The sequence below is a fragment of the Vulpes lagopus genome, chromosome 3 (assembly GCF_018345385.1).
Source record: "Vulpes lagopus strain Blue_001 chromosome 3, ASM1834538v1, whole genome shotgun sequence".
Taxonomy (NCBI): Eukaryota; Metazoa; Chordata; class Mammalia; order Carnivora; family Canidae; genus Vulpes; species Vulpes lagopus.
The window spans coordinates 55,560,389-56,137,104 of NC_054826.1; the positions used below are offsets into that span (position 1 = coordinate 55,560,389).

General features: G+C 43.7%; 7 protein-coding genes, 4 long non-coding RNA genes, 1 other non-coding gene and 2 pseudogenes across 35 annotated transcripts; 6 read left to right on the plus strand and 8 right to left on the minus strand.

Annotated features, from left to right (window-relative positions):
- Positions 1–80,771: 80,771 nt before the first annotated feature.
- Positions 80,772–84,008, minus strand: LOC121486206. The gene is made up of 3 exons (XR_005986571.1): positions 83,006–84,008; positions 82,192–82,341; positions 80,772–80,827 (listed from the first exon to the last, which is right to left on the minus strand). It is a non-coding gene; the product is annotated as an uncharacterized LOC121486206 (long non-coding RNA).
- A 5,864-nt stretch (positions 84,009–89,872) lies between these two features.
- Positions 89,873–92,333, minus strand: LOC121486204. 2 transcript variants are annotated; one of them, XR_005986570.1, is made up of 3 exons: positions 92,308–92,333; positions 91,582–91,742; positions 89,873–90,887 (listed from the first exon to the last, which is right to left on the minus strand). It is a non-coding gene; the product is annotated as an uncharacterized LOC121486204 (long non-coding RNA). The 2 variants fall into 2 exon arrangements; XR_005986569.1 differs by lacking the exon at positions 92,308–92,333 and having other exon boundaries at positions 91,582–91,785.
- A 3,725-nt stretch (positions 92,334–96,058) lies between these two features.
- On the minus strand, positions 96,059–282,169 carry CCSER2 (coiled-coil serine rich protein 2). 13 transcript variants are annotated; one of them, XM_041750650.1, is made up of 13 exons: positions 281,468–281,678; positions 258,877–258,959; positions 239,121–240,570; positions 237,799–237,995; positions 192,444–192,534; positions 184,759–184,921; positions 172,508–172,703; positions 147,011–147,094; positions 141,175–141,261; positions 129,245–129,334; positions 113,717–113,765; positions 108,257–108,296; positions 100,637–100,838 (listed from the first exon to the last, which is right to left on the minus strand). In XM_041750650.1, the coding sequence occupies exons 3-13, from the start codon at positions 240,529–240,531 to the stop codon at positions 100,775–100,777; spliced, it is 2,472 nt and encodes an 823-aa protein (XP_041606584.1). In that variant the 5' UTR covers positions 240,532–240,570; positions 258,877–258,959; positions 281,468–281,678; the 3' UTR covers positions 100,637–100,774. The 13 variants fall into 13 exon arrangements, with proteins under 13 accessions (XP_041606575.1, XP_041606574.1, XP_041606576.1 ...); XM_041750645.1 differs by having other exon boundaries at positions 113,669–113,801; XM_041750648.1 differs by having other exon boundaries at positions 113,717–113,801; positions 281,468–281,677.
- Positions 206,096–206,202, minus strand: LOC121488466. Its single transcript, XR_005987094.1, has one exon. It is a non-coding gene; the product is annotated as a U6 spliceosomal RNA (small nuclear RNA).
- Positions 282,170–283,738: 1,569 nt separating the features above from the next.
- Positions 283,739–317,765, plus strand: LOC121487382. Of its 2 annotated transcripts, none has more exons than XR_005986832.1 (2): positions 283,739–283,860; positions 315,830–317,765. It is a non-coding gene; the product is annotated as an uncharacterized LOC121487382 (long non-coding RNA). The 2 variants fall into 2 exon arrangements; XR_005986831.1 differs by having other exon boundaries at positions 316,937–317,765.
- Positions 305,918–315,781, plus strand: LOC121487383. The gene is made up of 3 exons (XR_005986833.1): positions 305,918–305,967; positions 314,072–314,171; positions 315,219–315,781. It is a non-coding gene; the product is annotated as an uncharacterized LOC121487383 (long non-coding RNA).
- On the plus strand, positions 305,976–309,291 carry LOC121487381 (annotated as a pseudogene).
- Positions 309,447–333,327, minus strand: RGR (retinal G protein coupled receptor). 7 transcript variants are annotated; one of them, XM_041749038.1, is made up of 9 exons: positions 333,013–333,325; positions 331,260–331,416; positions 329,874–329,995; positions 327,907–328,060; positions 326,482–326,599; positions 325,342–325,455; positions 324,802–324,929; positions 322,285–322,417; positions 313,531–313,566 (listed from the first exon to the last, which is right to left on the minus strand). In XM_041749038.1, the coding sequence occupies exons 1-9, from the start codon at positions 333,089–333,091 to the stop codon at positions 313,546–313,548; spliced, it is 1,026 nt and encodes a 341-aa protein (XP_041604972.1). In that variant the 5' UTR covers positions 333,092–333,325; the 3' UTR covers positions 313,531–313,545. The 7 variants fall into 7 exon arrangements, with proteins under 7 accessions (XP_041604973.1, XP_041604976.1, XP_041604974.1 ...); XM_041749039.1 differs by lacking the exons at positions 313,531–313,566; positions 322,285–322,417 and adding an exon at positions 309,447–309,690 and having other exon boundaries at positions 333,013–333,324; XM_041749040.1 differs by lacking the exon at positions 322,285–322,417 and having other exon boundaries at positions 312,661–313,566; positions 333,013–333,323.
- A 2,219-nt stretch (positions 333,328–335,546) lies between these two features.
- Positions 335,547–336,255, plus strand: LOC121488228 (annotated as a pseudogene).
- A 1,446-nt stretch (positions 336,256–337,701) lies between these two features.
- Positions 337,702–347,815, plus strand: LRIT1 (leucine rich repeat, Ig-like and transmembrane domains 1). Its single transcript, XM_041749993.1, has 4 exons — positions 337,702–337,823; positions 342,012–342,463; positions 345,511–345,816; positions 346,808–347,815. Exons 1-4 carry the CDS (start codon positions 337,702–337,704, stop codon positions 347,722–347,724), a joined length of 1,797 nt encoding a protein of 598 aa, XP_041605927.1. The 3' UTR covers positions 347,725–347,815.
- Positions 347,816–354,261: 6,446 nt separating this feature from the next.
- Positions 354,262–358,476, plus strand: LRIT2 (leucine rich repeat, Ig-like and transmembrane domains 2). Its single transcript, XM_041748487.1, has 3 exons — positions 354,262–354,371; positions 354,864–355,645; positions 357,716–358,476. Exons 1-3 carry the CDS (start codon positions 354,262–354,264, stop codon positions 358,474–358,476), a joined length of 1,653 nt encoding a protein of 550 aa, XP_041604421.1.
- Positions 358,477–363,089: 4,613 nt separating this feature from the next.
- Positions 363,090–385,078, minus strand: CDHR1 (cadherin related family member 1). 3 transcript variants are annotated; one of them, XM_041747003.1, is made up of 17 exons: positions 384,955–385,078; positions 384,328–384,405; positions 383,256–383,401; positions 382,296–382,346; positions 381,123–381,212; positions 379,712–379,798; positions 378,532–378,648; positions 377,503–377,646; positions 376,387–376,465; positions 374,512–374,612; positions 371,604–371,807; positions 371,089–371,241; positions 369,410–369,574; positions 368,543–368,610; positions 367,891–368,119; positions 367,016–367,273; positions 363,090–366,392 (listed from the first exon to the last, which is right to left on the minus strand). In XM_041747003.1, exons 1-17 carry the CDS (start codon positions 385,007–385,009, stop codon positions 365,841–365,843), a joined length of 2,577 nt encoding a protein of 858 aa, XP_041602937.1. In that variant the 5' UTR covers positions 385,010–385,078; the 3' UTR covers positions 363,090–365,840. The 3 variants fall into 3 exon arrangements, with proteins under 3 accessions (XP_041602937.1, XP_041602938.1, XP_041602939.1); XM_041747004.1 differs by lacking the exon at positions 384,328–384,405 and having other exon boundaries at positions 384,955–385,038; XM_041747005.1 differs by lacking the exons at positions 381,123–381,212; positions 382,296–382,346; positions 383,256–383,401; positions 384,328–384,405; positions 384,955–385,078 and adding an exon at positions 380,152–380,270.
- Positions 385,079–391,266: 6,188 nt separating this feature from the next.
- C3H10orf99 (chromosome 3 C10orf99 homolog) lies at positions 391,267–398,532 on the minus strand. 2 transcript variants are annotated; one of them, XM_041750343.1, is made up of 4 exons: positions 398,426–398,532; positions 396,495–396,584; positions 395,489–395,656; positions 391,267–391,628 (listed from the first exon to the last, which is right to left on the minus strand). In XM_041750343.1, the coding sequence occupies exons 1-4, from the start codon at positions 398,493–398,495 to the stop codon at positions 391,543–391,545; spliced, it is 414 nt and encodes a 137-aa protein (XP_041606277.1). In that variant the 5' UTR covers positions 398,496–398,532; the 3' UTR covers positions 391,267–391,542. The 2 variants fall into 2 exon arrangements, with proteins under 2 accessions (XP_041606277.1, XP_041606276.1); XM_041750342.1 differs by having other exon boundaries at positions 395,489–395,659.
- A 6,511-nt stretch (positions 398,533–405,043) lies between these two features.
- Positions 405,044–420,928, minus strand: GHITM (growth hormone inducible transmembrane protein). Its single transcript, XM_041749974.1, has 9 exons — positions 420,803–420,928; positions 419,239–419,403; positions 418,197–418,296; positions 416,561–416,672; positions 416,026–416,167; positions 413,014–413,122; positions 408,333–408,521; positions 407,713–407,884; positions 405,044–406,495 (listed from the first exon to the last, which is right to left on the minus strand). Exons 2-9 carry the CDS (start codon positions 419,365–419,367, stop codon positions 406,411–406,413), a joined length of 1,038 nt encoding a protein of 345 aa, XP_041605908.1. The 5' UTR covers positions 419,368–419,403; positions 420,803–420,928; the 3' UTR covers positions 405,044–406,410.
- Positions 420,929–576,716: the final 155,788 nt, after the last annotated feature.

Here is a 576,716-nt window from a genome sequence, read left to right on the forward strand (position 1 = left end):
CACTGGGCTTTTGTACTCACTTTATAAATAGGCACGTCCAGGGGTGCCTGGGTGGCTCCGTTGGTAGGTGTCTGCCTTCGGTTCAGGTCATGGTCCTGGGAGTTGTAGGATCGAGCCCGTGTTGGGCTCCCTGCTTAGCGGGGAGCCTGCTTCTCCCTCTCCCTCCTCTCTCTCTCCCTCTGCTCCTCCCCCCAACTCATGCTCATGTGCTCTGTCTCTTAAATAAATAAAATCTTAAAAAGAAGTAGGCATGTCCTTCTCATCCCCATACTCCTAAGAAGAAAGCTCTAGTTTGACTTTGTGTCCCCCTCTAGTTAGAATGTCTTACAACTGTGGTCTAATTCGGTCAGCACGCCATTCATCCTTAGCTTCCTACAACCATGCCTCCGTCCTACCACTCCCTCTATGTCAGTCCTAATTCTATGCTAAGCCCCCTAAGCTCCTGGCATGAACCGCCTTCCCTTTTAATTCCACCACCTCTGCCTGCCCCGCCCCCCATTCCTTGCTTGAGCATCCACAACATCCCTTCAGGGAGCATCCTTTGCTCCCTTTCCAACTTTTTCTGCTCTGTTGTGTCCATGGAAAGTTCTTCCTCTGATTTTCCCTTAAAGGTTGGGGTTTCTAGGTTTTTCATTTTGACCCACTGCTCTTCTCATGTTGTATACCCTCCCTGCGTGACTGTATCATCCTATATGTGTTCCTGCATCTCTAATTCCAGTTTTTACTTCTGCCCTACAGTTTAGATCTCGTGGGTTGTTTGAATTCTTCATCTAGATGTCCCGAAGTATCTCAAACATATGTTTACACCTTATCATCCCTCTCCACATTCCCTGAGTCCTCAAACTCAACATCCCTTACCCAGCTGATGACATCACCGCCCACATTGCCCCTAAGTCATGAATACAAAGTTTTTTGTTTCCTCTAACCCTAAACCATCCTATTACCACTTTTTCTAAATCTCATCTCCTAAATATTGTCCAAATCCATCTCTTCCCCTCTCCCTGTTGCCCTAGTCCCAGCTCTCTTCCTCTCTTACTTATCAATTGTCACCATCTCCTTGTTGATTTTTCCACCTGATATTATTGTTCTAACCTCCCCATTTTTGCATGGTCATAATAGGAGATATCCAAACACAAAATTGATCCACTTATCATCCTGCTCAAAACTTTTCAGTGATTACCATTTTCAAGCACTTTATCACAGGCTCAAGGATCTATGTCATCTGGTTTGTAGAAAACTCAGATTTTCCTCCATCCACTCCCCACCTTGTACTCTAAGCTCCATCTCTACGTTGTACATTGCACCTATAATCTGTGCATCCTCTGAGTCCTAGCAGATGGAGTACATCTCCTTTTCTGTGTTCCCTCAGCAACCCTCACATACCAACATCTGAGCTTTCACCACACATTGTATTTGGGGAAATTCTTTACTTTCCAGCTCCCCCAAGTCTGTGAGCTCCCTGAAGGCAGGCCCATGGCCTAGCCTTCTCTGAATGCCTGGCACCTTCCCAGCCCTGCCCTGTGCTAGGTCTTGAGTACATTTGAGTTGAACTGAACTGACTGTCTAAGTTGGCCACTATGCCGCTCATTCTCAGAACTCTCCATCTCTAGCCTACATCAAACCTTCCTGCAACTGCCTCTTCAAAGGCAGGAACATTCCTTCCAGATGAAAGTCTTCTATTCCACTGTCACAAGCTCTTTTCCTAACTCTCGTTATACGAGTTTCCACTTCACTCGGATGGTCTCATAAGTAGAGGTATTTTCTGGTTTTAAATAAAATAAAAGTCCTCCAACACCCCAAAGTCATCCAAAACTATCTTTGTGTGATGGAGAGGACACTCAATGGGGCGTCAGGACACTCGAGTTACAGTCACTGCTCTGCAACTGGTCTACAATCAAGACCCCGGCGTTCTCACTAGGGCTCTGTTCTCGTTTACGCAACAACCGAGCAGGATCTGGAATGGTGGACATACTGCCCAAGGTGTCAAAGACCTTCTTCGTTTAGGGTTTACCTCTCATCATCACAAGTGTGCCCGTGACAAGGCTTGTTTGTGAAAGTGACCTCAAAGGTTGATAAGGTGGTAGGTTAGGGGACGAGAAGAGGAAGAGAGAACAGGTTGTATTTGTCTCCTCTAAGGATGAAGCCAGGACAGGGAGGCCCTGATAGAAACACGGGCCTGAGAGGCAGGCTCCACCCTGCTTGCCCTGGTGCCTGGACCTCCACTGGACTCCTCACTGGCCACACTTGGCTCGCTTGAACCTGTTCACTCCTCATGTCCTCTCAGCCAGCTCTTTTCAAATAAACACTTTCCTATAAAGCTTTCACTTTCTTCTGCCCTGTTACAAATGGCCCTAAAGCCAGAAGAGCCACAGCAATGAAAAGTCGCTCCCGGCCTCAAATCCTGCGTGGTGCCTGGGCACTCCTTCAGGGGCCTGGCACACCCAGCCCTCCCCGCACGGCCGCCCTGCGCTCTCCCTGCCTCCTAAATCTCAGAAGACGATGGGGGCCTGCCCAGCTCCGTGCTCCCAACCTCCGAGAAATCACAGAAAGGAAGGGAAGCCGGTGTTAAAAACAGCCGGCAACCAGTCGATGCTTCATAGCAGGAGTGGCAAGGAGCTGACTTTCAGTAACTCAGCAACCACTCACTTGCCAAGAATGGAGTACATGGTCTACGCTATGGGGAGTGTGAAATGATTTCTTTCACACTGCCTTATTGGAACATTCCCCATCGACAGCAATCACTCACCCTCCCAAAGAGACAGGCTCAGAGAAACAACAAAGGATAGAGAACATGCAGGTACAAACACATATGCACGCCCAGAAATTCAAACACAAACGCCCCGGTGAGCACACACTCAGTACGTACAAACCCTCAGGTACCTGTTCGCAGAGATGCTTAGATTCAGAAACAAACCAGCCCTCATCCATTTGGACGTATGCAGCTGCAAACACATAGATATTTAGTTCCAGACCCAGGCACGCCACAAGCCCCCACACAAGTCCGCAGAGCCCTGAGAAATGTATAGACGCTCAGAGAATAAAAAAAGGAAGTGTCGAGATAGGCACAGCCACCTTAAGCTCTCAACACTCAGGTGCAGAGGCAGCAAAAGGGTTTCTAGGAGGGGAACACCGTGCCAGTGCCAGATGTGTCCTTCAGTGATTACCCCTGGGGGCTTTAGGAGGGGGGGTTAATGCCCATGGGGAGAAGAAAGGGCTTTTATTGTCCTAGTTGGGGATGAGAAATGAACAGGATTGGAGCTGGGGCCTCAAAGGAATGGATTCCAGAGACATTTTTAGTCGTAGTCCCTGAATTGAAGAAATCCCATCTACCTAGGAAAGGGGACAAGGGGACTGTCTCTTGGGCTTCCAGCTTGGGCAACAGGGTATCACTCGCTGCAATGGGCGGTCCTGGGAAGGGGGTGGGAGGACAGCCAAAGTGCCCCCCATCACTTAGGTGAATGCTGCACTGAAAGTATCCTCAGTACCAGTTCCCGGGGGCGGGGCCTCTGAGCAGGTTTGGGGAGGTCTCCAGCTTAGGACCTGAGCCCCAGTGAGCTCTCAGATCCCTGGCCCTGGCATTCTGTCTTTCAGGAAAAAAATGGGCACACAGAGTCCAGGTGACAGGGACAGCAAGGAGCCTGACCAGGGGCCAGGGGAGCTCTGAAACCACACATAGTTATAGCTTAGGATTTTCCAGCCTATGAGGCCTTGCATGGATCAGTTGCCTCCAGATCTCCCAGTTACTGGGGCTGCCATGGATTGGCTATGGTCTAACAGCTTGATCCTAATTTTCCCTTTGGATCCAGTCCTCTCTGGAGTCACGAAGACACTTTGGGAGGTGAAAGTCATCCTGTTCCTCAACTCTGCCCCAGAGTTTCTTCTGCTTTGAGCGAGAAGTCAATGGGTGTCACAGGATCTTACTTTTGCAATCATTTTTAGCCTTAAAATTGTACTTATTTAAAAATAAGGAAGCACCTGACCAAGGACCTAATAAATAGCTAAATGCCACCTGGCCCCAACAAAACAATGGAGAACACCCTAGCGCCGGTGAACCACCTCCAGGATGAGTTGTGATGACCAAGACTGAAGGAGAACCTCCTTGCAAAGGCAGTAGCTCAGTTGGCTGCATTTTGAGCATTAAATCTTCTCTGTGACGGATAAGAGGGAAATCCTCCTCTCAAAGGCCTAACTCCTGGGAACTGGGTATGACTTTAATAGAAATCAGATCCCACTGAAGGAAACACCGTTGAAGTTCTGGGCTTCAGATGTACTCCACTGTTCCCAGGAGAATTTGATTTCTGTTCAGCCTCTCCCCTCCCACCTGCCCTGCCTCCGGGCCCCCTTAGCTGGGAGTGCCTGCTGTTCTTAGCACATGGGAATAACAGAGACCACGGTCCTTCAGAGATCAGTCCTGCAGAGGGACAGCAAGTCTCCAGGTCCACCTCCAGCCCCCAATGCACCAAGCAACAGACAGACAAGAGGAAGGAAGAGGGAGAGCAGACCTGAGGATGATGCTCTTGGGGGATAAGAGGTCCTCTTTTTCCTCCCCACTCCTCCATTCGATAGACCTCTATTAAATGATGACAGTGTGATGCATGGGAGCCAGAGAGATGCCATGAAGGGTTGGTGGTCAGCTGATTCAGGCAGACTTATAAACCACTATTTTAGAAAACAATGTGGTTAAGTGCTATTATCAGTACGCACAAGGAGCAATGAAATTGCAGAGGAAATGGTCAACACCTTTGTATTGGTGTATATTGGGAAGAGGAATATTATTTCGACTTCATGGAAGCAGAAGGGAATCTGGGTAGGAGAAGGAATGTGTTGAAAAGCACAGTTTGGGAGATATATGCTAATACCCAAACACACTGTGAATTACATGTCCCCAGCCCTATCACGTGGCTGGGGAGAAGCTGCCATGGTCTTTCCAGATTCTTCCCTCCTAGGCCTGGCTGAGCCATTGAATTGCCTTCCTGGGATATTTGGATTTGGGATAGGGAAAATCCGTTCATCTTTAGTGGCTGAAGCTATAAGATAAAAAGGGAAGCAAGGAGTCAACCCCAGGAAAGAACCATCGTAAGAAGTGGAAGGGCCCCAACCACGTTCCATTCATGGCTCTGGTGGTTCCTGAAGCCACTGCTCACCCATCCCCCTGCTCCCTGACCTGCTCCAAGCCTTGGTCATTCAGGAGGTGCCACAGAATCCTTCCAATAAAGTCTCGTCCTTGATAAATCAAGCTCCTGCTGGTTTTTCCACTTGCAACCAGGAGGTTCTCAATGACAGTGGTACATGGTTGAGATGGAACTTAAGGCAACTGCACCAGGATAAAGGGAAGCAGGAACATTCTAGAGATATTTCTAGGGCAGAAATCAAAGGGTCAGGTGGAGGATAAGAGGTATGAGATTCTGCAATGTGCTGAAAGCCAAGGAAAAAGATCATTTTAAGGAAAAAAAATCATATTCAATGATAACTCCCCAAAAAGGAGGACTGAGAGATCAAATATTGGAAAGGGATGATTGGGTGTAGCAATTCAGAAACCCCTAACCAGACAGGAATGGGTTATGTAGGAAATGTGAGGAAAGAAACTTAAGGAAAAAAAAAGATTGTTTACTCAGCTTCAAGTCCACTAAAAGCATCAACCAGTACTATTTTCATCCCATAATCCTGGTGTCCAATGTTGTCATGATAATTCAACTTGATGTAAGTAAAATTATTCTACTTTTTGACAGCAGTTTTATGTCTCCTACTTCTGTTTTTTTAAATAGGTTAAATATTTTATTTCATTCAAAGAAAAATGTGCTTTTTTTTCTCATCAGCCACAGTAACCCTAAGCTAATAAATCTTTTCTCGATGTATATATTTATTATGTTTTTATTTTTCGAATAGTTAATACATACACATGACTTCTTTAAAAGCTCATAGAGTGTAGAAGCATACAAAGCAAGACGTGAACCTCTTTGTCTCATGCATTCTCCCATTAAAAGCAGTTACCAGTATCTTACCAATATTTCCAGAGGTAGTCTATGCACAATTATATAGGTAAATGGGTGGTTGCCAGAGGGGAGGGAGGGAGGGGGATGGGTGAAGCAAGTGGGAGATACAGGTTTCCAGGTAAGTAACAAATAATTCACAAGAACAAAAGGTCCAGCCTAGGAGATAGAGTCAAGGGTATTGTAATAGTGTTGTATGGTGACAGGTGGGAGCTACACTCATGAGCACAACATAACATAAAGTTGTAGAATCACTATGCTGTCCACTCTAAAACTAATGTAACGTGTGTGTCGGTTATACCTCAATAAAGAAAAAAATCAGTAACTTTATTTATTTTTATTGAAGTATAATTGATGCACAGTGTTATATTCGCTTCAGGTGTACAACGTAATGACTCAACAATTCTATGTATTACTCAGTGCTCATCACGATAAGTGTAGTCACCATCTGTCACCAAACAATATTACTACGATCTTATTGATTATATTTCCTATGCTGTACTTTTCATCTCCGTGATTTATTTATTTTGTAACTGAAAGTGTATACCTCCTAATCCCCTTTATCAAGTTTCATCCATTCCCCATCACCCCACACCTGTCCCTGGGCAACCATCAGTTCCTCTTCCTATTTAAAAATCTGGGTTTTGTTTGTCTCTTTCTCTCTTGTTCATTTGCTTTGTTTCTTAAATTGTACAAATGAGCAAAATCATATGGTATTTGTCTTTCTTCGTCTGACTTATTAACTTAGTATTACACCCTCCAGGTCTATCCATGTTGTTGCAAATGACAAGATAACATTCTTTTTATGGTGAATAATATTCCATTATATATAGCATATCTCTATTCATCTGTCAATAGGCCCTTGAGTTGCTTCCATAAATTGACTATTGTAAATAATGCTGCAATAAACATAGGGGTACACATAACTTTTTAAATTAGTCTTCTTTGGGTAAATACCCAGCAGTGAATCCAAAGTATTTCTATTTTTAATTTTTTGAGGAACCTCCATACTGTTTTCCAGTGTCTGTACCAATTTGGATTCCCAACAGTGCGTGAGCATGCAAAAGAATGAAACTAGACCACTTTCTTATACCATACACAGACAAAAAAACTCAAAATGGGTTAAGGACCTAAATGTGGTACCTGAAACCATAAAATTCAAAGAAGAAAACAGAGGCAGTAATTTCTTTGACACCAGCTGTAGAAACATTTTTTTCTAGATACATCTCCTCAGGCAAGGGAAACAAAAGCAAAAATCTACTTTTGGGACTACAGCAAAATAAAAAAGCTTCTGCACAGTGAAGGAAATCAACAAAACAAAAAGGGAACCTACTAAACAGAAGAAGATATTTGCAAGTGACATACCTGATAAGAGGTTATACAGAACTTACACAGCTCAATTCCAAAATAATAAATGATTCAATTAAAAATGGGCAGAGGATCTGAATAGACATTTTTCCCAAAAAGACATCCAGATGGCCAATAGACACATGAGAAGATGCTCAACACTACTCATCATCAGGGAAATGCAAATCAAAACTACATTGAGATACTACCTTGTACCTGTCAGAATGGAGACAATCAAAAAGGCAAGAAAACTTTTTTAAAAACAATACGGGTATATGCATTCTCTTTTAATATCTATATACACTGTCCTTACCTTGTTTTTTCTACTTCACAGAGCTCTGAGATTGTTCCATATCTGCACATATCTATCAGCCTCTCATTTTGAAATGGCTGTTTGGTATTTTCTTAGATTGATTTACCATATTTTATTTCATTAGACCCCTGTGTATGAATTTTTAGGTTGTTCTTATTTTGCTAATATAATCAGGCACGTAATAAGGGTTCTTTCTTTGGGCACATCTATAGGACAAGCCCCTATAATTGAAACTTCTATATTAAAGGGAATGTGCATTTACAGTCTTGATAGGTAGGTTCAAAGTGCCCTTCCAAGTCTACCAACAACTCATGAGAGTGACGGTTATGTGACACTCTCACCCAGCACAGTGTGTCATGGTGCTTTTGCTCCTTGTGAATTGATGTTATGATGTGGGAGGCAAAAGGTTAACCTCAGCCCTGGGCTAATGGGACAAGGACCTCAGTCTTTTTCTCAAGAAAGTACAAAGTTAAGCAAATGTGGGATGTTATGTCTGCCTCACGGGCAGTTTGGCACTGCTCTTGGCCTGGGGGAACTACGAACCAGCGTGCAACCTCAGGCCACCATGAGTACAGGGTATGAAAGAGAGTGATGCTTGCATACCTAGGAAGTTGCTTGGTCTTCTGAAGAGATGAAGGCTTGTCCCCTGCATCCCTTCAGAATCTAAGTGATGTCAATATTAGCGTAAAACCTGCTGTAACTCATGAATCTCTGAGGGTGCACAAATCAATGGTTCCTACTTACACTTATTTTATTATGAGTGAGGTTGAACATTTTTCCTACAAGTTCAAAGACTATTTTTTATTCACTTTTATGAACTATCTACCATGTTCTTTGCCTACTGGGGAGGTGATGTTTATATTCTTGACTTATAAATACTTTTTATATGTTACAGGATGAGTCACTTTATCATATGTGTTGCAAATATTTTTTCCCGTTTTTCATTTGTCTTCTGACTGTGTTTGTAGTATTTTTTACCATGGAGAATCATTTCATTTTATGGTTATACTTATCCATCTTGTTTCTTAAGACTTGTGGATTTTATGAAGTCCTTTCAAAGGTCTTTTTTATTTTAAGTTTATAAAAGTTTTCTTTCATGTTTCCTTCCAGTTATTTTATTTTTTCCTTTCTCTCCTTTTTTTTTTCTTTTGTACTCAATATATCCAGAATTTTAATTTTGGGATAAAAAGTTAGGTATATATCCAACTTTATTTTTTCCAGATTATTACCTAAGTCAGTACCTTGATAATAAAAGCTTTCATACTCTACCACAAGGCACTGTTATAAGCTTTTTTTCAGAGTTAGAAATATTAGACTTTCAAAATGCTTACAATTTCTCTCAGCAATATAGAAGAGATTATGCCAGTAGATAGCTAGAGACATTTAATGCTCTATTCCACCTTTTTATTAATTATTGCTAAAATACACAATATAAAAGGATTTGTACATTTTCAACAGGTATTGAGATTGTAGTTTAGGTAAACATCTGCCACATGTGCAAAAGATTGTCCACTAGCCAATAGGAGATTAAGAAAAGTGCATGCCCACCCACCTACATGCATACCTCTTCCTCAAGAAGAAGAGACTTTCCCTGAACAGATGGAAAGACACAACCAGACAGGATAGGAGACACTCTCTGAGGCTACAAGTTATGAATCTACAGGCTTTCTCTCCACGTTCGTAGCTTTTGTCCCCAGAGAGTTCTAGACAATTTAGTTCAAAGACACTATTTCCCAACTACATAAACCAGAGGTATAAGTAGATTTGGGGTTAAGTCTTTACCCATGGTTGAAAGGTCAACAGTAGGCAAGGGTGGTTATGCATTTAGGAGGCAGAGATGGAAAGTGGTGAGCATGAGATCTTCAGTCTGCCTTATAGAAAGAAAGTTACATGTTGATTGACTTTTTTTTTTTTTAAGAAAAAGCCCTCTTGAGAGCAAATACCAAAGAAATGGAAGCAAGACAGTGCTCAGTTCAATAGATTTGCACATGATAAATAATTGCTAAACGTCAGCAAATGTGGTTGGGACTGTGCATGCCAGCCATCCCATAGCTGAAGATGTGGGATGATGACTCTAATGGCAACAAAATAAATGTGAAACGGTCAATGCAAATTGATCCACCAGCTAATGAGGAAACAGCAGACCTGGATAGACCTTTTACCTTCTAAGTAAACCAGGAAAACATCACAGTTTATAGGAAGATGTATGGCATTGGTCAGGGATCATGGTTGCATTAACTGGAAAGCAATTATAATTACTTCAAGCAAAACAGGAAATTTAGACATAGCAGATGGCTAGGGGAGAAGAGTTGAAAAGAGGCAGAAACTAGCAAATTCAGAGACCCAAAGAGTAGAATTCATCAGTTAGATTCTTATTTAAATGGGACACAGGGATCCCTGGGTGACTCAGTGGTTAAGCGTCTGCCTTTGGCTCAGGGTGTGATCCTGGGGTCCTGGAATCGAGTCCCCCATTGGGCTCCCCACAGAGAGCCTGCTTCTCCCTCTGCCTGTGTCTCTGCCTGTCTCACTGTGTCTCTCATGAATGAATGAATGAATGAATGAAGACACAAATTGCCCGGTTAATTTAAGTGAAAATACATTTGCTGGCAGCATTTTTGGGTGCCCCAGAATTGACAGAAAGGCAAAACCCAAAATTCAGGAAGGGATTTTTTTATATTTTAGAAAAATATTTTTTAAACCACACACTTTGGTTTTTCATTTAAGTTCAAGAAAACATGTAATCTATAAACCAAAAGATAAAGATAGCAAGGCCCTGGTTAAGGAAAGAATACAAAAGGATTAATAAGTGGTGCTTGAATGTAGTATTGCTTTAGAGATTGCAGAAGAGCAACCAGTGAAGAGGAGAAAAGGCTCAGGGGTCTTTCCTTAGTACACAGAAGAGCAAATAAATAAAAAGGTGAAAACCACGAATGCTATGAAATGAAGAGCCACATAAATATGAGCAATGCACCAGAAAGGGACAAGATGTTGGAAATAGGGGCACCTGGGTGGTTCAGTGGTTGAGCATCTGCCTTCGGCTCTGGTCATGATCCTGGAATCGAGTCCCACATCGGGGTCCTTGCAGGGAGCCTGCTTCTCCCTCTGCCTGTGTCTCTGCCTCTCTCTCTGTGTCTCTCATGAATATATAAATAAAATCTTTTTTAAAAAAGAAATTGAAAATAAACAATCATCAGAGATATAATAAAAGAAAACCTCTCTGAAGAGAGATAATAGCTAAAGCTGTTCTCTAAGAACCAAGCAAAATTAATAAGGAACATCATATAAACAGGTGATGGGGATTAAGGAGGCACTTGTTTGATGAGCGCAGTGAATGGAAGTGTTGTCACTGTATGTACACCTGAAACTGATAGAGCACAGTGTTAAACATACTAGAACTAAAATAAAAACTTAAAGACCAAAACATAAATATATCCTGATGACTTTCAAAATTACAAGAATAGAGAAAAAATGCTATAAACATGAAGACAGGGAAAAACTGACGGCACACACGCACACAAAAACAGAATAAAATATCAAGCCAGATTCAGACTTTTCCTTTGACTCACACCACATGACTGCCCATTAGCAAAACATTTGTTTTAAATGCACTGGTGCCAATCTCAATAAAAATCACACTAATAAATTCAAACATAGACAAACTAAAACATAAAATATTAGTAGTGAGCAATGAAATTCCATAAGCAGAGCTTTGTATAAATCCTTGTAAATATGCTTAAAAGAACAAAATGGGTGTACCTGGGTGGCTCAGTTGGTTAAGCGTCTGCCTTCCACTTAGGTCATGATCTCAGGATCTGGGATTAAGTCACATGCAGCTCCCTGCTCACCAAGGAGTCTGCCTCTCCCTCTCCCCTCTCCCCTGCTCATGCTCTGTCTCTCAAATAAATAAATAAAATCTTAAAAGTGAAGAAAAACAGGAGAAGGGGAAACAGGGGAAGGGTGAGGGGAGGGGGAGGGAAGGAGGGAAGAAGAGGAAGGAGGAGAAGGAGGAGGTTGAGGAGAAAATAATAATGAGGGGCACCTGGGTGGCTCAGTTGGTTAGGTGTTCAACTCTTACTTTTGGCTCAGGTCATGATCTTGGGGTTGTGGGGTCAGGCCCAGCGCAAAGCCTGCTTTAGATTCTCTCTGTCCCTTCCATAAAATGAGTGTCAGAATTTATTTGAAAAGAGAAGACAAAAATTAACAAAACTAATAATAGTAATCTTAATCAAAATGGCTTTTTTTAAAGTATGTGAAATTTAAGGGGAAGTAAAAGTGTATTTGCCTCATGCTAAAGTTAAGGAAAAATAGATATATTAAATGTGTTGATGCTAATCGAAGGAAACTATAAGGAGATATTTTTAATTAAATGTAATTATTTGTAGAATTTAAATCAAGTTGTATAAATTATAAATCTTTACAAGAGAAAGAAAATTTTAAATAAAACAGTATACATAGGATTGAAACGATTGGAAGTAGGAGTGTTAAAATAAAAAACAGAGACCAGACTGCAAAATTCCCTGAGCAGATAAAACCAGTGTAGTCATACAAACAAAGCCGAAGTCAGCTTATTTTGCAAGACTAACTTGACCTGGGTCATTTCTTGCTTTTGCTTCTGGAAATCATAAGCAAAATTTGAACTACTTCCCAAGGTTGACAGGAAGTAACCACTAACCAATTTAAAGAAATTCTAATATTATAACCAATCACTGTGAAGAATAAACAGTCACTGTTTTCTTACCACATAAGCTTCTTTACAACCATATACCCCTGAGCCTAACCTTGTGCTTGGGTTTAAGTGCTCCCAGTTTGCAAACTTTTTTGGGGTGTGTACAATACGCTTTTACTTAATTACTGCTTTGATCATTCATTTGTTTTACTTCTTTTATTTCTGAACTTTTGACATTCCATGGTATCCAAAGTGGAATCCAAAGAAAACCCCAATGATTCAGGTCAGTGAGCAAACAGGTGCTGATACTTGTTAAAAGCAAATAATATAAATAAATGTAAGTAAGATAAAAGTTTACACTAAGTTAATGGATATTCATGGAAGTTCTAAATCATTTCCAAATAAGATAAACACCAAATGCTAAATATAAGTTCAACTATTTTTGGCTTTTTAATTTTTTATAGAGAAATAAAGATATTTGGGTCTATTGATAAACATGTTTTGTGCCACACTGAAATATTCACTACAAGGAAGAAAATACTTCTAGGAATTGCTAATGTATTTAAAATTACTAATCTACTACAAGATACTAAATATGATAGTTCACAGTTGCCTAATTCCTAGTATTCACTGGAAAGCAAAATTTCCAATGGTTAAAACTTATAATCAATATGTAAAAATAAAACCACTAGAAATAATAAAGGTAAAAATGAGTATATATATATATATGAAAAGCAAGTAAGGAAAATAGAATATGGTGGGTTTTTTGGATAAGGAAAGATATGAAAGTCATGAGGTTTAGGGGGTTTTGTTTGGCTGGTGATTTTTGGTTTGGTTTGGCTTGTTTTTTGGCAGAGGAAAAAAAGTAATTTTGTCCTAAAGTAAAATGATTGATCCAGAATAAGAAAGGAAAAGAGCAAAACCCAAGTGGATATAGAAAGTTGTAAAAAGTTTGTGAAAAGAGAATCTTGAGAAAGGAATTTTATGTGTGGTCAAGCTAAGATTGGGATGGATTTATTTTTTAAGAGAAAATTTTAATATCAAAAGTATACTGATGCAGAATTAGAGTTTTTATTTCTCTCTGTTAAAAGGATAAAATGGGGTTTTTTAGATTATTGGTTTGCTTTTTATTAGGAATTATAAATAAAATTTCTTTACCTATAATGTAATCTGCCTAGGAAAAAAGACTCTGCATCTTATGAAAATATTTCCTGTGCTTCACATTGTCTCTAATTACTTTGGAAAATAACTGAGATGTTCAAAGTAGAACTGCCCTACAATCCAGCAATTGCACTACTAGGTATTTACTCAAAGGATGAAAAATCCAGATTTGAAGGAGTACATGCACCCCGATGTTTGTAGCAACATTATCAACAATAGCCAAACTATGGAGAAAGCCCAGATGTCCATCGACAGATGAATGGGTAAAGGAGATGTGGTCTACACATACTATGGAACACTACTCATCATCAAAAAAAAAAAAGAGAGAGAGAAAAAGTAAAGAAATCTTGCCATTTGCAGTGATGTGAATGGAACCAGAGTGAAATAACTGACTGAATTTCTTCAGAGCAAGACAAATACCATATGACCTCACTTATATGTGGAAATTAAGAAAGAAAACAGATGAACATATGGGAAGGGGGAAAAACAGGAGAGGGAAAGACGGAAACAAACCATTAAGAGACTCTTCTGGATAGACAGCAAACTGAGAATTGTTGGAAGAAGATGGGTGGAGGATGGGCTAGATGGGTGATGGGGATTAAGGAGGGCACTTGTGATGAGCGTGGGGTGTTGTATGTAAGGGTGTTCTATGTAAGTGATGAATCACTGAATTCTACTCCTGAAACTAATATTGCCCTGTATGTTCACCAAGTAAAATTTAAATTATAAACAAGAAGTGAATCTGGAAAAAAAAAAAAAAAAGAAAGAAAGAAGAGTTAAGGTTTTTTTTACAACTACATAGGTTTCTATATTTGGCTTTGAAATCTTTTAATTGTCACTTTGGTTGAATAACTAAATCAATTGTATCTTGCTTTAGATCTTTAACCATGGCTCTTGTTAAGGCTTCTGTCATTCACAATTATTCTTTTACCCTTGGTTCTTCTCTAAAAGAATTCTGATCAATGACAAACAAAAGTGCTTCATCCTCAAAGATTCAGGGAAAAGACCCTAACAAGTACTTTATGGCGCAGGCTTCTGGTGACATTAAGACTATTACATTGTATTGGGTAAAGAATATCTAAACCTTTAATGGAAGAATGATTGAGTCATAAAGCTGCTAAGCCAAGATGAAGCAAAACAAGGATTAATTACATAATGCTGAACTGATGAAGATTATAATTTTTATGACTTCATTTAAAACATTGCTACTTTTCTCTGTGATGAGAGCCTTCTCATAGGCCTGTACTGAGTTCCACGAGGATAAGAAATTCTGAAGGGGAAAAAAAACAAACCAACCCACAAGAAACCAACCAAACAAAAGCCCATTGCTAGTTCATTAATGTTTTGTCTCCCAGATTTAAGGAATGCCTTTTTCTCCTCTCTTTTAAGCTATCTAGAACTTAAAACAATTTTAGAACAGGGACACCTGGGTGGCTCAGCGGTTGAGTGCCTCCCTTCGGCCCAGGTCATGATCCTGGAGACCCAAAATCGAGTCCCGCATCAGGCTCCCTGCAAGCAGCCTGCTTCTCCCTCTCCCTCTGCCTATGTCTCTGCCTCTTTCCCTGTGTCTCTCATTGATAAATAAATAAAATATTTTTTTAAAAAAGCAATTTTGGAACAAAATTTGAAACATTTATCTTTTGCTCCCTAGCTGACCCCTCCAGAATTTGGAAACTCTTACTAAATAGTCTTGTTTCTCATGACAGTGTATGAATTTGCATAAGTTCAAAAAGAATCTGTTCTCTTCCTACCAGGACACAATTGGACAAGCCCCGGGCTTGGCTTCCTAGCCCCAAGAGGATTTTGAAAGTCCAATCTGAAATTCCTTATGAAAAGTTCCAACAAAGCAGATTTAAAATAGCCTATGTAGTCGGTCACTATTCGTGCCGCACTTAAGTAAATAATCAGGCCAAGTTTGAGACTGCACTTAACTTGGAAACCAATTAGGCTTACTGTGGTTACTTTTGATAGAAATGGGGATGATTCTAAAGAGAAAAATTATGTTTCAGTAATCTACCTTTGTAGGTAGCAGATCCTAGTGTTGTTAAATTGTCTTTGCCCATCAACTGGACTACATCTTGAATTCTTCCGAGTTTCCTCCAACATTTGGCTAGACCTCTCCAAACTAAAATTTTCTATTTCCTCTCACTCTTCTAACTTGGAGTCACTATAAAAGTAACACTGCCCTTTTCCTGAAGCCACACAACTAAAGCTGGACAACTTGATATAACTTTCAGAGAAATCAGCACAACAGCTCATGTGTGGACAATCTCCATGCTGTTGCCACGCAGCCACTCTGAAAGCTCACCAGAGACATTCGTGCTATGAGCCAGGAATCCATGTCAGATCGCCACTGCCTGCCCTCACTCCATCTAAAGATGCTTAGAACCCAACATCTAGAAATCTTCTCAACTGCTCTCCAAACTTAGAAACTGAATTTATAATTTGCTTAAACTGTTAACCTTTGTTTTTCTTCTGTTTCCATAGAAATGCCTTTTATTAAATTACTCGATCGTTCACATCGAGACCTCACAAAGGTGAAAATCCACCTGCAACACTGCCTCCTTAGCTAACACATCCTCATATTCATCCCATCCTAAGTAATCCTGAGGATATGTGCTTGCCAAGACATCATGTTGTGCCTGTAACTCATTGGAGTTATTTGACTGGCTAGATCTTGGATCCTAGAGTCTCTGCTCTGGGGAATTTCTTAATCATTAGCTATTGTTCCCCTTGGGTCCTCTCCATACGAATCCCTCTAGTGTGTTGCATATTCTGGAAGGTTTTAAATGCCACTCACATGCCATGTGGTATCCACGAGGATCAGACAACCGGATACATTCACCAATAACCACAAACGATGAAGAAGTGACTACACTTCTCCCTCCGGCCTGACAACTCAACTGATGGAAACAGCAAATATGTGATTCTTCAGCCTGACTACATCAACAGTGGTAACAACAATAATATTATGCCTGTTGGTCATATTCTCAGCCCGCTGAGAGAACGACCAAAAGGGGGGGGGGGATTATTAAAGCCAAAACCAAACCAGAGACCATCCTCCAAAATTCCCAGAGCAGATAAAACCAATGCAGTCATACAAAAAAAGCTGAAGTCAGCTTATTTTTGCAAGACTGACTTGACCTGGGTCATTTCTTGCTTTTGCTTCTGGAAATCATAAGCCAAACCTGAACTGCTTCCCAAGGTTGATATGAAGTAACCGCTGCCCAATTCCCTGCCATTTAAGAAAATTCTACAATAACCAATCACTGTGAAGAATAAATAGTCGCTGCTTCCTCAGCATATAAGCTTCTTCATAACAATATACCCCTGAGCCTCACTTCATGTTTTGGTTTGAGTACTCCCTGTCTGCAAACTCCTTTTGCTGGTTGCACAGTAAACTTTTGCTAGTTATTACTTCCATGATTAACTGGTTCTACGTCTGTTATTTGCGAATTTTTGACAGGAGCTGTGAATAGGTTTTTGGCAAAACAAAAAAAGATTAAAAAAACGAGATTGAAATGTCAGCTTGACAACCGGTGTAAATTGGTTAAATACCATCCTAAAACAAAAAGACTACCTAAGGTACATCAAGATGAAAGTGCACTGCTTTCAAAAATCTAAAACAAAGTAACACAGAAAGTTTAAAAGTGAAAGAAGGGACACAGGTAAACCAGACCAAAAAAAGTGGAGACACGGTGCTCATATCAGACCATGTAAATTCCAAACCAATAGAAATTGCAAAACTGAACAAGTAGGATTGTATTGCTTTTGAAGGCCCATCTACAATGGCATTCTGATACGAAAAGAAAAACAGTTTATATGCAGGGTAATGTTAACATTAAATATAATGAAGTAAAATCTGCTGGAGATAAGAGATGTCCAAAAAAAACCGAAAACCCCAAACAAAAAACCATTATATTAGCTCCTATGTGACTTCGAGTCTTTCAAAGGCAGAATAAAAAAGAAACAAATACAGCTTAAGGGGGTAGTTTTCAAACTGTGTCTCAAAAATGTGTGTGGTGAGGGACAGTTAAAGATACTGGAAAGGAAAAAAAAAAAAAAGATACTGAAAAGGCAGGTTGGGCCATCCGTCCTCATGGGTTGGCATTCCACAAGACCTTGCGTTTGAAAAACATAGCTTTGAGAAGCTAATGGGGTTGTATACGCTTCGTTGTTTTTAAAATTTTCTGTGACACTGATTCAAAAGTCAGGTTCTAAATTCAGAGTAGGTCAGTATTTAGTTTAAATGGCTGTCTTGGTCAAAAAGCTACTTACAAAAGCCCACAGAACCGTATCAAAGAATCAAACGTTGCCTGCACTCTCTCAATCTATTCTGCAAAGGGTTTTTTTTTTGTTTTGTTTTTTGTTGTTTTTTTTTTTTTGCTAGAATTCTGTTAGTAAATTTCCATTATCCCAGCTGTCAGTCAGTTATTCATGTCAAATAATTGGAAGGTGATGTGCTTTGATTTTTTTTAACCAAATAAGCTCAAAAACAACAAAATTCTTTGAATGATTTTTAAAGCAACTTAGATTTTATTTTTAAATGAGGTTGTTGGGGATGTGTACGTGAGAAGTATCATAACCACCTATACTGTTTCCAGCTACAGAAGCAGGTAAGGAGGAAACAGTCCAGAGACCTGCTTTCAAAACGCTCTTTCCTTAGCACCAGTTTCTGTCAAAAACCAGTTTCTCAACTTGTTAAAACATCACCTCAACCTTGGACACACTAAGTGGGTTAGTTTCTTTGAAAATGTCTGCTGGGTCAGCAGAGGGAAAACAAATCATCAAATTTGGGATGCTTCTCTTTCTCCATGAGAAAAAATAAAGTGTATTTCATTTTATCTTTCAATGTGATGAGTCTTTGAAACATTTTACCATGAGATAACTACCTGTCCTCCGTGAGGAACAAATAATAAAAAATAATAATAAAAAATAAAATAAAATAAAATAAAAGGGTCACGGCCCTTCTCTTCTGAATTGGTTATAAAGAGTCTCCCACTTTTTTTTGGACTGTATCAAAAACACTTCTGATTTCACTGTGGTATATCTCCTTATCTCTGATGGAGGCAATGCATAGATTTTACATGGGATGTGATCCACGACTCACCCTAGGACCCATTTTATTCCAGTAGAAGCAGCTGCTTGGTGAGTGACTATGCTCATTCTGTTTTCCACTCATCTCCACCATAAAACAGTGGGGTCTTGAACATTGTTTTTAAAGAAGCACTAAAATAAATAAATAAATAATAAATAATAAATAAATAGATAAAGAAATAAATAAAATTTAAAAAATAAAGAAGTACTGTACTGTCAAGAAACTACCTTCTCTTTTTTTTAATAAATTGATTTTTTATTGGTGTTCAATTTACCAACATACAGAATAACACCCAGTGCTCATCCCATCAAGTGTCCCCCTCAGTGCCCGTCACCCACTCACCCTTACCCCCCGCCCTCCTCCCCTTCCACCACCCCAAGTTCGTTTCCCAGAGTTAGGAGTCTTTATGTTCTGTCTCCCTTTCTGATATTTCCCACACATTTCTTCTCCCTTCCCTTATATTTCCTTTCACTATTATTTATATTCCCCAAATGAATGAGAACATACACTGTTTGTCCTTCTCTGATTGACTTATTTCACTCAGCCTAATACCCTCCAGTTCCATCCACGTTGAAGCAAATGGTGGGTATTTGTCGTTTCTAATGGCTGAGGAATATTCCATTGTATACATAAACCACAGCTTCTTATCCATCATCTTTCGATGGACACCGAGGCTCCTTCCACAGTTTGGCTATTGTGGACATTGCTGCTAGAAACATCGGGGTGCAGGTGTCCCGGCGTTTCATTGCATCTGTATCTTTGGGGTAAATACCCAACAATGCAATTGCTGGGTCGTAGGGCAGGTTTATTTTTAACTCTTTGAGGAACCTCCACACAGTTTTCCAAAGTGGCTGCACCAGTTCACATTCCCACCAACAGAAACTACCTTCTCTACCCACTCAGAGAACATATCAGGGTGGCTCAGTGTACACGCACAATGTGCTCTGTGCATTTAATTACTGAAAGATCATCTCGGAGACATTCTCAACCGAGACATCTGTACGTTCATCCAACTGTATTTAGAAAACCTAAAAAAAAAAAAAAAGAAAAAAAAAACCTCCCAAGCTGAGTAATTTGCTCTAAAACTCCTCTCTTCAAATATATAACAGTGGATTTTACCTGTTTTCAAACACTTTTTCGCTAATAAAGGAAAACACTTTTAGGTTGTTGTGATACAGTTTTCTGCGTATAATTTCGATGACTTTCATCCCAACGGGAAGAACAAGCATATCCCCTGTGATGTGTGGCTTCTTATTGTTTACTCTTCAAACAGAAATCTCGGAACAGATTTTACATTTTTTAATACATTTGGATGGCGTATCATAGAACCTAAATATGGCTGAAAAATACAGACCCTAGTCTTCAGGTTCTGGATGCTTAGTTTTAAATGTCTCGTTACTGTGAGGGCTTCACGCTACTCGCAGAGAGCACTTCACAGAACAGTATGTAGTTAGACTTCTTGCAAGATCTGATTACATCATGGTTGCTTCAATCTCCTGGTGTGACTGATGAAGACTTATGCTAGGAGTAAAAGGAATGCAGCTCAGACACTTTGGAGGTTTTGACATTTTTTTTGCGATTGTTTACTTGTACTAGGGTCATTTTGCAAGAATCTTTATAATCCACTTTCAAGTTGGAGGACAGAATGAGTTTTGTTAAAACTGGAAAATCTTTCAATCTACTTAGCTGGGAACAGGTAAATAGTAATGTATCACAATATCCTAAAAAAAAAAAAAAAAGCAACCTAATAAAAACAGGATGGAGATGCCATCAACCCTCTTGTTTGGAAATGTGCAGGAGTATCTTTCAGGAAAACTTACTTACAACACATGGCAGATAAATTTCCGTTTCCGCAGTTACCGAAGGCCCAAATAAAAATGTGTGACGAACCACCACAAAAGCCTAATGGCGGATAACAACAAACTCTTCTTTCACGCAGAAATCTGAGTGCATCAGTTGATTTGCAGCTGGGCTTGCTCATTCATTGATATTCATTGCTCTGAGGTCAGCTGTGGGTCAGCGAGGAGGTTCTACTGCTCTTGGCTGGCTTGCTCACGTGTCTGTGGGTTGATTGACTATCAGCTGGTCTGGGGTGTGGCCTCGGCTGGGATTATTGGAGCAGCTTAGATCTTTCTACTTCTCATCTTCCAGCAGTTATGCCCAGATATGTTCTCATGGCAATGACAGGGCAAGAGTGAGCAAACCCAGTCCTGTAAGACTGCTTATTATGTGTGCTTCCATCCCACTGGGCAAAGCAGGTTATATGGCTGAGCTCAGAGTCAGAGGGAAAGGGTATCAGCAGTGTAGACGCAGGGAGGGGTGAAGAGTTGGATGATCCTTATAATCAACCCACTGCGGGGTGACCATATCAACGGTACAATAAATATTAATAAAACTCAATTTGTTTTACTAAAATAAAAACAAATAAATGTTTTATTATTTACTTCCTAAAGCCTGCATATCCTCTGAAATATGTACAAACCACTTCTGATATTATTGGTTCTTAAGGACCTAAATAATTTAATGATTTAGTAGCTACATTGATTTACTTTTTTTTCCCTACTGAAAATCCTTGCTATTTTTTAAGACCACAAATGAGATTTCAATAAATCCTAAGGAGTAAAAATTTATATACCAAATACCCTGGCCACAAAAGAAGGAACTGAAAATTAATAGTATTCCTTTTAAAAACAAAAGGAAAGAAAAGACTTGATCATTTTTAATGTAACTTTTTGAAATAATTATATGGTATCAAAAAGGAAATCAAAATCCCCATTATAAACTATTTTTTTAAACAATGCAATGGAAAATATTACTGCACAAACCTACACAAGGGGTGTGGCCAAATCATTGAAATTTACTGCTTTAGAAAAGAAGGGATAAAAGTAAATGCATTATTTGACTTTAGAAATCAGAGTAAAGGGCAGCCCCGGTGACTTAGCGGTTTAGCACCGCCTTCAGCCCAGGGCGTGATCCTAGAGACCCGGGATCGAGTCCCACATCAGGCTCCCTGCATGGAGTCTGCTTCTCCCTCTGCCTGTCTCTCTCTCTCTCTCTGTATGTGTCTCTGATAAATAAATAAAATCTTTAAAAAGAAATTAGAATAAAAGTGTATCTAAGAAATATTTTTTAATGGAATCGCAAGGATAACAATAGAAAATAATTATTTATAAAACAGAAAATAGAATTAACCAATAAATTCAAAGGCTGAATTTGAGGGAGAAAGAAAAACCTAAAATATGTGACAAAAAAAGAGAGAGAAACCTAACACGCGCAATATTAGAAGTAGTGAGAAAAGGACAAAAAAAAGAGAGGCGGGGAATTTTTTTTTTAGATATATATATATATTTAAAAGTCTATGTACATAGATTTAAAATATTAAAGGAATAAAATACTTTAATAAGTAAATAGAAATGATCAAAACTGGCCCAAAATGAAATGAGTACTTTGAAAATTTCTGGCAGGAAAAAATGTGAAAATGTCAAAGACTTGTCAAAAAATTAAGTCCAAAACAAATCAAGACAAATTTCCAGGTGAGTTCTTTCAAATCTCTTAAGAGATATTTCAACTACCTTCTAAATGCCTGGAAAAGAAAATAAAGGAAAAGCATAAATCAATTACAAATATAAATGTAAGTAACAGTGCAATTGAATCCACAGTATATCCAAATGAATATACAACACAACTACGTAAAGAATCACCCATGGAAGCAAGGAATGTTTAATATTTATAAACCTATTAAAATACTGTGGCAGATTAATAAGTTATTTTTAAAAATTTACGTTGTCACCTAGATAGAAGTAGGAAAAGTGTTTGATTAAATCAATATCCTGTTTCTGCTGGGGGTACAGTGTGGATACCTTCTTATTAAATTAAAAATTAAAGCTTATTTCTTTAATGTGATAAAAATTACATATGTCAAGCCAAGACCAGACATTGTTATTCATTATTCGATTTAAAAGAATTTCCAAAGGGATGCCCGGGTGGCATTGTCGGTTAAGTGTCTGACGCTTGATTCTGGCTCAAGCCCTGATCTCAGGGTTGATCTCCATCTCAGAGATCGAGCCCCCATAGCAGGCTCTGTGCACAGTGAGGAACCTGTTTAAGACTCTCTTCCTCCTCCCCTCTGCTCTCTGTCTAAAATAAATGAACAAGTCTTTTTAAAAAATAAAATAAAACTAAAAGCATTTCCATTAAAATCAGTAGCAAAAAAAAATACTTGCCATGATCACCATTATTTTGCTACTCTTTGGGAATTTTTATTCAGCAGAATGAGAAAAAAAAGGAAAAAATAAAGTAAAAATAAATAAAAGACAATAAAAATAAGTATAATAAATAATAAACAAAGTATCATAGATAAATATATAAATATATTACATATAAGCATATATATAATTTATTATTTTCAAAGGTCAACAAAAACCTATCAGAACCAATAAGAGAGCTCAGTAAGATAGATAATTACAAATAAATATGCATAAACCATTTGGTTTTTATACACCAAAGGAAAATACCTAATAATTTAATGTGAAATAAAAATTCATATATAATCATAACAAACAGTGCAAAACACTTGATATTTGACTAACAAACTATGAAGAAACTTACTAAATATTTTGTAAAAATAAAATAAAGCTATATCACAAATATACATGAAAAATTAAAAACAAAATTCTTTTTTAAAGCTTCTTAAAGCTTATTATCTTTAGTAATCTCTACACCGAACATAGGGAGGGGCTCAGCTGAACTCACAACCCCAAGATCATACTCTTCTGACCAAGCCAGCCAGGCACCCCGGAGAGCAAAATTAATTTTCAATTTTAATGGAATGCCCATCAAAATTGCAAAGGAGTTTTTGAGTATCTCACTAAAACAAATATATTTTATCATAAGAATAAAGAAAGGAAAGTATCTACATTTCTTAAAGAAGGGTACTATGTATTTCTGGTCATATAAGCATGGTACTAATAAAGAACTAAGATATTAATGAGGGGAAAAGTTGACAGACTCAGAAAATGACCCAAGTATTTTTAAGTACTGCTTATATAAGAGAGGGATTTGGAACCAGAGAACCAGTACAAGAGTTTTATTTTATAAATAATACTGAGAAAATCATTTAAACATTTAAAATTAATAAATTAGATTCCTACCTCATACCGTGCAGTACAATAAATTCCAAACAATCAATAGGCTAAATCTAAGAAATTAAATCATTGGAGAGAATAGCTATCTGATCTTAGAGTAAGGAAGGTCTTTGTCATCGTAAGAGCAAAGGAAGAAACAATAGATGGGAAGTCTGATTGATTTTACCACATGGGGAGTTTTAAACTTCTATACATCTAAAAATGCCATAAACAAAATTAAAAGACCTCTAACAAAATAAGAAAGATATGGATAACCTACATAGGAGGTCAAGAATTAATATGCTTCCTATGTAACAGAGTGAGGGAGAGCGCCCATAGATTAACAAACGCTCCAATAGACAAATGGGCAAAGGGTATAAGTTAATTTATAAAATAAGAAAATCAATACAGGTAATGCCCCACTTATCCATGGAGACACATTCCAAGACCCCCTAATGGATGCCCAAACTCGCAGAGAGGGCCAAACCGTATATATATTATGTCTCTCCCTATACACAGGTATCCATGATAAAGTTCAATCTATAAATTAAGCACAGTAAGAGATTAACAATAAGAATAGAACAATGTTAACAATATACTGTAATAAAAGTTATGTGAATGTGGTCTTTCTCTCTCTCAGAGTATCTTACAGCACTGTACTCACCCTTCCTGTGATGATGTAAAATGATAAAATGCCCACATGATGAGGTGAGGGAGGTGAATGACAAGGCCTGGGACGCAGCATCAGGCCACCACGGACCTCCCGACCATGTGATTCTCGGGAGGAGGATCATCTTCCGGCCTGTGGTTGACCGAGTGTCACCGAAACTGAGGAAAGCAAAACCACAGAGAAGGGGGGGCCGCCGCAGACACTAGATAAAATAGTCAACCTCGTGTGAAGTCAAAGAAATGTAACACGACACAATGATGAGATGATGTGGTTCACGCAGTAAACTGGCAATGTTGTTTTGTTTGCTTTTGCTTTGTTTTGTGATGTTTGGTACCGAGGTTAGTGAAGCGCAACAGGTGGCCAACAGATTGGCCACCAATCTCTGATGAGACGGTAAATGGGTCCCTACGGAACCCCAGATCCGGCCCTTTCATCAGGTCATGCTCTTTCGGAAATAACTCTAAGGAGATAACCAGAGATGCGCACAGAGGTGTGTGAACGACGGTGATCATCGCGGTGATATTTATCATTCAAAATAATTAAGCGGCAACCTAGATACCCAACAATAGAGGAGCGCGGCAGTAAGAGGCAGGTTGAATAACGCGTGGCACATCTACATGGTGAAGCAGCTATTAAAATCATAAGTGGGAGATTATTTAATGAGGTAAGAAATTCTTCACAATATAGTATTAAGTGAATGAAGCCAACCCATGCATGCGGTGCGATCGCTAATTAGTTTATGAAAGACAGAGACTTTGGAAATGAAAGAATATGCCATAATTTTAATTCTGATGTTAATTTTCTTTGCTGCACTTCTAATTTTCACAATGAACTTTATTCGGTATACAAATCAGAGGGAAAGTAATATATCTTCTAAATTTACTCATTCAACATTTTTAAAAGCACAATGTTCTGCAAGGTTAGTGGTCTTAGCCACTCTCCTAAATAATCCATTGTTCCTCCAGGTACATTGATGTCATCCCTCTGGACTTCCGAAAGCTGGCCACAGCCATTCCAGGCCCCCCAGGGCTCCCTCTCAGGTGTACTAGACAGAGACCATCATGTACAATAATAGCAGGGAAAAAAAAATGTATACTGTGGAAGTTGGGATTCACATTCTGAAAAAGAATATGTAATGAATAGAGTCAAGTGGCAAAAAAAAAAAAATGCACCAAATTAAAAAAAAGAATTTCTTAATCTCACCCTGCCAGTAGGTCTATCATATTGGCATTAAAAGTTCTTTTGAAATCGTTTCGGCACAGATTTGATAAGGCGCAGAGGAACAGGGGAGCAGGACAAGCAGTGAGCGGCCCGAGGGCTGAGAGCCACTCGGGGTCGCCCGGGGTCACCCAGGGTGAGGAGCTGCCTCCGGCCCAGCCTCTGCCCACAGACCCCACGGCGAAGCCCCAGGCCTCGGGAAACCACGCATCCCGAGTCCCCAAGGTGTGAACAGCCCCGAGCCCCCCAAAACCAGGGAAGGGAAGAGGCTTGGGGGGAAAAGCGAGGCCAGGAAGGCCAGGTCCCAGGTGGAGAGAGGAGAGGGACTGCAAGCCCCACATCCCCAGAAGAGTAAAAGGCTGAGGACCCTGGGGGGTGGGGGGGCTGTCCACAGAGGTGGAGGGGCTGCCCTGGGTGCCCGCCAACGCTCTTCCCTGGTTCTGCGCCGTGGTGGGAGGAGAGCGATGCAGGAAGCCTCCAGGGGGCTGCAGGCATCTACTTCAACCTACACGCTGGGCAGGGGAGCAGGACTGGAAGGCAAGTGGGTTCTGCGGCCTTGCAGGGCTCATTTCACGCTCGGCCTGGTGTCAGCGCCACAGGCCGGGAGGGGCTGTAGGCCGTCACCCTCCTGGGGCAGCAGATCCCCCTCCTGGGCAGATCCCCCTCCTGGGCAGCAGATCCCCCCTCCTGAGGCAGCAGATCCCCCTCCCGTGATGCAGATCCCCCTCCCAGGATGCAGATCCCCCTCCCGGGCAGCAGATCCCTGTTCCTGGGCAGCAGATCCCCCTCCTGGGCAGCAGATCCCCCTCCTAGGAGGCAGATCCCCCTCCTGGGGCAGCAGATTCCCCCTCCTGGGGCAGCAGATACCACTCCTGGGAGGTAGATACCCCTCCTGGGCTGCAGATCCTCCTCCTGGACAGCAGTTCCGCTACCCCTTTTCCCTCCTGCCTGCCCCCCGTGTCTTGCTCCCCTGGGGACTCTCCGTCACCCACCTGCCTCTCTGCTTGGTTTTCCCTCCACAGGCCATTCTTTCTCCAGGGGTGTCACTGCTCCCCTGCTGCTGGATCTGCAGGCCTGGGGCCTAGACCGTGGCCTGACCTCCCCGTTTTTGTTCCCCCGGTGCCCCAACGAAGTTCTGAGCTGTATAATGCATGGAAGCTCCTAATGCAGCCCATTTTCAAGAGAAAGATAAAAAGGCCTAAACCGTTTCCCAAAAATGAACTGCACAGACCACTGGACCAGCCGAAGGAGGTGACAGGAGTGCAGCCGCAGGAAATAGAGACTGCAGGCCACCAGGAGAGCTCCCGACATCACATAAACTTAGGAAACAATATGCTCTCCCCCCCCCCCCCCCCCCCCCCCCCGTTCACTGTGCCCAAAAGCCTCAGGCGGCTCCAGTCCTCCCGTTACAAGTTTCTTTGCACGCGGAAGTCTTCCCCCAGGCCACACGTTACCATTTCATAGAGCACAACGGGTCCGGTCAGAAACTACAGACACAGTGTGCGAAAGGCGGCCGTGCAGGTTGCTGCTGACCTCCGCCGGCAGAGGCGAGCAGCGCCCTGCTCCAGCCACGCTCGCGCCCCCTGGTCAGCCTGCCCCCCACCCCCAGCACCCACCCCGCAGCCACCCCCACCCGCGAGTGGGCGGGAGGCCTGGACTGCACAGACTGGGTTCAGGCCCACGTGAAGGACCAGCTAACTTCTCTGAGCCTCACATTCCTTCCTGTTCAAATGAGCATCATGATACCTACGTCTGTAACATACCTGGCATGGCCCCGTGCCCAACACACACACACACACACACACACACACGTGCACACACACACACGCACACGTACACACAGGCTGACTGACCTATACGGAACTGGGCTCTTTTCTCTATCAGGGGCGATATACTCAATGCAGAGACTCTTCAAACTGTTTGAAATTGCTTCGAGGTTAGCCTTGCAAGCACTAAGTTCAGCAAGTGAAGTCTACTCCTTGAGCTATTTCCATTTTCCATTTGTTAGTGACAGATGTATGCAATTACGGGAACTTCGGGAGCAACGCTTCCCTCCAAGTCGCTCGGCAAATACCAGAGACAGAACACCGTCTCCTCTTGGCCGCTAGTCTGGAGGACTGGGGCTGTGGATGCTCTGCCTTTGATGTCAGAGAAGTTTCCCAGCTCTCTTTTCCTGAAAACCTCCTCCCTTGTTGGAGCCTCTCCGTGCTCAGTGATTACGCCTCATGTCACTCTTCCCCCCTCCTCCCCACCAGTTAGTTTTGATGTTGCACCTCCTGCCTCACTGGGTTTGTGGGGACATCCTTCTTGGTCAGGGGTCCTGGCACACCTGTTCCACCTCAGGACAGCACTAGGCGGCAGCCAGTTACCTTGCCAGGTGCAGGAACTCGTGTTTTTTTTTTTTTAATAATAAATTTATTTTTTATTGGTGTTCAATTTGCCAACATACAGAATAACACCCAGTGCTCATCCAGTCAAGTGCCCCCCTCAGTGCCCGTCACCCAGTCACCCCCACCCCCCGCCCTCCTCCCCTTCCACCAGCCCTAGTTCATTTCCCAGAGTTAGGAGTCTTCCATGTTCTGTCTCCCTTTCTGATATTTCCTACCCATTTCTTCTCCCTTCCCTTATATTCCCTTTCACTATTTATATTCCCCAAATGAATGAGACCATATAATGTTTGTCCTTCTCCGATTGACTTATTTCACTCAGCATAATACCCTCCAGGTCCATCCACGTCGAAGCAAATGGTGGGTATTTGTCATTTCTAATGGCTGAGGAATATTCCATTGTGTGCATAGACCACCTCTTCCTTATCCATTCATCTTTCGATGGACACCGAGGCTCCTTCCACAGTTGGGCTAATGTGGACATTGCTGCTCGTTTGCAACCCAGATCCACAGAGCCGCCCTTCGATCTCGGAGGACAGAACTCCGTAAGTAATTACCGAGAGAGACTAGAACTTGAAAATACATTTCCCTCGTCACCTATTAGAATTCTCTCGGGCTCTCCTATGCTCCTCAGGTCCTGGCATTTTCATTCCCGCATAGAGTCATGAAGCTTCCCGTGCTCTTCTTGGTCCGGAATGGGGAAATAGCATTTTCTGACGCAAAACTCATGTCTGAAAACTCCCATCTGGAAGAAAGATCAAGGAGGAGGTATCCAGGAATCTGCTTAAATTAACCCCAGGACATTCGGGTTGGTAGTTGGCTACAAAACAGAATTGTAAGCAGCCGCCTCCAAGTCTCCCCGAGGAGGGCTTGGTCCCACCTCCCCTGGTTCCCTGGTGGAGAGGTGTGGGCTCCAGAGACCTGAGGAAGAGTGCCTGCCCCCTGTACCCTGGCTGTGGGATCCTCAACCAGCCTGGCCCTACGCAGGGGTGGACTTAAAACATCTGAGCCCCTCTTCTCCTTGACTATTCATGGGTACCCAACACATCCAGGCACCACCTGGATCACTGCAAGGGGAGAAGTTGTTGTCAAAGGGGGGGCTTAACCTCCACATGGCCCACCAGGACCCCAGGGGAGGCCCGGAACAGCAGCAAGGGTGTCCTCTATGGGGTGCTGACCCAACCTTCCCACGTATTCCCTTGAAGGTACCTTCCACTCGACACGGAGGGGCGTGCAGATTGGGCAGAGAGGGAAGGACGAGGGAGAGGCAGGTCTGGATGAGCATCACTCACACCTTTGCCTGCAGAATCGAGGCTCCCTCTGATGACAAAGTCCCCTTAGAAGCAGCCTGTGAATCATTTCCTCTATGGCCCAAGCATCATTGCAATCTGTTCCTTTCGCCCCTCGGTTCTCTCTGAACCCCTAAGTGATTCCTTAACCCCGGCCTCGCTCCTCCCCAGGCCTCTGTCCTCAGCCGCCAAAGTAAAGTCTCAAAAATAAGAATCTGGTCATGCCAGGCTGTGGTCCAGGCCCATCACCTCCACAGGAAGCAGCACAATAGCCCCGAGACCATCCACACCGCGCCCCCCCTTAGGTCTCCTCTTGCTCCGGCCCAGGAGCCAAGATGATGAGCTGGAAAACCGCAATCAGGTCGTGGCACTTCCCAGTTTGAAGACCATCAGGCTCAGAAAAGAACCCGGAGCACGGAGCACGGACACCCTCCTCCCTACCGCTCCTTCCACTCAGCCCCTCACTCCCCACATCCCCACAAGTGTCGTCCTCCATTCAGAGGACCCGCCAATGTCACTTCAACCCTTGCCCTTGTCACTCCCTCAGGCTGGACCCCATTTCCCCCACTGAACAGACTAACCCGGCTTCTCCTGGGCCATTGGGGATCTGCCGGAAACAGAAAGGCTTCTGGAAAATCTCCACTCCTCAGAACCCGAGGACATACTCCAAATGGTGGATCAGATGGGGACTCTCCTTCCACAGGGATGACCAACCCGCACTACACAGAGCGGCAGAGTGGTGCGCAACCCACCGCGCCCGACTCTCCAGGTTCAAATCCTGGCTCACTGCTCACTGGCTGTGTGAGCGTAAACCAGTCACTCAGCCTCTCGGAGCCACCATCTCCCGCTCTGGGGACTAGAAATACTAGTAACAGTTTAGCTGTGTCCTTGTAAGCTACTGTAAGAATCAAATGGATTACTAGAAGGAGAGTGAAAAGTGAGAATGACAGTACCAGGAGCCGCTCCGGCAGCCGAGACCATCTATTCCCATCTCAAGCGTATGGCAAATAATCAGGAATCCTGAGTGCCCAACACAGCATCTGGCACAGAGGGTATCCCTGTGGCCGCCTGGTCCTACCCATTCCCAATCCCCGCCTTAACCTTATGGGCAAGTAAAATTTTGGATTCTTTCAATGCTTTTGTAATAACATTGACTCAGGGGTTAGAGGGCCGTTTCTGATCATTATTCATCTTTTCATTACTGTCATGTATTTTATTGATTTTTGCATTGAAATATGTTTTCAACATTCTAAAAATGAGACTCTCGCTCCGGTGGATCCCAGATCCTAACATCTGGTGAATTGCAAATAATCGCGTGGGTTTCTTTTCCTTCTTAATTTTAATTTTGAAAATCGATAAGTAATCTCTGAAGCCTTTAAAAGCTATTAGATGACACAATGAGTCTGGGTTTTATTATGAAGATATTTTCGACAGCGACCGCGCAAAAGCCACAGGATTTGTAAGATGTCAAGGTGCTGGGCTTCCTGGAGAACTCCTCATTAAGATACAGCATAGAGGTGGAAGGCCTGTGGAGAGCGTCCGGGCCGCCACAATTTTTGCAAGAGAATAGTCAAGGCAAATTAACAGATTCACCAGAAATCACTTTTTTCCTTTCAAAATAAAAATAGCTGGTGGGTGGCTCAGTCGGTTAAGTGTCTAACTGCTGATTTCAGCTCAGGTCATGATCCCAGGGGTCCCGGGACTGAGCCCTGCATCGCGCTCCCCGCTCGGCGAGGAGTCTGCTTGTCCCTCTCCCTCTGTGCCTGTGCATGCGCACTCTCTCCAATAAATAAATAAATAAATAAATAAATAAATAAATAAATAAATTCTTTTAAAAATAAATAAAATACCTTTGAGGTAGCTTTGAAACAGTCCCGAAGTGACCTAACATCCACTGGAACACACGGCTGCTTGTGAGCACTAAAGCCTTCGTATCAAGGCCGCGCTCCGCTCGGAGAAACCTTGAGAAGGCAGGTGTGTCATCCCGGCCCCGCGACCGGTGGCGGTCACATGCAGGGGCCCAGTTGGGGACCGCGCGGGGATGGATGCAGGCGTGAGGCTTGGAGAAGCGTGTGTCTCACCAACGTTTCCAGCAGCAGGGGACGGAGACAGGAGAAGCCAGCCCTCAGGGCGGCACCTCGCGTCCTTCCCATCTCCGGCCTTACAGGTGACAAGCTGCGGCCTCCAGCAGCGGGAGGGAGGCCCGCGCTGGGCCCTGGGCTCCCGCACAGGCCCTGAGGCTGCCCCCCACCCCATGGAAGTGGCCGTGAGGGTACAGTGAGCTTGGGGGTGCCTCGAGGGCAGCCCCGGGAGCCGTGGGCTCACATCTGGCTCACACCTGGCTGGTGGCCTGGTGGCCCTTTCCCTGTGTGGGCCCCCCTGCCATGTCCCGCATTGAACTGAGGCCGCCCCCAACCCCTAGGCAGCATCCTCCCCGACAGACTTGCGGCCTCAGCCTGCACTCTGCTTTCCTCCAGATCAGGCCAAAGCTCCGGAGGCGCGGTCGTGGCTCAGTGGCTGGGACAATACTGCCATCATGTGGCCCCAAGTCCCACCTGCTGCCAAAGCCTCCCGGGCAGGCCACAGAGCCCTTCTCAGCCCCACAGGTGGGATGGCCCATCCTGGGGGGACCCTGCCCCAAGGAAGCCCCGGACCAGCAGGACAGCCAAGGCCCCACAACGCACGAACGCCGGTGACCCAGGTGCCAGCGTCGTACCTGCTGCACGTGGGATCCCGGCCAGGCTTGCAGATGCGCAGTGCTCCCTGAGCCAGATGGCAAGCACAGGCTGGCCACTAGGCCCGGTGGGCAGGGTGCCAATGAAGGTGGGGGGGGGCAAGGGGGGGCTTAGGGGCGCTCAGAGGAGGAGGGACGAGCAGCCCGAGGGAAGTCGAGAGTTCAGGCAGGCACTGGGTTCGGAGCCCACGAATGCTCTGGGGTCAGGGGGGAGCCAGTCGGAATTCTCAAGCCTTCCAGAAGAGACTCCAACTACAGACTGGCTGCAGGTGCGGGCGGGACGGGCAAGCCCCCAAGAGGCCCTGGATCATTGGGGCCCAGACGGGAAAGAGCTCTGAATGCCAGGATAGAGACCTTAGCTGTGCTCCCGGGGAGGGGGGGGTTGGGGGGGGAGCACACCTGGGAAAGTTGCCTTTAAGGAGATGCGGGGCGCCCAGGGGTGCTTGTTGGGCACCTGAGCCTGGGCTTTGGCTCAGGAGGTGCGCTCAGGGGCCCAGGGCGCCCCACACGGGCCTGTGGCCTGGGACTGGGCCCCTGCCCCCGGCTGCTGCCACCACACTCAGTCTCCCGCTAAAAGAAAGAAATATTTTTAAACAAGAAGAAATAATACAGAAAAAAAAAAGTGTCCTGTGGGGGCAGAAGAACCCCTGCGCCAGTCCCCGTGCTCACGCTGGCGGCGGTCATCTCTGGGGCATGTGCTTGGCCGCGCTTTCCCGTCTGTCTGTCTGTCTGTCCACCTGATCTTTCTATTTCGATGACCTGGTGCCGCCCTCTTGAACGAAGGGGAGAACAGCACCAGTTCCGGGATCAGGGTCTCGCCGTGAAGGTCAGGCTCCCCCCACCCACCGCGGGGGCAGGAAACCTCGGGACACCCAGGGTTGGGGGCGCAGCGGGGGTCACCGCGGGAGGACCTGGGCATCACCCGACCTCGGGGTCCCAGGTTTGGGGGTCACCGCAAGAGGACCTGGGCATCACCTGACCTCGGGGTCCCAGGGTTGGGGGCTCTGCGGGGGTCACCGTGGGAGGACCCGAGCATCACCCGACCTCGGGGTCCCAGGGGCGGGGGTCACCGTGGGAGGACCCGGGCATCACCCGACCTCAGGGTCCCAGGGCCGGGGGTCACCGCAGGAGGACCCGGGCATCACCTGACCTCAGGGTCCCAGGGCCGGGGCGCAGCCAAGAACACACAGCCCCTCCTGGACTCGGGTCTAGGCTCACTCCGGTGTGGCAGCTGCAGCCCCCCCGGGACACACACACTGCAGCACCCACAGCTCCATGGAGTGCACGGCGGGTATGGCCAGGCCCCGGGGTGGAGGGGTGGTGGCAGGTCGCCCCATCCCTCGGCCACACTGAGACTGAGCTCGGCTTGCAACAGGAGGCAGCGGGGACGGCGGGACGCCACTTGGTCCAGGGCCCCAGCACCCCCGGGAGCACTGTGCTGCGAGTCTATGCAGAGTGAGCTGCTTCTGCGCTGGTCCAGAGCTGCGCTGGCGTCAGGCACTCCTCCCCGGTGAGCACACCGAACACCCTCCCGAAGGCCACCCGCCCACCCTGTCACGTCTGAAATGAGTGTCAAGCGAATGGCGCACAGCACGGGGCGCACCCAAGGGCCTGATGTCCCTGGGGCGAGGCAGCCCAGGCCCAGCACCTGCCATCCCACTGCAGGGCGGTTGCAAAGATCTAAAACCACGCACTCTTCTCAGTTTTCATTCTAATTTTTTTAAATTTGGAAGTCTAGGCGTTTTAAGTGTTATTATATATAAAGTCCAGTTTTATTTTTAATAAGTTCACAAATATGTATAATTTTGCATTTCTTTCGTTCATGTGGTTGATGTAACTCACGCAAACTAACCCTTTTGGGGTTGCCATTAGTCTTTATGAGTGTGAAGACATCCTGAGACCAAAAAATTTGAGGACCTCTGACTTGGCTTCCAGCTCATCATGGCCCTGACACGGTGGCCGCCAGCTTCCACACCTGCAGGGGGTGGTCCTCCTCTGTCATCCCCTTCGTCAGGAGGTCCATCCGGCGCCTTTCCAGCAGGTGCTCCCTCTTCCCCTTGTCTCTGTCCCTGCCCCAACCCTGTCTCCTGCCGCCCTCTCTCCCCCACCTGTCCCCTCCCCCAGGCTGTGCCCTTGGCCCCGGCAGGGCTGGGCGGAGAGTATTCCTGGCATAGCGTGTCCTCCTTCCCTCTCTCCTGTTTCCTGCCACCTGTTGTGTCCTGCCAGCGACCTGTCCCTCCAAGTGCTTCTCAAACAGCACTTCTTCCAGGAATTGGCCCCCAGACCTCTAAGGGGATCCCCGACTGAGGAATCTGATGGAGCAAAGGTCACCGCTGCCTGCTCCTCACTCAGCAGCCATCGGGAGCCCAGCTCCACATCAGGGGCCGGGGACCCCGAGGGCATGCCGCATGCCCCGGGGTGCTCACAGTTTCCAGAGAAGCGAAGAAGGAGCTGGTGGTTGTCTCTGACAAAGCCAAGAAATGCTTCCCAGGGGCTGGGACATGTGCCGTGGGCCGGGCAAGACGAGGAGGAGCATGCTGGGCGAAGGGCCAAAGAGATTTTCCTGGTGACAGACCGTCCTTTCCGAGGCACACAGATGTGACAACGCACCACACGGTTGCAGCCTGAACGGATAGATGTGCAAGGACCACGGCGTGCGTGCGTGTCGGCAGGTGCACTGCGTGAACGTGCCCCCGCGTGTGTGGCACTGTGTGAGCGCGTGCGCGGCCATATGTGCATGTGTGTGTGAGGTGTGCGTGTGCCCATGTGCGTGCACGCATGTGGCCAGGGGTGGGCGCTGCCCCTGAACGTGTATGTGCCACGATGCGTGTGTCCACGTGGGTGTCTGAGGGTGAACACGGCCACGGGACGGCAGTGTCCCTTGGGAGAGAGGGGAAGGGGGGAAGGGACCGTGCTCGCTGGCCGGGTCTGTGACTGTGACCCTAGAAGAAGCTGGTGGCCCTACTTACCAGACCAGAGCATAGAGACAGCTATTCTGCAAGAAATGAGACAAAGCTCTAGGCATCCCGGCACAGAAATAGACAGACAACAGAACAGAGAACCCAGGAACAAACCCACAATTATATGGCAAATTAATCTTTGCCAGAGCAGAAAAGAATATCCAATGGGGGGAAGACAGTGTCTTCAACACACGGCGTTGGGAAGCTGGACAGCAACACGCAATAGAATGAATCTGGACTACTGTCTTACACCGTACACAAAAATAAATTCACAATGGGCTAAACACATAAGTATGAGACCTGAAACCATAAAAATCCTAGAAAATAACACAGGCCCTAAGTTCTCTAATATCAGCCATAGCAACTTTTTTCTAGCTATGCCTCCTGAGGCAAAGGAAATAAAAGCAAAACAAACTATTGGGACTGCATCAAAATGAAAAGCTTCTTCCTGCACAGTGAAGGAAATAATCCACAAAACTAAAAGGCCACCTACAGAATGGGAGAAGATACTTTCAAATAGCATACCCTATAAACAGTTAGTAACCAAAATATATGAAGAACTTATGAAGGTCAACACCCAAAAAACAGAGAAACCAATTAAAAAATGGGCAGAAGATATGAATAGACGTTTCTCCAAATAAGACATCCATCCAGATGGCCAACAGCACATGGAGAGATGGTCCACATGCCTCGTCATCAGGGAAACGCGAATGGGAACTACAGTGCGATGTCATCTCATAGCTGTCAGGATGTCACCTCATAGCTAGAATCGATAATACAAGACATAGCAGGTGCTGGTGGAGATGAGGAGAAAGGGGAGCCCCCGTGCACTGTTGGTGGGAATGCAAACTGGTGCAGCCACTATGGAAGACAGTACGGAGGCTCCTCAAAAATTAAAAATAGAACCACCCAATGATCCAATAATCGCATTACTGGGAACACTGAGGGGGGCACTTGATGGGATGAGCACTGGGTGTTATTCTGTATGTTGGTAAATTGAACACCAATAAAAAATAAATTTATTATTATAAAAAAATAAAAATAAATAAAATTTGTCAAGCCATTAAAAAAAACAACAACAACAACAAAAACCAAAAACACTAATTTGAAGGGATACACGCACTCCTATGTTTATAGCAGCATGATCTACGATAGTCAAGTTATGGAGGCAGCCCAAGGGTCCATCGATAGATAGATAGATAGATAGATAGAGAGATAGATAGATAGATAGATGATAGATAGATGATAGATAGATAGAGAAGATGTGGGGTGTAGGGACGCCTGGGTGGCTCAGTCGGTTAAGGGTGTGGTTCTTGATTTCAGTTCAGGTCAAGATCTCAGGGTTGTGAGATTGAGCTGCGTGTTAGGCTCCATGCTGAGTGTAGAGCCTGTTTAAGATTCACTCTCTCTCTGAAAAAGAAGAAGGAGGAGGAGGAGGAGAAGAAGAAGGAGAAGGAGAAGAAGGAGGAGGAGGAGGAAGAAGAAGAAGAAGAAGAAGAAGAAGAAGAAGAAGAAGAAGAAGAAGAAAGAGGAGGAGGAGGAGAAGGAGATGAAGACAAAGACGAAGGAGAAGGAGAGGAAGAAGAAGAAGGAGAAGGAGGAGGAGGAGGAGAGGGGGAAGGAGAAAAGGTATATATACACATATATAAATATATTATAAATACATATTTTATATGTGTGATATATATGTATATATAATGAAATATCATTCAGCCATAAGAAAGAAAGAAACCGTGACATTTGTGACTAGTGGATGGAGCTAGTGACATAAGTCAGTCAGTGAAAGACAAAGACAAATACCATATTATTCCACTCATATGTGGTATTTAAGGAAAAAAAAAAAGTGAAGGGCATTCAGGTGGCTCAGTTGGTTAAGCATCTGATTCTTGATTTCGGCTCAAGTCGGGATTTCAGGGTTGTGGGATGGAGTCCCGAGTCAGGCTCTGTGCTGGGCTGGGCTTGGAGCCTGCTTGGGATTCTCTCTCCCTGTGCCCCTCCTCCCCTGCCAGCTCGCTCTCTCTCTCTCTCTCTCTCTCTCTCTCTCTCTCACATACACACACACACACACACACACACACACACACACACACACAAGTGAGCAAAGGTAAAAGAGAAAGAGACAAACCAAGCCAAGAAACCGACTCTTAACTTCAGCGAACAAATTGCTGGTGACCAGAGGGGAGGGTGCTGGGGGAAGGGCTGAAACAGGTGGGGGGGGTCAAGGAGGGCACCCGCGATGAGCACAGGTGTCACATGGACGTGCTGAGTCACTACACTGTACACCTGAACTAATGTCGCCCTGTGTGTTAACGATCCCAGGATTAAAAATCTAAAAAAGAAATGATGCAAATATGCAGGAGAAACAGAGGGGAGAGGTCATGCGTGCAGGCCGTCGGGGCTCTGGCCCATTTCTAGGGCCCCCCTTGAGCCCTTCCTTTGCGTTCCACAAGGCTGGAAGCAAAGTCTGATTTTGTTTGCTTGCTAAGTTGGAAGTTCCATTTCTGTTACTTGCAACCAAAAAAAAAACAAAAAAATTTCATAATAAAGCTTTATTTAAAAGTGTGAGCATGAGGTAAGGCGGTATAGTGGGGCTGAAGGGACGGGGGTATCAGAGAGCCCTGCTGGTTATGACGTCGACGGACAGAAGACCGGCTGCTTTGGCCCCTGGTCAAGCTCAGCTGCTTGCACATGGCCCCCTTCCCACACCCTCCTGGGGCATCTAGAAAGTTCACAAAGGGGCCGCGTGCTCTAACCACATAGAGGCTCGCCAGTGGGAGCGAGCAGGCGCAGGGCATCAGGAAAGCCACAAGGGCCCATGGGGAGGGCTGCCCCACGCTGGGCTCTGCTCTTGGTGGAGTCTGCTTGTCCCTCCCCCTCGGCTCCCGCCCTGCTCGCTCTCTCACTCTCAAATAAATAAATAAAATATTTTAAAATAAATAACTAAACACATCCAGCTTCCCCCCTCCCCTCCTGTGTTGTCAAATGTCACTCACAAGTCATTTATCCCCGCCATCAGAAACCTCTCTATTCACACTTTCTCCACCCGCTCCAGCAGCTCGATTTGGGGAAGTCCTCTATCTTAAAAATAAATAAATAAATAAATAAATAAATAAATAAATAAATAATAAAATGTCCTGCCTGGATTTTGTACCTGTTCCTGATTTTCGGGCCTTGTCACAGCAGCACATGGGTTGGCCCCATTTAGGAGAACGGGAAGGGGGCACAGCCAAGCTTCAGCCTCCCGCGATTTGGCACCAGCAGCTTCTGGAAACAGCCTCCAAACCCCAGAAAAGGTGGAGCCTTTCCAAATGGATGTAGTCCTGCCGCTTTTGACCCAAACCTGCACCCCAGGTGCGGCGGCCGGGCAGGTAGGTGCATGCAGCTCGGGGGCACCGGGGGGCCCGCCCAGCCCTGCAGCCTCTGTACCCGGACACCGGGACCCCAAGCGTCTCATTTCAGCCCCGACAAAGCCCCCCAGCATCAGACACGAGGCTCGCCGCGGACTCCCCCTCTAGACGCCAACCAGAGCTTCGAGGGACATTGGGGCACAAAGGTCCTTCCTCCCTAAGCTGAAAGGTCCTCCCGCACGGTCTTGCAGAACAGAAGGGAACGCTCCTCTCTCTCCTGGGGTTTCGGGGCGAGGCTGGGCGGCCAGTTCTCCTGGTGCTGCAGGAATTCCTTCCTGGGACCCCCAAGGCCTTTGCTCACTGGTGCCCCGAAGCTTCCTACTGGAGCAGACTCGTGGTTCAGGTGCCATGCAGCCGCCGAGACTGCAGAGCTTCGAGAAGATGGCCCGCTGGACTCGTGAAACCGTCTGGCCCTGTCCTCCGACAGTGTGTGCAGAGCCTCTCAGCGTGGCCGGGTGCTGCAAACAGCAGCAGCCATTTTTTTTTTTTTTTTTTTTTTTTTTTTTTTTTTTTTTTTTTTTTTTTTTTTTTTTTAGCAGCAGCCTTTTCATCTCTTCTCGCAAAGCATCTCCCCTGTGCCTTCACTGAATGTTTGCTGAGCACGCAGCGCACACCAGCCCCCTCTTGGTTCCGACTCTCATGCCCCTGCTGCCCCTTCCACTCCAGGCCAGCCCACGTCTTCAGGACTCGGAGTCTGTCTGCCCCTCAATCACCTCCAGCGAAGAAAGCCACGCAGAACAGGTACATGCGACGAATGTCCTGCTGGTTTTGGTCCAGAGGCGGCCAAATGGTCACGTTGTGGGGTCAAGCCAACCCCCTGCATTGGCAGGGGGTGGGACTCTGTGTCCGCGGAGGGCTGTGGTCTCACCTCCTGGGAGTGTGTGGGTGACACAGGAGCTAGCGTCAGGCTCCCTGGAAGCATCACACCCCCTCCCAGACACGGGGTGAGAGCCAGGCCCCCAACCCCCAGGACACTCTGGGCTCAGAGCCTCCCCACAGCCGAGGGGCTGACGACTAGGAACTGAGCAAAAACACAGGGAGGCTCCAGCTGAGAGCACTGAATAAGATGGCTGTGGTGGACGATGCTCAAAATGCTGCTTTGTGGGGGGCAGAGGGGACACAGGGCAGCGGCAGTCCATGTGAATATCCCTCAGGCACTGGGCCTCAGCTCCGTGGCCCCCCACCACCAACTATCAGCTAACGGACTCCCCCCGCCCTCAGACACCCTCCCCAGGAGCGCAGCCCTCTGGCGGGTGTGGCATCTTCTCCAGCCCAGCTCTCGATTCCCCAGCCACCAGGTAACTGGGCTCCTGCAAGACCTTGCTATATTCTGGAACTCAGTCTTTGATTTGGGCATTAACATGTGATGATTTGGGCTAAGTGATGGCAATAATAGATGATGGGTTGTTGTTCAGTTTGGGTTTTGGGTTTTGTTTTTTTTTTAATGCCCACATGTGACATAAGAAAAGGTTGACAACATCGGGTTGGTATCAGAAATTCCAGATACCTGTGAAAGCCATATCTGGAGACTCCTAATATAGGGGATGTAGACTTGGATCCTAGGGGATGTATAGACTTGGATTCCTACAGCCATGCTGGAAACCCCAGGTTCACTGCCCGGGGACCTGCTTGACCTTAGGCAAGCTTACTTGCTTCAAGGCGACAACTGGGGAAACATTAGTTTTTGCATCCTAAAAAAAAAAAAAAATTGGATGTCTTCATGCGCAAAACTTAATTAGATCTTGATTAAAAAACAATGAAAAGGCCAGAAAAGATATCTGAGGAACATCTGGGGACATTTGAGTATGAACTGGGTTTTAAATTATATCTAGGTATTATTAATTTTCTCAAGTGTGAAAACAGCATAATGGTTATGTGGGAGAAGATCCTTATTTTTCAGAGGTGCATGCTGAAGTATTTAGAGGTGAAGTTTTATGAGGCTTGCAATTTCCTGTGAGATGGCTCAGGGCAGAACAAAAAGGGTAGGACAAGAAGCAGATTCAGCAAAATGTTAACAATTGTTGAATCTAGGTGAGAGATATATAGGAATTCACTATAATAGACTCTTAAATTCTCTATAGTTTCAAAGTTGGTATAATAAAAAAGGAGGAAGGCCTTAAAAACACCTTATTTGCTGATTTGTTGGGCAGATTAAGTAAAAACACATCAGAGAAAGTCTTGTCTGAGAACAAACTACAGAAAGGCAAACCTATGACTCGGTCAACATTCTCAGGATCCTTGCTCTTGCCCCACTCCAAGGTGGGCAGCAAAAGAGGGTCTTGGTGAAATCCTGTCCAGGAGATTTGTCACCTTCTTGGATATTCTCAGTTTTCAATGCCACCAATAAGCTTACCATTGTGTTTCTGGAACCCCAAGTTATGGAAATTTTATGTATCTCTGGGGCTGGGTACCTGGCCAAGAAGTTCTGGAATTCAGTTATGAAAGACAGAGTAAGAGGGAGAGATGGAAACAGAGGCAGAGGGACAGACAAAGAGAGAGAAAGAGGAAGGAGGAAGAGGAGAAGGAAGAGGAAGGAAGGAAGAAGAAAGAAAGGAAGAAGAGGAGAAAAGGGAGGAAGGAAGGAAGAAGAAAGAAGTGAGGAAGAGGAAGGAAGGAAGGAAGGAAGGAAGGAAGGAAGGAAGGAAGGAAGGAAGGAAGAGAAGAAAAAGAGGAAGAGGAGAAGGAAGAGGAAGAAAGGAAGAAGAAAGAAGTGAGGAAGAGGAAGGAAGGAAGGAGAAGAAGAAAAAGAGGAAGAGGAGAAGGAAGAGGAAGGAAGAAAAGGAAGGAAGGAAGGAAGGAAGGAAGGAAGGAAGGAAGGAAGGAAGGAAGGAAGGAAGGAAGGAAAACAGGAAGAGGAGCAGGAAGAGGAAGGAAGGAAGAAGAAGGAAAGGAAGAAGAAGAGAAGGAAAGGAGGAGGGAGGAGAGAAAAGCCCCTGAGCACAACTATGACCGCCAGAAGCTTCTCTGAAGGCCAGATAATCAGACTAGGGGCAGATTTAAAAACGTCTGCCCACTTAGCTTCACCACCAACTTCATTTATTGTTAATCCTTCTTACTGCTCATAAGCCTCAGCAAGGTCTCTGCCTTCATGAAGCCCCACATCCTCCTTCAGAATGCCTTTCTCACTTGTGCCTTTACAAGTTCATTTCCCCTGCATGTAACGCTCTTCATTACTTTGCCGCCGGTTGGAAGTCCACCTGGTTCCTCAAGCTGAAGGGGGGTACCTATTTTATGACACACGACTGGATCCTGATTCCAGGCAGGAGTGATCTCTCCCTGGTCTGTGCTCCTATCTACCTTTGCCCACACCACTGTGAGATGATCATGGTCTGTCTCATTATAAAGAAATGTACATTTTTCCCCACTTCCCCACCAGATTGAAAACTCCTTGAGGAATGATTAGTATGAATTTTATTCACACTAATGTGTACAACACAGATCCATAGTAAATATTGGTTCGATGTATTAATGAATGGTTCAGTGAGTGAACAGACAAGTAGATACTTGGGTGGGTGGATGGATGGATGGATGGATGGATGGATGGATGGATGGATGGGCTGGTCTTTCAGCCCTATAGATAAGAATGGAGCCTACCCCAAATTAGTGTTTGAAAAGACATCTCTATGTAAGTGTAAAGACTAGGGCTTGAAATACCTTACATATGCAAAGGGGGAAACTAAAAAGGAATTTCTGCTTCTTGAACTTGAGAAGACATGAGTTTGACTTCATCTCTCAGCTTTTACCAATTCATATGTGGATAAGCCTCTGACTTTTTTGCCCCAGAAGGCTGGGTGAGGAAAAAATTGTCTTCCTAGAAGAGGGACAGAGAAAGCATGGGGACCCAGGCAGCAACCTTGCCGGGCGTCCAGGCACTGTTCCTGCACACAGAGTGAAGGGAACCTACAACACAAGCCACAAACAAAGTAGATTTGTTGTAGAATATGGTCTTTCTGCACATCCTGCATTGTGATACTGCCAAATTCACTGACTCTCTAACAAAGAAAAGCAGCAGATCAAAACGGATCATGTTTATCTTGGAAATTCCAGAAAGCCCCTGGAGGTGAGCACTTCCAGAGCTTGTAGCATTACTGTTTAATCAAGAGCCATAGCACGGTGTATACTATGGTTCCATTTTAGCTTCAATGGAGAGAGAGGCAGGGAAAGGGAGGGAGAGAGATAACCTGGTCAGAGAGAGAGGGCCAAGAGAAAATGAGAGGAGGGAAGAGACAGAGGCGAAGACAGCTTCAAAGCAAGGGAAGAGAGTAGAAGGACTCACCTCCCAGACCTGCCTGGCACTTTTAGGGATGAAGGAACAAGACTGATGGTGCCCTCATCTGATTCTTCCAGAGCAAGGTTGGTGTGCTTTGGGTAGCCTCACAAGTGGAAGGTGTTTTATTCAAAAACTTTATTCTTTTTATTCAACGGTTCAGGTGGCAATCTGGATGGGGAAGGAAATTCACATCTGCTGAGTGTGCAATTGTACTGTGCCATTGACTTACTGAGCTCTCAGGATTTTATAAAGTAGATACTAACATTTCTGTGTATGGATAAAGAACTGGGACCTGATTAAGTCAGCTGATTTATCCAAAGTCATCCAGTTAGTAAGTGGCAGTATCAGAATCTATCTCCGTTCTGTCCTAATTCAAACCACCCCACTGACAAATTGGTGCCACCTCCACAGCTCATTATGTCCCAACCCATAAAGTAGACTTGGTGTGTACTAGACAATTCCTTTAAGATTCAAACCTTGCAGATTCTTACAGTGTTTGGAAGCTGTTAAATAACATCACGTTCAGGATATAGGAGATGTGAAAGTCTTGCCCAACTCCTAGCATCCTGAAGACCCAAGTAATGACAATAGGAGACAGAAACCAAAGAGTAGAGCTCCAATAAGTCTGGCTCCAATATTTGGCTTAAAGTTGAGCACAAGCCAGTCCTTCAATTCTTTCCTATGTCGCAAAGCAAAACTTGTGACCTTATCATTGTCTGGTCATCATGTGGAGCTATGGTCAGGATACTCCTGTGATAGTGAGTGATCCTCTGGAGTGTAATCTGAAAGTGCCAAAGAAAATTCTCCCACTCCGTGCATAACCATTAGTGAATGATGACCCTGTGCCCTAGTAAAACATGCAAAATCAGGGATCCCTGGGTGGTGCAGTGGTTTGGCACCTGCCTTTGGCCCAGGGCACGATCCTGGAGACCCGGGATCGAATCCCACATTGGGCTCCCGGTGCATGGAGCCTGCTTCTCCCTCTGCCTGTGTCTCTGCCTCTCTGTGTGTGTGTGTGTGTGTGTGTGTGTGTGACTATCATAAGTAAATAAAAAAAATTTAAAAAAAAAACACGCAAAATCAGCATCATTCCTTCTCCTTCCTCAAAGAAAACCTAGGAAGATTGTGAGCACAGAAAAGCTTTGGCATATGGGAAGGTAACTGTGTGTTTCTGCAACTATTTTAATAGCATAAGAAGGGCCTCAAATGTGCTTGTCGCATGTAAAAATAGGCATGGACCCCCCCAGAGAGGCAACAATGGTATGATTTTGCTAAGGAGCTGGCAATGGGAACCAGAGAGTTCATCTGTATGGTGCCTGAAGGAAGTTTATCCTATTTATCCTACTCCTGAGGGATGAATAAGTTCAACTCCCTTTGGTGGAAACATGGACAAAAGATTGATGGAGGCAGCCAACCTACCACCATCATGAGTAACCCATGCTAATAACCAGCAACATGAGCTCTGCTGCTCCCAGGACAGCTTCCGTATGAAGCAGCGCTGATAGGTGGAACAGGTGCATTCAGAAACACTCAGTGACCTGAGTACCAACTGGTAGGATAAACCAGACAGACAGTGCTTAAGAGCTTTCAATATCTCTGGTCCAGCATGCTCCTTTTCCTCTACCCCCAAATCAAACTGGCCCACATACATGTGAAATCATTAAACATACTCTTGTAGACTCCTTTCATGAACCAGTTCCTTCATCTCCTATGATTGCCAGAAAATTAAAAACCCAGGCTCTGTTGTGCATTTTATGGAAAAACGCTAGATGACTATGTTGGTCTCAGTGGGTCTTGGAATTTCCAACGTAAGAGAAAGGGAATACAGATATCAGGTAGATATGGTTAAGCAAAAACCCAACAATCCTGGATTAGAATTGGAAGTAGCAATATGATTCATGATGCCTTTTATTTGAAAACAAACATAAATTTCCTAGCCATGGTTACTGAAAACATCTAAAAACAACTGATCCAAAGGCAATGAGCATCCCTAGCACTCCGATGGTGGTTTTCTTTCTTTTTTTTTAAGATTTTATTTATCTGTTCATGAGACACACAGAGAGAGTGGCAGAAACACAGGCAGAGGGAGAAGCAGACTCCATGCAGGGAGCCCGATGTGGGACTCAATCCCAGGACTTCAGGATCACGTCCTGAGCCAAAGGCTGGCGCTGAGCCACCCAGGCGTCCCAGATGGTGGTTTTCAAATAGCATTTCCCATGAATGGAGTCAGAGTCAGATTTCCAAGGAGAAATGGCAGATTCCAGATCAGGACATGAACAAGATTAGTCTATTACATCTCACCCAACCTGAAAGTAAGGAAATTATCAGTGACTAGTCAGGTCACACCAACTGAACTCAAGCCAATTTGAATAGGTTCTCACAGGCGAAGATGAGACAATCTGAGCATCAGCAAGGATAATAGCTACAACAAAATATGTTTCAATCAGTTGAGTTCCATGATGGTGCTCAACAGCATCAAGAGCAGCATGAAACTAGGCTCCACGATAATGCTCCATAGAAGGGAAAGAGCTACATTGGCCACCTTTGAATGATATTATAGAATCGCTGTTTTGAAAGCTTATAAGTAAAGGGAAAGAACTAAGCATAATTCTCTTTCCTATATAAACTTGATTTCTGGGTAACCCAACAGCCAATGAACTGAAGTTTTTTTTTTTTCTTTGTAGATATTTTCCAGCTTACAAATGGAGAAAATGAAGAAATTAGAATGACACTATGTTGTAAGCCTTAATGAATTAATGGGCTTGGGCTACGATCATCTTGGTCCTAATCACGAAAAAGAAACAGCCAGACCAGTGTCATGTCTTCCAACACAAGTCATAACTCCACCCAACGAAGGAGCCTTGCCATCAAATCTCCCCTGAGCTGGTCTGTATCTATTTATAGGCAATGCAAGGGACAAGGAACATGGAATCAACTCCATGAGGATTCCATTCGCCAAACCAACTGAAGGAAATTCTACAAAGCAACAACAAAAACAAAAGGCAATGAATAAAAAAGGACTAAAAAGACTATAGTTAATTTCAAAATAGGGACCTCGTTCGGATCCTGATTCAAATAAACCATTAAAAAAATCACGTAAATTTTTTTTAAAAAAATTAACATTTCTTAAACATTCAGAGAAGTTTAAGTGTTAACAGAATTTTATGTTGAAAAATTATTATTAAATTATTAGATGTAATAATTATATATATATATATTTTTTGAAAGTCCATATCATTTTTCAGAGATCTGCTCAAAAGAATCCAGAAACAGAATAGACAAGGTCGGCCATTGTTGATAATTACAGAAGCTAAGTGATTGATGCATAGAGATGAGTTTCTCCTCTCTGCCTTTGTGTGGGTGTCAAATCCTTCAAAATGGAAAGGCTCTTATAAATAAAAGGAGAGGTAGTTTCTTCCACTTTCTCATGTCTGACTCTCTTAATATATTGTTGACCTAGATACATTTGCCTGATTCTTCTGAATCAATACATCCTAATTCTACCCCTTTAGAAAAAAAAAAAGCATAATACACAAAATATTTGTAAACACAAACATCTGATGAGAGAAATCTCCCATTCATATCACCTAACCTAAAAACTCCTATGTACTTCCATTTCCTTTTTTGCTTAGTGTCTCCTATCACCTGCCTCCCCATACCTGTTGCAGATGACTCTCCAAATGTGTGATCATCCTGTTAAAGGAACCAACTGCTGGGTGCTCCCCAACTCTTCTCCTGATAATCCCTCAGCCTAGCAGCACTACAGCTGGAAGTGCGGCTGGCCCCACCCAGTAAACGAAAGCCTGGATAGTCACTGAGCAGAAATAGGAGTCGGTGGTGACACACAACCTTTGCTCTCAGGCCAACCCGGGTCTTCACTCTGCCTTTGACCAGCAGTGATCCTTGGGCAGAACTCTCTTCAACTCTCTTACCCTTCACAGGATCTTCATGAGGCTTGAGATGATGTACATAAATATTGAAAAGAGGTCCAGACAGGGCAAGGGCCCAAGGAGGTAAAATTCCTTCCCGCTGGAAATGGAAGACAGTAAAGACAGTGGGAATCTCCACGGTGAGAAAGAAGAGACCCAGAGTCAAAGTGAGCCCAGAGATGGTGTCAAAGCTGCAGCACAATGGCCAAGGTAACAACAAAAAGAGAGCTGTGGAGGGTAACGTAGGGACTACAAGAAATCTTAGTGGATTCAAGGGGGAGGTCACCAGGTCCCAGAAGGGGTGGCCTCCTTGTTCTGTCCACACACCTGTCCTCTACCTCACATCCAGCCACTCCAGCACTGCCCCCCATGCCATTGAGCGCTTGGCCAGCTCAGCCTCTCCAGTGAGTCCCATCCTTTGGCCTTCCTCCCTATGCTGCTTGCAGACTCCGATTGGCATTTTTCCCTGGCACAACCTCCTTGTCCCTAATAATCTCATCCATGAAGGGAAAATGCTTCGATAAACAATTCAAAGGATCCATGGAAGCAGCTTCAGAAGATCAAAAGCTAGAGGCATGTCCCATCCACACAGAGCCAGGGTCCTCACCAGATACAAGCCAAGACTCCTGGTAAGCCAGTTCCCTCCGGCCTCTTTTGTGCCCCCAATTTTTGCATAAATTGGCACTCGGGTTTCTAGGCAAAAGAGAAAAGTAGGGAGGAAACGATGAAGGAAAGCTAGATTGAGGTCTTTTTCTAACTCAGCCTGCAGGGACACAGTGACTGCACGTAAAAGCCAACAGTTGCTTTCATGAGCATCCATGAGGCTCCAGACACAGGCTGCGCTGCCTGGGGCTCAGGTGAAAAGGTGGCACAGAGGGTGGGCTCCATTTCATCCTGGCCCAGGGCCGACTTTGATTCAGGAAAAGTGAAGCATATGCAAGAGTGCAGAGCCCCACTTGGAGGGCACTGGGAGGCAGGAGGCAGAGCAAAAAGGAGGCTCTAACAAAGGGCAGCAGGGGTCACAGTGGTGAGGGCTCTCTCCAAAGGGACAGCCAACAATGACCCTACAAGGATCCCGGAACAGAAGAAAATGAGTGGCTGTGTAGAGATCACATCTGACACCCCCCGGGGACTCCGGGATTTCTAAGCACCATCAGGAGGCCGAGATCCCGCCTTGGCCACGGGAAGAATTCAGCCAGCGGCATTTGGGTTATTAAGGCAGAAGTTATTGTGGTCGCTTGCTGACGGGCCTGGGGCCATTCAGGTCACGCACACTCACGGGCGAGCACCCCTTCGAGGAGATTCAAAGACAAGAGGCACCCCTAGGCATCGAGCTGTGGTTCCAAGGGCACCGCCGCTTGCAGGAGGGACAGTTTACATTTGGCCAGGGAGGCCGGCGATAACCCACAGTCCAAGGCCACAGGAATGGCACAGACAACAAGAAATTTGAAATTCAGAGAAGCTCAAGGTCAGGGTGTGCTGAGGAATCCAGGAAGGCATTTTAGGGAGGAAAAAAAAAAATGTGTTTGTTCTCTTCTCTGAACATTTATGGAGCTCCAGTGCCACGCATTGCTCCAAGCTCCGGGGACGTAGGCAGAAGTCAGAGCTGCCCACAAGGGGCTCAGGGCCTTCCAGGAAGAAGTGACTGTGGCCTGGTGACCATCTCTCTGATTCAGGTCCCTACGGGGGCTGGGGGCACAGGGAGGCCCTTCATGCAGGTAGGTAGGAGGGGGGCACTGAAGGTGACAGTTGTTCCAGGCTTAAAGCAAAGGAGCAGGGACGGTTTGGGTAGGGGGTGCAATAGACCCCAAACGGGTCTGCCCATGGAAGGTCTGTGGGGTAGGAGGTGGGCTGGGGAGAAAGGGGGGACTTTGAGTCCCAATAGTGCAAAACGGGACTCGGGCTCTGGGGAGAGGTTCTCCAGTTGGAAGGGCTGGGGGGCCTGGGCTGGGTGGGCTGCAGCCAGGCTCCTACCCTCCCCCGGGGCTCCAGCTCTTGCTCTGCTAGGGGGAAGCCACCTGCCCCCACTCCTCGTCACCTCAAATGGAAGGACCCAGTGAGCTGTGGTTGGTGGGAGTCCTGGGGCGACTTGCGAGAGGCTTCCGAGCGCTGTCTGGCTCTGGGGGCACCCCGGGAGGCCCCGCTTGCTCTGGGCCGTGGGGGGCAAGCCAACAACCCGCTTGATCACCACTGGGCCGGTCAGGACTGTGCCCCAAGCACCCGGGCGCCCTTCTCTAGGCGGAAACCAAATCTAACTGATTTATTTTAAGTGAGACTTACACAAGTCATCACCGAGTATGGATTTAAGCTTTAAGAATTAATGAAAGGAGAAAAACTGCGAATGTGCCCCAAACCACAATCCAAATGAAGCTTTGTCCTTGAACAATCGTAATTTAGGATTGTCATCTGCGGCCCTGATCATGAAAAGGAGACTTTCTCCAGCCCCTTCTCCAAATAATAAGAATTGATTTTTGACCAAGGCCAATCTATTGTTCCAGATCATTAACTTCGGAGGGTCCATCATTTTCTGATGCAGTGAAACTGGTTTCGGGGTGTTTGGTGCTCCAGGCGGCGGGCGGTGCGGCCGGAAAGGCTCGGGGCGCTGGGAGCTGCTGGGGCCACGGGGGCCACGGGGGCCACGGGGAACATGGGGGACACGGGAGGACACAGGGGACACAGAGGACAAGGGGGGCCACAGGGGGCCAGGGGGATGTGGGGGACACAGGGGGACACGGGGGGACACAGGGGACACGGAGGGACACAGGGGGTCATGTGGGACATGTGGGACACGGGGGACATGGGGGCCACGGGGGGTTATGAGGGGACACGGGGGGTCATGAGGGGCCACAGGGGCCATGGGGGGACACAGGGACACGGGGGCTGCCTGCTAGCCCCTCAGGCCCATGCCAAGTACCTGAGCCCCAGCGAGGCCCGCTGCCCGCACACCCACCTGCCTCCCCCCACCCACTCACAGGTGACCCCGGGTCGGGTCTGCCCACCTGGCACCAGGAGCAGAGCGGGGCCGGCGGCCAAGGTCCCCGCACTCGGGCCCAGTCACCCCCGGCCGCCCCGGGTCCACCCAGCGAGGGCAGCAGCTGCGGGACCCTCAGGGAAAGTGGGTTCTGGGCCATGGCTGTGGCGCCCAGTGGCGTCCTCCGTGCCCAGCGCCTTGCGACCAAGCTGTCCCTTCTGTGCAGGGCAGGGGGCGCCAGCAGGTACTCAGGGGCCAGGGACAGTGCAGCTCAGCGCTTGCACCGCCCACCCCGCCTCTCAGGCCCGTGGGGCGAGGGGACATCGTGGGACCCTCCGTGCAGACGAGGGGCCGAGGCGTCGCAGGTGTGGGTGAGGACACACGGACCCTGCATCTCCAAGCGCAGCCACGGCTACCACCGGGTCCCTGGAGCCTCAGGGTCGCCCCGGCTGCAGCCCCCTGGGACCCTGGGGAGCCCCTCGGCCGCCCACCTGTCCCCGGCCTGGCGAGCCAGGGGGACAACTCGGCCCTGGAGCCCCGCCTGCTCCGCACGGCGGGGGGGTGGGGAGGGGGCTAACCCTAACCCTAGGAGACGCACCCCCATCAGGACTGCCGCCAAGGGGGAGCGTGGCCCGATGTCCCGGGCCTAGGCCGCCCTCCCCCTCCCCGCCTGTGGTTGCATGTGACTCTGGGGCCGCCCAGGGGTCTCCGCGGCTCTCAAGGCTTCAGCTGCTCAGAAAATCTCAAGTCTGAGCTCACGGGAATCCCACAGAGGTGAGTCCTGAGTGCGTGTATGAGAAGCAACCCTAAACCCTAACACACACACGCACGCACACACGTGTACTCAGAGTCACACAGGGGCGCAGCTGAAACACGCGACCACTGCTATGACATGGGACCAACCGATCAGAACCGATGAGGCCACCCGTCAACGTCAGAGCCCGTGTCCCCAGCACACTCCCCAGGGGGACACCGCGCCGGTTGCATCCGTATGGCCCTGGAAGTGGAGCCAACTGATGAGAGTCTGTGTCTGAAAATTCAGAATTAGGAGAAAGAGTTGGGGCTTTTAATGGAGAAACAGTGGGGCAGCCCCGGTGACCCATTGGTTAAGTATCTGGCTTCCGCCCAGGGTGTGACCCCAGGGTCCCAGGATCGAGTCCTGTGTCAGGCTCCCCGCATGGAGCCTGCTTCTCCCCCTCCCTGTGTCTCTGCCTCTTTCTCTCTGTGCCTCTCATGAATAAAGAAATAAAATCTTAAAAAAAAAAAATGGAGAAAAAATAAAGTGAAACTGCGGTTGACCGGTTTCACATCCCACGGGCCGCGAAGCAAATGAAGACCAACTATGAAGGTACAACCGAGCTGACGGAGAGGGAGGCGGAGGGGGAGGATCTTCTCCTGGGCCTTTCAGCCTCTGCCCCCCTCCCCCCCAGCCCGGCCTTATTTAAAAACAATTTCCCTGTGCTTAGGGGTCAGGGTCAGAAACTATGCCCCGCCACACAGATTTGAAAACAGCCTTCTTGGTTTTGGTCTCTGTCCTCATCTTCCCTGAAGCCTCCATCCCCATTAATGAAGCCGCTCCCCTCAGTTCCCCGTCTACACAGGCGGGAGGTGGGGAGCAGATGTGACACTTGCCACTCAGAGGTGGGTCCATCTCTCTTGAGAGACAAGAGCCTTTCTCAGGTTAAATCCCAGGAGGGTTGAGTCTTGCAGGATGCGTCATCCCCTGTTCCAAGGTCACCTGGGTTGACAGCCCCAGTAGCCTCTCTGGGAGGCTTTTTACAAACATCTCCCCCCTCCTTTTCATTTCAATGGGTGCGAGTGGCTCTCTAGTACCTTTAAAGATTCTCAGTGGACACAGGAGTAGACCAGAAGCTCCTGCTTGGATCCTTCCAAACAGTCCTCGGGGGCCTCCACTTTCTGAAGGCACCAGGGATGGGGGCGCGGACAGAGGGGTTCGACCTTCGGTCCCACCTGTCCAGTGCCTGCCTCTTCCTACGTGCAAAGGGGAGGCCTCTGGGCTGGCCTGCTGCAAACGTCCCCTTTTAGCGGAGCAGGAGGTGGGCTGGACCCTGACGTGTGCCTCTCTCCATTCCCTACACCCTGTTCCTTGCAGAGCCAGAAGCTGGGTGCTACACAGGGCCTAGCACCCTGCGCACCTGCCCAGCCTCCCCGTCCGCCCTTGTTCCTGTGAGTCAGCCCAGCCATCCTAGTGCCTCTCATCCGCTCCACACCCCACGGAGATCCAGCCCTGGGAACCGATCTCTGGGCCCTCCAGCCAGGGCAGGGAGGAAAACGGGATGGGGGCCTCTGCCCAGGGGAGTACCAGCTCCTTGGACATTGTGGCCAGAAAGCTCACCCTCTTGCTTCCTGGGTCACGTCTCTCACCCCTGCCCGAGGCAGGGTTTCCCCGCGGCCAGGCCATCCCAGGTCACACGGCCTCGGTCCCCTCACACCCTTTAGGACGCAAGCTCCTGGTTGGCCCTACAAGCCCATAAAGCTCTCCTCAACAGGAGATCTAGAAGGTTCTTACCTCTCCCCAGAGATCGTTCTGGTCTCAGCTACTGTGGCTTGAGGGCACAGGAGACAGACCCGGAAGCCTTCTATGAGGGTCCTCTGATCCACTGGCACCTGCTCCCCCCGTCCAGCCCCTCCATTTCCCCCACAGGGGCTCTGCACTTCCTCATCATGGCTTCACTGTGGCTGCATTGCTTGAATCCACTTCTGTAAATCGCAGAGGCTGGCCCTGGGGGATGGGGAGAAGAGGGACACTGAGTGACAAGGGTGCCGCCAATGGAGGCAGCAGCCTCGAGCTCACTGGTTTAGGGGTCGCAGGGAAGAGCCAGGGCAAGTGGGAACACCGGGCTCCAGCACATTTGCTTCCCAGAGGCAAGTGGCGTGTGCAGCTGACTTTCCCACAAATGCATCTCCAACTGGGACTGAGTGTCTTTGATTGAGTTTAATATCTAGAGTAGAAAACGCATTACCATCTATAAAGTCGTCTTTAATGATTTCATACCATAATCTTCAAAATTTAATAAGCCCTCCAGAGATAATTAATAAAAATGTGACCTAACAAAAAGTAAAATGTAATAGTACAATATCTGCAGATATTAAAAGGCTGCATGTCCAATGACCCTTCTCCCCCCTTTCTGGGAATGTTGGCTCTTTCCCAGCGCTGCCCTGGTGGAGGGAGGTAAGATTTAGACCGGAACAAAGAGGGAAGGTAAATGAGCCCCATTCTAGAGCTGGGTCCTTTAAAGGGAAGGTTTTCCTTTGAATTTCAAAGGATATATTTGACTCGGATAATCCAGAATCAGAGCTCTGTGAATGCAGCGTAAAATTGAATCAAAAACACAGGAAATAACCGGTATGAGTGAGGATGTGGAGAAAAAGGAACCCTCCTTGCACTGTTGGTGCAGCCACTGCGGAAAACAGTGTGGAAGGTCCTCAAAAAGTTAAATACAGAATTACCCTATGATCCAGTAATTCCACTGCTGGGGGTATTTACCCAAAGGAAATGAAAACACTAATTTAGAAAGACATATATCATCCCTACATTTGTGCGGCATCATTTATTTACAATAGCTGAGATATGGAAGCAATCCAAGTGTCCATCAATAGGTGAAAGGAGGGGGCACCTGGGTGGCTCAGTGGTTGAGCCTCTGCCTTCAGCTCATGTCGAAATCCTGGGGTCCTAGGATCGAGTCCCACGTTGGGCTCCCCGCAGGGAGCCTCCTTCTCCCTCTGCCTATGTCTCTGCCTCTCCTTCTGTGTCTCTCATGAATAAATAAATAAAATCTTTAAAAAATATAGATGAATGGGAAAAGAAGATGTGGGAGATAGATGATAGATGATAGATGATGATAGATAGATAGATAGATAGATAGATAGATAGATAGATGATAGATGATATAGATAGATGATTGATAGATGATCTTGTCATTTGCATCAACATGGACCTAGAAGATATTACACTAAGTGAAATAAGTCAGAGAAAAACAAATAACACAAGATTTCACTTAAATGTGGAATCTCAAGAACAAAAACAAGCAGGTTTGCCAGAGATCACTGTCGGAAGGGAGAGGGATGGGAGGAGGGGTAAAGAGGTAAAGGGGATTAAGAGGAACCGACTTCCGGTTATAAAATAAATAAGTCACGGGGATGTAAAGTACAGCGTAGAGAATATAGTCGATAATATTGTAATGACTTTGTGTGGTGACAGATGGTAGGTACACCTGTGTGGTGAGCATTTCATAATATACATAAATGTCATATTACGATGTTTTGCACCTGAAACCAATATAAAGTTTATGTCAACTATACATAAACAATTAAAAATAAATAAATATTTTATCAAAGAATGGGACATTGCCTGTGTCCTTTTGAAGGGATTGAGGAGTTAGATTATATTGAGGGGGCCCTGAAAGCGGAGGGCAGGAGGCCGCTCCACTTTCTGCCTGAGATTCTGGAATCTTCTCCCCTAGATGCTCTGCAGCTGCACAGGACCCAGGAGCATCGAGGCTGGCACCACACCATATTTGGTGGACACAGTTCTCAGGATTATTGGTTTCAAACCAAGAAGCCAGTTCTGGCTAAAGAATTAGAAAAGACGCTGATTGACAGAGGACTGGAGGCCCCACGGAATGGACAGAAGGCGTGTGTGGCAGGCGAGCCCCAGTTGAGGTCGGCGGGGAAGTCCCAGCCTCTGGTCTCTGCCCTTGAAGACGCCACGGCTGATGGTCCGCGGCTGGCCCAGGCTCCGCATCCTTCTCCCAGGGGTGGAGAAATTGTTGTGGATTTTCTCCAGGCCCCGTGGGAGCTAAGAGAGGTGAGGGCCGGAGGGCAAAGGCTAGCTCAGGCCCTTTCTGGCTCCAGAAAATATTTCTCCTTTTGGCCACCCAGAATCTGAGCATCTGTCCTATTTGGGGGAATCCTAAGACAGAAGAGAGGTGGCTCTCCCTCGGAAGCCATGGGGTGGAGGAAAAGGGGGTAAGTATTCCCTTTCCTACCATCTGGCCCTTAGGGTAGACATGTGGTCCGAGTGTGGCCAGGCAGGTGAACTACCAGGTCTTGGTTCTTGAGTGATGTGAAGGTTCAGGGTCAGGTAGCTGGTTTCCAAGTGGCCCAGGTGGAACGAAGTCCAGCAATCTGGTGGCAGCAATGTCCACGGCCAATTTGAAAAGGGCCCAGCCATCATCCACAAAGGGAAGGACCCTGCCTTCTTGGTATTTGCCTGAGTCCCGACCTGCAGCTTTCCTCCAAAGCCAGCACAACACACAAACACACACTGAAAACTTATTTAACCCTGGGGGTGGGGGGGGAAGACAAGAGAAAGAGAAGGGGTCGCTTACGAGTTTGGCCGAATATTTAACCAAATTTACAATATCCTAAACCATAAGAAATGGTATTACCAACATTAAAGTCGATTGGTAGGTGGTAAGAGGGGGTGGTCCTACCTTTAGAGGAAGTGAAGGGTCCTGACCACACTCAGTTCCAGATACAAAAATTAGATTGTTTTATGTCTGGTGTAGACAGTGAAGATAAAAATAAGTGCAATGAGTCTCCAAGCAGTGACCTAGAAAGAAGTCATTGCATATCTGGGCAGGGCAGGCATTGAGTAGGTCCAAGGGGAACCAGGAACTCAGCCAAGGCTGGGGACCAACCCACAGGCATGGGACCCTCCACACACACAGGAACAGAAAAGGGCCCTTGCCACCTGTCTAATGGGAAACAGCCTCTCCTGGCAGCTAGAGGAAGCCAGTCCCACCAGCTCGTCTGAGACAACCTGGGGCATAGAACCAAAAAAATACCTTTTTATTTTCTTGAGCTTTCTTGCCTTTTCCAACCCCCTTGGAGTCTCCCCTCTGTCTTACCCAGAATTGCACTCTCCCCCCTGCCCGCGGATAAGGGCGCCTTTGGCACTGTGCCCTTGGGCCACCCTCCTTGGTCCCAGGCAGCACACTACCACTGGACTCATTCTGGACCCCAGGCCCTGACCTGTGTGGGCCCGGCCTGCCTGGAGAGGTAGTAAGACAAGTGGACACTATGTCAGGAGTGATGAATGGATCAGATGAAAAGGGACCATGACAGGAGCCCCTGTGGAGCCAGGATAGGTGGTTTTTAGCTCAAGAAGGAATGTGGGTACTCGACGGTGCAGAAAAGAGGACCAAATGGCCTCCCGGGAGCCTTCACTGGATACCCTACAATTACCATCTGATAAGAAAAGGGGTGGTGGGTCTATGAACCAGACACCTCTTCACTTGGTAAACACACTTCTTGATGGTTCAGCAGAAGATATGACCCAGGAAGGAGGAGAACCAAACTCTCTAGTTAGAACACAGGGTGGAGATGGTTTCAATAAGTCTTAAGTGATGTTGCCCAGTTCCTAGATGGAGAGCGACGTGCCTAGGGATAGAGCATGAGAGCAAGAGATAGTGCTCTCTCCCCACACACAACCACACCTGACAGACTCCACCCCCCCCCCACCCCAGGCAGTCACCAGCAGCTACAGGCGACAAGAAAGGTGCAGCCCCGTTAAGAACCCCATGGGAGCCCATCCCCGCTCTCTCCTCTCAAAGGAGGAAAGCACACTCATTAGGGCCCCCACTATCAACATATATTCTATATTCTAAAGAGATGAGATTTAAATCAAGGTTGACATTGACGGTATAAATTGGGATTAAATTCTAATACCCAAAAGGGATCTGAAAGCTACAGAGCTGACCAAGATGCTCTTAAGAAGGGGAAAGAGATGCAGCAAGGTAGGGACAAAAGAAGTGAGTGGGGAAAAATAAAACCATTCCTGCTCCTAGCCCTGTGGGTATGTAACCCTCTCTGGTATGTAGCCAGCCAGGTACGGGGAAGAGTGACTCAGTCACTAAATCACTGAGGCTCTAGATGGGCTGGTAGAACTCGCACCCATGTCACTCATCCCTCAAGGAGCTGAAACCATCTTCATCTGGTGCCTTCCCCCCCTATCTTCTGTGAACGAGAAGGAGACGGGAGATGGGGAGAGGAAGGGAACTCATATGGTGTCAAGCTTGGCGCTTCCCAGCGTCGTCCCCCTTACGCAGGCAACCCACTCAGCAGCGGGCAAACCGAGCCTCCGGGAGGTGGAGCAATCAGCCCAAACGCTCTTCACGTTACTCCCAGGCATGTCCGACATGAGTCATACTCTCTCCTCTATGTCACTAGGAGTCTGAGAGTACACTGCCCTGCCTAAAAACACACTATTCTCGTCTTTCTCTCCTTTATTTTCCCGATTCACACCACTCCGCACAGGCCCTCTTCCCCCACCTCCACCCCTCCAGAGCCTGGCTTTGTCATCATGAGTGATGCCTTTGCCAACATTCTCCTGGACATTGGGAGTTGTGCCAAACATTCTCAAGCTTGATCCTACCTCCCTGTCCTCCACGGGGAAGTGGCCCCCAACACAGATTATTTTCATGAGCCACAGCTCTGACCCCACTAGACGTTGCCCTACCATTTGAAAACATGCCAGCCAGGCAAAAAAAGGCGTAGTCTTCTCTATTCAGTGCCCCTCTGCTTTCACAGGTACAGCTCCCCAGGCTTGGCCAACCAGCCTAGAGACTATGCCTCCCAGAGGGAATCTCTTCCAGGATTGCTAGGTCAGGCTTAAAACAGCTCATTTCCTTTCCACAGTGTCTCCTGCCCAGTCTGCCCAGGCCTCACCTCACCAGGGAGCTGTGTTTCATTCATCTATCCAATGGGCCAGTCTTTGCTAAATGTGTGAGGGGAGATGGTAAGCCCAGGAGCTCAGGCCGGGGGAGACTCTTATCAGTGGGCAGCCCACAGGGGCCAGGGGGAGCTGTGGGGGCACAGAGGGAGGAGGCCAAACTCAAACTCAGGGCCCAGGAAGAGCCTAGGGAGGTGATGTGTCCACTGAGCTTTGCTGGGCAGACATTGGCTCCAAAAATAGTCTATATGGAGAGGGTCTTGAGGAACTGTGTAGGTGAGGTATGCACCGGGTGTAGACTTTGTTCAAGTTCAAATTTGGTTTCTTCTGCTTCCAGTCTAGATTTACTCTCTTGTCTGAAACAACCAAAAAAGCAGCAGATAAAAATGTATGAGACAGTGGCTTTCAACATGTTGGCTATCTGGCCGGGAAGGACTATGGTCCCTGAAAGATGGGCAACCAACAGGGTGAGCTTACTGCCTTGCGAGAGCTTCCAGGGAAAGGCCCAGCAGAGCCCACCACTCTCTCAGAGTGGAGAGACAGCAGTGAGAGCCAAGGAAGACCAAAGTGTCTGGAGTTCACACAACAGAGGCCAGTGAGGACACAGGTAGAGGGAGAGACCCCTGGAGACGTGCAGATGGTCTCCTCGGGTATTTGGCAGACTTCTGATCAACCTGTGTGTGTGTGTGTGTGTGTGTGTGTGCGCGCGCGCACGTGAGTGTGAACCACGAGAGGCATGGCCGGAAGGCATCTTCAAGAATTAGAGGAAGAAGCATCCAACAAGGCCAGAAATAGCATCCATTCCCATAAGCCAGGCTGGAAAACCAAAACCATGAAATACGGTCCCAGATTTTAGCTCTGAGTGTGAAATCCCCAAAAGCTATCAATCAAGATCCTGCCTGTCGGTGCCAGGCATCCCATGGTGCTCCTCAGTAGCTGTCACACTCCTGTTCTCACTGCCCCCACCTACTCAGTCCCCTTGGGTGGCCAGTAAGTGGATCTCACCCTTCCTGGCCGAACCCGTAGCTTTGTTGCCGCTGGGATTCTTTCATTCCTAATTCCCATCATTACACTCAAGAAAAAGCATTCTAACACACCAGCTTTGGATTTTCTCTTCCTTGGTCAGTGAAAGAACCAAGTGGACCAGTGAAAGAACATCTTTTTTTAAGATTTTATTTATTTGAGAGAGAGAGAGAGAGAAAGAGGGAGGAAGAGGGAAAAACTCTCCAGGAGAGTCAAGCTGAGCACAGAGCCTGATGCTGGGCTTGATCCCAAGACCCCAAGATCATGACCTGAGCCAAAACCAAGAGTCGGACACTTAACCAACTCCACCACCCAGGCATCCCAAGAACTTTTTCTTATAGCTCTTTCACTTGGCTCCATTTTGGATGACTAGACACCTCTCCTTAGGGACTGGACACAGACCTTGCGGAGACCAGTCAAGAGGTAATAGATTAATGCCGATTGGCCACACTCAAGACCGTCACTCCACTCTACCCCTGTGCAGGGCGTCTGTGCTGTGGGCTTCATGCGGGGGCTGCTCTTCGCTATAGTGAACACTGCCCAAGAGGCGATCGGGAGAAGGAGAAGGAGAAGAGGAGGAACAGAGCAAGGAGGAGAACCAACAGCTGATTCCCCAGGCTGTGCCCATCGCAGAGGTGGACTGCAGCGGCACCGCAGCCCACCTGGGTGGCCCTGAGAGATGAGAAAGAAGGGTGACCCTTGCAGCCGCCCAAGCTTTCCAGAATATATCTCCGATGAGTCTGCTTGAAGGGAGACATGAAAATGCACACAAGTCCATTCACCAAGGCTTTAGGAGCCACCGAGCACTTTGGCTCCCGCTGCGGCAGCCAACCTGGCTCTCCGTGAGCCGTCTCCCCAGCTGAAGCCGGGCGGTGCGGGGGACGCCGTCAGTAGAGAACAAGCCCCCTGGCGATGGCTTAACGCATGGACAACCTAAGGCCCCAAAACATGATCTGTAGGAAGTCAAGGGAGGAAAATGTGCACAGAGAGGAGGGCGAGAAAGAACATTTATTGAATACTTGCTCTTCAAGCCTGTCCTGATCTGACCAGCTGTGCTAGAACTTAAACAGCTCCGGCAGATCCCGGTCGTGACTAATAGATGGTCCTACAGGTGTCGGCTGTGTTCAACTGCCATCTGCAGCGCCTTCCCTTGCTGATCTTGGGATGGAACACGTTTCCCTCATTGCTCTTCTCTGCTCATTCCAGCCTGCTGTCACCTGGTTGGTCTTGTAGGACTTGTCATTCTTCGCTTCCCCAGGGACTGTCCTCCAAATTCAGTGTGATCTGCGCATCCTCACGACTCCAGCATTTCATTCAAGTGTCTGGGTTCATTTTACTTCATCTCAAATACTTCATTTTAGTTTCTTCATAGTTTCTCAGGATGCTGCCTTGTGGCAAAAGAAGTGCCTCTTAAAATATTTAAGGGTTTTAATGAGGAAATAGATTCTCAAAATACATATTATTTGACGAAATAAACTGTCTGAAATAAGTATTGGTATAAATACTCGTATGCCTTCAATTTCTTTTTAATTAGAAGAGATGAAAAAATTTAAAAAAATAATTAGAAGAGATGTTTAGGAAGTGATAATGTTTCACTTATTGTTGACGTCCTCAAACATAGGTTACCTCCACTTCATATCACCAAGTATGTGCATAAGTATATATGAGACACAGTTCACATAGCGTAAAATTCATCCTTTCAAAGTGTACACTTCAGTGGGTTTATATATTCATAGAGTTGTACAGCCATCACCACCATTTAATATTAGAATATTTTCATCACCCTAAAAAAGAAACCTTGTGCCCAACTGCAGTCACTATCCATGAATCCTCCCCAAGCCCCAGTCAACATTAATCTACTGTTTCAGTGAATTTGCTTCTTCTAGGTATTTCATATAAATGGAATATACAATATGTGGTCTTTTGTGACTGCCTTATGTCAATTAGAATAATGTTTTCAAGGTTTATCCATCTGAAGTGTGTGTAAGTATTTCATGCTTTTTTATTGTTGATAATATTCCATTGTGCGGGTTACCAACACTTTGCTTATCCATTCCTCAATTGATGGCCATTCCCATGGGTTTTGCTTTGGGGATATTACGAATAATGCTGCCATGAACAGTCATGGGCAAGGTTTTTTGTGAGCATATGGTGTCATTCCTCTTGAGTATATACATAGGAGTGGAATTAGGGGCTCATAGGGTAACTGCATAATTAACTCTGAGGAACTTTCAAACTGTTTTCCAAAGTAATTGTACCATTTTACATTCTTACCAGCAATGTATGAGGGTGATAGCCAGGGGTGTGGCTGCCTTAGTCACTCCTCCATCAGCAATATGAGAATGTGGTGGGTATAGGCAGGCAAAGGAGTCACAAGGTCACTAATGCTTATAGTAGAATGAAGTGGGAAAAAATGCAAATAATATTAAAGAATAAATAATCTTACTGAGCACCTCAGATTTGCCTCTTGATAAGTAAACAAAGATGTTTGTGTGTTTGTGTTTTAAAAAGGGTGTGTGTGCATACTCATTACTGTTGAAAGCAAAGACCAACAGCTGTCATAGCTCCCTGCCTGGTCATGCAGAGACCCCTGTGAAGGACCTCCTCCTAGTCCTCTCTTCTCCAGCCCAGGCCACCCTTCTCTCAGCTCCCATGTGGCATGAGATACGTGGCTTTTACCTTCCTCTATCTTCTTTCCAGTCTTAGCATTGTGGTACAAATTGTGTACCTTCACTTGGTTTCGTCCTTTTGAATCTTTAAAAGTCTGTTTGGGGAATCATATAGTTGAAATCTGACTATTTCTTCCTACTTATCTTATTCATCCTGAAGGCCACATGAGCATCTTGATTGACTAGAGGCAGAGATCAGGCAATGTGTACAAAGAAATGGCAGGGGAAAGCAATAAGAATAATATTTCAAATCACTATCGTACACACGAAACACATACCTGAAAAATATTCACGTGAGAGAAACCTGCAATAGACCTACCTACAATACGTAGGTGTGGTTAGGGGCAGTTCCATCCTGGAGAGGAAAAATAAATATATTAGGTAATCCCCAGCGAGTTATCTCAGAGATACAGCCTCTTTGCCTCTGTTCCTTAAATTTGTTCTTTTCCTTCACAGCCAAACTCACAGTCAGCTGGTTCAAGTCCACTGAGTATCTGATTCAGGTAAGAGATGGATTACGTTGGTATGCCTAATGATTTGGGTCTTGGATCCTACTTCCTTAAACTTATGAAACCTACACTTCTATCTGTACTTTTTTTTCCCATCTTCCCCTTATTTTTTAAAGTACTTGCATAAAGGTACACTGCTGTGTAGACAAAGAAGGTGTGCTGTCGCCAAAACTAGGCCCTTAGCAGGTGGGCCTTAAGTACCAGCTGAAAGGGTCATTTATCAGCTAATGGGCAAATGTGTACGTTCAATAATGCAAGATTTCTTCCCTTGTTAAAGACTGTATTAGAAATGTTTGATTTTGGGTTCCTGGGCGGCTCAGTTGCTTAAGCATCTGCCTTTGGCTCAGGTCATGATCCCAGAGTCCTGGGATTAAGCCTGCATCAGGCTCCCTGCTCAGTGGGGAGCCTGCTTCTCCCTCTCTTCCCCATTCATGCTCTCTCTTGGTATCTCTGTCTCTCTCAAAAAGTAAAGTCTTTTAAAAAAATGTTTAATTTTATAGAAGTTCTAGGTGATCATTTTAAAAAGTTAAACAATAGAACTACATGAGGAAAAAGTTAATTCTCTTGCTCTCCCACATGCCCTTCTCCTCCGGCACCATACCTGTAGATAACCAATGTTAATTGCTTGGTGTGTTTCCTTGCACCTTTCTCTACACAAACAAAAGTGTCTATAAGCATATGTACACAGATGCTTGGTTGTATTATTTTTAATCTCAATGGATTCATACAACCTGTTTTTTTTAGTCATTAGTGTACAATGGACTGCTTTCCAGACCTCTGCATAGAGATGTAGTTAATTTTACCTTATGCATAATATTTCATACTCAGGATGTTTTCAAAATTTATTTAACCATTCCCCAAATGAACCTTAAGATTAGTTTCAGCTTTTTGACACCACAATAAATCATCTTGAATATTTACAGAAAAATGAATGAAGCTATAATTTCTATAACAACAGTAGCCAAAATCAGTTTTACTAAATCAAAGGATTTGTGTAATATGTATATTACTACATATCATTATATTACTTTCCCAACAGTTACAGGAATTCACAGTCCCACCAGCCATATCTAAAAGTATTCATTTCTCACTATTAAGATGTGTCATCAATGGTTTTAACATTTGCCAATTGGATGAGGAATGGTATCTCATCTTCATTTACCTTTACCTGCTTCATTAGTAAGATGAAGCATCTCTTCAAATGTTAATTGGATAATTCCGTGAATTTTCTATTCCTATCCTTTGCCTGTTTTTCTGTTGAGTTATTTGTCTTTTCTTACCATATAGTTTTCTATTGCTACCATAACAAATTACCACAAACTTGGTAGCTTATAGAACACAAGGTCATTATCTTACAGTTACAGAGGTCAGAAATGAGAAATGGGTCTTGTTGAGCTAAAATCAAGGTGGTGACCACATTGTGTTCCCACCTGGAGGTTCTAGGAGAGAATCTGTGTCTTTGCCTTTTCCAACTGCTAGAGGCAAACCACCTTTCTTGGCTTGTGGTCCTTTTCTTCATCATCAAAGCCACCAATGACAAATCAAGTCCTTCTCACACTGCCTTCTCCCTGGTTCTCTGTCACCAGGGAAGGTTCTTTGCTTTTAAGGATTCACCAAATTGAGCCCATCTGGGTGATCCAGGCATGTATCTCCAACTCAAAGTCCATTGATCACATCTGCAAAGCCCTTTTGCCACATAAACCAACCAATTCAAAGGTTCCCTGGGTATCTTGGTGGGCCTGGGATTGCAGCATGGGTATCTTTGGGACCTGTGAGTCTGCCTACTACACTTAACAATGTATGGAAGTACTGTATTTTTTTAAAAAGGTATTAGCTGCTGTCACCATAAATATTGCACACATGCTAACCCTACCATTTGGTTTTTGGTATTGCCTATGACTCTGCTCTCCTCAGACTTGCAAACAACTTTCCATTTCATCCATCGTAGGGCTGTGTAATTGTTGTGAGGTAAGCAATAGTCTCCTGCAGTCTCCTGATTCAAAGCATCAGTAGCTCTAAGGACCAGAATCACAATATAAGTTAAATTCACACCCCTACCAGGTCTCTTATGGGAAAGTCAGGGTAATAATGGTGAAGCACCCTGAGCCACCTGGGATTCCCCAGAAACAATCAGAAGGATTTCTGAGTCATCCTTTGCCAAAATAAGTCTCCCTTCTCCCCTCAGTGATTGTGCCTACTCTGCCTTCCTTAAAGACTCTTGAACTCATCGGGGATCAAGAGGATTCTAATTGCAAGGGGAGTCTCATTCTCCTTAAGATCTACTCTCCACCACTCCTTGTCTTGAACACCCATTACTAGGACCAGATCCCAGCATTACCCAGGGGTATGAGTCTAAATATGACATAATGTGGAGCTCTAATAGTTTCAAGCTTATAATGACAAAGGGAGAAATTATTCTACTGGAGACAGCTGGAAGTTGACATTCCCACATGGCAATTTTGAGCTCCACATGCCAGTAAAGCAGCATGCAGTAAGAGGAACCAATGATACAGACTGGGGGAAAAGATTATCAAGGGGTAAAAAGATTGCTGCTTATCAAGGGGGAAAAAGATTGCCGCTCTCTAATGGGAACACCAAAAGAATGTCTAAAATAATGCAAAGATATACGTGAAGTGCTAAAACAAAATAACTGACAACTAAGAATTTTGCATCAGAATAAACATCCTTTGTATCCTACAAAATACATATTTCCAGAGAGTAAAAAACTAAACAGAGATGCATTAGATGAAACACTAAAGGAAATTCTTCAGCCTGAAGAAAAATAATTCTAGATGGAAGCATGAATTTTCAAAAATAAATTAAGAGAATTACACATATCAGGAAAGACAGATCTCAGTGAATACTGACTGTATAAGGCAACAATAATAATGACATCATATGGGGCCTAAAAATACACATGCAGAAGAACACATGCAATTAAGACACATAAAGAAAATAGTATGGGGGTGCCTGGGTGGCTGGTCATGATCTCTCTTTCTCTCTGCTCCTCCCCCCACTCATGCTCTCACATGCTCTTGCTCACTCTCTCTCTCTCTCTCTCAAATAAATCTTTAAAAGAAAATAGTACAAAAGGCCAAAGGTACATTAAAGTACTCTAAAGCCTTTAACTAGAACGTGAAAGATAATTTCTTAGACTTTCGTAAATTTAGGATGCCTACTGTGATGTCTCCAGTAACCATTTTAAAAAACTGTAAAAGAACATAAAGCTATTAAACTAATAGAAAAAGAAGGAAATAAATAAAAACTACAAGGAATAAAGAAAGCAAGAAAGGAATGGAACCTAGGATTTCTGGAATCAATAGAAAAATGCTATTAAGATAATAGATTTAAGTCTAAATATTACAATTACATTAAAATAAATTAACTGAATACTCTGATTAAAAGATAAAGTTTATTGAATTAAAGGGGGAAATGCACCATACAAACACTAACTAAAAGAAAGCTGGTATAGGGGCGCCTGGGGGGCTCAGTGGTTGAGCGTCTGCCTTTGGCTCAGGGCATGATCCCGGGGTCCTGGGATCGAGTCCTGCATCAGGCTCCCCGCAGGAAGCCTGCCTCTCCCTCTGCCTGTGTCTCTGCTTCTTTCTGTGTGTCTCTCATGAATAAATAAATAAAATCTTTAAAAAAAAAGAAAGCTAGCAAGCTAGTATAGCTATAATAATGCCAGAAAAATAAAGCAAACTTCAGGGATAATATGTGATAAGTGATAATGTGGGATATTTCATAATGATAAAAGAGACAATCATCAATAACATTGGGGAAAAGTCTAAAATTGTATGTAGCTAATGGCATGGTATCAAAATATATAATTTGGTAATTGACAAAACTAAAAGAAAAAAACATGAATTCACGATTTTAGTGTGAAAAATTTTAAGACACCTCTCCATAACCCAAAGAATAAGTAGACAAAAATTCAGAAATACAGAATACTTAACCTTATTTAGCACACTTTACTTAACTGACATATGAAACACTGTATCACAAACTGCAAAATATACTTATTTTCAGGTGCATGTAGAAAATACGCCAATATTAACCCATATTCATAGACTAAATGTCAATGAATTTTAAGAGATTAAAATCTCAGAGTATATTCCTTGACTGTAATGAAAGTCAAGTTAGAACTCAGTAACAAAAAATATAACTAGGAATTTCTCAAATATTTAGGAATTAAGCAGGATACTTCTAAACAGCACATAAATGAAAGAAAAAGTTACAGCAGAAATTAGAAAATATCTGAAGCTGAATGGCGATGAGAACGTGGCATAGCACAATGTATTACAATTCAGTGAAAACTATGAATAGAAGGAAAAGTGTATCATTAAATGTACACATGAGAGAAGATAAAATACCAAAAGAGAAAGATCTAAACATCCATCTTAAGAAGCTAAAGAGAGAAAATAAATTAAACTCTAAGAATGTGGAAGAAAATAACAGAGCAGAAATTAATAAAAAGGAAACAAATGATGAACAGAGGAAAGTCAAGAAAACTTAAAACGAAGCTTTCTCTTTGAAGGCACTAATAAAAGTCATAAATCCCTGGGAAGGCTAAACATGATGGGGAGAAAAGAAGGCACAATAAATAAATCGATACCAGGAATGAAAAAGGGGATATGTCTACACACCTGCCAGGCATTAAAAAGAAAATAATCGGAAATAATGATAAAAATCCTTTGTCAATATATTTAAATATGTAGATGAAAAGGATGTTTTTAAAAGATTCAACAAAATGGAAAACTTGAGTCATACTATGCATTTTTAAAGAAATTGAATCCATAATTAAAAATCTTTCCTCAAAGAAAACTTCAGGCCCTGAGAGCTACACTGGTAGTTCTTCTGAAAATTTAAAGGAGAAATAATGTCAGTCATGCTCAAACTCTTCCAGAAAATAGCAAATAGGAAACAATTCCTTACATCTTCTATGAAGCAAGTATAATCTTTGATTCCAAAATCTGACAAGGTCATTACAAGAAAAGAAAATCACAAGTTAATCTCTCTTATAAACATAGAATAAAAAATTGCAAAAACCTAGCAATATATAAAATAATAAGGGGCACCTGGGTGGCTCAGTGCTTGAGCACCTGCCTTCGGCTCAGGTCGTAACCCCGGGTTCCTGGGATCAAGTCCCACATGGGGTCCCCGCAGGGAGCCTGCTTCTCCCTCTGCCTGTGTCTCTGCCTCTCTCTGTGTCTCTCATGAATAAATAAATAAAATCTTTAAAATAATAATAATAATACATCATAACCAAGATGTGTTTATTCCAGGAATGGAAGAAAATTGAACATTAGAAAATCAATTAATTTAATTTACCACATAAACAGAATAGGGGAGGAAAAAAATCACATAATAATTTTTTTAAGATTTTATTTATTGACTTAGAGAGAGAAAGCATGAGCAGGAGGGAGGGACAGAGGGAGAGGGAGAAGCAGACTCCTCACTGAGCAGGGAGCCTCATGTTGGGCTAGAGCCCAGGACTCTGGGATCATGACCTTAACCTAAGGCAGATGCTTAACTGATTGAGCTGCCTAAGTGCCCCATAATTTAACAAATAAAGATAAGTCACTTGATAAATCCAATACCCACTCATAATAAAAACTCATAGCAAACTAGATTTACTGGGGAACCTTCTTAACCTACAACCAACATCACACTTGGTGAAACCCTAAAGGTTTTCCCTCTAAAGTTGGAAATGAAGCAAGGGTACTTGCTGTCACAACTTCTATTTAACATAATTCAAGACATCCTAACAGTGCAATTAAGCAGGAACTATAAATGAAAGAGTTAAGGATTGAAAAGAAATATGTAAAAGTCATAACAAACAACTACATAGGCTTTGATATATATGATAGAAAATCTATGAAAATCTATAGACAAACCATTAAAACTAATACATAAATTCAGCAAAGGCACTGGATACAATATCAATACACAATGCACAGTATATATACAAAAAAAAGTAGATGTAGCTTTATACTCCAATCAACAAGCAGAAAATACAATTTTAAAATATTCCAATTATAGCATTATAAAAATACTATAAAATACAAATATAAATCTGAAAATAAATTTAACAAAGAAGTCACAAGAACTTCATGCTCCAAACTATGAAATATTGTGAGAAACTAAAGATGACCTAAATACATATGCACTATATCCACTATATAGATATATAGATATACCAGAAGACAATCTCATACAGATGTTAATTTCTCTTCAAATTGGCCTAGATTTTCAATACAACCCTTATCAAAATTACAGCAGGATTTTCAAATTCAGTTTGAAGTTGTTAAGCTGATTTTTAAATTCATATTGAAATGCAAATGTCCAACAAAAGTGAAGAACCTCTTGAAGTAGAACCAGTGAGATTTTTTTTCCATCTTCACTTATTTATTAAATAACAACTTTTCCTGAAGAATGGGCTGAGGTTCATTTTCCCTTTCCTCAAAGCTAGAGTAGACCATCCAGGAACTTAACATATATGTAGCCTAGCTGGTTTAGAGCTACCAGCTGGACCCAGAGGTTACTGCTTGAGTCTTCCTTTTGCTCCTTCCTTCCCAAATTGCAAGTCCCAGGCCAGGGCTTGCCCCAGCAAACATGAAAACTTAGAAAGCCAAAATAATTAGGGCAGTAATTAAACCAATAGAACAGAACATGGAGCCCAGAAAAAGGCTCATACACTTTGACTTCTGGTTTATAATAAAGGTAATGTTCTACGCCAGAGGGGAAAATGATGGTCCTTTAGTCGATATGGTGCTGGGTAAAATGGGGAAAGGAAAAAAATTTTGAAAAAAAATCAAATCTTGACCTCTACGTTATCCACAAAATTAAACACATTTGGATTACACATTTAAAAACATAAAACAATAAAGTTTCTAGATAATAATATGGGGAAATTTCATCATTATCTTGGAATAAAGAAAGATTTCTTAAATAGGACTCAAAAGGCACTAACTTTAAAGGAAGTAATTGCTAAATTGGACCTGATTAAAATTAAGAACTCATTCTCCACAAGATATTATTAAGAGTCAAAACCAAAAACAAAAGAAAAAACAGAGCATAGAATGAGAGAACTTCTGGAATACGCATATATAAGTAATGAAAGACTTTAATCCAGAATAGGATGCTGCAAGTAAAGAGGAATAAGACAATGCAATAGAAAAGGTACTTCATTAAAAAGTGTGGATTAATGTCCAATAAACACATGAAAGCCTCCACAATACTGATTAAGAAATTACACATTAAAACCGCATGAAATAGGATTTCACACCCGCCAGAACGGCTAACTTTAAAAAATTAGCAATGCCAAGCGTTGTCAAGAATAGCCAGCGGAACCGTCATATACATTTAAATAAATTATGATTTGATAGATCCACACAATGAAATACCCAGGTGTTTAAAAAGTGTGGTGCATTTACACGTACTTATATAAGAAGAACTCCAACGCCTGTTTTTAAATGAGAAGAGGAAAAGGAAGAACAGTATATTATCTCATGCATATTTTAAAAATGAAAGGATACAGGTATGTGTACATATTTACATATATTAATAGTATAAGGATATAAACTTTTGTAAATATACACATGAAAGGGTTAGTAGTAGCTTCTCTTAAGGAATAGGACTGAGGATCAAGGGAGGCTTTTATAATTCAGTGTTTGAATGTAACATGTGCATAGGTTTCATCGCGTGTACTTGTGTGTGTACAAGCCCATATATATCATCCACATGTACACAACACATTTATGCGGACACTCTTTGCTGCAACGTCTAAACCTTTTTTGAAAGTTACTATAAACTTTTAAATGTTGGTTGACATTTATTGTAAAATGACTTGGAGGGCACCTGGGTGGCACCACTGGTTACGTGTCCAACTCTTGGGGATCCCTGGGTGGCTCAGCGGTTTAGCGCCTGCCTTTGGCCCAGGGCGTGATCCTGGAGTCCTGGGATCGAGTCACACATTGGGCTCCCGGCATGGAGCCTGCTTCTCCCTCCTCCTGTGTCTCTGCCTCTCTCTCTCTCTCTGTCTATCATAAATAAATAAATAAATCTTAAAAAAAAATAAGTGTCCAACTCTTGGTTTAGGCTCTGGTCTTGATCTGACCGTCATGACATTGGGCCCCATGTTGGGCTCTGTGCCCAGCATGGAGTCTGTGATTCTCTCTCCCACTCCCACTCCCCCTTCCATGTGTGTCCTCTCTCTCTCTCTCTCTCTCTTTCTCAAATAAATAAACCTTTAAAAAATGGCTTGGGCTTAGAATATCAATCTAGTGCTCTAATTCTGGCAATGACTAAGATAATAGCCCAATCTGCCTCTGAGGACAGGCTCATTCAGGGCGATGAAACGTTTCATCCCATTCAGAAGCATAATCCTGCCACAAGCAGGTCTCCAAGATAACTGCAGAGTGGAGAGTCAAAGCACAAGTTTAGAGGGAGTGAGGGTTCAGCTTAGTACACTCTGGATGCCCATTATTTATCCAAATAATTCATCCACTATTCTACTGATGGTAAATAGAAGTGATCCAGAGAAATCCCAGACCCATCAGTGCACATCCCCTACTACTCCCCTTCTTTCGATCTTAACCTTATTCCTGATTCATCCCAGTCCTTCCTGACTCTGGGTTCATTTTCTTAGCTTATCTCTGCTTTTAACTAATTTTTATTATTTCAAAGCTGTCTGGGTTTTTTTGGTTTGCCTTTTATTGTATCTAAACATTTTGGTTCCTTCAACGTTTAGCTGACTTGGATAGGTAACCACTCTCTACTATTTAAGACTCAAATCACAGTTCTAATGCCCTCGGCCACCACCAAGCTAAGTCTGCATCTACAAGGGAGTTTTAGTACTGATTTTATCTGGGCAGAACTTGCTTTTTCCAAGACCATAGCATACCTACCCTACTCACAGGACTACCTTAAGCAAAGGTGTATCAGAGCCTAGGATTCGCAGTCAGTCCAGCAGAACTCAGGAATGGTGATTGGGCTAATTCTACCATCTGTACTTTCACTAACTGTATGACTTATAAAAATAAAAAATAAAATATAAAAACAAAAAAAAACACCAAATTATCTAAACGTATATATAAAATAACAGTATTCCTTGATAATCAAAGAACTTTAAATTAAAAGTACTATTATGATAAATAAGTGAATGTGATATGGTTGCTAGATACAGGATAATTATACAAAGATCAGTAGATGGTTTAGTTCTGGTTTTTTTCGCCTGTGCAGTCAGAATTCTTTAATGTACACAAGCAACATGGGCTAGCTTAAACAAAAAGTAAATGTATTAAAAAATATGAAATCTCTTAGAGGGCCAGAGAATCAGGCTTGGCACTTAATCAGAATCAAATTATTTCACAGAACTGAAGCAATAGAGCCACCATTGCTGGGAGAAACATTACAGCTTGCATCATCAACCCCACGGGTACTAGGCACTGTATGTCACAACTAGAAAATGTGCTTCAGCAAACTTTGTGTAGCTCCTTCCCACTGTGCCAGAATTCTTTAGTACATCTTTCTAGGTCATTAGCTTCTGACTCAAAGTCTGGAACAATATACTAAGTGGCAAAGCCAGAGTAAAGTGCCTGAGTCCCAGCTACAAGGGAGGCAGGGAAACTTCCATATGGGAGATGGTAATTTGCATAGATGCATAAAGTGGGAAATTCCTCAAAGATAGAAAATAAGTTCAATGTTCTGGGTAGCCAGAGAGAATGAGAAATGTCTACCGTAGTCCACTCTTTAATCATCCAACATCAACATATGACTTTTTTTCTTAATCTTCCAAATCACAATAATGATGATCCTACCAAACTATCTGCCCCCAGAAAAAATGTACTCATGCTCTTCCCGAAAACAGACAATGCAAAACCTTATTAGATGTTTCACCCATCCCCTTATCTAGGCTTACTAAATAATGTCCATTCCTCCTCTAGTCCTGTGATAATCATGTATTGACATTCTGCAAATCATGGACTAAACAGTAGAGTTCAACATCGTAATAATCCTACATAAAATTACCAAAAAAAGGAAGACGAAGGAAGCATGTAATTAGCTACAATATACCATTATATCTATGATGCTATGAAGAGAAAGTGCCTGTATTTATATTTCCAAACAATACCGTGCTTCCACCTAATGTCGTGTACTAGTACAAAGAAGGGCACAAGAACCCTCTCCTCAAAGAGAGATGAAACCCAAAGCCCACGGGTTGCTAAAACCACATTTGGATGATATTTATTCATCATATCACTAGTCCCGATTCCATTTTGCTCTTGTGGGTGACCTAAAACTATAAGATTCACTTCAAATAACATGTATAATACAAACTAGTATAGAGAGAAGATAGAGAAAATTGATCAACACATAAAAATCTACACATATCAACATAAAGAGGAATATGTATGTCTCCTCACTTCTGCCACCAGATATGAGGCCGTATTTACTGATTACAATTTTCTGTTTCCCCTATCCACCCTTCACTTTCGGCCAGTCTTTTAGCTCATCACAGCTCCTGCCTGGGCACTTCCCCATCCAGTGTCCAGCAGTACTCCAGAAGCACTTAGACTGTTGGCTGGGAAACAAGTCGCATGAGGCTGAGTAGGTAAGATGTGGGAGACCAGCCCCCTGCATACTCGGTCCTCCTCAGGGCTCACCCCCTTCTGTCCAAGGCCTACGAATGCCTGAAAGGACCCCCTGGCACAGGATGAGGTCTGGTGACAACATAAGGTCTACCAAGCAGAAAACAGGTACGCTTGGTCTGTTCCCAGAGCCCAGGTCAATGGCGGGTTCCTGAGGAGAAGGCCAGATGAGGTTTGGGTCCAAAGCCTAGATCTAGGACCAGACAGAGCTGGATGTGAAAACAATCTCTGACTCTTGTTAGCTTTGTGAATTTGTGCAAACTTCCTGTCTCTAAGCCTCAGTTCTTTGTAAAATGGAAGTAACAGCAGCAACTCCTTTACAGAGTGGTTGCCATGACGAAGGGAGACAATGCACCCAAATACTTAGCACGGTTCTGGGACAATCTGAACGTGCAATGTTTTCAGGTAATATTTCTTTTTGCCACAGATGCACACAACAGATTTCTGTTCCTTAATCAGCAAGCCTACATTCAGGGATCTTGGGGTCCCTAGAGAGCCCGAGGTCCCCAGCTCAGCCTGGTGTGCCAGGGCTATCCCCGGGTCGCTGCCATTCTTTTATGTTTCTAATAGGTGCTCTGGGGCTGAAAAGTGTTCTTCTCCCAGAGCCCTGCCTATTGTCTTGAGCTCAGGTCACCTCCTCCATGCTTTTACAGGTCCCCGTCTTGGTGGTATCTGGCTCTGGCATAGCCCCAACAGGGAACCGCTATTGACTTCATCATCAACGCCACCACCACCCAGAGGCCCAAGCTGTTGAACCACGATCCCACCCTCAGGATTCCCTGTCCAGCCCTAGCCGAGACAGAAAGCCTCCTCCCCGCCCCGCCCCCCACCCATGCTCTGTGGACAGGTCACTGGCCTCTCCTGGCTGGCCTCTCTTGCTTCATCCTCAGCACACCTAAGGGCTAAGCTGTAGTAGGGATGAAAGTGGACTAATTCACTGAAGTTCAGTTTGCCAAAGCCAATCTGTAAATGATTGAGCCACCGAATTACTGAGAATTAATTTAATTTTCATCTTCGTTGCATCATAGCTTTCTTGCAGCCATTTAACGATGGAGCAGCGTGCTCAGGTCAACCGGATGGGAGATCCTTCAGTGTCGCACAGTTCAGAGGCAGAGCACTGCTTAAAATGAGCAGCATGTGACTCTGAACAGTTGGACTCTCGGTTAGATTTAGGCTCCTCTCTCTCTCTCTGTGTCTCTCATGAATAAATAAATAAAATCTTAAAAAAAAAAAAAAAGATTTAGGCTCCTGTCTTCTTGTTAAGTATCTTTCTCTAACCCTTACTTTGCATCTAAATCTTCTTTCCATGTGCTTCCTGCTCTGGTGACACAACGTCGGCAGCCAGTCATCCGAAACACGGTTGAGGGCTGGACGGTATTCAGTGAATTGGTCAGTAAGTTATTTAATGATTCAGCAAATTTATTTTCAGCAAATTAACTTTTGGTGAATTGGCTTTGGCAATTAGCCACTCAATAAATTAGCTTTCATTGAATCGACCTAGTTCCGTTGGCAATCTAGGTTCCCAAGTGATATTTTAGAACAAAATGCCAACTGGTAGCAAAGAAAGAGTCACATTTTTCTTATCCTCTAAGAGAACGAGGACTCACTGACGCATAATGAGTGTGAGCGCCAGCATGCGAGTGCGCTCACACACACTCACACACACGCTCTTTTAAACGAAGGATGCAGTTGCCACACTGCGGCAGCCGGAGTCTATCTGATCTGGCCGTCCTCGGGAGAAGGGAGGTGGAGGGGATGGGATGAGGCCATTCCCATGCTGCCACCCAGGGACAAGGCGCTGTGGAGGCCCAGATATATTCAAGAGTCGGTTGCAAAGAGATAAACACATTACCTGGTTGAGAATCAGGTTCAGTGGCTTCACGTTGATGGCTGGGTCTCATGATGACAGTAATCGATATTTATCGAGAACTTTAGGAGTATAGACATCATCCGAGCCCTTCCATCAACTCTGGAAGGTGAGTATTCTTATTTTCCCCCCAACAATCAAAGAACAGAGAAGTGAATTAACTGGCTCCATGTCACACGGCTAATGAGTGGTGGAACCTGCATTTAAATCCAGAGTCCATGAGGGGCTCCGTGGTTGAGCATCTGCCTTCTGCTCAGGTCCTGGGATCGAATTGTGCATGGGGATCCCTGCAGGGAGCCTGCATCTCCCTCTGCCTTTGACTCTGCCTCTCTCCCTGTGTCTCTCATGAATAAATAAAAATTAAAATCTTAAAAGCAAGCAAACAAACAAATCCAGAGCCCAAGACACGCCGTTTCTCTGGGGGAAGCCAAAGCTTGATCTCAGCGCAGATGGGCCCTTGGGAAAGAGGGCGCCTGGGCCACCGTCCAACAGTGGAACAAAACCACGGGCAGGGCCAGGAGTAGTAATGGGAGAGGAGAAGGGAGGGAGAGGAGGGGGAAGGAGAGGAGTGCAGGCCACTGAGCTCCTGCTCTGGGCTGGGAACTGTGCCCAGCACTTGCTTCCCAAGCGTCCCAGTGCTGCGGCATGTCCCAGCTGCACAGAGGAGGAAACTCGAGCCCAGAGAATTGTTCAGGGCCCGTAGCCTCCAAGTGGTAGAGCAGGGCTGACATTCAGATCAGTCTGGTTCTAGAGTCTGCAGAAAGTGGGCTCCAGCTTGGGGCTGAGAAGATAGGAAACGGCCAGTCTCTGCGGCCGAGGCAGGCACAACCCGTCCCCTCGGGAGGCCCACTCCCTTTCCCAGGGGCAGCGTCCGGAGGAAACCCAAGACCGGAAAGCAATCACTGGACCCTTCCGGGGTGTCCGGCCCAGGGTGGGGGGGATATTCCAAGGACAGCCCCTGCCTCCTGGAGGCCACAGGCACCTGCAGTCCTCTCCCAACCTCTTCCTCGAGGTCAGCCCCCCCACCCCCAGACATTTAATATGGCAGAGCCAACCCGGCCTGTGAGTGAGGATGCTGAGCAGGTGTGGGCTGGTGCATCGGGTAATTGATGACTAATTACTGGGCTGCGGCCTGTAGTTGGACACCAGTTCGGTGCCCAAGCAGTCCCTTCCACTGTACTGCGCCAATGGGACAGTAGTTGCACGTTCCTCAGTTCAGTGACTCTGCGGTTAATTTGCTATGAGCCTTTCAGAATATGGGGGTGGGGGCAGGTATCTAATTGATACGCTGCTCTGATGTGGCTAAGGTCGGCCTCCTGGTCTCCGCCTCCCCGAGAAATCAAATTATTCCTCTCTGCAAAGGTCAGGCTCCACTGGAGGTGTTGGCGCCACGCATGGGCGAGCACGTGTGACAGAAAGGAGCTGGACAGGCTGGGGGGGAGAAGCAGGAGAAGCATGCCCCACCCCCCCAACACCCCCGCCCCCGGGGCCGTCTGCCTTCCAGCTCCTCCAAGACCCGCTCCAGCCCCAGGGGCACAGCCGCTTTCCCTGAGCCGCCCCAGGGCCTGCGAGCCCGGCACCCAGGCAGCGAGCCCGGCACCCAGGCAGTGAGCAACCGGGCACCCTGAGAGAGTCCTTGCCAGGCCGTGCTCTCCGCGCTCCCGCGCCCTCGGGGCGCCCGGCTGGCCCGCAAGGACTGCAGCAGGGCCGCCAGCAGGCCCACGGGCCCCCGAGGAAACAGCTGAGCCTGAACAACCAGCACGAACGAGGGGCGAGGGTGCCCACCCACCTGCCCAGGTGTGGGGCAGAGGCTCAATGCGTCTCGTTGTCCGGGCGGCGTCAGCCGAGTGGCCTGGCCACTCTATGCCTCAGTGTCCTTGCCCCTAGGACAGAGGTGACGCCAGTCCCGGCCACTTAAATCGCCTCGGCTTGTGCTGAGTGGAGGCGCAGATGGGGTCCATGGAGACCCGCGCAGCAGGTGCCTCCCATCCTCGACAGGCAGATGCAAGGGGTAAGGAGGACAGCGCAGGGCGCTGGGCACACAGGGCAGGGGGCAGTGGGCTGCATGGGCTCCGGTGGGCACGCCCAGCCTCCTCGATGGCCCGTGTCCCCGGGACAGGACCACCTCCCACCGCCCGCCCTATGAAGCTGCGCGGGCCAACCCACCTCCCACCGCCCGCCCTATGAAGCTGCGCGGGCCAACCTGGAGGCCCAATGCCCTGGGGGGAGCAGGGGCTCTGCAGGCAGCACGCAGCAGGGGACCCCAGCCCTGGGCCACGGGGACGCGGGGAGGGAGTAGGAGAGGCTGCGGGGAGTGTCCCGCATGACAGGACAGGCTCCTAGGGCGTGTAGGCAGGCAGGGCCTCGCCCCGCACCTCTGGCCCCGTGGGGCCTGCACAGCGTCACAGGACCTCCAACACCCCGCCGGCCTCGGGGGACAGGGTCCAGGTTCACTGCGCCCTGAAAGCTCTGTTGCAAAAAAAAAAGCTCTGTCGCTCTCACCCCTTGCCCCGCCCCAAACAGTCGGGTACCCGCGGGGTCGGGCACTGACACAGGGCTGTGACACCCAGCGTGGCGAGCCCGAGAGACACCTGAGCGCTGAGCTCCTGGGCCTATGGGGGTCCGCTCCACACAGGCCTCTGGCGACGGAGGGGGTGACCCCGCGGCCCCCAGCCACTGAGAGTCCTGAGGGGGACTCACTCCGGACGTCGTGGGCTCCACGCAGCAGCCTCCAGGCCGCGCCTTTCCCCACCGCAGCCTGCGAGCCCTCCCGGAGCTCAAGGGCCTGCAGGGACCAAGCTCCCACGGGCACGCAAAATCGTCCCAAGGGGGATCCCTGGGGGGCTTAGCGGTTTGGCACCTGCCTTTGGTCCAGGGCGTGACCCCGGGGTCCTTGTATCGAGTCCTACATCGGGCTCCCTGCACGGAGACTGCGTCTCCCTCTGCCTGGGTCTCTGCCCCTCTCTCTGTGTGTCTGTCATAAATGAAAAATAAAAATAAATTTAAAAATCTTTAAAAATCGTCCCAAGGAGCAAGTGTTTCACAAGTTAGAGGCCGCGCCCTGCCCCGGCAGCTGCCGCCTGCTGATGAGATCGGCTCCTCCTCGGCCGGGCCCCCTTTCCACTGCTCTTTCCCGAGCTGCCTTGCCCTCCCCCCGAGTCGTGACCCCAGCTGCCGCAGGACGCTGCTATCCCTGATGTGCAACAGGGTCCAGGCTTCACCCAACAAAGCTCACGGCCCGGTGCCATCCCGAGGCCACATCTTCTTCCCCGACCGGCCCCCCAGCCCCTCAGGCCCCCCTACGACAGGAGCCTCCGGAGCGGAGAGGCCAAATGTGAATCCAGAGATCCACATCTGTCCTTCCGCGACAGACCGAGAAAGGGGCCCAGACTCCTCTCCCGGGAAAGCCAGGGACCGGGACCGGGGCGACGCAGCTGGCCCCGCGCTCTCCCCGACACAACGCCCGCGCCCCGGGCCTGAAGTTATTTTGGCGGGCACCCTGCGAGAGTCCAAGGGGACGAAGCCAAGATGTCAACGTTCTTGTTTTCCAAATATTTTGCCAGCAGTTGCAACACCGTCAGGAAAGAAAACGATGTGTCCGCTGTCCTGCGATGCCATGTCGATTGTGAACAAAACTCTGACGTCACTGAGTCCATTCCTGCATTTCAACGTCACTAATACGCCCACTTAGTGGGCTCACTAATACGCCCACTTCTCTGCCAGGACCATATTCTTTCAATCACTGTCCCTTTGTAATAAGGTTTAATATCTGGAAGAAGCTTCATATCTGAGAATGTTTCATCTCGGGATTTTTTTTCTTGGCTGGTCTGTGTTCATTATTTTAGACGAACGTCATTAAATGTCAAAAAAATAAAATGAGGCCCCGGTAATATTTTTTAATTGACCTGGAATCCTATTTATATTCGGCTCCGGGGGAACTGCCACCTTCACAGTGTTGAGTGTTCCGGTCCCTTCGTTCACTGGCTGAGGAAGTCATTACCGAGGCTCCCAGGTGCCAGGTGTAAGGCAGGTGCTGGCACCTGGGCACTGTCAGCTCTGATCCCCGTCCTCTCAAAGCTTGTTTTGAACTTTATATTTATTTAAAGAATTATTCACACATGGGTGAGAGTTGAGTTCTGGCTGTGAGAGCAAAGCAGGGAGCTTGGCTAATAAAGGACATGATCAGGACTCACGACCCATCCCCAGCCTCCCCTACAGGAAGACAGGGCTGTTAGGTGCCGTCCCCGAGGAGCACCCAAGGGCTGCGCGTCCTCGAGCCTGTGATCCAATGGAGAGTGCCCAGGAGCCCATTTAATGACTCGGAACAGCAGTGACACAGGAAGACACTGGAAATAGTGTCCAAATCCCAGCCCTGAGCATCGTCACAGATGGGCTCACCTGAGGAAGGGGGCGGAGAGCCTGGCCCTCCTGCTGCCCCAGGAAGTTGGGAAATAACCTGTGAACCCAGAGACTCTTCATGGAGGGTAAACGTGTGAAGGGCCAGCAGACTCCCCAGCCTCCCCGCCTCTCGTCCTGGCTTCCTGGAGCTGCTCCTGCTCCGCCCCTCCTGAGCCCTCCTCAACACAGGCTTTCTTCCTTTTTTTTTTTTTAATTAAAATAAAAATACATCTCTTATTTTTTATTTATTTTTTATGTCCGTTGCATATGACACCCAGGGCCCATCCCATCACGTGCCCTCCTCCATGCCCGTCACCCGGTTACCCCGTCTCTCCACCCCCCTCCCTTCCAGGGACCCTCAGTGTGTTTCCTATGATTAAGAGCCTCTCATGCTTTGTCTCCCTCTCTGATTTCATCTTGTTTAATTTTTTTCCTCTCTTCCCCATGATCTTGTGTTTTCATTTCTTAAATTCCACATACAATATAATTCTTTTTCTGGTTGACTTATTTCACTTAGCATAATATCCTCTAGTTCCATCCATGTCGTTGCAAATGGCAAGATTTGAATTTTATTTTATTTTATTTTTGTGGCTGAGCAGTGGTGCATTGTGTATCTAGACCACATCTTCTTTATCCAATCATGTGGGTGGACAGCTGGGCTCTTTCCACAGTCTTGCTATTGTGGACATCGCTGCTGTGAACACTGGGGTGCAGGTGCCCCTTCGGATCACTCCAGCAGCACAGCTGTCTACCCCCGGCCCACGGCCTGCGTTCCTTCCCAGGGTCTCTACTGCCATCGTCCCGCCCCGTCTGGCGAGTACCTCCTTCCTAAGCACTCAGATCCTAGTCGCCGGCATGTGACTTCTGGGCGATCCCATCTCCTAAGCCGGCCTTGAGCTCACGCGGGTTAACCCGCAAGCACGGTGAGGCCACTGGCTTCTCTGGGCCCATGGGCTCACCTCCTTCCTTCTCCCTGGAAAACTAACAGGAGGAAACCTCAGGAAAATGGAATCCAGGGCCTGGAAGGGGGGAGCCGTACCACTCGGTGGCAGTTACAGACGCTAACAGAAGAATCCCAGACTGGGATGAGCATCAGGTCCCAACCAGGAAAGGTGCATGTTGCATCCCCTTGCAATTCGGCCCGAGACACCATCCTCCCTGTGAGGTCCCGCAATGGCTCTCTGTCCAAAGCAGCTCCTCCCAGTTTCCTCCTTCTTCATAAAATAACATTCTTCTCCTTTGTTCCTTGGACTCGTTTATGGTTTCACCACAGGGTGCACGTCCTCAAAATTGCAATTCCCTGCTATTCCCAAACAGGCACTTTTTTTTTTTTTGCTGGTAAAATAACTATTTCATTTTTTGAGGTTAATGACCCTTTCCAGCAGACAATCACCAAGGGCTTTCCCCTGTCTCTGGCCCCGGGGGGAGACGCAGGGATGCAATGATGGGTAAGGCAAGGTTGTGTGCCCCGGACGAAGAAGTCCGCTTCAAAACACGCCCAGAACGACATGCAAGCCAGTAGGAAAACCAGCAACTCACGAGAGAAAACTTGCATGACCGACAGACATAAGAAAAAGGCTGAAAAAAAAAAGAAAAAGAAAAAGAGGCTGAACCTCATCAGTCCCAAGGAGACGCAAATGAAACCGCGTTGCCTGCTAGCCAGGGAAACGAAAATGGAAAAGTCTCACCACACTAAGTGTTGGTGAGATCTGAAGGCGGTGTAGACATGAAATCCTTTGGGGTGGGGCCCATGAAGGGGTGGACCTCAGGCCACGTTTGTCGGGGTTGAGGGTGCACAGACCCCACGTACACGTGGGCCCAGCTGCTCTGGGGACACCTACGAGGCCACCTGGCCCGGGTGCCCAGGAGGCACGTGCCAGGCCAGTTGGTGAACACACCGCAGTGTCTGTCACAACGGGTTCATTTGTGGGGAGGAGCAAGGGCCAGCAGGGCCCGCTGGGAAGATCAGAGGCACCCACTGCACAAAGGAACTGAGCATTTACACAAACCACGGACGGTTCCCAAGACTGTGATGTTGAGTAGAGACTCCATCCGATTTTAGGAGCCCGGGGGGCAGGGGGAAGCGGAATTCAGGTTTTAGTTGCATCCTCTGATTTTTCTTTCTGGCGAACTGAACACGGCAAGCTGTTGTGATCCAGTAAATCTGGGTTCTGAATACATGTTTGTTGTTTTCTGTGGCTTCCTAATGTTTGAAGTGTTCCAGAATAAAACATTTAAAGGAATATTTTGTAGAACTGTCCTTAAGAAGTCTCCGGACTCCTGGGGACATGAGACAAGGAGGCAACAATTAAAACTGATAAATAGGGGATCCCTGGGTTGCTTAGCGGTTTGGCACCTGCCTTTGGCCCAGGGCACGATCCTGGAGTCCCAGGATCAAGTCCCACGTCGTGCTCCCTGCATGGAGCCTGCTTCTCCCTCCTCCTGTGTCTCTGCCTCTCTCTCTCTCTCTCTCTCTGTGTCTATCATAAATAAATAAATAAATAAATAAATAAATAAATAAATAAATCTTAAAAAAAAAAAAACTGATAAATAAAGGGCCAGCACAGAGAGCCAGAGCATAGGCCAGATAGCAGACAGGTTTGGGGCGGCCATGACGGTGGCATCACAGGAGGCGGGACACGAGCGGGGTGCTGAGGGATACAGAGGAGTTCTCCGGCTGGCAGGGGGCAGGGCGGATGGCGGGGCTCCTCAGGTAGATGCAGGTGCAGAGCCCAAGCATGCGGAAAGCATGATGCTTAGGCGACCTAGATTGGTCCGAGAAGGCTGGAGACGTGGGCAGCACCCTAAGAAAGGCCCTGTTGACACACCAAGGTCCTCAGGCCCCATCTTAGGGGGTGGGAGCCACTGGGGAATCCGGCCGCGAGTGGCACCCTTGCATTTTGTTCCTCGACGCTTTCTCAGACAACAGGGATGCCAGAGGGAGAGCAGCAGAAAACCAAGTACACGAAGCAGTGCTGCAGGCCGGGAAAGGCCCCCCACGTCTGTGGGGTCCTGCTGGCCTGCCCTTCCGAGACCCTCCAGTGGCCCCAGGCCTGACCCCCCTTCCGCCAACCTGCCTCCCTGTCGGCAAGCATCGCGGGCGAGCAGATTCGCCAGGCTTCAGACAGGGACTCATGGAAGACCACCCCCTGGGTTCAGGTGAGCCTGTGGCCCCCATGGGGCAAGCACAGTAAGTATTGGGGTGGGCACAGGGGTGAACACGTGGCCCCATCGGTGTGTGCTCAGAAAGGGACACTCCCCGGGGCCCCAGAGCCTGACAGGATGCCAGGGTAGCGCCCGAGGTGCAGCCTGAGACGAGGCCCCAAGTGGCAGAGAATGGGGCGCCTAGGGGGAACACGAGAGACGGCCTGCCTGGCTCCCCGAGGCTCAGACCAAGCCCCCCGGGCCTCCCCCCGGCCCCGTACGAGCCAGGTGGGCCTCCTTGGAGGCATCCCCTGGTCCGCCCACAGCTTCTCCGCACCCATCACTGGGGGCCCCTATCTGGCCCCCGAGACCACGGCGGCCCCTCCCGGCCTGCTGGTGCCCAGGCGGGTGGCCCGCGGTGCGCACCATCACAAGATCGCGGCTGGGCCGTGGCCAGGAGCCCTGCACTGGGGCCTCGCTGGGCAGATGCGGGGGGAGAGGAGCTCAGGTGCCCACACCCCGCTCTCCGGGAAGCACCCCAGCGCCACCCGCCTTATAGCTGTGGCCCCCCCGTGGCCCCCCTCCAGCTGCAACGGCCACTTCTCTGGTCCCCTCGCTGGCGCCTCTGACATGGAAGCAGCCCCACGGCAACGCCTTGCGGAGCCCCGCCAGCCCCTCATCTCACTACAACTGGAACTACCTGGTTGTTTGGGTAAACTGCAGACGGACGCGTCCCGTGCCAGACGTCGGGGCAGGAGCCCACAGTCCCTCACACCTGGAGGAACCGGAGCAGCTGCCCAAGCCTGTTCCCGCGTTTTGGGGTTTAGGAGCCGCACATGAAAACAGGAGCCTGGGGGTCACATGCAGTGATTTCATGAGGCCCCTGCTTAAAGCTGCATTTTCTGATGACAAGTCCCTGGTGTGTGTGTCTTTGCACAAAACAACGCCCAGCAAGATGCAGTAGAGGGGCCGGGGGAGGGGGAGGAGGGGTCCATGGCCAGGAAGCCCCCCGCCGGCGCCCACCGCATCCAAGCTGCAGTGAGGCTGGGGCGGGAGCCCACAGTGGTGACCAAAGGCCAGCTGTCACGTGCATCAAGCCTGCGGGGGTCTGTGTGTCCCCCCGGCACAGCAGGGGGGTCCCTTTGCCGCCTGTTTCTCTGACTTCTGGGGGCAAAGATGTGCTGCTGAGGCCTGAGTGCCACACCCAGGCCCACTTTCCAGGCTGGGGCTGGGCTGCTGTGCAGCACCGGCTCTGGGCCTCCCTCCGCAGGTCCACCCCCGGCCCCTCCCCGCCGGCCTCCCCGCAGGTCCCCCCCAGCAGGTCCCCCCGCAGATCCCCTCCACAGGCCCCCTTACCGGCCTCCCCGCAGGTCCCCCCACCGGCTCCCCCGCAGGTCCCCCCCCACCCCTCCACAGGTCCCCCTGAAGGTCCCCCCCAGCAGGTCCCCCCCGCAGCCCCCCGCCGCCGGCTCCCCCACACGTGCTTTTGGGCTGTTGGATAGGAAGCCGCTTACCCAGCGTATAGGCTCAGGGCAAACTGGAATCCAGGACAGGTCGCACTAAATCACAGGAGGGCCAGACGTTCATGATACCTGGAAACTCTGGCCTAACTGGCAGCGGGGTCTTCTGTGACTTCGCCACGGAGACAGGACGACTGCCCGCCTCCACCGGCGAGGAAAGAAAACAAAATGAGCATCTAGCGACCACTCCCCGCGGGGACACTGCTGGACACCGAGGGCCAGGCTGGCCCGCCCAGCACCAACCCCCCCCCACCCCGCACCCTCCCCAGCGTGGCTCAGGCCCGTCCTGCTGCGGGCACTCATTCTGGGGCCAAGCGTGGACCTGGGGACGCTGGTCTCACGTGTGACCCCCAGGGTACAAGGCGCTGAAGCCGGGCGGCTCGCGGGCCAGGGAGCCCCTGCGAACCTCCCGGCTGCTCGCACTCCAGGGCCAAGGCCAAGGCCATAGCAAGGTGCCTGCAGGACCCTATCCCAGGCTGTCGAGATTTAGGACCAGTCCTTGGGTCTTCCGGAGTGGGGGGGAGCTTCCCGGGGTTGCTTGGGGGAGATCCTAGGATTTCTAGGCGGTTCACGGACAACCAGGGAGTCCCACGAGGACGCAGGAGTTTGAAGCTAGGCATCGTGCAGAAAATGAACTGTTTAGCTGGGTAGCCATCGGGGGGCTGGGCTCAAGGACTCATCCCTGGGAAGCCCGGCATTTCGGGGGCGGTGGCCAGGTTGTGAGTGAGCAAGTGGGGAACGACAGCGATGTCATAGGCAGCCTGTCCCCTGCACGGGTGGCCTCCTCGCTTGACCTAAGAGGAGGAGGGCAGAGCCGGGGTGAGCGGGGTGAGGACAGGCCCGTGTCCCCGGGGGGCGCGGAGGCCCACCTGGCCCGTCCAGTAGTGCAGTCGCCGCCTACTCGGGCTGCACCCCAAAGCCCAGGGAGGAGCCCATGGGGACCCCCAGGCCGCCTCACACAGCAGGGCTGGACCCCCAGTCCCACCTCAGACACAATGTCTCCGTCCTCTCCACATGTCTTACCTCGAATCCGAAACCCTGGTGGGAGTCCTTGGAGGGGGCCTGGGGGGCGATCCCCCGTGTGGACACGATCCCTGTGACCGGGGGGCGCCGGGGTGCAACTCAGGGGGGCCCGAGCCCCGGCCCCCTGCTCAGCACCCGCCGCCCCCCGCCCCCCGCCCCTCCCCTGCTCCCCGCTCAGGCCCGCGCTCTCCAAGAAGTAAATGCAATCTTCACCAGCAAGGAACCCCTGTGCCTGGGGTTAAGGCCTTGGGAACGGGACCCCGGGGTGACCTCAGCCTTGGCCGTGGGGGGCTATGGCGGGAGGGCCGTGGCCATGCCACCCTGGAGCTGGGCCTCCTCTCGGTGGCACCCCCCAGGGGCCCGGTCACCCCGCCCACAACTCGCGCCCCAAACCCAAGCAGGGCTGAACCTCCCCACATGCAAAGGACAGTCGTGCCTCAGCTTTTCCTCACTTCTTGTTTACTTTTTGCCCGTTTTGCTGTGTTCCCCCTTTTACACGGCCCGTTCTGGGAGGAGGGGGGGCAGGAGTGTGCACGCGGCCGCAGGGTGCTTGGGGGGGCAGGAGAGTGCACGCAGTCACAGGGTGCTGAGGGGGAGGAGCGTGCACGCGGCCGCAGGGTGCTGGGGGGTAACAGGGGCGTGCACCTGGCCACAGGGTGCTGGGGGGGGCCGAGTGTGCACCTGGCTGCAGGGTGCTGGGGGGGACCGAGCATGCACCTGGCCGCAGGGTACTGGGGGGGCAGGAGGGTGCACACAGCCGCAGGGTGCTGGGGGGTAGCAGGAGCGTGCACCTGGCCACAGGGTGCTGGGGGGGCCGAGCATGCACCTGGCCGCAGGGTGCTGGGGGGAGCAAGACCGTGCACCCTCACTCCCCGTCATCCCCTGCCCCCCCGTACTCCCACCCATCCCCATCTTCCTGCCCTCCCCATCCTGACTCAAGATAAAGCTGTTCCAGAGAGGGAGCCGTGCCTGGGAACTGGGTCTCCGGCCCCCCCAGGCTTGGGCCCGCAGCCCCCCCACCGTGTCAGCCGCTTGACAGACCCACTCTCCTGGGACAGCCACCCCCTGAGGCGGTTCCCAGGTGGTGTCCTGTGGGCAGCACACAGCACCCTTGCCACCCGTGTCACCTGCGAGTTGAGGTGTGACGTCACATGCACCCGAAGCAAACCTGCAGGTTTGAAGAAGCCCCTGCAGGTGTGCGGCGTCATGGGCTGCCTGGTGTGCCCAGGGGTGCCCACTGCTCCCACTGTGCCTGCTGCGCCCAGGACACACACGGGAGCCCCGTGCCGCCCTCCGGGTGTCGTGGGAGACTCCAGCCCCTGTGACCTTCTGGGCCCCAGCACATCTGTCTCTCCCTGTGACCTTCTGGGCCCCAGCACATCTGTCTCTAAAGGACTTTTGCTCTTGGGTCCCTGGGCCAGCAGGGTCAGTGCCCAGGACATGCATCGCCCCCGGTGGCCCGATGGCCTGGTGTCCGTGGCGCTGGTGCCGACAGGAAGGGGCTGGAACTTCTGCAAAACTGACTCTTAACATCCTAACACGACGCCCAAAACGCAGACTCGCGGCTGTGAGTGGGGCCCGAGGGTGCCCAGCCCACCCTGCGCTCTGAGTGCCCGCCGCTGTGTCAGAGCCCACAGGCCCCTGGCAGGGCCACAGCCGAAAGTCGCAGCGGGTGTGGCCACCCCGAGGCTGCCCGGCGGGTGGGCGCCCACCCCGGGCCCAGACCGGCCACGGCCCCTGAGCCACATGCCCAGGACCCAGTGACTCCTCACAGGGGATCCATGAGGGACACACGGGCCGTTCATGCCCGGCCGCCCTCCCCATCCCCATCCCAGGCCTCCCTCCCCATCCCTGGACCTCCCTCCCCATCCCAGACCCCCCCTCCCACCCCACCCCACCCCCCGCCCAGCACTCCCCTTCCCCAGGCTGGGCGTGCACCTGCAGGCGACCAGGTGTCCCGACCACACAGCCCAGCTGTTGGGAGGAAAACCAGAGCTGAATTCTCCAAACCTCGCCCAGCTCTGCTGCGGTTCCTACCAAGGTCTAGAAAATCCGCTCTGGAAGCGCCCCGTCTAGAGGACAGAGTTCCTGCGGCGACCACGTAGCCCATTCCGGCCGGGCCTCGGGCGGGAGCCAGGCGAGGGGGACAGAGGGTCTGCACCTGCTGCTTCACAGAAATGCGATGCCAGCCGCATCGGTCACGTACGACTTTGTAGAGGACGCATTTAAAAATTTAAAAGGAAGAGAAATTGATTTTCATCACATATTTAATCGACCTCAGGAAATTACTCATGTCGAAATGTAATGGGAATGAAAATCGTTAATGAAATATTTGCCCTCCTTCAAGAGGAGCTGTGCTGCGGGCGGCACACCTACGGGCCACCTCGGTGCCCTAGCCCGCTTCCCGCGCTGCAGCTCCGTGGGCCTCGCCTTCCTGCCTGCACAGGGCGGGTCCGACTCGGGGCACACTGGGCGGCATCACGGCCGCCCCGAGGTCCGACCCGGGGCGTCAGGTCCCCAGGTCGGGGGCGCCGGGACTCAGGGACAGGCGGGGCGGCCGCTCTGCACACGGGCATGCACCTGTCACACTGATCCCCGAGCGGGGCGTTTCCAAGCTAGTGAATGTCCACCCGGAGGCCATCTGTTACCGCTGCTGCCGTTGAGTTCCCGATGTGGCCCAAGGTCAGGCGCACGCTCGGAGTGATCTACTGCTTTGGACCCTGAGCACGGCCACCGCACGGGTTTCCTTCTTTGCCTTCGCTCCCAGGGAACTCGGGGTCAGGGGTGTTCTCAGTGCCAAGACACGCTCCAGCGAGACCCCCAGTCTTATCCAGTTGTGCTCTCACTGTTGCACTAGGCAATACCTTGGGGATTTTTCAGGGTTTCTGTCTTCGGAAATTGTAGGGAACTTGGAAGCCTTTGGGGAGTGGGCCGAGTAGGAAATGGGTTAAGGACGTTGCCCAAAATGTCGCACGGTTTCCCACCAGATGGCAGCATCGGGTAACAGAATGTGTTGGTTGCGCCCGTGGGCCTGTTCTGCTTTCTCCTGTGTGGCCAGGGTGGGGTGGGGTTGGGGGGTGGGTTGGGGGGGTGGATCTTTTCAAGCCCCGAGGGTCCATCTGTCCTACGAGGAAGGAAGGGCTATGGTGACCATGACCCGCGGTGAAATACAGCCAGAGCCCGGGGTGGGCTGTCGCAGCCGAGCCAGGTGGCCTTGCGGGCTCTGGGGCCGTCACTGAGCCTCCGCTTCCTCGCTGCCCAGGGGACAGGCGGCCTGCCCGTGAGGGCTCCGGGAGGGCCTGGGGCAGCCCAGGTGCTTGCAGGGTTGCACACGTGGGACTGCGGGGCGCTGGCTTTCATCGCGGCCGGTGATCCCCCGCCCACCCTGGCCTTGGACGCCCAGCTTCATGGTGCGGTGCCCCCCCTCCCCAGGATGCTCGAAATGGGGCCTCCCTGCAGCCCACAGGCTCTTCTGTGTGTGAGGTTGCAGGACAGACCCCGACCCTGGCCTGGGGTTGGAGATGCTGTGGGGCGGGGAGCAGGGGGATCAGGGCAGGAAGACACCTGAGGGGCTCGAGCCTTGGGGAAGGCTCGGGCCATGGGCGGGGCGGCTGAAGCCACCCCTGGGGCACTGCTGCTGCCAAGACCTTGTACTCAGATCCCGTCACAGTATTTCCCAGGGCAAGGAAAGAATTCGCACCATTGCACGATTATTTTTGGCAGCCAGACCGTGTTGTGTGTTTCCCACTTAACCTCGACTCGACACGGAACGAATGGGTCCTTCATTTGGGACCCTTGCCTTTCATAAAGCATTTAATCCTATTCTTGCAAACAGAAGGCCCTCAACAAACACTAACTCTTATTATGGGCCGAGCCTCCTCGTCCTCATCGGGCACCCACCCGGGGAGACAATAACCGCATTTCTCCAGCGTAAGCTCTACCCCCACATTCTATGTTTCCTCTGAGACTCCCTGCAGTTTTCAGTAACGAAGATGACTTTGTTGAATTTAACTTTTTTTTGGTTTGTATTGAAGTAAAATAAGTTCAGATTTGGAAAACAAAAATTCAAATTATAGGTTTGAATATTCTTTCCTTAAAGTGTACCCGTCAGACATTGTAACATACCCCACTGAAGCAGCCCCGTCTACCTTGAAGCTTCTCGATTCCCATGAAAAGTCACCTCCTTCCCCTCACTCCTACCCCTCATCTCTGTGCCTCTTACTGTGCTAAAAAATAAATAAGTATCAGGCACGAGGCTCTATATTCAGCTTGGGGAGCATATATCCAAGCCATAGCCTCTACACCCTGGCATGCTTCAGCTTTCAAACGCCTCTGTACTTTATCTCTAAGATCCCAGGTATTTCGGTAAGGGAAAATACGAGATGGATTTTGTTAAAACAAATTTAGGGCCACCATTTGGGGCATACGTGGTCAGCCCCTGCTGCAACGTGTGTTTGGAGGGATGAAATAGGAATAAAATGCTTAAAGCCTTCAGTGGGGCTCTCCGATCCAGGAATCCCAAACTAAGAGGCCTTGCACACTTTATGTGCCTCCTGGCTCCATGGGCCTACGTGACAGGCCGCTGACCAAGTGAGCACGGGTTTTACCCTCCTTGCCCCCCAAAGGTCGAAGGCTGTGTTGATTCATTGTTGCTGTCCTCCAGGCCCCTGAAGACCACAGCAGGAGTCTGTGGCCATGGGAGTCTGTCAAGTGTGTCCCACATCAGCGGCACCAGGCTCAAGAGGGCTACGCAATCAGGCAAGGAGAAGAAGGAAGAAGGCATCCACATTGCAAAGGAATAACTAAAACGGGTTTTTGTTGTGTTTTGCTTGTTTTGTTTGCAGGTGACATGACTCTATATGCAGAAGACCCCATGGAACCCAGAAAGGTTCTATGAGAACGGATACAGAAGTATAGTAAGTTGTAGGATTCCAGAGCAAGATCCAGAAATTGTTATTTCTATATATGAACAATGAATAATCCGAAAAGAAATTAAGAATTCAATTCCTTTTGTAATAGTATCAAAAAGAAGAAAAAATAAACTTAACAAAGGAAGTATAAGAGGGGCACTGGGGGGGCTCGGTGGTTGAGCATCGGCCTTTGGCTCAGGGCATGATCCTGGGGTCCTGGGATCGAGTCTCTGCAGGGAGCCTGCTTCTCCCTCTGCCTGTGTCTCTACCTCTCTCTCTGTGTCTCTCATAAATATATAAATATAATAAAAAAAGAGACACTGGAAATTATAAAACACTGCTGAGGGGAATTTTAAAAAGATCTAAGGGGCCCCAGGTTGGCTCAGTCAGTTAAGCATCTGCCTTTGGCTCAGCTCACGGTCTCAGGGTCCTGGGTTCTAGCCCTGCACGGAGCTCCCTGCTCAGCGAGGAGTCTGCTTCTCCCCCTCCCTCTGCCCCTCCCCCTGCTCATGCTCGCTCTCTCAAGTAAATAAGTAAAATCTTAAAAAAAAAAAAAAAGATTTAAATAACTGAAAAGATATTTCATGCTCATGGATTAGAAGACTTGGTGGTGTTAAGATGACTATTCTCCCCAAATTGAATGGATTGCATTCATTTTCAGTGGGGTGTTCTGCAGAACCTGACAAAATGATCCTAAACTACATATGGAATTATAAAAGGACATGAATGGTCAAAATAATCCTTAAAAAAAAGAACAAATTTGGAGAACTTTAACTTCCTTATTTCAAAACTTACTATAAAGCCATAGGGTAAAAGCAAGGTCCTTGTAAAAGGACAGACATGAAACCATAGGCCATAAAAAAAAAAAAAAAAAAGGAAGAAAGAAAGAAACCAAGACCATAGAAGAGAGTGGACTGCCCCCAAAAAGTTCTTTGTATTTATGGTTTATTTTCAACAAAGGTGCCAAGATAATCCACCGGGTAAGGGATAGCTTTTTAACAAATGGATCTGGGACAACTGGATATCCACATGCGAAAAGATAAACCTTAAAACCTTAACTCACACCCTACACACAAATTAATGCAAAATGAATCACAGACTTAAACGTAAGAGCTAAAACAATAAAAGATGACAGAGGGGGAAATCTTCAAGCCCTTAGATTAAGCCAAGATTTCTTAGATACGATACATAATATATTACACAATATAGCACAATATATTTTTAATAATTGACAAAGTTGATCTCTTTTAAATGGAAAACCTGTGAACTTCAAAAAAAATTACTCTGAAAGGAAGACAAGCCAGCAGATAGGGAGAAAATATCTGCAAAACACGTATCCAGTAAACGACTTGTACCTAGAATATAAATAGGGTCCTCATACCTCGATGATAAGACAAGCAAGCCCACCAAACAAAGAAAAAGAAAAAAGATTTAAATAGACATTTTATCAAAGCAGGTGTAGGAATGGTGAAAAGGCCCATGAAGAAGACGCTCAGCGCGGTCGTGAGGAAACCACAAGGCAGCACCACGATGAGACGCCCTTTGGCACCTGCGAGGGTGGCTGTGATCAGGACAAACAATAACAACTGTTGTCAAGGATGTGGAGACACAAGCACCTTGCCCGTTGCTGGAAGGAACATAAACAGTGCAACGACTTTGGAAAACAGCTTGGCCATTTAAGCAAAGATTTTTGTCCTGAGGCCCAGCAGGGCCCTTGTTTCATCTGCCCAGGAGACAGGACGCCACGGTCCGCACACGCACACATGACTGCGGTTAGCAACATGATTCACCACAACCCTGGTGGACAACAAGCTGGAAACAATATCGTCTGTCTGTCCGTCTGTCGCTGAAGGTGGCATTTCTACCGGATGGAAAATCACTGAGCAGCAAAAAGTAATAATGCACGGGTTCCTGCTGCACCTGGTGAAGCTCCACACGTTATGCTGAGGGGAAGACACGGTACCCGAGATTTGTATCTTATTTGATTTCTTTTTTTGTTTTTAAAGATTTTATTTATTCATTCATGAGAGACACAGCAAGAGGCAGAGACACAGGCAGAGGGAGAAGCAGGCTCCATGCAGGGAGCCCCATGTGGGACTTGATCCCGGGTGTCCAGGATCACGCCCCAAGCCGAAGGCAGGCAGCAAACCGCTGAGCCACCCTGGCCCCCTTATTTGATTTCATTAATATGAAAAAGTCTAGCTCGCTCTCTCAAGTAAATAAGTCTAGAAAAGGCAAATTTATAGACAGAAAGCACAGTGGTGACGCCCAGGACAGTTCGGGGCCGGAGTAGATTACACTGCACGTGGGAGCTCACCAGGGCGAGGACCGTGTCCTGCAGCTGAGGTACCCGACGTTGCACAACCCTGTGTGTTACACACACCTGCACACGCACTGAGGGGGGCACCTGACCGGATGAGCACTGGGTGTTACACTGTATGTTGCCAAACTGAATTTAAATCTTAGAAAATGTGATGAAAATAAAAAGAATAAAAAAACCCAAAACATTGAATTGTGTGCTTGGAACGGGTGCATTATACGAAATGTAAAGTTATGTCTTAATGGAGTAGCATTCAAACAAAAAAGGAAAATGAGGCCACACAGCTTTGGGAAAAACGACCTACTTTCCGTCCTTACCTGATTCACAGACGCCTGCTGACCGTGGACCACGGAGAACCCCGGGAAGCTGCCTACTGGGAACGAAGGCTCAGAAGCCGAGAAGCCGAGCCAGGGGTGTAGACACCAGGAGTACAAGGGGCTCCGAAGAGTGTCCTGTCTTGGGGCCCAAATCTTGCAGCCTGTGGAAGAGGAAGGGGAGGGAGAAGGGGAGAGGGGAGAGAGGAGGGAGGGCAGGAGGGGGAGAAAGGAGGAGGGGGAGGGGAGGAGGAGAAGGGGGAGGAGTGGGGGTAAGGGGGAGGAGGGCAGGGGAAGGAGGGGGAGGGGAAGGAGGGGGAGGAGGAGAAGGGGGAGGGGTGGGGGGAAGGGGGAGGAGGGCAGGGGAAGGAGGGGGAGGGGAAGGAGGGGGAGGAGAAGGGGGAGGAGTGGGGGGAAGGGGGAGGAGGGCAGGGGAAGGAGGGGGAGGGGAAGGAGGGGGAGGAGGAGAGGGGGGAGGGGTGGGGGGAAGGGGGAGGAGGGCAGGGGAAGGAGGGGGAGGGGTGCGGCACCCCCCTGCCCCGGGCGCTGCGCGTCCCTGTGTCCCTGCGGGCTCCGGCATCCCGGGGGTGGGGGGGGCGCTGGACCCCGGTGCTGGGGCGTCGGGGCAGGTCTGGGGCGGCCCCTTCCCCCCCTTCCCCCCCCAGCACCCCCTCCCCCCTTCCCCCCCTTCCCCCCACACCCCCCGCCCCGCGCGGACCGTCCGCCGACCTCGGGCGCAGGCTGGGAGCCGGGCGGGGCGGGGCGGGGCGGGGCGGGGCGCGGCGAAGGGCGGGGGGGGGGGGGGTGGCGCGGGGCGCGGGTCCTGCGGGCTTCGCTCCACCCGCCGGGGCTCCGCGCGTCCCCGCCGCGTCCCCCGCACCCGCGCGCGGGGCCGGGGCGCCCTCCCTGGGCTGGGCGCTGGCGGGGTCGCGGGGCCAGGCCCCCCCCCCCGTGACCCGCGCGGCCACGTCCCCGGGAAACATAGTGACTTGCCCTGGAGACGCTGCCCCCTGCGTCCCGCTCGGCCCCTGCGGCCAGACCCAGCTCCACGGCCGGTGGGGGGGCGGGGGGGGCGGTCCGTGCGAGGGGGGCTGCGCAGGGGGTCCCCGGGGCTCCCCGCGGCTTCCAGGCGGAGATGCCGCCCCCCCCCCCCCCCCCCCCCCCGCCCCCGCCGGCCTCGGTTGCAGGCTCAGGGCCGCTGCGCAGGGGAGGATGCTGCCTAGGAGCCGGCAAGACCGCGCTATTTAAAACAAACCAAAAACCGATTTTCTGATAAGAGCAGTCTCTTAATAGAAAAAAAAAGGGGGGGGGGATCCCCGGGGGGCTCAGCGGTTTGGCACCTGCGCTTGGCCCAGGGCGCGACCCCGGGGTCCCTGGATCGAGTCCCACGTCCCTGCCTGGAGCCGGCTTCTCCCTCTGCCTGGGTCTCTGCCTCTCTCTCTGGGTCTCTCAGGAATAAATAAAATCTTAAAAAAAGTAAAGATCGGGATCCCTGGGTGGCGCAGCGGTTTGGCGCCTGCCTTTGGCCCAGGGCGCGATCCTGGAGACCCGGGATCGAATCCCACATCAGGCTCCCGGTGCATGGAGCCTGCTTCTCCCTCTGCCTATGTCTCTGCCTCTCTCTCTCTCTGTGACTATCATAAATAAATAAAAATTTAAAAAAAAAAAAAAAAAGTAAAGATCAAAAATTTTAAAAAGAAAACATGTACGGTGAAGATAACGTGAACCCCCCCATAATCCTACCAGGACTGTTAACTCTGCTTCTTATCAGGGATTTGGAAGCCCAACCATATGGGATTGTGCTGCTTACTTGGCTCTTGTCCCCATCGCGCTGTGCATACTAGCAAGGAGCGAAGGTCACAAGGTGACCGGCTGAGGAAATACTAAGATGTTAAGGGACTATAGTATGATTTTCAGGATGGATTTTCACATGTGAGTAATTTGATCGTTCCCCTCCTGTCAAATTTATTTTCCACTTTTAAATAGCTCTTTGCATGCAAAGGTAGGTGGCTGGCCTGCCGTTCCATGTTGCCTGGCTCAGCCAGCAAAGGTCAAGTGTCCCCGTCTGTTGGCACCTTGGTCTGCGGCTGGGCCGCTCTGCACGGTGGGCAATGCTTGCTGCGACTTTCACTGGTGACCAGAGGTCCACGGTCTCCCCTCTTGGCCCTTACAGTCCTGGGGGGCCCTGGGAGGCAGGCAGGCACAGCACTCTGCCCCCCGTCCCTGGAGAGGGGGAGCGTGGGACCAGGGCCCAGGCCTCTCAGGGGGGCAGGAGGTGAGCCATGGGGTCAGGCCCAAGCCCATTCCCAGGCATTGCTCCTAAGCTCCCTCCAGCCCTGGACCTTTGAACCCGACTGAGGTAGCAGGTGCTCGGGGTACGAGTGTGCGCATCTCCGCATTAGTCTGGAATACAACTGAACACGAATCACTAACTCATCAAAGATCCTGTTCTTTTCATTGAAATTCATGACGACTTTTAAATTACACAAATGCAACATTTCAACTAAAATCGTCGTGAAAATTCCCTAGAAGTCAAAAGTATTTTGAGCTCATCATGGGCTTAAAAAGGTCTCAAGGTGGTTGATGTATCATTACCCACTCCAGATTATGTGACAGTGATCTAATTTTCATTTAGCTGTAATAATAATAAAAAAATCTAACACAAATGTGTATTTGCCAAGGGAGGATGGTTTATCGTTTGAGCGTCTGTCTGTTGTGCTGTAATGTCGCCTGTTCTGTGGCAGGACGGTCTCACTCAGCCTCAACTGCAAGATCGAATCCCAGGGGTTGGCACACAAGCAGCATTTTAACCATATTTATTGGGAGGAATGAAAGAAAAGCGGGTACCTTTCACTTCAGCAGATGAACGTTTGAGATGTACTTTTACAGAAAACTATAATCACCTAAAATATTACCGAAGAAGTGTTATTCCTACTCAAAATGGATGCCTGAAGATTTATGGGTGGATTAGATCAGATAACAGGCCATGTTCCCAAATTAAACAGCAATACTGTTTCTACGGCTGGAAAATCAGAGAGGCTGGTGAGGAACTGTTCCTTTTTCTTTCACTTTTTAGAATTTGAGGATTTTGGGGGGGAGGGGAGATGAGCTAAATTTCTCCTCAGAGGTCACATAGCAAAAAATGGCAGGGAACCAAAAACATCAACTATCAAGGCCATAGTAGATACGAGAATGGGACAGAAGGAAAACGAAGCCTGGATGTGAACTGAAGGTTAAAGGTGGACTTCGGATCCTATGGGCCAAGGTCTAAAAGGGAGGGTGGCTTAAGAGAGCTGAGAAGTCCCAAAATTAAATCCTGACTAATGACCTATGAAAGAAAAGGCAGAGAATTTAGGAATATCTGATATGGCTAAAGAAGAAGTTCCTGAATTAAATCAGATTATCAAAGGGAAATGAAGGCATGTAGCCAGGAATACAGGAGCAAAGATGAGAATGGTGGAAGGCAGTTAAAACCCAGAATGAAGTGAGGTGAGGGGAGAGGAGTTTTAGGGTCATGCTCTAAAAAAGAGAAGTAGGGCATTCCTGAGCAGGATCGTGTGAGGTAAAAACCACCTGTGGCTCCGCAGCTCCAGGAGCCGAGGACCGTGTGGTGTTCACCTCAGTTCACCAGGCGGCTCGCACAGGGACGGACATCCTCAGGCAGCTACAAAAATTCCTTAAACCCCATTACTAGAAGGAGCAGATTCAGCATGTACTTGTCTTTTCTGGGGGGAGGGGGAGATGTTCAGAATGGAAAATGTGGAATGAGCATGAGAAACAAATGAAATTACTACACTTGGTGACAGCGTAAAAAAGAACCTGGAGTTAGTCTGAGAAAGTACTTGCTAATAAACGCAGAGGGCCCTAAAGCTGATAGAGGTCTTAGGAGGTAGTAAATGCCATTATCAGATTTATTCGTAATGAAATTTCCTTCTTTTTCCTGCATTTATATAACCATCTTGGATTAATCCTATCACTGTCAACTTCCTAAATCTTTGATATAATGACTATTACATATAGTTAAATTGGAAAATAAATGATAAAGACCCTGTTCCATTTGTTCCTAAAAATTATGTAAAATTTCGTTAAACAGTCTTGTTGCTTCAAGTTTTGTACAGATTTAAAAAATAATTAAAATTACAATGTCTTCCTCTTGTATGCAGCATTCCTCACTCAAGATGCTAATATTACTTTAGGTAAAAATTATCCGTTATCCCAATATTTTTCTGAGCTAAAAAGCAGGCATTTGATTAAAATGGAAAGTGACGTATTTGATCACTTATAGAGTCTGTGGAAACGCTGAACTATTGCTTACCTCCTACTCAATCAGGATTTGGAGTGTGATGTGTGTGTAGAAGGAAGTGTGTAACATGACACAGAGTTTGAAAATCAACCGAGTGAACATCACACTTTGGATCTTTGTGGAGAAGATATCCAAGAAAAAGTACACTATGGAAGGCAGTGGTGAGGACAAGAAAACTTTTATAATTATGAACTTTATTTTTATTTACTATGCCAACATTTTCAGGAAAGAGACTTTACATCCAGTTTTTATAACTCATTTTACAAGCAAATTCTAATATACAGTATTTACTCTGGTTTTTAAAATCAATGGGGAAAACAATACTGCAGGTATTAAAGACTGTGGCGTTTTTGTTTTTAGTTAGTGATGACTAAGAGACTTTAAATTCTTAGGGTCAGTGTTATTTTGTTATGGTGACGCTCTAATGAGGAGAAAGTGGGTAGCTTTTCCCCAACACAGTTAAAATATATGACGTATCTTTAATTGACAGCATAGTTGTAGATTGGCACCCACCATCATAATCATTTATCCGAGTGTATTCTTTCAAACTGCTGCAGCAGAAAAACTGAAGGGAGGTGTGGAAAGAAAATTAGAAAATAGAATTCAAGCATCAGAATTAAGGAAAAATAGCAAGGCCATCATCCTCAAGGAAAAACATCAGGTATTTGTACTACAGCTATAATTAATTTTCGAATGTGTGCTTAGGCATGCAAACGTAACCACCCGAACTAATTTATAAACACGAAAACTACTGTGTGAGGTGAAGAGTGAACTGAAACGATGCTGCAGTCTTACTGAACTTCGTTGCAGGCTTAGTCGGTGACTCCAAATCACATCGTCCGTGCCCCAGAGACCAGGAAATCATTGTGACAACTCTGCTCAGAAATGAAAAGTGCACTTCTGTGTCTGTAACCATCACCTATGTGACAGGAAGACCCAGAAGTGACAGCTATGGGGGAATCGTGTTCTCTTTGATGCATTGAGTAAAATACTTCAGGGAACCATGAAACATTCAAAGAACTTAGTGCTTTAATGAGTAAAGTGACATGCTGAGGATATAATTCTGTGAAAGGCTGTACTTCAAACAGCAACAATTACAGAGAAATTCGTTTCAACAAAGAAAGCCACGCCCAAGAGGAGGCATTTCGATATTTCAGGCACAACTCCAAGCAATTAAGCTCATTTAAAGTGCAAATCTGATACTTTCTCTCATTATTCAGATTTTTACTTGTTAGAATACTTACTAAAATTCCCTAACATCTATATAAATACAATGAACAGTAGTCTATATGCCTGAAAACATTGCACAAATGAAAATGAGACTCCAGAAGAAAAATGCTAGAGGGTCTCAGTTATTAGAAACATTCTAAATGATACACAACTATTTAATCCTTTGTTTAATGCCTTAAAATCTTCTGCACCTGTACTGATGAACTCCTTAGGCCAAGCTTTCTCTAAAGAATTCGACAAACATCCACCCACCAACAGCCAAATGTCTAACTCTACATGCTCTATTACTTTTCTCGTTCACAAATGTGAAACTTAACCAACCCCCACAAAACTTTTTCTTCAGGATTTACAATTCATATACTGCAGCCATCTTCATTGCAATCATAAGAACTCAGAAAAAAAAGTGATCCGAGTTCCCGTAGAGGAGGATTCGGCACAGAGTTGACTTATAGAAGCACTAAACAGAGATCAAGCCAAATCTGAGAGTGACCCCTGATTATTCAGGCAAGTTACATCCTCACCTCATTTCTCACTTAACGTTGGACTATGGAGCAGTTTTTAAAGAAATATTCATGCAGTTTTTAAAAGCAAACTGCAGGCAAAACCTGTTTTGCACAAGCATCCTAGAATTTTTCTCTTAAATATATTAGGCTCCAATAATTATGTTGCTGAGCCAAGGCAGAGGCTCAACAAAAGCACAGAGAAGTTGATAAACTGATGGGTTAATGTTTCTGTAAATTCATCAGGGAGAAAAAAAATCGAGCAGGGAAAAGACTGGAATAAACAAAATTGCAGGAGTCAACATTTTTATGTAACAAAGGTATTTCCCCCAGACTAGGGGGTTTAGTTAAAAATAAAGTTTTAAACTTTTATTTGTAAATAATGTTTCACAAGAGTCTACACTAACTTCCAAATAAACCAGAAATTAATTCATCAATGTGTACTTTAGGAAAATACAGTGTGATACTCCATTTGCAATATATGACATCAGTTTTCTTTCTCCTCAATATGCAACAACACCACATGTACCCACTTACGGCTGCCAGCCATGACTTCTTGCCTCTATGAACAGAGAGCTTTGCTGATATGTCTGAGCACTTTAACAATATCTGGACTATGTGAAAACCTTTCTGAACTTTAGTGCTTCTCCAACTAATGTGCTGTTGAAGGAGACTAGATTTGTGTTGCTCACCTGCTACCAAATCCAAGAATGGTTTTTGTATGCAGTGAATGGCCAATTCACTCGGACGGTCCTCCGGTAGGTAAGGGAAGACTGCACCAAAATGACAGTAAACGGCTCTTTCAAAATTTCCACTAAAGCACTTGCTGTTGTTTTTCCTAAAAGGGGCAATTTCACCAGTGTACATTTTTTAAAGTGAAATTTTAAGAACTCTGAGTGACTAACTTCTTGGTCATAATCCCTTATGGTACATTTTTGGTCAGCTGATCACAACAAAGATTAACTTTGTAAAAGGTTATTTGTCGGAAAAGCATTAATTCTAATTAAAGCAGCAACAGGTGAACAGCCTAAAGATGACATGATTTGGGAGAACAGAGGTCAAATTCACTGAACCATCTGACAAGTGGCCCGCAGCATGATTAGGTTAGTGCATATGGTCCCTAAGTGGTTCCCCAGCTACCTTCCTAGAACATTAAGCTAGCTTTTAATACTTTATAATAAAACACAATGTCCCCTCTCCAATTCTATTTTTCATCCCAAAATCTACTTTTCAAGAAACTGCCATTCAAACATACCAACATAAAAGGGAAACCTGGAAAACTCAGAAAAACAAAAAAAGAGTTCCAGCTTCCTCAAGATAGTCTTACTAAGTTTATAATTATTCTCAAAATACTTTAACTGTTTTGCTATAGAAAATAGTTTCAATCCCTGTCCTTAGGGTATTTATATCTCATCAAAGGTTTGTGCAAACATTTCAAGTCCATTATTCCAGTCTCCAGATATTAGCAGAAAGTCAATAAATATAAATATTATAATAAAGACTTAATTTAAAATATACGCTGTGGAACCTTAAAACAGCTATCCTGGATCCATAAGCCTATAGGGTTCAAAACAATTACCAGCAAAACTCTAGCACCAACAATACATGTTACAAAATGAATACATCTTTAGGTACAGGCTTCAAGATGCAACCCAGGCTTTCTGAAACTTATGGAGTTGCAAAAAGAAATAGAAATTGTGTGTGTGTGTGTGTGTGTGTGTGTGCCTGCAAAACAAGACATTCAAGCAACATATAATTGGTTTTTACATCACATGAAACATTTTTAGCCAGGGGAATTTGGTAAATAAATAAATACTGAGACTAACTGGCTGATCCTAGCAAGGAAAAATAAAACTTACATAGACTTCCCATTAAAAGCCTGATCTTTTATTCATCATAAAGCTTTTGCATAGACCTTTTGAATACACAAATCACTGGCCAGAATTTTACTTACAGTCTACCATCTTCAATTATCACCCTATCTTTAGTTAAAACAGTAACCATATTCACAGGAGACACAGGTGAAAAGGGGTTAGGCTCTGAGAACCACAATTAATACAGGCCTTCAAAAGGCTAAATGAACAAAGCACATTGCTTGCCTGCTACATGGGATATCGGGGACTTCTTGATGTGCAGAGGGATGGATAACATGATTAGAGCCCGCTGTAGGCCGCTGAAATGGGTAAGCAAACTTTTGTGTTTACCTGAGACAAATACGCTCAAATGCTCAAATATATCAACCAGGATATAAAATGGAAGAGCCAAACTATTAGAAGCTTCCACATTTTAATTTTAAGATTTGCAAGCTTTCAATGGAACCTCCGTCATGGTAGCAAACTGCACGTAAAGCTATTACAGAACAGATTGTTTTTTTAAAAAAAACAAATTGGCAGGTGATGGCTATGTACTTAATGTATCTTTGGTTTAGGAAGACGGGAGTATCGATTAGAGGCCAAACAATCCCCAGAATTCAAATTGCCGTTCAGATTCTGCATGATTTCCTTTCTTCTTATTAGTGGCCGTGGGATGCTTGTCTTGGCCTGGAAGTTTTGAGGCTCTAGTTGGGAGTTGCTTATTTGTTTTTGTCTGAAAGAGCCAGAAGGGGGGCGGAGCTTAGATGCTTTTGGATTCGGATTACTTGCAAGATTTGTCTGACTAGATGTTGGCTGAAGTTTTGATGAACTGCATGGTGTGATTACTGGTGACTTTTTACAAGAGGGAGTCCTACTTGGAGAGGATTCAGAAACTGGAGGAGGTACCAAAGAATTTGAGACAGATGGTTTAAAAAGTGGTAAAGACTTGGGCTGGGATGTGTAGCCCTCCAGTGAAGACGGATTTCTTTCAACTCTCTTAGTCTGGTCTACTGCACTTGACTGGGGAAGCATCTGAAGAGAAGTAGGTACAAATTGCACGTCACTAATTTGATTATTTGCCAAATGATAAGGCTCTTGAGCATTCATGGTCATGTTCAAGTTTGCTTCAGAAGGTGTACTCTCAGCCACATCCTCAGTGAATTGTGGGCTTGAAGAAAAAGGCCGGTCTTCCACATCATAGCTGCTTTCTTGTTGTAAGCCATGTGTAAAGCTTTCATCCAGATGTGCAACACCCTGATGTATGCCCTGGATTGTGGATTCACTGTGGGCCTCGATATGTTGCGGCTTTATTAGTTTTCCCTGGGCGTGGTCTGTGGGTCTGGGAAGGCTGCTGGAAGGCTGTAGTACTTGAGGCTATTAAAATTAAAAACAATATTAAGCAACAATTTATTTTACATATGCCACCCAGAATTAATATAAGTTCCAATTAAGCTGTGTTGATACTTATGTTTTAATATAAGAAGTATGTGAGGGTTTTTTTTTAATTGAAAAATAAAGGGCAATATTCAGGTGAATTCATGACACACAAGAGTGATAATGCAAACAAAAAATGATACAAGCAATAAACACTAAACAAGATTAAAAATAAAACAGGGGAAAAGAAAAATATTAAAGTACTTATTTACTGTAGAAAAAAGATTTCCTGCCTTGATTCATTAAGTATTTAAAACTTATAGGTAAGATAGCTTGAGAGAATGATTTCTATAGCACTTTGATTTAATCTTCATAAACCACAGATAAAAACTGTGATCATTCGGAATATTACCCATTTTGAAGACTTTTTTTTTTTTTTTTTTTAAGGAAAGCTGTATAACACTTTAACACACTTGGCTAGAGAAAGTATTAATTTAAAAGTGTCAAGCTGCTATACTTCTATCAAAGTTAAAATCAACCAACAGATAAACAAGGCTTAGATTGATTATATTCTTGTTGACGTGAGATTCTAATTACTCAAACAAAAACAGGTCAATACAGTTAGCTAATATTAACCTATCTTTAACATTCTTGTTGAAAAGTTTCAGAATAAAATGTTTTCACAGCTTATTTGTTCTGTCTCACTGCCATATGAGGGATCAACTAGGGTTCTGGTAAATGGAGAACAGTTAACCTTCCCAAAAGTGAACACCCATTTAAAATTTAAAATGATCAGCCTTTTGAATAAACAACTCAGAGTAAAACAAATTTGAAATTACCCCTAATCTGAACTAAAGCTGAGAAGCTTATAATAGCAAAACTCTTTAGGTCAATGTGCCTCACACACACTTTTCTGGAGCTCACTGTGTGATCATATTCCATACAAATCAGAGCAAACATGTAATTACTACTATTACTTTTGGGAAGTCAGTAAAGAAAATTCTCTTTCAATGGCCCAAATAGTTAAAGCATATGGGGCAGAGCCTATTGTTATCAATGTATAAACACAATACATACACATGCTCTATTAAATAATATGGACTGAAAATGTAAAAAAGTTTGCCAAAGGGCTCTGAAATATAGACTTTGATATTTTCTTTTTTTGCTATGCTAATCCACAAATAAATATACACCGTATCTCTGATTTCTCCAATGAAAGGGGCAAATCTATTTACACTGCATCATTCGTGTTCTGTCACTTTTTCACCTCCTCAACCAGTACTGGAGGATGACTGCGGAGCCAGGAGTCAGGCCAATTAGGGCAGGATAACAGATAATGGAGAGCCAAGTGCAATGACTTGTAAAGGGATGGCTGGCCAGGATGGTTTAAGGCCAACAGGCTATTTAAAAAAACAGTAAAATCAAGACAATGACTACTTAAAATTCATATAGAGTATTACATTTAACTCTTATTTTAGAATATTTAAAACAAATAAGCCATCTCAGTTTATTTAAGCTAAATGTCTTATTCAAGTTTCAAGCTTAATGTCCTAAACTTCAAAGGCAGTGCGCATTTCCACAATAAACCACACAGAGATGAATACCTTCAAGAAGGAAGGTACCAAAATCACCAGGTAATTACAATTGGCTGGGAATCCCTAGAAAAAAATGACAGTGCCAAAGTAACCATACATTTTAGAAAGATTAGTAAAAATATAGAGTAGGACCATATTAAGCAAGCCAAAATCTACCAAAAGGAAAAAAAGCAACCAAAGAAGGGAAAGGTGCAGCATCAAAAAGCAACCAAAGAAGGGAAAGGTTGATTGAAATGGGGATTTGCTTTCCCTTTTCACCTTCAAAAATATCAAAAGATATTCTAATCTTGAGTTAAAAATCTTAAAGCAACTTAAGACCTTTGAAAATATCAGTAACAATTTAAAAATGACTTCATTGTAACATACCTATTGCTAGTACGAAAAAAAGGTATAGATGTGCTATCAGCTCAAAGCACAAAAAGGTATGATTTCCTAATTAAGTATTAAACTTAAGATTAAGACAGCCAAACCTCCAGAAAAGGAGCACTGTGAACTATAGATAAATTATCCATTAGTCCTATTCTCATTATAGTAGTCCCCCCTTTATCTGCATGAATATGTTCCCAAACCTCCCATGGTAGTAACAACTCTGTATTTACTATGTTTTTCCCTATACGTACATACCTATGATAAAGTTTAATTTATAAATTGGGCACAATAAGAGATTAACAATAATCGCTAATAATAAAAGAACAATTACAACAATTACTATAGTAAAAGTTATGTGAATGTGGTCTCTCTCATCCTTCTTCTTGTGATGTGAGATGATAAAAGACCTACATAATGAGATGAACGGAGGTGAGTGATGTAGGAGTTGTGAATGATGTAAGAGTTGTGGCATAGCATTAGGCTACTATTGATCTGACAATATGTCAGAAGGACAATCATCTGCTTCCACATGGCAGTCAACAGCAGGTAACTGATGGGGGACCTGGGTGGCTCAGTGGTTGAGCCTCTGCCTTCGGCTCAGGGCATGATCCTGGGTCCCGGGATCGAGTCCCGCATTGGGCTCCCCATGGGGAGCCTGCTTCTCCCTCTGCCTGTGTCTCTGCCTCTCTCTCTGTGGCTCTCATGAATGAATAAATAAAATCTTAAAAAAAACCTCCAAAATAACCAGCAGTTAACTGAAACCAAATAAAGCAAAGCTTTGGATGGGGGTGGTGGCAGAGAGGACTAGTGTACTTTTATTACTCAACTGACCACTGCTTATCAGAAAACTAAATAGAAGTATAGCAGGAAGATGTACTGCATGTACTAAATGCAATAAAGCTGCATATCAAATATTAAAGAATTTAAAAATAATAAGGTTTTTTAAAATAATAAAAATGAGTCATCTGAGGAGTTATATTGAACAATTATATAAAAGACGCCTATTACTTAATTACAGTGAATAAATTAGTAGTTTCTAAATGCTTTATAAATAATGCAGATTTTGTATTTTTATTAAAAGTTAATTTTAGCAGTGTGATCTAATTTCCCTATCCCCAAATAAATGTCCTGTTTTATTATTTATTTGAAAATTAGTTTGGAAATCAATTCCACTACCATAAGAAAAAAGTCTCTTAAAGAAGATAGAGAAATGGGGATCCCTGGGCGGCTCAGTGGTTTAGCGCCACCTTCAGGCCAGGGCATGACCCTGGAGACCGGGGATCCAGTCCTGCGTTGGGCTCCTTGCTTCTCCCTCTGCCTGTCTCTGCCTCTCTCTTTGTGTGTCTCTCAGGAATAAATAAATAAAATCTTAAAAAAAAAAAAAAAAAGAAGATGGAGAAATGAGTATAGTGAGGACCAAGGCAACTTCTCCTCAAGGTGGATGACTGCATAGAACTGGTTACCCACTAAGGACTGAACTGTCATTAGCTACCTGCTGGCGAGTTAAATGACAAACTGCCTCTTAACCTCTACCAAACAAAGCAAAGATGCATTTCTGAGACCTTGTCGCTTGCAGCACAATTTTCCCTAATTTCTGAACATTCAACTATATTAACACAAAGGCAAGATATTAACAATTCTTCCTGCCCACATTCATTACTGCTTCTATGCCCTCAGACACCCTTAGATCGAATTCTGAATAAATAAAAAATGATCCCATATTCTCATGGATAAGACCAACGGGAATGAATATCAAAGACTATTTATTCATTTTTTTTTGTAAATGTCTACAATAGGGGGATCCCTGGGTGGCTCAGCGGTTTAGTGCCTGCCTTTGGCTCAGGGCACAATCCTGGAGTCCCAGGATCGAGTCCCACGTCCGGTTCCTGCCATGGAGCCTGCTTCTCCCTCCTCCTGTGTCTCTGCCTCTCTCTCTCTCCCTCTCTCGCTCTCTATGTCTATAATAAATAAATAAATCTTTAAAAAAACAAAACAAAACAAAATAAATGTCTACAATACATCATGCATTGTACTAGGTACAGAAAAATACAGAGGTGAATACAATGCGGTTCTTATGGTTGAGAGACCTAGTGAGGGAGATACGTAAACAAATGATGAGACCATGTCTCAAGCATAACAACATATGAGAACAAAAGGAAAAATATGCTTGATTGTATGGGTCATAGAAGGCATCCAAGAATCACCAATATCTGAACTGAGTTTTAAGATGAGTTAAGGGTTTGCCAAGTAGACAAGAAGGGAAAAACACTCAGTGCTGAGCACCAGCACATGCTAAACACAGAGGCAAAAAAAGAATATGGTATGTTTTAGTAACTTCAAATTGTTAGACTGAATTGGGAGATCCCAGTGCTGGCGGGAAAGCGTAGGCAAGGGACAGCGCATAAAGAAACTCCTGTCAGGCTAAGTGGTTCTGACTAACACTGATAAATTTAAACAGAGGAATCGTAAGATCCAATATATATATATATTTAGGATGTTATTTTGGTGGAATTAGTGAGCAATGTTCAGGAGGGGTGATTGTAAGCAGAACAGCCAGGCAGTATGCTATTACTAATAGCCTAGATGAAAAATTATAAGGGCCTAAAATTAATACACTGAAAGCAAAACTGAAAAGGGTAAAAGAGATTTTTTTTTTTTTAAAGTGGTCAAGTAAGCAGCTACTTGGAAGGAATTCAAGATGAGCTACAGGTTTCTTGCTTTGGAGATGCATGATGAAGTACTAATCTGTATCCAAAAAAGTAGTCCACCAGCCCATTCATTTCCTGGGCTCAGCAGCCCAGAAGACTCAGGACAAAAGGAATCCCACCTACTGGGGAGTGGGGCAGACTTCAGGAAACAGCCTGTAGTCACAAATACATAGAGCTTTAGTCCTCCACCCTTGCAGAGCTAAGCGCTTCTAACCAGACTCAGCAACTTCATGCCTTACTTTAGTTAGATACATCACCTCAGCACACCATTCTGAGAATTCTGAGAGGCAACGGTTACAGGTATGAAGGTCAAGAGTGCCACAGGTACTACTGGGTAACTGTGCAAGGGATTGGTAGGCTCCTCATTGATAATCTTAAATGTCTATTTTGGGCTGCTTACAAAAATAAACAGAGATACGAGTTCCTTATAGGTATGTACCAAGCTTTATTTGTTCTTATAGTTGGTGTTCCTAGTATTTGGCACATAGCAGGGATTAAATATACATTTTCTAGATAAATTAATAAATAAATGAATATTAGTAACTGGTATATTCCAGAACTGCTTCTTTGGTAATAAATAATCAAAATAATACTTTTCCTATTAGGTCAGGGATGCAGCGCTAATAACCAATAAAAACAAGTTAAAAAAAAAACACTGATGAAAAATCTTATAACAGAAAAAAAAATGTTCTTTCTAAACAAGTTTGGGGTTAGCATAATGATTAATGTTTAGAAGGGCAGCAGGAAGAATTATAAATTAACCAGGACACAGCACCTCCCATGATACTAGCTAAGCTACAACTATTTTTTACCTACAGACAGACATTTCTGGATGAAATAAATTGGGAAAACTCTGAACAAGCATTCAACAATTTTCCATTTCTAATGTTAATAACTAAATATAATTATACACATAAAACACTTAGCATAGGACGTCCTAGCATATCAAAAGTGCTCAATAAATGTCACCTATAATTATTAAAAGGTGTGAGAATGATGAATTCAAGCCATTGTCCTTTTGTAACAGGGTTTTGAAATAGAAAAGGCAAGTTTTATAGCAGAATAAAAACTAGTTGCTATACGGTAAGAGCTTTCTAGGCTTCAAATAAGTATTTCAGTAATGTCAGTTATATCTAAGTGTTTTAAACCCAATGCAGGCATATCTGATATGATACAGAAGTCAAGATTCCTTAAGTGCCTTCCTGAAGATAAAAGAGAGCTAGGACATGCAAAGCACTTTAAAGTACAGAAAAAATTTATATACGGTTATATGGCAGAGCTAGTACAACACAATACTGAACCACTTAGCTTTTGAAATCAGACTGACCTGGGTTTGAGTTTTGACTCCATCACTTACTTCTGGTGAGATATTGGTAAATTGTCTTACTACTCTGAGATGGAATTTCGTAATTTATAAATGAGGATAGTAACAGTATTTACACCTTACCAAATTGTTGTAAATAATAAATGATAACATGCCTACCAAAGTGCTTTATATAGTACCTGACACATTACAAATACTTGAGAAATGCTATATTCTGGGCTCTGAGAGAACAGTTTCCCTTCTTCCAAGGGTAAATAGTCAAACACTAAGTTTATATGTAAGTTTGCGTGTGTGATCTCTGTTTATCACAAGAGACTCAGTAGAAAGTACTGTCTTATTTTTGCAGATGAGTAAACTTAGTTAAAAGAAATTAAGTAACATATTGAAATTCACATGCTTTAGCAAATAGTAAAGCCACAATTTGAACGGAACAGAGAACTTAAAATGCGGCACTAAAACTATTATTCTGTTATGTGGGTAATTCCAATGAATTCACAGATGTTCAGAATACGCAAGTATAGCACGGTGATTATTTAAAAAACTTAATAGGCAGGACACCTGTGTGGCTCAGCGGTTGAGCATGTGCCTTTGGCTCAGGGCCTGATTCCAGGGTCCCGGGATCGAGTCCCACATCGGACTCCCCGCGGGGAGCCTGCTTCTCCCTCTACCTGTGTCTCGGCCTCTCTCTCTCTCTCTCTCTCTCTGTGGCTCTCATGAATAAATAAATAAAATCTTAAAAAAATAAATAAAAAATAAAAACATAATAGGAAAATTCAATACCAACATTCAGGGACTAACTTTCCTGGAAAATGTCCTATTTCTTCCTCAGATGATCTATCCTACACAGATTAAGTCTTAGACACCAAACTCAAGTCACGATATGCAACAATATTTTGTGGGAAAAAAAATGGTTCCAAGTGCCCTACTGGAGGAATACACTGAACACAAGAAAAGGCAAATTAGCATTCATCACTGAGAAAAACTTCACCTTTATTGTTGTCCTACCATTTGAAAGATTTCTAGTATTAGCATAAGAAAAAATACTCATAGCAGTTTCTGTAAACATTTTCTTCTAGAGTTACCAAAGATAAGATGGCAGCTAGGAACAACAAGTCCTGACTGAGAAAAATATGTCAACGTGTGTAAGGTAGAAAGCAGGAAATGTTCTAATGCATAATAATGCTACTGCATAGCAGACACAGGAATTACCTCAAATTATTTTCTTGGTACGTATAAGTTTATTACTATTATTATTATTATCATTAAATACATTTTAAGCTATAAGATGGAAATGGAGCCATCTGTAACATGCCTGTATTTTCATGCAGGCTCTGACATGCATCATGCAAATTGGAAAAAAAAACAAAAACAAAAGGTAACTATGAGGAAGGTGGTAGGAAAAAATCTGAAATTGTACTGTACCACGCTTTGTCAGAGAAGTAATGGACTAACTTCTCAACTCCTTGCCAATGGCATAATGGGAGAGCAGAGACAAGAAAAAGACAGGACAATGGTTGTCAGAGACCACACACAACACCAAGGAATTGCCATGACTGGGTATAGCAGCCAACAGTATTTGCTTAGCTTTTGTTGTGTTTTTCCAGGCAGTATTATTTTATTTAATATATTTATGTAAAATGAAAACATTTTTAATAAATTTATACCCTCTTGCTAAAGAGGTTTGCAAGTTAATATAAATATTCATAATCACAGAACAAAATATATAAAACTTCTCACACTTAAAAGGAATCATTTGAAGAATCTTACCAAATAAAGTACTGAAAGGATTTTGACACAATATTTATACTCCAAAGATCTAAAAAGGTTTAGCACATGTAATCCCTTACAAATCAAGTAGAAATTTCTTTAATAATTTCAGAAAGTCTTGCACATTATAAGCTAAATATAATTCAACATTAGTTTACGTTTATTATTAACTGCTGCATTAAAGACCAATTAAAGTATAATCTGATCTTCACGTATGTCTGTCTTAAATATGATGTTCTAACTTATCCTCACATCACTACAAAGATGGAAGACATGACTGGATCCCTAATATAACTAGATTGAAGGAATTCTGCCGTATAATTCACATTAACCCATCACAGCTTCCAAAGTTTTCTGGGAATCAGGAATGCTCTTATTCCTCTAGATCTCAGAACGGTGCCTCTAGATCTCAGAGAATTTAGAGAAGATAGCTGATTGATAAAGAGAAATTACATATAAACAAATTCTGAGATAAGGAGTTCAATGGCTTTTTAAATTTGATCAGTTAACTTGTTTAAAAACTATCACACTGATTAACATTCACTTAAGTAATAAGCATTTATTACCCAAGCACAATCAGTGTGAGGTGCTTAATTTTCATGGGTCTTTATCTCTAAGACATAGAACCCATTAGCATTTAACCTCTGGGATTCAGAGTAGTTCAGAAAACAAAACTAAACATAATAGTACCATTCCATTGCTGTGATCAATATCACATGATATAGTTCTCCAGAGTAAGATACTGCAGGCATATGGTACAACAAATACAGCTAACAAAACAATTCCACAATCTACAGAGCAGGTTGTTGTAAAAGGCTTATACAAAAAAACAGCAACTGCTGTGTTTCTCATCATTGCAAAGTGCCCAGAGAAACTAGTTTATGGGACAGCCTCCTGGACCATGAGTTTGATGCACATTTCTAGTCAATCAACCAATGACTAAACTAAACAGCACTTGGAATTAGCTGCAAAAATGGACAGAGTGTCATATTCTATATTATTTGTTCAATTTTTACTGAGTTATCCCAGTTTCCATTTCACTGAAAATATTTTATTTTTATGAAAAGTCACTCCCAGAGCTAATTTCTCATTGAAGCACTGAAGCTAATGCTACCCTTACATATAAAATTGATTACAGTCACATGGTAGAGCCAATCAGAGTGAGCCACATTAACATATGCCTTATGAACACGTTTGGCAGTTCAATAATACACATCAAGTGTTTCTAGAAAGTGCACAAACCCTTTGATTAAGCAACCTCCTTCCAGGAATCTATGTAAGAGAGATGATGATACTGATCTATACACAAGTATAAATGGCATTGCAAGAGTATCTCTATTTAGTGGGGAAAAATGGAAACAACATCAATGCCCAACAATAGGAAAAGATTAATTATAGTACAGTCACATAATAATGTATTAACATGTACCCATTAAAATGATACTTTCAATATTTACTAAACCAAAATGTTCATATAATGATACTACGTGAAAAAAAACCCAAAAGTTTAAGAAGAAAATATGAGAGTATTATATGTTCTAAGAGAAAGTATTATTCATTCAACTTTTATCTTAATTTCAAATACACTTGTGTGCTGGGGTTGTAAGTACATAGTTTCGTTTAGTAAACATGTATTGGGTTGTGATATAACATGAATTCTTAAGTGTCATTTGTCAAAAAGGTATGTGAAACACTCTCTGAGGGTTATAAAAAGAAGAGGAGGATATAAGAAAATGTAATCATCATTCTTAATGTAATTCTGGGTGGAATGCAGATAGTTACCATAACATAAATTTAGAAGTCAGGCAATACTAACACTACATCAAGAAACTGCTGAGCTATTAATGTAGATGCACTTACATTATTTTTATTGTTTAAAAACTATTTTTGTCTCATCTAAGTGATTGCACATGAAAGGTAAAGGTTCATAAGGTTTGTGAATTCTTTCAAGGTGTTAAAGAGCACATTTAATAGTCTTTTTAGGCATGACAAGAAGTAGGTATTACTTCAAAATATACTTTTGCAGAAATCAAGTATTCCTAAAAGCATATGATCTGGCAAGAAGTGCTACTTGAGATTATGATTAGGGCTTTTTACCTGCCAAAAGCCATTATTTTTATTCAATTTTCCTACTCTGAGGTAGGTTATTTATTTTTCCTAATTTTACACAGCTGGAAATCAAAAAGACTAAACCAATGTTAGTTAAGTCAATTCGGACAAAAGCTGAAGTCAGGACAAGAAAAAGACCCCTTCTATGTTTAAAATTAGATATTTTCTACTAACCCAGAGAAAAATTTAATTTGAAATTAGAAGACAAGCATCAAGTTAAGACTGGTGATATACTCAAGAAAAGAAATGGAAGTCAAAATTTCCTGAGAAAGATAAAAATATAAGAAGACCAGGATTTTCTTTTTTCTCCATTTTTCTAGAGTTATTCTTAAATTCACCAAGAACATTCTTGGCCAGTGCAGCTTTCCTGAGTGACCAGAGCTAAACATTCCCTGTAAATATTAATTATTTCACTTTCTACATATCCAGAACAGGCTATCTCATTATGCTGGAAGATCTACTACTCTTATAATTAAAAACATAAACAAAACCAGATTGCCCTTATTAAACCCTGCCTGACTTTTGCATTTAGAAGAAAAGGCAGTTCACTTATGTTGATGTTAAGAGGGCCTCAGAAAGAACTTATTAATGAAACAGATTATAATAAAGGAGAACTCTCTCCAGTATCTACCATCACTTACAGAATTAACCCATCCAAAAATCAGCCCTTTGAATCACATACTAACTAAATATGGAGACAAATATTATTTCACTAAGTTTAGTGTAGGAAGGGGAGATCTATCCAAAACCCTCTGAAAAACCATTGGACTCCATACCCTTCTTTTCTCTATTTTAGAAAAATTCAAAATATTCTTTAAAAATTAAAATTCTGTATTTATATAATTTATATATAATTCTATATTTTACATTCTATAAAAATTCTGCATTTTAGAGAAATTTAAAATATTTTTTAAAATTACAATAAAAATAATGTTATTAGTAAACTGCTTTAGCTGTTCTCAGGTAAATCCAAAATAGTGTAGTGTTTAGAACATATTTTTCCTTTAGGAATCTTCCCAAGCTCAGTAAGAAATATCAGAAAGCCATGAACACTATGGAAAATTATCACTTTCCATAAAGGAGTTCTACAAGTCTCGATGATCAAGTTCCAGGGACAGTTCTCTTACCTAAGCTGTTAGAACTTACTCAAGACTACGCTGTGAATTATCTTCTGATAGGTGGCTAACATATCCAAATTCTAGAGAACCAAAACTTTCTCCTTACTAATTTGAAGATGAGGAGAAAGGAGGTTTGATTTACAAAAGTCAGAAAGACAGATCTTGATAGGGTTGCAAGACAGTGCTTCTTCATAGTTGGGAAATGAAAAAGGCAACTCTAACCCAAGAGGCAAGAAGGAAGAAACATTTGAAAATGGAGGGCCAACGACTAAACAAAAGGACCAGAAAATTCTAAAGCTATACAAATAAGAAACTAGTGAAATGAGTGACATATTTTTAAAATAAACGTAAATCTTTGTTTGCAATACAGAATAATCAACCTTAAACTTCAATTCCACATTATAGCTAGCTGAAGGGAAGAAGAATGAGGTAGAAGAATGGCAGAGAAAGAGGACAGGAACTAAAAAGGGGCTAGAGCAAATTCAAGGCAAGGATGTTAATCTGAGGTAAATCTGTCAAATGATGCAATTTACTAGCTATAAGCCTAAAAATATATTATCATGTTATAGCTGCCTTTGAAAGATTAGTTCACTAGCGGGTTAAAGTGATTTCTTATGTGCTAGGAATACTTACAGAGAGGAGGAAGGAAAGGGAAGTACTTGAAGACAAGAGAAGTAAAAGGGAAGCCTACAAAAGTAGGAGATGGAAAAGGAGGAAGAGAAGGAATCCCTCTTCTCACTGCTTCCACTAAACAAATTAACTTGCTACTAAATAATTTGATATAAAAGCCTGTACAAACTTTCTATTCTATTTTTCTTTAAAACAAAAAGCACAAAAAGGAAGCAAAGGCAAAAAAGCCAAAAAATAAACCTCAAACCTTGTCTCAAATTCACACCGATACCTCGTAATTTTGCCTAATTCAATAAATGAATTTTTATTTAAATAAATCACATTCTTAATTTTAAACTGCTTAAAATTTCTCCCTTTGGGACCTTTGATACTTCACATGGATAAAGATAATTTATGAAAAACTGATCTGAATAAAAAATCAGGGTAAATCCATGGAGGAGGCATAAAAGTGACTGACTGACAATATTAATACCTCTTTTTTATTAATATTAGCTTTTTTTGGGTGACTTTTCAAAAAAGATAAAATATAACCAACTTACCAGGTGTACTTAAGTACATAATATAAATAATAAAACACTGTTCTGGAAAGCAGATTCAATGTAAACAAAGTTTTTTTTTTTTTTTTTTTTTAAAGTCAAACCATTACTAAATCATTAGAAATGTTAGTAAACCATGCATTTTCAGAAGCCATTTTCTTCTGGACTGTAAAGCAGCTGATGAATTACAAAAACATATTAGTCGTTAAAAAAAGTCCTTTAAATGATTAAAGACTTCTTTTAGATGACAGTGAAATGCAATCACAGCTTTTTGATTAGGTAATATTTAAAGAAATGTGCAATGGTCTAGTAAGCCTGCTCCCTCAAACAGTATGCATCTGTTCATATCACTGTATACAGTATGTATATTTTTGATGTAGATAAAAAATTGTTATTCATATATCTCAAGGTCACAAAAAAAGAAAATACATTTAAGGCAGATGCATGTCAGAAGGTCTAGGGCCACTGGCAATAGGTTTAAACAGCATTAGAATGAAATTAACTTCAGGTAGTTCTCCTAAGGCTCTAAGTAGAAGTCTATTCACATGCAGTCAAAGGAAGGGTTAATTAATAGGAGAGAGCCCAGGAAGTGCTGGTTTAGCACATGCCTGCAGGTCACTCTGGACGGGAGGCGGGGTGCTGGGGGAGGGACAGGTCATGCAGAGGGGAAATACCATGAACGGGAAGCCAGAGCAGGAGAGGAGTGAGAGACACAGACTCACTCTGTCTGCGGTGCGGCGGAACAGTCCGTGGGATCCCCTGGAAGGAGCCCTGCCAAGAAGAGAAGGAGGGAGCACAATACCCACCCTGTGCAGAGAGAGATGGGGTAGGGAGGTATAATAAAAAAGGGAACCGAAAAATAGAGAAACCAAAGTCATACTTTAAAAAAAATAACAATAGTGTTAATAAGAAGACAGATTTCATTCTTTTTTAAACACAGATAGTTCAAATGATTAAAAATACAACATACCAAACCTAGGTATTTTTTCAAATATTGTAAGAAAAAATTATTTTCCCGTAGTATTTATAGTAATACATAAGAAATAAAATATTATTCTTTTTGGCATAGGTTACATTTATCATCATATAGTTCTTTTTTAAACAGCAGATCCCAGTCTTTTAACGTGAAAGCATTTAAAAGGGGAGATAGAGTTTTAATCGTCAAACACAGAAATTGCATCAATTATAAATCAGGCAACAAAAAACTATCATACAAAAAATTTTCATTTCTTTTTAAATCATAGGTTTCCAGAGGATTAGCAGGTGAAATAAAGAACATTGGCTGAAGATAGCAGAACCAACACAGCATTAAAAAGACTTAGGATGTTTTGAGAGTAAGTATTGTCAAGAATCTGACATACAGGCCACAGGTTAAACATGCATGCTTTTTTTAGTATGAGTAACTTATGGCTTCTTAGATTTACTTAATAACATTATCAGAATTGGAATATATCTGCAATAGCATTTACTTCAATTTCCTCACTTTCCAGATAAAACTGGGTTATCAAGAAAAAAATTTGTTCAATGTCTCATAAATAGAACCAGATTGGGTCTCAGGTCGGTTCCTAGCTCCCTCACCAACTAAAATATAACTACAAATAAAACTACTAAAACACTAACAAAACTGTCAAGGAAAATAAGCTGTAAATCATCATCATCATATCCAGTTCAATTTGCAAAAGAAGGTAAGCATAATTTTTCAGATGAATTAATCTGACATAGAAATAATTCATTAGAAAATTACTAATATAGTTTTTATTGGTGTTTACAGATTTAATAAACACTGGTTCAAATAAAATTTTTTTCCACTTCTGTATCAATATTTCTTGGCTCAGTTCAGTATAATCAGATACTTATTTAAATATAAGAGTAATCATAGCTATACTGGCTCACTATAAAAAACAAAATGATCCACTTTCTCTGTTAATGAAGGGGGAAAATAGCTCCAAGAAATCATGTGGAATTAATTATTTTTAGAATATCCTAGTATATCATAATCTGATCTTCTGAAATTATTGTCTTTTCTCCAGTAATTTAGCCACAGATATTTGTGAAAAGAGCTTAGAAAATATTTAATAGGGTGATAATCCCAAGTGTTCTCCAAAGATAAGCATGATACAATTCTATTTTGCTGTTTCAGAAATGTTTTAGTTCAAAAGTTTTACACAAAACAAGTCTTCAACCAAGAAGGGACATGCACTTTTGCTATGAGTTTCACCAGGGCCAAGCTTCTACCCACTGAACTGGGTAAACACACTTTCAGATGGGTATTTTGTAGATGAGCTAAACCAGCAGTCAGAGATTCCTTTTCTAAGAAATAAATTCTCTCTGAAGGTTTGTGAAAATAGTACTAACTGGGAGTCGGGGAACTGTTTTTCTTTGGATCTTCCCTAAGTCCTGAAACCTTGAAAAAGTCACTAATCTTCTGTAAGCCTCAGTTTCCTCATTTGTAAGATGCAGGATTGGAATGTGCTACAGAATGAATTGTTTGTGTTTCCCCAAAATTTCATATGTTGAGACCTATTCCCCCAGTGTGATGGTATTTGGAGGTAGGGACTTTGGGAGGTGAGCAAGTAGGTCATCAGGGTGGAACCTCATGAATGGTAATCTTAGTACCCTTATAAAAGAAACCCCAGAAAGCTCTCTTGCCCCCTCCACCAAAAAGGAACACGAGGAGATGGTTGTCTATGCAGGCCCTTGCCAGACATTGAATCTGCTGGTGTCTCTGCTCTTGGACTTCCCAACCTCCAAAACTGTGGGAAAAAGACTTCTATTGCTTATAAGCCATCCAGTCTATGGTGTTCTGTTACAGTTGCCCAAATAGACTAAGACAAAATGGTTCATTTCTAAGATTCTTTCAGTTTTTAGAAAGTTCATAGAATCATTATCCCCACTCCAATCATGGTTATCCTTTAATTTTATAACTATTTATATGGCATTTAAAACAATCAACTTGGTATTAAATGTTCTTGAATTAGTTCTTTGAAATAACTTAAGTCAAAGTATCTGCCACAATACCTAGAACCTGGCAGGAGTTTTAAAGGATGTTCAATGTCCTACTTTTTTTTGTTTGCCTAACAGTCCCTAACACACAGCAGACTCTAAATAATCGTTTATGGATTTAAACTGAATTAAAGGGATCCCTGGGTGGCGCAGCGGTTTGGCGCCTGCCTTTGGCCCAGGGCGCGATCCTGGAGACCCGGGATCGAATGCCACGTCGGGCTCCTGGTGCATGGAGCCTGCTTCTCCCTCTGCCTGTGTCTCTGCCTCTCTCTCTCTCTCTCTGTGTGACTATCATAAATAAATAAAAATTAAAAAAAAAAAAAGAAAAAAAAATAAACTGAATTAAATAAAGCTATTAAAACATAAATGAAATTATTGTATTTAACTAGAGATGAAGCTATAATATCAGGGCTGGATACACATTGCAAGCACCTAAGAATTTTAGAAACAAAACAATGATACCCATCTTTACTCACCCAAGACCAATAAATCATGATCTCTGGGATGGGCTTGAGTATGAGAGGGAAAGAGAGACAATCTTGTGAAAGAAATACGTAAATAGCTATGCCTGCTCCTGCCAAGGGGCTCCTGTTTATTGAATTGGTTGAAGAGCTGTCATTTCAGTTTATGCCTAGAAAGGCAAAGAATATTACTCATTTTACTTTAGTCTCCCTTTCACTTTTCCACCCCCATCTACCTAATTCCTACCAAGCCTTCCAAACGCAAGCCCATTTCAAACCTATTCCCTAAAAGCTTCTCTGGATCCTACCTAAATTCATTATGATCAATCTTGTTTATAAATATCTACGTCATTTAATGAGCACTTGTCTTAAGGAATTTTTCTTCTGCTTTTCATTGTGTTGATTTGAGTATTTCTCTCTTCTATGAAATATAACCATCCTGAGAATAGCTTTCTCACTTTTCTGAGTGTCAACTACAGCTTCATTATGTGACTTTCAGAGAGTAGAAATATACTTTGATTAAAATTTAATAGGAGCAGTACTTCCAGTTCTAGAAAGTTCCATCAAAAGATGAAATAGGTAACACTTCCCTCTTTTCTTTCTGCAAAGTACAGGCAAAAACTCTGGACATTATACATGAAATGAACATGAAACTCTGAAAGGTGGAGCTAAGAAGATAGAACAGCTAGGAATCTTGAAATCTGAGGACAAACATAGTAGAGAATGCCTGGGTTATCTTTTTGCTTAATGTATCCTAGACTAGGTGATGGAGAAGCCAGCACACAGAAATGCCAGTGAGTGAAGACAAAAACAAAAATAGAAACAGTGTCAAGAGAATCCTGAACCATGTCAAAGAATCAGGAAAGAGGCAGCCTAGCAGTTCATATAACCTGTACACAATGACCTGCTAAATGTCACAGGAGAAACTGTAGCCCCAGCCCCTAATCCCAACAGAAAAGACCAACGAGTGAGCCTAGGCTTCCATCCTTGCATGGCTCTAATATTGTCGTATGTCATTCTTGAGGTGTGTATAGGAAATATTTAAGACACTTACATTACAAATGGGGGAGAGAAAGGGACTTAAAGGGTAGTAAGGTTCTCTACTTAGTAGACTACATAAGTTATGTAGGTATAATACCTACAACAACTATAACAGTTCCATACAAACTGATACACTCAAAACACTTATGTATAAACCAAAATGGAACTCTAAGAGATATATGTAACACACAGAAAGGCAAGAAAAAAAAAAATAGAAGCAAAGAAGAGAGGAAGAAAACAGAAGAGAGGAAATAAAACAAAAAATAAAATGGCAGGCTTAACATACTGATACATTAAATAAAAAGAATGTACAGATACCAAGTAGAGAAACTAGCAGAGTGGATAAAGAATCATGACACAATCATATGCAGGTCACAAAAATTCACTTTATATATAACAATATAGTTGTTTTAAAGTAAAACAAGAAAAAGTTCTACCATGCAAAAAAGCAAAAGAAAGTAAGAGTGGTTATAAATTAGTATCAAATAAAGGAGGATTCAAAGCAATTACCAGGTACAAAAAGTGATCTTATAAAATGATAAAAGGGTCAATCTACCAAAAAGACATCGTGATCCTAAATGTGTATGCAACAAACTACAGAGCTGTGCAACACATGAAGTAAAAACTGATAGAAGTGAAAGAAGAACAGTCAAATCCACAATTACAGTTGGATAGTCCTAACACTTCTCTCTTAATTGATAAAACAATTAGGCAATTAAATTAGCAATGATACAGGACTCAAGGATGCCATCAACAATGAGGATCTATTCAATATGTACAGAATATTCCATCCAGTAACAGCCAAATATACATTCTTTTTAAGAGTACATAGAACATTTACCAAAACATTTACCATAGAATATTACCACAGTGTAGGCCATGAAACAAACCACAGAAAACTAAAATAACAGAAATTGCACAGAATGTGTTTTCTGACCACAAGGGAATCAAATTAGAAATTAGTAATAGAAAAATTTCCAAACACTTGGATACTAAACAACATATTCATGGATCAAGGAAGTTTCAAGGAAAATTAAACACACACACGGCATATACATCCTGAATACAAAAAAAATACATATTGAAAGTTGTGGAACACAGTTATAGCAGTAACAGAAAAGAGGAAGAAAACCCCAGATCAGTAACTGAACTTAGGAAAAAAATACCAAAATAAACCAAAAGTAAGTAGAAAGAAGAATACAATCAAGAGCAGAAATCACTGAAACTGAACACACAGAAAAGTAATCAAAAAGTAATCAATGAAACAAAAAGCTGGTGCTTTGAAAAGTTCAATAAGATTGACAAACCACTACAAATGATAAAGAGTATCAGAAAGATGATTCAAATTGCCAAAATCATGAATGAAACAGGGTCACAACACAGATCCTCCAACCATTAAAAGGGAATACTCTGAGTAACCTTACAGTCATAAATTTGACAAATGAGAAGAAATGGACAAATTTCTCAAAACCGCAAACTAAGAAAACTCATCTGAGATGGCAGAGATCATCTGAATAGGTCTATAACAATCTAAAAATTTCCCCCAAAAAGAAATCTCCAGGCCTAGATGGTCCACTGGAGAATTCTGCCAGTGTTTAAAGAATTAATACCAATTCTACACATTCTCTTCCAGAAAATAGAACTAGAGGAAAGAATACTTCCCCATTCATTTATGAGGCTAGAATTACCCTAACAGAAAACCAGACAGTGATAGTATAAAACAAAAACAAAAACCAGAAATCAACAGATTATTACTCCTCATGAATACAAACATAAACAATCCTTAACAAAATACTATTGATTAGAATTCAGAAATATATAAAAGAATTATGCACTGTAAGTAAGTGGCATTTAGGTCAACAAGATTGATTAAAAAATGATCAATGCAATTAATATACTAAAGTGAAAAAAAATGACACATTCATATGTATTAGCATAGCAAAAGGACTGAACAAACTCCAACATACATGATGAAAACTCTCAGCAAACTAGAAATAGAAAGGAAATCCCTCAACTAGATAAAAAGCATCTTTCAAATATCTATAGCTAACATTTAATTAATGGTGAAAGACTGAATGCTTTTCCCCCTTTACATCAGGAACATGGCAAGAATCTTCACTTTCATCATTCTTATTCAACATACAGTAAGTGGCATAGGATCAGAATAGGAAATAGAAGACATACAGATAAAAAAGTGAGAAAATTGTTCCTATTTGCAGATAAGAAAATTGTTCCTATTTTGATGACATGTGGTCCACATATAAAAATCCGTATCTACAGGAAAAACTCCCAGAACTAGGAAGTGAGTTTCCTAAGTTCATAGGATAAAAGATCCATATACAAAAATCAATTGTATTTCTAAATACCAGCAATGAACACATGAAACTGAAATTTAAAAGACAATATCATTTTAATTACTCAAAATGATAAAATACTTAATAAATCTAAGAAAGCATATGCGGAACTTATATTCTGAAAACTAGAAAATGTTGATTAAAGAAATAAAAAAGTGATATAAATTAATGGAGAGATATACCTTATTCATGGACTGGAAGACCTAACACACTAAAGATGCTAACTCCAAAAGGATATTAGGTATAACACATTTTCTGTCAAAATCTTGGCAAGATCTTTTTTAGATAAACACAAGCTAATTCTAAAATTATGCAGAAAAGCAAATAAATTAGAATATATAAACAATTATGAAAAAGCAAAAGTACAAGGAATCATTCAACTTAAGACTTTTTATAGTTATAGCAATCAAAATAATGTAGTAATGGTGGAGGGGTAGACACATCGATCAATGTAACAGAAAACCCAGAAGTAGATCCATACAAATATATAATCAACTGATCTTTGACAAAAACACAAAAGCAATTCAATAGAAAAAGGATAATCTTTTTAAAAATTGATTCAAAGCAATTGGATATTTGTTGGAAAATAATGAGCCCTGACTTAAGTCTCATACCTTACATAAAAATTAACTCGAAATGGATCATAGATTTAAATGTAGAATGTAAAACTAGAAACACTTCAGAAGAAAACAAAATTTTCAGTGTCTTGGCCTTGGTGAAGAGTTTAGATATAATGTAAGAAGCACAATTTATAAAAGAAAAAATATTGATAAATTGGACTTAAGAATTAAAATCTTTTACTCTTGAGTGACTCTTTGAAGAAGATGGAAAGACGAACTATTGGGGGAAAATATTTCCAAACTACAGCCTTTACTCTTATGTAAAGGACTCAGAGAATATATCAATAACTCTAAATTTAACAGTAAAAAAAAAATAAAAATCAAGTTAGAAAATACGACATGAAGATATATTCAAGAAAATGGCAAATAAGCACACAAAGAGACATTAACACTATTAGCCATTAGAGAGATAGAAATTAAAACTACACTGATATATTACTACACACTTCTCAGAATGGCTAAAATTTAAAAATAATAACACTACTAAAAGCTGATAAAGATGCAGAGAAACTATCACTCATACAATGTTGATGAGAAACTGTTCTGGCAGTTGTGATAAACAGTTTGGGAATTTTTTTGAGTGCTAAACACAGAATTATCATATGACCCAAAAATTACACTACTGGGCATTTATCCCAGAGAAATGAAAATTTACATCTATACAAGATCCTCTACACAAGTACTCACAGCAGCTTTATTTTTAATAGCCAAAAACTAGAAATGATCAAAATATCTCTCAAGAGATGAAGTGGTTAAACTAACTGTGGATCATCCATATCAGGGAAATCTACTTGGCAATAAAAAGGAACAAATTATTGACAGACACAAATTCTTGGATGAATTTCCAAGGTGTTATTCTGAGTGAAAAAAAAAAAAAAAACCAATCTCAAAAGCTCACACACTATATAATGTCACTTATGCAAAATTCTTGAAATGTCTGAATTATAGGTATGAAAAACCAGATTAGCGATTGCCAGGGGTTAGGAATGGTAGAGGAAGAAGGAAATTATTGTGACTATTAAAAGGAGGCACACATAGCAGAACTTTGTAATGGCACAATAATTCTGCATCTTAAATATGGTGGAGTTGCTGGAATCTACACAGTTATAAAATGGCACAGAACTACATATATACCAATGTCAATTTCCTGGTTTTGATATTGTACTATGCTAACATAAAATGAAATTATTGTGGGATAATGGTGAACCGTACAAAGGATCTTTCTGTACTATTTTTATAACTTTTCATGAACCTGTAAATATTTAAAATAAAAAGTAAAAAAAAATAGAGTAATAAAACTATAATGCACACTAGAAGAATACAGAGGAAAATTATTCAAAACACTGATTATAGTGGTAGGGTCATATTTTTGGGGGGGGGGATGGAAAACATATTTAAGAAAATTCTCATCTCTATAAACTAAAGGTAATTTCCTAAGTATGAAAAAGAATAAAGATAATTTACTCCTTTCAACAGTAAACAATGGAAATAGCTATAAAATACATGACTAACTAAACTATGAGACCAGGCAAGTTCAGAAATACTGGACATCTGAGCAACACTAAGCAGCAGCACTAAGAGCAAGTGTTGCTTCCCCATGATTCCCTATCTATTGGGAGTGTTTCTAAAACAAAAGAGAACTTGTGGAAAGAACTTAACTTAGAAACTTATTAGACTTAGATTTATAATTTGTAAGGAAAGGATGGGAGACCTGACCTTCAGCAAAAAGATCGCAGAAGCAAGACAAGTTCCCAGATGCATGGCTCTGTTTTAGCGGTGAGTGCTGGAACACAGTACACTCCTGAACTCAAGTATACTGTAAGTTACAGCAGTTTTAGGATGGATCTGAGAGCCAGAAGGTCTAGTTCTCAAATTTGGAACACATTTCTACCACCCTCTGGTCCAGAAACAGAGCCTAACTCTCCTATCATCTCTGATTTACCTTTGCTGTCTGCTTGTGAGCATCATAAACTAAGAATTGGTGAAGCTCCTGCTTCTCCGGGACAGTGCTTTCCTGTCCTGGGGACACTCACCCCGGCCTCAGCCCGGCTCCTCGCGGGCCCCTCTCCCTTGGATGTCTTTTGTTTCTTTATTTCTTTTTTCCCTGTCTTCCTACCTTGATAGAAGCGTGAACTCTTCTCACTGTAGCATTCCAGCTGTTCTCTCTAAATCTCAGGCCGAATTCGTAGATTTTCAGGATGATTTGAAGGTTATCTAGGTAATTTGGTGGGGACAGGTGACTTGGGGACCCTACTCTTCCGCCATCTTGCCCCTCCTCCTCATAAACTAAGAATTAAGCAATGTCTTTGATTTAGTATCCAAAACCCTTAGCACACTGGATTGAAACATAGAATAAACTACTCAAAGTTCATGAATGAATGAATGAATGGTCTTATGGTTTAAAACCAGAAGGAATGTACTTTTTTTCTGGGAGGGGGTCGTCAATTCCAGCTACTTAGTTCAGGTTTAAAGCCTAATCTAGGGCAGCCCCGGTGGCTTAGCAGTTTAGGGCCGCCTTCCGCCCACGGCATGACCTTGGAGACCCTGGATTGAGTCCTGCATCAGGGTCCCTGCATGGAGCCTGCTTCTCCCTTTGTCTGTTTCTCTCTCTCTGTCTCTAATAAATAAAAAATCTTAAAAAAAGATATAAAGCCTAATCTAATGACCACCACACAGAACTGAATTATGGATAGTCTGAAATGAAATGCTGTAGAAATGGAAAATACCCCTCAAATGGTAAAGATACACAAACAAACCCAAAAATCAGAATGTAAAATATCTCAATATCTTTATATTGATTCCATGTTTAAATGATACGACTGGGTTAATCAAATATTTTATTAAAATTAAATCTGTGTGAGGTGCCTGGGTGCCTCAGTCAGTTAAGTGTCTGTCTTCAACTCAGATCATGATCTCAGGGTCAAGGGATCAAGCCTCAATCAGATCCCTGCTCAGTAGGGAGTCTACTACTCCCTTTCCCTCTGCCTTTCCCCATTTGTGTGCACTCTGTCTCAAAAAAATAAATAAAATCTTTAAAAAATAAATAAATAAAACTAATTCTGTGTGTTTCTTTTTACTTTATTTTGGATAGTAGGGCATTTACCTTATATGTGTAGCTCACATTATATTTCTACTGGAGCACGAATCTAGAGGGCAAAGTGCCTAATTTTTTCATAGTTGATACTATGAACTCATGAAGTTCTCTAACTTTAGCCAGAAAAGTATCTTTTTGCTCCTCTGAGTCTACTTTAAACTTCTGATGACTTTTTAGATGAAATGGTAGATAGGAGGTGCTTTCTGTTAGAGAAATCACAGTGGTTTCTCTAAAACACTTTGTTTTATATAAAAACAAAGAGCAGGAGGTATGCATATGAATATATTCCATCCAAGAGGAAAAATAAAATATACTTGTAGAAAAACATACCTGGGATATCTGACATATAGTTTTAACAATATACAAAATATTCTAATTATACTTTAAGTTGGTGGGACAAAAACAAAATAAAGGAAAAAGAAAACACGAAAAATAAAAGCGTCTGAATTCAGGGTTCTAGAGGCAATTTCATTTCATAAAGCCTAACAAGACCAAGTCTTCATGTAAAAACATTTGTGTGAACTCCGTGTGGGATAAGATAAGGAGCTGTGAGCCAATTCCTCCAGAACACTTGTAGCTCTTCCCTCAAACAGCTGCTTTTTCTTAACATAGAGGTGAGAACAGATGACAGTTTTCACCTGAATTTAGTGTGGGGATTTTTACTTAACACTGAATTGTTAAAACTTCCTGATTCATGATTAGTTCGCTTATTTCTCCCTTTTCTGGAAGACTTTAGGAAGCTTCCTGGAATGTTCTTACTTGCTTGCAAAGGGCCTGTGGCACTTAGCACTAACAATACTGAGCTGTCCTAGTAGATGAAACTCTATCACCAAAGATTTGTCTTTCATATACTCAAGTCCCCTCCACACTCTGAATCTACATCTCCACTTAACTTCTGATTAATTTCTTCTGAAAGACTGATTTGATCAAGTTACTTCTTGAAAGCTAATAGAATTATCCATTTCTCATTGATTGCTATCATTAAATTTCTAAGAGTAAAATCTTTCTATATCTATACCCTTGATGTACAAGTCAATAAATTAAATTCTATATTACACAAATGAAATGGATCCCAGTAGTAGAAAACTTTGGTGCTATCCTTTTTTTTCTAGCTACACTGCAGATACAAACTTTGCTTCTTTCAATGGATACTTTATACAAAGCTTTAAAAATGCCCTATTTGGTTCGGCACTGAAGGGCACAAATTTAGACACCCTTAAATTTATGACCAGACAAGTCACTCAACTTCTAAAATAAAATAGTCATATAATAGTCATATACATATAACAGAATTCTTGTTGTGTTGTCATAAATACATGCAGCTAGATTGTGATAGCTCAGCCACACAGATGGCTCCTGTCAGCATTTAGCTCATTGAAACAGGCCATATTCAATGGCCCATTTCTAAAAATGACTGACTAGACATTAACAATTTAAAAATAATTACGTGAAACATTATAATTATTATTTGTTTAAACACCAAAGTATATGAATATTTCACTTAAAATACTTCTAGTGGCATATGCTATATATAAACAATAGTGAATATAAATAAACACTTCCACAAAGAAATAAATCATTTAATTCCCTTCAGAATATATATGAGTAGTAAAAGGACACCTCTCCAATTGGGATAAAATGGAATACTGAAGAATAAAATCAGGACGTTAATCTCACATAAATTAACTAATAATGCTACCCACTCCCAAATCAGGAAGGCATATAGTGTAAAAGAAAAAGGACTTAGGTAGCAGTCATCTGAAGACAAATCTTTGGGTTATGATGTTCCTTTCATTTAATATTTTGTCTCATCTCCCAGGCAAGCAAAAAAAAGGGAGGGAGCAGAGTTCTTTAACAGTACATACATCATGCTGCCCCTGGCAAACCCTTTTTTCTTTGGAAATTATGTACAGTTGACATGATTTCTGCGATATGTCTATGATAAGGTTTTCTGATTTTTTTTTCTATTTTATAAATAGTTATGATAGGAACATACTTAACTATGACATTTTGAGATATATGCATAATCCAGTAAATCTGAGACATTAGATCATAATTCTAAGCACAAAAATTGCTGATAATGTGGACCACATTCTAATTGTTCAACTTATTTTAGTTATATACATATCTATTAAATACACCATAAAATGGATTAAATCTTTGATTCACTACTAGAAACTAATTCTAAGAGAACATTTAAAAATGTATATAAAATCATCTTTTCTCACCTCTTTGCTATATAATAATGTGAGTTCTTAAGATACGAGAGAAAACTAGTAAAGATCTAATTGTGTACATTCCGAATTTCAACTGGTAGACAACTTTCCCACTGATACTAATATAACAGCATTTCTTTCTACACTCAATTTTAAGAGTAATCCATGTGAGCCATTATGTGACAGGTCAGGTGGATCCTTGGGTCCATCTTATAATCCCTTCTTGGAGATTCAAGGGGATAAATAATAAGAAGGTTGATAGTGTGAGTCTAGAAAGGTTTTCTGGTATTTTGGCTTCTCTAGTTCAGTAAGATGTTTAAACAAGTGCTTTAAATGTATATATTGTGAAAATTTAGAATTTACTTAATGTGCAATCTTCAAACACTGATGTTAAATGCTTTGAAACAACACTGGAAATACATCTAAAACATTTTAAATGAATCTTTTCACATAAGCGCCATCTTTTCTCACATAATCACCATCTTCCTAGTATTCTTAGTCTTACTTCAACTACTTTTGTGTGAATGATTAGATACGCTCCACACTGCTGTTCTTTGCAGGTTACCCATCTCGCCACTTTATCAGGTACTCTGTCCCTCAGATGAGAATATTTCACCAGAAGCAAGACTTCTCCATTCTCCTCCGACGGTACCATAATTTCCTATAGCCCATTCTTATCTCTTTTCCCTCTTTCTTTCCCTCCCTAAATCTGAAATCCACTTCCTTTATTTTCCTTTATTTCTTCCAAAAATGTCTATTTTTATTTTATGTTTCTTTCCACCTCCTAAATGGCTGCCAACAAGTATTATAGATGGTATCTCTCTTTTCTCCACCATCTTTCAATGCTTTCTACTACAAACAGATTTCTTCCTCGGATGCCAGGAAATGTTCTGAGGACATGCTTATATATGCCTCATAAACCTGATTTACATTTTACTTCAGATCCTCAACTAACTCAGAGAGTGTCATTTAAATTTCTCAATATATTTAGGGAATGGTAAAGAACAAGGGCTCAGACTATAACTTTCAAACTTCCCAAACTCTTATGAGCCAGATCAAAAAAATGTTGCCTACGCTAAACTTGGGGATTTTGAAATACAACATGTTTTGATTCTCTAAATCACTACCTAATAGACTCGTTGCCAAAGAAGAATCCCAACTGCATTACCCAACATCAATATCTTTTTTAAATATGTTGAGTTCCTGCTAAAAAAAGAACATGTAGAGTCAAGTATAACTTTTTAGGAGAGAAAAGAAAATCTTTATTATTGTAAAATGATTTCTAAGATACAATAATTTTATTTCAAATGAATCTTAAGTGCCAAAAACCTAAAAATCAACTTTAAAAACAAACTCAATATTTAATGTTAATAAGTTAATAATTGTCTTAATATCATGTATTACATTACATTAACTAAGTAAATAAATATATGTAACTACCTCTTTACCTAAATACAACTCAGTAAAATTACTTTTTCAGTAATTCCTGGATAAAATTTTTAATTCTATCTTTCAAATGGGCTTTAACACCAACTTCAACTACTTCCCTAAACATACAACTGTGCTGCAGTTGAAATCATGTACTTACTATTGCCTAAATGTATCTTTCTACCTCATCATCACTTTTACTTGTACTGTTCCTTTTGTCAAGAATATTTCTCCCATTTCAATAGCAAAACCTCTCTCAATCCTTCAAGGCTCCTCAGTGTACCTTTGTGGGAAGGCACCTTGAACTAGCAGTGAACAGCCTGAAGCTACAGTATTGTCTCAGTCACTGATTGATTATGAAACTTTAATATCCCACTTAATCTCCTTGCCTTTTGTTAGCTTAGATAAGTATAAAACAAAAGTCCTAACCTAGGTGATTCTAAAATAGTAGATGGCAAGAAAGCCTAAAGTCTGGGTTTGTTAGGAGTGTTGGACTGAAAAACGGACCTTCATTTCACCCAAAATTATAGTAAACTAAGCAATGTCTTGGGGTTGTTTCCCACCATTTACCTTTGATTAATATCCAGTTTTCAGAACAATAAGATCGAAGAAGCTAGAGATGGTATAAAAACACCCATGAGGATGGGAAAATGGAACTTCTCACACTTAAAGAAATTACCAATCTACTTAGTAACAGTATCAGAAGGCACAAATATCTGTGAGGAAACTGGAGAAATGGGGGAGGCCCAAACTCCTATCTAGAAGCAAAAGGTAGCCTTATTTTGCAATTTCCTCAAACCTGTAAGTTTCCACCTCCTTTAAAGAAATATTACATCATCTCTGTCTACCAGTATATTTCACTTTCTAGAATTCAACCACAACCTTTACCTTCTTCAACAAGCTCCTTGATTCTTCCAACTAGACCTTCCTCATCTTTTGAACCTAACAAAACTCTCTTCACTTTAATTGTATCACATCACCAGTTCCTTTGATAAGTACCTGCTAATGGAAGAAGGAATCCTTATTGGACTGTGTATTTTCTTCCCCAATTCCTACTTCTACTTCAAGAGCCTAGTAACTGAGATGGGAGCTTACAAACTTCTGTTGAATAAATTAATTATTAATTAATAATTAATAAATTAATTATTAGCATTGTACCTTAGAGCACACAGAGAAAATTACTTATTAGATGAAAATGAAAAAAAAGTAATAAACTTTAAAGCCTATAGTTAGGTTTTAAAAAATTGGATTGCTGATTACATTAACCATTATGGTTCCCTGTTCATTTTATGTTACTAGGATTCTACTGCTAAAATAAGGCAAAAGAAGAGTCAAAAGTGGCTTATTAGGCATTTTCTTAACAAATAATGTCTATTAGTTGGCACCCAACAACAGGATTATGATGACTGGATGGCCATGTGATGATTCTCTGGCTCAGGAACACCCTGAACTAAGTTTCAGAACTCAGGTTAAATTATGGTCAGTGTATTTTAGACTAAATATATTCCAAAAAATAAGAAAGCATGGTTACTTTCTACTGTTTAGAAGAAATCATTCCCAAATCATTCCTTAAACATAACCTTAACTATCTATATCTTAATGCCTTTATACTTGAGTAATTGTAATAGAATATATTTGAAAGGTTTCAACAACAACAAAAGAATAAGCTACATCACGTATTTCCAGAGTCATGCTGCTAAAAAGGGAAGACTGCATTCTGTGGATTTCTGTTTCTTTTAGGGCATGGGGAAATACTACTCTCATAAATACATGCAATGAGAGACTAGACACTCAAATAAAATGGGCTACAGTGTGCAGAACAGAAAAGCTATTAAATGCACATTCATTTATATAAGACAAACAAGAGAAGCTTTAGAAAGCACATAAACACCTAAAACACAAGAAAAATCAACTTACCTAGAAAAAATTACAGTCATGGCAGATTCAAAATTATTAGGTTAGAGGAATAAGAGTGGAATAAACATTGAAAGAGTAAATGACATGCGAAGAGGTTAAGGACATATGTTACTTACGGGAATTCTTCTCCAGGGTGTTTGAGTATATTTATCAGCATATGTGCACTTTTCCTCTTTAGATTTCTGGTGGCAGTTACACCGGGTTGCCTGAATAAAGTCACAAATGTTGACACCGGTGTAATTCCATATACACATATTTACATACAGAGTAATCAGAGGCTCTCTCAAAGGGTACAAAAGGGTACAAGACCACCACCACAGAAACAGGGCAAACAGCCAGGTCTATTCAGTAGTTTCCCATCTGATTCAGAGATTGGGTTCTAGAGTCAGTCAGTAAAGCTAAAATTTTGAACAGTAAGAACTTTGGGAATCTCTTCATTGTCCATGAACACATTATTTATGATCCTATGTATATAAATATATACAATACTATGTATATGAATGTAAAATATATATATCAACATACAGTTTATAAAGAATACAATTGCAAAATACAACGTATTTCTCTAAACTATAATGGTACTATAGACACTACACCACAGTTTCTTAAATTTATTTTTGATGGCAATAAACTGGATATTAAATACCACCCGTCCACAAGTTAGGTTGTCTATTTATACGTGCAGTGCTTTTAAGCCTCCTTAATAATGTGTTAACCTTACTGGACTAAAGAATTTGAAGGACCACTGCCTTTTGATAAGATCCATCTGACCATTTCAGTTCACAAATGAATCCTCTACATATGGTTTCACTCAAAGCATACTCATTTAGTCATTTATACAACACAAAGCAATGTACCTAATTGTGTGAACTTTGGTCTCTCAAATAAATAAGTATCAAATTTTTAAGAAAGAATGAAAACAATGATAATGAGAATTTCTCTCTAGTATGAAGTTGGACTATAACCATATTATGTATTAAACAACCTCACTGGAGGTAAACATACTTACTCTCTTGTACAAAAACCCACATAGCAAATTCCTTTTTTTTTTTTTTTAAGATTTATTTATTCATGAAAGACAGAGAGAGGCAGAGACACAGGCAGAGGGAGAAGCAGGCTCCAGGCAGGGAGCCTGATGCGGGATTCGATCCCAGGACTCTAGGATCATGCCCTGGGCTGAAGGCAGACGCTCAACTAATGAGCCAACCAGGCATCCCATCACATAGCAAATTCTTGATTACTGCATCAAATTAAAACTATGTGTCTAGTTTAAAAATATTTATCAAAATTCAGAATTTTTCTTAATTTTAATCAGATTGTTCCCTTTTCCATATATAAAAGATCTAATTAAAAACAGCTCTGTAGTATAGACATTTTTCCATTCCTTATAGTACAGACATATTTCCCATTCCTAAGAAATGGGATAGTCACTGAAACAGAATTCACTAAAGAAGCAGACAACTGAAAAGTCTGTCTCAATGGGGCACCCAGGTGGCTCAGGTGGTTCAGCGTCTGACTCTTGGTTTTGGTTCACATGATCCCAGGGTCCTGAGATGGAATCTCACCTCTGGCTCTGTGCTCGGCACAGAATCTGCTTGAGATTCTCTCTCTCCCCCTGTCCCTTGCCCTGTTCATTCTCTCTCTCTCTCTCAAAATCTTAAAAAAAAAAAAAGTATCCTAGAATTCACTGTAATGGGATATAACTTTTAATATATATGGGAGGTATGTAAAGATAAAACATTTACCTCTTTTTTAAGATTTTGAGAGAGAGAGAGAAAGAGAGAGAGAGAGATCACAAGCAGGGTAGAAGGGGAGAGGGAGGAGCAGACTCCCAGCTAAGCAGGGAGCCTCATGCCAGACTCAATCCCAAGACCCTGTGATCATGACCTGAGCTGAAGGCAGATGCTTAACCGACTGAGACACCCAGGCGCCCTAAAACATTTATCTTAATGCAAACATATTATGTATTCTATCCTGAGTACTGCAATTCCAGAATTAATTTCCTTTTTGTTGTCTATGTGTTAGCCTGCTTAATTAAGCTGAGTTCCATTTTCTATGACTCTATAAAGGAAAGTCTACACAAGTAATTTCACCAGATTATTTGAAGGACTCAATGAGAAAATGTATCTAAACTAACTATTACATAAGTAGTATATTGAGGGGAAAATAAAAGGGTACTCTCAGCATTTTAAATAAGGTTTAAATAGCTGAGCTTCTATACTTTCCAGTTAAATTCTTGGAGCGTTGCAATCTGATTTTATATATGCACATTTCACACAAAATATGAATTCAACACTTTATACTGTCACTTTTCTGAAAGTCTGCATGCACACACAGGCTAGGGGTGCTTTTTTTAAAAAAAAAAAAGGTAAAATTCATAGAAAGCTAGAACTAGAAAAGGACTTTGAAATCACTGAGAAAATCCTTCACATTTTTCCTTTTTTTTTCTCTTAAATTCCAGTGTGGTTAACATACAGGGATAAATGAGTTTAAGATATATAACATAATGATCCACCAATTCCATACATTACTGTGCTCATCAAGACAAGCACACTCCTAATTCCCTTCACCTATTTCACCCTCCCCATCCACCTCCCCTTTGGTAACCATCTGTTTGTTCTCAACAGTTTGTTTCCCCTCCCCCCATTATTATTTTTTTCTTAAATTCCACACATGAATGAAATCCTATGGTATCTGTCTTTTTCTAACTGGTTTGTTTCATTTTGCATTATACTCTCTACCTCTGTTGTTGCAAATGGCAAGATTTCATTCTTTTTTATGGCTGAATGATATTCTAATACATATACATATATGTGTGTGCTTAATGGAATACATATTTATGTGTATACACATACACACATATGCACTCTTGCATATATATAAACCATATTTTCTTTATCCCCTCATCTTTTGATGGACACTTGGGCTACTTCTATAGTTTGATTATTGTAAATAATGCTGAAACAAACATAGGGGTGCATATATCCCTTCAAATTATTGTATTCTTTGAGTAAATATTCAGTAGTGTAATTACTGGATTGTATGGTAATTCTATTTTTAAGTTTTTCAGGAACTTCCATATTGTCTTCCACTGTGGCTGCACTGGTTTGCATTCCCATCAACAGTGTACAGGGGTTCCTTTTTCTCCACATCCTCACCAACACTTATTGTTGAGTTTTCTTACGTTAGCCCTTCTGACAGGTGTGAGGTGGTATCTCACTGTGACTTTGATTATCCCTGATGATAAATGATACTGAGCATTATTTCATGTGTCTGTCGGCCATCTGTAGGTCTTCACTGGAGGAATGCTTATTCATGTCTTATGTGCATTTTTAAATTGGATTGTCTTTTTGGTGTTGGTGTTTAGGTTCTTTGTATATTTTGGATACTGACCTTTTCTTGAATATGTCACACACAAATATCTTCTCCCTTGCAGTAGGCTGTCATTTAGTTTTGTAGGTTGTTTCCTTTGCCATGCAGAAGCTTTTGATTTTGATGTAATCCCAATAGGTTTATTTTTGCTTTTGTTTCCCTTGCCTCAGAAGAATGTCACTATGACCAATGTCAGAGAAATTACTGCCTCTGCTCTCTTCTAGGCTTTTTATGGTTTTAGGTCTCATATTTAGGGTCTTTAATCCATTTTCTAAAAGACTTTATTTACTCATTTGAGAGAGAGGGAGAGAGAGTATAAGTGAGGGGAGGGTGAAGCAGACTTCCCACTGAGCAGGGAGCCCTATGTGGTGCTTGACCCCAGGACCCTAAGATCATGACCTGAGCTGAAGGCAAATGCTTAACCAACTGAGCCACCCAGGTGCCTTGGTCTTTAATCCATTTTTAGTTTATTTTTGTGTAGAGTGGAAGAAAGTTGTCCAGTTTCCTTCTTTTGCATGTAGCCCTTTCAGTTCTCCCAACACCATTTGATGAAGAGAGACAGTCTTTCCCATTGCATATTTCTGCTTCCTTTGCAAATTAATTGACCATATAATTGCGGGTTTATTTCTGAGTTTTCTATTCTGTTCCACTGACCTATGTGTCTATTTTTATACCAGGGCCATGCTGTTTTGATTACTACAGCTTTGTAATATAACCTGACATCTCAAATACCACAAGTTTTGTTTTTCAAGATTGTTTTGGCTATTTGGGGTCTTTTGTGGTTCCATACAAATTTTAGGATTCCTTATTTTAGTTCTGTGAAAAATGCTGTTGGTGTTTTGATAGCAAGTGTATTAAATCTGGAGATTGCTTTAGGTAATACAGACAATTTAAGAATATTTGTTCTTCCAATCCATAAGCATGGGATGTTTTTCCAATTCTTTGTGTCATATGTTCAATTTCTTTCATCAATATTTTATAGTTTTCAGAGTATAAGTCTTTCACTCTTTGGTTGTTTATTCCTAGGTATTTTATTCTTGGTGCAATGGCAAATGGGATTGTTCTATTAATTTCTCATTCTGCCACTTAATTATTAATACATAGAAATACAGTAGATTCCTGTATGCTGATTTTGCATCCTGCAAGTTTCCTAAATTCATTTATCAATTCTAATAGTTTTTTTGGTGGAGTCTTTTGGTTTTCTACATAAAGTATCACGTTATCTACAAAAAGCGAAGGTTTTTCTTCCTTACCAATATGGATGCCTTTTATTTCTTTTTGTTGCCTGATTGCTGTGGGTAGGGTTTCCAATACTATGTTGAATAAAAGTGGTGAGACTGGACATCCTTGACTTGCTCCGCCCTTAGAGGAAAAGCTCTCAGTTTTCCCCCATTGAGTATGATGTTAGCCATGGATTTTTCATATGTGACCTTTATTATGTTGATGCATGTTCCCTGTAAACCTACTTTCTTGAGGTTTTTTATCTTGACCAATGTTGTACTTTTCCAAATGCTTTTTCTGCATCTCTTGAAATGATATGGTTATCTTTTGTCTTATTGTGGTGATGTATCATGTTGATTGACTGGCAAATATTGAACCATCCTTGCATTCCAGCAATAAATCCCACTTGATCATGGTGAATGATTGCTTTAAGGTATTGTTGGATTCAATCTGCTAGTATTTTGTTGAGGAATTCTGCATCTATGTTCATCAGAGATCTTATCCTATGGTTCTTTTTGGGATGTCTTTATATGATTTGTTTATTGGTAGTTTTTTGATTACTGATTCAATTCCATTGCTGATAATTGCTCTTTTCAAATTTTCTATTCTTCCTGCTTCAGTTTAGAAAGATGACGTTTCTAGGAATTTATCCATTTCCTCTAGGTTGTCTGATTTGTTGGCGTAAAAGTTTTCAAAATATTCTCTTACAATCATTTGTATTTCTGTTCTGCTGGGTGCTATTTCTCCTCTTAGATTTGTGATTTTGAGTCCTCTTTTTCTTAGTAAGTCTGATTATTAGACTTATTAGATATTTATCAATTTTGCTGATCTTTTCAAAGAGCCAGCTCCTGTTCTCATTGATCTGTTCTACTGTTTAAGTTTCTGTATCATTTATTTTTGCTCTAGTCTTTATTATTTCCTTCCTTATGCTGGTTATGAGTATGGTTTGTTCTTTTTCCTAGCTCCTTTAGGGGTAAGGTTAGGTTGTTTATTTGAGATGTTTCTTGATTCCTCTTCTTTTTTTTTTTTTTTTTTAAGATTTTATTTATTCATGAGAGACACCGAGAGAGGCAGAGAGACAGGCAGAGGGAGAAGCAGGCTCCCCACAAGGAGCCCAATGCAGAATCATGCCCTGAGCCAAAGCCAGATGCTCAACCACTGAGCCATCCAGGTGTCCCGAGATGTTTCTTGCTTCTTAATGTAGCAATTTTTATTTCTCTCCACATAATTTTTCATTCATTCTTTAAGAGTATGTTATTTAACCTCCATGTATTTACTCTTTCCAGGTTTTTTTCTTGTGGCTTACTTCCAGTTTCATAGTGCTGTAGTTAGAAATGATGTATGGTATGGCTTTGACTTTCTGAATTTTTTGAGACTTGTTTTGTGGCCTAATATGTAATACATTCTGGAGGATGTACCATGTGCACTTGAAAAAAATGTGCATTCTGGCTTTTAGGATGTAATGTTCTAATCACATATGTTAAATTTATCTGGCCCAGAGTGTCATTCAAAGCCACTGTTTGTTGATTCTGTTTAGATAATCTGTTCGTTGATGTAAATGAGGTGTTTAAGCCCACCACTATTACTGTATTATCAGTTAGTTCTTTTATATTTGTTATTAACAATTTTATGTATTTGGGTGCTCCCATGTTGGATGCATACATATTTACTATTGTTATATCTTCTTGTTGGACTGTCCCTTCAATGGTTATATAGTGTCCTTTATCTCTTGCTAGTTTTTTTTAAGTCTATTTTGTCTGATATAAGTACTGCTACCCCGACTTTCTTTTCACACTCATTTGCATGATAAATGTTTCTCCATCACCTAACTTTCAATCTGCAGTTTCCTTTGGTTCGAAATGTGTCTCTTGTGGCAGCATAAAGGTAAGTCTTGTTTTTGTCCTCATTCTGTCACCCTATGCCTTTTGATTGGAGCATTTAGTCCATTTACATTCAATGTAAGTACTCACATATATTTATTGCCATTTTGTTGCTTGTTTTACAGTTCTTCTCTGATCTTTTTTTTTGCTCTCTTTTAGGCTTTCTTTAGTGAGATACTTAGATTCTTTTCTCTTTACTTTTTCATATCCATTACTGGGACTTGATTTGTGGTTACAAATCAAGGTTTGTATGTAACATCTTCTGCATATAGTAGTCTATATTAAGTTGATGTGTCGCTTAAGTTTTAACAAACTCTTTATTCTTCTCTCTACATTTAGGTAACATCCTTTTATTTTGTGAATCCCTTGACTGATTTTTATAGATACATTTATTTTTTACTGCTTTTATGTGTCCTACTTTTTCTACTCTTACTTATAGTCTTTCCTTCTCAAAGAGTCTCCTTTAGCATATTTTGTGAGGCTGGTTTAGTGGTCAATAACTCCGTTAGCTTTTGCTTGTCTGAAAAATTCTCTCTCTCCTCTGAATGATAGCTTTGCTGGATAGAATACTCTTGGCTGCAGATTTCACCTCTCAGCACTTTGAATATATCATGCCACTCCCTTCTGGCCTGAAGTTTTGATGAAAAATCTGCTGATAGCCTTAGGGGGTTTCTCTTTTAATGCAATTGTGTTCTTTCCTCTTGATGCTTTTAGAATTTTCTCTTTATCACTACTTTTTGCCATTTTAATTACTATGTGTCTTGATGTGGACCTCTTTGGATTAATTTTGTTGGAGGATCCTCATGCTTCCCGGATCTAGATGTCTGTTTCCTTCCCCAGAGTGGGGAAGTTTTCAGCTACTATCTCTTCAAATAAATTTTCTGCCTCCTTTATGCTCTTCTTCTTCTGGGATCCCCATATATTATGTTTGATGGACTCTCTGAGTTCCTTAAGTCTATTCTCATTTTGCATAATTTTTTTTTCTTTCACCTGCTCAGATTGATTATCTTCCATTAATCTCTTCCAGGCCACTAATTCATTCCTCTGCTTCTTCTATGCCTGCTATTTATTTCATCTAGTTGTATTTTTTATTTCATTTGTTGTGTTATTTCTGATTGTGGTTCTTTTTCATTTCTTTGTTAAGGATCTCACTGATGTCTTCCACTCTTTTATCAAGTCCAGAGAGTATCTTTATCATCATTACTTTAAATTCTTTATCAGGCATATTACTTATATCTGTTTCCCTCAGAAGTCTCTTATTGTTGTCTTGTCCTTTTCTTTAATTTGGGACATATTTCTCTGTCTCCTCATTTTGTCTAACTCCCTGTGTCTGTTTCTAAGTGTTAGGAAATTCAGCAATGTCCCCTGCTCTTGAAAAATAAAGCTCTTATGAAGAAGAGGTCTAGAGTGCCCTGCAGTGCAGTGCTCCCTGTTCCCCAGGCATTTCACCGGTGGAGTTTCTTCTATGTGTGTTGTGTATGCCCTGGTGTTGTGTCCTGTTCACTTTTTCTTTTGTCTGCAGAGGTTCTCTTTGCCTGTTGTGGGCAGTGCTTGGTTCCAGGCTAGGGTGCAGTGCACAATTTTAACACCTTGGGCTTCCACAGGGCCTACTGCCAATGGGCCCTTGCAAAATGCCTGGGTCAGGAGACAGTGTTGGCAAGGTTTATATAGGTCTTCTGGGGGAGGGGACCTGCAGTTGAAATAAGTATGACTGGGAAGGATGGATCTCCCAAAGCATGGGGAGGTGGGCAGGGCTTGGTGTTAGCAAGTTAGTTAGTGAATATCAGTACTTGGCTGGTTCACACAGGTGGCCATGTGTTTATGCTGGGGGAGTGGAGGAGGCAGATAGCACCGCCATCTCCTCTGTTCCTGCAGAAATCCCTCAGCAATCCTTGCCCCTCAAAGACATGCTCCAAAATGAGTAAACTACTCTCCTTTTTGTTTGTTGTGTTTTTCAAACTGCTGCTTTTATGATGTATCTCTGTGGGTCATCATGTTATCTCTTGAAGGGCAGGGACTCCACTTCCTCTCACCCTTCAGGTTTTCTCAGATCCAAGCCCATGGATTTTTAAAATTCCAGGCTTTAAGTCTCCCTGTAAGAACTCATGAAATTCAGTCCCTCTTGCTTTCAAAGCCAAATGTTATGGGGATTTGTCTTCCCTGAGCAGGCATCCCAATGTGATAGTGTGTTTCTCTCCCTTCTCCATGCCTGGGCCTCCCTCTTCTCCACAGATGGCTGCAGTCTCTTTTGTTCCCCACCACATCTCCACTCTTCCTATCCTCTTTTTTTTTTAATATTTTATTTATTTATTCATGAGAGACACAGAGAGAGGGAAAGACAGAGAGAGAGGCAGAGACACAGGCAGAGGAAGAAACAGGCTCCATGCAGGGAGCCCGACGTGGGACTTGATCCCGGGTCTCCAGAATCATGCCCTGGGCCGAAGGCGGCCCTAAATCATTGAGCCACCCGGGCTGCCCCCTACCCTCTTCAATGTGGATTCCTCTCTACCTTTAGTTATGGAGTTTCTTCCACCTGTCATCAGCTCATTTTCTGTATTACTTGCACTCATATGAGTGTTATCTAGGTACACCTGTGGGATAAGCTAAGTTTAGGATCCTCTTACTCCACCATCTTCGCAGCTTCCAAAACCTTCACATTTTTGATAAGAAAAGCACTGGAAAATGGTAGAAACTGCCAATGTTATTCAGCTAATTAATACTGAAGTCAAAACAAAGTCCTCTAATTTATGATGATGTTTTGCTATTTAAAAAAATAGTTTAGAGATGTGAGGAAAAAAAAGTATTTTAAATAGAAAGACAATTTTAATTTTTATAATGTGAAAAATGTTGCTACTGATCTCTACCTACAGTGGTTTATATCTTTCTAAATTCTCTTGATTTGAACAAGTGACTTCCTCGAGTTCCATTACTAAACTAAAGATAGGTAATGAGCTCTTCTAAAATAAATATAATTTCTAGGTTTAATATAGCAAATACAGAGAACTTCAAAGAACCTTTTGCTGAGAAGTAATGCTTTCAACTTTTCTTCTGTTTTCTTTCTTTAGGATTCTCTTAGACATTTCTACAATCTTTATAAAAATTATTTGCAAGGTAAGTCTCTTCAACAAGTCAGTACAGTCTCTTCAACAAGTCAATACAACAACAAGGAAAAAGAACAGTTCTAAATTAAAAGAGATTTAAGAGATGTAACCAGATGTAACATACAAAGGCACAGGATATTTTTGAAACTAGGGCAACCTAAAGATGTTAGGATATTAGAAGACATTAAGGATTCACTATTAAGTGGTTAAGGACAGTAATACTTCAGCTATGAACTGTTCTTATTTTCTAAAGAAATATATTAACAGAATACTATTAAAACTTAATATAAAAAGCTTTACATTTTCATTACTTATTAATCATATATCAATATACAGTGAGCTCTTTTCATAATTTTTTTCCAAACTAAATTTGTTTTTCTAGTGCAACCCCAGCATTTTGATGAGAATAATTTCATTCTGTCTCACTCAACCTTTTTATGTTCAGCACTATTATACCATTTTACGTGATCTAAATTTCCTTTATATACAAAGAAAATTAATGGATTTTGCATTAAATCCTCAATGAAACTGTGGGAGATAAGACCATTTTCATTTACTGTTATATTTCTTAAATTTGATCTAATCTGTCACCTTGGTTTTGCTGTTTTTAGATATCCTTGGTATTTTTCTACTTTTTATGTCTTTTTAAATATCTTTTGCAAGATTTATTATTCTAACCTAACAGTTATCTTAAAAGCATTTCATAAACATTTTATAATTTAAGTATATAAAAATAATTTTAAAAATCCATTTGTAGAAGATAAAAACTTCAGTACTTCTGACTTCTTCAGGATTTTCCGTATTTTGTTCCTCAAACCTGCATTTTACTTAAACATTTTCAAGAATTTAACAGTAATTAAAAATTAAAAAAAAAACTTTTCATTTCAGAAAATAAAATGTATAAATTCAAAAATGTCCAACATTCAAATGATATATAATTACATAAGATAAAATACGGAGCAAAAAGTTTTCTCCCGTTACTGGTTGGGAAGTTTAGCCCATCTATCCTACCTGAAAATGGTTTCCTTTATTTATTTATTTATTTATTTATTTTTTAAAGATTTTATTTATTTATTTGACAGAAAGAAAGTGAGTGAGCACAAGCAGGGGGAGTGGCAGACAGAGGGAGAGAGAGAAGCAGGCTTCTCCCTACCCCCAGCAGAGAGCCCAATGTGGGACTCAATACCAGGGCCCTGGGATCATGATCTGAGGTGAAGGCCGACACCCAACCAACTGAGCCACGCATTTTAATCTTTACCTCCCAATTCTTGAGTTATTTTTAAGTTCCTCCCTCAGGTATTTGGAATGCATTATTAAGCAATTTTACAAAGATAACTGAATGGCATCATTTTCAAGACATTAAAGGTCTGAAATTTTACATTGGTATATGAATAAAAATATGTTTAGATATAAAATGTAAGTGTACTAGACACAATTCTTGTGCTCTGTAATACATTTTTGCAAAATCTGAAGCTTACTTAATTTCCTGATGCTTTTTTCTTCTTCTTAAAAACTAGCTAGGTTCCTATTTTAGTTTTAAAATACAAGTGTTAGGTCTTATTATTTTCCTTTTTAATTTTATATTTGGTAGGCCCTCAATTTGCAATATTCATTCATTCGTTTCTCAGATTTGTAAGTTTTCTTCATATACTTAAAACATAACATCTGATTCATCTGTCATTATTTATTCATCAGCCTGATTTCTGTAATCTGACCTCAGTGGCTCAGAGTTTATAATAACCTTTATATTCTAAGTGAGATTAATATTTCATATTGCTGAATTCCATTGTTATACCAAAACATGCTTTTGCCTTGCAACAAAGATTTTCCTTGGCCTGTTGTCATTTTTATGCCATAATGTTATTATCCTGGGCTTTCAGATTTTACGAACTAAATTATAATTAAGTTCAAGACGCTGCACATATTCTTTTTATATGAGACTGACACTTGAAATTGTAACAATTATAAAATTACAAAGATCCAAACATGACTCTGAGAGATCCTGCAATATATCCAAGGGGAGGAAGTATTTTCTTAGAATACCACTCACTCTGACAGTCTTACTGACAGAAATCTAAGCCTACTATCCAGTTTAGTTTCTGCTCTCAGAGAGAATAAACGCCCTGTTCTCAATTCACCAGTTCATTTCTTTAAACATATATGAAGGAGGACAGGCCTTCATCAATAACATGAATATAAGTTGGTGAATTTCAAAATCTTCAAATGAAGGCTACTAAAAATGGTTGTTTTATGAAGACTTTCTTTACACTTGATACTTAGTATTTAGATTGAAGTAAATCACATACTTTCAGAGTTCATATAATCTAAATATAATACAATAGTGCAACTTTGAAAGGCAAAAATAAAGTCAAATTTCAATTCTGGCTAGACCTTAAAAAAAAACAAAACAAAACACATGTATGGTGCAGTTTGAAAAGCCTCTACTTTTATGTACTATACTATAATACTTACAAGCTGATGTTCTAATAGTTGGATTTTTTCATCTTTTTTCTTTATTTCCTCTTTAAGTTGTTTTACTTCATTTAATAAATCTTCATTCTGAAATATTTAAAAAAATTAACAAGCATTAAATCAATGATGAAGAGTGAATAATGGATGGTTTGTGAAGAGGAAAATTTTTCTTAAATATGCCAGCAATTCAGCTATACACAAACAAACAAAAACCCATTTTGGTCTTCTAAGAATTCATAGTGTAGGGGAGCCTGGGTAGCTCAGTTGGTTAAGCATCTGACTTTGGCTCAGGTCATGATCTCAGGGTCCTGGAATCCAGCTCTTTGTGGGGCTCCATGCTCAGCAGGGAGTCTGCTTGTCCCTCTTCCTTTGCCTCTCACCCCATTCATACTCTCTCTCTCAAATAAATAAATAAATAAATAAAATCTTTAAAAAAGAATTCATAGTGTAACAGAGTTCAAAAATGTAAAAAAATGAGTAACAGTAGCAATACAGCTAACATTCATTAAGTACTTATCAGGTACTTTTAGATATCTAAGCATTTGATCCTGAGTACAAACCTGAGACCCTGAGGTAGATAGTATTATATCCCCCTTTTACAGATAAGGACACTGGGACATAGGCCATATAGTAAAATATATTACAGACAAAACAGTAACTTCAGATAAATTTAAAGGGATGTATGAGAGTTGCCTATCAAAAACAATGCAGGGCACAACAAACAGAAGGAACAGCATAATTAAAGGCACAGAGCCATTTCACAGCTGGCTCAGTAATCAGCAAAAGGATAAACAGGGTAATAGCGAGATTCTTTTTCCATGAGCTACTTTCCTGAAAACTGCCTTACTCAAAGACAAAATACCCTGCCAATTTAGTTTATAAGAAATTCCTAATAGTATTAAATGGAAACCTACTATCAAGTTAAGCTGGAATCTGGTTACATTTCCAGGTGTAAAGTATCATTACCTTACAGTTAGTTCATTGTACTTACTACTATTCGATTATCCAGAAGTATATACTGAGGAAATAGCACCAGCAAGGAAATTAGGATATATTTGTGAATGATATATATTTCCAGAGAGAAAAATATGTAAGCAAATAATTATAATATGTTGTTACTGAGCAAAGGATGTCATCTCTTGCAAATACGTTGGGAACAAACACAAAATCTCACAGTCTCTTTAATGAGATCAGAAAGAGACATTTCACAAAGGCTTTAACATATCACATAAGTATCACAAACAATGGGGAAGAAAAGATTTTTGTAATGCTGTTATGTATATACTGTCAGCTGGAGCAAGACTGTTTATTATAAGTAAAAAATGATTTCCATTCCAATTCAAAGAGTTTAACTTTTTTTAATTATAAATCAAGACCAAAAAAAGAGATAGACTGCAGATTATGAAGGATACACTTTTAAGCTATGTGGCAAATGAAGCTATTAAGATATAAGAAGTATATTTGACTATATAAAATTTTAAAGCATCCATACAATTAATATTAAAGCTAAAAGCTGGTGAAAACCTCTGCAAATATGATAAAGGATTTATACTCAAGTATATGAAGAGCCTGTTCAAACATAAAAGGATCATTTTCTAGGCCCCACGAAAATAAACCAGTACTCATCAATATACAGATAATTGGCAAAATGTTGTATCTGACTTGTTGAAGAAATACAAATTCAAGAATTAAGGTATTATTTTATGGGTATTAAGTTGGGGGGAGAAATACTCAATGTGATTAACAAAACTGCAGGAAAGAATGGTACATTATCAGACATCAAAACTAGCCTTTCTGGGAAACACATGGCTATACACAGAAGAGTCATAAAAATGCTTGCACTCTGATTCAGTTATCTCACTCAAAGAAACAATCTTAAGTATGGAAAAACCTATGACAAGGTATTATCTAAAAGTTTACAAATTCACAATTGTCTCAAAGGGGGTGGGGCTACTGAAATACTGAAATACAACATAGCCATCATTCAGGCACTACTAGGTTCTGCCAGTGTTGGCAGAAATAGACTTGAAAATAAAATCGAAATACAATGTGATAACATATTAAGAGCCAACATGTATAGAGAACAGGCACTGCTCTAAGGATTTTACACATAATGATGGGCAAAGGAGAACATATCAGGAAATGGGTAACTCCAGGGAAGCCTTAAAGGATGAGAATGAGAATGAGTTTCAAAGACACAGAAGTGTATCAGGCTTTGGATTTTAGAGTAAGAGATTCTCAGATACAGAGATGCTCTGTATTGTTGTATTACAATACAGAGATTATACAGTCCTCTGTATTATACAACAATACAGAGATGAAGGCAAGCCTAGCATACCATATTTGGAGAATTACAAGCAGTGATGTCGCTGCGCAAAGGCTATACTGAACAACAGGTACTAATGTGGTTAGTAAATTAGGCAAGGGCCCAATCATAGACAGCCATGAATACCAAGCATGGCCTAATAAGCCAGGGGAGTGCCAGTGCATTGGAGATGGATTTGACAGCTGTTCGGAGGATAAACTTGACAACGACAACACAATTAGGCTAGGGAACTTGTTACCAAGATGTAATACTCCAGATGACAGAAGGAGCCTGACCCAATAGAGTGATAATAGGGAGAAGAAGGAAGAAGAGCAGGAATCAAAATTAGGAGATTTTGGTGATTCTCTTCATGTTAAAGAAAAAGTACAAGGGGCAGTCAAGAGTAAGACATATATTTCTAGCTTCCTACCTCTATTTCTAGGGTAATATGGTGATTAGTTGTGTCACTGGAAAAAAAAAAAAAAAGAGAGAGAGAGACAGAGAATAAAAGAAGAGAAATATATCCAAAGAGGAATATCTGTGAGTTTTAGATATACTATTAGAGATACCTGTGGGTGGGACACAGTGGAAATGTCCACAGGGCAACTGGATTACTAAGTATGAAGAAGAAATTTTATATGTTATCAAAAGATATGTCATATATGGAAATCATGACAATAAAAAGTTCAAAAAGAACCAGATAAAGATATAAATCTATATCCTAAAGAAGAGAAGGAACCTACAAAGAAAAGGGAAAATGGGAAAATGTTGAGGAATATAAGGAATTTTAGAGAGAATGACATAAAAATCAAGGATAAAGCTTTTAAGACAACAGTCACCCCAAATGTCTATAGCATTAAAACCAGTAGCTGCTTTCATTTTTCCAGGTTTCCAGGTTAACTGGAAAAAGGTTTAAGGAGAGTCAAGGAAGGTTTATTTGGTTTATGATAGGTAAAATACAGAAATTTATAAACTGAGGATAAAGAGAAAGTAGAGAAAGCACAATGAAGAGAGATGAGAGAAGAGGAGGTAGTTAGGTCCTTAATAGCAGCAGAAGATAGTCAAGAACCTAACAAAGAATGGTCTTCTATAGTATATAGTGGCTATTTTTGCCCTGTAACTGGAGCAAAGTGAATGAGAATGATAACATATTCAGGTAAGTCAGAGGGCAGGAAGGCATGTACCAGATCTTGCTTGATGGACACAAGGCCACCTGCAGAAATGGAGAAGAGTGGCCGATAATGAGGCTTGAAGAGAGTGGTCAATATTGAGACTAGCTCATCAGGGGAATGGGAGAGGGAGCTGTCCTGAGATAAAAAAGATTAGAGACATGGCAGGTCCAGTAGAGATTTTAGACCCTAAATTTCCAATGACACAAGTCACCATATTTGTATCATTTAAAACTACACTGCTAAACCCTCTTGGACAAGAAGGGGACATAACTGGGAATTTGATGTGCAAGAGTCTAGTATACTGGAGCAGAATCAGCTATAGCATCTCACCTTAGAAAAGGAAAACTAGGAATGACTTGGAAGGAAAAATAAATATTGTGTAATGATATGTCTACCACGTAACATTAAATATATAGACAAACTAAAAGGAACACTGAAAAAAATTGACACTAGTTGTGTAAAAAAGTTGGAATTAAATTTTTTCTTTAAAAATTATTTCTTTATATGCAAAATTTTTCACAAAAGAATGCAGAAAAAGTCCACTTTACTTTGAAAATGTCAGTCACAAACCTTAAAATTGAGAGATGATCAGAGATCACCTAAGTCAATGGTTCTCAACCGCTATATATGTAAAAGTTTTTTTTTTTTTTTAAAGACCTGTCCTACTGCAGATCTGCTGATTTAAAATACTATACTCACAACAGGATGGAAGCACAGAGACAGGAAGAAATTTGCAAGAACAGGTAAGATAACATGTTGAAAACCAAAACTACAAAACCAGACGTGACTACTAATGCTATATTCTTTTGATTTTTTGGTTGTTTTATAGACAATATTTTTTTTAATATTTTTTTAAATTTTTTTATTTATTTATGATAGAGAGAGAGAGAGAGAGAGGCAGAGACACAGGCAGAGGGAGAAGCAGGGTCCATGCACTGGGAGCCCGATGTGGGACTCGATCCTGGGTCTCCAGGATCGCGCCCTGGGCCAAAGGCAGGCGCCAAACCGCTGCACCACCCAGGGATCCCCTTTTATAGACAATATTGTTCCCAGTAAGTCACCCCATATCCTATGAGAAAATCATGCTTCTCTGATCTCTAATGCCAGGGTTGGCTACTTGACTTGATTTGGAAGTGAAATATATAACATGCAAGCAGAATCCAAATGTGGTTATGCCAATGATCTTCTCCCTTAGCTACAAAAACATGTCCCAGGGTAGGGGCTAATCCTTCAAGCTGGGTCCCAGAATGAAGCAGCAGCATAGAATTCCAGCTGATCTATAGCCAGTATGCAACATGTTAAAAAATAACAAGTGAAAAATACAGTTTTGTCATTGTAAGCAACCAGTACTTCAAGATTGTTTGTTGACTACCAAACCCTGAAAATAGAATGTAAAAGAAAGAATCAATTTTAACTTGGAAACATTAAATCAAGAATACTTTCATGTACTTCAGAAATAACTGCCCCCCCCCAAAAAAAAGCTTTTTTAAACTAAAAATGAGGGGTGCCTGAGTAGCTCAGCAGCTGAGCGTCTGCCTTTGGCTCAGGTCATGATCCCAGGGTCCTGGGATCAAGTTCCGCATTGGGCTCCCTACAGGGGGCCTATCTCCTGCTGCCTGGCTCCGCCTCTCTGGGTCTTTCATGAATAAATAAATAAAATCTTTAAAAATAAAAAAATAAACAAAAAATGAGAATTATAAAAATATACTTTCAAACACTAAAATGCATCCATATTCTAGAATTGTATTTTTTTTTAATTTTATTTATTTATGATAGGCACACAGTGAGAGAGAGAGAGAGAGGCAGAGACATAGGCAGAGGGAGAAGCAGGCTCCATGCACCGGGAGCCTGACGTGGGATTCGATCCCGGGCCTCCAGGATCACGCCCTGCACCAAAGGCAGGCGCTAAACCGCTGCGCCACCCAGGGATCCCTATAATTGTATTTTTAAACATGAAAAAAGATGAGTTAATCTCATTTTCAGTCTATATCTCTTCAGTGTTGTGATTCTATATGAGAAGTACCTGTTAATCATTTTGATTGGTAGTTATATTTTAAAAACTTATTCATAATTATAAAAAATAATTTTAAAATGTAATAACTTATTGATTTAAGAAAAAGAATCCTGAATAGAGACAAATAATAATCCAACTGATAAAATAAATTCAAATTAAAATACTACAGTGATAACACTTTAACTTTATAAGGTAACAAAAGTTAAAAGTAGACCTGATTAAAACTCAACACAGCAAAGCTTCAGGTTTTGATACATTTACTACTAAATGTTTTAATGGTTACTGCTTTTTAATTTTAGTAATAAAAAAGAATTTTGAAAAATTTAGCATGACTACTATTTATACCTTATATATTTGATCACCATCTTCTGGTTCTGGACTGGATGGCAATGATAGCTGAATATCATGCAGCGAACCACTTCCATCATGCTACAGAGAGAAGAGAAGGAAAACATGAGATTAATAGAATAATTGCAGACACTCACTTCAACCTGAATTCACCCCGACCAAATGCTAGCATGGCAAAGAACAGGAATTAAATTTTAGAAATCTTCTTTTTATACCTACACAGAGGTAGAAGACAATGTGGAGGAGGGAAAGAAGAGTGCTAGGGCAAGAATAATTTGTGCAAATAAATAACAGACACTACATGAGTGGATGAAATAAAAATCCCTTGAAAGTTTTAGAGTAGGAAAAAGAATATGGAAAATTTCCTATAAAATTTGAAGATTATCTTAACTACAAAAAGCAAAATGAAAGTCAAATTATATGTGCTTTGGTTTAGATACGGTTTTGAGTATGTTGTTTTCTAAGTCAGAAACAATACCTCAACAAGGAGTGGCCACAAAAGTCATTTGATCAAAAGTATTAGATAAGAGTATACATATTGCAGGACTATATTTATACAAAGCCTGATAGCAGAAAAAAACTAATTTATGGTGTTAGAAGTCAGAACAGGGGTTGACTCAGGGGAAAGGGGCTATTGACTGGGAAAGAGCATTAGGAAACCTACTAGGATGCTGGATATGTCTTGACTGTATGGTGTTTATGTGAGTAGGTACATATGAAAAGTTTAAGCTGCACACTTAAGATTGGTATGCCTTAAGTACCTTACTGGATGTACGCTATACTTCAACAGAAGTTGAAAAAATATGAAACTTCTTGTCCTTAAATGCAATAAAGAAAATGACAAGATAAGAATTAAGGTCTACCTCTTGCTGTATTGGTTAGGAATAACCAACTAAGAAATGACATATTAAATAATTCACAATTTCAAGAAAGATGAATCAGTAAAGAATATGCCTGGAATAATGGTGAGGGATTGCGCCCCTGACCAAGGCAGCACAAATGTGGCCGGACACCTGGTTTGTTCAGATGGTATCCAGCTGCCTTGGGACACCTACTGAATCAACAAGCTTCAAGATCACTGCCATCACAATCTTCCTCAGACATAACTATCCTGAGAAAATCTCTTAGACCATAGAAATGTCCCGTATTAAAACAAGAGTGCTAAAGTATAAGACATAATCATGTAGGTCATTTTCTTTTTTATTTACTGTATACCCAATGAACCAGAATCTCTAGGTATGGGGTCTACAAATGTGTATTTAGTAAAGTTCAATAGGTAATAGTGATTGACAGCAAAAAATAAGGATCTGTCAAATTTCTACAATAAATATATTTTTATTGTGCTGTTATATGAAGACAAAGAATTTGACATAAGAATGGAGGCAATGTCCTACTGAATAACAAATGTTTTTAAAATGCCTCTTTAAATGTTTAAAAGAAAAAAGAAAGAAATTTTACAAGATTCATCTCAGTAAAAAGTTCATCTCTGTCGTAAACAACTTGACCTATAAAGACAATCCCACATCTAACTATATATTTGAGAATAAAAGGAACTGTAAAATCTGACTTATTTCCAAACATCTCCATCATCTTCCTGCCCATTGCAAAGCAGGAACCCTAAAGAATGGAACACAACACAAGTATACACCACTTTTGCCTTGGACATGGGTTTAACAGTGGAAAACAAGCAGCAGAACAGGAAAAATAAAACACCAGCTTTTAGGGTGGAGGAACAAAAACGGGAGCCCCAGGTAAAAATATCTGGGAGATCATGAAGTACCAGCACAGGAAAGTGACTCCAGAAAGCTGTATGTAAATTTCTAGGTTCACACCTCAGCAGCACTTGGCTTGAATCTGATCCTAAACAGTATATTAAAGACTGAGAAATAACATTGCCCAGACCCAATCTAGCCTCTGAAAGATGTATACTAAGAACAGATCTGACAAGCATGGCACAAAACCTTTGAAATAGAACTGACATTATGACCATAACCCAAACGTGGCTGGCCAGCTGGAACTTATAGCCTGAACCCAACCAGAGTATTTACCTGCTTTAAAATAAAAACAAAAAACAAAAACAAAAACCCCAAGAACCACAATATTCTCCATAGCATTTAAACAAAATTAAGTGTCTCACAGCAAACCATGCAAAGATCTAAGATATAATCCAAAAGTACTCAACCTACAAACAACAGGGAGAATCTCAATTCACACAAGAAAAGACAATCAACAAACACCAATGCCAAAACAAGACAGAGGTTGGAATTCATTGAAAGAGATTCTAAAAGGGCTATTACAAAAATTCTCCAAAAGTAAGAAGTCTTGAAGGAAATGAAAAGAGAAAGTCTCACCAAAGAAACAATATATAAAGTGGAAACACATACAAAATTTAAAATTACAAAGATTCAATAACTAAATTTTAAAATGCACTAGCAGGACTAAATAACAGCATTTGAGATGACAGACTGAACTTGAAGACAGATCAACAGAAATCATGCAATTTGAACAATGAAGAGAAAAAAGAAAAAAGGAGAAAAATAAAACGGAGCCTACTGAAGGAGCTATGGAACAAGAAGGAAAGATGTAATATTCACATCATTAAAGTCACAGAAGGAAGGGTGGGGGGGCAGAAAAAAATGTTTGAAGAAATAATGGATAAAAACACCTCAAATATGGTGAAAGACATAAATTACATATTTGAGAAGCTCATTTTAAAAGAATAGAAAATAGACAAAGCATGCTCTCTGAACACAAGGGAATTTAATTAGAAATCTTCAAACTCTTAGAAAGCAAATAATAAACTTCCAAATCATCCATGGGTCAAAGAAGAAACCTGAAGACAAATAAGGTATTATTCTGATTTGAAGGAAAATGAAGTTACCACATTATCAAAATTTGTGGAATTCAACTAAAGCAATGCTTAGAGGGAAAATTACTGTAGAAATGCTTAGAATAAAACAAAGGTGTCAAATGTACCACTGAAGCAAAATAAATCCAGAACAGTAGAAAGAAAAAAAATAATAAAGAGCACAAATTAAATGAAATTGAAAATCAAGAAATAGAAAGAAAGCAATGAAACCAAAAACTAATTATTTGACAATTGTAAAACTGCCAAAGAACAAAGTTAGAAGGCACAAATCAGATACATACCAGGACAAAGAAAGCATACACCAGGAATGAAACCGGGGATATCACTACAGATGTCTCAGGCTTTAAAAGTAGTAAGTAAGGTGGAAAACAAACCAACTGGCTCAGTCGGTTAAGCATCTGGCCTCAGCTCTGGTCATGATTCCAGGGTCCTGGGACTGAGCCCCCAAATTGGGCTCCCTGCTCAGCAGAGAGCCTGCTTCTCCTTCTCCCCTCAACCCCACTCCTCTTTTGTCTTGCTCTCTCCCTCTCTCAAATAAATAAAATCTTAAAAAAAAAGTAAATAAGGCAATAATACTATGAGTGACTCTATACACACAAATTTGACAACTTACATCAAAGGAAGAAATTATTCAAAAACCACAAACTATCAAAACTCACCCAAAAGAAACAATCTGAGTAGATCTGTGATTATTAATAAAGTTAATTCACAATTTAATCTTTCTGTAAAAGAAATATTGAAGGCCAGATGTTTTCCTAGCAAATTCTTCCAAAGTTTAAGGAATAATATCATTTCTATATAATCTTAGAGAAAACATAAATCAAATTAAATTAGAAAATTAATCAAATCAAGTTAATGAGCCTTGACGCATCCAACTTTTGATTTTGTCTGGGGGTCGTGATCTCAGGGTTGTGAGATCTAGCCCCATGTCAAACTCTGAGCTGGGCATGGAGCCTTTTTAAGATTCTCTCTCTCTCTCCCTCCCCCTTTGCCCCTCCCACTTTCTCCCTCTCTAAAAAAGAAAAAAAAAAAAAAGACTTACAGATCAATATCTCTCATGAATAGACACACAAAAGCCCTTAACAAAATATCTTTAAATAAAATTCAACAATATATAAAAAGGGAAAAAAGATCATGAACAAGTTAAGTTGATCTTTGGAAGATAAAACTTATTCAATAGTTAAAAAGCAATGTGATTCCACATATCAAGAGATATCTATATGATTATCCCAAAAGATACAGAAAAAGTTTCTGGCAAAATTCAGCATCCATTCATGGACAAAACCTCAGCAAATTAGGAACAGAAGGGAACTTTCTCAACCTGATAAAATCCATCTAAACGATCCTCAGAATTAACATCGTATTAAGTCAAAGACTGAAAGTTTTACCCGTAAAACCAGGAACAAGGCATTCTGTTGTACTGGAGTTTATGGCATATTATTTGAATAAGTAAATAAATAAAATTTTATTCAGTGCAGTAAGACAAGAAAAATAAAAATACAAAAGACAATTAGGAAAGAAGAAATGAAACCATCTCCAGGTAATATAATTTTAGCTGTAGCAATTCTAAAGTATCTACAATACTATTACTAGAATACATGAATTTAAGAATGTCACAAAATACAAGATCAATATACAAAAATCTACTATTTCTATGGTGAAGAATAACTGAAAATTGAAATTTAGAAAAATGACTTCTATTTACATACATTAAACCAAAATCCAAGAAATAAACAAAATCAAGGGGAAAAATAAAAATCCAAAATTTTAAAAAAGGAGGTACAAATCTTTTGTACCTACATTTTTAGGTACAAATCTAACAAAATATAGACAAACTCTCTATTTAAAAAATCAATGGAAGAAATCAGAGATGACAAATAAATGGCGAGGTATATTCTATTAATGAATTTAAAGACTTAGTAGTTTTGAAATGTCAATTCTTTTACAAATTCAACTACAGATGAGTACCCCAACTCCACCAAATTCCTAGAATTTTTTGCAATAATAGAAAAGCTGCTTCTAAAGTTTATATGGTATGGTAACAGAACTAAAACAAACTTTGAAAATAAAGTTGAGAGACATCATACTACATCAAGACTTACTATAAAGCTATAGTAATCAAGAGAATGTGATATTGGCAAAAGGGCAAAAACTGATCAAAGGAACAAATCAGAGTTCTGCAATACGCCCACATATATGTTTAAAGGCATTTCTGACAAAAGTACCAAAGCAATTCAATAAAGAAAGCCTTTTCAACAAATGGTACTAAAATATCTATATGCAATAAAATAAACTTCACTCATACCTCACAGCATATATAAAAATTCTCAAAACAGTCTGTAGACCTGGTATGTTAAACTTAAAACCACAAAAATTCTTCAAATAAACAGAAAAATCTTTGTAATTTTGGGTTGGATAAAGATTTCTTAAATATGATACCACAGATATGACCACAAGAGATATCTGACTTCAAGAGAAGAATTTCTGCTCTTTAAAAAACTATTAACAGAAAAGAGAAGCTATGAACTGGAAGAAAATATTTGCAATAATTCAAGTAAAATAATGAGCATAGTGTCTAACTTATAGAATATAAACTGTTGGGGATCCCTGGGTGGCTCAGCGGTTTAGCGCCTGCCTTTGGCCCAGGGCGTGATCCTGGAGTCCTGGGATCGAGTCCCGCATCAGGCTCCCGGCATGGAGGCTGCTTCTCCCTCTGCCTGTGTCTCTGCCTCTCTCGCTCTCTCTATGTCTATCATGAATAAATAAATAAAAACTTAAAAAAAAAAAAGAATATAAACTGTTAACTATTTTTTAAGCAATAGTAACAACAAAAATAACAATAATATGAAGCTCTAGGGTTTATAACAGACTTCATTAACTCACTATTCTACAAAGTTACCTAAAAAGCAAATTCCATTTTTTTCAATATTCGTTTGTTTCATCATTTTCATGTCTGCTTAAGTACTTACATAGAAATACATAACTATCAAAAATCAATAAGACAACATTTTTGTTCATGGGCAAAATGACAGACACTAAGGAAGACACACAAATAGCAAATTAGGTACGTGAAAATATGCTCAACATCATTAGTCATCAGGCAAATGCAAATTCAATTTACAGTGGATACCACTGCACATCTACATGAAAGGCTTTTGAAAAACAGGCACAAAGATGCAAAACAACTACAACTTTCATTAATCAATCGCTGGTAGGAATATAAAATCAGATAGCCACTTTGGAAAACAGTTCCAGCAGTTTCTTAAGTTAAATATATACTTACCGTATAACCCAACAATCCTACAACAAGGTATTTACCCAAGAGAAATGAAAACATGTGCACACGAAAACCTGTGCAGAAATATTTATAGCAGCTTTATTCATAAATGCCAAAAACTGGAAAGTGGCACAAGAATCCTTCAACTGGTAAATAAATTAACAAATTATGATACATGCATATGGTGGAATATTACTCAGCAAAAAGCAAGAAAAGATCAGCAATATGAGGACAGCACAAATGAATTTAGAATTAATTATGGTAAGTGAAAAAAAGCCAGAATCAAAGGACTAGATATGATTCCATTTATGTGATAGTCTTGAAAAACCAAAACTACAGAGACATAAAAAAGATCCAGTGCTTGCCGGGAGCTAGCAGTGGATATAGGGATTGACTGCAAAAGTTTGAAAAAAAAAAAAAAAAAGGAATTTGGGGGACGACTCTAACAGCTATGTAATTGTACGGATTTGTCAAGTTTACAGACTATACAATGAAAAAGGCTGAATTTTAGTTTTTAGTGTATGGAAGTTACACCTCAAAATAGCTGTACTAGATTGAACAGTGCCCCCCTAGAAATCCACGCCAATCCAAAACTTGTGACTGTGACTTCACCTGGAAATAAGGTTTTTGCAAATGTCATCATCAAGTTGAGGTCATAATGGATTAGCATCAAGCTTAAATCCAATATGACTGGTGTCTTTATAAGAAGAGAGAAATTTGACACACAGACATATAGGTAATGTGAAGGTCATGTGAAAATAGGAGGCAGAGACAGGTGTCATGCACCTACAAGGCAAAGGATGCCCTCAATTGCTAGCAACCAGCAAAAGCTAAAGAAGCCAAAAAGATTCATCTCCTAGAGCCTTCAGAGCACATGGCCCTAAAAACACCATGATTTCAGATTTCTAGCCTCCAGAACTGTGAGAGAACAGATTTCTGTTGTTATATGGCCCCCCAGCTTGTTGTACTTTATTATGGCAGCCCTAGAAAATTAATAAAAGACCAGACTTTTAAAAAAAAAAACAAAAACTAAAAGCAAACAAAAGGAGACAGTAACACCAGATAAATCTTAACAATCACAAGAAAAATAAAACTGATAGAATATAGATAGGGACGCTCGGGTGGCCCAGCGGTTCAGCACCACCTTCAGCCCAGGGCATGACCCTGGGGTCCTGGGATTGAGTCCCTGCAGGGAGCCTGCTTCTCCTTCTGCCTCTGTCTCTGCCTCTCTCTCAATCTGTGCCTTTCATGAATAAATAAATAAAATCTTAAAAAAACCCTGATAGAATATTACTATAACACAAGAGACAAGGTAGAATTAAAAAGTATTAACGAGGATAAAAAAAGATTTTAGTGATCAAAGAAACACTCCACCAAGATGATGTGCCAATTCCAAACATTTATATACCTAAATAACAGCCTAAAGACACTAAAACAAAAATTGATAGCATTAAAAGAATAAAATGAAAAATCTATAATTATAGCAGGAAACTAACACTACTCTAAGAAACTCACAGATCAAAGAGAAAATTTTAGTAAGGATAAGGTGCAAATAATACAATTAAAAAGCTTAATATAATAGAAATACTGCTACCTTAAATGTAGAGAATATATGTTCTTTACAAACAGACATAGAAAGTCACAAAAATTGAGCATACTGTAAGCCAGGGAATAATAAATTATGGTCCACAGGACAAATCCAGCCAGAGGTCTATTTTTATTATAGTCCATGAGCTAAGAATGGCTTTTACATTTTTAAATGATTGAATTTTAAATGATTTTATAAATATCGACTAAGAGCTGCAATTTTGCTTCTTGCCCAAAAAAGCTAAAATGTAGGGCAGCCCAGGTGGCTCAGTGGTTTAGCGCCGTCTTCAGCCCCGGGGTGTGATCCCAGAGTCCTGGGATCGAGTCCCACATCAGGTTCTCTGCATGGAGCCTGCTTCTCCCTCTGCCTTTGTCTCTGCCTCTCTCTCTCTCTCTCTTTCTCTCTATCTCTCATGAATAAATTAAAAAAATAATAATAATAAAAAGAAAAGAAAAAAGCTAAAATGTTTACTATGTGGCTGGCCTTCTTTGGAAAAGTTTTCTAGCTCCTGCTTTAGGATACAAAAGCAAACATCGACACAATCCAAAGAACTTGTATCAGATAGATATCCTTTATTGTTAATGTACCAAGATTAGGAATCAATACAAAATGAAAGCACATACACAAACCACTATTTTTGAAAATTGAAAAAGTATTATTCTAAATGAAATAAATTTATAATATAGGCCAAAACAATTGAGAGTTACTAATGTTTATTTACAATGCCTCAAAGAAAAAAAATCCAATTTTTTTAAACATAAACTGTCTAGCAGTCTAGATTTAGGCAATCAAAGAGGGAAAAATTTATTTCCATCAAAGCACAAGACCTTAGAGATCATTAATAAAATCTCCAACTGAATCAATTAATAAAACCATCTCCCCTCCAAATAACTGACACTAACCAATGGTAGTACTATTAAACCTTGACTCAAATAAAAAGTGTCCAAACCAAAATTGGGAAGAGCTTCTTTAAGCATTAGAGGGGGAATGGTTAGAAAATTTTCTCTTTTTAAAAAACTGAGTAACATTCATGCATGTGATGGTTGTGCTTCATATTACATATACTAAGAAACTAACATTTATTGAACAATGCTGTCACAGTCCTAAATATTTTGCATAAACATATTTAACAAATGCACAGATGCAAAATACTAATAACCACAACACACTACTACACAAAAAATAAGCAATTCATAGTTAACAGACTGTCCATGTATACTGGGTTGCTTTATTGAGTAAAGTGTCTCAGCAGTTTCTATGGGTTCTAGTTAGGATTTTTGAACTCTAAATACAATTAACCTTAATTAACTCAAATGCCATTTACATTTTATTAAAGATTCAAAAAGATAAACTTTCCTTTATTCTAAGAGCATTAAGAGACCGCTGTCTGCAAGTCATCTTCCACTTTTCTATTTTGACATAGCATCAAGATAAACTTTTGTTCTAATATTATGAATCTTCCACATATTAACTTATTGGAAAACCCTATAACAAACTCCATCTTACCCAGGTGGTTCTTCCATGAGTTTGCAAAATCTGGGATCTTCCTAGGAGTTCCAGAGCAGCTGCAATGGACATAGATACTTGAAATGACTAACAAAAAAGTTTGGCAGCGTTGACCAATCTCTGCTGACAAGCATCATCAGTGATGTCAACAAAGCTGCCTTGTTTTTCAGATATGCTACAACATAATCACAAGAGGCATCCTAGGAAAGGGAGTAGAGGAAGAGGAGAGATTGATTTTTTCATTTTCTTTTTGAAAAGTTGCTCTTTTTAAAAACAAAAGTATATGGATGAACAATCACATCACATAGACTCTACAATGTGCACTGAGAATAATTTTTGAGTTATGCTGTAATTCACCTAAGGGATTTAACATCTAATCATTCAAGCTATATTTGAGAGGATTTCTAAAATAGAAACGTATAAAGCCTGATTTTCAATAAGTGCTTCAGAGATGAGGGGACCCTAACAAATGGGTGGAAAAAAAGATATTTTTAAAACATAAAAATCTGGCATTCAAATTGTTATATACTGATAGACTAGTAATATTGTAAGCAAACACTATTTTCAAATTTCTTCTGCTTAGACTTTCATATTGAACCAAATTGTATGTATCTGAGTCAGGATATCCTTTCCTATAGGTTCCTTTTGTCACTTGAAAATGTTAGTTATAAATTTCTTCTACTTTGTTTTAATTTAAAAAATAAACTCTTTAAATCATCTGTTTACTATAGTATGAACTAAATAACTGCTTCTATATAGGTTTTTCCTCAACATTTACTTTATAATCCTACTGTGTCCAATTGTTTTTTAGTAGATCCTTCAGCCCATGTGTCTGCATTTTCTATTTTTTTCTGCTGCTTTATGTTTCTATTTGTGTCAGTACTATATCCTGCTCTAAAGAGTTCCCTCCCACCCCCTTTTCTCTTTTTGTCTTTTTCAAAGAATGCAAAGAATAAGCTCTTTGGTGTTAACAATTTTGGAGCCACTTTCATGAATACCACAAATAAAGGTGTTTTGATTTTGACTAAAATGATATTACATCTATAAAAATAGTACTGGGAAGAACTATTAAGTTCCAACCATTTATTCAGTTTGTAACTTATCTTTTGTCCTTTGTAACACAACATTTTTATAATTATTTAATGCTTATATGTTTTCCTAGACTATAAGGTAGCTGTCTTGGTTACAATATTAATATCCGTAGGAGTAAGTTAATTTTTGCAACACTTAGCAAAACTTAGTCTTCTTATAGAACATACGTATTTCCTTCAACTCTTTTATACAAAATTTTGCAGGAGTCTTTATAAAATGTCACAAATATCTTTTAGAGTATTTACCAATGATTTAATGTTTTATTGATGCAGCAATCATTTCATATCACACCAAGTATACATATTCATGAATATGTGTGCATGTATGTGTGTATATATCTAAATAAGGATGTATGAACAGATAGTGGACAGTTATAAATATCACATTAAAAACAAATTCAAAAGTGATATTTGTCTTTGCTACTTGTGATGCCCCCTGATAGTGCCTAGACTATTTTATTAGGAAAAAATTCTAGTTACAATGGTCAAAATTTATTTCAAAACCCACTAGCCAGTTGTAATGTATAATTTTAAGAAGAAAACACTACATAAAAGACAAGAATTGTGGGCAGCCCTGGTGGCTCAGCGGTTTAGCACTGCCTTCGGCCCAGGGCATTATCCTGGAGACCCGGAATCGAGTCCCACGTCGGGCTCCCTGCACGGAGCCTGCTTCTCCCTCTGCCTGTGTCTCTGCCTCTCTCTCTCTCTCTCTCTGTCTCTCATGAATAAATAAAATATTAAAAAAAAAAAAGGACAAGAATTGTGCCGCCTTTCTTTTTATCTTCATTATTACTATAGGCTTAGTACTCAACAGATGCTTAATAAAATATACTAAATGATGGAATAACACTAATTAAATGAATACTAAAGTAAATGGAATTAGCTTTTTGAGTAGCCACATAAAATTTTGAGCAATGCAATTAAAAATCCCTGACCTTCACATTTTTTATTTTACACATCTTATATATTGTTAGTAATACCTCACATTTATTCATTGTTTTCCATGTATCAGACATTATGCTTAGCACTTTATCCAAATTTCCTCATGTATTCTTTACAACAGTCCCAAAATAGGAGCTATTATATTCTCTGTATCTTTTATAGGTAATTTGTCCAAGACCACACAACAAACAAGTGGAAGAACTGGTCTAAATTCACTTATTATTTTTTGAAATTACATTCATTTTTGTTAATTTTCATCATTAATATCTAGAAATTTGGCATTATCCCAATTATCCCACAACTAAAAACAACTCAAAGGTCTATCAACAGGTAAATGAGTAAAAACAAAGTTGTAGTATCTATATATGTGTATATGTATACATACACAAAATGCTCTTCAGTAATAAAAAGGAATGAACTACTGATAACCTCAATAACATAGATGAATATCAAAACCATGATCGTTAGTGAAAGAACCCAGAAACAAAAAGAGTACACATTGGATGATCTCATTTAGATAAATTTCTAGAAAAGACAAAACTTAGTAACAGGACACAGAGCAATGGCTCCCTGGGACAGGTTTGAGAGTCTCCAAAGGGAAATAAGAGGATTTCTGCAGCTATAAAAATACTCTTTATCTACAAATGTAGACATATTTATCAAAATGTAAACTGTATAGGGATCCCTGGGTGGCGCAGCGGTTTAGCACCTGCCTTTGGCCCAGGACGCGATCCTGGAGACCCGGGATCGAATCCCACATCGGGCTCCCGGTGCATGGAGCCTGCTTCTCCCTCTGCCTATATCTCTGCCTCTCTCTCTCTGTGTGTGACTATCATAAATAAATAAAATTTTTTTAAAAAAATGTAAACTGTATAAAGAAAATGGGTGTACTTTATTTGAATGTAATTCTACCTTAATGAAGCTGATAAAATTTCTTTTTCTAACTTGCTCCTTCTTCCTCTTCACTATCTTTTCCCTTCCTGAACAAGCCATTAGGTGAGACAGAGCAAGATAAGCCTCTACCCTAAAAAAGCCTACGTAAAGAATATGTTCCTGCAGAGGGGCAGTTTACCAGGCATGTCAGAGTCCACAGGAGTAAAAAAGACATTCACAGAGGGAGGAGGGGATGATGTGATAGCAGAGTCAAGCCTGAGTAGAATGAGAAGGGCACATGCACTAATGGGCAGTCTGGAATGGACTGCCAGGATCCAAGCAGACTGAGGTGGGCACACACACATGGTGTGGCCTGGCAGAGGACTACTAGAACTCAAACAGTTGAAGAGGGCATCTATACAGGAGAAGAACTAGTGTCAGGTGTCAGAACCAACTAGGACAAGAAAGGTGTCCATGTGCTGGTATCAATGGACATATGGTATCAAGCCCAAGCAGAGTAAGGAAGCATCCAAATGGAGAGTGAGACTGGTAAGGAGTGTCCAAATCCATGGGGCTGGATGACAAGGCATCAGAGCCCAAGCAGAGTAAGGAAGGTGAACACAGAGGATTGATGAAATGAATAAACATATTAAAGAAAAAAAAAAAAACAAAGTTCTCACTGTTGGAGGAGAGAATTATAAACACAGAAAAAGAGAAATGCTGTATTTACATTGGAATTAAGCTTATGAGAATAAACCCACAGCTTCAATACATAGAGACAGATACAGAAATATAGTCAGAAGTATCCATATAAACACCCACAAATACATCCATGCATACTCACAGGCCCTGAGAGGGCTTAAGGGCACTGACAAGTCATTAACAATAAGCACACCTAGCCCCCAGATCGTGGCTTCTAAATATCATTCTCCACTAGAAGTAACCAGGGTTCCTTGAAAAAAATGGCTGTTTACAGACAGAAATAGGGGAAAAAAATTTTTTTTAAAGATTCTATTTTTTTTAAGAATTTTTTAATTTACTCATGATAGTCATAGAGAGAGGAGAGAGAGGCAGAGACACAGGCAGAGGGAGAAGCAGGCTCCATGCCAGGAGCCCGATGCGGGACCCGATCCCAGGGACCCCGGGATCACACCGTGGGCCAAAGAAAGGCGCTAAACCGCTGGGCCACCCAGGGATCCCCGGAATAGGGAAAATATTTAATAAGAATGGGATATCTTACATTTCCAAAAAAGTATTAAAAGAATGATGGGTACAAGTCAAAAATACAAAGAAGCCAACCCAAAAGAGTTCTCAAATTCCAAATCATGGACAGTGTGAGTATCAAAATAAATTATATTCACAGTTTGATGACATAAAATAAGGAACTATGAGTATATGCATAATTATAATAAATAAATCACTGGATTATATGGAAATATGACAAGGAATACAATATTTATATAGTTTCAAAATTCTTCCCAACAAAATACTAATAAAGGGGAAAAGAGTAATATTACAGTTGAGAAGCCTAGCAGACAATACCTTTATCAAGTCATGAAAGGTAGTATCACTAACGAGAAAACCAAAATCATGAGCCACCTGACAATGAGCAAAAGGCAATGAGAACAATGCAGCGCTGTTTCTCTGTGACATCCCTATTGAAGATGTAGAACCTGAATCATACGGCTACACAGACAAACCCAAACTGAGGGGCATTCTGCAGAATAATTGGCCTATAATATTAAAAAGTGTCAAGGTCATCAAAGCTAAGGGAAAACTGAGGAAGTATTGCAGTTTGAAGAAAACCAGAGACAATGACAATTAAAAACAGTATGTGATTCTAAACTGGATCTTTTTGCTATAGTGGACATAACTAATGGCAAGCTGTGAAGATTACATGGTAATAATGCATCGGTGTTCACTCCCTGATTTTGATGACTATATTGTGGCTACACAAGAGAAAATCTTTATTTGTAGGAAATATACATTTAATATTTGGCAGTGATGTACTTCAGCAAGCAACTTACTCTCATACTGTTCAGGGGAAGAAATATGAAATGAAGAAAGTACTTAAAATGTTTTTGTAAGAAGGAGAATGTTTTTTTTAAAACATTAAAAACAAAATAAAAAACACATTTCCTTCACCTCATAAAGGGTATCCACAAAAAGGATACAGTAAAATGTCATGTTTAACATTGAAACATTGAAACCACTCCTGTTAAGTTTGGAGCAAAACAGGAACAATTCAGTATTAAACTGGAGTTCCCAGCCAGCACATAAAGCAAGGAAAAACACAAACACTGAGAAGGAAAAAGAACTGTCATTATTGCAGATTATATGATAATATAAATAAAAAAATCCAAATAAATCTATGGATAAATTATTAAATAAGTAATAACTGTATCTAGGTTGCTGGATACAAACTCTTTATATCAAGAGCCTATTGCATTTCTGTAAACCAGTAACAATCCATTAGAAAATGATAGGACTTAAAATAGCAACAAAAACTTTTAAGAACTGGAAATAAATCTAAAAAAATTATACAAGTTTTTTAAATAAAACTATAAAACTTTATTAACAATACCTCTTAAAATTGAATCAATGGACCTATATATCATGGTTTTGGATAGTAAGTCTAAATATTGTAAGATGTTAATTCTTTCTGAAATTGATCTATTATCAGTTCATTGTTATTCCCATTAAAATTCCAAAACAATTTTCATAGGACTCAACAAAATGATTCCAACATTTTATGAAAAAACAAAAGACTTTAGCATAGTTAAGATACTTAAACAGAAGAACAAGATAGGGAACCATGATAATGCATTATCAAGCCCTACTATAAAAGTTAGATTGTGTTTCTTGAAACAGGGATAGTATCACTTATATGGACCAGCACTGCACGTCAGAGGAAAAAGAGTGGACTCTTAATAGTTTTAGTACTGGATTCACTATATGATTATTCATATAGAAGAAAAATGAGGGACGCCTGGGTAGCTCAGCGGTTAAGCATCTGCCTTTGGCTCAGGGCATGATGGTTAAGTGTCTGCCTTCAGCTGGGGTCATGATCCTGGAGTCCTGGGATGAAGCCTTGCATTGGGCTCCCTGCTCCATGGGGAGCCCGCTTCTCCCTCTCCCCACCTCCCCACTCATGTGCGTGCTCTCTCTCTCACAAATGGATAAATAAAATCTTAAAAAAAAAAGAAGAAGCAACAAAACTAGTATCCACAGGACTACAAATATAGATGGTTAAAAATTAACAGACAAGGGAAATGCTAGATTCTGGAAGAGACGGCACTGCCATTCCTTCATGCCGAAGGAATGAATATACAGGAGCTTCTCAATGCCTCATTTATTAGCCTGGGTATTAAGTATAAACCTGTTCACATTACTCATTTAACCGTACCCTTATGTTGTTATGTGCTTTCCATGTAGATTTCATAAACTTTTTTTTCTCCTAGAATGATGAAAGAAGTCTGGAGATAGAGAAGCATGCATTCCCTGGCTTTTCTGTGGTTCTCCACGATCAAAAGGCATTATTTCAGCAGCTCCTTAATTCAGTACACTCACCTAGGATGCTGTTGCTGCTGCTGCTGCCGCCGCTGCTCCTGAACACACGCATGCACACATGCGCGCGCACACACACACACACACACTCACACAGAGAGCAAGAGTGATGGTAGAGGGCAGACAGGAGCATTATATGAGGGAAAAATTGCTGGTTTTATTCTCAACATCGAAGGTGAAAGGAAATAATTAAATAAAACATTTGTATTTACACTTGACAGTTCATAAAACACAATTATACATTAATTTTTATCCCCCAAACAGGTAGATAGGGTATGAATCATCAGGATCAATTATTTTACAATCCCAAAGAAAATGTCAGAGGTGTCATCATGCTCTTCTCATTATTCCATTTTAAGAGTCTTCACTTCCTACCCTAGGGTCAAAAGAGATACTGACAATGATAATGTGATAAAAGCAAACAGGGAAAATAATAAAAAGAAATGAGAGGCAAGAAAATGGATGAGCATAACAACTTTGGAAAACTGTTTTTGTACTACATACTAAAGCTGAATATCTACATACTTTATGAATCAGCCATTCCACTCACATAGACACAACAAAAATGCACATATCACATATGTTCACCAATATTATAGCAGCATTATTCATAATAATCCCAACTAAAAAACTGCTAAATATTAACTGTAGAACAAATAAACTGTGTATATTCACATCATATAATATTCTTATTTATAGCAATGTGAATGAATGCAGAAAATGGATGACTTACAAACAAAATGTTGAGCAAAAGAAGCCAAATACAATAGAGTATAAATAATTTCACTTATATAAAGTTCAAACATAAAGAAACAAATCTGTTTTCAAAAATCAATAGTCATTAAAAATGAGGGACAGTGGATGCTTCTGTTTGGGGTTTTGGTAATGTTCTATTTCTTATCGGGTGCTGTCTACATGTATATTTTCAGTTTGTGAAAACTGAAATAGACATTTATTAACTATACCCTTCTCTACATGTATATTATGCTTCAAGTGTTTGAAACAGGACATACAGAATTAAAGGAGACAAAACACTAAAAATTATTTTTTCTGTATGTCCCCATGTTCTTCAGATCAGATCAAAATTCTTATTTAAAATTCCCTAAATTAGGCAACACACTAAGTGCTAAGCTAAAAGATTTCAAAAGCCCTTAGTTTAAAAATCATTCTGCATTAGAATGCAACTGTGTGACCTTAATAAAAATAATTAAATCTGGGAATCTCACTGCTCTGTCATTAAAATAAGATTACTGCAATCCTCTCTGTCCCATGGTGTCATTGTAATAAAGAAAATAGGGACATGAAAGTGTTGCTTAAACTGTGAAATAACCTTGAACTACATATAACAAAAACCAGATCAAAGGCCAAATACAATGGTTTACAATTTTAAATTTTAAAATTTTCTCATTGTGTGCAACGAGAACTCTGTTCAGGTGAATGCTTAAATATAGAGGCCTATTTAATAAAAATTCCAAAGCTGTGGGATTGGCTGAGGGGATGCAGGGTGATGTGATAGCTAGAAGTTGCCTTCACATTTTCCTTCCTCTCCCTGTCGTCCCCCAGTGAATCGCCTAAGAATGCCACTGTGTGCAACAGGCCTTGCAATCATGAAGATTGAGGTAAAAAAAAAAATCCTAGTTTTATTTTTTTTTTAATTTTTTTTTTTAAATTTATGTATGATAGTCACAGAGAGAGAGAGAGAGACGCAGAGACACAGGCAGAGGGAGAAACAGGCTCCATGCACCGGGAGCCCGATGTGGGATTCGATCCCGGGTCTCCAGGATTGCGCCCTGGGCCAAAGGCAGGCGCCAAACCGCTGCGCCACCCAGGGATCCCCAAATCCTAGTTTTATAACTAATTAGCTATCTTTTATTTTTAAGATTTATTTATTTATTTTGGAGAGCGAGCCTGTGGGCAGAGGGAGGGAGTGTTGGGGGGGGGCTGGGGGACCAGAGGGGAAAGGAGAGAAGCAGACTCTTCCTCCTCCTTGAGCTCAGAGCCCTATGCAGCTCGCTCTCATGACACTGAGATCATGACCTGAGCTGAAATCAAGAGTCTGACACTTAACCAACTGAGCTACCCAGCTGCCTCACTAATTAGCTTTCTGAGCCTCAGCTTCTTCAGCTGTGAGATAAAGCAAGTTTCACCTACTTTTCAATGACTAGAGATAATGTGCATTAGAAAAATGCTCGGTATGCAATACAGACAACTACATAAAAGTTTTACATACACAATTCTGTAGGACATATGCATGAAAGAGAACACAACTTTAACTATTTTCAAAGCAATTAAATTTAACAAATTTAGGCTAAAACTTGGATTCTGAAACACTCTCCTAAATATTATGATTTAACCCATTCCCTCTGATATTCATTTTCTGAAAATCTCTTCGAATAATATTTTTAAAATACCAAGCAGGCCAGGCCACTCATCTGGCTTACTACTGCCTAAAGAGTAATGTTCAAGCACCTTTTGTGGCCCACAGGCCCTTTACAATCTGCCCTAAGCCTATCACTATTGCTTCTTCTCTAACATCCTACAATGAAACCATAACCCATTACAAACTGATCTTTGAATAGGATGTGTACTATTTCAATAACTTTTTTTCTCCAAAATAGTAAATACATATTATAGAAATTTAGAAATGAAACAATGTAGATTTAGAAAAAAAAAACATCGCAAGCTCACCATCCAGTTATCATCACTATTAACACCTTAGTGCATTTCCTTCTGGAGATACACATATATAGATATATGTAAATATATATGATTCTTTTTTTTTTTAATATATATGATTCTAATGCATATACTGTTTTATAACATGCCTTTAGTCAACAATCTCTATCTTTCCATTTCAGAAAATTTTTACCTCATTTAAGATATAAGCCATATTCAAACTTCCCTCAATGGGCCAAAAATGTCTGCCATAGTTGATCTGTCAAACAAATATAAATTTAGAATCTCACATTACATCTAGTTGTCCCTTAAATTTCTTTCAGTGTAGCACTTTCACCTCCCCGCACCAACTTTTTGGACACTAATAAGCTAAAAAGAATATTACTATTTTTCCTACAGAATTTCCAAATGTGAATTTGTCTGGTTCCTTCCTCTCTTTTTCTTGTATAAAAAGGAAGTTGTTAAGCAATGGCTTGAGGAATTAAAATTAAATGGTTTTGCTAGAATATAGTATGCACAATTACATGTATCACATGAGCAGATACATACTCTCAGGATAACTCAACTCAATAATGGGAAAACCATCTCAGGATTGGGGTAATGACAGTTTCATCTCTTCAGTGAACAAGTATGTTTTTCTCTTGTAACTACAAATAATTTATATGATGTTATTTTGACACACTAACTGACTAGGAACCCACTGCCCATTTATCTAACAGTTATAACAACAACTAATAATCTTGGCATAAAGCAGAAATTTCTTTAGGGTTTGTAAAATAATGTTTCTCTAATTTTATCACACTTTCTACATTTATTTGCTGGCATTCTTCAGCAAACTTCCACCCTATTTCATTAAGGACTTAGTTACTGAAATACAGATCCCAATATAAATGCAGTATAAATGCTTAATTCTTCTTAATAAACATTTTTACAGTAAGAAGTTGTATTAATAGTTACCTCAAAGTGTATCAGGTAAGCACTGCTTTTTCTGGCTTTCTCTTTATTATCTTACATACTCATGGGTTTTCCCATAGTCATTATGACAAATGTAGCTCATGCTCTCAAGAACCTATAACTATAACTATATTCATACTATCTTCCCCCAAATTCTGCACCTAACAAATTCAGCTTACAGTTTCACATCTCCATAATGCCATAGAGTGAATTTTTTCATCTCCATTCCCAGATCAATTTTTCTATTTCATATACCACGTAAAGATACCTCTAGTGTAATACTTGATTGCATATCTTTTTCATTCCCTGGACTTTTCTTTCACAAGTAAGGATAGTAACTTTCACCAGTGTGATTTACAGTTTGATTTGCAGATCATTTCTGGTACAAACTATATTCTGTCTGTGATACGCAAAAAAGCTTGCACCAAACTATAAATCAACTAGTCACTAAACACAGTTTAAGTTTTGGTTCAGTTTTTTCTTTGATAGCAAGAATTTCTATAAGAAGGATGAAATGTGTTTTCTATTCTGGCAAGAGCTACTTTAACTCTCCATGGACTAATAACAAACACTTGTATGAGCTACTCTGAATAGCACTGTCCAATCATCAATTTACCCTTAACTGCCAGGAACACAAAAGGAATATAAACAATTATTTGTAGAAAAAGGGGGCAGCAAGAAGGAGTAAGGACCATGGGCATGTCACAATATCCTTTCTAAGGTGAAGAATAAGTCACTATCTATATCTTTCTATAACCAAAAAAGATGTATAGTACCTAGTAGGCATGTTTGGATTTTGGAGGTAACATATTCCTTGTTTGGATGTGTTATTCTGGCCCATTTACCAAGTGACCCAAATAGCTGCTAGTTTTGAGTAGGACCCAGGAGGTTCTACAACAGGTCCAGGCTGCTGTGCAAGCTGCTCTGCTCCATGGATCGTATGGTATGGAAGTTTCAGTGACAGATAGGGATACCATTTGGAGACTACAGCAGGCCCTTGAAAGATGAGTCTCAGTGCAGGCCCTTACGATTTTGGAGCAAAGCCCTGCCATCCTCTGCAGATAACTACAGTCCTTTGGAGATACAGCTTTTGGCCTGTTACTGTGTCTTAGTAGTGACTGAATGCTTAATCTTGAGCCACCAAGTTACCATGCTACCTGAGCTGCCCATCATGAACAGGGTATTTATTATCTGACACACAAATTCATAAAGTTGTGGGTGCACAGAAACATTCCATCATCAATCAGAAGTGGTATAAATTTGACTGGGCCTAAATAGGCCCTAAGGATACAAATAACTTACATGAAAGAAGTGGCTCAAATGCCCATTGTCCCCACTCCTGCTACACGGCCTTCTCTCTCCCAAACTACACTATGGCTTCACGGGGAGTTTCCTAGAATCAGCTGACAGAGGAAGAGAAGACTCAGGTCTGATTTAACAGATGGTTCCATACGATATGCAGACAACATCTCAAAGTGTTCAGTGCAACACTATAGCTCCTTTCAGGTACATCCCAGAAGGATAGCACTGAAGGGAAATCTTTCCAGTAGACAGAATTTCAAGCACTGCATGTGGCTGTTCACTCTGCTTAGAAGGAGAAATGTCCAGAAATGCAATTATATACCAATATATAGGCCATGGTCAGGGACTTAGAAGAAACATGACTGAAAAACCGGAGACAAGGAATGGGGAAGAAGTATATATGGATAGAACTCTGGGCAAAAAATAGCAAGATATTTATGTCTCATGCGAATGCTCACCAATGGGTGACCTCAGCAAAAGAGGATTTAAAGAATTAAGTGGATACTCTGATTCATTCCACGGATACCAGTCAGCCTCTTTCCCCAGCCACCTCTGTCATCCTCCATCAGGCTCATGAAAAAAATGGCAATGATGGTAGAGATGGAGGTTATGCACAGAGTCAGCAACATGGCCACCTTGGCTATGGTCACTGCTTCGTGCTTAACTCGCCAGCAGCAGAGATCAATATTGAGCCCTTCATATGGCACCACTCCTTCAATGATCAACCAGCTACCTGGTGGCAGGTTGATTGCACTAAGCTACTTCCATCATGAAAAGGACAACGTTTTGTCCTTACTGGAATTGACACTAGATATGGATTTGCTTCTCTGCTTACAATGCTTCTATCAAAACTACCATCCATGGACTTAAAGAATGCCTCCCCAATATGGGTGGGCCTCATCCAACCCACTGAAGGGCTGAATAGAAAAAAAGGTGGAGTAGAGGAAAATTCACTCTCTGACTGCCTTTGAGCAGTCTTCTGCTGCCTTTGTATTCAGACTCATTCCGCAACTTAACTGTTGGTTCTCCTGGTTCTCAGGCCTTCAGACTCAGACTAGAACTATATACCACCAGTTCTCCTAGGTTTCTAGCTTGTCAACTGCCGATCTTAGGATTTCTCAACCAGCATAATCACATGAGCCAATTCCTTAAAATAAATCTCATCTCATCTCATCTCTCCTCTTCTCTCTCTCTCTCTCTCTCTCTCTCTCTCTCTCTCTCGGTTCTTTTTCTTTGGAGAACCCAGACTAATTTCAAAGGCAATTCCTTCAAAGTAGTAATAGACACTCAGGGGTAATCTAGAAAATGCAAAGGTGGTTTCCTATTTGTTTTTATCAAGCAAGGCCTCTTGATCAGGTCCTGGTGATTAAGAAAATAAAGACAGCAATGAGAGGTCACTGGATTAAGGAATAACCAGCAACTAAGGCAGGTAAGGCAATTACAAAACTGTTGGATTAAAATCAATCTAACATACATTTACTGAGTCGTAGGTAATAGGACTTTTACATAATTATATGTAAAGTTCTTAGGAGCTCTATAAAATTCTGTTGTTTCCACTTAAGAATTAGGCTACAGAAATCATTTTTATGCTATTTATATTTTCATTAATAGTTTCTTTTTAGTTTCCTTTCTATAAATTTAATCCAATCTTTTTTAAAGATTTAAAAAAAACTTATTTGAGGGAGAGAGCACACACAAGTGGGGGGAGGGACACAGAGAGAGGGAGAATCACACTCTCCACTGAGCACAGAGCCTGACTGGGGAGGAAGGCATGTTTTATGATGGGAATTAACTGGAAGTCAGCATAAGGCAAGAACCAACTTCCAGTCTTCTATCTCTACTCCAAGCAAAAAAAAAAAAAAAAAATCAGGTTGCCTTTCTGGAGAAAATAGAACTAAGAAGGAAAAATCCTCTGCTCACTAGATATTGAAGGTTTCCCAATATCCATCCAGTAATACAAAATCAGGCCAGCCGGCTGACCAGCCCAGCCCACGTACAAAGAGCCCTGAATCAATTTTTTAGTTCCTCACTTTTAAATATTAATAAACAAATAATCATTAGATATTTGAGGAAAGATTCCAAAAGAAACCAAAATAAACACAAAGAACAAAATGACTACTTAGAAAAGAGATGTAATTCAAGGAACCTGAGAAATCTTAACAAAACCTAACAGAAACACTCAATATAGTTACTGACAAAACAAAAATTAAATTATATACATAAGGAATGGAATATAATAAAGAATTTTTGGAAACTGAGGATACAATTGCCAAGATAAGTAATTCAACAGAAATGGAGAGCTGGAAAATGATATTGAAGAACTATACCAGAAAAGATAATCAAATCCAAAGGAAAGTATGAAAGAAAAAGATAAAAGACTAAGTATCAATTCAGAAGTCCTAGTTAGCAATTAATAAGAATTCCAGAAAGATACAGAGAAAATGGGGTAAAAAAAAATCATAGAAATAAGAAAATTTCACACTATATGAATCTCTAAAGAGTCTACTAAATTACTCATATATTAAGAGGGAAATATACAAACAACTACAACAAAACTCAAATCTCAGGACATCATTGTGAAATTACATAATGCCAGAAATAAAAGATTAAAGTGCCAGAAAAAAAAAAAGATTACAAATCCCTCAGAGAGATAACATAAACAGGCAACATAAGATGTAAAATGGATCAGAATGTAGACTCTTCCCAGTGGACAACCTGAATCCTAGAAAAGTAATGATTTCTAAGGGAAAATTCATTTCTACTCCTGCCAAACCATTAATATCAAATATTAGAGTAGACAAAAGAAATTTTCCATAAAGCAGTAACTAAAAAAAAAATTTACCATCCATTTGCCCACTCTTAGAAAGTAAAGATATACTCTCGCAAAATGAGGGAGTAAACAAACAAAAAAGAAGGTATACAAAAAACAGTGAACCCAATCCCAGAATTAGGACAAAAGGAAGGCCCTACATGATAGCTCCAGAGAAATCTTCAGATGGTTATCTGTTCAGACTAGAATGGTTGGCTGACATGGAGAGAAGGACAAAAATACTGCATTTTTATTGTCTCTGAATACTATGTGAATTTTTAAAAACTATATCACACTGAATTTCTTTAAATTTAGTAATACTGAATAGGGAAAAAATAGAGGTAGTTATATGAAACCTTAGACTCATTCAGCTTTTAATTTCTATTACCATTTTGGGAAATTTCAAAGGTGCCCTAAAAAAATTCTGCAACTTTTCTTCTCATAATTTTTTCACTGCATAAACAAAAAGTAAAGTTAACTTGACCAGTGTTTACTATAAAACTTCGGAAGTCATACAATGACAGAAAAGAGCTATTAAGAGAGTTACAGTTTTTCTTAAAAAAGTTTTCTATTTTTATGGTGGTTATCACTGGTTATCAATTCATGTATTTCTCTCCTGAATCATGCTACTTTTCCCATTACGCCTGGTCTGATTAGCTGGTATTTATCATGCTTCATGCTTCAGGGCAATAAACCCAGACACAAAAGAGGCTATGTGGTATATACAATGACTGATTCAAAGTAGATACCTAACATATTTTAGCCATTCCCCACACCTTCTGCTTTCTCTTCCTTTGACTCTGAAGCTTCTGATGAGAAAAATCTCCCCAGACTAATGAGCAGAGAAACACTATAAACCAGTCTATCTCCTAGTTACAGTTAAAATTCTATGCTCTATGTCTAGATATTTCAATCATAAAATCTCTTTCTGCCTCTAGAGAAGTCCAAGAATCTCAGACCTGAAAAAGATCTTCCCCTTTCTTGTTCCTAGCTAGCATTTAGAAAGGTTTCTTTTCAAAAAGTAATCCAACATCCATAAAGAATGGAGAAGACCAGTCCAAAAAATCCCTAATTAAGTATCTATAAAACAATTTACATGACTTTAACAGGATACTTATACTAAACATCATTACTATTACTAACACAGGGACTGTATTTCACTTCGGCTAGCCTTAACTGAGCATATATCAAGAGTTTAGTTTTGATGGACACCAGAAATTATTAGAATTGGTCCCTGCTCCTAAGAAGCTGTAACATACAAGCCTGACAAAGGTAATCCAGAAAGTAAGTTCAGCAGAAAAGCTAGACTGTTCTTCCTCAACCATAATTTTAAGCAAAATGTGGCTAGTCTACAACAAATAAAAATAGGTTTAAAACTAACCAAAACATATTCATGATTTTAAATTAGTGTTTTATTCCTTAGTTTTCTGCTATGTATCTGACCTATATTCAGACAAAAAATGTACTATTGAATGAGAAACCAGGTTCTACCATCAGCTCACCCTGTATCTTTGGACAAGTCCTATCACTGCTGAGTCTAGATTTTCTCAAGTGAAAAATGAAAAGACTGAGGAAGACTAAACTTGAAGGTTTCAAATAAAAGTTAATTTATATGACTATGATTATATAAGTAAAAACTGCTGTTTATTTCCTACTCAGCTGAAATTATAGTAGCAGCCACTGATGACTAACTGCCTGAATACTATACTTCAGGTATTAGATCTCTAAATTTACAACTACTATTTCTAATTCTGTCAACAACCTTATAATGTAGGTACTATAAAAATAAAAAAAGAATATAGGAGAAAAATTGGGTTACTAAAAAATATCACACATTTCATAAATGTTGGAGATTGTACTGAGAGCATTATGCAAAATCCTATTTTGTTTTCTCCCACCAAAGTTATATACTATTTACATGCATTATTTCTACAGAAATTTGAAGACATTAGAAACCCAGTTAACTTAAAAAAAAAAAAGTAAAGTCAATCCATTTTGCAATTCAAAATATTAGAGCTAAAAATGTTCATATATACTCACCTGATGCAACAGACGTTTCAGTTTGAGTAACTGAGTTTTTACAGCAGTACAATCTTGGACCATGTGCCGGAGTGTCATCTCATCCAGTATCACTGTATTTTCAGGTACATCTATAAACATCTTCTGAGCCTGGAAAAAGGGGGTCCCTCCATAGCTTTCAAAATGACCCAAAGGAGATTCTCTATAGGGAGAGCCTCTAGAAGGGCAGGGGAAAAAGTTGGGAGGGAAAAGATATACAATATAATTTCAGAAAGAAATAGGGTAATGAAATTATTGCAGAGATTATTACAAATCATTCATCATTATCCCATAGCCTTTGATTTTGCTTAACTCAGACACTCAATTTGTTTCTACCAAAATTTCTAATCAGTTCTAGTTCTCATTAACACAATTATCTTCTGTACTCCTCCCCCTTTTTGTGTATTTTACACATTGATGAATAAACCTTATTCCTTAGGACATAAGAAGAGAAACAAAAAACTCTAGGGACAGGCCTTGCCTAAAAAAAATTATATTTATTTTCCTTGTTTGAATAGATCATCTGCTCTTTAGCTTTTGACTTTAATTGGCCAAGCGATACATGGCATGATAAAAAAAAAAAAAAAGACAGCAATAATAAGTTAGCAAGGCAGTAAAACAAAAATATGGAGTCATCTGGCATATAAAGAGAAGTTTTCAGAGAAAAAAGTTGACATACTTTGGAAGGGTTCTTGGACAGGAAAGAACCTGGAATGAACTATAAAAGCATCAGGTTTGAATATGATGGAATGAAAAGTGAAGGCTTTCTGGAAAAAGAAAATGAAAAGCAATGGTACAAAGTGCAAGGCATGTTTTCCAGGGACAAGGAGACTCTTTAAATATGGCTTATGAGGCCACAGATAGCTTGAATCCAATTTATTCTTTAACTTCATCCTTCAACACATCTGCCTCCCTCAAACGGACTTCTTAATCCACAGCCAATTATCTGAGATTGCCTGAAGCACACTACAATCTCCCTCATCTCCAAACCTGTATCAATCTCTCTGTACTCCTGGCCAGGCTGCCCAGCCTGCCCTCCACTGCACACTTGATCTGGAGAAGATAACTCCTCTTCATCTTAAAGTAGTTGGCATTTCCTCAGGAAAAGCTTCCCTAATCCCCCAAAGCAGGGCTTGGTACTTCCACAGGTGTCCTTCATAGACCCTTCTAGTATGCCCCACCATAGTACTTAACATAGTATACTGTATTCATTTGCAATCTGTGCCAAATTATAAACTTCATGAAGACACAGACCATGTATTCTTTTCCTCTGTATCAGAGACCAGGAGGCTTTTTACTTGTTATTTATCTTTGTTATTGCTTTCACTGAATGATTAAGGAACATGGATTTTAAGCACTATGTTGTTTCTTTTTAAGCTTCCATTGCTGAAATTCTAAAGTTCTTTAGCTGTGACATAAAAAGTACTACTTTTAAAATTATAATCTAGAAGCAGTCACATTAAAAAGTCCCAGTTAATAATCAAATTAAACTTTACTTTCTATGTAATCAAGTGAATAAAATAAAGATTAGCGAGGAAGAGACTGAAGGAGACTGGTCAGCAATCTAAATATGAGAATAAGGTACAGAATAAGGCTTATTTTAGGTTGACTAAATATCAACCACATGCAAGGAACTAATGAATTAAAAACTTTCAAAGGAGGAGTCACAAATCTTTATCACTAATAATACAGGATCAAAGATTTGGTATCTAGAAAACTACAATGGTATAAAAGAGGCACCTCTTGCCTAAGATTAAGGTTTAAATCCTGACTAGACAGTAACTAGCTACTGAAAATACATGTAATGTCTTTGGGCCATAATTTCTTTAACTCTCAATGTTTTCCAGTGCACACCAAATAAAGTTCATCTACCTTAGGTTGCATTTCAAATACTTCTACCATGAGACCTAAAATGAAACTTACATGTTCTCAGCATACTAAAATGTTACTTCCTCTAAAAGCCCTTGCTGATTCCCTCAACTAGTTAAAATTAGCACTTTAGGATCCTTAATTTATTTAGTACAAATTAAAGAAATCCATATACCTATCACACTTCTAATTAGATCACAAGCCCTCTGAAAGCAGGGCCATTATATTGCCTACACAGAAACCTGAGTTCAAATCTCAGCTCTGTCACTTACTAGCTAGTAACCGGACAAGCCTACTTTATATATCCTTCATTTTCTTGATCTCTATTATGATGATTATAAGAGTACTTACACCTCATTAGGTTGATATAAGCCTAAAATGAGGTAATATATGTTAAAGTGCGTGGAACAGTGCCTGATATATAGTAGATGTTAAATAAAAACTAATTGCTATTGTATTATTATTATTACTATAAATAATTTCCAACTTCTTTATATTGAAAAAATTTTCTAATATAAGTGTCAAAAAAAACACTATTATGCCATATAACCTTCACTTATATTCCCAAATTGGTAAATTTTACATGATTTGTTTATACTTGAGTGTTTGGTGTAAAACCATCTGACAATACATTGGAAATAACATAACACCTTACTGAACTTTGCTGGATAAAAAGAAGATAACTGAGAAGATCAAGAGGCAAAAGAAGACAAAGGTGGAACAGAAAGCAAATAGGTAACAGGGGTTATTTTCAGGAAATAAGAGGACACTATTAAAAGCAGGAAAGGAAAAAAATAGAATAGAAAGATAATGAAGATTTTGAGATTCCACATTCTGAAAGGATGAATTTGAATCTGAACATTTGAATCTGAACATTTGAAATGAAAACACACATTTGAATCTGAACATTTGAAACAGAATGAGAGGTAAAATCACTTTCCAAGAGTGCAAGCAGAAACCCAGGGATGAATACATAAAGAAAGTAAAGAAAAATAAACATGAGACAATAGAGGAATTATTGAACACAATACTCATATTAAGTTGACAGGCATTAATCTGTATTTGTATACAGATTTTAACAATTGTGGATTTCTGGTAGAGAACTTAGACGGTGAATGCAACAGAAGACTGCATGCTGTTTTAGGCAATACACTGGATGGTTAGCAGCGTGTTAGCAAAGGCAGATTCTATGTAGCTGACCATAGGCTAGGTAGACTATTGAATACTGAACAAATACAGGTATGGTTAAGGCAAAAATAAGTTCAATAGTTACAGAAGCATGAGAAAGAAATGTCCACCATTACCAATATTATTTAATATTGTTCTGTAAGTATAACCAATAAAATCATCCCCTCCAAAATGGGATCAGAATAACTTAAAAAAAAAGTGAATCTCTAAGAGACAAGCATTTTTTAAAACCCATTTAAATTGAATCCATACATTAGCGGCACCTGATATTCAATCCACACACCTAATAATCACATCACTGCATAATCCTTATTGCAGTTTTATTTTTTTATATTTTATTTTATTTTATTATTTCATTTCATTTTATTATTTTATTTGTTCATGAGAGACACAGTGACAGAGGCAGATACACAGGCAGAGGGAGAAGCAGGTTCCATGCAGGGAGCCTGACATGGGACTCGATCAGGTCACGACCTGAGCTGGAGGCAGGCACCAAACCACTGTGCCACCCAGGCGTCCCTCCTTAATTGCAGTTTTATTTTTTTTTATTTTTTTTACTTTTGTTTAGGATCTCATTCCTTCTCTTTTTATTTTTTATTATTTTTTTAATAAATTAATTTTTATTGGTGTTCAATTTACCAACATACAGAAAAACACCCAGTGCTCATCCCATCAAGTGTCCCCCTCAGTGCACATCACCCATTCCCCCCCACCCCCCGCCCTCCTCCCCTTCCACCACCCCTAGTTCCCTAGTTCCCAGAGTTAGGAGTCTTTATGTTAATTGCAGTTTTAAAGGAATCTCCCCAAATTATGTGGCCATACCCATATACTTATATCCTTCACTTCTATTCAAGCTTCTTGATTACTAAAATGTGTGATTTTGTGCTAATCTGAAGGCTTGTGACCCACACATTAGACTAGTAGGTAGAGAATTGTGTGTGTAAAAGACAAGGAGAAAGAGAATTTTTCTTCTTTATTTCCTAATCTGAGTCACATTTTGACCTCACAAAACCATTAATGTTTCTTTTCTCATCTTTAATAAAAATTGTATATTAAAAATAAATATATTATGTTTATATTCATGGTTCTTATATTTTTTCAATGTTAGATTCAACACAATCTCAATCAAAATCCCACCAAATTATTTTGTGAATATCAAGCAAAGTGATTTTAAAGTCTACACGCACAGGAAGAAGAGCCAGAATAATCAATACCAAAGAAAAAGAGAGAATACTGGCACTATCTGATTTCCACTTACTACATGAAGTGACAGTAATCGAGACTGTGGTACTGATGAAAAAATAGATCTGCGGAACAAAAAAAGAGAATCCAAAATGTATCCACACATATAATCAAATGATCTTTGACAAAAGAACAAAGTCATTTCAAAGAAGACAGGATAACAGAAATACCATATTAACTTAATAATTCCTCTACTGAGTATTTACTCAAGAAAACAAAAATACTGATTTGAAAAGATAATATGCATGCTTATGTTTACTGCAGTATTATTTATAACAGCCACAATATGGAAGCAACTTAAGTGTCCACTGACAGGTGAATGAAGATGATGTAGTGTGTGTGTGTGTGTGTGTGTGTGTGTGTGCACGCGCATATGTATGCACACAATGGAATATTACTCAGCTATTAAAAAAGAAAAGAAAAGATCTTGCCATTTGCAACATGAATGGACCTACAAGGTATGCTAGGTGAAATATGTCAAAGAAAGAAACAAACTTTTAAATACAGTAAACAAATTGATGGTTGCTAGAGGGGATGGGGGGGTGTGTGTGTGAAATGAACAAAGGGTATTAAGGGAACAAATTTCCAGTTATAAAATGAATAAGTCACAGAGATTAGTCACAGCACAAAGAATACTATTAGTCACATTGTAATAATGTTGTTTTGGTTGACAGATGGTGACTCTATCATGGTGAGTACTGAGTATAGAACTGCTGAATCAGTATGTTGTACACCTGAAATGAATATAACATTGTATATTAATTATACTTCAATAAAGAGATAAGAAAACCTAGGAAAAGACAAAAATAAAAAACAAAAAAGACTAATCTTTTCAAAAAGTGATAACAGAAAAACTAGAATTCATATGCAAAAAAAGAAAAAATGACCCTTCACACAGTTCACAAAAATTAACTCAACATGTATCAAAGATCTAAATGGAAAATGTAAAACTACAAGATAACAAGGAAGAAAATCCAGGTGACACTGTGATGGGCAATAACTTTTTAGATACAATAGAAAAAGTACAATCCATGAAAGAAAAAATTTAAAAATCTGCCTAAAATTTAAAACACCTGCTCTTTAAAAAAAAAAATTAATTAGGAGATTTGAAAAGGCAAGTCACAGACTGGGAGAAAATATTTGTAAAATGTCTGATAAGGGATTGGTATCTAAAATATACAAAGAACTCTTAAAATTCAACAAGAAAACAAATTTGAAAAGGAGCAAAAGTTCTACGAAGACATCTCACTAAAGAATGGCAAATGGCAAAGAGACGTATGAAAAAAATGTCCAACATTATATATCCTTAGGGAACTACAAATTAAGACAATGAGATATCACTACGGCTCCTATTAGAATGGCTAAAATCCAAAACACAACACCAAATGCTGGTGAAGATGTGTAACAACAGGAGCTCTTATTCACTGCTGAACAAAATGCAAAATGTACAGCCAATTTGTTAATTTCCTACCAAACTAAACATCTTATTTATATGATCCAGCAACTGTACTTCTTGATATTTATCAAAACAAGTTTGAAACTTACATATGTAAATGCTTAAAGCAACTTTATTCATAATGGCCAAATTTTGGAAGCAATCAAGATGTGTTTCAGGAGGTTAATGGATAAATGAACTACAGTACAGCCACACAATGTACTTATTTAGTGATAAAAAGAAATGAGGTATCAAGCCATGAAAAGACATGGAGGAAATTTAAATACATAGTGCTGAGTGAAAGAAGTCAATCTGAAAAGACTACACCTACATGGCATTCTGGAAAAGACAAAGCTATGGAGACAGTGAAAAGATCAGTGGTTGCCATTAGTATTGATGGGGGCTGGGGGAGAAGGAAGGGATAATACAAGGACATGGAAGTCTAAGGACATGAAATTATTCTGTATGAGAGGTAATGGCAAATACAGATCATTATGCATTTGTCAAAGGCTACAGGATGTATACACAGAGCAAACGAACCCTAATGTAAACTATGGATTTTAGTTAATAAGTGTATCAATAGTGACTCATCGATTGTAACAACTAGTGCAAGATGTTGATAATAGGAAAAATTGTATAAAATTGTATAAAAGAGGTAGTATACAAGGAGACTTTGCGTTCTGCTCAGTATTTCTAAACCTAAAACTGTTCTAAGAAATTAAGTCTATTAATTAAAAAAAAAAATGAGAGTAGGTATTTCTAGAATGGCAGAATAAAGATCTCCAAAAAGCTCATTCTTCCATAAAAGCACTGAAAATACTGGCAAATTTGTCAAAATCAACTTATTCAGTACTATGGAAATCAACCAAATGCTTGCCACAACTAAGGAGCACTTATTAAAAAAGAAGAAGAAGAAAAGGAAAGAAACCCAGTTTAATCGTGGTGAGAACAAGTCTATGGATTTTAATTTATTCTGTTGCCATGCCTATCTCCCCAGCTCTGTGTTAGCTTGAAAAACAAGAGCTTTACAAGCATAATAGCAGTGAAATGCAGCAATCACTAGGGGGAGGGGTAGATGGTAAACTGGGTTTGGAATTCTTTGAAAAGCACCATTTCCAGAAAATAGTTACTATTTGACCTAACTAGCACCTCCCTAGAAAAGGCCCATTCTCAGTTGTTTTATTTGACCTAATTCCGAGGTTTCTCAGTGGGAACAGCCTTATCTCTAGCACATTTGTTGAAAAAAAAAATAGTGCAATTGCTTAAAATTTTAAGCTGTGTGAGATGGCAATAGCAATTGGGGTAAACAAGAAGGTAATCAAATACCTTAAAAAAGAAAAACAAAACAAAACAAAAAAAACTGAGGAAGGAGATGCCCACAGGAGGCTTTGAAAAGCCCCAACATATTCTTGGACATAGAGGAGGCCATACACCTGTATAGAGCCGCACACATGCTGAGGAAATGCCTGAGAAGGCCTTTACCTCTCACCCTTGGCTGACCCTGAGTCTCCGAGCAAGGAGGAAAAGAAGGCTAAGGCAGAGCTGCAAAATGCTTACCAGGTTGCTGAAAGTATCCTTAAACACACACACACACACACACATACACACATAAAGAGCCCCTTGGCAAAGGCTGGGATACTTATTGGTTTAAGGCATTTTAAAAACGAAACAAAACAAAACAAACACCTGCTGTCTAGTCATTTGCTCAACTCCAAAATATATTAAGAGAAACACATCACAAGCTGTCAAAAGCTAAAGAAAAAGTGAGAATCCTGAATAAATCAAGAAGAATATGACTCATCAAAAGACATGCCCAGTAAGATTAAGACTGCTGACTTTTCATCAGAAAGCATGGGGGTCGGACAGCCCGGATGGCTCAGAGGTTTAGCACCACCTTCAGCCCAGGGCGTTATCCTGGAGACCTGGGATGGAGTCCCACGTTGGGCTCCTGCATGGAGCCTGCTTCTCTGTGTGTGTATATGGTGCATCTCTCTCTCCTCACTATGAATAAATAAATAAAATCTTAAAAAAAAAAAAGAAAGAAAGAAAGCATGGGGGTCCAAAATGTTAAAAGGAAGATTGTCAACCAAGAATTCTATATCCCACAAAATTAGCCTTCAAAATTAAAGAGAAATTAAAACATCACCATATAAACAAAAACTGAGAGAATGTGTTGCTATCCAACCTTCCCTATAAGATAAACTGTAGTTAGAGACTTTAATACCTCCTCCTCATTAATGGATAGAACAAGGAAAAAGGTCAACAAGGAAATAAAAGACTTGAGCGACACTACAAACTAACAAAACCTAACAGATATCTATAAAACATCTATAGAGATTAAATTAGTAATCAAAAAAATTTCCACAAAGAAAAGTCCAAGCCTAAATAACTGCGCTGGTGAATTCTACAAGGTCTTACGAAAACAGAAATGAAAGAAACACTTCCCTATTCAATATATATGATCATCATACCAAAAATACATAAAAAGCCATCTCAAGAAAAGAAAATTATAGACTAATACTTATTATGAATATATACACAAAAATCCTCAACACAATACTAGCAAATTGAATGCAGCAACACATAAAAGGATTATATACCATGACCAGTACAATGTATCCAAGAAATGCAAAGGCGGTTCAACAAATGTAAATCAGTCAATGTCATATACTACGTTAAGAGAATAAAGGCAAAGAAAAAAAAAAGATTATCTCAACAGTCACAGAAATAGCATTTGACAAACTCCCAACACTCTCATGACAAAAACTCTCAACAAAATATGAATAGAAGGGAAAATCCTCAATTGAGAATCATGGCATGAACACTGGAAGCACTCAGGATTGCAGCAAAGCTTAAGATGGGGAGGAAAGGGTAAAGATTTTTGTCAGCATGGGTTAGGGACCATAAGGAGGATTTTACTCAGCCAAATACCCTACATCTCAAAGGAAAGAGACTGAAGAATACTACAATTAGAAGCAAATAAGGAGTGAAGACAAAGACCTCACCTCTAAACAGTAAGCTACTAGAGTGATTGGAAAATAAGAATCCTTCATATAAAAATACTACTGGGGGAATTAGTACATTTAGGAAAGTTAACATTTCAGCTACAATCTGTAGGCAGAGGTCAAGAATGCGAATTTTTTAGGATGTGAGAGAATTCCATATAGCATAGTGGAAGGTATAGAAAAAGAATGAGGTTGGGGAGAGAGAGGAGTGAAAGCTTAGGGCAGATGAAAAGAGAGCATAGTATTATGATAAAAAAAAATATAAAGGAAACCGTGGTTCTGAACTACCAGTCCTCTGAAATATGGGTAAGACATATTTCTATAATTTAAAAAAAAAAGACAATGATGAGAATTAAAGGACAGAAAGGAAAGGGAACTTACACTCAAGAAGTCACAGAATGGGAAAGAGATACTTTTGCATATGTAATGTTAAGGGATCCCTGGGTGGCGCAGCGGTTCGGCCCGTGCCTTTGGCCCAGGGCGCGATCCTGGAGACCCGGGATCGAATCCCACATCGGGCTCCCGGTGCATGGAGCCTGCTTCTCCCTCCGCCTGTGTCTCTGCCTCTCTCTCTCTCTCTCTCTCTGTGACTATCATAAAAAAAAAATAAAATAAAATTTAAAAAGGCTCTGGGGTTAGTGCATCCAGATTTTTAAAAATCAAGGCATGGAGAGAAAAGAATAGTTTTAAGGTATACTGGAGAGTAATGCTTGTCTTAAATGGGGTTTCTCTCTGTACCACCCAACCCATAACTAGCTCTAGGGGATCTAGAAGTCCCAAACCCAGATGGCCATCCTAAAGGGCCATCCCCCCCGAAGGGATCAATAAACTGGTTAACCTATAACTATTCATGATGAACCAGTGCCCACTTGTTGAAAAGTTCTCCATTGGGTCAAATGACCAACCCCCAAGAATATGGTGCATCTCTCTCTCCTCACTAAGAATCACCAGTGTGGAAGATCCACAAATCACTAGTCCTGCAAACTACACTGTCTAAAAGGGATCTGTGGTCCTATGTTTTGTGAAATGGCTATATATTCTATCTTTAATTACATTTTGCAAAATAGTAGTACTATATTTACATCTTAAAGGCAATGTAAAGCCCACTATTAAAAAAACTCATTTAACATTAATTTGTTTATTCCTATACTATTTGATCAGATAATTGCTCTTCTATACCTATTAACATCCAAGAATATGGTTTTTGGAAAGTGTTCTTTAACTTTTCTGAAGGATGACTCAGTCTCAGCTTTATTATTCCCAGGGACAGAGATTACTACCTCCATCCAGGTAATTCATCCATTTGGGACAGTCTGATTTATTGTTCCATTTCAGGTTGAAATTTGCTATTCTATCTTAAAATAGAGACTTTTGCTGTTAAGAGTTAAAGATCACATCTATTCAATCCTCCAAATGACCTGGCAATCCAGCTATGAACTCAGTTCACTGAAAATGCCAAAGTACAGATACATGGTTTTGCACATGCTATTTTTTCCATCGAAATACTCATCCTTCTCCTATAGAAACTACTCCTCTGCAATCTCTACAGTCATACTTACCTGTTCAATAGTAACTTCCTTTACATACCAGTACCCTAGACAAACATCAGATGTTGCATGCTTCTGGAATCTATATAAATCACTTTACTAAGGCACCTATCAACACTGTACTGCACTAATACTGCAATATAACTGCCTACATACCTGCCTCTCCCACAGACTCAACATCCAAGAGGTATTTACTATTCAACTGTGGATGGGATGGAAGAGGCAAATCAATCTTCTACATACCCAATAACTGCAATGAAGCCAACTGAGCTCATGCATTTTTAGCATCCTCAGAACAATGCTCTAAGAAGCCATTACCAATCCACAGTTATCACCTCTCACACTATCTCCAAATTCATCCCAGCTTGAGAATTTAGCACAGAGTTGAACATACAGGTTCTCAATGAATAACTGTTAAATGGATGAATAAATCTTATCATAAGTATAAGCAATGGCTCACATTTTAGTTAGGCTTCTAAATTTTCATAAGTTGGCCTTAAATTTACCTTCTATAAACCAACCATCAAAGATGAGAGAAGCATAATCTTCATTATTTGCAATCACGACTATCTACATCATATTCCTGCCTGATAATAAGAACTCTCCAATGTCCATTCCTTATCAAAATCCCAGCTATAAAAAACAAAAGCCAAAATAATGTCTAGAAAAATATATTCTCCATGTATTCTTCTAGATCTTCTATATTTTATCCTTACGCCAAATTATACCAACATAAGAATCTTTAGTTAAACCTCATTATTTTGTGACCCACTGCAGCACTGCCTTTTCCCACCTAGTGTAGAGATCTTTGTAGCTTGCACTGAAGAACATAAGTAAAAAACAGACTTGAGGAATTTGTCATTATTTCTACTTTGAGAAGCTGAGACCTGTCCACTATATCACAAAGCATCCCCCTTTTAAGAACTCATGCAAAGCAACTTCTTTCAGGTTTCTGTCTCATTAAAGCAAATCAATTCAGGAGAAATACATCGTTTATCTCAGGTATAGTATAAATCTTGTAATGGATCAAGATTTGGTCTTTGTTTTTGCTTCAAGGAGTCTTAGAGCCAATTTTTTTTTTCTCACTTCAAGAACTATATGGGGTTATACATTTCCCTTCTATTGTTTCTTTATCCAATTTTATTATCTGTATTGTACCTATGTCTCAAAATGACCTCAAATCCCCAGTGAAATGAGATGAGGAAGTGAAAGGAAGAAAATTAATAACTATCACCACTGGGTGCACACTCTAAGCCATATACTGCTCAAGTACTTGTGTCCCTTACCCTCGAACGCTGAGAGAAAGGTATTATTAATTATGTTTTACAGGTGAAAACTGAGGTAGAGAAGGTGTAAATAAATTATTTCAACTCACAAACCTATTTGTGTCAGGCCAGGGTTTGATCCCAGGTTTGACTGTCTACAGAGCCATATTACACATAAAATCTTATCAAATTAAAGACTATGCAATGCTTCAAAGAGGCAAAGAATTCTAGCATTTAAAGTATCTTCCTCTGTTTCTAATTGTACTTGAGAACTTTTAAATTAACTTTTGAGTTACCTTCTAAGTTTTGATTTATTTATATAAGCAAAAGAAGATTAAAAAAAAAGACAAATCACTTGGCACTAATTTCATACATCATTTTTAAATAATTAACTTTAACAAATTCAACGTATAATCATTCCCAAATGAGAGCTAGAAAATCACACCAAAACATGATGCCCAAATAGCAAACATAAATATTTTTAGTTATGATAAAGCTAATGAAAAAAGATTTGGGCCAAAAAGAAAGAATCAGACATATCATCTAATTAGCACCGCATACAACTTGAAGTATTTTTTGGTGCCTCTAAAAACCAGATTAAAATACAGTTTTGTGGGGGCAGGGGAATAGTATGATTCAAAATTAATCAAAAGATAGGAAATGTAATCTAAATTAGACTCACCTGCTCAAGTCACTTTTTCCATGGTGATGATAGTGGTCAGGATGGCTGAGGTGGTAATGCTCCTGTCCACTCCACCTCTGGGGCGGCCTTTTCCAAAATCCTTCCTGAGACTGCCGAACATTTCTGTCTGACCGGTCAAAGCGGTTCATATTGTCACACTCCACTAAACAGATTCAAAAGCAAAACACTATAAACATGTACACACTCTATAAAAGTTAACTACTTATAGCTTGATAATTAAATGCTGCAGAGAATATAAAAATGATATGCTAAAAATACCAGCCATTTATATGGGCTAATTACAAAATCAACATTTCCAGAGGAGAAGTAACCAGTTCTTTTGGTAAAAACTGAACTCTACAGTATTCAAACTGAAGTAAATCATAAAACTTTCATATCACAGGCACTTAAATAACAACGGCCTCAGTGTTTTAAAACAAGCAAATTATCCTTGTTATGAACATTATACATTTTAAACACCAGTAATCAGTTTTTAGTGGTTTTCATCATTATCACTGGCTGGTTCTGACTTCAGAATGAAAATGATCTGAAAAAATAGAAGATTTTAAGTCTAGCAGAGAACTCGTTCCCAAAAATGAACGCTACAATTAGCTTCCACTGATTTCAAGAAGCACAAATTAAGTTTTCGTCACAAACAGATCGTATTTCTTAAATTAAGCTCACAGTTTAGAAAGTAAGAGGCTTCAATCTGCCTACAGTAGAGCGTGTTCAAAAAGTCTAAAATGCCACTGAAAACAAAGCCAGTACTTTGCAGCAACAAATAGTACACTCCCTGAAATCCAAATGCCACAAAAACAAGGAAAGAATCTCCTTGAAACACCCCAAGCCTCTTCTTCACTTACCCAAACACTTTTTCCTCACATATCTGAGCTCTCACTAGGAGAGTTACTCTGTACAAGGGAGACATTGTGTCGCCGGCTGCCTACTCAGACATAGTTGCATACAAGGCTCTGACAAACAGGCCTTCCTTCCTGCTCAACTCCCAGCCCTCCCTGTGGGAAGCAAGCCCAGTTTACCCTGTGACTCCATCTTCGCTCAGTGGTTACATAGCTACTGAGTTAGGACTGTTACTAAAAATACAACCAAACACTAACTCAAGCCAGGAACAGGAAAGGTTTCTCTAGTCTGAGAATTATCACATGAGAAAGTTCAAACCCAGAATGCTCAAAATTCCTTGATAAAGACATTAGAAAGCAATGTAATCCCCAATTTAAAAAAAACTCATTACTTAAAAGATTATTTTCACTTAACCTAAAACTTGAAGTTGAAATATGAAAGTGTTTCATACAGTACACCAGATAAAAACAAACTTCTCCACTCCAAGAAAGTAGTTAAAATAAAGTATAACTGTTTAATTCTCATAAACATTAAACTCACTGTAACATTTCTAAATGCATAATAATTTTGCATAACTTTTTAAAAGACTCTGAAACTTTGTTTATAATCATTAGAGAAATCAACTTTGGGGGAAAACTATACATTTTATAGTTTTAAAATTTTTTAAAGGAAATTTTTTTTAAAAAAACCTTACATTTGAAATTATTTCAATTTCTTGTCATTTTATTGAGATTAATCATAATCTATTTCTTTAATTTTTTTAAGTTCAATTACAGAAAACCTGACCGTTAGATAAATAAAGGCATGGTGACCATTAATAATGAAAAAAATCAGGTGTAGAAGATGAGATCAGAAAAGAAAAATAAACTTAAAAATATCTCAGAAATAGGGATCCCTGGGTGGCTCAGCGGTTTGGCTCCTGCCTTCGGCTCAGGGCGTGACCCTGGGACCCCGGGATCGAGTCCCACATCGGGCTCCCTGCATGGAGCCTGCTTCTCCCTCAGCCTGTGTCTCTGCCTCTCTCTCTCTCTGTCTCTCATGAATAAATAAAATAAAATCTTAAAAAAGAAATCTCAAAAAGGCTTAACACTGATTTTAGTTCACATTTGTATGAGAACTCAGAGACTCAGTTAAGCTCAGTCACTCAAGTACTTCTCAAGCTCATCAAGTATTTCTCATGGCATTAAAATGTTACTTTGATTTAAGCAATTCTATACAGCTGAGGGTTAATCTGTATCTACTTTCATCTGAGATCATATTTAATTCAAAGCAAGTGAAGTTCTTCTACTCCCCAAACAAATTCTGTCATAATAAAAATCTGATATGCAACTAGGATATCACCAACACAGCACATGCAGAGTAATAAGCAATTACCACCTCAGGCAAACCAGGCAAATAGGCCAGGAGATGGGGTTAAAAACTGTGGGAAATTAAAGTGCCTAAAATTGACATGCCATTTTTGTGTTTACTAGAGAGGTTGTTGATACTACACACAGGCTACAAATTAAAGCACCTGTATTGAAACAAGAGCTCAACCACAGGCACTATGGCAAATAAACACTGGAAACAAACATTTGCCATGACCACAAACGGCTATTGGTAGAAATGGAGATAGAGGGGCCTAAATTTTCAGATAAATGACTACTCCAAGACTCTTCAAGGGTCCTGCTTTATACAGCTGACCTTTGAACAATGTGAAAGAGGTATGGGACCTCCTGCATAGTCAAATATCCGTGAAACTTCTGACTCCCCCCAACTTAACTATTAATAGCCTACCATTGACTGGAAGCTTTACCAATAACACAGTCATTTAACACATATTTCGCATATTATATGTACTACATGCTGTGGTTCTTATGATAAAGTAAGCTACAGAAAATAAAATGTAAATAAAATTATAAGAAAAAATGCCGGGATCCCTGGGTGGCTCAGCAGTTTAGCGCCTGCCTTTAGCCCAGGGCATGATCCTAGAGTCCCAGGATCGAGTCCCGCGTCGGGCTCCTGGCATGGAGCCTGCTTCTCCCTCTGCCTGTGTCTCTGCCCACCCCCCCCCCCCCCCCCCCGTCTACCATGAATAAATAAATAAATCAAACCAAAAAAAAAAGAGAGAGAGAGAGATCCCTTGATAAAGGTAAAAGAAAAAAGTAAGAAAATTAAAACAACTGTGTCTTTCAGATCTTTCCTAATCACAACTGAAGCCTAAAGTCCTTTCTCCCTTTATTCTTCCCTCATTCTATGCTCCTCCATTTTGCTCTGCCCCATCTCTCCTTGACCTGTTTCCCTACCCTGAAGCTGGCAAGAAACCTCAAAGGCTCACTACATCTTTTAAAGTTAAACATCTTTCAGAAGAGGAAAACCCCATAAGGTTGGTCTCATTCTAAGCTGAGAGTCATGGCTATATGTTTTCTAAGGTCTAAATAAGACTGAAGCAATTTGCAGAGGAATTTAGAATACTTTCAGGAACTGATAACCCAGGATCCCTAGGTCTATTAGTTCATACGTTAGAGGAAACCCCAGGTGCAAAAAATAAAATGAAAGAGGCCAGTGTGAAGAATCTGAAGGCCACGTGACTTAAGGACCCGTGATTGATTATGTAGAAGAGGAAGAGCTGGGATCCCTGGGTGGCACAGCAGTTTGGCGCCTGCCTTTGCCCCAGGGCATGATCCTGAAGACCCACGATCGAATCCCACATCGGGCTCCCGGTGCATGGAGCCTGCTTCTCCCTCTGCCTGTGTCTCTGCCTCTCTCTCTCTCTCTCTCTCTCTCTCTGTGACTATCATAAAAACAAAAAACAAAAAAACAAAAAAGAAGAGGAAGAGTTTTTCTTGACCCTGACAAGGCAGATTAACAGAAGGAAAGCATACAAACTTAATTAATATGATATGTGACATGGGAGCCTTCCCAGGAAATAAAGACCCAAAGAAACAGACCTATGTATTTTTATGCTAGGCTGATGAAAAGTGGTCAGTCATGGAGGAATACTATAGCTTAAGGAGTAAGAGGTAACTGCAGTAAACTGAAAGAAACCTAGCAAGCCCTATATTTTTGGGATTCTTCTTGGGAATCCCTTTGTCTTGGTATTAAGAATGTGCCTTTCCTCTGGGTATAGGGAAGGTACCTCTCAGTGAGGGTTATATGACCTCCTTCTGGGGAGGAGCGTGAGGTGGGGAAGAGGTCCAAGTCACTTTCCTGCTTCTGCCATTTTCTCAAATTCCTTGAGCTTAAAATATTCAATACACCACAGTGCCATATTTTGGGGTAATATGTACTGAACTCCCATCAATTGCATAGGAAACTAGAAGAGGTTTAGAAAAGGACTTCCAGATGCTGTCAACAAAGTCTTTATGAATGCAGACTGGGCTCTGATTCAGTTCTGTAAAGAAAGAAAAGATAAATCTACTGCAGACTTTAAGAGTAGACTAACGCCTTTAGGTAGCATTCAGGGATATATACTGAAAGAGGTGTGACCTGTCTGTCTCCTCATGTTCTATAACAGATTTTTAAGGCAGAAATAGGATAAATATAGCCTCATTGCCAGACTTATAATACTCAGAAAGAGCCTTAGAAAAGTGGAGAATACAATGCAAAATAAAATCATGTCCTCCACATATAACAACTAGATGCTTCCACCACAGCCAATCAAACACTAGAGAAAGAAGTCTCTCAGTATGCTTATAATAGCAGAGTATTGAAAAAACATCTATTCTGTATCACCTAAGAAATAAAAGAAAAAATAAAGGTGATTAATCAAAGTGTTCTGCAGGGGAAATCAAGTACTCAATTTCCAGTTTTACCCTTAGAAGATCTTGCAAATGTTTTACTGCTAGAGGAAGTACAGTATCAATCTTAAACCCTATATTATATAATCTCCCCCTCAGTGTCACCAAACAACTCAGTTATGGATACTTCCAGTAACTCTCACTTCCCAAATCCTAGCCCCTAATAATCCAAGAAACACCTGACCAACAAACATTCTTTCCGCCTCTGTGTTATTACATATGCTACCTAATAGGTCATGATTTACTACACAAATGTAATTGCCACCTGAATATTCTCCTCATGGACTCTTCCTTGAAATCCCAGAAGGTTCCTTATGAATAAGGAAGTCGTAACAAGCTTGTGTCCAAAATCAAACCCAAACTAAAGATCTCAACAAGGTTTCAGTCTCTTGTTGGTAAAAATTCCACTGATATTGGCAGAATTAGTGATGCTGATCATACCAGCTTCACTGGTATGACCCATTCAAAACTCAATCCAAATTTGCTTAATAGCCACCAAAGCTAAAGGGAATGAAAATCAATAGTCAAAAGTAGATTACAAATCTCCTTTAAACCTAGTACCAGTCCTTGTAATATTCTTATACTCCCAATCTAAAAACTCAGTGGGTGGATATAGTCATCCAGGTCCTCAGAGCTATAAAGAGAATAGTCATTCCTTACTCCCCAGTGGTACCAAAACTGAATACTATATTATGTCTGGTGCCCGTGAAGGCTACATATTTTAGACCCATGTTCTGCTTTCTTCAGTGTTCAGTTAGCTCAAAACAGTCGATATCTGTTTGCCTTCTCCAAGGAAAATCTGTAATGTGAGATGTTATGTCTCAAGGGTTCCCTCCTACTTTTCACAGTCCCCAATCAAGACTCAAAGACTTTAAATTTCCCTGTGATTCTAATTTTATCTAATATGAGGGTAACTTTTTGTTGTCCTCTAAAGAGGACTCAGGCTCATCTTTTAGCTCAGAAAGGGTATAAAGTTTCCAAAGAGTTGTTAAAATCTGTCAAAGTAAAATGCATTATCTAGGATGTGATTTATTCCAAGGAAGTATATCCCTCACTCCTCACTACCAGCCCTTAAGACTTCATATGAAGTCTCCTAGATCATCATCATCTCATTTTCCCCCCATAATTGTCAATGGTTTATATTTTCCCTCTGTGTTCTACAATATTTTTCCACTTGATCTTCCAGGCCACTAATTTAGATTTCAACACCAGCTATGGTTTCTGTCATCTAGTGAACTGTTCTTTTTTCTTTTCTTTTCTTTTCTAAAGATTTATTTATTTATTCATAAGAGACACAGAGAGAGAGAGGCAGAGACACAGGCAGAGGGAGAAGCAGGCTCCATGTGGGGAGCCCAATGTGGGACTCGGTACCAGAACTCCAGGATCACGCCCTGAGCCAAAGGCAAACGCTCAACTACTGAGCCACCCAGGCGTCCCGACTGAACTGTTCTGTTGGGAAATCTTTTATAGCTCCAGAAAGCATTGTGCTGCAACTGTATTTCCTTGTGTTTTCATTATTTCCTTGGGCCACTCTAATCCTGGGAGTTCTGTTGTTTTTCCTCCCCGTTCTTCTTCCCAGATGCTGGCTCGATTTTTCCTTCTCAGTTGACTGGAACTCAGCTCTGGTTACCAGAGTACCCCAGGTGACAGCAAAACCTCGAGAAGGTGTAACAGTCTCTACCCCTATGGTAGAGTAGATAATGTTCTCAGCTCTTCATTCTCTTCTTTAGTAGAATAATATATTCAGTGTCCCCTGTCACAGAGTTTCTCACTACAAACAGAATACACTCCCCAGTCCTACTGGTATTAGGCTTGGCCATGTAACTTGCTTTGGCCAACAGAATGTGGACAGAAGGAACAGTATGTTGGTTCTAAGTCAGACTGTAAGAGATATTAAATTCATGTTTCTGCTCAACCTATTGTCCTGCCATCTGCCATGAGAGCAACTTGCTCCAAGTAATTCTGGTCTCAAAAGAAGAAACTAGGAGTAGACCTGAATTCAATTCCACAGCTGGAGCTGTCCTAGTTAACTGCTAATCTACAGATCCATGAATAAGGAAAATAAATGTTTATTTTGAAAGCCACTGAGATTCTGAGACTGTTACAGAGCATTCTGGCAGCACTGGAGGGGGAAAGAAGTGACAAATGTGAGCTCCTAGTACCCTCAATAGCATTAGAACGAACACCTACACTCTCCGAAATATCCCTGGCATTTTTCTAGCATCATGTATTAAAAGGACTTCATCACCTTCTTTGGTTCGTTCATCTCTCACCCCTGGGAGGTCTGAGAGACCAGGCAAATGTTGACTGACAGGGAATCCACAAATCTGGAGCCAGCCTTCTCTCCAGAAGGATTTCCATTTCAACTAGAACCTTGCCCCAGGGACTTTTTTAGACTAGTCTCTGATTCTAGATCCGTCCTTAAGATAGAAAATCCTACAAATACTAAGTCATTGGAGGCAAGAGTACCTAAGCCCCTTTTACATACAGACCATCTAAATCACTACCTCAGCACTTACTGGGATTCAGAGAGGAAGGCAGATTGGATTTGGGAATAAAAAAAAAAAAATGGAGTGATTCATTCAGAAGATCACCATTTTCCCAGAATTAATGTTTTTTTTTAATTTTCAGAATTGATCTTTTAAAAATATCAACTTAACGAGTTTTGGCACTGTTTTCACAAGTCAAATGATATCTGTTTCTCAAAATGTATTTCTTCTTAGAATCAAAATAAACAAAAGGAAGAAAAGTTGTATATGCACAAAGAGGGGAAAAGGACAAATCCTATCTACTACTTACTTTGTGATAGAGATATACAATTTAATTGGATCATACAGAATTATATCTAAGACCTACAAAACCAAGGTTTTAAATGTTTAAATAAGCTTGCAAATGAATCTATTTAACATCACTTAAGACTGCTTCTCAGTCTCAAAAGACTTCCTCCATTGAGATTAGGAAGTTTGTAAATAACAAATATTAAATTAACCATAGACAAGCAGCCCAACTATATATAGGTCCTTGGGGTTTCAATTTGTCTGCACTTACCATTTTCAAGAGGTGCATCCTCAGGCAGATCCACATCAAGCATAAGGTCATCGTCCTCAAGGTCACATGATTCAAGATTATTCAGAATATCCTGTGAACAAAAACAGTAATAAATGCTATAACCTATTTCAAAAAATGTATCTAATCATTAGTTTTGAGAACATCTCTGTGAGTCTTAATTTACTCAATATTTGTGTTGTAAAAATCAACTTTTAAGATAAAATTTTTAACAAAAAAAGATTCAGTTAGTTTACTTGTTAAACTATTTGTAACATCCTTCTCCTACTCCTCCTCCCACCAAGAATTTTTAACTCATTTTTAAACTTACACAATGCTCACTGTCTGCAAGATACTGTACTAAGTACTTTGCTAATATTAATTCATTTAAACTTCAAAATAACCCTATGATTTAATGACTAGTACAATTACTTGAAATTAATGCACAGAGAGCTAAAAGTAGGATGCAAACACAAAAAGCCTACCTCCTGAGTCCATGCTTTTTTTTTTTTTTTACCAATTTCCTTGATAACATGAGTAATTAAAAATGGTAAAGAACCTCCCAAAATTTATTCATATCTGGTGTAAGAGGTTGTGCTTTATTATATATAGGGATTGGACCACTCATGTAAAATAATGAAAGCATTTAACAACATGATTATTCCATTTCATTCCTGGTGCCAAACCCATCTATAGTACCACCTTCAGCACCACTACTAACTTGGCTTGGTTTGCCTTAATTTTTTTTTTTTCTATAAAAGACAAATAGGACTGGACTAGTCAAATTGGTATAAGCCGCCATTCCTGGGTTCTAGTTGTAACCTTGCCAGCTACCACCTATCCTGAGAAAAGTAATGTTTTGCTTTCAAAAATTCTTGTTCTGAAGTCTAATTAGCAAAATAAACAAAAACTAAGTTTAAAGTCAGGAACTGGGCAAGCCAGGGTGGCACAGTGGTTTAGTACCGCCTTCAGCCCAGGGCCTGATCCTAGAGACCTGGGATCGAGTCCCACGTCAGGCTTCCTGCATGGAGCCTGCTTCTCCCTCTGCCTGTGTCTCTGCCTCTCTTTCTCTCTCTCTCTCATTAATAAATAAATAAAGTCTTTTAGATAAATCAATCAATAAATAAATAATAAAGTCACAAACTCAGTTTGACCTGTTGCCCACTAACGGATCCTTCCAATCCAAGAACCAATTCAATACTGCAAGATCTTTTGTTAGTAAACATAAATAAAAAGATTAAAAAATCCACAAATTTTTAAACTAAGAGATTATGGACTTGAAAAACTCATAGAGGGAGATGTTTACAATATTTATTACAGATGATATGAGTAAAATTAGAAATTGTTTCCTATGTTGGGTATTCTATACATAGCTTTCCAATTTTGTGTTGTTGGCCTTCCTTCCAGGATGCATTGTGGTCTAAAAGCAAATGGAATAATTGTTTCTGGAAAAGCAGAAACAAAAACACACCTCTGGATAATTATTTAACTTTGACACATAAAGGGATTATTTCACAGAACCTCTTTCCATCATGAAAATCCCTGCTGTCCTTAATATAGAAGCTGTCCTAAAAGCAAACAAAACAACAACAAAAACCAAAGGCCATAATAGATAATTCACGATATATAAAATAAACAGCTAATTAATATAATGTAGGAAAAAATGCTAACAGTAATTCTGATTTACCACAACTGAAAATAATCTAGTACTCTTTAATATTCCAGATGGGATTAGATTAATAGACATTATGGAAGACAGTTTGTCAAAATTTAAACCTTTTTTAAAAAGACAAATTTTCCTTTATAAGAAATTATCCCTCAGAAATAGATAAATGAAAAAAATATATGTGCAAAGTATGGTTATTGCAGCATTATTTGATGGCAAAAAAGTAGAAATGCCCAAGAACGGAAAAATGGCTAAACACAAAGTACGACACAGTCATACAATAGAATACTGTTTCCTTAAAAAATAATAATGAAAATATATAGACATGGAAAGATGTCAATCAGGGAAAAAAACAGACTTAGGTTGTTTCTAATCTTTGATAAATCCCTATAAGTCAAAAATAAAGTAAGTCTAATTATGTATTAAGTCGATGGCATTATACTCAGAGAAATTATTTCAAGTGAGGAAAAATTTTCAAGCTATTTTCAGTAATTATATTATGGATGGTAGTACTGGTGTTATTCTGGCTGTGCATACATGACTATAAATGAAAACAGTTATACTGGTGTTTGCTGAAAAGTGGATTCTCATATTAGGAAAAAGGAAGTAAGGATGTAAAAACCAATGAAATTAAATTAAAAACTCTACATTCCTGAATATAAGTGCAAAGTATTGGTGTGAACACAAAATGTTTTTCATCTTAAGTGAAAAAATACATTTTTTCCACTGAAAAGGCCTAGATATTAACTAAAAACTAGGTCTATAAAACAACATATACAGAATTATCCATTTCATGAAAAAAAATTGTATAATATGTATAGAAAAAAGCTGAAAGGAAACCAAAACATAGGTTATGGAGTTTTTCTTTCTTTTCTTCTGTTTTTGTAATAGTAACTGTATTTTCTCATTTTCTGCAATAAGCAATGACTTATTTACTAAAAAAATCATATCCCCTATATAAACATTTGGCTTTTGTGTATGTATAAGTATGTATGAAACAAAAAATGCTGGGTGCCCCAAGCCAGCTCTAATAACTAAGGACACAGCAAAGAATCAAAGGCAATAGAGAACCTTGTTTTCTAAATCCAGAGCAGGTCTTGGCTTGCTGAGACACACCAAACAGCAAAAGCAGCACTGCTACCACCATCAAAAAGATGTTCAACTTTTAATAACTAACTAAACCCTACATTTGTTTTGTGTGGTTTTCTGTAGGTTTCATTTTATAACGAAAGGTTTAAAAAATTAGTCTTAAAGAATGAGCCTTAAAGTGATGGAATGATTATGATATCACTCTGAGAAGGTCCTAAGAAAGCCCACTGGAAAAGGAAGGAGAATATAGTTAACAGTAGTTACAACAGGGAGGAAGACAGGAAGAGAAAACCATCCAGATTTATGCCTCAAGTTAACACTCACCAATAAATCATTGCATATGTTTCATAAATGTATCTGGTTACTCGGGAAAATGGTCTATAGCATGGGGGGGAGGGAAAAGAAGACTGCATATATACAGTATGACTTCATCTTCAATGCAAAAAAATACATTTAAACATCAGGATGGTAATAAACCAAAGGATTATTATAAATTTCCATTATGTGAAATAGTATGTACTATGCTTTTTATATTCCTTTTTATTTTTCTGTAGTAAGCTTTTATAATATGCAAAACTTCATGCTGGAAAAGTCTACCTCCCTTGGTATCAGCAAGGGTTCAAACCACACAAATATAGCCTGAGTGTGGGAACCCATCAATCTAGCACATCCCTTAACCACAATAAAAACCAAGCTACCAGCCCCTCTTAGCTTCATTCAAACTATTCCACTCTGGGTACCTGTCCTGCTCTTCCCAGAAAGCCTCAGTATGTGAGTAATAAATCTTTTCATATCTTCTTAGTGCATATGTGGCACCAATAGTTTTGACATCTAAACAAACAGGGAAGTTGACTCTGTCCCTCCATGTCGCAACTGCAAGACACACTCTCTGTAACTCAACACATATAAAAACCTATATATACAAGGCATGGGATATACTCATAAAAAAATAATCCCTGTCTTTGTCAAGAGTAGAGCCAAACTACTCTATGGTATCGCTGCCTTGGCATCCATTTTGTGTGCCCAAGGGATCTGCAGGGGCCTTGAACTGAAACCAACCCCTCCGGTGACTGCATGCCCTAGGTAATAACCCCAGCATCAGAAGCAAATGTAAAAAAAAGTAAAAAAAAAAAAAAAAAAAAAAAAAAGAAGCAAATGTAAATTGCTGATACGACTTCCTCAACAGCCCTTGTGAACAATAATCACCCTGTCTCCCAGGGTCTTCCTTTTGTGTACCCCTTAGACAGACCCTTCTGGGGCTTACCAAAACCCTGCTCTTTTTGGTTTGAATTGACCAATCCAGACTTAGTTCAGGAATCCCAAAGCACTCTAGTCATCAACCCTAATAAAGTCACATACCCCAGATCCTGTGACTCTCCCTATCTGCACTGGTATGGCCCCTCCAGGCATGCCAACTACCTTCCTTCAGAACCTGTTATTAATAAACTTCTCTATTTCAATTTCCCTTGTGGTCTTTTATTGAATTGGGGTTCACTATCCAACACTCCAAGGCTCTACTTTACAAATGTTAATTTAACAAATTGGCAACAGCACTCCAAGGCTACTTGTTTTCCCTCAGACAGACAGTTCCTTCACAATATGGTAATGGCTCAATTACTAGGAAAACACAATGGATGGATATCTAAGTCTTGAAATGTCAGAGAAAATCTGAAATCAAGTAAAGTCAGAGAAAATCTAAAGAACAAGCAAATATGGCCTCTAGAACATGGAAGAGGAGAATGCCTTCTGAATAAACACTATGCTAAGAGCAAGGAAGTAAAAGCATAATGTTACTATTCTAAATGATACCAAATTTGTTTTTCAAAGACAAAAAGTAAATACTTAGATTTTGCAGGCCCACAGACAAAATCAGCGTATTATACAGGTACTTATATACCCATTTAAAGTGTAACCACCTAACATGTAAAAAAACCTTATTTTTTAGGTGGTGAAAAACAAGGTAGTTGGTCAGATGTGACTTACATAACACAGTTTGCTGACCTGCTCAATGTAAATAATTGGAAGTAGTTCGTTAATACCTGTTATGGATTTAGTGTTTGTATTTTCCCAAAGTTCTTATATTGAAGCCCTAGCCCACAATACGAGGGTATGTGGACATAGGGTCTTCAGGAGGTTATTAGTTTTAGACTGGTTCATGATGGTGGGAACCCTATGATGGGATTAGCATCCTTACAAGAAGAGAAAGAAACCAGAGCACACACTCTCTGTCTTCCCGCCATGTGAGTATATCCTGAGAAGGTAGCTGTCTGCAAGACAGGAAGCGGGTCTTCACTAGGAAATGAATTTGCCAAACCTTGATCTTGGACTTCTAGACTCCAAAACTGTGAAATAAATAACTGCTGTTTAAGCCACTCAGTCTACAGTATTTTGTTATAGTAGCCCTAGATGATTAAGACAACACTCACAGAGTATAATAGGAAAAGACAGAGAAGTAGATCTACATCACGAACAACTATTTAGGCCAAATTAAGACCCTGGATTTTATGTCAATGACAGGGGTATGACTGATGAGTTTTCACAAGTGGTAAACTGAGATTTACATTAAAGAAATATTATTTTGGCTGCTGTGTACAAAATGAATTTAAGTAGGAAAGATAAAACAGTTTTGTGGCTATTGAAGAATCCATGCAACATATATGATGGTAGCCTGACATTAATCAGTGTCAATGAAACTGAAGAATAAGCAGTTATGAAATATACAAGGTAGTTAGGATCTATATAACCAAAGCTCACCGAGAAGTAAGAAAAGAGCCATCGATAATTCCTTGGTTTCTGGCTTAAGAAACAAATGGATAATTCCTATTCATCGAAATAAATTATAAAAAAGGAAAACCAAATCTAATTTTAGAACCTAGTAATTTTGACATGCTTACTGAATCTTAGAGAAGGCATGCTCAGGAAATGACAATATATGAATGTAGCATTTGGCAGAGAGATTTGAGGTGTGGGAGTCAGCACCACACAGATGCCATATGAAAGATGCTGAATAAGGAGTTTCACAAGAGAGACAGTGCAGAGTCGAAGACTGGATTCTAACATCTGTTTTAGATGATTTTCCCCTATTCATCTTTATAGGAGGTCTATGTTTCCAGAGTTATATCAGAGATATTATCAAGACTTTTTAGTAAAGATCTGGACAAAGAAAGAAAGAAAAAAATTGATCTACTGTAATTTTTCTTCACCAGCTTACAAATGTGTCATCTGCCCAGGTTAGGAGCTATATCATTATAGAAAGAAAACCATGTAGCATGGAAATTGGTTAACATGGGAAAGGGTTTCTGTTCCCATGTTTGTTTTGCCAGGCTCCTCTAACTGACAAGCCTGCACTTTTTGAGAGCCAATATCCACATATACCTATTTTAGTTGGGAGACCATCTAATAAGACCATTAGCTGGGAGTATGACAACAAAAACCTAAATCTGTACACTCTGGCTCCTACAGGCTTTCCACAAGCCTCACTGGAATTAAAACTCTGAATACATATTAGCAGAATCGTCATAGAATTTCCTTGGCCTCTGAGAATACTTTTCCATTCAAATAGAGCAAGCTATGAGATGGTAGGCCAGTTCTTCCTTCTACGAATTCCTCCTTCACTAATAAACTGGAGAAAGCCTCTAATTTATTTTTGACAAATGAATATCACTATCTGCTGTAATTATCATGAAACAAAATTATTTTCTCATGGAATACAGTTTATGAATTTTAAAACACGTATTAATTTGTATAAATACCAATACAATTATGAGGCAGAACTGTCACCTCACCTGAAATAAAACTATAAAATAAAACTATAAAATATAGTTTGTAACTCTTTCAGACTGGCTTCTTTCACTCAACAGAATGCCCTTAAGATTCACCTAAGTCATGGAACATAAAGTAATTCATTACTTTTTATTGCTAAGTGGTATTCCATTACATGGAAGTACCAGTTTGTGTATCCATGTACTCAATGAAGAACATTTCAGCTTTTCCAGTTTTTAGCTGTTATAAATAAAACTATTATAAACATTCATGTACAGGTTTTTATGTGAATATAAACTTTCATCTCCAGGAGTGGGATTGCTGGGTGACATAGTAAATATACATTTAACTTCTTAAGAAACTTCTAAACCCTTTCTCAGAGTTGCTGTAAGGTTCTGCATTCCAATTATCAGTGAGTCTGGCCTTTTCTATATGCCTCTCTGCAGCTTGACTGCAAATCTGAAAACAGCAGATCTTGTTCCCAGTTTAGGACCTTGGTCCCTGTTTCCATAGAGCTCAGTGGAGACCTTATTCCAAAAACTTGTATTTCTCTGTTCTAACTTGTCTGGGATTACCTGAATGACTGACACAAAGTGTATGTCTTTGTTCTGCCTAACTTAGAATTCACACAGGGTGGAAAAGTAATGCGCATTGCTCAAAACCACTGTGAGGCAAACAATCCACAATTACCCTGGAGCAAAATATTATAGTTGATATATATAATACTGAAAGATTGAGAAAAAGGCCAGGAAGAGTGTTCCCTTGGGAAATTAGATAATTCAAAGGTGCTATGTATAATAGGGAATTTATTCTTTATTTTGAGAGATAGAGAGAAGTGGTGTATGCATGTACATGGTAGGGGAGGGATGGAGGGAGAGGGAGAGAAAGAATCTTAAGCAGGCTCCACACCCAACACAGAGCCTAACACAGCGCTTGATGTCACAACCCTAAGATCATGAACTAAGCTGAAATCAAGAGTCAAACACTTAACTGATTGGGCCACCCAGATACCTCTATTGTGGGGAATTTAGAAAGCCACAAAAAAGCCCAGGGCAGGATGCATCTCAGTAAAAACCTAAGAGGACCCAAAGCTTTCAACTGTAGCTGATGTCTAAGCTCAGAAAAAAGTAGTAAGTGTAGGTTAAGATAAGAGTTGTAAATGATCAGACAGGCTAAACACTGAAGGAGCACCCCAACACAGAGCCAAAATGCAAAGATGAAAGATGAGAAGGGTTTTTTTTTTTATTTTGACTTTGAGAAATTTTTATTCCTCTGCTTTGAATTCTTCATTCTTTCTCTACCACCCTCTTTTTCTTTTCCTCCTTCCTTTCTCTCTTATTCTCACTCTTCTCTCCTCCTTTTGTCTTTTTTTTTTTTTTTTGTCTTTGGCATTCGAGGAAATCTCTGTATAAAACACCAAACAAACACAAGCTAAAGTAACATAAACTTCTTAGACCAAATATGACAAGCAGAATGACTTCACAAAAATAGTTTAGAAAAACTACTTAAAAAGCAAACACCTACAGCCTACAGCAAGTAACAAAACAAACCCTGAGAATAAAGAATAAGATTTCCAGCGTTGCCACATTAAAATATTAAAAATGTTCAGTTTTCAACAAAAATTAGGGTCATGCAAAGAAAGTATCATCCATTCACAGAAAAAAACAAAACAAAACAGAAATGATCGCTGAAGGAGGCCGAAACATTGAACTTTGTCTATTGACAAAGACTTTAGAACTCTTTTAGTATGTTTCAAGAACTCAAGAAAACCATAGGTAAAGAAGATCTACCCAAGTACAGAACATCAGTGAAGAGGGAATTAAAAAAAAATTCTGGAATTAAGGTACAACAAATGAAAAACTCACTGAAACTCCTGGGTTTATATTCACAATAACTGAAAGCAGGATCTCAAAGAGAGATCACCCACATTCACTGCAGTTTTATTCACAATAGTCAAGAGGTGGAAACAATCCAAATGTCCATCAAAAGATGAATGGATAATTGTGGTGTATATACATATAATGGAATATTATTCTCCTTTAAAAAGAAGGAAACCTTATTACATGCAACAACATGGATGAACCTTGAGGACACTATGCTAAGTGAAACAAGCCAGTCACAAAATGACAATGCTGCATGATTTCACATATATGAAGTAACTAGAATAGTTAAACTTATAGACACAGAAAGTAAAATGGTGGTTACCAGAGACTGGGGGGAAAAGGAGAACTTCGTGATCAATGGATATAGAGTTTAATTATGCAAGATAAAAAAGAGTTCTAGAGATCTGTAGCACAACAATATGAATATAGTTAATGCTACTGAGCTATACTTCAAAATAGCTGAAATTATAAATTTTATGTAATTTTTTGTCACAATTAAAAATTAAGAAAGAGCCATTAACGGATAACTCTTATGCAATTATACGGTTGTAAACCTACGTTTCTGCATATCTACTTGATGCCAGGTATTATAAGCATTTCAAATAAATTACCTTGATCTAGTGTTCATGAAAAAAAAAAGATCACGAGAATTTCAACAGCAGATTTGAGCAGGATTGGAAGATATATCCAATGCAATTATTCAGGCTAAGTAGAAAAAAAAATGAGTAAAAATAAAAAGCCTGATCAAAATTACGACGAAATATCACTTCATATGGATCAGAATGGCTACAATTAACAAGTCAGGAAATGACAGATATTGGCGAGGATGCAGAGAAAGAGGAAGCCTCTTACCCTGTTGGTGGGAATGCAAACTGGTACAGCCACTCTGGAAATGAGTATGGAGGTTCCTCAAAAAGTTAAAAATACAGCTACCCTATGACCAGCAATTGCACCACTGGGTATTTATCCAAAGGGCACAAATATAGTGATTCAAGGGGCACAGGCACCACAATATTTAAAGCAACAATGTCCACAATAGCCAAAATATGGAAAGAGCCCACATGTCCATCAACAGATGAATGGATAAAAATGTTATCGCATATATATATATATATATACACACACACACACACACACACATATACACACACACATATAATATATACACATTATATATACACATATTTACATTATATATACATCATATATACATCATATATATAATGAAATATTACTCAGCCATCAAAAAGAATGAAATTTTGCCATTTGCAATGACAGGGATGGAATGAGAGGTTATTGTGCTAAGTGAAATAAGTCAGAGAAAGACAAATGCTGTATGATTTCACTTATATGTGGAACTTAGGAAACAAAATGTAGGGGGAGGGAAGGGAAAGGGAACATAGGGGAAGGGAAGGAAAAATAAAATAAGATGAAAACAGAGAGGGAGGCAAATCATAAAAGACTCTTAACTACAGGAAACAAACTGAGGGCTTCTGGAGGGGAGGAGGGTGGGAGAATGCAGTAATTGGGTGATGGGCATTAAAGGAGGCACTCGATGTAATGAGGACTGAGTGTTATATGTAACTAATGAGTCACTAAATTCCACCCCAAAAACTAGTAATATACTAGTTGTTAACTAAATTGAATTCAAATGAAAAAAAAAAATTTAAAAGCCTAAGAGATTTCCAAAGACACAGTAGAGGCACTTCAAAATATGCATGATAAGAACTTCAGAAAGAGAAGAGAATGAAAAAACAGGCAGAAAGAATATCTGAAAAAATAATGGCCAAAAGCTTCTCAAATGAAAAAAGACAGGAATTTAGATATTAAATAACCAAACTGAATTACAAAAAGAATACATGCAGACAGCACATCAATACATATTGCAATTGAACTGTCAAAAGGCAAAGATAAAGTGAAAAGATGTAAAGCACCAAGAGGAAAGGAATGCACTATGTGCAAGGGATCCACAGTAAGATTAAGAACCAAGTTCTTATCACAAAGCATGGAAGCCAAAAGCCTATGGAATGGCATTTTCAAAGTGCTGCAAGAAAACTAAGAGTTCTCTATGCAGGAAACCTATCCTTCAAAAATGAAGGAGAAATTACGAGATCACACATTAAAAAAAAAAAAAAACAGTGAACACATTATTCACAAAGTAAAAACAAAAAGCAAAATTTGTAACTAGTAGGCTTGCCTTACAAAGATTGGTAAGGGACAAATACAGAAAACAAGAATTAAATGTTAGTGGGTACACAATGTATTACGATATAATTTGTGACAATAACATGAAGAAAAAGGGAACAAAATTGTATAGGAGCAGAGTTTTTATATACTATTGAAGTTAAGTTTGTATCAATTCAAACTAGATTGTCATAAATTTAGGATTTTCATTTTAATTCCTAAGTAACACAAAAATTATTTTAGATAAAATTTTTAAAATTAGAAGAGAATTAAAATGATATATTGCAAAAAATCAATTAAACTCAAAAAAGTAGCAATTGAGGAAATAAGCAAAAGTACAAGACATGCAGAAATAAAATAGCAAAATGAAATAATAAAATCATTCTTTATCTGTGACAACTGTAAATGTAAATGGGTTAAATACTCCAAATGGTTTAAACCACACAAAGACTATCAGTGTGGTTAAAAAATTTTTAAAAAATTCCAACTCCATAGTCAATATAGTCAATATAGTCACCTGAGACTCACATTGTATCTAAAGACACATATAGGTTAAAAGTAAAAGGATGAAGGAATCTTGTCTCACATTTAGATCTTTCATCCATTTTGAGTTTATCTTTGTGTATGGTGAAAGAGAGTGGTCTAGTTTCATTCTTCTGCATGTGGATGTCCAATTTTCCCAGCACCTTTTATTGAAGAGACTGTCTTTCTTCCAATGGATACTCTTTGCTCCTTTATCGAATATTAGTTGACCATAAAGTTCAGGGTCCACTTCTGGGTTCTCTATTCTGTTCCATTGATCTATGTGTCTGTTTTTGTGCCAGTACCACAATGTCTTGATGACCACAGCTTTGTAGTACAACCTGAAATCTGGCATTGTGATGCCCCCAGCTATGGTTTTCTTTTTTAAAATTCCCCTGGCTATTCAGGGTCTTCTCTGATTCCACAAATCTTAAAATAATTTGTTCTAATTCTCTTTTTGAACTTAGCTACAGCAACTTCTTGCAAGATACATCCAAACAAAAGAAACAAAAGCAAAAATGAACTATTGGGACTTCATCAAGATAAGAAGCTTTTGCACAGCAAAGGATACAGTCAACAAAACTAAAAGAAAACCTACAGAATGGGAGAAGATATTTGCAAATGACGTATCAGATAAAGGGCTAGTTTCCAAGATCTATAAAGAACTTATTAAACTCAACAGCAAAGAAACAAACAATCCAATCATGAAATGGGCAAAAGATATGAAGAGAAATCTCACAGAGGAAGACATAGACATGGCCAACATGCACATGAGAAAATGCTCTGCATCACTTGCCATCAGGGAAATACAAATCAAAACCACAATGAGATACCACCTCACACCAGTGAGAATGGCGAAAAAAAAAGTTTTGTTTTAAATTTATGATAGTCACACACACACACACAGAGAGAGAGAGGCAGAGACACAGGCAGAGAGAGAAGCAGGCCCCATGCACCGGGAGCCCGACGTGGGATTCAATCCCGGGTCTCCAGGATCGCGCCCTGGGCCAAAGGCAGGCGCCAAACCGCTGTGCCACCCAGGGATCACCGAGAATGGGGAAAATTAATAAGGCAGGAAACAACAAATGTTGGAGAGGATGCGGAGAAAAGGGAACCCTCTTACACTGTTGGTGGGAATGTGAAATGGTGCAGCCACTCTGGAAAACTGTGTGGAGGTTCCTCAAAGAGTTAAAAATAGACCTGCCCTACGACCCAGCAATTGCACTGTTGGGGATTTACCCCAAAGGTTCAGATGCAATGAAACGCCAAAACACCTGCACCCCGATGTTTATAGCAGCAATGTCCACAATAGCCAAACTGTGGAAGGAACCTCGGTGTCCATCGAAAGATGAATGGATAAAGAAGATGTGGTTTATGTATACAATGGAATATTCCTCAGCCATTAGAAACGACAAATACCCACCATTTGCTTCAACGTGGATGGAACTGGAGGGTATTATGCTGAGTGCAGTAAGTCAATCGGAGAAGGACAGTTTATGTTCTCATTCATTTGGGGAATATAAATAATAGTAAAAGGGAATATAAGGGAAGGGAGAAGAAATGTGTGGGAAATATCAGAAAGGGAGACAGAACATAAAGACTCCTAACTCTGGGAAATGAACTAGGGGTGTTGGAAGGGGAGGAGGGCGGGGGGTGGGGGTGAATGGGTGACGGGCACTGAGGGGGGCACTTGACGGGATGAGCACTGGGTGTTATTCTGTATGTTGGTAAATTGAACACCAATAAAAAATAAATTTATTATAAAAAAAATAGACAAGGAGAAAAAAAAAGTAAAAGGATGAAAAATATGTTACATGCAAACAGGAACCAGAAGACAGCTGGAGTGGCTACATTAATATCAGATAAAATACTGTAAGTCAAGAATCACTACAAGAAACAAAAAAGGATATTCTATATTGGTAATAGATGAATTAATCAAGAAAGTATAATTACAGACATGTATGAAACAATCAACAGAGCAAAATATATAAAAGCAAAGATTGACAAATTTGAAGGGAGAAATAGGGTTTTACAATATCTTTAAATGTCAATAATACATGTTCAATAATGAAGAGAATATCTGGACAGAAGATTGTTAAGGAAATAGAGAACTTGAACAATACTATAAACCACTGGACCTGAAAGATAAGTATACATATAGGTAGACACAGATATATAATATTTAGATATATACAACATATTTATATTTATATAAATTATTATAAATATATAATCATTTTTATATATGTTACATGTTATATATAAAAATTCAATTATATAAACATACATATATATGTATACACACAAAATAATTTACCCTATAAAAGCAGAATACACATTCTCATGTGCACAGGGCATTTTCTCCTCCAAGATACATGTTATTCACAAAATAATCCTCAATAACTCTTTAAAAACTGAAATCATAAGAAAATCTTCTTGGTCCAAATGTAATAAAATTACAAATTATAAGAGAAAGAAACCTGCAAAGTTCACACATACGGAGATTGAAAAAAGCATTTTATTAAGAACTTTATAACAGTTTTTTTACTAAAAATATGGAATGTTTCACAAACTTGCATGTTATCTTTGTGTAGGGGCCATGCTAATCTTCTCCATATCACTCCAATTTTAATGTATGTGCTGCTGAAGCAAGCACTCAACAACATATTCCTTACTCAACTGATCAAAGAAAAATCAAAGAAGAAATCAGAAAATATTTAGAGAAAAATCAGAGCAAAAATATAACATACCAAAACTTAGGGGATGGAGCTAAAAAACAGAGCTCAAAGTGAATTTTTTTGCAGCAAATGCCTACCTTAAAAAGATAATAAAAATAAATAAATAAATAAATTTTTAAAAGAGAATAAAAATATAAAAATCAATAATCTAACTACAGCGTATGGATCTAGAAAGATAATAGAAAACTAAACCCCAAAATTAGCAGAGGAATGAAAAGAGAAAGATTAGTGCAGAACAAAATAAAATAGAAAACAGAAAAAAATCAATGAAACCAAAAGTTGGTTATTTGTAAAGCAAAATAACCATACTAACAAACCATTAATTAGACTGACAAAAAAAAGAAAGACAAAACAAAAATAAGTAAAATCAGAAGCAAAAATGGGGACATTACTACCAATCTTACTAAAACAAAAAGGATTTTAAGAGGATATTATGAACACTATGAACAGTACACAAATTAGACAATTAAGATAAATGGACAAACTTGTAGATACATAGAAAGTACCAAAATGACTCAAGAAAAAAATAGAAAATCTGAACAAACTTAGAACAAGAGACATGATCAGTCTTCACAAATCTCCCAATAAAAAAACTACCAAATCAGATGGCTTAACTGGTGAATACTACCAAAAATTTAAAGAAGAATTAACACCATTCCCTTTCAAACTGTCCAAAAAAATATAACATTTCCTAACTCATTCCATGAGCCCAGAATTACCCTGATACAAATGCCAGACAAAAACACTACAAGAAAACTATAAACCAATATCCTTGCGAGATGAATATAAAAATACAAATATATTCTAATAAACTCAACCAATCAGCATAGCAAAAAGATTTTAGGCCTGGGATTTATCCCAATAATATAAGGATACTTACATGTATGAAAATCAACCAATATAACATATCACATTAATAAAAGGAAAGGAAAAAAACCTCATCACCTCAATTAATGCAGAAATAGCATTCAACAAAATTGATCATTCTTTCATAACAAAAATATTCAGAAAAGTAGCATATATAGAAATATAATGGAATTTTTTCAACATGATAAAGGACCTTTATAAAAAATCCACACCTAACACACTCAATAGTAAAAGACTGAAAATTTATTTTCCTAAAATCAGAAGCAAAAAAGGATGTATGCTTTCACCACTGCTATTTAGCAATGTACGAAAGGTTCTAGCCAGAACAATTACATAAGAAAATTAAATTAAAAGGCATCTGAATTGGAAAAGTAAAGCTATCTCTTTTCACAGATGACATGATTTTTTACATATAAATATGTATCACTTCCATATATAGACATGATTTTACTTATATATATCATTTACATATATGTATCATATAATATATCTGACATATATATCATACATATTTTTTGGACTATATATATATATATATATATATATATATATATATATATATCATATCCACTAAAGAACTACTAGAGCTAATAATAAACTCAGCAAAACGTTGCAGGGTACAATATCAACACTGAAAAATCAACCCCTATTTTTTTCTATACACCAAGAGGAACAATCCAAAAAATTTAAGAAAACAATTCCATTAACAATGGCACACAAAAAACAAAAAAATGTCTAGAATAAGTTTAGCCAAAGAAGTAAAAGACTGATATGCTGAAAAGTACAAAATATTGCTGAAAGAAATGAAAAACGATAGATAACCTAGATATCCTAGATAAATGAAAAGACATTTGTGCTCATAAACTAAGAACTGACATTAAAATAGCTACTAATCAATCTATAGTTTCAATGAAATCTCTTTCAAAATTCAAATGGCTTTTGTTGTAGAAATGGAAAAACAGATTCTAAAATCCAAATGAAAATGTGAGATGCCCCAAGTATCAAAACAATATTCAAAAATAAAACAAATCTGGAAGACTCATACTTCCTTCTTTTAAAATTTATCTTTGTGATTAATCAAAAACATGTGATTTCAGATTACTACAGTATTCAAAACAGTGTGCTACTGACAAAATGACAGACATACAAATCAACAGAATAGAACTGAGAGAACAGAAATAAATGTATACATCTCTGGCCAACTGATTTTTGACAAGGGTACCAATATCCCTCAATAAGGAAAGAGTCATCTCCTCAACAAATGGTGCTGAGAGGGGATCCCTGGGTGGCTCAGCAGTTTAGCGTCTGCCTTTGGCCCAGGGCGTGATCCTGGAGTACTGGGATAGAGTCCCACATCAGGCTCCCTGCAGGGAGCCTGCTTCTCCCTCTGCTTGTGTCTCTGCCTCTGTGTCTGCCTCTCTCTGTGTGTCCCTCATGAATAAATAAATAAAATATTTTTTAAAAAATGGTGCTGAGAGAGGGTAAATACCCATGTGCAAAAGAAGGAAGTTGAGGATCATCCACATTATAGCCTGTATGGGTACTCCATTCCTTTTTAAAGGACGATTACTTCACACCATATAATCTGTACAAAATTAAGTGGGTCAACAAACTAAATATAAGAACTAAAACCATGTTAAGTTTAGAAGAAAATATAGAGGTAAATCTTTGTAACTTTGGATTTTGCATTCCTAAGATATGACACCAAGAGCAAAAGCAATGAAAGAAAATATAAATTGGATTTCATCAAAATTAAACTGGACTTCATTAAAATTGTGCATCATAGGATATTATCAATAAAGTGGAAAGACAACCTATACGACAGGAGAAAATATTTGCAAATTGTGCATCTGATAAGTGTCTAGTATCCAGAATATATTAAAAACACAAGCACCAATTTTTTTTAAAAATGGGTAAAGGACTTAAATACACATTTCTCTGAAAAAAAGATATAAAATAGCCAGCAAACACATGAAAAGATGCTTAACACATCACTATTCATTTGGGAAATGTAAATACAAACCACAATAAATACCACTTAGCATCTAGTAAGATGGCTTTAATTAAAAAAATATATATTTAAGGTAAAAAAAAATAAAGGAAAAAAAACAGAAAACTATTGTCAAGGACATAGAAAACTGAAAGCTTTATACATTCCTGGTGGTTTATAAAATGATTCAGCTGCTATAAAAAGTTTGGCAGTTCTTCAAAAAATTAAACACAGAATTAGTACAAAGTACATGCTCCTCAAAATTAAAGCAGGTACTCAAAGAAAAACATGTACATGCATGTTCATATCCGCACTATTCACAATAGCCAAAAGACAGAAACAACCCCTATGTCCATCAACGGGTGAATGGAATGTATATATAATGGATATTAATCAGCTTTAAAAAAGAATATACTACCAATACATGCTACAATGTGGATGATCCTCAAAAACATCTTGGCAATAAAGGAAACCAGACACAAAAGGTCACATATTATATGATTCTGTTTATAATAAATATCCAAAATAGATAAATTTATACATACAGAAAGCAGAGTGGAAGCTTCTAGAGGATGGGGAGGGGCAGATGGGAAGTAAATACTTAATGGGTATGAGGTTTACTTTCGTGTGATGAAAACATCTTGAAACTAGACAAGAGTGGTGGTTGCACAATATTGCAAATGTACTGTCACTGAGATGTTTGTTTTAATATGGTCAAATTTATGTTATGTGAATTTCACCTAAGGGGAAAAAAAACTTTTGGAAATTAAAAATTATTGCTCAAATATCTTGCAAAATTACTTGCACATTTAACCTTTGGTCCAACATCACAATTCTAAGTATCTATTCCCCAAAATACAGAAAGACAAGGCTATTTATTAAAGATTTGCTTGTAACAATAAAAGCGTAATACATATGCTTAGAAATTGAAAGGAAGTAAATATACACAGTATTTGCTTACTTTTTCTAAAATCACTGAAGTAACAAAAAAGTAAGTTAAAAAATTTTAAACAAAAACAAATATATTCATATCCTTTCCACTACTTAGCCTCCATAATATTATGTTCTTATGTAAAATAGATACTATTTGGATATTTGGGCTGTTTCCAATCTTCTCACAATTATAAACAATGCTTAAATGAGTCCCTAAAAATCCAAAGTAGAACTATACACACAAACCCAACTATGTATCAAGTTCATGGACTAACCACTCAGGGAGAAACTATTTCAAAGTAGGAAAAAAAGGGAAAAAAGTCCTCAAACTGTTTTCAATAATTATATTGTCAGTGGTAGAATTATTCACAGAACAAGAGAATCCCATCAACTGTTGCATCCCCAATAGTAGCCTCTATCATTTAAGGCCTCACCAGGCAGTTCTGGTTTTACAATATGAGGTAAGGCATGATATTATTTTGCATAAAGCATTCAGGAAAAGGAAATCAATCATTTCACATAAAGCTTGTTTAAACACTCCAGTTTCTCATCAATCCATACATTACTATAGTCTCACAGTCTAAAAGTAGCCACAGTTAGGACATCATTTACAAGTTTTGATACCAAAGTATATGCGGCTCCTGCTAAGGAGTACCAGAAAGGGCTTGTTTAAACCCAGTCATCATTTTACCCATTTGTGTATATAAGGCCTTAGGTCCCCAGAGGGGAAGTGTTAGGAGCCAAGGGACCCAGACCCTACTTCAATCTTCATTTTGACTTATCTACCAGACCACTGTCCCAGGGGATTCCAGGTCATTTGCATCTTTGCCTTTCACCTTTTACATTCTTCCAAACTGGGATATATAGAGAGTGACCTTATTTAGGGCCTTTTAAGGTCGTGGAACCAGCACTGGCTCCCACTGGTACACTCAATGTTCAATAGTATTAGACTGGCAACTCTGCTTCAACCTCCCCAATGTTCGATACATTCATCCCATTTCTAATAAACATCCACTCTGAAAGGACAAGTCTCCAGGCTCTCCCCTTCTGTCTTCTCATCCTTTCTTATTAGTGATTCTTCTTTGTTTTTAGAGTCTTTAATAGCTATAAGGGAAACCGAGACAGCAAGTACAACAAAGGTTCTTGAACAGCTGCTTGGATTTACAGCATGCTTATATGCGATGCCCATGTAAACAGGGCCCCCTTACTCCTAGCAGGTACCATGATCTGGGTAAGGAATATCAGTAGATGATTATCCCAATCACCATAGAGTCCAGCAGGGCCTGCTGTAAGGTATACAGGCACTTCATCTGGGGTTTTCCAGTAGGCATTTATAGAGGAAAGACTTTCTCTCTTCTCATGTGAACAAACTTCACAGCAGCTTTTATCCAGTCTACCAGGATACCTGCTCCCTTGGGAATCACCCACTGTATATAGCAATTTGTGACTGTTACATAGTGAGCTGTGGGTTCTATATCACCCAAACATTCTCTTCCACTCTATAGCATTCAAAACCAAAGATACTACCCCTAAATTAGTCCAACCCATTTCAGTAAAAATTCTTCAAGAAACTGACGATGAACAGATCCACAAAATGAGACAACCCCTTGGCACTATAACCACTGGTTTCAGAAGTTTCTTGGTTTTGCCCTCCCTCCAACAGGACTAATTTTCCAGTAACCAGGGGTCATAGCAATGCTGTCTGTCGTCCTAGGATAATTGTTCCCATTGCAGGTGGCTTCAAGACTACTGATTGTAGTTCAAACGGACTGAAATCTAAGCTTGGCTCAGCATCAGAATCAGCTCCAGAACTCTACATTACTTTCATTTTAGCCATTACATATAACAGTAATCAGGGAATTGTATGTTTAGTTTCTTTCTTACGTATGTATCTGTGAGCCATCTCATTGGGAGATGAATCTATCATCATTTCTAAATTCCATTCCATAACTTTTGCCTTTACTGATGGATCACAGCACAGCTGCAGTTTCTTTTTTTTTTTTAAATTGAATGGTGCTTTCTTTTTTTTTTTTTTTTAATTTATTTATGACAGTCACAGAGAGAGAGAGAGAGAGAGAGAGAGAGGCAGAGACATAGGCAGAGGGAGAAGCAGGCTCCATGCACCGGGAGCCCAACATGGGATTCGATCCCGGGTCTCCAGGATCGCACCCTGGGCCAAAGGCAGGCGCTAAACTGCTGCGCCACCCAGGGATCCCACAGCTGCAGTTTCATATCATGAGTGAATATATATAGCCATTGAAAAATAAAAAATTCCTCACTCTTTTGCCCCTTCATCCTTTCTCTTCTCAAACTACATGTTTCAGTGAGTCAGGGTAATGACACAAACTCCCAATGTCTTTTCATGCTAGCTAACCAGAGTTAAAACAAACTTCATAGGTTAAAAGTATAGTCTTCCAAAGGCTGACCTTCAGACACTGCCAGCTAAAACTCACGGGTGCCCCAGCCCTAGAATAATCGGCTGGCTACAAATCCAGAGGTTCCCAGTACTCCCTCAGGTTCAATGATTCACTAGAACAACTCACATAATTCAGGAAGGCAATATAGTTTACAATTACAGTTTTATTACAGCAAAAGTGTATAAATCATGCCCAGCCAAAAGAAGAGACACATAGAGCAAAGTCTGGGATGATCCCAAATGCAAAGCTTCTGTAGTTCTCTCTCTGTGGAGTCAAAACAGGTCATTTCCTTGGTATAGTGATGATTAACAATATGCAGAATATTGGTAGCCAGGGATGCTCATCTGTGATTCAGTGTCCAAAGTTTTTATTGGAGTTTCATTAGAGAGATACAATTGATCAAATTACTGGCCATATACTAAAGTCAATCTCCAGCCCACTTCCTCTGCTCCTCAGAGGTCAGACTAATATCACATGGCTAAATGGCCTAACCCTATAGTCACTGGTGTGGTTTTTCTTGTATTGTTTACCCCCATCCTGAGTCACCTCATTAGCATTAACTATCAAGGCCATCATGAACAAAACACTCCTACCACTTGTGAAATTCCAAAGGTGTACTGGTTCCCATGCACAAACTGTATACAAAAGCCAGCTGAATTCTTTGTTATACAACACAAGACTTACTTACTGTAAAACAAAACAACACAATAATACAGCATGTTATTGGCTAAAGAATAGACACATAGATCAACAGAACAAAACTCAGAAGTAGACCCACACAAATATACTCAACTGATTCCGACAAAGAGGGAGGGACAATTCAAAATAGAAAGGACAGTCTTTTCAACAAACTGTGCTGCAACTCTTAAAATTATATGAAAGAAAATTAACCCAAACACAAGTATTAAACAGAAATTAACTCAAAATGGATCACAGACAAAAATGTAAAGTACAAGACTATAAAACTTCTTAAAGTAGAAAACCTACATGACCTTGGTTGGGTTTAATAATGATTTTTAATTACAATACCAATAGCATTATCTTTGAAAGAAAACACTGATAAGCTGGAATTTATTAAAACTTCTGCTCTGTGAAAGACACTTTTAAGAGAATGAAAAGACAAGGCAAAAACTAGGAGAAAATATTTGTAAAACACATATCTGATAAAAGATTTATATCTAAAATATATAGAGAATTCTTAAAACTCAACAATAAGAAAACAAGTCAATTAAAAAATGGGCAATGGATCTAAACTGACACTTTACCAAAGATATATAGATGACAAGCATATGAAAAGATGCTCAGCATTATTATTAGGGAATTGCAATTTTAAAAACAATGAGATACCACTGGACACCTATTAAAATGCCTAAAATTCAAAAAACTGACAATACCAACTGCTGATAAGAATGCAGAGCAACTGGAACTCTGTTAGTGGGAATGCAATATTGTACAGCTACTTTGTAAAATAATTTGGCAATTTCTTTCAAATAAGGCTTTTAAATATAGCCTTACCATATGATCAAGCAACTGCACTCCTTGGTATTTTCCCAAGTGATTTAAAGAAACATCTGTTCCGAGAAATACCTGCATGTGGATATTTATGGCAGCTTTATTGATAATAGCCAAAAACTGGAAGCAAGCAACATTTCCTTTGATAGATGAATGGATAAACAAACTGTGGTACATTCATACAATGCAATATCACTTATCAGTTTAAAAAATGAGGTATCAAGCCACAAAGAGGCATGGGTGAATCTTTAATGCATATTGCCAGTATGAAAAAGCTATATATTGTATGATTTTAATTATATGACATTCTTTAAAAGGTAAAACTAAAGAGATTGATCAGTGTTTGCCAGGGGCTCACTGCGGAGAGGAGTAAACAGATGAAGTATAGGGAACATTTTAGGATGGTGAAACTACTCTTTATGATACTGCAATGGTGAATACAAAACATTAAGCATTTGTCCAAATCCATTGAACTTTACAGCACAAGGAGTAAACCTTAATGCATCCAAATTTATTTAAAATTCTTTCAGGAGTCAGGATCTCTGGAGGAAGTATAGAATATAACAAACATCTAAATGTATTTATTACAAGTGTATGAAACAACTCACTGAAGGGGATGAGTGGTATAAGGTGCTGATCTAAATAACTTCAGAAACGGAGTCTAAGACTAAAGGCTATGAAATTCTATAAGCACTGTACTCTAGTTGATAAAGGTATTTCCTGTAGAGGTATAAATTAACAAGTCTGAAATGACTATACATACATATATACTAGAATTGAATAATTATACAAATGGATGATTGAAGGTAAGCAGTTTTCTTTCTCTTGGAGTGGGAGGTTACAAACAAGCAAGGGGAAAAAGCAAGAATGATGCACATGGTAATGTGCATGGTAATGTGAAATCATGTTTAGCTCAAAATGTAAATGGTTACATACAGAAATATTTATAGATAGATGTATATATACAGGTTAGCACACATATATCTCCTCTTTCAGCTGACAAAATCTAGAACCCAAACCTTCATTGCCACACACCTCAGATGCAAATTTTCATTTCTAATACAATTATCCAATTAGAAACAGGCTCTTTGGGTGCCCAGGTAGCTCAGCTGGTTGAGTGTCTGATCTTTGATTTCAGCTCAGGTCATGTCTCAGAATCCTGATATCAAGCCCCCCACGCTGGGCTCCATGCTCAGCAGGGAGTCTACTTGAGACTCTCACCTTCTGTCCCTCCCCCTGCTCATGCACTTTCTAAAATAAATAAATCTCAAAAAGAAAGAAAGAAAGAAAGAAAGAAAGAAAGAAAGAAAGAAAGAAAGAAAGAAACAAACAAACAAACAAACAAACAAACAAACAAACAAACTAAGGCTCTTTGGAGAAAGGGCTGATTCTAATACTGAGGCAGAAAAAAATACAAGGGGAGTTTGGAACATCTTGTAATGCCAGAAAGTTTAAAAACAGAAAAAGTTACCCAAAACCAAAGCCACAAAAAAAAAAAAATACAATGATATGGGTACAAATTAGAACCAAAAGTATAAAATATATAAGTCCATACTGATATAAAGAAATGATGGAATAAATAAGCAAGTGACAAATGAGAGAAGTCCCTTTCCATCTTGGTCTTCTATCCAAAAACATATTTCCCCAGTCTAATCATAAGGAAAGCATGAAACAAATCCCAGTCGGGCAACATTCTAGAAAATATCTGACTACTAGTATTCTTCAAAATTCTTCTTTCAATGGGATCCCTGGGTGGCGCAGCGTTTTGGCGCCTGCCTTTGGCCCAGGGCGCGATCCTGGAGACCCGGGATCGAATCCTACATCGGGCTCCCGGTGCGTGGAGCCTGCTTCTCCCTCTGCCTGTGTCTCTGCCTCTCTCTCTCTCTCTCTGTATGACTATCATAAATAAATAAAAATAAAATTTATAAAAAAAAAATTCTTCTTTCAAGGTCATCAAAATCAAGGAAAGTCTGAGACTGTCACAACCAAGAGGGGTCTAAGGAAACATGACTACTAATTGTAATACAGTATCCTGGAAGGAATCATAGAACAGAGAAAGGAGGGGAAAATGAAGAATATCTAAATAATATGGACTGAGTAATGAGATATCAATATTGGTTCATTAATGTGATAAATATGTCATATTAATGTAATATGCTAAAAAGGGAAAAGGAGATGTGGGATATACAGGTATATCGGCAATAATTTTATAAATCTAAAACTCAAAAGTTTACTAAAAACTGAACATTTACTGGGATCTTAATGATATTAAGAAATGACTTAATTTTTTAGAGGTACAATAATGAAATTTAGCTATGTCTGAATAAGAGTCCTTATCAGTAAAACGTTCAGAAATAACTAATTATTAAGGCATACTGAAATACCTACATATAAATGTACAAATGTACATTTACATGTAAATATTTTATATTACATTACCACATAAATCATGATGTATGTAAGACTCACTCAACCCCATTTGGGGAGAAGAATGGGTAAATATGGATGTAAGTGAAAAAAGGTCATGATTTTGATCATCCTTTAAGTTGAATACCTGGTATAGTGAACCCCCTTGGCTCTTCTCTCTAGGTTTGACTATGTCTGAAACTTTGTATAAAAAATTAAGTAACTGCCTGATCTAAAACTTAACAGAAGGGCCAGAAGATAAGACTCTAGAAGATAAGACTACCCTCAGAAGGATAAAGGACGAAAGAAAAAAAAAAAAGTTAAAAAAAATGAATAAAGAATGAGCAGAAACAGAGAAACAGGATATAATAATCAACTATTAGAAGTTCTAGGAAAAGGGCACAGAAACAATGGAAGGGAAAAAATAGTAAAAAAAGAAAAGGAAATATTCCAGATTTGAAAAGGATAATGGATCATTTAAGAAGGCTTGAAAAATTTTAGTTTGTAATAATCTCACAGATACCCAAAATATAGTGAGCAAAAATAAATAAATCCAAACTAATACTTAGCCCCAGTAACTTCTAAAGCAGTGTTTTTCCTTTTCTCTCACTCCCATCAGAACACTGAAAAATTTCTGCTCAGAGTGATTTCAGATATAATACTTCTACAAGACTCTTCCAGAAATAAAGGCTAAGACAGTCTAACCCCAAAGAAAACTCAAATGGCCAGAGGTGATGACAGTGACCAAGTTTAAATAAGCTTGTAAAATATCACTACAATACAAATATTTTACAGAAGAAATTTCCTTAAATAGAGCTTGTTCCCAGACTAAGAGATTAGAACAAGGCTCTATTGACATGTCTACTCAAATTCTTTACAAAGACAATGACACAAAAATCTTAAAAAAAAAAAAAAAATGTAAATGACCATCATTGTATTCCCTGTGAATTATGTAACCAGAAAGAAAAGACTTCAGCTATAGCTCAATGCTTTATAAATTTCTTTTGCTCTCAAGACACACTTATCTTAGATTTTCTTCCATCCTTCCCAGGAACAAACCTACCTTAATTCCCAGGAACACCTTAAAAAATAAACACAGTATACAAGGTCACAAATCTAAGAGCTCCAGATGACAAATGACTACTCACTGTTTCATTTTGGGATCTCCATGCTGAAATTATGATTTCTCATGAAATATTTTTAAGAATTCTACTGCAATAAAAATAGGAATTCCAGAGAAATGAAATAATTTTCCTGATAAGGAGAATAATCCCTGGAATAACCCCTGTGAATATGTTAGGTTACACAGCAAAAGAGGAATTAAGGTTGCAGGTGGAATTATGTCCGCCAGTGAGCTGACCTTAAAATAGGGATTTTATCCTGGATTATCCACATAGGTCCACTGTAATCAGAGGAAGGCAGAAGAAAGGCAGAGGAAGAATGGTCAAAGAGATGCAATGTTGCTGGCTTTAAAGATGGAGAAAGTGGGGAGGGAAGCATCATTAAAGGGCAGCTGCTTAAAATGGAAAAAGTTAAAAAGAAAAAAAAAAAGGATTCTCCCCTAGAACCTCCAAAAAGAACACAGCCCTGCTGACAACTTGATTTTATCCCACGGAGATCTGTGTCTGACTTCCTACCTACAGAACTATGAGATAATAAATGAGTATTGTTTTAAGACACTAGGTTTGTGGTAATTTGTTAAAACAGCTAGAGTAAACTAATACACTGTTTCTTTAAATTCTATAATAAGACTTATTTCAGTTTCTTCTGTTTTAAATCCAATCCTGTTCCCATTGCCTGAAAACTTCGTAGTTTAAGTATCTGTTCCCTCCATTCTGTGATACTTCCCAGGGCTGAAAGAAAGGCCAACACATAAGCACACTCCCAGCTGAAAAGGAAAGAGTCAGTATGTGACTTGTGTAGTATTTCTGGTGGAGGCAGATAACTGTCTCTGCCCTGCCAATCTTATAATACACTGCACACCGGGGCGAAAAATCCAAGTCAAGTTCTGCTTGACTTAAAACCTTTTTAAAATTTACTTTAGCCTTTACAGGTTTCAGATGAGTAATTTTAGCCACACTGATTATCATGGTGGGTGGCAGATTTCAGTCAACATGTATGTTTGTTGACAGTTTAGCTGAGCTACTCCATCATATTGCTGCCTCAGCATACATTTTTCAAACAAACTGCCAGCAAGGGCCTTAAACTGATCTTAATCCCTTGTGCAAGTATAAACCCTAGATAACAGCTCACAGTCACAAGCAAATTTAAGTTCCTTGCCTCCCAACACCTTCCCCTTGTGTGGCCCATAGGCAAAACCCCTGAGAAGCTTACCAAAACCTTGACTGGGTCTAACTGGGCAATCCACCTTAGCCCAGGAACCCTAAAGCCCTCTAACTCACAGACCCTAATAAAGGCATATGCCCCAGTTCTTCACTCTTTCTGCCTTGATCTTTTTGTGTGGTGCCTCAAGGCAAGGGGTATACTTTCTCCAGGGCCTGTGAGTGGAAAAGTTCTCTTTGTTTCTCTTGTGGTCTTTTGACTCACCATCCAGCACCTTGGAGGTTCTATTTAAAAATGTTGATTTAAGAAAATCATAACAATGCTTAATAAATTGAAATGCCAAATGCAGTAATGATTTAGTGTAGTACTCTTGTTGGATGATGGAAAAACTAATGTATTTAATGGCCCCAACTCCTTCAGTATTCTGAATTTCCTTCTTTGAGATTCAATTTTCTGTCCTTAAAACCATTCAACTTACAGCATTAGTGAGTGCTCACTTTTAGCTGGGCATCAGATTTTTTTTTTTTTTTTTGCACATTACATCAAAGGGAATTTAATATGCCTCTTTCTATGCCTAAAATGAATGCTCACCCCTCTCTTTTCCTTGGCCAACTGGTCAATTTTATACTCATTCTTTGAAACTCAACTCATTGAAACCTGAACACACAGAGTTAAAACTCCCTTCTGCATTATTTTGAGACCACATGCATAGTAATCATAGTGTGCATATCAGTTATAAAATTACACTCTGATTACTTATATCTGCCAATCATACTAGACTTTGTATTCACTAAGGACAAAGACAGCCTTATCCATATCAGTATCTTCAGCACTTAACAGTATGCCTGGAACATAGTAAAAGTTCAATACATAACTAGTAAATTTAACTTCAGATTGTAATAGACAATCTCTAAGAAATAATAAAGAGTGAAGAAAAATATGTTTCAAGGGTCACCACAACTATATTTGTTAAATTTAAATTTTTTCATATATAAAAGTTACATTAACAGGTCAAAAAAGAACCTACAACAATAATTAAATGCAAATGGAAGATTTACTAGTTTGACAAAAAATATATATAAATTAAAAGAAATTTAGTTTCCTCATCTCATTTTGTCCCCTTATCTGTAAAAGCAAAACAAAAAACAAAAAATGATTTGTATCCTTCTATGTGTTCAAATTCTGTATTCTCTATCACAGTATAGCTGAAAGTATCAGTTTTAAATTTTCATTTACCTATATTAAGACGGTCTCAACTTTCTGTAAGCTGTCCCTCCACTATGACGTCTATGCTAATGTCACATTTTTAGTTACTTGTACCTTGCTATTATGACATGTGGTACCTTAGAAACTTACTTTGTAAATAGGTTATGTCACAATATGAATGGAAAAATACTGAGTAGTATTAAACAGCACCTTTAGTTTTTCTATTTATCTCAAATTAAATGGCTTGTCATTACAGCACCAATTTCAACAAGAATATATTAAGCCCTTACTTAGTGCCAGAAACCTAAGAGTGATGAGAGAGATGATGAAATATCCAGTATATTCAAGTATATTCTCCAACGTAACAGGAGGTTAAAAGCAACTAGACAGACCAGCATAAGATGATAACAACCCACAAAGACCCAGTCAAAGGAGTATAGATTTGACATTATAAGTAATGGGAAAACCAAGAGAAAAATAACAAGTCAAACCAACAATTCAGGATAATTTTGGCAGAATGAATAGAACCAACAATATTAGTCAGAATTTCTAAAAGTGAGGAGGTTTAACACTCTTCTCCCCTACACTCAACAAATTATGCAATTTTGCCAACTGTACCCTCTAAACCTGTTTTCAAAATCACCCATCTCTCTAGATCTCCATTTTTCCACTTTAGCACAAGCTACTACCATCCTTTCGGGAACAATAACTTCCAGCATCTTGTCTAGCTCCCTTCTAATTCAATCTTCATAAAGAGTATTTTTTAAATGTAAATCAAATTATGTCCCTTTCAAGCTTAAAATCCTCCCAGAATCCCCTTTTAATTTTTAGGACAAAGATCAAATCCTTTGAGCTCCATAAGAGCTCTGTACTTATAGCCTCCTCTCCTGCCACTCCTCCCTTCTGTGTCAGTGCTCAAGCTACAGTAAGTAGCCTTCTCATAGTTCCTCAAACATTCCTTAATCCCTTCCTGCCCCAAAGCCTTCCCACATGCTGTTTACTAAAACACATAACATACTTGTAACTATGCATACCCTAAAGCTAAAGCCCTAGGGCAACTTAACCTAAATATCATTTCCAAAAAATGCCTTATCTAACACCCACACTACACCATGTTTTCCAATTACATACTTTCATACTTTGCAATTCTCCTCTGTAGATCTTTCCCCACTTAATAACTGAAGATAGTTACTAAGCTAAGTATTACAACTATATCTGCCTCATTAGGATGCTAGCACCACTAAAATAAAAGCTCTAGCTCCATGATCAACACATCCTCAATATCCTGCACCTAACAGTCACTCAAATATGTTGGATGGACTCATGGGGACCAGAGAAAGAATGGTGCTAGGAATGACAACAGAAATAAAATTGAATGCCTAAAGAGTTTACACAGACTTACATTTAGTTTGAAAATTTAATTTCTGAATATTTAAAATTTTTTGTAGTATTCTAATGCAGGAGTCAACAAACTTTTTTAAAAGCCCAAATAGTAGGGGTGCCTGGATGGTTCAGTCAGTCAAGCATCCGACTCTCGATTTCAGCTCAGGTCATAATCTCAGAGTCATGGGATCGAGCCTCGCATCGGACTCTGCCACTCTCAGTGCAGAGTCTGCTTGTCACCCCACCCCCATCCCTAAAATATATAAATAAATAAAATCTTAAAAAACAAAACAAACAAAAAAACAAAGATGACCAAATTGTACTTTTTTTAGGTTTGCGGGCAATACAGTCTAATGCAACTATTCAATCCTGCTATAGCAGCATGAAAGCAGACATATACTATATGTAAATTAAAAGGCATGGTTGCACTGCAATAAAACTTTATTTACAAAAATAGGCAACCTGCAGGCTACAGCTTTACTGGCCCCTATTAATATATCCCAAAGAAACAGAAGGCAGAAATTAAATGCAAAAAATAAAAACTGTTCTCTTTTCATTTTAAACTCATAAAGAAACTTTTTTTGAAGTGCCTTACAAACTTCCCCAAACTCTGAACTCAAAATTAGTTAGCAAGCATTAATTAAAAGCATACATGGAATCTTCCTTTAATGGTCAAAATTAAGTTTATCTCCTCTCTTAATTTGGATCTTAAAGTTCCTGTTGAGGCAGTAACTGTCTCTATTAATATGTATGTCTCATAACCAGAGTACAGAGCACATAGTGGAAATTAAAAACACATGCTGAACAAACGAATGAACCAACCATAGATTAGTCTTTCCCCTTTTTATTCTAGTATGCTATAGTTTGGTGCAGAGACAAGAGGAGAAGCAATTAATCTGAATGTTTTGATTGTCAAAAAAAGGTATTCTCCAGTAAGACTGAAAAGAAACAATTTTCCAAAAGGCAGACATTTAATAACAAAGAGAAAACAGAATACAACGGTAAACATCTACTTCTTTACCTTAAAGAAACCCAGTATAAATTTATGGTGCCACATAGTGCAGTAGAGATAATAAACTGGGAGCCAATTTATTCCAAGTTTTAATTCCTCTGTGTTTCTTAAGGGATTGTGTGACTTAGCTTTTCTAGGTTTCAGTATCCTTACCTATAAAATGAGTGGATAAGAGTAAATGATCTCTACGTCCTCAATTCCAGAGTATCTAATTTTTCTATATATAAAAGCCAAGAAGATGAATGAAAACAAATGCAAAATCTCATAAAACTGAAAATAAAGGGTAGGAAAGGGTAGTATACAATCTCCATTGTGATAAGTATGACCAATAGGTCTAAAATGAAAATTCAGAATGTATAAATTGTCACAATACATGTAGATCCAATGTCCAAGAAAACAAAAACTGGGAGTTAAAAAGTAATCCCATCCTCCTTTATTTGTAAAAATAAAAAATCATGGTGCAACACACTTAAGCATGCTGAATAGATACATGTCAACAGAAACACAATGGAAATGCAGGACAATTAAACAATCAAAGGAATGAAAATAGTCCACAGGAACAAAACAAAAATGAATAAATAACAAAAAATGCTTTTATCTCAGAAGAAATCTAGATCTGTAGTTATTTAAGGCAGCTATTGATGTAAAGCAATCAATAATATCAAATAGACATTTATCATATGCACTGTTAGCAAATAAAGACTATTATACTTTGTAATCAACACTGTGCTAATTCATGTTACACTTATTTTACAGTACTGGACACTGTATTCAAGTCATTTCTATAAACAATTCTTCCTAAAAATTGAATTGAAAATATCTAACAGACCAATAATTCCATTATCCTCTTAGTTGCCTCTCTTAGAAATCAGTAATCTTTAAATTCCATGTCAATTTACAGAAAATACAAACACATACACATACACACACACACAAGCTATTGTGAGTTATTTCCACTTATTGGAAGATAGCAAATACTAAGAATAAAAATATTCCAATATTTCTAGATAATAAAACCTATGATTAGCTTCAGTGATGACAGACCTTGGTGAAGGCCACTTCAATAACTATGTCATCAGTTCAGAATAACTTAAACTGAAAAAAAATGAGTTTTGCTAAACTGTGCTTAAACTTAACTATTTTATTTATAGTACAAGAGCTAAATTTATCAACGTCAAATGAATAATTTCTTTAAATAACCATATTATTTTTTTAAAAACTCAAAAGTATGTCTCCAGTCATGTTATGCAGAAGCATAATGGCCCCCTCAAAGATGTCCATATCTTAATCCCTGGAACCTATGAATGTTAGATTACATGGCAAAGAAGAACTAAGGTTACAAATGAATTACTATTGCTAAGGAGGAGACCTCAAAATAGGGACAGTCTGGATTATCCAACTGGGCCCAACGTAATCACAAGGGTCCTTATATGGAAGAGAGACAAGGTTACAGTAACATGATGTGAGACTCAACCTACCATTGTTAGCTCCATAGATGGAAGGGGCTGAGCCAAGCAATGTGTGCAGCCTTGAGGCTAGAAAGACAAGAAAAGAAATTCTCCTCTAGAGCTTTCAAAAGGAGCACTGCCTTGCCTACCATTTTTTTTTCAGTCCACTGAGAGCCTGGGTCCTAAAACAGTATGATAAGTTTGTGTTGTTTTAACCTATCAAGATTTTTGGTAACTTGTCACAGCAATAAGAACAAACTAATACACCTATAGATTTATAAATGTGTTTTTAATTAAAGTCTGAATCTGAAAAAAAAAAAAAAAGTCTGAATCTGATTACAAAAACAATAAAAACCAGAATGCCTAGCATCCTTAATAATGAATCCTATTCTTCTTTTAAAGAATAGCAATTATGTAGTTCTTTACTGCTACAACACACAACAAAGATAGTATTATATGTGCTATATTTTTTCCAAATAAATATTATTTTTCCTCTTTGAAACAGTTTTGCAATGCCTCTTTAATCTTAACGGTTGAGCTCATCCCAGATTCTCAAATATCCTTCCAACACAAAACACTGTGCACTTTCCTCATTGATTATAATTTCACTGAACATTATGATAATCTAATTCACATTTCCTAAAAATCAGAGCAGTTCATGTCAAACTTTGAATGTAACCAGTGTTTGAAAAATGAAGCTTTTAGCTCTCTGGGCACTTCTACACCCAAATTTCCATTTTAATCACATAAAATAAAACAGATTCTATAAAATTTGCTACATATAGAAGCATTTTCCATGATTTTTATGAATTTTGTTGTCATTAGCTTTGATAATAAAACAGATACATGTATAGACCTGGAAATATTTATACTGCACTGTATTATTAAGATTAAGATGTCCAAGAGCATCTTCATAAATATTCTTTCAAATGGGCAGGTAGGATTGGGGGTGGAGGAGTGAGGCATGAGGAGTCAGAGACTGGGCAAGCTAAGGAAGACATACATACAGAGCGGCAGTGAACATGGGGAATTGGAACCTGAGTAATGTGAAAAGAGTATCCATGCTCAGGTTGGCCTAGCATATCAGGGCTTGAGCACATCAGGAGTAAAGATGGGTGAAAAGGGGGCATCTGAGGCTGGAAGTTGGCCTGGTAGGAGATATGAGAATTTAAGCAGAAATATGTGGGGGATGGCTTGATGTAGTAAGTCAGAGCCCAAACAGAATAGAGACATTATCCATGCATGGTGGTGACCCACTGGGCTTCAGAGCCCAAGTAGGATGAGAAAGATATAAATGGGAAAGAGGAAGTGGTGGCAAAGAATAGAAATCCATTACACAGAGGAAGATAGATCACATAAATAAATATTTTAACGATAACAGAAGTCAGGTATATCAGCATCAGAGAAGGGAGGTCACAAATCATAAAGACTCCTAACTCTGGGAAACGAACTAGGGGTGGTGGAAAGGGAGGAGGGCGGGGGGTGGGGGTGAATGGGTGACGGGCACTGAGGGGGGCACTTGACGGGATGAGCACTGGGTGTTATTCTGTATGTTGGCAAATTGAACACCAATAAAAAATAAATTTATTATTAAAAAAAAATATATATATATATATATAGAAAAGGGAAAACTAGAATGAACCCTATGGCATTGGATTGGAATTGGAGGTATTAATATGAACTCAGGGTTTTCAATACATAAAGATAATGTAGAAACAAATATTGGTGTAAATGTGTATGTATATAAGTAAACACACACATTTATATTCCCTCGTTCTTGGTCGACTGAAGATGCCTGGAAGCAGCAGCTTTTCAACAGCAGTGAGTCCTAGCTCCCAGAATTTGGCATCAAAAACAGCATTTTCCCTTAAAAGGAATCAAGGCTTTTAGAGAAATGGCTGATTCCAGGACTAGGGCAGAAAAAGTGTAAAGCGAAACTAGAAATGTTTTGTACAAGAAAGCAAAAACTGCTCAAAGAATGACAGATCTAGCAGAAAAGGACACGGAAGTCAGCTACACATTGGCCAGAAGACTAAAGAAAGACCACAACAACCAAAACCAGCATGTGATTCTAACTTGGATCTCTTTGCTAATAGAAAATATTATTAGTCAACTGGAAAAACCTGAGTGGCATCTGAAGATTAGAGAGTAGTCATGTATTAATGTTAGTATCACGATCTGAAAGGTCATACTATGGTTACATAGGAGAATGTTCCTGTTTCTCAGAAATTTTCATTAAAGAATCTGAGAGTGATGGGGCAGTAGGTAGGCAATTTACTCTCAAAGGGTTCAAAGAAAAATAAAATCATTTGTACTATACGCTGTCACTTTTTATTATGTACAAATGGTCTCTGGATCATTTGTAGATAGTATCAATACCATTTATCCCAACCTCTTATCATCATCTTATAAATATGAATGAATGACGAAAGATCTCAAGAAATATTAATTCTTAAATCTATTAAGAAGAAAAGACAAAAAAAAAAAAAAAAGAAGAAGAAGAAGAAAAGACAAGGGATCCCTGGGTGGCGCAGCGGTTTGGGGCCTGCCTTTGGCCCAGGGCGCGATCCTGGAGACCCGGGATCGAATCCCACATCAGGCTCCCGGTGCATGGAGCCTGCTTCTTCCTCCGCCTGTGTCTCTGCCTCTCTCTCTCTCTCTGTGACTATCATAAAAAAAAAAAAAAAAAAAAAGAAGAAACAAACATGAATGAGGTCAAAAGTTTAGCCATGCAAACAGCATTATGGACCACAGGCCAAAATCTGAGACTTTATTCTCAGCTTAAACAATAGAATTTAAACATAAATAACAAGGAGCTTAATAGTGATGCAAAATCTATGGTAAAACCTCTGGGGGGGGGGGGTACAAATACCAGAAAATGAAAATTTTACAAAAGTAAATTAAAAAGTTTATATATATAACTCACATCACTGGCACTTCACTTATCTAGGGTACTCATTTCACTTCACAATAGCAAGTTCTACCTCAAGATAGGAAGAAAAGTGAATAAGACATAGTCCAGGGACTCCTGGATGGCTCAGTGGTTGAGCTTCTACCTTTGGCTCAGGGCGTGACCCCAGGGTCCTGGGATCAAGTCCCACATTGGGCTCCCCGCAGGGAGCCTGCTTCTTCCTCTGCCTCTCTCTGTATCTCTCATGAATGGATAAATAAAACTCTTTAATTTAAAAAAAAAAAAAAAGGAGACGGACCAGTTCTTGCCTTCCAAAGTACTTCAGTGTAGGTGGGGAGACCAATAAAAAGCTATATACCTCAAGGCAAAATAAAGTTGCTAAAGCTAGGAGTAGGAAGATGCAGTACAATTAGAAGAGAGGACAGAGTAGTTAATTCTAATTGGAAAAAATAATTTACATTGTTCCTACATGTATTAAGTCAGATTAGGGCAAAACTAGAGGAAAAAAAGGCAGTCTTTACCATCTAACAGGAAAAAGAAAAATAGAAAACCAGAATATGAGTGAAAAAGTGCTATAGGGTCTCATGACTGAACAGTTAACCCTTCCGGAAAGGGCATGATGAGGGAAAGTCTGAAGCCTTAGGAGGTGAACAGACTTGATAGGCAGAGGAATCATGGGAAGAGGCATGCTAGGCTATAGAAAAGCTTAGGCAAAGGCAGAGAATAGGAGCATTTAGAGAACTGTAAATAAACTCAAATGGTCTTTGTATATGGATGCCAGGATACAGAGCCCCTGAACACAGATACAAATTTAAAGCAGCAACAGCAACATGATCTCACTGGAGTTTAATGAAAACAGTCTGACAGTAATGTGAAAGACAGTTAAACAGGGTGAAAACCAAGCAACATGGAGACAAGACCACCCCTGAGATAATTTATGTGAATACACTTTAAAAAGATTAAAACACCCCCAGTCTCTCCCTTAAGTAAAAGTACTGCTGGCGAAATTAAGTAAGAGTAAGACCACAAAAATTAGAGAATAATTTAAAACTTCCTGAGAGTTCCTCTAAAATTCACAGTAAAACCAAATGAAGCAAATACAAGCCAGATTTGATATTCCTCTCCTACATTTTCAACTACAGAAAAATTTAAAATTCAGTAGAGAACTCCTATTCCCCTAAACTATAGCTAAGAACATTTATGATATTCAGCACACATTTAAGTCTCAGCAAAGTCTAGCAATGTGAGTCACTGAGGTAGAAACCCAAATCTAGCTAGTTGTTCCCTTCCTAAGTCACAGGTAGAGAAATGTGGAATAAAGTGTGGTATCATGAAAAGTGAATGCACAACTACTTATTGGTGCACCAAAAGCATTCAAGCCAAAGTTTAAATATACACTTTAAAATAAAATATATATATATATACTTTTTAAGATTTTATTTATTTATTTGAGAAAGAGAGAGTGACAGAGAGAGGGAGACAGAATCTGAAGCAGACTCCACACTAAGCACAGAGCTTGACACAGGGCTCACCCCTGCAACTACGAGATCATGACCTGAGCCAAAATGAAGAGTCGGACACTTAACTGAGTGAGCCACGCAAGCATCTCCCCCCCCCAAAAAAAAACTATTTTAAGAGGTTAAACTTGTCTTCTGTGTGAAGAAGATAAGGCTGATAAACAGAAAAACAAAGCTAGGCACTTTCAAGGATTATCTGGTTCAGAAACTTCTTCTAGGTATCCTATAAAAATCCTTCCCAAAATAAAAGCACTGTATGTGATGATTTAAAATTATCAGCTGCTGGGGCAGATGGGTGGCTCAGTTGGTTAAGCATCCGACTTGATTTTGGCTCAAGTCATGATCTCTAGGTGGTGAGATCAAGCCCCTGCTGGGCTCCATGCTGGGAATGGAACCTGCCTAAGATTGTCTCTCTCTCCCTCTCTCTCTGCCCACCACCACCTCACACAGGCACGACTGCATGCACGCTCACTCTTTCACTGTCTCTCTCTCTCTCTCAAAAAAATATCAGTTCCTAATTATTTCAGTGTTAGGAAATCAGTCATCATGACACTGTACAAACCCCTCTTCAGTAAGAGCTTGCATATTGGCCATGGCATTGCAACAAGGGGGATCCAAAAAAGTTTTTGCCTAAAATCATGCACATACAATATGATTCTGATAATTCTAAGGAAATAATTGCTCTATTTAATTTTCAACAACAAAAAAAGTTAAATATCATTTAAGTTTATTGAGTTAAAAGAAATGCTAGTTATCCTGAGTGGATGTAAGGCTGAAAGCCAAGAATACCAGACTGACTATATAATAATTAGTAAACTAGTTCCCAACCTACTAATATTAATTCATTCAACTCCTCTGAAATTCATCCAAATCTGAAACAAGGGTTAGTGATTGGTCCATAGCTTCTCCAAAAGACTATCATAAAAAATATAAAACTGTGTGTGTGTGTATAAACAGTACAGAGTTTCCTCAAAAAATTAAAAATTAGGGATGCCTGAGGGGGCTCAGTGGTTGAGCGTCTGCCTTCGGCTCAGGTTGTGATCCGGGGGTCCTTGTATCAAGTCCCATATCAGGCTCCCAGCAGGGAGGCTGCTTCTCCCTCTGCCTATGTATCTGCCTCTCTCTCTTGTCTCTCATGAATAAATAAACAAAATATTTTTAAAAAATTAAAAATTGAATTACCATATGATCTGGCAATTCCACTAGTAGGTATTTACCAAAAGAAAAGGAAAGCACTAAATCAAAAAGATACATGTACCCTATGTTTATTGCAGTATTATTTATAATAGCTAAGATATGGAAGCAACCCAAATGTCCATCCATATATGAACAGATTAAGATGTGTTATGTATTAGCTATAAAAAAGAATGAAATCTTGCCATTTGCAACAACATGGATAGGACTGGGTATAGTGCAAACTGCAATAAGACAGTCAGAGAAAGACAAATACCATACAGTTTCACTCATATGTGGAATTTAAGAAACAAAACAAAGAAAAAAAGAAAGAAAAAAGACACAAACAAAAAGCGGACTCTAAATACAGAGAACAAACTGGTGGTTGCCAGAGGGGAAGTGAGCAGGAGTATGGGTGATAAAAGGAATTAAGAGTACACTTACCTTGATGAGCACGGAGTAATGTACAGAATTGTTAAACCATCATATTTTACACCTGAAACTACTATAAAGCTGTATGCTAATTACACTCCAATAAAAAAATATAAAAGATGATGAATAAAAAGATACTGTCATTCAGTGAACATACATAACTTTGTATCAGTAGCTGTCAGAGTCCTCAAGACCATCCCCCAGTTAGATGATTCATAAGGACTCACAGGACACGATATACAGTCATATTCACATCTAAGATTTGTTCTAGAAAAAGGACATAAAACAAAATAAGCAAATATGGGGCAAAGTTTAAGAGAATTACATGTAAGATGTCTAAAAGCCCTCTCCCATTGCAGTCACACAGGATGCGCTTAATTTTTCAACGTCCACAAGCTGTGACAACACATGAAAAGTGTTGCCCCTTATCAATGTTCCTAAGAAATGTAGTGATTTAAACTGGGGGCTAGTCATGTGGGCACCCTCTGCCCAGCACATACCACAACTCCAAAATCTCTAAAAGAAAGCAAGGGCTCAACATAAACTATGTATTTGTATAAACACTTCAGGCACAGTGAGCCACTTTTCTCTCTTAGGGAAAGGTTTACATCACTGTAGGGGAACCCTTTAGGAGGAAAGAGCTAGCGTTTCTGAGGATAGGCAGTATCAGGCCTGCTCTGTCAACTTTTTTCTTCACGGTACCCCATGTACATTATGAAGAAATATTAATAAGGTTAAATTATTATGCCTTATGTCAATTTCAAATAAGTCTTAAATTTAGAACAATTAAAACTAGAAGATAATAAAATAATAAATAGCTAACATGTACTGAGCTCTTGCTATAAATTCTGGCATTAACTACGGTATACATATGACCTTATTACATGTTTACAGCAACCCCATGAGATAGAGATGATGCTCAAATACTCAACACCACAATCACATGGCTGTTGCACTACTCAGGCATGTACTTCCTAATACTAGCCCAAGAAGTAGGTGCTATTATAATCTCCATCTTCTCAAAAAAAGGAATAAACCTAGAGAATCCAAGGATACATAGCTAGAACATGACAGAATGGGATTTTTAATTTAGCTTGTTCCAGAGCCCTGGCTCTTAATCACTGTGCTATATTGCCTCTCAATATGCAAAATACCTATATGGTCCTAGGATAGGAAAAGATGTCTTAAACACACACACACACACACACACAGTAAAAACTATAAAGAAAAAAATTGCTAAATTTAATTATATCAGAATTTAACACTAGACATAGTAAAAGGTATAAAAAACAAAGTTAAAAGCCACTGGCTAAGAGATTATTTGTGACACATTTAACAAGAATTAAAGTCAGACCACATAAGAAACTTTCCTTATCGATAAGAAAAAAGGCAAAACAACACAACAGAAAAATCAGCAAAGTAAAAAAGTAATTCACACCAAAGGAAATCAAACAGCCAAGAAACATATGGAAAAAAGATAAAATTAATAATTATGTAAATGCAAATTACATGATATACAATTTCACTCTCACCAGACTGGCTAAAATTTTAGTCAGATAATAGCAAGTGGGGTGAATACGAAGAATAATAGAAATCTTTCTTCTAAGAAAGATGGTAAAATCATTTTTGGAAGATATTCAGCAGCATCTAGTAAAGTTGAAGATCCAAATATCCTCTGATCCAGTAATGTTATTTTTAGGTTTATACACTATATACAATATGAGTAAGAATGTTCATTGCTGCACTATCTCAATATTATTATTATTATTATTATTACTATCAGTGAGGAATAACTTGAATGTCCATTAGCAGGGAAAGAAAAAAAACTGTCATTTAAGTGATATTACACAGCATATTATACAGCAGTAAAAATGAATGAATAAATTTACTTATAATACACTTGTACCAAAAAAACATAAAACTAAAGAAAGAAGTTGCAGAACATTATGTATCACTTATATAAGTTGTAAAAACACACAAAGAAGTATTATTGGCCTCCTGGGTGGCTTAGTGGTTGAGCCACTGCCTTTGGCTCAGGGTGTGACCCCCAGGGTCCTGGGATTGAGTCCTCCATTGGGCTCCCTGCAGGGAGCCTGCTTCTCCCTCTGCCTGTGTCTCTGCCTCTCCCTCTGTCTCTCATGAATAAATAAATAAAATCTTTAAAAAAAAAAAAAAAAAAGAAAAGGAAGAAAGCCAGTCAGTCAACATGCCTACCTACCTAACATGGCTTTAAAGCAAGGCATATTAGAAAAAACTCACTGCTAAATTTAGTACTAGGGTGCTATTCAATGCATTATTTACCGTATAATAAAGTCTTCTCTTTATGAAAAATCAATGTATACAATAATAATAAAAAAAAAAGGCTGAAAAATCAATACTGTAATTTCCATGTCAAGAATTCTGGGGGGGGGGGGGGGGAACAAAACTAAATAAATAAAACTTAAAAAAAAAAAGTAGAAGGAAGGAAATGAAGATATGAGCCAAATCAATAAAACAGAAAAAGAAAAAACAATAGAAAGAAATTAGGAAAGCTCAATTTGGTTTCTGAAATGAACAAAAAGAGAGGAAATGCCAATTATCAATATCAGGAATGAAAAAACAGACATCACTACAATACCATAAAGATATTAAAAGATAAGATAAAATCCTGAATATCCTTTTTTTTTTTTTTTTTTTTTTGAGAGAGAGAGAGAGAGAATGTGTGTGTGAGTTGGGGGGGAGGCAGAGGGTGAGAAAGAATCTTAAGCAGACTCCACATTAAGTGCAGAGCCCAACACCAGGCTCTATCTCATGACCCTGAGATCATAACCTAAGCTGAAATCAAGAGTCAGACACTTAACTGACTGAGATACCCAGGCACTCCTAAATAACTTTAACCAACAAATGACAACTTAGATGAAATGGGCAAATTCTCAAAAAGCAACATAAAAAGAATGGGCAGATCTACTTAAAACATATTTGTTATTAAAAACATCTCACAAAGGAAACTCCAAGTTCAAAAGTTTTCATTTGGTGAATTTGTAGACATTTAAGAAAGAAGTAATATCAACTGTACATAAATTCCTTGGAAGGGCAAAAAAAAGCAGAATACTTCTCAACTCATTTATGAAGTCAGCACAACCCTGATACCAAGTGTGAAGAGAAGAGAAGAGAAGAGAAGAGAAGAGAAGAGAAGAGAAGAGAAGAGAAGAGAGAGGAATGGAGGGGAGGGGAGGGAAGGGGAGGGGAGGGGAGGGGAGGGGAGGGGAGGAGAGGAGAGGAGAGGAGAGGAGAGGAGAGGAGAAGAAGAAAAATAGAGCCATCTTGCTCATGAACATAAATGCAAAAAATCTGAATAAACTATTAGGATATCAAGCCCAACAACATTTAAAAGAATAACACATCATAACCAAATGAATTTATTCAAAGAATAGAAAGAAGGTGGTTTAACATTTGAAAATCAAGAAAATAATCTACCACACCAACAGAAAATATATAACATATAGCAGGAAAAATTTTTTTGATGATTTTAATAGATGTGGAGAAAAATTAACATCTACTCACATAAAAAGAAAAATTCAGCAAATGAAGTAGAAGGGAACTTGCTTAATCTGATGAAAGATTATCTGTAATCACCCCGCCCCCATATGTATACACACACACACAGAAATTTTAATGGTGAACTATTAAAACCTTGCTGAAATTCTATCACCACTTCAACATTATGATGGAAGTCCTAACAAGTTGAATAAAATGGAGGATGGGGACATACAGACTTTGCAAATGGTATGACTTTATCTTAGAGGTAGAAATTCCAAAAGCATCCACGGCAAATTATTAAAAGTAGTAAGTAAATTCACCAAGATCATTGGAACAACAGCTCAAAATACAAAAATCAAATACATTTGTACATACAACAAAAACTTATTAAAATTTTAAAAGTGGGGGATCCCTGGTGGCTCAGCGGTTTGGCGCCTGCCTTTGGCTCAGGGCATGATCCTGGAGTCCCGGGATCAAGTCCCACATCGAGCTCCCTGCATGGAGCCTGCTTCTCCCTCTGCCTGTGTCTCTGCCTCTCTCTCTCTCTCTCTCTCTCTCATGAATAAATAAAATAAAATCTTTAAAAAAATTTTTAAATGGTACCATTTATAGCAATGAAATCAAAAACCTAAAAATAAAGCAAATATGTATAAATTTTTATAGAAAAGTCAAAACATAAGCAAGAAATATTTCTGAAGTCCTAAAAAAATGGAAGAACACACCATATTCACGAATTGGAAGATATACTGTAGTAAATGTGTCAATTCTCCCCAAACTGACCTACAAAGTTAATGCAATCCCACTCAAAATCCCTGCAGGTTCTGTGTAGAAATTGATATGCTCATTCTAATAATTAAAGAGATTGCAAAAAGTGAGCTAGGGAAACCTTGGAAAAGAACAAAGAGTAAGACATTACCAGATGTCAATATTTAAAGCTACAGAAATAAAAAGTGTAGCATAATACAAGGATAAAGGAAGAAACCAATGAACTAAAAGAGTCAAGAAATATACTGATATAGTCACTGATTTATGACAAAGATAACCCTGCAGCAGAGTAGGGAAATAACTTTTCAAAAAAAGAAAAAGAAATTAATCTTGACCTCTATCTCACACTATGGACAAAAATAACTTTTAGATGTCTCATATATCTAAGTGCAAAAGATTAAAAAACAAACAAAGCTTTTAGAAGAAAACATTGTAATATATCTTTAAGACTTCAGGGTAAATGAAGATTTTGCGGTTCCAAACAGTGCTAACAATAAAGGAAAAAATGTAAACTACCCTATATTGAAATTGTTAACTTCTATTCAAAAGACACTATTAAGAGTTTTAAAAAATAACCCATATACATGGAATATATACACATGTATATAAATGTGCATGTATATGTGTGTGTAAAAAAATTTATGTTCCAAATATATGAAGTTTTTACAAACTGAAAAAGAAACAATGCATACAGTCCAATATAAGGCGTCACAAGAGTATATCCTAAGGGCAAATAAACATATGTGAAGGTACTCCATAAGCAGTTATCACAAAATACAAGACAAAAATCTCAGTGCAATACTATACCCCCACCAGAATAGAAAAAGAGAGAGAGAGAGAGAGAAAGCACCAAAAGAAAGTGGAAATTTCTAGAACGCTCATTTACTATAGTAGGACTGTACAGCCACTTTGGAAAACTAATAGCATCTAAAGCTATATACATAAATACTTAATCCAGTGGTACCTCTCCTGAATATTTTACCAACACAAATGCATAAATGTTCATCTAAAAGTATGTAACAAAATCTTCCCAACAGTAGCAGTTGCCAAAAACTGGAAACAACCTGAATGTCTATCAATATCGGTATAAAGTAAGTTGTATTATCTACACACAAAGGAATATTATATAACAAAACCATAAGCAAACTACAAAAAGTATAAAATATTGGGTCAAAGAAGACATATAAAATAGACATGTTTATAATTCTACTTTTATAAGTATATATAGGTAAAATTAATCTATAGTGATAAAAATCAAAACAGGTTGCATCTCTGCGGGGAGGGGTTGAGAAAATGACAGACAAGCACAAGAAACATTCTGGGGTGATAGAAATATTCTCTATCACAATGTGGATGACTTAAACAATTATACACAAATATTCAAAATTCTCTGTGCTGTATGAAAAATATTTGTGCATTTAATTTAATGTAATACACAACAAAACACTATGCATATTTAAACAACAACAACAAATCACCTAGATTCTAGATAAGTGATATGCAAAGTAATCAGTCTACAAATCTATCTTGTTAAGAGTCCATAACAAGATAAGGAGCTTGCACTACAATGAATATCAACACATTACTTTCTTCAAAAAGAAAGTTTTACCATGAAAACAGAATCAACTAAACTAAATAGTGGGTTGAATTAAACCGTATTAATAAGTGACACAGTGGACTCACATTCTAATGAAAGCTCCTTATCTTGACCTGGGCTGGAAGGAGCACCACTGTAGAGAACAACCATGATGGTGATTGGAGAACTAGGTGGGATGGGAGGGGTGTGGGGAGAGGAGACACAGGCTTTGGTGAGAGGGTTGGGGAGACCAAGAAAAATGAGAATATGTTAAAGTTCTTTTGGGATTAAATTTTAAATATGTATTTAAACTACTCTAGGCAAAGAAAGGAGAAAAAAAGAAACAGAAAAAGGGAGACAATTAAATAAAAATAGTTAAGATGGCAGAATGAAGTCCAAATATATCAATATATGCAAACATAAAAGGACTAAACTCATTGGTTAAAAGAAAAGAAGAAATTGTAATTTTAAAAAATTATAACCTTTTTGCTATGTATCAAAAAGGTTCATAGTAAAAGGATGGAATATACATAAATAAAACTGATAAAATATACTAGTATCTGAAAAGGCCTTAAGACAAAAAGCATAATGAGGAATAGAGATCACTAAATTATGACTGTAAGTTCAATTACACCAAGAAAACAACTCTAAACAAGTACTTACCTAACAAAATACACTCAAAAATATAAAAAGCAAAAAAATAATAGATTTTCAGAAAATGGTAAATCCACTATCACAGTAGGAGATCCTAACACTACTTTCAACATTTGCCACCAATCCTCCATCCTTTCTCAGACTGTTTTCCTCTTAAATCAGAAGATCTAAGGTCTTCAAGACCAATGGTCAACCCAGGTGCGTCCTGAACTCTTTTAGAGGCATCATTAAGATATAGGAGAAACAATGTCAGGTACTACGTGGATTATTGCTGCCATCTGCTGGACACAATGTTCATTCCCACGTCGATCATACTTGGCTTTAACAAGTCCTAGTGAGAAAGCTTATAAAGCCCTAAACTGTAATCTTTTCTAAACTTGTTTTATCTAATGAAATAGAGATACTCTCTCTAAATTAAATATGTGTCCCCTCTATGTTTGTGGAATTAAACAATCCTCTAGTAACGATGCTTATTCTTTTCAAGTCACAGGTTTATAAGAGTATAGAAAATGACAATGCCTGAAATCTACTTGGAATTTAATATATCTATGAAGACTACCAATCTTTCCATACAACTACTGCAAAATCGTATTTTATACACTGAGTAATTACAATGAGTCACTTCAAACACACCAACGATTCTCTACTCATACAGCGTATTAGCCACATTATTTACAGTATCTCTTAAAATTTGCCTTCCAGGCACACAGGAAAATTACACTTCCTGCCCAGTTAGTACTTAAAGTTGCTAGGGTCAATGGTTGTGAGTTAAAGTACCATGTAGTATCTGCACGCCAAGGCGAGTAACTGCACACGCGAAACCTGGCTGCATTCTCCCTCTACAACAGCAACAAGACGGGGCCTCCAAAAGAGATGGTAAAGCCACCTTCTCTTGGAGATGGTGAAGATGAAAGCAACTTAGAACACTGAAGAAAGTTGCCCTAGAGTTTTCAGACTTAGAATAGACTTGGGAAGAGGAAAAACAAGCTTTCATTGTGTTAAGCCACTGAGTTGGCACTTAACTGTTACCTCAGCATAGCCTAACCCAGGATTTCTCAAAGTGGCACTACTGACACCTTGGGCTGAATAATCCTTTGCTGTGGGTACCACTGTCGGGAATTAAGCAGCATCCCTGGCATCTTCCCACTACTTTTCAGTAGCACTCCTCAATATGACAACCAAAATTAGCTCCAGACATTGCCTTCCTCCCCAAATTTGAGAACCACTAGCCTACCTTAACCTGAATACAGTATATATATATATATACATATACGTATGTATATTATTAATATGTATGAGAGTATATTTAACTCAACTGTCATATGACACAAATATATGCTTTATTAGGTACTAAGGTCAGACGTTTTATAGGCTCTTAACAGATATGAATTTCCTTTCTTAAACTAGGAGAGCTAATTTATAAACTTAAAAAAAGTCCAATCAGTATCACAAGTCTTTCCATAAGAAGGTAAACAAAATGTTGCAAAAGGACATGTAAATCCATACATACAATGCTGTTCATTTCCGAGGATTCATAGCTCCCAACTGGATGGACATTTCCAATGGGCTCCAAACCCTCTTCATCCCACATGTATGTTCCATCAGAGCTATCAGATGGAGAGAGCTCAAATGAAGAACCAGCTCTGTAATCTGTATCTGGTGAAATCAAGTTATTCCCAGAAGTATGTTTTGTACATTCACTCCTGTCTTCAATTGATTTTTTAAAAAGAGAAAGAAAAAAAAAGTTGTTAATTCACAAAAATGTATTTCTCAGGTTCTGAAGAGATAAATTCTAATAATTTATTAAATAAAAAAAACTGGCAAAAAATATTAGTAACTACAGTATTTTCTAAATCCCAAACAATAAAAAAAATCAATCTTAAATAACCTACTGAAATATTTTCCAATACACATAAAGAAAATTCATTGAGCTATCTTTCACTTCTGGAACATTTCTAGAATTATAAATAAAGCCTCATATTCTTTTAATACTTCCTAAGATACTTACTTTTACACACTGGCCATGAACTCCTTACCCTGTATATAGCATTTAACCTTGCAATTACCTCCTTATAAGGGAAACACTTGTTCTGGTATTCACTTCTAACTAGAAGACCTTCAGACAGTCAAGGGTTTATGTATATCTTTAAGCATGGCCTAGACCCTTCACCAGATCACAGGCCTACACCCAATCCCTTCAGTTTGTTCTTTTTTTCAGGCCATACAGGCACCTAGATATTTCTCCAGACTTTTAGTGCCAGGATAACCAAATATAAGGGAAAATGTTTAAACAGGTACTAATCTCACTTTCCTCAGTTAAAAATATAAAGTTCCTCTGAAAGTATAACTATAAAGTTTATTAAACAAGAAACCAAGTCCTCCTTTAAAAAAAATGTATATTTCCTAGGATAAAAACATTCATTAGATTGGACATAACCTATATTATTACCAGTTCATTTACCCTTTGGCACAGCCTTACTCTAAACAAATAGCATCCATTACCATAAGGGAATAGATGGTCTAAACTGGCATGCCACTGTCGAGGAAGTGGGGGGAAAAAAAAAAGAATTCTGAAGCATGACAGTCAAACAAGAACAAAGGTAAGATACATTAGGGGAAGAGTATTTTTACTGACATTGTTTTAAATAGTGAAAAATAAGACCCAGAGCCAAAGCCACAGGAAAATAAAAGTTGCCCTGCCCCAATTTTATCTAGATCCATCCCTCCACAAAATTGACAGTATCTTGGAATTAATCAAAAGGTAATTCTAAATTTAAGTTCAGTTATATTATCTAGGAGAAAGCAAACAAACTTAAGGATATTAATATTTACCAGAGACACTTATATCTATCCACTCGTCAGTTTTACTTTTTTCATTTTCCTTGGGGGAATCAAACATATCCTTTGGTGGTACATTTTCATGCTTTTCTTCTTTGAGACAAATTTCCTCTGGAGTTATTCTAGTTCTGTTGGAGTCTTCTATATCTATAAAATCATCACTAAAATCTTCACTTAAATCATTCTTATCAGAAGATGACAAAGACGACAAGGAAATATCATCCACATCATCACTCAAGTATCTAATTTTAGCATCATGCTTCATGGTCTGGTCATTTTCTGTTCTGTAACTATCATTTGCAATTAGTTCTTGGTCCTTATTAGTAGTTCTGTCCTTAGCCATAAGTTCAGCATCTTCTTCTACACATGAATCAGCAGGTGAATTTTTATTACCATCAACTGTGATAGTGCCAGAAAATGGAGGTCGGTTAGATTTCAGTAGAGAGGGATGAACCATCCTATAACCCAAAGTGGAAGTTACACCAGGGCCATTTGGTAAAGCCAACTTCTTTCCACCAGCAGCATAAGGCCTATTAAATCCATACCCTAAGTGATCATTCCCATTGAGTACCTCTGACTGCCGGGAATTTCTTGCTAGCATACTTGACCTCAGAGGTACTCTAATGGGCAGCTGTTGGCTCTGATAAGGCTTTGTAAGATCTGCAGCTCTATTGAAGGAATGTGATCTGGTTATAGATGAAGGTGGAAGGAATGAATTCTGAATGGAATGTGAAAAACTCTGTGACCTTACCATTTTTTCACAAGTAAGAGATTTAATATTGTCTAGGGATTGTACTAAGCCTTCTCCAGAACTGCTTCTGGTGGCACAGGAGCTTGCTCTAGGCCTTTGTATGCTACTAGCTGAACGGTTTCCATATAATCCATTCAACTGTGATTTTGGGGCACTGACTGAAGAATATGAAGTCCTTCCTAATAATGTGCCTTTGGTGAATTTACCCAAACTAGGTGGTCCAGTCAAAGACTTTTGGTTTAACTCCTCTGTAGATGACACAAACATAGTGGATGGCTTTGCTAACTTTGATGAGAGTAAAGAAATACTTTTCAAGCCTCCCTTTATCCCATTTTTATCAAACATTCCTTGAGTAGGTGCATGTTTTTCAGGATCAATTACTTTATCGCGTGAAGTTTGAATACTGTTCCGCTCTTCAACACTTTGTGCACTAAGCTGGTATTTGGTTGCCGTTCTCCAATTAAATGAATGGGATGATGGGCAATCAGAGCCATTATTTTTGATGTAACTTTTGACATTGTTACTCTTAGAAGTTCCCAATAAATCAACAGGTGTCCCATTTGACATTGGCTGCAGTGTACTTCTCACAGATTTTGTTCCATACTTTGGCAACTTGGAACCCAAAAATGTCTTGATTTGTGTTTTTTCTTCCATGAGCTATAAGATGCATTTGTTCTTAAAATTTGACAGAATCTGAGGAGACAAAAAAGGAGATAAAATGTTCTTAAATAAGCATAATTACATGGGTTATAACATAATAAGAATATATATTTGTAGACAATTAAATGCAGCAAAGCTCAAAACCTACTTATGCTTCCTACCAAACTCTCAATAAATATTGAATGCACTAAATTAATAAATTGTCATTAGGAGAAAGTAAAGAAATTTTTTTTTAAAGATTTATTTATTTATTCATGAGAGACACAGAGAGAGAGAGACAGAGACACAGGCAGAGGGAGAAGCAGGCTTCATGCAGGGAGCCTGACGTGGGACTCGATCCCAGGTCTCCAGGATCACGCCCAGGGCTGAAGGCAGACGCTAAACCGCTGAGCAACCGGGGCTGCCCAAGAACATTTTTATAAACCTGGGCTATGCATAATGATAGCAAAATCCAGAATTAACAAAATTAGACTGCCAATTTTTATTGTATTTTTTTAAAAAGAAACACTTCTATAGAAAGAACGCCTATCTTCCAATTTCCAATCCAAATTATTTTTTTTTCACTTTGGTCATTATCTCCTTTAAAATAAGAAAATGTGATTTTATTATTTTTTTAAGCACATTTGATCTTATAAAACAATACATTTTTAGGGATCCCTGGGTGGCGCAGCGGTTTGGCGCCTGCCTTTGGCCCGGGGCGCGATCCTGGAGACCCGGGATCGAATCCCACATCGGGCTCCCGGTGCATGGAGCCTGCTTCTCCCTCTGCCTGTGTCTCTGCCTCTCTCTCTCTCTCTCTGTGACTATCATAAATAAATTAAAAAAAAAAAATTAAAAAAAAAAACAATACATTTTTAAAATTCATCACTAAAATCATGATAGGATGTAGGAAAAGAACACAATAGCACCAAAAAAAATTCTTCTGATGTTAAGTTGCATTGTATCCATCTCAAAAGAGTTTTCAACTGGTAATATAAACAGACACTATAGTAGGTGTCATGGTGAAAAGTATAATAGTTTTGATAAAATTGACTAGTCCACTAATCTCTCCCAATCCTAACATTAACAGAAAATGATTATATAAAAATTCTAAGCATACAAAAATGCAAAATATGAATAAAAGTAAAGTATATGCCTTATGGTCACTGATGGCTTTTAAAATTATATATCTTACGACACTGTTATTTGTTGGTTTTGTTTCGTGATTAAAAAAAATCTGATTCTAAGCCATCCCTATACTTTAAAAATTCAAAGTTTCTAGAGTATGCATGTTATTAAGTCAAAAGTAAACATTTAGGGACTCATACATTCAAGTAAAGATGGTGCAGCAGCACATGCGTAAAACTTTTAAATGAATAAAAATATGTCTAACAGGCATGCTTATCCTAAGTGGTTCTGCCCATAGGAGCATACAATCAAAGTTTGGAGGCTTCTGGTTTAGACTTTGCAGAGGGGTGAAGCAGAATTCTAGAATTTCCCAACCCCAATAACTAATAAAAGGAGAGGAAAAAAAAATATATATATATATATATTCCTGTGTGTGTGTAATTTTAAGCCAAAACTCACCAGCTCTGTCAAACAAAAATTGTTTAAACTAAATATCTCTAAACTTTAAAAAGTAGTGGCCAGAAAAAGATTGTGTACAATGTGGTCTGGCTCCTAGCCTGATGACACTGACTAAAAGCAGTCATGGGAAAAATAAGTGAGTTGATAAAACTTCAAAGTTGTAATAAACATCCTCCAGTTTGGATAGAAATATATGATTTGGCATATCATATATTAGAAAAGTACAGGAAAACATCTTCAGCACAGAATCTCTGAAACCTCAACTGAGGCACAGTAGGACCAGAACCCACTGACTTCCAAGACACTCTTCTGACTTAAGGGAAGGGTCTGAAGCCCCTAAAATTGTACTACACACTCAGCAGGATGGAGTGAGGCTAGCAGACACTTAACAAAATCTACGGAGACAGGAGAGCCTGGAGCACCAGAAGAGTCCCTCCCACAACACACCACCTTATACCCTTACCTCAGAGAAACAAAAAAGAGAACAGCATACAACAGCTCAAAAGGTATATTGAGGGGGTACAATAAAAGGAGGAGAAAAAGTAACAGTCAAGGAGAAAAAGGTACCAATGGGAATTCACCCCTGTTATACCAGGGCAAATACAAAGTCCTGATCCAGCTATTCGAGTCTCTAAATAAAAAGATAAAAAGAAATGGCCACATAACCATATAAACAAGAGAGTAGAAGGAGGTAAAGTAACAAATAATGACTATGGTAAGCAGAACAAAGGAAGAACCCAGCCTGAAAGAAAACAACAACACAAGAAAATAAAATTCCCAGTTAGTTCTTTGTAACAGAGAACAACCTAGGAAGAACAAACATTTAATAAACAAGAATTCAAATATAAAAAGACAAAACAGGTAAGTTGAGATGAGCTAAGGCAATCAATTAGGAAGGAAAGAAGCAAAGATTGAAAATTAATGGGCAAGGAGAAAAATCTTAAAATAACCTGAGTACTGAGGAGAAAAAAAGACAAAGAAGATGTAGGACAGAGATTGAATGGAAAGATAATTAGTCTTCCTGACACAGAATAGCTAAACAAATAGAAGAAAAAAAGCAGGTCGACATAATAGCAATACCCCTAAAATAAAGGGAAAACAACCTACAGAAGGAAAATTTTAAAAATTTTAATTAAAAAACTAAACCACATATCTAAGTACATATCTAGGTTAAGTTAATAAAATATCAAGGATGGATAAAGAAGTAATTCCCCAGTAATGCAAGAAAAAAAAATCACTTTGTCACAATGACTGGGAGTTCGATTTCATGGACTGCCATTTACTAATAATCCCTGATGGTTTATAGAGACCTATTCTGTGTTGAGTGAGAGAAAAAGGAGAATTTGATCCATTAGTCATTTGTTCATTTATCTCTCCCGTTTACCTATTCTGAGTTCAAATCAATTAAGAATCTCACACTGACCAGAAAGAAGAATAGCTCTTTGGTATCTGGACAGGTTAGGTTTTATGTTTCTGTGTTAACTCTGTAGCCACAGCTAAAATTGTAGAATTGGAAACAATAAACTCTCAGTATCTGGGTGGCTATATATCCACAATTTAAAAAGGTCTTTATTTCTCATCCCAAGTACAGATTACTTTTTCTACTCCTGAAGAGTATTAATAAATTAGATTATAAAGTCTCTTAAAGTAGCTCTGTTCCAATTAGCTTACAGAAACAAATATGCATTTATAAATTGAATATTACCAAAATTCCCAGAAAAGAAAATTGATCTTCTAATATTTAAAATGTGTTATACTTTTAAAAATTATTCTTACAGAAACTAAGTCAAAAGGTTTTAAGAACCAAGTCCACATAATTAAGGTAAGTATCTGGTAAACAAACCTAGTTTAATGGAACAAATCTGTCTTCTGATTTTTTGTCAGTGTTAAATATAATGTAAGCATATATTTTTATCCCAGTAGAGTAACTTTAATGAAATACATACAGGTTTGGTGATCAAATAAGCCATTCTTATTCATAAAACAATGTTTAAGATTATGAAAATGTAAATCTGTGTTTAAACCGAATGATCATTCTGACAAACGTTTTATTTCAATAGTAATTATGTTTTATGGTGTCAGCTTTAGGATAATTTTCAAGAACTTTAAAGGTAACCTAAAATGTTAGGCCAATATTAAATTGAATTAACTAATGAATAATCATTAACTTACTAGATCATTTCTAAGTAAGATAGAATACTAAAACATTAATTACACAGCATCATTTCAAGTTTACATGCTTTTCCTTCTTGTTATTACAGAAACTTCTTGTTATTATACAGAAAGACTATACATTTGAGACAGGTAAATGAACACACTAAGTTTTGATACTTTGAGAAACTGTACACTGGATCCTATTTTTATAAAGGCAGCGTGACAGAAATCACATAAAGATGTGGGTGCACATGTATGTTTAAACACAACAAATTGTTAATAGTTGTTATCATTAGAGAAGTGAGAATCAGGTGAAGGGAAGACTTCTTTTTACCTTTACATCTTTATTATTTAAATATTCTAAACATGTCCATATTTTTACAATGTAAAAAATTTTAACTACAAAACTGGGTCTTAAAAACAACCATTTATTCAACATGAAAACAAGTCTTTTTAAAAATGTATTTATTTATTTAGGTAATCTCTACACTCAATGTGGTACGCAAACTCACAACCCCAAGAGCTGCACGCTCTTCCAGCTGAGCCAGCCAGGCACCCCTCAATATGAAAACAAGAATTAACAGTTTAACTAAAAGCAATTACTCAAAATCCAGTTCAATATTATGTGAAATATACTTAAAAGACATAAAAAATAGATGTCTGAATAAGAAACAAAGGACTTTTTATTCAACAGACAGAACATCTTCATAAATTACCATTTCTATTTCTCCAGACCACCTCAATTCAGTATGTTTCACTTATCAATTTTACCTTTAAAAATGTATTTGAAACTCATTATTTCCATTCCATAACTCTAGTTATTACGCTCATCATCTCTTTTAATATTTCTATAAACGCTTCCTATGTTATAAAGACTCCCATCTCACTTTTATTCAAACTGTCAACAGTTAGTTACACTCTACTGATCATATCCTTCTACTGATTAAAAACTATCAATGGCTCAGGAACAACAAAATAAAATCCAGAATCCACTACAGAGATCAAATTTCTCTATTTGGCTCTACACTATCTTTGCTGACTATACATTCAAGCTGATGCATTGTTGGTCATTCCCCTAAATCTATTCTGTATTTTCTACTTTCTATGCCTCTGCTATTATAAAGAACACCCTCAAGGCTCCACTTTCAAAGTTGAAAATCCCTACACCCACAAACCTTTCCGGTTAGAACTGATTTCACATCCTTCTCTATTCCCTTTGTAACATTAATATAGCTGTCTTATAATTGTGGGCATGTCTATTTGACCCATTAGGAAGTAAATCTGTTAAGAGCATAAAATGAGTCTTAAATACTTTGGGGCCTGCCACAGGACCACAAATTTGAAAGCTCCTAAACTTTTAAGTAAATTCACAATCTCTTAGTGCAAGTTAATTGAATAAATACTAAGTCAAGACTGAAAAATAACTTTGCTTTTTGGGCCTGTGATTGTAATGATATTAGATTTAAGGGTCATTTTGCAAGTCACTAAATAACATAACATTAAAAATTCTGTCCTCTGGTGAATTTGTCTGTGAGTCAGGAAGGCTTTAACATTTCCCTGTCACATGTAGACTAAGGACAGAAAATTCTATTCTTTCACTTCTCTATTCCTTTATTTTACTGTCTAAAATAAGAATAATGTATATTATCTCCCAAGAATATCTTAAGTATTAATAACTTGGAGGCATAAGATAAGCCCACAAGAAAGACACACTACTGCTACAAAGTGTTTGGGGGGCTGCCATTCAGAACAACAACAACAACAACAAAAAAAAAAAAAGATTACAACCTGGTTGCACTATTTCCTATCAAGAGTATATATTGATTTCTAAACACACAAACAATTGTAATAAATGAAATCCATCATCTTGGGCTGTGCTCTTAAGTCAAAACTAATCTGATGGCTCAACTGTAAAGCTTCCATATCGGCTTATATTATGAATATTGTCACTTCATTAGTTGATTTATGAAACTTTCTCCTACATTTGCTTATATAACTATGACATGAAATAAAACTGACACTGTGAGTCTGCCTCATTTTAGTAGCTATAGTACCTCTGATGAACTCTCCCTGATATGTAGTCTGTTAAGTGATTAAAGAATACAGTCATAACAATTTGAAAAGTACATGCTGGCTACAAAATATAATGATATCATCTTCTCTGAAACACTTCAATATTGTCTGAGAGCTTTAATTTAATGGTGAACTAAAAATAATATCTGGCACGTGGCTTAGAAATGTCTGAGATTTTCGGATTTAATTTCTGTAAAATGATTTTTACAGTATAGCACATTTATAATGTCAGTATTTCACATTTGAAAGAATCTTCAAAACTACATATAAATTCCTTTTTAAAAAACTAGTAAATCAGGGGCGCCTGGGTAGTAGCTCAGTCAGTTAGGCTCCCTACTCTTGATTTTGGTTTAGGTCATGATCTCAGGGTCCTGAATCAAGCCCCATGTTGGGCTCTGTGCTTAGCGGGGAATCTGCTTGAGATTCTCACTCTCCCTCTCCTCCTGCTTGTTCCTCTCCAACACACATTCTCTCTCTCTCCCTCTCTCTCTCTCTTTCAAATAAATAAACCTAATAAATCAAAGTTTCTTGGTTTTAGGTTTTATTTTTTGTTTTATGCTTTTTAAAAGGAATCCACAATTGGATGAGAAGGGGAAAGAAAAAGCAAACTTTATTGAGCATTTACCTGATGGGTATCATGCCTACTATTCTATCCTTGTTTAATCTTCATAATGCTGTAAGGTTGTGGATGTCCTCCCATTTTAAATAGATAAACCAAGATTTGGAAAGGCTAAAATGCTTGTCCAAAAATTCATACACTACTGAAATGGATTCAGGTTCAAGTCTACCTGATTCCAGAGTCCATGCAGACTGCCTTCCTGACAAAGGAATAAAATATTCTTTTCTTTTTAAAAACTTATTTATTTGAGTGAGAGAGACAGAGATCTCTTGGAGGGGGGCGGGGGCCGAGGGAGAGAGAATCTCCAGCCAACTCCCTCCTACCCCAGCAGAGCCAGACTTGGGGCTAGATCCCAGGACCTAGAGACCATGACCCTAGCTGAAATCAAGAGCCTAACTGACTGAGCCACCCAGACATCCCAGGAATGAAATATTCTGAGAGGATTACTGAGAAGTACAAGGGACTCAATAGCTAAGGTTGGGAAGTATAAAGACTGCAAAGAACCAAGGTATAATTAAATCAAAAGTTTTGCAAAGCAACAGTAGAAGCTTTCATTTTTTTCAAATTCCTTTCATATCCATTACCTTATCATCTGAGGAACCACCCACTCACATTCTTTTTTTAGTTTTTCAAATAGCTCTTTAGAAGGTATGAACTGCCTGCATTTTAGGGATTTACATAGGCATAAATTCACTACTGAGACCCAAAGCAATTAACTGAACAGTCACTTCTTAATATGCACTTTCACATTCAAATAACTGTATATTAATTTAATTTTTTTGACCTTGTATTACTCAACCACTTCCCCCAAATTTCCTTCTGCCCTGTTTCTCCTAGCTTTCATCTGTGACATAAACTGATTCAAAGGCTTGACTGCAATAATCAAATAAGCAAAAATGACACCTTTATCCAAAAGTAAAGGTTTAAAACAGTACCTCAATCCAGATTGTTTGTGGTTTTAAAAAGAGCACACAAAGCTCGACACAAAGCTCCATTACTGTATCAAGCCGACTTTTCTGTCCTCCAGCTACAACTTTTTACTCAGGCATGTGGAGATCAAAGCAACTTGTGAAAGTGAGGCTTTAAACTAATTTGTGGCTTAGGAATATTAAATAATGTTATTAAATTTAGATTCAAGGCATATTATTTTCTGAAGTTTTTTAATTTAAGGAACAGGAGAATACTAGTAGATAAAAAGGAACCAGAAGCGCCCTTGACCAAACCACAAAAATTCTCTCCAAATTTTACCATTTAGTTCTGATAAAACTTAAAAACTATGTGGGGCATGCAAATGACATTAAGGTGCTGAGGGCTAGGTAAAGATGACAGGTGCCAAGCTACTTGAATTATGACCAAACCTAATATCTGAGTAGTTGTGCTTGCTTTTTTTTTTTTTTTTTTTTTTTTTTTTTAGGTATAGGGGGGCGGCGGGGCAGAGGCAGAGGGAGAAGCAGGCTCCATGCAGGGAGCCTGACATGGGACTCGATCCGGGTCTCCAGGATCACACCCTGGGCTAAAGGTGGAGCTAAACCCCTGAGCCAACAGGGCTGTCCAGTTGTGTTGCCTCTTAAAATAGTATACAGGCACAACAATTAACCAGACATTTTATAAAACACTGGGTATTGAAAAATCACAGTATGCAATCCTTTAACATTTTGGTCTATTTAGGACTTGCTCAAGTAAAGTTTCTAAATTAAATAAGGCAATGAGAACAGGGATATAGAGAATCAGGTGTCAGAGAGAAGAGTGACAGGGGTAACATTAATACAGATGGATCATTGCTAGGTTGTAAGTTCAAGGACGGCACAGACTGAGTTTGATACACCAGTGTCTATTACCCAAGCCTATGTTTGTTCAGTATATGGCACGCACTAAATACCCTAAAATGAAACATTTGATTAAGATTTATTAAGATTTACTGAAAGAATACTTTCTAAGAGGAAAATAAATTTTAGTAGGAATTTTGACCTAATAGAATACAATATGGTAATTAAAAAAAAAAAAGAGCTATTGGTTACATACAACAATACAGATGAATCCAGCAAGATCTTTTACACAAAAGAATCCAGATGTTTAAGAGTATATATAGTGTGGTTCCACTTATAGAAAGATCAGAATGTCACTTCCACTTAGGATTTAGAAAGCTACAATGAATGTCACTACTACCTAATAACCTGGAACAGATAATCTTCAAAATCCTAATTTTTCTTGAGCCTATCACAGAGCCAACATCAGAATACAACCAAATCAGCCAAATTCCAAATGGAGCCAAGACCATCCAAGAAGGGACATGACATTTTTTTAAGTTTGACTTTCAGCAGAGCATAAAATAAATGACCACCATAAGGAGTAATACACTAACATTTTCATGGATGCTTAAATGCCAAATGTGGAGTAAAATATCAGTTTGGAATAGCAAGTTCTTTTCCATGGGCCTTAACCTACTATTCAAGGAAAATACACTATAGAGAGCTTCCTCTCAGTGGCACAAGCATGCAGGAGATAAGACGCTAAGCTGGGACAAGGACAAAGCCCCACTAGCTTCTATGCATCCTTCTGTTTTATACAACAAAGCCTTCAACTGCTGGGGACAAGGCAGCAAGCCCTCTTACCCCTAGGATACAGGGAAAGATCCAGTGCACCTGGGGAAATAAAATGGAACATAAAAAATGCTCAATTGATTCATTTATATAAAAGGAAGGTCAAGAACAAACTAATTTTGATAATAAGGATTAGAATAGAGCAATGGATTACCAATGTTGGTGTGTATCAGAACCACCTGGGAGGGCTTATTAAAACAAGATTGTTAAAAAAATAAAAATAAATAAAAAAAATAAAACAAGATTGTTGTCCCACCCACACCCTATAGTTTCTAAGCCAATATGTCTAAAAAAGAGTAAAATATGTCTAAAATACAACATGTATTTTTTTTATTTTAAAGATTTTATTTATTTATGAGAGACACAAAAAGAGAGGCAGAGACACAGGCAGAGGGAGAAGCAGGCTCCATGCAGGGAGCCCGACATGGGACTCGATCCCAGGTCTCCAGGATCAGGCCCTGGGCTGAAGGGTGCTAAACCGCTAAACCTGGGCTGCCTACAACATGTATTTCTAACAAATTCCTAGGTGATACTGGGGTTACTGATCTGAGGTTAACATGTTGGAATAGAGATTACCTCTGTGAAAATTTGCTGACTGAGGTGTCGGTAACAGCTATAAACTTAATCTGGATGGTGTTTTTCAGGTGAATGCTTATGTAAAAATTCACCAAGGGCTACATCATTTAAGGTATATACATTTTATTGTACGGAAGTTATAACTCAAAAAAAAGTTTCTCTAAAGAATTAAAAAATCTTTACACTAGTATTTCCTATATTTCAAGGTAATCAAAAAATTGATGATAAAAGTTTTCCTTACAGAAGAATCATAACAAATGCAGAAAAAATGACAGAAGCACAAAATAAGACAACCAAATATACATGTTGTTGGGTGCAAGCAATCCCTAATTAATATATCCCTAATAAATATATCCAAGTAGCAATCATTAATGACTGTTAACTCCATTAGGTGAAAAGATACCTGATTCTGAATCAGTCTTATGTCCTATTATGAGACAACAGGACCTACACAGTAACATCTATGAAATAGTCTTCCTAAAACAAACTCAACTTGAATCTATTCAAGCCTCTTACCAGTTTACAGGAAAGACAACGAACAGAAAAATACGTTAAACATTAGCACATCATCAGCTAAATCCAGAGTGTGAAAATGCTACAAGAGGAAGGATTTAGTTTCTTTCATCACCAAATAAATGGGAAGAAAATGTTATAAGTTTAAGAGATATATTAACCAAATGCAATGTGTAGACTTTGCATGGATTCTAAATTAATCAAACCTCCAATGATAACTGTTTTTGAGACAATTCAAACATGAATTGAGCATGAAATGGGCACTGGGTCATACGGATTTTATTTTTTGTTGTTGTTGAGTGTTAAGAGTATAATGCTTCTGGGATCCCTGGGTGGCGCAGTGGTTTAGCGCCTGTCTTTGGCCCAGGGCGCGATCCTGGAGACCCGAGATCAAATCCCACATCGGGCTCCCGGTGCGTGGAGCCTGCTTCTCCCTCTGCCTGTGTCTCTGCCTCTCCCTCTCTCTCTCTGTGTGACTATCATAAATAAATAAAATTTAAAAAAAAAAAGAGTATAATGCTTCTATTTAAAAAAAAAAAGTGTTATACATAAAACAATACTGACAACTCCTAAAAGTTGAGTGATAAGACACTGGGGGAGTCACTATACAGAGAAGTATATCTGATACTCGATACATAATTTTTTCTTTAAAAAAGTAAACATTGAGGCACCTGGATGGCTCAGTAAGTTAAGTATCCAACTCTTGGTTTTGGGTCAGATCATGATATCAGGGTCCTGAGGTCTAGCCCCAAGTCCAGCTCAGCATTCAGCACAAACTTTGCTTGAGATTGTTTCCCCCCTCCCTCTCCTTCCCCTCTGCTCCTCCCATTGCGCCCATGTGTGCACTCCAAAAAAATAAAAATAAAATAAAATAAAAAATAAAAACCTTTAAAATAATAAATGAATTTAAAAAGTAAACCTTAAATAAGGATGTTTCTATTAGAGGAAGAGAAATATAATAAAGTTTAGCACATTCTACATGTTCCCCTCCTCCTCTTAGCATTCATTTTATCCTCCAACCTCCTCCCGCCTCTCTTTCTTCCTCCCCTCCCCCTCAACCTCCTCAGGAGTACTTTTCTGTTTTCCTCCAGTAAGACTCAGTTTGTACTTCCATTCAGAGAACTCCCAATGCCTAGATCTCTACATTTAACTTCTCCGACAAAGGCCTCTTGATTTAGCAGCACCAAAAGCCTCAAAGGCCTGAGAGATTCTATCAAGAGAAAAACTATCTTGCCAAGTGATAAAGGGTAATGGTAAAGAGGGCTGTGGAGTTGCCCAGATTAGAATCTTACACTCACCACTTCCTTGGAGGAGCACAGGACAACACTTGGTCTCTCATTAAATGTTTTTCATATGTAAATGATAGATAAATAATAGTACCTAATCATAGCTTTTATCTTAGACTGTGCTGTTTTTAGATTAACATTAACAATCTAATCTGATTAAGCCAGTCTGGACCTGTTTTTTTAACATTTGCAAAGGGATATTTAGTGAAAACACTATCAAGTAAAGAACAACAGGCACCCTTGGCCCTTACACACATGAGTTCTACCCTAAAACAAAGCTCAGAAATGATGCAAAAAGGGTTGTGTCACACATGACTTTGTGGTTCACAAAAGTGAGATACTTAATATTTATTTTTTAAGTAAAACAAAATGTTTCCACCAAAACATCTAGGTCACAATACAATGTATCCATTTTCAGTTTTATTATCAGCATGGCACAGAACCTCTCTATAATACTCCCAGCTCCCTTCCCCTATTTAAAAAACTTTAAGCTTTAAAGTTTAAAACTTTAAAAATACTGTTTAAAAAAGAAAACTATTTAATACAAGACATTATATCATAAAGCTATTTTAATATTAATCTCAAATGTAACTTAACAAATACTTAAATAGTAAACCAATCTTGTAAACTAGGTAACAAATTGTTCTGATAACCAAATACTGAGTAATATAAGGAATTAAATAATATACACTTGGTGCAAGATCTATAGTAACACCATAACGTAAGCTTTCTCTAATGATTCAGGAAGCACCTCAAGACCCCAGGCTCTGTCTCAGAGTTATCACAACTCAATTATTGTTGTGAAAAAATGGAATAGAGATTTCACTGATTAGAGATTTCTAACTAAAACAGCTGTACTGAGGCACCTGGGTGACTCAGTGGTTGAGCACCGGCCTTTGGTCGGGATCACGGCCTTCGGTCGGGTAGTGATCCGGGGTCCTGGGATCAAGTCCTGCATTGGGCTTCCCCATGGGGAGCCTGCTTCTCCCTCTGCCTCTGTGTGTCTCATGAATAAATAAAATCTTTTAAAAAAATATATCTGGATTGCAGTCCTCCCTTCCTACATAACTTCAAAAGAATGGACATCTATGTTTTCTAGTTCCTTCACAGTTGCAGATAAATCAAGTTTCTGGTAATTCTTGAATTATATACAATAGTATTAGAAATAACTGAATTAGCTAATCCTTTAGAAATAAAGCTCTTTAAAAAAAAAATCTGTCTATAGCTGAGTTAGATGTCCCCACCATTTGAATCAGTAATAGCGGGAGGAAGTTACAGGAGTCCTTTCGAGGAGCAAGCTTCACACAGCCAATCAGGCTCCTGGGACCACAAGACAAGAATAAATGCTGAAGGTTCACAGATCCTATATACCAAGGCTCCTCTACTCACTTTCTATTCATAAGCTGCTATACATGTGAGAATGAAGCAAAGTGAAGATATGAGAAAAGATACAAATCTTTTTCCCTCAATCATTCTGTTTGTACATGCCCATCAGCATAAGAATGTTACCATGAAGGGATCCCTGGGTGGCGCAGCAGTTTAGCGCCTGCCTTTGGTTTGGCCCAGGGCACGATCCTAGAGACCTGGGATCGAATCCCGCGTTGGGCTCCCGGTGCATGGAGCCTGCTTCTCCCTCTGCCTGTGTCTCTGCCTCTCTCTCTCTCTCTCTGTGACTATCATAAATAAATAAAAAAAATAAATGCCTACAATATTATAAAAAAAAAGAATGTTACCATGAATATGATACTATCTGAAGATAGACTTTTCTTGCATCAGCTAACTACTTGAACTAATGCTCCAGCAAAGCTGCAAAACCAACAAACAAACAAACTAGGTTGTCTTAGGTCACCATCTAACTTTTCAAGGGCAATTGTGACATTATGAGATTTTTAACCTACATGCTAACTAAAACCTAATTTCAAAGATGTCCTTTGCCATTACATATGTCTTCCAAATTACTGGAGGCAGAAGAAATCAAGATAAACAATTTAAGATCACATGTGTGTTCTCTATGAAGTCTAAATGGCTAAACTACAGCCAGCAGGTAAGGGAAGCAATCTGACCTGAAATTAAAAGGAAAAGAACCCATAGCTAAAAACATGCATTAAATCACACTCTCTTCTCCAAAAAAACTATTACTATATGCTTCTCATAACACTATTACAATGTTATCTTTAATACCATTTATTCATTGACTTAATGTTCACTGAGCACTCATTATAAGCCAGTCACTGGACAAGGTCCTGGGGAAACAGATGTGACTAAAACAGACATAAACCTTGCATTCATATAGCAAAGACTGGACATGCATGAAAAGACAGTAAAACATGCATAAAAGTGTAATCACTATAATAAAAGATGGTATCAGGACATACAATAGGAATCAAGTCCAATGGAAGGGTAAGGGGGGTGAGGGAATTTTGAAGGTTTCTATGGATAGTGTAGGTAGTCATCTGCCCATAAGCGCTCATGGTTGATCTGTTGAGTTTTGGAACTCATAGCTCCCACAAAATATCATGGTCTCCCACTAACATATGTTTAAACACAGAGTTTCTTCTGGCTGGAATGCACAACCCCTCACCCTTCAGAGTATCAAGCAACCTTTGCAGAGCCCAGCCCATGAGGCTGAAGTTGTGGACTCTTATATTTTGTCAACAAACCAAGAAGTACTCCTCAGACCACCTCAGGTCTATGTTCCCTCCACTGGAGGCCAAGTTCTTTGAGAAACCAGACTCTATGCCTTTCACTCATCTGTTTCTTCACTCTGGCCTTAGGATGTAGCATGGCACAAAACTGGTGTTTTATAAATGTAGGTTGTTTATAAATGAACAGCATATCCCTTAACAATGTCTTGCTGAGAATTGTTTTACTTCAAATCCACAATATTAACATTTTTGTATAAAAAGCTTAAGACAGCTTGACAGAAAATAGGCAGTATATTTCAACAAATATCTAAGGTCCTACAGAACTGACTTATAAGCTTCTGTTTATAAGCTCCTCTTTTCCTAGGCAAAAAAAAAAAAAAAAAAAATCCAAATCCATGATATTGGTTTTTTCCTCATCCTTCCACAAACCACAATGGATTATGAAACCCAGTGAACAAACCATTCTCTTCCCTGATAGCTCCTTTCTTGGTTAGTAATTAATTCTAATTTGGAATCTCAATCCCTACTCCTATCCATGATGCCTAATTCTTTAGTCTTTTTCAAGAAGAAACCTACAATTTTTGGAATAAGACACCATTGAAAAAAACTAAATTACAAAAGAAATGTGACATGACACAATCAATCGTAGTCTAAGAGTGCTTTTTACCTGCTGACCCCTTGCGTGATTTAGTTAGAAGTATTCTTTTAAAGCTTTATTTAGTTAAAAGAGAGAGAGAGAGCATAAACAGGAGGGGCAGAAGGAGAGAGTGAATCCAAAGCAGACTCTGCACTGAGCCCCAAGTGGGGCTGGATCCAACAACCCTGAGATCATGACCTGAGCCAAAACCAAGGCTCGGACACTTAACCATCTGCATGCACCACTTAGCAGGCCCTAATTACAAAGTATTTTAGATAATTACATCCCACGACTTTTAACAGCAAGTAGGATATACACACTTTAACATTTTTAAAAAGTAAAAATCCCCAAACTGGTTAACAGCATTTAATCAATCCCTAGAGTACTGACAGTGAGAATCTTCTTGATTTGACAAATATCATAATGATTAAAGTTGGGTGCAATGTTTCCATCTATAAATTATGATATATGGATAAAACATAAGGACCATTAAATATAAGAATAATCTTACTGTGCTTAAGACAAACACAATTCAACTTTCTCCTCTGCAGGGAAGCCCCACTTTAAGCCACTGCATACCTACACCTCTGGTCACAACACTTTTTTATTAAGCATCCTTGTCTCATAGACAAGATACTGATAGACAAGATGCTGAAAAGCAGACAAGGTAAGATATAGTACCTTCTAGGAGAAGCTTAAGATCTAATAAAGGAATTCCTACCTAAGGAAAGAATGTCTCATTATGGTAATTACTTACATTTACTCAGTCATCAAATGCTTATTGAAAGCCAATTACAAATCAGGTTCTATGTTTGAAGGTTCAGATACAATAAGACATTCCATACAGAGAAAAAAACATAGATAAGGAAAGGGCAACGAAGTTCTATAATGGCCATAGGAGAGTGCATAGAGTAGCACATGGGAGTACACACACACAGACTCCTTAATTGGGAGAAGGGGATATCATAAAAAGCTTCATAGAGGAAGCAATGTTTAAGGTGGGTCTCAAATGATAAATAGCGAATAATAATAAAGACATTGAATGTGAAAAGTAATACAGCCTAAGAGCATAAACAAAAGCATAGAACCAGCATTTGCACATTCAGAAAACAGTTATTAACTATTATTAAACAAGAGTAGAGAACAGATTTCAAAGAAATGCAGCAGGAAAGGAGAACACTAGAGAGAAAAAACAGCCCACAAAAAGCCTTATGTGCCATACTAAGAAATGAACTTTACTATGGGAGTTAGGAAGTCAAGGGTTTTAAGCCAGAAAAACATTGATTTGACCTCAATATTGAAATTTTTGAAATTCTGAAATGATTTCAGTATGAAGGAAAGACTAGAGGAAAGGGGAGATAGGTCAGATTATGACATGAGAAAAATGGCAAGAATCATAACAAAATGGTTAGAGAAAAGGTAAAACACAAAAGGTATTTTTTATGGCAATATTGAACCTTAAGAATTTTATCACAACAGTGGGAACAAACTGAGAGTACATTGTTTAACTGGAATAAATGGATGACTAACTAATTGTGATTAAATGTAGGAGATGAAAGCAAAAATAGGGTTCAAAAATTGCAGGCTGTCTGATTTGACAGACGGTAGTACCTTTAGCTGAGAGTAAACATTATTGTCTGGAAAAAAGAAATCATGAACTTAGCATGTCAACCTAACTTTGAAGCACCTACAGAGGGTACAGGTGGGGTGTTTACAAATTATGTAAAGAAGTCTGAAAAGCAAGGACAACATCTAAATGGAGATGATGATTTGGGAATTGTGAGCACAGAGATATGGTCAAATGTTCTACAAGAAACAAGTGAGGTCACCTAGGGAAGATGCAGAACAAGGAGAAAAAGGCTAAGGGCACTGTCCAGGGAATGGATCATCAACATTTAAGGAATGAACAGAAGGGGGGGAAAAAAAGCAAGAGAGAAGGCTAAGAATATATAACCTAAGAAGAAAGAAAAGAACTGGAAGATAATTTTTAAATGGGAATAGTAGTGTCAAATTCCATAGATAAGGAAAGAAAATCTAAAAACTAAAAAGAATGATTGGACTTGGTAGTTTACAAATTTGGTCATTTTTGCCAGAGCAGTTTCAGGATACAAGTTGAGGCACAAACAAATGACTACAGCGAGTGCAAGAGTAAAAAAAGATAAATGAAGTCAGAAATATAACCCATTCTTTTAAAGACAAGAAAGAAAAAGGCAATAACTTGAGAGGATATAAATACAATAGTTTTGGGTGGTTTTTTTTTTTCTAATTTTGTGCTCTCTTTTCTGTTTCTAAGATGCAAGGAAAGAGCTAAAAGAGAAAGTTAAAAATAAAAAATAAATTTAAAATGGTGGGAACAATAGCTGGAGCAAGCTCTCACAGGATACAAACTCTAGGTGGATTTCAGCCCAATTATAAGGCTTGGAATGTCAGACAAGAAGACGAGGCAAAGGTTCTGATTTATAGCTGTGTTGCAAGGAAGGTGGCAGTGTAACAGGCACACGGTTCAGGGCTCTAGCCCCAGGAACACTGAACACTGCAACTATGGTAGCCACACTAGTTGTAGGCCCCATCAGCCCACCTTAGTCAGGACTGGCTGAACCTGTAGGGTACGGGAATTATACCTGCAGCTGAACGGAGCTAGAGAAGGTAGCAACCAGCTCTTACTAAATGTTACGAGCACACAGGAAAATTACACAATACAAATAACTTCAAAAATGTTAAGTATAATGAAAATGCCTATAGCATATAATCAATAGTTTAATTAAAAGACTCATATTTAAAAAATTCTCAGCATCTAGCACAGAGTCTGACACATAAAAGACCTCAGCACATACAACTGAATGATGTTCTGGGGCTACCTCAGGCCAAAATCTCAAGAGAGGGAAATCTGTGGAAGGTACACTCTGCAGTGTTTCCATGACTTGAACAAGAAACTCCTTTTCCTATGGGACCAGGAGGGTAGAAAGACCTAATTGTCCCTGCTGAAGACAGAGAGGACAACATGATTGTGAGGAGCCTTAATGATAATGGCTAATTTTTATCAAGAACAGTATGTGCATGGTACTGTGTTAAGCAGTTTATAAGAATTATCATATCTTAACCTCACAACAACACATTAGAAATACATTTATTTTCATTTCAAAGATGAAGAAGCTGAGGTTTGCAGACATCAAGTAACCTGCCCAAGTTCATATGGATATTACGGGACCAAGACCACTGACCCCAAGTCAGTGGCACTCAATATAGAGTACGGTAGTAGTACTAGTGGTAGGAGCAGGAACAACAGAAGTAGCATCTAACATTTTTATAGCTCTTACTATGTGTTAGGCAATGTTCTAAGGATTTTACATATATTAACCTATTTAATCTTCATAACTACTTTAAGAGTTAAATATCATTATTCTACAAACAAGGAAACTAAACAGAGAGGGGTTAAGTAGCTTTCCCAAAGTCAAACAACTAGTAGTAGTAGGGCTAGAATTCAAATTTAACCATTACCCTATATAGCCTCTCTCCAATTCACTTTCTTAAGCTAACACTCAACATGCCTATGTTTTCCAAACTGCGGATCATGACATAAATATATTAGTTTATGACAAGCAAGTTTTGTTGTACATGAAAAGACTAGAATAAAATGGACCTCCACCCCCTGCCCTTCTTTTCCCAGTACCTTCTTTAGTGCTGGACAAGGTGGCTGAGATCTTGAAGGTGGCAAATTGCAGAAAAAGCATTAAGTAATGGATGTGTTTAATTCTGTAACGGGTGACAAAAAAAAAGAATTTAACAGTGAAGTATTCAAGAACTTATTCATGGAGTACAAATCAGAAAATCTGTTTTCTTCTTTTATGAGTGTAATAGTTTTATAGAATAGATAAGAGAAAATGTTTGAAGATTATTCAAACTATAAAGACATAAAAAAATCTTTTTTTTTAAAGAAATCAATACCTCAGGGAAACTTCTAGAAGAATATGAGGAAAAGGGTAGGAAGTTGAGAAGAGAAAGCTGAAGATGCTCAACTTTAATAAAAAACAAAACAAAATAAAACATAGCCACTGAACACAAGTATGAAAAATTAAAAGAAAAAAGAGCCAGTTACCAGACCCTTTGAAGAACTGAAAACAATATACAAACTGCAACTTTTTCAAGAATATCATAGTAAGAAAAAAATTCATTTTTTGACAATGAACTGTAACATGGGTAGGAATTGTATCTTAAAATAACTTTTTTAAAAAGTTTATTTATTTTTTTTTTTAGTAATCTCTACACCCAATGTGGGGCTTGCACTCATGACCTCAACATCAAGAGTCACAAGCTATTCTAAATGAGCCAACCAGGCACCCCATGTATCTTAAAATAACTCTTTATGCAAACATAGCTAAAGCTAAGAAAATTAAATATGAAATATAAATCAGAAGAATACTACAAACAAGAAAAGAATTAAAGTCTCTTCTACATTAACCCAAAGAAGATACTTCTCACCATAAAGAAATTAGAGGTGGTTAAGAAATCATAGAAATAATTGAAAAGTAATGCGCTAAATTGGAAAATGACCCCAAAGAATACAAAAACACTAATTCAAAAGGATATATGCATCCCCATGTTTACCGCAGCAATATTTACAACATCCAAATTATGGAAGCAGCCCAACTGCCATCAATAGATGAATAAAGATGTTGTGTGTATATACACCACACACACAACAGAGGAATATTATTCAGCCATAAAAAAGAATAAGATCTTGCCATTTGCCACAACATGGATGGAGCTACAGAGTATAATGCTAAGCAAAATAAGTCAGTCAGAGCAAGACAAATAAATACCATAGGATATCATACGTGGAAGTTAAGAAACAAATGAACAAAGGAAAAAAAAGGGTGGGGGCAAACCAAAAAGCAGACTTTTACCTATAGAGAACAAACAGATGAGTGATGGGAGACAGAGGAATGGGTGAAACAAGTGAAAAGATTTAAGAGCACACTCATCTTGAGGAGCACTGAGTTATATGTAGAATTGTTGAATCAGTATATTGTACAACTAAAATGAATATAATACTGTATGTTAGCTATGCTGGTATTAAAACAAAAATAATAATTAAAAATAATAATAAATAAATATGAAGATGGCAAAAGAGCGCTGGAAGAAGTGGCTGATCCAGATGATGCAGAGAGAAATTTTCAGAAGAAAAGCAGTTTGAGAAAGAAATATTAAGTAAAAGGAGAAATACTGAACTGAAAACAAGTCAGCTCCATCATTTTAAGGAAGCTTAGGAGCAAATAAGGAAAATAGTAGCTATAAAATGGCAACTGAAAAATTTTCAGTAAGACAAGACAAATGAAGGAAGACTGATATTTTTGTAAAGAGGAAAGAGGTGAAGTTCAGGGAAATCTAAAATTTATTAAAGAACAAATAGAAGGCAAAGAGATGTTGGAAGAGTACACACATACATGTAGGTATTGATTGTTTGAAAGGGAAAAATATCAAATGGAAACTGATGTAACTAAGAAATCAAAATCAAAACTGTCTCAGGGTGAAAAAGAATTATCTTACTTGGGGTGAACTACAAAATACCCCTGGAATGAGCCACTATAAGAGAAAACACTAGCAAAGGAGAACAGAAGTTCTCAATTGCCTCAAAAGGCTTTATCTGAATTCTATAATCAAGCTGTCAAAGAAAGATTAAAGTAGGGAACCTGGGTGGCTCAGTGGTTGAGTGCCTGCCTTCGGCCCAGGAAGTGATCCTGGGGTCCTGGGATCGAGTCCCACATGGGGGTCCTATGTCTCTGCCCCTCTCTCTCTGTCTCTCATGAATATATTTTTAAAAATCTTAAAAAAAAAAAGAAAGATTAAAATAGATTAATGATTGTAACATGGTTACCAACAGTTTCTTCACGTGGAGTGATTCTATTTGTATATACTACTGATCTTTTTTTTTCTTTTTTGATTTGAGAGGGAGAGAGAGAGAAAGAGCATGTGCCAGCAAGCGTAGCGGGGCGGGGGGGGGGCGGGTATGGACGGGCAGAGGGAGAGGGAGAAGCAGACTCCCTACTAAGCTGGGAGCCCTGTGAAACCAGGCTCAAACCCAGGACTCCAAGACCCCTGAGCTGAAGGCACGTGCTTAACCGACTGCGCCACTTACGCACCCCCTGGTACTGTTCTTATTGTCAGGTCAAAAAACCAAGGCATGTCACATTCGGTGGACTTAGAGTAAGAAATTTGTTCACAATGTTTCTTAAAATTAAAGCAGTACAGTAAAATTATTTTATGTAAACGTTTTTGCTTTTAAAGTGTCTCTTATAAGGAAAACCAATACAAAACCTTAGATGGTAATAGCTTCAGCAGTTTCTATAATGTACAGTTGGATTTTCAAAATTAATTTTGCAACATTTCAGTCATTTTATATTTTGGAAATTAGATTTACTGTAGTAATATCCTAAAGCAGACTTTTCCTATTTAGTAGTAAGTCAATATCCTTGTTACACATACAATAATAGAACAGAATAAAAACATAAGGCAACAGGACTACAAAGTGTTTCATGACACTTTAGTTTGTTATGTGTGCATATACATGTGCAGCCTGTAAAATGTTCTGAACATCATAAGACTTAAAATATACAGGATAAAACTTTTTATGTAATGTCTAAGAAATTTTTTTTCTGCATTGGTATTGCTAAAATATAAAGACTATCAACAAACTTCTGCATATAAAGAAATCTTCTTGCACCTTGGCCACCACTCATCCAGAAGACTATTCCCCTCATTCTTCCTCTTTCCCCAGTGCTTGTCCCATAACCAGCTGATCTGAGTGGACATTGTCACCTTATGGCCAGTGCAAAGAAATGTATGTCTAGGGACCCAGCTTATACACCTACTATCCTTCATTCTATCCTCAAGACTGAGCCTCTTTTGCCTTAAAAGGACTATGCAGACAAGTCACCATTTTGTCTATCTTCACTCTCATAAGTAATCCTATACCATACAATTTCTTATTCTGGCACTGTCCACTGAACTTTCTGTGATAATGCAAATGTTTGATGCCTGTCCTATCCAATACTGTAAACGCTAGCCACACGAGGCTATTGAGCACTCAATGTGGCTAGGGTGACTAAGGAGCTGAATTTTTACTTTTATTTAATTTTAACTCATTTAAATTTAAAAAGGTATATGTGTATAGCTAATAGCTACTATAATGGAAAGCACAGTCTTACATATAAACATAAAAAACAAAGTATTTATCCCTCTCCCCTTCTGTCTTTTAAATCCTTGTCCAGTTATTATTTCAGAGGAAAAAAGCCTTTTATTCATTTTCATTCTGGATATGAATCAAAAACAAAGCATGCCTGTGGAAGACAGATAAAACTTGAAAAATAGATAAACCACATCTGTCAGAATGGCTAAAATCAACAACACAAGAAACAATAGGTGTTGGTGAGAATGTAGAGAAAAAGAAGCACTCAAGCACTATTGATGGGAATGCAAACTGGTGTAGCCACTGTGGAAAACAGTACAAAAGTTTCTCAAAAAGTTAAAAGCAGAGCTACCCTATGACCCAGCAATCACACTATAGGGTATTTACCCACAGGATACAAGAACACTAATTCAAAGGGATACATGCACCCTATGCTTATAGCAGCATTATTTACAATAGCCAAGATATAGAAGCATCCCAAGTGTCCATCAATAGATGAATGCATAAAAAAGATATATAAGGGTGACTGGGTGGCTCAGTAGGATGAATGTCCAACTCTTGGTTTCAGTTCGGGTCATGGTCTCAGGGTCGTGGGATCAAGCCCTGTGTCAGGCTCTGTGCTAACAACGGAGTCTGCTTGTCCCTCTCCCTCCCCACACTTGCACTTGAATGCTTGCTCTCTCTAAAATAAATAAATAGATAAAATCTTCAAATATTTATTTAAAACCCAGAAGATATAGTATGTATTTATAATGGAATATTATTCAGTCATAAAAAATGAAATCTTGCCATTTGCATTGACATGGATGGGGGGGCTAGAGTATAATGCTAAGTGAAATAAGTCAATCAAAGATAAACACCATATGATTTAATTTGTGTGTAGAATTTAAGAAACAAAACAAATAAGCAAAAGGAAAAATATGAGAGAGAGAGAGAGAGAGACAAACCAAGAAATAGACTCTAAATTGTAGAGAACAAACTGATGGTTACCAGAGGGGAGGTGAGTAGGGGATGGATTAAATAGGTGATGAGATTAAGGAGGGCACTTGTCCTGATAAGCACTGAGTGATGTATGGAATTGTTGAATCATATATTGTACACCTGAAACTAATAGCACACTGTATTATAACTGGAATTAAAATAAAACTTAAAAATAAAATAATGAATGAATCTATAAAAATATTTTGTCCAGCATGGTTATTTATGATTAGAAGGAATGTTAGCTGGAATGTCCTAGCTCATCAGAACCAGAAATGGAGTCTCTTCTTATGACTTTAAGAAAACGTAAAATTTTCCACACACACAAACTTATTACTTTCTCCATATGAAAATACAAAAGTGACATAAAAAAAAAGATAAACCAGATAAAAGTAACTTCTTAGCAAGAACAGTATTTTGAAATGAAATATTTTAATGTAATAGAAGAAAGGGCTATTAACTTCTATACCATTGAAAATGCTACTCTGTCATACAATGTACTTCAATAAAGCAGAATTTTAGAATTGGGAAATTACAGCTCATACAGGAAACCGAATCGAGAAAAGTTAAGAGAATTGCCATTCAGAGTCTGCTGACCGCAGAGCCAGCCTTTCTCATACAGGATAGGTCTAGCAATTCTTTGAGAATTCACTCAACAACCATTTATGACAAATTACTAGATACAAAGAATAATAAGAAAGAAACCCTGCTCCCATTCTTTCCAAGTGTCTACCTATCTCATCTAATAAAACTTGATTTTTTTCATGTACCAATTAAAAGAACAATTCCAGTTTTATTTTTTAAATTTAATTACTAACATCCAATGGTGTCATTTTCTATTATTCTTGGTCCGCAAATATAAAATAATGCTTTCATAAGAAAAAAGCTTTCCAAGTTTGGACATTAAATAATTCTTTTTTTTTAAATATATTTATCCATTTATTCATGAGAGACACAGAGAGAGAGAGAGAGAGAGAGAGAGAGAGTCAGAGACACAGGCAGAGGGAGAAGCAGGCTCCATGCAGGGAGCCCGAAACGGGATTCAATCCTGGGTCTCCAGGATCACGCCCCGGGTCGAAGGCGGCACCAAACCGCTGAGCCACCCGGGCTGCCCCTGGACATTAAATAATTCAATGCTAAAGATATTTTTCTGTAAAAATAAGGTATGGATTTATTTTTAAGATTGCTTTTAAATATGCTAGTTTTAGCATATTAAGCTTTGTCTCAGAGACAACTGCCTAAACTCTAGTTATAATTACTACTTATTAGTTTTGATTATAAATAATATTAGGGATGCCTGGCTCAGTAGTTGAGTGTCTGTCTTTGGCTCAGGGTATGATCCCAGAGTCCCGGGATTGAGTCCTACATCGAGCTTCCTGCAGGGAGCCTGCTTCTCCCTCTGCCTATGTCTCTGCCTGTCTTTCTCTCTCATGAATAAATAAATAAAATCTTTAAAAAATAATAATATTATTAAAATATTAACCTATTTTAGGACAATTAGAGTATTGGCACAGAATATTCAAATAATATACTAGCAGTACTTTGAACAAATAATTTAGACAGCAAAAAATGCCTTACACAATCCCTTGGTCATTCACTGTATTTCAGGTCTCTACCCAATTTGATATGTTACCATGAAAAATTCAAATATTTTTTAATCTCAAGAAACCAAATTTTGCTCCTTAGTTTAACAATTTTAACTGATGAGTTCAAAGGGGTTAACAGTGTGATAAGGCCACAAAACAAGCAATCTTACTACTACACTAAACGGAACATAATATCTAAATCAGAAGAGTTAATGCAGACTATTGAAGGCTCACTTCCAGCTGGGAAGACATTAACAGTTCTAAGCATTACATTTTCCCCTTATGAAACTAACCATAAACTAGTCAGTTGGCTATAATAACTAGATAAAATTTAACATTTTACTTTTTACATTATTTTAAAGTGTTTCCCACATTACTACAGTTACATTTATTATTTTAATGGCTACAATAGCTACACTATATTACATCAAGATAATATGCTTAAGTCATTTAACCACAAATTACTAGACCAGAGATTATGAACATCTTTATTCTTTAATATGCCACTTTTAGAGTTACTCTGACAAAATGGATATATACAGAGGGGCTAAGAGTGAAGAACTGTTACATAATATAAAGCATTTACAAATGTGTTAGCCTATCCAACAGAATATATGTTACTATCATATAGTTTAAGGTGTCAGAGAGGGACAGAATTAGGATTAATGGATAAAAATAACTGAAAGGCAGTTTCAGCTCAAAATAAAGAAAACCTTTCAAACTATTAGAATTACTGAACAAGGTAATGTGCTGTCACATAAAACACTAAGGTGTGCCTCTGAAAACATTCTAAAACAAGCTGAATAATCACTTGCTGAGAGAGTGCCGACTCTTACACCGGGCGGGCAGCAGACCAGATAACCTCTCATGTTTCCTTTTACTAGGCATACTCAAATATTTAATCTCTTACCATGATCCTAGCAAGGTGCTAGGTGCTAAGTATACAAAAGTTGACAAAACAGACCTGGCCTCTATCGCTTTTGCAATCACAGCCCAGTGTAGGAAACAGAGAAAAAGAGAAGGAAAACAAAGACAAGAACAGGCAAACAACTATGAATCAGAAGTCCTATGAAGGAAAAACAACAAAGTGCTAAAGGAGAAAACACAAGAATGGGCATCAAGGAAGGCACCTCGAGGAAAAGTATTTAAGTTATAACCTAAAGAAAGAAGAGTAACTAGACAGAGTGCTCTGGCCCAAAGGAAAGCCACTGAAGGTTATAAGGAGAGTGACATGATCTGATTTTCATTTCTAAAAAGTCATTGTGGCCGCTATGTGGCAAATGAATTGGAAGGGAGAAAACACTGGAGCAGGGAAATAGTAAGCAGCTAGGCAGGAAAGAGCCTGGATGAGAAATGATGATGGACTGAGCAGGTTCAAGTAAATGGGTAGAAAGGAGTAGAAGAGTTAGTTGAAAATCCAGGCAGGGGGAAATGGGAACTGTTTTACTGGGTGATAGATTAAATGCAAGGGATGAGGAAAAAGGGAAAAAGAGAAATCAAGGATGACTCTCAGGTTTCTGGCTTGAACAACTAGTCAAATGGTGCTGCCATTTTCTGAAACGGAAAGACTGGAGGAGAGACAGATTTGGAGTAAAAGGGGAATCCAACTTTAAGTTTCTATGATTTTCTTTAGATCCTTAATAACCAAAAATCTCATTCTTTATTTTCTGCTCTTTAAAAGGCAGTCTGTATAAGGAAAGAAATGCTATAAAGGAGACTTGGTCACTGAAAAAAAAAAATGGAATGCAAATGGTAGATTAATTGTATCAGTGTTAAACTTAGTGAAGTCCGTAACTGCATAGTGGTTCGACTTTTTTTTAATCCCCATTCTTAGAAAATACATGTGGAAAAAAAAAAAAAAGAAAATACATGTGTTTGTATTTAGGGGTAACATATGCAACTTACTCTCAAATGCTTGGGTGGGGTGTGTATATGCATGTGTGTACAAAAGACCACATATATGTATACAGACATATATGTACATGCATATGTACATACGTATATATGAAAGAAAGGAAATAATAAATAGCATTAAATTTTGACAATAGGTGAATCTGGATAAAGATTATTTGAATATTCTTTGTACTATTTTCATTCTTGCAACTTTCCTCTGAGTATGAAATTATCTCCAATTTTTTTTAAATGTTAAGCAGTCAATACTACACTTATCTTATTAAAACTAAATAATTCTAATTATTTTTGACTCACTTCTTTTGTATTTCTCCCCAACCAGTCATTCTGTCTTTTCTATTACCCATAGTAGTATCCCCATCGGGAGACACGAAGCATACACAACAGCTCCACAAAGACAGCATGACAAGAAGTGAGGGTGTAACAACAGGCTTCTTGGAATTTGTAATCTCCCATGACATACAATATCTATATCTCTGCTCTCTGGAAGGTACTAAGTCCTATGATCTGATCTGTATCAGTCTGCTAGATGACAGTGTTTTGTAGTTTTACTTCTCATGTAATATATAGCAATAAACTCACTGTAGAATCAGCATGTTCATGTGACACCTGCCTGGATTAAGTAAGTGCTCCTCCTCTATGATCCCATACACCTCTGGGAATAGCAACTGTCCCACCATTTTATTTTAAAAGCATATCTACATGTGTTCTACTGTCTCTATTAGACTGGGAGCTCCTTGAGAATAAGGACTACAATATATTTGGGTTTTTTCAATTCCTAAATACTATCATAATATGTAGAAAAAACATCCAATGAAAGCTATTGAGTGAAGAATGAAAGTTACTGAAAAACCTAAATATGCATGACTGCCCTTTTACTTAGAAGGTATTCTATTTCTTCCCCTTGGACATAACAGTATGTATAAAGAGTCACTCTAATTCCTTAGCAAGGGAGACATAATTTCTAAGTGTTGCTGATAAAGAACTGAAAATGCCAGTAATACTACACACAATCCCCAAATAGTGTTTACTTCAATTACACAAATAATTATAATTTTATAAAATACGACTAATAAAATGTAAAAGTGTATACTGTAGGCTAAGGCCTAAGAATCAACCACACCTTAAAATCAAAGTACATTTATATTTAACCTATACTCACTAATGGCCAATCAATGCAAGGACACTTCGGTGACAAGAAAATACATGTCATAATATTCTAGCCAGAACTTTGTTCTATATCATCAAAGAGATTTTAAGCAAAATTATGTAAAGTAAGAATATTCAACTTAGTAAATAAATGAAAATTTATTTTACTAATCATTTTACTATGAAAGGTAGTTTTTTAAATGCTACAATTAATGTTGCCAAAGAATATATGATTAAATGAGAATATAAAGTACTCCAAAAATAAAATTATAAAGCAGATATGCATCCTTAAGAAAAATGACTATATGTTAACATTTCAAAATGTCCCAAATATCAAATGCTAAAATACTAATGTTTAAAAGACACTTCTGAACTTATAAAAGTAACAAAACTTAGGTGAGTCCCTAGTAGGGCCTGATCTGTTTTTAGCACTCAGAAAGGGCAGAACCCAGAGATTCAAATTGAAATATAATTTAAAACCGTCAGTTTGTCTTTCCAGCCACTTAGGAATTAGCTCTTCCTCTGTTTCAAGCTTGATACTGGTTAGGTCTACTTGTGGTTTATATCGTGTCTCTCCTGCACTCATGAGAGTTTCGTGATACTTGGTACACTGTCCCTGTGTGCTGCCCAACGTTATTGCTCTGGACTCACCTAGAGGGGCCCAAATACTCCAGCCCCACCTAGAGAATGGTAGGCAGCCCAGCTCTGCCGTTAGACCCCTGACAATGGTGAGTATGTGCCTCTAACCATCCTCTTCAGCCTTCTCCCATTAATGAAAGAAAAAATACAATGTCTCCTACCCAGCTAGGTACTCTGTCTACATCCTTGCTATTTTCCTAGTTAACTTTAGATTTTCCCAACTCATAAAATATAACGCACATGTCAATTTCTTTTAAAGGCGGGGGGAACAGAGGGAAAGAGTGAATCCCAAGCGGGTTCCATGCCCAGTGCAGAACCCAACACAGGTCTTGAACTCACAACCCTGAGACCATGACCTGAGCCAAAATCAAGAGTCAGAAGTTTAACTGAGTGAGCCACCTGGGGGCCCATATATGTCGATTTTTAGTAATTCTCAAATCCATCCTGTCTTCTCCAACACCACTTAATCTAGACTTTTACCATCATTAGCCAGAATTCTAGCATAAGGTTCCTTAATTCCCTATCTTCACCTTGTTTCTGTTAATCCACCCTTTATACTTATCTCAGACTTAATACTCAAAATTATAAATCTGACCATGTTACTCTTCAATTTAAAATCTTCAATGGCTCTCCAAAGAACGAATGCCTTAAAGCAGTACTAACAGTAGCAGCCGGTACCTACTGAGCATTTGTGTGCCAGGTATCTGCAATACCTCATTTAAATCTCACAACAATCCTACAACATAGATAACTTTATTATTCTGATTTTGCAGATTGAAGGAAATTGAAACATGCAGAAATCACATAATCTGTCCACAGACACACAGATAGTAAGCAAATATAGCTAAGATTACAAAGGCTTTCCAAATATGGCTATGGTATTCCTTTGCAGCTGTTCTCTCCTATCACTACCCAGCAAACCCTGCCTTCCACTCATGCCAAACCACCCACTCTTTTCTAGTTCATTAAAAAAATAATCCTATAAAATCATTTCGCTGCTAGACCTCTGTTTCCCTATCTTTCCTTGTCTTTTCCCTTTAATCCTCAGAAATAATATTTTCTTAATCCGCAAATTTCTTATACAAAGCATAAATTATTTCTTAATATCATCTTCTAGAGATATTAGGAAATTGACCTTTTATGGATACATAAAGATTACTACTCCATGGTTCTGGTGCTACTTAGGGTAGAAGACAAAAACTATTTTGTTTCTGCCATTCTTCCAGATAGAATCAACATGAATTTCTTTTTTTGTTTTTTTTTTTTTTAAGATTTTACTTTATTTACTCATGAGAGATACAGAGCGAGCGAGAGAGAGGCAGAGGGAGAAGCAGGCTCCACACAAGGGAGCCCGACGCGGGACTCAATCCCGGGTCTCCAGGATCAGGCCCTGGGCTGCAGGCGGCACTAAACCGCTGCGCCACCGGGGCTGCCCTCAACATGAATTTCTTATACAATATCCAGCGTCAGGCAGAAAACTTACTTTAAAGGACTTTTTACAATGGTCTACCCAGGATATTAGAGCCTGGCCCAAGGAAACTGTAAAGGGAATGGAGAACCGCGGAACAGCAGAACTTCCCAGCTAACATAAAATGAGGGCGAGGAGACCAGAAGTCAGGATGATTCCCAGGTTTATAATTTGAGTAACTGAGTGACTGGCAGCATCATTAACCAAAATAGGAAAATGAGGTGAATACATGAGTCTAGAGAAAAACATGTACTTAATTTTTGACGTTTCTAAGTTTCAGGTTTTCTACTATACAATCAAGTGAGCATTCTAAGTAGCAAACCTAAGGACTGGAGTGCTCAAGAGGTAAACAGGGCCGAAGAAATGAACACAAAGGAGATAATGTAACACAACATGTGTTCCAAGAAAGCATGACAGAATGAAGATAAAGAGGTCAGACTGAAAACCCCAGGACACACCAACATTAAAGGATGGGACTGGCAAAAGACAGCTGAGAAACAATAGGTAAGAAAAGGGAACAGGAATGATTTCAGGAAGGCAGACAAGGTATTATGAACATGGGCATGGTCATCTAAAAGGTTCACACCATATTTAACAACTAGGAACTACATCCAAGAATAGATACAATTTCAGTAAGTAAAAGAAGCAAAAAGAACAACACTGTTTCGGATGGCAGAATGGCTCAAACAAAGCAAAAAAAGGAAAAGTATGAAGTGTGTTCAGAACAGAATGTAGAAGAGTTTTGCTGGAATGGAGAGTTCATGTAGCAGAAGAGGAGAAAGGAAGTCTGGGCCAAAGCCTTTGCATTCCAGATTATATTCTATTTTGGATTTCCATGAGCAGAAAGAAGGACTTGGTTGTTTTTGTTTTTTTCTCTTAAAGACAATGAATCAACCTGATGACAGTGTTCATGAACTGGAATGACAAGAGAGTTAAGGCTAGACAAACTATTAAGCAGTCTTAAAATTATCTAGGGCCTGAAAAGGACTGGTAGTAGCCAAAGTAAGAATTAAGGAGTACATAAAAAATAGATTTCTCTACTCCCAAGGTGCCCTAGATATTCCACTATTACTAAAGTACTATACTCATCATATATCACAATAGTTCACAGACTGAGACCTTCTCTTCTTCAGCCTCTCATCACGAGTACTAACAAATCAGGAACACAGGATGTGGCCAAAAACTGTTTGTTGGATTATAATAGAACTCAATAATGATAAGATATGAAGTGAGACTTAAAAATACTACACAGAAACCTAAGTAACTTACAAGATGATGCTACAGAAAATACTAATGCAAAGTCAAGATCAAGTAGAAAAAATGAGTTTAAGATATGTCTAGGGTAGAGACGGTGAGGAAGGATAACCAAATAGAAACATAAAAGAGAAAAAAAATTGAAACCACAAAGGAAAAATATTCAGATACTCAGACAAAAAAAGATTTGAGATACATAATCTATCTGAATTACTCATTTGTATAATCTTTACAAATTATATTGATGCAAAAAGCCCAACCAAATGGGTCAATCAAAACCGGGTCAACGCTGAATAATCCTTTGCTTTACTCAATTATTCAATCAACAAAAATTTATTGAGAGACTCTAAGTTTAGTGTTGAGGTAAGGAAGACCCAGCCATGAAAGCAAACAGATTAAAAATACAGCAAATACTACAAAAAGATAACTTCATGCAAATGTTACAAGAATACAAGTAACAGAATATAATGGAGGAAGGATAGAGGAGACATGATGAAAATATGCCTAGAAGCTTTCCTAGAGGAGGAAACTTTTATTTGGGTTTTTAAAAAGAAGAGGTGATTTAACAAAATAGCTAAGAAGTTGGATGGTATTCTAGAAAAAAAGGAATATTATGTGCAAAACCATAGAGATGTCAGAGTTTCCCTTCTTCATGGAACCATGACAGAAGATAAAGGCCACATCAAGTGGAGGACTTTCTGTACACAGACAGCAATTTGACCATTCTTCTGTGATAAGAAACATCAGATATGCCTTAGAACCAAGTAAGGAGCATTCTGAATCCTCTACCACAGAGTGCTGGTGCAGGCAGGAGGTGAGGAAGAAGCCAAAAAAAAAAGGTGTCTAACATCCGTAGACAACAGAAAGCCACAGAAGATTTTTAAGCAACAATAAGACCTTACCAGATCTGTGTTTCAGAAATTCAAGTCAGTAGTATGGATAAGTGGCTAAGGGAAGAAAATCTGGAAGAAGACCAATGAAGAAGATTAAAAAGTGATTACAGTAATGCTTCAGCACTAAATATTGACAACTACTTACTCAAACATAAATGAACCACAGAAGAAGGCATATAAAGTAATGTAACTGTAATATGGGCTTTCAACATAAGTTTCTAAACTCATCTCAAACATCAACTCAATAATCAGAAGCAATTACAGAAAAAGTGTGGCCAAGTACATTAGGAAAAAGGGAAAAGAATGGCCATCAAATCTTTCTCTTAAGAATACTTCACTTACACTTTAAGTTTTTTTTAACTGAATAATTTTTTTTCCTTTTTAAAAAACGGTACTTCACAGTAAAACTACCATATTGGACACAGATTACCAAAACAGATTTTAGAACCACAGGGCAAGCACTTGTGCAAAACTGCTGAGAATGATAAACAGGGAGAAGTTACCAGACAAAAACAGGTTAGCAAAACAAACAAAAAACACACATTTGTAACTCACAAATAAAAACTAGTTTTGAACTGATAAAAATTCACCTAAATTAGGAATAGGAGATGTTCTTTAATACCTCTCTCCACTAGTTACTGTCTTAATTTGAAAGAAATAGGTCAATACAGAAGGATATATATTTGATAATGATAGAACGTGGGATCACAGATTAGAATTAATTTCATTTATTTTTCAAAGACATGACTCCTTTAATTTTTCCCTCTCTATTGGATCATTTTATCGGCTATAAACATTTTTGTATTTGTTCAAATATACTAGAAAAGCATTCATCTTTAAAAAAAAATAATTCCTTGACTCCACATCCCTTCTAGTTATCACCCTGTTTTTCTCATCTTCAATTTATAGCAAACTCCTTGAAAGAATCAGTTGTCTCCAATTCCTCTCTGCAGTTCTCTCTTAAACTCCCTCCAATAAAGTTTTCATCACCATTAATCTACCAGGAACTTGTTATAATCACCAATGATTTTCATACCGCTAAATCTAACAGTCACAACCTAGTCCTGGATCTAATAACATCTGACACAGCTGTTCACTCTCTCCCTCCTTCTTAAAACACTTACGGGCTTCAGGGATACCATTCACTCTGAGTCCCCCTCCCTCATAGTGCTTCTTGCTCTCTTTTGCTAGCTCTAGCTCTTCTCTAGCTCTCCCTCTCCTTTTCCCTTTCCCTGTCAACATTACAGGACCCTAAGGCAGAATCTCTGGGCTTCTTCTCCAGCCATACTTCCTAGATTATCCTAATCAGTTTCCAGGGTATTAAACACTACCTCTATGCCAATGACCGGAAATTTCTACCTCCAGCCCAGACCTCGGCCCTGAACTGCAGAGTCATGTATACCTCATTGTGTCAGATAACATCTCCACTTGGACTGCTAACGTAACATGTCCAAAATTAAACTCATTCCCACCTGCTTTTCCTAAAGTCTTCCCTATCATAGTAAATGGCAATTCCAATTCTTCCACTTATTAGGATAAAACCAACAAACAGCCACATCCAATCCACCATCAAATTTTGTTGGATTTGCTTTCAAAATGTATACAGATCGCGAGCACTCCTGCCAATCCCTGCCTAAAATCACTATCGTCTCCCACATTGAATTACTGCAGGAGCCTCCTGAATGATCTCATTACACCTAGCCTCAGATAGTCTCTACATAACTGCTGAGAGGTCTATTTAAAACAAGCCAAAATCTTTCAGTGCTTCTCCCCTTCAGAGTAAAAGTCAAAGTCCTACTGGCACCCAAGGCCATGTATGATCTACCACGTACCCGTCTCCCAGCACCCCTTACAGTCCCCCACCTCATCTTCCACTAATCATTCCCCTCATTGCCTCCAATGATCTACGTGCGGCTCCTCAAGCAAGATGAGCATGCTTCAGCTACAAAATATTTGCATTACTTTCATCTTCCTCAAATACTCTCTCCCCTAATCTCTGCAGATTAGATCACAATCTCATTTCTTCCATATATCTGCTCAAATATCATCCATCATTGCAGCCTTCTCTAAGCATCTTATATAAAACAGCAGCAGCATCCTCGCATGCTCTCTGTCTTATTCTGCTTTTTATCCACAGCACTATAATAACTGACATATTACATATAATCTTGCTTCTTTTCTGTATCTTGTCGTTAGAATGAAAGTTCCACAACAGCAAAAAATGTGTTTTCTTGACTGCACTATTATTAGGAAGTGCTCAGTGGGTATTTCTTTAATGGATGGATGGCATGAATCAGGAAAATCCAGACTGAGGATCTGGTCTCAAAGCCTGGGTTGAGAAGATTTACAGTGTGGAACTTCTCAACTCCCAGGAAAATGCTGACTGCAAAATGGCTATGAAATGAAGAAAATAAACCCAAGAAACTTTTTAAGAATAAAAATAAAAGAATAAGAAAAAAAATGGCCATCCCTGCCTTCCCACTCCCCAGATATGTTTCCTATAACCTGGCCTATGGACTCAGAGTATCACCAGAATATCACCAGACCCATTCTACACTTAAATAACTGTTACAAATAGTTCCTGCTTTTCTAAACTATGATTGTCAGAGAAAACTGTAAACACTGGCTGCCAAGTCATAATGGTCAGAGAAAGCTCTCAAATTTCCCGAAAGCACTCAGGCTGCAACCAAGTATCATTAATATGATGACAACAACAATTCAAAGTACCTTGTGGTGTCTGCCTAAGTTGGCTGTCCCTAGTGTATTCTCTAGGGACTCTATCCTCAAGATTATGGTATCCTGGTATGGGGGGAGGGGTGTGTTTGAGGAAGCTGGGGGAAGGACAGAGAAAGAAAGGAAGAAAAGGGGGGAGGGCAAGGGTGCTGGAGGGGGAGAAGGAGAGAGACAGAGGGAAGGAGGGAGGGAAAGAGAGGAGGGAGGGCGAGAGGGAGGCAGAAGAAGAGTGAATGAGAATTAATTCAAAGAAACAGGGCCTAAATTTATTTTTTGTATTTTAAAGAGAGGTAGATTGCCAGGGAATGGAAAGGATCTACTAAGCTATAAATTATCACACTACAGAAGGACCAAAACCCTGAGACATCCAGCATTCTTCAGCTAAAAAGCTGTCTTGCATCTCCTACTCCCACACCCAGAATTGAAGATATGGGGTAGGGGACCATGATAAATTGGACAGTTGGGAGCGGTGAATGGGGAGAAGAGTGTGGTAAAAACTACAGAAAGGAAGGGAAAAGAAAAGTAGTTATCCTTTTGACGCCCTCTTTACCCCTTTTTATTGTACTTACCAAGTACAGAAACCGGCCAGATGAAAATTGGGAAGAAAGCAGAGCGAAGAGTAAGGATGCTCTGAAACAAGAGCAGAAGAAATCACGCACAAATTCCTTTTCTAAGTGGCTCTACGAAACCAGTCATATGAAATAAATTGGGAACTGACCAAGGAAATTTAAAACAAGCCCCACACCTTAGATAACTACAGGACAGAGATTCATAAATATTTGGAATGATGGCCCTACGGCATTTTTAAGATCAACAATCCTCGAAGATGATCCAGCTATATTCAAACTGATCAACAGGGAAAAGTAAACAGATGAAAAACTTCAGCTTTCATGGATGGATCCAGTCTTTAGGACTCCTCTAGCTTCTCAATGGTTCCAAATCTCAAAACCACCAATCAGAAGTCTTGAAAGTCAGAAAAAGTAACTCAGGGGGAACATTCGAAAGCAATCAACTCAGCAGAGAAGAGCTGAAAACCCACAGATTACATCTAACATATTCTGATTTGTCAATTCACTTAAAAAGGAAGGAGGATTCTGACTGGTTGCTCTCAATAGGCTGAGTCACATCCCAGCATCAGCACCAGTAGCAGGCGTTAGAAGCTAAACGCAGGAAAACCACAAGATACTGAGAAAGGCAGGGAGGAAAAAGTCAGTAACAAAGACAACGTAGCTGTACGTAAGCGTAAGCGCCCGACAGCAGCGTATCCCACTGGGACACAACAGTCAGAACTGCCTATAGCCTCAACGGCATCCTGTATTTACCTTTGTGCTAATATTTCCCTCCCCTTAACACTCCTTCCCAGTCTGGCACTGATGGCTCTCCCTGCTTCTCCCTGACACCTGCCACCTTCTAGAGCTCCTCCTCCTTCAGGCCCTCTTTGATTTAGGTGATTTGGTGTTTCTCCACCCCCAATTCAGTCTTCGGTCTTCTTCTTGTATTAGTTCATCCTGTATTAGCTCATGCCTCCTACTCAGTCCCTGTCCTTGAAAAATGCACATAATCCAATAGGGCGGGTGAATGTGTCACTAGATTAGGTGCAATACATCATAGTCAGTGCCATGAAAGATAGAACAAAGTGTCGGAAGCACAGATTCATTCGTCATTACCCTACTCCATAGGGTAGGAAACACTCCAGCTTCCCACTCTCCTGCACATGAGTTACTAAGTCCTGTATCTTTCCATAATATCCCCTGACCTCCAAATCCACTCTGCATTTCAGGCTTCATTTCTCATATGACCTACTTCAACCACCTTCTATCAGAAACATAATTCAATATATTTCCACACTGCCACATCAGCCAACTCCCTAAACAACATACCCTATCATCCCTTTGCTCTCAAACATCTAATATCTTTCCATTGCCTACAAGACAAAGTTCAAATCCTTAGCACAGAAAATAAGATAATACAGTTCTCAAACAGAGCCTTTTAAAAGTAGTTGACTGGGTAACAGTTCTACTGCTCACTAGCTGTGTTAACTCTGGCAGGTCACTTTGCCTAAGTTTCCTCATTTGCAAAGTGAGGATACAAAAAAGACCTACCTCCTATGGTTGTTATGAGAGATAAGTAAGTAAGCAACTCCATGCCAAGTACCAGCACCGTATCCAGCATTAAATGTTAACTATTACCCTGGGATAGCTCATCTATCTAGAATGTCTCACTCCCCAAAGGAAGCAGATAACCAAAGCTTTACTTTCATATATTTTAGAATGATTAACAATAAGCGTTAAATCAGAAATGACCTTCCGGTTAACCATGAACCAACAAAAACTTCAATTAACCAAAATATGCTTTCCTGAAATTTTCATTTGTCAAAATTTACTATAGTTTACTTAAAAACAAGTATCCATTCATTTAAAAAAATAATAACTAAGTTAGTTTTTTTTGTTGTTGTTTCCTATTCAAGCTCAGGAAGGAAAAAAAGCAGCTGCTTACCAATGGAAACTCAGATATTTATAAAAATGTGATTCTCTATAGAACAAAATCCACATAAACTAAATTCAATCTTAATTGCATATATAATTTTCTAAAGATATATACATATGATAAAATAAACTCTAGAAGCTTAGGAAAATAAAAGTGTACATCACATGGTGGACTGACATTCATTCTCAGACCTCACAATCATAAGATGAAATCACAAAAAAATTTTTGTAAGTCAGTGATTTTAATAATTTTAAAAACTGCCAAGTCCACAATAATAAAAATAAAACAGATCAGAAACATATTTTAAGAAATTCAAATATTTATGATGTTAAGTGCTTATGAAAATTGGTAAAAAGACTCCAATAAATTTATGGGCAAAAGACAACTCATACAAAGGAGAAAGTAAAACTAGAAAAATACTGCATTTGCTTTTCTATTGTAGATAGTGATGTTAGCCAGTAGGTACTCTTACACCTATTTTTAAAAAACAAACTCTTAAGAACCTATAAAAGTATGATGAAACTGGTCAACCAAACTGCAGGAGGCAGTGTAAATCAATTTAAAAAAAAAAAACCTGTCAGAAATAAATTTGGCAATATTTTTCAAATATTGCCCCTTGCCCTTGTAATTCTCCTTCCCGGGTCTTTATCCTAAAGGGAAGAAGCAAAACAGCACAACCATGTGATAATTGCATTCCTTGCAAAACAAGAAACTAGTATTTCCAACTATTAAAAATAAGTAACTCAATTCACTGTAACATTGTATAATTGAAATGTACAAAAATCACAGCAAAAAAGAAAACATTATATATGTAAGTAAATATTGAACATTATATTTATGCTTTGATTATAGTATAAAATCACGTAGATTTGGTGAGAAACAAATGAGAAGAAAAAGTAAACTTTTTATTTCTTTCATCATTAAGTTGTTTGTAAAGTAAAAAGCTTGTTGGAATTGATCAGGCCCACTAGAGTAAGTACACGCTTGGAAACTGGCTTTTCAGAGGCATAAAACCACAACTGTCCATCTTCTTTCCCCCAAAACCTATCACGGAAGAGTAATCAGATAGGCTCTTCTCACGCACACACTAGCCCTACGTGTAATTTTAGCCATGCTACCAGCCATCTGTAACCTTATTATATTAAAATCTCATTTTACCATCAAAATGTAACTATATGTGGGATCTCCATATGGCGAGCAGAAGCCACTTGTGATGGGGCATCTGGAGAGGGCCCCAAGCACTGAAGTTAAAAACTATTTGGCCAACGGAGTAGTGAAGGTTAGGTTTCTCCTCTATCCCCAAATGAATAATCATGTTTCTCACCACTCAAGGGCTCTGAGGTCCCAAGAGTGGCAGCTAAGTATTCAAGGAGGGAGAAAATACAAGCTGGTTTGTTCTCCCTCTGAAAATTGGCAGCCTCCTCATCTTCCCCAAAAGCACCATGAAGTAATGAAAAGGACACAAGCATGAGGTCAGGAGATGTGGGGTATGACTCTAAGCAACCTCAAACAAGGCACTTATCTTTCGAGCATTAGTTGTTTAATGGGTAAAATTTTTAAAGCTGAACCAAGTAATTTATTAATTCCTTCAAATTCAACATTCTATTTATAGACCCCTTTACTAATACATGTCTATGCCCCTCAAAATCTTCCACTCCGATTGTAGAACAATCATTAAGACTTTGAATTAGGAAACTGGGGACAAAGGTAAAATACAGTCAAAGCTGTATCTCAGGTCTGTCCCTTTCTACCTGCATGACCTTGGGTAAATTACTTTGCCTCAAAATAAAGTCCTATGAATTAACAAAGCAGCAATCCTTACCGGCCATGCCTATTTTAGTCTTGCATCACAGAATGCATTGGTTTTTGCTGTCATAACTGGGGTTTTTAGTCCCAACCAGCAAAACTTTTGACTGTGTTCTTGGAAATTTCAATGCAACTTGCATATTCATTTTTCCCACGTTTTCCGGTATTACAAGAGATAGTTAACAAAGTCTGCCTATCTTAAACCTATATTCATAATTAAGAGCATTCCTCAAAAATTCAATTAACGGTTGAGTACCTGTACCACATAACAGTACATGGGAGAGTTGCAAAGGTCCTTTCCGAAGAAACCCGAAAATCTTATGGAGACAGACACATAAACACATCATCACTAACTGACAAATGCTAAATGCATAACAAATGATGTGCATTGGGTCAGTCAAGACAAAGGGGATAAGATGTCTGGACCGCTTCCAGAGGTGATATTTTCAGGAGGGTCTTGAAGAGCAAACTGTATACGAGGTAGAGAATTCTCAACAGAGTGAACGGTGTAAAATCACAAAGGAAGATGTCATCTTCCGAGAACCCTTAGGTAGTCTTTGTATGAAGAGGTGGGCAAAATGGTAGAAACGCAAGTTAACAGCCACTGTATAGGACTCTGACTTCGATCACACACAGATTATGTAGAGTCATGATGGACTCAGCAACCTATACTGAGTCACTGATGGAAGCAAAGTCCCCTTCTTCCAACACACCAAGCAGTTGAGCCAAAGCAACAACAACCAAAAAAAAAAAGAAGAAGAAGGTCTCCATGTGGAAATACAGGATAAATGGCTGGTTGTTGCTATTGTTTCAAATGGAGACTTCTTGCTCTCAGGATGCTTCTAGCAGGTTCTTACCAAGGCACATCAGTATCACACTGGGGTGAAAGAGTAAGAATTATGGCTAAAGGGCTCAGGAAAGTGTGTGTTGAACTCAATGGTGTTGGGAACACTAAAGGAAACCATCAAATAATACTAAAGAGCCATAATAAATCACAAGACAAAACAGGAATAAATGTCTGAGAAGACGGACTCGAGGCAAAACATTCAGGAGCGTTTAAGACCTTATCGTATATAGATTGCAGATAAGCCATGTTTTGTGCCTGGGGGGGGCGGGGGTGCCCTGAGAATCCCTTTCGGTTAAAGCAGAGCTGCCACCACTAAAAATCTTTAAACCAGCCCAAAAGATGAGGTGCTGTTTTTGTTGTTTTTGTTTTGTTTTGTTTTTAAAATGGCAAAAATAATAGGCCCCATTATATTTTAATCGGGAGAATAGGAATGCCTTCGCAAATGTCTATCCTGAAAAGACTAGAGCTCAATTTTCATCTCACGGATGGGAGTGAGACATGCACATTTCACTCTGGGACCTCGAGGTCCGTGCATCAGTAGGGTCCACACTGCCAAGGCCTAGTCTCGGGGCTGCAAGCCTCCCCGGCTGGGGAGCCCTACAGACATGAATTGGCAATTATTGCAATTCAAACTCGGGCTTAGCCATCAAGGACTGTACCTCAGAGGAACCATTCTTCCTTTTACTTTGATTAAAAAAAAAAAAAAAGAAAAGAAAGAAAGAAAAAAAAAGTAGGAGCATTTAAAGAAAAAAAAAAAACCACCGATAGGTCTAAAGACAGGTGTCCACAGGAGAAGAGAAGCAGCATCTGGACCCTCTGGCAACCGTGGGGTCCACCGAAGTTTGGTCTCAGGATGTGCCCTAGGGCGTGTCTTTGTTTGGGGCCCATTAAAAAAAAAAGAAGAAAAAAAAAAAAAGAAAAAGAACAGCCGTCCTTCGGGGCACCCGGGTACTTTCCCCCATCAACCCGCACGAGCATCCTGGCTCTGAAATCACTGGGGGACGGGGCCTCGCCCTGACTGCTCCAGGAAGGCGCGGCCCCAGCGCCCGTCACTGCCCGCGGGGCCGGGGGCGTCCGACCCTCCCCGCCCCGGGCTCGGCGCTCGCCCCTCCTCGAGCCGCTCCGGGGCGCGGGGGGCGCGGGGGGCGCCGGGGGGTCACGGCCTCGCCGCAGGTGCAGGTGCAGGGCCCCTCCCCGCCGGACGGTCGCGCCCCGGCCCCGGCCCCGGCCCCGACCCCGACCCGACCTCGACCTGACCCGACCTCGACCCCGACCCGGCCCGGCCCGCCCCCGGCCCGCCCCCGCCCCCGCCCCCGGCTCTCACCGTGCGGAGGTCACGCCGCCGCCTCCCCGCCCGCGGGCCGCCCGAGGAGCGCAGGTGAGGCGAGGGCGGCCCGTCACATCCCCGCCGCCCGGCCCGCCGCAGCCAGCATCGCGTCCGTGGCCCGAGCCAGCGCCTGACTCCCGACGCGCCGCGCCCCCTCCCTCGGCCTGCGCCCGCCCTGGACTCCGCCCTCCGGGGCACGCGCACCGCGCACGCGCAGCCCCGCCCCCGGCGCCCCCCGCGCAGGCGCACTCCCCGCGCGGCCAGGCCCCGCCTTCGGGCCAGCCTCAGCCCACCTCTGGCCCCGCCCCCGCCTCCGCAGGCCCCGCCCACCCCGGGCCGCCCCGCCCTCCGCCCGACCTTGCTTCTCTGCACCGGGGCTCGGGGGTCGGCCGCGGGGCTGACCTGGGCTGCACCTGCGCCCTGCTCTAACGTGCTCTAACGTGCTCTAACCTGCGCTGCGTGACCGCGGCCAGACCTAACTCCGCCACCGACCCCGTGGAAGCTCAAGGGTTGAGTTTCGGGACGGATGGGGGCTCCCCTCCCGCCTGCAGCATTCCCATCCTGTCCACCCCTGCGCCCCCAGCCCTGCTGCGCTCTGCAGCCTGCCTGAACCCACCAGACCGCGGGGTCTTGCTGAGGCTGACGGCTAAGATTTGCAGCATCTCCATGGCACCGTCAATCTGGGTTCCTCTTGCCAGGAATTGGTTCCTGCTTTCCGCTGGAGGAAAGCCCGGACCTAGGTTAGTTCCACAGGGACCGCCCCCCCCCCTCCCCCCGCCTCCTACCAACCTGGAGCTTGCCCTCCGGTTCTGGGTGGCCTTATCCCATCGGTGCAAAACAGGCCTGCAGTACAGTGGTTTGAGAACACGTTTGCCCTGATACCCCTTCTAAATGTTGAGTGTTATTTTTGGGTATAAAGATTTTTCGCTCATGATTAAAAAGCCAGTCCTATGCATTTTTAAATATCCTCACTCCTGAGCTAGGTGAATTTCTTGGTCTGAATAGACTGGAGTTAGGGACTTTATTGGAGTCAAGACTTAATATTTGTAAGTGTAAAATAATATTTATTTTGTGCTACCTGCTTGGCTGGATGGCCGGCAAAATTGTTTTCCTTTAGGTTCTTTTTTTTTCTTTTTCTTTTTCTTTTTTTGTTCCTTTAGGTTCTAAGATCATATCCTTTTGATGTCCTCGGATGAGAATTACAGCTGCCTCCTTAGGTGTACAGCCTCAAGAAGCATTAATTATTTCAGGCCCATGTTTGGGGAGTTAAGGCTTGATAATAATCCCCTTTCCTTCCAAACTGCCCCGTAGGCACTTAGCACTGGAAAAGCATATTTGGAGTCAGTATAAATATTAACTTTTAGAGCTTTTGCCAATTGAAGAGCACAGGTAAATGCTATTAATCCAGGCTTTGGAGCATAAGTATTTATTGGAAGGGCTTTTGCCTCAATGGTCTTAGTTTAACTATAACATACCCAGCTTTTCTTTCTCCCTTATTCATGAAGCTACTGCCATCTGCAACTGTGGACTGTAAACCAATTGTTATCTGCATTTTCAATAGGGGAATCTTTTAAATCTGGTCTGCTAGAATAAACAAGATCAATAATCTCTGAGCAGTCATGCTTTAACAGAGAAGTATGATGGTCAGATGCAGGCATAAGAGTAGCTGGGTTTAAAGTTTGACAGGTTTTAAATATTAATTTAGGTGTGTCTAAAAGCATAGCCTGGTATTTAGTAAGTCAGCCTCCCATCATCCATTGGTGGCCTTTGGTCTCTAGGACACTTTGGACCTGATGTGGAGTCATCAATGTCAAGGATTGTCCCATGGTAAGCTTTGAAGCTGCTTCTACCAGGAGGGAGGGCTGTTCCAGCCACTGCTCGAAGACCAGCTGGCCACCCATGAGCTACATTATCAAATGACTATGAAAAATAGCCCACTGGTCCTTTTTCACTTCCTAATTTCTGGATAAGAACTCCCAAAGCTTGTCCCTGTTTTTTTCTGTTACATATAAAATGAAAAGTTTTTCTAGGTTTAGTAAAGCCAAAGCTGGAGCTGATGAAAGCTTAGCTCTTAATGTTTGAAAGGCTGTCTGCTGGGCTTTAGTCCAGAGTAAAGTTTCTTCATCGGGGCCTTTAATTGAATCATACAATGGTTTGGCTAAGAGCCCAAATCCAGGAATCCACAAGTAGCAAAAACCTGCATGCCTAGGCAAGTACAGAGTTGTTTATTTCTTAACTGGGGGTCCAAGGTCTAATATAGCCTTTTTCCAGTCAGTAGACAGGGTGCAGTGACATGGTGTTAGTTCATATCCCAAATATTGTACTTTCTGTTTAGATACGTATGTCTTTTTAGGGGAGAAGTGATACCCTCTGTCTGCCAAGAAATTAAGGTAAGTTATGGAATTACTATCAGATGTTTCTTTTGCAGGGCTAGAGATTAAAATATCATCCACATAGTGAACTCTACTCCCTTGAGACAGAGAGATATCATGGATATCAAGTGCAGCCCCGAGTAGGTGAGGACTATCTCTAAATCCCTGCAGCAAGAAAGACTATCCGAGCTGATTGAGCAGCCTGTGAGCTTAAAAGTGAGGTCCATTCAAAATCATAGAATGGCTGTGTTTCTTCATTTAGAGGGATGTAAAAGAAGGTGGCTTTTAAGTCAAATACTGTAAACCAGTTGGGATAACCAGGGCCCTGGGTGAGAATAGTATATGGATTTGGCACTATAGGATGAGTAGACACAACTGCTTCATTTATAGCTCTTAAATCTTGAATCATTTCATATTCCTCATTTGGCCTTTTTACTGGTAAGATTGGAGTATTATAAGGAGATTGACAAGGTCTTAAAAATACCATGTTTGAAAAAAAAAAAAAATACCATGTTTGAGAAACTTAACAATAAGTGGTTGTAAGCCAGCTTTTGCCTCAGGTTTTTTAGGGGTATTGTTTTTTGTGAGGTATAGTGGTTGAGTCCTTTGAGGTCATTTTATGGGTTGGGCTTTGAGAGCCCATCTGAGGATGTCAGAATCCCAGACCTGCGGAGTTACTGCCTTCCAGATATTAGAAGAGATATTGGGGTAAGGTTTTAATTCTCCAGGTGTTAAAGAGAACATGTCATCCACCTTCTTTTTTAGTGAGAGCAAACCTGCTCCCTAGTTTATATATCAAGTCTTGTCCGAGTAATGGAGTGGAGCAAGATGGAAAGACTAGAAAAATATGAACAACCAATCGACTTCTATATTTGCAAGCGGAAAGCATTGTCTGGTGGCACATTTTAGTTTACCCTTCTATGCTAACAGTTTTATGGTTAGCCAGAGTGCTAAATAAGGCCAGAGTGCTAAATAAGAACAGAGTAAGTGGTTCCTGTATCAATAAGAAAATTGATAAACTTATCTCCCACATCCAAGATAACCCAGGGCTCTGTAATCTTGCTGTCAAAGGCAGCCAGACCAGCTTGAGGGGCCCATCATGCCAGACCCTCCAGTTTCTGCTCTTGGGTGAGGAAGTGAGTTCCTGTCTTCATCTTTCTCTGGAGTTGAGGACAGTCTCTCTTCCAATATCCTTTGTTCTTACAAACAGGACACGGCCCTGGTGGAAAGCATTTGTCTGGACATTCTTTGCTCCAGTGTCTCATTTGGCCACACTCATTGCGTGGGGTCTTACTCGATCCTTTGTCTGATAGAGGCATTTTCTTTGGCCCCTGGTTGGTCTGGTGTTGTAGGGAATCTGCAATACCAGCAGCCAATATTTGAATCTGTATTTTATCCTGCAGTTTAGCTCTCCAGTCCTTTTCCTGCTATAAGGCCATACCTCTATTATTAAAGACTCCAGTAGCTACTTCTAATAGGCACTGGGTGGGGGTTTGGGGACCTAAAGTCATTCTAGTCATTTTTTTTGGCAAATGTCAGGTGCCAACTTAAAAAATGCATGGTTAGTGTGGTTGTTCTCTCAAATGAGATTGTGTCCAGATTTGTATATTTATGGATGGCTTCTATTGACTGACCCTGAAATAGAGCTGGATTCTCATCACCTCTTTGAGTGACTTCCTAAATTTTATCAAAGTTTACAGGTTTAGAGAATCCTTTTCTCATTCTTTCTATTAAACAGGTGATTATGGTCTTGTCTTTCCTTTCCCTGTCTCTTTTGGTAATTCTTGGGAGATTCAGTATTGGAAACAACCCCCCACCTGATGACAGCCTCTATTCTGGCTGCTAGCTCATCAGCAAATTCTTGAGCCCCTGCCCAGATATGATTCTTTTCCTCAGGAGTGCAACAATGGGTTAATATGATGTATATATATCTTGCCAGATCAAATCAAACTTAATAGATCATTGTTGAAAGCCCTCCATAAATTGAGAAGGGTTTTCCGAATATTGTTCTGTTGTTTTATCTGAGTCAGGTCTGTCATGGAGAATGGGGCATGGATTTCAATTGTGCCCATTTCTCTAATAGCAACCTCCCTAAGAGGATGTGATCCAGATTCAGGTGGAGCTGCCAGATGATAGTTCTGCTCCTGGTATGTCCAGCGGGGCTGGGAGCTGAGGGGTCTTGAGGTTTATAAGGAAGAAGGATAGCAACAGAGGCAATGTCCTCTTTGTTTGGACCGGCCAGTGATTCCTCTAGTAGCCAAAGTGAATTAGGAGGAATGGACCTATTTAGACAATCATCATCCAGTATGTCCAGAGAGATTTATTAACCTGGTTGGTAGCTAGACACATTCTGCAAGAGGGCCTTAGGTCAGGGTCCTGATTTAGGGCCATGAAGGCCTAGACACTAGGGTACCTCAGTGCATTTGCCCTGCTTTTTGCAGAAGAGACCTAAGTGATAGATTGTACTGAAGCTTAATGTCCCATCAATAGACCGTTTTTCCTTGTCTCTCAAGGAGTACTGAGGCCATGCAGTATTACAGAAGAAGACCAGGTTTTTTCTTAAATCTTGCAATCCAAATTGATTCCAGTGGGTTAAAAGGCATCCCAAGGGAGAACCCTTGGGAACTGAAGAAGAAGATCCCATGTTCCTAGAAAAGTAGAGAAAGTCCATTACCAGAAAAAAATCCATCCCCAACTCCTAGGTGGCATCCCATGAAGGATATGTCAGAGATTCCCGGTATCAAAGGATTGGAGCAATCCCTTCAAAAGAAGTTGCTATAATCACCACCCTGCCTTGTAGGAGGGATATGGGGGATATTGCCCCCACTTCCTGATTGCATCCTAGGCTGCAAATGGTGCCAGTGAATGGTCCAAAATGTCATGCTGTGCCATGAAGAACTTGCCATTTTTAACCCAGGGAAAACACACAAAAAAATGTTTTACAGGGGGAAAATTACCCAATTTTGTAATTTAAGTAGTGAGTAAGGGACATGGACAGAAAACAGTAAGGATAGAAATCCACCATGATCTAAGCGACATTTCAACACATGTAGTTTTTACAGCTGGCTTCCCTAGGAAATAGTCCCTGGTTGGGTTTTAACTCAACTGGGTACTCATTTCAGCTGGCTCCAGGTGGAGGTCATGCCACCAAAAGTGGTTAGACCAGAGATGTGAAGGGGACCAAATTAGACCAATTAGGAGAAATCTCAGTCTTAAGATTGGCAGCTGTCCTAGTGACTTAGATGGCTGTCCTGTGCCCAAGAAAAGACAACTTTGCATAAAGACAGAAACGATGAGAGGCCATCAAGTTTCTAGGTCTTATTACCATTCCGGTACCATGGTACTAACTTCCAGCCAACAGGCAGGTTTTTTTCCTCCCTCTAGAGTAGCCATGGGCTAGAGGATTACAGCCTGAACAATCAACATGAAAGTTTTCCAATAAGCCCATAGTCTTTGAATAGCCCCTGAAATGACAGGAGAGAAAGAGAAGAGGAATTACTCACCAAGTTGGCACCAAAGCTCCGAGTCCAAGTGAGAATACTTGAGCCCCATGTTGAGCACCAGAATGATGAGTTTTGATGTTTGGGTCCAAAAGTGAATGGTCAAGAAAGAATTCTTGAGATGTTTCCAGTGCAAAAAGATGGTTTCATTAAAGCATAGGACAGGACCTGTGGGCAGAAAAAGCTGCATTTTAAGTGTGAGGAATGACTGATTATGTAGTTTCTTATCCTATGGAAGGAGAAGGTGATATTAGGGCTCCAAGAAATTGAGTCTATAGGTTCCTGGAAGTCTGGCTACTATTAAGATTGTGTTTTTCTTGTAAATTATTAGGGCAGTGACAAACTGATAGAATTTCAGGTCCTGCATGACTGTGATCTTTATCAGTTGGCCATTTGTTTTTCTTTCTTTGTTCTTGGGCAGTCATGAGTGCCTGGGGAATGAAACACATCCCACTGCCATCTTGTGGGTCGAGGGTATGTGGAGTGTCACTTTGCCTTTTGCCCTCAGCTTGCCTTTTGTTACCTCATCAGTTTGAGATGCTGCCTTTGTCATATATTACCTTTATAAATGGAATTGAGTCTATTTCTGGATTTTTAAATTCTGTTTTATTGATCTTCCTGTATATTAATGGGCCATTACCAAAATGTTTTAAATATAAAAGCTGTATAAGATCAGCTCCAAGTCTCTCTATTGCTTTCTTTTTTTTCAGAGGTTCTTTTGTCAAATTTTGCTTCTCTGTTCCTCAAATTTTATCATCAACTAATGTGGTTTCAGAAAAAAAACCATAATATTTTTATTGGAATTGGTCTGCATTTATAAATTAGGGAGAATAGACATCTCTATGAGGTTGTATCTTCCTATCCAGCAACTTGATGTCTTTCCATTTTTTCATATTCAAATTTGGGATTTCTTAGTCATTTCACAGTTTTCCTTCTTTGGTTATTATGTCTAATATCTATGCCTTGGTATTTTGTGTGCTGTAATAAATGGGGACTCCTTCTGTTTCTTGTTTGCATGTGTGAAGGTCTTTAGGTTTTATACATTAGTTTGATAACTTTTTTGGATACTTTACTAAATTGTCTTGTTTGTACTACTTTTCCCGTTAATTCTTTGGTGTTTTCCAGATATGCAGTTTGTTCTCTGTAAATATCCCTGGTTAATGCCTCCAACTTTATATTATATAATAGAGGACATAATGACATTATTTTGTTCATTTCTTTAGCAGAAAAGCTAGTAAGGAGATAACTTTTGAGCTATAGTATATTTATTTATCATGTTAAGGATATGGGTATCAATTTCTAGTTTACTAAGTGTTTTGGCTTAAAAAAACACACAAATAGATGCTGAATCTTGTCAGATTCAGCAGATTGCCTTTATTACATCTGTGGAGATGCTTATGTATTAATGGGTTTTCTAATATGGCCTTCTTTTGCATTCTTGAAATAAACCCCACTGGATCACAAGGTATTTTTTAAATTTGCTGTTAGATTCTATATTTTTTTTCATTGACATTCTTTAGTGAAAATGGTCTGTGGTTTCCCTTTATTTGAATAAAAATCTTTGGACTTTTTTTCCAAATAAATTTGAAGTTTATTGGAATAAAAACCTGGCAATCCTTATCAGGTTTGGGATTAATATTTTATATGCTTCCTAAAATGAAACACTAAGATAATTTAACAGTGGAATTACCTGATCCTTAAAGATTATGTAGAATTTCTTTGTGAAACCACTTATCTTTTTTGTATATGCTTTGTGTTTTTCTTTTGGGGGAATAACCTTTCAGCCTTTTCATTTCTTTTACATTAACTAGTTTTTTCGACTGTATGTCTCTCTATTAGGATCAATTTTGGTAAGTTGTGTTTGCCTAAAAATATACCTATGCCTTCTAAGTCTTTACATTTATTTGCATAGTTATACAAAGCATTTTCTTCTTAAAAATCGTATTCTCTGTTTTCATGCTATTTCCCCCTTATCATTTCTATTTTTGTATATTTGTGCTTTCTCCCTTTTTTAAAGATTTTATTTATTTGTTTGGGAGAGGGAGAGCATGAGTCGGGGAGAGAGACAGAGGCAGAGGGAGAAGCAGACTCCCCACTGAGCAGGGAGCCTGTCTTGGGGCTCAATCCCAGGACCCTGAGATTATGACCTGAGCAGAACCCAACTGCTTAACCCTAAGCCACCCAGGCGCCCTGTGCTTTCTCCCTATTTAAAGCTCAAATTAGCTAATGGTTTCTGTATTTGTGTTTTTCAAATAACCAACTTTTGGATTTGTTAATTCTTCTCTTTTCTGTTTTTGAAATTATTATTTGTAAGTTCATCTTTACTAATTCCTTTCTTCTTTCTTTTGGCTTATCTAATTTTTTTCTAGCTTTTCATTTTGGATGTTAAATTAAGTTACATTTATGTTTCCATTTTGACTGTACCAGGTATTTAAAGCTATAAGTTTTCCTGTGATACATGATACATGCTTTAGCAGTATCACAGAGATTGTGTGTGTGTTTTCATTTTTATCTTCAAGAAATTCTGCCATTTTATTTTTTTATTTTCCCTTTATCCCAGTAATTATTTGAACATTTTTAACTTAGCAGGGAAAAGAAAATTAAAACTTTAAGAAATTGCCATTAATTTCTTTTTTAAAAAATTCTATGTATTTATTTGACAAAGAGAGAAAGAGAGCACAAGCAGGGGGCGTAACAGGCAGAGGGAGAGGGAGAAGCAGGCTCCCTGGGGAGCTTAGGATCCTGGGATCATGATCTGAGCTGAAGGCAGACACTTAACTGACTGAGCCACTCAGGCGCCCCTCTGTCATTAATTTCTAGAAGTATTATTACATTATGATTAGAGAATGTTATTTGTATATTTCTATTCTTTGGAATTTCTTGAGATTTTCTTGGTGGCATAACATTTGCTCAATTTTCAGGAATATTCCATATTCACTTGTATAAAAAGGCATATTCTCTCTTTATAGGTACAGAATTCAGTATGTTTTATAGGATCTATCTTTCCCACTTAATAATGGACAGAAAACCAAAACTGTAAGACACTGGAGGGCAACCTTTAACATTGAAGACAGAGACCCAAACGAAAAGACCTGAAGGAACCAGAAACTGCAGGAAGAAGAAAACTCCCCTCCCTATACTCCCCTCCCAAAAAACTATAAATAATACGTGCAGAGAAGAAAGAATATTGTGTCCATGAAACAAGAATAGGTATTATAAAAAAGAAATGTCCTGAAAACACAAAAGAACCCTTGAAAATGAAAGAGATACAGCAACAATTGAAAACTCAACAGAAAGGATGGAAAATTAAAGTTGAAAAATATCTCCTGGAAACTGATACAAACACAAAAAGGGATGGAATGTAGGGGATAAAATGATTTAATTAGATCTCGTAAAGTTTGCCAAAGTCCTCAGCTACCAAGAGGAAGCCCCTCACCACAGATGATTCACTGTGGGATAAGGGCTTAGTAAGCTCTCCCAGGAGGCTGGGCAGGCAGGGTATGTGCCCAGCGATAGTTTCCTTTTCCCACTGTGCAGCCTGACCTGGATGTTTGCCTCTGGGTGCAGGACAGCCCTTCACTGGTCTGGTATCCTTCCTGGGCACTCCAACCCAAACCCTTGTGGTCCTTTGCCCCTGTTCACACTAGATCTGACCCTTTCCAATCAGATGAGACCACTCCCAGATGGGCCAGGCACAGGACCCCAGGCCCCAAAGATCTTTTTCCTGTCTTCTATCCTCAGACATTTCTTAGGATGCTGACTCCAAATCCATCGAGTATCACTCCTAAAAAAAGAAAAAAACAACTCTCATTTTGCTTCTTTTCTGTCCTAACATGGCTTAAAGTCCTTTCAGGCAAAAATTATCAAAAAGGAGTTCTGTTAGCAATGCAAAAGTGTCTGCTAAATTAAGGAGAACCTACCAATCCTTAGAAACACAATGGCCACTCTGCTCCTGCAGGGGTGAGAGGAAATGCTTTAATTCTTTCTAGATGAGTCACTGTTCCTGACGCTGGGCACAAGGCCACTTGCTAAAGCAGCAAAGACACCAATGCAGGTTTAATTTTTATGCCCTGGAATAAAACACAGAATTCCATATGACTCTTAAAACAAATGTGGTGACTATATGGGTACTGATATGGAAAACCACCAGGAAGTTTAAGTTTAAGGAAAACCACCCAAGTTTCCCTGCGTTGATGGAGCGCGTTGCTCCAGAGCCCAAACACCTGGCTCTGAATCCTGGCTCTGCCACTTGACACTTTGCTTTGGGAAGCTCTAGGCAAGTTACTTTCTCTGTCCTTCAGTGTTCATACCCGTAAATGGGGATTAAATGAAGTTGTTATATATAAAAATAAAAAAAGGGCGGGGGGGAATCCCTGGATGGCTCAGCGGTTTAGCACCGCCTTCGGCCCAGGTCATCATCCTGGAGTCCCAGGATCGACTCCCACATTGGGCTCCCTGCATGGAGCCTGCTTCTCCCTCTGCCTGTGTCTCTGCCTCTCTCTCTCTCTTTCTGTGTGTCTCTCGTGAATGAATAAATAAAATCTTAAAAAAAATAATAATAAAATAAAATAAAATAAAATAAATGGGTTAATTTATATAAGCCCTTAGAACAATGCCTACCACATAGGAAATACTAAATAACTAGATATTATAGTATATTTAAAAATAATGAAGATGTGACAGGGTTGTAAATTCATTTAAACTGTTATTCAGATATGCAGATATATTCGTTTGCTATGGCTACCGTAACAAAGTACCGTAGACTGGGTGGTTATACAGCAAAAATTGTTTTCTCACAGTTCTGGGGGCTGAAAGTCCAAGATCAAGGAGTCAGTAGGGTGGGTTTCTTCTGAGGCCTCTCTCCTTGGCCTGTACACGGTCATCTTCTCTCTGTATCCTTTACATGGTCTTCCTCTGTGCCTGTGCCCTAATTTCCTCTTGTTATAAGCACACACATTATATTGGATTAGGGATCACCCCAAAGATTTCATGTTAACTTCATCACCACTTGAAATACCCTGTCTCCAAATATAGTCACATTCTGATGTCCTCAGGGTCAGGACTCCAACATGTGAATTTTAAGCGGACACAGGTAAGCCCATAACAGCAGAGAAATTTAAATTCCTTTGTTTGACTATAACTAAGCTAGCCTTTTTTTTTTCCTGAGTCCTTACCTGATGTTTTTTAGGAGGAAAAAAATTACTAAAATATCAAACTGTTTAAAACTTGGACATAGCTGATCCTTTAAACAATACCTTTGAAGAATTTGGATCAATTCTGGGTAAAAAGGCCTAATATCTCCATGGCTTTCTCCATTCCCTGCCTCTCTCTCTCTCTAAGAAGGTATCTTGGAAGGTATGGGGGCAAGGGGGAGGGCCACAGCTTTCAAGACTTCACGGTGGTGGGAAGAGTTTCGATCCTCAAACATGATGGCTCCTGCCTCCTCTGGCCCCGTCACAGAGGATTGCAGAGGAGGTAACAGCAGATATAGTTCTCTTGACTTATATGGGGCTCCCTAGTTCTCCCTGGATGACTTAGTCTCTCTTTAGGTCCTGCAAACACAGAAGACCCTCTGAAATGTGTCTGTGATCCTGGGCAGGTGGTTAAACAATGGGCCAGGGAGGAAAAGGATGAGGGGTGATTCCAAAGCTCATGTCATTGAGGACATTGTGACAGGGCTTCTCAAAGAAGGGACAGGAGTCTCCATGAGCATGCCGCGTATGTAGCAGGAGTTACGCAGAAGCAGGTGTGCACCTCAGTCTGGCCTAGTGGCAGCTTCTTGAAGCAATATGGACATCCTAAGTTGTGGGCAGCAGCTGAGCGCTTCCAAGTGACCCCTCTGATTTAGAGCTGAGCAGGGTGCTGGGTAAATATGCCCATGCATCAGCAGCCAACAGTGGTGCCAGTGATAGGAAACCATCTGTTTAGTGGCCCATGGGCGGCCTTTCTCGCTTCATCCCAACTGGCTCCTATGCCACATCTGCTTCCAGTTTCCCTGGTTCTGGGGACCGATTATGGAGAGGATATCCATCCCAGACCACCGGCCAGGAGTTGGTTCTTCTAACAGACATTAGAAGAGGATGTGTGCCCTTGAGAATAAGTGGTCTGTGCATGACAGACAGGCAAGAAGTCTGCCTCTGACTCTGTGGGTCAGGCAGGTGTTAGGCTGAGGGTCTGAATACATAAGTGTCCAAGGCGTCACCTCCATAAAAACGAGCATGTTGGAATCCAACCTCCCAAAAGACCAATTTCAAACTGCCCTGTAGCCCTCTGCCCTGCCCCACATGCACACTGCACACCCGCCGCTTGGCTCACCCGCTGACTAGGCCTGAGGTTTCACGCTGAAGGATTTACCACGTCGGTGGGAAAGACAGGGCTGAGAATGGCTGATGGCTTTTAAAATCCACATCTATAAACTAACCATTGCCATTACTAACAGCAGAAATTTAAAAATAGACAGTAAAATCTATCCCTTGAAAATTCTGAGAGGATGGTGGTTTGTTAGTTAGGATAGAGTAGAGATGAGAAAAAAGTCAGCAAAGTTCAACCTGATGGAGGCTGGAACTAGACCAAAACATATTCCTCCCTCGTAGAAGAGTCAGGGGTGTTGTAGGCCCACATTGGTAGGAGGAGTGTGACTCCATCAGGTCTCTACCATCGCTAGGGTGTGGCCCTCATCTTCAAGGTCTAAGTCAGCAACTGTGTTCTAGACAGCAGGCCAGAGAGAGGAAGGAAGGAAGGAAGGAAGGAAGGGCAAAAGGCATAGTGTCTTAAGGTGGGTTCCTGAAAGTGGCCACAGGACACTTCCTCTTACATTTCCTCCACCAAACTTTATTCACGATCACAACTAGTTATGAGAGCCTGGCAAATGTGTTCTTTCTTCTCTGCAGTTCTGTGCTCAGATACAAAATCTATAACCACCGAAGAAAAGGAAGAAGAGGGTGGGGCATGTGGGTGGCTCAGTGGTTGAGCGTCTGCCTTTGGCTCAGGGCGTGATCCTGGGGTCCTGGGATCAAGTCCCACATCGGTCTCCCTTCATGGAACCTGCTTCTCCCTCTGCCTACATCTCTGCCTCTCTCTTTTTGTCTCTCATGAATAAATAAATAATTTTTTTTTTTAAAAAAAAAGGAAGAGTGTGTATCAGGGGCAGTCTCTGCCACAGATGACTTCGGTGCAGTGTCTGGTTCCTTCTGCCTTCACTCCTTTCACTCCTTTGCATCATCTTGAGCACCAAGGACACAAAGCCAGGGGAGGCAGGAGCCTCCATTTCCCCCTGAGCCATGAAAATCACTGGGGGCAGGAACAGGAACAGAAAGCAAGCAGAAAGACTGAGCACTTTTCCATCCTTCCCATCAAGTTGCTTTCTAATGGAACTAGAATACAAGAAAGCAGCCACCAGAAGGTTTTAGAGCATATAAAAGACAAGATTAGAGAAGAAAAAAAACCATAAACTAGATTGAGAAAAGGGACCATGCCTTCCTATACAATTATATTCTTGGTACCTAGAATTACCTGTAATGTAGTAAGCATTCAAAAATATTAGTTAAGTTGGGGAGGAAAAGGCTAACTTTTTAGGAAGTGATAATGCAATAACCTGCATGATCAAGGAGTAAGGAAATTGAGATATCTCGCGGCCCTGGGCCCTGAGAAGGTTGCTGACCATGACTTGTGGAAAGTGACCCCTTGTTTATATTACACGATAAACACTCTGATAAAGCAGAAAGGATTGCTGATTTGATACTGCTGAGCCTTGCCCTCGCTGTATAAATGCTATTTGTCTGCTATGGCTGGGGAGGTTTTGTGACTCTGGGCTCCTTGCCAGGCGTCAGCATGTCATTGTTGAAGGTCCACAGACTCCCTTCCAGAAAGAGCCATTTCCCTTTTCAGCTCAGCTGTTCTGGGAGAAATTAAAGTGCTGTGGTTAGAACTGCTTCACTCTCGTCCACCAGTGGTAGGAAAGCGGGAGAATTGCAGGGAGGGTGCCAGCCGCTGAGTGGGGGGTGGGGAGGGGTAGGGTGGTGTCTGGGGGTTGGGAGAACTCAAGGGGTACCTATTACTGGAAGCTGCAATGTAGGGAGCAGAGACGGCAGGTTGAGAGGTCCTCAGAATGACCTAAGACATTTTTCCAAAAGTCAAAGAAACGTAATGGCATTAACAGGAATGAGCAGCTCTCTCCAAGTCATGATGGAAAGAGGGAAAAGCCAGGTGCGGAGTAGTTTGTAGGGTGTGCTACAATTTGCATAGGAAAAAAAAATATATGTATATGCACAAATATTTGTAAATTCAAAGGCCATCTCCCAAAAGATACACTCAAGAAATGTTAACAATGGTTGCTTTCGCTAAGGGGGATTCCATTACTGAGGGATGTAGCATGAAAGACTTTATTTCACTCTCTACCCTTGCGTGGTTTTTCTTTCTTTCTTTCTTTTTTTTTTTTTTTCTTTTTTGAGGTAGGCTCCACTCACAACCCCAAGGTTCAAGCCTCGAGTAAGATCAAGAGTCGAACGTTTGACTGGCTGAGCCGCCTAAGGACCCCTCCCTTGTAGAGTTTGTCAATATTATATTCTGTGCAAAAACAAAAACAAACAAAAAACCCAAACCACTCAAAATGGGAAATAAATAAAAATTATATAATAATAATAATACACAACCAGAAAAGAAATGACCAGAATCATTGGTGGAAGTATCATAAAGCTAACAAAATTATTCAATCTGAAAATAGGAAAAGGGTAGAATTAATAAATAAACCCAAGTCAAGAAGCAGAAACACATAGAAGAAGGTCCAGAAATTTAATAAAGAAAAAAAATAGCATAATTTCTACATGTATTAAGGACAATATTTTGAAGACATTGCACTATGTGTCTCTAGATGTCCTCTAAATCAGGCTCCCCAGCAGCCACCCTGCCATTAAGGCTCCAGGGAAGGTGGCCAAGTGTCTACCACGGGAAGAAGGAGGAGTTAACACTGGAGAAGTGATTTCCAGACAAGAGGGGAAATCACTGAAAGGTTCTGGGGGTGGCGTGGGGAAGAGGTAAGAGAGAGAGATACATAAAGGGTCAGGTGCCTGTGCTCTTGGTCTACCAGTCTCCACATTTGGATTCTAATGTTTATGTGGGGGGGGAGACGACAGGGGGAAATCACCCCCTTCAGGGAGGAAGCCTAGAGCAAAGGGAGCTGGTGTTGCTCTTCCCCTTTGGTCCTGCAGAAGGGTGCCTCTCACAGGGAGCTCCCACATCATTTTAGGGGCCCGGAGGGGGCACGGGATGCCCCTCAGAGGGACAGCCAGACAAAGCGCTCCCCCAGCCCGTCCTCCTGTTTCTCTTGTGCGATGCAAGGACTCCCAAAATCCTCTCAGGCTCCCTCGGCAGGCGCACGTCCATTTCCTCAATAACGTCAGAGCTTTAACAGTTTTTATAAAAGTCCTGTGCAAACGTGGCTACAAGCGCAAAGAGGATGGTGATGACAGTTATGAAGCAAAACCCTGCAGGACCCCTGACCGCACGTCAGCTCTCCCCGCACAACCACTTTTAATCACAACATTAGTTTTAGATATTCTCTCTTCACTTGCTATAGATTTGAGCTCTCCTACGTCACCTGCTTTTCCCTCCATTCTCCCAATATAGCTCTATTACTATTTTTGGTTAAATCGATAAACGGTGGCTACTTTATTATGTCTACGTTGACAATGTTCTTCGTAGAGCTGGGGAGAGGGTTATGACTCCGCTCCCTTTCTTGTATGGCTCCGTGTCGTTCTCTCCTGCAGTCCTAACATGCTTTTCTTTCATTAAATAATAACCACAAAGACAAAGCCTCATGGTATCAAGTAGGGAGTCATCTCCTTCCTTGACCAGGAGACAGAGCCCTCTCCTAGGGCATCTGTCTGCCTCCTCTGACCTGGGCCTGCTGCCCTGATGTCACTGAGAGGCTTTGGTTAGGACAGTGGAGGAAGAAAATGTGTCTCGTAGAAGGTGGTAATTAGCATTTCTCCCTAAAATCCAAAGAGCACCAAGGAAATGAGCTCCTCAGGAAGGAGGCCACTCAGGGCATGACCCAGGTCCTCATCCTGCCGTGGGCCTCCTGCTTGCACCTGCCTCCCTGTGGTCTCTTTTCTTCAAACCTCCACCCACCATTTGAGCTACACAGCCCCCATCCGAGGAGCTAGGCCTCGTTCCCCATGCCCAACCTATATGGCTCCAGCACTTGCGCAAGTCTGGGTCTTTCATCTCAAGCAGCCCCCGGGGCTTCTGCAAAATGATGGGGGAACTCCTACCCTATAACCTAGTCCCCTGTGAATCCTGGGCAAGGAGGGGCTTTGCTCTTTAGAGGCCAGTGGCAGAGGTGTATGCTGCCTACCATCCGGTCAGCTTTCCTTTGTCACATTCCTACTGCTCTTGGGCTCTTCTGCTTCCTCAAATGATACACCCATTAAATCCAGCGCCAACACCCACAAGTCCCATGGACATATACCAATGTTAATTGTCAGGGACAGTCCCCAAACCTACAATGAGGAAAGGGCTCTTCCCTGACCAGTCTTATAATTAGTAGCACACCTCTCCTTTTCTGGGGAGTCATTATGCTGCATTGTTATGGGATGTCCTATTTGGTTTGTTTTCTTGGGGCTGGCCTGAAAAATAGAGAAGCCGTATTACCCTTTGGAGGGGCCCCTGGGTTATCCCGAGAGGGGCTGTGAAATGACCCAACAATGCCTTCATTTCATTCTCACCCAAGGGTCTTTGGTCCCCCAAGTCCTTTCCAAGAAGGAAAGGGAGATAATGGCCAGTTCTCCCCATTAGAGGGATGTGTGGTATATTTCCAATTTTCTGTATAGTGGGAAAAAGAAACTGGAAGGAAATGCATATGTGTGTTAGCAGTTGTTATCTCCAGGTCTGGACATAGATGTGATCATTTTTCTTTTTTTATACTTTTCTACATTTTCTTCTTTTAAAAAAGATATCTACCATGAGATGCTACCTAACAAAATTTTTTTAAAATATTTTATTTATTTATTCATGAGAGACACACAGTGAGAGAGAGGCAGAGACACAGATAGGGAGAGAAGCAGGCTCCATGCAGGGAGCCCATGGGGGACTTGATCCCGGGAACCTGGGGTCATGCTCTGGGCTGAAGGCGCCACTAAGCTGCTGAGCCACCCAGGCTGCCCCTAACAAATGTTTTTAATGTTAAAAAATACCTGTGTGTCTATCTATCTAATCTATCTATCAAGTAGCAGGAGTAAAAGATCTTGAGTTTGAGTTGGAAGGAAGTCTACTTGGACACGTTTGACCCTGGGGTGATAGGAGCAGAGGTTACTCCCCAAGAATGAGTGCTCCGTGATGGCACAGACTGACCACTGTTGAACCCGCAGCACCTACAGCAGTGCCTGGTGCTGAGTGGGCCCCCAAAGTATGTTTTTAAAGTGCACTGGTGAGGGGCGCCTGGGTGGCTCGGGGTGGAGCATCTGCCTTCAGCCAAGGGCGTGACCCCGGGGTCCTGGGATCGAGTCCCACGTTGGGCTCCCTGCATGGAGCCTGCTTCTCCTTCTGCCTGTGTTTATGCCTCTCTCTCTGGGTCTCTCGTGAATAAATAAATAAAATCTTTAAAAAAATAAAATTAAAATTAAACAAATGCACGGGTGAGTGAGTGAGAGACAAGGAACTCCCGCAGGTGGAGCTTGATCCTCTGGAGGAGGCCAGGGCTGGCCTCCTCAGCTTTGTCCCTTCAGCCCAGTGTTTAATACCCAAAGTTCCGGGAGAACAGGGTGTTGTAAGTAAAGCTGAGGGACTTCTGGAGACCAACCCCCTGCTTTGCAGCTACACCAAGAACAGGCATCACAGAAGGTAGGGAAGGTATGTTCACTGCCCTGCTTCTTCAAAGACCACACGTGCTCTCTGGCAATGCCCCCCGCCCTGCCCAAAGCCAGGTGAAGCCCACCCCAGGGGGGCTGAGGGGCTCAGTGAGGCAGGGAGCCAGCTGAGTAGTTCTGAGCCACTTAGCTTTCCCTGCCTCAGGCGCTGTGTTAAAATTCACGGTCAGCAGGATGCTCTCTTAAATATTCCTATTTGGGGGGAGGGCAGTGCAGTTTCTGCCTTTCCCCCACCTTGCCAAGTCTAATAATAGCTCATTCTTGAAGGTGAGGAGACAAAACTGTAACGGAAAGTGGAAATTGCCACTTCGATCATCCCTGATTGTTAGGCCTGTGGCCTAATTTGTCCTTGTTCTTCCCTCCAGACAGCTTCATGATGCCTGTTTAGGTATTCTGATCATTTTTGCCAAACATCATTGCTCAGTAGTCAGCATGAGGGCGGCAGGGGTCCCTGGACCATGGATCTCTGGGTATAAGATGTCCACTTGAGGTCAAGAAGCAAATACTTTCTACCTCATTTTTATCTCTAGGTTATAAAGAGGGGTGTTGTAGGGGGAGGGACTCCTCAGAATTGTCCTCTCTAAAAATGGAATCGGGAGACTGGTGAGCACCCCTCAGAAGTCAATGTGGACTGACGCTCAGCTTGGCTTCCACGTACTTTCTTTGGATGCTGTGATGGATAATTTTATGTCAATAGGGCTAAGCTACCGTTCCAGTTGTCCGGGCGAATGTTAGTCTAGATATGAAAGTATTTTGTAGGTGTGATTGACATTTATAGTCCGTTGACTTCAAGCAAAGCAGATTACCCTCCAAAATGTGACTTGGCCTCATCCCATCTGTTGAAGGCCTTAAGAGCAAAAAACTGACATTTCCCAGAGAGGACACTCTGCCTTGGGACTGTACCCAAAGTTCAGCCTAGATTTCCAGGCAGCTGGCCTGCCCTACAGATTTCTGACGGGCCAGCCTCCACAATTATGTAAGTTGATGCCTTGAGACAAATCTCTCTCTCTCTCTCTTTCCTTCCTCCTTCTCCACCCCACCCCCAACATCCATTGCCCTACATCTATTACCCTCCTTACTCTCTCTCCATATACATATAACCTATTGGTTCTATTTCTCTGGAGAATTTTGACCGTGGCAGAGACTCCCTCCTTGGCCAAACTTAGTCAGCCTTGACTGGGTCCTCTTCTTGACTAGGCCCCATCCTTGGCCTGCCCAGCCCAGTTTTACCAAAGAATCCACCCACCATCCAGTCAAGCTCTTCTTCCTCTGCACTTGATACCTAACCAAATATCTCCTAGTAAGTTTGTGTCTTCTCCATCACCACGCCCTGGCTATAAATCCCCACTTGCCCCTGTTTGTATTTGGAGCTGAGTTTAGTCTCTTCTATTGCAATGGTATCAAGTAAAGTCTGTCTTATCATTTTTAACAAGCATCCACTGAGTAATTCCTCTGTAGCAATACCGAGCCCCAAATCCAAGGCTGGTTATAAGGATTTTAGATTCCAAAATCAAACTCAGATTCTCCTATGGCTGCTGTTTCCTCTGTTCCTATAGCAATCAGAAATGCTAAAATCAAGAAGAGCACACAGGCTGGCCTGGCAGCAGGCACGGGGAGGGGAAAGGCAAGCAGAGGGAGGGGGGGAGGCTGTGCTTTACTACAACTGCTCAAGTGTGGAACATTATGGAAGGTGGTAGCTTTAATGGATGGGAACGCTTCTGACTCCCTTTGGCTCACGTGGGTAAATCAGATGGCTGGCTGCAACCTGGTGTGAGGTAGGGCCCAGGGACTGAAGAACAAGACTGTTTAATCACAACAAGCTTCCTTTGTGTATAGATGTCCTGTGTGAGGACATCTACAAGATCCACAGAAACTTTAGCAATATCAAATTGTGGAGAAGCTTAGGATGCCAGATTAGGTCTCCGAGGACTGGAGAGCCTCTCTAGAAAGCAGCTGCGGATCCACAGAGGGGTGGCAAGTGCTCATCTGGGTGAGGGAGTCACAGGGACAGCTGACACATTAAACAGATAATGCCATCCTTCTTCTGACCTCCTCACATAGGAGTGAGCTCAGCTGCCATCACTCTTCCCCCGACCTCTTGAAAAGACCACAGGATCCAGGTGGGGATCCAGCCCCAGACAAGTGTCCAGCAGAGAAAATGAGTTGGAAACCAGGTCAGATAGACAAGGACAAGAGAAGGCGTAGCCTGGGATTCAGTGGGCATTGACTGTGGCCCAGCTGGTGGTTGAGGCTGTGATGTCCTCCTGTCCTAGTTGGAAATATTTCAGGATGTGGGTGGGGCTGCCTCTGCAGAGGAATGTCACTGACACTTCAACAGGGAGGGCCTGGGGCAGTGAGGCCCTATCCATCTTGTCTTTCCAGCTCCACTTCAGCAAATATAGAGACATATAAAGGAGTGTCTCCCTTTTATTGTCAAAAATTTGCGACTTTTCCTTCAGTGACCTGCATCACTGCGTGGTAATGATAATAATACTACTACTCATAGCTACATTTTATTATATACTTTTCATAGGCCAAGCACATAACATACCTAATTGTACGTGATCAACCCTATTATCCCCATTTTACATATGGGAGAGCTCAGGCTTATAAAATTAAGTAAATGCCCCCAAATTACACATCTAGTGGAAACAGTGTGAATGCAGACAATCTGTGTTGACACTTAACCACCACGTTATCTTACCACAAAAGGTTTTTCCGTATGTCTGTTGATTGCTGAACCAACCACGTCTCAGGCTTCAAGGTGGGTTCCTGGTCTTAGTTTGTGAAGCTGATTCTAATCACTGGTAACCTAACCACACACCAGAATATCCGTAGGCTGTGGTCAAGCACTGGCGCTCTTAAGTCACTGTCTTAGGACATTGCCAGTCCACATCTTCAAGGGCTGATCTTACCTTCTCCCACTGAGTAGGGATGTAACTACTTGCTGGCTCCTTGTAGCACCAAGACGAGCTCCCCTCAGGGCTGAAGAAGTGGTTATGGAGGAAGAAGTATCCCCTGGCTTCAATCAGACCCCTACAATAAGAAGTAATCCCAAGTATGTATTACCTCATCCAAATGCTCTTTAGTTCTTCTTAGGTAGGTCAAGAGTCTACAGTGCTGTCAACTTTTGGAAATAGCAGCAGCCAGAGTATGAGGAGCTGGAGCTCTGAACTAAAAGAGACCTGGAATAAAATTCTTCCACCACTGCTAGAGCTGATTCATACAGGCTCAAGAGAGCTCACTGTGTGCAATTTTTCCCAACTGCGGTGATAGCATGAGCTTCACCATGGTGGGAATATTTATACCACAGAACAAGATAAATACTACAACCCAGAGCTTCTAAATTATTGGAGAAATAAAGCATATGAGCACACCACTGGCTCAGGCTGTCAGAATAAGGCATAGGCAATGTCAAAGTCTCTCATTCATGCCTCTGGGTTTTCGTCTGTGCTTTTCTAACCACCTCTATACCACACAGGGGAAGTGGGAATTAACATGGTTGGTATACTAGTTGTCTATTGCTGCATAACAAATTGCCCCAAAATTTATTGGCTTAAAGCAATAGTGTGCCTTATGTCTCATAGTTTCTTTGGGCTGGGAATTTGGGAGAGACTTGGCTGCATGGTTGTGGCTTGGAGTCTCCTATAAAAGTGCAGGCAAGATGTCATCTGGACTTCCAGTCTGAAGCCAGAGCTGGAGGATCTGAGCAAAGTTGATTCACTTCTATGGCCAGCAATTTCATGCTGGCTGTTGGCAGGAGGCATCAGTTCCTGGCCCCATGGACTTTATCACTGGATTGCTTAAATGTTGTCACCACTTGAGAGCTGGGTTCCTCTTGAATGAATAATCCAAGAAAGTGAGATAAAAGCTGCAATGTGTTTGATGACTTAGCTTTGAAAGTCAGATTTAAATGCTGCATTTCCACAACATCCTGTGGGTCACACATCAGCCCTATTCTGTGTAGAAGACTACATGAGGGTGTCAATAGCAGGAGGCAAGAGTTACTTGAAGTTCTTGAAGGCTGCCTACCAAAATTTGTATACAGAAATTGTAGTTTACTCATCCAAGAGGACTGGTAGCAAATCATTTTCTCCTAAATCCCATGGCCACCTGCCTGATGTCTGTAGCAAATAGTATTTTTCTAAGCAATAAAAAAGAGGGTGGCCATTGGATAAGCAAAAACAAATGACACTGTCTGCCACATTATACACTCTCCAGACAAGAAACCCTTCTTGTGTCCACTGTACAATTGGCCTCTACATGTGTCTCCCTAGCTTATTAACCAGAATAAATTGCTCCTGTGTCTTTTATGCTTGGTTTGCACAAGCCAACTTTGTGTCTCTCTGATTAAATAGAAAGCCTTTTCATGGGGTGGGGCTGGGTCTCTGAGCAGAGAGAAAAACAAAACAAAACAAACAAACAAACAAACAAAAACAAAGCTGATGTGCAAAATAAGAGTTTCTTTGCCCCTGAGGAGACAAGGGCAAATGCTTCCACTACATTTGGTCTGATCACAGGTGCATAATTCTGAAGCTGCTGCTTGCTGGGTTAATATCCAGGTGGAAGGAAAATGTTCTGTGACTGCTCCCTAGACAGTTGTCTTGGAAGTATTTGAAATATTTTCAGAGCAGTGTACAAGGAAGGCAGGAGAAGCGAAGGCATTTTTTTTTTTTTCCTTTTTTTTTTTTTTTTTTTTTTTTTTCAATTTTATTTATTTATGATAGTCATACAGAGAGAAAGAGAGAGGCAGAGACACAGGCAGAGGGAGAAGCAGGCTCCATGCACCGGGAGCCTGATGTGGGATTCGATCCCGGGTCTCCAGGATCGCGCCCTGGGCCAAAGGCAGGCGCCAAACCGCTGCGCCACCCAGGGATCCCAAACATTCTTTTTTTTTTTTTTTTTTAATTTATTTATGATAGTCACAGAGAGAGAGAGAGAGAGAGAGAGAGAGGCAGAGACACAGGCTTGAGGAAGAAGCAGGCTCCATGCACCGGGAGCCTGATGTGGGATTCGATCCCGGGTCTCCAGGATCACGCCCTGGGCCAAAGGCAGGCGCCAAACCGTTGCGCCACCCAGGGATCCCGCGAAGGCATTTTTTTCAAAAATAACAGTACTTCTGATTATTGACAACTGATTCCTTGATAGTATCAACGATACAAATGAGTTCCAAGGAGGAAGATACGGTGCCCTTCACATCACAGACTGTATTTTTTACTCAAAACTTTAATATGGAGAGCCTAAGACAGTAAGTGGTTAACAAACCTTCACCTTGTAAAAATATTTGGGTAAAGAAGACGCCATGGCTTGTGCTCTGTATGCCCTCCAAGGCCCATATCGGAGACTTAAATCCAAGGATTCTCAACTAGAAAATGCCATATGTTTTCCTCCTAACAGACATATAACTGGGTCTGGGATGGAAGACTTTGAAAGCAGCTCTTTATTAATTAGATCATTTGTCCCATCCACCTGTTATGAGTGTACAGTGTGGAAAATCACACCATGCACAAGACTAGACTTCATCGAGCCACTTGTGATGGGATCACTAGACAGGCGGAGTAAAGAAGCGCTTCACACGGTGGTGTCTGGCCTTCAGCGAGGCAGGAGGTGAGCACCTCCTAGTTACCACAGCGACAGACGCAAGGGGTGGGGGCGGGATGGCGCTATCATAGAGACCGTCGTAACTGGTCATTTTCCAGGGATCCCATGTGACAACCCCTATTGACCTGAAGCAAGGTTCCCTGTCTCTTCCAGAGACTGTTCAATGTGTTCTTGTCAAAATCCCTTGAAACAGGGTGTTTCACAGAGCAAATGTTTTTCATTTTGATAAAGTCAGGTTTATCAGATTTTCCTTCTATGCATCATCCCTTTGGTGCCTATCTAGTCTAAGAATACTTTGCCTGGCTCTATATGCTATAGATTTTTTTCTTGTTTTTTTTTTTTTCTAAAAGTTTTATAGTTTTATACTTTATATTTATGTCCATGATCCATTTTAAGTGATTTTTGTATGAAGTGTGACACTTAGGTCAAGTTTCATTTTTATTCATTTGTTTGCTGAATCCTACGGATGTCCGATTGCACCACTTCTCCCTCACCAAAAATCAGGTGGACCTACTGAAATGGGTCTTTTTCTGAGTTCTCTGTTCTGTTCCACTGATCTACGTGACTGTACTTCTGCCAATATGACAGTCTTGATCACTGTGGCTCTATAATAAGCTTTGAAATTGGGTGAATGGATTCCTTCCAGTTTATTCTTCTTTTTCAAAAAATTTAAGGCATTTAAGTTCCCTTGCCTTTCCACATACAATTTTTAAAGATCTATATCTATAAAAAAATTTTTGCTAGGATTTTAATAGCAATTGCATTATACCTGAGAATGAACATCTTTACTGTGTTAAGCCTTCCAATTCATGAGCATGATGTGTTTCTCCATTTACTTAGATCTTTTTTTTATTTCTTCCATGAGCATTGCATGATTTTCAGCATGTAAGTCCTATATATGTTTTGTTAGATTTACATCTAAGTATTTCATTGTCTTTGAGCAATTGTAAATGGTACTGAATCTTAATTTCACATGCAAATATATGGAAATACAATTGATTTTTGTATGTTTTTCTTTTTTCCTTTTTTTTTTTTTTAAAGTAAGCTCCACGCCCAGCACAGAGTCCAACTCATGAGCCTGAACTCACGACCCTGAGATCAGGACCTGAGCTGAAATCAAGAGTCAGACACTCAACCAACTGAGCCACCCAGACACCCCTGTATGTTTTTCTTTTATCCTACGATCTTTCTTGAACTCACTTGTTAGTTCTAAGAGTACATTTGTACATTTGCTGGAATTTTCTATGTAGATCATTGCCAACTGCAAATAGAGGCAGTTTTGTGTCTTCCTTTCTAATCCGTATGCAGTTTATTTCTTTCTCGGGCCCTTATTACACTGACTAGAACTTCTAGCACTATATTGAGTTTACTCCTGATCTTGGGGATAAAGCATTTAGGTTTTTTGCCTTTAATATGATGTTAGCTCTACGTTTCTTTAGATGTTCTTTATCAAGTTAAGGAAGTTCCCTTTATTCCTAGTTTTCTGCGAGTTTTTATTATAAATAGGTGCTGATTTTTATCAAATGTTTTTTCTACATCTGTTGATATGATTGTGTGATTTTTTTTATCCTTCAACAGTTTAATCTGGTGGATTACATTGATAGATTTTCCCATATTGAACCAGCCTTGTATCTGGAAATTCACCCTCTTGGATCATGATGTAAAATCGTTTTCATTTATTGTTGATTTTTATTTGCTGATATTCTAAGGGCTTTTGCATCTACATGAATGAGATATCAGTCTATAGTTTTCTCTTTGGTTTTGGTACTAGGGTAATTATAGGTTCATAAAATGAACTGGGAAGTGTTCCCTCCTCTTCTATTGCCTGGAAGAGATCGCATAGAATTCGTGTTAATTCTTCTTTAAACATTTGATAGAATTCTCTGGGTCTGGAGATGCTGTTTCTGGTAGACTGTAAATTGTAAATTCAATTCCTTTAATAGTTGTAGGGCTATTAAATTATCGTTTCATATTGAGTGAGTTGCAGTAGTTTGTGCTTTTTAAGACAACGGTCCATTTCATCTATGCTGTGAAATTATGTGTATGGGGTTGTGCGTGGTATTCCCACATTAATTCTTCTACTATCTGCAGAGTCTGTGGCAATACTCATGTTTCATTCCTAATATTGATAATTTGTGTCTTTTTTTTTAATTCTTGTCACTATTATTAGAGTTTTGTCAATGTTATTGACTTTAAAAATCTGTTTTATGGATTTTCTGTATTATTTTTCTGTTTTCAACTAAATTGATTTTGCCCTTCTCTTTACTATTTCCTTCCTTCTGTTTGTTTGGGGATTATTTTGCTCTTCTATTTGTAGATTCTTGAGGTGAGAACTTAGATAAGTGAGTTAAGACCTTTCTTTTTGGTCTCAAAATGGAGGTAAAACCACAGCCCGGTCGCCCCCAGCCCCACTCAGCCATCACCGCTGCTGCTGGGGGGAGGAGGGCCATGATCCAAAGGAACCAGAGCAGTTGAGAAAACCATTTATTGGTGGTTTGAGCTTTAAAACTACAGATGATAGTTTAAGAGAACATTTTGAAAAATGGGGCACACTTACAGATTGTGTGGTAATGAGAGTCCCCCAAACAAGACTTTCCAGGGGATTTGGGTTTGTGACTTACTCTTGAGTTGAAGGGGTGGATGCAGCAATGTCTGCCCGGCCACACAAGGTTGATGGGCATGTAGTGGAACCAAAGAGAGCTGTTTCTAGAGAGGATTCTGAAAAGCCTGGTGCCCATCTAACAGGGAAGAAAATTTTTGGTGGTGGTATTAAAGAAGATACAGAAGAATATAATCTGAGAGACTACTTTGAAAAGTGTGGCAAAATTGAAACCATAGAAGTTATGGAAGACAGGCAGAGTGGAAAAAAAGAGAGGATTTGCTTTTGTGACTTTTGATGATCATGATACAGTTGATAAAATTGTTGTTCAGAAATACCACACTATTAATGGGCATAATTGTTAAGTGAAAAAGGCCCTTTCTGAACAAGAGATGCAGTCTGCTGGATCACAAAGAGGCCGCGGAGGTGGATCTGGCAACTTCATGGGTCGTGGAGGAAACTTTGGAGGTGGTGGTAATGTTGGCTGTGGTGGAAACTTTGGTGGAAGAGGAGGCTATGGTGGTGGAGGTGGTGGCAGCAGAGGTAGTTATGGAGGAGGCGATGGTGGATTTAATGGATTTGGAGGTGACGGTGGCAACTATGGTGGTGGTCCTGGTTATAGTAGTAGAGGAGGCTATGGTGGTGGTGGAGCAGGATATGGAAACCAAGGAGGCAGATGTGGTGGTGGTGGAGGATATGATGGTTACAATGAAGGAGGAAATTTTGGAGGTGGTAACTATGGTGGTGGTGGGACCTATAATGATTTTGGAAATTAGAGCAGACAACAGCAATCAAATTATGGACCCATGAAGGGGGGCAGTTTTGGTGAAAGAAGCTCGGGCAGTTGCTATGGTGGTGGTTATGGATCTGGTGGTGGGAGTGGTGGATATGGTAGCAGAAGGCTCTTTAAAAAATTCAGGAAAGGGCTGCAGTTCTTAGCAGGAGAGAGAGCGAGGAGCTGTCAGGAAAGCTACAGGTTACTTTGAGACAGTCGTCCCAAATGCATTAGAGGAACCATAAAAATCTGCCACAGGACGAACGATGATCATCCATAGTCAGAAAAGTTACTGCAGCTTCAACAGGAGCCCTTCTTGTTCAGGACTGTCATAGCCACAGTTTGCAGAAAGTGCATCGATTGATTAATGCACTGTAGTGTCAATTAGATGTGCATCCCTGAGGTCCTTTAACTCTTGTAGCTTTGTCTTTTTCTTTTCATTACATCAGATATATTGCCCTGTAAATTGTGGTCGTGGTACCAGTAATAAAAAATTAAGGAATTTTTAACTTTTCAATATTTGTGTAGTTCAGTGTTTCTACATTTTAGTACAGAAACTTTAACAAAATGCAGTTTTGAAGGTGTTTCTTTGTGAGTTAACCAGTAAAGAAGATCATTGTTAATTACTATTGTGTATGAATTTTGCTAAAGTGAACTGTAAAGAAATACCTGCTGACTTGCAGTTTAAGGGGGAAATCTATTCTCTACGTTTCCAAACCATGAAATGAATGGGCTCTGACATGTGGAGAGAATAGATATTTGTATGTTTGCAATGTGTGTTTTAGATAAATAGAATTGGGTATTTAACTTAGCATATGTGTGAATTTGATATAGCATTAAGATTTACCTTCAAATGAAAAAAATCTCAAAATTCCTAAAAAAAAACCTTTCTTCATTTTTTAGATTGAGATATGATTGATATGTCACATTACACTCATTTCAGGCATTCAACATAATGATTTCGTATACGTACATATGGTGAAATGATCGTCGCAATAAGCCTACTCAATCTCCATCACCGCACACAGTTACAGATTTGTCTCTTGTGTTTAGAACTCTTAAAATTCTATTTTCTTAGCAGCTTTCAAATATACCACAGAGTATTGTTAACCACAGTGACCATGCTGTACATTGCCTCCCCGTGACTTACCTGTTTTATACCTGAGAGCTTGTGCCTCCTGACCACCTTCACTCATCTTGCCCGCCCCCACCCCCTGCCTCTGGCACCCAACACTTTGTTCTCTAGATCTGTGAGCTTGGGTTGTTTCTTTTGAACTTGGTTTTTAAGATTCCACAAGTAAGTGAGCTCATATGGCATTTGTCTTTCTCTGACTTGTTTCACTTAGCATAATGCCTTCTAGTTCCATCCACGTTGCAGCAAAAGGCAAGAGTTCCTTCATTTTTGTGGTTGAATAATATTCCATTGTGTATACACCACATTTTCTTCATCTTGTTCTTCCATCGATGGACACTTAGGGTGTTTCCAGGTCTTGGCTCTCATAAATAACGCTGCAATGAAAATAGGGGTACAGATATGTTTCTGAGTTAGTGTTTTTGTTTCCTTTGGATAAATACTCAGAAGTAAAATTGCTGGATGATGTACCAGTTCTATTTTTAATTTTTTGAGGGACCTCTACGCTGCATTCCACCTTTCTTCTTTTCTAATAAATGCACTTAGTGCTGTCGGTTTCCCTCTCAGCACTGTTTTAGCCGCATCTCACACATTTTCATGTGTTGTATTGGGGTTAAATGCCTTTTAAAAATTTCCCTTGAATAAATAAATAAAATAAAATAAATCTTAAAAAAAATAAATAAAAATAAAAATTTCCCTCGAGACTTCTCCTTGGACTTATGGATCATTTAGAAGTGTTTATTTCCAAGTGTTTGCAGGTTTTCCTCTTATCTTCCTGCCACTGATTTCTAATTTGGTTCCATTGTGATCCGAGAACACACCGTATAGGAGTTTAATTGCTTTAAATTCATTAAGGCGTATCTTACGGCCCAAGACATTGTCTACTTTGGTGCATGTTCTGTGACCGCTCGAAAGACCCCGTATCCCGCTGCCGGTGGGTGGGGTGCCCTGCACCTGCAGACCCAAGGTGTTCCCTGGCGGCATCTGGGCTCCCCTGCATCCCGGCTAACGCCCCACTTGTCCACCCACCACGGACAGGGAGTCGCGGCTGTTTCCCACTGGACTCTGTCTTTCCAGCTTCCTTGTCGGTTCTAGCAGTCTGCGCCTCACTCACATACCTTAGAGCTAGGGGGTTTTGTGAACACATTTAGGGTCGCTATGTCTAATGGGGAATTTATACTTTTCTTATGATATAAAATTCTGGTCATTTTCTTTGCTCCAAACTCTATCTGACATTAATGTAGCTCCTCCTGAATTCCTTCGAGTAAGTTCTCCTCTGTCCCCTCCATTCTGCCGTGGGGCCCATCTGCCAAACTTGTCATTTCGGTCATTCTATTTTTCACTTCTGAAGTGTCCATTTGGTTTCTCTTTATATCTTCCACTTGTTTGATGAGGTTTGCTAGCTATTTGTATTGTTTTGAGCGTGTGTCTAGTTGCTTGCTGAAACATTTTTATCACGGCTGCTTTGGAATCTTTGTCTAATAATCCTAACTTCCTTCTCATCTTGGTCCTGGCATCTACTAATTATCTTTTTAAAAAAATATATTTATTTACTCATGAGAGACAGAGAGAGAGAGAGAGGCAGAGACACAGGCAGAGGGAGAAGCAGGCTCCATGCAGGGAGCCCGATGTGGGACTCGATCCCGGGACCCCAGGGTCACGCCCGGAGCCAAAGGCAGATGCTCAACTGCTGACCCCCCAAGTGCCCCTGATTATTTTTTTAAATTCAGTTTGAGATCTTCCTGGTTCTTTGTATAATGAGTGATTTTCAACTGGAAGCTGGATGTTTTCATATTACATTAGGAGCCTCTGGATCTGTTTTATCTGTCTTTCTCTGGCAGAGGATGGTGACACCTCCCTGTTATTTAGAGGTGGAGGAAGGAGTCCAGGGTTTCCATCTGGACTCTGTTCGTGTCCAAAGTGGGGAGAAGGCTCTACATTGCTGCCAGGTGGAGGTGGATGCTCAGGCTCCCAGCATGTTCTCTGCTGATACCCTGGGGGTTAACTTAGTTGAGGAGGAAAGTGCTAGCTCTCCCCCTGACCTTTCCTGATACCACCTTGGCAGGAGCAGTCAGGTGCATTGTTACAGCTTCACAAGAGTGGGAGTATAGTCTCCTCGCTCATTTTTTCTTAGTGCGGGTGAGGAAGGGGAACCATAATTTTTTTCCATGGTGTTTGATTGAATGGGGCCAGTCATTGTCTAAAAGTGTTCTATTTTGCTAGAAATGTCTTTGCTACAAATTCCACTAGAGAATATTGCAACAACTCTGGCGACTGGACTTAAAATGGTGATCATTTCATAATGTATGTAAATGTCAAATCACTGTGCTGTATAATTGAAGCCAATAAAATATTGTGTGTCACCTGGACTTCAATTTCAAAAAAGGATGATGGAAAATCAAAAAATATAAAAATGACTGTGAAAAAAAAATGTATTCAGATGTAGAAGAAACGTCCACTGACAAATGGATGGACAAGTGGGCCTTGGATTGTGTGAATGTGATGTAAATAAAGCCCGGACAGAGGAAAGGAAAGCACTAGGAAGGAGTATCAGAGTGCAAAGTGGGACCTTTCTGCTCTGGAGAGGCACTGCTTTGGGACACGATTATAAGCCAACGATAGTCAGAGACCTGTGAGCTAGGAAAAGAAAAACCTGCGTCACTTCCTCAGGGAAGCCCTCCTGGATCCTCCCTTTAACTTTTGACTTTCTTCTGAGCTCCCGTAGCACTTTCAACTCGCATACCCCAAAACTAAGGTATATCGGAAGATATATATTGAGATATCATTCGCAGACCATAAAAATCACCCCTTTAAAGTGTATGATTCAGTGGTTTTTTAGCATATTCGCACAGTTGGGCAATCAATACCACTATCTAATTCCAGAACAGCTTCAATATCCCCAGAAGAGCCCCGTATCCATTAGCAGTCACTCTCCTTTCCACGATTCCCCCAGTCAGACAACCACTAATCTATTTCCCGTCTCTGTGTGTTTGCCAATTCTGAATATTTCCTATAAATGAAAAAATATATAATGTGGTCATTTGTGTCTGGCTTTTTCCACTTTCATCCATGTTGTAGCATATATTGGTATTTCATTCCTTTTTATGGCTGAATCATATTTAATTAGCTGAATACACTACATTATCCACATGTCAGCTGGTTGGTATTTGGATTGTTTTCACATTTTAGCTATTATGGATAATGTTGCCATGAACATTAACATACAATATTTTGTTTAGAAATATGTTTTCAATTCTCTTGAGTGTATACCTAGGAGTAGAATTGCTGGGTCACATGATAACTGTTTGTGTAGCTTTTTTTAGAGGAACTTCCAAATTGTTTTTCCAAAATGCTGCATTCTCACCAGCAATATATGAGGGTTCCAGGATCTGCACATCTCTGTGAACACTTGTGATAGTCAATCTTTTTTATTATAGCTGTCCCAGTAGGTGTGAAATGATATTTCATTATGGTTTGGTATTGTTAACTAAAAACTAATAATGTTGAGCATTTTTTTCAGGGGAATAATTTGCTATTTGTATATCTTTTTTGGGGAAATATATATAAAAATATTTTGCCTGTTTTTTTAAAAATTGGTTATTTGTCCTATTGTAAGAATTGTAAGAACTCTTTATATATTCTGGATACCAATCTCCTATAAAATATATGGTTTGCAGATATTTATTGCAGTCTGCAGAGGCTTTTGCATTCTTGAATATCCTTTGAAGCACAGAAGTTCTTAATCATGAAGTCCAATTTGCCCATTTCTTTTTGTTGTCATTGCTTGTATTTTTGGTATCCTATCTAAGAAACCAGCGCCTAATCCAAGGTCACAAAGATACATGCCTGTGTTTTCTTCCAAGAGTCTTATAGTTATAGCTCTTACATTTAGGTCAACGGTCCATTTTGAGTTAATTTTTGTATATGGCAGATGTCCAACTTTGTTCTTTTGCGTGTGATTCCTTGTTGTCCCAGCACATTTGTTGACTATTCTTTCCCTCTTGATTTCTATTGACATCATTGTTGAAAGTTAGTTGATCATAAATGTAAGGATTATTTCCAGGCTTGATTGTATTTATTGATCTTTATGCCTGCCCTCGTGACAGTAGCACACAGTTCAGATTGCTGTCGCTTTAGAGTAATTTTTGAAGTCAGGTAGTGTGAGTCCTCTAATGTTGTTCTTCTTAAAGATCATTTTGGTTGTTCTGGGTCCTTTGCACTTCCATGTGATTTTAGGATCGGACTGTCAGTTTCTGCACAAAAAAAAAAAAAAAAGTCAGCCAGGATTTGACAGGGATTGAAGTAAATTTGAAAGCTACTTTGGAAAGTACTGCCACTCTAACAATATTAAGTTTTCTAATCTATGATTATAGTCTGTCTTTCCATCAATTCAGGTTTTCTTTACTTTCTTTCAACAACTTTTTTATGGCTTTCAGTGTATAAATTTTGCAGTTATTCTGATGAATTCATACCTAAGTATATATTTTTTAAAATTTCAGTTGCTATTATAAATGGACTTGTTTTCCTAATTGAATTTCCAGATTGTTCTCTACTGTTGTATAGGAAATCAATTGTTAATTTTATTCTGATTTTGTATTCTGCAAACTTTCTGTATTTGTTTATTACCTCTAATAGTGTCTGTGTGGGGGCATCCTAAGAATTTTTAAATATGAGATCAGGTCATCTGAAAATAGGAAAGTCTTACTTTTTTCCTTTCCAATCTGGATGCATTCTATTTCTTGCCTATTCGTCCTCCAGCACACTATTGAAGAGAAGCTGTAAGAGTGAACACTCTTGCCTTGTTCCTGATCCTAAGCAGAAAGAAGTCATCCTTTCATCACCATGTCTGATGTTAACTGTGAGTTTTTCATAGATATGCTTTATCAGTTGGAGGAAGTTCCATTCTATTCCTAGTTTGTTGAATCTTTTTATCAGAAGAAGGTCTTGGCTTCTTGTTAATTGCTTATTCTATGTCTATTAAGAAGATAGATTAATGTTTTTCATCAAAGTTATAAAAATTTGGGCTTTGATTTCTTCAAATATTCTCCTTGCCTCTTCTTTCTTTTGTCTCTCTCTCTGGGACTCCCATTATGTGCATGTTGATATTCTTCACTCTGTCCCACAGGTCTCTGAGGCTCTGTTCATTTTTCTGAATTCTTTTTTCTTTCTACTGTTTACACTTGAAAATCTCTGGTGGTCTATCTTCAAGTTCACTGATCCTTTTTTTTTCTGCCTTCTCAAATTTGTTGTTAACTTTGAAAACAACGAACCTAACCCAAACACCTTAGTAGACAGATGACAATGCAGACCAGAAAAATTCAATGAGTCACCCCCCAGCAAATCTTTCATGTCAGCCACTGTATTTTTCAACTCTAGAATTTTTATTTATTTTTTTAGAGGTGGGGAGAGGGACAGAGGGAAAGCGAGAGAGAGAGAGAATCTTAAGCAGGCTCCATGGTCAGAGCAGAATCCAATCCAGGGCTCGATCTCACAACCCTGAGATAATGACCAGAGCAGAAATCCAGAGTCAGACGCTTAACTAACTGAGCCACCCAGGCGCTGCACAACTCTAGAATTTTTATTTAACTCTTTTTATAATTTTTTTTATTGACATTCTATACCTGGTGAGACATTGATCTTGTAGTTTCCTTCAGTTCTTTGAACATGTTTAAAATATCCAATTTAAAGTTTTTGTCCAGTATGTCCAATATATGAGCTTTCTCAAACAGTTTGTATTAGTTTCCTAGGTATGGGAGATACTTTCTTGTTTCTTTGCGTGCCTTATAATTTTCTGTTGGAAATGAGATTTAGGAAAATTTCCTTAATAAACACTTCTTGGATTCTTGGAAGATTTTGGTGGATGTCCAGGATTGTAATAACTCTGATTTTCTAATTTTTTTGCCAGTGTTCTCATTGCAGTGTCCCCATAGCATTTTGAATTAACCTCCATTATAGTACTTATAACAAATGGTATGTATGACCTACTTTATTCCCCTGCTAGGCTGCAAGCTCCTAGAGGGAAAGGATTGTGTCTCACTCACCTCCTTATTTTTCCCTTCCAGAGCAAATCCAGGTCTTTGGAAAATAGTAGGCTGTTGCTGAAGCAATGAGTTATTGAACACCTAAGGAAGCTAACCACTGAGGAAAAGTTTATGTTAACTTAGAGTACTATGGTCTTATTTCTTAATCCTAGAGAATTCTGGAAAAACTATTCTTGCATTTGCATCTAGACAATTCTGGTCATTTCCATCCCAATTGTGGCACTTTATAATCGAGTTTCCTAAGGCAGTTTTCGTAATCATTTAGAACCTCAGTTTTCCATATTTTTGCAACGTGGATAATAATACTTAAGATCATAACATTGTGGTCCTAGTATGGTTCAGAAGATTAGATGAGATGACACATATAAAGCCCATAGCACAGTGGAAGGCAATGCTGCTCATAATTATGAGTGTTTATTATTCTTGCCTTTCCTAACTCCAGGAAACTAATCACTTCCTGTTTAATTTGAGCAAGGGTTTGGCAAATGCACCTGCTAACAGCAACTGATGAACAATGCTGTCTTCAACTCCCTCATGCCTGAGCTTCCACAAAGGCCTTCTTTGAAACCCATGCAAGCGGAACAACCAAGGTGCTTCATCAATGGGGCTCATGTACTGACAGGGCTCCGAACAGAAAAAATTTGCTGCCTTGTGGTGCTGGCCAGGTGTGGAGTCAGGGATTGTGAGGCAGCCTTCCTGGAGGACTGGAGGCTTCGAAGCTGGGGGAGGCAAGAACTCCAGGACTGACCTAGGAAGAGAAGCAACCCTACAGACTCCTGAAAAGCAAAACAGAGGGGTTTTGACCTTCCAGGATGATGTCCTGGGGGAAGAGAATGGGAGGCAAGTTGTGCTGAGAGCTCTCTAATTTATTGACACTTCCTAGTATGGCTTTCCTTGGAGAGAAAAAAAAAAGTGTTTTTTTTGTTTGTTTTTAACTTTGAAAACAATGAACCTAACCCAAACCCCATATTAGACAGATGAAAAATACAGAGCAGAAAAATTCAATGAGTCACCCAAGATCAGACAGGAAGAGAGCAGCAAAGCTCCAAGGTAGCTGTTGTTCTGACTGGGAGTCCAGGACTTTTCCCATCTTATCTGCTGTGACCCTTGTCTTGAGTCATGTACATATCTCATCTCCAATAATCGTTTATCTGACCATAGACACTTGGATCTACAGTGTTAAAGAGCTAAAATTAGAATTAAGAGGGTGGGGTTCAAACACAAGACCTGGTGTCATCAGTTAACTTGTATGAATCTCATTGTTTTCATCGAAAAGATGGGGCTCCAAATCCCCTCCCTGCTCTCTCTCCTCTTGTTATTCTAAGCAGCACAGAAATAAAAGACATGGAAAAGATTCTTCACTCTAATTTTTTTCATCCAGACATTTACGAAGATCCACCATTCATTCCCTTAGTAGCATAATATGGATACTCACGGCTCTATTTGGTTTGGAAGATCACTAGCCCTAAACCTTTAATCAGAATCCTAGGCCACGGCTCTCTTCCTACCAATCCCTGGGCTAGGAGTCAAGGGGACACTGCATCCGTGGCCTGACGTTTGTCCCTCTGTCCCATACCTCCAGGACGCCATGTGACGTGAGTGACTCCACCCAGGACGATGCGCTTTGGCTCCTGCTTATAAATGTCCCAATGCTCACCGGACTCAGATGCTTGAGTGTCTAGGAGATACCTATGCTTATTCCCCTCCGAGGCTTGCGGTCCTCCCCATCTCAGCACGACACCTCCAGAAACACAGGTGTCACCCGCATGTTCTTTCATGCCCTCAAACCTAATATAGTTGACAGTAACGGAAGTTGGAAGTTCCTCCTCCACACCATGTGATTCTTCACGGCCGTGTAGCCCCTATGCCGTCTGGGTAGGGCCACTCACTCCCATACCTTCCCCGGTCCAAGCCAACAAGGGTAATCTCATCCCTCATCCACGCCGTGTCTGGTAACTTCCATCTAAGCTAATGAGGCTGCGGGCAACGGATGTATAGTGGGGGTATGAAGCTAGCCCTGGCCCGTTCTCCCGGCAATGGGCATTTGTCCAGAGATGGCTCAATCAATCCGAGATCAGGATTTTTATTTTACAGTTGTTGGAATGATGCCTGCCCCTCCCCCAGGCAAATAAGACCATCTTGCCACTATGTATAGGTCTTGCTCTTGAAGCCAAGAGGTATGGACTCAGCGTAAGGATAAAGGGATGCACAAAGGGTGGGGGACAGACGGAGTGGGACTGAGAAGCAGAAGAATACATTTAGAGCCCTGATCAAACCTTACTTGAAGCCCACATCCATCATAGCTTTCACTTTATAAGTCTGTAAATCGTCCTTATTTTCGGAAGAAAGTTGATGGAGTTTTGTTTCCTGAAATCGAAAGAACCAAACCAATAAATGTATCCACGCCACTAGCCAATTGTTCTATTTGCTTCCGAAACCCTGTGTCGTGTCCGTTCATTTCTTACCATAAGCGCCGCCACCACCACCACCGTCACTGTCCTGGCCTCCACGCCACAGCACCTCCAGCCAGAACCAGCCTCGCGGTCGTTGGCACCCCTCGCCTCCCCTGCTGCCTCCTCCCACGTAGTCGCCACACAGAGACACGAGTTAAAAACAGCAACCAGATCTGGCCGCTTTCCTGATTAAAACCTTTCCAAGATTTTAGGTTGTTCTTAACAACAGCAACAACGTCCAGCCTAGTCCATCCTTGTGTCCACACCTCCCGCCTCTCACCTTGCAGCCCCGCTGGGTGCCGTCTCTGAAGCCCCTGTTGCCCTGGCCCGATGGCCTCGTGTCCCTTGAACAGGCCCGATTGCCGTCCCCGGCCTGGGGAGCTCGTCCCTCTTCCCCCCGACCCAGAGCTGCCAAGCCAGACTCTGCCCCTAACAAGACCCCCGTGACCCTGCACGCTGCTTGACGACGAGAGGACTCAGGCTCCCTCTGCACCCATAGCCCGGAGCCCCCGAGCCAGGGAGCTTCCCCAGGCCCTGGAAACCTTACGCAGTGTGTCCAACCTTTGTATGCCCCGGTCTCTCCATTACTCACAAGGCCTGACCCTATGAGCTTGTAAATGATATCATGGTGATAAAACAAAAAGCCTTGGGCTGAGGATCTGCTGGTCTACGATCTTTGGGATTTGGGGAATTAGTAAGAGAAAGATGAGAGCAGGCTGTAGGACAGGATGGAGGAGAGTACAAATCATAGGCTTCTGGAGGAAAATGTGCATGCACATGTATGTATATTAACACATGTATGTATATTAATACATAACATGTATGTATATTAACGCATGTGTGAGTTTATCAGTATGCCCGTGTATATTGTATATGCACGTGTGTATATATTAATATGGGTGTGAATATATACCAATATGTATGCGCCTGTGTGCTGTAGACACATAGGCACGTATGTTATATATGCGTGTGTCTATATATCATACATGCATGTGTGTGCACATATATTATGTATGGGTATGCATATATTAATGTGCATATGTGTTATATATGCATATGTGTATATGTGATACGCACATGTGTCTTAATATGCATGTGTGTATGTGTTATTTGTGTATATGTGATATGCATATACTAATATGCATGTGTGTATGTGTTGCATATGCATACGTGCACATATATTAATATGCACATGTGTGGATGTGGACGTGCATATAAAACAGCAGGGAATGGCCTCGGAGATGACTCAGTAAATCTCAGCTAAATCACTCTTTGTAAGACGGCTGTTTCCCGAACCCCCCCCTTCCCCCCCCCTCCGCCTCCCATCACTGGTTCTTGATCCTGGTTGCACAATAAGACCACCTGGGAGCTTTTAAAAGTCGCACGCTCAGTCAGCTCTTCAGACCAATTACACCGTTGTCTCGGGAGGGGGGGGGGTGGACCCAGACGTCAGTAGTCTGTAAATCTCCGCTACGTTTCTCAAGCTCTAAGTGCCCACAGATTACCTCATGGGGGGCTGTTAAAAAGCACATCCCGATTCAGTCCGGGGCGGAGCCTGAGAGTCTTTCTAACAAGCACTTGGGTGAAAGTGGTGTTTCGGGTCCAGAGACCACACTTGGAATCGCCCAGACCCAGATGATTCAAATGTGCAGATAAGTGTGAGAACTCTGAGGGTGTGTGGGAAATTAACTGAGGTAGTGGTTTTGATGCTGCATATAATCGTCACTCCTCCACCACGATTTTCCTATATACCCATTTCTTAAGTGACTAATAGGAAAATTCAGGGGGAAGCAAGAAATAGCAGGTAAGGTCCCTGATGGAGGGAGTCTAGTGTTTGTTGAACAGCCACTATGTGCCAAGTGCTTTAAGTTATGCTGCCCCGGTGAGTTCATTTGGGGGGGGGGCATGGAATAAATTCAGAGATAAGAGCCTTGCTCCAACTGGGGTCCACACTGAATGAAAGGCACGTCCCGGGGTCATGCCCGGGTCTCTCCAATACCCGAACCTGAGCGCCTTCCGAGCTGCCCTGCTGCCGCTCACCTAAGGAGCAAAGGCCTTGTGTGTGCTTGGGCAGCTGCAGAGGGATGGGCAGCTGGGCTGAGGGCGCCTGGCGGGGAGACAGCGGGCCATTGTGGGAGCGGCCTGGGGGGATGGAGGAAGAACAGGTGTGCGCTGTCAGGGCCAGGGAACAGCTTAGGAGGGGAACAGCAAGTTGCCACCACCAAGAAGAGGCGAAGATTCAGGGATTAGGATTTGGCCTCCGCCCAAGGCTCTTCCAGTGCCCGTTACCGTGGAAACATCACCATCACCAAATGCCATTTCCTGCACATTCGCTGAGGCTCGGGCTGCCTCTCGGAGCATAGTGCTTGGAATGTGCTGGAAGACTTTAGAGGTTTACATTTGGTAGGTTTCCAGTGACTGTTCTGGAGGCAAAGACAGGGGAGCTCCGTAGGGCCGTGGGGAGGCCTCTGGCTATTGGGCAGGCAGTTGTGTTTCTCTCAAGGAGACACGTAGAGTCACATCATCATTTGAGGTAGAAAACACTAGACATCAGGCTTCTGCACCCAGAGCAGCCAAGAAGCCTGCCTGGGATCCTGCAGGACCTGGGCTCCCCGGCTCTTCCGGAGGCCTGGGGCGGGGGCAGGCTGGAGCCATCACTGAGGTGGCACTGCCACCTGGCGGGGGAAGCCGGCACCGCGTGGTCCTGACCTACGAGCATTCAAATCTCTGCTTTCCCCCTCATTTTCTCTTCCTTGGGACAGAGTCATGATATTCACCGAGATGGGGAAAACCATTCTGGAGGCAGTTTGACAGGCTGCAGGGTGGGCTTGTGTTTGAGCAGATTGCACTGGGAGCGTCTCTAGCAGGGAAAGCAACGGAAATCCCATCAATTTCGTGGCAAAGAGAAAGATACCAATAAATTAGGCCCGTTATCTTACTACCGAAGTTCTTTCTCTATGTGCAACAATCCCCTTCTCAATGTGCAAAAACCCTCTTACTTTTAAGCAAAAATATGGGCATGGTGTAGGCTCTACTTAATTCCTATTTCCACCTTTGCTGATGAACCAGGCGCACAGCCCCTCCCCTGCCCCAGGAAAACCGTCCCAGCGGGGATGTGGGCGCAAGAGGCCTGGGACTGTACATTCCTATGCCTCAGACATGATTTGCTATCTTGTTAGTGACTTTAGTTCAAGTTCAGTTGTCGAAGGGCAGCAAGGAGATGGGGCGGGCGGGGCGCGGGGGGGATCCTATTCCGCGGTCCTTATGTCTCTTTACAAAAAACCTCCAGAATAAGTGTTCCTGGGGAAGGTAGGTGATCTAAGATGGGTTTTGTGCCTTTTCGATTGGGCTTCATACAATTCCAGGCTCTGCAGAGGTGAGAGTGGGTGGGTGCCCCACGTGCCACTGAGTCGGGCCGCAGCAGCTGGACGCCCCCTCCCTTCTGTCGTCATGTCTTGAACAACATGCTTTGGGGTGACCCGCAGCAGCCACTAGGGCTGCTGCATGCATGCACCACCCGCCAGGCGGCTTGAACAACAGAGACGCATTGGCTTATCGTCCTGGAGGTACAAGCCCAAGATCCGGGTGCCGTGGGGTGAGCGTCTGCTGTGAGCTCTCCCCTTGGCCTGCAGACCCCCCTCCCTCGCTGTGTCCTCACCTGGACTTTCCCTGGGGCATATATGCACAGGGGAGGGAGGAGAGAGAGAGCGAGCAAGAACTCTCTGGTATCTCTTCTTACAAAGACACTAGTCCTGTAAGGTCACCACCCCCCCATGACCTAACCGAACCTTGAGCCTTTCTGTAAAGATGACTCTCCGAACATAGTGGCATTGGGCATTAGGGATTCAAAAGATGAATTGTAGGAGGTACAGGAGCATACTCGATTCTTAACACGCACCTCGTTGGAAAACGAGTTAGACTTTCAATAGGGTCTGGAAAACCTGGAGCCCTTGCCAGAGCCCGTTCACCTGGGATGGAAGGGATGGGCCAGGGAAGGCTTGTGGTTCACCAGGTGCCACCCAGCGAGAGGATGGCAGGCCTGAGGCCTCCTAACCCAGGGCTCCGGCCCCCTGCAGGTTACATTTTTAAAACAACGGAGGCGTAAAAATAAATAAATAAATAAATAAATAAATAAATAAATAAATAAATAAATAAATAAAACAGAGGCGTCCGGGTTACCGGGTCAGGCCACAGAGGCTTGGAGGGAAATCCAGAGGGGGTGCAGGACCCCACACGCTGCAGTTGAGGGGGACAATTCTATTGACCTCTGTGGCCAAGCCGGGCTTACAGTGAAGCCCCAGGGCACGTCTGACTTACTTGGAATGAGGGAAAGGGCGGAGTTTCGAGGTAGGGACTCGCAGAGGTCCCACAAGGCGCCTCTGGGTCACACAGACAGCCCTTCCTCCCCTGCGAGGCCACAGCCCGACCTTGGTCCCTATTTTCCACTTCTGAGCCATGTGATATGGTTTTTACTCACAAAAGCCAGGAAGAGATGAGGAGGCCTGGACTGGATGGGACCTGGGGGCTGTATCCCCTCCTCTGCAGCGGGTGGGATGGGGGTGTGGGGTCTGGTCACCCCGTTCTCTCCGCGGCCACGGGGCCCAGGTTCCCTGGCAGGATGGCGATGGGGATGGGTGGTTGGGCTGGTGCATCCCCGTGGGGGGGGGGGGGGCTGTCCCTACTGGTGGAGGCCCCACAAGTGGAAGGGGACAGAGAGCCGGGTAGACGCTGCTGTCCCCCCGGGGGACGAGGTGGAGCTGGCCGGGGAGGGACGCTCCCCAAAGTCAAGGAGCAGGGGGGCCGGGAACCGACATCGGGGAGACGCAGTCACTGCTTTTTGCTGTTTTCCTGACTATGTTCCCAAGGAGGAAGTAGGAGCTTCGGGCTGGGGGTCCCGGGTGCTGACTGTTCCCCAGGTCAGGCCCGGGCCACGGGCTTGCAGGTGGGCGTCAGAGGGGACCGCCACCGCCTTCCCCGGTGCTGGAGGCTGGCGGCAGGCGGGCAGGGAGGCTCTGCACACAGTGTGGGGAGCCCCGAGCCCCTGAGCTGCCCGGACCCTGGGCGGAGAGGCTCCACCAACACGGCCCCCTAAGCCATTGCTCAAGTGAGAGGCGTCCCCGAGCCAATGACTGCCGCGGCCTCGATCCTTCCTGGGGCCCTGTCCCCCCACTCCCTTTGCTACCCCCAGTCCAGGGTGGACAGGCCTGGAGCCCACTCCGGCCTCCCCACAGGCTCGGGCTGCAGGGCTGGCTCTGGAGGTGACCTCCTCCCGCCTGCCTGCGCCCCCCCCCCCCCCCGACTCCCTGGGCACAGGTCAGTCCCCACGGGCTGTTTGGGGACACGGGCTACCCTGCCCGGCATCTTCAGCCTCTTCATCTCCCCCTCTTCTCTCAAGTCTGGAGGTCACCTCCCTCCTCTTCTCACTGTTTCCTTGTCTCACCTTCTGGGGTTAGTGTCTCTAATGCAGGTGAAGGGCAGGCCCCAGTAAAGACAGTTTAAGGACACTGGCTGTGTGGCAGGGTCAGCACCTCTGGGCTCTGGACACCCTCGCTTTGTAGCCACGCGGCCCCAGGACTTGCCTTCTCAGCTCCCACTGCAAGGCCTAAGACCCTGACAGGCCTTGGAGGGAGGCTGGGTGGCATCTTGTCTCTACAGCACCCAGCCTGTGGAATAGACTAGAAGACAGAGCTGTGGGGAAGGTTGCGGCCCTGTTCATGCCACTGGGTTTTGCAAAATGACTGAACCAGCCTCCCGTGCAGTTACATCTCTGTGACCTGATTTTTTGCATCCGCAAAGCTGAGAGGCAGGTCCTGGTAACAGGGAGCCCAGATGCTATGTCATGACCACCCTGCCCCTGCCCCCAGGGACCTGTTTCTTCCCCGCTCAGCATCTGGGGCCCGAGCCTTCATCTTTCCTGCATGCAAGGTGCCTGGAGCAGCTGCTGTCTCTTGGTCATCAGACCTCCTGCGGAGCCTGCCCACCAGCACCCTGCCAACCACCCCCATTTCCCTGCAGGGTAACGGGCCCCACCCGGGCCTCTGCACCTGCTGCACCTCATTGTGAAAATGCAGACTCTGCTGGAGCACAGATGTGCATCCAGGGACGGGGACCCAGCCTCACTGTCACAAACACAGATGCTCTGCAGGGACTATACATGCACGGCTGGTGGAAGGGGGCAAGCCCTGGGCAAAGGGAAGAGCTGCCCCGAGTCCTACAAACGGTCACCACGGAGCCTCTGCCAGGCTGCTGGGGCCTCTTCAGACATCTGGACTTTTAAATAAATTTTACCGATTTTTTTTTTTTTTTTTTTAATGCTGGCAACTGAGCAACATGCAGCTCACTGTCTTTGACCTAAGGGCGGTGGGGGCTAAGTGTCAGTGAGCACCTAATGTGCCAGGTAACGTCCTGGTCCCTTCCGCACGGCGAAGTCACCATTTCTGCCTTCACGTCTCATGAGCCAGGGACAGACGCATGCACAGCCCCGTCGCTTGCACCAGCTCTCAATTTAATATGTGGCATTTGAACGCTGAGAGCCTGGGTCGCGCTCCCACACACAACACGAGGCTCTCACCCCTTTCTGTGTAGGACCCCGAGCGCTGAAGCTGCTGCCGTGAGTTTCTGCGTGGGTGGCGAGTACACGCCATGTTGCTTAGACCTCACAGCTGCCCCGGGGAGCCCTTAGGTCACGGGTCAGGAAGCCCGGTGCAGAGGGAGTGACCTTCCCGAGGCCGCTCAGCCTCTGGAGGGGGTGATGGAACCTCGGGTCTGTCTGGCTCCAAGGTCCTGGGTCCTCCCATGCAGCCTGGTGCTGTCTGAGTCCCCAGCGTCCGACCCAGGGCCAAGCCCAACAGGGCCATCCTGGGGGCGGGGGGCGGGGGGGGCAGGTGTGCAGCCCGGCTGCCGGGCAGGGCTCCGGGGCAGCATCCAAGCACAGGGCTCGGTGCAGGGTGTCAGGCGTGGGCCCAGGGCCGAGCAGCCCTGTGGAGAGCCTCACCGCGCGCGGTCCGGCTGGCTCCTCTGCGGTGACAGGCACTGCCAAAGTCCCCCGTGGACCGTGTCCCTGCCCAGGGCATAGTGGATGGCATTGATCGTGGGCGCTGCTTTGGCAATGAGGGCAGGCACCTGTCGTGACACAAGGGCTCAGGGAGGAAGCCTCGCCGCCTCGGCCCCTCGCCCTGGTCCCCCTTGGTGAGCCCCCACCCCGCAGCCTCCCGGCATCTCCGCGGGGCTGGTTCTGCAGCCCCCAAGGCTTCTTCCACCGGTTGGCTGGTGACACAGAAGCACACTCTGTCCTGAGCAGCAGTCCCGGCCTTGGCCGGCTGTCCCTGCCCCTGTCCCTGTCATGGCACGTGGGGCCCAGGCAATGCCAAGCAGCAGCCCCATGTGGCCCCCAAGATGAGCCGATGGCCAAGGCGCTCTGAGTGTCCGGAGGGAGAGGGGAAGAGACCACCAGAAGCCCAGAGAGCAGGAGAGATATGGGGAGAGACGAGAGGCCCCAAGGTGGAGGGAGTGTGGGCAGGCGAGGTGTCCGTACCATCTGCAGCTTCGGGGGGACAGAGCGCACATCGGCCACGGTGGCGTAGAGGTACAGGAGGGCGTAGGGGCCCCAGCAGAGCAGCAGCGTCCTGGCCGGCACGGTGGTGCTCACCTGTGGAGGGGGGTCGGGACCCAGGGGCCAGGTGGGCGAAGATGCTGCGCCCGCCGAGCGGCTCGGGGCCAGGCGGCCTCCCTGGCACCTGTCGCGTCGTCCTGCCCGGCCCCAGGGGTCACGTCTGCCAAAATGGCTTGATGACGTCCACCAACCTGGAGGCAGGGACGGGTTGGAGGAGGCGCGCCCTCTCTGGCCTGCGCTCTATTCGGGGAACCCTGGGCTGTGCAAACGACTTCCCCGGGGCCCAGGGCTGCTCCTCAGCAGCAGCCCCCCGATTTGTACCGTCTTTTTCCAAGTCACAGGAAAAAAATAATAATGTGGCAAATTAAGTGTCTCAGCAAAGATTGTTTCTTTACGCACGGTGACCACGTGGGCCCTGCAGCCCCGGGCCTGGGTGTGAGCCTAGCCTGTCACTCCTGGGTTCGGGGCTCATCACATGATCACAATCCCCCCACCCCACCCCGAGAGTGGTTGCAAAGATGAACCGGCAAGGTGCGCAGACCATGGTACTAGTCCCTGATTTTTTTGTAATCGAAGCTTTGGCGCTTATGGCTCGTCTGCCAGCAATTGTCCGGGTGACACAAGGGACCCGTGGAAAGGGACTATCAATGCAGAAACTCAGAAACGGCCAGAAGGGCTTATTCCGCAGTCTGGTTTGCCTGGGTGGATGGGCTTGCGGGTGCGATTTCACGCTGTGGTCACAGCAGCCCGCACCCGAGATGGAATTAAACATCCCGGAGCGTCGGAAAAGCCTGGGGTTCCGCTCCAACCTTGAAACCCTTGGGAGGGACGACAGGTGCTGGGGCCCTCGTGCTCCAGGTTCTGGGGTGCATGAGTCTGAGCGGCCCCGCCCCCTCCTCCCAGCGCTTGGTGATGCTCGGCAACGGGGACCACTGGGCTCTGTGGGTGCTGAAAGCTCTGTTCCCCACCGCAAACCTGGAAAACCCCGAGGCACGAGCTTTCACATGCTGGGTGGTCCCTGACGGGGACAGAGGGACTCCCTCTTGGGGAGCGCGTCCTCACCTGGAGGTGGCCAGGCTTCTTGAGTTTCTGCTCCATGAGCCGATAGGACACGAGCGTGATGAGGAGAGGCAGGAAGAAGTTGAAGAACGCCATGGTGAAGAGGTAGCTGGTGAAGCTCCTGCGGGCAGGGCGGGAACGGGGTCAGGACCGCGTCCCCGGCCAGGTCGGCTGTCCCCGGAGGTGCAGCCGCCGTTGCTGGGAGGAGCTGCTCCCGGGTCCCAGGCAGACGCCCCGCAGAGACAGGGGCCACCGGGTCCTCCTTGAACTTGTCTTTAGGAGCCCGAGCACTGGGTCGAGGACGAGCCCCCCAAGCCCCTGGTTGGCAGCGCAGGTGCACAGGGCTGCCTTCTGTATGCACCCCACAAGCGCAGGACAGGATGTGTCACTTTGGGAAACATGTTTGCCAAACGGGGGCTATGTCAACGGACCTCGAGGGAGGATTACTCAAGGAGTGTCCTTGGCACAGGGATCTGAGTGGACACCGTCGCTGGAGAAATCATCAGAAGGATCCCGGGAGGACCTGGAGTCCCGGGGCGGGGGGCGGGTGGGTGTCACGGGAAACTGGGAACAGGTGGGAGTCACAGGATGGCTGAGCCCCATTCTGCGAAGGGAAGCGGGCGTCATCCTGGTGCTGCCCAGTAGGGAGGGGTAGGGGAAAGGCTGCCTGAGGCCTGGGTGCTGGCGGGGAGGATGCCTGTGGGGGTGCCCTGGGAGGACATGTGTGCCCGCTTGGGCTCTCAAGTAGGCTTCTCCCGGAAAGCCTGTCATCAGGGCCAGAAACTTCATGAGTAAGAGCAGATGAGCAGAAGCAAGAGGGGCGCTGGAGCCCATGTGGCCCCTCCCCAAGATGACCCCTCAAGCGTCTCCCTCAGCCCTGGTGTCCTCAGAGCCACTGGATGGGGCAGTATAGACACAGGCTCCATGATGTGGGGGCCAACATGCATCAGTCTTGTCTCCCTAGGGCTCGGCCCCTCAAGCAGATGCTCCGGAGTTTCAGAGAACTCAACCCTAAGTCAAGGAGGTCCCTCCCAACACAAAGACCTTAACATCCTTGGACTGTCTTGAACAAGGGACACGACTCCCCTTAGAAGCTGCTCAAGTCGGAGCCAGGACAAAGGGGCCATGGGGCTGGGCGACTGTTGTAACGGGCGCAGGCCAACAGCTCGTTGGGGAACATCCCTTCTTGGGCACAACTGTATACCCCAAAGTTTGCATAACATGCCCGCTGCTTGGCCAGCGTTCAGAATGTGTTTTCCCAAGTCCCGCTGCCAACGTGCGAGCGGGTATGGAGACCAAGGAGCTGAGATTGTCTGGCAAAAGTTGACGGTTCCCCATTCGGACTTCCTGCTGTGACACTGGGGTCGTGAGGATTCAAAGCAAAGATTCCCAAGGGAGGGAGCCGTGCAGCCACTCCTCCCTCCTCACCTGTCCACCCTGGAGTAGTCCAGGGTGCAGCACGTCCCCAGAGGCTCATAGTCATAGCGGCCCCAGCCCAGGAGGGGCAGGGCTGCCCAGAAGACGGAGGACAGCCACACGCAGAGCACCAGGGAGATGGCTGTGTTCCATGCCAGCTGGCCGCCTGCGGGAGAGAAAGGCGGGGGGCAGGAGGAGTTGCTGGCTGGACAGAGCCCCCCCAGAATGGACCTCATGCTCTCACGGAACATTCTAGAATCCTGGCTTTGGTGCGACTAGCTTAGCGCCTCGGACCAGCTATGAGGTCCTGCGAACCCCCAGTTTCTCCTCCACAAAATGGGAATGAAAATCCCTGTTCCAGGGGACTGTCACGAAGAATAAAGAGATGACGGGGGGTGAAGGTCTCCGAGTAGATGCTCTCTACCACCTGCTTTGGAGGACGGGGACGGGGCGGGGACGGGGACAGGGCCCGGGGAGCCACGAGGAGGTCGGTCACGCTTCCCAAAGCCTACCTGGGGAAGGCGCACGGGCAGTGGTTCAGGGGGGGTGGCTGGGGAGGGACCCACTGCCGACCCCAGCCCTTGCTCAGACACAGGTCACCGTCCCCGCTGCCAGGACACCCCCTGAGGACTGTTGACCCAGAGCTGGGGCCACCTGGGTGCAGATGGCGGGCCTCGGTCTTGCTGAGCGGCCCGATCCGTGTCCCCTCCTCCCCGGCCCACCTACGGTTTACGAGTCCTGCTCTTTTGTGGGCGCGGCCGCAGGGCACAGGGCAGGACTCGGCGTGGGGTTTGAGCAGCACAGAGGACCAGGCCTATGGCTCCCTCATCTTGACGCTGTTTGCACGGACTCGGCCCAAGACACGGGGACTGGCAGCCACGTGTTGAGGTGGAGAAGGCAGGCCCTGGGCACACTTGCGTGTGTGAGCACACAGGCCTGTGTGTGTGTGCACGTGTGCACGGAGCACCGGGCGGGCAGGTAGGAGTGGCAGGGAGAGGCGTGCCAAGGTCACATGGGGCGGGGCCACCGGACCCCATACGGGCAGAGGCGGTTGTCCTGGTCCCCGAGGGTGTGGGACTTCCCGGGGCGGGGGTGCACCTGCGGCTTCCCGGGTGTGCCCAGGGCCCAGGCCTTGCACAGCGGGGAGGCTGCCCCGGGCCCACTGTCCCTGTGGCTGCAGCCCTGGGCAAGCTCCGTAACTGCCGTGAGCCTCCGCTTCCCAGTCTGTGTGTTGGAGTTTGCAACAAGGGCGCACCGAGCCCCGGCTTCCCGAAGTGTGTTCACCCAGCCCCGACGGCAGGCGGGATGCCGGGCAGCACCGGGTGAGCGTGGCTTTTACTCTAGCGCGTACGTACTACAATCATAGGGACACGAAGGCTGTTATCTCAGAGACACTGTTTAGGATGAGACTAGAGCGGGTGTTTAAATTTTTTTTAAATGAATCCCTTTGAAGAAAAAAAAAAAATCAAGTCCCTAACGGAGCGGAGCGGGTGATCCGGTGATCCGGCCAATTATGAAGGCGAGGGTAGGAGGGCGAGCCTGGGAAGTGCAGGGCTGGCCTGGCCTTCCAGGTGCCTGGCACGGGGGAGGTGCCGCGGGAATGTGGGTGCAGGGACACGTCCCCCCTGCACGCGCACGCTCCCTCTCTGCCCCCAACAGCTCCTGTCTGCAGGGGCTTGCGCTCTACCCATAATCTCACTTGACTTTCAGAACAAAGCGGGGAGTAGCTCACACAAACCACTCTTAGAAGAGACACAGGTTCAGAGAGGACTCCTGCCTTGCCTGAGGCCTCGTCAGCCCCTGCGGCCCTCCCAGCAGGTGCACTGGCAGCTGCCTCCCTCCTTCCTGTGCCCACGCCCCACGCTTAGGGACACTCACGTCCACCCAGTCCCTGGGGTTGGGAAACACTGAGCGGACCTTTGTCCCGACTGACGGCTGCGCTCATCGTAAACATGCCTCCCCCGGGCGCCCAGACTTACGGGTGCAGTAGTGGTGGTAGCGCCCCCAGGCCAGGGCCGCGCTGCTGCAGATGCTGGCCAAGGCCGTGGTGAAGCCCTGGAAGCCGTGGGCCTGGCAGCCGTCAGGGCCGTAGGGCCAGCGCCTGTGGAGACACGGGGCAGTGACGCTGCCGTCTGGCCCTGCCCTCCCCTTGCCCCAGCCCCAGCCCCGCAGAAGCCTGGAGGGCAGGCACCCTCCTGAATGTGTGCCCAGCTCCCCAGAACACAGGGCTTCGTTATCTGCTTTTCCTGCAGGGAACAGGGGCCCCAGAGGCCCAGTCCCCGGGGTGAACCAGTGGGGAGTCCCTGGGCTCTGTGGACTCCGCTGCACCTCGCGGGGTGTCTGGGTGGTCGGAAGCCTCCAGCACAGGACATAGAACATCCTGGGAGGAAAGCCTGTGCCTTTATAGACGGAGACCCCGGGGCTCAGAGAGGGAGGGGCACTGAACCAAGGTCAGAGGGCACACGGAGGCAAGGTCACAGGGGAGGCCCAGGGCTCCCCAACCTCAGCCCTTTGGGCCAAGCAGGCGTAAAAGCTCCCGTTGCCTCCTTCACCGAACCCAGCGAGGGGCAGGGGGAGATCAGGGCAAGGAATCCTCACGGATTCTGGCCCCACAGACTCATCTGCCCCAAGCCCGAGCCCTCCGGTGGGCTCCAGCCTCCGTTCGAGTGCCTGGAATCAGGGCAGGAGTGTTCAGGGCGCTTCAGAAAACAATCTGGTTGACCCCGTGTTGAAAGATCCTGGTTTAGGGGCCCCTTGGGGCTCAGTGGATGAGCATATGCCTTCAGCTCAGGGCGTGACCCCAGGGTCCCGGGTTCGAGTCCTGCATCGGGCTCCATGCAGGGAGCCTGCTTCTCCCTCTGCCTGTCTCTGCCTCTCTCTCTCATGAATAAATACATAAAATCTTTAAAAAAAAATAAAGAAAGATCCTGATTTGCAGGTAAGGAGGTTTTAGACACTTGTCAAAATCCCTTTGGCTTTTACAAACAATCCTGGGTGGGCTTCCTGGGTGCCAGGTGTTGGTTTAAGTCATTTCCAAACAATAATAAGTGAGTCTGGTAGTAATACTCAGCTTCCAGAAGAAGTCAAGAGATAGTAACACGGAAGCCAAGACTCCAATCGAGGCTGGCCACAGGGCCCCCGCTGGGAATCCCCACGGGCAGCGAGCTCTGTGAGCAGCACCTGTGCTCCAGAACCGAGGCTCTGCCGGGATAGCCTGGGATTGAGGGTCAGCCTCCTCCGGCCTGCCCGTCCTGGCCCTGCAGTGCTCTGTAGGTGGGAAGCGTGACTCTGGCCTGGCTGCCCGGTGCCCAGAGGTCAAGCCCCAGGCCAGGCCCTGAGGGCAGGGAAGGGGGGGTGCCTGGTACCGGAGGAGGCTGGATATGGCTGCAACCAGAGCATTTAGGCTGATCCCAGTGTCGGCCACAGCCAGGCTCAGCACCAGCAGGTGGGTGGGGGTCCGCAGCTCCGGGGTCTTGCAGAAAGAGAGGATGGTGAGACCATTGAGGCAGAGGCCAGTGAGAGCTGGAAAGAAGGGAGAGGCTGGCGTCAGGGCTGGAGAGGCCACCAGGGGCCGCAGCAGGGCCTGGGGCCTCAGCAAGCTGCCCCCCAACCCACCCCGTGCTCAGCGACCTGGCTGGTGTGGATCACGTTGCCGGGAGGGGCTGGCTGGGCGAGACCCTGGCCCGAGGACGCACATCCCGCCTCCTCCTTCCTCAAGAAGGGGGTATCCAGTAGGCGGCCGCAGGGTTCTTGCTGGAAATTGCCCTCACCAACAGCTGCCGACACTTAACACAGGCTGGGCACAGGGCCGAGAACCTTCCGGGGACGCCCCCGGCGGGCCTTCACCTGGACGCTGTGCTCCCCTGCACGCAGTGGGGACCTGGGCTTTGAGGGGCTACCGAACTTGCCCTAAGCACACAGCCGGCGAGCGGGGCTGGCGCCCAGACTCATGTCTGTTTAGCTCCAAAACAGCACCCTGAGGGCCGCACGACATCCCGAGGGAGGGCCTGGGAGGGGGGCCCTGAGGGAGGGCCTGGGAGAGGGGCCCGTGGCGCGAGCTGGAGCTGCCTGGCAGCTGGTGAGTGAGCTTGAGGGCCCAACCTCGGGTGGCACACACCTGACCTCGAGCTTCAGCTTGGTCCCTCCCTCCTGCTCTCTGAACCCTGGCCTCCCTGTCCAAAGGGAGGAGTCAGGAAGGATCCTGCCTTTGCAACTCCCAGTGTTTATTTACTAGGAGGACAGGGGAGAGAAGAGCATTCTAGAAAAAGGGAACGGCATGTGCAGCGATTTAAAGTGATACGATTTCAAGGCCTATTGGAAGATGAGAGGGATGCTAGGTTGTAGGGTTCCTAAAAAAGAGGGAGGGCTCCCGGATAGTGGCGTCCTGAGCCCCCACCACCAGCCTCCCCGGGGCCACTCGCCCGGCTGACGAAGCGGGCTATTTCTGTGGATCTGCTGTGAACAAGGGCCACGCTCCCTATTAGCCCAGTCATGGGCTGACCCAGCACCAGGTCTGCAGTCCCACCTCTGGGCCCAGGCAGGGACCTCAAGGAGCCAGGTAGCCCCTGGACTGGAAATGCTTAGGGCTGGGGAATGGAGATGGGGGGCGGGGGTGGGAGGGTGGAGCTGGACAGGATGGGGGCAAAGGAAGTTAAATCCCGAGCATCTATCAAGGTAGGCACTTCCCTCCCCCAGCCCTGCTTGGGGTCAGAGAACCGGGCTGACTTGGTTGCAACCACACAGAGAGCAGGTGACAGAGCTGCGTGTCCCCAGAGCCTCCCCGGAGGCCTGAGCTTACATGGGATTCTTAGTGGGATTTCCGGGGAGTGGATTAAACTTTCTCCCAGCTGGAGGGAATGAAAAGGCCTGAACCCTGGTTCATGGTCATGTTCCGGGCAGATGGCCTTTGCCCTCGCTCCCTGGGCCTGGCGCCTCTCTCTCTCTCTCTCTCTCTCTCTCTTGCTCGGCTCCCAGCTGCAGCCTGCATCCCACAGGTGCACCCGCTGGGCGCCCCATGGGTGTGGGTACGGAGGAGTCAGGCTCCTTGTCACCTCCAGAGCTGTGGCCTGCATCCGGGGGCCCCTGGTCCCCGCTCCACCCAGCGCTTTCCCGGCTCACCTTCCACCAGCAGCACCGTCCCCACAGCCAGCACCTCCAGCTCCCCGAAGCCAGCGGGCAGGGCCCCAGAATCTGCCATGCTGGACCCTTCTCCCAGGCAGGCCCAGCTCTCCTCCGCTCTCCGAGCCAGGCCCCACCTTTTAAAGGGCCGTCCCACGTGCTGGCACACGCAGGTGATCACGCTAGACCCGGTGCTCCTTCTGGGGGCCCCAGCCCTGAACCGTGCTTCGGGCCCAAGTAGAAGGAACCCATTCACCAGCAGGACAGTGCGGCCTTTGTGAGGCCGGAATGCAACGGCTCCTCATTCATTTTGGCCCCGTCGGGCAGGATTAAGGTCACGGAATCCAAACGGTGTGTGGCCCAGAGCCAAGTCAGAAGAGCGTTGCATAACCAAGGGGGGTGGTGGGGGGCAGAGCGGGGCTGGAGCGCTGGAGCGGCAGCTGTGCCTGAGGCCTGGGCAGGAGCCAGGCCCTTCCACTCGTGACCTCATAAGCATCGGGGGAAGAAGCCAGCCGTGGTCGTCGAATGAATCCCAGCCGGGACCGGGGACTGAGCAGCTACGTGCCTCAGAGTGGGACCCCTGGGGTCTCCTCTGTTCTGTCCTTAGCAAGCTGGGCGCCTCCTCCCAGGGCCTGCACAAGACTTGGCGAGTAGCGTGGGCCACGGGGACGGCCTGGGGTGCTGACCCCGTGGCCCCCGGGAACCTTGGCTCCTATAAATGAGAAGTCGTACTCTGGCTGACAGTGCACGTTACATCCGGGAACACTGACAGAGAGGAATTTCACTCATTTTTAGACAAAGAAACGAAGGCCCAGAGCCCTGTGAGCTCAGGTTTAAGCCCTGCTTAGAGCCAGGCACCGCGCTTCCTGACCTTAGCATGATTCCTACAGCAACTCCGTGAATTAGGGTCCATCATCCTTTGCACTTCATGTGGGGGAACCAGCTCAAAGCAGCTAAGAAATGACCTGAGGTCACGCAGTGATTTGTGAATGGGGCCAAACAAAGGCCTGATCTCCTGTCCTTGGGCTCCAGGCAGGCGGCTTGCTCTACTGCACAAATGTTCATTCCCCGTTTGCTTTTCGTGCTGCCGGTCCCCACATAGGCAAGCCTGACCACCCCAAGGCTGGGCCAATGGCTCACATCCTCCCGGAGCCCTTTCCTGATGACCCGGCTACCGCATTTCCCTAATTTCTATCTCGCATCCCTGGTTCATACGTTCATCAGGGTTCTTTTCATGCCTACGAGACGGCAGGGAAGGCAGGACGGGGCCGGGACTCAGGGTAGAGCTCAGTGAGGCCAAAGAGAGGCAGGAAGCCGCCGTCCCCAACAGAAGTAGGAAAAGGCGGAGATGTTGGTTCGGGCTGGAGAAGGGACGGATGGGAAGCACCGAGAAAGCCATAGTGGCTGGATTGGAAGAGAGGAGGAGAAGAAAACCAACATTTCCTGGAAGCCAAGATTGTCAAAGCAGGCCCGGCATTTCATGCGTGCTCTGGGGCCCGACGTACCCAGTCACACCTCCCTGGCCTGGGCCTGCCTAGGCCTACAGGTGAGAGGGTCTGAGGAACCTTCTGGAAAAGCTGAGGGAGCCAGGAAGGGCATGACGGACCAGAGAGCAGAGCCGTGGGATCACAGGCGATGAAGGCACGAGCGAAGGGTGATGTCCATGTCTAGGTGTGTGGGAGGCAGGGGACACGCAGCTAACGCCGAGAGCGCTTTCTCTACAGACTCCTGCGCTCCTGACCCGCAGAGGACCGGCGTGCTCTCTGCCCTCACGCAGGGACTCCTCCTGCCTTTGGCACTGATGACAACGCCCACGAGGCATCGGCTCCACCAGCCAGTTCTGAAACTGGGGGGCCGTCCGGGGGGCAGCTGCTTGCAGGTCCCCGGGACTTACCTCCGCGGGCGCCCCCATCTCCAAACCTGCCCAGTACCTGTGGGAGCAGGTGCCTGCAGGTACCCGGGAAACTGGGTCCTTAGTACGTAGCAGGGGGCCTGTACCCCTGCAGGCCGTCGATCTGGGGAATGTGGGGTGGCTGATCTTCATGACCACGCAGCTCTCTGGAGAGCTTGGCTCTTGTCTCGCGGGGTCGAAGAATGAGTCTTGTGTACAAAGGAGAGTGAGTAAAGCGATAGAAGTTTGCTGAGTGAGGGGACAGAGATGGCTCTCGGAGTGACGGGGTCCCGGCAGGGTTGCCAGCCTGGGCCCCTACTGGCAGTCTTTTTATTTAAAACTGACCAGGGAGCCTGTGGCCTTGTTGTCTTTGGGATGTCCTGGTTTGAATAAGGACTGGTGGGGACACCTGAGTGGCTCAGCGGTTGAGCATCCGCTTTCAGCTCAGGGCGTGATCCCCGGGTCCCAGGATCGAGTCCCACGTCGGGCTCCCTGCATGGAGCCTGCTTCTCCCTCTGCCTGTGTCTCTGCCTCTCTCTCTCTCTCTCTGTGTCTCTCATGAATAAATAAATAAAATTTTTAAAAAAATAGAATAAGGAGTGGCTCCATTTCCGGTTTTCGGTTTGTCAGGGGCCAGCGCAGGCCTCAGGCAATTTGAACAGTTTAACTGCAAACATGGATATCAGACCAAATCATACAATTTACATTAACAATATGAATGACAAAATTAAAAAAGAAGAATTGAAGAGATCCCTATATGCCCTGTTTTCTCAGTTTGGCCATGTGGTAGATATTGTAGCTTTAAAGACCATGAGGATGAGGGGGCAAGCCTTTGCTATTTTTAAGGAACTGGGCTCATCTACAAATGCCTTGAGACAGTTACAAGGATTTCCATTTTATGGTAAACCAATGCAAATCCAGTATGCAAAAACAGATTCAGATATAATATCTAAAATGCGTGGCACTTTTGCTGACAAAGAAAAGAAGAAGGAAAAGATAAAAGCAAAAGCTGTGGAACAGACTGCGACCACTGCAAACAAAAAGCCTGGTCAGGGAACACCAAATGCAGCAAATACCCAAGGAAATTCAACACCAAACCTCAGGTCCCTGATTACCCTCCAAACTATATTTTATTCCTCAACAATTTATCAGAAGAGACTAATGAGATGATGTTATCTATGCTGTTTAATCAGTTTCCGGGCTTCAAAGAAGTACGTTTGGTACCCGGAAGGCACGGCATGGCTTTTGTTGAATTTGAAAATGATGGACAGGCTGGAGCTGCCGGGGATGCTTTACAGGGATTTAAAATCACACCGTCCCATGCCATGAAGATCACATATGCCAAAAAATAACATATGACATAGTTGTCTTTCAAGGACTTGGTGTTATTTAAAGTGTTTGTTTTGATAACATTTGGTCAGGCCATTTTAATAGTTGGGATGTGGGTGAGTGAAAGAAATTTTTGTGAATTAAAAAAAATAACTTAGTTTTTCTTTAGCCTTATTGAGCTATGAAATATGAAGGCCTCAATTTTGTACAATAAACTTTTATTTGTATTCTATACATAATTCTACATTTATTCCATTGTCCTATCACCAAATGTTTATGCTAGTCTAGAGCACCTCTTAAGATATATAAAACTAATAAGATGCTTTCCTAGTATTATTTTGGAGCAGCTAATGGCAGAAACATTGACTTTTTTTTTTTTTTTAAAGATTTTATTTATTAGAGAGCATGGGCAGGGGGAGAGACAAGCAGAGAGGGAGAGAGCGAATCCTCAAGCAGACTTCTTGCTGAGCAGGGAGCCCAATGTAGGGCTCCATCCTAGGATCCTGGGATCATGACCTTAGTCAAAATCAGATGCTTAACTTACTGAGCCCCCCACGTGCCCCCATTGAATCCTTTTAATAAAAGAGAATTAGATCAAGCTTTAAAAAATAGAATAAGGACTGGTGATGCCATCTGTAATGGTTCCCCTTTGGGTCTGATCATTCTTTGTAGGTCACAGGTGACTCTCATAAAAAAAAAAAAAAAGTGTCTCCTCCACCCCTGCGTAGGTCAGGGTGGTCTGAGCTGTTCCCTGATCTCTGGTTTCCTTACATCTCAGCATTTGGGGGACTTTCTGTGGTCCTGACTCCATGGCCCCCTCCCATCTCTCCCCACCTAGCCCTGTCCATCCCTTACTCAAACACACTGAGTAATGTTATGTCCCTTTTTCAGATGAGGAAGACTGTGCAAGGTCACGGCCTGGAAATGGAAGAGCTGGGATTTGAACCCTGGCCCTTGCACTTGGGCTTTTTCTAATGTTTTGATGGCCTTCATTTCATTTTTTTTCCCCAAACTGTCCCAGGAGAGAATTTCCAATGGCTAGGACTGTCTTCATCTTCTCTGAGCCCAGGCACCCCAGCAGGGTCTGTGTAGCCCCCCGCCTGGCTGGCACAGGGGTACTTCGCAGGCGAACAGCCAAGCTGGCCAGTCCGGGAGCCACTTGCCCCCCGGGTAGCTGCCTGTCTGCCCCACCTTGCCGCTCCCCGGCCCCTCCAGGCCTGGGGCTGTTGCCACGGAAGAGGGTCCCCCGCCCTCACCCTCCGGACTGGGTGATGCCAGGAGCAGTAAGCCGCTGAGTGCTGTGGCCAGGGCTCCCTCCTAATCCCCGGTCTGTCCCTGTTTATCCGATGGCCTCAGGAGGCGGGGTGGGAGTGCTGATGAGCCAGTGGGCAGCTGCTGGGCTTCCTGGGCTGGGACAAAAGAGCAGTCCGGGGACAGGGCCCTCCTGGGCTATAGGGGAGCCAGGGGCCATGAGGGTGGCAGTGGGCATGCTCTGGCTCCTGGCCCTCTGGGGGCACCCCCATGCCCAGGGCTCCTGCCCCTCTCAATGCAGCTGCAGCCTCCACATCCTGGGTGATGGCAGCAAGGCCAGGTATGGCACCAGGGGTGTGGGATGGGTAGCCCACGCCTGTCCCTGCTGGGCTGGGTCGAGATGGCTGGATGCAGGGGGTGGGACCTCCATCTTCCGGGCCCTGGGGACCCAGGTATCCTAGGGCGCTAGTCTGCTCTGTGTTGTCTTCCAGCCAGCAGGGCGCCGGAAGTACCAAGTCTCTTCACTCATGGGGGTGGGGATGGGGCAAGAGTGTGGCCCCTCCAGGGACTCTGTCCTGAGTCCTCTTCCAGGATCCTGGGGGAGAGGAACCCTCTGAAGGGCAGGGGAAGCCTCCCCCTTTCCTCTTTCTTCTCTTCTCCCTCCTTTCTACTCCACCATCCTCCCTGCCTCTCCCCAGCCCCCTTTCTCCCAGGCCTCTTTCATTCTCTTGCCTCACCTCCTGGGGGTACACAACCGCACCCCAGGTATTTCCTACCACCCCACCCATCATGCAGCCCCCTGCCTCCTCACGCTTCCCCAGCTTTGGGGCTCCTCTGGCCCAAGCCCGGAAGCCTTGGCCTGCACCCAGTTCGACGTGCTCTCCGAAAGGCCAGGCGTGCCCATTCCATTGCATGCAAGCACCCCTCCGTCCTCGGCCTTTTCTTTCACTTCCCCAAGGCCCACCTGAGCCCCGAGAGCACCTCCATCCTCTCCTCTCCTTCCTTTGGGACTCTCCAAAGCCACTGTGAGTTGTAGACTCTTGCTCTTCCGCCGTTGCTCACTCTCCTTTTTCTCTCTGGCAGTGTCCAGACCATCTTTTCTCTGACGTCTTCAACTTATCCACGAATGACCATTTATTTGCGTTTCCTGACTTGCTCAGGGATTCTAGGTCCTGGCTCAGGAGCCAGAGCCATCTTTCCTACCATCTTTTCAACATTTTGGAGTTCCATTCTCTCTTTCTCCCTCATCTCAGATGGGTGCTGGGAGCCACTGATGGTTTCTGATCAGGGCAGCAAGGTACCAGTGTGACTCTTACAACGATCCTGGCCGTAGGCGTTGGGTCGATTAGGGTGAGAGGGGATGGAGAGAACGGAGAGGCATGTCCAGGAAAGGATACCCCATGTGGTCCATTCTTGATTCAAGTCTCTGATGCTCCAACTCATATGGATCATCAGACTTAAGGATCTTTCCCCCCAAGGAAAGCCAGGGCTGAGCCCTGAGCAGGTCAGGAGACCGCCTGTGGCCAAGACAGTGTGACCAGGGTGATAAAGAGCCTCTCCAGCTCCCCAGAGAAAGCCCAGGGCTCAAAGTCACGCATCATCGGTGACAGACCTGGTCTTGGAACCCAGGGCTTCAGCTCCATCTCCAGATCTCGTCGGTGATGCTGTCACTGGCAGGGATGCGGGGCGAGCTCCCCAGGTTAGCCTTAGGATAGAAAATAAAATTCCAAGGTCACTTTCCAGGGCCCTGAATGTTGTCGGCTGGTGGCCATCCCTCCTCTGAAGGCAGAGCCCTGACATCAGTCCGCCCCCCCACCCCCGCCTGACAGTCTCTCGGCTCACCTGCACCCGCACGTCTGCAGGGTGCATCCTCTGAGGGCGACAACGCCTATAGGAGGCCCCGAGGTCCCAGGGGCCCCAGGAGGATAGCGTGGTCAGACAGAGGCTCTCCTGCATCTCAGATGCCTCCCTCAACCCACCTCCAACCAGCACGGGTCAGAGCGGCGGTCCCTACACCTGAGCGCCTGAGCCACCTGCCCGTACTCCATGCTTCCGCGTCATGGATACAGTGTGTGTCCTGTGGGTACTGTGGTTTCCTTGGGCGGCCCAGTCTGGGCACCTGGACACAGGTGTCCCCATGTCCTTTATGCCGTTTGCCCCGCCAGATGTGCTGGCTCCTCAGTGGTTTCTTTGGTTCCTCCCTTGATGATTTTCTCCACCTTTCCGGACGTGGTTTACCCTCGACTGCCTTCCTCCCTCCCCCATCCAGACCTTCCTCTCTGCAACATCCAAACCTTCATTCTCATTGAAAATATCACTCTCTTTCCTCCTTAGCTTGACAATAAGCTGTGAGGGGACAGGGGCTGTGACTGTGACGTTCTCGTGACTCTACAGCACCCATTGCTCAGCAGGGGGACCATGCACATCTCAAGAGTGTGGGTGGGTGGGGGTCACTGTGCCTCATGTCCAGCCTCAAGTTTCACGTCTTGGAGGCTCTTGCCCCGTGTACCTGACGTGACTGTGCTGCTCTGGGTGACAGCCCGCAGCACAGCCCTGATTCGTAGGCTCCCGGAGGGCAAGGGCTGCTTCCTTTCCTCTCAATCCATCCTCTGCTTTCCTGTCGAAGTTAATAGATCAGGGCTTAGGAAGTCGCTGTCTGGGCAGAGGAATCGTGGCCAGCAGCTTGCGGGGCCTGATCGCCAAAGTTTTTGAGAGTCGTCCTCGCAGAGCGTGGCACCCCTGCAGGTGACCCACGCAGAGCTGGTTGGTTGCAGGAGCTTGTTTACACCCCGAAACCCCCCTGCAAGGATGGATGGAGTCTGTTCCTGGAAACAGGAAGTGGCTGTGTAAGCTGCTCAGGGACCCACGGCCAGCAAGTAGGGCGCCTGGATGGGAGTCCAGCCGCAGGCCCGCAAGGTCCGGGCCCGCCTCGTGGTCCCTGAGGCTCCCTGACAGCGGGTCCCCACTGAGATAGATGGAGAGAAGTTTGAATCGGTACTCAGATAATTTTTTTTTTTAAAGATTTTTAAATTTATTTATTCATGAGAGACAGAGAGAGAGAGAGAGAGAGAGAGAGGCAGAGACACAGGCAGAGGGAGAAACAGGCTCCATGCAGGGAGCCCGATGGGGACTCCATCCTGGCACCCTGGGGTCACGCCCTGGGCTGAAGGCAGTGCTGAACTGTTGAGCCCCTGGGGCTGCCCTGACTTAGATCTTTTTGATAAAGGAGAGCCAAAGTGGTCACAGGGCCTGAGGCCCAGCATGACACGGGCCGCCCTCAAGGCTGCAGTGGCCCAGGTGAGGTGGGCTCGCCCGGCCTGTCCACTCTGCAGCCTGGCAGCTGGTGGGCACGCAGGGACAGGGTAGCGGGAGGTCCCCAGGCCAGTGACCAGACCAGGGCCCCTTGGCCCCCCCCAAGGAAGGCTCTGGGAGCAAGAGCAGCTTGGAGCCTGGGTTCCGAGGCTTGGTGCCCAGGGGGTTGGGGTGTGGGGCCCTCGGGACCATCTCTATCCCCCCTCCCCGGGGTTGGTTCTGGGTTCGGGGGCTGGGTGCCTGTGTGGGGGGGTGCGGGGCCCCCTCGGGACCGTCTCCATCCCCTCCCCCGCCCCAGGGGGCTCTGGGAGCAAGAGCAGCTCAGAGCCTGGTTCGGAGGCTGGGTGCCCCGCGGGTCGGGGGTATGGGGAGTGTAGATCGGGGTGCGGGGCTCTGGGGACCATCTCCAGCCCCCCACCCCGGCAGCAAGAGCCGCCCCAGCCCCTGCAAGGGCAGTAGGGCGGCTGTTGGATGCCCCCTCCTGCCCCTTGGCTCGCAGCTCGGAGTCCGGGGAGGCCGGGAGGTAGGGTGGGGGGGCCCTCGGGACCGTCTCCACCCCCCCTCCTTGGGGAGGCTCTGGGTTCGGGGGCTGGGTGCCCGTGGGGGGGGGGGGTGGGGGTGCGGGGGGGCCCTCGGGACCGTCTCCACCCCCCCTCCCTGGGGAGGCTCTGGGTTCGGGGGCTGGGTGCCCGTGGGGGGTGGGGGGGGGGGGGTGGGGGGGCCCTCGGGACCGTCTCCACCCCCCCTCCCTGGGGAGGCTCTGGGTTCGGGGGCTGGGTGCCCGTGGGGGGTGGGGGTGGGGGTGCGGGGGGCCCTCGGGACCGTCTCCACCCCCCCTCCCTGGGGAGGCTCTGGGTTCGGGGGCTGGGTGCCCGTGGGGGGTGGGGGTGGGGGTGCGGGGGGGCCCTCGGGACCGTCTCCACCCCCCCTCCCTGGGGAGGCTCTGGGTTCGGGGGCTGGGTGCCCGTGGGGGGTGGGGGTGGGGGTGCGGGGGGCCCTCGGGACCGTCTCCACCCCCCCCCCTGGGGAGGCTCTGGGTTCGGGGGCTGGGTGCCCGTGGGGGGTGGGGGTGCGGGGGGGCCCTCGGGACCGTCTCCACCCCCCCTCCCTGGGGAGGCTCTGGGTTCGGGGGCTGGGTGCCCGTGGGGGGTGGGGGTGGGGGTGCGGGGGGCCCTCGGACCGTCTCCACCCCCCCCCCCCCCCGTTTCCCCGCCAGGACCGTGGTGTGCAGCGACCCCGACATGACCCTGCCGCCCGCGTCCGTGCCCGCCGACACGAGCCGCCTGCGCCTGGAGCGGACGTCGGTGCGCCGCGTGGCGGGGGCCCTGGGGCCGCTGGGCCGCCTGGAGCAGCTGTGGCTGCCCTACAACGCGCTGGCCGAGCTCAGCGGCCTGATGCTGCGCGGCCTGCGGCGCCTGCGCGAGCTGCGGCTGCCCGGGAACCGCCTGGCCGCCTTCCCCTGGGCCGCGCTCGCCGACGCCCCCCGCCTGCGGCTGCTCGACCTGCAGGCCAACCTGCTGGCCGCCGTGCCCGCCGACGCCGCGCGCTTCCTGCGCAACCTCACCTTCCTCGACCTGTCCAGCAACCGGCTGCTGAGGCTGCCGCCCGAGCTGCTGGCCGCCTGGGCCAGGCCCTTCCCGGCCGGCCAGCGCGCCTCGCGGGTGCTCGGTAAGGGCGGGGCGGCCCGGCGGCGGGGGTCGGGGGTCCAGGGGGGCAAGGGGGTCGCGCCTGCCCCGCGGCCCGGGAAGCCGGGGCGATGCTCTCTGCCTCCAAAGCTGGCAGTCGGGTGCAGAGGTGATGCTCGGCGCAGAGGGACACCGTGGCAGGCACGGGCGGTGCCCCCCCCCGGGCGCAGTCCCCCGGGCCCCCCACCCCAATCTCCCCCTGCAGGGCAGCCTTGCCCAAGGCCACCCACCCTTTCTGGCCACGGCCCCCATCCCAAGAGCTCATCCCAGGCGGGGAGCCTCAGGGCGCAGCCACTTGTTAGGACCCTGTGGGGCTGAGTCAGTGCCCGGGCCTTGGGGCTCCCTGCACCCACATCCAGCTCAGCTGCAGGTCTGCTCCCGCTCCACACCTTCCTTGCCGCCCCAGCGAGCACGCCGGAGGCATTAATCTCCGGGTCAGGTGCACACCGGCACCGGGCTTCCAAGGATGCCCAGAGTATGCGAGCACCCCAGCAATCACGCTGCAGGCCTAATCTCCGGGTCAGGTGCTGCACCCCGGCACCCAGCTTCCAAGGATGCCCAGACCATGCGAGCACCCCAGCCCCTTGAGAGCCTCCTCTGAGCACCACCAACACATACGTGGAAGGAAGGCGGTCTGAGCTCCTGCTAACTGGTCCCCCTGCAAAGTGGTACCCCGCACTGGCCAGGTGCTTCCGCATGGCCTCGAAGCTTCCCTCAGTGTCCTGTCCCCCCACAGAACTCAGCCCTCACCACATCCTGGGCCAGATAGTCCCAAGCACAAGGCCTTTTGTTTTACAGATGAACAAACACACCCTGGGGGATGGTAGGAAGCAGTGGGGGGGGGCGGGGGGGCCAAGGCCCAAGGCCTCCAGCTGTGAGGGGGTGGGCACCTCAGCAGGGGGCGAGCAGAAGTGGAAGGTAAGGAGTGAAGAGAAACCTGGTAGGAGGTGCCTGTGGCATGTCCTGGCTCAGACGGGCTCCAGCGCCAGGGGCGGGTTGGAGCAATCTCAGAATGGTTTGGGGCAGCTCGTGCCCTAAGGCCCAGGAGGATCCTGTGAGGAGGGGATATTTGGAAGTCTTGTTGCCTGGGACAACAGCAAGCCCCATTCCAGCTCCATCCACCCTGCAGGCTTTCTCACCTGATAAAGGATAATGTAGAGGAGAGAACTCAGATGGAAAAATTATTGATTCCAAAGTAAAATTTAACTAAGTTCCCTTTTAAAATATATATATATGACATATCTCATATATATATGGAACTGATAACATATTCCAACAACCATGCGAGGGTTTGAGGCAGCCAGCGTGGGGTGTTGAACGAGTATTTTAAATAAGGCAAATGAGTATAAGAGACCTCCAGACTCAGTTTCCCAAAGCAGAGTAGAATCAGTTATACTGGCTGACCCTTCTCTCTGATTCCTTCTTGCTCATAATGAACCGATGGCTTACCAGGTGAACCAGATGTCTTTTCCTGCCCAAGGCACATGCCTTGCCACGACGATGACACGTGGCATTAACTCATTCTGGAAAATTAATATTGATTCTAATAGCATAACTCACACATGAATATATGTAAACGTTTAAGATATTACAGAGAAAGCCAAAAATCCTTTTGTTCCCTCTTCTGATTCCAGTTCCTACTCCCCCTTCTAACAGGTTTATTAAACCTACTCTTAGGTTTATTTGCATGTTCCCTATCTTTTAGGATGCATTCACAGTCACATATATATGCACACAGAAAGAATTTCTGAGTTTTTCAAAAAGATTTTTATCTATTTATTCATGAGAGACATAGGCAGAGGGAGAAGCAGGCTCCATGCGGGGAGCCTGATGCAAGACTGGATCCCAGGACCCCGGGAATCACGCCTGAGCTGAAGGCAGACGCCCAACCGCTGAGCCACCCAGGCGCCCCTCTTTCTGTGTTTTATAGAAAATCTCATATTGTATAGACCGTGCTGTATATATCAACCAGCACTGACTTTTTCACTCAATAGTATGTCTTGGAGATCTCTGGAAGTTACTACAAATGGATCGATCTCATTTTGGAGAAACTACTGCAGAATGTTCCAGAATACAGCTACAGGACAGCTAATTCAGCCGCTCTCCCTTTAATGAGCCTTTAGATTGTTTCCATTATCTTACCAACCCCTATGATGGCGCAGGGAACATTCCTGACTGTGCACCCTTAGGCACGCAGACAAATGTTTCCCTAGGATAGAACCTGAGAAGGGGACTTCTAGGCTATGCAGCATGCACCTAGATATTTTAAGATTGGTCCGGGGGTGTCCAAGTGGCTGGGTGGGCTCTCGGCCCCCACAAGTAGGGCAGGAGGGACACCGGCCACGCAGGCATCCCCGCTCTGAAAGGTGACTGCCCGTCGATGTGGACTCTTAGTTCTAGGGGCTGGGCATAGGCCGTGACGAAGACACACGGAAATCTCTTCCCTCCCGAGGCTAATAATGAAAATGGTGGGAACGCTGAACTTCGGCCAGTCTGAGGGGTGAACGTTTCCCTGTCATTTAACTTTGCTGTTTGCAGTAATTCGTGGGGGTCTGTGTTACAACAGGTAAGGGCCAGCCGGCTCACCGTGATGATTCTTGGGGGGCGGATGTATCATCATCCTGCAAACCTGAGATGCTGTTTGCATCTGCGACCCTGTGCCAGCGGTTAAATACAGCTAGCAGAGGGATGGGGGGAGGATGGCGGGAGAGGGACCCAGCGTCCCCGCAGCCTGAGAGTCACGGATGTACAAGCAGGTGGATGTGGCCCCCTCAACCCCTGACGCTTCCCCTCCCAAATATATCAGATACGTGTATATAAATAAGTCACACGCCATTGATTCGTGCGTTCAAGATTAAGCACAGGCTTCAGGTTCCACAGCTAGCGAGGCGAGGAGCTGCACCTGGAGGCCAGTCCCGCTGACCCTGAGCTCAGGACATGCCGAGCCCTCCCTGAGGGGGAAGAGGAGCTGGGCGCGAGTGGATGTGGAGATCAGGGGCTCACCGCCGGCCTCCCTTCTCCTCCCCGCAGGCCTGCAGGACAACCCCTGGGCCTGCGACTGCCGCCTCTACGACCTGGCCCTTTTCCTGGAAAGCTGGGCCCCGAATCTGGCCTTCATAGAGGCCAGGCTGAAGTGTGCCAGCCCGCAAAGCCTGGCCGGAGTGGCCTTCAGCCAGCTGGAGCTGAGAAAGTGCCAGAGTCCAGAGCTCCGTCCAGGGGTGGCCAGCGTCAGGTCCCCTCTGGGCAGTGCAGTATTGCTTCGCTGTGGGGCCACCGGCGTCCCTGGGCCAGAGATGAGCTGGAGGAGAGCCAACGGGCACCCGCTCAACGGCACAGGTGTGTGAGCTCCGGGGACTGTGCGGACTGGGCGGGTCGGAGGCAGTCGGGGACAGTGGCTCTGAACCTGTCCTACGGGAGCCCGGGAGCCCCTCTGTCACCCTGGGACGCCAGTTCCCCCACCCTGGGAGGAACAACATGCTGCCGTTTGGGGTGGGGGGTGCTCCTAGTAGACGTAATATTTAGAGTGAGTTTCCCAGTTGTGGTTGTGAGGCCACGAGGGGTCATAACCATGGGTGTTACCACCTACTGGGCTCCTTGGTGCACACGGTGTCACCGAACTTAAAAGACAACTTGATTATCCCTGCCTATAAGTAAACAGACCCCGAGAGGCTAAGTGCTTGGCTCCCGGCACGCAGCCAGTCGCCAGTCTTTGTGCTGTGTAGACAGAGATGGTTCGTCTCTGGCCCCGGGGGGTGGGGTTTGCAGGAGCCACGGCCCAGCTGTGTGCGGAAGGGGGGGTCAGGAGGAGTAGTTCCTTAGCACCTGACCCTGACCGGAAAACCCCGTGACCCACCCCACTTGCTTGGGGGGTCTCCTTCGGCTGGGTCAGCTAGTGTTGCTCAAAGACCGGGGTCTGGAATCAGTTTACAAAGCTGTATGAGGAGCTCCGTTACGTAAAACCAGTTTGAAAATGCTCGGGCTGAGGTGGCCGTGGGTCTGGACGGGGTGGCAAAGCCTCGCGTTCAGCCCGACCCCCTTACCCTCGAGCTGCCTGCTGCCCTGAGGCCGTTCTGTAGGACTCCGGGGCCTGATGAACATGGCTTGAGCACCGCAGATTTAGAAGGCAGGTCGCCCTTAGACTTAGCTGGAGCCTGGGTCCCCCTAATGCGAGCCCAGGGGATCTTGAGCCCCTTGACCCGTCTAAGAAAAGCTGAACGACTCTCAGGGTTTTCCCGGGACGGCAGGGGCCCCCGTGCAGCCCTGAGTGCCTGCTGCCCAGGAGGGAAGCCTGGCCGCCGGGCCCACTCACTGGCCTCTGTCCCCCCAGTGCACCAGGAGGTATCCGGCGACGGCGCCAGCTGGACGCTGCTGGGCCTGCCTGCCGTGTCCCCCCGTGACTCTGGGGACTACATCTGCCAGGCCAAGAACTTCCTGGGAGTCTCAGAGACCGTCATCTCCCTGGCCATCACGGAGCCCCCGGCTTCCACGGAGCGCGGTGGGCTTCCAGAAGCTGCCGCCTACAACAGGGTGGTGGCCCGGCATGTTCCCGACGGCCCCGCGCCTGGCAGCCCGGCCACTGCGCCCCCCGGGCCCGACGCCGAGGAGGAGCTGGGCCTGCAGCAGGTGCAGGCGGGGGCCCCAGGGCACCAGGGGACCCAGATGCTCAGGTCCCTCAAGGTGGTGGGGGACACTTACCAGAGCGTGACGCTGGTGTGGAAGGCGCCACAGGCCGGGAACACCACCGCCTTCAGCGTCCTCTACGCCGTCTTCGGACAGCGTGACATGCGGCGGGTGGCCGTGCAGCCTGGGAAGACCCGCATCACCATCCACGGGCTTGTGCCCAAGACCAAGTACGTGGCGTGCGTCTGCGTGCGGGAGCTGGTGCCCCAGAAGGAGCAGTGTGTCATCTTCTCCACGGACGAGGTGGTGGACGCCGAGGCCACCCAGCGCCTCATCAACGTGGTGGTGATCAGCGTGGCCGTGGTCATCGCCCTGCCCCTCACCCTGCTCGTGTGCTGTGGGGCCGCGCGGCGGCGCTGCCGCAGGTGTCCCCCAGGGGGCCCCGCGGAGGCCGGGGGCGCCTACGTCAACCTGGACAGGCTGGGCCACAGCGACGACGGCTCCGAGGAGCTGTCCCAGCACAGCCTCAGTGAGGCCGCCGGGCTCCTCTCCGCGCGGCCCAGCCTGGACTTGCAGGTGGCGGGTGCCCGCGGCGGCAGGCGGATCAATGAGTACCTGTGCTGAGGGCGCCCAGGGCCACACACCTGCTCGGCCCACCCGCTGACTCGACCTGGGGCCACGCCACGGGGTCCTGCCCGCGGGGACCTGCCTCACCGCAGCAGCAGCCAATGCTCACTAAGCCCTTACAGTGTGCCCGCCAGTGTCCTCGGGGCTTTATGGGCATCGACCTCATTAATTCTCATCACAGCCCTTTGCAGCAGGCCCTACGTGTTCTCCCCATTTTCCTGGAGAAGAAACAGGGGGATTGACCAACTCGCCTGTATCAGTCATTTTTGGGTTTTTTTCTGTGTAACCACTAAAAGCAAGATGTTGGTGGTGTGCAGCAGCGAGCACTTATTTTCACACAACCTACAGGTCTGCAGGTTGACCGGGGCGGCTCTGCTCCGTGAGTTCTCTGCAGTGCCCAGGATGGAGCGTCAGTGGCGACTTGGAGCAGACTTCTTCCTTGGAGGGCTTGGATGATATCAGAGGAATGAGCAAAAACATGCAACATCTCTTAAGTTCTTGGCTCTAGAACCAGCACGCCGCCTGGCTGCCCGTGTTCTGTGGGCCAAAGCAGGTCCCGTGGCCTAACCCAACTCTCACAGAGCAGCAGAGGACAATTCTCCCAGGGAGCTGATGATGGGGCAGGAAAGAGTCTGCTGAGCAGTGATCTGATCTACCCCGCCCCTGAGGTACACGGCTAGGAAGTGGTAGTTGTGGACTCTGGACCAGGCAGTTGGTTCCAGAATTGATGGTCCCTGCCGCTCCCCTCTCCTGCATCTTGATCACATTTATGTTAACTCATAGACACCCACACCCCTCCTTGTGCATGAGCCACATTTGTACAGACACACACACACAGATACACTCTCTGCCTTCATTGTATACACTTAGGGATTCCCAATCTTTTTTCTCTGGATGCTGCTCTGCCTCGATAATCATTTGATTTTCAGTAAATTCTAGAGGTTTGGATGATGCCCAGGAGACTCCTGCTTGTTTCATCTCAGAATGTCAGGCTGGAGGAATCTGAGATGCCCTCCATGGGGTGTGGCACCGTACACTCAATGCTGTAGGGCACACAGCTCGTTTGTCCCCACAGAGTGGCCTTTGTAATTTGACTGAAACTTAGCTGGGTTCCTGAGGGTGTCTCAGGGCCTTCCCAGTTATTCAGGAAGCCACCTCAAAGTGGGATTCTTGCTCAGTTTGCTTAACACTGGGAAGCCGCTGAGATATCGTCTCTGCGCACAAGCAAAGGTGAATGTACCCAACAACAGGGTCAGTGTCGTGTCTTGTCTGCAGGACTGAGCTCCAGAGTGTTTGGTGCTAGGGCCTTTAGATACCAACTAAGGAAATTCAGGGACGGCAAGGAAACAATTTTGCTGGTATCAACCAACAGTCCCATATCGTGTTGAACATTTGCCAGATAGGAAACAGTGTAATGTGGTGATTTCTTTTTTTTTTTTTTTTTAAGATTATATTTATTTATGAGAGGCAGAGAGAGGAGGACAAGCAGACTCTGTGCTGAGTGTGGAGACTGACTCGGGCCCAATCCCAGGACCCTGAGGTCATGACCTGAGTCAAAACCAAGAGTTGGATGCTCAACCAGCTGAGCTGCTCACATGCCCCAATACAGTGATTTCTAAAGTTACTGTACTCCCTCTCATATTTACAAAGACCTGACAACATATGGTTCTGTTTTCTCTCATTTGATCCTTACAACAACCCATTATGGAGGCTGAACTACTTGATTTTACAGATGAAAAAACTGAAGCCCAAAGAGTTGAATAACTTATAGAGGGTAGTGATGGATTTTTCTTGGAGGGTCTAAGTCTTTGATAACTTCCTGACCAGGTTGAGGATCTTCCTTCAGTGTTGATCTCTGCAATGTGATCTATAGCAGCTCCACTATGGAAATGGATTTTTTTTCAAATCATTGAAAGCCATAAGAACCATAAGACCACCAGTACACACGAGCACGGAGTTTAAATATGTGGATATTTTCTGCCCATCATCTGGAGGGTGCATCTGACCATAACTTATGGACCATTAGCCATTAAAAAGAGAAATTGTTTGGTTGGAAGTTGACAAAACCACTGGCTACATCACGGGTCAACAACCATATATGCCGTAAAGAAAACCAGATAGTAAATATTTTAGGCTCTGTCACTGACTCAGCTCCTCTGATGGAATGTGAAAGCAGCCATAGACAATATATAAGTTGATGGGTACAGGTATGTTCCAATAAAATGTTATTTACACTAACAGGTGGCAGGCTGGATTTGGCTCCCAGGCTATCATTTTCCAACCTCTGCGGTAGTTTTATCAAGGCATTTCTGTTGTTGAGACCCAAGACTCAGTTCTGATTGTTTGATATATGAAATTGACAGGTACTCCCCAAATTAGAACAAGATGGAAGCGGCCACCTATTGAAATGGTTAAGATATTTCTTCTAAATGATTGACTGAGCCAATCAAGGTTGAACAATTATAGGCCCAAAGACAACTAAGATCCGGTCAGTTTTATTAAACCTTGTTTGACGAGAATTCAGGAACTTAAAAGCAAGATTTGTTAGTATTTATCCAATATCATGAGGTGTGTGGGGTGGAGGGAGAAGAAAGAGAGAATTCAAACTTTTCAATGATTTCTTAAGACCTACTTTGGTGGTCTGGATGGAATGACCCCCAAGATGGTCAGCCTCCAAATATCCATCTGTCAGTCTTCCTTTCTGTGTTCTTTCTTCCCTGATTTGCTCTGGTAAAGAATCATCCTGGATTATGTTCATGAATATTCATACAACTGGAAAAAAATGAATTCCCATTGTGAAAAAATAAAATGATACCTGGTTTATATATTGGTCTTTGGTATATGAGTCTGGTTAGTTTAAGTTGGTCCCTGAAAACCTGCTTAGAGTCCAGGGAAAATGATTTCTGGTCTCCCAGTGGTGAAGACCATCCTGCACCATGGTGATCCTACAGTGTGCTGTCCTTGGAAACCTTGTCTGGATGTTGACTGTGATTGTTGCATCTCCATCATACCTTTTTTCTGACTGCAACATGCTTATGTTCCTTTTGAGCTGGGCAGGGGGCAGGTCTGATGTCACTTATCTCGAGTTCCGTGTGTAGGTTGCAGGGTACAAAAGGCAAGTAACAGAAATTATACCCTGGAAAGTGGATGTGGGCTGTTGAAATTAGGCTATCGATCAAGGGACTCAGTGAACAGTGTGTTTAGAGCTCTTAGAGCTGGAAATTTTTAACTATCATATACTCCAGTAGAAATAAAAATAAATTTAAAAGTCTTTGAACACATTATTTGATTGCAAAGACATTGTAGTCAGGATAGCTTAGGCTTATGCTGTGCTAACAATCACCAAATTTTGGTGGCTTGCCATAGAAAGATTTATCCCTGTTCTTGAGTCTGTGGGAAATGTGGATGGAGAAAGGGTTTTGCTCCATTTATTCACCCGGGGACCCAGGCTGACGACGACTCCATCACCTGGAATGCTAACAACTGCTGTAGCAAGGGGGAAGAGAAGCTGGAAAGTCACGCAGGGGCTTTTAAAACATTATTTCCTCTAATAGTTCATTAGCCAGAATGCTAGTCACATAGCCTGCCTACTTCGGGAGGGCTGGGAACGTAGTCACCTGTGTGTCCATCCCAGGCAGGCCACAGAGCATGTGTAGCCAGGAGGACACCTCAGACGGGGTTGGCAGCAGAGGGAGGAGCCAGGGAAGAGCACCAGCTTGAGAAAGAGGAAAGACACACGTCTGCTCCCCATATGTCACCTGGCTCTCTGTCTGAGCTGCCCCAAAGTTCTTCCAACCCTGGGGTAGCATTTTCCAATTGAATAGAAAACTGTCTTAATAAGGTTCTATTAAGACGCGCCAGGGAGCCATCACCAGGAAGCCATTTCTATCTTTTATATATAATCGTGTCATAAACAGAGTGATCCCCTCCCCCCCCCACGGCTCTTCTCTACCAAAAATTCTAAGCCAAGTTCTTGAAAACATCCTTCAGGAAGGGACATGGGTGTGTCATAGTCTCAAACCCCTTCCCCTTGTTGTTAAATCTCTTGAGTTTAGGGACACCACTTAATCACTAGTTGTTCAAAGGAAATGACACAACCGAGCTTTAATTGCACCAGTCTCTCGCCTTAATTGACAACACAGCTACACCCCTGCATTCATATGCCAAATAAGGAGAGCAGGGGATCCCTGGGTGGCTCAGCGGTTTGGTGCCTGCCTTTGGCCCAGGGAGCGATCCTGGAGTCCCGGGATCGAGTCCCACGTTGGACTCCCGGTATGGAGCCTGCTTCTCCCTCCTCCTGTGTCTCTGCCTCTCTGTCTCTCTCTCTCTCTCTCTGTCTATCATAAATAAATAAATAAATAAATAAATAAATAAATAAATAAATAAATCTTTAAAAAAAAACAAAAAACAAAAAACAAATAAGGAGACCAGAAGATGAGGGGGTCAGGAGAGAAGAAGGAGCAGTGCAGAAGTGGCCAGCATAATTCCAGAGACGACATGCCAGTGGATGTTCTTCTCAAGCTTTCAGCAAATCACCAGAAGGTTAGGTTCACCTGGATTCATCTGAAGAGGATAGCATGGGATGAACAGAGGAAAAAATGTGGGGGATGGAGATCTCTTTAGGCCCTTACTGTTTGACGTGAGAAAAGAATTCATTAATGGGTTGCCCTGCAGTGAATTGAATCATATTTTTTTCCCCCAAAAAGCAAGCTTAACAAAATCTTGACCACCATGGTACAAGTCTCAGGAGTGAGATCAGAGTTGCCTCCTCACCCCATCAGGACAAACTAGCTGGGCCCTTGGGCTCTCCTCACCCTCAGTTGCTGTATATGAGTTGCTTTGGGAAGGGCATGATCTCATGCAAGCAATCTTTGCAGCTGAGCATCAACACATGCCTTGAAAGGGGTCTAAGGCTGCACATCTCCATGTCTAGCACAAGCTTTGTACCCATTGCACTCTCTTTGTTTGATTTTTAGCTTGAGAGGAAATCCAGAGATCTGGCCAGATTGTGGAACTGACAAGAAATTCAAATACATCTGGCATGGATGAAAAGCCTGGAGTGTAATCAGCTTAGTTGATGACCCATTTCCCCCATCCCTGGCTAACTACTAAGCGGATTTTCTTCCTTTAGGCCTTTTGTAGGGTATAATGTATATTATGAGTATTAAGAGAACCCAAGGAATGTCAATATTCACCAGGAAGTACCGTAAGTAATAAGGAAGCCGACTTTGTTGCTCTTCAAGTCTGTTGGTGTAGGAAGGGAATTAACATAACTCATGTATGTTAGGTACTTTATATAGCCTCAAAATTTCCTAGAAACACTATGAACTATTTATTAATTTTATTACTTTGCATAAGAGAAACTGAGACTCATGTACGTTGAGTGACTTTCCAAAGATTTCAAGACAAGGAAGCATAAACTAGAGAGAAGACCCCATGGCAAAGGGTCTATAAAGTTTTGCCCACCAGTGATTCCTTGCACCTAGAAAGTGTGTGGCTTAGAGTAGATGGCCAATAAATATTTGTTGAATAAGTACCCCAAATCACATAAAACATAAGTCCTTCATATTTATCATGTGAAATACACAGCATTCAGGGCAAGTTGTGAGATCCAGGATAAGAAACACACTTTAACTTATGCAGAAAACCTCTGTACTATGATGCTTCTCTAACCCCGCTCATCCAAGTGGCAGAGGTAGCCGTCTAGTGCAGTACAGGAGTGAATCCATCACATGAGGCATCGGAGAAAGCCAGTGATGCGAGTGGTCACATCTCGTTACCCCCCAATCTGCATTCACTTCTAGAGAGTGGGTGAAAATCCTAGCTTTCAGGGACGCCTGGGGGGCTCAGCGGTCGAGTGTCTGCTTTCAGCTGAAGGGGTGATCCTGGAGTTGTGGGATCGAGTCCCACATTGGGGGCTCCCTGCAGGGAACCTGCTTCTCCCCCTGCCTGTGTCTCTGCCTCTCTCTGAGTGTCTCTCATGAATAAATAAATAAAATCTTTAAAAAAGAAAGAAAGAAAGGAAGAAAGAAAGAAAGAAAGAAAGAAAGAAAGAAAGAAAGAAAGAAGAAAGAAAGAAAGAAAGAAAGAAAGAAAGAAAGAAAGAAAGAAAGAAAGAAAGAAAGAAAATTCTAGCTTTCAGGAGTCAACTGTGTAGATGAAGTATTAGATGGATTCTGGCCAAATAACCCGAACCGTTGTGTTCAGGATAGTATTACCTGCTTGTTTCTCAGATCATTCTGTAAGAAACTGAGGGAAGGTGGTATCAGTCCTGAGTAGGAGAACTGGCTTAGAGTTTGCTTTCTAGACTCAAGAACCAGATAAAGGGTGAATTTTGTGACCTTAGTTAAGAGATATAGCTCCTTCCTCATGGGTTCTGTTGAGCTTGTGATCTAGGCCATAACAGAGCATACAGGGGCTTTGCCACTGCTGTGCTGACCTGCATCACCACGGATTACCAGTAATAGGATTTGCCACTCAAAAGCCTAGACTACACTTACTGAAAACTTGCAAGGTAGTTTCTTGCAGAGCAGTATGGCTTCAGTTTCTCACTATTTCCTGCTAGTCCTGGTCTTTCTGGATTCAAATGCCGCTCAGCCATCCTGTCAGCCAGGATGTACCTGCTCAGAGGACAGTTTCGGCAGGTGCGCTGTGCTAACAAGATGCCAGGGGGTTCTAGGGGATGGGCTCTCTTTGGGGATGATGTGGAGTGGGACCAGGCCTAGATGTGGCAGGAAGTCAGTGAAATCTCTAGTTGGCTCTGAACTTCGGAGAACTGTGCACTTTCACCCATATGGGTCTCTTATTTCAAGTGAATAACATATATTTTTTCTTTTAACTCATACCTCTAATGCCAGAATAAACCTAATCTCACTTCTCTGATGTTTATATTTTTTGAAAATATTTATTTATTTATTTGAGAGAGAGAGAGAGAGAATGCAGGGGTGGGACGAGGGGCAGAGTGTGAGACAGAGGTGAAGCGGACTCCCCGCTGAGCTGGGAGCTCAATGTGGGGCTCCATCTCAGGACCCTGAGATCATTACCTGAGCATAATCAAGAGTCAGTGGCTTAACTGACTGATCCACCCAGGCGCCCCACTGACGTTCATCTTAAAGAGTTTGTGGTTTCTTGTACAGGACTCTGCAGTGTATGTCTATCTCTTTGGGAAAGATCCCAAGGAACCTTCTTGAAGAGTTAAAGCGGTTGAGGATTGAAAATTCGCCCTTATATGAACTACCTCGAGGGTCCTTCATCAACATGAGCACTTTGGAACACCTTTGGCTTAATTTTAACAACATCACTGTGATACACCTGGGAGCCCTGGAGCACCTGTCAGAACTAAAAGAGCTGAGACTGGAGGGGAACAAGCTCCGCTCAGTACCATGGACAGCATTCCAAGCCACCCCTCTCCTGAGGGTGTTGGATCTCAAGCACAACAGGATTGATGCGCTTCCCGAGCTAGCGCTTCAGTTCTTGGTCAACCTGACCTACCTTGACCTATCCTCCAATAGGCTTACGGTTGTGTCCAAGAGTGTCTTCTTGAACTGGCTGGCCTACCGGAAACAACGGCAGCCTGGCTGTGGAGCCAAGACTGTCCCCATCCTGGTGCTGGCACTGCACAACAATCCCTGGCTATGTGACTGTCGCCTGAGGGGATTTGTCCAATTTGTGAATTCCATCAGCATCCCGGTCATCCTGGTGAATTCCTACCTGATGTGCCAACGCCCTCTCTCCAAGGCTGGGCAGCTTTTTCACGAAACTGAGCTCAGTGCTTGCAGGAAGCCGCAGATCTCAACCCCCAGTGCCAGTGTCACCGTCCAGATGGGACATAATGTGACCCTGAGATGCCTGGCACAGGCCAGCCCTTCACCAACCATTGCATGGACTTATCCCCTGAGCATGTGGAGGGAATTTGATGGTAAGCCACGTGCGCCCTCTCAGTGTATCTGGGGGAAATGGTGAGGTCCACAGCAACTCTCTCCTCAATAGAGAGGTTCTAAACTGGGTCAATCGTGAAGTGAGGGTGTGGGTAAGACTGGGCTTGGCCTGAATTATACCCACCACAATGGGGACGTTTCCAAGACAGTGTTCCACCATCTGGAATGATTTTAAATGTTGCATACAGACCTCTATGGGATATACATATATATAAAATATATAATTATATATAAATTATATTATATATAATATAATATATTATATATTATATATAAATTATATTATATATAATATTATATATTATATATAAATTATATTATATATAATTTATATATGTGTAAATATATATTATAGTAGACTTAACATATTGTATAAATATTATAAATTATATATGAACAGATAGATTCCTTAAGAGTGTTCTAGATGCAAAATACTACACTGTATGTTCTTAAGTCATAGAATTTCTGACCAGGACTGATTCTAGAGATTATCTATTATTGATTGCCTAAAATTGCTGGAGCAGACCCAACCGGGGTACTTGTTTGAAATAAAATCTCCAGGCTCCTGCCTTGGAGATTCAGATTTCCTGTGTCCAGGGGTGGGCCTGAGATTAACGCCTATTAACAAGTGTTCTCCCTTCTCCCCTCCTCCTTTCCCCAAGTAATTCTTACCATTGGGCAAGGTTGGGAATTCCTAGACGTTGACTGAATTTTACACTTCCCACCACTCTGTTGTTCAGACCTTACTGGCTTGAAGTTGTAATCCTGGGACCCAGGTGAGGAAGTGACCTCCATGGGCCCCATCACTGGGATTCAGACCCGCCTCTCATGTCCTGAAACTCTATGGTGTGCTTTCATACCTCAGCTGGAATCCCCTTTAATGTTACCCTGCAGGGTTGGGACAGGGATGGTCTCCCTTGGGATATCTTAAAGTTGTCTAGAAGACAGCTAGACCTATCTGAGTAAAGCTTGAGAAATACAGTCAGTTACCCAGATATTTGTTATGCATGGTGATAAGCCGCTGGAAGATTAAAAAAAATACCTAAGGAACTGAACTGTTGAGTTTTTCCTATCATTTTAATCACATCTTATTGGGTTGAGATTAAATACTAATGAAGGAGAAATGTAGGATTTATTATCGTAGCATCTTGAAGAACAGTGAGATGCAGGCAGATGTCTTTTTTAATGGTCTGTAGTCAGTGCCTTTGGTACCATGTTATATTATCCTCTCAGTAATGACAACAGCTTACACTGAGTGCTTACTAACAAACTTAAACTATTATCATCCCGTTTTACTGATGAAGAAATCGAGGCCAGGAGAATCTAAGCAACTGGTTTAGCACCATACTCTTAGTAAGGGATAGAATCCAGGCATTTGGCTCAAGGCTCTGAGCCTTTCTGCACCTGGGAGCTAAAAAGGCAATTCTTTTAAACAATTTTTTAAAGATTTATTTATTTTTATTTAGAGAGAGTGAGCACGTGCACATGAGTGGAGAGAGGGGAAGCAGAAGAGGGGGAGAGAGGGAGAGAAGCAGACTCCCTGCCGAGCATGGAGCCCAGCTTGGGGCTTGATCTCATGACCCCGAGATCACGGCCTGAGCTAAAACCAAGAGTTGAAAGCTAACCCACTGAGCCACTCAGGAGCCCCCAGGAAGGCGATTCTCGAAGCTCACAATATCCCACAGTTGCTAGAGATCTGTCCCCAACCATGCTGTTAGCTTAGCGAGGCTTCTGGTGGTTTGGTTGGAGCAGCGAGTGGAGCTGGAAGTGTGGTCTTCGTAGGCAGAAGAATGAGGTTCCAGGACGGCCACTGCCTCTGAGCACATGTCTCTATGGGCAGGTTGCTGAATCACTCCAGTCCTCAACTTGTTATGAGTAAAAAGGGGGTACTTACCTTATAGGGTTGCTGAGAGGCCAATACCAGGAACGTAAGCTTGGTAGGCAGTCACCTCCAGCTCAGGAAAAAAGCAAAGAACGGGTGTTGCTGGGCACCGTCCAGCTTTCTAGCAGGGACGCGCCCTTCAGAGCCCTTTTGCTCTCTCTCCACCCAGTGTTGACTTCGTCGGCTGCAGAAGACACTGCCCTGTCCGAACTGGTCATACCTGCAGCCCACCTGGTGGACAGAGGCAATTACACCTGTGTGGCCTCCAACTCTATGGGCCGGAGCGCGCTGGTCATCGCCCTCCACGTGCAGCCCACCCGGGCCCCGGCCGCTGCCCGCGCCCCTCCTTTGCCCTCGGAGGGCGAGGCCTACATCGACCTGCGGGTGGTCAGGCAGACGGTGCACGGGATTTTGCTGGAGTGGTTTGTGGTGGCCGACGGCCCCCGGGACCCGTGGTTCACCCTCTACATCGCGTCCGATGCAACGCTCAGGCCCGAGGTGGTGCACATTGGCCCTGGGGTGAACACGTACGGGCTGGAGGACCTGCAGCCCAGCACAAAGTACGAGGCATGCCTCAGCCTGGAGGGCCAGCCCGCCCGCAGGGGCCGCTGTGTGGTCTTCGTGACGGGCCGGGCGCAGGGCGAGCTGGCCGCGCGGGAGCGCCTCCTGCACGTGGCCGTGGTGCTGAGCGCTGCGCTGCTCGCCCTGCCCGTGGGCGCCTACGTGTGGGCCGCCCAGGCTCACTGTCGCTGCCGGCCCGGGGGGCTGCGCTGCTGTCCCCGGCGCAGGAGGGGCCCCCGCTGTCCCCGGGCTGTGCCCCAGCTCGGGGACTGCTCCTACGTGGGCCACAGAGCCCCCCGTGGGGACGGCCCGGGCCGCAGAGACACCGAGGGCGAGGCGCACAGAGGCGGAGAGCAGGACTGGGCCTGACCGGTGGGGCTGGGCACGGGGCCCTGGGGACCGGGATGCCCTGGGGGGCCTAGCCCGCTAGTCCCCTGTGGCCTGGCCCATCTCGTCGACACCATCTACTGAGCACCCACTCTGTTCCGGGCACTGACCTGGACCCAGCGATCGGGACTGGGGTGCCCAGGGAGCTTTATCCTGTCCTATTAATGATCTTATTATAGGTGGTGGCTGGGAAGCAATAAACGTGACCCTTTCCCTGTGACGTTTACATATAACTTTCCCATGGGCTGTCCAATTGGAGAAAGGAAGAGTTCTACGCCTTTCTACAGGTGAAGAAGCTGAAGCCCGGCACGTCACGGTGACTTGGCCAACACCACCCATCTCCTCGGGGGCGCAGGCACCGTTTGGAGAGGCTCTAATTCCATTGTTTCCTCTAAGTGTCTGCTCCGCAATATTCCGGGGTGTCCTTCAGGAAGTATTACTCTTCCTCTTATTGGAAACTCCCAAAGAGATCACATACATTTGACGCTCCAAAGAGCTGCCCTATGGGACAGTGAGAGCCTGGTGGGTGATGTGACCCTCGATCCGTGGGTGTCTGCATCCCCATGAGCATCCCTTGTACCCCTGAGAGCTGATGCCACCATCAGTGAGGAACAGGAGGGGGTGGCTGCAGCCCAGGGCTCATGCTCCAGGGGTTGTTAGAAAGTAGAGCTGCGAGGGCCATCCACCCAGAAGGAATAGGACCTCTATGAAATCGTACGACCCTGTCATCATATCATTGTCACCTGCAGAGGGGGCCTACAGAAAGAATCCTGATTCCCACCTGGTCTCGTGAGATTCTCAGCTTCAGGCTTATTGTTCCAGCCATGTGTCCCTCGCATCTTGGTGCTGAGCACAAGTGTTTGTTCCATGAATGGGGATATAGGCTCCATTCCCTTCCCTATTAAGTGTTTCAGGTTCTCCTATTAAACCCTTGAGAGGTGAGTGTCTCCTCCTTCTGGGTGCACATGGAGTGGAGTCTTCCGCATGAACCCAGGAGACAGCGCATTGTCCCTCGGGGCAGGCTTGCCACTGGTGAGCTTCCCCCAGGGATTTTTTTTTAAAGTCTATATTCATGAGACACACACACACACACACAGAGAGAGAGAGAGAGAGAGAGAGAGAGAGAGAGAGGCAGAGACACAGGCAGAGGGAGAAACAGACTCCATGCAGGGAGCCTGACGTGGGACTCGATCCCAGATCCTGGGATCACGCCCTGAGCCGAAGGCAGACATTCAACCACTGAGCCACCCAGGGGTTCCTTCTCTGGGGATTTAAACCCACATCTGTCTTTGCAGCTTCTCTAGCAGCCCCAGGAAAATCCCCCGATGACTGTTGATTATAAGCCGGTCTCCTGGGACATTTTCTCCCTTCTTGCCATCTTCTTCACCAATTCCTGCCTACCCTGCCAGGCCCATGTCATGCATCATGCCCTCCAAGGCTTCAAAAAACAAAGCCACAAAGACATTATCACACCTAAGAACATGCATTTTAAAAAATCGTATATACATACGTAACTGGTCATATGTATACCAACAACACGTGCGCGTGACGCAGCAGGGATTTTGCTCGTGAGGAATTTCCCATGATACATTTTGGAAAAATAAAAAAGTGGTCCGAGCAAAGCAGGAGCTTGTACTGCTCCTGGCCTCTGTGTGGTTTCCTCCACAGGATGGGGGGCTGCCCAGGGCACAGCGATTCCGAGGCGGACTGGGGGTGCCATGAAGGCAGGAGAGGATGTTCTGGTCTCCACTTCTGGCAGAGACAGCTTCAGGCAGGCCTGGAGCCGAAAGGACAGGAGGGGGCAGAGGGCCACAGAGGGAGCTCATCAGTGAGCAGCGGTGCCTGGCAGCTTCTATGAACACGATCCAGGGAGAGAGAAGTCCAGAGAGTCAATCGGAGAAGGACAAACATATGGTCTCATTCATTTGGGGAATATAAATAATAGTGAAAGGGAATAGAAGGAAAGGGAGAAGAAATGGGTTGGAAATATCAGAAAGGGAGACAGAACTACGGGTGGTGGAAGGGGAGGAGGGGGGTGGGGGGGTGAATGGGTGATGGGCACTGAGGGGGCACTTGACAGGATGAGCACTGGGTGTTATTCTATACGTTGGCAAATTGAACACCAATAAAAATAAATTTATTATTAAAAAAAAAGAAGTCCAGAGAGGATTTCTGGTTATTATTATTTTAAGACCCTTAGATTACCCTTTAAAAAAACCCTGGGGGTAAAGATGTGCATTATTCAGATCGATTAGGCAGTGTGACAGCAGGGCTAAGAGCACAGCCTGGAACTCCGGAGCCCAGGAACCCAGTTTCTTGGGCTTAAATTTTGCCTTTGCTTTTTCTTACCCAGTAAGAAGTCACTTTGTGACTTTGGGCAAATGACTCTCTTTTTTTCCCCCGTGCCTTAATCTCCTCACTTGTAACGTGGGGATGATACTACTCACCTCTGGGGTTTTCCTGATGATTAATGACTTTTCACATGGAAAGTTCTCAAAGCAATGCCTGGCACCTCGCAGGCTCTCAGTGATGCCACCCCAGCCAACGTCATCGCCCTCGAGAGGACCTGTGTCGATCTGTGGGTCAGACTCACCTACAGACGGTGCCGTCTGGAACCGCAGACCTCACCAGGATTACGTACGTGTGGATACATGTGGGGCTGCGTGTGAAAGCACAGCTATGCTGACGCCCTTCACATTCTGTTTAATTTTTTTTAAAGATTTTATTTATTTATTCATGAGAGAGAGAGAGAGAGAGGCAGAGACACAGGCAGAGGGAGAAGCAGGCTCTATGCAGGGAGCCCGACGTGGGATTCGATCCCACAGGATCCTGGAGACCCGGGATCGAGCCCAGGTCTCCAGGATCGCACCCTGGGCTGAAGGCAGGCGATTAACTGCTGAGCCACCCAGGCATCCCACATTCTGTTTAATTAATGTTTAAAAGATGCTGTAGTTTCCAGGGCACCTGGCTTCGCCTCAGGTCCCGATCCCGGGGTCCCGAGAGCCAGCCCTGCATTAGGCTCTGCACTCAGCCAGGAGTCTGCTTCTGTCCCTCGCCCTCTGCTCTGCCCTTCCCCACCATCCTCTCTCTTGAGTAAATTAAATACATTAATAAATCTTAAAAAAAAAAAAGATGCTCTCATTTCGGATTCACCTGTCATGCCCTCGGGCATCTTCTCTATTTAAATAGAGCTTAGGCCAAGTAACTGTAAGGTGAGCGCCTTTGGTCCAGGACACATCTGTAAGCAGGAGCATCTGTACTGGCTTCTGGAACGAAGGCCTCGCCGGCCCCACGGGTCTGCTCTTGTCAACCCGAGGGAGGGATTTTGTGCTTTTTCTTTTTCCTTCCTTCCTTCTGGCTTGTTGGAGCCTGGGGACCTAACACCCGGAAGGGGGCCCGGCACAGACAGTACACTCGGAATTGATGAATAAACAAATGACTGAACCTCATTCAGCTAAAAACGTGCATTTGCATGATTTCATCATGTCACACGGACATCCCAACATCACCAGCCTGCAGCTACAAAATAAAGTCGCTTACTTTATTGACCACTTTATGGTGGTTTAAGCCGTCGCCACTTCATTCTGGAGCCTGGGCCAAACTCCACCGAACCCCAGCCCCCACCCCACCTGCGCTGCTTCTGTGACTCTCCTAAGGGACCCCCCCCCCACCATGTCTGCATGGACTCTGGCAGCCGTGGTCCTCAATGGCACACTCCCCATCCTCCCCGTCCATCCTGCCACGGCCGGGGCCCTTGAGGATCGTCAGAGGAGCACTAGCACCTGCCAGCATCCATGCCAGGCGGGCTGACCCCGGCTTCTCTCAAAGTCCCCAGTCCTCAAGCAGCAGCACTGCAGAATGTACCCCAGGGGGGCAGGGGGCCCCGGCTGTGCCCCAGCTCTTGCCACATTTCACCAGCTGGACTCTGAGGGACAGCTGTTGGGTACAGAGTCCCACTGGTTCTCTTGGGGACACTCTCCTCAGTTCCCAACTCCTTTGGAATGTGGATGCTCAAACACAGGCTCCAGGCTGCACAGGCCCCAGAGCTGTGGCCTCTTCCGTTTCCCTCCCAGTCTCCCCTCCTCTCCTGGTACAGAGAGGCTCCCGGGCCCATCAGTAGGCAGAGACATCCTGGAGGTAAAGCCTGAGCAGGAGTCCTCGCCTCCAGACAGGGTGGGCGCTGCAGCATGCGGACCCCCTCAAACGTCCTCTCGTACGTCTAAGAATAGCAACTGCCTCCTGAACTTGAATCCGCAGGTACAGAGCTGGTGCGAAGTGCTTTGCATAGATTAGCTCTTGTCACCTTCAAAGCAATGAGTTTTTGTACCATGTGTCGACGTGAGAAGTGAGGCCCAGGGAGGCTTAGTCTCTTGCCCAAAGTCACACGTAGGCAGCAGAGCCAGGATTCAGACGTGGGGATGGGGGCTGTCAGACTGTCAAGTACCACCTCATTTCATATAGTTAGAAAGTCTGACCTCAACCGTGGGAGGAAACACACACCATCCTGCAGATTTCCTACAGACGCATCTCTTTTTTTATTATTTTATTTATTCATTCATGAGAGACACAGAGAGAGAGAGAGGCAGAGACACAGGCAGAGGGAGAAGCAGGCTCCATGCAGGGAGCCGACGTGGGACTCGATCCTGAGGATCACGCCCTGGACTGAAGGCGGCACTACACCGCTGAGCCACCAGGGCTGCCCTAGAGACACATCTCTTGATCGCCCTAGAGACGCATCTCTGCATCTCTTGATCGTCCATCCACTGTTTAGGGCCCAGAAGTGAGAGGGATCCTGCCTAAGCTGAAACCCCCGCCTCCCGACTCTTTAGCGAGAAGCTTAAAATGGTGCCAGCTAAGGGCCGGGCCTGTCCCGTGTGGCCAGGCAGCCAGTCCCGGGCCCCCACCACTGCCTGATGCCATAGAATGTGGCCCCGCCTCACTCCCCCGGGGGACGGTCACTTCCACATTTGCTGGAACCTTAGGTTAGGCCAGACCTTCCTGTTCTTTCTCGGTATGGCTCTTGCTGGCCACCAGGTACTTTCCCACACCTCCCAGCACAGGAGGTCGCCCCACATGCCCAGGTTCCATGATTGCCTCTGTCTGGATCTGTCCAGGAGCCCGCGAGCCCCCCAGGGCCCGGATGCTGGCCTGGGCTTCTAGCCCAGAGGCTCTCGTGACCAGTGTCCCAGGGACCACACCGTCCCCAGGCTTCCGTGTCTGTGCCAGGTCTCCCCATCCCCGCCGTCCTGGGCTGGGTTGGGGGGAACTAGTTCTAGCTCCAGGGCTCATTCATTCCCTCCCAAGCGACCCCGCTGGGGCCTGTCCTGCTCAGGAGAAAAGCCTAGTCCAGGTGCGCGGTGGGGCGCGATCGCATAGCCAAGCCCTGCCAATGTGCTACCGTTAGAGGCACATGTGTGGCCGTCTGGACTAAATTTCGCAGCTGCCCACGGAGTCAGATCTGGGGGTTGGGGGAACCCCAACTCCCCGAAGGAGCCAGGAGGCAGGCTGGGCCGGCTGTCAGGGAGACTGGCCCCCGTGAGCCCGCGAATGCCCACGTCAGCAGGGAGCAGGGGCCCCGTGGCCCTTGTTTAACAGGCTTTATTGACCACTTACAAAAGGGGTCGATGGCACGCACAGCGTAAGGATGCTGCGCTCCCCACAGACGGCACACACGGTCCAGGGCAGCCCTCTCCTGAAACAGGCTGCAAAACGCCCCTGGGGTCACGCTGGGCCCCGGCCTATTGGATTCCACCTCTGAATACACTCCGGGGCTGGGATGCTGAAGCCCCAGCACGGGGCTTACACGGCGACCCAGCTGAGCAACCTCTCCAAACGCACACTCAGAAATGGAGGGAACCACGTTTGCATAGAATCTGCTTAAATAAGATCACGGAGGAGACTCGAGAGCTCGTTAGTAGGGGCGGCAGGTGCAAACAAGACTCCCACCTCCCTCTCCCTGACACGTCTGGGTTCCTTATAAAGCAGGTTTCCTTGAAGTTGGGCAAGACTTCTTTGCACTGAACATAGAGGCCTGTGCGTCCGCTCTCCAGGCATGTGGTCACCGGCTGGCCAGGGGCGCTCGGCCAGAGGGAAGCGCTGAGAAGCCCGGAGCCCCGAGACCAGGTCTCTGCCACCAACCTGCTGTGGCCTCCGGCCATCGCTCCTCCCTCGGAAACTCATTTGTCCTCTGGACAGAGGCTTGGGATGGAGGCACTGTGGCCTTGGTCCCCTGGGGCGCTCGCTGGAGTGGGGGGGGAGGACAACGGGACGGCCTTGGTCAAGGGCAATGACATCATTCAGATCTGGCTGCCAGGGGCCGGGGGCTGCACTCGGACCGCCCTCCGGGGGATGCTGGTCAGAATGGCTCGGAAGGCTTCTAATACTTTCTGGAAGAGTTGCCCCCACCCCCCGCCTCCTACCCGGAGAGTCGGTCCGCAGGAAAATACTGCATGTTGGTGCTGCTTTTGCACTTGCCCGAGGCCCTTGTTCCCACGTGTTTGTCTCAGGCTTCACCTTGAGCCTGTGAGTGGCGGTGGGGACGGACTCGCTTCACTTTCCAGACGAGGAGTGAGCGACCAGGGGTTTAGGCGGCTTTCCCCGGCTCATACCACGTGAGCAGGCTACAAACCGGTGTCTCCAGAACCCACACTGTCCCCTCAGGGACCCCCCCGGTGGCACCTCGGGCGGGGCTTGATGCTCTCCCGGGTGGCTCGGTGGCTACGGCCACGCTGCAGCCCGGACACCTCTGGGCCCGCCTGGGACCGCCCTGGCTGGGGCCGTGTCATCCCAGTGCCCCTGGTTCCACGCGGGTGAGGCAGGGGCCCCGTCTCTGCCCAGACACCACCATCCTCCTTGCAGTTGCCTCTGCGGGGAACAGCCCCGCAGGCCGCGTGAGTTGTCAGTGCGTCCCTGCCCTGCGCGATGCACCTGCTGCCCCGCAGCCCGCAGGGGGCCCTGCCCACAGGCTTGGCCAGAACCCAGCTTCCTTCTGCTTCTGCCCCTGCCGGGGGCTTCGGGAGCAGGTCCCGGCTGGCCCCACCACACGAGGCCGGGGCCCTGGTCCTCACCTGAGGGCGCTGGGGCCCCAGGAGGACCCGCGGGACTGGAGGACCCCCAGCCTCTGCGGATGGGGAGCGTGCCGACGATCTGGGTGAGGACGAAGGATCTGCCGGCGCCCCCCATGAACAGAGGACTCCCTCGTCTACGGTGTGTCCGTGTCCAGAGCCGCGGGCGAGGGGCTTACGTCACTGCACGGACGGAGAGGACCCTAGGGGGCAGATGGCAGGGAGCAGGGTGCAGGCAGGAGGACGGCCGGGGCGGGGACGCGGGGGCCACCGGGACACCTGCTAGAAGTGAGCCTCATTCCCCACGCCCTTCTTCTCAAACTTTTGCCTTAGCTCCGAGACCAGAGCCGACTGCGTGGGGCCTCCCGCCTCGGGCTGCAGCGAGCCCTGGGGCTGCCGAGGGCTGAGGGAGCCCGAGACTGTAGGCACAGCCCAGCGCGCCAGGCCCGCCCTGGGAGCCCTGGGAGCCACGGCGGGCGCAGGGGGCGGCGCGGGGGCTGAGGGCGGCGGGGGGCTCCCCGGGCCGTTGTTGTTGCCGTTCTCGTTCTCGTTGGACGGATCCTCCTTGAGCGCGAACTTGGCGGCAGCCTTGGTCCTCCGGAACCGGAGCCACTCGACGCGGACGGCCCGGGGCGCGGGGCTGGGCCGCTGGCGGAGCACACGCCGCACAGGCAGGACCCTGCTGGACTTCTTATTGCGCCAGAAGGTGGCGGTGGAGATGAGGACGGTCAGGGCCACGATGATGGCCATGAGGCCGGCCAGGACGGCCACAGCCTTCAGGGGGTTGTCCTTGGTCTGCATCAGGAAGGCGGCCACGGGGCTCCGCGACAGCGTCTGGAAGACAGAGCCACCCCCTCGCCTTCTGCTGCTCTGGCCCCCCGGAGCCCGGCAGCTCTTGGACTTGCTGGGGCCGGGCACCCCTTGAGGATCGGAGGAGCACCTGGGCTCCATCCTGGAAGGAACGCACGGACCATGCAGCGCTCCCGGAGAAATGCACCAAGAGAGCGTGTCGAGCGTGGGAGCAGCCTCAGATTCAGCTGGACGGGCCCCTTGGGAGGAGGGGCCGCTTCCCTCCAGGGACCAGCGACCGGGCCCCACCTGGCGAGCGTACCAGCAAGTCCCTTAGTGAGATGGGATCCCAGCAGCCCGGAGCTGAGAACGGCCCACAGTGGCTTTACGTCTGCCTTTTAAGGCCCGTTCGGAGGCGCCATCACTGTCCCCGGTTATGGTTACGGGAAAGGAAGTGGGGGCTGGGCAAAGCCCAAATAAAAAGTGTTGAAATTAGGATCACCTGCCACTTGATCCCAAAGCCCACACGTCCAACGGCGCCGGCGGCCGGTGCTGGCACCGAGTGTCCCCCCGAGGAAGGCTGGGGACAGTCTTCCTTCCTCCGACCACACCACAGCAAGGCCCAGCTGGCCCTCCCAGCTCCCGCCCAGCCCTGCCTTGGTGCCCACCTCCGTGTCGGTGACGTCAATCTTGAGCAAGGTCGTGGTGCTGAAGGAGGGGGAGCCACGGTCCTTGGCCTGCACCTCTAGGGACCACGTGAAGTCCCCGCCGGGCGTCATGTTGTGCAGAGCATCAAGGGAGCGGATGGAGTTCTTGAGCCGGATCTCCCCGGTGTGCGCATCGATGTCGAACACGTTGGATGGCTCTGCGTGGGTGATGGAATAGTCCACCAGGTTGTTGGGCTCCTCTGCATCCTGGTCTGTGGCCTGCGCGTGGGGAGGGTCGGACAGAGTGGGGCTTCGAGGATGACGCCTGTGCACCCTGGCCACACCGGTGGGTCACATGTGGGTGGCTTACTGGGTTGATGGGAAGTGGTCCTACCCCTACTTGGAGTGCACTGGACTTGGGAGAAGCACTGAGCAAGCCGGGGCCGGGGCCGGGCGCCTGCGCCTGTTGTCCCCTTCCACCCTCAGAACGAGGCTGGGCAGCAGGCGTTGTTAAGAGAAAACCCAGAAGCTTGGGTGATGAGCGACCTGTCTAGGGATAGGAACCTGGAAGGAGGGCAGCTGGGACTGAAAGCCTCGTCTGCTGGCTTTCCACACTGGGGAGACCGGGCGGTGGGGCACTGCTGCGAATGTGGGCAGCCAAACACGGCAACTACCCCAGCTTCGACTGTTTCTTGTGTGAAAGGGCAGCAATACCTCCTTTGTAGAGGTAATTTCTGGGTTGAGGTGGGGATGGGGACATGCAAAGTACCTTAAAAACCCCTGCTCGTCCCGGGAAGCCAGTACGTGGTGTTTTAAAATAAGTTATTATCCTGTGGCGCCTCTTGCAGCAGCTCCAACAAAGCTCTCAGGGAAGCCTGGCTGCCCTCAGAGCTCACCTCGATTTTCACCGGGGTCCCCAGCACCATCGTCTTCTCCTGGATGCTCTTTCCAAACTGAGGGGAATGGTCGTTGACATCCAGCAGGGTGACGAAGACCTCGGCCAGGCTGTATTTGCCCTCCGTGTCCTCCGCCTTCACGTAGAAGTTGTACCTGGCGGTGGCCTCGGCGTCCAGGCTGGCCCAGGGCTGGGTGTAGATGAGCCCGGTGGACGGGTGGATCAGGAAGCTGCAAGGCACAGGGCGCTCGGGCTCCGCTTGCATGAGCACACACGCACGTGCACACGCGGGCAGCCTTGTCGGACTGAGCCACCTCCCATGCATTGTGCAGCTTCTCCAAAGGGCCCCCCCACCCCGGTCCTATCCTGCCCCGTCTAGGCACCCACCTATTAACCCTGAACTTAACCCCTCGCAGCCTCAGGCCCTGCCCCGCCCTCCCGGGGCCCGCCCCTCCATCCATCGCTCTCAGAGCCCAGGAGCTCAGCCTCAGGTCTCTCCTGCTCCCCCCACCCCGACCCTGGGCTCAGGCTCGTTTCTCCAACCCAGGTCCAACCCTCTCCAGGGTCCTCCTGTGTGGAGCACCTGTCCTCTCTGCCCCCTACCTCCCAAATCCCTTGCCCGAGGCCCTGCCCAGGATCCTGGATCTACTTACGGGTCTGCCCCGGGCCCGTAGATGGAGTATTTGACTTCGCCCCACGGACCCGTGTCTGGATCCACAGCCTGGAAGACATAACGCTCCCGGTGGCCCCTGCCCTTGGAGGGCTGCTTCTCGGCAGCGACGCAAGGGGACCCGGGGTTAAACCAACTAGGGACAGCCAAGCTGGAGGCCTGCCCGGGAGCCCTAGTTCTCTGCCCAGGGCTCAACTGTCTGAGGAGGCAACAGGTGTGGATCTGGAGGGCACGCACCCCTCCTTTATAAATGAGGCAGGGGCAGCCCGGATGGCCCCGTGTCTGCCTTAGGCCCAGGGTGTGACCCCGGGGTCCCAGGATCGAGTCTCACATCAGACTCCCTGCATGTTGGTGTATGGAGCCTGCTTCTCCCTCTGCCTTCGTCTCTGCCTCTCTCTTTCTCTCTTTCTTTGTGTCTTTCATGAATAAATAAAGTCTTAAAAAATATAATAAAATAAAATAAAATAAAAAAGTAAAATAAATAGATAAATTAAATAAATAAAATAAAATATAGTAAAATAAATAAAATAAATAACATTAAATAAAATAAATAAAATAAAATAAAATAAAATAAAATAAAATAAAATAAAATAAAATAAAATAAAATAAAAATAAATGAGGAAGGAAAGGGAGATGGGGCCCATGCTCTGAGCTCGGAGTTTATGCCCGTGTCCCCCTTACAGTCATACCCATTGTACCAAAGAAGAACCTGAGCCTCAGAGAGGCCCGGGAGCTTGTCCCAGGACACAGTTAATGAGTCTGGGCTTTGCGATTCAAACCGGGAGCCAGGTGATTTCAGGAGGCCCCTTCGTTGGGAGTCCCCACCCCCCCGGGGTAGCCCCCAACCCACCGTGACAGCCACCACGTTGGAGCCCCCCGGCGCATTCTCGGGGATCCTGGCAATGTAGTAGTGGGAGGTGAACTTGGGGACGTTGTCGTTGGTGTCCAGGAGCTGGATCACAATATCTGCAGTGGAGCTGAACTTCTCTGGAGTGCTCACCTCAATGGCCAGGAGCTGGGGGAGGAAGGAACCTAAGGGCTTGTCCGGGCAGTGGCCTGGGGCACCCAGCCCCGCACCCGCCTGCCCTGCCCCTCCCTGCTCGGCGCCAGCCTGCCAGGCCCGCCACCCCCTGCCCGGGCACCCCGAAGGCCCACGGTCTTGAAAGGCGGGCTTTCTTGCAGTTCTCAGGGGGCCAACTTCCTTGGTCTCCTTGACTTGCATCTTCCTTTCTGGTCTCGATTTCAAGAATTATTTTGTTACATGATATAATTTAATATTTGTTAGGGAGCTTCCCGACTCCTATTCTTTCCTTCTGTTTTCCTGGCTATACTTAGAGGTTTCTTTCTTCAGAGAAAAATCAGTGTGATTACGTCAAACTGCCCCCCCCCCACAACCTCCCCAAGTCTTGGCTGCCCAAGACTCGGTTGAAATGATATTGAATCCTTTATTCACTTGATGAGAATTTGCATTTTCTTAAGCAAGGTGCGCCTTTATGTTTCTTGCTTCCTTTACGTCTCTTTGTTAAATTCTCATGGTTTTTTATTGTTGTTGTTGTTATTTAGATGCTGCATAGTTACTACCCTAATTCCTAGGAATTTTATCTTTGGTTGTTATTATAAAAAAAGAATCTCTTATTCCATTATTCTCTTTGCTATTTTTCATACACAGGAACACTCTCGAATTTGGCGTATTAAGTCTGCCATCGGTCATGTTAGCAACTTTGCTGTGTTTGTTTTTCCAACATTTCTTAGATTTGTGTAAGCAAACAATAACAACCACTTACAAATAATGATATATTTTTTTTGTCTCTTCCTTTCTGACGTTCATGCCTCTTATTTCCTTTCTTTATCCAGGAATAACATTACTCCAGGAATAGTGCTAAATAATAGCGGTGATAGCAGGCGTCCGGGATTCATTCCTGACCTCATAGGAAGCTTTCAGAATTCCACTTTTAAGCATGACGTACGCTGTAGTGGTGGTAATGTATGTATAATTATAAATAATTATAATAGTTTAAGAGGTGTCAGTGAAGAATTTGTTTTTCTTCTATATTAATAATTATGTATGTTTATATATAACATGCATCATATACATGTGTATAATTTTAATCACAGATTCAAAGGAATTTTTTTTTATCTTCTGCTAAAATTTTTATCAGGATCAGTGACAGATGTCAAAGGCATAGGACAAATACGTTTATCCTGATAATCAAATCGCTTTTCTGCCTCGATCTGTTAACCAGGTGCATGGAGCCCTTTTGCACTCCTAGGGACAGTCACAGTTTGGGATGGGGGCTCCGTGAGGCTGTGTGGGCAACGGGAGGAGGCCCCTGTGCCCTCCCCCTGCCCCCCTCCACCCGGCTGCCCTGTCAGCAGGAGGGGCTGAGGACCTGAGAGGGGGAAGGAGGGCCAGGAGGGCAGAGGAGGGGCAGCAGCGGCAGGGACCCCGCAGGACTGAAGCAGGAGCTCCGAGGACCCTCCGAGGACCCCCCAACACCCCCGTTCAGGGCAGTGCAAAGCGTCACCTGCCTTAAAGGTCAAGACTTTGGACTTTTCAAAGTCAATGGCGGCTGAGTTCTCCACAATGATGGTGACCTGGGCTTCGTTCAGGACTGTCAGTGGGACCACGCGGAAGATGCCTCCAGGCCCCACCAGCCGCAGGTTGAACTTGGCATTGGCTCCCTGGGGGAGAGGAAATGGGGAGGTGAATGGGCATAGAATCTCCTTAGTCAGGCTAAGCGAGGAGATTCCTGTGCCCCTAAGCTGGGGAGGTGGGTGGGAGGAAGCCACTTGGCCGGCAGTGGAGACTGAGTGGGGCAACACATGTATAGCCGGGCCCCGCACCGGGCCAAGGAGGGATGGACATGGCCGGACACACAGGCGCTTTGGCTCGGCTACACTTTGTACTTGATCGCGAGCGTCCCCCGCTAAGCAGCTGGCCTCCACTCAGCCCCCCTCCCCCAGCTCCTGGGACGCAAGCGGCCAAGGCTGATGAGCTCAGCTCGGGGCACTGGGAAGACAGGGTGGAGCGCAGGCCCCCGCACCTGGTCTGAGTCGTTGACGGTGATCTTCAGGCCCCGCAGGATCTCTCCCTGTGGCGGGTGCTCGTACATGGACAGCTCAAATCTGTTCTGGGGCCCACTCTCCCCGTAGAACGTAGGCGGATGGTTGTTGAGGTCCACGATCCTGACGGTGACCGGGACCATGGCCTGGGCAGCTGGGACACCTGCAGAGCTGACCTCGGTCACCTGGGGTGGGGACAGGTGGCTACTGCTGTGAGCCCAGAGACCCAAAGGTGGCCCCACGGACCTCGGCCTCGGGTACTCGTCCCCACGCATAATTCCCCCTCTGTAGGTGTGGCTGCCCTACAGATTTCCTTCTGACTGCACACGGCAAAGGGGACGAGACACACTTAGTCCTGAGACCACGCAGACCATAACTCGTGTTTTCTAGCAGACTCTCTCCCTTGCCGGCTCTGATGAGATGAGAGGCTTGGGTCCCAAGGAGCTAATGGTGACCCCCGGCCAACAGCCCACTGGGAACTAAATCCTGCCAGTAATCATGTGAGCTTGGAAGCCAGTCTGTCCCCAGTCTGGCCTTCGGATGAGAACCTAGTCCTGGCTGACAGCGTGGTGGCAGCTACACGAGAGACCCTGAATCTGAGGACCCAGCGAAGCTGAGCCTGGAGTACTGGCCCACGGCGACTGCGAGGTATAAGTGTGTGTTGCTTCAGGACACTAGGTTTTCAGGAGCGTTGCTGCAGCCCTAGGTGACCTTATGGGGATTAGTACTGAGCCTATTTCACAGACGAGGCACAGGGGGCTGAGAAGTCCTGGGGTCATGCAGCTGCTGAGAGGCCAGGCTGGGGCAGGAGGAGCTCACAGGTGTCTGATTCCTCACTGAGCACTCCCCCCACCTTCCCACACTGGCCCCTCTTTGCAGCCAGGCAGGTACGGGTTCAAATCCCCATGCTGCCACATTCTGTCCTGGTGTCCGTCTGGCCAGGGGGGCTGCAGGGAGGGAGCGTGGAGATGCAGCAGCAGACACCAACACGGGTGCCGCAGCCGGCCAGCACAGGCCCCGTGTGGACCACCCGCTGCGGCGGGCACTCCCCAGGACTGTACCACCCCCCGCCTGCCCTGGGAGCAAGCTCGGCCCTCTTGCCCTGAAACTCCATGCCCTGGCACCTCCACCGCCTGACCCGCTGCCCTGGACCCCCTTCCAGAAGCCTCCACATCCGCGGCCTAATTCCTCCTCCGTTCTCGGCCCTGTCGCCAACGTCACACCGTCACACCGACACCTCCTCTACCTTCCAGCTCTGCTCGACCTCTGACCTCTCCTGGGCTTGCTTCCTTTGAGGCCACAGCCCTCCTCACTCGGCCTCCCAAGCTCCCATGGCTGTGCTCTCAGCCAGTGCCCCTCGGTCCCCACGGCCACCCCTCGCCCCGGGCAGCCCTGCTCCCCAAGCCCACCTTCCGTAGCCCCTGCAGGCGACACTGTCTCCCGGGTGCCAGCCCGTACCCCCGGGTGCCGATTTCAATGTCAGGGTCCGAGACAGCGACACTCTGCATGCCTGTCCTCCGGGACCTGCCTCCTGTCCTGCGCTCCCCATAGCATCACCCCCGGGCCCCCTCCCTCCCCCCGCCTCGCTCCCCTCCCTCCCCTTCCCTCATCCCTGATCCCCCTCCCTCCCACCCCTTTCCCTCACCCCAGCCCCCCCTCCCTACCTTTCCCTCACCCCAGGCCCCCTCCCTCCCCTTTCCCACACCCCAGGCCCCCCTCCCTCCCCTTTCCCTTACCCCAGTCCCCCCTCCCTCCCCTTTCCCTCACCCCTCACAGCCACATTCTGTGGAGTCTGCCTCTTTCATATTTTACAATTTGACTATTTCTGTGATTCCCCCTCCCTCATCCCCAAGGGCCTTCATGTATCACTTTGACTAATGGCTCTGCCCCCCTGCCCCTCACCCAGGTTCCCCTAAACTCAGGTGGGGACCAGGGTTCTCAAACCCTAGGCTGGGGCTGGTGCCAGAATCACTTGGGGTCTCAGGACGTGCAGAGTCCTGGGTTTATCCCAGACACACTAAGCTCCTGTTGCCGGGAGGGACCTGGAAATCCTGCTGGCCTAGGTCTGGAGACCTGGGAACCGCCCCCCCTCCCCCGCCCCCGCCCTGTCTAACGCAGACAGGATGAGCTTTTAAACAAGACTCTAATCATGCTCAAAAGCCTTCAGTGGCTCTTTACTGATCTCGGGCAGGACCAGCTCCTGATAATTTGCAGACCCAGTGAAAAATGAAAATATTTTTTAGCAAAAACCTTTGTTAAAAAAGTGTTTGAAAATACGGTTAAAAAATTATCCAGAATTTCAAGACAGCAAGAGCAGAGCATGATGCCCAGCAGGGGACCCTTCTAATGGTGATCCCTGTATGATTACACAGACCGCATGCCCACAAAACCAGGCCTGTTCCAGGAAAACAACCGTATGTCACATTCAGGGCCTTTACCCCCCTGGGCCCAGCCTGCGTCCAACCACCTCTCTGTCCTCGCGCTGCCCATGAACTGTGCTCTGGCCCCACGACTGTGTCCTTGCTGCGTCCCTAGTACCTCATGTGCCCTCACCACCAGCCTTGGCTCAGGGGGCTTTCCTGGCCCACGGCGCCCCAGTCACCCTCCCCCCGCCGCAGGGATGCCCTTCCTGTCTCAACCGGCTGGTCCTACCCATGCTCACGGCCTTGCAGGTCAGTCCTGCCTCCTTGTGAATTCACATCTCCCCTTGCCAGGGGCTGTGTGGTGTCTGCAGCATTCACACAGGCTGTGTGATGTGGGTGCTCTGTGGGGCAACACCTAGCTCCCTCCCTGTGCCTAGTGGGTGCTGGGGGTGGGCTGGGTCTCATCACCATTGGAATCTCCCAGGGCCGGAGGGTGGGAGGAACAGCCAGGCTAGGGGGAGGGTACCTGTACGTGCAGCTCATACACGTCTCTCCTGAGCTGCGCAGGGCTCTGCATGACGGAGATGACTCCAGAGGTCTCATTTATCTCGAAGGCTCCATCACTCCCTGTTAATGGGAAAAAGATGTGCCCTGCAGCTCCACACGTGGCCAAGGGAGGCCCAGGGGGGCCACACCAGGTGCTCCTGTAGCCTATTTATTTATTTTTTTTCCTATTTATTTTTTAATCTTTATTTATTTTTCGAAGGACTTTGCTAATTTTTTTTTTATTTATTTTTTATTTATTTATTTATTTATTTATTTATTTTTACATTTTTAAAATTAAAATTCAACTTGCCAACATATAGTATAACACCCAGTGCTAATCCCATCAAGTGCCCTCCCCTCTTCTAGAACGATTTATTTATTTATTTATTTGTTTGTTTATTTATTTATTTTAAAGATTTTTATTTGTTTATTCATGAGAGACACAGAGAGAGTCAAAGACAGGCAGAGGGAGAAGCAGGCTCCCTGCGGGGAGCCCAATGTGGGACTCGATCCCAGGACCCCGGGGTCACCGCCTGAGCCGAAGTCAGACGCTCCACCGCTGAGCTCCCCAGGCGTCCCCCCTATTCTAGAATGTAATTCTATCATCCGGATCTGGCCAGTGAGGAAACTGAATTTCAGAGGGGCTCAGTAATTTTCCGAAGCTGACACAGCGAGTGTAGACGCCCTTCTGAGTCTAGCTCTCAGAACTTTTCTGCCCTTATGGGCCACCTGTGTGCATGTGGGCGTGCACGTGTGTGTGTGTGTGTGTGTGTGTGTGTGTGTGTGTGTGAGTGATGGAGAGAGGAAGGGAGGCACAGACCCAGAGGTAGAGAGACAGGGAAGGGCAGAGAGGAGAGAAAGGGGCCGGGGCTGCAGGAGGAGGAGCAGAGGCGGGAGAGGAGAGCAGGGGGGACGCGGGTGCTGGGGTGGGGAAAGCTGCTCCACCCGCGTGGGCTGCTGGCAGGGGGCGAGGGTGGGCCCAGGGGTCTGAGCGAGAGCACAGCCATGCGAGCAGGTCCCCGAGCAGGTGCCAGGAGTGATGATCCCACCCAGGAGCCCGGCACTGCGCAGACCGACAGGCCCCGGGGGCCACGGAACCCGCCCGGGGCCACCTGGACCTGCTCAGTCGCTGCTCAGTGGTACGAAGAACACAGTCTTGGCACCAGGACACTTGGGTTCCAACCCCACGGGAACGGGGGATGGCCTGCTGGCGTCTCGGAGCTGCTCTCATCACAGGCAGCGCTAATGTAGGGAGTGCAGTTTCATCGTGGCATCTAATTCATTTAATTCCACTATATGCTCTAGGTCAGGGATTTTAAAGAATGGGAGCGGTGCCTGAGGCGCTCACTCAGCTCGGTTTCCTACTCCTGGGTTCGGCCCAGGTCACCACCTCAGGGTCCTGGGATCGAGCCCCAGGTCAGGCTCTGTGCTGGGCGTGGAGCCCGCTTAGGGTTCTCTCCCTCCTCCTCCCTCTGCCCCCTCCCTCCCCAAAAGAATGAGAGAAAAAAAACAGCTTTAGAAAGTGTAAGAAATGTTGCTCCCTCTTTTGCTAATTAAAGTGTGGCCAGGGCGGAGGGACAGGAGTCGGTGCCACCCACGTTGCTCTCAGTCCCTGCCCCCCACACTTGCTTCTCTCCATGTCGCTGGACGTGGGGGCCAGCAGGGGTGGAGCACAGGCCCAGGAAGGCTTGTCACCTCCTGGAGGAACCCAGCAGGCCCCCCGCCCCCATACACCTTGTACTTGTACGAATGAGGAAACTGGGACCCGGGGAGGTCTGGGCAGGTCACTCTGATCACCAGGAGCTGGGAGCTGGAGCCCAGCAACAGACCCATCCCCAGATGGCTCCAGACTCACCGTTCAAGAGGCTGTAGAGAATTTGGTTGGGTTTGCCTCGATCTCCGTCCATGGCAACCACCGTCAGTACCTCCGAGCCCTTGGGTGAGCAGAAGTGGTGCCTGAGGCCGGTAGTGATGCTGGGGCTCGCCCCTCCCCAGACACCTGCCCCCATGGGGGGAGGGCGCCACCGCCACCCAAGCCAAGGGCCAGGCCTCGGCGTGGCCCCCACCTGTCTACGGGGCCCGGGGCACCGCTGCTCCCCGTCTCTCCCCCACGTGGGTCGGTGCTTGGCCACCCAGGGACAGTCGGGCCTCCCAGCGGGCCTGTCCCCACAGCCCGCCTTCCCACACGCAGCACTCAGCTCCGGCCTCCACCGTCTGGCCCTGCAGCCTCGCCTTCCTGCCTCACCCACCTTCTGCCTTCAGGGCCACGTGGAGGGAGGGTTGGGGCCAGGGCGAGAGGGGCCGGGCACGGGGGCTCCAAGGCAAAGCCCAGGAACTACGATGCTGGCCTGGGCCTCAGCCTGCCGCCCTCTGGGCCCCTCTCCCCGGCCCAGGCGCCCTGGTGGCTGCATCCTGACGGCCGTGCCTCAGCCGCCCCGTCCACCCTGAGTTCCGGGAGCCCCAGGGGCACCGGCCCGCGTCCCTCACGCTGCGCTCGTCTCCACCACTCAGCCGTGGCTCCTGGACAAGCGGCACCCCAGCCGGGGCCCAGCGCGGGAGCGCCCGGGGCATCGCGGCCCAGTCTCATCTGGTCTGGAACCGTCCGACCGGAAGGAAGGCCTGAGGACGCAGCGCCGTTGCCCAGAGCCCTGGAGCCTCGCGTGAAGGCTGGGCCTGCTGTGGCCTCCAGCGAGCCCCCCTCCGCCGGGCGGAGCCTCGGCCCCTCCCGCACCCAAACCCCAGCGATGGGCCCCCACAGCCTCTCCTCCCGGCCCTTCTCAGGGGCTGGGGGTGTCAGGCCGCCTGAGCCAAGATGTGGCCACCGCGGCGGCGGTGCCAGCAGGTGCAGCCTCCCCCCTGCACCCCCACTGGCCCATCCACGGCCAGCCCTGCGGGGAGGGGCCAGAGCCGGGGCCCAGGGCTCCCGAGGCAGCGGAGACAGGGGACCGGGGCCGAGGGGCCAGCCACCCACCGGAAGAGTGTCCTCATACACGTAGCCATAGTAGGGTGTGCCCACAAAGATGGGGGCCATGTCCTGCACGTCCTCCACGTTGACTGTGACTGTGGTGGTGGCTGACAGCACCACGTCAGCCCCTCGCAGCCTCCCTCCACCATCCTGCGGAAGAAGCAGGTGGTTAAGACAGAGGCGCCCCGGGGCCCCCCCACCACTGCTTGGCCCAAGACCAGCTGCCTTCTCTGATTTCTCTTGGCTCCTGCGTCACCTGGGGACCATCTCCCCCTCACAGGGCTTGTTTAAAGGAGCTGATGCCCGGAAGTCTTAGGTAGCGCCTGGTACGCACGAGGCACCCACGGGCGTTGCTTTGGGGAAAAGAGACGTGAATTCTGTCTCCAGGGAAATCGTGGCCGACAAACGGCAGGGGAGGAGAGGGTCAGAGCCCAGTTGCCCCTCCTGCCGGGAACCCAGCTTCAGACGCCCCCTGAGGACCCGCTGAGGCCTGAGCGGCCCGCACCTGAGCCCAGGCCGGCAGGTGGGTGGTCTGGACCGCAGCGCGACGGCCTGTAGCCAACATGTGAGCAGCAAGGGCCTTTCCTTTCCTGGAAAGGGAAGTGCTGGGCCGAGACGGAGGGCTGGGCTTCCCGCCCGCAGGGGGCTGAGCGCCGCTTGGGCTGAGCGCCTGCTGAACTGCAGGTCCCACATCACGCACCTTAGAGACCCGAGGAGCTCAGCTGAGCCTCACGGGTGGCCAGATGAGGAAACGGAGGCCCAGACAGGGAGAGGTGAGGTGAGCAAGGCCCCGCAGACGGAGGGAGGTGCCCGGAGGCCAGGCTGTGGGGGGGTCGTGCTCACGGGGTGGACACCCCCTCCAGGAGCCAAGGGGCCATCTTCGGCCCACAGACTGCAGTCTGGGGACCGCGTCCACGCCTCTCCAGAGGTTGTGGCAGCTGCACCCCTGTGCCCATTGCACGAAGTGCCCCCAGCCTCTCCTAGCACCTGAGCCTGCTCCAATCCGAGGGTCGCTTCCCCACGCCTCCCCATTACCTTGGCGACCACGGTGACGACGTGGGCTCGGGCCTTCTCGTAGTCCAGGGTGGCCCCGGCCCGGAGGCGCAGCACACCGCTGTGACGGTCCACGGCAAACACGGTGGCCTGTGCACTCTGCAAGAGCGGGGGGTGCGCTGGTCCTCGGACTCGGGCCCGGGCCGGCCCAGGGGGGACCCCTGTGCCACCCTCCGTCGGGGAGCCCCAGCCGTGCTGGCCCTGGGCCTCTCCCGTCCCTCAGTGTGCTTCCCACCAGCCGGGCCCGGAGTCCCCCACAGGTACCCAGCAGGTGCCCTGAGCCACAGCAGCGGGGACTCGGAAGCCAGAGACGGGGAGGCCTTCTGCATCTGCAGGGAAGCCACTGCGGCGGGGGTGTGGGGGACCAGGGGATGATCCCCCAGCCGGGACGGGGTTACTGTGCATCACGGCTGTTAGCCGAGCTTTACAGGCAGCTAATCCCCGCCGCCCGTGGGCAGGTGCCGGTGTCTTTCCCACTGTGCACGTGAGGAACGAGCTGGGAGAGCCAGGCCCACGAGGAGGGGCAGGGTCTCCCCGGAACATGGGGCGCCTGGGGAATTCTCCAGAACGCCTCCCCCCCCCCCCCCCCCCCAGATCCTGGCTGCCTTGACAGTCCTGAGAGCAAGGGACAGACTGAGAACAAAGGAGCAGCGGCTGGTTCCTGCAGAGCCCAGGGAGGAGGAGGAGGAGGAGGAGGAAGGGGGCTCTGCTTTTGATGGGGTTGCAGGGGGATGGACAGGGGTAGGCAGGGGTGTTGCAGCACTGCTCCTCCTGACGGGTCGCCCTTTGCCCTTCCTCCTCTCCACAATCCTAGGCCCAGCCAGACTTTCCTCCAACCCTGAGTGGGTGCAAATGAGCCCAGCCCTCTCCCGGGGGAGTGGTTGGGCATAGAGAGCTGAGGGTCCCGGGTATCTGGGGACAGGGTGGCAGGGGATCTCCGAGGAACCCAGGGTGGGCCGGCCAGGGCAGACAGCTCCCACCCAGGGCCCTGTCATGTCCCCGCCAGCCCAGCCCTGTGGATCTGATGGGACCCCTCTGACAATCTTTGGCAATAGTAGAGACCCCGACTCAGGACCTTGGCAATGGAGGCGGGGGCCGTCCAGGTGTCCCCTCTAGCCCAGGCCCCTGCAGTGCCCCGTGTGCCCGGTGTGCCCCTCCTTACCTGCAAGAAGTAGGTGACACTCCCTCCAGAACCTGTGTCCTTGTCCACCGCGTGGACCTTTATGAGACTGCTCCCAGGAGGTATGTCCTGAGGGGTCACAGCCATTGAGGGCTCAGTCCCGGGGCAGAGAGAGAACGCTCAGGGGGCAGGGGGTGAGGGAGCCAGAGACAGGTGCAGTCAGGGCATGAAAGGCTAAGAAGAGGTGAAGAGGTGATAGGTGACGATGAACCCGAGAGCCGCCCACTGGGGGCCCGGCAGCCGTGGAGGAAACGTGCCAAAGTCGGGGCGGGGGCGGGGAAGAAGGCAGGGGACCCAGAGGGACGAACAGACAGCCTCCAAAACCAAGACTCCCAAAAGACAAAGGGTTTCAATATGGAAAATATGAAATGGGGGAAATGGTTAATAGACACATTCAGCACTGCCAGGGGTCACGTGCCTACCATTTAGGCCAAAATGAAGTTATCTTCTTCCTACTGGATTAGCAAACATTACAAAACTCGAGAGTCGGGACACCTGGGTGGCTCAGCTGTGGAGCAGAGTCCGCCTTCGGCTCAGGGCGTGACCCCGGGGTCCTGGGATCGAGTCCCCGCGGGGAGCCTGCTTCTCCCTCTGCCTGTGTCTCTGCCTCTCTCCCTGTATCTCTCATGAATAAATAAATACAATCTTTACCAAAAAAAAAATGAGAACCTCCAGTGTTGCTGAGGGATGGGAGACAAAGCCCCCGCCTTCCCAGAGCCTAGGGGAGAGGGCAAGCAAGCTCCACGTGGGCACCTCCCCCGGGCACCCATGCTTTCAACCTACCCATATCAAATCGTGGCCTGTGTCTTAGGGAAATCACCCTAATTAGCTATAGGGCCGTTTTACGTTTATGTGTTAGGTTCAGGATTTGATGCTTCTTATGACAGCAAAAACTTAAAGCATCTTAAATACCCAAATGCAAAGGACGAGTTCAGCGAGTGGTGGACCGTGCACCAAGTGGAAGCGATTCAAACCATAGTTAAGCCTGGACTTCACGATCACGGAGGGAACGCTGACGTTGTACGTAGGCGAAAACCGGCACAGAGGAAGCGGGGGTCCGGCATCGTCCCCGCAACGGAAACAACCACAAGCAAAGCGATCCGGTGAATCACCCGAACCTGACAAGGGTGTCTCCAGGCAGAGGGATCGGGGCTGATTTTTGAACTTTTTCTTCTGCCTTTCTACATATTTCACGTTTCCCCAGGAAACACACGTCATGAGCGTAACAGAAAACAGTACACGGACGTTCCCGTGGATCAAAACGAACGTGGGAGGGGTCGGCAACAGAGGTGGGGGGAGGACACAAAGTGGGGGCTCTCCGGAGGGCAGCGAGCGACGAGGGGGTGCTCGTCACCCCGGGTCCAGGTGGGAGTGCCTGGGGCCTCCTGCTTACCTCAGGCACCTGGACCATGTAGGGCTCCCGGATGAAACTGGGGGCCTCATCGTTGGCATCGGTCACCAGGATCGTGACTTTCTCTGCCACCTGCAAAGGGGCAAAGGGGACAGGAGTTGGGGCAGTGCGACTTTCTGGCAACAAAAGGACGGGGGGGGGGTGCCCTGGGGGGATGTCTCTGCCCGATATCTCCCCTTCTTCATACCCTTCCTCCCTCCCCTCTTCCCTGCCTTCCTGCCTGCCTTCATTCATGCAACAGATATTAGAAAGCAAGCACGCGGTGCCAAGCACTGTGTTCCATCCCAGAGACAGAAGGCACAAGCTGATGGCGTGCATTTTGCAGACTGGGCTGGCAGGCAGAACTAACACAGAGAAGGAAGGTGGTGACCTCCTGCGGGGCGGGAAGGGCGGCGGCAGGCACAGGCGGGCGCTGAGCAACAGGTAAACGCACGCCATGGGTCTAGGAAGCTGTCCCCAGAGGCCCCGAGAAGGGGCAAGGAGCCCAGCCCGTGGTGGGATGGCAGGAGCTTCTGCAGCAGTGCGTCAGAGGAGAGGGGCAGAGGCAGAAAAGCCCGTCCGGAAGGAGGAGCAGCACACGCGAAGGCAAAGAGGAGTGACATGCGTGGTGGGTTCAGGGAACATAAGCAGATTCAGGGCGAGATGGTTGGGAGCGTGAACGTGGGAGAGGAAGTGGGTGAGACAGATGGTGCGGGATGGGGCGGCCCGGGGTGCGGGAGGTGGCTTGGGCCCCGTGTGTCCTGGGGCGGCGGGGGCGGCTGTGGGCGCCTTCAGGGCCGAGCTGTGGCTGGTCTAACATTTCCAGGTGATGGCTCTGGCTGAGACGGAGTGGGGTCGGGTAGCCTGGAAGCTGGGGGCCCCTGCAATCGCCCCGGCAAGCACTGATGAGGGCTGGGCAGAAGTGCTGGCCGTGGGGGAGGAGGGGACGGAGAAGCCAGCTCTGGGTGCCTGCGGGGTCACCTCGGGTGACCTGGCCGGGGCCGGTCGGTGCAGGCAGATGGGAAAGCGAGGTGCAAGGGGTGCACGGGGTGCACCGGGGAGCACATCCTGCTGGGCCTCGGCTCCGAGCTGCCCTTGAGCCCCTAGAGGTTGGAGGAGGGAGGGTGGCCGGGCCGGGAGCCGGTGCTGCCAGGGGTCAGCTCGGGGTGCACTTACCAGATTCAGGCCGTCCGAAATGCTGATGACAGCCTCGATCTCGTCCTCCCTCTGTAAGGCAGAAGGACTGGGTGGGTGTGGGGGCCTGACAGATCCAGGCTCTCCCTTCGCCGCCCCCACTGAGCCCCCCGGAGCAGACCCAGGCCTTGCGAGGGAGCCGGGTGCAAGGCGGGGGGGCAGAAGGTTGCCTCTGGCCGTGCCTGGGGCCTTGCTTCGGGTCTCGGCACATCGGGAGCTCTCCCAAACCCACGGGGCCACCGAGGCGCCCCGAGAGAGTGCTCCCTGGAGAAGGGGGACAGGTGCTAAGCCCGCGTGCTGGGCTCCCAGGGGAGGGGGTTCCCCTCCCAGCCCCCTGTGATTCCACAGCAGGTCTGCGGTATCTTGGGCTCTCCTCCGTCCATGGTGGGGCCACGGCGAGGGAGGTCCCCAGGGTGCCGGGGAGGGTGCACCGTCACACCTCCGCCCCGGTGTCCCTACAGCGGTCTCTGACACCAGCCTCTCCTTCTCCACCCGGGTCTGCAGCTGGTGGAGTCCAGCGCCGGCCCCGGGCTGGCCAGAACCCCCGGCAGAAGCCCAGTTAGGGGGCCAGCCAGGCCCACCAACCCGGTGCGCGGCCCCGAAGAGAAATGTAGCCCATGCCCCGGCGCCTGCAGGTGCAGAAAGGGGCAGAGGTGTGGAGGCGTGGAGTTTTACCAAACTCAGGCCCACTCTCCAAGCCACACTTTCCCCGGCTGGCTCAGCCCGTAGAGCACCTGTTGATCCCAGGGTCGTGAGTTCGAGCCCCATGTTGGGAGTGGAACTTACATTAAATAAACAAAAAAACACTCTTTCCAGCCCTGATCTGCTGTCCCTTTCCTTTGGCTCATGGGGTCTCTCCCAGGACAACCTCCAGGGAAACCCACAACCGACGGAGGTTTGTCTGCACACGTGGCAGGCAGCACTTGTCACCCCCGTCCATACCTCCCTGTCCAGCTCTTCAACCAAGGTGATGTTTCCGAAATTGGGGTCAACAGAAAAGACACTTCTAGCGCTGGGGTCAAAGCTGATGTGATAGGAGACGGGGTCTCCCTCAGGGTCTGTCCCATTTAGAGTATATACGTGAGAACCTGGAAGGAGACACGGAAGGGGGACTAGAATCTGGGACCCAGCTTTTCCCCAGAGTGGCATCTGTTCAGGGCCAAGGATTCAGCCGTTCAGTTATAAAGCGGGTGTTCAATTCAGAGCTAGAGGTCCCCCTGAAGTGAGCACCCCCCCACCATCATGACTCTTCATCGCTGTCAGTGAGGAGCTAGAAGCAGCCACTGTACGGATTGTAATCTGTCACACAGGTTACGGAGGAGCCTCGGGCGGCGGTGTCTAAGTCCAGGACGTCTGTGTGGTACTGACCCTGTCCCAGGAGCCAAGACCTGGGGTCCCAGGGGGTGGGGGATGGGAGGAAAGGGAGGAGCCAGGACGGCAGGAGGGTGACCCACGGGCAGCGTGGTGTCCCCACGTCTGGATTAGTGTCTGAGTAGGTAGGTCTCTCACGCTGCCCTCCTCTCGGGGCTCCCCACCCAGCCAGCGAGAGGTTAGAAGGGAGAATGTCGTCCTTCCCCCTCCGGCCTGGGGACCCCAGCAAGGTGGGTGTTCCTAGGCCTCTTTAGAGCCTAAAGAGGGGGGGCTCCGGGAGGTAAGTACATTTGCTCAAGGTCACACGGTGAGTCAGGGGCAGTGCCGTGGCTGAGCCCAGGGGTTACATCAGGCTGCCAGCCGCCGCCTGCTGTCGGGGTGGCCCCATCTCCCCGCCCCCCCTTGCCCCCCACCCCGGGTCACCGGGACTGGCCTGGCTTAGGTCTGCACAACAGCCGTGACCTCCTTTCCTGCAACCGCACTAGGGAATTGAGAGGGCACACAGGGCTCCCCGGGAGGGCCCACAGCCTGGCACCCGCTGTGCCCATGGGCTCAGGGGAGTCACGGGTTCAGTCCTGGTGTCCTGGGGAATGTGGGCCACCCTCAGGGAAACGGGGAGCAGGTGGCTGCCGAGGGTCCTCACCCACAGGGGTGTCCTCTGGGAGGCTGAACAGGGCCATGTTTCCGCTGTCCAAGAAGTGTGGGGCGAAGTTGGCCTGGGCTGCGGGGAGAGCGGGCGCAGAACACTCAGGGTTGGCCCTCTCAGGGCTGGCCCTCGGCTTGCCCCATGCTGGCCCTACACTGGTCCCCGGCCCGCCCCACGCTGGCCCCACGCTGGCTCCCGGGGCTGTTCCCATGCTGGCCCTATGCTGGCCCCACACTGGCCCCCAGCTCGCCCCCCCGGCTGGCCCTAGGCTCTGCCCAGGCTGCCCCCACCCCCGGCCCCGCCGCCCCCTCCCCGCCCAGGCGGGGCTCCAGGTACCCCGGCCAGTCTCCGCCCATCACCCGGACCGGGACCCGGAACCCCGCGTAGGGGGCCGCGCCCCGAGGTCGCCCTGGGAGCTGGGACGCCCCCGCCCCGCAGCTCCCCCATCAGCCGCCCCGCCTCCCGCCCTGCTTCTGAGGGGTCCTGGCCCCAGAGCGGGTCTCCGGGTCTCCGGGTCTCCGGCCCCGAGTCCCAGGCGGGGGAGCGCCCCGAGCCTCTGCACCCCCCGCGCAGCGCCCGCCCCTGCTCCTCGCCCCGACCCCGCGCGCCCCCGCGGCCACTCACCCAGGCAGAGGCGCAGCAGCGCCACGGCCACCGCGGCCCGCGGGTCGCGCCCCATGGCTCCGCGGGCACAGCCTCCCTCGCCGCAGCCGCAGCCGCCGGCCCGGAGCTGGAGAGCAGACGGGGCGGGGCGGGGGTGCAGAGGCGGGGCGCGGAGCAGGGGCGGGGCACAGGGTGCAGAGGCGGGGCTGGAGGGCGCGGGGTGGGGGGCAGAGGAGGGGCGCGGGGGGTGCAGAGGTGGGGCGGGGGGCGCAGGGTGCAGAGGCGGGGCAGGGGGGCGCGGGGTCAGAGGCGGGGCGGGGGGTGCAGAGGTGGGGCGGGTGTGCAGAGGCGGGGCAGGGGGGGCGCGGGGTCAGAGGCGGGGCGGGGGGTGCAGAGGCGGGGCGGGAGGGCGCGGGGTGGGGGGTGCAGAGGTGGGGCGGGGGTGCAGAGGTGGGGCGGGGGTGCAGAGGCGGGGCGGGGGGCGCAGGGTGCAGAGGTGGGGCGGGGGTGCAGAGGCGGGGCGGGGGGCGCAGGGTGCAGAGGTGGGGCGGGTGTGCAGAGGCGGGGCAGGGGGGCGCGGGGTCAGAGGCGGGGCGGGGGGTGCAGAGGTGGGGCGGGTGTGCAGAGGCGGGGCAGGGGGGGCGCGGGGTCAGAGGCGGGGCGGGGGGTGCAGAGGTGGGGCGGGGGTGCAGAGGCGGGGCGGGGGGCGCAGGGTGCAGAGGTGGGGCGGGGGTGCAGAGGCGGGGCGGGGGGCGCAGGGTGCAGAGGTGGGGCGGGGGTGCAGAGGCGGGGCAGGGGGGCGCGGGGTCAGAGGCGGGGCGGGGGGTGCAGAGGCGGGGCGGGAGGGCGCGGGGTGGGGGGCAGAGGAGGGGCACGGGGGGTGCAGAGGTGGGGCGGGGGTGCAGAGGCGGGGCGGGGGTGCAGAGGCGGGGCGGGGGGACGCAGGGTGCAGAGGCGGGGCGGGAGGGCGCGGGGGGGGAGCAGAGGAGGGGCGCGGGGGGTGCAGAGGTGGGGCGGGGGGCGCAGGGTGCAGAGGCGGGGCGGGGGGTGCGCTAAGCGGATGCCAGGGCCGAATCAGCGCGGCTGGAGCCGGCGCGGCCACCCGGGAGCGCGGGGCGGGGCTGGAGGGGCTCCCAGGCGGGCGGCCGCCAGCCCCGCCTCCTTCCTCGCCCCCCTCGCCCAGGTGCGCTGCGCAGGCGCGGTGGGGTCCCCGGCTGCGCGACCCGGAGGAGCACCGGGTGGGGGGCAGGTGTGTTCCCCCAGATGGCCCCGAGCAGGGGGCCTGGGAAATTGGGGCTCCGCGGGGTCCGCAGGCTTGGCCCTTTGGCTGCAAAATGCACTTTTTAATTTTTTTTTAAAGATTTATTTATTTATTTATGGGGTAGGGTCAGGTGTGTGGGGGTGTGCCAGGGGGAGGAGCAGAGTCCCTTCTGAATCTGGGGGCTCCATCTCGGGACCCTGAGATCAGGGCCTGAGCTGAAACCAAGGGTCGGATGCTTAACCACCCAGGTGGTCCTGGAAAATGCGCTCTCGGCTCCCAGGCACTTGTGCATCTTCCCATCACCAAATGCTGGGACAAGGACAGGGCGGGCGCTCGTGGAGTGGCCGCGGAGATGCGCAGCCTGGGCCCTTCTGTAGTCACCCAGGGTCTGTAGACCCGACCCGGAGCGAGGATTTCCCGAGGCAGCGTCTTCCCAGGTGCGAGCAAGGCCAGCTTTCCCTTGTCCCGCCCGCCTACCTGCCCCTCCCGCGGGTCTCTCTCCTCGGTTCCCTCGGTCGACAGACTTGCACTGGAGAGGGAATGTGAGGGCGCAGCTCACGGCCCTGCGCGTGCCTCCGCGTGCACTCCTGGGCCACCCATGTGATCTTCTGTGACCAGCACACCCCCTTCTGATGTGAGCATCCTTGCTTTGTTTCCTTTTCTAAGATTTTATTTATGTATTCATGAGAGACCCAGAGAGAGAGTCAGAGACCCAGGCAGAGGGAGAGGCAGGCTCCGGGCAGGGAGCCCCATGCGGGCCTGGAACCCGGGACCTGAGCCCAAGGCAGCCGCTCCACCACTGAGCCCCGGGGCCCTCATCCCCGCGTTAGGAAGGAAGAGGTGAGGCACAGAACAGAGCCAGCGAGGGACAGAGCCTAGGGTCGTATCCAGTTTTCACTGGTTCCGAAAAAGGTTGAAACTCTGTGGCAACGGGAGAGGACCCTTTGAAGCTCCGAAAGCCTCAGCTCCTGGGCCCCTCGCCCACCTGTCTCTTCCGCAGCTTCACTTGAGTATTTGTAGTTTTTATAGCTTTGTTCCTTAGAGACGCTCCCCCCATTGTCTGGGCTCAGCAGGCTCCAGGGACAAGCAGTTCGGCCTGGCCTGAACCCGGGGTTCCCTCGGATGCGGGCGGGTGTGGGCTACCCGGGGACACGGTGCTTACCAGAGGTCTGTCCCTGTCCACAGAGCACCTGGGACCTGGGGGAAGGAGCCGTTCTTTATTGCGGAGGAGCGAGAGACTGTGTGGCAGGCGGCAGTTGTCCCCGCGGGCAGGGCTTGCCCGCTGTGGGACACAGGGCTCGGCCCTCACCTGCAGACCCCGCGCCTCGGACACACGTCACCTTGTCCTCCGCGTGTCCGTCACCATCCAGGTGCCCAGCTCCCTGTCTCCCAGGGCCCCTGGCCGTGGCTGCTGCAGCGACACCCCAAATCAGTTCCATCAGGTCAGGCCCTGATGGCGTTTCCCCAGGTAGATTCTTGAAGCTGGGCCAGTGGCCAGGCAGGGGGTCAGGTCGGCGCCAGCCTGGCACACAAGCGCCTCCTACCCCCCCACCACCGACACACCAGCTGGGCGCTTCCACCCTCTGGGCACCCCCAACACACCAGGGTGTGCTAACCTGCGGTGCCTTGCTTGCTCACGCATACACTCAGCTGCCCCCCCCACGAGAGCTCTGGTCCCCTTTGCACACTCACACATGTGGACCATCGATGGGTGACTGCTTGCCCATCTCCTCATGTAAATGCGCCTGCACACGCACACTTGTACCAAGGGAGGCCGGGGACACGCTGAACGGCAGGTGCCTGCTACTCAGGCTCATTTTCGGAAGGTCCCAGACCTGGAAGGGGAAGGGGAAGGAGAAGGGGAAGGGGAAGGGCGCCACGCCCCGCTTCTTCCCTAACTGTTGGGGAGAGCGCGGAGCCTCTGCCCCCCCGGGGTGAGGGCCATGGGTAGCCCGGGGGCGAGCCCGGGGTACTAGCTCTGGCTACGTGGTCACCGGGCAACAGTGGCAGCCGCACGCTCCTGCACCGGACCTCAGTGAGCCGGACACACAGGACCTTGGACAGACAGGGGACGAACCCCATCTACGTGTCAGAGGGCAATGAGACAGCCACCCCGCACCCAGCCCGGGCGCAGCAAGGGGACAAGGAACAGCCACGCTGCAGAGTGGATGGTGTCTGGACCCCCCAGGCCTGCCGACCACCAGCCCCAGAGCCTGCTTGTGGCAAGGGATTCCCCGCCTCCAGCCAGGTGGATGCCCCCTGGCCCACCACCATGGGGGACCCTCATTAGGACCTAACCTGGGCTGGACTACCTAGGGCCTCCCAGTCCTGTCCAGACAGGGTACATTCAGGCCAACCGGGCCCCCCTGACCCCGTGCTCCGAGCCTAGTACGCAGGCCCGCCCCAGACAAGTCCTTCCCTGTCGTGAGTGGTTGTTCCGGAGCTCAGCAAGTGGACAGGGCAGCTCAGGGCACCCAGAACGGGGCACGCGGAGGATTCCTTGTTGACAAGGACCAGGGAGCAAGACCTGACTGGGGTGTCGTCAGGTAACCTTGCCACGCACTCGTTTGTTCAGTCACTCCCCCATCCCACCAACTCCTACCCACGGAGGGCCCCCTCTGTCACGAGGCCTGTGTAGACGGGATGCCCCGGGGGGCTCAGCCGTTGGGCTCCCAGTGCCTTGGATGACCCTCTCCTGTCGGCCGTTCCCTGCAGACTCAGTCTACCCTGGAGGGTAAAGTCCCCCGCCCCCCGTCTACAACCGCGTGTTGCTGCTTCTGGGGGTGACATCCCATGGAGTGAGTGGGAAGGAAAGTTTGGGGCCTTGGCCAGCTGGCGGCGCACCCGGGAATCTGCTCGGGAAGGGTCCCCGGCTTTCGCTGGCTTCCTGGGCTAGTGGCACGGGGTGGGGGTGGGGGGCCATGGGGGCAGCCGCCTCAGCCCCCCTTGGCCTCCCCGCTTTAGCCTGGGCTGCTCCGAGGGGCCGGCGACCCTGGAAGGGCCCCTGGGTCACCCCCCATCCTACCCGAGGCTGGTGTCCTGACTGCCGGGGCTCGGAGCTGTGGAGCTGCAGGCGCCGCATCCGGGCCCCGCAGGGGAGCTTCCTCCTCCTCCCACCCGTGGGCTCTTCCTCTCTGCGGGTGTTCTGGGACCCACACGGCACCCACACGGCACCCAGACTTCCCTACCGACACAGGGGCTCCTGGGCAGCTGAGGCTCCCGGGGCTGTGCTCGCCTGAGCAGAGGGCTACACCTAGCTCAGGGACCTGAGTCGTGTCCCTTGGTCGGCGGGCAAGCACACGCGTTCAGCTGTGCGTGTGTGTTTCCCTCGCCTTCTCTGGGCGTCCCGACGGCCCCCAGCTGCTGCCGTCTCCGCGGTGACCTCAGGTGTCTGTCCCGCCTTTCCCGCTCCCTTCTTCACCCCAACACACAGAGTACATGCACACATGCACATGCACACACATGTACATGCATGCACACACATGCACATACAATTCACATGCACGCACACACGTACACACATACACCTGGGGACACATACATGCACACATATACATGCACACACATAAATGCACACATGCACACACACGCATATGCACACATACACCTGGGGACGCACATGCACATGCATACACATACATGCACACGTGCACACAAGTACATACACATGCTTGCACCTGCACACACGTATCCCTTGTGCAGCTTCCTCCCCTCGTCCAGCTCAAGTGTCAGCTCAGTTTTCCCTTCCCTCTCGGGTGCCCGGTCCTCTGTGGGTGCCCTGCGCTTACACCCTGGTGCCTCTCAGCCCCCAAGGACTGCATTTGCTCACGTCTGAACCTTGGGGCTGAGTGTGACCCGTGCTGAGTGTCACCCAGGGCTGCCGTGTGACCAGTGCTTACCCTGGGAACGAGTGAGCGAGTGGTGAGCCAGCCCGTGAGTGCAGACTCTGACTGGAAGTGACTGGCTTGGCCTAGGACCAGGTAAGGGCTGTGGCTTGCCCTGGGAGCCCTGAGCCTTGCACCCTGCTGTGGGGGCGGTGGGGAGGGGCTTCTCACCCTGGGGTGCCAGTGCTGGGGACTCAGCTGACAGGGAAGCTCTGCAGACAGATAAGCCTCTTAGACCTGGGGCCATCTGTCGCCTGGCTCACGCGGGCACACACTCAGCCCCGGGGGAGGGTGGGGAAGGCAGGGACACACCAGCCAAGCCAGGCCCTTTGTGGGGACGTCACATCCACTTGTGAGCTGGGTCCTGGGCTCTGCATTTTGCAGGAAAGGGAACTGCCTTGCCCAGGTCACAGGGAAGATCCTGGGCGGGACTGGAATGGGAGCCCTGGCTGTGGGACCAGGACCCTTGCTATTGTTAGTGGCCCTTCCCAAGGTTAGACTTGGCTGGGATGAAGGGGTGGCCTGCAGGACGCACTCCAGGGCCCGGCTCTCCTAGGGGAAAGCCGCGGCTCACACCCAGTCCTGACTTTCTCAAACGAGGACGTGCCTCGCATTTTGGTTGTTTAGTCATTCGCTGTCTGTGAGCTTGAATGTTCTTTCTGGCGCACTGACACGGGGGAAGTTCGGAAGGGGTTCCCTCCGGGGCCCTCGGGTATGGGACGCCTAGAGGCTTTGTGCATCTTGGGACAACGGAGCCTCTGCAGACGCGGTTGCTGCTCTTGGGGGCCCATCACCTTGCACCCCAGCAGCCCCAGAAGTGTCTGGATTTGTAGCTGCCCCAAGTCACAGGGGAATCTTGACCGTGAGCCCTGTCGGGGCCGGGTGGGGACTGAAGCCGGGTGGGCTGAACCTGAACAACCCTGAAGGTGGGTGGTGAGATTGGGGCCTGGCATCTGGAATTGCAGACCTTTCTCAGGGCCCTTCCTGTCCAAGGTGAACCCTCCCCCCCCCAAACATCCCAGCTCACCACCATGAAGGCAGAAAAGGGCAGTGAAACCCATTGGTGCCAGTGACAGAAGGGTCTTTCCTCTCTGACCTTTACATCTCTGAGGCCAGCACGAACCCGGGGAGGCGAACTTACTGGTTCAAGACCACACGGCAAGACAGGCATTCCAGAGTTTGGACCTTTGTATTCATGTCATGGTTTCCAGAAAATTCTGGTTCAGGCTTTTCTAAAAGGCAGTAAGGGCACAGTCTGGGATGGCGGGCAAGACACTGTGCATCTTTAAGAGAAGAGCCTCGTGGTTCACCGGCAGAAGCTTCCACGGGCCAACGCTCTTGACATCGTTGCTATCGGGCCCAGCTTCGAGAGATGCATCCTGGAAGACGCGAGGCCTCTGGGCGCCTCGGCCACTGGGCGTGAGCGGCTGGGCTGCGTGCGTGCAGCCGTGTGTGTCGGGGGGCTTAGACTTGTGGGAGAGCCCCCGGCACCACCCACTTGTGGGGCTCCGGCTTGAACTTACACGGTCTGCAGATCCTGATGGGGCGCCCTAGGAAGGAGAGAAGGTGCAGGCCAGGCAAGAGCCAGGGACACGGGCAGACGGCGGGCCCGGAGACGAGAGAACGCAGCTGAAGGTTCTAGGCGCGAAGGGCTTTTAAACGTCAAGGTGAGAATCCGAGCGTATCGGCTTCCCGGAGGCCCAGAAGGGGCCTTTCATGGCAAATGGGACTGGCTCGGGGTATAGTCCCGTCAGGGAGAGATGGAGAGATGGGTCTTATCGGCAGAAGATGGAGAGAAGGGGCTAAGGTTCTTTTTTTTGGGGGGGGGGTGACTAAGGTTCTAAAGTGGCTCTGCCAAGAACGGAGTCCACTGCAGCTGCCTCCTCCGCAGCACCTCGCGGGCATGGTGCGTCTCAAAGCTATGCTTGCATCCTGACCCACCAGCCCGTTTATGGGAGGAACAGTCCATGAGAAAAACAAAAATAAAACAAAGAACCCTGCATGCATCAAACGGTTCTTCATAGTTTAGTTTTGAATACCGGAAAGAAATTTCTGGAAACTAGATGAATATTCCACGTTGGAGAAATAGCAGGTTAGTAATGGTACCTCACAGTGGGACGCGGCTAGCGGTGAGGAAACCCAGTGAGTATGAGGACTGGGTGCCCATAGGAAGAGAAGTGCGCGGGATGTAAGTGTCCATTTTAAATGTGAAAAAGTAAGATATAGGGGCGCCTGAGTGGCTCAGCGGTTTAGCGCCACCTTCAGCTCAGGGCGTGATCCTGGAGACCTCGGATCAAGTCCCACGTCGGGCTCCCTGCATGGAGCCTGCTTCTCCCTCTACCCGTGTCTCTGCCTCTCTCTCTCTCTCTCTCTCTCTCTCTGTCTCTCATGAATAAAAAAATAAAATATTTAAAAAAAAAGAAAAAGTAAGATACAATAGAAATAAAGCTGGGTACACCTGGTTGCATTTAAAAAAACAAAAAACCAAAAGAGACACAAATGAGTGAAAAATGTTGCTGAGTTGCTGTGATGAGATTATTCTTTTTTTTTTTTCTCCTTCTGTTTCCAGATTATTACTATATGCAAGGTGGTGTGAGGGTTGAGAATGCAAATCTGGAGCCTGAGTGTTTGGATTCAGAGCTCAGGCCCTACCCTTTACGTACTAGCTGGGTGGCCCTCGACAAGTGCCACAACCTCTCTGTGCCTTGGCTCTTCACCTGTACAAGTGGGTAGAGTAATAGTATCTAACTCTCAAAATTGTTGTGAGTTAGTCAGAGTAAGTACCATAACTGCTGTATATATAACCACTGGCTACAAAAAAATAAATGTCCTTATCATAATGTATTCATAGCCCCACACCTTAATCTTAAATCAGTGCTAATATTGGTGTGGCTTTGGGCTTTTTTTTTTTTTAAGATTTTATTTATTTATTCATGAGAGACACAGAGAGAGAGGCAGAGACACAGGCAGAAGGAGAAGCAGGCTCCATGCAGGGAGCCCAATGTGGGATTTGATCCTGGGGCTCCAGGATCACACCCTGGGCTGAAGGCGCCAAACTGCTGAGCCACCCTGGCTGCCCCTGGCTTTGTGTTTTTTTTCTCCCTATTTGCAAGTGCTTTCGTTTTCCAAATGTCATTGTCACAGTAATTTACAGTGTAAAGTAGTCTTTCATATTGATATCGTCCTGTGAGGATTTTGCACAGAGTCTGATGGAGGATGACGATTTCCTGAATACTGCTGCCCCGTCCCCCTCCGGTCCCCAGGGCTCCCTTCTCTGGCTCTCACCATAAATATGGTGTTTGACTTATTGCAAATAAGGTGGCAATTTTCCACCCTCTTTTGTAGCGTGACCTTGTGGCTTCTCCCACCAAGGTATGGGGTCTGTTCCTCTGCTCCTTCCCTCTGGGCTGCCCTGGTGGCTTGCTTTGGCCAACTGAAGGCAGCAGAGATAACAGTGGGCCAGTTCGGAGGACTCGAGGGGCCTTGGGTGCTTCCACTCCTAGGAGGAACCCTGCAGCTCCTGCCAACAAGCATGGGCTCGCGTGTTGGAGGATGAGAGACCACGTGGAGGAGGGTCCAGGAGCCCGACTGAGACTGCCCCAGACCTTCGGGCCGCTGACCCCCAAACATGTGAGGGAGCCCAGCCAAGGTGAGCACAATGGTGCAGCCTACCCTTGGAAGAATGAAGGAGTGCGGATAATAGTCGAGGAACTGCTCAGCTGACCCTCAGATTCATGGCAAATAAGAAATACATGTTATTTTGAGCCACTAGAGTTGGGAGTGTTTTTGTTTCTTTTTAAGATTTTATTTGAGGGCAGCCCAGGGAGCTCAGCGGTTTAGCGCCTGCCTTTGGCCCAGGGCGTGATCCTGGGTCCTGGGATCGAGTCCCACGTCAGACTCCCTGCATGGAGCCTGCTTCTCCCTCTGCCTGTGTCTCTGCCTGTCTGTGTGTGTGTGTGTCTCTCGTGAATTAATAAATAAAATCTTAAAAAAAAAAGATTTTATTTGAGAGAGAGAGGGCGACAGAGGGAGCATGAGCAAGGGGCAGAGGGAGAAGCAGAGTCCCCACCAAGTGTGCCCATGTCCCTGCCTCTCTCTGTGTCTCTAATGAATAAATAAAATCTTTAAAAAATGTTTTAAAAATACCGCCATGAGGTGCTGCTGTTCAGATCGATATAAACTTTTTACAACCTTTGGAAAAGTTTGTTTGTTTTAGTAAATTGGTAAATTCAGCCTATTGGCCCTTCATTCAGCCTGTTGCTCTCTGGTGCTGGTTCGGGTTGCCCCGCGGGCCTAGCCCTGCGCTTATGGGTAAAGCGAGGCCCAGGGAGGCCACTCTCCACGCGGGCACATGCGTGTGGCAGCTGCTGGCAGCTCGGGGATGTCCTCTGGGCACCCTTGGCCATTGTCTCTTTGGACAGGCAGGTGCACAGACATGCGCCCATGTTGGGGAACCTGAGTCCGGAGGCTGAGGTGCCCCCGCCAGGCGCACTGGGCCCCGCAGCGGCTGACACACGGCCCTGGGTGAGCCCTGGGTGAGCCCCAGGTGAGGCTGCCGGGTGCTGCTGGAAGGAGGCCTGGGCAAGAAGGCAGGGGCTCCGGCTCCCCCGGGGGACACCTCTGGCCTCCTGCTCCAGGCGCCCCGGGCGGGGTTCCCGCCAGCTTGGTGGCAATAGCGGGGTGACTTATAGGGCACCCGGCTGAGAGCTGACCTTACAGGCACAGCCTCACCGGCTCCTTCCACAGCCCGCCAATGGGAATCCAGGGTCACAGCCCTGCACAGATGAGGGGACAGCTCAGCGGGGCTGGGGACCTGCTTAGGGTGCAGCTGGCAGGGGTGCGGCGGGGACTGCAAGCCAGGGGACAAGTGTAAGGTCCTGGACGTGTGCGTGTCTTTGTGAGCCCCCACGGAGAATCTGCCCTCTGTGGAGGGGGCAGCGTGTGGTGGTGGAGAGAGAGGCGGGCACACCTGGGCTCCTGGCTCGGCCTCAGAGTCTTTCTGAGCCTCAGTTTCCCAATCTGTAAAAATGGTGACAATGCGTCCCTGGGTGCTTCCAAGGATCTACATGAGATCACGTAAGAAGGACCCAATAAAAAGGTTTGTTTTGCCCTTTTTGTTCAGAGTCGTTGGCAAGTTTCTGCAATGGAGTCACAGTCTGTGCGAACAGGAGACCCAGCGGCAACACAGAAGCCATGCGCCCAGAGGAGGCTGAAGTGTTGAGTGACTAACAGAACAGCTGTTAGCTGGTGGTGTTTCCTGGGAACTGTGTGCGTGCGCGCGTGCATGCGTGTGCATGAATGTGCACGTGTGTGTATGTGCAATGTGTGTGTGTGTGTGAATGTGAATGTGCAGGGGTGTGTGTGTGTGTGCGCAGGCGTGCGTGTGCATGTGTGTGCGTGCAGCCCTCACCTCTTCTTACTGCCCGTGGGTGAGTCCATGCAGGGGCGGGTCTGGAGCCGGAAGCCTCTCTCTTCCCGGGTTTGGCCTCACTGGCCCGTCCTTCAGGCTCCTTGGGGAGCAGAGCTGCCCCGGTTCCTGCTCCCTCCTCTCCAGCCTGGGGTGTGGGGTGTGTGAGCGCTGCTGGGGTTGGCAAGGAGGGGCTGTCAGTTTCTCCAAGGAAGCGGCCTGAGGCTCCTCTGCTGTCCCCGCCCTGCCAGGCTCCCTCTGGGTCACGACCCCTGGGGTCAGCTCCCTGGGGCTGGTCGTGGGCTGCAGGGTCTGTGTCCTTAGCAGCAGGCCTGCGGCTCCAGGCTGTGCAGCTTCCCTGCCCCCCCCACACCCCAGGTCCTGCCCCAGCGCCACCCCCCCCCCCCCAGGCCCGTGGACCTCTGCGCTAACTCAGCAGGCAGCAGTGGCCCCCGGGCTGGGCCGGTGCCGGGGACTGGGTGCCTGCAGCAGGGCCTGTGTCCCTCACACCGGGCCCAGCCTGAGGGCGGATGTGCTCGCTCCTCCAGGCCTCCCCCGGGCACGGAGTCCAGCTGAGCACCTGTGGCCTGGCCCCCGGGACCACCCCCCCCCGCCCCCAGGCTGCCCTGCCTGGGCAGCAGCTCCCGTGAACACCGCCTGCCGCTCCCCCTGCCCTACCCCTCCTCTCTGCATCCCTCCCTCCTGCTCCCTGCCTCTGTCCGATGCCTCCCACGGGACATGGGGGGGTGGGGGGGTGTCCTGGTACCATTTTCAAACTGCATTCTGTTCTTTCTCTTTACAGGACGCATTTAGTCCAAAATGATTACTTCTTTGACTCTTTTTGGGGGTGGGTTCTGTTTCCCCCATTAAACCAGAAGTTCCACGAGCCCCAGACCACACTACTGCGGCCCCTGCATGCGGGGCACCTACAGTGGGGTGGGGCCTGACCCACCTGTCCCACCTGCCCCATCCCCGGGAGCCTCCTCCCACCGCGGGGTGCGGGGCTTACCTGTCTGGGTCGTCAGGACCGGCATGGGAGCTCGGGTGCAGCAGAACCTGCCACTCCAGGGCTTGCCAACGTGCTGGGATGGCCTCCTCCCTGAGGGTGGGCACAGAGGGCCGAGACCCCCCCTCAGCGTGCGGGTGGCCCCCATGGGCCGGGTCTGCGAAGGAGCCACTTGAGGCCCAAGATGCAGGGGTCCCGGGGCTATTTATTCGAGGAAACTCAGGACGGGCCGGGGGATCGGAGGGCCTGGGGAAAGGGTGGGCTCGGGGGTGATTTTTTTTTTTTTTTGCAGAAATGACAAAAGTCAGTGCGGACAGATGCTGTCTTCCTCACATTCCCGTCTCCAAAAATCAGCACTGTCACTCAGAGTGTCTACGCCTGCGGACCCCATACCCTCTCTCTGGCAATCCAGCCTCAGAAAATAATCTTAAACACAAAGACAGGCCTCGTACACACATAGGCTTTCACCACGCACTTCACATGGTGCCAAGCTGTGAGCCCCCTACATGTCCAAGCATGAGATGCATCAGCACATTTCCCTGATGGCAAGTCATACCTAAAAATATGACTTAAATGACACAACTTTGGGGCCTGTGCCAGGGACACTCCTAGGTGGATGGGAGACTCTACAGGGGGAGTTATTTATCCTCAATGAGTTGTCATAAGGTAGCAGTGGCCGCCTCTCCCCTACCCTCAAGTTAGAGGTCTAAGGAATTGCATTGCCTCGTGCTGCGGGGACGAGGAATCCGAATCACTGTTTTCCGTAGGACACGTAACGATGCTCACGGCAGTAACTGCAGAAAACAAATACTCCCTGTAGCCCTAGTGCTCGGAGAGGATCGCTGCTGACCTTGTGCTCTCAGGACAATCGTGATCATAAGTATTTTTGGTGATTATAATAATATGATGATAAAAAAAAAAAGGCAGCCCGGGTGGCTCAGCGGTTTAGTGCCGTCTTCAGCCCAGGGCATGATGCTGGAGACCCGGGATCGAGTCCCACGTCGGGCTCCCCGCATGGAGCCTGCTTCTCCCTCCGCCTGTGTCTCTATCTCTCTCTATATATCTCTCACGAATAAATAAATAAAATCTTTTTTAAAAAAGAGAAAGTGTGTGATTATCTTGATCACATTCATTAAATTTTTTTTTTAAAAATTCAAACATTAAAAAAGAGATAATGACCATGACCATATAGAGATCTATCAATCTCAAAAAAAAGAAAAGCTTGCCTGCAACATTAAAACGACATAAAGCGTTGGACATGGTTATCCTCGAGTCAGGAGGGTCAGGGGTATTTTTTGCACCGTCTATGTCTGTGCCCCCAACTCCAGCACATGTCAAAATCACCGTCAGAAAGATGATACAGGTGAGCAGTGTCTAGAGGGTTCGGCAAGAGAAGCAGCTCAAAATGCAACTTGGACCAAGAAGGGCAGGAGAGCGGAGCGGTGCCCGGCATAGAGGCGCGAGGCCTCGCCGTTGCCAAGCACGCCCCGGCCCTCACACGCACCCATCTGCGGCACACGCCTGCCAGGCACGAGCCCCAGGGGTGTTCAGGCTCACACGGTTCACTCACTCGCTCGCCCATTCATTCATTCAGTGCAGATTTACTGTCCTGCAAGCACTGAGGGAAGAGGGCAGCTCCCACGCCTGCAGCGGGGCAGGATTGAGGGGTATGGACCCCCCCTTGCCAGGAGGCCATGGGCTCGCATCGCCCCTACATCACTCGTGCACGTCGGGGGGCTGGGGAGCTGGGGCTGTGGATGCCCCTGTGCGGCGCTGCCCCTGTGCACGGAGGTGCCTGCGACCTGTCTCCCCAGGCCCGGGCCCGCCCGCCCGCGGGGTTCGGGGGGGTCGGGGTGCGGCCGGGCCTCTGACATTTCCTGCTCCCAGCCTGCCCAGGCCCCGCTCAGGAGCCAGCGCCCTGGGAGCAGCCCTACCTTCCACGGCGAAGGTGGAGAAGCAGAGGATGATGATGCAGAGCAGCCTGGAGACGACCAGCAGCCTCATGGTGGGGCGACCCGGGGACCCCGCTGTGCGAGTGCAACCTGGGCCACCGCCCGCATTTATGGGGCGCTGCGGTGAGGTGTTTCCCAGTGGGCAGGGCACAGCATGGCATTCTCATAAAGGGTAGGGTCAGCCGCTCCCAGGAGGAAGCAGCAAAGCCGCTGTTGGAGGTGAGGGTACTCGGGGAGCCCGGCCCCAGCAGCTGGAAAACTCCAGGGAAGGGCCACTCCCGCTGTTGAACGTTAACTTTTAGTGTCAGTAATAGTCCCCCAAGCGCAGGTGGCTCCCAAGGTGCAGCAGGGAGGCCCCCCTGCCCCCGGCCAGGGCCACGCTGGGGGTGTGGGGACTGGAGCCGCATGGCTTGGCCTGCGGTCCCGCCTGGGCACCCCACAGCCCGGACCCCAAGACCGCCGTCGGGAGGGCTTCCCGGGGATGTGGGCTTCCCGGAAAGGAGGATGCCTGTGCCAGGCCGTGTGCGTCCTGCCCGGCGTTAGGGATGCAGCTGTTAGGGCCGCGGCTGGGCCTGTAGGGACATTTAGGCTGAAACAGAAAGGCACAGCCTGAGCGCAGGTGTGGAGGAAGGGGACACCTTAGGGGGCGGGCACAGGGGTGAGTCTGTTTGTCCTCCTGGTAGCATGTCTGTGCGTCCTTCTAACGACCTAATGGCCATCTGGTCTCTGGCCTAGAAGGACGCCTGGAAAGACGTCAGCATCTGGTTCGGTGCCCGGGATCTTGCGGGTTTCTGGCAGCCAGGTCACATGCTGCCTGCTGCAGGGGCCTGCCCCGGGGGCACCTCCCTGGCGCTCCTCTCTTGCCAGAGATCGGAGTTGCTCTTTAAAGATTTTATGTATTCTTGAAAAAATTAACAGAAAGATTAACACTAGTTGATAGCGTGAGATAAAAATTGAAGCGCTGATGTAGCATGAATAGAATTGTATAATGTTCATAAATTTATTTTTTCTATTTCCTTTTCCCCTTCTTCTGGCCCTTTGTAAATTTTAAAAAATTATTTATTCACGAGAGACACAGAGAGAGGCAGAGACCCAAGCAGAGGGAGAAGCAGGCTCCCTGCAGGGAGCCCAATGCGGGACTCGATCCCAGGACCCTGGGGTCATGGCCTGAGCCGAAGAAGGCAGATGCTCAGCCACTGAGCCCTCCAGGTGCCCCCCGAGATACAGTTTAAACCACATGCTCGGAGAGCTTGATGAGCAAATCAGTGGTAGGGGATGCTCCTTGAAAGTCACCTTCTGTACATTTACAGAAACCACAAAGAGTCCACTAGGAAACTGGTTGGGCCACTGGGCTTAAGGGCGAGTCATGGGTTGGTCACCTGGCCAGCTGCCACCTGGTTCCCTCCCAGCCACGCTGCGAAGCCTGCCAGCTGTGCTGAGCCGCGGCACCGGGCGGGGGAGGCGTGGGAAGCCCTGGGGCCCACTGGGTGCCCAGGAGGGATCGGGCAGCCACCTGCTGGCAGGAGGCCTGGGACCGGTGGGCCTGCGTTGCCTTCGCCAGGCCCCGCTGTTCCCCTTAGCTTGCAGGGCACGGATCTACAAACTGCCCCATTTCCTGAAGACGGTCCTTGAGATGAGCGTCGCCCCCGAGGGCCGCAGCAAGCACCATCGCCACCACTTTATTTCTCTGCGGAGTCCCTCGGGTGCTGCTGACCTGTCGTAGCAGGTCCTTTGCAGCAGCTGGTTCATGGTTTGCTTTGGGCGAAGGATCACCCAGGGAGACGGGAGTCACTGGCCTGCGGGTTAGGGCACCTTGCTTGCAGGTTAGGGCAGCTTGCTTGCAGGTTAGGGCACCTTGCCGCTGGCCTGGGGCTCACGGGTGCAGAAGCCCACTGTCGGGGAGCGGAGGGAGTGGCCTGGGCCCACCGGCTTGGGAAGGGTCCCCAGGACCCCGCTGCTCAACTGTGGAGCCACAAACGACACCATGTCGTCAGCGGCTTTCTTCTTGGCACATCTGCTCCTTGTCGGCTCCCACAGCTACGGGCCGGCGGGTGTTCCCGGGACCATGTTTCATTAAACGGGGAGAAGGGAGCCGGGTGTCGGGATTGCACCCCACTTTTTAAGCGCTTAGGAGAACTTGCTGAATTTAACACAGGGTGTGAAGTACCAGTTCCACCCCAAACTCCTGTTCCCTGGAGACAATCACTGTTCACAAAATTTCACCTTTTTTCTCTTTTTTCAATATTTCAAAGATAGCTATCCACTTCCTACTTTAAAAAAGGAAGAAACACCTTTGGCTCTTTGACATGTCACAAAGTCGGGAGAGGTGAAAATGAGAAGCATTTTTAACAGGAACACCTGGTAGTTTTCAGCGACTGCACTTTGGGTATAAAAATAAGAGGACTTGAGGCTCCGAATCATTTCTGAAGACGCGTCTTGAACGCTGGTGAGCCTTCCGGGGGGACTCCGGGCGCCCATGTGACACGCGGAGGGACTTACGAGGAAGGGAACAATTTTGGGGGGTCCAGCTTCCGACCGCTGGAGTCCCCACCTGCACGGGTGGGCCGCTTCGCGGTGTCCGCCTCCCTCTCGGCCTGGGTCGCGCTTTCCCCCAGAAGATGGCTTATGGACCTGCAGCGCATCACAGGACGCACCTTCCTTTATTTGCATTGTGGATTGTGATCCGTTTACAACTGGAGCCCGGACGCTGGGCGGCCCCTGCCCCCCGGCAGGTGCTGAAGGGTGACCTCACCACAAGGGAAGCGGGGGCTCCCTCTCCTCCTGGGGGGAAGCTGGTGCCTGGCCCCTGGGCCGCTCCTCTCCTGGCCTTGCCTCCCCGAGCCTCTCCGCTTAGGGTCCCCCACGAGGTCCCCCGACCTTCCTCGTGGCCGCCGGCTCCCTGGGTCTTGCCCAGCCGTCCCTTCCACCCCTGCCCTGGGTCACCGGTGGGGGGGGGGTCCTGCTGGGCCCTCAGCTCCTCACACTAGAGGCCTGAGCGACGAGGCCTGTGGCCACCCCGATGCCATCTGGTGGGAGCGACCCCTTGGCTGCTTCCCGGCCGTTTGCCACCCGCGCTCACACCGCCCCCCACCGCACCGGTCGCTTCAGCCTGGAGCTGGGGGTCTGGGGTCTGGGGGGGCCCAGGGCCCGGTCTGTAGGTTCCAGGTTCCGTCTCCTAGCTCCCTCACCCTCCGGCCACAGGATCCAGGGCTCTAACCGAGCGTTTTAGCCTGTGCCCGACTCCTCGTGTCCGCAGCCTGGCCTCTGGGAACGAGGAGCTGGAGCTGGAGGGGCCTTGCGACAGCGGGAAGGCCCTGCCCCCTGCACCGGAGCAGCCCGGGCTCCTGGGATCCAGGCCTGCCTGTGTGTGTCTGGGCCCCTCATGAATAAATAAAATCTTAAAAAAAAAACAAAACCAGTAAATGATCAGGCGCCATTGCCAGGAGAGGGTGCACAGCTCTCCTCGCCTTTGTTCACAGCACCCTGTCTCCAAAACCTACCTCCCACTCGTGTTCACGGGTGTATGACGCTTCTTTAAGGCGGACAATGGTTGTCTTTCGCTGCCACAATTCAGGGCAAAAAAACCCTCCCAAACCCAGCACCCTGAAATGCAGGCCTCGGCGAGGAACAGCGGGCGCAGGAGGGTGCGGGCGGGGAGAGCTCGGAGCTGGGCACCCCGCGGGGTGGCAGCAGGCTTCCTGGAGGACAGCGTGCCCTCCGTGCTGTCCCCGGGGAACTCCAGTCCCGACGTTGCGGCCACCGCGCGTCTGGGCTCCGGGGACTTAGACGTGCCCGGGCTCTCAAGGGGAGAGACGTCCTGCTTTCTGGGTCTTTCCGCTACCTTCCTAAAACCTGAAAAGCTTGTTTTAGCGTTCCCATGTTCCCTCTCTCTGTATGTACTTTCCTTTAAAAAAAAAAATTGCTTGGGGGCAAAGATACAGAACAGCCCGTTTTCCTCCCAAACACCCATTTTTCCTGTTCTCCAGAATTCACGGCAAAGACCTTGCCATAGCTCCCGCTTCTCTGTACCTGGACTCTTGCACTTTGGATGCTGTCGCCTGCGAAACCCTGGAGGGTAAGGGAGGCGGCTGGGGGGCTGCCCAAGTGGCCTCCCCGGGTACACCTGCTGCTTCCCCCCAACTCCTAGGGCAAAGCGTCCGGAGCGTTTTTGTACTTCCCAGATCACACCTTCACGACTGCCTGGGGTCACAGCTGCTGGTTCTCACATTTTAACAACGGGGTGCCTAAGAGACGGCTCGACAGACACCTGTTGACCGGATCTCTTCGGCAGGACTTGTGTCTGGGCCCCCCCCACCCCCCCAAGGGCTCCTGGCTTCAGCATTCACTGCGCGTCGGCAGCAGGGTCAGGGCCTTGGCTCGCTGTGGGATCCCCCTGGCAGCTGCACTCCATTCACCAGAAGCTACTTCACAGCTTTGGGGCCCCTTACTCGTGTCACATCAAACCACTGATCCTCCTGCTGGGAACCATTGTGCGCTGCCGCTGCCGGGAAGTCAGGTTTGGCCTGCGAGATGCACACAGCTGGGTGCGGCTAGGTTTGCAAGGTCTTCTGGGAAGAGTCCCTGTGAATCATCAGTAAAAGTTGCTACAATTATGGAAAGTTAATCCCTCAGGTACCTGTTCTTACAAATCAACGAACTATTAGAAATGCAAAAACCAACCACTGGAAAATAACATTTTAAAAATTCTAAAATGTCACTGATTTTTAAGATAATTTAGTTTTGCAAAAAAAAAAAAGCACCTCGTTTTAGTTATCTGGATAAATGGTAATCATGAAATTAAACACATTAAAATGAAAGACCAGTGAAATTAAACACACTTCAGAGATGAAATGTGAAAAATACAGCATCTTGGAACGGAGGTAACATGACTAATAAGCAAATAAAATTAAGAAATCTAACACCTTTCCTATGAAATCGTGCCTCGAATCTCGTTTCACCAGGCTCTGTGCTGCTGTGTAAAACCAGGGCATCAGGCCACCTCATGGATCGTTCGACGCGCCCTCGCCTGTGAGCAGGAGTCCGTTGTTTCCAGCCCCAGGTTGCTAGCCACGCTGGGCACATTTGGGGAGGACTCCACCTTGGTGAGTGCATGGACCGGAAAAAAATCCTTTGATCTGTAGCTCTAAGTGACCTCAGAAATGGAGAAAAGGAGTTTCTGGCACTATATATAAGCAGCAGGAGCTGGGGAAGTAAAACGTGATCATTTATTTTTCAGACACTGAGGTCAATCCTCTTTGATAAACACTAAAATTCTAATGCTCTGCATTTAGCAAACTCTCAACCTGTTTTAAGTTGTGCAGTGCTCTGGATTCTCAACAGGATCTCAGTCCTGTGGCATCTGCGGAACGTTCCAGCATAACCAGCTGAGACATTCAATTGCACCACTTCCTCAGCCACGTGACCTTGTGCGAATACTGAACCTGTGGGCTTCAGCTCATTCCTCGGCAGGACGGGGACTGCAAGCACCCAGCTCCAGGGGACATTACGACTCAAAGGACTCCACGCACAACATGCAAATAATCGAATCCTTAGCAATGACCAGGGCCTCTGGACCCCCCGCCATACTGGGAAGACACAAACCTCAAGGCTTGTCCAGTTTCAAGAACCTCAACACGGACACACGCCCTCCGTCCAGATGAACAACTTCAGGCAACACGGTGCCTGCTACACTCATGTTTCCTGAGTGCTCACGACACTATTGTAAGCAAACCAAAAGGGACTTCATTTTTTGTGTGATTATTTTTTAAGTACATTTTCTGTTATTCTATAAAACTTCAGGTGATGTTTCAGAAAACCACAAGTAGGTATTTCTCTTTTTTGCCTGAAGTCTTATCAATGTGCTGGTCCTCACTCTTGCCCTGTGAGTGATGTGAAGAAAAAACCTCGGTGAGCTTAGGGACCAGTGATTTTCTCATTTATCACTTTACATCTGGTTAAAATATTTTATTTTGTAAGCATTCACATTTTATATAACTCACTTTTTATACCAAAGTCTTCATTGTCTTTAGCAAAGTTAGAAAAAGTGATGTAATAAAATACCCAGTCATCTAAAAAAAAAAAACCTATCTGGTTTTTCTAAATAAGCTGTTGCCTGATACCCATTGTTGAAACCCTGTTTTGTGTGATACCATCCAAACACAGGGATACAAAATGTGACTGAAGACAAGAGGACCTTTACAATCACATTAACACTGCAGAGAGACTAAAGTAGACGAGGGGATAAATGCAAGTTTGGCCCTTGGACTTTTCTTAGGACACCCCCCTCAGGCCCAGCAACAGCTGCTTAAACTTAGTGCTAAATGTCCACATTTCACCCCAATCCTGAGGTAGGTTCTCGTACCATCTTCATTTCATAGATAAGAAAATGGGCACAGAGAGGTTAAGTAATTTGCCTGCCCAAGGACACACAGGCAATCAGTGGCAGAGGCAGGGCTCAAATAAAGGGCAGTCTGGCGACAAGCACCACGGCCATAATCACACGGTATTCTACACCCTAGGTGAGGAAGAGAATAAAGGAAACAAATCCTCTATTCATATAGTATACATGTGTTCAGCTGGAAAAATTACAGACCAATCACAGCAGGCTGGAACCTTTATTATTTCAGAAATGAACATCCTATGTAACATGAGGTGGTTGGAATAGTGACTTCTGGATTACTGTAATAAATATTTGTCAAAAATACCAATCATTTCAATAATCATACACTTCATTCATTAAGAACTTCCAAAAATAACTCCTCTGTATCAAAAAACTTAACTTCACGAGAGTCAAGTAATAGTCTGTGCACGAGAGAAGGGTGAGTCTAAGGGGGGAACTCTTAACGAAGCACTTTGCCTATTACAGTTTTAACTGACATAATCATGAAGAAAGACTAGCTATGCCCCCCTTTTAAGTGCTTATTAGTCTGAGAGCAACACAAGAAACCAAGTCTTAGGGAGAAAAACTGTTTTCATAATCTTAAGTGTGAACCACTAACAGGCTTTACTGATAAAAGCCTCAAACCCTGTAGAGATGAGAAAGGTAAGCATGTATTAAACATTTCAATAAATATGCAAAAAAAAAAAAATTCAACAATTAGGAACACTGTGTTTTTGTATTTGAAAATCCAACAGTTTTCATGCTTTGAATGTCTTATCCTGAAAAGAGTTTTAAGGATATTTTGTTCTATGTGGTTCAAAAATAAAACTTAAACACATTTAACACTTATCAGGAATTCTCCATACGATTAACGTTCTGGACTGTCCTAGCAATGTCTCACAATGAGAAGTCCAAAAACAAACAAAACAAAACAAAACAAACAAAAAAAGTCACACCTGGGTTGTACAGATAGCACTGAAAAGGAAAGGAACATCGGGAAAATGAATCACTTATATCTGTTTAATGCTCAATGCTTTTGTTAAGTTCAAAAGACGAACATAAAAACATCAATGATTTGTTTGCTTCCAAATAGCCAGACCTCTCACACTGGCTCACCACCAATTACACAAGTGCTAAGTATTCAACGAAAGACTGCAGGTGACCCTTTGCTTTTCTCTGGTCCCTTTACCAAACCTCTACATCACTTGTGACATTACTTGTTAATATTTCTGCATTTCAAAAGATATGCAGCAAAACAAAGTTTGCTAATTTTCACTTAATCAAATAAATTTTAAAATAGAATAAATTTCTCACAACAAAAACCTTAGTTTTCACATTCATTGAAATATTTTAGAATTACTCAAACATGAGAACTAGAAATGTGTGTGCTTATTTGGAAGAGAACTAAATTTATTCTTCAGAAGAAAAAGCAGACCTGAAGCATCACATCTCCAGAACATCTGAAACATGTCAAGTCTTATCTTCTAAACTTCAATGAAAGCTGCTTGGACAATTATTTAATGAATACCTGTCCCTATTAAACAAGCAAGATATCTGATGTATTAATGAAGTCAGAAGCTGAGGCACTTCATTTCTTTCTGTTGCTTCCAGTCGCTAGAATACTGGCAACTCGCATAAATATATTTAATGTATCCATGTAGATTCTCAGCATCCTGGAAAAGAAAATTATGGCCTGTTATAGATAATGTAATTCTAATAACAATGAAAAAACTATTTCTTAATGTAGAAAAGAAAAAGCAACACTGATTATCTGTCAAAGGTATATGAAATGGAAATTAAAGAAACAAAAGATGCCAACTAAGGAAGGAAGCCCTAGACTAGAGTCAAGATTTCCTTCTGGCAGATTAATTTTTGAAATGTTAAAGGGCAATTTAAAAAATCATTATCCTATCCTTGCAAAAAAAAAAACCCTGGGTGATAGACAATGAAATAATAGAGAGAAACCAAAGAAACACCTTCATAAAAATGTGTCAGACACAAGTCTGGCATTTTAAAATATGATGTATCTCCTCAAAGCAACCCCCCCAACTGCCAACCAAATAAAACCGTTACAAATCTGTGTTAGAGCAGCTTTTTTAAAAAAACATTACATTGAATTTCAGTTTCAAGGGGAAAAAAAATTACTTAAAAAAAATGTGATAGACACCACGGAACTCAAGAAAGTTGCTTAAATAAAACAACCTACTTTGGTGTAGAGTCCAAGAAAAGGGAAAAGCATTGTTATAGAACAGCTGCACCATAAAGCTCATCAACAAAAACAGGTAAATACTGACTTAATTGAACACCTAAATATAACACTTAGTTGTTACAACCCAGTCAAATGTTCCGTGGATACATAGCTTACTGAAGAGATGAAACAGCAAGCAACTGAAATAAAATAGAACTCCACCCACTCATTCTTGTGGGTGGACATCCTAATCCTTGTACCTATAAAAGTGACCTTATTTGGAAATAAGACAAATGTAATCAAGATGGGAGTTAAGATGAGGTTAACACTGGAGCAGGGTGAGTCTTCATCCAACCTAACTGGAGACAGACATACAGGAAGACTGCCGTGAAGACGGACGTACAGATTGGAGTAATGTGTCTACGAGCCAAGGAATGTCAAGGACTGCTGGCCAAAGGAGAAGCCAGGAGAGAGGCATGGAACACACTCTCTCTTAGAACCCTCAGAAAATATCAACCTTGAGGACACCTTGATGTCAGACTTCTGGCCTACAGAACTACAGAGAGTACACATTTTCATTGTTTTAACCAGTTTGTAGTCTGTTACAGTAGCCCTCGGAAACTAACACAGCCATAAAATAAAATAAACCATAATAACACGAATGTTCTATGTAACAAAGGGAAGACATTAAAGACTACTTACGAATTGATGGGATCGTATTTTTGAACTCCATACGCTGGTATTACTTCTGCACGCTTGATTACTTTCTGCGTATCATAGAGAAGAAACATGCTGAAGAGAACTAATCCACCATAAACTGCCACTGAGTACAAAGTGGCACCAGCCACAGTGGTAGGTGGGAGAAACATTGATCCTGGAAGGGAAAAAAACAAACAAACAAATGGACTCTTTTATAATTGGATTTATGATTAACTTTACTTAAAAACAAAACAAAAACAAAAAAACCCTGAAAACCTTTTGGTGTATTGCACAAATAACAATAGGACTATATGCACTGTGTAATTTTGTTCCAGACCCATTATACTCATTCCTATAGTGGGTCACTTGCCCACATTACAGAAAGGCTCTTGCATTAAGAGCGATCTTGATGTTTCCCAAATCGGCTTTACCACTTTAGATGTATTTTGGTAAAACCAAAAATAATAGTTTACCATGATGCCAAGTAAGAAAATACACTCTAATTAGTGTTTCCCTTTTAAACTTTTGTAAATGACTCTTAATAAATTCCCTCCATCAGGATAACTGAGTACATCAATGATTGTAGGATACTAAGAACCAAGTATCCTAGCACAGCGGCTTACCTAGTGAGGATACAAAGACGAGGCCCAGGCCCACTCCCAGGGGTGCTCCCATGTTCAGAAATTTCTCACTGGGTGCGCACATGGCCACAGTGGAGAGGCCTCCCACAATGCCTGCGGTGTACCACGCAGCTCTGATGAGAAGAGGCCCCCCTAATATTGTCAGTGGAGCCACCACTGCACCCATCACACCTGGAGAAAGAGCAAGTAATTAAGTATGTACTAAATAACAACCAAAAATAAAAATGCCACTTCTAACAACATGCCATCGGAACATCACATACCTTGCTGTTAGACAAGAGGAAAGTCTCTCCCTTATTTCATACTCTACTCCCCAACCCTCCCAATTCCACAACCCAAACCTGTACCTGTGGCTATCCAAATTCAAAATCACAAGAATAACATATTCTTAAATTGTCTCGACTCAAAGAATAAACACTAATTTAGACTTTAACAAATTCTATGTAGTTCTTTATCTGGATGTGAGCGTCTGGTATTCTTTGCAACAATGATCACATATATAAGGATTGAGATAAAAAGCTTGAAATGGGTAACTGATAGGTCAAACCTGCCGATGCCCAAAGGGAATAAGGTAAAGAGAGAATGTGTACATGGTGCTAATTCTAAAATGTAGGAACTTCAAGGACACTTTATTTCTTTGTGTAATAGGGAATGCCATCTCAGCTTGCAAATGATAATTTTGGTTGTCAGATATTTATAAACAAGTTCTGAAAAATTATACTGAAAGGCACAATAATTTAATCAGCAACGCAAATAGAATTCCTTAATTAAAAAAAAAAAAATCTTAGACAAGGCAGTATTTCAGAGGTGAGTAGAACAAGTTATCCTCTTCCTAAACATTAAGGGTCTATGTTGAACTCCTACAACAGGCATAGCTGTTGCCATACTGTAATTTCAACAGTGTGTCCCTTTTGTGAGAGTAACATTTCTGGATCAAGTAGTTAAGATATATCTCATGATAGTGAGCAATAAAAAATGTCCTTTGCTGTAAGAAAGATACTGGATAAAAATTCTTCTAGGACATTTCTACCAAGATTCCCATCAGTTTTGCAACTAACAGCAACATTTTTAGCAAAAAAAAAAAAAAAAGGGGGGGGGGCAGAATCCAAGAAAAACCTTTATTCTCCACCAGGCTCCCCACTTCACTTGCCCCAGGTAATTCCCTGTCCTGAAATTTGGATTAAGCCAAAGGCAGAGGATGAAAGTGTCCTTCCTCCTCCATTCCCTGTACTAATGTGCCGGCTCATTGCTTCAGCTTCTCTTGACCCCATTAGCCACCAATGGCCAGGGACAGGAGGGAGAGCTGGTTCCATGGAGCAAGGATGAGGCCTTGCCTCCTTCATGGCACTTTCACAGCATCCAGGGCCTAGCCTGGTGGTCCTGTTTTCCATGGCCTGCCCCTCAAGTGATCCTCTTCTACCCTGTCGAAGACAGTTTCTCAGGTGGCCTTGACGGCCATGGTACAGTCCTCTGGTTTTTCCACTCTTCATGGCTAGGTTCACTGGAGGTCTTCTCTGGAGCTTTCATCACTGGAGTCTGGCCCTTGGCTGGCTTAGTCACCACGCTCTGCTAAGGTGTCATCCCAGATGCCACTGTACTGAGAGGTTCACCTTCTGTGGCCTAGCTCTCTGGCAGTCAGGCTGTGTGTGTTCTGAGAGACTTGCCCTCCCTCACAGAGTGTGGGCACCTGAGTCCTGGCCTTCTTGTAACAGTTGCACCTAAGTTTGAGGCCTTTGAGGGTCTGGTCTGGTCCTCCAGGACTTTGTCATCAGCTATGGGCAGGTCCCCCCAAAGGTCTGTTCCCCACCATCTGGCTCTAGTTTTCTGATGGTGTGTGCAGCTATGGTCTAGCCTTCCCAAAGCTTTAAGACACAATTAGAATAGTTTTCCAATGATCATTTTAGTAATTCCTGCACAGTATCACTTAATCCTGATTAAGACCACAGCTAGGTCTACATAGTGCTTATATATTTGGATGAAAAAAGAAAATGGAATGCACTGGGATATTAATACTGGTCAAAAGCCAACTCTGGTGTCCCTTTAATAATGTGAGGGATGACCCCTGGGTCATCCAAACCCCCTTCAGGTATCATCTGAATCATGCCAGTGAAAGCAAGAGTAAACAGGGGGCTGGACTTGAAGAAATAAAGGTGTTGGTTTTGACCTGGCACCTGCTGGTGTGACCTCACATAGCCTCCACTTCCCTATCATGAAATGGAGATGCTAATGCCAGCCTACAAAGCTGCTTAAGAGATGTATGAAATATAGAGCAAAAACTGGCATTCATGCTGTGCAGGGAAGGGTTACTGTAGCAGGCCTAAGATCATCTTTACAAAGACTTGCTTGCAGGGCTGGTCCTTGGCTATTTAAGAACTTGGCACATGAAGCATTCCGTAAGTGGGAGGGTTAAACAACTTGTGCAAACAATGCTATGCTGAAAACCTGCTTTCCTTCTGGAAATTCATATTTTGGTAGTTGCTAGGAAGATGCTTACAAGATCAGCCAGAAAATTCCTGGGCACCAAGTCTCTAATAGGCTTCCCATCTCACTGCACTTTTCACTGCCCTAAGTCCCCTTAAAGAAAGGAGGGAGTGCTGAAAGCCTCTGGATGAATTTCTCCAGACTCTGCCTCTATTTTTTCCCCTTGCAGATGCTATCATGTGTCCTTTTATCGTAATAAATTCTTAGCTCTGAATAACAAACATCTGCTGAGTCCTAGGATTCCTTCTTAAAAAACACTAAATGAATGAAGGGGGGGGGGGGTGTCTTGCAAGCCCCCTTCAACACACAAAATAGTTTGACTCAAGTAAGCAACCCAGAAAGAAAGCCCTATTCTAAATTCAAACTATATAGCTATTTTAATTTAATTCAGTAAGTCATTAAGTATCTACTACTTATCAGAGATAAAAAAGCACAACCTGTTTTTTCACCAAACTCAGTGTCTAAAATGGGAATGAGGGGGATCCCTGGGTGGCGCAGCGGTTTGGCGCCTGCCTTTGGCCCAGGGCGCGATCCTGGAGACCCGGGATCGAATCCCACGTCAGGCTCCTGGTGCATGGAGCCTGCTTCTCCCTCTGCCTGTGTCTCTGCCTCTCTCTCTCTCTCTCTCTCTCTGTGTGACTATCATAAATAAATAAAAAAAAAAAAATTAAAAAAAAAAAATAAAAAAATAAAATGGGAATGAGGAACAGAACTCCATCCACTGGGCAAGATACTGATGCTAAACAGATGGTGAGCTGAATAATTCTTATTTACACAAGTTCACATATCTCTACTCTAATAACTAAAAAAATTTTTTAAAATAATTTTTTAAATTAAAAGTAGGTTATTGGTACTAGAAGATAAAGGACCACCTCCCTCCATCACAGGGTTTTATTCTGTAAAGCTCCATGGAAAATAGCTATGGTTGAATGACCTCAAGCGTAACGAAAGAGACTTGAAAGCCGATGTTGTGAAGTCATGCCTTCTCTTACTGATCGAACAAAGCACATGAAGAAAATAAATGACACAGTTCACACCAGAAATTTGGATGCCAAATACCTAATTTCCATTTGTTAATGTTAATAACACTTCAGAGTCTGTTCCCCTGAAATTTTCAGGGAAATGCTTATTAAATTTGTCTTGTTTAAGTGAATAGGCTATTAAAAAGCAGACACAGATAAAGACAAAGAACAAATGGTTGCCAGGGGGAGGTGGCAGGGTGTGCAAAGTGGGTGAGAAGGGGTGGGACATACAGGCTTCCAGTCAGAATGAAGTCACAGGCGTAAACGGCACAGCATGGGGGACCTGGCCAGTGATACTGCAGTAGCGCTGCATGGCAGCCACTACAGCTGCGGGGAGTGGAGCACAACGTACAGAGAAGCTCAATCACACTGTTGTACACTGCCAAGCACTGTAACACTGCGTGTCAACTATATTCAAACTAAAAAAACCAGAAAAAATAAAATTTGTTTTGTGGTAGAGATCATGTATCTAAGAACTTTTGTTTCTGGATCTAGCTGGCTCTTAATTCAACCCACAGACAAGCTATCCTGGGATACCTGAGATGGAAAACACTTTGTCTAAAATATCTGTGTCTCTACAACTAAGGGAGGGATCACAACATATACCTATAAAAGGATATTAGAACTGTCCCAAAGGACAGCCTTTGCCCTGTCCACGGTGTATTTGTACTAAACCTACCTAAACAATGACCCAGCTAACAGTATCAGACACAGATACACATTTCCAAAGACGTTTTTTACTGTGTTCTCCCTTCCAAAGCCTCGCTGCAAGATCCTCTACACTCCTATTCTTTCATGTGTTGTCTTACCTCTTCTTCTCCACCCTCATTTTTACATTTTTCTAAAGATACACAAGAACAAGTATGAAGTAATGTGTATCACGTTTGAAACCCTCCCAGGAGTAGACAAAATACGTAACGGAAATCTCTGCATATACTGGAGTGTCACAGGAGGCCAAATGTAATATTGGGCATGTCCATGATCTTAGTATCAGAGCCTTTAACTTTTCAGAGTAGAGGTCTGGCAATAAGCAACCACTAATAGTATAAAAAACTGTTTTTTTCTAAACAAGAGGCTTTATTACATTATGCACAATTGTGAAGTCACCAAAAAAAGACAGTAAGAAGGTTGTTAAATGAGAATTTAAAATTAGAACATACCAGAATGTAGTAACCAAGCAAGATGCTTTGGGCCTGGGCTCTGGTCATATGATATTGATTGTACCAGTATTCCAGCTCCAATCATGGCTGCAAAGGTTGCACCAATTGTCTGGAAGACACATATTACTGAGAAGAATCAATCCTATACAACGACAAAGTAGAAACCCACACGTTCCAAGTTCAGCTGGTCTCTCCCAAAAACCTTGTTTAAAAAGATTAAGGATGAGCGCCTCCTACCGGCACACAAAGTTTTGCAGACCCCTTCAAAAGGGTTCCTTTGAGCTTTGACTGGTAACGACCATCCTTTAATTTTATTCTTGCTACAGAGATTGATTGATTTATAAAGATTTTATTTATTTATTCATGAGACACACACACACAGAGACAGAGACACAGGCAGGAGAAGCAGGCTGGCTGCAGGGAGCCTGATGTGGGGCTCAATCCCAGGTCTCCAGAATCACACTCTGGGCCGAAGGCAAGGGCTTAACCGCTGAGCCACCCAGGCGTCCCTACACAGAGATTTAAAAAAACCTCTTTAAGAATCCCACAATAGGGGTGCTTGTGTAGCTCAGTTGATTAAGTGTTCAATTCTTGGTCTTGGCTCAGGTCATGATCTCAGGGTTGTGAAATCGAGCCTTGCATGGAGTCGCTTGGGATTCTCTCTCCCCCTATGCCTCTGTTCCCTCACCCATGCTCATTCACACACTTTCCATCGCTCTTGCTCTCTCTCAAATAAATAAATCTTGGGAGTGCCTGGGTGGCTCAGTCAGTTAAGCGCCTGGCTTTGGCTCAGATCATGATATTAGGTCCGGGGATCAAGTCCCATGTCGGCTCCCCCACTCACTGGGGAGGTTTTTGCTTGTCCCTCTGCACCTCCCTGCTCATTCTCTTAAATAAATACAATTTTTAAATAAATAAATCTTAAAAAAAAAAAGCCTTCACTCATATTAATATAAATAAGTACACTAGAGTCTATCATCTTCAAGTGGAGAAATAATTACTAAAAACCATTTCATACAATTCTTCATACAAATGCAAGGCATTTTCAGGGTATTTATTACAATTGTTACTTTTTTCTTTTAAGATCCTTCATGTTCATGACCCAGCTGTATTTTTTGCCTTTCCATACTCTACACAGTCCAGCTACACTGAAATGGTGGGGATGCAAACATGCCCCCATTTCATGTCTCTTTAATTCTGTTTATTTTGCCTAAGAATACTTTTTTTTTAAAATTTTAGATTTTATTTATTTATTCATGAGAGACAGAGAGAAGCAGAGACATAGGCAGAGGGAGAAGCAGGATCCATGCGGGAGCCCGATGTGGGACTCGATTCCAGGAGCCTGGGATCACGCCCTGAGCCGAAGGCAGACAGACGCTCAATTGCTGAGCCACCCAGGTGCCCCAGAATACCTCTTTTCTATCTGGTTGACTTATTTAAGGATTACATCCTCACCCGAAAGTTATTCTGGGAGGGACACCAACTGCCACAGCAGGGTCAGAAGCCTCTCCTCTGTTCCAAAATCACTTGGTACCAACTCTGACATTATTTATGTGATGTCTGTCCTCCCCAAAAAGTTTCATCTTCATCTCTGGAGCACTTGCCTGACTTTCCAAACAATTTTATTTAAGTAGCCCTAACAGCAGGTAAGAGTGAACTTACACCCAGAGGAAGTCGAGAATATGATCTAAGCACAAAACTTGTTTGAAATCTTATTTCAGGAGCTAAATTCTTTTGTATATTTTAATTTTTCTCGTAGCCATGGTGCTTTGTTAAAAAGCATTGTTTTATATTATCTAATCAAAGCTTCTGCTCCTGGTGAGAATAAACCATGCGTATTCTGTGTCCTCATGAACTTCTAGGCTAGGAGACTTATAACATCCATCTGAGAAGCGATCCTAAGAATACTGAAGTGTCCAAATGGCCATGCTATCCTAAATGGTTCTCTTTTGGAAAGTACAGTGGAAATACGGCTTTGGATAGAAGTTAGATCTGGTTACTGATGGGAAATCTGTATGATAAACTTTCCCATCCTCCTTCCCTCCCAGTCTCACACTCATAGTTCACGTTCCTACAATCCCTCATTTCAGAGCTGGCAAAGCCACAGCTGGTATACTTGCTGCTCGTCTCTTCCACTGGAGCACTTAGAACTCAAATACAAATCATATTTTTGCAGTTTCAGTATCTGCAATGGCCTCGGACAGGTCAGCCACTCTCCTCTGTGTGGCAATCAAACATTCCCTTTCTAACTGTGTCTTCTTCACTCTAGACTTCATACTCTAAACTCCACTCTTGACACTACTGTGAAGCCAGTTTTAGTGACTACTACTTCTCTGCTCAAGCTGTTCTGCAAACCTAGACCACTTTTGTCCTCTCCTATAATAAAAAATGCTGGCCTTCAACAGTTCTGATGAAACAAATGCCTCTTTCGTGGAACTTCCCTATTAGTTCAAGACAAAAAGTCTTTCAACTCATTTTACACTTTCTACTTTTTACTGCACAACCTTTACCACTTACTCAAGTTCATTTCTTCAACCAGATAGTAGAAAAATAGCTACCGTTTTTGAAATATTTTTTTTCTATCTAGCAAAATAACAAACGCTTAAAAAAAACTCATGGAATGTAAAGCTTTACAAAGGATCAAGAATAGTTGTGTAGCAACAACTATTTTCCACTGACTCCTAAGATGGCTTTGCATTTGCCATTGTACCTCCTCCCTTTTAACTAAATTGCTACAAAATACGAGCTGTTTGATCTCTGTTGCTAGGTAAGTAGGATATTCCTCTAAGTTTGGTTTTCAACCCCTTTGCCACTATTTAAATACATACTCTACGAAGAATAATTCCTGATTTACTTCAGAATGTAATTCCTACTGTCTCAGTTGCACTGTTAATTCATAGATTTGAACTTGTTCAATTTAGTAAGGGATTCCTTTCATTTAATACTCCTCTCCCAATATTTTTGTTTAATCTTCTGAGAGTGGAAAAGGAAAACAAAGACAAGCTGACTTACCACCCAAGAGCCTCTCATCATAAAGTTCAGGAGAACAGGAGTTCTGTTCACTGCCAGGGCGGACAAAGCTGTTAAACCAATACTTCCTGCTAAGTACATGTAGGTAGAATGAATTCTATCCTTCACATACTGAGGCCAAATTCTGTAAGAAACACGACAAGGTTTATTTATAGAAGTACGGATATAAATTTTGGTTAAATCATTCATAGCCGGGAAACTTTGGGAAATAGCAGTTTATTGCTCCCATCTTATTCCCATTTATTATGGAAATGATGTACATACACATTGGAGTTATCATAAATTGACATAAACCTAAGCACTTGGCACATATACAAAGCAAAATGTTTTCTCCTTGCTTAAACACATATAACCTTAGAAGATTTAAGTTTGAACAGATGCTAAGAAATTTTATTTTATTCAGGTATATTTCTGGTTAGACGATTAGATGTAAGTTATTCCAAAAGTGACAAAAGAGAAGGATGAAAACAAAATTGGAATCTTGAAGATTGGAAACGTCTGGGAATGATTTGCTTACACAGCCTTTTCAATAGCTCCAATCTCGTTGGACATTCCCAAGCCATAGTAGCACAGTGCTCCAAGACCAACAGCAGCTCCTCCAGCAATAAACCATCTTCCCATCTGGTCAACTGCAGAACAAAGGGAGTGCACTTTAATACCGTCAAATCTTGACTAAATTAAAATGCTAAAATAAATAAATGAATAAATGAATGAACGAATGAATGAATAAATAAATAAATAAATAAAATGCTGACAGCAAGCCCTTTCTAATACTTTTTAAGGGGAAAATCAAACGATATACCATATTCCTTTGTAACAACCATAATTAGAACATATGGGAATATAAGTGGCTTCAAAATTAGGGGACCTGTAAAAAAGGACACAGCTAAAACATAGGTGTAATAGTACAAAAAGGATCAGACTTGATTAGCCTCTAATTTCTCTCCAAAGAAATTTAAGGAGGCGATATATCTGTTGATGTGGGGACACTTCTGAAATACATACTATTTTATTCATAAGAATCTGGGTATGGGGGCACCTGGCTGGTTCAGCTGGTTAAGCGTCTGCCTTTGGCTCAGGTCATGATCTCAGGGTCCTGGGACTAAGCCCTGCAATGGGCTCCCTGCTCTGTGGGGAGCCCACTTCTCCCTCTGCCTGCCACTTCCCCTGCTTGTGCTCGCTCTCTTTCTCAAGCTGCCAAATAAATAAATAAAATCATAAAAAAAGAAAAAGGAACCGGAGTTATGTTTTCATTATATTTTTAGAAAAAAAGATGAAAAAAAAATGTTAATAGACCGGTGTCTAAATTGCCATTAACAAAGATGTTTGTCACAAAGAGAAAAAGGAACTAAAAATGTAATGTGCTTATATAGCAGAATCAAGGAGAGCGTGCTCTAATGTAAGAGAAAGAGAAAGAAAAAAAAAAGAAAGAATTTAACAACTCTTAGTTGTATATATCTTACTCCTTTGAGTTTTAATTTGTTCAGTATGAATATTACTATGCTTTAGCTATATGATTCACATTATTTTTTTATAGTAAACTTACTAATCAAAAATGCCTGAAGGGATACAGATTACAGCTCTTTCCTATTATAATACATTGGCATTTTGTAAGGTCGTTGACCAGGAATAGCATTCGAGGACTAGATTTGGGTAGACTAGCAATCTAGTAAAATTTGCAAAACTGAAATTCAAACTGACTTCATTAAAGTATTGTTTCAAGGGAGGCCATATATAAACAACCAATTAAGAGGACTCTTCTTGAATAGCTAGGCTTTCATTAATATCTGTTTTAGTGATTTTTCTCTTGACCTAAAACACACATAATTATTATATGCTTAAATGAAGATTCTATGCAACTTCAAATGGACTTCCTTAAGGATTATGTCTTTTATATCATGGCATATTAACTATTAGTCCCCCCCCCCTTTTTTTTAAAGGCAAAAGTAAGATTTTCTCTGGAAGAAATATGATTGGGAACCAATGAACCCAGTATAAATCTTTTCTAGGTCATAAGATCCCAAAGAATGATTGTTTTTCTTCCCAGAAAATGCTCACATATGTAAGTTTGCACAAATTTTTAGAAGGCCATTCATGGACTTCTTTCAACATATTCACATACTCCAGTTCAAAAACTAAAGACTGCTGCCTACTTTTAAATATTTTTTCCACTGATGGTTCCATTGCTCTCTCCTTAAGTTCTTGGCCAATTTTCCCACGCCGGATCCCAACTCTTGTCTTGGTGGCATAGTCCTGAAATACACAAAAACAAAGACACGTAATACACACAGCACAACAGAATGTTATTAGTAAAATAAAATCTCATCACACTAGAAAACTCTATATGAAGTAACCTGGTACTTTCTTTGTATGTAGTTTCACTATAGATTTGATAGTCGACCTAAGAAATTAAACGTAGACCCTACCTGGGGTCGATCTTTGAAGTGGATTCGCTGAAGTTTGCAGTTTACAACTTCTTAACATTTCAGAATAATTACTTCATAAACTACAGATTTATATCTCTAGAATTATAGTTTAAACACTAACTTTTAAAAAATATGTATTCAATATTAGCTACTTTTTTCCCCCCATCTGGAAAGGGGCTCAAGAAAGTTACCTTTCCTTAACAGAAAAGTCAAAGGAGGGATGACTACTACCTCTATTTTAGCTCTTTTTCAACAGAACAGTTCATTTAAGAGGAAAACAGCTTGTCTACCTCACATATCAAAACTCGTACTTCTAATCTGAATGTTGGAAGAGTAATCGATTATAAAAGAAAATGCGTGTTTCTCTAACCTGATGGATTTTACCACTCTCTAACCAAGAGCTGCAATAGCATTTTTGGTAACTTATTAATAAGCTACTGACTAAATGTTAACATTCCTGGCTTCTTAAGCTTTTGACTATAGGCTCACAGTCTCTGCCGCACCATCTAGCTCTCAGACAAATCACTGTAAACTCTGAATGAAAACTCCAAAAGCTGTAAGTAAAGAGAAAGTTACAGGAGCTCTTTCTTTCATATGCAATGAGGAGGAACAGACTGACACAGAACTAATGAGAAAGAGCTGATCTGGGACATTATCAGGGCTGTTTCAGTAAATCACTAATGGTAAACAGGGAGCTATGTACGCTCAAAAACAGAAAAAAAAAAAAAAAAAAAAGGTTCCCGTGAACAAGATACCGGATGATCCTTACCCGGCTGGGTGTGAAGAGCCACTGATTCTTCGTGATGGAATTCTTCACAACAGGGGAGGTCTTGGTGAAAGCTGGTTGGCAAACCCTGGAAGGTAGTGTCCGGAGACACACAAGTCTTGCGGCAAGCATGGTGGTGCAGCAGGTCTACCAAGCAGATCTGAAATGCTAATGTGAGAGGCAGACAAGACATAACCCATTAACCCGTGGAGGAAGTAAACACAGAAAGATCCAGAGACACGGAAGCGCCTGCCAACCAGATTTTAGTAGAGAAACAGAAACAGTGAGTTTTTTAATTTTTTTTTTTTTTTAAATTTATGATAGTCACAGAGAGAGAGAGAGAGGCAGAGACACAGGCGGAGGGAGAAGCAGGCTCCATGCACCGGGAGCCCGATGTGGGATTCGATCCCGGGTCTCCAGGATCGCGCCCTGGGCCAAAGGCAGGCGCCAAACCGCTGCGCCACCCAGGGATCCCCAACAGTGAGCTTTTTAAACGTTAATGATGAGTCGCCTGCTTATTCCTTATTAGCTTCCAGAAACCCACCTACAGAACCCGATATGGGATGATCACCAAAACAGAATCAAATCCCAGTGTCAAAAACAGTAGGGCGTAGGCCGCCCACGGAAGTCCTCTAATACAAAGTAGAGGTTGATGTCTTAAGACCATTAGCGGGTGTGTGATGGCTTTGTGTGGTTTGAAGATTCATACCAGCATTCAAAGGGAAAATTTATGTATTTATTATCATTCTTAAATATTTTATTTATTCATGAGACACACACAGAGAGACAGAGAGAGGCAGAAACCCGGGCAGAGGGAGAAGCAGGCTCCATGCAGGGAGCCCGACGCGGGACTCGATCCTGGCACCCCAGGATGATGACCTGGGCTGGAGGCGGATGCTCCACCGCTGAGCCCCCCGGATGCCCTCGTGCGGAAATTTAAAACAAGTTTAAATTTAAATTAAATCACATTTAAACAAGTTACGCTCCGCATTACGTTTGAGCGTCATCCAAGGAGGAGATGAACGACTCTCCAAGGCCATGCTGAACAATACACATTACGAATTTCCGCTGAACGTGCCAGATAGTACTTTCCCTTGAAAACACGGCGAGAGAGAAAGGCAGCGGGGGGTGGGGGTGGGGCTCGGCGGCAGAGAGTCTGCCTGCGGCCCAGGCCGTGACCTCGGGGTCCCGGGTTCGAGTCCCGCGTCCGGCTCCCTGCGGGGAGCCTGCTGCTCCCTCTGCCGGGGTCTCTGCCTCTATGTCTCGTGAATAAATGAAATCTTTAAAAAAAAGAAAAAAAAAGAAAATACGACGAAAGTATGCAAGGTAGTGAAACCCCCCGGAAGGCATCTTAAACCGCAGATGCTGCGGCCTTAAAGGAGGGGCCCGTGACCCCGCACTCCCGAGGCTGGATCACGCATGCGCACTGTCCCCACTTCCGCAGGCACCGGCCGCCGCTCGGGGCCGGGGGTGGGGGGAACTCGCAGCAAGCCGCGGGGCCCCGGCGTCAGCGCCCCCGCCCGCAGCTCTCCCCCGGGGCGCCCAGCGGCTCCGCGAGCAGCCGCACCTCGGGTCCCGGTCACCTCGACCGCGCAGTCACCCTCCCGGGCAGCCGACACCCAGACGCGTCCACCTCCGCGGCGCTCGGCCGGCTCCCTGCTGTCTGCGCGCGCAGCCTCCCCGACGCACTGCGTGACGCAACATCCGGAGACGCGCCCAAACACTAGGCTCGCCCAATCACCAGCGGAGCTCAGGCGGAAGGGCGGGCACAGCAGAGAGGAGGGGTTCCGGGCTGGAGGGGCGGGGCCGGTAGCGGATTGTCGGGGGCATCATAGAGAGCGTCCATTATGGGTGTGGGCGGTGAAGGCTTTGCAGCCATGTTGGTTATGGGTAGCGGAGCTAGTCTTCGTTTTTGTCTCCACAGTTTCATTAGCGGCGGTTACGAAGAAAAAAATAACGTAAAAATTGAAAAAGAATGTTAACGCTGTGACAACCAAAAATTATTCTGTCGCCCCGTTCTTTGCTTTATGTCGCTTGTTTCTTCCTTCTCAGGAATGTATTGCGAGACGAATAGTGTGCCAAAGTGGTCTTTTTAGAGGGGACCCAAGGGGGTCTTGGGTCTGACACCTAAGGTTGGCTGATGAAATATAGGACAATGCAAGGTCAGCGGCCAGATTTTAGCAGGTGCAACCTCCCCCTCCCCCAGGTTGCTCTGTGACCTCCCCAAGGCCCATTTTCAGGCTTCAGTGTAGACATGTGTAACAGGCATGATACAACAGCCTCTGCCTCTTGCCCTGAGATGGTTAAGGTGTGTCTTCAATACTCAGAATTTGTCAACTGAGAAGCCATTTCTTGGCTACACGATGGAGGTTTTGTTTTTTTCTTTCACCCTCTTTCATCCATTACACAAATATTTGCTGAGTCTCCCTTTGTACCAAGCACTGACCTGGGGATGTATGCAGATGGATAAAACACAACCAGTTCTGTTTGGGCAAAACAAAGTCCTTGCCCTGATGGTGTTTACTTTCTGGCAGAAACAACAAATACACAAAATGTTTGGTGGTGATAAGTACCATGGAGAAAACTAAAGCTGCATAAAGCCTTGGAGGGATGCTATTTTAGATAAGATGATTAACAACATGTAAAATTCATGAGCCTTATCTGCTCAGCTATTGTTAATTGTGATTTATGATAATCCTCTCACCGTGTAAATCTTGACAAACATAAAGGTTTACATTTTATGTGGGTAATAAAACAGTTTGGCAGCACACAATTTTTATTTCTTTACTCTGAAAGTTGCAGGAAAACACTGCAGAGAAATCTGTCACTTAAGATAGTGAACAGGTCAAGCAAGATCAATTCAATCTTTGGATCTTCACCCAATTTGATTAGCTGGCAAATGGATTCTTTGTTTAGCTCCCTTAGTTTTTTGTTTTTTTTTCCTCTTCTCCCTACAGCTTCTGTTATCACCAAAAGAAGGGATTCACAACACAGTACCTGAATAAACAATATGCGCTTTTGAGTGATTTATAAGATTCTTATTAATTAAAGCTTATTGTCTTCTTAAAGGAAAATAAATTTCTGATTGCATATTTTCTTTTCTCAAGGATGCGGTTTGTATTGTTTCCACAGATGTCAAATACTTTGAAAAAGGAGTTACCTGATCACATCATTGGGAAGATATGCTCAAGTGTGGGGTGGGGGAAAGATTTCATTGACTGGAAACTAATTAGGAATTTATTGCAATTGTTCAAGCAAAAGCTGTGGAAGGCTGGAATTAAGATAGTAGAAGGACAGAGAGGGGTTTATGACAGAGATATATGACTAAGGAGGAATTTATAGGATTTAATGACTGATTGAATATAGCTGATAAGGATGAGGGAGGCACCCAGGATAATCCGTGTTCTGAATTGAGTGAAATTGGGTGGATAATTACACCATTAATTTAGAGATAGGATACAGAAAGAGATACAGATGTGGGGGAAGCAGGTAAGTAGAAGTATGAGACAGTGAAACTGAAGGACTCCATGAATATCTGTTCTTGCTTCTTTTCCTGTTATTTTTGCTAGGACCTGCATCCCCACCCCACTTTATACAAGCCTCATAATATCCTCCTTGCAAGGGACAAATTGTTAATAATTTCTTTAGAGTAGATAACATCTAAGGAAGGACAGGTGCTTACCAGGAATAACACCTGCGCCCTCATCTTTGTTCTAACCAGTTTCTGGATGCCTGAGGGGACACATATGCCAGACCACCCTCTTCAATAAAACCCCCAGACCCTGAATAAAGACAAGACTCATGGTCCTTTCCTTTCTGAGTCTCCCAGACATTCCCTCTGTATCTTCTATAAACTCTACTTTCATTTCCTGCTGGCTTACATTTGATGTCCATCCTATGAGATGCCAAGGCCTCTCTTGGCTGGTCCTGCAGGACCCCCGCTAGTCCCTGGACCCGGCCTGCCAGCATCAGTATAAAGTGTTAAATTGTAGGTTACCTGCTTCTAAGGCTTTAGAGCATAGGATAGAAAACAGAAAAAGACATGAATCATGAATCCTAACGCTGTTATGAATCCACCACCATTTTTATTGAAGTCTGCTGACTGGTTCCTTATGCTCCACCTGCTGGCTAAGGGAAAGTCCTGGATTATAGATGAGAAAAATCAGAATCGAGGACTGAAGAAAAAATATTTTATTTTCATTTTTTGTTAAAATAAATGCCCCTACTCTGCCCCCAGTGAACTTCTCCATCAGGAGACGTAGGGTGAGTGAGAGAGTTGAAATGGGAGTTTGTGAGGGTTTTACCACTGCCCTACCCAAGGTGCTCACTATGTCTCCCAAAAAGGGGAAGGTGCTTCTCCCTGAAAGGTTGGTAATGTTTGTGAACATGGGGGGCCAACTGGCAGCTGCTTTTCATATGGTGTTTGTTAAATGGCAGAAAACAAAGCAGGTGGGAAGGAGTCAAGATCTTCCCTTCTTGTTTTTCCTTGGATTTAAAATTTGCTGTGTCAGATTCCTAGAATCCCTGAGACCTGGATAAACCCAAGAATGTAGCTGTGAGTGTGGGCTAGCTTGTTGGTACTCTTTAAGACATTGCTCAGTAATGAGGGGGTCACTTTCCAGAAGGTGGCACGGGCAAGATGCTCAAATGGGCACCAACAGACCATGGTGTGTGCTACACAACAGAGCTGGCATCTGACTGTCTCCGAGTAAGAGATCAAACTGTGCCAACCTCAACTGAAGAAAAATGAAGCCATAGTTAAGAAGGAACTGCTCCCTCTGGGTTCAGTTCAGTAATGAAAGCATTACCTGGGAGCTGGTACACTGACCAGAACGTAGAGTGGAGGAAGAGAAAGCAGGCCACACCTGTTTCCTCTTGTTTAATGTAATGTTTCTAAGCCATATGGAGACCAGGAAAGGAGAAAGGGTTTGAACTAGAAGGCGACTGATGGTGAGATGTCCTAAATCTGACTGATGAGTTGTCAGACTGTCCTGAGCTTGCCAGAATGGAATAGACTAAGCTATGTGCTTTAGGCTGATTGGAGGCTAAAAATCAAATTAACGGTGTAGTTCATTTTTGTACTCATTTTACTGGCAATTTTTCAATGTATACCCCTTACAGAGATGCAACCAAATGCTGTACGTGAATCCAAAGAGCAAGTTCATGAATGGGGTAGTATCTGTTAAGGGATGAACACTGGAGAGATCTTGAGAATAATCTCACACTTCCTGGTCAGGTTGCAAAGAGGATGCCAAAACTCATAAATGATAATAGCTTAAGAAAACATAGCAAAGTAATGGTGGATCTGGTCTAGAACAAGCATTCTCAATGTGGGTTAAAAGTTGGTTCTTGAGGGGGGGAATATATATATATATATATAACAAATATATATAGTTTATAAAGAAATACATATACATAGTATATATTACACACGGTACATAGGTCAGTATATCTCTGGCATTAAAATTTCATGGGGGAGGGAAACTAGGAGGAAAATGCCTAAAAATGCTCTTTAGAGAAGCAATAATGAAATAATGGTTGAGAAATACTGGTCTAGAACCTAGGATGTCTGGGACTATGGTGTTCTACTCTGACGGCAGGCCTGTGCAGTGGAAAAGTTTATGGTATTTCCTTTTATGATTTTATCAGAGATGTTATTTTATGTAATTTTATGATTTCCTGATCAAAATTCTATCATTTATCCTTTTTTAAATTTTATTTATTCATGAGAGACACAGAGAGAGAGAGAGAGGCAGAGACACAGGCAGAGAGAGAAGCAGGCTCCCTGTGGGGAGCCCGATGTGGGACTCGATTCCAGGACCCCGGGATCATGAACTGAGCTGAAGGCAGATGCTTAACCACTGAGCCACCCAGGTGTCCCTATCATTTGTCCTTTGTTTCTAACTGCTTTAGGACATCTCCATCTAACATGTCTCAAATCGGGGGCACCTGGGTGATTCATTCAGTTAAGTGGCTGCCCTCGGCTAGTGTCATGATCCCAGAATCCTGGGGATGAGCCCTGAGTCGTGCTCCCTGCTCAGCGAGGAGCCTGCTACTTCCTCTCCTTCTGCCACTCCTCTCCCTTGTGCACTCTCTCTCATTCTCTTTCTCTCTTTGAAATAAGTAAATAAAATCTTAAAAAAAAAGTCTCAAAGCAACGGATAGCCAGAATTATGAAATGGATTAGAAATGTTTCATTCCTGGGGAATCCCACAAAATCCAAGGCTAGAAAGTATAGCTGTGTGTCACAATGACTCAAGTGAAACACTGAAGAGTCACAAAACATAAACTGGAGCATCCTATAACCCCTTCTGCAGGTTCAATTATTTTGCTAGAGTGGCCTATAGAACTCAGGAAAACTGTGTCCTTACTATATTACTGACTTATAAAAGGATACAACTAGGAACAGCAAGACGGAAGAGATGCATAGGGCAAGGTATGTGAGTAGGGGCGTGGAACAGCCATGTCTTCTCTGGGTGTTACTGCCTTTTTAGCCCCTCCACCTGTTCACCAACTGGGAGGCTCCCTAAACTCTGTCCTTTTGGCTTTTATGGAGGTTTCCTTATCTCCATAAAAGCACAGTTGGTTAAATCATTGGTCATTAATGATAGACTCAACCTCCAGTCCCTCTATCTCCCTGGAGGATAGGGGTGGGAGGGTTAGGCTGAAAATTTCAATCCTTTAATCACATGGTTGGTTCTCCTGGCAACTAGTCCTCATCGTGTGGTTATCTAGACGCTTTCCAAAAACCACCTTATTAACATGAAAACAAGTGTGGTTGGAAGGGGCTTGTTATGAATAACAAAAAACACCCCTTTCACCTTTAGTATCTTTTTTTTTAAGATTTTATTTATTTATGAGAGACACACATACACACAGAGAGAGAGAGAGAGAGAGAGAGAGAGAGAGAGAGAGAGGCAGAGACACAGGCAGAGGGAGAAGCAGGCTCCATGCAGGGAACCCAACATGGGACTCCATCCTGGGACTCCAGGATCACACCCTGAGCTGAAGGCAAGCGCTAAACTGCTGAGCCATCCGGGCTGCCCTCACCTTTAGTATTCTTATCACTTAGGGTTTTAGGAACTGTGTGCCAGGAATCATGGCTACTAAAATATATATTTATTGTAAATCACAACTCAGAACAGTCCTAACATAAACATAGGGTATCAAGAAATCCACATAGCGGTACATCTTCTTAATTTTACTTTAAGTGGTAAATATTAAATTTGAGTCAATTGTGAAAGTTCGGTATGTATATATTGTAAACCCTAGAGCAACCACACCAAAACAAAAATGAAAACAAAACCAAAACAACAACAGCAAATCATACAAGGATATATAGCCAGAGAGTCAAGAAATAAATTAAAATGGAATGCTAAAATATAGTCAAATATTCCAAAAGAAGGCAGGGAAGGGAGAAGAAAGGAACAACAAAACAAAAACAAAAACAAAAACAAAAACAAAACAGAGGGGGCAAACATATCAATATTAACATATCAGTACAACAAATACAACCATATCAATTTTAACCAGGATATAAATGATTTAAATACACTAATTAAAGATATAGATTTTCAGATTGGATTTTAAAGAAAGAAAATCCAACTACTTGCCATCTGGAAGGAACCCACTTTAAATAAAATAATGTAGATTAAACATAAAATGACGGGGAAAGAAATACCTTGCAAACACTAAGCAAAGAAAGCTGAAGTGACTATTTTAATTTCAGACAAAGTAGACTTCAGAGTAAAGAAAGTTACCAGGGATAAATAGGGATGTTACACAGTGAAGAAAGACTAAATTCATCAAAAAGGCATAACAGTCCTGAATGTGTGTGCCCCTACTACAAAACAGAGATTCAAAATACATAAAATGGTGTGACTGAAAGGTGAAACAGGCAATCCCTGATTGTACTTGGAAACATTAAGTCTTCCGTTTCAGTAAATGATAGAACACACAGAAAATCAGGGAAGTTATGGGAGACCTGGACAACACTAAAAACAATTTAATATAACTGATATTTATAGAAGATTCCATCCAAGAATAGCAGAATGCACCTTCTCCTTAAGTACACATGCAAATTCACCAAGATATAGACCATGTTCTGGACCATAAAACAAATTGTAATGAAATTAAATGAGTTAAAAATCATATGAAATATATCCTACACCATAATGGAACTCAGTGAGGAACCAATAACAGAAAGATATACGGAAAATATTCAAATATTTGAAAATTAAACAATACATCTCCAAGTAACCCATGAATCAAAGAAGAATTCTCAAAAGAATGAATATAGAAAATATTTTTTAACTGAATGAAAATAAAAATACAACATAGAAAATTTGTGTGGATGCAGCTAAAGCAATGCTTCAGAGACATTGATGGCATGGAGTACTTAGAAGAGAAGAAAGATCTCAAATCCATAATCAAAGCTCTACTTTAAGAGATTGGTAAAAGGCAAGCAATTAAATCGCACCAAAAACAAAGAAGGAAAGTATAAAGAGAAGAAATTGGGGCACCTGGGTGACGCGTTCAGTTGAGTATCTGACCCTTGGTTTCTGCTCAGGTTGTAATCTCATGGTCATGAGATTGAGGCCCATCTTGGGCTCCTCACTCAGCAAGGAGTCTGCTTGAGATTCTCTCTCCCCCTGTCTCTCTGCCCCTCCTGCTTTTGCTCTCTTTCTAGAGTAAATAAAAAAGTCTTTAAAAAAGAGAAGAAATTGGTGAAATTGATGCCAGAAAACAACAGAGAAAATCAATAAATTCAAAAGCTGATTTTCAGAAAAGATCAGTAAAATTAATAAAGCATTATCCAGGTTGTCCAAGAAAATAGAGTAGACACAAATTATCAATATCATAAGTAAAAAAGGGGATGTTGAAAATGTTAGAGGGATAATAAGGGAAAATTCCAAACAACATGAACCTAAAAATTTTCATGAGCAGCGTACTCATGGGATATGTTGTCTCCAAATTTCAGAGGCCCACCAAGTGTTGTGCTTCTTTGTGATGGGTGGTAGGAGGTGCAGTAACTTGTCTCTTATTCAAAGGAGATATCCAACATGTCTTAGTCGACCTCTGGGACTCCTAGAAACTACCAAATATGGTAGCCTCTGTACTTTTGGAGATTTTATTTCTAATTTTCTGGCATCCATACATCTTACTAAGGCATCTTGGGTACCTGTTCCTCTCTGTTCACCAGGTTTGATGAACTAGTGCTGCCCAATAGAAATTACTCTGAACCACATATGTTATTTTAATTTTTCCATGTAGCCACATTAAAAAAAATAAAAAGGAACAGGTAAAATTAATTTTTATAATCTTATTTAACCAAACATCTCCAAAATATTATCATCTCAGCATATAGCATACACAATTATTAATGAGGTATTTTACATTTGTTGGTACCAAGTCTTTGAAAAGTAGTGTGTATTTTACACCTATAGCACATTTCCATTCAGAATAGCCACATTTCTAGTTGCTCAGTCACATATGGCCACTGGTTACCATCCTGGACAGTACAGCTCTGGAGTATATTAGGACTGAGCAGTCAGGATGAAGTGGTACTGAGTTAAGGCAGAGATAGACCGGTCACCCTAACGTGTAAAGGCAAATTTGTCTGACAATCTTTATTGATGGGGATAAAAAGGAACTATTTCCTACATTAACTGCTACATACCAGCTGCCAGGGTGTTTCGTGGTTGCTCCAGTAAAGATACTATATTTGGTGGAGCCAGTGTAATGCTAAAAGAATTAAGTCAGGCAGAGAAAGACAAATACCATGTGATTTCACTCATATGTGGGATTTAAGAAACAAATGAGCAAAAGAGAGAGAGAGAGAAAGAGAGGGAGAGAGAGAGAAACCAAGAAACAGACTCTTAACTATAGAGAAAAACTAATGTTACCAGAGAGGAGGTCGGTGGGGGGGATGGGTGAAACAGGAGATGGGGATCAAGAGGTGTACTTGTTTTTTTTTTAATATATAAATTTATTTTTTATTGGTGCTCAATTTGCCAACATACAGAATAACACCCAATGCTCATCCCATCAAGTGCCCCCCTCAGTGCCCATCACCCAGTCAGGAGGTGTACTTGTGATGAGCATTGCTGTATCACTATATCATACACTTGAAACTACTATAGACTAGGTGTTAATTACAAAGGGATTAAAAAAAGATATTATTTTTGGAACTTCAGGTATACTTGATATCACCATCTGATTACATTTATGATAATTAAGAGTCATCTCCAAGACCTAGAAGACTTTGGCACCTTGGCAGGTTAAAAGGAGAGGTGAAGAAATGACTACACTTGCATCTTTCAAATCTTTGGGAGTAACGTTGATCTTTGCCTTTCTTTGGGAATGCATATGGCTTTTTGTTTACTATTTGGCAAGGAGTATTCCAGGGGCTTCCAATTGACCTTTCCTTCCATAATTTGCATAATTAGGAAAGTATTGCCGGGATAGTTCATTTATAAGTAATGTCTTCATTGTGTGTTTCACTTCCTGGGAAATAAGCACAGGATGTGTCTACAGAGCCATTGGACTCCCTGTAAGACAGACTCAGACTAAGATTCCACATATCACCTGACCTCCATAAGTCTTCACGCTTAACAGTGGATCACAAAAATGTTGTGATTCTTCAGGGATTAGTGACACTTCAGAGGCAGTATCCAATAACCTCCAGAAGGACTGGGTATTTTTGTTTCTCTAGTCAATGGTCATAGATATTTCCAAGGAAGACTTGGAAGGAGAGTCATAGTCCATGCTTACGGCTGTATTTTAAGATGCTTCTTCAGAGAGACCCAGTCTCCCCCTCAAACAAAGATTTCTGAGTCGGTTTACTGGGTTTAGTCTGAGAACTAGGTAAGGAGCAAATCTCCACTATGACAACTTAAATCTGGTGTCTGCTTATCAGACTAAGACATTTTCTGTTTATATATTACGAAATAGCACTTCATTAGGCTACTTACTTATTTTATTTCCAGGGACTGAATGGTCCGTTAAGTCACTCACATTTGCCTTTGGGATAAAATACTGTGAGTACTACTCTGTCTTTGGGGTTTATGATGGTAATTATTCTCTTCTTTATCTAATAGCTAAGGACCAAAATCTGGCCTCTAGTGCACTGGGATCTTGTCATTCCCATTGAGACCAAGGAGCACAATCCCCTATTAACATCTCAAAATTGTCATCTCCAGCCTACAGAGGCTAGCCACCATGGGAATTTTAAGGATGTTGGCTATCCTCTTACCAAAGTACTCTCATGAGTATGGCTAAGGGGTGGTCCAGCAGTTGCACATGATGGATATACTCCAATGTTCTTTTTCCCCTGAGTCTTCAGATTCCTTTACAGCAGGGCTTCTCCAAGTGGAGTCCCAGGTCCCAGTGCTGGCCGAAGTGGCAGCATCTCTGAGCTTGTTAGAAATGCAAATTCAAGGACACCCTCAACCTACTGGATCAGAGTTTCTGGGTATGAGGTCTGGGAAACTATTTAAGCACATCTCCATGGGATATTGATGAGTGTAGAAATGTATAAATCACTTTCCTACAGTATGTCAGAGAGACTTTGGCATCTCACACTCATAGACTATTTAGGCTGTTGTTGAGTCAAAGCTATAGTCAGCCAACTAGAAAACTATACAGGCACATTTAAATCCCAAATTATCCTGAATTTGGATATCAGAAGCTTATCCTGACACATTTAAATCCCAAATTCCAGGGGTAGCCGGCTGTCTCAGTTTGTGGAGTATACAACTCTTGATCTCAAGGTTGTGAGTTCAAGCCCCATGTTGGGTGTAGAGATAACTTAAAAATAAAATCTTAAAAAAAACCCAAATTCCATATTGGTAAGTGCATCCATATTGAAAATTAAACCAAACATTTAATTTTCTTTAGTGTAATACCCTTAGTCTTCACTTCTGTACGGGCTAACTGGATTCCTGATGATACCAGTTGGTGAGATCCCAACACTCCCTTTGATATGTAATATGTCTCTCCAGGAGCAGGATTTATACTGCTCTGTCTGGACTATGCTGAAATCTAACCCTTATTTTAGATCCAGAGCCAATGAAGGGTGAGCATGGGTGATGAGATTCTGCAGCTCTCGTGACTGAAGCGCTTCAGGAGTAGTTGTTGACTCTTCTTCTTATTTTTTAAATGATGCAAAGGCTGGTTTCCTTAGATGAGAGCCAGGTGTGTGTATGTGTGTGTGTGTGTGTGTGTGTGTGTGTGTGTGTGTGTGTCTACTGCTGACAGTAAAGAAGATTAAGGAGTAGTTGGGGGTTCAAGATTCTCAGGCTCAGGGTTATCTGTCCCTGTGTTCCCACACCATCCTCTCTGCACCAGTGCCCACACCTCAGTGTGGGGGACGTGGCCAATTTTCCTGGTTCCACTCATGCCACAGCTTCATGATCCAATCAGGCCCCAAGTTTGATCCTCAACTACATTTGTTCTGTGGTCACAGGAGATAAGGGATTCCTCTCATAGTGGTATTTTGCTGTTACAACCATTAGTTGGGTTTGGATTTCAAGGTTCAGTGTCCTCTTCTCTGTGTAGGATAGTCAGAAATAGCCAGCTGGCCCCACCATCTTTATAATGACCTCACTTACCTTGACAAATACATGCCACATTTTTGTCTTAGCATCTAAATGCCACAGCTATCTTTCAACACCTGTCCCTGGACTCAGACTCCATCCCTAGCTACTATCAGTCATAGTTTGAGTAATTGTGATTCCACCTCGTGTCTGGAAAAGAGGTTATGTGTGCTTTCATCAAATACGTGAGCCATTTCAGAATCACGTTTTGAGAGTCTGTCTCCTGGGTACCACTTACTGTATTAGTATCCAGTAGAAAACAGATGGCACATTAAAGAGACAACTGAAGAGAGTCTAATGAAGTCACTATTTGCCAATGTGTATACTGGGGCAACACCTACATGGGGGTAGGAAAGCACCCTGGGATTAGCAGCAGGGGGAAGCTGGTATCACCCTGGGCCTGGAAGGATAGGGGGAGGAAATGGTTACAGTGGGTCATGGCAAGAATTGCAGGTATAGGAGGGGGATCACCACATATGAGCTGTGATTATCATTAAATCCATGGCATGGCAGGGTGGGAGCCAGGAGGGTAAAGACTCCAACTTCCCATCCTCCGATCACATTGCCTCCCAATGGCTGCACCCAACTGTAAGCCAGAGGGACCTGGGATGATACAGTTCTCAGAGATTAGTTTTCTAGGACCATTGGCAGGGTGAAGTGTGCAGAATGGGTCTTGACTTTCTCATGTATTATAGGCTGACTTGTGTCCCCCCAGAATTATAGGTTGAAGCTCTAATCCCTGAATATGATTTTATTTGGAGATGGGGCCTTTAAATAGGTAAGTTAAATGGGGTTATACATGTGTGCCATTAATCTGATGGGACTAATGTCCTTATAAGAGGAGGAGTAGACATTCTTACTCATTCTTATCTGAGGACGCAGTTATAAGCCAGGAAGAAAGGTCTCACCTGATGCAAACCCTGCTGGCCCCTTGTTTAGGACTTCTCGTTCCAGAACTATGGGAAAATAAATTTCTGTTGTTCATGCCACCCAGTCTGTGATAGTTTGTAATGGCAGCCTGAGCAGACTAACACATCACCTACAAGATGAAAATTGTGACATGTGTCTCGTGGGACTCCCATGAGAATTAAGTGATGTAACATGCGTGAAGTTTCTGAGCTGAGTAGATGCACAGTAACTATTTATTATTTTCATTTTGGGTATTAAGAGTTAAACACTGAGAGTCTCATTTTATGATTTTCAGATACCACTCTGTATGGCTTTGAGCTTCAATTATCTTTCTTGAGGGGAACCAATAGGTCTTTATACATTATGCATAATATGTGGCTTAGGATACCTTTTTACATTCTATTTATAATCTACTTTTTAAAACGTCTTAGCACCCCCCCCCATCTCTGTAGCACATTGGATTAGTGTCTCATTTTAGCAGTTTCTAATGTCTTCTATACTGGTTTATAACAGATGGTTCTGAGCTCATTACTCTATAAATACAGATTACATATATATTTTTTTTTCTGAGTGAATTACTTTGTATTAGTCCCTGATGAAGCTCACCTGCCACGTTTCAAAATGTTCTTGTCAAATAGCAGACCCAACACTATTTTCATTTTTATCTTTTGTGTTTTACATTTTGCCTTGCTTGTCTTTTTAGTACATAAATGCTTATGGGCAGAAAGCATTCGTTTTATGTCATTTTATATGTCAGTTTCAGGCATCAAACACACTGATAGTTTTGAAAAATGTAATGAAAATCCTTTCAGGTAAAAAACCCCATATTTTAGGATTCATTTAGATTTACTGAAATGGTTGTGTGCTTATAGTAAAGCACTGTCATCCAAATAGTTCGGTACCGGTTACAAAATCAGAGACCTACAAGTGTGGTGCCCATATGGATTATTTAAAGAACTTTTTTTTTTTTTAAATTATTTATTTATCTTAGAGAGAGAGAAAGAGAGAAAATGGGTGGGAGGAGCCGAGGGAGAAGGAGAGAGAATCCCAAGCAGACTCCATGCTGGGCAAGGACCCCCAACGAGGGCTCTATTCCTGGAAACTGAGATCATGACCTGAGCTGATACCAAGAGTTAGATGCTTCACTGACTATGCCATCCAGGCACCCCAACCTTTTAAAGAAGGATAACAGTTGTGAAATAGTTATTAAGATTATACTGTTTTATCAATTATATAGAGAGTAGATCAAAAGAATAGTTTTATAATAGCTACAGCTTATTGAATTCTACTATGGGCAGACATTACTTTTATATTTATTATATTGTATACTCTTGTAAGATGGTCTCAGAGGCTTAACCCTGCCCTTTCTCCTAATATCCTACCACTAGAAGAATTAAATCACTTGACTGGATTTAACTAGGGGATGAGGCTTTTCCAGGTGAATGTGTAGCAGGGTGAAAAATGGCAAACAAATGAAAGGTTTTTGAGGGAGGGATTATGATGATGGGTCATAGGATCTAGTCTGGGTCAGGGTAGATGTGAGCAAGATGAAAGAAACTAAGAAACTGGGAGAAAGAAGTTTTTGAATATGAACAATTGTTAGAATTGGTGATTTCAATTAAATAAAATATGGTAAAAAAGATTGGATATTCTGAAATTCAGATTTTGGAGAGAGTGTGGTTATTGATAAGGTCAAGGTCATGAGTATGAGTGTGGGAGAGGTAGGTGACTGAGATATGGTGGAAGATGATTAATATGACAAAGAGCTGAGAGATCTAAGTGTTGGATGGTTCTTCCAACAGATGCAGATGCCCCAAGAATGGTGCTAGGACTAAGGGTAGAAGGGGAGGTGGTGTGGTAGGCACAATAATGGCTCCCTAAAATGCCTGTGTTTTAATCTCTGGAACTGTGAACACATTGCTATACGAAGCAAAAGGGGTTTTGCATATATGAGTAAGTTAAAGATCTTCAGATATGGAGTTTATCCTGGATTACAGGAAGAGGGGCAATTTAATCACAAGTGTTCTTACAGGTGTGAGGCAAAAGGATTAGAGTCCTAGAAGGAGATGTGATGATGTAGGCAGGGGTTGCAATGATGTGGGGTCATTGGCAAGGTTGTGGGCAGCTTCTAGAAGCTAGAAAAAGGCATGGAAACAGATTTTCACCTCCAGAAAGTAGTGACTTTAGAAGGAACATAGCCCAGATGAAATTATTTTAAACTCCAGAGCTGTAAGATAAGGAATTTCTGATGTTTAAGCCAATGAGTTTGTGGTAATTTGTTGCAGATTGCTAAAACAGCAGCTATCAGAGTCATCAGTGAATTAGAGATGGTAATGGTAGTGGGTAGGAGTTAGGACAGCAAATGAGAACTAAGGAGGGTGATGCCTGGTGCAGATATTTAAATGTTGCTGGGGTTTCAGAAGGAGGAAGGGATTTTACAGGTTCTGCGTCATGAATTCCAGTGGTCGTGATGGGAGGTTCGGGTATGGTAGTAAATAGGATCAGATTGGGATGGGCCCAGACCACTACAGGGATATGTTAAAGGAGAACTTGGAGAGTTTGGGTTTCTGGATAAATAAGGAAGAGAAGTGAGAATCTTACTTATCTTACTTATCTTACCTCCAGATAGTTTCATTTATTTATTCAACACCCCTGAGGAGGCTGTGACATGGTCATGTGTGGTTTGGTGGACTACGGGCAAGTGAGTGCATTCTCCTGGGGAATCCTGTGGATTGTTTTCTCAAACACCAGGAATTTGAATTGCTCCAAAAGCTTTCTTTCTTTGTTCTTCAGGTAAAGTAGTACAATAGGCTGGAGGATTGAGGGGAGATGAAAATGAAAAGATGTTGATGGGACTATCTTCGAATAGGGAACTTGGGACTTCCACTTTCTCTGGTGGCTTGATGGGCAGAAGAAGAGATAAGCCACTGTAGAATGAAAGAAGAATCAGATAGGCATCAGATTTCTTATCCATAACATTGGATCCTGGGTGTCAGTGGAGTAATGCCTTCAAAGCTCTGAAGGAATAGAACTGAGGAACCAGAATTTTATACAAAAGAAGAAAACAGATCAAGTGTGAGTGAGGGCGGGAGTTTGCTTTGGGATGGATTCCTTGCCTTTCCTCTGCTCCTGCTATGAACTGCAGAGGGCTGGCTCTGTAGGCCGGATTTCTCAGGCTCCTATTTTATTGACTTCTGATTAGGTCCAAGCAGTGAAAGTGCAGAAGGAATGAGGAAACCAGGGTATAATTTCTCCTGCGCCTATGCTTCTAGTGGAATCTGACCTTCGTGTGTCTTCTCTCTGGTTCTGGTTTCTCCTGGGAACTGCTAATATCACTTGCTTTGTCCCTCCAGTCTAAGGATGATTGTGAATGTCTACTGTCTGTTCCCTTGTTTGGTTTCTCAGTTCTTCCATTATTTATGTGACCGATTTTCTCCACTAAATTCCTTCTGTTTAAATGCTTATAGTGGTTTCACTTTTCCTGTTGGGAACCTGAGTGATATATAATAAGATAAAGACATTTTTGGAGTTCATGGAATCAGAAAGCTTATCACCTGCAGAGTCCTGATGTAGGCAGGTTGGGTCTCAGGACCCGGGGGAGGGGGCTGTCCTGCAGGGCCAGCTAAGAGGGTCCTTGGCTTTGCACAGGATGGAAACCAAATGTGAGCCAGGAGGGAGACCAGGGTTTATTGAAGGTATAGAGAGAATGTAGATATAGACAGAGCATCCAGGAGATTTGGAAAGGAGGGAAGAATCTTGTCTTTGCTTGAGGTCTTGGGTTTTTATTGAGGATTGTGGTCTAATGTATGTGTCTTCTCAGGCATCCAGGAACTGGTCAGAAGAAGGACATGGGTCCAGGTGTCTTCCATAGATCACTTATTCCTTGAAGACAGGGGGTCTTGGCATTGAGATGTCTAGCACTGGCAGTCTGGAATACACATAGGATGGCTTTGCCTGGTCATCTTTGCCTGGTCATTTCTTAGATATTATCTATCATGCTGGAAGACTCCAAAGAAATCATGAACTCCTTGGCCCTTACAAGGAAGACATACATTATTGTACGTATAAAGTGGGGGTGCATGTCCTAGCAAGAATAGGAGAAGGAAAAGAACAAAAAGCCAGATTTTTATGGAGTTCTTCAGTTTCCCCATCTCACTCCTTAGGAAGTTTCATGATGATATATTTTAAAAAACAAGGAAGGAACTCAAGAGAGAGGCTGGATCCGCTCTGAGAGGGCAAGAGGGAGCAGTGGATCCAATCCAAGAAGGCAGGGAAGGCAAATCCAGGATAGGAGCTATGCCAGAGGGCTGGGGACACACATTCCAGCTTGAACCAGAAGTACGGAGGGCTCCAAAAAAGGCAATTTAAAACCCATCCCTCAAAACAAAATCACAGGAGGATCACAAGCTACTGCGATCCAAATTTGAAGAAAAATAAACTGTGCAACAATTTTGAACACAATTGATAGAGCGTAAGAGAATCCATTTCACTTTGATGCAAGGATCATTCTCCTCTCCATGGCCCACGTGTTGTGACATTGGACTTGTAGAAAAGAAAATATAATTCTAGCATTATACTTGGCCTTGCGCTGAAAAAATTATTTAGAGTATATTAATGTAAATGCTGTTTATTGGCTTTTTAGCGCTTAAAGCCAACCTAAATGCAAAGAGTAAAAGACTTGATTGTGGTTGCAGCAGAGAATATAAACGTTAACAGCCTTGTACTATAAAAGTAAAAGTGCAGTTACAGAAGGTCAAGGGAGGCCAGTTGAAGGGATGAATGAGGCATCAATATTTTCATTTTGCAAAGGAAAGAATGAACCATCTCAAGCTGATAGAATAAGAAGAGGACCGCTATGTTATTTAAAATGATTAAGATAATTAATAGTAGCAGATGTAAAAGCAATATGTAATTTTCAAACATTAGAAGAAAAGGAATAGCACACCTGAATTCCATAAATTTTGCCTCCAACTGTTAAATCTAGAAAAAGGCTGTCTGAGGGGGTGGGGGGATGAAGAGCAGGGATGGTGGCGTAGGCTGCTTCGTTCCAGCCTAACCTCTCTTGTATTTTTACAAATTTGCTATCATGAAGTTTTAAAAACACATTGGAATAAAACGGAATAAAATGTTAACAGTGTTTGTCTCTGGGAAGGAAAACTGTATCCCCCCTCCCCTTATTTTTGCTTCATCTTTTGAGTTCTGTATAATGAGCATTTATTTTTTTTCATGAACATATTTATTCACTCAAAAACAAAAAAAGAGTACTATTCTACTTTTCTTTGTCTTGTTCGGAATTGAGTCCACGCTCTTTATTCGCAAGAGTAATAGTAATCAGCACTCCTTGTTGGTAGTGGTGGGGGTGGTTGTGAACATGGTTCAAACCTCCCTAGCTTTGTGATCTCTGTCAAGTTAGGAGGCTTCACTGTATTTCAGTTTCTTGTCTGTACAACCGAGGTACTCAGTGTGGTGCTGACCTGTTCAAGACCGTCGTGAGCATGACGTGAGTCAATCTATAGAAAGCTTGTGGCCTGCCACGTGGCACGTTGCAGACACTCTGCAGGTCTTTGCTATTCAGGATTCTGGATTAGGGTCTGGCTCCAGGCTGCCCTTCCGAATGTCTCTATCTGCTGTCTTTCATACACAAATTGTATGAAATTTCCCATTTTCCGTTCTGTCCCAATCAAACCCTTTCTTCAAAGCCCAGCTCGCCTACCACTTCCCACGTAGCTGGAAGCATCCCCTCCACATAGGACAGCTTTGACCTGGGCCCTGAGAGTCCTAAGACGCCTGCTACTTCCTATGCTCTAGTCCATTATCTATGTACCTGTGCGTATATTATTCCAATTAGGTTGCATGCACCTTGAGCGTAGAGTATTTTACTTTCAAGTACCTGGCAGAAAGTAGCTGTCCCCAAAATATTTTCAAATGAGTCCAAAAAGAAAAGGACAAGCAATGTGGTATCTTAATTACAATAAAAGGCTCAATACTCTTCCCTCTCCAGTAGAATTGTACCGCTGGTCTCACTCGTGTTTTTCTCTTACAATAGGGCCAGGATGCGACTTAGCAGCAGCCTTGATAGTCCACCACGTTTTCCATTTCCAATAAATCTTTAGTAGCTCAGTGCTGAGGCTCATTAGAGAAGTGCTCTTTGTTTAGTGAACAAAGACCACAGTTTTTCACTAAAACGCTGACTCATTCCTTTGTGATGTTGGATCCAGTTCAATTGTTGCAGAAACAGCCTAGTGGCTGTCAGGACGGTTTTTTCATTGTTGTTTCTGTAGGTGGCACTAGCTGCGCGTGTTAAAGCCGCAAATTGAGCTACAAATTAACCTTGCTTAGACATCATTGAATGTCCATTTGTTTTTCAGTCTTTCTCCCAGGCATTTTCCTTCTTTGTATTTACTCTTAGAGAATTTCCCTGAGCCAAGTTCTGGAGATACGCCTCATTAAAACCAGGTCCAGCAACGTGGGATCATGGGCAACCTCTTTGGATAATTTAGGCTTTAAAGAAAATATCAATAATTAAAAAAAAACTTACATTATTTATAGATGCTGAATCTATTATGCTGCAGCATTAATTTAAACAATTCAGTTACTAATCATACCTGGTTAAATGCAGAATCGTAATTATTAATATTAATGAAAGTACTAGTAGCATTTCATATTTCATAATATTTCATGCCCAACCTCCCTGTATTTTTATTATACCTCTAAGTAAAAATGCTGACATTTCTCCTTTCAATATTCTTTTTTGTATTATGAACGTGAGCATTTGATATTATTATGCTTAAGGCAGTATTTTATGTTTGAAAAATAATCTACAGCAAGGAATTGAAGGTGAGCATCATGTGCTTTGGCTCAGGAATCCAAGGCCTAAAGAAATCTGACAATGAGCTCAATAAGACTGAGTAAATGAGAGTCAGTGTTCTCTACTGGTTTTTGCAAAATGCATTTCCTGGGTTCGTGATACACATACACACACATGTGTGAACATACATGGTCTATATGTAAAAAGTTGAGAGGGGAGTAAAATCAGAGAAATCACAATAGATCCTTTTTTTTTTTTTTAAGATTGTATTTATTTACTCCTGAGAGACACAGAGAGGCAGAGACACAGGTAGAGGGAGAAGAAGTAGGCTCCTCGGAGGGAGCCCGACATGGGACTCGATCCCAGGACCCCAAGATCACACCTTGGGCCCAAGGCAGACACTCAATCACTAGCCACCCAGGCGTCCCTCTCATAATAGATTCTTGGAGAGAAGTGAAGCCAGTACATGGTCGTGACTGTAGGAGAAGGCGGAGATGTCTTCACGAGTGTGTGACCTACGCAGACACATAGGGCCCTCTACTGAGAAGAAGCCAGCTCTGCTTTTGCTGTTCTAAAAATGTTCAAGTTATTAGGAATTTCATTTCTCTTTGGACCTGGCAAATCATGTATGCCGCCCCGTCTGCAGGCTTAATCTCTTTAAAAACCATTGCAGGGCTAGAAGGCAGAAATTTGTAATAAATGCCATACCCCATGTGACTATATTTCAAGATAGCTCTGAGATTGAATGAAATGGAGACTCGGTAATTCTCTGAAATTCTCTGAAAATGGTCCCCGCACAGGGTCATTGTCAAGGGGCCACGGAGGGGACTTCTCTGTAGAGCCTCAGTAGGCACCAGCATTCACTCACCCAGATTTCAAAACACACACTCAGCATCCCCTTGCTGAGAATTTTCTTGGTTAAGGATTTTTGACACTTCTCCAGAAATTCTCATATCACTTTGCATTGCATCCATCTCCCGAATGGATGTATGAAACAGTTTTTTTTTTTTCCTGGTAGGCGGAGCACGTTTCCTTGCCATTCCTGCGAAGTAAGACAAAAACAGAACTAAGTCACTTATATATTTAGCCTGGTGGATGGCAACAGACCTACAATTGCATTGGCAAATAGGGTGGTTCTGAAATTTGGAGCTGAAACTCAAATAACTACATTGCTGGCACCCTTTTGCGGGGAGAGATGATTTGATCAGCTGTTAACAGGGCTGTGCTCATCAGCAGAAAATAAACGAGTCTGTGCTTAATACAATTGTTTCTTAGAGTGGGTTTGCACTGAAGTTTTAAAAGTTAGATCTGCGATAAAAACCAGAGCATGCCATGGCTTTGCTTCCTGCTCTGTGTTCTAGACCCCTCTCCCGGTGTGGTTTATGGGGTTTGGGGGCTTACCTATTACAGCTAATTATATTTACATTATTGTATTTATTTAATAAGAGCAACTTCTCTATTGCAGCATTTATAACAAATATCTTAACAGGAACATGTGGAGACAGCACCCATATCACCAAGGGCTTGTTTTTGTTTTTGTTTTTTTTTTTTTAATTATTTTATTTATTCATGAGAGACACAGAGAGAGAGGCAGAGACACAGGCAAAGAAAGAGAGAAGCAGGCTCCAGGCAGGGAGCCCAGTGCAGGACTCGATTCCAGGACCCCAGGGTCATGTATTGAGCCAAAGGCAGATACTCAACCACTGAGCCACCCAGGTGCCCCTCTCGAATATTCAGCATGTTGGGGTTCTGAGCCTTGTTTTTAAGAGAAACCAGAATAATATTTAGATCCAAATCCTTTTTATGCAGAGGCATTTTCGTTCATTATTCATTCATACATTTACCTCTATTTACTATTTTATTTTTGGTTCTTGCTTTAGAAACGAATAGAAATTTGCAGCTTGCAGGTTTACATTGGGCAAACGCTCTAATATTGAGGCCTTGACAGTTGGAGCTAAAGAGATCTTAACATTCTGTAATGTGACCTTTCCAGAAAAAGAAAGGAATTTGTTCAAAGCTACTGGTTTGTTAGTATCCAGTTGAAATACAGAACCTCCTTTGAGGCTCATTTCAGGGAACGAAGTCATTATATATTTCAGAACTGTCAAGTTCCCTAGAGCAGATGGGAGCCAAACAGTTTGCACATTTGCCACAAGATTTGAATTATGAAGATTGTGGGAATGTAGCATTTGCTTCCTATTGCCAGGCTGGGGGTACTCCTGACCTGTGCCTCTGAGTGGTAGAGATGGGCTTTCAGTTCAGAAGTCTGAATGACACACACCGTTTGTGAGGAATCAGATCTCTGAATAAATTGACCAGAAAGCAATGCTTTATCCTACCGTTTCGGCCAGAGATCATGGTACTCAATTATACATTTTTTAGAGCTTGAGGTTAGTAAAGGAAACTTGGAACAACAGTTGGTTTCATTTAATTTCAGTTGTAAGTTAACAAATATCTCTAAAATAAAACTAGGGTTAATACAGTCTTCCTTATTTAGAGTTCCATTAATGTAAAGTGTAATCCTGTTCTTACAGTAAAGCAATTCATTTGTAATTTTTATAGTCTCACTTAAAAGACTGATTAAAATAATAAAGGAAGTTCGTATGTAAATATTTGGAAGCTAATTGTCAAATAAATTCAGTATTTCCATAGAAATATATGCTAAAAGCTCACTCTTCTTTTCAATAAAAGCAAGGTACCCAGATCCCTGTTTGATTTTCTTTGTTTCCTCTTTAATGCCTTGCAACTAAATCCTAGATCCAGGAGAGGAACGTCTCATCATTTCGTTTGATCTTTTTCATAGAGAAGGTGCTGCCTAGAGCTGGAGCTTCCAATGACTGACCAATATGATCTGAGAGACATATAAAAAGTAGATGCTCAACAGAATAAAAAATCATTAAAACTAAGCAACCCATAATCCCAGTGGTCGGAGATGGGCACTGTTAATACAGTGGTTATAGAAATCTGGGACCTTTTCTATAAATGTAGATCCATCTATCTCTTTCTTTGACTCCTCTTTATGTTTCCCCAATATACATGTGTCCACAATATCATTTTACTATCTTTAGGACAGTTGCTGTTTTCATGCACTCTGCTGACCTCTCCATCAGAGAAGGGATTTGTTGGGGGGGGGGGGGGGGTTCCTGGATCTTCCCCTCACTCCTTTTCCATTATCTCTGATATTTTTGCCCATGAAAGAAAGTCTTCCCCGAGAACTGCCAGCCCCTTACTTCCAGATCTACAAATCCACTTCAAGACTTTGGGAGACAGAAAAGTAGCTCCTACTTTGAAAGGTTGGAATCCTCAGACCCGCACCCTCAAGGAAAACATTGCTTTCCTGATTGTGAGCAAATTCTAGAAAAGAGTCTATCACAAGTCCCGTGTATAGTTGCTGTGATTCTTTCTGGCCAGGCAATGTTGCATCTAAGACTAGCTTTTGACAGGATTGCAGTCCTTTCTGTCCAGCTATGATTGCCTGCCTGCTCCTGTGGCTTCTAGTAGCTCTTTTGCTCACTTGAGTAAGAAATTTCCCCTTCTGCAACATCAGGTTGCTATTCTTAAAAAAATTTTAAAAAACTAAATAAATAGGGATTGGTTGGTCACTCTTTATTTCCACAACCAAGAAAGAAAGGAAAAAGAGAGATTGGAAACCCAGAATTTCTTTCTTTCTTTCTTTTTTTTTCTTTAAGATTTATTTATTTAGGGGCACCTCGGTGGCTCAGTCAGTTAAGGAACCAACACTTAGTTTTAGCTCCGGTCATGATCTCAGGGTCCTAGGATATAGCCCAGGGCAGGCTCCATGTTCAGCGGGGAGTCTACTTGGATACTCTCCTTCTCCCTCTGCCCCTCCCCTCTCTCTCAAATGATTTGAGAGAGAGAGAGAGAGAGAGTGAGAGAGAGCGAGCGAGAGCATATGCATGAGTGTGAGGGATGGGCAGAGGGAGAGGATCTCAAGCAGACTCTCCGCTGAGTGTGGAGCCTGCCCAGGATTGATCACATGATGCTGAGACATGACCTGAGATGAAACCAAGAATCAGATGCTTAATCAACTGAGCCACTTGGGTGTCCTAAAGGTGTATTTACTTATTTATTTATTTATGTATTTATATTATTATTTTTAAGTAGGCTCCATGCCCAGCATGGAGCCCAACGTAGGTCTTGAACTCATGATCCTGAGCCGAAATCAAGAGCCAGATGCATAACCAACTGAGCCACCCAGGTGCCCTTGGAAACCCAGAATTTCATTCAGCATTTTCATTTCTTTCATTTCAGAGCTCTTCAGTTTCCTCAAGCCCGCCTGCCTGTACTCTCTGCTCTTTCTACTAAGGCATCACCTTTGAAAGATTTTAAGAAAGGATTTTGGGACCCTAAAAGTGAATAGGACTCCAAAAATGAATACACATTTGTGTAAAGAAGCTAGCCAATCTCAATCAACCTCAAATTAGCAGGGCTAACACTTGTCTATAAAGGAAGAGCTGCTTCAACTGTTTGCCAAAGCCTAGATCTATGAGCCATTTTATTTGCCATCTTTACAGACACTGTGTTATTAAAGTCATTCACCTACTGGGAATATTTTCCAAAAAATTTATTCCCCCATGGGAAATTATGAAAAATTTAGAACGGCACATTTTAACTACTGAATATTAATGCAACCTTTCCTAACTACTAATAAAAGAATGAAATCCCTGTTTGTGAATATATTAAAAAGTTAGGCCAGGCTGTTTTATATGCACCAGTAATTTTTTCCCTGTGACATTCATTTTCACTTTAGGATTTAGACAGGATTGTAATGGGACTGATAAGAGCAGAACTATGCACTTTGTAAATGTGCATAAATGTGCCCATTTTTGACTTCATGAGAATTGATTGCAGTGTTTGCTTTTGAGATGAATGAGTTCAAAGTTCTTAATTCCATATGTGACGTACACCATTATAGGGTATTACTCCCCATCAAAGAGTTCAATTAAGCTGATGGAAAAATTAAATTGACTATCTTGACTTAGCTATGACATGTCATATGTCATCACTTGGGTTTCCCAGTGAGCAGACTGGAATTATATTGATTCAGTAAAGACAGGGGTTTATGAATCAGGGAACCCAAATTTTAGCCCTATGTCCATTAATGACCAAATCAGACAATTGTCTTTGGGCCTCATGTGTGTTGAGTGAGTATATGATGACTATGTGTGTGTGTGCGTGTGTATGCTTATAAAAAGTGGTACAAGGTAAGATGTGCAGTATAGCTGAAACCTTAGGTGTGTTATGAACAGTGGTGGGAGACAGAGGTGACAAGTAGGTTCAACCATGAAGGACATTAAATGTCATGCTAAAGATATTAGAGTTTATTTTATTAGTACTTGGGAAACACTCCTTTTTTTCCCTAAACTTTCTAATTAGAAAGAATGTTAAGCTTATGTAAGAGTTGTGAAAATAGTATAAAATTCAACGTGCTATTCGCCAAACTTCCTCTAATGTCAACAATTTATGTATTTATTAAAACAAAGAAATTTACATTGATATAATATGAATAATTAGAGACTTAATTCAGATTTTTACCAGTTTTTCCACTACATTTAAAAAAAACAACAAACTCTTCCAAGATCCCATCCAAGACACCACACTGCATGCATTTTCTGGTGATGTCTCTAGTGTTCTCTAATTTGTGATTTAATTTTTTCAGCCATTCTTTGTCTCTCCTGACCTTCACATGTTTCACGTACAGGTCAGTTATTTTGTAGAATATTGCTTGATTTGGGTTTGTCTGAAATTTCCTCAAGATCGGATTGACGTTAACAGTTTTTTGTCAAGAATACTACAGAAGTGATTTGCCCTTCTTGGTATGTAATATGAGACAGAACTTGATGTTGATATGCTTATTATTGGTGATGCTAACCTCTTTCACATGGCTAAGGTGGTATATGTCAGATTTATCCACTGGGAAGTTATTATTTTCCATTTGTGATAATTAAATATTTTGGAGGGACATTCTTTGTCACCTTACAAATGTCTAGCTTCTCCTTCATTTTTTGCACACTAATTTCAGTGTTTACTCACAGGTCTTGCCTGGATCTATTACTACTGTGGTGTTCAAATGGTGATTTTCTATTTCTACCACTTCTTCTACATATATTAGTTGGAGTTCCCCTGTAAGGGAGAGTCACTTAATTGTTTTGAGTAATGATACGATTACCAAGCTTTTAATATATGGATGAGAGATGGAAAAAATCAAGGTTGGAGGCACAAAGACTCTAATTAGGGGACTGTTGAAATAATTTAGAAGAGATGACAAGGGCCTCAACTTAGGCCACGACAATGCAGGTAAGCAATTAGCATGAGGCTTATTTAAGAGGTAGAATCAAGAAGTCAACATGGCGACTTCTTAGCAAGGAAGGTATCAAGCATTGTATCAGGATTCTGTCTTGGAGATAAGGAATATTGGAGGAATAAATGGTTTTAGGAGAAGAGAGCCAAGACAAATTGAGTGATGGACACGCAGAGTTGAGATACCCCCAGGGAACATCCATGGTGGATCGTCTAAGAAGTTCGTCATACAAAAGGCTGGAGCTTAGAAGAGAGGTCTGCCAGAGACGTATAGGCCTCTAAGTCATCAGTAGGTGGGTGAGTGTTGCAATCCTGGAAATGCTTGAAGCTGTCTAGGAAAAGGATATTCAGACAGAGAAGTCATAGCAAGTCAAGGAACGCCAACATAAAGGCAGAAAGAGGAAAAGGAACTCACACAGAGAGAATGAAAATGTGCACCTGGAGCAGTAGGAGGAAAACCAACAGAGTAGGAAAATGCAGGTAGGGGAAAAATCCTATGCAGGAGGGAATGTTCACTGGCATGCAGGTTACCCAAAAGGCTCAAACAGTATGGCGACTATGAGTTAATGTGTAACCTTAACCAGGGTAACTTCAGCAGAGTGGTGAGGGCAGACCCTGCCGATTCCTACAGGAAGTGAAGAAAGCAAGACTGTGTAGATCCCTCTTTTAGGGTTTGAAGGAGCTGGGAAACTGATAGGATGGAGGGAGGGGAGGGAGAGCCAATTTAGGTTATTACTGGACACACTTCCCTTTTCACACTCATAGACTTTGGCTTTAAGTATAATATTTATTTTTTGTACATTAGCACGAGCAAGACCCTTATTTCTCCAGGTGCTTTATATTAAAATACACACACGTAGACACACACACAATATCGTCTGGTGGTATCCAAGATAATTCATCATTCCACTGTCAAAGAATGTGCTTCACCTCGCTGGCAAAGAATCACCTAAAAATGTTTGATTTTTGTATCTCGGTTCAGCTCGTTTGAATTGAGTATTTGGCCAAGGCCTCAATGTGTTCAATGGACAGGTCAATTTGCTTTGCTTGGCCAGGTTCCTGAGTGGCCCCCCGTCACCAGCCTTACAAATGCTTCATTATCAGCTGAATGGAGAGCAAGGTGAAAGGAGATAGAAGAGTTCAGCTCAAATCTATCCCCACGAGGGGAAAAACAATTCAAAACACATGCCCTGCTCACAGAGGAGCAAGAGCATTATCTTTGTATAACATTAATTCAACATAGAGGTCAAATTTTCCTCAGTAAACTAAATTACTTCCTTTATTCTATCTGGAAAGAAAGATATTTGCCTCCAGAACATCCTTTGAACATAAGAAATTAAGCCTGGAATATGAGTCATTTGAGCTAAAAGTACAAGATATTCTGGAAGCTGGGTGTGGGCTTGTAACTATTTATTTACATTTTATAAGGAACTTATTTTGATTTTAAAAACAATGTAATAATATTCCAGAAAGTTAAAAAACAGAAAAGAGAACCATTACTAATCTCATTAACATAGTTACTATCCTATTTGAGTATTTCCTTATTTCCTTCTATATGCACCCATATTTTTATATAATTGCAATCACACGGAATATATGGTTTTGTCCCTGGCTTTTTCACTTGACTCATAAGCATTACTCTGAGTTGCTATGTACTCTTTCTAATTATTCTTTTTAATGACCACATAATATTCCATGGAGTGTTTGTGCCATGTTAATTAAGCATTCCTCTACCATAGGACTTTTAGTTTGTTTCTAATTTATCACTTTAATAAATAAGGCTATATTGAAAAACGTGGTGTGCCACGGTTTTATCCCTATATTTTGTTATTTTCTTAGGATATATTTTCAAAAGTGAGACTGCTAAGCCAGGGGGATGAATATATAAGCCCTCCAGATGTACTTTTGTACTGGTTTTTTGAAAGAGCTTACTGATTATGATGTCACCTACTGAGGTTTGCCATGTGGGTGGGAGATCCAAAGGCCAGAGCAGGGTCAGGCAGGATGGGTCTCCCTCTGGGAAAAGAGGTGGAAGGGCTACACAAATTCTATCTAGGGTTTTGCTGATAATAAATGTTAGTGAAGCTGAAACTCTACTGTGAGGTTCAAACTGGAGGTGGACTTCTAAATAGGAGAAACAAAAGGAAATAGGAAGTCAAGAAAGGGGTCAAAAAGTCTGATGGATACTTAAAGGACTGAAGAAACAGTGGGGCGGGAAAAGCCACAGGGGCATGAGGCAATCTGAGACGCTACGTTTGAAGCCTGTACTGGTTACAGGCTGTATTTGTGCAGAACGGATACATTTCGGGGGTTTCAGACATTCACAAAATGACACTGGACCAGGCAGTAATGAAAACTTCTTTAGTTTTCACTGTCTGTTGGACACTGTCTTAAGTTTTTCATGGATTCCCTCATTCAGTCTTCATTACAACAGGTGAATCTTCATCAACAGGTGCTATTATTGTTTCCATTTTCAGGCAAGGATGCCAAAACTTTGAGAGGAGCCAATGAGGGCCTTTTCTAAGATGACACAGTGACAGCCGTGTCAGGTGATCAGTCGCCTGTGCTTTGCTCCTCCGTGCTCTCCATTCCACTGGTTTCTAATTTTGTGAACATAGTGTGAGTACCAATATACCTCATTCTTCATTTAATTTATATTCCTAATTTCTAATCATGTTTAATATTTGAATAAGACACTAATGTAAGAACTGGGGATTGGGCAACAGGATCATTTACACATCTGAAAAATGTGTGCGACAAGGAGGTGAGCATGTTCCAGATTAGTAGTGAGTCAGCACGAAACTAACGTGTTAGTTCAATTTTTAAATTCAAGAATGTTTGCCTAATACTAAAGTTCTTTAGATGTGGCCATTATTTATTGGAAACATTCCATCTTTAGAAATAAGAGGGAACACAGTGATGGCTTATCATTCCAGGGTCCCAGCCACACTGAGCATGGAATCAGATCTCTTCAAACATAACTGTTACAGGTAAGAGAAAAAGTTATCTCTGGAGTGAATGCACCGGGGATCAAATCGGGCCCCTCTACAAGAGGGCTGTGGGTGTCTCGGGCAGAAACAGCAAACCTGAGCACCTGAATTTTTATGGTCTTAGTCCTGTTTTCCAGCAAAAGCTCTGAGGAAGGTGGTTCAGTGGTATGGATAGTCTTTGGTTTTGAAATGCCAAAACTATGGCAGAACTTTCTATGGAGTTCTATGGAGAACTTTCCTTTAGGGAACTAATGTGTTTAACATTGAAAGGACTTCCAGTTCACCATCTACACGTGAAGAGCTTGGAAGCTGTCACTCCTATCTTTACCAACGAAAGCCCTGCAAACTGATAGTCAATGACTTTTCTTGGATTTATTATGGAAATAAGAACACAGGGAAAACCACCCTGAAATCCGCAGAGATAGGCTCATCCAGAGAGACAACGCTAAGACCCATTTACCTGGCCTGGGAGTTTCTGGAGCTACAAACTGGTAAGCATACTTTGGTGGTAATTTTGGGAAATTGCTAGAGGTAGAGTGTGGACTAGCATGGGAGTGAGAAGTTTTTGGAGATTTCAGTCTTAGGGGGTGGGGTCCCCTCACAATTTCATGGGTTTAAGCTCCAAGAACCTTACAAGTTTTTTTTTTTAAGTTTATTTATTTATTTAGTAATCTCTATACCTAATGTGGGGCTTGAACTCACAACCCTGAGATCAAGAATTGCATGCTTTTCTGACAGAGCCAGCCAGGCTTCCCCCTTTCCAGGTTCTGGTGATGGACATCTGAAGAAGATCCCCTGCAGCTCTAGCAGGGAGAGAGGACCATTGTGAAACGTGCCCACAGTCTTCTTCATAACAAATACCTACTCTCTAGAGGTGTAGATTTTGCCAGGGCCTTCTCACACCTGGAACAAACATATTCCTTCCACTCCATTCTCCTCTAGCCTTCCTGTCTCACCTAAGATGGCAAAACACAGTGCATAGAGGTCAGGGCATCAGGGAAATAGACTAGAAATGTCACAGCCAGGGGAGGCAGAGGGGGAAAGCTACACTTTGGAGAAATACTTGTGACGTTCACAGCACTGGATCCTAGGCCCACTAACGTGCCAAAATTTGATCATAAGATGATAGAACATTCCCCCTCCTCCACAATTTGCCACCACACCGAGGCCCCAGTGTAATAACTGCAGATTTCAGCAGAGAGACTGGAAAGCACAGACTTTCTATGGGGAGGAGGAGTATTTAGGGAAGCCTAACATCAAAAGGAGAGACAGCAATAAGGATGTGAAGGGAACTTGAAGCCTCTAGCACCTACAGCTAAGCAAACATCAAACAAAATGATTCCAGTCCAGAGACCATAAATCTTCACACTAAGGATCGGTTTACCTCAGTTTCTATGACCTGCTACTGCGTATCTAGCTCTCAACATAAAATTACAAGGCATACTGAAAGGCAAGACAAAACAAAACACACACTTTGAAGAGAAAATGCCATCCTCAGAACCAGGCTCAAATATGATACACATTTTGGAATTATCAGACATAGAATTTAAGATAGCTGTGATTACCATGCTAAGGGCTCTAACATAAAGAGTGGACAACAGGGATTCCTGGGTGGCACAGCAGTTTGGTGCCTGCCTTTGGCCCAGGGCGCGATCCTGGAGACCCAGGATTGAATCCCACATCGGGCTCCCGGTGCATGGAAACTGCTTCTCCCTCTGCCTGTATCTCTGCCTCTCTCTCTCTCTCTCTCTCTCTCTCTGTGACTATCATAAATAAATAAAAATTAAAAAAAATTAAAAAAAAAAAGAGTGGACAACATGCAGGAACAGAGGACTAACATAAGCAGAGAGTTGGAAATTCTAAGAATGAATCAAAAGGAAATGCTAGAAAACAAAGAGCGCTGTAAGAGAGGAGGAATGCCTCTGGTAGGCTCATCAGCAGACTCAAAACAGCCAGAGGAAGAATCACGGGGCTTCAACACGAGACTTTCCAAACTGAAATGCACAGAGAAAAAAAAAAAACATGAAAAAAACCAACCAAATAAAAACCCAAGACAGAACTGAATATTGAAGAGCTAAGGGACAATTTCAAAAGGTCTAACAAAGGCAGTACTGGACCATCAGAAGGAGAAGAAAGAGAGAATGGAACAGAAGAAATATTTGTGATAATAACGGCTGATGGCATTCCATTTAATGTTCCAAAATAAACAACAGACTCCAAACTACAGATCCAGGAACATAGAACATCATGCAGTTTAAATGAGCACCTCCCTCTCGACTTCAAACAAAACAAACTCCACCAGACAAAAAACAAAACAAAACAAAACAAAAACTTCTCACCTAGACATATCATATTTAAACTCTAGACAATAAAAGACAAAGAGAAAATCTTGAAAGCAGCTAGTGAGTGGGCAGTGGGTATGGGAAATCACATATCTACAGAGAACCAAGGATAAGAATTATGCTAGGGGCAACCCTGCCCGGGTGGCTCGGTGGTTTAGCGCCACCCTTGGCCCAGGGCCTGATCCTGGAGACCTCGTATTGAGTCCCACGTTGGGCTCCCTGCATGGAGCCTGCTTCTCCCTCTGCCTTGGTGTGTGTGTGTGTGTGTGTGTGTGTGTATCTCATAAATAAATAAATAAGTAAAATCTTAAAAAAAAATGCTAGATTCCTAATCAGAAACCATGCAAATAAGAAGAGAATGGAATGAAATATATATATTTTAAAAGATTTATTTCTTATTTTAGAGATAGAGAGAGAGAGAGAGAGTGAATGCACATGCACAAGAGGGAGGGGCAGAGGGAGAGAGAATCACAAGCAGACTCTGCACTGAGTGAGGAACCTCATGTGGGCTCAATCTCATGACCCTGAGATCATGACCTGAACTGAAACCAAGAGTTGAATGCTCAACCGACTGTGCCACCCAGGTGCCCCTGAAATAGTTAAAGTGTTAAATCAAAACAACCCCAACCTAGAATTCTATTGCCAGTAAAATGTTACTTCATAGTGGAGAAGTAAAGACTTTTTTCAGAATAGCAGAAATTGAGGAAATTCATCACCACCAGGCCTGTCCTGTGAAAAATGTTAAAAGACGTTCTTTAGGCAGAAGAAAAATGATATAAGTCAGAAATTTGGATCTCCATAAAGAAAGGAAGACCGTTGGCAAAAGAATAAATAAAATCATTTATTTTCTTATTCTTTTTTTTAAAAAGATGTATTTATTTATTTGAGAGAGAGAGAGAGAGAAAGAACGCACGCACATAAGTAGGGTGTGGGGTAGAGGGAAAGAATTTCAAGCTGACGCCCCTCTAAGTGCAGAGCTCCATGGGGGGCTGGATCCCATAACCTGAGCCCAAATCAAGAGTTGGACACTTAACCGACTGAGCCACTCAGGCACCCCTCATTTCTTATTCTTAATTGATCTAAAAGGTAACTGTTTGAGGCAATAATAGTAACAATTGGGTGATCATTAACATATGGATAATTGAAACGAATGACAGCGATGTCATAAGGGACAGAAGAGAGGAATTGGGAAAACTCCGTTATCAGGAGCCAAGCCACATACACATGAAGAGGTATGGTGTTATTTCAGAGTAGATTTGGATTAAATATGTATATTGTATGCTCTAGGGTAACCACTATAAAATTTTTTTTTTTAAAAAAGAAGCATAAAAAAAGAAGTATAGTTGATACACTGAGGAGATAAAATGGAATCACGTGAAATACCAATGAGAACCGGAGAAGGAAGGAAAAGAGGGACAAAGAAGAAACGAAGAGCAAGTGCAACAATAGATTAGCAGTTACAACCATGGTGGAGATTAATCCAAATATACTGTCAGTTACTTTAAATTGAGATGGCCTCAGTATGTGCCAATCAAAAGACAGAGATTGTCAGAGTGGAGAGTGTAGTAAAACTCAAAACATCTAGAAGTAATCCACACACACACACACAAAATCCTTAAACACAAAGACTCAGCTCAAAGATAAAAGGACAGAGATTAGTATTGGAAGGCTCTTGTGACCGTGGTTGCCAGGGGAGCCTGTGTGAGGAGGTCTGGACTGGATTTAAAAGTCTGGTTGGGGCTGGGGGTGGGCAGGCATCCAGGGGTCATTTATCCTCACACCGATGACTAGAAGGCATCTGTCCCTTCAGCAGGAGGTGCTCCAGCCCTGGGGTTGCTGGGGGTCGAGGCTTTCACGGTGTGGGCCCTGAGCCAGCAGCATCAGCATCACCTGCAACTGTGTTAGAGATGCAGATTCTTGGGCTCCGATCCAGACCCACCAAACCAGAGCTCTGGGGTGGGCCCGTGACCCGTGTTCGTCAAGCCCTCCAGGAGTCCCTGCTGCTCACTCAAGTTGGAGGATGTCTGCTGTTGGGCGTGTTTCTGTGAGTTTGGTCATGGACCACAATCTGGGGGTTAGGGAGGAAAGGTACTTGTTCTCAGATCTACGCTTTATTGTCATACTGACTGCGTAGGGATGAATTTATTTTTCTAGTCATACTGTAACCTCCTGGAAGGCCAGCGTGTGTCACCTTTATCTGTAAATACTTTGTGCCTCACTTCGCACGGGTTGGTCCAAGGTCGGAAGCCTGAGTATCACTTGGGGGCTTGTTAAGAATGTAGACTCCTTTTTTAAAAAAATTAAATTAAATTAAATTAAATTTAGTTTTTTACATGTTTTTTTAATTGGAGTTCAATTTGCCAACATATAGTATAACACCCAGTGCTCATCCCATCAAGTGCCCCCCTCAGTGCCTTGTCACCCAGTCACCCCCACCCCCTGCCCACCTCGCTTTCCACCACCCCTTGTTCGTTTCCCAGAGTGAGGAGTCTCTCATGTTCTGTCTCCCTTTCTGATATTTTTTTCTCCTTTCCCCTTTATTCCTTGCACTATTTTTTATATTCCCCAAATGAATGAGACCATATAATGTTTGTCCTCTGATTGACTTATTTCACTCAGCATAATACCCTCCAGGTCCATCCACGTGGAAGCAAATGGTGGGAATTTGTCGTTTCTAATGGCTGAGGAATAAGAATGTAGACTCTTGAGCCCCATCCTAGATCCCCTGAATCTGCATTTTAACACGATCCCCTGAATAGGTTACATGACAATTCATTGAGCAACTGGGTAGAGAGAGTGCTTATTAGGGAAAAGATTCATTAAAAATTGAGAATAGAAAATAAAGGGGTGCCTGGGTGGCTCAGTTGGTTAAGTGTCTGCCTTTGGCTCAGGGCATGATCATGGGGTCCTGGGATCAGACCCCACATCGGGCTCCCTGCTCAGCGAGGACTCTGCTTCTGTCTCTCCCTCTGCCACTACCCTTGCTTGTGTGCTGTCTCTCTCTCAAATAAATATTTTTAAAAAAGAACATATGAAACAATGTTTTCCTTTATCAAAGGGGTCATAGACAGAGGTTCAGGATGACCTGGTTATATCTAGAGGGACTATGGTGCCTCCTGGAAAGAAAGCTCCCTGAAGGGAGAAGGAACTGCTAAGTCTTGAACCATGCAGAGCCCCGGAGGTGTGGTGGTGGGGGGGGGTTGGAAGTGTTGGTCATTTCAGTTCTTGTCCAAGTCCTTGCTCCTTAAGTTTCACAGAAGATGGGGGTCTCTGGAGAACACGTGGGCTATACATCAAATCTGACAAGGCTGTTTCTCTAAGACATTGGGGCATGAGCCCCCCAGCTTTGACGCTCCCACAACAGAGGGAAAGACAAAGGGTGAGGCTATCTAGGGGGTCCAGGAGTTCAGCTGTAAGGGGAGAGGGGACATCTGGCGGGAGGCAGAGGGACAACCACAGCACTCACACGGAGTGGACACGTCCATAATATGCCCGAACTCTAAGAAACATTTAAAGTGCCCTATAGGGAGGGGCATGCCCCACAGCAAAACGGGTCATTCCTGCTGATGTCACCTCATGAGTTCCCACAGGCTACGAAGGGCTGGCTAAAGTCCCACTAGCTTTCTAGAATTTTTATCTAGATATTTAGGTAAATATCTACAATGTTTTCTTTCTTTTTTTTTTTCCTAGAATGTTTTCTGTTCATTCTCATTCTGCTCGTTCCCTCAACCAGCCTTTTGGTTAGCCTGCAGAAACATCCAGAACTCACAGAATAAAAAAGCCTAGGGAGCAATATGATGAGTGATGGTTTTCTTTGTCCTGCGATTTGATCCGTTTCTCTGCCTGATTTTCTTTATTTTTGAGAAATAAGAAATTTACGAAATACCTCCTTGAAATGGATAACGCGGGCATCTTAGTGAAGTCCTTTGTACCATCTAGGCTTTCTACTCTTCGAATAATAGACTTTGAAACAGGCCGAACTGCAAACTACCCACGTTTCTCAGCTTTTATCTCGTACTTTATGGGTTTCCCCCTAAGAACACTGTATTTGCTTTCTAGGACTTTGGTTGTGTGTTTTATTTCCTCTATGGAAGACCCAGGTAAAGTTTAAATTACAGTTAATTGATAGAGGCCAAGAAGGAAGATAGAAAAATTTAATTAGTTTCCCTGTAAAGTAATGTGTATTAATCTGACTTTCCACACTAGAGACTAACATATCTTAACTTGCGGGGCACATGAAGTGCTCTGTTTAAATATACAGGGTCTGAGTCATTCTCCCAGCTTATTTTCTGTCTAGACAGGGAAGAGAATCAAATCCCTTTTAAATTATAAAATTGTTCTGTGATTAGATAGCGTGGCTGTCTCCCGAGGCACTCGGGGAACATCATAAATAGTTAACACCTGTTAAAACTTGATTATTTAGGAGGCACGGAGCAGATGCTGAGGGTGTCCCGAGCTGCGTGCCCTCGGCCTGCCTCTGCCTTCAGCTGCAGCGGGTTGGGAGCTCCAGGGCAAACAGCCCCCCCTCGGGCCCTCCCGGTGTCAGCCTCCTGCAAGGGGCCAACTCCAGTGCTCAGGCCTGGGGATGGAGGGGGTTGGTGTGCCTCCCGCCCTCCTCCCCTAACCAACAACCGCAGGTAGGGACAGGAGTCCCCCTGGACTGTTGGGTTGGAGAGATGCCCCTGTTGGGTTGGAGAGCTGCCCCAACCCAACAAGAGGAACAAGGGGTGTGGAGCTCCCAGGGGCAAGTGCTGGGGCGGGGGGCTGGGCTTCCTACTTGAACTTTAGAGGAAAAGGTGATTGTTATTATATTTAAACAAATAAGACCAACTGGAAAAAAGAAATGAGACGTTTTCTGTTCACGGAAGCTTCTTTTTGAATTTCGCGGCCTGAGTGGATTAGCCTTGATCCCACTTACTCCTTTCTGCCTCTTATAGTAGGAACGTTCCAGAAGCCAGAATTTTGTAGTAGGCAATTATTTAGCACGTCCTCAGGTGCTGGGAGGTGCCCCATCACCCAGGTGGCCCTGGGTTCCGCAGAGGGCTTAAAAATCCCCACCCTGAAGCCTGCACGAGGTACATTGGTCCGGGGTTGTAGTTGCAGCAGAGAACTCAGATGACCTGCTGGGGCCGGGTGAGTCCTGGGCTGGTCCCACAGCCCTGCGTGGGGTGAGGGGGGGCCTGTGCCCCAGGTGCCTGAGGGCCCCAGTGAGCAGTGGGGTGCCCTGGGGCCCCCGACCGGGTTGAGTGCCCGGGTCAAGTGGGGGCAGCAGAGGGAAGCAAGTGGGGTCTCGCGGACTCCCGTGAACTGGGGGCAGTCTGGCTGTCTGATGCCCATCTCGGGGCTGGAGCCGGGGTTAGGGTAGGAGGCCTGGGTGTATGTGGAGTTGCAGGCCCGGGGTTGGGGGGCAGCAGGGGCAGCGGGCTCTAACCCGCCAAACCTGGTTCATGGTTGGCCGACCTCGGAGGCTGTGGGGGCTGAGGTCTGGGGCGCTTGTGACCGAGCTGGTGTCTTTGCTCCCATTGGGAGCCGGTTTCCGATCTCCCCGAGGAGCTCCTGGAGTTAGGAACCGACAGGTGCAGAGATGAGGCGGGACAAGAGGGATGCTAACGGAGGCCCTTCAGGCCTACAGCGATCGCCTTACAGTTTGCTTCTGAACTTCATGCTTCTCCCGGAGGTTTGCCCTTTGCACCTCTGCACCTGGGAAGGGGGGTGGGGAAGAGAGGGCAGACGCGAAGAATAAAAACTCCCCTGTATTTAGTCTACTTATTTTTATTTTTATTTTTTATTGGTGTTCAATTTGCCAACATATAGAATAACACCCCGTGCTCAACCCGGCCAGTGCCCCCCTCAGTGCCCGTCACCCAGTCACCCCCCACCCCCTTCCACCTCCCCTTCCACCACCCCTAATTCGTTTCCCAGAGTTAGGAGTCTCTTATGTTTAAACTTGTGATCTTTGTTTAGAGGGAAAGTGGCGGAGTTTCCTCTTCTCTTTGTTTGGGTTCTGCTTCGCCTAATTCCTGGTTTGGGTCAGGTGGTGAGGGGCCCAGGCTGCAGGCAGGATGTTAGCAGGCCGCTACGGATCACGGCCAGCTGTGGGGTCAGCAGTGGGGGGCAGCTGCTGTCTATAGATCCTCTGCCGTGTTGGTCCAACTTCATGGTTTTTGTTTAAGATTTATTTATTCATGAGAGACCCAGAGAGAGAGAGAGAGAGAGAGAGAGAGAGGCAGAGACACAGGAGAGGGAGAAACAGGCTCCCTGCAGGGACGTGGGACTCGATCCTGGGACCCGGGGTCACCACCTGAGCCCTGAGCTGAAGGCAGACGCGCTTAACTGCTGAGCCACCGGGCCTCCGGGTCCAACTTCATGTTAAGTAGCTGCTCCTCGGATGAGAAGACCTGAAAGTCTCCTGGAGTTTCAAATCTCTTGGCTCCTACCATTCAATTGAGCCCTTGGATGCAGCCTGTAGGAAGTGAAGCAGAAAACCAACGCGTTGCAGGGCCTTGGGGAGCTCACGGAGTATCTGGGAAGACTGGAGAATCCAGCTCTGAAGGCAGACAGCGACTGGGATTAGCTGGGCGTGTGGCCGTAGGCGGGTGACCCTGAGGTCCCTAGGTGCTTGCTGCGGCCTCCGACACCTGCTGCTCCCGGACGCTGCCTGCGACCCTCTTGGACTTCTACTTAAAGATCTCTTTATGAAAAGCTTCAAGCATACGTCATAAGAGAATGACTCTCCATGAATCCATTCCTAGATTCCCTATTACAATTTTACAATTCTGCCAACTTTATTTAATCCTCCATTTAATTTTTTTTTTTTTTTCTGGCTGGAATATTTTGAAGCCTTCCTAGACCTCCCAAGAAGTCCCTTGTAAATATTTTGTAGACTCTTTATCAGAGGACTCTTTAAAAAGAATTGACCCACGACACTATTATCCTAACTTGAGCTGCTGTCTTTCCTATAAACTTCTGTAGGACCCTCCTCCTTAGTAGATCCTTTCTGTCCCTTCAGGAGTCCTCCTTGCATGCCTGCACTCTTAGGGCCCTTCGCTCCCCCCAGGTACCCGGCTCCGTCTTCCATTATGGATGCCACAGGGATGGACGTCCCCCCGACCCCCCATCTGTCTTGGGTGTTCCTTCCCAATAAGAAGGGTGTATGTATTCTGGGCAGACCATGGTAGATAAAGCCCAATAGATGTTGGGACGTGCTCGCACAACCATCACATGAGTAGCCACTTGTCAAAATTGCGATTTATATTTTCCAGTTGCCTTTGACTTCTAGCATTCTTCTGTTAATTCTATAAAAAATACTTTGTCATTAAGCTTTGATTTAAAGTGATATGGTTTCCACCTGGATGGAAGGCTATTTTCTTCTTGGGAGCTTTATTAGCAATAACATATGTAAATCTATGCACACTTTCTTTTGATACGTCCTCTTGGGAAAAATTACACCAAGAAATTATTAATGTACATGAAAACAACAGTTAAAATTCCCAGAGGATAATCGAGGCATTGAATATTTTTACATATTTTAAGGCCTTTGCCAATATCACTGGAGGGTGGCAGGGGTGAGGAAAGAATGTTAAAATAATTTTTCCTGTTGGCATTCCTAAAAAAACTTGGTCGATGAACGGGTTTATGCCAGAAGAATTAAGGTTGTTTCCAGCAGTTAAGATGGAGCTGCCAGTCGGCTCTGGGCTTGATCTGATAGTGTCCGTCCTTTATGCAAATTTATAATCTTGTATGAGAAGTGAGATGCTAATTTTTCTTGTTTTGCATCAAATCTTCACTTTTATTTGCAACTTCCTGGGTCTTTCATGGTTTTTAATCATCACCAGAGATCATGACTGATAATCACAATCTAATTTCTAGCGACAGCCATCACTGGGGACCAGAGTTATCAAAATAAATTCAACAAACCTCTATTGATGGGTATTGATATATTCATTATGGAGATGGAGGGCACAGCCAGGTACTCCATCCTCCGGGAGATCAGGGGAGGTGAGAAGCACACCTGCAGGATGAAGGTGTCAGAAAGGTACTAAAGCGGGGATCCCTGGGTAGCTCAGCAGTTTGGACCCTGCCTTTGGCCTAGGGAGGGACCCTGGAGTCCCGGGATTGAGTCCTGCGTCGGGCTCCTGGCATAGAGCCTGCTTCTCCTTCCTGTGTCTGCCTCTCTATCATGAATAAATAAATCTTAAAAAAAAAAAAAACAAAAAAAAACCACAAATGCTAAAGCCAAGAGCTCTTAGAGTTTAGAGAGGGGGAAGGAATTTTGCCTGGAGAGATCTAGGAAGGCTTTCTGGCGTCAGTGGCATTTGAGCTGGAGCCTTAATAGTAGTTTAAGGGCATTTTATGTGAAGGAAGCACATTCGGGAAAGTACAGGCAAGCACTAGGAGACTAGGAGTCGCCTGGCTTACCTGGGGTGTGTGTGTGTGTGTGTGTAAGGATGTCCCTGGGTTAGATTATTTTTTAAGATTTTATTTATTCATGAGAATATGGAGAGGCAGAGGGAGAAGCAGGCTCCTCGCAGGGAGCCTGACGTGGGACTCGATCCCAGGTCTCCAGGATCACACCCTGGGCCAAAGGCAGACCCTAAACCCCTGAGCCACCCGGGCTGCCCCCTGGGTTAGATTCTGACTGAAAACCAGACCTTTCAGAGTTCATTTGCAAATGCTGGGAGCAAAATAGGTCTCCAAGTTAGCAATAAAATCCACGCAGAGAAGTAGGTGGTCCCGGTCACGAAAGCTCTTGCTGGTAGAAGAGGGCGCAGCCCAGGCTGGGCCCAGCTCCACGGTGCGGGTGGCCCCCGTGGGCCCACAGCCCCATGTCTCCGGGTCTTCCAACTCCTCCTGTCTGGTGGTGACTTTGCAGCCTGCTGGTCAGCAGCGGGAGAAGGCGTTAACCAGAGCCGAGTTCCAGGGCTTTGAGGCTGGGTCTTGCTTGTGGTTTTGCACTAACATCAGCGGAAGCGGGCTCCAGCGCTCCGCGGGGCCGCCTTTCCATGCTGTGAGGGAGCTGGCCGGTTCCCTGGGTTTGAATCTTGGGTCCACTGCTTAGACCTCGGACTGCAGGCGAGTTAGCGCTGTGTTGGCCTCTGTAGGACGGTGGTAGCATCTTGCTTCCTTACAGGTTATTATGTGTATGAAACCAGTCACGAGGGGTAAAGTCCCTGGGCTGGTGGTGTGGACGGTTAGCTCTTCCCGAGTGCTAGGGTGTGGGCAAGGCGTGCTGGGCTGCAGGTGAGGCCGGGAGTCTGCAGCAAGCGCCCTGGACTTGGCCTGGATAAGCGTCCTCCTCTCACTTGAGATTATTTCAAGGGGCCACTGCCCTTCCAGCTGCTGCGGGGGACCTGCCCCCTTCCAGAGTCCCTAAAGGCGAGCCTAGAGGAGGCCTTGGGTGTGGCCCCGAGGACACTGCCTGCATAAGCTGGCCTGCACTGAAGTGCTGTGGGCAGCCCCTGCGGATGGCAAGCGGGACCTAGAGGTGACCCGTGCCGGGGACTCCGTTCTCAGGTGGCCCTCACTGCCGCAGCAAGGGACCACAGGACACGCATGCACACGAGGGGAGAGCCGCTTGTCAAGCTTAGAAGACCAAGACCACAGTTCAAGGAGTAAGAAGTGAAAAATCCGATAGCTGTAAGTCTTTGAGCCACTTTGCGCAACCCTGAGGGCCTTTCCTTCGACAGGGCCAAGCCTTCCACTGCCCCCTGAACAGGTGCTGCGGAGCACAAACCTGCCTGCCAGGTGATCAAGAAATCCGTCCCCCTCACCCCCCGGGGGGTGGGGGGGCAGGCCTACTCGAGCAGGTGCAGTAATGTCCACGGCCCTTCTGGGCTGACCTGTGCGTGCCCCTGGGCCCGGGGAAGCACGAATAAGGACACAGGTGCGGGACAATGTTTGGGGTGAGCTTTTAGTGCTCATACACTCAGGGGCAGGTTTCTCCTCCCAGGGCCAGAGAAAGGCCCCCGTCCCTTCTGTCCTGGAGGTGCACAGGGCTTTCCTCCATGTCCCCCTCCTCTTCCCCAGGAGCTCCCCGCTGAGCGGATGCCCCTCTGCAGTGTCCTTATGGAGAGTGGACCCCAAACCATGGAAGGCACATCGGTTTCTGAACAGGCCTTAGGGATCACATTGTCCACTGGTTGCTACTCCCCCCCAGAGGATAACCAAATTTAAAAAAAACCGAGGGCTACTGCTTGTTTTGCATTCTTGTTAGGATATTACTCGGTAATGATGTCTGTCCCATGTTAGCCTAGGGGGCTCCGGATGGATATAGTCTGCTAAAAGAGAACCTTGAATTCCAGGGATGGGGAGCAGTTTACCTGCAGGCTCCCAGCTCAGCCCGTAAGAGGCACAGGTGAGACGGCGGTGCCCAGGCTCTGGTTCTCCAGTTTAGCATTGTTTCCACTAAATAGGGCAACGTGCTCTGATTCCCTAAGTGGCTTCCTTATCGTAATTGCCTTCATCTCTTCCCTGTCTCTGTTTAGAGGGCGTCAGAAATCCTGGGTCTCCTTCTGTGCGAGCTGCTCTCACGTGGGGCCTGGAGATCCTACAAGGAGATGGGAGCAGCTAGCAGCTCCGTTCTTGATATTTTCAAATGTCTCCAGTGATGAGCATTCGTTTGAAGAGAGAAGCTTAAAATAGAGTATCTTTCTTTCCATCAGGAAAATGCCAACCGCTCACAGAATCCTCCTTAGCCTTTCTGACATTTTCCAGAGAACCTGCAGGTCCTTCGCCGTGGTTTGGAAATCATGAAGGACGTTACACGTCTTGTAGTGACACGTTTATCGGTGGTATTGGAGATGATTTTAAGGAACCTAAAGATCAGACCTTTTATTTTAATAGGTAGAAATAGGTATTTAACATCTGCAGTAAAACGAGCACGACAAACCTGTAACGTTTTATTGCTTAGAATGGGGCTAAATATAAAAGCAAGGTGACTGGAGGAGAAATGTTAAATAGTATAAATAGTAACCAAATCTGGCAAAAATGGGGACCGCAATGGCCACTGTTAGAGCTGCCGCCGCAGTTTGGGAAGCACTCCTCAAGGCCACCTGTAACAGGTCTAAGCTGAACCGCTACAACCACCGTCCAAACCTGTGAGCGCGGCCCCACACCCAGTTTGTAACCGTAAAGGCGTTTTCTTTCCCGTAAGTGGGGGAGGCCTTGGTCCTGGGCCTTTCACAGATAGCCAACCTGATCCAGGGGCGTATCCCAGGTGGGCCGGAGGTTCTCTCCTCCATCCCAATCCATCCCAGGGTGGCACTCGGCTGTGGCCTCCTGCTGGCACCCCACCCCCACCCCCCGCCTCCAGGGTGATGACAGGTTAGAGGAGAGGTGGTTTCTCCTGGGCCACCTCTGCTCATTCAGACCGTGTGCCGCAGGTGACCTCAATGTGGCCTGTGACCCACTTGGTCTGTGTAGCCCAGCGGCACCTGCTGGGTATGCACCCTCCCCCCTCCAGCTGTTCTCATGCAGCATCAATACAGGTTCTTGGCTTTTCCTTCAGGATCCTTAGACCTTCTGGATCTCTTCTAGGCCAGTTCCATCTGCTGGGCCCTGGGTAGGTCTGGCCCTGTCTGTGCCTCTCCTCAGCTGTGCTTTCCGCCATCTTTTCTACCTTCCTGATACCAGATGTCCCGGGGGGGTGGGTGGGTGGGGGTTGCTTCTCCGTCAAACCTTCTAGTTCCACAATGCCAACGCCATTCCACTATGGGAAAGTGGATGCATAGAGACTCATCCCCTCATTCTCTTGAGTCTCCCCCCCACACTCCACCATCTTGTTTTTAGATATTTCTTCTACCCTTGTTCCCTAGTGATCTCATCCAGTCTCTTGGGGTGGGGTGTCTGCAATGAACAGGATTGAAATGGTACCTGTTCTCATTTGGGATTAGAAATTCAAAAGGCAAGGGGCGCCTGGGTGGCTCAGTCCATTAAGCATTAGGCTCTTGGTTTTGGCTCAGGTCACGATCTCGGGGTTGTGAGATCGAGCCCCGTGTCGGACTCCGTGCTGGGTGAGGAGTCTGCCTGGGGATCCCCCCGTCCCTCTGCACCGCCAAGGGAGTGGAAGAAGAGGCAGTGATAAAGGATACAAATTATAAGTTTTATAAAAGGGAGATGGAAATCCGTAATACTCAAAATTTTGCTTATTCAGAGGAGCATCGATATTTAAACGTGGAATCCTTAGGGAAAAGGTATCTGTTTTTGAGCATCTGGAAGCCTCTTCAGGTGTGTTGGGTAAAGCTGGTAATTCAGAGGTTTAGGAGGCTTGGGGACATGTCTCTAATAAATTGAGCTAGGAATGAACGGAAACGGCCATTAAAATAGCCTGGGTCCAATTAGGACACAAACCATAGTGTAACCTGAATGGACAGAATTTAATAGGGCAACTGTGCCTGGACATCACCCAGTCGGGTGTGAGAACTATGAAGAACCAGGAAGCTGGAGGGAGTGGTCCATGTGTCTCGGGCTATGGTGCAGGCCCAGGGAGGGAATGACTCTTGAAGGGGTTCCCCTGCCATTAGGGCAAAAATCTTGATCTAACCAGAGGGAGCATGGCTGATGTCCACAGGGAGGTGAAGTATGCGGAGGTGTTCCCCTGTGGCATCCCCTGGGCACCCGCCCTCCGGGGTGCCCCGGAACGTGGCCCAGGAATGGGCCTTGCTCTAAAACTCACTGGGAAGCAACTTAGACTGGTGGAGCTGAAACCCTGGGACGGTAGGTAAAGGGGGAGCAGGAGGACAGATGGCAACCCTTCAATGCCGACTGCTGCCCTGGAGGAGTGAGGAGAGTGAGCCAAGAGGAGACCTTCTACCAGTGATGCTTAAGGTCCTGCCAGTCAGCAGGGGGAAGATTTGGAACACAAACCTACCCCCTCCTGCTCTTTCCTGGTTGAGGGTCCCTTCTGGGGCATTAACTCACTGGCACTTTTGCTTGGTCCTGTAAATGCAGATCCTACACCTGTGGCTAGAGGAAGCCCTCGATTCATCAGCTTGTGACGAGAATCCCTCTGTACCGAATAGTGGGTGCCGTGTGGATGCGGGTGCAGAATCCAAAGTATCCGCAGTGGGGACTTATTACTCCCATACTTCCTCCTGTCTCCACACTAGAAGGTAGACTGCATGGGGGCAGGAGCTCTGTCTGGTTTAGATGGCAGCCGGAGCAACGCCCAGCACATGGTATAGGTGTGGTCCATTTTTTGGCAAATTAACGGATTTCCCATGGGTCACAAGGAAAGTATGTGAGCGTCAGTGGCATTGGTACACCTGCGTATGGGGCTCCAGAGATCTCCCTCCCTGATCTTGAGCTGGTGAGCATGGAGACCTTCAGAGCAGCCCACACTGTCTCTTTCAAAAAAAAACAAAAAACAAAAAACAAAAAAACCGTGCATGACCGCTTTGAAAGGGTAAGACCAAACTGTTCCTAATACTTCTAGATAAACACAAGGCTTGAGGTAGCTCATTTTTCAATTGTAAGCCATAGCAGCCACCCCGGCCCAGGCTCTCTGGGCCTATTTCACTACAAACAGAAGATGTGACTGTGTAAACCAGGGAAGGCGAACTCATGGCAGATAGTCTTCCTTGAGGGAATGCAGCTCTTCTCTTGCTGAGATCGCCCTGATCCTCAGCTGTTGATGCCCAGGAATCTTTACCCATTAACCACTTACAGCACCATCAATGTGTCAAGCTGTACTTTGGTTTCAGCTAAGAACATTTCTGGTGCAGGTGTTTCATTAGTACTGCTTTAAGAGAGGTTCTGTATTTCCAGGATAATTTTACTTGATGAAAGTCTGCATATTTGTCTAATATCAAATCCTCTTTGGGCCAAATATTTACCTTACTTGATATTTTTATGCATCTAATATATATATTTTTAAATGGGATTCAGGCAACAGAACCTGAACCAGGGTCTGGACTTTGGCATCTGACCTAGAGGTCCAGGTACCTCAAGTGGAGACAAGTACAAATTCCAAATTAAATGGGTGAAAAATTTTCGGCTGTTCTCAAAATTTATCTTAGAGCCTGCAGCCTGGTCTTTTAAAATGATTGATGGCACGAATGCATGATTCAAAATTAATCTTAGGAGCCAACCCAAAGTTGAGAAGCTTTATCAATGCTGGATAGATCAATAAGGTTTGAAATGAAATATCATAAATCGAGGGTGAGTGGATGTTAATCCAAATCCTGCTTCTGTATTGGGAGCTTCTATGTGAGCTGGTATGACACGTCAGCGGGAGAAAAGATTTTTTTTTTTTTTTTAAGTGATGCCTTTTATATTCGGGAATCATGTCTGCAAGGGAACATCTCTCTACATAGCACTATGAGGTTTATCCCTTCACCTTCTTCAGATGTAGATATGAGAACACATGGGGAAGCGGGCACCTGGTGCTCTCAGGTCCTGACTGAATTCATCAGTACGGGGTTTCGGGAAGGCAGATGGTCAGGTGGCCGAGAGCCTTGGTGCTTTCTATTTGTAGAACAGGAACATCCACACCTACTCACAAGTCTGTTGAAAATATAAAAGGAGATACTTTAGGTCAAGTGCGTGGCACTTAGCACGTGGTAAACATTAAACCCCATAGGCAGGATTATTTTCATTGAATGAATATGATGTGGTTTGATGTGGCAGAAGACACAGGGATTCCTAGACAATTTTGAAGAGCTCTGAATACCGCGGATTCTGCTAACAGGCCTCCTAAATTGGGGCCCACGGTATCCTTGCTTAAAGAAGATGGCAATAGGCAATAGGATAGACTCCGTTTTTAAGGAATTGGGAATAAATGTTCTTGGAAAACCTGTTCTTAAACAAATTCAACCACCAATCCTATTAAGTTCCAGTACTGATAAAGCTTAAGTTCAGTTGTGGGTAACAAAAAACAGGGTGATAGTGAAGCTCGTTTCCTTTAGTAACTCTGGCCATCAGCCTCTGTTGTTGAACTGTCCCTGTTGCTCTGCCATCCTTGGGACTCTGCCCCCATGGTTCACGATGGCTGCTCACGTTCCAGTTTCCACTCCTACATTCCAGTTGGCAGAAATGAGGAAAGAAATAACCAGGGCAGGCCTCCTCCTTTAAAGGAGTCTTGGGGGGCCTGAGTGGCCCGATCAGATGTCTGACCCTTGATTTTTGGCTTGGGTCATAATCTATGGGTCATGAGGTCATGGGGCTGAGTCCTATATCAGGCTCTGGGCTCAGTGTGAAGTCTACTTGTCCTTCTCCATCTGTTCTTGTCACTCGCTCTCTCAAATCTTTAAAGAGATAACTGTCACAAGGGTGATAACTGATCCTTCCACTTTAGACTCTTGTCCAGAGCTTTGTCATGTGGCCGTACACCCAGCAGCAGTGGTGGCCGCCTTTCACGGGCTCCATTAACTGGCGGATCCCTTCCCTGGGAAGAAGGGAGAGTGCGTACTGGGGGGACGACGAGTAGTCTGTCTCCCATCCCTGCCCTTGTTCTGTGACCGACCTGACTGACCATGTTGGACCAACATACCCGAGGTGTTTCTCTGCCTTCTTTTGATACGGAGATAAGGAGAAAGGATAGGTATCCCCTTCTTAAAATAACTTTTAAAACCATGAGCAGTCTTGTCCAAGATTACCCAGTAAGCAGTAAAGACGGGATTTGAGCCCAGCTCAGTCTGACCGTAAAGGCCTGCTCCCCCCTTCTACCAGGAAGCTGCTGCCAGCAGCGGGTAGGAAGGCTCACCAGGTCAGGTCTGTGAGGCCGTCCAGATGTACACGTGTGTGCCTCAGGCACGTTGCTTTGGGAATGATGATTCATTGGTCTAACATATCCTCTGCTAGTAAAGTAGCAGGTGGGATGGATGTTGGTCAAGTGATCCAGACTCTGGGGCTGAGGCTCTTGGCTCCAGAAGCTTCTTCTGTGAAGTTGAAGGTCAGAAGGAGGGCTTTACCAAATGTTTGTTGAAGGAATAACTTGAGTTTAATCTTGAAAGAGGCACAGTTGTTCATCTTCTAGAGTCTGATTATCCCTCTGCCTCCCCCCCAATAAGTTTGTTGCAAAACTTTTTTTAATCCCGTATTTTAAAAAAAAATTCAATTAACATACAGTGTATTAGTTTCAGAGGTCTAGTGATCCATCAGTTGTATACAACACCCAGTGCTCATTACAAGTGACCTCCTTAGTGTCCATCACCCAGTTACCCCATCCCCCAAACTCCTCCCTTCGAGGATTGAGTCTCCTATGGTTCATCTGCTTCTCTGATTTTTGTTTTATTTTTCCCTCCCTCTGTGATCCTGTTTCATTACTTAAATCCTCACATGAGTGAGATCATATGATAAATGTCTTTCTGATTGACTTACTTTGCTTAGCATAATTCCCTCTAGTTCCATCCACATCATTGTAAAGGGCACACTTTCATTTTTTTGATGACTAATATTCCATTGTGTATACATACACCCCATCTTTATCCACTCATCTGTCGATGGACATCTGGGCTCTTTCCATAATTTGGCTATTGTGGATGTTGCTGTTGCAAAACTTCTATCCCTTTAATTTTCACTACAAAATGACCAGGGAAAGATCTTAATTTTGTCGGACATCATATTATTAAAATTCGCAGCGTGCTCTGTTACAATGAAACCAAGAAACCAGAAAATCCAAAGCACTCACATTGTAATAGCTGGTTAAGAGATCAGGCTTACATGAATAAATCCTTGTTTGTGATTGGTTCTGGATGGAGGTGGTACCCAGTGCACTGAAATGTGCTCTGGAGCAAGAAAGCAAAAGCCCCTGATGAGGGTTTCCTGGGATTTGGGGGAAACCTTTGTTTACTAAACAAATCTTGTCCAGTGGTACCTACTTCATCTGTGGGAAGTGTCCTCGGGCTGCTGGGTACCAGAAGAATCACGTGATGATTGAGGGGTAGCATGCTGTCTCAAAAGGAGTATAGGCTTTGGAATCAGATCTGGCTTGTTTTACATCTGGTTCTATTTTCTAGACCTGTGACCCTAGGTTGGTCTTTAAATTCTGTTTCTTCAGCTATAAGATAAGGATAATTACACCTGACTTGAGGATCTCTCAGAAGTCCCATATTTATCTCCTGAAACATTTATAAGTGGCTTAAGATCTAAGGTGTCACAACATTGTGTCTTATAGGATGGAGGTCAGTGTGCACATTGATGCTTCAGCTGGGGACTCACTAGTCCCCTAAGCATTCTGCTGTCTGTTGCTGCGTAACTCAACACCCCAAAACTTAGTTCCTTAAAACCTAGAATTCTATAGCAAGCAGCGCTTTGGAGGGACAGCTCATTGCTGTTCCAGGTGGTAGGGACTGGGGTCACTGGTGACTGCATGCAGTAGGAGATTGGCTGGAGCAGAAACTGAATGGCTTTTCTCGCCTATCTGGCACCTCTGTTGCAATGAATGGAACACCTGGGGGCTGGCTACGTGCCTTTCTCTTTCTGCGTGTTGGCTCCGGCAGGGTAGCTGACCTTACATGGTGGGGAACAGCTCTCAGAGAGCAAAAGATGATGACTCTACTAGGCCTGGAGCTGGCATGGGCTGTCATAGATGCTACATTCTACTGGGTCAGAGAAGGTCTCTGGCCCAGAGTCCAGGGAAAAGGACTTAGACTTCATGTCTTGATGGGAGAAGGCAGGATTTGTGGCCATTATTGATCTGTGGCAATCATGACCTAAAAAAACCATTTTACCAGCACTGTCTTGACCACCAGCAGTTAAATGTTGGCAAATCCTAAATGAGGAATCCAGAATTGCTGCCACCTGCCAGAACAGGAGTTGGTGCTATTAACAGGCCCAGGGCTATGTCTGGGGCTCTGGGAGTAAAGTAGGGGGGAGTAAATGGTTTCTTTGGAGCCTTTATATTTTTTCCAAAAGCGGTACCTTTACGAAGATTTTAATGTAATAGGTTACCATAGTGGTTGCTAAGGCTGTGAAGTCAGGAAGCCATCGAGGAGTAGCACGAGATGCATCAATGTGCTCCAAAAGTACATCTCGTGTGCATTTTCCTCCCTTATGAACAGCAATGCAAACCACTCTCCTTCAACCCCAAACACATGGGCTTCCTTGATATAATCATATTAATTGGAACCTATGGTGCCTCTCATGGGATCAGAGCATTCTGGAAGCAGCCATGAGGTCCTGTTTGTGAATGAGCGTGGGCTTCCTTGTGCGTGTCTACAAGTATTTTAAGGTGTGCAGAGGGATGTTGGACCAATGTGTCTGGTGCTATGTGGGTGTGCAAGTGTGTGTGGAGATAGTATGGGAGTGGGGGCAAATTCAAAACTGGGCAAAGGAAGGAGTCTGTGTGGAATCCTGATTCACAGCGATGTGATTAGGACCTGCCAGCCTCTTGGGGTGTTGCCTGACTCTGAAGTGTGTGGCTGGCTCCTTCTGCTCCTCACTAGGGGTGACACATCAGAGTCTTTTTAAGTGATGGAAGAGGCATGATTCCTGCTGGTCCAGGGAGTCTGGAGCCAGACACTGAAGGTGCAGGGGTCAGGATGCCAGGGTGGTGAGCAGAGGGCTCTGTGAGGCAAGCCAGTCACCGGTTCTGGAGCCCAGCCCGTTCCCCCTTCATCCTGGCAATGGGTGTCCTTGAATGGTGCACTGGGAATGGCCATTTTCCTTCTGCTTTTGGGGGGTGGTCCTCACCAGCCCTGCAGACCCTTGTCCTTTCATCCCAGGCTCAGACATACCTACCACATGTTTGTTCTAAACCACTCAACCCAACTCCCATGGATCTGGGAGCCAGAAGGAGCAAAGGGACAAACATCTTTATATGCCAGTCTTTTTCTCCCCACCCCCCTCCTTCTTTAGAAACTATCAGCAGCTGGATGAGATTTTTCTTTAAGCCTGGGAAAATTTTCCCTCCTCTTGTTTTCACTTTTAAATTCTGTTGTATTTCTCTGTGGGTTTGTCTTAAGTTCAGGATGATTGATGGGTTTGCAACGAAGGAAATAACTCAGTGAGTAAAATAACAAAGAACAAACAAATGGTGCTTCACCCCGGTAGCTTTCTGTTCCAAGTTTCCATAGAGCAGAGTGGCCCAGCCCTGGTGCCCAAGCGCCAGTCAGGCCACCAGAGCCCAGAGAAGACCACATGACCTCACAAAGTTTCCATCATGCTGGTCTCTGAGATGGACGGGTTAATAGCCTGAGCAAGATGTGACTTGTAGAGAAGCCAACGTGAATAATTGAAGATGCCCGTCTTGCTGGGTGCCCAGTAGCATGAGACACCAATCTGCTTCAGTCTTGAATGGGACAACTCTTCCACTCCTGATGGTCCCTGGAGACCCCCCACTGGAAGAAAATGCCACTTGGCAATATTAAATACAAAAAAAAAAAATCTGATGGGCTAATGAATGGGGTAATGCTTCATGCACAGTCTACTCCAAGACCTTTCTCAACTCCCAGCTCCCACACAGTATCCGTAAAACCTGAACTGTGATAGTGTCTGTATTTCCTCTCAGATGTCAGTAGTTTAATAATTGTGTAAAACATGAAATTGCTTTTTAAGGGAGGTATCAACTGGAATTCCAAGGATTTTAGCTCTAGTTACTGAGCTTTGAGCTAATCAGATATTCCTATTTTCCAGAAAAGATTCAAAGTCTGAGGTTAAGGGACTGGTGCTACTCCGCCCAACCTCACCTGAGCAGGGAATTGCAAGGAGATCTAGCAGTGAGAGTCCAGTCAGGGGTCAGAAACCAAACAGTAATTCGAACACAAAAGTTTCCTATAAAGAGTTATTAACAATTTACAGGACTTTACTAAGGGGGGGGGGGGTGGTGGTGGTGGTGGTGGTGGTGGTGGTGGTGGTGGTGGTGGGTGGGCGGGCGGGCGGGCAGGAAAGAACTCTGAAATATTTTCTAGGGCTCAGAGTTCTCAGGGAGGAGCTAACTGGAGAGGAGGACCTTCCTCATCCCTGGAATTCAGGCCACCCTGGAGAGGGTGTGGCCATGGTCCCCACCACTTGGCAGAGAAGGTCATTGGGTTGCTGGGGCCCAAGCTGCTCCATAACGGAAGCATCTCTGGGCTGGCACTGGGAAGCTGGAAATCCCCCACTGGCTTGCAGGCAGTCCTTTTTTTTTTTTAAATAAATTAATTTTTTATTGGTGTTCAATTTACCAACATACAGAAAAACACCCAGTGCTCATCCCGTCAAGTGTCCCCCTCAGTGCCCGTCACCCACTCACCCCCACCCCCTGCCCTCCTTCCCTTCCACCACCCCTAGTTCGTTTCCCAGAGTTAGGAGTCTTTATGTTCTGTCTCCCTTCCTGATATTTCCCACACATTTCTTCTCCCTTCCCTTATATTCCCTTTCACTATTATTCATATTCCCCAAATGAATGAGAACACACAATGTTTGTCCTTCTCCGATTGACTTATTTCACTCAGCATAATACCCTCCAGTTCCATCCACGTTGAAGCAAATGGTGGGTATTTGTCGTTTCTAATTGCTGAGTAATATTCCATTGTATACATAAACCACATCTTTATCCATTCATCTTTCGATGGACACCGAGGCTCCTTCCACAGTTTGGCTATTGTGGACCTTGCTGCTATAAACATCGGGGTGCAGGTGTCCCGGCGTTTCATTGCATCTGAATCTTTGGGGTAAATCCCCAGCAGTGCAATTGCTGGGTCGTAGGGCAGGTCTATTTTTAACTCTTTGAGGAACCTTCACACAGTTTTCCAGAGTGGCTGCACCAGTTCACACTCTCACCAACAGTGCAAGAGGGTTCCCCTTTCTCCCCATCCTCTCCAACATGTGTTGTTTCCTATCTTGTTAATTTTCCCCATTCTCACTGGTGTGAGGTGGTATCTCATTGTGGTTTTGATTTGTATTTCTGCAGGCAGTCCTAGACCAGCAACTGCCTGCTGGGATGCTGATGCTTCCTGGGACGCTACCTGTGGGGGGAGGGCTGCTGACCTCGCCATTAGGAGACCTGTGTTTGGGTCGGGGTGCCCAAGAGCTCACTGGAATTCTGTCTGCACAGGTGCCACTTCAGTCTGTAGGGGAGAGCTGCGTTAGTTCTGCACACTGGCTCAGCGCTGTGAGAGCAAGGAGACCAACCCTACAAGGCGGGGAGTGGGGGGTGGGAAACCTGTCCTCTTGCCAGTTCCTTCAGTGCTCACTATGGATACAGGTTAATATCGTACAGTAGGTGGAAGAGAACTACTCCAGCATCCCAAGCAGGGCAATGAAGGGTGGATTTGGAACAGAGTGACCATACATGCTAGGCAGCCTGGAGGACATTGGGACTTAGTTCTTTTACCTTCTAGGGAGCTCTTCCTTCTACAGAACATGGCATGCCCTTAGCGGTCTTTTATTTTTAAGAGATTAATGTGTGCATTAATAATGTGTGCATGCCCAAGGAGGGGAGGGAAGAGTGAAAATCCCAAGCAGACTCGCGGAGCACAAAACCCCATGTGGGGCTCCACCCCACAAAACTGAGATCATGACCAGAGCTGAGACCAAGAGCCAGATGCCCAACTGACTGAGCCAGGTGGGTGCCCCTGTTGTTATTCTCCTTAATTGTGTACCGAGAGGCCAGAACTATGGTAGACTTTAGATACTGAACAAAAAAAGGTGTATGACCTAGAGTTTATTCTAGTCAGATCCTCAGGTCTGAATACATAAGGCAATGATTAAAACCAATCACAGTATACTCGGGGCCACCACTCTGCCAGAGAAATGACAGAGTTAAGGTATTTAACACATGTTTTTTTGAGCATTTGATACATGGCTAGTGCAATCAAGGAACTAAATTTCTAATATAAATTTCAGTGTAAAATTTAAGAATATTCTGTATTTTTTTAAGATTTTATTTATTCATGAGAGACACAGAGGAAGAGACAGAAGCAGGCTCCACATGTGGGACTCGATCCAGGGACTCCAGGATCATGCCCTGGGCCAAAGGCAGGTGCTAAACCACTGAGCCACCCAGAGATCATGAGTATTACATATTAAAACACTTTGTGTAGGACAACTTGGATTGTTGTCCTGTTACAAGGATTACATGGGAGGTTTTATGGGCCTGGCCAACAGGGGACACACTTCACATCCAATCTGTTGGCTGGAGATGAGTCACTTGGTCTCAGGGAAACTGTGTCCCTGGGCAAAGTGAAACATTTGGTGGACAACTAGCCACAGCCTGTCTCAGGAGATTTAAATAGGATTCGTCCAGAGTGCCCGTGGAGGTCCCTGCGTAGGTTCAATCAATCAGCTGCTCCTCTTTATTTGGACGTGATGGTTAACTCAGTTGGGGAAATAATCTAAGCTGATTTGATCAGAGGAAACCTTTTAAAAGAGAATACTAGGACACAGACTCTGCTGGGGTAGTGACATGAGGTGTAGAGTGGGGAGGGAGCCTGTGTTATGGGAAAACATGGTCAGGATCCTGAGTATGGAGCCAATTCAGAGGAAGCAGAGCCAAGAGAGAAGTCAGGGTGATATCATTTGAGGTAGAGATCCAGACCGGTTTGAGGCCACCCCGTGCCTAGTTATGTGACCCAGTGCATTCCCTTCTAACCTCACCTGGTTTGGGTCGAGTTCTCTGTTGCTTGTGAAAAGAATTCTCCCAGTGGTAAGCTACTGTGATCGGGGGTCTATGTTAACATAAGACCTATTCAGGCTATCTCATGAACGTGGGGGTGAATCCTAAAGATCTGCTTGGTGTGAAAGGAGGATCCAGTAGGGAATGACTTATGAATTGCTCTCTACCATCAAGTTCCCACGACTCACACATTCTGTCTCTGCTTCACTGTGGACACCTGCATGAGTCGTAACCTTGGTTTGCATTTGGCCATTATATTGGGATCTCCCTATGTCCACTGTGCATATGATAGGTCCATTTGGTAGTTCTTGTCCTGGCATCTCTTCTGGTTTAGCTTTTGTCCTGGATTTTTCATTTGTTTTTAAAGATTTTATTTCCTCATGAGAGACCCACAGAGAGGCAGAGACCTAGGAAGAGGGAGAAGGTGGCTCCCTGCAGGGAGCCCAATAAGAGACTTGATCCCAGAACCCCGGGATCACAACCTGAGCCAAAGGCAGATGTTCAACCACTGAGCCACCCAGGTGCCTCCTGGATTTTTCACTTTTAATGGAATGTTAGTAACAGCATTAAAGAAAGACCTGGCTTGGTAGACATTTCACCTTGTACTTTTAGCTCTTACCATCGTTTTGTCTAGTAGAGTGTGAGATGCCAGTGCAGTCAATGTAGGTTTTTTTTTTTTTTTAAACCCATGGTTAAATCTGAAAGACTATGATGATCTTCTTGACCCTTTTATTATTTAATGTAATCTAGTGACTATCCCTCACTTCAAGGATAGTATGTAGATGAAATAAAAATAAAACAATACACTTTGATTAGGAACAGCTGGAGCTAACCTGTTGGCCTGGCTGGCTATGGGAGAAATACTCCAGCACCACCTCTGCCAGCCAATTAGTCTACCAGTTGGTTGTGCCGTGGCCTGAGCCCGTGAGATGCAAAGTTGTCACAAGTTCATTAAGTAACTTAGGAAATTTTTTGGGTGAGGTATGTGAGTTGCAGAAAATAAAGGCTGAGAAGTCCTGGCATAAAGCCAATCAAGGACATTCTGAATGTTCTTACTGTGGTGGTTTTCATAATTTAGTGCATGGTGTATATCTGTGGCTCTTTATTTTTGGTAACGCTTTCATAATTGGCAGTAATTATAATCACAAAGTTTAAGATAACTTCTAGTATACTCTTTTTCACTATCAAAAGTATCTGTTGAGAAGTTTGGATGATGCTGTAAAGTCCTTTTTTACACCTGTCTCTTCCAGCTCTTTCTCACTACCTCATTCTGTTTTTCTTTGAGCTAAGAATTTTAAGGCTGTCTTATTGGTCCAGCTTTTGGCAATGCCAGGCCCTTTGTTATGGGTTAACTGATGAATCTGATGCTCTTGAACCCACTGCTCATACACGGTCCCATCAGCTGTGGTGGAATTGTGTTGGGGTCAGGGTATCCTGTGGACAGAGGTATTTTCTGTTACAGAACAGTCAGTTTTCACTCAAAAGTGAATATGGGCATGAAAATTTGAATTACCATGTAAAAGCACTTTTAAAAATAACTAAGTTCCTGTAAGGGTGAAGACTTGCTGCTTGAAAGCTTGAAGCATGGATTACTAACAATCACTTAATAGAATTTAAGCCTTGAGGTCAAGTTTTCTAGAAGTGCTAGGTCCATATACTCTTCAATAAATGTATATTAATGGTATAGGTTGATCTCAGGTGTTAGACTCCAACAAGAAAATGTTATCTATTGAGGAGCTTGGAACAGTTTTCGTCATGTGTTGCTCCATTGAATTAGGGGCTCAGTGGAATATGGTAGCAAGCTGAAAGACCTGATGGAGCCAGGGTAGCTGTGATCCATAGCTTGTCTCCTGTCTCAAGTCCCAGAAATCTGAAAACATGGCAAAAGTCTGGTAAGAGCCCCCTATAACCTGACAGTAAAACCTAAACTTCCCCTCTGGAAAAGGAGCAAGCTCTTCATGATCTTGCCCATGCCCCTTCTCTGTAGCCCACTGCTCCCTCCTTTCTGCAGACCGACCATACCCAGTACTCAGCATTTTTTATGCCCCTGTATTCTTGCCTCTGCCTTTTCTCTTCCTGTTCAGCTCCTATTTAGTCCTTGACACTCACCTCTTGCATTGATTTACCATTGCCGCCTAACGAGCTACTACAAACTCAGTGGCTGAAAATAACACATGCTTATTGTTTCATCAGACAGTAGGGTTGGCAAGGCTAAGTGGAGTCCTCTGATCCTGGATCTCAAGGGCTTTAATCAAAGTGTTGCCTGGACTGCATTCCTTTCCAGAACTCTGTGTTCTCTTCCAATCTCATGAAATTATTAGCACAGTTGGGTTCTTTGTGGTTGAAACATGGAGATTTCTGTCAGCCAGGCCACTCTCAGATCCTTGAGCCCCCGCGTTTCTGGCCAGGTGTCCCCTTACATCTTCAAGGCCAGTTGGAAGTGCTCTCACTCAAGGATGCTAGGATGGAGTCTTAGGTAACCTAACATAAGGGGGTAGCTTTCCCATCACCTTCACCAGATTCAATTGCATAGAAGTGGGGCAGTGTCCACACATACTCAAGGGCTAGGGGTTATGCTTGGATGAGACTCATTGGGAGTTACTGGAGGGTGTGCATGTGCATGGCTGCCAATGACATATTTCCACACAAAAGATACTTCACTTCATTCCAAAATTTCTAAAAGTCTCCTCCTGTTACACCTCTTTTCAAATTGTTCCCTATTCTTCCTCAACAAAGTCGGATTTCTCTGCCTCTGTGCTTCTGCCTTATTTTATCCATGTTGCTGTTACAGGATCATCTCCAAAGGCCTAGGTCTCCTTGAGTGACCCATGGGGCCAATTTAGGTATATCATCAATTCTTCTCTAAATACAATCCTGTACTGAAATACATTGATGGCTCGCAGAGGAGGCCTTTGTGAGGACAGGCTTATACACCCTGGACAGCCAAACCTTCTATTTTCAGGTCTCAGGTTCTTTCCAAATATCTTAACCTGGGAAACTGCCATTCTTGCTGCTCTTCCTCCCCCATGTCTCCATCATTGCCAGTCCTTCTCTTCTTCCCTCCATCTCCAGCCCTCACTTGGCTACTTGTGTTCTAGTCTCTTGACCCTCTTCCAGACCTCTTAATCATCTATGTTTTGACTTAGCCTTTTCCTCTTTTACAATGTGCATCTCTACTCTTAACCCTACCTCAACAGAATAAAAGATTATTATCCACTATCCTTAGAAATAAGGAAGGGATTGTAACTACTTAATAATTTTCCTATCCTAATTGTACTCATTAGGTCTACTTTCCTTGCCACACATAGTCATCCATTTGTTGTTGAGTGAATTAATAAGCATCAAGATAACTTATCTGGATAATTCAAAGCACTAAACAAATTTTCACTTTGGTTTTACTTGTATCATCTTAGCCTGAATTGGCAAATTGCTACAGTTAGTGGGTGATCTAGTTCTGTATTCACCCAAAGGCTTCAATCCCTCTGCCTCTTCCTTACTTGGTAGTCTTCTGCTATGGACCTATCCTTTCCCTCCCACAGCTCACTGGTGGTTTTCAGCATTGAGGGGTGCCTTCTGAGGATCCTATTCACTTAAAGCACTTTGGGCAGGACATGTGAAAATATGGGAAGGGTCACTGTAGTTGAAAATGATGTTCACAAATACTCCAGTTCTTTCTCTGTGCACATGATAGGATGGTGCTGCTTTATCCCATTCCCAGTTAGGTATGGCTGTGTGAATTGCTGTGGCTGACAAGATGTGCATAGGAATGACATGTGTGACTTCCTGCAGAAGACTGAAGCCAGCCAGTGGCCTCCCTCACTCCTTCTTGGGGTTGTGCAGTATATGCGGAGAGGAATCCTCTAGTAACTGGGGCCCTAGGGTGACTAAAATGATCATGGCTCCCTCTGCCCCTGACCTGCATTAGATGTGCAGTGGGAGTGAGCAATAAAGGTTTGCTGTGCTAACTCTCGAGTTTGGGGGTTGTGATGATAGCTTAGCTAGATTGAGAATCAAGTTTGCCAGCATAAATACATTTCAACTCTTCCTCTAACTTGCCAGAATCACGTTTTCAAATCTTCTGAGACCTATACAGAACATGTTGGAAGAGGTACTTGGCTGACCAGAGCCTCTACTGACAAGAAAAATTCGTGTTGGGTTCTCTTATTGTCTCTTTTTTTGGACCATCTTTTCCTAAGATGCAGGGACCCTGAAAGAGCCAGTGGATCCTGGACATAGAAAGCAATTTGGAAACAGAGCAGAGTTATGAATTGCTTCTCTTAAATGTCAAAAAACGATTGGCTTATTTTCTGTCTAGATCCAATGTCTCTTACAGTACAGCCTGGACTCTTCTCTTTGCTCTTGCCCCTTCTCTGTAAGTCACAAGAGTTGTGTTTGGAGGCATTTCATTAAATGATGTATTCTTTCCCATAAAGAAAACCACTCATCGATGCTTTTAGTATACCTGTCGGTATTTGAACACTTGGTATAGAAGTGTATGATCCATGGTGCTCATTGAGGCTAACATTTGAATGACTGCAGAGGCAATGCCGAAACTGATGGATGGCATGGAGAGATACACCCCTGAGGCCTCCTTATTACTCCCTTACAGTATCCAAAGGGCCAGTGGAAGGATGGCAATTATTTTATTTGGCAATCCAATTGTCTGTCTTTGGAAAATGATAGGATGAAGAGTAGAAGTCACAAATACCTTTCCCACTGCCCAGGTATAATTGAGCTATTTACAATCCCTGCTGCTTTTATTTTTGCTCTGCATTAAGGATTAACCTGAGAGGAGGTTTGTAGTAGAAGAGAGAGAAACTATGTTTAAAAAAAAAAATACTTGCAGACATCTGCAAGCAACTTTATATTCGTCCCCTTCAAAGGAATCTTGTGGGGAGGATGTGTACTTATTCAAATGTGATTGTCGTGTTGCAGACTTTGAGGTTTTTTTTTTTAAATTGTTTTTCAAATATTCTTAACATTTTTTTTAAGCAAATGAATTCTATGTAAAGTACAGTGTCAAGTTTGTGTCACATATGGTGCTGGAACTTAGGAAATAATGATGAATGAGTTGGTCTTAGCTCCCCGAGATTTTTATCAGCTATTGGGGGACCCTAGACAGTAAACCAAATGCTTTCACTATGGGTCTGATGAATGCAGTGGGGGATGTACACGCAGATGCTGTGGGGAAAACACCAGAGGGAACCCTCAATCTTGACTGATGCTCTAAAAAGTCTTTCCTTGATCGTGTAAATGGACTTTGGAGAAAGTGAATAAGAGGAAGGAGGAGATGTGTAAAGTGGTAACATGCGAGGTTTGGAGCCCCGCAGGCCATTTGTAGGGGTGGAGTGAGCATGCAGGATGGAAAGGATACAGGATGTGGGAGGAGTGGTGAAAAAGGCTCTACCAGCTTTGAGGGATCTCCTGGACCTCTAAGTCAAGAAGCAGAATAGACTTACAAATGTGTGTGTGTTTATGTAAGTTTACTTCTTCGATTTGGATGTTTAATATATATACACACGCATACATATATAACACACGAGTTTAATATATATACACACACACATACATATAAAACACACAAGTTAAGAATGGTGGAGATATTCATGCAATCATAAAGATATTTAAAACCATGAATCTGGGTAAGATAACGTAGAGAATATGTGTAGGTAGAGTAAAGGAGAGGTCTAAAAACGGGGAACTGGGCCATTTTTAAGATTGAGGTAAGGGAGATTTTTGTTTCCAGTTAAGTAAGCTTGGTTATTCTAATATTTGTACAGAAAATAACATAAAATGTTGGATAAAATATGAGGGAGGTAGCCCTCAACAATGTAAGAGCAAGACTTGGAAGATAGTCTAAATTCTGGGAGAAAAACTAAAGTTAGAAAAATAGACTATTTGGCTCCCCAAGTCTGGAGGACATTTGCTGCTACTGCGCACTTAGGCTTCAGTTAAGTGGCCTGAAGAGCAAAGGAGACCAATGTCCAGGACCTGCCTCAGGTGGAATGTCTTAAATTTTAAGCGGAGACTGCGAAGGGTTAAATCTGAGGTAAACATAGAGTAGAACTAAATCCAACTGCTTCCCTGACACCTAATAGTAGGGAACTGTGGAGAAGCCTGCCTTTCTACTAAAGAGAGCAGGAAAGGAAAATAAAAAGAAAATCCATTGTTCCTGAGAGTCAGGAGAGCAGGTTGGCCTCTGTGTAGATGTGCATCCTCTATCTATGCATACTCTGGGAGAGTCAGGCCACCTCAAGCTGGGAAATTGGCTGGAAGTGGTCCTCTCCCCAAGACCGCTGGCAGAGGCAAACTGTGAAAGCATCTCTGGAGGAGAGCACATTCATCCCTGGTCTTAGACATGCTCTATAAAAAAAAAAAAATTCTCAGTGTTCACACAAAGATAAGTAAGCTCACAAAGAAATAAGGAGACTTAGAGCCAGCCTCCCCTCACTCTGCAGAAATAGACCACAAATACTTCAGATGATGGAATTGTCAGGCATAGATTCTAAAACAATTATGCTTCCTGGTTTAAAGAAATAAATGGCAAGCTTAAATATTAACAGAAATCTATAAAATCTATAACAGAAATCTATAAAATAAAATCTATAAAAATGACAGATTTGCAAATGAATTACATAGAACTTCCAAAGCTGAGAAGCTCAATAATAACTAAAAATTCAGTGGAAGTGCACCTGGGTGGCTCAGTGATTAACGTCTGTCTTTGGCTCAGGTCGTGATCCCAGGGTCCTGGGATCGAGTCCTGCATCAGGCTCCTTGCAGGGAGCCTGCTTCTCCCTATACCTGTGTCTCTGCCTCTCTCTGTGTGTCTCAAGAATAAATAAAATCTTAAAAATTCAGTGGAGTTGTTTGGCCAGGTTAGATTCATCAGACAATTAGAGAATTACCATATATATCAGAAGAAGTTATCCAGAATGTAACATAAAAGGGGTGGAGGGAGATGGAAAACCTAGAAAAAAAGATCCCCAGAGGATGGAGTTAGAGATTAGAATTTCAGGAGCAGAGAGAATGGGGTAGAGGCAATATTTGAACACATGACTGATAGTTATCATGCACTTTAAAAAAAAAAAAACTTAAATTCAATTAGCCAACATATGGTACATCATTAGTTTCAGATTCATCAGTTGCACCTAACCAAAGAGATAAAGGACCTGTACTCTAAAAACTACAGAATACTTTTGAAAGAAATTGAGATAAACACAGAAACGGAAAAACATTCCATACCCATGAATTGGAAGAACAGATTTTTCAATGAACTCTAGAAAAATAGAAAGCTCAGAGGTTTCTCTCACCCACATCCACTGGGGATATAGTCAAAGACACACAGTGAATGCCTGAAACAGTGGATAGCACTGACCCTATATCTATTACACATATGTACCTATGATAAAATTTAATTTATAAATCAGGCACAATAAGATTAATAATAAAGCAGTGATAACAATACACTAATCATGTGATGGGGGGGTCTCTCAAAATATCTTATTGTAGCATACTCTTCTTTGTGATTTGGGATGATAAAATACCTACAGGATGAGATGAAGTGAGGTGAATGATTTAGGCATCTTGATGTAGTGCTAGGCTGCTATTGACCTTCTGAGTACATGTCAGGAGGTCCCCTGACCTGGGTAACTGAAGCCACCGAAAGCAAACCTGTGAATAAGGGAGACCACTGTACATCTAAATACATCAGAGAGAAAATGTAAAAACCAAATCTTAAAAGCAACCAGAAGGGGGGGAAAAATCAAAGTGTCTTCAAAGGAGTGACTGATAAACTGGCAATTGACTTTTCAACAGCAAGGATAAAAGTCAGAAGAGATGTTGAATGGACCAAAAGAAAACAACTGCTAAACCATTTATGATGGACGAAAATCTATTTTGAGAATGGAAACACAAGAAGGCCATTTCCAGATAAACAACAAGTGAGGTTTTTATCAGCAGGTATTACAGGATGTACTGCAAATGGAAGGAAAGCGACCTCAAGGACTGAGGAGCAGAAGGAATTGAATGCAAAGAAAGTGGAAAATAGATGGATGGGTGTAAATAAGTGTCCCGTGTATGAAATAGTAATAATGTATAATAGTGTTAAAACACAGATGTGTTCTAAGGCTTTTATATTATCTGGAAGCAATGTAAATGTTTTAATTAACTTTAGGCTTTGATCATTGAAGTGTGCATGTTATAACTTCTAGAATAATTATTGTTATGCAGTGACTGTTTGTGTTCCTCTCTGGGTGTTAGGGCTTCAACATTTCACTGTGATAGCATTTGAAGACGGACCATTAGGAAGTCATTAGAGTTAGATTAGGTCGTGACGGTAGGGCCTTCATTTTGGGATCAGAGGCCTTTAGAAAGAGAAAGCTCTCTCTCCACTTGTGTGTACATGTACCCAGGAAGGGCCATGGGAGGACACAATGAGAGGGCAGTCATCTGGAATCCAAGGAGAGAGCACTCACCGGACGTCAACTCTGTTAACACCTTGACCTTGGGTTTCCCTGTCTGCAGAATGGAGAAATTTGTTGAGCCACCCAGTCTATGGTAATTTTCTTTCTTTCTGTGTCTCTGTCTGTGTCTCTGTCTGTGTCTCTGCCTGTGTCTCTGCCTGTGTCTCTGCCTGTGTCTCTGCCTGTGTCTCTGTCTGTGTCTCTGTGTCTCTCTGTCTCTCTGTCTGTCTCAATTTGAGTAGACCAAGACAGTCTGTAAAGAAATAGTGTAATTTCTAAATTCATAGAAGGCATAAAGAAATGAAATAAAAATATTGTCAATCCAAATGCAAGAAAGAGAAGCAGAAAATAAATGAAGCAAACATTATGCAAAATAGGATGGTAGATTGAGACTTCAGAGTGTCACATTGAATGTAAATGCTCTGAATGTTCAAGTTAAATACAAAGATTTTCAGACTGGATCTTAAAATTCTGTCCAAAAGTGCAGGTTTATAAGCGATCTAACTAAACTGTAGGGATTCAGATATCTTGAAAGTAAAACAAAACAAAACAAAAAACCAAAAAAACTATTAATCAAAAGAAAGTTGGTATAACTGAATTATTAGAAAAAATGGACTTCCATGCTAAGTGTATTACTAGTGCTAATGAAAATCACTTCAAAATGGTAAAAGGCTTAGTTCACCGAGACGTGAAAATTTAAATTTGTTATGGTTTTAGGTCTCAAAACCTATAAAGCAAAATTTGATAGACCTCTGAAAATAGAAAAACATACAATCATTATGGGACACTTAAATGTGTCTCTTAGGGGAGATCATAATTTTAAGAGAGTTGGTACCTCTGAGAGATAGAAATTTTCATTAGGAAATGGTATGTGTAGGGCTTCTTGGAGTTCCAGAATGTTCTAGATCCTTGTCTAGGTGGTGGTCACATAGTCCTAGTCTTTATAATAACTTACGGGCCTGAGAATAAAGCTTTTACTTTTCTGCTTCTATGTAACCTATTACGATAAAAATAGTAAGCAGATGAAAAATAAGCAACCAGGATAAGAATGGAGAACCTATGCCTGGCGTGGTAGGAGGAAAACCTAAAGAGATCCTATCTTGGAAGGCAAGTACAGAAAATACGTCAAAGAGGAAGAACAACTGTTACATGCTGTGAGGTCAATTAACACTGAGACTGGATATCAGTATCTGGATTCAATTGCGGGGATGCTATTGGAGACTCCGACCTGATTTGCTGTGGTAAAGCAGGGGCAAAGCCTGATCAGAGTGGGCTGAGAAGAACTAGGAGAAAAATCAGAGGGATCCACTGTATTAGTTTGCTAGGGTTGCCATAACGAAGTACCACATGCCTGGGGACTTGAACAACAGAAATGGACTCTCGCAGTTGTGATCTAGAAGTCTAGATCAAGGTGTCAGCTAGGCTGGCTCCTCTGAAAGCTGTGAGGGAGACTGTTTCCTACCCCTCTCCCAGCTTCTGGTGATTTGCTAGCAATCTTTGACATTCTTTGGCTTTATTGCATCGCTCCAATCTCTCTGCCTTCATCTTCACATGCATTCTCTCCATGTATGTGCTTCTGTGTTCAAGTTTCTCCTTTTTATAAGGACACCCAGTGATGTGGATTAGGGCCTGCCCTATTCCAGTATGACCACCTCTTGAGTAATTACGTTTGCAAAGACCCCATTTCCACATAAGGAAATGAAATAGGATTAAGATCCCAATATATGGGGACTTCAGTGGTTGAACATCTGTCTGCCTTTGGCTCAGGGTGTGATCCTGGGGTCCTGGAATCGAGTCCCACATTGGGCTCCCCAGAGGGAGCCTGCTTCTCCCTTTGCCTGAATCTCTGCCCTGCTCTCTGTCTCTTGAGAATAAATAAAATCTTAGAGACCTCAGAATATGAATTATTGGGGAGGGGGAGTCACAGCTCCATCCAAAAACAGTATAGATAAGGCTTAAGTAGAACAAAGAAATTGTGTTTTTTAAAAGATGTATAGTCAAAATGCATGTATGTATATTTAAAGATGGGATAATAAGAGCATATTGGTATGTTTGACCCAGTAGAAAGGGGAATAATTGGTGGGTCAGGAAAGAGAGGGACACCATTGCTTGAGAGAGGTTTTTTTGTAGGGTAAGAGGGCATCTGATCCATGGCTTAAGCAAAACATGAGTCTTGAGAGATAAGCGAGAGCACCATATCCATGGTAACAACAGGGAGGGCGGCTGTATGGGCATAGAGGTGGCAGGCTGGCAAACATGGCAGTGGGATGGTATGTTTTGTCGGTGGATGGAAGCAAGAGCATCAGCTGATAGGAGGTGGAGGAGGAGGAGGTGGCAGCGGATGGTTGCCAAAGGAGAAGAGGGTGTGAAATGGTCTTATAAGGAGATAAATACAGTGGGGTTGCTGGGGCACACTAAGGGCTCATTTTAGATTTGTGGCTGTGAATTTAAGGTGCAATTAATCAGCATGCTATGTGCTTGTCTCCAGCCATGGTTAACTCTGTGGGTGCAGTTACAGGGTAGGCAGAGATTTGGACTTAAATGGTTTTATTTTTATCCATTGAATATCAGAGTGAGTGAGGGAAAGGAGTTGAGAGCGCTTGCAAGTGAGTGAATATAGAATGGACCATTGAATCCAAGCTGGGTGAGAGTGGAAGTAAGGATGTAACGGTGTTAGGGACGGTGACTATGGGGTCAGATCAGTGGGTTGGGGGGTGGATGTTTATGTGATTCTGGGAGTTCTGGAACTCTGGGATCTGCTTCCCCACCTTTACCCCTTATTCAGACTCCTTTTCTACCATTTCTCCTCGTCAGCCACCTTGAGACCCCTCAGTCTGCACATGATTCCTCAAATACCCCAGATAAATTCCCGTCTTGGGTCCTTTGCATTTCCTGCTACCTCTCTTTTTTTTTTTTTTTTATAAAGGACATTTTTTATTTTTTTATTTTTTTTTTTTTATGATAGTCATACAGAGAGAGAGAGAGAGAGGGGCAGAGACACAGGCAGAGGGAGAAGCAGGCTCCATGCACCGGGAGCCCGATGTGGGATTCGATCCCGGGTCTCCAGGATCGCGCCCTGGGCCAAAGGCAGGCGCCAAACCGCTGCGCCACCCAGGGATCTCCTCCTGCTACCTCTCTGAAGAACACTCTTAGATCATCTGCAAGAAGATCTCAAATACTGTGAGATCCCTCAATATTTAAAAAAAAAAAAAAAAAAAAAAAAAAAACTCCTCCAATATTCCCTAATCTCTTTTCTGACTTATTTTTCTTTATCATTAAATTTGAGTCCTAATTGGCATACAACTGCCCCCCCCCTTTTTTTTTCTGGTAACCCTTATCACAAGCTAAATACCATATGTTTCCTTTGTGGTTTATGCTCTCCTATCAATCCTATGTGAGTTCCCATGAATGCAGGGATTTCTTGTTCTTTTTGATCTGTTCTGTGTGGGCAACATCTTGAACCGTGCCCAGGATGTAGTAATTGAGTGAATGAACGAAATACAGTGGATGATGAACAGAAGGCAAGGCTTGAAACCACTTGGAGAGGAAGAAGAGTAATGGGTGACACATGACCTAGTCCTAGAGGATGGCGTTGACAATAGGAAGTAGGTGGTAAAGAACAAAGTCATTGGAGAGAAGGAGGTTGAGGAACCTGGGAGGATTTCTCCCAAGAATTTCAAAATCACTGGAAATCATGGTAGGTTGCTAGACTGACAAAAAGACAAAATCCAGGAGTGATGAGGCCTATTGATGACTGGTAGGAGGGAATGACGGGTTTTCTCATGGTGTAGGTTTTAAGACTGGAGGTTTTTAAGAGAACAGAAAGGGAAATTGGTTGAAAAACTGCAACGAAGAGCTACGAGGATAACCTGCCTCACTGCTGGGCTCAGTGGTTGCGAAAAATACTCCGCATTTGGGAGTGTTGCACAGAAATCCACGTTCTCAGGGAAAACCAACTTTCTGTAAAACAGAAGAATAAAGGAAACTCTTAGTAAAAAGATTGTGGGCATTTTACCAATGACACATTGTAATATCGTAACTTACAGAGGAAAAGGTTTAGGGTTTGGGGTTAAATTAGGGATAAACAGAGTCTTGTGAAGGGGAGAGTCTGGGTGATGAGTCAGTCTCTCTGTGGAAATAGAGAAATGGCAAAAGGGATCAGCCTTGGTGGTGGAGCTCCAAGGGGTTTTGGAAGGCTGGGGGCAGGGAAGGGGAGGGGGTGGGATCTGGCTGGGATGGCTGAGGTGCTGCGATTTTCTCTTCCCCCTAATGGTAGTGGGGGAGCTGGAGAGGAGTGGTCTTACCTGAGCATGTAGGACTAGAATATTTTCCCTTTTGTACTGGTTTTCCAGGGATGCCATAACAAAGTGCTGCAGATGTGTAGTGTAAGGAAGAAAAATGTATCTTCTCACAGTCTGTCAGCTGGAATCCAAGGTGTTGGCAGGGTTGGTTTCTCCAGAGACCTCTCCCCTTGTCTCGCAGAGGCGGTCTTCTCCCTATGATAAGGTCTTCCCTTGCTTTGTGCATGTCTGTCTTCCTAATCTCTTCTCCTAAGGATGCCGGCCCTACTGGATTAGGGGCCACCCACATGACCTCATTGTATCCTAGTTACCCCATTAAAGGCTCGATCTCCAAATACAGTCATGTTCTGGGCTACTGGGGTTCAGGGCTTCAGTACTTAATGAGGAATGAATTTGGGGGAAACTTTGTTCAGCTGCAAATACCTTTTCATTCCGGAATACACAGCATTCTAAGGGAACTATTTCGAGATCATTACTATTATCCCTTACTGCAGATGAAGAAACTGAGATCTAGAAATATTTGCTAGCTTGCTCAAGGCCCAGGGCATTCTGAACTCCCAAAAGCATCAGGCCGTTCTGTCCAGACTTACGGTAGTTGCTGAACTATAGTGGAGTTAATGAAGAATTCAAAACCAATGATTTTTGATTCCAAATAATTTCTTTTTTAAATTTAAAAAAATGATTGACAAAGCACAAGCAGAGGGAGTGGCAGGCAGAGAGAAAGAGAAGCAGGCTTCCTGCTGGGCAGGGAGCTCGACTCAGGGCTCCATCCTGCAACCCTGGGATCATGACCTGAGCCAAAGACAGGTGCTTAACCGACTGAGTTACCCAGGCAGCCCTTCCAAATCCTTTCTATTGCCAAAAAAATGTTCTGGAAAAAATTTACTAAGAGAAGATTTAGGACTCCCAACATTTATAGATTATTGATACTTTTTCCAATTTTTTAAAAAACTCCTTCCCAACATAAATATTCTTTTTACAGAAGAGGATATCTGGGTTGAGAGAAATATACTGAATGTCACAGAGCTAGGGGTAGGGTAGGTAGGGCTGGTCATTTAAAATCTGTACAGTGTCCAGTAGACCAGCCAGCGTTACCTGTATATGTTGTTTGCTCCGAGTGGCTGTGTTCAGACTGCAGGTAGCACAGAGAGGCCCTGTGAATATCAAGACTATTCAAGAATGTGATTGGATAATTCATTTCCAAGACAGAATGTCTGAACAGACGTGGGAATAAATGCATAGCTTTGCCAACATGACCTTGAAGGAAATGGCACTCACTTGGCTCTTTTCAACATTTTCTGTGTTAAAAGAAAAACATTTTTGTGGCTTCGGTTCATATACTTCTATTTATGTTACAGTGAGCAGATCACTGTTTTTGAAAGGTCAGTCCTTTCAAAAGCCTTCCATTACCACTCAGCAATTAGTTCAGTGCTGTATACGTGCAAAATAAAATGCTACTTCTTTAAAAAGACCATTTTTTTTTTTTGGTATGAGGTGTTTTCCATTTGGTTTCCTCTAAAAACCTTCTCATAGTCGATTTTATTAGACTCCGGAAACCCTTCTTCCCCAAATCCTCCAATTTTTAAGCTCAGAAGCTGGCAGGCCTTGGAGAAGTCTTGCCATACTGGTGAATCACATAAGGACAGATTTATTGGCTTTTTTTTTTTTAAAGATCTCCAAGGAGAACAAAGGGAAGTGAGTGGTGATTTGTTATGGTCCTGACTTTTAATGTAGTTTCTGACTTCAGTGTTCTCGTCTTTAGTTGACTGCACCTTTAGCGCTCAGCACTCCTCCAGTGGGATGTTGAGCTCCGGTAGTTGCCTGTCCGTCAGAGCAGAGGTCTGCTCCTGGAGGCTACACTGGAGCCCAGGCCCGTCTAGGAGATCTCTCTGCAGAGGCCCTGCTAAGGGGGATTCTCTTCTACTACATGCAGCAGTGTCCATGCAGCTGGTCCCTCGGACAGCAGAAATCTTGCTTACCTTGCCCTCTGCTACCTACCTCATCTTTGAGGCTGTGCATCACTAGCGAGAACTGGGTCCCCTCGGTGATGCAGGAGGCCGTGGAGCTCAGCATAGGCGCTGGGCTCCAGCAGATGGCCATTCAGCTCTTGGCCCAAATTTCTAGCTTCCTGGACTCTGTCCCCATTGGAACATTTTATCTGCTGCCTTTTCAAAACTCTGAGGCAGCCCTCATACACAGTTCAGTGTGTCCACTTAGAATGTTCATTTGATTTTTGACAGATGTACAAACTCATGAAACAGCTATGACAACCTACAGAATATTTTCATTGCTCCCCACCCACCAAATCTCCCTATACCACTTTGTAATAAATCACCCTCCACCTCTAGTCCCTGCAACTACTGACCTGTTTGTTGTTATAGATTAAGTGGCATTCTCTAGAAATTTATATAAATAGGATCCAGTAGGTATTCTTTTGTGGCTGACCTTGTTTCCCCCATTCAGTAAACTTATATCTCAAAAACAATTTTATATATAAAATATAAATTTTATCCTTTTTATTTCTTGTTCCTTTGTTTTTCCTTTCCTCTTTGGATTATCTAAATGTTTTTCAGAATTCTGAATTTATCTATTGGCTTTTAAACTCTTTGAATTTTTAGGGGTTTCTAGGGATAAGACTATAGATCTGGATTAGTCAGCAATGCATTGCCTCTCTGTCCCAGATCCACCCCGTCCTTCCATCCCTGCCCTCCCCTTTATAATACTGGTGCTGAAATCTGCACATGGGCCTCCTTTGCCAGCTGGTGCAATGCTAAACTTTGTTGACTGAGGGCCCTGGAGGGCTGCAGGTGAATGGCTGAGGAGTGGCAGCTTTTCTTTGTTCTTGGGTCCTTTTCCCTCTTATGCCATAACTGCCAGTGTGTCAGTACATGGAAGGTCCAGGGGGTGCTCCTTCTCCAGAGAGGTCCTGCCACCCAGGGGGCCTCTTCCTGCTGACTTAGCTCAAGCCCACCAGCATCCCAGCAGGCTTTGACCTACAGACCAACCCCAGCCTGCATATCCCCTCTTGTGAATTTCTAGGCCACCGAGCAGGCTGTTCAAAGACCAGCTCTGTCTCAGATAGGTTGGCAAAGTCCTTTGCCCCTGGAAGGCTTTGTGTTCCTGTGGTAGCCACCACCTCCCCAGTGAGGCCTTAACCTCAGCCTTGGGAATGAGCTAGGTCTCTTCCAAATTATTTGTTCTTGCCTTCTGTAATCTATCAGCTCCAGAGGTGGGAGCTGTGTCCTATATTTGCTTTTCTTAGAGTCTACATTTAATCTTTTAAGTAGATAACTCTTACTAATTAACTTTTTCCATTAAATCTGTTCAAATAGTTGGCATAGTTTGTCTCTAGACTGGATCCTGATTGATACAATATCCTTAGTTACTTAGAATTACTACTGTAGCATTTACTAGAAACTAATATAGAAACCCTGCAACCAGAGGCATCTACTTACCAGCATCCCTCCTTTGTAACTGTCATGTGTATCGCTTCTACCTACCTTATAAACACAACAAGGCAATGTCCTATTGAAGAGAAATCATGAGGAAAATAGTTTTTTTTTTTTTGTTATTTATTAGACTTTTTTCCCACAAAAATCTGCATTTCCCCTGGCATCCTTTCTCTTACACCTGAATAACTTCATCGAGCATTTCTTAGAGGGTAGGTGTGCTTGTGTCAGAGTACCTAAGTTCAGTGTTATCTGTACATGTTTTCACATTGCTTTCATTATCGAGGGATATTTTTGTTGGTTACAGAACTCCAGGTGGACTTGGTGTTCTGACCTCCATTGTTTTGATAAGTTCTTCAAATGACTACAAATTTCTTATCTCTTGACATGTGATAGGTTTTCTCCAGTTGTGTGTGTGTTTTTTTTTTTTTTTGAAGATTTATTCATGAGAGACAGAGGCAGAGACACAGGCAGAGGGAGAAGCAGGCTCCCTGCAGGACTCAATCCTGTGACCCCAGGGTCATGCCCTGAGGCAAAGGCAGATGCTCGACCACCAAGACACTCATGTGCCCATCTTCAGAGTTTTTATTTTTAATCTGTGATTTTTTAGTTTTACTGTAATGTGCCTTTGTCATCTGGAGTTGGCTGAGCAAGCTTCAAAACAAGCTTGGGTCCCAGTCCTCTCTCCACGTTATGGTCGGACAAAAATATCAGGAATGCCAGCTGTAGGTGATATTAGCCATTATTTCTTTATTCCCCCCTCCGATCCCTTTCTCTAGAAGTATTCTATTTGAAACTTTCCCATATATCACTAGGCTCTTTTTAAATTTTTTTCTTAGTTTTCTCTTCAAATTGTAAATTTTTTCCTTTTCTCTTCCTTTCCCCCTTGCCCCATCCTTCCTCCCTTCATCATATTCATGATATTAAGCCAATCCAGTGGATTTTTAATTTTTAGCACCAATGGATTTTTAATTTTTAGCATTTTTCATTTTTAAAGTTTTCACTTTCACTTAGTATTCTAAGATTTCTTTCATTGTATTTTCCTTTACCCCTTTGAGCATAGTTATAATAGCTGAACTGCAGCCCAAATCTACTTACCTTCCACCTGCATTTTTATGAGTTGGAAATGTTTGTAGCCTGTCCTGCCATTTGTGATTCAGGAGTTGGCCAGAGATTAGGGTAGTTTACAAAGCATTGGGTTCCCCTGCTTTTGTTCTCTTCTAGGAGTAACAATCCCCTTTCCCCTCTGCCCCTACTCTCTCCCCAGTGACAGCCCTGGGCTCTCTTCCCGTCTGGACAGAGAGATGACCAGCCTCTCTCAGAAGCAACTCCCTGCCATGTCATGACCACAGCCACAAAGATGGAGAACGTGTGGTGCCATTTGTTTCTTCCAAATTCCAGCTCCCCTGCAAATTCATTTTGTTCATTCCACAGAGGATTTGGGCAGTGTTTTGGTTCTGCGCTCAGAATTTGTTAGTTGTTTTCAGGAGGATTGGTCAGGACATTATCTCGCCTGACAAATGACTCCTTACCCACTGTTTCCATTATCTGGGTAGTAGATCTGAATCCTCAGCCATAAACCTTGATATGGAGGATCTATAATTTAACTTTATTTGTATTTGGAGCCCCCGATCTCAGATCGTTTAGGTTTGTTCCTCCTCCTCGGCTTGTTTCCCAGTTCCAGGGTCCTATGACACGGCAGTCATGGGTTAGATATGGGTCTCTATGCAGCTATTGTCTTTGTGTACATGTATGGCCCCCATCATATCACTGTGCTCCCTGCTCCTCCTAACCACACATGTGAGGCTACATTTGTTCCCAGGCACTTGGACAAACAAGTGGCCATTTCCTCCATAGGGTCATCCAGTTCCCTGAGAGTGCTGTGGGGTAGGAGCTATAGGCCCCCTCTTCTCCCAGGACCCGCAGACACCAGCCTTCCTCTAGTTTTCCTTTCTCTGGAGCACAAGGGGAATCTTGGACTAGTTTAGGATGAATTTCTTCCTCTGAATTTCTTCAAGACTTTTTCCTATAATATCTGAGGTTTCTCTGAATTCACACTTTTGGAACACGAGAATCAGACAGAAAAGCTGCCATTGTTTCTACCCTGGCCTTTGTCTCCCTTGAAGGTATGAGCTCAGAACTGACCACAGGATTGGATGAAGGATGATGGGGAGGCCAGGGAAGGAGAAAACCCAGGAGGAAGAAATCCCATAGCTTGATGTATCCAAGTAGTATTCAGACAGGGAAAATGTCATTATCTTATTTCCCAGCTTGTATTTCAATGCCTGGCACATGATCATTCCTCAAATGTTTATTAAATCAATGAGCTAACTTGCTATGTAATATTGGGCAAGTCTTGACTTCTAACCTCTATTCTCTGAACTATAAAATTAGGGATAAGTGATACTGATGTCAGTGTTGTCGTAGGATTAAATGAGATTATTTACTCTTTGTGAAGAGTTTTCTAATTGTAATGCCTTATTACTGTTATTATAAATGTTCATTGAACTGAATAGTGCTTGGCATCTTTATCCAAACTCTGGGCAATTCCAGTCAAATCCAGTCAACTGGAAACATGCTTTTATCTTTCTCCCAGAGAAGCTATACAATTTCAGAGTGTGTGTGTGTGTGTGTGTGTGTGTGTGTGTTCAAATTATTTATCCTCTTGATGACAGTTCTTATGTCCATTTGGTTGATGATTTCTAGATGATGAGAATTGATTTTGGATTAGATTCTACCCAACATGGAGGAACTGGTACAATCCTAAAAAAAAATAACAGTAATATCATATCTCCTCTTAAAGGCATGCTTTAGCTATTTACATATTTTAGAATTTATACTGAGTTATAATTACATGTTAAAATACACTTTAAACATACCTTGTTAAGTATTCATAGAAAATACTTTCCAGATCTCCTGATGAAGACTGAATGATGCAGCTTTTGTTGAAACCTTGGTAAATGGACCCAGTGTTTAATAAGAACTTATAATTTTTGATGTCTGTGTACCCATGTTAAAAGTACATCACTGATTTCCAAAGAAACGTAGCAATAGGAGAGCCTGGCTGGCCCTCAATGACCTCGTGGCTTCCAAGGAGCTCATAAGACCTGGCAGGTTGCCAATATACCTGTCTTCAAAGTCCTGAGGACGACAACATGGCAGACACTGGAACCCTGGACGAATATTGGGGCTCAACTATGGGAGCAAGGCTAAGGTCAGGATTTGGGAGAGGGAAGGGTATGCACATGAATTCTGTGTAAGGACTGCAGAAAGGGAGACACAGTATGAGGGCTACTAGTCAAGCTCTATGGTGACCACAATGAACAATAGTATGTGAGAGTTGCATGGATCTTAAATGGAAACACTGAGGTGAGGGAGAGTTAAATAACCCTTTTGTGACCATTTTACAATATATGCACTTATCAAATTATCACACTGTTCACCTTAAACTTATGTGTCAATATCTCCAAGCTGGAGGAAACACAAGCCTCAGATCTCAAACATCTCATTGTGTGGAGGTAGGGCAACACATTAGTAGGGGACAAGTAGGAGGTGATGTCCGTGTTGGGAGGGGTCTGCAGAACTTACAGATCTGAATCCAGACAACAAGGGTGTTTAGGACCAGCGCATGAAGAAACTGAGGTGCCAAGGCAGGGACCTTATCTTTAAGCAAGAGGTTTTCCAATTATTAGTTGATGCAATAAATGTTTGATTCCTGTATGCAAAGCTCTGTGTTTAAATGCTCAGATAAGAGAAAGTTTATATTTCACTAATCCCTTCTGAAACATATTTTTCCTTATGTTGTATCGTGTTATATACCTATTCACGTATGTGACCTAGCACACATGGTATAGATCCTATATAGTACATATATATACACACATGCATATGTACACATACTTTTTTTTGAGGAGGATTCTTCTATATATTGTAGTGTAGATTCTGGAGCCAGTGAGTTTTACAGAGTTGATCTTAACACTACCAAGTGTTTAGTAGCTGTGTTTTCTGAGGAACGTTAGCCTTTCTTTGCTCTAGTCACTTTATATATACCAGTGAAAGAATAGTACCTGTCCAAAGGGTTGGGGCAGAAATGAAAGGAGTCCTTTCTTAGAAATTCTAAGAACTTCTTAGAATAGTGTCTGGTATGGACTCAGTAACTGTCTATTTGCTGTCATTTTGTGAGGCTGGGGAAGTTGGTAGCCAGGTCCAGGCAGGGCCAATATGAGTAATTATGGGTGATTCTGAGCAGTGATGAATTCAGTTGGTGATGCAAGAAGCTGAGTAGATGAGGTGAGCAGGATTGCTGGCTACAGACCTTGGAAGGAAGGTCTGAGAGCCCAATAAATGGGAGTCAAAGATTCCAATCTAGTAGAGAAAGGCCTTTGGAATCCTGAGCAGAAAGCCTGACACTTGGGGGGACTGAGTGTTGGTTCTGTTGTGGGTAGCAAGACTGTCTGCACTGTGGAATTTAACATATGAAAATAGGCATCTGAGGTTCTGAGGTTGGAGGGATATATAGCAATATGGACTTAGTGGGAGCCAATGGGACAATGGGACATCCCTCCTTCCTGTGGATGAGGCCTCACCTGGCTGAGCAAAGATTCAGCGGTAAATCTGTTTTGTGATTATAACTATAACAGCAGTAACAATGTTGCTATTATTCACCACTGAGTTGATTGACTACCCTGAACCTGGAACTATATTAGGGGCTTGAGGGAACCCCACTTTTATTTTTCAAATGAGAACACTAAGCACCGAGAAGTTAAGTGTCTCATAAAGATTGCAGATTAACAAGTGGAGGGGCCAGGTTTGCACCTTAATCAGACCCCTATTCTTTTTTTTTTTTTTTTTATAAATTTTTATTGGTGTTCAATTTACCAACATACAGAAAAACACCCAGTGCTCATCCCGTCAAGTGTCCCCCTCAGTGCCCGTCACCCATTCCCCCCCCCCAACCCCCCGCCCTCCTCCCCTTCCACCACCCCTAGTTCATTTCCCAGAGTTAGGAGTCTTTATGTTCTGTCAGACCCCTATTCTTAACTAGCTAGCATACTGCCTCCCAAAACTTGGAACAAAGCTGCTGGACATCCAGAGAAAAAGAGGTCAGATATAGTGGAGTTGTACCACCTGTGTGTTTACGTTGTAGGAATTCAACAACTTGTGCTTGGCAGAGGTCAGGAGGAGGGAGAAAGGGAATCCTATGAATAGAGCGGGCAGTTCAGGGCATCACTCCTTTCAATGAACATGTGATCCAGGCCCAGAGTAGCATCAGATGGAAAATGGGAATCAGCTGTTCCATTAGTAGGGCTCTGTTTCCTAATAGTGTCTCATAGGGGGTGGGGGAGGCCTCTAAACATGTTGCCACTGTTTAAATACAGCCTTTGTACAACATGGCCCTTCTGCAAGCCATGTGCTTCACCTTCAAAATCAGTGGAAGACACAGCCATCTCTTCCAAAGCTGGAGGATATGCTGTCCAGGTGGGAATTACTGACAAGTGGTTGATAGGTCTCCAACACAGTGCCTGTTTAGGGAATTAGCAAGAGTGATTTTTGATTATAAGGGATCTTTCCTTTTGTGTTGACTCACAACTTGGATGAATGTGGCTGCCATTTTTCTTACCCCAGTGAGGGGCAGGAATGAGCTGTGCAGAGTCTTAGTTAAGTAAATCAAACTCAAAGTAAGGAGAATGCAGTGTGATTCAATGCATTTTCTGTTTCCTGAGTATTTGTAAATGGAGAGGGTTAGATTTCTGGCAGATTAAGATCCTGCAATCCTTTGTTTGGATTGCAGATTTCCTGCTTGTGTTTTGCTAAACCTAACCCAATGCCTATTTAACTTAAATGAAATTTGGTGTGTGGATTTTTCTCAAGAAGGAAATAGAAGGTAGGAAATGCAAGCAGAAATGCCTGCAAAACTCTCCTAGCATTGTTGAGTAATTAGATGGGGAACATGAAATTTCCATTTCAATCAAGTTTTCCATTAACAAAGAGATTGATTTGGTTCCCAGTTTAAATTCTCAGAAACTGCATCAAGCTACTATGTTGTAGCAACCAGTAATGAGTTGGTCCCACACCAGTAGAGAGGCTTCACTCAGTTTTCATTTTGAATATCTGTGCAGAAGCCTGCTGACGTGAACACAGCACCAGATAGTAATTGGGCGCCAGCTATTGTCTTGAGTTTCTATGTCTTTGTTGTAACCAGGGCCATAACAATGCCCATCCTGTGAGGGAACAGCTTCCCCTGAAAGGAGAAACAAGCTGATGGCACTGCAATTTCTGCTGGGATTGTTTTGGGGCAAGATTCCAGTAGAGATCACTGAACACATGGTCTTGACGACTGCTTCTCCAGGGACTTGGCTTTCCCTGGGTGTTTGTCCGACTGATTCCCACTGCCATCATTAATCATGCGTGTGTTTGGGGTAGGAGAGCAGGGGTAGTGGGCTCTGTTTTCATTTTAAAGTCAATAGAAATGGGGAGTAGAACCTAGTTTTCATTAGGGTCAGTTGAGAGAATCTGGGAAGTTCACAAAGACTGTATGAATAATAGAGAATAGAATAGAACCAAATAGACAAAATACTGGGAAAAGAAAAAGAATTTGCTGAGTGTGGATGGCAGAAACTATTTTGTTTCTCCTAATGAGCCCTGCTTTCTTGTGTCTGGGCTTGGCCATCTCACTTGTTTTGGCTAATGGAGGTATATTCTATTTTATTGGATTGGATTGATTGGATTGATTTTATTTTATTGATATTTATTTGAGATAGGGAATGTGAGAGAGAGCACACATGAGCAGAGGGAGGAGGGCGAAAACAGACTCCTCTGCTGAGCAGGGAGCCCAACTCGGGGCTTGACCCCAGGACCCTGGGATCATGACCTGTGTTAAAGATAGATGCTTAGGTGACTGAGCCACCCAGACACTCTGGCTAATGGAGCATTAACAAGTGTGATGCAATCAGACAATGGGGGGCCTGTCCTCTTAGGATAGTCACTCCTAGGATCCAGCTGTCACATAAGTCCATGCGGAAGGACCACATGGAGAGACATCCCAGCCTTGTAGTCCAATGTGTAGGAGAAGCCATCTTGGAAGTGCCAACCTAAGTCACCATTTGTGACCTCATGAGATACCGGAGGTGAGGATAGCAGGAAAACTATCCAGCTGAGTCCCAGTCAACCCATGGATGATATGAAATGGGGGCAGGGAGCTTTTCTTTAATTTACTAAGGTTTGGGGTGGTTTTTATGAAGATAATTGAAATACGTTTCTGATCCCCCTCAGAGTTAATGGATTTACAAGACACATAGGTTCTGTTCCATATTAAATTGCTGTCTTAGATTATACTCCAATCCCTAAGGTGGGTACAGTTTCATAGACATCTTCCCTATCTTTTTTGCTCCATGTGCATTTCCATGGTGTGTCTGCCATATTAGTGGTGTTTTAATTTTTCTAGATAGTGCAATATGCCATAGCTCTACTCTGCACACTCAGCATCTTTCCCTTTGTTCTGGTTTCCAGGCTGAGGGACCTTCAGTATCCACTGTCAATGGACTGGGTCATGGGAGCTGGTCATCAAGGACTTCAGTCTTCCAGAGAAGTGTTCTGAGACCATGCTTCCCATGTTGTTTCTCAATCTTGTGCCCAGACAAGGCTACTGCTAGTATAATAGGAATGCGGCAGACAGGGCCTCTTGGTCATTGGAAGGTAGTAAGTGGGTACATTATACCCAAGCCTAGTTGTGTGACTGAAGTAGGATCAGAGTCTAGTTTGGTTGGGAGATTGTTATAAGTGGCACCAAATCTTACTGAAGCAAGTCTGGGTTGCCCTGTTAAAGCTGGTGGGAGCAAGGTAAAGACCAGACAGTGGGAGCTGAGGTCTGCCATGCTCAGCAGGGCAGAGCTGTTCTTGTGAACTGCAGCATTTTATAGCTGAGTTATCTAAAAAGACCAGGGGTTCTAGTGAACTGTTCTGAATTTGCAGCATCTAAATACACACACACACACACTTACAAAAGTTTCCATCTCTGATTTTTAAATGTCTAGGGTGGTAGATGCTTATCTTTTTATCCAAGAAACAAAACTCAGTCCAGAGAGAATTTGGACAGATATCTTGGGGAAAGATAAAAGGTCAGAGTTCTTGTTCTGTTCTTGTTCTTTTAATTTTATGTAGCAATCCTTTATGTATGTATGTATGTATGTATTTATTTATGATAGAGAGAGAGAGAGAGGGGCAGAGACATAGAGGGAGAAGCAGGCTCCGTGCACCGGGAGCCCGACGTGGGATTCAATCCCAGGTCTCCAGGATCGCGCCCTGGGCCAAAGGCAGGTGCCAAACCGCTGCACCACCCAGGGATCCCTTATGTAGCAATCCTAACTCCCTTCCCATTGCAGTCTCTTCTGCAGATAGTGGCTACCAACCAATGCTTTGCCTGCTGTGTAAAGCCTAAGCATGAGTGAACTCTATCACTTATTTAGATCTTACTGGAAGACGACAGACCCCGTGAGAACAGAAGTGCCTATTATCTGTATGTACATGCCCTTTACTGCCATTGTGGGGGCTCAAGCCAGAGAGGATGATGCCTTTGGTGGCTAGGGTTCTTGTGATCCGCCTTCCCCATTTCCTATCTTTACTACTCTCCTGACACCCCAGCCTTGTCTCATTGGGCTGGTTGGGTCTAAGGATACCCCTATTATCCTAACTAAAGCATCTTAAACTGTGACAAGATTGTAACAGAATCTTCTAGAAATGGGGGGGCTGTTAGTCTTTCTGTGCCCCCCTGGATTAGTCCTTTGGGGAATCCCATAGAACATGCTTAGGATCTGGCTTTCTTACTCCAGATTTTGTCTGGAAATCAGGCTCACATAGCAAATTGGCAGGTGCAAAGTAGCCAGGTTCAATACTAACACAATGGGGAGACTTTCCTTCTGTGACTTGCCACCAATAAGATAGTTTGTTACATGTATCTTTTTTTTAAAATTTCCTTATCTTAGGGGGAAGGGGGCAGAGGAGAAGGAGGGGGAGATAGATTCTTCTAGAAGACTTCCTGTTGAGCATGGAGCCTGATGCAGCACTCAACCTCATGACCCTGAGATAATGACCTGAGACAAAATCAAGAGTCAGATGCTTAACCAACTGAGCCACTGAGGCACCCCATTATAAGCATCCTTTACAATAAAAGTCTCCATGAAATATTTTTGGGTACAAAAAATCAAAGGCTCCATTCTCTTGATACTAAAATAAAGATTATAAACCCTAAACTACTCAGTTAATCAAAGGAAGAGAAGATAGGAGAAATACGAGTGGGGGGTGGGGAGTGAAAAGTGGGAATGTGGGCAATAGGCAAAAGGAGATGCAGCCAGGGGAAGGGAAAGGCAGAGAGAGGATGATAGTGGCTTTAGAAAGACAAGAAGAGAAAACAAAAGTAAATACAGGCTGAGAAGCTTCCTCAGGCTCTGAGTGGAGCCTTTTTATGAGCAGGATCTTTTTGACCCAGCCTGTCATTCATTTATCTGGGGGTTTTGAGTTTCCTCTTTCCTTATTCCTGAAATGCTGATTAACCAATTATCCATGATCTGTTCTACAATTGCTCTTTATTTTTAATTCCTCTGAGATGCAACCTTAAAGGAAGGGACGCAAATGGATGGCAAGGGGGGGAAATGTTCACCAGGCCAGGTGGAAGGAGGCTGATACCAGGAGAGGCCTCACTTCCACTTTAGAGGTGAAGGCATCATTCACTGAGTGCCTACTGCTCCCTGGGGACAGTTAATGATTGCTTTCAGACCTTTTAGTCATTACAGGAACCCTGTGAGTTTGTAGGTTAGGTTCAGAGGAGTCATCCAGCCAGTAAGTGGCTGAACAGGATCTTGTACTCATATGAGTCTGACACATGCCAAGACTTTTTCCACTGCCCTGCTCTCTCCAAAATAGACATGAACACGTACTTGAAGGAATGTTTACTATAAAAAAATTGTAAAATCCCTATTATCCTACCATCTAGAGTTTTTCCCCCATTAATGCAATTAATTTTGGTGGTGACTTAGGGTTTTCTTCTTGGTGTTAATGTATATAGGTTTCATTCCCCACTTAGCATTTAAACTCTATGTTAAGATTGGCAACTAGAACCATAAACTTTTTAAAAGATGTATTAGAGCATAAGTGGCAGGGGCAGAGCCGAGGGGGGGAGGGGGAGAGAGAATCTGAAGTGGACTCCGCACTGAGTATGGAGCCCCACTTAGGGCTCGATTCAAGACCCTGAGATGACCTGAGCTTGAGCCAAAACCAAGAGTCCTATGCTTAATGGAATGTACCACCCAGGTGCCCCTAGAACCATAAATTTTTAGTACAGTGGAGAAAATTATGAAACAAATACAATTATGAAATCAAAATTGGAACTGAACTTTCGAACCAGTGTATGTGTTACTAGTTTTGATTCAAAACACAACTTTAACTCATTTACTGTTTCATAAATTTATACTCAAGTATAAGACTGTAATATTGCCTGAGAAGCAAAAAGCAACAGAAATTCTGTCCGAAGTTTTGGTGGATGACATTTCTCATTGAGAAAAGTGGGGCTCATGACTGTGTTTCAGAGCATGAGTTGGGGGATTAGGATCGTACAGCAGCCTTGTGGATGTCCAAATTGATACAACAGTACAATTTCTTGGATTTTTTTTTACACCTAAGGAAAATAAGGAAACAACTCTATAAAAAAATTACATGAGCAGAGACGCTTATTTTGCATTGTCTTGAATTGTGATTAACTGGTAACACCCATAATGCCAGATCGGAGATGGTTATGTAAAATAATGCAACTGTCCACTGGATGGAACGTGAGGCAGCCATGGAGACAGCTGAAGCCTATGCATCGACAGTCTAAAGATGACCTGAATGCTAATAATTACAGCAATTTTGATTTGCGTGGTGTTCCCTGTATGCTGTATGCCCTCCACGTTACCGTATTCAATCCTCCCCAAACCTCGGTGTCAGACGTTAATATTTTCCTTATCTTAAATCCAACCTAAGCCATGTTCCTTGCCCAAGGTTTAAAAGCTGGGAAGAGGAAGAATGTTCTTCTCTTTTTACCTAGAGGGAGGAAGGCAGGGCCGTGAGGGAAAAGGCAACCCGTGGAGGGCCGCCTGAGAAGGTCTTGGTTGGCTCTTCTGCGTGCTGGCTTCCACTCACTCCCTTGTTCCTGGAATCCCATCTTCCCACTCCCCTTTCCTCTGCTTTGAATAAGAAAGTTGTCTGGAAACCTGGAGCCCTTGTGCCAGAAGGCGCATATGGTGATCGCTCCACTTTCCTCAGGTAAGGGAATTTCTTGATATGCTGCTCTAGACAAGGGGACGGAAGTTGGATGTAGAAACCCAGTGAAGAATGAGACTCTGGAAATGAATAACCACGTCACCTTTCTAAGATGTATCTTCCAGCTTGTCCCAGAGGCACCTCTGCTCAAAAAAAAAAAAAAAAAAAAAAAAAAAAGGTGCTTTGGGCAATAGTCATAAAGCTTTTTATCTCCCTGCTTCCAGTCTACTTCTAGAGACACCTGCATGTTCACAACAGTATCCACAGGGGTCTGCGTGCGCTGGCTCTCTGCAGTGTTGCCCTGGGGAAATAGAGCTCCAACATTGCAATTCAGTTGTTTTTCAAGGAACATTCTCTCCTCTAGTAGAGAGGCAACATGGGTGAATCTGCTGTGTTGCTTCTTTCCTGATTAAATCAAAATCTCAGCAGAGCAAATCAATCTGCTTTTTTCCCTACTCACGCCACTGTGGATTCAACTTCAATCTGGTTACCTCTCACCCGGATGACTGCAACAATCTCCTAGAAGCTCTCCTTCCCTCCCCACCTTCACCTCTCATTGCTGCCAAGGGAGGTTCCCCAAATGCAAATATGATATTGGCAACCCCTTGCTCAAATTCACTTCATTGCACTCCATTTATTCAGTACAAATGCCCTTTCCATGGGTTAGAGAAGATGTCCTGATCCCAGCCTCTGTTCTCAGTACCACCACCGGTCAGTGCCTGCGCCCCATTCCCCATCACTCCTGAACAAAGCAGGCCTCTCCTAGGTTTCAGGGTCTTTGCCAATGGAGTGTGTGCAGTCTACGAAGTCCTTCTAGAATGACTCCTCTTGAACATCGTTGCCTCTGAGAAGTGTTCTTGCACCGTGCACCCCTGGGTAATCCTGAGTGTCCTCACATGGCCAACGACAATGCAGTGTAGCTCGCGTGAGCAGAGTGGGCTGGCTGAGGACGTAACTGCTCCCTCGCTGGTTGTGGGGGTTGGTGAAACAGGTTCTGGGAATGGCCTGGTCCTGGTGTTCAGTAGCCCTTTCTTCCTGTGGTCCCAGCCCGAGCTGTGCCTGCTGTTCTTCATTCCCACTGAGTCCAGCACCTTCACCTGTTCCCTCACGGGACTACCACATCCCCGTCTTGTGGCAGTGTGTCTGGTTGTAGGACTGAAGCCACTTGCCCGCATCATAGCCGCCAGGGAGACTTGGAACGTTCTCATGGTTGATCCTACATCGGGAAGGCAGAATTCAAAATACAGAGAACTATAAAAACATAAAAGTATTTAGAAGACATGGGTGGCAGGAATGACTGAGTTCCACTGAGTCTGTTCCTAAGAAACCTCTTTGCATTTTGCCATGGTTTCCTCTCGTGGTGTGCATGCTCCCTTTGCTAGATCCTGGGCTCTGTTGTGCCCAAGATTGCGAATCCAAGAAACCACTGAGAAGCTGACACCAATGCAAGTACATGAGGGCTTATTAACAAGCTCAAGCTTGGGTCCAAGTATACCCGAAACAGTGGAGCAGGGACTTGGACCCCGAGGTGGGTTCCAGCTGAGTTTTATGGGCTGGTCTAGGGAATTTCCAGAAGGGATGAAGGAATTTAAGCTCTGTTCTCATTCTAATATGGGGCTTTCAAGGGTGTTAAGCAGTTTTTTCCTGTAACTGAAGTAAGGTAAAGTTCAGCACTTATTCACAGGGGCCTGGGATGGCTGTACTTGTGCTAACGCTGAACTTAAGGTGGAATGGCCTTAATTTTCTCAGCCTCCACAGGCTCAGGTTAAGGTGTGGTCAGACTCCTGTTTCCATAACCCTCTGGCCTGGTGCCTGACATAGTAATTCTTCGTTGATTCCAGAAAGATGGCTATGGGAATTCCTTGCCTAAAACTCTCTGCATGGCCGATTGTGTGCTGTGTTCCAATCCAGTTTTGGAAACTGCATCCTGCAACGTCATAAACCAAGCTTGAACAGCTGAGACTCTAGGAAATCTGACTTTAAATACTAGTTCAAATTTGGTCTCTAGGGGCGGGACTGCAGATTCTCTTGAGTGCACTGCTATTCAGGGCTTCATACACCATGATCAAAGGGGGGGCCTTCAGCAAACCATAGGGTCAGGACAGATTACCTTTATTGCTTCCTGCCTCCCCTCTCAGCTCATCCTTTCTTCTCTTTGTATCCTGCCTTATTGTCTGCAAAGGACTTTCATACCTTGATCCATTTAGTGCTCACAGACCACCTGTGTGGTTTTATTATCTTCATGTCCTAGTTCAGGCCAGAGATTGGCAAACGACAGCTTGCTAGCCCAAACCAGCTTCAGTATGTGTTTGTAAATAAAAGTTGTATTTTGGGTGTGGCCACACTATCTTAGTTCAGGATGCTGAACTAAGCAGCCGTGGAATTCCACGGGCTGGGTGGCGGATGACACATTAGCTTCTCACAGTTCTGGAGGCTGGGAAGTCAGTTCACAATCAAGGCACCGGCCCCCTCAGGTTGGTGAGTGCTCTCTTCATGGTTTCCAGCCAGTCCCCTCCTTATTTTATCCTCACGGGGTAAGGAGAGAGAGCATGCTGTATTACAAGCCTTTCCTTCTTATAAGAACACTAACCCCATATTGCCCCCATCTAAACCTCAAATATTACCTCCCAAAGGCTCTACCTCTACCTACCATCACATTTGCGATTAGAGCTTCAACATGCACATTTTGGGGAGACACGAACATTCAGAGCACACATCCGCTCATGTATGTGCTGCCTATAGCTGCTTTGGGGGCATTAATGACAGGTGTGTCTGCTATGACCTAAATAGCATAAAATACTCATCTGGCTCTTTACAGAGCCTCTGGAGCATAGTGACTTGGGGAAGTTATCTGTACAAGTTGAGATGTAAGAAGTCTTCTGATTGCAGGTTTCATTGCTTAGATATTTTTAGATCTTAGATATTTTTTGCTTAGATATCAAAAATTACGTGGAGCCATTTGAAAGAAGATTTCTATAACTACAGCATTCCTTTTGACTGTGTTGATTTATACGGCGGGCCAAGAGAATAGGAAGTGGGGCTTATAGTATGTAGGTACATGTCTTAAAGCCATGTTGGCTGTGGAGAACAGATCACGGAATATTAGAGTGGGTTTGGGTGGTTTGTACATCTAATGTCCACAAATTGTTCACACAATTCCGCAGATACAGATAGCCCTGATACTTCTGCTCTAGTATAGGAGGCTGTGCAGGTACCTATTGTGATCATTTCAAGTTCAGTGGCTGAAAACAATAGTCATTTTGTTATCTAGCTTGATTTTTTTTTTGGGGGGGGGGGAGGGGCCAGGAATTTGGGCAGGGTTTTTAGGACTATTCTTTCCCATGTGGTGTCTACAGAGGTGACTTGGTGATCACTGGTTGGTGGACTGACTGCCCGAGCTGGATATACGTGGCTGGAATCGGCTGGGAATTTCTGGAAATCTGGGCTTAGCAGAGCCTTCACCTGGAGTGACCCACACGTGGTTTCTCCAGAATGGCAGCCTCTCAATGGTCCAGACTCCTCATATGGCTGCTTAAAACGTCCATAGACCACAGAGAGTGTTTTCTAGGAGAACAGAAAGTAGCAGCTGCTAATTTTTCTCTCCTTTTAAAGACCTTTTTTATTGAGGTATATCTGACCTGCAACATCAGGTTAGCTTCTGGTGTTAACATGGTTTGATATTTGTATATATTGTCAAATGATCACCATACTAGGTAGTTAATGTCTGTCCCCTGACATGGTTATTGGTTAATATGCAGTATCATATCATTAATTATAGTTGCCATGTTGTGCATTACATCCTTGTGATTTAAGTATAACTGAAATTTGTACCCTTTGACTTCCTTGACCCATGTTGCCCACTTTCTACCCCTTTGCCTCTGACAACCATCTGTTTTCTGAAACTATGAGCTTTTTAGATTTCACGTATAAGTGAGATAATGTGTTTGTCTTTCTCTGACTGACTTCTTCACTTAGCATTATACCCTTGTAGATCCATCCATGTTGCTGCAAATGGCAAGATTTTTGTTTAATGGCTGAGTATTCCGTGGTATATGTACACACCATTCATCTATGGATAAAGTTGCTTCCATTTCTTGACTATTGTAAATGTTGCAATAAATATAGGGGTGCATGTTATCTTTTCAAATTAGTGTCTTCATATTCTTTGGGTATATACACAGTAGTGTGATTATTGGATCATATGGTAATCTGACTTTTAATTTTTTGAGGCACCTCCACACTGTTTTCTACAGTGGCTGCACCAGTTTGTATTCCCACCAACAGGCTACAAGCATTCCATTTTCTCCACATCCTCACCAACACTTGTTGTCGCTCGCGTTTTTGATTTTAGCTGTTTTGACAGATATGGGTGATATCACATTGTGGCTCTTATTTGCATTTCCTTGGTAAGCAATGTCCAGCATCTTTGCATACATCTGTTGGGCATTTATATGTTGCCTTTAGAGAAATGTCTGTGTCTTCCCATTTCTTAATTGGATTGTTTTCTGTGTGTGATGTGCTGTTTAAGTTCTTTACATATTTTGGATATTCACCCCTTATCAGATACATCATCTGCAAACATCTTCTATTCAGCAGGTTGTCTATTTTGTTTATGGTTTCCTATGCTGTGCAAAAATCTTTTTACGTGTATTCTCAATAGTTTAACCTTGCTTTTGTTTCCCTTGTCAAAGAAGACTTATCTAGAAAAATATCTCTATGACTGACATCAGAGAGATTGCTGCCCATGTTTTCCTCTAGGAATTTTATGCTTTCAGGTTTCATAGTTAGGTCCTTAATCTATTTGGAGTTTATTTTTGGGTATGGTATAAGAAAGTAGTCTTTCATTCTCTTGCATGTAGCGAGCTGTCCAGTTTTTCCAGCACTATTTGTTGAGACTATTTTCCCCATTGTATATCCTTGTCTCCTTTGTTGTAGATGAATTGTAGATAAATAACACAGGTTTATTTCTAGGCTCTGTTCTATTGATCTCTGTGTCTATTTTTGTGCCAGCACCATACTGTTTTGATTACTAGCTTTGTACTGTATCTTGAAGTCTGGGATTATGGTACCTCCAGTTTTGTGCTTCCCCCTACCCCAAGATTTCTTTGTCTTCACCTTTTGTGGTTCCATACTTATTTTAGGATATTCTAGTTCTGTGAAAAATTCTGTTGGTATCTTGATATGGATTGCATTGAATCTGTAGGTTGCTTTGGGTAACATGGACTTTTTAAAAACCATATTGGTTCTTCCATTTCATGAGCATGGAATCTCTTTCTACTTGTGTCATCTTCAATTTCTTTCATCAGTATTCTATAGTTTTCAGAGTCCCTGTCTTTCACTTCTTAAGTTTATTCCTAGGTATTATTTTTGGTGCAATTGCAAATGGGATTAATTTCCCTTTCAACCTCATTATTAGTGTATAAAAATGTGACGGATTTCTGTATATTGATTTTTCAATTCTCTGACCTTACTGAATTCATTTATCAGTTCAAGTAGTTTTTTTGGTGGAGTTTTGGGTTTTCTACATGTTATGTTTGCAAATAGTGATAGTTTTCCTTCTTCCCAGTTTAGATGCCATTTATTTCTTATCTGGTTATTGTGGCTAGGACTTCTGGTACTATGTTGAATAAAGTGGGGGGGAGGCGGAGAGTGGACATTCTTGTTTCTGAATTTAGGGGAAGAGTTCCATTTTTCCTCATTGAGTATGTTAGCTGTGGGTTTTTTCATATATGGCTTTTATTATGTTGAGGCATGTTTCCTCTAAAGTTTGTTGAGTGTTTATCATGAGTGGTTGTTATACTATGTCAAATGTCTCTTCACCTATTGAAGTGATCATATGGTTATTCTCTTTACTCTTGTTAAAGTGACGTATCATGTTGATTTGGGAATATTGAACCACCCTTGCATCCCTGAGTAAATCCCACTTGATTGTGGGGAATGATTTTTTTTAATGTATTGTTGGATTTGGTTTGCTAATATCTTGAGGATTTTTGTGTCTGTTTATCAGAGATATTTTCTTGCAGTTCTTTTTTTCATAGTGTCTTTATCTAGTTTTGGTATCTGGGTAATGTTGGTTTCATAGAATGAATTTGGAATCTTCCTTTTCTGTTTTTGGGAATGCTTTGAGAAGAATATGTACTGATTCCTCTTTAAATATTTGGTAGAATTCACATGTGAAGCTGTCTGGTCCTTCTGTTGGGAATTTTTAAATTACTGACTCAATTTCATTGCTGGTAATTGGTCCGTTCAGATTTTCCGTTTTTTTGTTTTTTTTTTTCCTGATTAAGCTTTGGAAGGTTATGTTTCTAGAAGTTTATCCATTTCTTCTAGGTTGTTCCAATTTGTTAACATGTAATTTTTCACAGTATTCTTGTCCTTTATACTTATGTGGTCTTGGTTATTTTTCCTCTTTCATTTCTGATTTTTGAACCTTCTTTATCTCTGGCTAAAGTTCTATCAAATTTGTTGATCTCTTCAAAGAACCAGCTCCTGATTTCATTGGTCTGTTGTGTTTTAGTCCTTCATTTATTTTTGCTCTTTTTATTTTCTTCCTTCTACTGGCATTGGGCTTCCCTCGCCCTCCCCTAGCTCCTTTAGGTATAAGGTTAAGTTGCTTGAGATTTATCTTGCTGTTTTAAGTAGACCTCTATTGCTATAATTTTCCCTATTAAAACAGGTTTTGCTGCATCCCAAAGATTTTGGACCATTGTTTCATTTTCATTTGTCTTCATGGAACTTTTGATTTCCTTTTTGATTTCTTGGTTGACCCATTCATTGTTTAGTAGCATGTTGTTTAGCCTCGATGTGTTTATGTTCTTTACAGATTTTTTTCCTTATTGTTGACTTCTAGTTTAGTAGCAGAATAGTTGGGAAAGATGCAGGATATGGATTCAGTCTTTTTTGAGAAAGAGCGAGCACATGCATAAGCAAGGGGCAGGGGCAGAGGGGGAGAGAGAATCTTAAGCAGGCTTCACACTCAGCACAGAGTCTGATGCAGGGCTCGATCTCATGACTCTGAGGTCATGACCTGAGCCAGAAACACTTGGACACTCAACTCTCTGGGCCACACAGATGCCCCATGATTTTAGTCTTTCTGAATTTAAGACTTGTTTTGTCACCTAGTATGTGATCTATTTTGGAGAATGTTCCAGAATGGGAATGTATATTCTGCTATTTTAACATGGAATGTTCTGAATATCTATTAAATCCACTTTGTCCAGCATGTGATTCAAAGTCACTGTGTTTCCTCGTTGATGTTCTGTTTAGCTAATCTGTCCATTGATGTAAGTGGGATGTTAAAGTCCTGTACTACTATTGTATTACTATCGATTCATTCCTTTATCTTTGTTATTAACTGTTTTATGTATTTGGGTACTCAAATATTTACAATTGTTATATCTTTTTGGATTATTCCTTTTATGATTATAGTGTCCTTCTATGTCTCTTGTTACAGTCTTTTAGTCTGTATTGTCTAAGTGCGGCTACTCTTTCTTTTCACTTCCTTTCACATGACAAATGTTTCCTAATTCCTCCGTTTTCAGTCTGCACTTATCTTTAGGTCAGAAGTAAGCAGCATATGTATGGGTCTTGCTTTTTTATCCAATGTTTTGATTGGGGCATTTAGTGCATTTGCATTCAAAGTAATTATTGATAGGTATGTACTCATTGCCATCTTGTTACTTTGTGGTTGCTTTTGTAGTTCTTTGCTGATCCTTCATCTTCCCTTGTGGTTTTCTGGTTTTCTTTAATGATATGCTTGGATTTCTCTCTCTCTCTCTTTTTTTTTTCTTCATATCACTAGTTTTTGATTTGTGGTTACCATTAGGTTTATCCTATGCAGGTAACAAGGTAACAATCTACATTAAGTTCATGGTTAAGTTTGAACCCCTTTTGAAAGCACCATATTTTTATTCCCCACCCTCCCAACAATGTTTTATGTATAGGTTATATCTTATATCCTTTTATTTTGTTAATGCCTTGACTGATTTTTTTTTTTTAAACCTATGATTGATTTTAATACTTTTGTCCATTAACTTCCATACTGGTTTTATAAGTTATTAATTTACTTTTATTATGCTTGTGCTTATCTGTGAAATTTTTTTCCTTTCCTAATTTTCTTACTTACCCTATTATGGCTTTTTATTCCACTCAAAGAATTGCCTTTGATGTTTCTTGTAATGCTGGTTTAGTGGTGGAGTAAAGTGGCCCTGTGAAGAAGAGGTCTTGTAGCACCCCATAGTGGAATGTTCCCTGTTCATCAGAATCTGGTGTTTTAGGGCTGTCTTGTATGTGTGTCCCATGTACCCTACTGTTAAGCCATATTTGCTTTCAGTGCAGTCAGATGCAAGGGCCCACTTTGCCCAAGTGGGAAAGGTTTGGTCCCTGTGCTGTTAAGAAGCCAATGTAGGCTGCCTTGGACTTGTATTGGAGTCAGACCACATGCCTGCCCTCAGCCCCTTTGCTAGAGCTTTGGTTACATGGAACTGCAGGGCATGCTCCCTGCATTGTCCCTTGGGAGGCTTTCATCAGAGGATGACACCAGCAGTCAAATCGGATGTCTTCCCCCAGCCCACTCCTGGGGCTGCAGTCAAACTGGTGTGTATGGTTATCTTGGTGCTGGTCCCCATCAAGGCCGCTTGCAGAATGAGATGCATCAGGTACTGCTTGGGAGGGACTCTGGCTGAGTAGGGCTGGTAGGATTGGGCAGGGCCCCAGGAGAGCAATGGGGCAGGGACCTACTGTTAGCAAACTATGCTGAGTGTGTTTACACTGGCTCCACAGGTGTCTGGCTATCTAGGTGGGTTGGCTGGGGAGAGAAATGCTGCTCACCAGCCCTTTTGTTCTTGGCAAAGTCTCTTAAAGAACCCTGCCACTCCAGCATGTACTGTGAGATTGGTAAATCTTCCATATCCAGGTGCTTTTCAAATTGCTGCTTCTATACTGTATCTCAGCACAATTGTTATGCTGGCTCTTTAAGGGGGGGGGGCATCTGTTTCCTATTGCCCTCAACTGAGCCCACTGATTTTTAAATTTTCCTGTGTTTAGCCCCACTGATCATAAAACTTGTGAAGTTAAGGCTCTCTGTTATTCATGTGATGGGGACTTATCTTCCCTTGCAGGTCTCCTGTGTCTGGGTTGCCTAGTGTGGGGTCTGTTCCTCTCCCTTCTCTGTGCTTGTGTCCCTCTTGTTTGCGGTTGGTCTGACCAAGAGTTTGGTTGCTGACCAGGTCTCTGTCCCTTCTACCATTTTCAGTGTGGTCTTCTCTCTCTGATTAACTGTCGGGACTCTGTTCTGCCAGTCTTCAGGTTTTCTGGATTAGTTGCACCGATGGGACGGTTACCTAGGTGTACTGTGGGGAGAGGTGAGCTGAGGGTTTTCCTACTCCACCATCTTCCTAAACTCCTCTAGTTTTAATTTTTTGAGGAGTCTTCATACTGTTTCCTATGGTGCCTCTACCAATTTGCGTTTTTACCAACAGTGCACAAAGGTTTTCTTCACACCCTTGCCAACACTTGTCTTTTTGGTATTAGCCATTCTAATAGGTGTGAGGGGAGACCTCATTGTGGCTTTGATTTGCATTTCCCTGATACTGAGTGATGTTAGCATCTTTTCATGTACCTGTTGACCATCTTTATGGGGTCTTTGGAAAAATGTCAGTTCAGATCTTCTGCCGACTTTTTTAGTTGCACTGTTCTGTTTTGGCTATTGAGCTGTAGGAGTTCTTTATATATTTTGGACACTAACCCCTTACCAGATATATCATTTGTAAATATCTTCTCCCATTTAGTAGGTTGCTTTTTAATTTTGTTGGCTTCCTGAAGCTACCAGTTTTTTTTTTTTTTTTAAGATTTTATTTGAGAGAGCACAAGCGGGGGGTGGGGGAGTGGCAGAGGGTGAGGAAGCTTGGTGTGGGGCTTGACCCTAGGATGCTGGGGTCATGACCCAAGCCAAAGGCAGATGCTTAACCGACTGAGTCATCCAGGTGCCCCAAAGTGACCAGTTTCTTAAGGCATGGAGTTACTTCTGTCATGTTTCATGGACCAAAATAGTCACAAGCTCATCTTGATTGAAGGGAGATGAATCCCCTCCTTTGCCTCTCAAGAGGAATATTAAAGCATTGGTGATCATTTTTAATTTGCCACAGAAATTGGTTATAGAAACTATGAAATGTACATAGATACAAATGTGGACAGTGTGCACAGATGGGTACACAGATACAAATATGGAAACCTGGAGAGGTTAGGGATCAGCTTAGAGTAATAGTCATTCAAGGAGGAGGTAAGGGGTTTTTAGACATGTAAGAAGCATTCAGACGTGGTGCTGTGAAATAGTATGCCAAGTTTGGAAAATAAGTTAGGTGTGTTGGAGGGGAGGGAGCAGGGAAGAAGGTGTGGGCAGTGATGATGATCATGGTATTGATATGATGGTAGTATGGTAAAGATGTTGACGATGTGACTAGATGCCCATACATCGTGCATTTCTTATGTCTTAGGCTTTCAACATGAATTCCATATGAAGGCGGTTGGACCCTGTCAGGAAGGATAGAGAAATAACTGAGGTGTTTAAGTATGGACAGAGAGAGTCAAATTTACTTTCAAAAAATGATTATAGTGGCAGTGTGGAGGGTATGGCAGAGATTATGGCTGACTGATTGAAAGTCGCTTAAATGAAGTTCTTTGGAAAGAACAGCCTTGGTAGAGCAATGGCTGAGGAAAGAGGAGGGATTGGATTCACAGGTGGATCTGGTGACCAATCAGATATGAGGCATAAACAAGAGAGAAAGGTTAAACAGGAGTTTGAATTTTCTACTGTAAACCATTCATAGTATATTTGGAGTCTGTTTTGTCATAACTTCTGTTTCCTCCAATTTTGGCTTACTCTTGGCATCTTGTGGCTCCTTGTGGCCCTTGGTCTACCTTGGGACTTGCTTATTATTCTTTTTTAAAAGATTTTATTCATGAGAGAGAGACACAGAGGGAGAAGCAGAGACAGAGGGATCTGGACCCCAGGATCATGATCTGAGCCAAAGGCAGACACCCAACCACTGAGCCACCCAGGTGTCCCTATTTTATTCTCTTTATTACACCTGTTTTTATTTCCCATTATAAGCTGCTTGATTGCTCTGTATTTTGCAACTCGAATTCCTGAGATTACAAATCTGATTAGCTTAGCTTTTCCTGGTTTTTGGCAGTGACTTGTGATAGGTCAACTCACTGATCCTCTACTGTACCAGATTCAGTCTGTTGATTCTGAACTTATTGATATTGGTTCAGGAGCCCAACTTTAGTACAGTAGACCAGGATTTGAGGGGTTGGGGAGAAGGACAAAGGCTTTATTTTCAGATACTATGAGTGGGGCAGTTTCCTCTAAAAGGGCCAAGAATTTCGTATTCCTTATGATTACCCAGTAGAGCGGCACTCATTTTGTCCACCTTCCCTCACCCCCACCATATCCAATGTCCATCATCTGTGGGATGACAGATATGGATGTGGTGGGGGTGGGGAAGGTGGACAAAGTACAAAATATACCCTGAAATAAGAGCTGCCAGCAGGACATCCCTCCCTTGAGGACAGGACTATGGAGAAAGCCGTCTTGGTCAGAAATCGCTAGATAAAGGCAGTTTGGGGACTGTTCAGGAAATGGAATGACAGTGGAGTGCTTGGCTAAAAACTCTCAAGAAAAGACTAGGATCTGGGCAAGTGAGTGAGGTTCTGATCTGCAGGGGGATGAGGGTGAGTGAAGGATACTGGGTATTAGTGACAGGAGGTCCCGGGTCATTATTGACCTTATCCTAAGGATGATGGATGCAGGATAATAGAGTGAAGAGGGCCTACCTTTCTTGGCCTCTGAGTCCCTCTCCTGGGGGTAGAGTCCAGGGTTAGGGTGGAAGTGAGAGCAGAGAATAACAAAAGGTTGCAAAGCCTTCAGGGGGAGTACAGGTCAGACCAATCTTTCTCAGAATCAGATGGGAGAGTGAGTATAAATGAAGTTCTTCCTTTTTCTCAAAGTCTTCTCAACTTATCATTAGGTTGATGCTGTGAAAAGGACATCTTGGAAAACCCCAAACAATATTTTCTAGAAGATAAAGTAAATCCTATTTGTTGAGATGTTTCTGTGTGCTTGGAGATAAATCACATTATTGTATCTTATCAGCAGATGGGTGGGCAGTTTAACGGTGTAAAACCAGCAAAATGGAAAGAGTTCCTAGCATCTATGAAGAATCCATTCTATGCAGGTTTCTGGCCAGTGTAAATCTGGTCTGTGCAGAGAAGCACAAAGCAATTATGTAAATTGGGCCAGCTTGAGGGGGAAAATCTGCAGAGTGTGAGAGGGAGGAGGGGGTGGTGGAGGGGAAGGTGGGAAGAGCAGTGGTAGGCATAGTTGGGATTTTTCCCCTTTGGGTGGACACTGTTAAGTGCTGCTGTGTGCAGGGACACAAAGCTGTGATGGTCAACATGAAGCTGCTGCTTTAAGTATCCACTTATCATAACATAATGGTCCATGTAATAATCAAGAGGCTCTGTGGCTACACTGCCTGGTTCCCATCCTGCACCTGCCACTTATAACCCCGGGTCACGTCATTTGTAAAATAGGGCTGCTAATTTTATTGACCCTGCATGAGTGTTGTGAAGATAATGTATGAATAGTACTTAGAACAGTTTTTCTTGCTTTTTTTTTTTTAAATATTTATTCATGAGACACACAGAATAAGAGGCCGAGACATAGGCAGAGGGAGCAGCAGGCTCCTTGCAGGGAGTCCAATGTGGGACTTGATTCTAGGACCCCCGGGATCATGATGTGAGCCAAAGGCAGGAGTTCAAGCCACCCAGTCGTCCCCTTAGAGCAGTTTCTGATACACAGCATGTGTCTAAGGTACTAAGACAGTTATCTACATCTTCTGTGTTTTATATTCCAGATGTACAGGGGCCTGTACAGTAAGGCCTCACTTTGCTTCCTCAAAGGAGACAGAATTAAGTCGTGGATTTCTCCATCACCAGGTCACAACCATGCAGTCACCAACATGCCCATGGAGAAGCTACTGAATTCCTAAAAGGAGAACGTGGGTCATTAAACTAGCTCTGGGGTTGCTTGGATCTTCACTTTTCATCAAAATATGAAGGCTTGATGGTACTATAAGCAATATTACCGGTGTGTAAAGTCCCAGCTGGGACTCATATAACTGAATTACAGCTTTAGCTCAGCTGTAGCTGAGCTGGGTGCCCTTGGCCTAATTATGAGCACAGTGGATGGAAAAAAAATTGGACTGGCATGAGAGGCACATGGAGCCTCTGGCTGGGGTCAGGCACCTCTCTTTGGTATGGCCACAATGTCCTATGCAGTTTCTGATGCTCCCCTTTTAAAGATTTCTCTAATTATGTTAATGCCTTTGTCATCTTCACTACACTATAAGTTCCTCAAATATGAATAATATTAGCCAGCATTTATTCTCTCCTGGTTGTCTCTTTCATTCTGGTATTTTTTAGATCCCACAGTATCTGGCTCATGCTTGGCACTTAATGTTCAATAGATGACTAGATACAAGAATGGGTGACCTTTGTTGGAATCAGACACTTACTTAGCTTTGGGACTTTGAGCAAATTTCTTGATCTTTTGGAGTCTTAACTTGCCTATAACAAGATATCGTTTAACTGAAGTGTCCTACTTCACCAGCCTAAGGGTACAAGATAAGTTACGATGCAGGATTGTTATCAGATCGACATCCCTTGCTCCGCATTTATGTATCGAACTGTCTATTCAAGCATTTCTGGTTAGATGTGCAGTAGGCAATGCAAGACTTGTGTTTGAACATGACCTCTTGTGGCTTTCGCCAAACCTTCTCCATATCTGAGAATGGTACCACCATCCACCTATTTGCTTGAAACAAGACTGATGGGCATTATGGAGGGCGTGAGATGTGATGAGCTGGGTGTTATAGGTAACTGATGAATTATTGCACACTACACCTGAAACTAGTCATGTACTATATGCTGGCTAATTGAATTTAAATAGAAAAAGAATTAAAAGAATGTAGGGGCCACCATGGACTCTTCCATATGCCTCCTTCTGCTCCTTCAATCCATTATAATCCATTTAAGTTCTTTCTCAGTCTGATTTCTTCTCACCCTCTCCACTGCCTCAACTCTGTCCTAGCTCCTCTCATCTATGTGTGGACTACTGCACTCATCTCCTGAATAGTCTTGGTGCTTTCAGTCTTTCACATAATCTCCTTTAGGGTCTCTTGGGTCCCAACAGTCCTGAGATCCTTTTTAGGAAATGTTGGCTGGGTATGATGGAGTGATGACCTTTTCATTCCCCTAAAAGATGAGGGGAAAGAACAGACAGGGGATGTGTGTTTGGGGAGCTCAGGATGGTGGGAGGCAAGAAAGTTTATGTGAAGACTCTATTACAGGAGGAATCTACAAGTGGGAGCAGGTGGTTCTTGGAAATGGGGCAACCACATGGGTGGGAGGAAGCAGGAACCCTTGAGGACAGCTCAGCCTGGGAAGTGTCCATTACTATGTGCTTCGAATGGGCTGGCAGGGGTGCTTTGCCAGAGCTACCGTGTTCGTTCTTCAGTCTCTAGGCATTTCACTGAGCAATGAGCATTAAAAATTTTCTGGATCTAGGCTCCCCCTCCCACTCTGTTGATAATAAGGGCATGATAATTGGTTTGTACTAAAAGCCTTGAACCTCAATAGGGTATAGAGTTCAGGTCTTGACCTTTTCTCTCAGGATGCTCTGTGCTTCTGGGCATGTTACCTGCTGTCTTGCCAGCAAGCCCTGTGCTCTGGATGTGGATGTGGGGTGGATTTATTGAACCTAAACCTCGTACCTTATAGGAAATCCCTGCCTCTATCCCCCCTCAACACAGGGCTGAGCAAGGACAGGCCTCTGGTGAACAGCTAGAGAGGCTAAAAGAGCATCGTACATCGTTGGATATTTTAAACACCCATCAGGCATTTGAGTTCTTGGAGTTCTTGAGGAAGCCCGGAGTAGTCTTCCTGTGCAGTCCTATTGCTCTGAGATGGTTGAGGACTGAATTTGTACAGCTTCACGTTGTGCTGTTGTACACGCTGATTGCAAAATGCTTCCAATCGAAGCTAATGTGTCAGCCCTGATCCTCTTACTCTGGAAGTAAAATACAAAGGAAAGCTGAATGGGATTCCCTGGCTGCAGCCCTCAGCTTGATGTGTGCAAGACTGGCCAAACATGAACCTCCGGTTTTCAGAGTGTATTTGAGAGCTGTGGTTTAGTTTGCTCTCTGAGCTAAATTGGCATCCGTACAAATACAAAAATGTGAAAAACTGTAGCTGCAGGCTTAGGGGAACACCAGTAAGAAGGAAAGAGATGGTGTTTATAAAACCATAGGCTTGAGCTGTCCTTCCCTTGTATGATCTTTCTCTCTTGACCTTCCTTGGCTAGAGTGCTAGGGCCAGCGATATTTGCAAGCCATTTGTAAAGAACCAGGAGGCCAGGAAAAAATACCCTCTCTCACCCTCATTTCTCGGTGGTTTTAAGCTCTAAGTCAACTTACAAAATTTGTCCAGAGCCGTAAGAAAGGAAATCGCTCATCCTTTGTCCTTTGGGTGACTCTTGTCTCCACACTCTTGCCCTTGGCCTCCTGTCAGAACCTGAGAGCTACAAGTGTAATGCCATTTCAATTTCTGCTTCAGGAACTTGGACAGGCCACACCATTTAGTGGAAAACTTAAACACGTGAGGATAATCTTAGACATTAGGTAAAAAGAGTTCCCGGAATTTTATGCTTAGAGTTGTAACCTGTGTGTCCAAGGACTATAGTTTTCTAGATTTTTCTAGCGGATAGCATTGCTGGGATGCTTGAATCTCAGAATTGGTAGTGATCTGGAGGTCATCTCATCTGAGTCTGTAGAAAAAAAAAAATATCCATTGTAGAAAAACTTCTCCCTTTTGCAAACTGGTATCACTTGTCAGTTTTTATACTTGACAAAAAAAAAAAAAAATCTATGCTAAGACCATTTTTTTTATTTTGCTCGCTCTCTGCCGGGAAAACCTCAGTACCATGATAGATAAAGGTTAGGGACCTTGGCGCCCTCTCCATAAAATGCCAGGGAAACGTGCTGGATCTATTGTGGCCTCATCGTACGGTATTTTTTTATGCTCCCCAGTGTTTTTGTGGCGCTCAGCCCCAAAGGCCATTGGGAACTTGGGGGTAGAAGCTGAACCATGACAGTCCACTTACAGAGAAGGGTAAATGCCTGGATACCCATGTGCTGTGGCCCCTCGTCCCTACAGAGCCCACTGGCCACAGGCCCCAGCAGGGCTTAGGATGAGGAGCTGCTGTGTGCTGCTATTCTGTTAACAGCAAGGGGCGGGAGCAACCTGCTTGCCCAGATCTGAATCAAGCCGCCTCCTCAGATCCCTGCTCTGTGACCTACTTAGCCCTTCGTTTCTGACGCACAGCAGGCCAGCCTCCTAGGAGCTGACCTAGGCAGAGGGGAGCCGGGGGATGTGGAGCCTGGATCAGGGTCTCCACTCCTCTCTCCCTCCTGGTTCTTTGCTCTTTCAGTGGTTACACTTGAAAAGGCAATGCAGCGAGAAAAATCCCGGAGCCAGGCATCTTTAAAATCTGCCCTTTGTAAATCTTCACCATCTGTGGACACCGTGTGGGGAGGACGTCGGACGGAAGTGGCTGCTGGCTCTCGGAGGCTGGTCCCAGGGGGCTGTAGGCCCTGGCATGTGTTAGCAAGGGCAGACAAATGGCTGTTGAATTTGGGGAGATGTGGGGCTGATCCCAGCAGCTGTTCAGGCCCTCAGAGGGCTGTTCAGAATGTGCTGGAACCTCCAATCAAGCTGTTCCCCTGCTACTGCTGCTGGCTTTTTATAACCAGCCTGCCTGCTTGTCTTCCATTTCTCTGACATTTTAACAATTATGAAGATCTTTTATATGCGTTGCTGCACTTCATGCTCCCGGACACCCATGAGAAGTATGCATTATTGGTAACAACTATTTTATGGGCCAAAAGGAGGAAGCCTCTGGATGAATGCCGTGCCCAAAAGTAAGCGGCAGAGAGCCCCACTGCTTATGATCTGGCCTCATCTTGTCACACGCACAGCTTACCATCCTCTGTCACCTTCCTGTAGCCGGTAACAGTGGTTCTCAGATTCGGGCATGGCATGGAAGGCTTATTAAGGCACTGACTGCGGGTAGCCACCTTCAGACATTCCAAGGTCTGGGATTCCTGGATGGGCCTGGGGATTTGCACTCCCAGGTAATGGTGATGCTGATATGGGTCCAGGGACCACACTTGGAGAATTGTTGGTCTCCATCAAATCACCTTTCTGCAGCATGAAACCATTGTTAGCTCATCTGAAGCACTTATGCCCATGTTCTCAAAGTAGTTGAGTGTCTAGTTTGTGTTGGGCAAAGCTGTGAGGGTATAGAAGTCAAAGCACCTGTGGGGTGTCTGCTGTTCACAGGTGCCTCCTGTCTTCACTCTTCACCTGTTTACTCCTCTTCATGCTTCATAACTTCCAGAGGCATCTTTTCCATGCTGAAGCCATCCCAATTGTCATACTTTGGGTTCCCCCAGAGGCCCACTCCGAGAACAGTGATAGATCTATTTAGTTTATTTGGGAAGTTCCAAAAAAAAAAAAAAATTGGTTTTTAGACCTTGAAGCCATGGTCTTTTCACGGCTGAAATAAAGTCCATTTCATTACATTTGCATATATGCATAAATTAATTTGTGGGGACGTTTGCAAATAAACCTACATGCATGCACATATATTTTTTTTTATTCTTCTAGCTGCCAAAAATAGTTAAAAAGCCTATGCATTATTTATTTTGCAGCTTAGGAAAGGAAAAGAACACATTCCAAACCCTGTGAAAAGAGTGTATCTTATTTCTTTTGGGTGTGAGGGTGTGGAGAGCAGGGGAATCCAGCTTGGGATGGCAAAATAGGACATGTGGGCTGGAAGGGCAAGATCTCCCCCCCCCCCCCCCCATTCCTTTCCTGGGTACTGAGTTCCTAGGCCCGTGATATGCAGTGGAGAGGCAAAGATGAACACCACAGTCCATATGGCAACAGAGCGCTCACATGACTAGGGGAGGCAGAGTCACAGGCAGATGAGGTGAGAGGGTAATTTTACATGAAGAGTTTTTGTCCCCGGTCATTCCTTTGCTCCTTTGGGCCTCTCTCCCATATAAGCAGCTCAGTGGGTCTGTGCTCATCCACTTACAGAGGGGATGTGACAAGAGAAAGAAAAGAGCAGTCCTTTTGGCTTCTGGCTTTAAAAGTTTCATCTGTTATGGGAGACAGAAAGGACTCATGGTCTAGAAAAAAAATATTGGGGAAACAATACTTCTCCCCACCTCCCTGCCCCTCACTCTCCTCCATTTTTTTTTCTTTGAAAAGGAACACTTTGATTTAGAGGAGAGAGACTCAGTTGGAGAAGTACTAACACTGATGTTGCTGGACCCTGGGGAGTTTTAGTGAGTATAGTTCAGGGAATATGGCGGGACGCTGAAGAAATGGCCTTGCGTCAGGGGCTTTAGCAAGAGAACGGTTTCCTTGTGTGTAAAATTGGAGGGAAGTAGCAGAGAGAGGTTCTGAGACTGGGGCAGCTCACGTGGACCAAAAATCTAGGACCAGGCACTATGTAAGTCCCCTAGAAATTATGCCATCTGGAGCTGAAGGGGAGTATGTACAACGTAGTGGGGGAGTTATATGCACTTAACATCTGAGTTTGTGGATTGAGATTTAAGCCTTAATATGTTATATGTTAGTTACGTAATGGAGCATGAGGGCCCTTTCCTGGTGCAGCAGGAACCCAGGCGAAATAGTGACACATCCTCACATGAGTCACCTTCTGGAGGAAATACGGCATATGGTAGGGGTTCGTAAGTGGAGATTTACTGAAACTTTCATTTAAAAAATGTGATCCTGCCAAATGCAATTTTGCTAATTATGATGTTTTCTAGGACCATGAATCTGTGTTTAGTGAGAAATTGCTAGAGCTTCATTTCCTATGCAGTAGCCTTCTCTAACACTTCCATGTGTCTCTGAAGCCAAGATCCATTCTTCCTCCTCAAAAACTTAGTCGGCAGGCCCAGCCCACATTAATCCTTCACTTCCCTGGGGCTATTTGGAAAGGTGGTCGGTTCTACACATTTTAATGCTTTAGATCACACATTAGGCAGCCTTGTTCTCAGATTCCTTTGAGTTATTCACGTCTTTCTGGATTGATCGTAGCTCTGTGGAGGTTTCATTAAGTTGATGTTCTTTCTCAAGTACCTCTAATGCTTAGCAAGAACTTGGGTGTGTTGAAGCTGCTCTAAGTGCTATGCAGACATGACTATAACCCTCGGAGTGTAGTGTTCTTCCCATTTAACAGATGAACACACTTAGGAGTCAAGAACCCATGGAAGAGGATCATCAGGGTTGGGACAATGGAAAAAACGAAAAGATGTCTGGTTCTAATCACAACAGAAGCAATTTGCTTGGCTTCACTTAGTGAAGCTTCTTAATTCTGACTAAATAAGGTTTGGAAGTTAGCATCAGAACCTCAGGGTGGGTTGATTATCTTTTCTGTATGGGTTATTCTGAAGTTGTTGATCTAGGAACCATTTGATGGTTGACCCTGTCATTTTTAGTCATTTTGTGCAAGGTCCCAGCAGACGGTATAGCTGGCAAGCAGGTTCAGGTATGCTCTGTTATTGCAGTGAGTTTTCCCATGTTCCCATGGAAGCCTGGAGAAGCATTCCCTCGGTGAGAGGCTATTACTGGTCTGTCTTCCCATCTGCATAGGCACACGCTACCCACACAGGTCCTCCTCTGATCTCTGCTGCTGTGTTAAATCACCTTCTGTTTGCCCCACTGGTGAACCACCCTAGGGTTACAGGGACGGCCAAACACATGACACTTGATACTAGACAGATGAGATTGAAAGGAGCCACACATACAGTCCAGGGTAGGAAGGCACTGCACAAGGCCATGGCCGCAATGAGCTTGGGAACAGGATGAACCACCATGGGCTGTGGAAGGCAGGCTTTGATGGTATCAAGAGCATACCTGGTGGCTGGTTCATGGTGGGGAGCGGTGGCGGCAGAGGCAGTGGTGGGAAGGGATGTGGTTGGTTGGTTGGAATAATTACATGGGCCATCAGGGAAAGAAAGGGAACTTTACTTGGCTCCTTTGAGGACAGTTATTTGGGGAACCTTCTCCATGGGAGTGGAGGGGGGGAAGGGCTTAGCTCATTGAGGATCTGCCAGTTTTACTGCATATCAAGACAGCACTTAATGTTGAACCTCATCGATAGGCCTTAACTACTTTGCTATGAGATGTGCAGGTGAATGATCTCCCCTTAGCCTCTTTATCACATCAAACACATGATCTTTGATTTCAGCTATCAGCTTTAGGATATGAATATTCCAAACACAGAATGCTGGTTCTTCAGATTCTTGCATGAGTCTTACTTTAGTTTTCCAGTTTCTTTTAAACTGAAAGAGATTATTGACCCTTGGGAGGGGGAAGTCTGAGGGATATGTTTATTATTCAGCCCTTAACCTCCCCCCCCTCCTTCCGCCCAGGATTCATACTGTATTCCTTAAAGTAGACCACTCGGGAAGTCTAGACCTTCTTTGATCAGATTACCCTGAGTAGTTAAGGTGCTCTCAGCTCTTTGGAGAAGGAATCTACAAGATTTACTTTAAGCAGAAAAAAAGGGAGATTTATTAAAAGCGTATTGGTCTCAGCACAGGGCAGGAAGGCAGCTGACCTTTGAGAATGAATGGAAGCAGAAGCTGGCAGCCCACAGCCTTTGCAGACCTCACCCACCTTCCTTTCTCAAAGCTACCTCATTTTTTTCTTTAGAGTCCTTAGGTCTCCAGGCCACAGGGTAGAAACCACGTTTAACCCACAGAAGATTTAAATTTTCGTCTCTTTTCAGTAGATTGAGCCAGCCTGAAATTTCTTAATTCCAAATGGAAATCTCCTGGAAAAAGGAGTCTGATTTATGTTGGGTCACTCATGGGCCAACACCACTCTAGAACCAGGAAGTCTGGATCACCTTAGACAAAATGGAGCCAGGATCCTTGACTGTGTCCATGTGAACTGAGAGGGTGACAGAGGACACTTCTTCTAGGAGGGGCTGGGTTGACAACTTTGCTGCTCTGTTTCTCCTGTGAAATTACTTTTATAGAACAGAGCTTTATTGTCATGACATCTGTGGTCTTCATTGCCGTCCACATAATATTTAGCTCTTTAGGGTGGTAAAATTTCTACTAAAGATATCATTCGCTGTGGTGTTCTACAAGCCTCACAGAGTCAGATACACATGGGTTTGACTTCTGTCTTGGAACTAGCTTGAATTACGCAAGTCACTTAACCTCTGTCAACTTTGGCTTCTCATTAATGTAACAGGGAGAAGACACAGGATTGTTGTCAGAATTAAATAACATACTGTTTGCAAAGTACTGGCACTTAGAAGATACTTAATGAATAGGAGCTATTATTAATTTAATGCTAATCATTATTTCATGCAGCACACTCTCAGACCAACATTGACAAAGGCTGTTCAAATAAATTGATGCTTTCCTTTTAACTGATAAGATTGCAAGCCAATAGGTATTCAGACCGGCATGACCTTCGCCTCTGAAACATGTAAAATGTATAATTATGTTTTTATGCTAACAAGGATTGAGAGGTAGTAATCTTTGATTTTCCTGTTATTTGGTGGTGACATCCACTAACTCCCCACCTAGCTTTCTTTGGTGGGAAGATCACATAATGACGCTTCAGTCTGTGAATTAGATGTGAACCTTGGGCAGACTAAAGCCTGTCATTGTGGTCAAATAAGTGCAACTGGGAGAGAAGAACCATTTGGAGTTGGTGAGTGCTTTTTGTTTATCAAATACAATTTAAGGAGGATGTATGGCTAGAAGAAACAGAAAAGTTCATCTTGGAACTTGAGATTCAATGCAGTGTTGAGAAAGAACAAGAGGAATACAGGGGATTGTTTTATAATCTATTAAAATATGGGTCTTAGCTCCCAGTATTTCTTTAACCATAATGACCATTCGCTATTAAGAATACCCATGGGAAAAAAAAAAAAAAAGAATACCCATGGAATACAGATTTTTTTTTTCCTTATTTTTAAATCCATCACATTACAAGTCTTTAATGCTTGCTTGGGAAGCCTCCCATTTTTACTCAGTGGTAGCTTTCCTTAATCAGAACTTCAAAATTGCCCATTTTTCCTAATCTCTTAAGTATTTGGTTATTCCAACCTGTGTGAAGTCTTAGTGTATTTCTTTTAAGGTAAGCTTTTTCAAAGTCTCTATTTGGAAATAGGCAGAATTGAAATGAATAAATAACGGAATAAAAAGTTAAAAACTAAAGTAGGTGTAACAGAATCAACTCTGTGGATGCATACCCCTGTCTAACCCCCAAATTACTACAACCTTAAGTTGAAAGCCACAACCAAACCTTACTATCTGTGCTCCTCACTCTGCAGTGAAACACAACAAAGGACAAGCTAATTAATTACCCCTGTTAAGAATGTCCGAGACACCTTGGGAAGCTAAAATGAAGGCTGGGAACATAGTGCAGTAATGTGGCACTAAGTTCCAGAATGAAACCACACCTGGAACCAGAAGGAGGTGTTCTCAAGTCTCTCATCTCACGTGATCATTGCAGACTCCTGTCTTTGGTCTTTTTGTTCTAACAATACCACACCCTTTGCTGGTGGGACACTTGGGTGAGACATCCACATGGATGGAGCTCTCAGTGGGACATGCACTTTCCTAGCTTCTTGTCCTTGCTCGTGTGATTTCCTTTCCTGAAATCCCTTTTCTACCACCTACACCTGGGGAACAATCCTTCCCAGTGCGATGATCCGGAAAACATTTTGTTTTCTAAGAAGCAGAATGGTATCTCTTTCCTCAACCCTGGTTTTTGTGGGGTAAACATTTATTAGTAGTAGCCTGGAGTAGGAGGAGATTCTCTAAGGATTTTCTTGCATAACATGATAGGATTCCCTAAAGTGTTTTCTCAAGAAGCTCTTTGCAGACCTTTGGACTCTGGTTTTTGCCAAGCTGAACATGGAGGTTGAGGGTGGGAACTGGTGACTAGCAATGTTGATGAGATTGAAGGGTATGTGGTGCAATGGGGGTGAAGTGAGGCATCTGAGAGCTGGGGACTGATCCCAGCAAGGGAAAGAAATATCTCCTAGGGATCTAAAATTGTGTGAGCTCTTTATTGCATGATTTATCATTTTCTCAATCTCCCCAGCAATTTCCAGTAAAAGTGAGTGCCAATCACTAATGCAGGAAGAGGTGGATCTGCTTCTGGGCCTGGGACAAAGCCCTTATTGGCTCAAGACTGATAACTGAGGTTCCCTATGGGAGGCTCACAGCCTCTGGTTAATGTAAGGAGTCAAGACTCCTCTTCTGGTGCTGTCTCCTTCAGGTGGCCCCCATGATAGCCCTAGATAGAGTTGATGTCTTCCTCTGAAAGTTGGTAGTGCTTTATTCATTGGGCAGAGCCCTAAATCTGTGACCTGGGATTGTTAACTCGTATGTCTGGTTTACTCACTAGGTTATGAATTACCTGAAGGCAGATTGGTGGCCTTTCTTGCTACTATATCCCTAGTATTCAGGAGTGCTAGGCCTAGGTGCTCAGGATGTAATAGAAAGGAGTTGCCAGATCCAGTTCTATATATGGCATCTTCAGGTATGTTGGCTGCTGGTACCAACACAATCCTAACGTAGAGCATTAGCGGGAAGAGTTCTAGGCAGCTCTCGGGTTTTCCTGGCTGAGACATCTCACTTAAGAATGCTATTGGCTCAGGCTTTCCATTGTTTGACATTTTGCTTATGGGTTAATAAAATATTTACTTTTCTGTCCAGCTAGGAAGCTACATTTTTCTTGATTGTTGACCTTCTCCCATTTGGGAACCTGGCATGCAATTAGGCCTGAGGATGTGCAGACCGAGGAGTGGGGTTATAACCAGGTCAGCCTTCCTCTTGAATAGTTATGAAAGAGAGCTCCCAACCAAGATAAGTGTGAAGGAGGTCGCAGGACATAATAGGAATGAATTAAGGAGAGAAATGCATCTTTAGCTATCATTAGAGGACAAAAGGATGATACTGGGTGTTCAGTAGAACAGTACTTGCCACTTGATTGAAATACAAAAAGTTAGAGTATGTGCATGGTAGGGGGAGGGGTCGAGAGGGCGTGATATGAACTTAGCCTTTCTCATATCCTCCTCAGCAAAATGCAAATAATGCTTCCCTTTCTAGGGTGAGGTTTCAGGGAGTACTATATTTGGCTCATGCATTGAAGGATCCCCCAAATCCATAGTTTTTCTACAACTGTGTCGAGTGCATGAAATTACCATGGGAAGGTAAAAGTGCAGTGTAGTGATTAGAATCTTGGGCTGGAGGCAGCCAGAGAGATCGGTCATATGATATCTGGATAAACAGTTGCTTTCAAGTTAAAAAGCGAAGTTCTTCTCAATTAACTTTGATCATGAGACATTTATGTCAAGTAGATAAATTTTGGAGTTTGACGTCAGCACAAATCTTAATAGTCTTCCAGGTTTACATCTCGATTCTGTGACTTTGTAAGTGACCTGGGCTCTGTGAGCCGGTTCCCCTACTGAGTACCCTGAATTAAGGTGGATAGCCTAGAAAACCCTCATTAGAGAGGTGGTGGTGGTGGTGGTGGTGGTGGTGGGATGGGTGGTGATTTTGTCAGAGACCACGGTTTGGTCCCCATTATCTTTATTTTGTTGTCTTAGGAACAGATTCCTGGTGGAGACTGTGTAAACTACACATGCCAGGCTCCCCTGCAGTCAGGTGTGAGTGTGTTAGTATTTCTGGCCACAGTGTGAGCTGAAGTTTGTGCATAGAAAATTTAGAAACGCTCTTTAAGGGAGGGACAAGCTGTTTGTCCATCCTTGCTTCCTCCTCTCTAGTGCCTATTGTTCAGAGGTGACGCCGGTGCTCCAGCAACCATCTGGACCCTAGGGGGACTTTGAGGATGGAAACCTTGATCTGTGGGTGATGGAGTAGAAAAACCAAGAAAGCCTAGGGTCCTGATCCCTACTGGAGCTCTTGATCAGAACTTTGAGTTGAGAGGATTGTGTAAGTCACGGTTTTTAATTTTGGGGTTTTATGTGTGGTCAGACTTCATTCCAGTTGACATTGTGGTGAGGATCATTTTTTCCCTCCAAGTGTGACCTATATTGATTTGAGGACTTCCCAAAGATTGCCCTCTTGTTCAGTTAATTTCCAGCTGGGTCAGTCAGCTGGAGCAAGGTCCACAGGGAATTGGGTCCATGTTGGGATAAAGCACAAGTGTGGCTCTAAAATGGGAGTCCAGGAAAAAAATACCACCCACTTTGTATTCACCTGCTGTGGGTTGCCTTGGACAAGTCTGATAGTAGCCCCGAGAGCAGGCTTTCCCTTAATTCCTCCTGCGTTCCCTCAAGTGAGATAGTTATTACATAATATGGCTCAGAGTAATTAACCAAATCACATTTCTTTGTGCTGATTTGATGAAACAGGTGTAGAGAGGACCTGTTCCTTGGCCATCAAAAAGGAGATGGAAATATTTTTTCTTTCCTAGGCTTGTGCAGTTTGCAAGTAAAAGGCTCACACTTTCTTTGCTGGGATTGCTTACCCACTCCACACTCTGATCTCTCTATTCCTGTTTGTGATGATAGACAGGCCCGGGCTTGCTGGGCTCCGAGGGAGGTGGGAAGAGAGGAGAGGGTGGACACCACACTTCAGCCTTCATTCTCGTGCACCCTGGCATGTCTCAGCCCATAGCAGAGCTGATGACTCCTCTTCTCCCTTGGGATGTTATGCTAAACACAATTACATGCTGCATTTGACAACAGAGCTGGTAATTTATGTGCTGCTGGAATGGAGGAGGAGGAGGGTGATGGAGGAGAATATCAATGTGCTCTGAAAAGATACTACATTTTCTTATGCCTTCTGGGAATCGGTGGCTTGTGGTGGGAGGATGTTCAGTGGTCATTTGGTAGATTGACTTAAAACCAGCTAGTGGAGATGTAGCATCCCTGCCACCGGACGGTTTGGTGGTGGGGGTGGGGGGGTGGGCAGGGGCAGAAGTTCCTACCAGATTGTAAATTTGCAAATATCTTGGTTTTTCTCTAAGTGAAAGATAAGAGCACTATCTCATTGGGTGGTTCTATAAAGGGCACCTACCTGGGACGGTCGGGTGCTGGCCTGGAACAAAGTAGGTGGTCACAAATTGCATTCCTCACTGGTAACCAAAGGGCCACACTTCAGTCCTACAAATGTTTGTGAAAATAAAGCTTTGCAAAGTCTTATCAGTAACAGAGGGACATCCTTTCATTACACTGAAGAAGGGGTGTCTGTATCACTTCGAACAAACTTTGTTTTGAGGAACAGGTGTGCACATGTGTGTAAATTCAAACATCTTACAGTTTTGTTTTTCAAAGTGATTTAAAAATACCATTTCTATACTATTATACCTTTTTTTTTTTTTTACTTTATTTTTAAGGGATCTCTACACTCAAGGCTTGAACTCACAACCCCAAGCTCAAGAGTCCCATGTCTCACCAACTGAGCCAGCCAGTGACTCCTGTTATCCCTTTAATCCCTTTAAATGCAGCCTCTCTCCCTTCCTGAGAGCCATAATCTGAGATCCAGGCCCTTTCCCCAGAATACCAGAGCTGGGTCTACCCCTGCTGTGTTACCTTCATAGTAACCTACAGAATGCTCCAGATTGATCTAAGACTCTGTTCTTCAGTTGGAAGAGGGAGAGCTTTTTAATTCTTTTTTTTTTTTTTTTCAAGAAGGAAGAAATGATATCCTGAGGCCTCAGGCAGGGCTGACCCGTTTCTGTTTTGGGTCCTATGAATGGCCTATGGGGGGGCGGTGCACATAAACAGCAGCCCAGGAAAAGATTTCTCTCTTTGTAGAAAAGTCCTCAAGCATGGATGCTTCTCCTACTCTCCACTCTTTCCTCACCAGCCTCCCAGGGCCCAGAGCCCTTCAGTGCTTTGTGCTATTGGGTGTGGGTTTCCCCTTCACCCTCGTCTCACTCTTTAGTTTTCTTTGACTCTCTGGCTGATCTTTCCCTGTAGCCTGAGGTCTAGGAATTTCCAGCTCTGCCCTGGTGAACCCACAGCTATCCTCCAACCCCCCGAGAGGGGTGAGGAATTTGGGTAGATCGAGCTCGAACTCCGTTAAAGTTTTCAAAGACCCTTATCCCACCAAGTGGTGACAATCTCTCCTCTGAATCCCTGGCTCTGGGACAGCCTATAGGAGGTAGGGGGTGAGAAGTAGCGGTCCTTTGCCTTGCTTTCTGTCACAAGAAATTGGCCACTTAGCATGTCTGCTTTTAACCTGGCGTAAGTCCGTGCTCCTTTCTTTTCATGGCTGCTTTGCCTGAGTTAACACGTAGCAGGTGCTTAGTTTCTGTGGCAAAAAAAAAAAAAAAAAAAAGTAGAATCGAAAAATCTCTGCTCAAATCCAAGGACTCCAAACTCTACTTTGTCATGGGAACTGGAGGCTCGCCAAGCTTATCCATGGTTCCTGGGCTAAAACCAAGGCACTTGGACCCTGTGGTGTTGTAGCCTGTCCAGAATCACTGAAACTTAGTTCTGACTCATCTATTGTGGCACTTACACTCCTGTCACTGTTGGTTATGTTCTCTACAGCCCCTGAAGTCACAGAGTTACCTGTCCTACCCCTTTGAATGCACTGGCCACCCTGTTGCAAACCCATCCAGGAAAACTCTTCACGTTCCACTCGATGGTGGTTTTTTTCTTCCAATGTCATGCTTTTCCCTTCCTTCCAAGAGCTCTTCCTCTCCTTTCTCACTTTGTCAGGCTCATGTGATTGTTGTTCAAAAAGCCCTGCCAGGCTTCCTCCATATGACAAAGAGAACCTGAGAAGCTTTGTAAGTATGGGTTTCCAATGCACCTCTACTCCTTTCATCATCCTCCCTTTGTAGAGTGTCTAATTTGTTTTCTTGGAGTTGGTGAGGGCTGGGTGATTAGGTCTATCTCAAATGCAGTAAAATCTTCAGAAAGTTATAGGGCTTTCCTAAAGGCAGAGGTTATATGATTGCAATGTGTGTCTTTTGTGTTTATGTTGTATCTATTCCAGTTGATTGTGACCTAATCAAACAACTCTTTAATCAATCCGTTGGATAACAAAAATTTATTGAGCTTCTGAGGCGAGCTCAGTAATGTATAAAGGGCCACAATGAACACAGAACAAGGACAGGGCATAGCTCCTGTTTTGAGGCACTTTCAATCCAGTTGAGCAGTAAAAGATGAGTAACCAGATCTTTACAGAAGTTCCTACCAGCGAAGAGTTCATTAATTGTTGCAGTGTGTGTGTGTGTGTGTGTGGGGGGGTGTTGGGGGGTGGGTGTGTACAGGAACACCTGCCATGGAGATAGGTAGGATGGTGACATAAAGCAAGGTTGGGATGGAGGATTAGAGGAATTGAGTTTGAATCCCAGTTCCCTTCTAACTAGTTGTGGGTCTTTGAATTCTGAGTCACGAGCAGAAAACATTTGTTGAGGACTTTTTGTGCACCTCGCCAAGCTGCAAAGTGCTGTGGGATTGCAGGAGAAAGGCGAGGTGTGACGCCCACCCTTGAGCTGCAGTCTCAACAGAAGCAATGAGACAAAACAGCAGATGACAACATCCTCCTTCTGTGTTGGCCCCAGACTGGATGAAGGGGGGAGTCTATGACTGTGAACATATGCCCTGCCAGATTGATACAGGGAAGAGATTTATGGTTCTTCAGTGTGCAATTTGAATTAAAGGCTATCCCATTTATGGAGCTCCAACTGCATTTCAGGAAGCAGGCAAGTGATGGCTGCACGTGAACACCTACTCCACATTGGCTTTTTCTTTTTCTTTCTTTTTTTTTAAATAGCTTCTTTTTTTCTTTTTCCCCCACATTGACCCCTTAAAATTGGACATCTGGATCCTCTCCATATTCAGGTGTGATTTTGCTCTTTTTCCATCTAGAAGAGGAGCTTCAGGTTGAGAAAAGGAAAGTAAATTGCCCAAGGACAAACACACTTGGTTGAAGCTCAGATTCTAGCTTTGCATAGTCTCTGTCCATTTTCTCCATGTGTGCATCAGGCAACTGAGACTTGGGTAGGGAATTTGGGGTGCGACACTAAGCTGCGATCTAAACCTGCATCTGTCAGATTCTAAAGCCGGAGGCTGTTCATGTCTGTAAGCTGGAGGAGTTAGTACAATCTTAGATTTCTTGAAAGTAATCATTGCTGTGTGTTTTAAAAAAAAAAACAAACAAAAAAGCATAGCAGTTTACACTGAAGGGACCTCTTATTATACAAAATAGCCCTACAAGGATCATTCTAAAATGTGCATGTGGGTCACCAGGAGATCCTGTCTGTTGGGTGGGGCCTGAGGTTCTGCATTCCTGCTCTGCTACTGGTCCATGAGCCACACTTTGAGTAGTAAGAGTCTAAACCAGGTTTCTCAGTCTGGGCCCTGTTGATAATTTGGCCAGGTAATTCCTCATGGTGGGGGATGGTGTACTGTAGGATGTTCGGCAGCATCCTGGCCTCTTTCTACTACGTCAGTAGCACCATCCCCAGTGTGATACCAAAAATATATTCTGACAATGTCAAATGCACCCAGGGGGGGCAAAATTGCTCCCAGGTAAGAACCACAAGTCTAAACCAGGGGTTCCTGAACTTCTCTGCACGTTGGAATCAGCTGAGGAAATTCAAAACTCGTGGTGCCCGTGTCCTGCCTTGACTGGAACCTGGCCCAGGCCTTGACGTCTTCAGATGCTTCCCCAGGTGATTCTAATGTGCAATTTCTAGGCTAGATTCTAACTCCAGGCCAATGAGCCTCTCCTCCTCTTTCAGCTTTCAGGAAGCTGCCAGGCCCAACACTCCCAGCTGCCAGTGGCTGACCAGACATCTGGTTCTGGGACAGGAGGGGTGGTTTCCAGGCGTCATTCATCACACACAGAGGCCAGCTCGGAATTGGCTTGAATTCTCCAGTAAGAAAGAAATTATGCAGGGCTGCAGTATATTTAGCCCCATCCATCATGCTGTCTGGGCTGCTTTGCGTACAGAAGCAGTGCAGGCAAATCTTGGAGATCTTGCATGTTTGGTTCCAGACCATCACAATGAAGTAACTATTGCCCTATAGCAAGTCATATAATTTTGGGGGGCTCCCAGGGCATCTAAAAATTATGTTTATACTATACTGTGGTCTATTAAGTAATAACATTATGTATAAAAAGCCAGTGTATATATCTTAATTTTAAAAAGTCTTGCTAAAAAAAAATATACTAGCCATTATCTGAACTTTTAACAATCTTCTTGCTTGTGGAGGGTCTTGTCGCTGTTGATGGGCTGCGGACTCATCAGGGTGGTGGCTGCTGAAGGCTGGGGCAGCTGTGACAATTTCTTAAAATGAGACAGCAATGAAGTTTACCGCATTGATTGACTTTTCCTTTCACAAACAATTTCCCTGTAGCATGCAATGCTATTTGAAAGCATCTTATCTAAGTAGAACTTCTCTCCAAATCCCGGTCCTGGGATCAAGTCCTGCATCGGGCTTCCTGCAGGGAGCTTGCTTCTCCCTTTGCCTGTGTCTCTGCCTCTCTCTCTCTCTCTCTGTGTCTCTCATGAATAAATAAAATCTTTTAAAAAATTTGATTTTATTTATTTTTAAAAGATTTTATCTGTTTGAAAATGAGAAGCATAAGTGGGTGGGGACAGGTATAGGGAGAGGGAGAAGCAGATTCCCCACTAAGCGGGGAGCCTGATGTGGGGCTTGATTCAAGGACCCTGAGATCATGACCTGAGCAGAAAGCAGATGCTTGACTGACTGAACCAAATTAAGTGATTTTTTTAAATTTTATTTTTATTTATTTTTTTTAATTAAGTGATTTTTTAAAAAAATTTTTTTTTAAATTAAGTGATTTTTAAATCACTAAAATTTAAGTCCCTTGGGACACGTGGGTGGCTCAGTGGTTGAGCGTCTGCCTTTGGCTCAGGGCGTGATCCCGGGGTCCTGGGATCAAGTCCCACGTTGGGCTCCCTGTGGGGAGCCTGCTTCTTCCTCTGCCTGTGTCTCTGCCTCTCACTCTGTGTCTCTCGTGAAAAAGTAAATAAAATCTTAAAAAAAATTTGTCACTAGAATTTAAAAGCTTCGTAATTCCTGATGGATTTTTTATTATCTATGGCAGCTATAGCCTTATAAAATGTACTTCTTAAATAACAAGACTTGCAAGTAAAAAAATCACTGCATGATCCGTGGGCTGCAGAATGGATGTTTTATTAGCATCCAAACATTCATCTTATTGCACATCTCTATCAGAGCTCTTGCGTGACCAGGTGCACTGTCAGTGAGCAGTAATATTTTGAAAGAAATCCTTTTTTTCTTGAGTAGTGGGTCTCAACAGTAGGCTTAAAATATTCAGTAAAGCCTGTTGTAAACAGATGTGTTACCCGGCCTTTGTTCTCCTATTCATAGAGCCTAGGAAGAGTAGATCTAACGTAATTCTTAAGAGGCCTAGGATTTTCAAGACGGCAAATGAACATTGGCATCAGCTTCAAGTCTCCAGCTACGTTAGCACCTGCCAAGAGAGTCAGTGTGTCCTTTGAAGCCAGGTGTTGACTTCTCTCTGGCTCTGAAAATCTTCCAATAGAAGCCTTTTCATCTATATTGAAAATCTGTTGAGAGTGGCTACCTTTGCTCATTACCTTAGCTAGATCCTCTGGATAACTTGCTGCAGCTCCTACATCAGCTCCTGCAGCTTCACCTTGCACTTGTTATGCAGGACGACCTCCTAGATCTTGTGACCCAGCCTCTGCAGCGTCCTCCCCTCTCCCAGCCTCCATGGAGTTGAGGAGAGTTAGCGCCTTGCTCTGGATGAGGCTTTGGCTTAGGAGAACGTGGCGGCTGGTTGGATTTTTCTCTCCAGAGCACGGAAACTTTCTCCCTACCAGCAATAAAGCTGTTTTGCTTGCTCATCATTTCTGTGTTCACTGGAGTGGCACTTTTAATTTCCTTCACAAACTTTGCCTTTTCCTTCACAACTTGAGTCGCTGTTCGGTGCAGTCTAGCTTTCGATCTGTCTCAGCTTTCCACAAATCTTGGCTTTAGACTCCGCATCCTTGCTAAGCTTGGTCATTTCTGACTCTCACTTTAAAGTGAGAGATGTGCGAGTCTTCCTTTCACTTGGACACTTACGGGCCATTATAGGGTTATTAATTGGCCTGATGTTAATATTGTTGTGTCTCAGGGAACAGGGCGGCCCGAGGGGGGAGAAAGTGTGCTTGCTTGACGTAGGGTAGTCAGGAGCCTTCAATTTGTCAAAAACAAAACAAAACAAAAAAACCCCTGCTGTCTCTGCAAAGTGCAATACAGTGAAGTGTAGGAATCCACGTGCCTGTTTTAAACTCCACGAATCCTATTTTGAGCTGGTGATCTCCCATAGGGGCCATAAAGGCCTTGCCATGGCTTGGTTCCTTTACCTACCACCCCTAAACCTTCAGTGGAATCATCCTTTTTCCTTTGAACCCAGAGGCTTAGGATAATAGCCTAATATTTGTCTGAAGTTTGGACTGAGCAGGTGCTCAGGGGTAGAGAATCTTTGCTAGGTAAGATCTAACCCATGGAAGAAAATATCTCCTTGGTCGTCATCTTAGGTGATTGTGTGTGTGTGGTGTAGACCTCCTCATCCTAAGGTTATTCCCGTCTAATATTTTGCTGTCTGCTGTGCGTGGGGACAAAAATTTGCATTTGGGGCCTTGGATCAGAATTGCTCATTAAGGACTTACCTTTGTCAGATGGGTTTTTGCTTCCATGGAAATTAACAGAGAAAGGATAAACTCAGTTATACTTATTGCCTGGCACCCACTTTAGCTCCCTGCCTCCCTGGTAGCATAGGAGAGAAGCCTGAACTGCAGTGGCTGGACACATGGATAAGAACAGCACCCTTGGGTGCCTGGGCAGCTAGTGGTTGAGCCTCTACCTTTGGCTCAGGGTGTGATACTGGGGTCCTGGGATCGAGTCCCACATTGAGCTCCCTGCAGGGAGCCTGCTTCTCCCTCTGCCTGGGTCTCTGCCCCTCTCTGCCTCTGTCTCATGAATAAATTAAAAAAACAAAACACATCAGTAACTGGGCATGGAGCACTCTCTTAGGTGGCAGCCCGGGGCTGATGGGCCTTTTAGGACAGGCCACCTGGGCTAGGTTCCCAGACCCACCTTGCTGGGTTACTAGCAAGTTACCCAAGTGCCCTGAGCCTCACTTTCCTTATCTGTAGCTGGGAAAGTTAGTAACATCCATAGGCTCGTTAGGAAGATTGCGTGAAATCTCCTGTTTACCCGGCACGACTACGGATCAGAAATCTGCATGAGCTCAGTCAGTTGCCCCAACAACAAATCCCACAAGGTTGATCATCTCCCTCTCATTTTATAGCTGGGGGTTGGGGGTGATGGAGGCTCAGAGGGGCCAAGTGACTCACCTGGGCCCACAGGGAGGAGCATGCTGGGCAGGCTGACCCTAGGGCACATGATTTGGGGAACTTCTACTCCGCTGCTTATTACAAAACTGCTGGGTGCTTTCCTGTTCCACAGTGTTCCCGTTCCCTTGCCCTGTTGTCCGCAACACGTTTTTCTGATTTTACGACCTGATAAAATGGAGGGAGCTAAAAGAGGCAGGTGTTATAGAAGGAGAATTGATATATCTTTCGGGAATCAGAATCCAACAGCTAGGGACGGAGGCCCGGCTGAAGTGAGGGGCAGCACTGATGGGGTAAAAGTCGGGGTAGATGCCCCAATTGTAGTCACTGAAGGTCACGGCAGAGATACCGAAAGGAGCCAATACTTAAATTAAAAAGGGGGAAGTGAGTGGAGGACGAAATGTGGATGAACTGTGTACCCAGGTTATGGTGCTTGAGCACAGAAGGGCCCAGCAAGGCGTGAGTTGTCCATGACTTGGCGATCCATCCCTGGTTCTAGAAGGCGATGGGAGCCCCGTGCACCTGGCAGCTAATGCACGGCCCAGTTTCTCATTCCAGTGCTTGTACATTCACCGACGCCCTTTTTGTTTTAAATCCAAAATACTAAACTCAAAGATCTCCTCTGACTTGGGTTTGGAAGTTCCGTTCCTCTGGTGGGTCCACCAGCAGATGAGAGGAGGCGCGCTGGGTGGCAGCCGGGGCAGCACCAGCAAGCGCCTGCTGTGGACCCAGTGCTCGTTGAACGTCTGGCCTGACCTAACCCCGTGGGTCCTTGCCTTCCCCTTGGTAGATGAGGACGCAGGCCCAGGGGGATGATACGATTTACCCAAGGTCCTCGGCTTGGTTAAAGGAATCGAAGTTGCCAGGAATTCCATGGGGAGAAGGGGGTTCTGGGGGAGTGGGGGGCCACGGGCCAGCAGTGTGACAGCTTCTCCTGAGTGTTCCTGTCACCGGCTCGGTGATAAAAAGGGTGATTTCCATAGTTTTCCCGGCATTACATGAGCTAGCGTCACATGTAATGAAGCTCAGAAAGGCCATAATCTCCTAAGCTTAGGCCTCATCGTGCTTCCGGTTCATCGAGGCAAGCTCAGACCTGCTCCCATTTTGCATTTATCAGAACATGCAGAGGTGAAAATTCAGCTGCTGTGGTTTAGCACGTTTCCCCGAATCTCGCCAATAGAGCCTATGCGACCCCGAGAATCGCAGTGTGCTGGGTCCTCTCCCAATCTAGTCACAAACCCTGAACTACTTTTTTTTTTTTTTCTAATTAAATTGTAAAAAGTATTTTTTTCCCCCTTTAGCCCTGAGGTGTTTGTGCAATTTTTGCAGCTCAAGCTTGAGGCAGAGGAGCATTCATATTTGCCTTCAGGTCACCCCGATTCTGGGGTCCTCTGTGCTTCCCAGAGGGGTACCTTGGTGTACTAGACCCCCCCTGCCCACCCCACCCCCGTCAGGTTTGGTCACCACATTGCTTTTTGACTTTGTGCAAAATTCCCCTTGAAAAAGGGTAAATTAGGGATCCTTGAGTGGCTCAGCGGTTTAGTGCCTGCCTTCGGCCCAGGGCATGATCCTGGAGACCTGGGATCGAGTCCCGCATTGGGTCCCTGCAGGGAGCCTGCTTCTCCCTCTGCCTGTGTCTCTGCCTCTGTCTCTCATGAATAAATAAAATCTTTTTCTTTTATAAGGTAAATTACTTAACATCCTTGGGTCTTGTTTTGTCATTGGGAAAAACCAGGAAATTCATTCTTTCAAAGATTGCTCTTCACTTCCTATGCTTTGGGGGACTTGGGGCCAAGCACCCGAGATAGGCTGATAATCCAGTTCATACCTGGGCCTCCCTGAAAGGACTGGACTGGACAACCTTCAGTGCTTGCCAGGCCTTGAGGTACGTTCTCATCTGTCCCTCTTCTGCCCAGCCGGCAAGCATTATAATCTCCACTTGAGAGCAGAGGGGACGAGGCGCCGAGGTGGAGGTTACTTGCCCAGCTTCACACAGCAAATAAGCTAGAGAACTGGAACTCAGGTTTGGTTCTGCTTCCAAAGCCCCACTGGTTCTCCAGCTTCTGCTCTGCTGGCTTAAGGGGAAGGAAGCTAATGTTGACTGAAGGCCTCTTGAGTCCCAGTCAACCCACCCCCTGAAAGAGAGGGGTTGTCACCTCCATTGAATGGAGGAAGGACCTACACTGGGAAACTCTCAGGGATTTGCTTAGTCTCACAGATAACGGAGGCCGGAGGAGAGAGGGCACTGAGGCCTCCTGTCAGTCTCCAGAGCTCACTGCTGGGCATCTAATCCTTTAGCTCTGGCTCTTGGGTCTGCGAAAGAGCTCACCAGACACCATGCTGTAAGCTGCCTGCTTCTATTATCTTCCCTGCTCTCAGCCACCCATCCCAGAAATCTAATCTACTCTGATTTGGTTAACTGCCTCTCTTACCAATCAGCACATAGTGAGGTGCTCAGGAAGCATTAAACACTAATGATCATCCTCCAGAAAGTGGGCCTGACCCCCCTATTTCTTATCTTGGAAAGTGAAAACATAAACCACAGCCAACAGTATTTCCTCCTGAGCTGGCACGACAAGAGAGCAAACTTCTTATCGGACATTTGAAAGCTTCCCTAGTCAAGGGAGTCCAGAATTCATATTCACGCAAGGCTTTGTTTATGGGATAAGCGGGGCCACCAACAATGTGTTCTGGTCTAAACTTAAGACAAACCTCAGGTGGATTTGTATTGACAAACATATGCAACATAGGGGGCCCGGGTAGCCTTTTAGGAACATGGCAGGGTAATTATTTATTTTTGAGCTGCTCCCAACCTCTCACCCTGTGGGTGCAGCTTCTATGACATGACTCACACCAAGCCTGAATCCCTTAGGACCTCCCTTCCACAGGGGCTCAGCCACGGGCTCTGGGGGCTGAGCTATGGCTATTGAAGGTAAGGAAGGAAAGGGCCCAGGTGTTGTGGGGGGTCTGGAAGTTGAGGTTGAGCAGGCAAGGCTGTCCATCTACAGTAGCAATCATTTGCAGCTTATTTCTCTAAAGAGCAGTCATCATCCTCTTTACCCTCCGCCATCCTACCCTGCTGTGTGAACTCCCAAGTTTAAGAGAAAAATAATGCTAAAAGCACAGGAACAAAGCTGTATCTTAACAGCAGTGGGCCGTGCTCTTAACAGACAGACTTTGGAGTCTTTTTTTCCAGCACCTAAGGGTTTTTGGAGCTTCCCAGCTGTTAGCAGAGAGGCCAAGCATTTGTTTCATATAATTGTGCAGTCTGGATCCTTACTGCCCACTGACAGCCCATTAAAGGAAACTGCACCTGCATTTATTAAGAGACAGAAGGAAAATGCCAGGTCTCTGTTCCTTACCAGCCAGGTGGAGGGGCTGAAGAAGCTGGAAACTGGCTAACGAGGAGAGCAGGCTCAGGGGCTAGTTAGTGGAAGGCCAAGTGCATGTTGAAGGATTTAACTGAGCACCTAAATCTTCAAGGAGATGCAGAAGCAGTAGTAGTTCTACCTTATGTTCCTTTGGCTGTTTGAGTCATCACAGCTCTGTTGTAAGGCAGGCTTTGCAAGTACCACTTTCCGGATCACAAACTGAGGCCCAAGACCTAGAATAACTTGCCTTTGGAAACCTCCTCACAGAGCCTGGACGCAGATCCCAGTCTCCGTGACCCCAGGTTTGCATCGTCATGAAACCTCCATCAGGTGTCTCCTGTTTTCTGGATGGTGACTTGAGTGTGGGGAGACGGTGAGACCCCACCTCTGGATGCCGGGGGTTTCTGTCTAGAGAAGAGCAGCCTATAAGTCACACCAGGATGGTGACCACATGGATCTGCAAGGTTCAGCGAGGAGGGTGTGCCTGGCTGTGTGGGGCCATGGCAGGAGGCGCTGGGGCTTGAGAGATGCCCAGATGTCTCCAAGTGGCCAAGCCTAGCTGTAGGAAGGACACTGTAGGCTTTTAGATGATCCCAAAAGCAAGATTATGGAAGCATGAGGCTAGACCTGGAGTAGGGAGAGGCTTTTGGGATAAAGAATAGGAAGAGTTAATATTTAGTGTTTATTATTTTCCACCTGCTCTAGCTGCTTTTCCCATCGTGATGCCTCAGATTCTCACAACAAGTCCATCAGATGGGGACATCTTCCTGAGCCTGGAGCTAGAGGCATTGAAAGATGAGGGGACTCGCTGGGTTAGATCACTCTGCTTGCAAGACGGCGAGCCTAGTTTTGCACCCATGCAGTCAGGCTTCTCAGCTCATGGGGTGGGGGGTGGGGAGGTGGGGGTGGTGGTGGTGGTGGTGTAACATAAACGGAGCCTAGGAGGCTGGCAGAGGTGTGGCACTGGGACTTCAGCCTTGTCATCACTCACTCTTCACTCACCGAGCGTTTTCCAGTCTCCTGCGCCAGGAGAAAAAACAAAGGAAAACAGATTAAATTCCAGTAGAGAAGCCAAGACTTCCAAGAGCAATGATAACACGAGACCACATATGATTAGAAGCATGGAGGTGGAAGGAGGCGCCCATTCCCTAGGCCCCTGTTCACTTTCACATTTGTGTTTCTCCCAGTCTATTCCTGGGCCTTTTTGGCAAACTCCTCTATCTTCCTGAGTGTTTCTTCTTCTCTGATGCCTGAACCTGTACCAACCCCCACCCCCTCACCCGGGAACACCAGTTAATGAGAGCAAGACTCGCTGGGTACCTCTTGTTCCTGAGAAGCTCTTTGCATTTTGAAAGGAAATCTTTCTATGGAGGATTGTTGTCCTGACCCATGTTGCCCTAAGTGGGGACTCCTCTGCCTGTTGCTCCTTTAGGTCCTCAAACTGATCTTATCTGTCTGGCTTTTCTCTAAGCTGCTTGAGCTTCTTTCTCAAACAGCACTGATTTGAAACAATCTCTGGAGGCATGTCTCCTTCTCTCTCCTTTATGGCCACTCCATCTAGTTTCTTCTGCAGGCTTCTCTGCCTCTACACAGCCACTAAATGATAGAGATAGCAGATCTCATCTTTGTAGAAATCTTTCAATCCTCTATCCTCTTTCCTTTCTGCCTAGGAGATTTCCTCTTTAATGACCACCTCTAAACAATCTTATGGCTGGCATCACTTAGACGTCAGTTGGACTGTCTTCAAAGAGGCCTTCCTTGGCCAGGTCACCTAACACGATCACCCAGTTTATCTTCTATTACTCTGTTTTAGTTCTCTGCTGATATTTTTCTTAAACACTTTTAAAAAAGATTTTATTTGAGAAAGAGCACATGAGCAGGGAGAGGGGCAGGGGGAGAAGCGGACTCCTCGCTGAGCAGGGAGCCCAATGCCGAGCTCCATCCCAGGACCCTGAGATCATGACCTGAGCATGACCTGAGCCACTTAACTGACTGACCCACCCAGGTGCCCTTTTATAAAATTTTATAATAATACCCTATTAGTCTTAGGTGCACATCATAGTGATCCAAATTTTGTATGTTATGAAATGGTCCTCATGATAAGTCTAGTTACTATGCAAAGTTATTACAGTATTATTGAATATATTCCATATGCTGTACATTAAATCCCTGTTACACACACACACACACACACACACACACACACACACACACACACATATTTAAATGTTTTATTGACTTATCCATGAGAGAGAGGGGGTGGGGCAGAGGGAGAAGCAGGCTCCATGCAGGGAGCCTGATGTGGGACTCAATCCCGGGTCTCTAGGATCATGCCCTGGGCAGAAGGCAGGCACTAAACTGCTGAACCACCCAGGAATATCTTTTTAAATTGTTGGTACCTTTTAGTCTCCTTCATCTATTTGTGCCCCAAACTCTTCTCCTCACTCTGGAAACCAATAGTTTCTTGTATCTGAGTATGTTTGTTGTTTTTTGTATTTCATATGTAAGTGAAATTCTATGGTAGTTGTATGTATCTGATGTATTCACTTAGCACGATACCATCTAGGTCCATTCACATTGTTGCAAATAACAAGATTTCATTCTTTTTTATGGCTGAGTAATATTACCATGCATGTGTGTATACTTCATTCAACCCCTGGTGGGCACTTACATTGCTTACACAGCCTGGCTATTGTAAATAGTACTGCAATGAATGTAGGGATACCTATATCTCTTCAAATAGTGTTTTTGTTTTTTTGGATAAGTACCCAGAAGTGGAATTGCTGGATCAAATCATCATTCTGTTTAACTTCTTAAGGAATCTCCAAATTGTTTCCTATAGTGGCTGCACCAATTCACATTCCCACCAACAGTGTACAAGGGATCTCTTTTCTCTACATCTTCACCAACACTTGTTATTTTTTGTCTTTTTGATAATAGCTGATCTGACAAGTGTGCGGTGATATCTCATTGTGGTTTTGATGTGCATTTCCCTGATGGTTAATGATGTTGAGAGTCTTTTCATGTGTCTGTTTGCCATCTGTATGTTATCTTTTTTTTTTTTTTTAAGATTTTATTTATTAGAGAAAGTGTACTGGCAGGGGGAGAGGCAGAAGGAGAGGAAGAAGCAGATTCCCTGCTGAGCAGGGAGGCTGACATGGGGCTTGATCCCAGGACCCTGAGATCATGACCTGAGCCAAAGGCAGACGCTTAACAAACTGAGCCACCCAGGGCCCCTGGGTTTGTTTTTTTGATACTGTGTGAGTTCATCATCTTTGATATTAACCCCTTATAGTATCCATGATTTGCAAATAATCTTCCATTCAGTAGAATGCCTTTCGTTTTGTTGATGATTTCCTTCACTGTGCAAAAGCTTTTAAGCTAGATGTAATGCCATTTTGTTTATTTTAGCTGTTGTTGCCCTTGCCTGAGGAGACTGGTCCAAAAAATATTGCTAAGACTGATGCCATGATATTTTTCTTGATTAACTGATTTGATTGATCTCCCCGACACCATTCCAAATATAAGCTCCAAGAGAGAAGAAAACTGTCTTCTTCATTCTGTATTCTTAGTGCCTGGAGCACAAGGTAGGTGCCTAATGTCTGTTACATGAATAAAGGCATTATTTATTTGCAAGCAGAGAAGTACAGGATAAAAGTGGTGCTTAAGGAGGACTACAGATCAATAAAATTCAGGGGAATCAAGGACAGCTTAGATGTAGAAATGATAGAGAAAGGAAACTGCAGGAGAGTATGTTTATGGTGTTTCTGCCCATTATATCCCCTCTACCAATTGAATTAGAATCTGTGAGGGTGCCCCCCCCGCATCTGTGTGTTTTATGAGCTCCCCAGGAGTTTCTGCTACTCAGCAAGATTGAGAATGATTGTGCTAGATGACTTATAACTGCTGCCCACTGAAATGGAATGCCAACCACACACATTTTGAATTTGTTTTTTTAAGTTGTCTCCATGGCCAGTGTGGAGACCAACATGGGGCTTGAACTTGCCACCCTGAGATCAAGACCTGAGCTAAGATCAAGAGTTGGACACTTAATCAACTGAGCCACCTAGGCACCCCCTTGCATTTTCTGATAGTGACAACAAAGTAAAAAGAAACCTTGAGGTTTTATAATATATTTTTATAATATAATTTTTATAATAGATTTTATTTAACTTAATACGATGATTTCAGCATATACATATCATAATTAGGAGCTACCTTACACTTTTTTTTCCCATTAGTATGTCTTTAAAATTAATGTGTAGCTTACACTTACAGCCTATTGCAGTTTGTACTAGCCACATTTTAGGGTCTTGGTAGGCATATAGGGTTGAGAAACCTGAACTAGGTGGTATAGAGCCATAGGTGCCTTCTGGTTCCAGCATCTAACAGCTGAACCTGAGCACAGCAAGGAGATCTCTGATTCTGAAACGTAAAGCAGCAGCCCAGCACGTACTGGGAATCACATTTCTCTCTTGTTTTTATTAAAATCTGTGTTCTTTCCAAATCTTTCTCTTGGCTCTGGATTCATTCCTCTTACTCATCTGTCGGTACCTGAAAATCCCCAGCCTGGATCGACACTATCTTGCTAACCTGTTGGGAGGTTTCTTTTCTTCTATGAATAGGACTCAGGATCTAATTTTTTAGCCAGTGGATGTCACTGTTTACTCAAGGAGTATCCTTGGAGGAGACACTCCAATCCAGGGACACATGCCCACAGCAGTCAATGGCTCTTCTTCCCCTGTATTATTAGTGTTTCCCTTCTAATTTGGAGGAGTGACAGATTTTTAGGAAGGGAATTGCTGGTGGTCAGTGCTGGTTCACCAATGTCATCTACAGGTGTTCATTGGTCCTGAAGATTCAAAGCCCCACTTTAATAGAGGTCATTATCCAAAATGACGAGGCAATCAGCAACCAACCTAATTATAGTAAAAAAACAAAACTCCTTGATGGTCTGTCTTTCCTTCCTACCTGCCTTCCTGCCTTCCTTCCTTCTCTATCTATATCTATCTATATCTATCATGTTTCTGTAGAGCAAAGGTTACAGCCTGTAGCCAAGTCTGACCCACAGCTGTGTGACACAGTGTTTGGAAAACAGTTGTGCTAACATTTACATTGGAGAAGATTTCCCACAAACATTTGGATTTCTGGCTTCTGGAATGCTGGAAGATCTGGCTGCATTAGATTCACACCCTGTTGTAAAGCTGCAGCTGGGTTGACAATCAGTTGCTTTTTAAGATTGTCCTGCCGTACCTTTATTTTCCACAGGCCCCACCATTCCTGACTACTCCCCAACCCAGGTCACTGTAGTCATTCAAGCTGTCAGCCTAACCTCTGTTGGCATTTGTGTTTCTCGAAATAAAAGCCACATATGTAACTATTGACTACTTTCTTCAGGCGTCCTGAAGGATGGAATAATTTAGGGAAAAGTGATATGTGGTTTGCTTTGGAAAATATTTTTCTGGCTTTAGGTTTAGGGCTGAAGAATCCTTGGCTTTGGTTAGGATCTGTTGCTTGGAGGTACCTCTTCAAAATGACATATCCCATGTGGTCAAGAGCCCTTTTCTGTAGCCCAGGGTGTGAGAAATGGAAAAAAAAAAAAGGCAAGGTGAGGTAGGATCATTGATGCTGACGTTGGAGGGTTTAAGGATTGACTCCACTGGCTTTTTCTAACCTTTACTCCAGTGAGTGGTGAATTGGGGTGACTCTTCTGCCTTTATCCCAGGCAATGGGTTTCAAAATTGAGAGCATCAGAATCACGTGGAGGACTTGTCAGTCACAAGCAGGGTCCAACTCCCAGAACTTCTGGCTCAATGGGTCTAGGGTAGGACTTGGGAATTCACATTCCTAACAAGTTCTCATATGATGCTGAGGCTGCTGAGCCTGGGATGACACTTAGCAAACACTGGTGCAACTTTTCAAGGCCAAAGTGAATTTTTTTTTAAAGGTAAAGGAGATGTGTGTGCACATGCACTCACATACATTGCTTTCCTTTCTAGAGTACATGTATGGTATAAGAGCCAGTATATTACCAAAGGCAGAGAGGAATGAACTCGCCCACAAACAACACCATGGAGAAGGGTCTTTTTCCTTATCAGTGCAGTAGATATGCTTAAGAAAAGAGACAAAATGCCATTGGGTAGTTTTAGCCTCTAACTCTGGGGCTGCTTACCTGCAAGTAAGTGGATGAAATGACATTCTTCTCTTAGAAGAACAAGACCACAACCACAGGCCCCACTTCTGGTGGCTCTGACTGTGCTGTCCTGAGGCTGGGAGAGAAGCTTTGGAGCAACGTCAGCTGGTATGTGCTGAGTGCTCATGGTGTGCTAGAAGCCCTTATAGACTTACTGATAACCTCTCATTTAATTCTTAAAATGTTCCAGGAGATGTGTATCCTATGTATTTGCATTTCATAGCTGAGATTGCCTCAGAGTTCTTAAGTAACTTCTTGAAGCCACACAGTTAATGGGTGACAGCCAGGCTCATTCAGTTCCATAGCTGGAGCTCTGAACCACTGCAACATGAGCCAGAATAGGGTTTGAAGTGTAGGGAGACCACTTAGAAACTGTGGGCAAAAATTACCTATTTTGTTCCTTTGTGTCTTTAGCATCTTCTGCAAAATGGGAATCCTACCAATTCCAGACTGTGGTAAGAGTCCAACTGGGTGAAATGTGTGTGTCCTTTGTTATATCCTTGTTTCAGTAAGTGTTTATATGCTTCCCTGTCCCTCCCCATTCCTGTGTCTCATGAGCTCCCCCATGATTTGCCCTGTACCTCAAAGCATTCATTCACTTTGCATTTATTGTACAGTGTGAACCATCAGACATGCTCCTTGCAGCACAGTGGCAGGAAAGGAGCTACAGTTTGATCATCTAGCTTCCAAATCTTCATTCCTACATGCGAGTCTCCCAGAACCCTCAGACTCCCCATGCCCCCCAACCACGGCTCTCCTCAAAGTGAAGAACTCTGTTTTGGTTGACGGTGCCACCCACCCTCACTATGTTCTTTTGAGTCAGTGGCCTGCCTATTCCTCTAAGTTTATTTCTTTCAAATATCAAACTCCCCATTTCAGCAGGCTCCAGATCCTGGGGGTTCTATCTGGGGAGTTGCTGGAATCCTCAGGACTCTTGTGTAATTGGCCCGTCATACATTCCTCACCTGGGTCCCTCTGCCTCCTAAGTAGGACCTCCTTTTCTGCCTAGCTTGCTCCTTCCCATAGAGCTGTGAGGCTGCCAGAGTCTGAGCCCATTGCTGCCTGTTCCAGGTTCTGTAGCATCTCCTGCAACCTGTGCCCACCCGTGGGACCTCTTGGCATCGTACTTTAGTCATTCTCCAGCAACCCCAGTGGCTTAGACCCTATCAGTCCACGGCTTGTGGCTCTGGATTGGCTTGGGATGCTCTCCCTGCTGGGAAAAACCTCACCCACCCCTACACTCAGCTCTTTTTCCTCACCCTTTCTGGACCCCACCCTAGAACTTGCATCTTCAGACTTTCCTGCTCTGCAGGTTGGGGAAAGCTCCTCTCTGAACCCCCACAGCCCTTGCCCAAGTAGCCTTTGCGAACTACAAGGTACTCAACTGTAGCTGTCTCTTCCACCGAACTGGAAGCTCTAGACAGAGAGGGACATAGAGAGTCTTTATTTCTGCATTTCAGTTGAGCATGACCAGCCATGGCCTGGGTCCCTGGGAGCTGGGAGTGTGGAAGTGGGCCAAGGAGCTGGGGTGAAGTCCTCCTGGAGTGTGAGGAGGACGATGTCCAGAGCTCTCACCATTGCAGCTCTGTGTGAGGGGCCCCCGAGGGTGGCCTTTGGAGCTGCAGGGGCTCAGAGGCTTCAATAGCTACAGAAATCAGCATCTTTATTTCAAGACCTTTCTCTCTGACATTTCTCCTATCAAATGCCACTTCTACTGAGGCACATGGAGACACATGTCCAGGAGGGCTTGACCTATTCAGGGGCTTTATCAATCAGAGGGAAGCTGAGCTGATCCTGATTCCTAGTGTGGTGGGCGAGGGGGGAGGATAGGGGTCCTTTGGACAGTGGCACGCAGCTGGCAGGTTCTGAACTGTTCGGCCTTGCCTCACCCTGCCTGCTTGCTGGCATTTCCCTCCTCCAGGCTCTCTGTGTGCATAGGGACAAGCCATTTATTAAGCCAGGACCTTTGTTTCCTGAGCTCCTTCCTCCAGCTGCTCCCCCCCCCCCCAGGGGCATCTGAACTGTCCTGTTGTGGCTCAGTGGTGACAGCACCGTGAAGGGTTAGAGGCAGCTGGGGCTCCTGATTCTTCAACTCTGTCGTGGGCTCCAGAGGTTCTGAGAAAGAGCTCTGAGGGCTTTGTCATTTTCGGAGACCTGAGATGTTGGTGCAGTTGTCTGACGGAGGCTTCAGCCTCCACAATCTAGTAAAAAGGGCCCCAGGACTCCTTGTAGGGGAGGGTCACAGGAATGAGCTCTATTTCTTGGAAGGGTGATTTCTTTTTCCCTGAAAAAGCTTGTATCCCATTAACAGGACCAGCTTGTATCCCATTAACAGGACCATGGATGAACACCTATTGTAGAGTGAATCGGCTTCTACAACCCTTTCCTATTCTTACCTTAGTCTGATTCTTTATCAACCTGTAAGATGGTGGTGTGTGAGCAGTAGAAGCCAGGCTATATGCTCCATCCTTTAAAGATGGGGAAACTAAAAAAAAAAAAAAAATGGGGAAACTGAGGCCAGAGGGGTCAAGTGTTACCAATGAGGTCGTCATCTATCCAAGTGCTCTGCAGCTTGCAGAGCGGTTACGTGTAAACGCTTGCATTTGAGTCTCACAATAGTGCAAGGTAATAAAGGAAGTGTGAGACATCGGCAACACATGTGCTTGTGTATATGCCTGGCACTATTATGTGATAATTACCACTATTGATATGATCTCATTAGGCAATAACTCTGTAGCAGGTGGCATCATGCCTGACTTGTCCAGGACTTATTTATTGGAGAATCAGTTATCTGTGTAACACAAGGGGCTACTGTTAGGACTGGAAGAACAACTCGGGCTATTGGTTCTTCAGTGTGAAACTCTCTCGACTACTCAGTCATGTTCATGCCTCCTAGAATCCTCTCTGGTGCTTCCTTAGTCTTTGGACAGGAGCATGGTTTGTTATTTTAGGGGAGCCCTTACTCGCCCCCACCCTCCAGGCCACTATGGGCAGGCTGAAGAGGCGGGTTGATGGTGCCCAAGACAGGAAGGTTCAGTGTCCACTCTTGCAGGTGAAAAATGTAAATCCTGGACAAACTTCACAAATGCAGTTGTGAAAGGTCTTCCCTGAGCAAGTCTTTCTGCTCTGGGAAGTATATTTGTCTTTGTCTAGACTTCCGGGTTCCCAAATGGTTTCTGGGGAGTTAACCATTTGTTAAGCATCTAAGCCAATCGTGTTAGGCTTGCAACTTTATCATTAACTCCAGTTTTAGAATTCCTCGCTTGGATCCCTAATATTACCCTAAAGCCCATTAGATGAGGACGTTTGAGATGCAGAGACGTTGAATTATTGGCTCCAGGTCACACAGCACGTTCGATCTGTAAGCTGCACAGGAGGGATTTGAATCTCAGCCTGGTGGACCCAAAGGCCCCCTCGATTATCGTCTGCAGGGTACCATGGAGGAGCCCCACATCCCGACGGCAGATGGTGGCTGTGCTAGACAAGTGCCTTGGAGCAAATTAAGGGGCCTTTGCTGGACACAAGAAGGTAGAAAAGGAGTCGGATCCAGTACAACCCTGAGTCACGTGGCTGAGAGCCAGGCCTGGTGGGGAGGCAAAGCATCCTTTCTTTCTGTCAGCCCCAGGGCACCACGTGTACCCCGAGGTGTGGGCTGCATTGCCACACCACCATCTACCCTGGCAGCTCTGCACAATTTGTTTCCAGAAGTTTCCTTCTGAAGCCTCAGTCTGTGGTGGTCAGAGACGGGTCTTGCTTGGCCTCACCAACAGGTCAGAAGGCCTGGGGTTGAGTTGTGCCTCTGTTGCTGCCGAGCCCCCGACAGGACTAAGCCACCTGCCTCTGGGCCCGCGAAGAGCCTGCGCCGATCGGCCTTGTGGTCACCGGGGCTTGCCAGTGAGCCTGACTCCCAGGCTGCCTCGTCCTCGGCTGCTTTGGTGGGAATCAGAGGCTGTGAGGCTCTAATTAGAGACAGATGAGCATGGCAGGGAAAGAAAAAGAGGCTCCCTGTTGGGGCGCACACCATACACCCACACCGAGGGAACGCTACCACAAGTCTGCTGCGCAGCAGAGGTGGAGCTGCCCCAGGAGTGGGAGTTCTGGGTCCCCCGGGAGGCCCGAGTCGTCCTTTCACACCCACTTTAGGGTCTCAGCAGAGCTCGCCCTGATCTCTTAGACCTATCAAATCCTCCCTTCCACTTCAGGCCACTTCTTCCTGCATGGACACCTACTGCTCCTATACCGATAAGGCCTCGGGTTTCTCTCTTACCCGCTTGGCTTCCTTTCTGCCTCACTGTTTCTGCCTGAGTCCGAAGGGGGGCTCGGGCCTCCACTCCCCAGGGCCCACCCTCTCCCTGGGGGTTTAAGCTCTACCCATGACTGAGGATGACCAGAGGAGCCCTGGGACGAGAACAGGCGCCTCGCTGGCCAAATTCCTGCATGGGAAGTGGCGGGGGTGGTGAGGCGAAGAGCCAGAGGGTGGGCTAGGCCAGCAAGGCCGAGGCAGGGAGGCCCTGGGCGGGGGGGGGGTGTGTTTGGCCGGGAGTGCAGGGGCGATCAGGCCCATTTCACCCTCCTCAGAGCTCAGGGCCCTTAGTTGGGGAGGCTTTGTGCAACTATTCTTGTAGTTCACTGTGTGTACGTCTGTGCAAGGAGGAGAAGGGTGGAAAACCCCACAACAGCTGGTGAAGGAGGCCAGCTCAGTGATAAGGACGTTGGTCAAGCAACCAGTAGTCTTGACCTACACGGAACATTAAGCTATCCTGACAGCAGGCATTTTGTGCTGCTAAATGCAGAGAGACGCTGGAGAGAAAGGAGCTCCAGGAGAGGCCTGGGGCTACGTGGGTGGAGAATTCCTGCATCTGTCAGGGGTCACCTTAGTAATGACTTTGTGAGGACGGGCCAGCAGGGAAAGGGGGGGGGCGGCGGGCTGTGAGAAGGGGCATGGGAGGGAATGTCTGGTGTGCTCAGATCTCCAGGGGGCCGAGCCCCTTCCCTGGTCTCAATCCAGGCTCTTGCTAGGCCGGGGTGGGGTCCCAAGCAGGTTATTTAATGCCTTCAGAGCTGCAGTTTGTGCCTGCGAAGTATGAGCATTTTAGCTGTGGGGGTTGGGAGACCGTGTCTATAGAACATCCTGAACAGGGCCTGGCAGGGCATAGCCATGACTGGGTAACAATTATAATTTGGGGGACACAGTATTGGCAGTGCTATTAATGTAACATCAGTTACTGGAAAAAAAATACCATAGTTTCAGTCGCATGAAACAACCAAAACCAGTTTCTTGCAAGTGTAACCATCCATGTCAGGGTTGAAGGCCAGAGGAGTGGGTTTCTTTCACACATCAACTCAGGGATGTGGTCTCTTTCCATCTTGTTGGTTGAGTATCCACCCCGACCGGAGAGTCCCCAGCCAGGAGACTGGGAAGAGCATGGGGAAGGTGCTCCCACTTCCCAAGAGGCCTGGCTGGGCTGTAATCGGTGGCATTCCTGCTTACATCACTTTGGTGAGAACTGGTCACGTGGTTACCCTTGGGGACAAGGAAGGGGCCTCTTCCATGACCAAGTGGCAGCTCCCTCTTCCAGGGCTAACCACACAGATGAAGGAGGGACCCCCCCCCCCACTTCTGGTGAGCAGTTGGCTTCCTCTGCTCTGGCAGTATGGGATGGGTGACCCGTTGGGATGACACGGATGCCGTAGGGCAGGGCTAAGAGCAGCCGGGGCAGTTACTCACAGTGAGCAGGGGCTCATGAATCTGCTCTAGGGAGTGTGCCACCGGCACCGCTCAGGAGCTTGCCTGACATGCAGGGTCTCAGGCCTACCTGGAGTCAGCATCTGCATCTACACCATCCCTGCACTTGCACTGGGCAGATTCCAATTTAGAGGGCTGTGACTAGGCTGGGGACCCTGTACCGTTCCTGCTCTCCGGTGACACAGGCATCGCTGGCCCACTGACCACACTTTGAGTGGAGGACACCAACTTCTGAAGCTCCACCTCCTCCTGAATGAAGCGAAGTCTTTTCCCCAGTGGTCACGTGAAGCGGGGAGCCCCTTGCTTGTCCCTCCCTTGTGCTGGTGGTCATCTACCCTGCGTGGGTAATGTTTCTGCAAGAAGAGGAGGCTATAGGCTCCCAAGCTCTTGTCTGAGAAAAGAGGAAATCCAGGCACCACCCACCAAAGGCCGTGGCTGAATGGAGAGAGACATGCCTTTTCCAGATACGTAGTTGGAATCCATCCCCGGTGGACAGGAGTCTCTGTCCAGCTTGGACTTCACTTGCAGTCGCCTGTAGTGAGCAGTGTTAACGAAGCCCGTGTTAGAGTCCCGCAGGTAGATCACCCTCTTCCTACTCTCCTTTCCCCCATGACAGTTCAGTCTTTTGGAAAAATTCATTAACCTGCTGTAACACTTTTCACTGGTGACAACTCTGAGGAGAAGCAGGCTGGCATTTCTTGCTTTTCAAAGACCATTCTCTCAGCTCCCTGAGAGCCGCACACATTTTAAAAGAACAAAAAAAAATAGCGTTGACTTGAGGGATCAGTGGCCCTCATGTAAAGGCGCTGAGCTGAGGCTCTGTGGATGTTTTGAAGTGACCGTGGCATCAAGCTGATGGCCAAGACATCTTAGAAGTCACAGAATGGAGGGAGGGGAGGGATGTGGTGTACGGTCACCTACCGCGTCCTATACTTTGCAAATGTAGCTCTGTCATCTTCTAAACCACACAAACCAGGAAGGGAGCTGATATTTATTGAAAGCTAGATGCTCTGCTTGGTGCTGTTCCATTTGCCATTTAATTCCTCTGCAACCCTGAACATTAGACAAGTGAATACGGTGAGGTGAGGGTTAGGGGAAGATTAAACTGTAGAGCCGCAATTTAAATCCAACTCCTACCTGAATTCCACACTCTTCCAACTTCGTTATAAGGTCACTGTCCATGAGAGCCAGGTGAGAGACTTTTAGAGGAGTGGGTTGCTCTCCTGTGGTTCTCCATTCCTAAGATGGCCCAGCTCAGGGGTCAAGGAGTAGCCTAGTGCGGTAACTAAGAGCTTAAGTTCTGAGTTGGATCCACCTGTGTGTAATTCCTGCCTCAGCTGGGAGTCATAATCAAAGTAGCCTCTTAGAGCCTTAATTTCCCCAAATGTAAAATTGATTAAAAAAATAGAATTGCCCTCATAAGAATGAGACAATAGTATAGAAGTTTTAGTGTCGTGCCAGATATACAAAGTAAGTGTTTAGTAAATGCTAATTGTCATTAATGTTAATATTTGTAGAATCAAGTCCCTTTTGGCTGAAAGGGACAGATCTCACTCAACTTGGATCACATGAAGAGGATAGGGTTATTGCAAAGCTGTGAAGAGCAGCCTGACTGGAAAGTAGGATACAGGGATTGTTTTTTTGCATCTTTCCTTGGGGCACATGTCATCCTCACATTTCTTCCTCTTGTTGGATCTGCACAGTCTTTCTCTTAATGAGAGTCCTTTTAATTTTTTGCTCAGCTCCATCGAGGCAGGTTAGACCTGAGTCTGGGTACCATTTTATGCTGAGTGTGTGCCAGTGATTATAGATTCCCGAGGGACACCTGGAGGGCTCAGTGGTTGGGCATCTGCCTTCAGCCGAGGGCCTGATCCTGGGGTCCCAGATCGAGTCCCATATCGGGCTCCCTGCATGGAGCCTGCTTCTCCCTCTGCCTGTGTCTCTGCCTCTCTCTCTGTGTCTCTCACGAACAAATAAATACAATCTTAAAAAAAAAAAAAAACCTTATTGATTCCTGACACTTAGTTGAGAATTAAAGAGGAGCATTTTGTTAGTTGGGGTCTATTCGTTTGCTGGCCTTCTTCAGTCTGGGGTCCACTGGCTATGGGGGATGGGACATACTCCTGGCTCTGGAGGCCCTGGGTACGAGGCCTGGAAACAAGCATGTCTAGAATAGGGATTTGGGTTCTTTCTTTCTATATGTTTTTGGGACTCCCTGTTTTCTCTCCCCTTGTCCTTCGAACTATTCTTCATTTAGGCACAGATAATTGATTGGCTTACTGAAGGATAAGAATTTGAAACTAAAGATCTGAGGCAGTGAAAACCTCAGAAATGGTGAGTTAGTAAAAAAAAAAAAAACAAAAACAGAAGGATAGTTTCATGTGTTTGGTCCTATGCTTCAAGCCTTAGTGGCCTCTTTGAGACTTTAGATTCTATATTGTACAGCAGACTTTGATAGGTGTCCCTTTATTTCTGTCTCTTGTGCCTTTAGACATAATCACTGCTATTTTTCATTCAAGATTTTCTTAGAGAAAATTACTTTCTCACCCCTTTGCTGTTTTCATGGCCTGAACATCATTGGTAAGTCCTGGAACCAGTATTTTGCCTTTGTTTCAAGATCTAGTTTACTGGAGATTAGGGACAAGCCAATGCAGCCCATTGAAGAACTTCAGAAATACCAAAGACTCTGAGACAGTCAGTTACTTATCTGTGACATGGGCATCGTGAGTATTGAATGGAAGCTTAAGCAAATGACTTAGGGATTAGAAGAAGAACTAGATGGACTTGGAGCCTTGTCTTCCACCTAGGGTGACATGGGGCTTGAAATAGATCGAGACTCATTGTGGAGTGCTCAGAGATTGTTATCAGTCATTTATTTATTCATACATTCAATCAGAAATACTTATTGGACACCTATCATGGTGCCTGTATGGTAGGAGAGTAATGCTCACAAGTTATGTTTTTGGTCTTTTTCCAAATCTTTTGCAGGTAGTTGGGCCTGGAGACTCCTTTTGGCCAAGAGGCTGTGGGTGGACATGTCACTCCAAGGCCAAAACACTGAATTGTTGGTACATGGCACCTTCTGCACATGAACAGACCCCATGATTGAGGAAGCGATGTGTTCCAGATCATGTAGCTACAACAGAATGGTAGAGCTCCCATCTCCCAGGGTTCCTGAGTGACTATGTGGAGAACAGCCCCCTACCAGTCCACGATGGACATAGAGCATGAGTAATAACGAAACAGACATTTATGGTGTTATTCCACTGACATTTGAAGTTCGGAGGTTTGGTTCTTTGGCCTCATCTAGTCTGTTTTGCTTAACTCAGCCAGGCACTGTTATGTGATGGGATTCAACTGTGAATAAAATTACTCTTAGTTCCTGTGGAATGGTAGTTTAGTCATAGAAATACAGATTACTCAAATCGTAGACCATGAAAACTTTGGAGGTGCTATGGAGTGACACATGTACATGGTGGGATGTTCACAGTGCCCTTTACTGAGCATGGGCTCAGTCAACTCTGGCCTGAGCTTATGTCTTCATCATGAAATCAGGAGCTAAAAAGTCCTCTTTGTATTGTTATAAAGAGATGACTACTTAACGTGAACTCAACCTGAGTCGTAGGGACACCATGCTAGTGCTCCGAATCATGAAAGGGCTTCCCTTTTCTGAATTAATAATTGTAGCAATGATCATTGTAATTATAGCAATAACTAATAAGTTAGGCTAGGTGAACAATTCAGACAAAGTTCTGTTCTCAGTGGAACTTACTAACTAGTAGGTAGGTTTTCCCAGAGGAAAACATGACTTGGAGAATTCAAGGGACTTGAAATCAGGAGAAGGCAGGTGGGGTAGAGAAGGAAGGCAAGTGTCCAAGATACAGACATGGCTACTGGGGGCCAGCCTTCTAGCCAGGGAACAGTCTCTAAGGAAGGGGCAGTTGTTAGACACAAACCCCCAAGAGAGGCTGTTTTTCCCTCTTTTGTAACATATGGCTCTTTACACTTGCTTAGTTATTCTGTATAGTTGTCAAATCTCTTACTGATGTGTATATACCTAGTTCAGTGGACAAGGGCCTGGGTGCTGAGGTGTGCAATCTTTCTTGGGACCCTAGCTAGTCAAGTGGACGTGAAGCAGTGATAACACATGTGGGATGATAGATGTGTATGTAGTTCCTAGGAGTTCTTTGAAGAGGCCAACTGAGACTTATTCCCTGCTGCGCTTAGCACAGTGTGTCACCCTACAGGTGTCTGTTAAATGCTTAATGACATAGGCCATTTTGCTTATAAAGCATTTGATTCTTGTTACAATATTCTTCTTTAATCTGATATATCCTATCGATTCACCTTAATAGGATGCTGTTTGGGCTTATTTTATGTGTCAGTTCGGCTGGGCCATAGTGCCCACGTATGTGGTCAAACAGCATTCTGAACGTTTCTCTGACAGGGTTTTTGGATGAGACTAACATTTAAATTGAATAAAGCAAATTGCTATCCAAAATGTGGGTAGGTCTCATCCAGTCAACTGAAGTCCTGAATAGAACAAAAGACTGACTTTCTCTGGGCAAAAGGGAATTCTGCAGCAGATAGCTTTCAGACTTTATTTGCAACATAGACTCTCCCTTGGGTCTCCAGCCTGATGGTCTACCCTACAGATTTTGAACTTGCCAGACTCCATAACCACAAGAGCCAATTACTTAAATCTCTTTCTTATACGTATGCACATCTCATCTCTTGGTTCTGTTTCTCTGGAGAACTGACTACTACAGATACTCATTTAACCTCTCAAATCTCCACATTTATTGAATGTCTATTGTGTGCCAGGGATTGTTGGGGGAGATGAAGAGAAATTAGCCATATTATCTGCCTTCATGTTCTTTATTAATGCATCATTTAGACAATATTTATGGCATATCTCTTATGTTTTCAGAGAGTCCTAGGCACTTGCGATGGAGCAGTAACAAAACAGCCCTAAATTTTGCCGTCATGAGAGATTGGTAGGGTGCTAATTTACAAAGGGTAGACTGGCCTTTTTGATATGGTGTTTGAGCAGAGACCAGAGGATGTGTGAAAATAGACCATGGGTTGTCAGGGAGAAGGCCTCAGGTTGCATGAAAAGGTCCCCCCTTTTGAAGCTCACCTGGCCTATTCCAGCAAGAAGAGGAGTAGGCTCAAGTGGCTAAGGTATAGTGAACCCAGCATGACAGGAGGTCAGAGAAATGTGATGGGTGATGCTATGTAGAGTCTTTTAGGCCATTGTAAGAATTTTGTTCTTTTTTTCTAACTGAGATGGGAGGCCATCTGGGGACTTTAAGCCGAGATATGACATTTAAGCAGACATGTTTTAAAAAGGCTTGTTCTGGCTGATGTGGGAAGAGTGGAGGGGACATAGGCAGAAGCAGGAATTCCACTGAGCCTCTCACAACAACCCCAGTATGAACTGCGTTGACTTTGACCGTGGTAGTAACAATGCTGGTGGTCAGAAGTGGTTGAGCCATAGATCTGGTATAAAGGCCTTGCTGATAGGAATTGATGATTGATTAGATGTGGCATGTAGGAGAGGGAGGAGTCAAGGATGGGTCCAAGGTTTTGGTTGGACCAAATTCAAACGACCGAGTTAGCATTTTACTGAGAATTATGCAAGAAGATTGAGGTTGGATGGTAGAGCACCAGAGAATAGACTAGGGCAGGTCAGCTGAGGTTTCCAAAATTCAGGTGTTGATTCTTAACTCTAGTTTTTCTTCTTCCAGGAGAATAGCTAACCATGTGGCTAATCCTCAATTTTAAACCAGGATTTCCCATTGTTTTCTATATCCAAGAATTTCCCATTGTTTTCTATATCTTTAGAATTCTGTTACTGTGAGATAATTACATCCCTCAAATCTCAGAAATTATTGAGTTATGGGTTAGGTCAGCCCCATCATTTAGGGCTTGGGCTTTTAGTCACTTTGAGATTGCAGCTGTGTTTACAATTCACCAATTTTGTGACTCTAGGTAAGTCATCCTCCCTATATACCATTTCCCCAGTTACGATACAAGAAAAATAATAGGCCTGTGGTTAGTGATAGTTAGGTGTTTAGTGATGATACATATTAGGGCATAGACTGTCACGTGGCAGGCATGAGTTCTCAGCAGCTGTTTGGCTGCTATTAATTCTAATATGAACACTATTCAGCACAGCTCTGGTGAATTTGTACATCTGTTGAAAAATTGTTCATCGGTTGGTTTCACCTCTGTGGTTTAGAATAGAAGAGGATGTCCCCTGACCCCAACCTGTTCCCAGCCACTGATGCCAATGAGTGCAGTGCCCTCTGTGCAACTTCCTTCCGACTGAAAGAAAACATGTTCTGTGCTTCCTTCCTAGTGCACGTGCTCCTTTCTGAAAGAACAACGTGCAATGCTTTTCTCCCCCTTTACAGCTTTGGTTGCCAATTTTAATGTCCATAATACCTGTTTGTTTATATGGTCATATATATGCTGGGTTCCTTTTCTTCTGGGTATTCTGTTATTTTTCATTCTAAAAAGCCTATAAGAATTTCGAACACTTAACTGAGTGTTTGCTATGAATCAGCCGCTAGGTTAAATATGTTTTAGGCTTTATCTCATTTATCACCGTAGCGCCGATAATCATCCTTGTTTTGCAAGTGCAGAAACTAAAGCTCAGAGAGATTAAGTATCTGGCTCATCCAGGATTTGTCAACCTTGAAAACTCCTGCTTTGAGCCCCTTTCCAGACTCCCTCTTAACAGTATCCTTGCCATTCGAATTTATCACCCTTTCTGGTCCTTGTTTTCTCTTTATCTTCCAGCTCTTCCTTTTCGCCCAGTCTTGCTTCTCATGTCTGGGGGGAAGCCCACAATGACACACGGCCACAGAGAGCAGAGCCCCTGCTGTAGTGAGTGTGCACCTCTTCTCCCCTTCCCTTCCCTGGTCATCATCTGAATTTCTGAGAAGGAGGTGCCATGTTCTCTCACTTCCTGCCTCAGTGAGCTTCCATCAACATTCTTAGAAATGTTTCTGTTGCCCAAGAAAGTGAAAGCAGTAGCATCAAGGGAAGGTTATTAGTGAAAGGATGGAATGAGCCAAAAACCAGGGAGAGGTTTGGAATTGGAATTGTGGTTTTCCAAGCTTTGGAATTATGGTTTTCCAAGTGTAGGAATGAGACTGACCAATCACTGAGGCCTAAGTTTGAGCCAAGTATTTCCTAGTTATCTGGCCTTGGGCAAGTTTCTTCATCTGAATGTGGAAATGGCAAAGACCCATGGCTTGAGGTATTGAGATAATTATCTGAAGAGGCTTGTGTGGTACAGTATGACTGTAAACCAGTGTGGCTTTGTTTGAAAAATGTTTCATTTGAGACCCAGGACTATGCAGCAGTAGTCTACTCTAAGTTGACCAGTAAATTGATTCCACGCTGGAAGGTGGCAGGATATGGAAGAAATTAATAATCGGCGTGATGTGGAGTAAGGAAGGAACAACTCTTGTTAGGAGGTGAGCCCTGGGCTGGGTCTCCAAGGTGGCAATCCAGGTGGATTTGCAGGGACAGGGGTGTGAAGAGCCCTCAGGGTGGAAGCGGGAACTGAGTGGCTGGGGGAACAGAGCCCAGGCATTTGATCGTTGGACTTTGCAGCTGACAGAAGTGCCTCTTGCTTTTTGTGAGGGAATATGAATGAGTTCTATTGGTTCAGCTATGTGGGGAGAGCTCTCACCCTGTAGTGGATCCCCATGCTGTCAGTAGGCAACAGAGATGTTTGAAGAAGATGGGCAGCCAGGCCCTCTTCCTCTACCCACCTCTGCCATAGTCAAGAGACTATGGAGACCTCCTCCCATAAATCATCAGCCTGGCCGCACCCATGGGTGAGGGGGGTGTTTTCTATTTGCATTATTTTTCAGCCACTCACTCTCCTGTTTTGTGAGCACTCTTAGATTTCAGAGAGTAAATCATTAATATCCAATATGGGAAGTCTGTTGTATGTGACTGCAGTGTTGGTAAAGTGGAAAGTGAAAGGCTGTGAGCAAGGTATTAATTATCCCACGCTGTAGATGGAGTGCGAGCAGGTGTGTCTGGGTTCCATCGAGCTGGCCGCCATGGATGCACTGCAATTCATATTTGTGGGGTCGTGTCTTCCTGTTCCTTGCTGAAAACAGCAATATTCTGGAGCCCTCAAGCTCCAGCAATATTACTATGAATTCAGAAAAAAAAATAGAACCTCTATTGATAGTGTTATGCGAGGGGACAGCATCTTATAGAGTCACGTCCCTTTCCCCGCCAGGCAGGTTTTGTTAGAATAACCATTCTGGATGCTTTCCAAACACACACTGAAGAGAAATAAGACTAAGTATCACCTTTGGAAATTATAGCAAAGGAGTCAGGGATGGGGAGTCTCCCCACCTTACATGGAGGTTATAAATGTACCCACAAGGTGAACATTGGTAGACAAAATAAATAAAATTATGGGAATTTAAAAATGTGGTCTAAGATAATTGGTGTTCTCTTGGTTCCAATTCCTTTTTGTTCCTTGGACATCTTGTGTCCTCTAATTGGGACGTCATGATTCTCAATCTGTCTCCCTTTTGCTTGCTTCTGGCAATTTTGACTCTCAACTCCAACAACTGCCATTGCTGTTAAAGATGCCTTGCTTTGTTTTGATGTTATTGTGCTGAAAGCCTTCTCCAGCTGATGTGAAGGCAGTCAAGGTAACAGGGCAAATGATGTCAACACTGCGACTCTGCTGTGGGAAGTCTTGGGCTCGGGAAGTGTGGAACCTGAAGATCCTCTTAGGCCTGGTGCTGACACTGGGGCTCTATGCTAGATGGGCTTGTTCTCTGGCTGTGTGGGTTGAGGTGGACCAGCTTCTGTACAAGAGACAAGATGGGCTCTAGGTCCAAGGGCCTGTGTGGGAGTTCCCATTTTAAAGGGTGGTCTGCTCTCTTTTTGGCCATATCTTCTGTGGTGTTACGAAGAAAAACACTCACACTCAGCGAATAGCTGCTGGGCTGTGTGTAGGGCCGCTGCATTGCTTCACTCCACAGTGGCCCTGTGGATTTACAAAACACTTTGCTGGGTAGATAGGGTGCACACTCCTAGAGGGAGGATCACAGCATTAAATGAAACAGCATACACAGATGCATGCCCACACTCTCTCATGTCTTGCTTCTAATCATTGGCTTCAAGAACACTGGTATTTTTGGACTTAACTTGGCATAGGATGAGAACTTAATATGATTTTATTTCCTTTCTCTACACCTTCTGCTTCATCCTTTCCTTTCCCATCAATTTCCTTGAATTTTTTTTTTTCAGAGTTTGGGACTTTAGATTGAGGATTAATAACAAATCAATTTCTTTGTAATAATCATAGTCAACTATATGACTGGTAGAAGCATTTTGCATTTGATCCTCACGAGGGGATTTATTTTTAACACTTCTGTTAGGTTTTATAACCATATTAGCAACTATTTGGACATCTTGTGCTGGGTTTATTCTTTAAGATGACTTCCTCACTTTTGATTTTCTGGTTTTGATTCCTCTTTTGGCGACTTGGAGTGTGTTTATTTTGGGATGATACATGTGGTGAGCCTACTTGGACCAGCTGAGATTGCTTCCTTGTCCTTGTACGTGTGTAAGAGCTTGCAAGGATCAGGATTCTGAGGCCACAATCTTTACTCTGAAAAATCATGTAGAATTAATCAATGAACTTAGGATTTTAGGGAAGTTGTTTGTCACCTGATCTGATTTTTGTTCCTTTGTAGTAGTGTGCTTTATTTTGTTGAGTGCTTAGAATTTTCTTTCTTTAGCTTTGAAATTAAAAAGGAAAAGGCACCAGAATGATCAAGGTGTGGTTATCACTTTATTTGGCCTTTCACTCAGGGATCCCTTTTGGCTTTCTGACTCAAGTTGGCACTGAGCCAGGCGGACAGTTGGGGTTTTCCCCTACATGAATATACGACAGGGAAAGAAGTAAGGGAGATGATGAGGCCTCTGCAAGGGAGCAATTACAACAATGAACAATGGAATCTAAATTGGACTCAGCAAAAAGTAAAGACAGCGGGGGAGTAATGGGTAATGCAATAATAGAGGGAGTCAATGCACTGGAGGTGTCAACGGGGATAAATAATTATCTTATTGGGGGTGCTAAAGGGAACTAACTGGCAGAGAGGAGGACCTGTAAGAATGAAATACCTGAAAATGAGATGTTATGGTGGTTCAGTTTCATTCAAGGAAAGCCTGTGAGATTGTGTGCGTGTGTCTGGGGGCGGGGGTGGTGCTGGGATGGAGTGGGGGTTGGTATGGAGGTCAAGGTGCTCATCAGCAAGCTAGGTGTGGGGTAGGTTATCCACAGGGATGTTAGATCGGCCAAGAGGATGTCAGAGGTGAAAAGACAAAGTCTAAAGTGAGTGCAGGGCATGACTAGGTGACCAGTAGATTCTATGTTTGGGAGGGGTGGATGGCAGCAGGACCTGGCTTCTGAGCAAGATGTGGGAGGAACTGTTTATTAGAAGCAGAGTGAGGGGTGTGGAGGAAGGAGGTCTCCTATATCCATCTCACCAAGAGAGGTAAATAGAAAGGTACCAGCAGCGTCTTGGGAAGGCTTCAGGGCAGGCAGTAGCCTCAGGGATAGCTGGGTTACAGGACAGGGTGGGGGGAGTTCAGATAGCAATGGGGGAGTTTTCTGGCCAAGGTCATGTGTTCCTGAGAGTACAGAGGAAAGTTAGGGTGGGTCAGAGTGGGGGAGGATGCCCACGTGAATACTAGGGTGATGAAATGGTTGGAGCTGGATGACCAAGAAGATTGAGTACTCAGGTAGATAGGTGTGGCTGGTTTCATGGGCATGTTATGTATGTAGCCACATAGGGGCTCATGCCTAAAAGGGCTCCATGCTTGGTTTAATGCTTTGCTATTGCTATCTTAAACTTTTTAATGCCTTTTGAATAAGGAGCCCTGCATTTTCATTTTGCTTTGGGACACGTGGATTATGTAGTTGGCCCTGGGATGCAGTTTAGGTATGACCATCTCTTGGAGGACAGTGTAGCCCCCACATTATATTTGGTGCTGAGGGCGTGCTGGGCTGACTGGTGAGGATTTACCAGGTCTGTCTTCCCTTCCCAGTAGCACTGGTGTAAACTGTTTTGTCAGTCAAGTGTACCAAGGCCCAGCTTCACTTCCTTCCCACATATCTCCTACTTGGGTCTCTGATGCTAACTTTGAGGGTAGTTGGTGAGAAGGAATGGGCCATCAGCCTTTTTTCAACCTAGACCATTCTGTAGGAGACATTCTAGAAGTTTCTAAAAGTTTCTAAAATGAGAATATTCTTTTTTTTTTTTTTTTTATAAAGGTATCTTTTTTTTTTTTTTTTTAATTTTTTTTTTTATTTATTTATTTATGATAGTCAGAGAGAGAGAGGCAGAGACATAGGCAGAGGGAGAAGCAGGCTCCATGCACCCGGAGCCCGATGTGGGAATCGATCCTGGGTCTCCAGGATCGCGCCCTGGGCCAAAGGCAAGCGCCAAACCACTGCGCCACCCAGGGATCCCTAAAATGAGAATATTCTTATCGCTTCTGTTACTGATTACAAATTTTCCTTTAATTTTAGGGACTTTGGTCTTTTAATGAGGATTGTAGGGGAGGGGTTCACCAAGGAAAAAGAAATACAGTTGTTCAAATTGCCATTACAAGACAAAGCTTTACTTTTTCTTGATAAGTTATCCCTTAACTTTCATTAAAGGATCTGGACATTTATCCTTATCTTCCAAGTCCTCTCTGCTCCAAGAGACACTTGTATCATTAGACATAGCTGATGGCTCTATAATTTAATTTTGGTAACTTGCCAGTACTCATTGTTGCTCAACTATTAATGCAAGAAAAGAGAACTATTCACTACACAAAAATCAATTCAGAGTTGGCCTAGTAGCAACTGATGTAATATCAATGGGTTACTTCCTTCTGAAAAGAAATTACTTTTTCTTTTTTCCCCCTCTATCTAACCTGTTGCTTCTATCGACCACAGATACTTAGAAATACCAACATCATCAAGTTACTGCTGTATTTCACATTGTGTAAGGAAGAAAAGTTTCAACAGAGCAGAGATTAGTTTGTCCTTTCAAAATGAGATCTAAATATTTGCAAGACCTACAAGGAGAATGACCTTATTTATCCTGTTCATTTTTCACCTTTTATCTCACTTAAGGAAGATGAAAATCAAATTCTTTTTGCCTTCTAACATGCAGTGTGGCCTGCATGGCCTGTAACGGTTACGTATGTGAGGAGGGTGTGGGGGGCTTTTGAATGTCATTAGCTCAGGCAAATACCAGGGCTTTCTGTTCATTTCAGCAGCGTACCTATTTCTAATAAAGATGCTAAAAAATATTAAACAAATGAGCCTACCATTGGAAGGGAGTTGGAGGGGGCTGGTCATTGGAATTTATTACATACTTCTGTGTGCCAGTTGTCTGCTCCCTACTTTTGTCACTTCAGATGAAATGATAATGCTATGGGGCTGGCTTCCCATTTCTCATATAAAGAAACTGAGACACAGATTAAGGATGTTTGTCTTGCATTGAAGTCATTGACAGAGCCAAGCATTCCCGGAAATAAAAAAGCATGTGCTTTTTCTTATCCTCTAGTCTCCAACTCTGGATTATGATATGTGGAAATGAAAATATCTAGTTCCAAACTGAAAATGGATATTGAAACCAAGTCTGACGAGAGGTCCCCTGGTGATTTGGGGCAAGGTGTATGCTTGGGCTGGTGTTCGTTTGGACACCAGTGGGGAGAAAACTTGGTCTTTGGAAGGACTAATTCTTCCCTGCTGGTCTCCCATTTCTCTCTAGTCCAATTCCCATGAAAATAAAAGATATTAAGATATTTAGCATTTAGCAGATTGGCACTTTAACCACAGGCATTAAAACTGTCATTCTCCAGCAAAAGAGTACACCCCAACCTCTATCTTAACCTTTTAGTATTGTCTTTGTGGATAAACACTGAAGGAAAAAAGTGTGTGTTGGCTTTCTTCCAAGTTTGTTTCCTGTCCCTCATGGACTCTGGGTTCTACTTTACCCTCTTCTACCCCGCTCTGCCCTATAGGAAGTTTTGGAGCTATATTTATATTGCTGTGATTATCTTCCAGCAGCCTAACTTTGACCCAGATGCACAACAGGAGTGTCTGGCATGTTGGGGATGGGCATGTTGGGCATGTAGCATCATGCCAGTGGCCTTTTATCCATCTGGGCTTGGAGTTGGCTGAGAGCCTTGGATTTGAGCGGCAAAAGTGATTTTCTAATAAAATACTGGGCTTTAGTGCATATGGAGCAGTTGCCCAATTTGTTGGAAGTTCCATTTGCTATCCTAAGAGCTTATATGTCCACGACATCCATTTCCCCCAAAAGCTTGGACTCTTTAGTATTATGGGATATCCACCCACATAAAGGATAAAATTGGTGCTTTCTGTATGATCTTTCTCAGCAATGCACTAACGGACTCTTTTCCTTCTTTTTCTGAATATCTGTGCGTAAAGAATATATGCTGGGAGCTAGAAATTCAGAGACCAGGAAGATCCACTGTGCTCTTAGATAATAGGCATGTGAAATACTGCTGATAACACCAGAAAAATAATCATATCATGATAAGTAAAGGGCGTCAGAGAAAGTCTTACAGAAGATGTTATCTTTGAGCAAATCTGGAGTTTGTATGATTTTTCCATGGTGACAAGGCAGGAGAATTGGCACTTCAGGCAGAAGGTATGAAAGGGTTTGACTTGGTTGGGAAAGAGGAGTTGGGTTTACATAGCATGGGGATGTGGAGGTAATGGCAGGAAGTGAAATTAAAAAAAAAAAAGTGGGTGGTGGGTTTGAAGGCCAAAAACTTTCAGGATAACAATGCTAAAGAGTCTGAATTTTATTCTGTAGCTTATGGGAACCTTTAGAAGTTTTAAATGAGAGGAGTGCCCTGGGCAGGTTTTTATTTTAGGATGAAAACTAAGTATATGTGGAGGGTGGATTGAGCTGAATGGGAATGAGCAGGGGCTAGAGAGTAGGAGGCCTCAGGTGAAGATGTTTTACTAGCCCAGCTGAGTACCTTAGTTAGGGGTCTGTGATGAGACTATGTTCAGGTGACACTGTGGATATTGAATGGGTGGAACTTGGTTATTGAATAGATGCTGGGATTAGGGAGAGGGAAGTGCTGGGAACAGCCTCGTTTTCTAGTTTAGACAACTGAGGGATGGTGGGGACCTTTACTAAGGTGAAGAGCACAGGCAAAGGGGTGGGTTTGTTGAGGGGGGACAGAGTTTAGGAACATTTTATGTTGGTGGCACTGCCTTCTCTAGCAATGATAACATAGGATGAAGACCCAGTTTATCCCAAGGCGATGCCAGTAGAGATCTCCCTTCTTTCACACTGAGCTTCTGGGTTCACCAGGACACTGCCACTCAGGCCTCTGTGTCGTCCTTGAATTCTCTATGCTAACAGATGCAAGCAAAGCTCATCGGCATCCGAGGTCCGCGAGTGGCAGCAAGGAGGTGTTTGGAGCTCAGGCTGAGTGACAAGCCAGAGCTTTCTCTAATGCAGTGTGATGGTGGTATCAGGCCAAAGCTTAGTGTTGATAAATTTCAGCATTGTCCTCCAGTCATAATTACTTAGTATTCATAAAAACTGCCGACAGCAGCTTATAAGTCCAAGCTGAATGCCCAAAGCCATTATGTGGCCTCGCCCCTGATGATGATTTACATTCCTTGGTGCCTGGCATTGCCATTGGTGATTAGAACACTGACATTGTCCTGGCCAGAATGTTCTCTTGGGGAGTCCCTCTGCACCTGTCTGGTGAATAGATGTGGTGAGCGAGGCAGACAGATACAGGCTGGCCAGCCAGACACAGAACAGAATAGAAACTCTAAAACTTTATAGAACTAGAACATGGCACGAAGGAGAAAAATGTTTTCTGCTAAATACAAACTTCTGTTTTACGCAAGTCCTCTCAATGGAAAATACTCTTCCTGGTTATCTCTTCTAAGAATGCTTACAGTGCATGCAGAGAGTCAAAATCCCAAAGCTGGTGAAATGCCCTGATGGTGTCTTCAACCATTTGTTGAGGGTCAGGGAACATAAAGAGAAAGTAATTGAAAATAGTTACCCTGTGCCCCCCAACAGGAATCATTAAGCTTCTGGAGGGTTACTTTTTGCTTGGTAGGTTCTCCTGTATCCCATTGATAAAATTTGGGGGAGGTGGAAAGGAAGAGGCAGGAATGGGAGACCAACCAGACCAGGCACTCTGCTCTGGAACAGAGAGCCCCACCAGCCATGGTCTGTGGCACCCATTTCCTCTGCATGTATCAGCATCAAGGCTCTGTGTCTTCCAGCCCACGGCCCACAAGGCCCATCAAATTTTATCTGTATTATTTGTGTAAGGAGAAAATTACGAAGCACAAATCCAATTGAAGGCAGGAGCAATTAATGTGGAACATGCACAGTAAATGTATGGCTACAAAGTCCCTGGTCTGCCCATTCAGAGGGGGCCAGCAACAGAGCCCCCATCAAAAAATTCTGGAACTGGCTTCCAGGCAGATACCTGAGTGCAAAACCCCAGAGGGGACGTCAGGAAATGTTAATGAAATACCGTTATGAAGAGTTGGTGAGGCTCTGTGGTGGAAGGTCTCCCTGGCCCACCTGGTCAGACAAGCGGAATGCTGGGACTCAGGATGAAGCATTCGCTTCTCCTTGGTCCTCCACCCAAGGTTCTGTTTGGCCAGAGAGGCAGACCACTAAGTAAACTGAACGTGAGCGTTAGCTGAGCTTGGATTCCTGGACCTTTGGTTGCCTGAGGAGTCTTTGAACAGAACAATTGCCCCTCTTTCTGGGTCCAGGGAAAAGTGGAACAAAAGCTCAGAAATGTAACATTGCCCTTTCCCAGAGATGATGCTTAAGATGTTGTAATATTTCAGACTTAAAGGTTTGTAGGGATATGCAACTTGGAATAAAAGTTAGAAGGAGACTAGGAAATTGGTTTGGTTAGACTAGCTGTGGGACCATGATTACAACTGTTGACTTGGAAAGTTTCCTAGATAACATGGTGATAAAATAAATAATTGTGCAGTTTTCTTCCCCAGGAAATTCTTTTTTCCCCAAAGTCCATGAATTTTGCTAAATTTTTTTTCCAGACTAAAAATCTGTCGTATTTTCAGACAACCCAGTTCTTAAGATCATGGTTGTTCAGATTAATTGAAATCAAAGAATGTTTGTGTATGAAATTATTCAAAATAGAGGAATTTTAATGATCCGTTGTGAAGATGATCTCTTTCCTTCCTAGCACAGTCCTGGGCTTGGGAATAAGTGAACAGTTATAGGACTACTGTGAAATTGTCATTAAAAAAAGAAATTTGGAAATATCTTTTCACAATCTAGATAAATAAAAGAAATTCTTCCAAAAACTTAAACACCTCCAACTCTTCGGGAATCCTTCGTAGAGATTTAATAGAGCAGTAAAATGCCCTGAAATGGAAGTCACATGGCTTTCTCATTAACATAACCCTGGGCAAATCACTTAACCTCCCTGGCTTCCATTTCCTCACCCGTGTAATGAGGAGTTGGGATGGGGTGATCTCTCAGGGCTTGCTTCTAACCTCTGCCCATCCCTTTCCAACTGTAACCGCTGAAGGCTTACACCCTTGCTACTCAGGTGTACAAGGTGTGTCCCCAGGTGCTCATGAGAAACACGGTATCTTGGCCTCTACCCCAGGCCTACTGAATCCGAATCTGCACATGGCTAAGCCCCCTGGGTGACTTACACATATATGAACAACAGAGAAACCCCGACCTACGACCTTCAGACTCCTCTTTCTGTACTCGAGTGTCTTTGTTTGGGGTCTTCGAGCTCCCCATCCCTTGCTGTGCCACTTTGCTGGCTGGACATATCCCTTTCCTCCTCCTCCCCTTTTAAGATCCTCCTTTAAACACAGAGTTTCTGGAACAAGACAGCACTGAGGGGCTCTTGTCAGCCCTTCTGTTCAAGTCAACTGTGTATGTAAGTCCTATCTTGGGGAACTGGTACTGTTTCTTGTCTCCATAAAGCCTTTCAGCATTGTTACAGAGAACTAATTATCTGATTGGCTCCTAGATACCTATTAGATTAGTTTGGTGTCCAAAGTAGATAAAACAGGGCTTCTATCTAAGTCCAGCCTCACCAGCTTTATAGCTGTCAGGAAATGTTGCCTGTAATAAACACATCTGAAAAGTACATATTTACTTTCCTTCACTGTAAACCTCGTGTGGTCCAAGTACATCAGACACTTCAATAATGCACAATGTCTTCATCCAGAGTTGACTAAGGAACATACATTTTGCCATGTCTGTGTTGTTCCATGAGTTTAAGATTAATTACTGTGTGAATTCCAGCTCTGAGAACGGATTTCCAGTGTTCTAGTTTCAAGGACAGATATTACCAGACAATTATGCTATGATTATACGGTAGTTGATTTTCAGTTTTCAAGGTCAGGATTAATAGAATAATGATAGTGCAAACAGAACATTGGCATTTTTAACCTTTTTTTTTTTTTTTTCCTACCGAAAGAGAAAATCATTTTCTCCCCAGCTTGCTGAGCCAGCTCTCTTTGTGCAAACAAAGGCTCCCTCCTGTTATCAGTCATTGCTGGAAATGGGAGAGGTGGCTGCTGGACCAGAGCAGGCTTGACTAACCCATCTTCAGAAATGGGGTAGCTCTTAGCCTGGAGTCAACACCCTTTTGCTTGATGAGTGCAGATTAATAGCACAAGGAATTTGTATAGGAAAAGAGGAGACGGGAACTCAGAACCACCCAGAGGCAGGGTCCATAAGGTAGCACCTCTTCTGGATGAGAAATGTCACATTCACAATTAAGGCTAGGATACTCAGGCCTCCCATGAGGGCTGCACTAAGATTTGTGAGGCTGCTCACTTGCCTTATATCAAGGGTCCGCAGACTATGTCCCATGGGCCAAATCTTGGCAGCTCCCTATTTTTGGAAGCAAAGTTTTGTTTTATCGGGCCATGGTCATTCTCATTCATTTACATATTAGCTATGGCTGTTTTCATGCCCCAAGGATGGACGTGAGTAATTTCAACCAAGACCTTTATAACCTGCAAAGCCTAAGATACTATCTGGTCCTTTATAGAAAAAGTATGCTGACTCCTGCCTTATATTGTTTATTTCATTCCCAAGCTCTTAATATCATGGAAGAGGGGAATGTGGATGGGTTCCAGGTAGAATTAACATTTAGGATGAAACTTTGCCCTGCTATAATGCAAACTTTGTTTCTTGAATAATAGTCAAAATTAAAGACCCCTTGAGCTTAAGTTCTCAGGGGAATGAGCTGGCTGTCTTGGATGGAAACCCTAGGGATCCACCCTTCTAACAGGTGCTTCAGTCACATACTAAAGCCACCCTAGAACTTTATTCTTTAGTAAAAATACCCCATATAGTTACTTCCCCCCCCCCCCCAGCATTTCCTCCTATACAAATTTCTGCTTCCAGAAGCCCCAGTAAACTTGGTTATCTTGCTTCAATTTGGCCCAAGTCCGACTCCTACTTTTTCTGGTTCCTAAGCACAGTATACCCAGGGAACAGGTATGGTGGTAGGTGTGGGGAGGGCATGCACCACAGCATCCATCCTGGGAAAGTGTGTGGTTGTGTGTGTTTCCGAAATACTCCGTGGTCACTTGGATCTCAATCCCCTGTTGGCGAGCAGATCTAGTTGCAGGCAGTTTTGTATTAAAATCGCAGGCAGTTTTTCTACTAGGACTGCAAGAAACATTTTAGTATTTTAAGCAGAGAAAGAGTATCAATATGTCACTAAAGGGAACTTACAAAACTCTTTTCTTGGGGCACCTGGGTGGCTCAGTGGTTGAGCCACTTGCCTTTGGCTCAGGGCGTGATCCCAGGGTCCTGGGATCAAATCCTGCATTGAGCTTCCCACGAGGGGAGCCTGCTTCTCCCTCTGCCCTATGTCTCTGTCTCTCATGAATAAAAAAATAAATAACTGTTCTTTTTTAATTTAGAGGATGAAATATACAGTGGGTTTTTGATATTCCAACTGTCAAAATTTTAGATGTTATCTCTTCGTGGTTTTATACAAAGTCAATTAGGGTTTCTCTATATAAGATTATGTCATCTGTTAATCATTTTGCTTCTTCCTTTCTGATTTGGATTCTTTTATTTTCTTGCCTAATAGCTCTGGCTAGAACTTGCAGTATTATGTTGAGTAGAAGTAAGAGTAGGCATTCTTGCCTTATCATAAGGGAAAAACTTTCAGTTTTTCACCATTGAGTATGATGATAGCTGTGGGGTTGCCATATATAGCCTTTTTATGTTGAGGTATATTCTGTACCTAGTTTGTTGAGTGTTATTTACATGATTGGGTGTTTAATTTTGAATTTTGTCAGGTGTTTTTTTTTTTTTTTTTCTGTATGAAGAAGCTCGTGGGTTTTTTAGCCTTCAATTCTGTTAGTGTGATGTATCAAGTAGATTTACATAAGGCCTGCAGAGCCTAAAATATTTGTAAATTCAGTCAAATTTCAGGATACAAAAACGAGTTGTTACTATACACTGGTAAAGAACCATCCAAAAAGGAAATTAAGAGAACAATCCCATTTACAATAGCATCAAAAAGATTAAAACAGGAATAAACTGAATCCAAGGTAAAAGGCTTCTATACTGAAAACTAAAAATAATGCAACTACAAAACTAATAAAACTACAAAATTACAAAACTACAAAACTAATAAACTACAAAACTAGAACTACAAAAACTAATAAAATTAAAGGAAATAAATTTAATTTATTAAAAATAAATTTATTAAATATTTTATTAATGTATTAAAATATTAATATTTATAAATTATAAGAAATTTATTTCTGCACAAATAAAAAAAACATCATATTTTAATGGATTGGAAGACTTACTATTGTGAATCGTATTTGGCACCTTATTTCCTAAGGTCCCAGTTGAGCTCTGCCCCTAGAGGCAAAGGCTGGGCTTCAGCGTTCTTCCCATATTGCCATGGCAGCTCCATTGGCAGGTCCAACCTGAACTGCTACAGAGGTGACTGCTCAGAGGGTGGAGTCACACCACTTGGGACCAAGAAAGCTAATGACTCCCAGGGGTAGCTTTAACCAACAAGAACGTTCAACCAAAGACGGTAAGCCGTCAGCTAATAAATTAATTCCCCTTCTCCCTGAAGGATGTTCCAAGACACACGGAGTCTGTAGATTTTCCTAAAGATGTGTCAAATGACCAGCCATCAGATGGGGTTTCTTGTTTTGCATACTTGTTGACAAGTTTATAAGTTTTTATGACATCATCTTTTATCTTTATAGAAGTGTAACATCTCTTACACAAAAAATAAGAATTATGAAGAACACTTAAACTCTGGTTAGTAATATAGGACACAAATTTTAAATAATGGTGAGGAAATTCAGTGTGAGAAATGAGGTAAACCAACAGGCCTACCAAAGGCAGAGCTAGGCTTACCTCTGGGTCTTTTTTTTTTTTTTTTTTTTACATAAGTTTCAGAGGCAGGATTTAGTGGTTCATCAGTTGCATATAATATCCACTGCTCATTACATCAAAGTGCCCTCCTTTAATGCCCATCACCCAGTTACCCTTTCCACCCCCATCTCTCCTCTAACAACTCTCCATTTGTTTCCTGGAGTTCTTCTTAATCCAAGCCTGCGGTCTCCCCATTACAGGACAGCACGACCGTGCTCCTACCTGTACTCTATATAACCCGTGCACCACAACCTAGTATCATATGAAGCAGGAGCAGCAAACGTTCTGCAAGGGGCTAGATGATAAACATTTGTAGCTATTGGAACTCTTCAACTCTGCCACTTTGGTATGAAAGCCACCACAGACCATTGGTAAACAGCCATGTTCAGGACCCCACTGTTATATGTATGGCCCAGTACACAATGGAAACCTAAAGCTCCTTGTTTGAAAATCAAGAATTTCAAAAAGTCAACAGCAGCACATTAAACCAAATATGGGGCCCTCCTAAGTGTGGGGCCCTCAGGGACTGCACACACCACATGCTCGCGAGGCCAGTCTTCACTGTATTCCAGTATCTCTCGACTAAAAGAGGGGAAGGCCTGGACGTGGCCCATGGGCCAGTTTGCTGACTTCAGCTATGAAGGATGACGTGATAGCATGTATCTTTGCTTAACACACGGGGCTTCTGAGTGAGTGCATGCTGTTGATTCACCCAGTCAGCCATCCCTGCGGAAATATTTAGGCAGAAAGCCCACATACTGGTACTTGATCTAGGATCATCCCTTGGAGAGGGGTTGCCCTGGACCTAGAAGCTTACAGGCCAGTAGCAGTGGGTTGTGCCCTAAGCACATCTCATGCTGTTCTTTCCTGGTTACCTCTGGCAAGACAAAAGAGGCCTTTTTGTGTCTGTTTTTTACTCCGGGTAACTTTGTGTTGACTCTCCCTGGAAGTGTCCTTGACTTCTGAAACACCTTCAAAGACCATCTTTGAAATAAACACACAGAGATCCTGTTAGAAGCCTGTCAGCCTTTGATTAGCTCTTGTTGACTTTCTCAGAACGCATCTTGTCACTTAAGTTTTCAGGGAGGCCTTTGTAGTGTCTGGAATATCTTTCTTTCTTTCTTTTTTGGTATGCGTTTTGCTTCCCCAAATCAGAACTAGTCTCCTGGCGAGTCTCTGCACTGGGCCTGCTGGTTTCCATTGTAGCTTGCTTTGTTCTCTCCTGCTGGCCTAATGACTCAAGAGCCTCAGCCCTTCTGGGTCTGATCTCTCTCTAGGTGGCTGCAGAACACAACAAACAAAACTCCTCCCCAGACCTCCCTGGTGACATTCGAAGTGTACTACCTAGAGAAAGGGTTTGGTCTGTGTAATCAGAATGGACACCTGACTCTTCCTCTTGTTCCTTTTCTGTAAGACTTGCTTTTACATTTGAAGTAAGAGATGTATTCGTGTGATGTGAGGATGTGGAACAAAAATGTTCTACAAGAAGCTCCAAATTTCCTTACAGGAAAGTTACAGAGCTGTAAGGAAAGAGTGCTGCTTTGGCCTGGGCTGATCTGTGCCTGCCTGGGAGCATGACCTCTGGGCTCGTCTTTTCCCAGTTTGATTCTCTTAAAAACCATCCAGGCTAGGGCGCCTGGTTGGCTCAGTGGTGGAGCATCTGCCTTGGGCTCAGGTCGTGATCTGGGGTCCTGGGATCGAGTCCCACATTGGGCTTCCCATGGGGAGCCTGCTTCTCCCTCTGCCTGTGTCTCTGCCTTTTTCTCTCTGTCTCATGAATAAATAAAATCTTAAAAAAAAAAAAAACACCCATCCAGGGTAAATGTGGGGTGTTGTAGCTGCTACAACCCCTATGAGGGTCTGCCTCTGGCCCAGGGAACGCTTGAGTTTGCATGCAGGCCTCAGGCCTATGCAACTAGGAAGGTTGGTGAGAAACTGAGGCTGCAGCACCTGTGCTGAGGTGCCTCCCATGCAACTTTGGCTGTTGTCTGGGGTGGTGGTAACCGTGTCATGTAAGCGAGATGTTAAGGTAGCTGTTGGGCTTTCCTAGGAGTTGAAGAGGAGTATCTGCTGCATTTCTTGTCCTGTGCCCTTTAATAACTTAAATCAGTTTAGCGTTAGGTGAGAGCCTATTAGGTCACCTGCGTCTGATTGCCATCTCAATCCTTAACAACCACGGTGGTAGTAGATTTTGTGCATCTTTACATTCTGCACTGGACAGTGGTTCAGAGCTTGGGATTTGAGTATGATGACTGGCTTCAGTCCTGGCTCTGTCACTAACTTGCAGTATCCTATCTGGGAGATTATTTAACCTCTCCGGGTCCCAGTTTTATCCCTTGTAAGTTGGGGTGGTGGTGATCATAATAGATCTCATAGATAGGATCGAATGGGGTTAGTACATGATGGATCATGGAGTAATGACTGGCACAGTTTGGGGCAGATAGAGATGCTCAGTGGATATTAGTTTCTATGATTACTACTGAGAATAGCCTCTCATGTTATGAACATTTTTATGTCGAGAATACTTTAGTCACTGTCACATATAAATGAAAATCTGGCTGGATATTATAACCTTGGCTCACTCATTTGTTCTTAATAGAGGAGGACCTAATAATTCTATGATACATCTTGGTGCTGACTTCTGCATCATAATTTTTCCAGAATCCAGTAAATCACTTTAATTTTCAATATTCTAATTTCTTAGGCATTTTGTTTAATTATGTCTTTAAAAAAATTTTTTTAAAAGATTTTATGTATTCATATGGGGGGGTGGGGGAGAAACAGACCCAGGCAGAAGGAGAAGCAGGCACCATGCAGGGGGCCTGATGTGGGACTCGATCCTGGGTCTCCAGGATCACGCCCTGGGCTGAAGGCGGCGCTAAACCGCTGAGCCACCCGGGCTGCCCTAACTATAACTTTCAATATTGCTTCTGTTCCAGCTGACCTATATAATAATTTAGTTATTCAAGAATTCAAGTGTTCCTCTTGATATTTGTTATATTTTGTTTTCTTTTTTCTCATAATCTATTTTGAGTTGAAATTCTAGTTCACTAATTTGATTTTCTGTAGCTCTGTTGCTTCTAATTCTTGTTCTTTTAGTTTTATGTTTATACTACCTTTCTTAGTTCCTTATTACCAAATAATATGTAGTCATATATAACTTTTTTAATCTTGTTTTTTGGTGGGAGATCCATGTTAGGTACTGGGCTTCCTTCAGCATTTTCCTGCCTTTTTTGATCATCATTATTTCTAAGTAAAGCTTTGTGGTCAATGTCTTCATTTCTGTTTACTTGTGTTTCCTTGTGGTTATTTTGCACACGATCAGAGAAAGAGCGATGGGGCATTGGAAGAAGTACCACTGTCTCTTCGCTGTGGCCAGAGTGGGCTTCTTGAGTTCAATGGTACAATTTCAGATATCTAGAAATAGTAAAGACACTGGAGATTCCTGGCAAAGTGCTTCTCCTGGATTTGGGGCTGGGAAAGACACCATCTGGAGGTGGTCCTACATGTGCTTGAACTACTCTTCTGAGAAGCAGATTGACTTCTGTTAAACTGATGAGTGGGAGAAAATCTACTTCCATCCTATCCCAACCCTGCAGGCTCTGGCAGGAGGAACCAGAGGTTGAACATCAGGCTGGATTGGGGGCATCTCTTTCATGTGGAGGATGGCAATGTGGCTATCCGCTTTTGGGCATGATCAATGGCAGGTGGCCGTGAACCTGCCTTGCGTCCCTGTTGAGGCAGAGACACCGCAGCACGGCTGCCTAGGTCTGACTGGGAACCCAGGGAATAGAGCCAATATCTGAGCAAGCACTCAGCAGGAGCACAAAGAAATAGCTCTGAATTCCGGGGGGAATGTGCAGAGCTGTGACAGGGCACATTTGCAAGTCAATCTGTGAACTGGGTTAGAGATGTTATTACATTTGTACCCCCTAGACACTCTGGATGGGAAGGGGTAAATTTCTTTGGCTGCTTCTTGGTCGGCCTGGCGTTTCTGCAGTGGACAGATTCTTGCTCTCCGAGGCTTTTTAATTTGAATAAGACTGGGCTGAGAGCAGAAAGACAGGACTCACCTGGGATTACTCACAGGGCTGAGACAGATTTCGCCTGCCTACCTTCGTAGGCCCATATCACGAGGGGAGCAGGCCAGACTGGGCTGTGCTCTGTATTTCTGCCTTCTTATCTGCAGAGCTGTGGAAAGAATAGCCACTTGACATCTATAGGTCACTGCAGGGAAATCTGTTCATTTTAGGGGTGAATAGTGGGCCTAATAAGTTGGTTCTCCAACCCTGTCTTCCAGGAGCAGGGGGTTAATCATGTCTTCTGTGTGTGTGTCTTTGAAAATCAGAGATCTGACATGATGGAAGGTCAGCACAGCTGTCTTGGCTGCGTGCTTATTCAGTCAGGCACAGAGCTGGCTGCTAAGCTGATGGAAGTCGGGGGAGAAGGAAGCACATTGGGGGTAAGTGGGTGGCAGCAGGAATGGCCTGGGGAGCTTGGTGGCCATCATCAGTGCCTAGCTCATCTTTGAGAAAAGGGCTAAGTGGTCTCAAGGTTGTCTAGGAAAGGATGTGCGTACCCTTCCCTAGGAGCAGGGGAGGGAGTGTGACTAATGCTGTCCGCTCATGATGGCAGACGGACACCTGGAGGCAGGTAGGCTTGGAAGATAGAAATGAGAAGAACAGCAGCCAGATCGGGGATCAGCCTTCCTAAGCTAAGTCCTCGGGAGACATTTATGTGGACCCTTCTTGTCCCTTCTGAGTATGAGCTGATGCCTTCTGAGGTTGAGCTGATGGTTGGTTGCAGAGAATGTCATCAAGGCCATCATCACAACAACGTGTCATAACACCCTATTTCCTTTAATAGACATGTTTCTGCCTATGTGGCAAATAGGTTTTGAGGCACAGAGTCAGGATTTTAGGCATAAGAGAGTAAAAACAGTTTTGTTCCTCTCTGTAGAGAGCGCTCTGTTTCAGGGGAAGTGCATCAGAAACCTCTAACAACAAAACAACGATTGTCATATCAATAATAAATGCTAGCGCACAATGGACCCTTGATCAACATGGAATTGAACAGCACAGGTCCACTTACGTGTGGATTTTTTTCTCGATAAATACTGTATTGTTAATGCCTTTTCTCTTAGTATTTTCCTTTTTTTTTTAAACTCACTTTAAAAATTCAGTATATAATCCACACAACATATTCTAAAACGTGTTAACTGTTATTGGCAAGGCTTCTGGTTAACAGTTGGCTACTAGGACTTAGGATATTGGGAAATCAAAAGTTTTGCATGGATTTTCAGCTGCATGGGGTTCAGCAGCCCTAACCCCTGCGTTGTTCATGGTCCAACTATGTATGGTTCTTACTATGGGCTGCTGCTCTTCTAAGCACTTTTAACTCCTGTAATCCTCCCAACAAGAGGTACCTGCTAGTCCTGTTTTGTGTCTGCAGGGTCTCTGTTCTGTATCTAAGGCCCAGAAAGGTTAAGCAAGTTGTCTGAGTGCAGAGTGTCTGGAGGGGAGGTGGACTTTGAAGCCGGGCAGCCTGTCTCTAGGGTCTCTGCTCTAACCTCACCAGACAGTGCTTCCCTCCTGCTCCCAAAGGAACGTTTCCATTTTGCAGAAGTGACATTGTCTGCTGATTCAACAGGCACCCCACAGCCCCCTCCCTGCAGCCCCTGGCAGCCGTCACTCTGCTTCCTGTGTGAATATGACTAATCTGAGTACCTCCTCTAAGTGGAATCATAGAATATTTGTCCTTTTGTGATTTATTCTCTTAGCATAACATCTTCAGGGTTCATCTGTGTTGAGGCACAGGTCAGAATTTCCTTCCTTTTTGAAGTTGAATAATATTCCATTGTGTGTATGTTCTAGACACTGTTTTGCTTATCCATTCACATGTCCATGGACACTTGGGTTGCTGCTTCTTTTGACCTTTGTGAATGATGCCACTATGGACATGGGTGTACACATACCTGCTCAGGTCCCTGCTTTCAAAGGGTATATACCCTGGAGTGGAATTCCTGGATCATATAGTAATTCTCATTTTAACTTTTGGGGACCCTCATGCTGCTTTCCAGAATGGCTGCACCATTTTACTTTCCTACCAGCAGTGCACAAGGCTTCCAACTTCTCCACTCCTTGG

Coding starts and splice junctions, on each gene's coding strand:
- CCSER2 (XM_041750642.1), bottom strand. CDS start 240,531: ATGGAAGAAAAAACACAAATCAAGACATTTTTGGGTTCCAAGTTGCCA. Junction 237,996..239,120: donor GATAGATATAAGTGTCTCTG/GTAAATATTAAT, acceptor AATCAATTGAAG/ACAGGAGTGAATGTACAAAA. Junction 100,839..129,244: donor CACCCTGGAGAAGAATTCCC/GTAAGTAACATA, acceptor TAATTTTAATAG/CCTCAAGTACTACAGCCTTC.
- C3H10orf99 (XM_041750342.1), bottom strand. CDS start 398,495: ATGAGGCTGCTGGTCGTCTCCAGGCTGCTCTGCATCATCATCCTCTGC. Junction 396,585..398,425: donor CTCCACCTTCGCCGTGGAAG/GTAGGGCTGCTC, acceptor GCCCACCCTCAG/GGAGGAGGCCATCCCAGCAC. Junction 395,660..396,494: donor GGTCCTGACGACCCAGACAG/GTAAGCCCCGCA, acceptor TGCCAACCCCAG/CAGCGCTCACACACCCCACA.
- LRIT1 (XM_041749993.1), top strand. CDS start 337,702: ATGAGGGTGGCAGTGGGCATGCTCTGGCTCCTGGCCCTCTGGGGGCAC. Junction 337,824..342,011: donor GGTGATGGCAGCAAGGCCAG/GTATGGCACCAG, acceptor TTTCCCCGCCAG/GACCGTGGTGTGCAGCGACC. Junction 342,464..345,510: donor GCGCGCCTCGCGGGTGCTCG/GTAAGGGCGGGG, acceptor TCCTCCCCGCAG/GCCTGCAGGACAACCCCTGG.
- CDHR1 (XM_041747003.1), bottom strand. CDS start 385,009: ATGGGGCGCGACCCGCGGGCCGCGGTGGCCGTGGCGCTGCTGCGCCTC. Junction 382,347..383,255: donor TTGAAGAGCTGGACAGGGAG/GTATGGACGGGG, acceptor TCTGCCTTACAG/AGGGAGGACGAGATCGAGGC. Junction 376,466..377,502: donor TGTATGAGGACACTCTTCCG/GTGGGTGGCTGG, acceptor TGCTCACCCAAG/GGCTCGGAGGTACTGACGGT.
- RGR (XM_041749036.1), bottom strand. CDS start 333,091: ATGGCAGATTCTGGGGCCCTGCCCGCTGGCTTCGGGGAGCTGGAGGTG. Junction 331,417..333,012: donor GACGGTGCTGCTGGTGGAAG/GTGAGCCGGGAA, acceptor CCTTCTTTCCAG/CTCTCACTGGCCTCTGCCTC. Junction 326,600..327,906: donor GACTACTCCAGGGTGGACAG/GTGAGGAGGGAG, acceptor CCCTGCCCGCAG/GAGCTTCACCAGCTACCTCT.
- LRIT2 (XM_041748487.1), top strand. CDS start 354,262: ATGGCTTCAGTTTCTCACTATTTCCTGCTAGTCCTGGTCTTTCTGGAT. Junction 354,372..354,863: donor TCAGAGGACAGTTTCGGCAG/GTGCGCTGTGCT, acceptor TTTCTTGTACAG/GACTCTGCAGTGTATGTCTA. Junction 355,646..357,715: donor CATGTGGAGGGAATTTGATG/GTAAGCCACGTG, acceptor CTCTCCACCCAG/TGTTGACTTCGTCGGCTGCA.
- GHITM (XM_041749974.1), bottom strand. CDS start 419,367: ATGCTTGCCGCAAGACTTGTGTGTCTCCGGACACTACCTTCCAGGGTT. Junction 416,673..418,196: donor AGTGGAAAAAATATTTAAAA/GTAGGCAGCAGT, acceptor TTTGTTCTGCAG/TTGACCAGATGGGAAGATGG. Junction 413,123..416,025: donor TGATGAGAGGCTCTTGGGTG/GTAAGTCAGCTT, acceptor TGTGTCTTCCAG/ACAATTGGTGCAACCTTTGC.